This window comes from Semicossyphus pulcher, unplaced genomic scaffold, assembly GCF_022749685.1.
Source record: "Semicossyphus pulcher isolate SPU_LCO1_2020_fin unplaced genomic scaffold, fSemPul1.0.p SCAF_13, whole genome shotgun sequence".
NCBI lineage: Eukaryota > Metazoa > Chordata > Actinopteri > Labriformes > Labridae > Semicossyphus > Semicossyphus pulcher.
In genome coordinates this window covers 13,126,342-13,703,057 of record NW_027211637.1, presented here as the reverse complement: position 1 = coordinate 13,703,057, position 576,716 = coordinate 13,126,342, and the positions used below count along the sequence as shown (strand labels likewise).

The 576,716-nt window shown below is 40.8% G+C and overlaps 23 protein-coding genes across 29 annotated transcripts; 12 read left to right on the top strand and 11 right to left on the bottom strand.

Moving 5' to 3' along the window:
- The first annotated feature begins 22,004 nt into the window (after window positions 1–22,004).
- cntn3a.1 (contactin 3a, tandem duplicate 1) lies at window positions 22,005–96,360 on the top strand. Its single transcript, XM_069659726.1, has 22 exons — window positions 22,005–22,085; window positions 33,084–33,216; window positions 36,112–36,287; window positions 44,484–44,579; window positions 56,217–56,420; window positions 57,200–57,302; window positions 57,647–57,831; window positions 60,569–60,708; window positions 67,402–67,531; window positions 71,441–71,591; window positions 77,877–78,004; window positions 81,360–81,535; window positions 84,418–84,535; window positions 86,277–86,435; window positions 86,647–86,796; window positions 88,093–88,163; window positions 90,239–90,473; window positions 91,568–91,683; window positions 91,945–92,131; window positions 93,277–93,389; window positions 93,949–94,117; window positions 94,893–96,360. The coding sequence occupies exons 1-22, from the start codon at window positions 22,031–22,033 to the stop codon at window positions 94,982–94,984; spliced, it is 3,087 nt and encodes a 1,028-aa protein (XP_069515827.1). The 5' UTR covers window positions 22,005–22,030; the 3' UTR covers window positions 94,985–96,360.
- A 2,563-nt stretch (window positions 96,361–98,923) lies between these two features.
- On the bottom strand, window positions 98,924–140,550 carry LOC138589201 (band 4.1-like protein 1). 2 transcript variants are annotated; one of them, XM_069659397.1, is made up of 22 exons: window positions 140,415–140,550; window positions 123,627–123,715; window positions 123,157–123,306; window positions 116,816–116,920; window positions 115,714–115,756; window positions 115,516–115,591; window positions 114,763–114,981; window positions 114,549–114,636; window positions 114,314–114,466; window positions 113,078–113,175; window positions 111,069–111,244; window positions 110,723–110,976; window positions 110,097–110,135; window positions 108,277–108,432; window positions 105,728–105,778; window positions 104,911–105,312; window positions 103,801–104,022; window positions 103,648–103,707; window positions 103,325–103,414; window positions 103,090–103,170; window positions 101,749–101,865; window positions 98,924–101,639 (listed from the first exon to the last, which is right to left on the bottom strand). In XM_069659397.1, exons 2-22 carry the CDS (start codon window positions 123,696–123,698, stop codon window positions 101,634–101,636), a joined length of 2,658 nt encoding a protein of 885 aa, XP_069515498.1. In that variant the 5' UTR covers window positions 123,699–123,715; window positions 140,415–140,550; the 3' UTR covers window positions 98,924–101,633. The 2 variants fall into 2 exon arrangements, with proteins under 2 accessions (XP_069515498.1, XP_069515497.1); XM_069659396.1 differs by having other exon boundaries at window positions 98,924–101,865.
- On the bottom strand, window positions 106,590–107,960 carry LOC138589202 (uncharacterized). Its single transcript, XM_069659398.1, has one exon. It carries the CDS (start codon window positions 107,919–107,921, stop codon window positions 106,812–106,814), a length of 1,110 nt encoding a protein of 369 aa, XP_069515499.1. The 5' UTR covers window positions 107,922–107,960; the 3' UTR covers window positions 106,590–106,811.
- Window positions 140,551–189,289: 48,739 nt separating the features above from the next.
- Window positions 189,290–193,711, top strand: ttll9 (tubulin tyrosine ligase-like family, member 9). Its single transcript, XM_069660836.1, has 14 exons — window positions 189,290–189,374; window positions 189,700–189,740; window positions 189,825–189,917; window positions 190,003–190,114; window positions 190,815–191,000; window positions 191,125–191,193; window positions 191,299–191,389; window positions 191,564–191,604; window positions 191,687–191,774; window positions 192,021–192,079; window positions 192,187–192,383; window positions 192,786–192,899; window positions 193,154–193,278; window positions 193,504–193,711. The coding sequence occupies exons 1-14, from the start codon at window positions 189,360–189,362 to the stop codon at window positions 193,572–193,574; spliced, it is 1,302 nt and encodes a 433-aa protein (XP_069516937.1). The 5' UTR covers window positions 189,290–189,359; the 3' UTR covers window positions 193,575–193,711.
- A 1,591-nt stretch (window positions 193,712–195,302) lies between these two features.
- Window positions 195,303–197,761, bottom strand: fam217ba (family with sequence similarity 217 member Ba). Its single transcript, XM_069659620.1, has 4 exons — window positions 197,295–197,761; window positions 197,086–197,185; window positions 196,854–196,918; window positions 195,303–196,764 (listed from the first exon to the last, which is right to left on the bottom strand). Exons 1-4 carry the CDS (start codon window positions 197,399–197,401, stop codon window positions 195,303–195,305), a joined length of 1,734 nt encoding a protein of 577 aa, XP_069515721.1. The 5' UTR covers window positions 197,402–197,761.
- A 323-nt stretch (window positions 197,762–198,084) lies between these two features.
- On the top strand, window positions 198,085–200,122 carry ppp1r3da (protein phosphatase 1, regulatory subunit 3Da). The gene is made up of 2 exons (XM_069660488.1): window positions 198,085–198,304; window positions 198,627–200,122. The coding sequence occupies exon 2, from the start codon at window positions 198,653–198,655 to the stop codon at window positions 199,568–199,570; it is 918 nt and encodes a 305-aa protein (XP_069516589.1). The 5' UTR covers window positions 198,085–198,304; window positions 198,627–198,652; the 3' UTR covers window positions 199,571–200,122.
- A 1,393-nt stretch (window positions 200,123–201,515) lies between these two features.
- Window positions 201,516–217,816, top strand: sycp2 (synaptonemal complex protein 2). Its single transcript, XM_069659619.1, is given in 40 exon segments — window positions 201,516–201,539; window positions 201,644–201,784; window positions 201,868–201,999; window positions 202,093–202,197; window positions 202,298–202,322; window positions 202,781–202,866; window positions 202,964–203,058; window positions 203,155–203,189; window positions 203,278–203,420; window positions 203,550–203,602; window positions 203,864–203,909; window positions 204,095–204,193; window positions 204,306–204,366; window positions 204,512–204,660; window positions 204,849–204,908; window positions 205,087–205,173; window positions 205,890–205,998; window positions 206,432–206,589; window positions 207,179–207,231; window positions 207,544–207,623; window positions 207,745–208,166; window positions 208,250–208,380; window positions 209,070–209,127; window positions 209,381–209,546; window positions 209,674–209,738; window positions 209,823–210,023; window positions 210,191–210,325; window positions 210,628–210,762; window positions 211,152–211,302; window positions 212,017–212,324; window positions 213,139–213,357; window positions 213,534–213,612; window positions 213,816–213,941; window positions 215,245–215,438; window positions 215,707–215,801; window positions 216,054–216,153; window positions 216,318–216,376; window positions 217,128–217,206; window positions 217,526–217,582; window positions 217,760–217,816. Coding segments are annotated over 40 exon segments (4,578 nt in total).
- Window positions 217,817–218,290: 474 nt separating this feature from the next.
- phactr3a (phosphatase and actin regulator 3a) lies at window positions 218,291–252,845 on the bottom strand. The gene is made up of 12 exons (XM_069660120.1): window positions 252,593–252,845; window positions 233,145–233,309; window positions 230,441–230,608; window positions 229,589–229,801; window positions 227,387–227,615; window positions 227,043–227,293; window positions 225,512–225,665; window positions 220,514–220,569; window positions 220,052–220,113; window positions 219,744–219,884; window positions 219,340–219,416; window positions 218,291–218,919 (listed from the first exon to the last, which is right to left on the bottom strand). The coding sequence occupies exons 1-12, from the start codon at window positions 252,693–252,695 to the stop codon at window positions 218,904–218,906; spliced, it is 1,635 nt and encodes a 544-aa protein (XP_069516221.1). The 5' UTR covers window positions 252,696–252,845; the 3' UTR covers window positions 218,291–218,903.
- An 871-nt stretch (window positions 252,846–253,716) lies between these two features.
- Window positions 253,717–261,694, top strand: pigt (phosphatidylinositol glycan anchor biosynthesis, class T). The gene is made up of 11 exons (XM_069660075.1): window positions 253,717–254,128; window positions 254,710–254,887; window positions 255,962–256,089; window positions 256,249–256,349; window positions 256,507–256,681; window positions 256,810–256,907; window positions 257,964–258,120; window positions 258,464–258,664; window positions 259,443–259,608; window positions 260,169–260,252; window positions 260,334–261,694. Exons 1-11 carry the CDS (start codon window positions 253,717–253,719, stop codon window positions 260,581–260,583), a joined length of 1,950 nt encoding a protein of 649 aa, XP_069516176.1. The 3' UTR covers window positions 260,584–261,694.
- Window positions 261,695–262,424: 730 nt separating this feature from the next.
- Window positions 262,425–263,793, bottom strand: wfdc2 (WAP four-disulfide core domain 2). The gene is made up of 4 exons (XM_069660633.1): window positions 263,694–263,793; window positions 263,448–263,591; window positions 263,174–263,311; window positions 262,425–263,057 (listed from the first exon to the last, which is right to left on the bottom strand). The coding sequence occupies exons 1-4, from the start codon at window positions 263,788–263,790 to the stop codon at window positions 262,924–262,926; spliced, it is 513 nt and encodes a 170-aa protein (XP_069516734.1). The 5' UTR covers window positions 263,791–263,793; the 3' UTR covers window positions 262,425–262,923.
- A 41,695-nt stretch (window positions 263,794–305,488) lies between these two features.
- Window positions 305,489–381,279, top strand: LOC138590377 (TOX high mobility group box family member 2-like). Of its 3 annotated transcripts, none has more exons than XM_069661005.1 (9): window positions 305,489–306,036; window positions 333,678–333,770; window positions 342,188–342,247; window positions 357,338–357,595; window positions 373,802–374,032; window positions 376,111–376,191; window positions 377,875–378,273; window positions 378,510–378,649; window positions 379,598–381,279. In XM_069661005.1, exons 1-9 carry the CDS (start codon window positions 305,932–305,934, stop codon window positions 379,635–379,637), a joined length of 1,407 nt encoding a protein of 468 aa, XP_069517106.1. In that variant the 5' UTR covers window positions 305,489–305,931; the 3' UTR covers window positions 379,638–381,279. The 3 variants fall into 3 exon arrangements, with proteins under 3 accessions (XP_069517106.1, XP_069517105.1, XP_069517107.1); XM_069661004.1 differs by having other exon boundaries at window positions 379,595–381,279; XM_069661006.1 differs by lacking the exon at window positions 333,678–333,770 and having other exon boundaries at window positions 379,595–381,279.
- Window positions 381,280–383,455: 2,176 nt separating this feature from the next.
- On the bottom strand, window positions 383,456–392,696 carry LOC138589478 (large neutral amino acids transporter small subunit 1-like). 2 transcript variants are annotated; one of them, XM_069659778.1, is made up of 11 exons: window positions 392,361–392,696; window positions 391,208–391,741; window positions 390,927–391,052; window positions 388,859–388,964; window positions 388,659–388,703; window positions 388,258–388,381; window positions 388,043–388,146; window positions 387,418–387,514; window positions 386,983–387,132; window positions 385,861–386,035; window positions 383,456–385,587 (listed from the first exon to the last, which is right to left on the bottom strand). In XM_069659778.1, the coding sequence occupies exons 1-11, from the start codon at window positions 392,434–392,436 to the stop codon at window positions 385,511–385,513; spliced, it is 1,614 nt and encodes a 537-aa protein (XP_069515879.1). In that variant the 5' UTR covers window positions 392,437–392,696; the 3' UTR covers window positions 383,456–385,510. The 2 variants fall into 2 exon arrangements, with proteins under 2 accessions (XP_069515879.1, XP_069515880.1); XM_069659779.1 differs by having other exon boundaries at window positions 391,208–391,738.
- An 8,320-nt stretch (window positions 392,697–401,016) lies between these two features.
- Window positions 401,017–420,796, bottom strand: LOC138590337 (N-terminal EF-hand calcium-binding protein 1-like). Its single transcript, XM_069660954.1, has 12 exons — window positions 420,493–420,796; window positions 417,417–417,441; window positions 412,424–412,532; window positions 412,058–412,083; window positions 411,673–411,770; window positions 406,623–406,881; window positions 406,380–406,459; window positions 405,550–405,603; window positions 405,208–405,320; window positions 404,963–405,040; window positions 404,708–404,799; window positions 401,017–402,217 (listed from the first exon to the last, which is right to left on the bottom strand). The coding sequence occupies exons 1-12, from the start codon at window positions 420,607–420,609 to the stop codon at window positions 402,189–402,191; spliced, it is 1,080 nt and encodes a 359-aa protein (XP_069517055.1). The 5' UTR covers window positions 420,610–420,796; the 3' UTR covers window positions 401,017–402,188.
- A 1,087-nt stretch (window positions 420,797–421,883) lies between these two features.
- Window positions 421,884–429,729, top strand: alas2 (aminolevulinate, delta-, synthase 2). The gene is made up of 10 exons (XM_069660973.1): window positions 421,884–421,973; window positions 423,176–423,527; window positions 423,637–423,732; window positions 423,858–424,080; window positions 424,525–424,709; window positions 424,927–425,106; window positions 426,035–426,199; window positions 427,604–427,872; window positions 428,643–428,805; window positions 429,168–429,729. Exons 2-10 carry the CDS (start codon window positions 423,197–423,199, stop codon window positions 429,329–429,331), a joined length of 1,776 nt encoding a protein of 591 aa, XP_069517074.1. The 5' UTR covers window positions 421,884–421,973; window positions 423,176–423,196; the 3' UTR covers window positions 429,332–429,729.
- Window positions 429,730–430,065: 336 nt separating this feature from the next.
- ttc34 (tetratricopeptide repeat domain 34) lies at window positions 430,066–435,408 on the bottom strand. Its single transcript, XM_069659618.1, has 7 exons — window positions 434,717–435,408; window positions 434,109–434,331; window positions 433,088–433,280; window positions 432,633–432,799; window positions 431,375–431,648; window positions 430,992–431,206; window positions 430,066–430,611 (listed from the first exon to the last, which is right to left on the bottom strand). Exons 1-7 carry the CDS (start codon window positions 435,406–435,408, stop codon window positions 430,066–430,068), a joined length of 2,310 nt encoding a protein of 769 aa, XP_069515719.1.
- Window positions 435,409–438,436: 3,028 nt separating this feature from the next.
- LOC138589538 (tumor necrosis factor receptor superfamily member 1A) lies at window positions 438,437–446,376 on the bottom strand. Its single transcript, XM_069659874.1, has 10 exons — window positions 446,143–446,376; window positions 444,904–445,000; window positions 444,674–444,799; window positions 444,277–444,405; window positions 444,088–444,127; window positions 442,540–442,682; window positions 442,236–442,373; window positions 441,677–441,714; window positions 441,335–441,449; window positions 438,437–439,802 (listed from the first exon to the last, which is right to left on the bottom strand). Exons 1-10 carry the CDS (start codon window positions 446,149–446,151, stop codon window positions 439,498–439,500), a joined length of 1,140 nt encoding a protein of 379 aa, XP_069515975.1. The 5' UTR covers window positions 446,152–446,376; the 3' UTR covers window positions 438,437–439,497.
- Window positions 446,377–448,283: 1,907 nt separating this feature from the next.
- Window positions 448,284–458,246, top strand: znf362b (zinc finger protein 362b). Of its 2 annotated transcripts, none has more exons than XM_069659873.1 (9): window positions 448,284–448,368; window positions 450,983–451,046; window positions 451,322–451,556; window positions 451,820–451,924; window positions 452,884–453,202; window positions 453,755–453,979; window positions 454,332–454,410; window positions 454,568–454,726; window positions 456,076–458,246. In XM_069659873.1, the coding sequence occupies exons 2-9, from the start codon at window positions 450,984–450,986 to the stop codon at window positions 456,190–456,192; spliced, it is 1,302 nt and encodes a 433-aa protein (XP_069515974.1). In that variant the 5' UTR covers window positions 448,284–448,368; window position 450,983; the 3' UTR covers window positions 456,193–458,246. The 2 variants fall into 2 exon arrangements, with proteins under 2 accessions (XP_069515974.1, XP_069515973.1); XM_069659872.1 differs by having other exon boundaries at window positions 451,295–451,556.
- Window positions 458,247–458,256: 10 nt separating this feature from the next.
- On the bottom strand, window positions 458,257–471,210 carry ccdc30 (coiled-coil domain containing 30). Its single transcript, XM_069659617.1, has 27 exons — window positions 471,190–471,210; window positions 470,536–470,694; window positions 470,254–470,374; window positions 469,755–469,948; window positions 469,470–469,547; window positions 469,249–469,323; window positions 468,632–468,788; window positions 467,618–467,689; window positions 466,829–466,944; window positions 466,639–466,751; window positions 466,336–466,528; window positions 466,000–466,098; window positions 465,649–465,777; window positions 465,358–465,495; window positions 464,826–465,004; window positions 464,349–464,616; window positions 464,024–464,146; window positions 463,361–463,531; window positions 462,913–463,122; window positions 462,415–462,572; window positions 462,118–462,283; window positions 461,219–461,340; window positions 460,895–461,036; window positions 460,633–460,769; window positions 460,431–460,548; window positions 460,091–460,155; window positions 458,257–460,012 (listed from the first exon to the last, which is right to left on the bottom strand). The coding sequence occupies exons 1-27, from the start codon at window positions 471,208–471,210 to the stop codon at window positions 459,802–459,804; spliced, it is 3,735 nt and encodes a 1,244-aa protein (XP_069515718.1). The 3' UTR covers window positions 458,257–459,801.
- A 2,226-nt stretch (window positions 471,211–473,436) lies between these two features.
- On the top strand, window positions 473,437–476,294 carry emp3b (epithelial membrane protein 3b (MAM blood group)). The gene is made up of 5 exons (XM_069660585.1): window positions 473,437–473,773; window positions 474,741–474,828; window positions 474,912–475,014; window positions 475,128–475,268; window positions 475,638–476,294. The coding sequence occupies exons 2-5, from the start codon at window positions 474,751–474,753 to the stop codon at window positions 475,811–475,813; spliced, it is 498 nt and encodes a 165-aa protein (XP_069516686.1). The 5' UTR covers window positions 473,437–473,773; window positions 474,741–474,750; the 3' UTR covers window positions 475,814–476,294.
- Window positions 476,295–476,549: 255 nt separating this feature from the next.
- Window positions 476,550–482,573, top strand: zmynd12 (zinc finger, MYND-type containing 12). The gene is made up of 8 exons (XM_069660957.1): window positions 476,550–476,689; window positions 478,322–478,451; window positions 478,753–478,924; window positions 479,047–479,216; window positions 479,715–479,837; window positions 479,941–480,034; window positions 480,653–480,798; window positions 482,442–482,573. Exons 1-8 carry the CDS (start codon window positions 476,550–476,552, stop codon window positions 482,571–482,573), a joined length of 1,107 nt encoding a protein of 368 aa, XP_069517058.1.
- A 302-nt stretch (window positions 482,574–482,875) lies between these two features.
- On the bottom strand, window positions 482,876–499,591 carry rimkla (ribosomal modification protein rimK-like family member A). The gene is made up of 5 exons (XM_069660989.1): window positions 499,392–499,591; window positions 491,194–491,424; window positions 489,538–489,624; window positions 488,124–488,327; window positions 482,876–487,232 (listed from the first exon to the last, which is right to left on the bottom strand). The coding sequence occupies exons 1-5, from the start codon at window positions 499,552–499,554 to the stop codon at window positions 486,712–486,714; spliced, it is 1,206 nt and encodes a 401-aa protein (XP_069517090.1). The 5' UTR covers window positions 499,555–499,591; the 3' UTR covers window positions 482,876–486,711.
- Window positions 499,592–505,021: 5,430 nt separating this feature from the next.
- On the top strand, window positions 505,022–562,082 carry LOC138589670 (forkhead box protein J3-like). 2 transcript variants are annotated; one of them, XM_069660070.1, is made up of 13 exons: window positions 505,022–505,104; window positions 514,388–514,511; window positions 514,812–515,287; window positions 535,004–535,078; window positions 538,107–538,190; window positions 542,412–542,513; window positions 546,244–546,402; window positions 552,094–552,307; window positions 554,750–555,025; window positions 557,050–557,151; window positions 558,435–558,707; window positions 559,331–559,432; window positions 560,051–562,082. In XM_069660070.1, exons 3-13 carry the CDS (start codon window positions 514,928–514,930, stop codon window positions 560,173–560,175), a joined length of 1,872 nt encoding a protein of 623 aa, XP_069516171.1. In that variant the 5' UTR covers window positions 505,022–505,104; window positions 514,388–514,511; window positions 514,812–514,927; the 3' UTR covers window positions 560,176–562,082. The 2 variants fall into 2 exon arrangements, with proteins under 2 accessions (XP_069516171.1, XP_069516170.1); XM_069660069.1 differs by having other exon boundaries at window positions 559,331–559,459.
- Window positions 562,083–563,105: 1,023 nt separating this feature from the next.
- pdpn (podoplanin) lies at window positions 563,106–572,785 on the top strand. Its single transcript, XM_069660235.1, has 4 exons — window positions 563,106–563,573; window positions 568,790–569,176; window positions 569,787–569,895; window positions 571,171–572,785. Exons 1-4 carry the CDS (start codon window positions 563,510–563,512, stop codon window positions 571,175–571,177), a joined length of 567 nt encoding a protein of 188 aa, XP_069516336.1. The 5' UTR covers window positions 563,106–563,509; the 3' UTR covers window positions 571,178–572,785.
- Window positions 572,786–576,716: the final 3,931 nt, after the last annotated feature.

Genomic DNA, 576,716 nt, shown 5'->3' with positions numbered 1-576,716 from the left:
TAAAGTATATTTCTAATCCTCTCTAAATGCTTAGTCATCCCAGTGACAGCAAACCGCTGTAACTGTCGAGCATTTAGTATCTCAGGCTCCTTTGTGCATTGTCCAATATTTGGTGCAGATTAAATATTGATTATTTTGGAACGCAGTGAAAAATGTTCCCGTTAGTTGGATTATATGGGCCGTTTCTGGAGGCCACTCATCATTTTTCTGATTCCTACAATTTGACTCCAGAGGTGAGATTATACCGCATGCTTGTGCTCTTGCGGCCCTTATGATATTTGACTTTATTTGAGTATTCAGCAAGTCTTTCTCCAGCGACCTGTCCCTAGCAGTGACAAAACTCCACTGAACTTACTTTCCAGTACGCTAAGTCCTTTAAGCAATCAAGGATGAGGCGAAAATAGACAATCTCCAAGAGAGTATCTCATGCTGATTTGCTCGCCACGCTTATCCAAATAGTCTGGCTCCTTATCAAATTGGATTGGTTTATTTGAATAGGAGTGAAGTCCCTTTTGGTCAGCGGAAGATTAATGTTGATTTAATCTGAAATTGTTAAATATGGGACAGATGGTGACAGTAGAAAGACCTTGAATTCTGAAACCCTTATATATCGTCTAGAATAAACTATATTCTCTCGGTGCATGTCTTCTGTTCTGCATATAGACGAGGCATCTGTAGTGTATTTAAGTTCTTCCCTGCAACATTTAAGCGAGAAGTTGCCTTTGTTTTACACTTTTTCTGCCTCTTTATATAACACCAATAAATTCTCACTTGTGAAAATATGTAGGAGCCTTATGCTTCTTTTGCATAACATTTCTGAAATGTATCCAGCGCTACATCGACTACAGTTAACCATGTTAGTCTGATGATCTTAAATAAAATGTGTGAGTAAATACGCATTGTTTTCCTAGCTCTGCACTCACGAGTTAATAAACCATTGCTGCTCCCATCCCCTCTAATAAGCCGCTATGATTACAGTGGATGTTGCTTGAAATCATTCCTCTTGGGTGACTGATGCTACTGATTGTGAAAAATGAGAATTGTTTTCATCCGTACAACAGAGGCTTGTTTCGGCCTCCTCGTCCGCAGCTCATTAAAAGCCTGCACCGGTAGGGGGCCCGGTGTCAGCTACCTGTTTTGTAGGCGATCACAGCAAAGTCGACACCCGGTCACCTCAGATCAGTTCACCTGCATTCCTAATTACAGATATCATAAACACGGCGATGACGCGGCCTCCGCTTTTATCTGAGCGCCAGGCAGCAAGCTCCAGTGAGCATCCACGAGTGCGCTACAAGCTGAACGCTCGCCTTGTTGTCGTCCTTTTATCCCCCTACCCCACACGCAGGAGCAGCGTTTGAGCCTCTGCAGATGCTGGTGAGAGCTTGGAAATCAATGCACTCAAACAGGGATAAGAGGGACTTGGTTTTGGATAACTCAGGATGTCTTAGTGTGCATTATTCATTAGATAGGAGAGGCACAGTCACAATTGCTGCCACTGCAGAGGTGTAGTGGAGACAAAGCATATGAAAGCTTAACCATCAGTCCCTAAATCTCTGAGCAGAAATGCTGCAATTGCTCGTGTTTAGCTTTCTCTCGATCCCTCTGTGTCCAGACAGGAACAATATTCTGATAACATTGTAAAACTATTTGAAATGGAAACCAGAGCAAGGTTTTTTTTTTCTGTAGCAGGCCTGCAGGGTTTCTGGATTGACTTAATAATGCTATTGTAGTGTGTAATCATTATCACTGTCGGACAACCTTGACCGATCATTTCCTCAGATCAGATCTTGAACGGGACGTGCAAAAGAAAATGTCATGAGGGTAAATGCTATCATAAGGTCTTGTTTAGAGGAGAATTCATGTATCTATCAACCTCACTTACAATCCATAAATATGGCTCGATGGGTCGACTCCAATAGAGTTTCTGGTTAACGAAGATTTCCCTAAAACCCAATTATCTGATCTAAAATGCAAAAACGGATTATCCCCTGGATTAATTCCCACAAATCAACAGAAAAAAAGACAGATGCCAGCTGAACCATACGGCCACCTCTCCATATGCTAACAAAAAAGGATTACAACATGCTAAAAGCATTATTATGTGAGGAACAGCCGAGTGTGTGACCAGCAGCTGTGCCAGGGAATTGGGATTTGGGGAGCTATGGAGGGGCTGGATTGTTTGCAGAGGTTGATAATGATTTTTGACAAAACCAACGATAACAAATATTATTATGAGAAATGAGAAACGAGATACAATTATCCCGGATATATAATTGAAATGCACATTACTAAATGTGCAATGCAAGCACAACTATCGGCGTACCATTACTGTCGAACAAAACATGCAAACAATGCAAATAAAAGAGGAAAACAACAACCAGAAACAGTCACAATGCTAATCAAATTCAGCACTAAAAGCATCTCTAGATATAAAAACACTTTAGCTGTGTGCAAAAACATCTGCATCACTTATTAAAGTGGAATAGGCTAGCTTAATGCTAAAGCAGATTCATCTTACTATGGAAGCAGCATTTAACAACGTCTTCTAGCTAGCAGCTATCTGCAAACTGTAGCTAATGTTAGCCTGAGGCAAATACTTTCTGCTAACGAGGCTTACTTACAGTATTAATGTAGCCCGGTAAGACAGTCCTCTTCTTTATCCTCCTCATTATCCTTCATGTTGGGCAGCGGCATGTTAGCAATTTGCATCCACGTTGCTTGAGTTAGCAGTGTGTGATCACCAACATCACCCATGCACCTTCCCTATGGGCCTACTTCACCAAAACGATAACCTAATGGCTTTTATTTATTTTATTTAGTTAATCATTGGCTAATTAACATTCAAAACAATATCCATGAGTTCTTCATTCAAATATGTCCTTTTATAAACTTTGCTGCTGATTTGGCTGCTGATAGAAAAGATAAATATAGGAGGGAGAAAAAGAGATGAGAAGGAGAGAAAAAGGTGAAGTGTTTACCTTAGACTTAGAATGTGATGTATATGAGAGAAAAATCACACAGCGTGGCTGTAACTGTTAAGTTAAATGTCACAGTAGATGTTTAAAAGAAAGATACATCAGGTTCTTTCTATAGCACTACAGTGTTAGGCTATATTAATGTTAAAAGCCAACAGAACTCAGTCTTGCTAACGTTAACTAGCTGAGAAGCTAATAATCTTGTCTGGGGCATATCTCGCACCGACTTCTCCTATGAAAAACAAGGTTCGCTTTTCTTTGCAGCCTTGAGGGTGAAAAGCTCCCAGACTTTAAAGCTTGAGGAAGCGATGGTGTTGCGTAGGCTGCTGCCATTTTGTTATGTTTACCTGTCGTTTCCCGGTCGCTGTGTTGCAAGAGTAAGTAAGGATGCCCTTATGGCTCAGCCCTAAGCAACAATGTTGTCTGCACACAGCTTGAAAAACATGAGCGATTACGTAACCGACTAATTCCTGATAATTAAATTCGTTACTCGTGTTGTTCGTTACAACACCCATGATACTTTCTTCCACGGTCCTTACTTTTGGTGTGACTCAAGCTTTTGAAATGATTCAACAGGGCTGATTGGAAGGCACTAAGAGGTTACAAGAGGCTGCATTTCATGGGAAATACAACAGTTGTTGTTAGCTAGCATAAGATCTCATAAGAGTTTTTACAACGTAAGAGTTTTCACAAAAAATGTATTATTGTATTTTTTCAGTCATTTCCCTCAGATAATAACTTCTTCTCAAGCTCTGAGATGAGGACTTTTTAAAATTAGAAAGTAATCAATATCTATCTAAAGTAGAAAGTAGAAAAACAGTAGAGGAATGTAATTCTTTTCAATATCCAAAGCTTATTAATACACAAAATGTACAGTACCTACAAGTAGGTATTCTTCACAGACACATACACGAAACTATAGGTATTATTATAGGATAGCGAACAAATACATCTCCACATTAATGAAAACACCTCAAGGGCATGCACTGATACACACAGTCGCACATCCTGCAATGCACACAAACACACGTTCAACTTTTTTCTCATTTTAATACTCTGGAAATATTGCGTCAGTTTGCTTTGAAGAGGAAGCTGTCACTTCCAAACTGCAATATTTCTAAACTACCGTAGTGACTAAACTCTCGAGGGGGATGGATATCATATAAATCTTTTTTGGGTGTATTAAAGATTCTCTTTCAGAAGTGTGATGCCATTTGAGAAAATATTTAATTTGCACATGCACACACACGCACGCACGCACACACACACACACGCACACACTCACGCGAATCAATATTCAGACGGAATTTCTGTGTGCAGGTTTTGCTTTGATTGTGTTACATTCAGTGGGTGATTTGCAACGTTCCTTCATCCCCTTTCACATCCTCCCTGGTTGCATTGAGACAGCTGGGTACATAGGCACCGGATCTTACCCACACTTTCATAAATAAATTCACAAAGTCTGCCAGAAGAGTCACTTGGATCAGGATGAGTTTTACAAATTAACTCTGCCTATGCGTCATGCCTCAGCTGTGTTTGGAAGAGTATCCTTTATATGCACACGTCCTAATAATAGCCTTGTGTTGTTTGTCCAGTGTTTTAAAGTCAGTCACGAGGAGATTGTGAAACTCAACACAAAAAGCAGATTTAAATATCAATGTTCTGTTATCAATTCACGCCAACGTCTTTGCGACATTTGAAAGGGCAATAATTGATTATCTCGAGGTAGTCTGTGTTGTAACCTTCTTTCAGAGGGACAACTACCTCCATTTCATGGTTCAAGAACTCGGCTTTTCTAAGTGAGAAGACAGATTGGCTCAAGGTTAAATGCTTAGGCGAGACAGTCATTAGTGTGCAGCAAGTGAAGGCTGCTGGTAAGAGAGAAAACCTCCACCTCTTGATTTTCTGCGCGATATATCTCCCAAACAGGCAATTTGGACTGTGGAGCCATGAGTCAAAAGTCAATATATGAGTCCATGTGTTAGACTGTTCTAAACTTACATGGCCAATTAGGAGGGAAAAAAGTAGTAAAGTTATCGTGGAAGTATTCTGAGAGCTTGCTTGGTATTAAATGTTTCAGACGACGATGACTATCCCTGTCAACACATTTATTTTGCTGTATTAAGCTCATGTCAGTCAAGATGCATTCAGGAAGAGTCAGACTGAGTTTTTCTGACTGAGAAACTGACAGAAACTATTATCCTAGAGCATGTAAACACAATAACTATAGCACACACCAGAAATGCAGAAATCCATTATCTATATCATTTATTCTGTTCAGGGTCGCTGTGGGGGCAGAAGCCTATCCCAGCTGTCGTTGGGCGAGAGGCGGGGTTACACCTAGACTGATCGCCAGCCAATCACAGGGCTGACACATTCAGACAACCATTGTGCAATTTTAGAGTCACCAATTAACCCAATGAGCATGTCTTTGGACTGTGCGAGGAAGCCGGTGTACCTGGAGGGAACCCACGCATGCACCAGGAGAACATGCAAACTCCACAGAGAAAGGCCCACTACCTCCGAACCAGGAACCTTCTAACTGTGAGGTGTCAACGCTGACCACTGCAGCACCGCGCAGCCATGCAGGATGCAGTAGATGTATTTATTCAGTTGTCTTTAGGTTTGTCTCCATTTTATTTCAGCAACAGGTTTATGTTTTAAGTGCCTTGTATAAACAGGTGACAAGTTTAATATTGAAAAGTACAACTTATGTACATACAAAGAGATCAATTCTAAGAGGGTGGGCAAGAGAGATGTGCTTAGTCTCAACTTTTACTTCATCCATCTATCCATTATCTGTATGAGCCAATCCCAGCTGTCATTGGGTAAGAGGCAGGGTACACCCTGGACAGGTTGTCACTCAATCACAGGGCTGACGCACAGAGACAGACAACGTTTCACGCTCAAGCTCACACCTACGGGCAATTGAGAGTCACCAATTAACACAACAAGCATGTCTTTTGAGCGTGGGAGGAAGCTGTTCACCCTCACATGCACGGGGTGAACATGCAAACTCCACGCAGAAACTTGGTCCCAACCGAGATTGGACGTGGAACTTTCTAGCTGTGAGGCGACGGCGCTAACCACTGCGCCACCATGAGACCATGAGAAAGAGTCAATTACATCATAAAGTTGGACTCAAATCCAGTCTTTTGCTTAGAACATTTAGCTCTACAATATAAAAGTGCATGTGTATCCAGAATCCGCCTCTCTATTCATTACCTATTTAATGATATTGCTTCCTCTTGGGTAAGGTAAGACTATTTCTAATCAATGATATTTGAGAGAGGAGGCAGCATATTTTCATTCTGAAGATTCGGTTCATAATAAAAACTAATATCAACATTATTTAGAGAAATGGAAATCCCTTCCAGGTTATTTATATTATCTACATAATGAGGAAACATTGTAGTTAATTTCACTTAGAGTATTTGATCAGTATTACAAAAAGTTTACACTAAAAGTATAGCATATATAGCATTGCACTCATATAATATTGTTGGACTCACAACAGACAGTTTAAAAAAATATGAAAATCAATACAGCTGAACCAGAGATATGATCTTTGTTTATTCCAAGCAAAAAGTCTTCCTTGTCAAAACCTGGAGCATGAGTCAGATGGCATTTAGACTTCCTTTAAAATATATTTGGCGATTCCGATCTATCTACACCTTTCCTTTTATAATTGCTGCTCTATGCTCTTAGCTTATTCATTAAAAATGTCTTTATTAAAAGTATGCTTTCAAATGTGAGTTACCGTTCATTTGCACATGAAGGACACTCTTTATGTACGACTTCACACTGCTGGAGCTCTCCTTTATGAGAACGAAGCCTCACTCAAACCGGCCTTTTAAAACTCGTCTATCTTGCCTACATTAGAGATACACAGGGAAATAAAATGCCCTATAGGTTTTGCTCCTTGTTTCATATTGTGACATTTGTGGACCCTCACCTCTGCTTTCACACAATGTGTTGCAGCTGTAGATCGCTCCCGAAATGAGTGGGTGGATATCAGTATTCCTGACAGATCAGTGACAGTACAGAAGGCAGATACCTGTCAAAGCGCTGGCTGCAAGCACACGTGTACCGCAGGGACCGCAGGGTTCTTTCTACTCCTACGCTCACTGTACGTCCATACATCTGTTGGGACTGGACTATGCCTCTAAGTCAGATTCCATAAGAAAAGTGAGGTATTAAAAATGGCTTTTAAAAGAAATTAACAATTATTAAAAATAATTATTAATTATATAAATGGTATGATTTAATCTACATTAAATCACCTCTGTATGGGGCACCTCTTAACGAAGTTAAGAAAATAACCATCTAATTACCTCAGTCTCATAAAGTATACTAGACTATCAATATAGACTCTGATTAATAATTAACTTAATAACTATAACCCAATTATTGATAGCTAGTAGGTTGAAGGATTTGGAGTTCAAACGCAGAAGAGGTTGTGAGTATTCATTCTTGTGCAACATTAAATAGATAGCATTTTATTCCACACAATGATTTATTTAAAAAGACAATAAAAGCAGAAGTAAAACACGAAACATGTAATCTAAATAATGCTAATATTTACATGTCTAAGTGTGTGTGTGTGTGTGTGTGTGTGAGAGAGAGAGAGAGAAAGAGAGAGAAAAAAGGGTGTGTCTGTCTCAGGGCAGGCAGAGACCGAAATGGAGGTTGTGTCCATTAAGAGGCCACATGGCTTCAGTAACAAATAGGGGAGACAAAGAACTCTAGAATAAAATGGCAGATTCAAAGATGGCCACTGAATGCCGTCGGCCCGGCAGTCCGGACTCCAACAAGGAGCTCCTCCCACAGACGACCTGCCCTGAAGCAAGTCCTAGCAAACTGGAATGTCATCACATTTCTATATGATGACTGTCTTTCTAACCTGCACAGCATTCATCTTTTCACATGTGCTGCCCTTTCTGCCGTTTTTAGGGGGTTTTTTTATGGACAAAAGTGGTTCTCCACCAAATGGCCACCCAAGCTTTTGCAGTTTCTTCAAAACCCCTTCAACCATCTCCTGCGGTTTTCGAAATATTGTATATCCGGTCATTATCCCCGCCCTCCTGTGGGGACATGAGTGGACAAGAAAATCCATTTGTCCATTGTTTATTCTCCACGCCGAACATATTCAAGGTTTCGCAACGTAATCGCTGACTCTCTCGCTCTCGTTTTCCGGCACACTTCAAACAGGTTCTTACTTCATCAGGTATCTCCCCTAACGTATTCTCTGGCCACTCCTTCCGAGTTGGAGCAGCCCCAACAGCCTCCAGCCGAGGGGTCCCAGACCACATGATTAAGACCATGAGTTGTTGGTCTACTCAAGCTTACCAGCTTTACCTCCGCCCCAACCTTCAAGATCTTTGCAAAGCTCAGTCTTATCTCCATCCTTATGGAAGCTTTTGGGGGTCTGCCAGCCCGGGAGCTGCTGCTGATCCCCAACGAAGCCTTCCACACACAGCAGCCATCTTTATTTATCATTATTATCCTCATATTAAAATGGTTTCAGATTCTATTGTAATAATAAACGGTAATATAAAAATAAAATGTATCTCATTGATGGGCTGGTCCTTACTCGTGAAATGGAGATAAGTTTAAGCTGAAGTTCAGGAGCAGGACCACACCTCAATCACTCATTTCCTGTCATGTGCCTATATAAGCATCACCGCCTTTTTCACCTGTCCATTCTTGTTTCTCGTGCCCCACCCTCCCTCCCCTTCCGTTATATCTTTCCTCTTTCCTTAGGGTCCGCCAGCTCGGGAGCTGCTGCTGATCCCCAACGAAGCCTTCCCCACACCGCAGCCATCTTCATTTATCATTATTATCCTCATATTCAAATTGTTTCACATTGTATCGTAATAATAAACGGTCCAAATGTATCTCATTGATGGTGTGGTCCTTACTCGCGAATGGAGATGCAGTGAATCCCAACACATCCACTGTATGTTATAACCTGTCCATCAAGCTTTGTGAGGTTCTGAGCCGCACTTGTCATGGGAACTCCAGCCCAGAAAATCAATGAATCAATAATCTTGAGATGAACAGGCTTACATGTGAACTTAGCCTGTAAATTGTCCATCACAAGCTCCAATAGCTCAACATGATGTCTTTAAATTGCTCGTGTGGCCCAACCAACAATCCAAAACAACATTTTATTTACAAAGATAAGGAACAGCTTTAAAGTGGAAAATGACCGCATACGAGAAGGTAGAATCAGCAACCAATTAATTAAGCATCTAATCATTTCAACACCTTAACCTTGGCGACATGCCAGCCTTGCACTTATATTAAAAGCATACTGCTGATGTTAATGTATTTCAATACACCTACTTAGTCAATGACTTGGCCTCTTTTTTATATCAGCCATAAAACATCAAAGGAAACCCTGCTTTCAATTTGTTGTTGTTACATATTACTGCAATATGTCTACTTTGTTCTTGTCATTTGTATGTGCTACTCTGTTTACATGATGTTTGTGTTCTTTTAATTGTGTTTTATTGTTTAAGTTCGACTGTGCATTCGATTCCAAGGCAAATCAAAGTATATTGTATCATATTGTAACTCATCATATTGCATCATATTGTATCGTATCGTCAGCCCTGTGATTGACTGGCGACCAGTCCAGGGTGTACCCCGCCCTTCGCCCAATGACAGCTGGGATAGGCTCCAGCCCCACGCGACCCTGAACAGGATAAGCGGTATAGATAATGGATGGATGGATGTATCGTATTGTCTCTATCGCATCGTCTCCATGGTATTGTATCGCATCGTTTCATATTATATCTCTACTATATTGTATCGCATCATTTTGAATTGTATCGTATCGTCTCTATCATATTGTATTGTATTGCATCGCATCGCATCGCATCGCATAGCATAGCACTGTATCATATCGCATAGCATTGTATCATATCATATCATATCATATCACATCATATCATATCAAATCCCTCCCATCGCATCACATCATGTCACGTAGCATTGTATCATATTATATCATATCGTCTCTATCATATCCTCTCTATGGTATTATATTGTATCGTCTCTATGGTATTATATCGTATTGTCTCAATGGTTTTGTATCGTATCATCTCTATGGTATTATATTGTTTCGTCTCTATCGTATCGTCTCTATGGTATTATATCGTATGGTCTCTATGGTATTATATTGTATCGTCTCTATCGTATCGTCTCTATCACATCCTCTCTATGGTATTATATTGTATCGTCTCTATCGTATCGCCTCTATGGTATTATGTCGTATTGTCTCAATGGTTTTGTATCGTATCATCTCTATGGTATTATATTGTTTCGTCTCTATCGTATCGTATCGTATCGTATCGTATCATATCACATCGCATCACATCATATCGCATAGCATTGTATCATATCATATCATATCATATCTCTTTCAAATCATATTGCATCAAATCGTATTGCATAGCATTGTATCATATCATATCTCTACCATATTGTATCGCATCGCTTTGAATGGTATATCTGACGTATCGTGTTGTCTCTATCATATTGTATCACATCATTTGGAATCATATCGTATCTGATGTAACGTATCGTCTCTGTCGTGTCCTTTGTGTCCATTGTATTACATTTTTCTTGTATAACCCTCTCATGTCAATCAGGACTATTGCACTACTCTGTGTTTCTGAAATCTTTCAGTTTACTTGTTTTGGGCAACAGGGAATCTCTTTATTTTTCTATAGACACAGCCATATTAACTTTAAACCTAGTTATCCTGAACTGAAGATTACTCTTTAACTCAATTTATGTAATATTTAGCCGGTCTGGTGGCTTATCAGGTTCTAAGGTTTGGCTGTAACAGCAACATGAAATTAGCATGAAAATATATCCAATCAGAAGCCAAAAGAAAGGGTCAAATTGATGATGTCATGTCGACTTTAGCCGAAAAAGTTTAACTTCAGAATCCCCCTTTGTTTACTTTTGCAGGTCAGAAAAGAATCCACATCAGGCAGTCTCAGATATAACTCCATGCCCTCCCGTTCTAAGGATAAGCTTGGGTATGTTGTCTGCATTGCTGAGCAGCTGACTGAGCTGTTGACTGTCCTTCATTTGATTAAAACTGAATGACATCATGCAGAGACAAGGGCAGGGAGGATTGCCCCAACTCGGTCAATGCACAACCCAGGCTACCATCTGTGCCAAAAACTTTGCTCTGAAACACAGTGCAGGTCCAGCGTTAAATCCCTCTTCACAAGAACCAATTCAGTTTCACTTGTAATGCAGGTTGAAGAGAAAACAAACAAGTAAGTAAAAACAAGGTTTTTCATGTATTATCTACAGAGAACATGGGTCGAACATTGGTAATCTTGGATTATACATGTTGGTGTAGTTTGAATTTGCTGCTACAATGGAGACGCAACAACTAGTGAGTCAAAAACCAGGAAGCTAGTTCGCATTTTGGCTAATGAAAAGCTCCTGCTTCCAAATTAGTTTACTATTAATGGGGACAAGGATACAGGTAATTATCTGATGTATTATTTTGGCAATACACCCTCAAACCAAACAAGACCTGAATATTTTTTTGCTCTTGTTTAGTAGGACAACTTTCTCAGCAAGACTGCTCTCCTTTCCTAAAATAAACCCGAGTCCATCATTCTATTTTCTCTTATAACTAAAGTTTATAGGTCTACAGGTAAGTAAACCGGGAATCAGAAGCAGAAATAAAGGTGCTCGACTTATAACAGTATGACAAGTGCAAGTCAGTGAACCGTTTTGTGATTAAAGACAATATTTTATTTAACAACATATTTTTGCATGCGACTAGAAGAGCACTGTGACACCTCTGCAGAGTATAATCTGCCTTTCCTTGCACTCAGAGAGGCGGCCCTGAAAATGCTCGTCTCTCTGACTCCTGGCAGCGTTGACAAGTTGTTCATTTCAGCATCTCATTTACCGCCCCAGGACAAAGGTAATTCATGTATTTAAATGACATCTTCCAAACAACAATGAAAAGCTCAGTGTCACATAGGGATGGTCGCAGCAGTATTTGTCTCCTAAGAGAGCGGAGGAAAATTGAGCAAAACTGCATAAGGTAAAATTCAGTTAGATTTTCCAAGCTCAGTGTCACATAGGGATGGTCGCAGCAGTATTTGTCTCCTAAGAGAGCGGAGGAAAATTGAGCAAAACTGCATAAGGTAAAATTCAGTTAGATTTTCTTCTGAAGGAATCATCACAGTTAAACGATAAGAACATTTCCCTCCAGTCTTGAGCATGAAAGAATTCATGAAATATTCATTCTAGTTGCAGATATTTGTGTTTAGGGTGGCTATACTATTAAGTGTTCCTTGGAGCTTTGATGTGCCATTATTAGCTGTGTGCATGGGTGGCTAAGGAATACTAAATGTTCATTCAGTAGGTTAATCCAAATACTCTTTTCCTTTTGCTTTTCCAAGGCTCAGCGGGGCATTCAGTCATTTCTGCTGTAATTATCACCCTCCCATTGGCTCAAACAGAAGTAGATTCTCTTAAATCCCTCTCAACAGTATGAGTGGATTATCAGTCAAAGGCATGGGGCATGTAACAACGTCTGCCTGTTAAATTTTATGACAGTTTTGTTTTTTTGTGATAGAATTTATGATATAAACAAAACGCATATCAACTGACAAAGATGTGTTATTCTGGACACAAATCTATTTCTCATGTTAATTTTATGTTAATTTGCCATACCACATACAGGGGATGGACAAACAATGTTAACACCTCATGAAAAATTGCTTCAGCTGTGAGTAATGTTATCACAGTTACAGCTGCTGCTACAAACTTGGGTTATTTAAGGTGCAGTGCAATAATCATCACTTTTTTATGTGCCTTTCAAAGCAGCAGTAGACAACCAACAGAGCTACAAAGAGGCATATCTTCTGTCTCCAGACCACCAATTGTGTCTGGGGAAAAAACGTTCAATAATAAGGCAGTCAAATACCCCCAAACTTTAAAATATCATACAGGATAAATGTAATATATTTGTAATTTAACAATATCAAATAAATGCAGGAGTATACACTACACAGGGCTATCAGGTGGAAATGTTCATGTTTATTTCCAATGCAGCAATGATACGTATTGACACAGTGTCATGGGTTGACAATACTATGTAAAGGCATAGACTACTGCCGCCTCCCTAACTGTGATTTCTCTAAAGCTGTTTGATACTGAGTGTTTATTGTGCCTGAGACTTTAAGCCAATAAAGAAACAGGCTTCAGATCAGTCACTACATGTGTTTGACAGCTCTAGTTAGCTTATCTGTTATTAGCATATTAAAGGCTTTACAGCCACACAGGTGTTTTCAATTACTCTGGCTGATTAGACCTCAAGTCAGGTGTGGACGTCAGCTGAATGATGCTTTGCTGGGAATTGGGTGATGTCATCAAACTATGTAGCTACTTATATGGTTACTAATAACTTAATATAGTGATAACCGTGCAGGTTCTCCAAATAGTAGCCTACAACAGAACCAACAGAAGGTTGACAATAACAAAAAAAACAAAAAACAAAACCTACAAGCTTGTGCAGTCCTGAGCAGAGCTCTAATTAGCCAACGTAAGTGAAAACACCTGAATGTAGGAGCTTAGAACTTCCTTAAAATATGATCACTTTACACAATATGATGCATCATTATTGATCAGCTATCAAGCAATGTAAAAATTAGACTAGTGGGAGTTTACTCTTCTTTAACTTCTTACAGCATTAAAATGCTGCTTATACAGCAAGACTGCTTCAGTTGTAATAAATCAATAGTAAATAAGAATTATAACAATGAAAGGGCCCGGTCTCTATAATTATTATTAAGGCACATTTGTACTCTTTACTTGAACAATACTTTGGAGAAATTTTAGGCTATTAAAAGTAAAATCATAGCATTTTATTCCACCAAAAGAAAATTTTACCTGCCCTGAAAAAATTGATGCAACACAACCAAACATCTCCATCAACAAATAATGTGGAGAACGTATCGTGAAGCTGCAACGTGAAAAAAACCCACCAAGCCTACTGTAGCATACACCTCTGATGTCCCATGTGCCACTGCCGTCGCGCGCGCAGGCAACTACACAGACCTCATTCTGTGCACGAGCCGGACACTCAGACTGAACACCGACGTCAACCACACCGAGCAGACTTTCTCCTTCTAAAATGAAGTCGTACAGCGAAATTTAACAACCTCCGCACAGCGGACCTCCTTATTAGAAGCCACTGCTGCGGGTTTGGTCTGTAGCCTGTCAGCCTGGCGGGGGGTGCGGGCAGGACTGTCGGCGCTGCCCTAAATGAATGTGCCGGAGACAGGAGTGTGGAGAGCGGAGGACCAGCTTGCTACTGTAGCAACTACTCGGAGTATGAAAGCAGTGAAGGCACTTTAGGCGAAAAGAGTGAACGCTTACGTTTATTGTAGCCTGTCTGCCTCCGATAAAGAAGCAAAAGGAGAGTTTGGGGCCATTTCTACGAGAGCAACATCGGCACTTTGAAGAGACTAACTTCACTGTCGCCGTCGACTAGATGCTGAGAGCTGCTGGGCTGAAGCGGTGAGGAGATGCGCGGTATAACATGGATCTCCGAGAAGGGATAAACAACAGCAAACACCACAGGGCACGTACTCAGGTAAATAGTTATTGTTTTCTTTTCGATATCCTATATCCTATGTTTTGTGCAAACTCAAATTTCAATATTCTCAACCATTGTTGCTTATTTTCGGTCAGTGCTGTAGCATACTAACTTCCACTTCTCGCGTCGACGGTAATACAGTTAAATAGTGGTAAGCGTAATAGTTTACGAGAAGATATTAGCCTTCCAAACAGGCTTTCGTGTTGTGTTTTTTAGCCTATCCTAATTTAATTTCTTACACATGCAATAGGCAGCACACATATTACAACATATCCGTCGTAAATACACATGTTCAAGGCTCACATTGTGTCATAGACTTTACGGCCGCGTGTCAATTATAAAAGCTAACAGGTTTTAAACGCTACTTTTCCAGACCGCATCAACAATTTCTACATAGCCCAGACGAGATAAAAACATTCCCATTGTCCTGTAATTGCCATGGATACTATTTATACCATGCATCCTTTCCATAGGAGGGCACAAATCAACCTCTCACTTCTTCCTCATTTCAATCCTCTGGCAGAACTCATTTGTCGTCAGTGATCAACAAGGGATTGGACTCAGTCCACTCTCATCATCTCTCCCTCCCTCTCTTTGATTGCACCCAGCTCCGAGCTTGATTGCCGTTCAGATTGTCTGAAGTCCTCTAGCGTGCCACTCAGTTGGAAATAGTTATCCTCGTGAAATCAAGTGCCCATATGTCTGAGAGGGAGCTGCCTTGCACATCATGATTCTGCCATTAAAGAAATTAGTGTTGGCAGCATATGATTTTTTCATCGCTAACACTTCCCTGTGCTAAATTGTATATCGTGTGTGTTATTTTCCTCTCATTGCAGGGAATTCTCAGTGTTGTTAGCACTGTCTTTTGTTTCATTTTGACTTCATGCCAGCTGGGTGTGCCATGGGCATAACAGTTGCTACCGAAAGCTGTGGTTTAATTCCCTGCATAGATGCTACGTCTGAGTGCAGTCACTCTTTTTACCTTTGGAGGTTAGTGGAGCTACTACACATCTCCTTGGGGAAATGTGCTTATGGCTGGACACGTTTCTGATGATGTCACTGGCTCGGAAAGAGGAGGAGTGTGGAACATGAAGTTCATAGTACCCCACTGAGCGGAGCCTAGTCTGCATGAGAAATGGAAAAACAGCTTGATGCAGGAGAAAAAGATATGCATTCTGATAGGTGCAAGTAGGTTAGGGTTTGCCATTTTTCTATCATTTTAACACCACAGGCAGGCTAAGAGAGTGCAATGATCCACATGGTTTCCTCATGTAATCACTTTCACCTTTTTTTTAATCTCCGCTGTTCACTCTTCTGCATCAGACGGCCAATATCTTACCCGCAGAGCTTAGTTATAGTCTTAATCTTCTATGGAAACAAAATTCTTCACTGTATTCATGACTCTCATTCAATAAAAGTAAAACTGAAGCTTTAAAATGTTTCGACAACTATCAGAATGCAGATAATTGCTCCTGCATCAGACTACCTCCGCCCTTCCTAAATGTGTTGTTTTTCCATTTCTCATCCACCTTCTCGTTGGGGTACTATAAAGTTTATGTTCCACCCTCCTCCTCTTTTTCAGTCATGACATCCTCGGAGACGTATCTTTCCATACACGTAATGTTCTGCTGGCAGAGAAATAATGATAAGTCAAAAATATTCCCACTACTCAAACAACTTCTAAATTTGTAATGATGTCCACATTATATAACCTTTTTATTATTAAAATATCAAACAATTTTAGGATAGTTAGAACGGTAAGTGGAGGGAACTATGTGTCGGTAAACTGAGAAAAGGATGCACCCTTGTTTTCTACGATCTTGACCACTCTAACAACGCAAATGCAGGGAACAATTTTGTTCTACAACCAGTGCTTGCTCAGCCTGCAGCTCTGTAGAAATTGCACATTATATTTTAATTCTAAACGTGCACTGAGTAAATGTAGAGCAAAGGGAATGTGGAATGTAGTGTTGCGCCACCATAGCAAGCTCTGAAACATAACGGATGAGGTAATAAGTAAAGGAAAGCAATAATCTTTTTGCTATTTGTCAACGTGTCAGCTTTGATTTGGTAGTTGTAGATTGTTATCATTTTTATTTCCCTTAAAAAAAAACAACACATTAACTTCATGTAATATAACTGCCAGTAGTGTCAACAACAGGTCATAAAAATGTTTTTGAACTGTGCCACTGTTTATGTTTTTTACCATCTGACAGACTTTTAAAAGAGCTTGTATAAACGCTTTAAGCCCCAGTGCTCACAGACACTTAAGGTTTCATTCCCCACAATAATAACAGCTTACCTTTTCTCCATGTAGGGCTTAAAATTGCCTTCCGCGATAACTGCTGCGCTCCACCAAAGTGTTTCACCAAAGACCTAAATCTGTGTATTTTAGAAACTATTAATTGGCAGGCTTTTAAATCCTAATGGGATCCTTAATTAGTACCTTACTGAAGGCTGAAGCACTCGAATCCCAACCACTCTTGCCTAAAAAAACATTCAGTCACAGCTAGCATCAGTAAAATAAATAACACAGTATGTTTGCTGCAGGTGTCTCATTAGTGTGATTCAAATCTAGGCCGCTCCATTCTTCTCCAAGTTATTTCCTATGAATTAAAAAGTAACCATGATTTATCAATTCACTTACATCCATCACTTATTTAACGGTGTAATAAGTGTATTGGCGGAGGTTTAAACATTTAATGCTCAAGCAAAGTGTCTTCAAAAATACTCTAAGTGAATTTTGATGCATAGCTCTATAATAGGGGGTGTACATTATTACCTCATTATATTGCTCATTATGTTAAGAGTTGGACTTGGAGCATGTGTGCAAGCAGGGAGAACCTTTCAACACTCAGTAGCTGTTGTCACAGGGGAGATTGGGATGAGCGCTTTCGTGGAGTGCCCCTGGTGTGGTCTGAAGAAATGAGGAAGCTGGCATGTGTTATGTCATGCCTGCGGCTTGTGTGCTTAGATCAAAACACCATTAGTCTCTTTGTCTTGTGCCACTGTTTGAGGTAGATTCTTGGCTAGGGAATGCGTTGGCACTTCCTTGACTCCCGTGGTGTGCCATTTGTGAGGAGGGAAAAAAAACCGGGTTGCCACGGATAAAAGCTTCAGCTCAAGAAAGTTTGGTGCTTTTTGCTTATGTGAGCAAAGATTCTTGAAGAGCAAGAGGTTTAGGGTCTTTTTTGTGGTGTTTTTTATGTTTGTGCAACTTTTTAAGCACCTTCAAAATACCTTTGTACTGTCAGGCTCTTCTTGTTCAAATTGTACAAACGTATTTGGGAGGTAAACAAACACGATAGCTACTGAACACGTAGCAGACACGACGTCAGTTCGATGATGAAAAAGAAAAATATTTGCAAACCTTCAAAGCATAAAAACAGTATTATAGTCTTGGTCTGGGTATAAATAGCTGCCATGGTCAAAAAGCAATCTAAAATAAGAAAATGTTGTTTGCTGTCTTATGGCTGTGTATATTTTTGCTTAATAATTGAATATAAAGTGTAAAAAACCCTCCATAATTGTAAATAGTATCATCTGATTAGGATGTGATATCATTATCACCGCCCCTCTTGCACAGTGCTGCATGGAAAATCTTTGATTCATGTGTGCTGTGAATCAAAGTAGGCAGGATTAGGGAGAAATTTCACGTTCCCTACTACTACTAGTCTCAACTGGAGCACCAGCAGAAAATGAATTTTAAATGACTGGAGGCACTCAGAGCCGTGAGATGAGCCTCCCATGCAGGAAAACACTGATCGAGCTGGTGTCTGCAGATCAACTGAAGTCACAGCTCAGGTGATTAAAGATGCAGCATTGTATGCCGTTTTTCCTCGTCTTGTCTCGTTCCCGCAGAGTGTGGGAGTCTGGTCTCATTCATGATTCAGAGCTCGGGGGGTGTGGGTGTGCCTGAGTGTGTGTGGGGTGCACATGCATTTTAGTGTGAATTTTATCTTCATCTGGACTCTTCAACCAACAGGACGTGGAGTACCCTTCTATTAATACATTTTTGAGCACTGAAAAATTGATGGCAGCAGAGAGATTGGGTGTAGTGGTGAGGGTCGAATCAACTGCCATCACTGTCAGCTTCTGTGGCTGACTGAACTACAATCTGTGGTTTATCAACTCCAGCTGGTGCTGTCAGAGAAGAAGAAGAGGAAAAGAGGTGTCACTTTGACAACACTGAAATGTGGAGGAGCGCTTTGTCTCCACAAATCTGATGCCGGCTTTAAAGCAGCTGCATTTCCTCAAAAGTCAAATAAAATGAAGCGCTCGGTTTCCCATTCAAGCTTTTGGCTGTTGCAACACATGGCATTGATTGCATGTGATTAGTTCAAGTAGTTCTACCGGGGAATGAAGCCTGACAGTTGTCTCTCAAATACAGAGCACTCTACATGGAACTGATTAATCAATACGTTGTTGAATGTAGAAAATATTAGAAAATAATGCAAAAAATGACATCAGCATTAAATCAAAAAGACAAAAGGAGCTATTCTCTCATCTGAAAAAGCTGAGTGAGCCTCTGCTTCACATTTTGACTGCTTGATAAATAACTTGATGGAGAAATAAATGATGAATAAATTGTAAAAATCTCTGTTTAGTAGACATCTTCTGGGATATTATTGACTATTATAATAACATGACATTTGGGCATTTTACACAATTTTCCCTCAAAGTGGAAATATTGATGGGCCGTTTTACCCACAGATCATTAAGTCAGAGAGAAACCACCGAGCTGCACCTGACATTTGCAGAAAACCTCTCATCATCTGCTAATTAAATGTTTTGCTCTTTCAACATCAATCAATGGCGGTTTGGAACACTAATAAGTAAACTTAATTCAAAGCTTTTGATTTTGGCAGATAACATTTTTCCTCCGAAACATTGACAAGTTTGTGTAAGTCTTGAGCTGAAATGTCACTTTCATATCCTGAAATATGACCCACTAAGAAACGGGGATAATGCCATATAGCATGCCCATCATACTCTCATCAGCGGTTAAATAATAACCCCAAAGAAAGAAAGGGAACTTGTAAATGCGTGCCATTCATTGCATTGAGATACATTTAAATGCAGTTGAATTTGTGCAAATTGGGTCAGGAAATGTTAAGGCCAGGACTGTCATTCCAGCCTTGATCATATTCAATTTTTCAGCCATTGGCTCTTTCCAGAAACATGAAAGAGGGTGGAACTTGAAAGGCAAAGTTTGAAAGCCTTCCGTATCATTAACTTTCATTTCATACAGCAAACAAACGAGAGAATCGATTTAGGATGAAAGTGAGTCATTGGCCTTGTCACTACCACTTAAGGTCACAAGGGTAATTAATTTGTACTGAAGAGGAAGTCAAATGCTGCCATGGACACTCCCCAACTCCCCGAGCCATCATCTTAGTGCCAAGCTTCTTTGGATCAAAAGGCTGTCTTTTACTACCCCCGCCCCTCCCCAGTAACCCCGCTCTCTGATGTCTCGTGTCTCACGGCTTGCTGAGTAATAGAGATCAAGAGATTGCTGTAAGAGGCCAACAGATACCTGCCTTTATGAATGGAGTGTCTCAATAGTAGACACGCTCTGGTCATGTTCGCTTGTGGTGCTGTCAAGGAAGAATAAGTTAATTTTAGATGACCACAGTTTCCAACATTTAAACAGATGACAAAACAATTTCCTGAACAGTTTTTTAAAACATGAAGCATTTGTCACAAGTGTGAGTATAAAATTGGAGCAACGTTTCAATTTGCAAACTTATGACACGAGCACTTTGGTAGTTAAAAGAAAACCTGAGTGTTTTGTCTTATTTAGTGTACAAATAAATGTGAGATGTTAATCAAAGACTTGAATTAACTCTGCGGAACGGTGAAGTTAAAAGACAAAGTTTAGCTGAATTTCTGGGCTTTTCCTCTTTTCTTTTAAGAACATTGTGTGGAGTAATTTATTCAGCACATCTCTCACAATTATTCCCTGAAAGGAGGAGCACTCCAAAAATATCCAGGAGCACAAGAAGGGATTTGAAGTCTCTCTGTTTTATTATTAAAAGCCAACATTTACTCATGACATTTGCATCCTAATAACTGCAAGATAAGTTGGAACTAAGATGACACTCTAAACCCAATCTCCATAATGAGATTTATAGGGGAAAAGTGTTGCCTTTAGTGGTTTAGTAGACGCAGGAAGAAGAGCAGTGTAGGCGAACGTGTCAGGGACGCAGCTGATATATTCACATAAGCATCAGTATGCTCCGTCATGCCTTTCAGTGGTGCAAAGATAAGAGGGGTGCAGATAACTGAGAAACTATGAATGTGTAATCTTTCAGTTGTCTTTTTTTTGGTACTTTTCTCTTGATAGACTATACTGTATGTTCTTATTAATTTTTTCCTCTCATTTATTTCAGCGCGCCGATGGTGTGTGTGTAGTCAGAAGGAACTGTGCCATCAGTCAGTTAAATGTACCGGGGAGGCTCAGTTTGAGCAACGACAATGGCTAATTTCCTCTCTTCATCCTGTCTCACTCCATAAGCGGCCTATCATATGCTAACATTTATCTACTGCTTTATCAGATGGGATCTTAGCTATAAACATGTTGGCGTGGTTGGAGTGTTTAGTACAATAAATACATCAGTTTGTCCATGACAGGAGTAATACGTCTCATTATCATCCAAGACCTTTTTTTTTGGACTTCATTTTAGTCTAAGCAGGGATAAATTACAGTTAAGTCCTTGAGAAAATCAATTCTGCGAGGATCCCCAGGGAGCAAAAATGGTTTTGCCCTGCATACAGTCATCTCTTTATGTCAGAAATGCATAATCCCTCCAGCTCCGACAAATTTGAGGAGCCCGGACAGTGCTTTATTACATGCGAGGGATGTGTCTGACAACCAGCTTGCTTTTTTGTTTTGTCTCAGCAGGTTTGAGTACTTGTACTTGCCTTTTATGTGTCTTTTGCAGACATGATCCCTATTATGCAATGTTAAGCACACTCAAGAAAACTCTATAGCACCAGCGCGTGTAAGTGCTTTGCTCGGACAAATCATTTTCTGTGTTTGCACAAGACGGAGCGATATCTCGATTATTCCCGCAGACTATCACAGGATCTGTAAATCAAACAGAACTGCTATTAGCTGTCAAAAAAAGTGTTTGTAAAGATTGTTCTTTTAGGATATGACGTCTACTTTCCTTCTGCGCTTTGTATCATTAAAGTCATTGCCGAGCAAACATGGACAATTACTGTCCCTGTGAAATAACCCCGTCTGATGAAACCAGTGACCGGTGCTTTTGAATGTCTAATGGCTTCCCCCCTCCTTTTCTTTCATTTGACAGAAGAACGGTGAAAGTGCTGGAAAGGACAAAGCCGGGATTCTACACACCTGTGATTGGATGTGAGCTTGTATTGACCTGAGACCATTAAAATGGAGTTGCCATGGAAACTTATACTGCTGCTGTCATTGGTGGAGTGTCTGGCAGGTAGGCCTCCCAAACACGCACTTTTTTATGTTGTTAGTGTAGGGGCAATTGTTATTTATAGATTTTTGTGATGGCTCCTTGGCATACAGAACAGATGGCACTTAAAAGTAAAATAAAAACTTAGTGGTTTTATGGCAAAAAACACTGAAAGCTCTCCACCAATTTTACAAATGGTATGAAAGGTTCACCTTGATGTCTTTTCTGGCAGCTCAAGGCAGCGAATCAACATTTCTTTAGTTGTGCTTAGCAGCTATCTCTTTTTTTCCCCAGCATTGAATCCAAAGAATAAACCATGTTTGTTTCTGAAAGACAGCTTCTATCTAGTTCCAGTTGAATGTGCAGTAATTCTTTTTAAAGAGCCCCTCAATTGTTAGCCTAATTGAGATTGCACTGGTAGTAGTAAAGAAATCTTGTCATTGATCTTGCTTTTAATGAGAGACTTAATTTTCCTCCCTTACAAAATGTTCAGGGTCAAATGCTAGTTCTCTTCAGAGTGTCTGAAGCCGAGAACAAGATGAATAAGGGCTTTGTCGTCTGAGCACAGTAACTTCAAGAATGAGTAATCTTTCATGTTGCCTTGCTCTAAATCAACAGCCCCTCCTCACAGCTGGGACCTAAAATAATTAGTGTGCGTGCGTGCGTGTGTGGGTGCTTGTAACTGTCACTGTGTGTGTTTGTTTGCGCATGCGGGTCCCTTTTCAAAATCACAGCAGCACGTTGGAACCTAAATTTGCCTACATGGCAATTAGCACCACTTATCACTAAATCCAATACACATCAGTGGATGTCTAATGAGGCTGTCCTCAGGGAACTGTGACTCACTATGGGATTAGGATCTACACCACCAGTCTGGATCACATGTTATGTCCTACTTAATGAATGTCTTAGACTTCGCTGGAAATTCTGCCACAAACCTGACAGAGTTTGATCTCAAACTAACATCTTCAAGGGGACACTTCAAGTCTAAAGTCTGTGCTGCTCAGTAGATGCCAGCCTCAAAAAATACTCTCGCAATCATGAGGTGCAGAAAACAAAACCAGTTTTCTGTTCAAAGCAAATTAGTGCTTAACAAAGAAGCAGAGGGCAAATAGTCTCTGAAAAGCATTGTGTTGCACAGCCCTTGCCTCACTCTTGAAGCTCACACTCACAGTTGGTAACAGAGAGTAACCAAGCATTAATATTCAGTATGGAGTTATATTACATATGCGCTGCTTGCAAGACAAGTATGGCGCAATACAACGATAGACCTCCAAAGCCTCTGTGTGTTCTGAGAAAGACATGATAAGCATTTTAGTATGCAGACGAGCACTGCTGGGAAGAGAGAGCACAGTGTGCGGGTGTTAGATAGGTGCTGCTAGGTTATTTATCCTGACTTGGGAATGTTTTTTTGAACAGAGGGCATTGGCTGTGTGGGAGAGCAATAGGGCCAAGGGGGAGTCACTCCCATAGAGAGTTCATCAGGAGTTAACCAGCTCCCTCTCGTTCCTTTGCAAGGGTCTGAATGGCCCCGAGGTAGGGGCGTGTACTGTATGTGTGTTAGTGTGTATGAGTGAGCAGGGGAGCAGAGAGGAGGCGTTGAGGTACAGCAGGGTGCAGTTTGCCCCGCACAGACACAACTAACCTTCTCACAGCGAGCCACTTGCACAGCACTGTATCAACAGTCTCAGGAGCACGCTCACTAAGCTGTACTACCAAGAAAACTCTTTGTTATTAAATAAAGTAACACATAATCTGGACTGGAGAGAGAAGATGGACTTTTTGTTAAATTCTCACAATACAATATTCAAAACATTAAATATATCACACAGACGGCCGACAGCATTCTGTTCATTAAGAAAAAATAAACCTACAAGTGAAAGAAAGACCCTGTGGTGGAGCCCGCTGTACATATCCCCCCTTCGCACAACCACTTGCCAAACACATAAATAATTTGATGCAAAATATTGATTTCAAAACATTTTACAACAAGCTCAATGAATTTACAAGCATCGCCTAAAAATAATTGGCAGGAGCACAATCAGGGAAACATCTGTAGTTGGCATTGAAGGGCTACAATTTAGCGGCAGTGGAATCAAAAATGAAAAATATCCAGTAAGACGGCTGCTAAGGCTTTAACTAGCAATCAAATGTTTGGTGCTCTCAGAATGATTCAAAATTAACATTGGAAAAATCTACCACGGTTAGTTGAGTGGGTGCCTGCAGTTTCAGGGAATTAATGCATTTTTGGCACAAGTTCTTGATTTTTAATTGGATGAAAAATCAACAAACTCTCGTGGACTTGTTAAAAGTGGAGTGATATGATTAGATGTTGAGGAAACCAATAACCACACACATTGTTTGTCGTCCAATCAGATGTAAGTGTTCAACAAAGCTATAAAAATGATTTCATTGTGTCTAGCTGAAGTGGCACAGCCATCATGCCGTTAGATGGTTCCATTGAATGTGGACTTTGTTGTTGGGCAACTGGAAAACTGCAGCTGGAAGGATGGTTCACATGTAATAGGGATGCACGATATTAATGGCACGTTATCAGTATCAGCAGATAATGGCTTGAAAATGACGTATTGGCATCAGCAGATATGTCATTTTTCTGCCAATATTTTCCGCCGATTAAACAATGCTTTAATTATTCCTAAATGTTCGATGAGTCCCTAAAAAAGCTTGACATAGTGCTACAACATTAACTTAGGTGGTCGCGCCCACTGCCTGCGCAAAGTTATCAACAATATACATATAAAGACTAAAAAGTCACAGAAACTCGAGCCAATAAATAGAACAACTTTCACAACTCAAAACTAGCAAACAATTAGCTCAAATTCTCGTAATTTTTACCAGACTTAACATAAAACACGCTGAAAATACACTTGCGGCCAAAGCCGACGCCAACAGAGTGTAACATAAACATCAGTGCAAAACTAAGTTACATATTCATGGTAACTCGATACACTCTGTAGTAGGTGCAGTAAACAAGTCAGGCCTGTCTCCCTCATTGCTGCTGCATTCAGGTGCGCTCAGACACGTGACCTTTTGTACAACATCTCTTCCATTAAGTGTGAAGAAGGGTGTGAGATGTCTGCGGTAAGGCAGTTTTTGGCCACTGCAATAAGAGTAGGCATGATATCAATTCCACTGCAGGGGAGACTTCATGTTCTCTGCAATTAGGTGGAAAAAAACATGTGCCTAATACATAGGTATTGAAATCGGCAAAAAGGGCTGCAAAATATCGGCATAACGGATATCGGAAAAAAATCCAATATCATGCATCCATGTAATAAGTCTGACTTAATACAATGCACTTACACTTATGGGTCTGTACGTTTTGTTGTGTATCACAGATTTAATAAAATGTGAAACTATACTTTTAATAAAACACAGCCAGTGGTCACCCTAAATAAACACTCACAAGATTAGTTTCACCACCATGTCTGTTCATTTAAAGCAGGTTCATGTCTTAGTGATAATAGTAAAAATGAAGGGCTGCTTCTGGCCAGCATTTTAATCTCCTAGAACTACTTTTACTTTGCTCTATATCTCCCCTGTGTGAATCAAGAGACGACTGGAGTATCAAATATTGACTTACCTCATTGATTCATTAGAACATGGCAGGGCCTTTTAGGAATCCTTAAGCAAGGATTTTATTGCATCTTTGAAGTTCTGTATATGTGAAGAGGTGGAATTTTCCCTGGTGAATCTTTTACTCCCAGAGCTGGCTGTATCTTTGCCTCATCCAGGAATGAAAAATCATCCAATTTAAATGTGTTTGTGTACATGGTCTAGGGTTAGTTATAGATCCATAATAATGAATCTGTACTCTGTATTAATGCTTGTAAATACATCACAATCAATTAAGCAGTAATATATGTTTGTGTCGGGAGCTGGGAGCTGCTTTTACTGTCATATTTCAGTTTCTGTGTCTCCTGATGCTGAATTTTAATAGCCTCTAAAGATTTCTCTAGATTGATGTGAATATAAACCTGCATTATCTCATATGCACAGACATGACAGTCATTTTGCAATCATTACTAAATTGATATTTGCATAAACACTTATCATATTTCAGATACATTTCACAGCTTGTAAACAGCATTTATGAGATTTATATTGGGTTTTGTAAGAGACCTTTACAAGGTACAGGTATCCACTCTGTCTTTTGCGTTGTCAAAAACACAACAAACACTAATGGGCCAATCTGGCAATTTGTAAGGTACTATGGTTGGAAACATTATGGTACAGTTTTAAAGCATGATGAATGTTTCCATTAGTGTTGGACATAGCTGCTGGTAAGTGACAAATAACCTTCTAACCAATCTTGAGGAGGAAAAGGTATAGGGATATTACTACAATTAGATGACAAATGGCATTCTCAGGAGCAGTATGTTGCTGGGTTTATGTAGACATTCAACAGAGCAACAGCAATCACGAAAATAGCTTTAATTTGCCATTCCCACATGTGGAGTTGGACCTAATCAATTGTGTGTGTTTCCCCAGTGAACATGGCATTGGATACCCTGGATACAAGGCCTGTTATTGAATTTCGGATGCACTGGCTTTGATTAGCGAGAGAATGGTGTGACATGTTTGGATATTGGCTGGAAATAGGTTTGCCACATTTTTCTTCTTACAGACTGTGCCACTGAAAATGTATTTAACTTAATTAAAGAGAGTCTGCAGTACAGTACAGTGCACCCTAGCTGATAGTCATAGCAATAAAGTATTGCTGGGAACATTTCCTATTAGTCTGACTCGTGGGCAATGTATTTTATGTGTTTCTAATATATCTTCTCTCCACTTCTTTAACACTGAAATAAGAGAGAGAGAGAGAAAGTGGGGCAATTTCTATTCACTGTATCTCATTTTGTACTGTTTTACTGGTGAAGTGTAAAATCATTGATAATTTTTATTATTTAAAGTTCAATGTTTCTATTTTTCATGGACCTAGAAAAATAGTCCGACAGATATTTGAAACATTTAGACTAAATTTTATTTAGCTTGAAACAACCCAAACCGTCCTGCTGTAGCGTAACATTTGCTGCCCCTGAATGAGAGACCTTAAAGGTGCACCTTATCGGCCTGGACAGAGGGGAAAGATGCTTTAAAAAGCAAGATTGGCTTTTTTTATTTGATGCATAAAACCCTGAGCTGAAACGAATGGATTTGGGACCTCACAAACGACCGATACCTCCCCCACAGCCGACTCCCCATGTGCCTGTTTATTCATGCTGAGGTAAGCTGGAGGAATTCATTTGCTGTCAGCTCGTATTGAATTTGAGATTAGTTTTTATTTCAGCCCCCTAAACAGCTCCCTCTGCCTTCCACTTGTGCTTCGATGCTGAGTCTTGTGTTGTCTGAGAAGCCTTCGAAAACGGCTGCACATATCACCATCTGGCAGCAGGTGACAGAGAGGAGTGGGGGGCGGCCCATTATTTATTTTTTAAAAAGACCCCTTTCATAATGACCTCCATCTCTATCCTGCGGCAATGTGCAGCCAACTTCCTGTTAGGATTCTGGATCAGTGCACTTCTCAGATAGAGCACTTTTTCATCCTCATGCTTTCTGTTCGCCTGCTCAGGGTTGCACCAGTCATCAGATTCTGACTTTTTGGTTTCAACGTGATTCCTCGACTCTTTCGTAGATTTTAAAAGGCAAAGTCGAACTAAGTGTCAGTGTTGATTTTAAACTTTTACTACTACAACCACATGTATTTACAGTAAACATCCATCGTCCGTGTAGGCCAACAAGTACATAACCAACATGAAAATATTCCTGGAAGTATAAACACCCCACTGAACTGGCTCTGGTGTAGTGTGTAGCCCTTCAACGTTGGATTACCAGAAAGCATGCCTGAAAATTATTCCGCTTTTCCCCCCCTACTACATGTTACAATCATTCCTGTTAGAGCAATGAAAGAGTTTCAGAGAGTTTGCATCAGTTTGAACTGAGCCTCCAGGCACAGCCCTCGGAGCTCAACCCCATCTCATTATTCTGACACTTACTCACCATTGTAATAACAGTTGCCATGGTGCTGCCAAAGATCAGGTCAGTTCAGTGCTGCCATAACCAGTACGAGCTGCCACCACATATCTATGTTGATTAATTTCCCATTAATTGAGTATTGAGTGAGGTTTGTGCACTGCAGTAGAGCCCGACCGATTTCTTGTTCAACCGATTTTATCAGCCGATATTCGCACTTCACAGATATATCGGTATCGGCGTAAATATGATCCAATATAAATTAATTAAATTTTTTGCAGTACTGTGGGAGAAAGCCATTGCACCAGATACAGGGTTTTGCTTTAATAAGCCATCGTCGCACTGCTGCCAGGTGTGTGCGTCTGTCTACTCCACCCTCAGCACACCTGCAGCTCCTTACAGCAGTGAGACACACGGACTGTTCTCATTCACAGAACGGCAAAGGAAGACGTAAAGTCTCTTTCACGTCTCATAAAGATGTTAAAGTTATGATGTTATGGTGCTACAGACAGACAGAGAGCAGAGCAGAGCAGAGAGACAGCCACGTTTTGATTGAGTCCCGACTGTCCCGCAATAGACAGTCCATAGATGGTCCAAAATGCCCCAAACAGAACAGAATAATAAGAACAGAAACACAGACGAAGGGCAGATCCTCTGCAGATACAGACACCAGCTCACACTTCTCCTGGATTATGATGTTGATTAAGAGGGAATATTTAATATAGAAAATCCTGCTCATTAAACCTTGTATTACTATTATTAACAGTATCAGTCTGTCAAATAAGCTGGTCTGTGTTTAGTGACTTTTATCTTCAGCAGCACTGTGTGAAGGTGGGAAAAACAAGCAAATCATTTTTCTTCCTACTTTTGTGTGTTTTTGTGCTATACTCATTTCTATTTAATTAGATATTTTATTGTAGTGCTATTTAAGTTGCTACAGAAACACTATTTTATCAGAATGTTGTATGTCATGCAAATGTGACAATAACTTTTCAGATTTGGAATTTTAATATTTTAATTTCAGATACATTTTGAACATTTGTGAATATATCGGCCGATATATCGATATCGGAATTTTTTTACTCCCTAATAGCGGAATCGGCATCGGCCCCAAAAATCCAATATCGGTCGGGCTCTACACTGCAGTCCACTTAGAGAGTGATCGAGAGTGCAGCACACACCAAGGTTATGCTAAAATGTTGTGACAGACGTGGTTCAGTGCGATAAGGATGTTTGCTTGTGGGAGCAGTAGGGGTAATGCTAAGTGTTGGAGTTGTTGTTTGTGCTTTAAGCGTAGCAACAGTAGGGCGCAAGTGATAAGTGAGAGGTCCAACACATTAAATAAGCACCATGAATCACTGGCTGTGCTCACTTTCCCCCAGTCTTACTCAGGTGCTTGTAAAAGTACGTTGTGAACGAGCCAGAGCTGTGTATTTTGTTTTCACACTTTCTATGAATTCATTGAGGTGATAATACATAGGTGCTGTAACAACCCTAAATAATGATGCAACTGCTCAGAACAAAACAGCCGCAAGGCATAACAAATCATAAATCTAGTGAATGTTAGCATACGTGATTAATGAATGTTTACTATTATTATACAAACGCTGAATTGCAGCAAATGCAAGATCACCTCTAGGTCAAGGTTTTACTCAGGTGGAAGACCATCAAACACACATGTTGCAACAAATACAAAACAAATACAGAGTGTACAAATGAATTCTGGTGAAAATAGACATTTTTAATCAAATGAAATGTCTTCAACTTTGACAGTTTTTAATTGCTGCCAGTTAAAGTGCTAATTAATAACTTACGGGCTGGATTAGGTTTGGAGGCTGCCAGCTTAAAAGCCCCAATTTAATTCTTTTCATGAATAATTTTGAATATAAATGTTTGTGACTTGATAACTGGAATCATTTATCAATTTAATAAGACTCAGTGATCTCGTGTTTACCGCAGGCTTTATCATCCTTTCAGGTTTGTGTACAACAAGTGTGAGGATTTGTGTTTGAATATGGACAGAACAAGAAGTGTCTTCTGGTAATCAATCATCTTTCAACGCTGCTTCGAGGGACACGCTTCATCTAACAAAGATTATAATTAGGCAGCCTTTCATTCTGTGTAACTTTCTGAGAGGTTTATCCTTGTAGAGAGGAACAATCAGCGTACAAGGTCCCTTGTCAAACATCTCCACCCTCTCAGAGAGTTATTTTGAGTCTTGAGGATAAACCTGTTCTCCCATGGTGCCAGAGACATGAAAGAGATACCTGCCTCTCATACAAATGAGTTACTCTACCTGCAAAATCTTCCCACTTCTGTGCCATTACAAATATGTAAATGTATTCTGACAAATCCAAATGAATTCTCCTTCCCGAGCAGAGAGAAATGTTTATTCCAATGAAGTGTTGACTGACTACCCCATGGGTCACTGTAACCGTGGGCTTTGCCAAAAAAACATGCATTCTCTATTGTACCTTTGTAATTAACAAGGGAATGGATGTCACGCTAGACCTGCTGCTGTCTTTGTTAGCTGGGTTTCTTTCTGTTCTTTCAAACACCATGAATCAACAATGCTATCATATTACTGAGGGATTCTGTATAAATTAATTTGCTGTTATTTTAGTCAAAAGTATAATAGTCAGTGTACAGTGTTGTAGTCACAATCTAAATCGAAACCAAGTCATAAAGAATAAAATGTATTGAAACAGAAACAAGACAAACAGACATTCAGGGAAGGAGTCAATGCGTCCAAGCCAAAAGCAGACCAGAGCCACACTGCATGTCACACTTAAAATAACATATGATACATGCCAAACATAGGCACTCACGATTCCTATAAAACGCTCAGAAAACAAATGAAGATTTATCTTCATTCTTTGGCGTATACAGTGGCCTGTACAGTATGTGTTTATGTGTAATTGCTCAGATTATCAGATTTGTTTTGATAAAATAATTAAAATTCACTGCAGGGGTGAATATTATGTGTAGGAGTTTTTTTCTGTTTTCCATGAGCAGACAAATACAATTTATCACAAGGAGAAATTAACCATCCTTAACCATGTTGTACTGCCTACCTGAACCTGTTTCACTTTTATTATCATAAGACTAAACTAAAAATAATTTTAAAAGCAATAATCTCAAAGATTTTTATTTAAATAAATGTCTGTTAAGTCACTATCACCATATGAAGTAACACAATGGCGATTGAGTCTATGGCCCACTGATGAAAGCCTTTGCATTGCAGTATATAGTATTGTTACAGACTGGGTGTCTGTGGTGACATTCGTGACGGGTTTTCCATCACCCAGCAGTGGCTAAGCGGCTGCTTTTGCGGTCTCTGCAAGTGTTGCGAGTAAACAGTAATCTACTATAGCTGAACAAACTAAGAAAAAATCGATGGCTACAGATACAACTTCAAAATTAAGTGACAATACAAAGAAAAAGAAACAAATCCGACGCTCAGATGAAGGCAAACAGTCTAAAAAGGGAAGCGCCCGGCAGCGAGAAAAATCAAGAGTTACAACTGGAGCCAACCGAAGGCCTGCAATTGCCTTCAATGCCATTAGGTGCCACCAAAGAGAACGAAACTGAGAACTTCGAGGTTATATCTTTAAGGTGGACTTCGGAAAAGTGGTAGATGTGCATTTTTTGGGTATTGAACACCCTGTGTGGGAAAGATGTGGTGATTGAGAGACCCATCGAGAGAGGAGCTCTCAACACTAATAACATACAATCACTAGGGTTTGACTGCAGGTAAAGAGTTAGATATTTGATCTGTGACCTGTGTATTCAAATGCAAAATAAGCCCTTCTAAAATTACATGCCTTTGAATATGGCGAGGCAAAGCAGCCTATTTTATATGTAAATTTTAAATAGAAGTGGAGGTACATTACTCTTTTTCACTCAACAACGTTGATGTTGTGCATTTTATTAGCTACAAAGCTTTGTTGGACCTGTTTTGTCATTGTTTATCATGAGCAGAAATGTAACCTAACATGCTCTGACCCCTTAAAACACTGCATTAGCTACAATAAACAGTAGGCAACTAAATTAGGTAGCTGGTCCATGCCATTAAAAGTTTAAAAAATCCGAAAATATCCGGGATTCGTGATTTCCCCCAGTGATGGTCTAAGACGGGTCCTAAAATATAATCCTTAGTCGTCTATATCTGAGACCGGGACAAGACCAAGTTAATCTGGATGATAGAAGACTCTAAAGCAACCCTCCTAAAGTCTTGAACGCCAATTTCGAGCGCTACAACACTGACGCTCAGTATGCAGAAATTGAGTGTGATTCAGAGAGATCTGTAAGCAGCACTGGTGATTTTTTGTATCATGGTAAGCTTGCATTATAAATAATAAAGGGTAGTTTAGATACAATTTGAAATAAAAGCTGTTTTCATCGCACTTTCTCAGAACAAAGAAGAAACTTGTTTTGATTCTATATTTCAGGAAGGAAAACAACTCCAAGTATTTTTCTCTCAACTGTGGAAATTACTGGCTTCTTCCTTTGACTGAATCACAAAGGGCGCCATCTTGATGGCTCAAATGAGAGGGGACGATTTAAAATCAGACCAATTTACTCTCAGTGTTTGTTGTGGCATTTTACTCCAAATTTCTTATTGGCTGGTATCCCCTGGGAAGGAGGTGATAAGTTTGAAGGGTTTATATAAAATTGTGCTCAGGTACAGTGGCAGAGCAGTGTGCCTCTGGAAAGCGTGTACATTCAGATGTGTGCATTAAAGTTTTATGAAGGTTACCAGCTGATTATGCAGTACCTCTGGGATCCAGCAACTTTTTACGACTATTATGAAAAAGGCTCACAGGCTCTGCTAACATGGCCAACTGATCCATGCCAAACATTGATTTCATAGCGATTCAACCTTCTCTTGCGCAGCTCTGTTTTCAACCTGCTTCTCTTCTCTCTAAGCCATCGTTTTCTACTTGCCAGCAAAAAAAAATGTGAAAATTGGTTTTCAGGCTCACCAGGATATCAAAGCTTATGCAGTTGTGTTGCTTCTCCACCCAGGAAGCGGAGTCCTGCTGAGGCCTGTGTTCACCAAACAACCCGGCAGTGTGGTGTTTCCCCTTCAACCCGGCGAGAACCGCAGAGAGGTGGTGTTTAGCTGTGAGGCCCAGGGACACCCACCACCTTTCTACAGGTAACACCTGAGGGCATGGCTTTGTGCACACTGTTTGATTTTTGTTAGGCAGATACGGGAAATATCCCAAAGCTTTCAAGTGCAACATTTGTCCTTAAACCCACGCAAGACTGATTTTGTTGCCTTGGGAAATCTGGGGATTTGTGGACTTTACGGCTCGCTGCTTCTCACTGCCTGCAGCACTTAGCTTTACTGTCAGTCATGTTAAATTTCTAAATGATGAGTTAATTTAGTTCCTCTTTTTTTCAGTTGTTCAGTTGTTGTTCTATTTTATATTTTCATTGGCAGCAGGGCATTTATCCACTGTAGAGAACTTTGAGAGCTTCTGTCATCAGTGTCTCTGACCGTTGAAAAGATCAAGTGACTCAAGAAAATCATGCACCATGGCAGGGATCGGCTGAAGAAGAGCAACTCCAACGGAGCATATTTCAAACACCAGACACGACTCCGCAGAAGTTGTCTTTCCATATCTCAGCTTTAAGCCTGCTACAGTTTTATGTACAGCATCACTGCCCAAGGCTGCACAGACACCGCTACAGGGCATCTGATTTGGAGGTTATCACTACATGATAAACATCATTCAAACCACTTTATGGACTGAGGTGCAGGAAAACAGTTTCCATCCGTCGTCCTTGTTCAGTACACTGTGAGGTTGAGCTCTCCCCCGGCAGGCAAGCCTAGTTCTACTCCTGCTAAAATGATGACAAATGAAAACAAATGACAAACGATGATTTGCTTTAAAGTGCATCAAGCGCATAAGCTATTAATTCACAGTCTATCAAATGGGGCCGCATAGCTGTTGTACTCCTGTCAGTGTAATTAAATGCAAATTGCAAAGTCAAGCATTTAATGTGTAATAGGTTGAAACGATCCCTCATAACATCAGCATATGTGGCTGTTAATGTAGCTTGAAGATCCTTGGTGTTATGCCTAATAGGCACAAATTGAAATGAATGTACAAGATCTTATCACTCGGATCGGCTGGAATACTTATTAAGCAATCAGTCGCTATTTTACTGTCTGGATAGTCCTACTTTTTAAAATGAAAACCAATTTATGAGTTCAAATCTGCAAGTTGTTTTTTTTTTTGCCCTTCTGAGTTCCAGTTCTGAGAGTGTGCCCGGCTCCATATCGAATCAAATTTTGCTCTAATTAGCTCTTTAATCACAGCGAGTGCCACCAACTGTGGCAGTTGACATACCACATGAAGATGTGATATTCAGATTGATAACAAGCTGTTATGATATTATAGTTTCATCCCGCTTTATGATGATGATATTCAGATGGACTTACTGCTGTGTTGTCTGATCAGTCAGCATACATCACAATGCCGTCACCCTCGATCAATTTACTTCCTTTTTTTAAACCAAAGGTCACGTGTGCCAGCTTTGGAAATTAGGTTTGAAGCATTTTGGGTCCTTTTGAGGTTCAGCGGCAGGACACCATATGTTGAGTGACTCTTCACGGCAGTTCTATTTCAGGGGCGCCAAGGACAAATTAATTTGTCGAAGACTACCCAATGACCGCTGCCACAGAAAGCCCCCACTCCAAGTTGTCAACATGGCCCCTTGATTTGTCTCATCTGGATGTCTTGGACCAGTTCCAGCTGGAAAAATACAAATCACTAAATCAATCTAATCAGCCAATCTGCCGTTGAGCACCGCTCCGTTGCTTGTGTCCCCCATTCCCTCCTTCTTCAACCCTGCCTCGCATTCTCTGTTTACACCCTCAACACTGAAACAAAGGAAGGAATTCAGCAATAAAAAAAAACTCATCCTTCCTTTCTCGCAGAGAGCCGTAAAATCTAATCAAGACCGAGGAGCTAACGTTCAACCTAATTGTGCCGTTTTTCCTCGATGAAAAGCTCTTCCTTGAAAGTCTCCTTTTGCAAGTGTCACTTTTCTTGTTACTCTGTGTTTACCCTCTTCTTTTTTCTCATCTTCTTTCCCTTTGACTGTAATTTGGTTTGAGGATGAAAGTGCCATTTGCACACTAACTTTGCCGCAGTGTAATGCTGAGAATTTCAGCAACCTATTCGACTGATGAAATGTATCTGAATATATTAAGAAGGTGTCTGCAAAATAACTTAAATCCTTTTCCATGTGTTGTTATAAACTCTTTACAGTTTACAGTAAAAAGAAACTTGTTATGGAAATTATGGTCCCGTGCTTTATTTGGTTGAACTGGTATCATCAAATCAGCAGGTTTTCATGGACCATAAGCCTAAATGATTGACAACATTAAGCCCCCCAAATCAAGCCACACAGACATCTTGTCCAGTTAAAAGGTGATTGCTGGCAGTTGGCTATTTTTTGGTCTCTCTCCCTCTTACACACATACACACATGCTCGATGCATATATGATTAAAAACAAGAGCTTTAATCAAAAAACCGTGTGCTTTGCATGAAGCTATTTCATTTTAGCAGTCCTGGTGTTTGGCCATAGCTTCTGATAATCACTATGATTCGAGGGGAGGATTTAGATTTCTAGTGAAAGGGTGATGGAAAATGTGGAGCATTTGATTTGTTATTAAGAGTTGTGTTTGAAATGAGAAAAGCCTGAATAGTCTTTTGAAATTACTTTTGCTGATTGCTTCTCATTTCAGTCATCATCATTTCGGTGGTGCTGCAACTCACTGATATTTCTGTGGGTGTCTGCTTTATTCAGGATAAGGGCTGTTTGGTCACAGTTTAGACTGCTGGGTTGTCACTACATTACATAAATTAGGCTTTGGGCCATATGGCAGAGTGTTTCTGCATCAGCAGCAGTCTGTATAAACAATTCGCCAGAATTGATAATCAGACACCAGGCACACGGGCAAGACAAGATACAGGGCACCTAAACTTTCTGTATTATGGATTATTTATTTATTGTACTATGTGCTTACTTTCACAGGTGGAAGCTGAATGACTCTTTCATCGTGCCCCGACCAGGGTCACGTTACTCTCTCATGGGAGGAAACTTACACATCAGCCATCTGAATAAAGAGGGAGATGTTGGCGTGTATCAGTGCCTGGCATCGAACTCTTTTGGCACCATTGTGAGCAGAGAGGCCAGTCTGCACATTGCATGTAAGTCCGTTTCATATTTAACCAACTATGTGTCATTTCATGAAAAACAATTGGACAATCTTGAACAATTTGTGTTCATTTCAGTTGTTTAGTTCACCTCAATTCAACTGCAGTTCTTTAGTTCAGTTCAGTCATTGTTTGCAAAGTAAAAGTTTCTTTAAACATCAGACGCTGTGGTTCGCTGAAAGTATAATGACCCAGTAGGATTCTCTGGAAATTGTTTGTTGTCAGACCTGATCTTCTCTAACAAATAAACAACCAGCGACAAGAGACTCTTATATCCGGCTGCTACTGTTTAAAGTTATTAATGAGAAAAGACAAATTAACCGGCCATGTTTCTCTTAAGCTATGTTTCTCTCCTTTAACCCTGATTAGAGCTCCAGTGCTGGTGTTTACTCTGCCTGGTGGCGCTCAGCTCCTCACTCCCCTGTGATGATTGTGTGTTGGGCCTTGACAGAACCCGTATAGTTGATGGTTTACAGCCTTCATCCATCACAGTTTATAAGAGCAGAGTGTGAGGCATCTCTGATGGCAAGGTGAACTTGAGACCTCCACTGTTGATGGGCAGCTCATATCAAATGACAGCCCTGATATCTGTGAACAGATGGTGCAGCTAGATTGAATTCTGATGTCTGTTTCGGTGCCACCGCAGAAGCAGAGATGATCTTTGGCAGGGAGAGCACCAGAGGTATCCATCTAGGCACCATTTGGTGCTCCTTTGTCACAAAGCAGCATTAAATCTTCAGCATATAGCGCAAATCAGTGCCCCGAGTCGCCAGCAGGCTGTTGATCATATTCACATTTCATATCAATTTTCGCCGCTTGACCTGAACTGTATGTCATCATGATTGGACTCATCCATTGCCTGAGCCTGACCTGGGACTGGCTGCTTTTGTCAACGGATGAGGACAAGCATCAGTGCTGATGTGTCATACATCTTATTTATTGCTCTTGGTTTAACTTAATTAAGTGTGCGGTATGATTGAGTGGGCCTCAGGTCAAGGGAATAATTCATGGAGGAGCAGTCTGTTATGAAAGTCAGTATCGTGTCATTTGTAACAGACTCTGACTCAGAGTAGCTCAATATTCTCTTTCAAACACCGAGGGGCTGGCACCTCCCCTGGTCTTGTAATAACTCTGCGAAACAAAGACTGAGGTAAAGGCCATTAATAAGAGAATACAAGGATCTACAATATGTGAGCAGGTAATCTTATCAAGTCTGGCGGCTTAAAGCTCAATGTAGATCACTGATAACAGAATGTTAATTATTAAATCTAATATATTATCTTCTTCAACAATGTTATCTATATTTGGTGATTCATTCTTGGAAGTTCCTTCTTGGATTGTGAACAAGATCAATATCTTTGATTTGCACAGACTAATGATGTCCCATAACATCAAATTTGTATTGCATGAATGTGTCGTGCATACATAATGACAGCCTACATTTTTAATCCTCTGCAGGACGGATGATATAACAGTGTCTGTTACCATCTGGCATGGGCTTAAACCTCTAAAGTATAAAGGTTGTTGATCCTGTTGACAATACTGACTTAAATGTTTAAAAGGTTCTGCCTGCCTGCTGGGAGTGCTGGAAGGAATAATCTAGTTGGTTATCGAGCCAGATTGAGTTTCCTAATCTCCAAGGGATATTTTTGCTGTAAGTGAAAGGATTTTCACTGATTCAAGATCCAACATTTTACAATCATTTATAAGGCCTGCAATACAGGCATAGTGTATTAGATGCCTGTCCCGAAGAAGGAACATGCTACAGCCACGATGCTGTGCTGCTTATAGAGCCACAAGGGTAACACTGTGTTTAATGGAGGGTGAAATAGCTGTATTTATGAAAGCAATGCAGGATGCGACTCCCTTGTATCTTGGTGCTCATGATTTCTTCTATCAAATTCTGTCCTGTAATTGCACATAATTTGCATTTTTTTCCTGGCTACAGTCTAACCTAACTGCCTTATCTGTGTAATTACTTTGCAAGATTTGTATCTCTTGTTTTTTTCTCGCTTCTCACATTTCCATCAGTTCTGTACTCTTTATTCATTGCTTTTGCCTCAGGTGAAAATTAAGTCCTTTTTTTTTGTTGCTGGGGAGCATCTGAGGAAGGGACAATAACGTTTATCGTCAGCACTGTGATGCTAAGTGGCATCATGGTATCTGGGTTTCAGATCTGTTAGGGGGGAAGGCAGCAGGCATTTTTCCCTGCAGTGTTGTTATTGTCACCAGCAGTATAGAGCTCGGTAAGAATTAGGCCCCTTTGATATTTATCACTCCTCAAAAGTCATGTGTCACTCACGTCTAAGGGCCCCCGTCATGATGCTTCTGTTAGAACACAGAGTCAGACAAATCAGCATCTACCGGTTTAATTTTTATTAACTACATCACAACTTGTTGACTGCTGCTTTTAAGTGTCTTGAATATTACTGTTTATACTGACACAGCTTGCCTTAGAGATATGTAACCCCCCCCCCCCATCTACAACCCCCATCCTGATTTTTCTTGTAAGCAAGTAAAGGCTACATACTACATGATAAGCACATATACTAATCTCTCAGTAAATTCATAAGTCTTGCATTGGATAATGTCAGCTGTAAATTACAGCTTTAAAATGTAGGTAAGTGCTTCTAGAAATTGCCACACATCTGTCAGCATGGTAACAACATAATTCAACAGGCCACACTTAAGAAACATCTACTCTGTTTCTCTGTAGTGACATCCCATAGTGATGTGTACTTTTATGATAATGCAGTTTGGTAATTTCTAGAAAGGTTGCTGTAATGCAAAAATAATTACAAAAAGCTCTGAGGACTTCAGCCTGCCTCATCAACATGGCCAGGGTCCCCCACTGACTCCCTTCATGTGTCATTAGCATAAAGTCTACACTTCTGACTAAATGCATCACATTGAGTTTCATCTCTGTGCACATATTAATATATATGTTTCATTGCACATTTATGCAGAAAACTGTGCTGATTTTTCCTTTATAAAAATGTATACTTTTTCTCACGGAGAAGTCTCGCACGAGACCATAGTTGTTGAGGGAAGGAGAGAGGAGTGAGAGAAGACGAAGAGGGAGAAGTGCTGTTTGTTGTGTTGGAGTACAGAAAGTGTTGCTCAGTGCTAAAAGATTGTCATGGCTGAAGTCTCCGTGAGCGAGACTTGGTTACAGACAAGAACAGAGAGCATAAGGTAAAGTAGCATGGCTGCTACAGTGTTGTCAGACACTTATTATAACAATCTGAGCCTGTCAGAAGCAAAAACTAGCGCTTTTAGTGGCTGTATGTTGGCGTATGCGCGGTGCCCCGTTTAGTGACATTGTATCTCATTTCGCGGCTGCCGGCCGGTGCTCCCTCCCTGAATACTGGATCGATTTTATTAATTGATGTCTCCACTAGTCACTTACACACAAACACATGGGAAAATAGGGTCCAGGTTGAAAAATCCAGAAGTTATCCTTTAAGCGTGTACAGGGCAAAATCAGCAAGTTCCTCTCAGCAGCTTAAGACTCCTGAATTCTAGCTAGATTGAAATGTCCTTTCCTCTACTTTAAGTCATTCAGAAAAATTAAATGGTTAGGTAAAATGGCTTTGTATAAGGGCGGCTTAAAGGTATAAAGATGAAAAATGTGAATGTCATCCCATTAAAACTGGTTCCAAGGCTCTTCCCATTTGCTGTTTGACTACAGCTGGGTGGGAGGTGACTATTTCACTGGCCACTCATCAACAGCCCTGGCTGCTTCAACTGTGCAGCTCTGAAAGAGACATGATTCCGGTTTGTTTAGGAATGGAAGATAGCTCTTTTGAAACATCCACTAACATGTTTCTGGCCTATAGTGTGGTTTATTTTAAGGTTGGTAGTGTTTGTCGGCCTACCAGCCCAGCAGTTTGGTCCAGATTATAATATCTTACAAATCACTAATGGATTTCCATAACATTTGGAACAGATATTCATGCTTTAAGAGAGAAAAAAAGACTTTTTCTCATTGGATTAATAGATTAATACATCTTATGCTGCTTAAAGTTTCTAATGAACACTTTATCTCAAAATATATTGAAACCTATCTGACTGGTCAGCTTGCATCGGAAACACAGAACAACCCTTTGAAACCGCAGCTAGAGAACTTGAAATAAAGAGCCTCTTGGAAAGTTTTGTAGAAGTCTTTATGCCTTTTGTCCGATGGTTGGGTGACAAATGTTACCACATCACAAATTGCCCTCGAGCTGATACTCCAACAGAATGGCTTCAATTTTTCTTCTCTACAATCGCCTCTCATTCATTACAATGGGTCACATTGATGTAGCTAGCACAAAAAATGCAAATTCCCATCCAATTTCATGGATCTGAAAGCACTCAAAATAGCCCGAACCCTGCCATGGAGAAGCACATGGAGGTGCAGAGCCGTGATAGGCTTGATAAGATGATCCACGGGGTGCAGAACAGCTTGGGTTGTCAGGCATTGTTGGCTTTTACTGTGTCTAGCTCATTTACGCCCCAACATACTCCAAAGGAATATTGATCAGGAGAGCTTCCCTCTCTGTGTGTGAGTTGAGCAACTGTGATATTTTCTAATGTGTGAGCCTGGTTTTAGAAAAGAGCTCAGTTTGATTAGGTATGTATATATTTTACAAAAGCTGACACATTTTTTCAAAAATTATTCATAACAAGACTTTGTGCTCCCTACAGCGCGTTGGGGCAGAACTCTACACGAGCTGCTTCGCTTCGATGTGATGTTCTCTCTTCTTTTTAAAGCTGAGAACAGCTCTTCACCTGTGCTTCTGGTCAATTGACGGAAAATTAACTATCTGTTAGACTCCGCTTGGAACATTTCAAAAGAAACACAGTGTGAATTCAAAAACGTATATATGCAGGGGAAGTCTTGTAGTAGGGGAGTCACCTGTTCAATCCTGATACCACGGCGTAGCTGAATGTATTTGATCAATAAAAATTCTGTCCTATGCTAGAAATGGTTGTATTTGAAAATCTCAGACTTGCAAAATCCATGTCTTCTTTTTAGTTGCTCTTTCAAACTCCCCCTCATCCTTATCTGTTTCTGCATCTGGCAAACATACCTGTGTGTGAGATGGTGTGTATATATAAACACACCATCTCATGCATATATGCATGTATCTTTGTTTATACTGCATATGTTTTATGTGGGAATATATGCACACATATATACATATATACATATATACATATGTATCTAGTATTTATTTTATGATGTGTTCTTACCTTTTCATATTTATTTTTCCTTTGTTTAATTGATGATTTTATTGCCTTGCGCCTTCTGTTTGTAAAGCACTTTGTAACTGCTGATTTTGACAAGTACTACATAAGTATAGTCTTATATATATAGTTATCCAATTCTTGGAATAAATCAAAAAGCACACTCCTGAAGTCATGCAAATAACAGGCCTTGAAGATCTTAGAGACACAAGAAAGTAGTCAGACATACACAGACCTATCTTTTATCACCACAGGCACCACACATATACTGCACACACTAAATAGTCGGTCCTCTAACAGCGGTCTCAGAGTGGATGTTTCCTGCAGCAAATCTGAAATAACATATGGCCTGCTGTAGATTTTTCTCTAACCAAACGATTCACTACATAAAACCATTCACAATCGTTGCTACTGCAGCTGCTGGGACATACTGTCTGACTCAGCAGGTATTGTCCCTGCCAGAGCAGCTATAGTTTAATATGTTATCAGATAGCTTTGTAGCCTGCTCACTAAGCCAAGAGAGTATACTGAGGTAGGTGAGAAAATGCAGCAAAAAGGGACTACCTCATTTTAAGCCGTGCCGTTGGCATATCACCGGGAAGAGCGATGTCATGTTAAGTAGTATGTTGGTTTTTCAATCATCTAATGGATTGTCATGTAATTCTGTAAAGACATTCATGGTCCCCAGAGAATGAATCCGTCAGACTTGTTGATCCCCTGCCTCTTACTCTAGCATGACTGACAGGTTGACATTTGGGGTTTTTTACGCAGCCAACATTTTGACATGTCACAGTCAGGCAGTTTAAGTCATACAATGAATGATGGCTGAGTTCCTTTCAGCTGCTTGGGGTTCAGGGTCCTTGGATTGTGCATGCTGGCTAACTATAATACTGTCACAGCTTACAGAGACACTCAAAAAGAACAAAAGCATGCTCATATGCTTAATTAAGACGATGACAACAGTAAACATATTACCTGCTAAGCATCATCATGCTACCATTTAGGTTTTGAGCATGTTAAAGTGCTAATCTCAAAGATCTCAGTTTCGTTCTCTTTGGCGGCACCTATGGGGATAAACAGTAATTGTGGGAGCACACTTCCCAGATATTCCAACAGTGTCACATGTGTGATGTCCACGATTGGCGCCGGTTATAACGGTTGTAACTCTTGAGTTTCCTCGCTGACGGTCGCTTTCCCTTTGAGACTGTTTGCCTTCATCTGAGCGTCAAATTTGTTTCTTTTTCTTTGGATTCACTTATTTTTGAAGTTGTATCTGTAGTCATCGATCTTTTCTTTCTTTGTTCAGCCATAGTAGATTACAGTTTACACACAGCACTTGCAGAGACCAGAAAAGCAGCAGCTTAGCTCCGCCTACCCTCTCTGGCAGACCAACCACTGCTGGGTGACGGAAAACGCGTCACTAACCCGGCGCCGCTTGTGATTTTTTCCGCTAAAATCGCACCAGACACCCAGTCCATAGTACTGAAAAGGCTTTCATCAGTGGGCCATAGGCTCAATCACCATTGTGTTACCTCATTCGGCGATAGATAGTGACTTAAAAGACATTTATTTAAATGAAAATCTTAGAGATTATTTATTTAACATGTTGTTAGAATATATCACAAAGCACAGCATCACCTCACAAAGCCGTGGCTGAAGTGTCTTGTGTTTAACTTATTGGTCAGAATATATTTGAATAGAGCTGATAGAATAAGATGTTTTGATCAGCCAACAGAAGGATGATGATTTTTTTTTATGATTTTGTTTGCTACATTCTGCGAACTATGGCTGGAGATACAGTTATATATTTTTCCAGTCATCAGAAGCACTAATGTTACATTCAGATGTGATGTTATGCGTTAGTTAAGCACAACAATTCATTAACAACAGCACATTATGCATTTACAAACATTTGTGCTATACACGGCATAAACATTGTCAATGAAAACACGTCTCAAATTCATTAAGGAGCTTTTGCTCATCCAGAGGGATCTATATATGGCTTGTTGGTCCAGAGGGAGCCTATGTGTGCTGAATCTGTTCATGCACACAGAAGACTTATATGATTGTTATCCATGGATCAGCCATAGATTTGGAATTGGCCACTGAAGCAGGCGCACAATCTGTTTGCAGCAGATATCAAAAGAACAAAGTGATCTACTAATTAATTTGTGAAGTCATACAGGAGCTTTCATTTGTGAACAACAACAAAAAAAGCTGCTTTCAATTTTAATAACGTAATACTGTTCCGCCAGACGCAATTTTCCATTACTCAAAAGGTCTGCAAAGATCACGTATACTGTATTTATTATGCCGAGGCTCATCCTGCTGTGGTTGTACACAGGAGGTGTCAGTTTTGTATTCTTCCTCCCTGTTTTTGAATTCACTCTTGATTATGTCATTATATGGCAGCCGCATATTTGGCTGCACTGCCTGCGATATCTCCAAGAGCCACAGCAGGCGAGAAAAGCCGAGTGTTCAAGGATTGCTGTCTCTATTTGCTTTCTCTCAGCAGGTTGTCAACAAGTAATCGGTCTCCATACAAATGATGTTTTAGTCTTAGTCATTTAATTGTTGCGGGTCCGTGTGCAGTGGATGAAACACAGAAAGTGATAACAATACGCAGTTCCAATTAAATTCACTCATGTGTGACTTATACTTGAGGAATTGCTTTCTGCTCCAGTCAGAAGTGTTTTGGACTTTACAGCACTTTGTCTGCATTTATGCACACGTAGCATGGCTGTTTCATGAAAATATGCAAAAGTTCTGCATCGTATGGCCGCTTAGTAACTTTGTTCTACCCGGATATGAAATGATTGAGCAGTCATAGATATGAGTCGCAGTGCGTTTATATCCCTGTAAACAGCAGGCAGATCCTGTGTGCTTCCTGTGTGCTTATGGCTTTTGTGAAAAAGGAATTGATTATTTTGCTTTATTGCTTTTGGTTTTGGTAAACAGACTTGGAGAACTTCAAGACCCAGAGAAGAAGTCCAGTGCGGGTTCGGGAAGGTCAAGGAGTGGTCTTGCTGTGTGGCCCACCTCAGCACTCGGGAGGTAAGACGGCTTATTCTAAAGTTTTTCATTATCATCGTCAGATATTTATTTTTATCTCTACTTTACATAACCAGTCATTTATGCTGCAGTTGGACAAACACTAAGTGAAAAGTGACTAATCAGTTCTACACAGTAATGTGGACACCACAGTGTTGTATTCCTTATCTACTCTGTTTTTATCTGGACAAAGTAGAAGTCATGTTTGTGCGCTCCCCCTCAGATCTCCTGGCTGTTTGTTTGTGTTGTTGAGGTCAGTGGAGTGAGTCATTTTTACTTTGGGACACTCTGGCCTGTCAGCCTGATTTTCAATGGGGGCGAGGGAAAGCTTTGGCATGCCGACTGAAGAGGCTGTCTGTGGCTGGGGCCCTGCCAGGCTGAGTAATAGAGCTTCTCTCTGAAGGTGCTTTGTTTGCTTCTCATCAGCCCTTTGCATCCATGACACTATCAATGGGAGTTAGCATCCAGTGCTATTAACTCCCACACAGGGGTCTGGAGATGGGCTTTTTTGCTCTAGCAGCCAGCAAGGCTTGATGTAATTATCCACAGTTGGAGAATAAGGATGCCCCGTAACACAGCGGGGGGTGGGGTTGGGGTCAGGATGGATGGGGTGGTGTTTGTTTTTGAAGTCCCTTTTAGAGAGAATTTTAAAAAGCATTTCGTTTTGTGAAAAACTGTCATGGTGTGTCATCAGGAAATGGTGTTAAAATTGAACATGCTGGTATTTCTGACTGACTCTAAATTTAAAGCCAGGATGTAACATGAGGTGGTTTTGACAAAAAACACTCATTGCTATTTAAATTTAAATTTTTTGAAGTAGAGCTGGGCAATATGACAATGTATATGGTTTAAACGATATTAAAATGTCTGTCGTCTGTGTTTTTCTGTAGCGTCTCTATCGTGGTCACTAAACCAGCGGCTGAACTGTTTGACGACAATTTTTATGTCATTACGTTTTAATCATTTCAATCCAGTCCAGAAAAGGACTCGGGCTCAGCCCAAGCGAAAACTGAAACTCAGTCCTTTTTATTTGTCAAGTTTTTAATTCCCATATGATGATCCAAAAATAGGCTTTGCCATGTGGTTATTTCATATAGACGAATTATTTGCGATCGTTATCGAGATATGAAAAATCCTATATCAGGATTTTGGCCATATCGCCCAGCCCTATTTTGAAGTGTATGTCAACCTGTAAATGCTGGACTCAGTTGTACTGTATATGAACTTTTGGTTGAAATATAACTTGATGATTTGATTTTATTGTGTTATAATTAAACTCAAGTCTGTTACCTTTTTAATAATTGAAAGCAAAGTGTAAAAAACTGGAGAGAAGTATCTACTGAGGATCTCTTGAAGAAGGGACCGGGAAGGCATATAGTTGAACAAATTAAAAGTATGTTGCTTACGTTTCAAGTGATGGTAAATAATATTATAATAGTTTATTGTTTATTACCTACACTGTGACAATGAGGGGCAGCTGAAGTTGAAAACATATGTATACTCAAAGCTCTGGTTGCATTATCACAATTATCGTCTCGTGCTTTTCAGTGTAAACGGTCATAACTTTAATACTAGTACTCATGAGCTGCGACTGTGTGTTCAGCTGCTCCAGTGAGAACAGGGTAAGGTGTTTTTTTATCCCACATTCACTTGCAAACCTAACAGTAGCCCTACATTTGTAGTGCTTTGTTCTGTATATGTTATAATGAGACATCGCGCCTCATGTTGACAAGAAAATCTGGAACAATGAGCCATATGCTTAAATTTGGCATCCTTGCTGTGCAAATGCATTTTTTATAGACTCTTCCCCTGATGCAGGGTGTCCAACTGCCAGCACACAATCCAGCCTGCTAAAAACAAAACAGCAGCATTGTCAGGAGTGTTGAGCTTAAGTAGCAGTGTCATGACAGAGTCCAAAAATATGGGAAAAGCAATAGGCCTAACAATTTGAATTCAGCAGTTTATTCATTATTACCACGGAAACGGCACAGATTTCGTCAGGCATGTGCAAAAGTCTGCCGAGTTTCTTTCTCTTTCACTCCAGTCTGCTGTGAATTCAGGATAATGCTTGAAAGACGAAGATCACGTCCTGTATGTACGTGCATTGTCAGGGAATGTGTCACTCCATCGTTAGGAAGCATTTTAGAGATGAGCGCAGGAATGAGCTGACATTGACTGTCTTCTCCTTGGATAGATTATATGTAATTTGCACATATTACACCAACCAGCTGCGAGTACTATTTGTAAGCAGGTTAGAACATGGAGACATTCAGTTACCAACATTCATTTATTCACCTGGAAACGTATTGATGTGGTTAGATGAATGTCACCTCCGATTCAAGAAAACGATATGGACTGTTTGCATGAAAAAGCTGAGGTCAGTGTAGGTTACACCATTTAATTCAGGCCTTACAATGGCTGTATACTGTGAACTGTAACACAGTAACACTTACGTAGTCATGTCAGAACGATTTGTCCTGTTCTAGTAGCTGAAGTCAGTCAAAATAGAGATCACCAGAGAGCACCATGTCAGCCGTGACCAGGAAAGTGATGTCTGTAAGTACTTTGACAAAAAAAAATCTTTCTGTGCAAGATATGTGGTGTTAAACTTGTATATCATAGAAATACTAGTTTGATGCTTAACCACATGCGCTTGAAGCACAAGGAGAAGCCAATGGAGACAGACAACAGGCAGTCTCGCATCACATCATTTGCTAGCCCTATTAGCACATGTCGTGATGATGACACCAGGGCGGAGATGGTTAACCTGCTAATAACGAACATGGGAAATATGGGCGAGGACTCATTACCTGTTCATCAAGTAATTAGATTACTCGAATACTGAAATTACTGGAAATGCCCATTAGTCTACAGTATTTAGAGCAAGGGATTCATTGGTTTATTTTGTTTTCATATTGTGTGAGAAGACTCTTTACAACAATTTTGAACCAGACTTTGCTTATTTTACATACATGTTTTTACCTGATCGCTATCATATAACAAGGACATCTGTATTTGTAGCATAACAAGTACAACATTAACTTTTATGACAGGTAAGAAAAAAAAGTATTTTGGCTTTTGGATTTATAAGATTTGTATTACAAAGAAGAACAAGACCAGGGAAGGTTTTGACTTGAGGCCATTACTTATACTAACATTTTCAAACCTTAAGAATTATTCAGGAGACCTGCTGCTCGCTTCTGCAAAGGGCTGGAAGTGTTAAATGACCTTGACCAGAGGTGAAATGACTCATAATGTGAACATCAAACCTGCATCTTAAAGCGGAGAAATACAACCGATGATGAATCACATTTTATGTAGAGTAACAGCAGGTGGGAGACCACCCCCGTGAGAAACTCAACAGTGTTAAGTCACCTCCTCTCATAATTTGAATTATCATCTCCACATATTTCTTTGTCTTTTTTCATCTTTTTATCTTTTATCGGTGTTTTACATTTAAACTAACAGATGGTGAATCCAGCAGGGTAATGTATTCCTCGCCATCTTTTGTTGCTGAGCTTGTGTGCAATAAAGAGATTTCCAGGAGACTATTTTATTTAAATTAGAATTAAAAATGAAACATTTCTCTTTCTACAATCATCTAATAACATTCAGGAGAATTCCCCGGCTTCTGATGTTGCACTTTGCCTAAGAGCTCCAGCTGCTTAGTTGTGACTGCGATCTTGCATATTTGACAAAGTCGCTCTTCACAGATGTTTACGAAGATGTCATTGGAGATGCGATATCTGGGTCTTGATGTCTTTGTCTTCGGGGACTTAGTTAATAATTCGGTTTAATAATTCATGTTCATCGTGTCTGTCATTTGTAACCAAAACTTACGTCCTTTATTTAGACTCCGAACTCCCTTTGGACTTCTCTCAAACACGACACTGATCACTTGGGACTGGTGTCCTGGGGGGCTTGTTGTCAGTAACCAACACGGTTACATTGCACCTGGCCCATATCTGTCACATCCAGTCTGATAGGAAGCCTTTACCTGCTCTTAAAAAGGAAAGATGACTGCATCCACGCTAACATAAAATCTGTAGCCCTGGTTACTGTTTTGCCATCATCTTTTTATTGTCTAAGATGCAGAGCAAACACAAACATAATATTGTAATGCCACTTAGCTACATAAACTCATATCATCATCGGAGTAAGTGTAACAATAACATTTTATATGATGATATTAGATTTGATAAGTGTTCTGCAGATTGATGTTTATGCAGATTTGGTAGCAATTGCCTTTGCTGCTTGTTCAGTTACTCAATTTGCTACAGTTCCCTTCTGACTTATCTGTGTTAGAGCGGTGGCCAATTCGTTTAAGGACAATGGTCCTCATGCATGAATGTTTTCTTATTTTTCTGTTACACTCTTTCTTGTACCAATCAGTGAGAGGAGAATAACAAAATCCTACATGGGATTCATAAAACGTCCTCTGACAGCCAAATCTGGTGTTACCCGTGTGGGTATGTTGGTAAATTAAGTGTAATCTTAAAATGGATGTGCATGTCAGGCAATTTGCAAAGGTAAACTCCTCAATAATCCCCATATAAAACTGCAGATGTAACTGCAGAGCACAAACCAAGAACCACCGACATTTGACAGGCAATGTAAAACTCAGACTCAAGCATCTCAGTATACCTATAGTGCGCTCCACCACTGAGCCAGTGCATGTCAGTTCGTGGTTGTATCCACCTCCTGCTGAGTCTGAGAGTTAGTGGTGTCATAAGCCAGGGTAGTGGCAGATAGACCCTTGACTATGAACTTCATAGGCCTGCCAGAGACGTTTTATCACACATATACTGTATGTTTTTTTCAGCATTAGTCAAAGAAGGCATGACAGTTTCATGAGCATGTCAAATAAATAACAATGTTAACATACTGTTCACCATATGGTTGACTTAAAATTATGCATAGACTATGAGACCCCAAGAGGGAAAAACAGGTACAGTATTTTAAAAAGAGAGAAACAAATTTAGTTCCATTAAATGTTCAGAACTGATAACTGATGCAGTCAAATATAATACAAGACCTCTGATATGATAACATGAGATACAAGGATGTTCAAAATCCAATGTGCAGCATCAGTGTTCTCAGACAAGCTGTCAACAATCATTTTATTTGGGTGAACGGTGAATAATTGCTAACCTCGGCTCATTTCACTCAAACTGGGTCACTTTGCTTCCCTGCTGTTTTCCTCCTATCAAATAAATGCAGCCAGAGCACGCTTTTGTCCAAGCCGCCAGTATTACACAGACCGCTTTTATTTACACCTACAGCCCATTCATTCTTTCTTGTTGTGATGGATCATAGCTGTTCTCTGGAGACCCAGCACGTTGCTTGGAATGATCCATTTTCTGACAATATTTTCTGCAGCTGTCATCGTAGATTATGTCTATTGATGGAGACGTTGAGGATACTGAGATGTGCTGTTGGATGAATCACCTCCAATTTTCTTACATCTCTGCTGAATGGCTAGCATGGCCATATAGGCTACGGTAATGATATACCCCATTTAGTTTTAGTTGCATGCTTACACACTGAAATACACACACACTCAATGGTCTCATTTTCTTGTCCCCATGCAGCCACTTCTTTTCTTATACTACTTATATTAAAGACTGTACTTTACCTGCTCACTTTCATCCACTGAATTTTATGTGATGTTTTACTTATTGATTAATCTAAGGTATATTTTTAATGATTTACTTAAGGACATTTTGGTCTGAAAAAAATGTGTAAAAAAATTGCCATCACAAGTTTCCAGATCCCATAAGGACATTTGAATTGTCTTATTTTGTCTTAGTAAAGATTCACAGCTTTTTTATCACAGAACAGTGAGAAACCCAGAGTGGTTTTTGCATTTGAAAGGCTGTCATTTCAAAATATGGAAACAAATAAATAGCAGAGTTGTTGCTCAATTTTGTGTTGATTAAAGTAATAATCTCAAAGATTTTCATTTAAATACAGTAAATGTCTGTTAAGTCACTCTTTATTGCTGAATGAGCTAACACAATGGTGATTGAGCCTATGGCCCACTGATGAAAGCCTTTGCATTTGCAGTATTATGGACCGGGAGTCTGTGGTGACTTTCGTGGAAGAAATCACAAGCGGCGCCCAGTTAGTGACGCGTTTTCCATCAGCCAGCAGTGGTTGGTCTGCCAGAGAGGGTAGGCGGAGCTAAGCGGCTGCTTTTCTGGTCTCTGCAAGTGTTGCGAGTAAAGAGTAATCTACTATGGCTGAACAAAGAAAAGATCGATGACTAAAGATACAACTGCAAAAATAAGTGAAAATCCAAAGAAAAGAAACAAATTCGACGCTCAGATGAAGGCAAACAGTCTAAAAAGGAAAGCGATCGTCAATGAGGAAGATCAAGAGTTACAACCGGAGCCAACCGTAGACGTCACACATGCGACACTGTTGGAATATCTTTAAAGTGTGCTCCCCAATTACCGTTTATTGCCACAGGTGCCGCCAAAGAGAACGTAACTGAGATCTTCGAGATTACAACTTTAACCAATAAATGTAGTAGTAGGTGAATAATAAACAAACAAATGTGAATGAAGGTTAATATTTATGATGAGCTATTCATTTTCGTATACAGACTAGAAACTATTTTTCAAAATGAGTGGAAAATGTCATACCTTATCGTTCAAGGAACAATTGGCTGATGTTTTAAATGTAACAACCAAGTTTGATCGTATTTTAGAAGAAAACAAAGTGATATCTACCCATGTTTGTATTATCATGCACGTATTTGTAATTAAAGCTGGACTAGGTTTAGCAGAGCAATTTAGATTAGGACACAGACACAAAGAGAGAAATAAAAAAATATGGAAAATTCATTATACATCAAAATTATGTTAATACATTATTAAAACTGGCAAATGCATTGAAATGCTCAGGCTAATAATAAAATACTGTATTATTGTACATCTGAAATACAAAAAAATCCCCACTGGCCTTTAAATAGACTTTCACAGCGTTGAAAAAGTGAGAACCATGCTCCCATAAAGGATGACAGGACATAATTCATGATCAGCACAAAACAGCCATAGACAAGGATCTGCCTCATCTCCCCTTTAAAGGAGTTCAATATTCCATGCATGATTCAGGAAGCCATTATTTCATTTAACGATGCCTCAAAACCCTCAAGACAGCTGCAGGAATCAGTTTGGTGCGGCCAGAATGCTCTAAAGCTGTAAAGCATATTGAAGTTGCGCTGAGAGAACGACCAAAATATTGTCAATATCCAAGAGGAGCTCTACTGGTGTTGTTCCACTGCGCGGTACTGTATTTGCATTAGATGTCGGCCTGTGTGATGTTTTGCTTTGAGAGGGTCTGAATGGCTATGGTTGCACCAGGACCTAATGCATCTGACCTCCTTTCACTAATGGAAACGGGCCTTTTAGATTTACTCAAGGCTGAAATCACTTGTTCTCTCTATACAGTGCATCTACCCCAAAACAGAGGCTGCTCGCTGGCAACTAACAACACATATAGCTTGCAGGGATTTTTCCCGTGTGCGTGACCCCAGCCATTTCATAGAGTGAACTTGTTGTGTTATGAATACAGATAGGTACGCCTGGTTTATGGCTGTTAGTATACAGGGAACACAATTGGGAATACAAAGTTTAATACATGTTGTGTACACTTTTCTTTGAAACAATATCCGCTTGTGCCAAAACCTACTCTGGATTCTGTATGTCCTTGGTCTGTCATGTTCCATTTCTCTTCCCTCCTTTCAGATCATTAAGGGGGAATTGATGCTGCCTGTTCATTATACAGGGGCTAAATGGAACCACAATGAAAATCTGCCACTCACTGTCAGTCATGATTGCATTATTCCATTACTGCCCATCCGCAGAAGGCTCTCATGTCAAATTATCAAATACAGCCATTGCTACTTTCCACTTCCTATTTCCTGCTTCCTGTTTCTCACCATGAATCTTTAACTAACCAATTAGTAACCTCTTATTTGCTGTTGTTCCAGTTTGCCGTGCCCTGCACCTTTGGAAGAAATTGTTTCAAAAACAGACATTAAATATACATGGTCTTGTCAGCATGAGAGTTGGGATACATTATTCAGGGGAGAGAGGATATTACAGCTGTTCTCTCTGTGAGTGGGATGGATCAAGCCAAGAAGCCAAGGTTGATACAAGCCACCAAGATGGGGTGGACTAAATTGCAGGAGCAACAACAAAGGATACATTGAAACTAAAATGCATCTCCTCTTATTACGTCTCAGAGATGAGAAGTCAGATTCACTGCAAATTTTGAACTTTAATTTGCATTAGGCCTGCAAAGAAGGAAAATGGCTGGCCCAGCTTTGCACAGATGCTTTTTGAAGCTCACAAATAAAAGAGCTATGTATTGTTTATTAAATCTTTACAGAAGTCTCTTTTTTGTAGGTTTATTTATGCATTTAACAACACAACAATGTGTTAATGATTGAGCTTGAAGTGGTGATTCACCACCTAGGTGCAGACTAGCTGCTTCCCTACGCTACTAGTCTTAATAATAATAATAATATGAATACACTTTTTTTGTATAGCTCTTAAAAGGTACTTAAAGGCATACTTTATATGATAAAAACAACAACAAATACAGTTAAAGAAAATAGACAGTGAAAAACAATCAGAAAAAGAAAAAGTTACAACAATGACGTAATGAGATATAGTATATATGTAATTGCAGTTTAGAAAGAGGGGAGTGAGGGAGAGTATCTGAGGTGTTGGGGAAGAGCAGCAATGGAGAAGGCTCTGTTACCACCAAGTCCGGTGCTTTGATCGGGTGAGAGGGTGGTGTCGGCAGATCTGAGGTTGCGGGTGGGAGTGCGTTGGTGAAGGAGGTCAGTGAGGTAGGAGGAGGCTAGGTTGTGGAGGGCCTTGTAGATGATGAAAAGGAGTTTGAACTGGATTCTTTGATGAATGGGGAGCCAGTGGAGGTCTAGAAGGACTGGGATGATGTGATCTGTAGTTCAAGAGTGGTGAGAAGACGGTCAGCTGAGTTTTGGATGTACTGTTTGTTGAGTATTTTGGTGGATGTGCCACATAGGATGCTGTTGCAGTAGTCCAGTCGTGAGGTGATGGAGGCGTGGATGAGTGTTTTTGCAGCTGAGAAGGAGAGGGAGGGGTGAAGACGGGCAATGATTTTTAAGGAGGAAGAAGGCAGTTTTCGTGACGTGGTTAACGTGACGATCGAAAAGAGAGATTGGTAAAAGATGACACCAAGGTTACGGATGTGGGTGGAAGTAGGAACAGTGGAGTCATGATGCAGAGGGAGAAGTCGGATCAGGGAAGTCATTTGTTGCTGTTGAGTTTGAGGAAGTTTGCTTGCATCCAGGTTTTTATGTCCATAAGGCAGTTTGTGATGGGAGAGTGAGTGGCAGCAGTGATGGATTTGGTGAAGATATAGATCTGGGTGTCGTCAGCATAACAGTGAAAATGGAGGCCAAGGTGGTGTATGATGTGACCAGGGGGAAGCATGTAGAGGATAAAGAGGAGGGGACCTAGCAATGAACCTTGTGGGATGCCTTGACAGAGTGGGGCTGTGTTTGAGTTGTATTTATTGATGCTGATAGACTTGTGGTGGTTGGAGAGGTAAGATTTTAACCAATAGCTTATGCTAAGCTATCTGTCTCTTTGCTGTAGCCTTGTATTTATTCTACAGACATAAGAGTGGTATTGATCTTCACATCTAACTTCCTGCAAGAACGCAAAATGTCAAACTATTCCATATAAGTTCATAGCATACACGCTAACAGCAGTGTGACATTTTGTATAGGGTTAATATGAATAAAAGTTAATGTACTCAATTCAGTGTAAAATCTGGCCCATTTTGTAGCAGGAAACATGCACACCATTGGAACAAAACAGACTGACAGGTGTGCGTACTCCGTGTGGTCCAAAACTTAATCTCATGTTGTGTTCTTGGAATGATCACAAGGTTAGGTTGTTCTCTGCGAGTCCACATCAAACACCCATTCTGTGCTTAGTTAAGGAAGCATCCTCACATCTACCTCACAAGTTCTGGAGCTTCTATGTCAGGTTGTGATTTGCAAGGTTTGCAGTAATATGTCACAGCCCACACATCCTCATGCCCCCTGAAGAGCAGAAATGAAGAATACTGAGTCAGTAGATGAGTGTCCAACTCGCGTCTCAATTATTCCCTGTACTGTAGTGCAGAGTCATCGCTTAGACAAGTTTTTACCAACGGCCAAGATTGCTTTTGGGACAGGGATGCAATATGGTCCAGAGCAATCTATCCTTGTGTCAATATGTCAAAACACCATCATTCCTTTTTATAATGTTGCTGATTGTTAGTGCAAAGCCTCTCTGACTGCACTCCATTTGGTTGAAAGCACAGGGGGTCTTTCTCAGAAGCTTGTTATCAGGGATGATAAATAGTAGACTCTGTGCTACTATACTGAATAACATGATCCGTAATACATTGGTTTTATTGGGTATTATACAGTTTTTTATGCAGGATCTGCAGCTTAAGGGTTGATTTAAAGTCCTCTGCTGCTACATGACAGCCACAAAAGGAGATGTTCATTTTTGTTTATGTACAAACACTGTCTCTGCATTTTAGGTACATTTTTATGAAGTGATAAAGAGACAGAAAAAGAAATGAAATGGAATAATACAGCATTGTAAAATGATAAAATGGTAAAACAATCACAGACTTTGGTTATTTTAAGCTTCATTTACACTTGGTGAGTTTGCTTTGTTCAGATGCAACACTTTCCTCATATGTGTGGATATTCTGCCAGAACAGCTACAGCCCTCGTCTTTGGCCGGACCAAAAACAAGCCTGTGTTAAAATAATGTCCTGGTGGAGGCGTGTTGCTTCAGGTACAGGAGCTGAAAAATGATCTAAGCGGGCTGGTTTGTAGTTTAGGGCCATGTGTTGTAAGGCTTACCAGATGCCAAAACACTGAAAAGTGGTGAGGCTTTGACAACTCTGGAAAGTTATCTCTATGTTTTATTCCCCTTGCAATGATTGTTTATGCAATTTTATGGTTGTTTGACGCAACTCTTTCAACTGTTTTGCCTGGCATCTTTGCATCATCTGCCAGAGCCCTCTGCTTCAGGACCCACTATTCAAACACAGGGGTCTCGTTGAAATGACTGAGCAGGCTGCCATTGACATAGAGGGATCAGCTTGTGCATGGCCCCCCAATATCCCTGAGCAACCCCACTGGACTTGCCTTCGTCATTGGGTCTTTCCAACTAACCATGAAGTCCAGCATGCCGCAAAAGAAATGACCTCGTGAAATTCAGCTGTGAATGCAAATATCTTCCTCCCTGACAAAAATTAATTCCTACTTTTAGCATCAACATTCCAACATAGTGAACGTATGAAACTTTAACTATATTAAGTGCATTTTTTCAACAGTGAGTGAGAGTAATTGCTCTTCAATTATAAATTGTGATTTTAATCATGGAAGGTTGGCACTAAGTCCAATCCACTAATTGCTTTTTCCCTGGAGGCACCCACTCACACTGAAGTGATCAGACTGCTGATTAAGCACACATTATCTGAACAAGGGTATAGATACTAGTATACAGTGTAAAAATACAATATATGATTTGGACCTATGATCTGATCCTCACATGCTTGACTTTGTTCCAGAACTTACCTTCACGTGGATCTTCAACGAGTACCCATCGTTTGTCATCCAGGACACACGACGGTTTGTGTCCCAGAAGACAGGGAACCTCTACATCGCCAAAGTGGAACCGTCTGATGTGGGAAACTACACGTGTGTGGTTACAAACACTGTCACCAAAAGCAGCGTTCAAGGACCACCAACTCCTCTGGTGCTCCGGGTCGATGGTATGAGAGTTTTACACTGTACTTACGTAACATGTAGCACAAAGTTGGAGCAGAGTGATTAAGCGTTTTTGTTTCAGAAATATGAGGCGATGAAACTCTCAGACTGCAAGTTCGGTGATTTTAATTTGGAATAACCTGCCAAGTTGTCAAGCTTGAAGGCATAAAAGTTCTAGCTGGTGACCATCGATTTTTGCTGTCTGACATCCTACTTTTGCCTGTAAATGTAATCATCTGCAGGTCATTTATTCTGCAACTCTGTCTTACGAAATGAAACTTGGGTTAATTTATTTATCATTATACTTTTGTTTTAAATTATAAAGGTTTGAGAAAGAACATTCAGCTTGTTGTTGCTATGAAATGTACAAGCTTAGAATAGACTATGAGGCTCAATATGGCAGAAAAAGTGTGCGTCTTTTGGTTAAACAATCCAGCCGGTCACAGTTTTCTTTGAAGTTGACTTTCCAGACAAAAACCAAATGCATCATTTCATCTGATTCTTTTGATGTTTAAAAGAGATAGCTTTCTTTATTCTGATGAGCAGTGTTTTGATGATGTGCAGTGTCATTAGTGGTCAGAGAAATCACAATAAGACACTTTCCCCTCAGACTGTGGACACAGTATAGTGATCAAAGATATAGAGTTATAGTTTCTTTGAGCTAACTCAGTCGTGACCTTAGCTTTGTTGTGATTTTGTTGTGACCTTTTCAAGCCCTCGAGCTGAAAGAACTCTCTTCAGACATTGCGTTGCATCATTTCTATATTTCTCTTTGTAACTCCAGGTGTGATGGGTGAATACGAGCCAAAGATCGAAGTGCAGTTCCCTGAAGTGGTGCCTGTCGCTAAGAGCTCAACTGTCAAACTGGAATGTTTTGCACTTGGAAAGTACGTCCCACTGAGTATTTTTATACCGCAGTCATAACCACACCATTAGTTGTTCACTGTACCAATCTAAGCTGCATGGTAATGTGTGAGAACACTGTTATTTCGAGAGCAGAAGATTTCACATCTTAATGGCTCTTTCTTGTTCTGTACACCCACAAAACTCAAAAGAAAAGCTAACCTGTTAAACATTAATTAAACACTGACAGGCTTTATCATTGCTTTTCAGTAGTCATTGGTATCATCGACAGCTTGTTTCTTCTGCTGAGCCAGATTTCTAAAACAATTCTTAGGAGTATTTTTCCATTTCGTGACCTTGCTCTGTGTTATATTTCTCATGCCTTTAGCCCGGTGCCAACTATCAGCTGGAGAAGAGTGGATGGAGCCTCTTTTGGCAGGAAGGTGGACATAAATAAAGCCAGTGGAGTTTTAGAGATCCCTTACTTCCAGCAGGAGGATGCGGGGATATATGAATGTGTGGCTGAAAACAGCAGAGGAAAAAACTCGGTGAAAGGGAAGCTGTCTTTCTATGGTGAGTAGGAGGAGGCTTTATGCTGACTTTGATCTAAAACGTACCTTACTTCACACAAGTTGTCCTGGAAACAAACAAATATCTCATGTCTTCAACCTGTCTTATTCCTAACATATCTTATATATTTATAGACCTTTTCTGACTTTTACCGAATCATCTACCCACTGATTGATAGCCCCATAGGTTCAATAAGACTAAACCTGATTGAAAGTCTTGCAGAATAAAAGTATAGCTGTGGCGTGAGTCTCACAAAAAGTTTAATTTGTTGTCATGCAATCTGTAGCTTTTATTAGAGCCCATATATAACTGCATCATATAGTGCAATGTGGTAATAAATTAACCTATTACCAGTAGTTCATTTCTGACAAGCTCTTTATTGTGCCAGCGGCTAACATGGGGCTGTAGCACACTCAGATTTATACCTCCTCTCAGGGAGAGGTGATTTTTCCCTCACCAACACTGGACTTATGGCCCATATTCTGAGACAGCTTTTAATGACCCTTGATGAAGGATTTTTATAGTTTTTCTCTCCATTATTTTGCAGTTTATGCATTGATAATGTCTGCTCACAAAGCCCTGTAGGGATGAGCTTGACTGAATTCATCAAATCCAGATTTTTCTTTCCTGTGAAGGGGGATGCTTTTGATATGTTAATTCTGTTTTTTTTGCCTACCTGTGGGTAAGATAGAATGCTTACTGTACCGGGAAGGAAGGCTGACGACTTAGAGGCTTGAATTTATATAGAAGTACCTGTTCATAGCAGCACAGCACTGGGCCTTGATGACTTAGAGATGCTTAAACAATGTAAATTTCACATTCTGGTAATAAGTAAACAAGGTCGTAACTTTTTAACAGCTTGCAGATTTCACTCTCTTGCTACTATGCTGCATGGCCTCTGCACATTTCCTCGGCTGTAGTTGTGTGGAAGTCATGTTTCTCCTTGTAAGATTTAAGTCCTGTCTCATCTCAAAGCCTCGCACACTGGCCAGCCGCCAGGTGATAAAAATCTGTAATCTCATTTTAAACTCCCATAGACAGGAGCTTGTGGGACATCCATCAACTCTATAGAAGAATAGGAGAATCAATACGGGGATGTGGTGTTTGCGACACCCAACCAATGCGTGCACAGGAACAATAACGGGTGGCCTCTCTTTCCATTTCCCACTTAATTGTCCTTCTGTAGTTCCAGGGGATTTATGAAATTAGATCATGGTTTAGCAGTTGACTGCATTTGAATGGGCTCACACACCATCAGATGGGCCATGCATAGAACCGCTTGCATCATGTTTTTCCTTTCATCATGTTATCTCGACAGTTTAATTTGTATTTTTGTGTAAGAGGGTGTCATGTGGTATTTGTTTCTGTATAGTGATGCATTTTCAATTCAGTACTGCTTGTTCATTTCCAAATATATTTATTATGCAATTTCTCTGTATGTAAAGAACTTAAAGAGAGCTTGTTTTTGATGATAAATATTATCTTAATTCTCCAGTGAGGGCTGCTAAACGCTTCCTCTCTGTTCGCTGTTTTAATGTTACTTGAATGAGTCAGAATTTGTTCCTACCAAGTAAAATGCACTTCAGGCAATTCATGACACAGTTAAAGACTTAAAATACAAAAAGGAACAATCAGCAAAACCAGCTTCATTGGTTAAGAAACACAATGTTATTGTTTTAATGCTCCCTGAATTTCTTTCATTTAATGGTTTCATGATTTTGCTTTCTAAGTGACATAATTTCTAAACACAAACTGCTCAGGACAGAATCTGACAGTCACCTTCCCCACACGCCACAACCTTGATCTGCCTGTGTGCTTCAAAGAGCGACTCCTGACTGTTTCAAACAGATTTACACAGAGCAGTCATGATCACATTATGGTCTCATAACAGGAGAGTGTATTTTGCGAGGGGAACATTTGTTCTAACTTCCTGTGTGTGGGTGAGAATTTGCACTGCTAAAAAGTCCTTGACACTGAATGCACCGCTGATACTGCTCCAGCTGTATCTGTACTCTCATGTCCCTGGAGAGAGATACGATAAAAAGCAATTCAATTGAGATTAATTGCATTATAGCTATTATTATTACATTATTAAAGTAACAGGTGGGCAAGCAGACAGTCTCACTCTACTACCTTGTTCCCCTTGACCCCGACGTCCTGTATTTATGTGGGTGCTTCACAAGGACCATAAATCTTCTCACACTGTCGCCAGAGATAAGGTGCTTGTCATTTATGTGACACAAGGACCACCATCATAAATATAAAGGCCTTTTCTCTTTGGATTTCAGAGGTTTCCAAAGACAAAAAGGGAATATGACCTGCATTAATAACTGCATTACTCAAATGAATAACTACCCTTCAATTGCATCGCAGGAATAAAATCTGGTCAGTAATCCGGATTCTTGTAAAAGCTCTGCATCGATATATTGCAAATCCAATATATAAAACACCTTTAAGCATTTAGCCCCACAGTTAGTGGCTTAAACCACTCACTATTGATCCATCCACATGTTTAGCAAACACAGTTGTTTTTATTTATATATTTTTCAAGTAGAGGTTAGCTTTGGGTTAATTGGAAGTGGATTTATGATTCCTGCCCTTGAATGCTTCTTTAATGAACTAATTGGCCGCTTGGCTGGTTCATTGATTTCTTTCTAAAACTGCTGCGTAGCGGTAATGCTCAAGCATTTGTGTAGCATTAAAGTGTTCATTTACAGTATGCGGTTGTGTTACTTCACAGCTGCACCTCACTTAACCGAGAAGCCTCAGGACGTTCAGAAGACTATTGACGACACTCTTGTGTGGGAATGCAAAGCCAGCGCCAAACCCAAACCCTCGTACCGCTGGCTAAAGAACGGCGAGCCTCTGGACTCCTTGGAGGTAAGGGATATTTCTTAATCTGAGTTTTGTATTTGTTTAACTGAAACAAACTATGTCATGTAGCACAAACACCCACATAGCAGAACAAAAATGGAGCAAAACATCAGATAATTCAAAAGCCAAAAGCCTCCACCACCATCCATACTGGTGAATAATGTACAATGTATGGTAGAATTATTAAATCATGACTGTATTAACAAACCAGGAAACTCGTTGAAATATCAGCTGTTGATATCACCTACTGGCAAGGCTCCACTTTTTTTTCAGACTTTGTTTACCACTTCGTCTTTCATCCACCAATCCACCTTTAAGCCAGGAGCCTTCTTGTTAGCCCCTTATATGTGATGTACAACTGGGTCCATCAGATTTGCTTGGTATGAGAAATACAGTTATAAAGCATTTTTATTAGGGCTGCTGAAAAAGTAAATTTTCTCCAGCAGCCAGTTAGCACATAACAAACCCGCTGCATGCCTTGTTTGCCATGCACCATTTCCATTTTAAAACTATTTGCTTATTATTTTTAAATGGCAAGTTTCTTTTATTTAAAGGTTTAATCTCGAAGATTATCTTGTAAATAAATGTTTGTTAAGTCACTATCTATCGCTAAATGAGGTAACACAAAGGTGATTGAGCCCATGGCCCACTGATGAAAGCCTTTGCATTTGTGGTATATAGTATTATTATGCACTGGGTGTCTGTGGCAACATTTGTGGAAAAAGTTTGTGACACGTTCACACACACAGCAGTTGTCGGTCTGCCAGAGAGGGTAGGCGGAGCTAAGCGGCTGCTTTTCCAGTCTCTGTAAGTGTTGAGAGTAAACAGTAATCTACTATGGCTGAACAAACAAAGAAAAGATCGATGACTACAGATACAACTTCAAAAATAAGTGAAAATCCAAAGAAAAAGAAACAAATTTGATGCTCAGATGAAGGCAAACAGTAAAAAGGAAAGCGACCGTCAATGAGGAATATGAAGAGTTACAACTTTAACAAAGGGAGCCAACCATAGATGACTGTTTAAATTGGGAAATGTGTTCTTGCAATTACTGTTTATCGCCAAAGGTGCCGCCAAACAGAACGAAACTGAAATCTTTGAGATAACATCTTTAAACTATTTCTTATTTCGCATAACTTGTTTTTCTTAAAATGTAACAGTTGAAGTCAAGTATTAAACAATGTTTTATCTTTTTAAGTTAAGCAAAAATACATTGTCTTTTGTCGTAGGTTTGTCATATTGCTGTCCATTAATGTCATACAATAATTTGCCACTGTGGTCTTCTTTGCACACGGCAGACTGGAGTAAATCCTGAAATAAGCACTCAAATGAGCTTCCCGATTCACAATCAATCATTTGTAACAAATTGATTGATTGTGAATCGGGAATCGGTTTGAGTCGAGAATCGATTTTGGATCGAATCGTGACCTTAAGAATCGAAAACGAATTGAAATGTGAGATATTGAAATATATACTGTATGTATCTTCACAGTTTTCATTTTAATTTAGTTTTAATTTGTGCCACTCAACTTTAAGCAAAACCCATCCTCCTAAAGTGTGCAGCATTTTAATAACAACAAACACATTTGGCTTTAAACATTAACTAATTGGCTTTTTTTGTTATGTTTGGCACAGCACCAATGTTACTTTCATTATACAGTTCTAGTCCCTAGAGGTGAGTTGAGTTGAGGTTGTTGAAATAAATGTAATCCAATGTGGAAGACAACAGATAAGATGTTAGTACATTCACTGTCCTAAAAAGATGTACGTTACTATACGGCTTTTTGGAATCATTTTCTTCAAAGCATATAATGGTTCGGACTCATAGGCTTGTACTTGGCAAGAGCATATTCCTTTGAAATGGTTGTATTTGCTTGGGAACTCGACTTGGCATCAAAAGTGTGTGTGTGTGTGTGTGTGTGCTGGGGGAGGTTGTTTGTATGTGCTTTGCAACGAAGCCAAAGTGATGCCATTTTCTGCCTGTCATCAACCGGGGACTCTGTCAACATTTAGAGCTCAATCTCTCCTATCTGCTCCTCTCAATTTTATCATTAAGTCTCTCCTCTCTCTGGGGAGGGTGAAAAACGCCTTTTTATTCAAAATACATTCCCCATTTAGGCAATTTGCCTTGTTTTGTGTTATTGTGCTGCTGGAGTAAGTGTGCTTTCAGACTAAAAAGAAAGAGCTGCAGTGAATCACAGTCACTGATAGTGTCAGCGTTTGGATTGGGTAATGAGCCCAAAACCAGACTGTTGCTGTTTTGTCTTTAAAGGGGGCAGGTGGGTTTAGTTTTCTGTAACTCGGATTGAGAGCTGAGATAATATCTGAAATCTGGGACACTTTAATTGGAGAGCTGAATCACGATGCGCTCACAGTGATGAAGATTACAAGGTTTTGCACTCTAAAATGGTTTGCCACTTCGACACAGAAATAGCTATCTACAAATCCTGTATGTGCGGAGTCAAACCGTAATCCGCATAAAAGGCATTATTGTCATGAGCATTTCCTCTCCCTTCCATTTGTTGCTGTCGTGTTGTGTGTTAATTTGAAGGGCTCACAAAGGTCACTTCCCTATTTTTGCCACATATCCTTAACCACAGGAAGCTCCACCTGTGCATCTCCACTATTGATTTGTAAATAACATTGTAAAAATTCCTTTGGCGGGTGGCCAAGGTAACATATTCTCTGTACATGTGGCTATATTAATGAGGTGGGGTGTTACCATTTTCAAAATGCCACCGTCAACAGCGGCAACAGTAAATCAATTTCCAAACCCAAAGGTCAGCGATGTAGAGAAAGAGGGAGAAGGAGAGGAAGGCCAAGGGGGCCATTTGTTATTCCTCATTAGAATGGATCAGTCCTCCTCTCCCTCTCTTCCCACTTCATCTCAGAATCTCTTCCGCACTCTTTCTCTTTCTTGTGCTCTCTTTCAAGCTTTTATCCTCCCACTTTTTCCCTCTCTCTCTCTCTACCTCATTTTGGGACCCCTCCAAGGGATTTAAATGGCGCAGAGGAGGGCTGTCACTTCAAAATGTCACAAGGGTGAAACAAGGACCCACTCACGCTTGTATTTTCCCCTCTACCGCCAGATCCCCTTTTAGTTACATACATGAGTGTGTATTTCTCAGATTGTTCTACCTTCGACCTCTAAAGTCAAGGTCCCGTCTTCTAAAGAGTTGCTGTTGTTATAGCAAACATTCAGTGCACGCTTCTGCAATCAGGAGTAGGATCATTACATGACCGGCATACAACTGAGCGACCGTGATTTGCCTCTTCACAGCTCAACTTGAAACAGTGCTGGTATCAGAGAAGAGTCAAGCAAAATTAATGACAGCCATAAAGCAAACGAATGCCACCATTTGTCTCCAGTGCTAAAAAGATTGTGATAGAGCCACCACAGAGTCTCTGAGGCTTTTTAACAGGGCACTGGGTACAGAACAGAGTGGTGTGGCACCAACCCTTGCACTTACACTGATCTCTTTTATCCCTTTCATCCCCCTCGGCCCTTGCACTGTGTAACCTAAAAAGAACCGTCTATCATCCATTCAAAGTCGCCATGGCTCTCTCTCTTTCTTTTTCTCTCTATTTGTGTTCCTTTCTCTCTCTTTCTATCATCAATTTCTCCTTGAACACACATAGAAGCACCCAGTCCTGTCCAAAAACCCATGGACTCTTTGTGGTCCGCTTGGAATCTGATGCATTCATCCTCAACCAGGACCCCCTCTGGCGGTGGCGTTAGCGCCAGGTCAGCTATGTGTCCATCCAGTCACTGCGGCTCAGAAAGAAAACCTATTTGAAGATCCTCAGCAGTGTCACTGACTGATGTTAAGGGACAGTCCTTGTCTTTTCAAGTGCCTGTGCTGTAATGATTCCAGACGACAGACAGACTGGCGGCAGGACCCGCTGGACTACTTTGTCAGTGACATTAAAAGGTCCAGCTACACTCAATGGGAAAGATCAAGGGCAAGAACAATGAGTGCTGCCACACTTAAAGTGACACAACTATAAAAAGGCAGCAGAAAGTAGTGCCCACCCTTGTAAAGGTCAAAAGGAGCAGTGGGAGGAGGGGAACTTTGTTTAGGTGTTGTTATTACTGTCTGTATACTATGTAGGCATTTTTAAAATGTATTAATTCTTAAACAAACATTTGAATGATGAGCATTTCTTTTTTCCCTGCTCTCTAACACTCTATGGTCTTGTTAAAGAACTAAATAGCTCACACGCTGCAGCCTTTTTCCAGCTAATTCCTCAGAGGTTTGATTTCAACCACCGTTTGATAGCGTCTCCGTGCTATGTTAAGCAGAGGGGGGTTACATCCAGTCACTGCGGGACTATTAAGACCACAGAAAATTAGCAGTGTTTCAATTATCAACCCCCCAGAGGAGAGAAAAAGTGTGGCTAAATCTCGAATTAGATCAGACAGAATGAACACAGTTGGCATCCTGGTACTTAAAATGTCCATATATAGCCCTAATTACCCTGCTTAAAGACGTTTTCGTCCAGCATTATCGTATTAACACCTAGTATGTGATACTGTTATGGCATTGATTAGACTGTTTGTTAGTTTTGCTTTCAACAGAGCTGAGGCATTTGTTACAAAAAGTGAAATGTCAGTCCTGAGCAGATAACATATTATCAACTGTGCTCAACAGTAAATGATGTTGTTGCTTTGTTTGATTATTGTTGATTTATGATAACTATAAAAACCATGGATATTAGGTATGTCTACATTAAAGTAAATGCTCCAAACAAGACTCATACAAAGTATGGGGATAAGAAAGTGCATTTATTACCTGAGAAGTGATTGAATTTTGACCCAGAAAAATACAGAAGAAATATGCAAGAAAGTATATTGTGCACTGTGTGTGTTCCTTGCTGTTTTCTTTGCTGCAGTGCAACACATGACATTTCTCCATTGTGGGATCAATAAAGGTTTTCTTATTCTTATGTAAAAATTTAATAATAATATCGCTGTTTTGCTTTAGGGTTACAACTAACAACTATTTTGATAGTTGACTAGTCATCCATTATTCAAACGATTAATTGACTAATCAGATAATTAACACAATTACTCAATGGCTCTTATTAAGCTATCAGCTTTTAAATGTAATTGGAGGTTGTTTTAAGCATGTGCTAAATAACAATAAAGACAATAAATATAACAAAAGATAAATGAAAAATCCAACATCAAGTTTGTGTCTATTTAAAACCAAGGACAGCCGGAGTGCTGATAAGCAAGGTCTGCTTTACAAACCTTGCAGGCAATCCTTTTCTTTACAGCGTTGAGGGTGAAACATGACAATGTATATGGTTAAAACAATATGAAAATGTCTGTCGTGTGTGTTTTTCTATCGTCACTATTGTCATAAAACCAGCAGCTGAACTGCTTTACAGCAATTTTGACGTCACTTTGACAATGCTTTACGCTCTAATCCTTGCAAACCATAGAGGGAGGCGCTGTTTATTAGCATGGACATTAACGTGCAGAAAAGGACTCAGGCTCAGCCCAAGTGAAAATGGAAACTAAGTACTTTTTATTTATCAAGTAATTAATTCACACAGGATTATCCAGAAATAGGCTTTACCATGAGGTTAATTCATATAGACCAATTATTTGTTAAATTACCAGAAAACATGATATATCGTGATATTTATTGTTATCGAGTTTAAAAAATATTGTGATATAGGATTTTGGCAATATCGCCCAGCCCTACTCCCTACTGCTATTTTGCTGTTATGTTTACCTGTTGCTTCGCTGTTCGCTGTTTTGCATGCGCATCTCTCAGCAGAGAGTAAGGATGTGAGATGGCTCACTCCCCTCAGCTCTGGAAAACAATGTTATGGCTGTGAGGGCCAATATAAAATGAGTCAATCTAAGCATCACTAATGTAATGAGTTTTTACTGGTAACTCTCCATCCTCATCGTAAAGTAAAAAAAACTTTTAAGGCTGGATGGTTAGTTTACTATAGCATGAGTGTTGTCAGTCTTTGAATAGACATTAGATTGGAGGTAACGACACACATAACTGGCTTGTGGATTTGAAATGCTCATGTAAATCAGAAAACCATAATATAGTACGGCTATACTCTGTGCTCGGTTTGTACAATGTTTTTGTTATATAAACAGGTGTCAGTCTTTTTAGGGATTAGTGTCAGATTTGCTCGAGGATCATCCACCGTGGTCTGTCAGACAGCGATTTAAGGGCCCAGAATGGCTCATGTGAATCTGAGACCAGTTACTGTAACCTGTTAAAGGCTGTTTGGACACGCTGAGGATTTTATTCTTCTTTCCCAAGAGAGCCTGATTAAACTTACCTCTTGGCTCCACTAATCGATATTTTAATGTCAACAGTGGATCAAATGACTGTACGTAATGTGAAAGGGGTCACTAAAGCAGAAAAAAAGCAGAGAATTATAACCCACTGTATAATACACACCCAGAGATAGCTGACAGAGCAAAAGAAGCAGGGTACAACAGTCCAGGCACATACAAGGTCCTGATTGGATGTAAACCTTGGGCTCTACAGGGGCATATTTCTGCATCGTAGGCATTAACTAAAGCCTCCTGCTGACTGTTTACCTGTCTAAACCTGTTTAATGTTTGTTGTCAGGTTAGCACAGCAGACCATTTTGAATCATGTGGTGTTAAATGTGTGTATCTGCCTGTGTGTTTGTGTGTGTGTGTGTGTGTGTAAGCAGGACAGACTTCAGGCGAATAATGGAGTGCTGACGATCAGTAGCTTGAATCTGGCAGACATCGGCATGTACCAGTGTGTGGCCGAGAACAAGCACGGCCGAATCTTCACCAACGCTGAGCTCCGAGTCATAGGTAAGAGCAAACACACAAGACAGTTAAAAAATGGGCATCTGATAGGCAGATAAAAAGAATTCCCAAGTGCCTTTTTTTTCCCCAGTTTCTCTTGTATGAATAACATTTAGCAAGACTTCCTGTAAAGCACATCTGAAGGATGAGCTCAGCTTCCCTCTTCCATTTAAATTCAAACACAGCACATAAACAGATGTGATTTGTTTCTGTTCTTGCGTCTGTGAAAAAGCATTCGTGTCAACAGTTATTTCGCCTGTAGTTCGCCCATAAGTACTCCCCAGTTCTGCTCTCGTAATCAAGCGACCACATCGGACGGTGGTCAGCCCTCAGCTGGAAAACTGGGAATGACGTGTTTGCAGTGGGATGAGCCGTTCGGTTCACTGAGAACAGCAGGGGATGAGACTCTCCCCCAGTACCGCTTCGTTCAGCATTAAATATAACATTAACTTCTAATTTTCAAGAAGCTGTTATTACATTATTTGACTGGAGACAGCTGACTGCATGAAAGGGAACCATTTCCATTGACTCAATGCTTCTCGCAATGATAATTAAATTTCACTTGTTCATTGTCATAATTTAATCCATTAAGTTTAAATAACATCTAGTTTTTATTAACTTACAATTGAGTTGTCACCCTATATTTTCCCTGAATGGCAGCAGCAAAGCACTATAGTTCCTTTATCTCAAGTGTCTGTTTGCTCTGAACAAAAGGGCATTTATTTTAGAAGTGCTAAATTTAAAAGCAATGTATTTATGAAAGCTGAATGTCACGTCATAATTTAGATAACTGACTGAGGAAGTTGGACTCAAAAGCAATTTGACATGCAGCATGCAGAGGTACATTAAAAGGCTGTGTAATTGTTGTTAGCCACAGGTAGTCAGGCAGACATACGAGGTAACACATAAGGCTTTTATGCTGTTATTAGAGAGCTTTTAAAGGCTTCTATATGGCCTTTTATACATTTATACTATTCAAGTGCAAACTTAAATTCCTTGCAAACTTACCGTCACAATTCCACACAGTGCCATGAGTAAATTAAAGTATTAGAAGTCTGTCAAAGCCACTTCACTGACACAGCAGCTTTGTATGCTTTTGTTTAGAAGCCTCAGTAACTCTGACTGGCAGCTCGACACAATGCGCATGCATGCCAGTAGGTATTAATTATGTCTGTTCTGTAGGTGTGTGGGTTGGAAACAGATCAGTAATGCATTTGTATTTAACAGCCTGTTCCTCACAAACAACGTCAGACTTACATCACTAAGTATTACGAGGCCATGTTGAGGTAAACTACTCTATTCTTTATGGTTTACTAAATGTATGATTCATTGCACTGATACTCCGTTCTCCATTAGAAATCGTAGGACTTTTTTGACAGTATGTCTGCTAATGGTTAAGACAAAACATTTGGACTATGAATTATGCATCTTTTTATCAAAGCACCCATATACAACAAGCCCTTTTTTTGAAGGTAGAGGTTTTACAATGACTGCAGTCTGGACTATTGTAGGAAAAGGTTTCATTATTAAAAGGCTTGGGGAGATGCGGAATACAAGTAACAGCGTTTAGTAATTAGGATACAAAAAAAGGCCTTATTCTGTTAAAGTTGCATTAAAAAAGAGGTCAAAGGATTACAGATACATTTATTAAAAATGCGGATTAGCCTACTGGCAGTATTACAATTCTAAAATACATTTTAAAATGAAGCTGATATAATACCAAAGATGCTCTATATCTGGTGTCTCATTTCTAAACCCTCCGTCTGACCGTCTCTGATAATACCATGCACCTGCGCGCACACGTTATAACACTTCAAGTCTCACAGCACCGCTCCTCAAAGTTGCCATCAGCAGTCTCTGGTTGCCATGGCCTGTGGTGAAAAAGATGCTGTCACCGGGTGGAAATGGGAGCAACATTGCAGTACAGTGCAAATTCTGCCTTCTGGCTGTGAAAATGCTGTCATTATCCAAGGACTCGACATCTAGTTTAAAGAAACATTTACGGGTACGACCAACCGTTAAAAATATTAGCTAACCTGTCTTCTACGACTACTGAAAAATAGTTTGCGACTGGTGATGGCCGCAGCTGGAATGGTGTGGATAAAAACACAAGCCCCAGAATTAGTTTATGGCAGTTTACTTGGAGTTTGAGTGTGAAGTAGTGTGAACAGCATACTTAACAAAGTACATTTAAATGCGCATAATTATCGATATAGATTTAAACGGGCATTCGCACATTACAGAAGTAATGACTTTTCTTTTCTCTTGTCTTTATTTGCAGATTTAGCATTGACGTAATCCAAAAGTAATTGAAAGTAATCAGTTACGCTACTTTTGCATTGTGATACTTACATTAGGTTACTGATTACATGTTTTAATTGGTAATTAGTAACTGTGTCGGAATACATTTTTAAAGTATCCCTCCAAACCCTGATTATTAAGAAAGTTATTTTACTGATTAATAGATTAATTGGTCGTCAGTCATTAAATATAGTGCTAAATGACTGACTTTAACTTTGATGTTAAAGCTCCTGTGAGGAGTTTTTATCTGGTTATGAAACAGTCTGAAATTAATACTGATGCCTCTATATGACATGCAAAAAGCAAACCAGACTATAAGCAACAAGAATTGATTATATCTTCATAGTTATTTTTAATGCCTGTAACCACTGCTGGGGGTGTCAGACGAGGCTATTAACTTTGCTGTCAAAACAGCCTTTTTTCTTTACTTTCCACTGAAAAGATTCACAGCAAGTTATGCGTTTGAATTTTAAAAGAAAGCAGGAGGATGTTTAGAAAGTCTTCTTACACATGTACAGGACAAGATCATCAAAGAGAGAGGACGTGGCACTTTGTCCACAGGGGTTGTCAAAATCAACACAAACCGAAAGTTCCTCACAGGAGCTCAAAGTTTTAGTAAAACTATTATTGAGTGTGGAATATTTTTTTTACGTTTATTTAACCATGAATTCCATTGAGTTTGAAATACAGCCTCGGAGTTATAGTAAAAAATAAATAGATAAATAGACACGGACACAGACATCGTGCTAAACTCCTCTAATTAGAATTTATATTGTGTTTAACTAAATCATTCAGTTGTAAAAAACTCAACTCAAACATAATACATAGTTGGAATTTCTTTCTTTTCCATGTGGCCCCGCTACACACTAAAGGAGCTGTTTAAACTTTAAGATATGAGCTCATACAAACCCAACCCATGTGTTATGTGAAACCAAGTATATACAGAATATAGGTTATGTTCGTAAAGGAAATGCTGGTCACACATGTGTGTACCAACACATGTTTATCATTGTGTGTATTGTTGTGTATGCTCATGCACCGGCGTGTGTTGGCAGGTGCTTAGCCATGTAACTGGCGCCAGGCTGTGTGTTCACTTTGAAGAGCTTTCTGCTGAGTCGGTGTGCATACAAAATAGCTCCAGACGACGGCGCCTTAGTAATTAAGGCCTAAAGGAGCAGCAACAAAGCCTCCCTCTCATTTTACATTCACTCATTTTGCCTCAGAGCCCTACAGCTTCATCCTTAATGCATAATGTCCTCCTAAGGAAAATTCATGGAATTGGAAAACCCACCTTCTTTCAAATATAATGTCTTTTTAAAAATGATGCACCGTGTCTGTTTTCCTACATTTTATACGTGCCTGTGTGTTAGTGTGTGTGTAAGCAAACAAGTATTTATGAGTGTAAAAAAGAAGAGGATGTGAGGGCTGAACTACCTCATGGATGAAGCGACCTGCGTGTTTTAGGAAGCTACTCTACTCTTATTTTCTCAATAACTCTACATTCTTTGCTCCTTTTATCTCCTCTGACAGTAAATGAAATCTCATCTCTGTTTTTCTTCCTCTGCTGCCTCCTTCACGATACTTACATTCCTCTCTTTCCACTCTTTCTATCAGCCATCGCTCCAGACTTCTCACAGAACTTACTGAAGGCCCAAACTCTGGCCCGACAGGGTGGCGATGTTCTGATTGAATGCAAGCCCAAGATGTCTCCCCGGGGCATGATTTCTTGGAGGAAAGGGAAGGAAGCCTTGAGAGAGAGCCACAGGTACCAGCTTTCTTTGTGTGGAGCAGTAAATGTGCTGTGCATGGGACCATTGTTTAGTTTGTGTGCTTGCAGAATAGTATTTCATTGACTTGTTATTTTATTTTCCCCTACTTGATATTCATGGTGACAAACTGCAAAGAACAGAACCACAGTGTGACACAATACAATTTAAATTGCATAACACGTCCTGCACTCCACCACTTTCCCCCTGCTATCTACATTTCTTCCCTGAACTCCATTGTACTCTGCTCTCCTGGCAGTGCTCAGAGCTGCTTTCTGCACTGTTTACTTGAGGTAATTGGCCGTTCGTAGACTGCGGCACTTGGATCGATGCACTGATCCATCAGCTCATTAGCTGCATGTAAGGCCTGGAGGGTCATTAGAGCACAAGGCAGACGATGATCCAGGCTACCATCGAGACGTAGAAGAAGCAGGTGAAATCCCCGAAAGGACAGATCAATGGATAGCCGCTGAACAACACACATTCTTATGTGATAGTGGTGGTGACACCTGGGGAACTAGCTGGACACCTTGTTTTATTAGAAATCAGGTTAAGTGCAGATCAATGCGTTACCTCTGTGTGCTGCAGAGGAGAAGAAAAAGGAGAAAAAAAACAAATGTTAATAAGACAAGAGAAAACCAATTCTCCCCCTAAAGACATAATGCTGCTAGAGGTCGCAGCAGGCTGTGTAGTCAGTGATTGATCAGGATTCGTACTGTTTCTTCTCACATGGCAGTGATCTGGGATATTAAAAAAGGCAGCTTTAAACAACTTGGCTTAAATATCCTTCGCCCATGATAGAAGTGAAGCAGACATATGTTTTCTGTTTCTAATGCACAGTAACCTGCCTGGAGAGGCAATCACAGGAAAATATACTTGGAAGTCATCATTTCTTGTCTGCACTGTTGCAGTTCTTAGAAAGCAAAAAGCCCTGATCTGCTGTGGCACTGTTAATTGCTGTTCCGTCTGGAAATGCACTAAGCAGGCTGCCATATTTTTTCTTGGAAAAAGTTTGTTTAAGGTGTACTTTTATAATTTCCAGTTGAATTCAAAACGCATCACTTAAATCGCTCAATAACGCTTTTCCACTTTCTGTTTGATAACATCTTAATTTTGTGCTCAAATGTAGCAGCAGGGGGTAAAGCACCCCTGCCAGCACACGCGGTGACATAGTGGGGGTCCATATTTCTCATTTGATTTGGGATTAATTGTTGAACTGGCTCAGCAGCTTTTCCACGCCTAACCTCTGAGATATCCATCCTCATCACAGTTGGAGTGCAGCAGGTTTATTCACGTCTCACCTCCCCCCTGTCAGACCGTATGTCGGGGAAAGCTAAGGTGCATTTTGATTGTTAATACTGATGTTTGGCCGAGACGTCTTTATTACAGGAGAGAGGCGTTAAATTTGAGTGGCGGCAGTAGAATCACTGAACATTTAGAGTTGCAAGCATCTGCTAAATGTTGCACCCAGCTTGCAGATTTATCATCCTCTTATGTATTGAAAGGAAAGTGCATCCATACTGCAATGTGCGATATCAGTCGCACCCATAAAAGCGAGATTTCCCATTTGAGATTTAACGTTACAGCCTTGCCCTGAAGTAGCTGAGCTGCATACAAGATGTTTGGCTTTGACATTATTGCAGCATTTCTCGCAAACCTTCCTCCCTGTTCCTGGCCATGTTGGCATTTACTTTCCTCCATATCGAAATGGGGCTGCTACCATTGCTATTATAGTGGTGGCAAAACACTAATCCATCCCACTGGCTCAACTAAAATACCCATAATTCCTTCTAATCTTCCAGGGATAATGTTTTCAAGGACTGGAGCAGGGGAAAACAAATCAACTAAGAACAAGGCAGGATCTGATTAGTTAATGAAATCATGCACTGGTGATACCTATATCAGCTCATATCCCTGGCATGTATAACAAGATAGCCTCGTAACAGGGTTGCCGTGCACTTACACCGGCTGCTATGAGGTTAACGATAAAGTGCTTACCCTAATTTAATTTCACTGCTGACCACTGCCAGCAACTGTAAAATGGATATAGGAAATAGCTCTTAGGAATATTACCCTTAGATTGAAGCACTGTGTTTAAGATTGTTACGCTAAATGATATATATTGCTTCATCATGTAATGTGAGTCCTTTTATAATCCGGCCACTAAAACAACAACAGCTTTCTGGAAGTGTTGCCAATACAGAACGTGCACAGCTAGTGAATGAAATAAACTTAAGAATACTGCAAGTCCACAGTAATATACAGAGTTAATTATGCAATCCTTCTTTAGCGGTTAAAATAATGTTTTTCATTTACAGCCTCTTAGTTTTTTCTTACACCGTGGAGAGGCACAGAAGGCTTTTAGATTACAGACAGTAGCTCACTTTAACACCGGCCAATAAGGTTGAGGTAAAGTGCCTGTTTACTATATCACACTGCTCAAGTTTTATGTACCCCACAAATTTCCCCAATACCTTAATTGCTCCAGGGCAAACTTTGAGAGAGAAGGGAACAGAGGGAGAGCTTTACAGACGGCTAATGCTCCTTATATTTCTATCCTGCACTGTTACTTTGTAGCTCTGGTGAGGAGAAAGCCTGACATAGACTACTACACAGTTTAATGGCAAGTCTTATCCCTGTGACATCTCATATCCATAACTCTTTGTTATAGTCCATTACAAAGGAAGCCCTCAGCTCAGTTAGGAGAATACCCCCGGCTCCACGGGGAATAGCCACTGCAGAAGAGGCTAATGTATTTTAATTCCTCCAGCCTTTAAGGCGATACAGGTCATTCTTGATCGTTTTGGGTGGTCCACACCGCCTTCAAGGGAACTTTGAGAAAGGAGTATTGAAGTTCTACTTTTCAACCAGTTACGTTTTGAGACACCGGCTCAACCTCATTACACTGCTGAGACGTTAAGAAGATAAGATGGGAGCAGCTTGTGAGGATGTGAAGGGCAAGGCACTTATCAATAGTGTAATTAATTTCTAAGGATTAAATGTGGTCAGTAAATTGTTCTACAGCCACAGATGAAAGGCAGTAAAGATTAGTGGAATTTAATTTGATCTCGTTGGCATGACTTGTCTCTCTGCCAGTATTAGCTGATGATTCTTAAAGAGGTGAAGCTGAAGCATGTTCTGTTTTGCATCCATCAAAAATGTTAACAACACATTTCTCCCAAAAGTATTGAATGTTTCAACAGCATTGACAAATTACTCTTCACTACAAGTGGCAATGATCATGAATAGAGTATCCTCCTTTTGTCATTTAAACTGAGGCATCAGGATATCAGTGTTTAACGTCTTGAAAAATTAATCTGAGTACTTGTGCATGTGCATGTTTTCAATAACTTTAATAGCGGCAGGCTAAATGAAGTATTAGGTCAACAAGCAGCGGCTGCCTTGTTAGCTCCTGGGAATTCATTCTGAGCAGTGTGATATTTCATTGATCCCTGCAGGGATTTTTTCGTCATGCCTGCCCCCTCTGGGGAGATCATAGCTGGTAGAGACTCAGTGTTGCTTAAGGACATCTCAGCAAGACATATTCTTGACTTCAGTGTGACAACTGATGGATGGGCTGTGAAACAACAAAGCTGTTCTATTATTATTTTTATTCTCCAGAGAAAGGTAACAGATATTCAGTGGTTATCAGCAAGGAGACTGACCCTTTATTGACTGTTGTTTTCTCCAGTGTTTTGTAAGGGCACTGCTGCAAGCACACAATGCACTTTAGTTCTTTGTTTAAGTTTAAGTACATATTTTTCATCCCTTTGTTGTTTACAGTTTAGAAATGTTGCACCTTTAGTGGGAAAAATAAGGTGTGCTTTTCCTTATCTGTAACTCCTGGCTGTCAACGTGTTCTGCACATTTTCATCACACAGAATGATAAATGTATAACATTTTGACACTTTGCAAGAGTTTCCATCAACACCGCAGGAAGTGACAGGAGATAAGAGAAGGTGTCTAATTTAAGTATGTCGGATTTCTCCATCGCTCTTACTAAAAGAGCTTTAGAACAAATAGATGAAAAGAAAACATCTTTGATTACATTAGAATTTACATTCTTCAGTAATCAACATCATTTACAGGTTGGCAGTCAAATCAAATGAAGATACCTACCGCATCTATAATTAATAGAATTAAGAGAGAAAATACAGCAACATTATACACAATCACAGCTTATTGCTTACACTTCCTAACTAGGACTAACACATTTAAATTGTATTTATTTCCGCCTGTTTACTTTGAAAAACAGGATAAGGGGAAAACATGGATTACTGTATCCCCTTCTGTGATAGAAGCACTGGGAATGTGTGAAACAGAAGGAGATCACAGGAAGTGCGCAGCTAAAGAGATGTGATAGATTACCTCCAGTAATTAGAGAGATCAAAGAAAAGAGAACAAGGAAACGTGATTTCTAAACCAGCTGAAAGTCTCTGATAACAGGAAAGACAAAAGCATCAGACCTGAACAGTGCGTCGTAAAAATACACAACTTAGTGATAAATTAAAGCTTATAGAAGTTTTGAAAGTGTTGATAGTTCTGTTAAGTTTACACTCAATACATGAATACACCCTTTTAGACTCATACTCGGAGAATTCAGTGCAGCATGTGGCTAGTTTTCGACTAAAGTCGTGGAATGCTTTTTGGTATCGCAGCAAAAAGAATCAATCAAACTCTTCATTTATTCATTCTGTCCCTCAATAACCCGTGACCCTGCCTTTCAATTCACTTATATAAAGTGTTTGGTCGTCCCAGCCGTGCCTGCATCTCCAAACAAATTTCCCACTTACATGTTTTTTCGTCTTTTATCTTCTATCCTTGACTGCTAGAAATGCACAAAAAAATGGGGCAAAATGAATGCCATTACGTATGTTGCCTTTCAAGTTCTTTGTGCACATGTTTTCTGTACACACTGTATTCAAGGCCTAGTTGACTCAGACAGGCTTTTAAGGACTTATTCCCATACAAATCTTTTCATCACTCAACATTTTTTGTTGAGTTTTTTGAAGTGGAGAGTCTGTCTCCTTTAGATTTCTCTGCCAGTACATACAATGTAAGAAAAGTAATTCATGTTTTACACTCACGTTTTATAATTATAAGCACAAATGACAATGCTTTGATTGTTTGTTGATAATTTAATATATGCAGTTGACAGAAAATAGACACACTAAGCTCATGGATGCTGCATTTAAATGCTGCTCTGAGACACCCCCCTACTTGTTGGATGTAATGTTGAAGATAACTGCCACATGGACGGTTATCCTGGAAGCATATGCACGCTTTCCTGGCATCGCCTTTGGCGGTGACTTATCTTCCATATTTGGCTTTGCGTCACACAGTCACCTTGTTGACTGGTGAAGAAGCAGCAGTGCACTCTCTCCGTCAGAGGAAATCTGTCAGGCTTGACTGATGACACCAACAGATGAAATGAGAATCTTTGTAATTTGGGCTCTCGTGTGCAATCTGTCGTAGAGGTTCAGCGTCCTTTTATTACCACACAAGGCAGGTTGAATTGAGGTGTGAACGTTCACTGCTTACCCTTAGATTTATTAAGAGCCAGTAAAAGGAGTAAAGGTGCAGTACTACGAGCTAAATGACTAAATTCTGCTTTGAAAATCAGGTTTCAATGACTTATTTTGTACTCTTTTAAATGTTATTTTAGACCCTGTTTTTTCCATTATGCTGCATTTGCCTCCCGTCATAACAGTGTATTTAGGGGAAGGTGTTTTAACCATTCAGCTCTGTGCGATCGGTGCTCGATTAACTGTATTATAATGCACAGTATACAGTATGTGACAACCAGAGTTTCTCAGGCAAGCTATAAGAAATATCATGGTCCTATTCAATTTTAGTGTATTTAAATTGCAACTGAATCATAACACTGATGATATACTCATGCAGTGTGAGTAGCCGTTTAGAAACTTGCATCAGCGCACAATAAGACTTTCCTCCCATGAAGTGATCTTCACTCCTTCTGTCAGTTCAATGCTGAGAAATCAAACTCTTCACACTGAGCCTCCCTTTATGTCACCCTAAAGCACAGGGAGCCAATTAAGAGTCACCGAGATGAACTCCGGGCTAAAGTTGAAATGCTGTAGGACACTGGGCTTGCTCATTTAGAGGACATTTTCATGCTCTTTGAATATAAAGCTTATATATAGAATGACAGTCACGCATGTTTAAAGTAGAGCTGTATTTCAGTTCATCTTAATTAAACACAGATGCACTGACAGTCGGATTAATATGATGATATTTATATATGTATACTTTTTTTCCCACAGAGTGACTGTGTTGGATAATGGAAGCCTTCGGATTTCCAATGTTAGTAAGATGGATGCTGGGCTCTACACGTGTGTGGCCAGGAACCAGTTTGGAGTAGCGAGCAGCGATGGCAGCCTTCTTGTTAAAGGTAAGATATTATTTTTCTTGGCTGGATTTCACACATCAGCCCTGGTTTGTTTACTGTAATGGCAGCTGGATATTTATCGTCCAGTGTATCACATTAGCTGTTTCCTTGGCAACAACTAACCCTACGCTATACACACAGTAAATGAATAATACAGTGACAGTGAAATTGTGCATTTATATCAAAGAAAAGGATTGTAATATTTATTGGGTTTTTGTTATGTCATTGTCAGTTTAAGGCATTTATGTAATGTTCATGTAATGTAATGAATTTATGCGTTTTATCTTTTATGTAATCCATTTGAACATCGGGCCTTATGCAGGTTGTGTTTTTCAGCCCTTGTAATAAACTAACACATCATTTAAGGTTGTCAGTATTATAGAGAAACAAATAATCTGGCACTCTGCGCAAGATGTGTGAAACACAACCAACCGGTGCTGCATTTAAAATTAACCGACACTGACCTTCACAGCACACTTGATGAACAAACAGTGAAGTAGCTGCTGTAAAGACTACCCTCTTCTTACCTGGCAGATACCGGCCAATTAGTTGATTGGCAGAGGCTGCAGGAAGCGAGACACGAGGCTCATTGCATTCATGCGCCTCAATGTTTAATTCATACTTTTTTTGCACGGTGGCTCATAGCCATGCCCGGTTTGCTTAAGATTTCATCCCATTTAAATTACACACTTCTGCAGTGCAATGGATTTTCTAGGTCTTTCTAAAGAGCAGAGTCAACAACAGCGCTCTATTAAAATGCCTTTTGGTGATTCCTCTTTACAAGTTTTTTGAATTGCAAATGAGCTTGCACAGAAGCCCAATTTTGCTTTCTTTTTCCCCCCACAGCCTCTTTACATGTACCAATGGAGCTGTTATGCACTGTACTGTATAAGTGTGCAGTATACTGTATGTGTGCGTTATTGTTATTGTTCAGAGATGGACTGTAAATTATATATTCATCCGAGCACAAAGCTTTCAGACCAAAGTTTTACAAACATAAAGTGATCCAAAGTAATAGTTATTGAAAGTTGAAAGGAAATGGTAAATGGACTGTACTTCTATAGCACTTTTCTAGTCTTTGCGACCACTCAAAGCTGCTTTTACACTACATGTCACATTCACCCATTCACACACACATTCACACACTGATGGCAGAGGCTGCTATGTAAAGTGCCCAACTGTCAATCAGATATCACACTCATACCCGTTGGCTAAGCCACCGGGAGCAATTTGGGGTTCAGTGTCTTGCCCAAGGACACTTCGACATGTAGCCTGAGGGAGCTGGGGATCGAACCTCTGACCTTCCGATTGAAAGACGACCGACTCTACCACTGAGCCACAGCCGCAGGAAACATTATTGACTCCGGATAAATACTTTAACAGATGATAAGGGCCACAACTTTAAATGGGTTATGTTACGTTTTTTCTAAAACAGTCTATATACTATTTATATGAAAGTATGAATGCCAAAAAATCCTCAGATTTGAGAAGCAGGAAACAGTACGTCTTTTGACATGTTTGCTTGGTAAAGAGGTAGTTATTTATTCATAGTTCCATCACTTATCTATACCACTCATCCTGTTATGGGTCGCAGGAGAGAGAGGCGGGAGACACCCTTGATAGGTCGCCAGTCAATCACAGGGCTGACACATACAAACAGACAACCATTCACACTCACACATCACCAGTTAACCTAACGAGCGTGCCACCACCAAACCACCTTGATTCATAGTTGATTTGCAAATTGTTTCACACTTAATTCAATTTAAGGTGAAAAGTTATTTATTTTGGAGGTAAAATTACAAGCTTGATTCCCCTACCAGGACCATGTTGATGTTGAGAATTCTTAAATCAGTTTGACTTCTCTCCTCCTGTTTTGTTGACTGCAGTTAATTGTATTTCATCTGGGGCTACACGGTGTACACGGTAAGACCTGTCGCCTCACAGCTAAAAGCTTTGTAGTTCCAATATCTGATTCGGATGAAGGGGGCTTTTTGCAGTTGAGTTTCCATGTTGTTCCCGTGCATGCATGGGTTCCCTCTGAGTACTCTGGCTTCCTCTCACAGTCGCAAGACATGCTCGTTAGGTTAATTGGTGTTTCCAAAAATTGTCCATAGGTGGGAATGTGAGCGTGAAAGGTTGTCTTGTCTCTACGCGTCAGCCCTGTGATTGACTGGTGATCAGTCCAGAGTGTCTCCCGTCTCACGCCCAATGAAAGCTGGGATCAGCTCCAGACCCCAGCGACCCTGAACAGGACAAGCATATGGTATAGATAATGGATAGAGGAATGTATTCACCTGGCTTCCCAGGATTAAAAAAGTTCTAATATTCCACCAGAGGTTGGTATCAGCCACCACTTCATCATGGATGTTTTTATTTCAACTTAACTGAACCACAGGCGTACTATTTAAATTTTACTACCTCAGAATGCAGATATTTGGAGATAACACTTTAGAGCAATTCCTATGCAAATTCATATGGAAACATTAAAATCCAGCACGTATCTTTCCAATAAAAACAGCTCTTTATAGCTGCTTATAACACCCTGTTATTCCATAGGTTTACAGAATGAGAGCTTCCATGCACGCAGCACACTGTAGGGAATGAGGGAGCCAATTTGTGATTTTCCTCCCAGTCATAACAGGAAATGAGCGTGACAGCTTTGCAATCGAAGGCAGAAAGTTTCACCACACTCATTTTGCATCTGTTGCCAAACTTTCCTAAGACTCACCTGGAATGCACTGCCATGGCCAGTCGGTTCTCCTTAGGGGGTGTGAGATAAACAAGCTGGCTTGTTTTGACAGAGCTGAATATAGACCTTTACTCCCTCTGACATGCTGCATTGGCTTGCCTGTCCATTAGATGCTTATGACATGCATGCATAATTCACAGTGGACTGGTGTATGGGCCTCTGCGCCTCTGCTATATTCTCTGCACCGCTCTGCTGTTGAATGCGACACCCAGTCGAGACAGACCAAAGATTATGTTGATGCGCACCACGCTGAGGATGAAATAGGATGGCTTTTTGTCTCTGAACAAACAGAGCCAAATTATAGACTGGGATGTGACCTGCCCTAATGGCTGAGTTTTTCCTGTTGTTTGTTTATTTTACTTCCTCTTTGCTGTTGGTAAGTGATATATGAGACCGCATTAGATTTTTGAAAGAGATGCAATACAAGCAGACTCAAGAGTAATTTATCTTGTTTGGCTAATCTTTCTGACAGGGCCCAAATTTGTTTTTAAGTGTGACATGTTTTCGAAACTATTTCTCAATGTTCAAGGACTCAAAGAAAATAAACTATAAAAGGTGTATCCTCTCCGAAAGCCGCTCTGTTAACATGATGCTCCCTGTTTGCAGAACCAACTGTGATCACCAGCCCAGCAGGTCATCTGGACGTGACGGTGGGTGAGAGCATTGTGCTGCCCTGCCAGGTATCACATGACCCCACCCTTGACCTCAAATTCACCTGGTTCTTCAATGAGCAGCTCATTCACTTTGGAAGCCACTGGGCGTATTTTGAAAAAGTTGGTGGGGTAAGTATAATATTGTCTATAGGTACTCTGTGTCTCTGTGTCTTCATGGTTCGAGCAGTAGGAAATATGAGTGTTGCAGAAGGAGTCAAATGTAAACATTGCCCTGATCATAACTGTGTGCTTCAGAGATCATATACACAAACTTGCCTGTTGAGTTGTTTAAATTACCTTTGAACTCCTAAGGAAAAAAAAACAAGCACTTCTGTATCCTCTTGACAGTGTGAATTCTTCCACTTGAATATGGTGACTCTGTGCTTATGTGCTTATGATTCCACCACTCAGAAAAGCTTCAAGCATTTGAAAACAGGCTAAGAGTTTAGCCATAGGTGAATGGATACACTCTTTAAAACACTCAGAACTTCTCTTTATTCACTTTGTGTAATAGATGAAATTCTTCATATATACAGTACTTTCAAGTGATTCAGGGGAACGAGCTATTTAAGCTCCATTATCATAATTATTAACATATTTAGGTCTCATTTCTCTCAAGCTTAATATCAGCTTCATCTTCATAAGAGCAAAGTATCAAACACTCTCAATGATGAATCATACAGAATCTATGAGGGCTCAAAGTGTTTACCTGTTCCGCTTGTTAATAACACATCCTCCATTGACAAAAGAGGCAACCAAGCAATTCATTATGCAATGCTCAGCCATGCATTACCTTTGATTATCTAACACTAAATATTTTTCTCTTTAATTAGGAAAAGCAATTATGAGGTCTCGGCATCTTTATCACCTCTTGTTGTTTTTTTTTCATTCGGCATTATGATTAACACTAGGAAGAGCTTTATAATTGTGTGTAGCCCTGCGGTTCATTCAAACATTTAACTCCTCCGCGCTGCTGATACGTTGTGGTAAAGATGATATGTTGATGGTGGGTGGTCACATTACTCAAACTTTCCAGAATTATATTAAAAGTTTACTTTTTGAAAACAAATTTAAATAAAATATAATAAATATGCTTTCTCCTTCCACCACAGAGTTAACTGAAGAATATCAGTGTTAAGTAGCTTTGTCATATAATGGTTGTAAGGGCTGAAATATTATACCTTCAGTAAACATCAAGCAACAGCCTCCTTGGAGACTTCACTACGGCTCAGAAATGGAGAGAAAAACACACTGATGTGCTTCAATTACATATTATGAGCTAATGTTATTTTCAACTGTACCATTCAATAATGACAGGGAATAGGTACCTGTCAAACACCCTGCTGCATCATCATTTCAGTCTTCTGGTAGAGAACATGCTGTGTTCTGCATGATTCAGGCAATATCAAAACCATTCGCCTCCAGCAATATTTACACCAACCTAACTTTTTGCTACAACCTCCTTTATTGTCGAGTTTGGAAGATTTTGCTGCTCCAGACAGAGACATGCTCGCACTTTACAGGGCTAATCGTTACTGTCAAGGCTGCACACAAGGGCTGTGATTGACAACATTGTTGGTTTCTTAGTGTCTATCAAAAAAGAAATACTGAAAACGAATTATTTTGAACAGTCAAGAATCAATTTTGGACAGTTTATTTTATTTTTTATTTTTGTGTGTGTGTGTGTGTGTGTGTGTGTGTGTGTGTGTGTGTGTGTGTGTGTGTGTAACCCAACATCGCATAAATCATGACAAGTGAGCCTTAAAGGGGGGGGTATAAAGCTAATTTCAAGTTTCATATTTCACTCTGTGATACCTGTGGAGTACCTTAACATCATTTACAGTTGAAAAAAAACATTTTTCTTACACTGGTGCTCTGTTCAGGCCCTTATACGACTCAGTCAGTTCTGTCTCTTTAAGAAACCCCGCCCCTACAAGCCTGCTTTCTTCTGATTGGCCAGCTCCTCAAAGCCTGCCGAGGGTTTGAGGCAAACCTCCTACCCTGTGGCCTTGTGTGTGCATGTCCTTGAACTGTGCCAGGGGCAGGAAGTTCTGCTGCTCCGGCAGATGCCCAAATATAGAGTTCCTCTGCTTTGTGACATAAAAAAGTGAAGCGTCTGGAGAAGTCTGTCTGAAAGCAAGCGTTCACAGCAGCCTGCAGACTGAGAGTTTTTCAGCAGGGGATTACTCCAATATATTTTTACCTAAAGATTTGAAACTAAACAAACACCCACATTTAGCATGGGCATCCAACATTGTAAAAATGTGTGTATGTCTTAAAATGTGAAACAGCATAACACCCCCTCCAAGCCTTATAGCACAGCCTTGTATAGAGAGGCATGGGGTGATGGGCAGAGAAAGTCAGTTACATTTTATTCTGCATCTAAAAGCCTCACAACATGATGACTGTATTTTTAAGGACTTCTTGCAGAGTCGCTTGATTTAATAAGCAAGCTTCGAGGTTGAGAGTGAGAGATCTGTGACGCATTCCTTCCCCAGTTATATTATTTTAATGATGGCAGGGAGTTTCAAAGACTGAATGACTTGCAGCAACTGAATTTTTATCTCTATAAAATGACCCTGATTATACATCAAAGTAATTATCGAGTCTCATCCTGTTTCCCAGTCCCTTCCCTTCATAGATAAGACATTAACTTAACATTAGCTCTAACTTTAAAGTTCAAAGCTAATAATGGATTTGGCATTGAATGGCTGTCTGCAGAGTACATGGAATCAGAGTGAATAAAAGGGATAGAGCTGAAAGAAGCTTTTTTTACTTCCTCACAAAGAACCAGCAACATAAGTGATCATGAAAAGTTTCACTCAGTCATTAGGTGCGTCCCTGGGCTTGTGTTGTACGTAATACACTGAATGCCAAACTTAATCACTGTGGCATTGCACTTGTTCTACAGTCTTTGTTGTTCATTATCCAACTTAAAATTCAGCCAAATTACTGTTTTTTGTCTTATGTTTACCTTTTTGTTGTTTTTGTCCTTGCTTCTGCACTAACAGCGCTCTGCCGGTGACATCATGATCCGGAACATTCAACTAAGGCATGCTGGGAAATATACGTGTGCAGTTCAGACCAAGGTGGACAGTGTGTCTATTGCTACTGATGTGGTAGTCAGAGGTAAGGATGTACCGCACAGTGCATGTTAGAAAAATCAAACATTCAAGACAGATTTCTTGTTCTGTACTAACCAACACATTTCCACAGTAGCTACGCTGAAGCTGACATGAGCAAAAAGCACAATTATCTTCTATCTGTTATGTGCAGTTACAGACAGTCAGAAATTCCTTCTGCATTTAACAATGTACACAAAGGTACTAAAGCAGACTGAATGGCAAAGGTCTTCTATTCAATAGCAAAACAAACAAACCTTGCCTTTAACACTCAATGTCACTAACTGATTAAAATAATTACACAATGTGATGACAGCCTAACAATAAATGCAATATCCTTAAAATAACCCATGATGGAGGCATAGTTTGTAGGACCCAGACATAGATGTATGGTAAGGTACCACCTTTAACCAACATAAACCCCTGCTGGGCAGTGGCTCCCAACATTTGTGGTTTCTATCCCCTTTAAATGAATGCTTACTGATGGTTGATTATTATAGATTACATACTGTTTGCAAGATAATCTCACATGTTTATCATAACTGGCCCGCCAGTACACAGCACGCACACTGCTAATACTACAAATCCCAGAATGAGCTACAACAGCGTACACTCCGCTAAACCCCGAGGGACGGACCTCCCTGTGGGAGACTCAGATGCAGCAAAGAAAGTTGGGTCACTTTTCATATTGCCAGAGAATGACAAACCAGATCTCCACCGCTGTGTTCCCAACTGTGCATTTTGCTGACGACCTGAGCGGTGCACAGTGATTTGCCGACTTTGGAGCTCAAAAATTTTAATTTGAACTGCTCAGTAATCCGTTTGTAGTTGACGTGGAAAGAGCATCTGTAAACATCCAAATAGAACTTATAGAACTCCGAAGCGATACCCCAAGCGCCGCCTACAAGCTGCTGGAATGCTCTGCATGTTTGGAAGCACATACCTGTGTAAGCAACTGATGCACACCTTCACTCCGTCCTGAGAGTGTCCACAGCTCAGAACCTAACCCCAAACATGAATGAACCTGCAGCCATTTCTGGCTGTTTTTGATGTCTGTGTCAAAACTTTTTGGGAAATGATCAGTGAAAAACTGCTGGTAGAGAGGGAAACATAAACAAATTAATAATGCTGATGTGTCTTTTTTTTAAAAATTTGATCTCATTTCTTCTTTTCGAACCCTTGTTTTTTTCTGAATTATATAAGGTGCCTTTGGAGCAGTTAAGTTCATATTTCATAATTTGTCTCTGATAAAAACGTGGTTTATTTAAGTCTGTTCTAAAAATGTTGACCCCGTTTGGCCCTCGTCTAAGACCCAGTTTTTAATTTCAGCCCCCTCTCTGATTGAGTTTGAGACCCCTGGGCTAAACTATCTATTTCATAACTAAAAAAACATTATTGTGTTTTTTGCCACATATAATGATCTCCATGTAGTATATTCTTTTTTGTTCTTCTTTCTGATTCCTCTTTTATCCTTCTGATAAAGCCTACGATTCTAACCTCGACATTAGAAACCACCACTGAAGGGCATGCTATTAACTTTTTTTCCCTGAACCAGAGTACAACAAATTGCACTTTAAATAAGACTTGAACTCACATCTGTCCAAATTATCTTTTTTAGTCAGTCTGTTTCATCAGCTCAAGTGTGGCCCATCCACTCTGTAGCTCCTTTACTATGCTAACACTTCTTTACTATTTTCAGTATAAACATTAATCCCTGTGTGAGTTAACTGTGACTAATTATTCTCCAGGTCCCCCAGGCCCCCCTGTGGACTGCCAGGTGACAGATGTGACAGAGACCACTGCCTCTGCCTCTTGGGGACCCGGGATGGACAACCACAGCCCCATCCTTAGCTTCACCATCCAGGCCAGGACGCCCTTCTCTCTCGGGTGGCAAGCTGTTACCACTGGTAGGCTGGTTTCATCCAACAGTTGGTGTGTAGGTTGTGTTAATGTGAAGTTAGCGGTGTAGGTAAAAATGACTGAGCGGTGCATGACTGGTATCCTTTTCAAACAGCACACATGAAATGACAGTAAATAACACATCACCAGCGTGGCTAACATTCAGTGGCAGATCTCGCTGGGCTTTGATGAAAGGTTTCTTTCTGTGATGTCTCTCAGTTCCTGAGATGCTCGGGGGGAAGCAGCTGTCAGCCACTGTCATTGACTTGAGTCCCTGGGTGGAGTATGAGTTCAGAGTTCTGGCAACCAACAGCATTGGAACAGGAGAGCCCAGCAAACCCTCGAAAAAGGCCCGCACCAAAGAAATGCGTATGTATCAGAAGCTCTTTAGATTTCCTCTGCTGTAAACAGTGAAACAAATTGTTTGCTAATTATGCACATAATACAGAAAGTGATCCTACTTCAGGACTGCAATTAGATCCTTTTAAATAACTTTATTGGAGGAGTGAATTTCAGAGAATTCTCTACTTCCTTTTAGCAGACAACACATGAATAAACTAAATTCAACCAATAAATTGATGCCCGGCAGCTATAGTTAGACAGTTTAACCTGTTGTTTGAGAGGGAAAAACAATCCCTATTTCAGGCAGTGCAATACTTTATGTAACAGATAAATTATGTAAGGTTCCTAAATGTTTAAATAAGTAGCCTTGCGTAATAATAATAATATGTTTTCATGTATTTCATTTTTATTTTTATGTAATTCATAACACATACAGTACGTGCAGGTACATACATCTATGTATACACACGTATACGTAAACATGCACAGATTAGTAAACTTGCATAGAAGAACAAAAACATTCATATGCATAAACATAGACACATAAGGCTAAAGGTTTAGTTGCATTGTGGGTAATGTAGGTGCCAGGCTTTGACAGCTAAAAATGCATGGAATAAAATAGAAAATGTATCTGGTTTTGGTGCATCGATCCTTTTTTTTATCCTAAGTTGGACCATGTTATCCGGTTGTTAAGTGGTGACGTCACACCTCCGCATTAAATTGTTTCCGGGTCCAAGCTGCTACAACCCTATTTAGTGCTATTTTCCTCGCTGTTTTAAATGTTCAGTTGTCTTTTTATTTATCTCCATGTGCTTGTAACGTGTTCCTGATGTGTTTATTATCACAGATGATAAAATACATAAACTATGCGAAACAACATTGGACTATTACCGGTGGATGCTACTTTTAGCTAACCTTAGCTTAAAAGCAATGAAATGGTTGGAACACGAAGAAGTGGGTTCACAGCTATTTATGCAGTCTATGGTTCACAGCAATAAAGGAGCGATTGGACCCGCAAATGGATTCACATCACATGTGACATGGACTGAACAAGTGTTGATGTTGTCAATCCCCACAATTGTTTCCATGTCCTGGAGAGCAACAGAGTCCTCCATATTTTAATTTCAGATTACAAATACGTTAATCATTACTTAATATAATTACCTATTTCTATGCTCAATATAAATATAAAGCAATCTAGACCAGCTACTTATGAAAAGTGACCTAAGCTAACTGTTGTGATTTGGCACTAATAGATAAGATTGATTTGACTTGACCTCAGTATACTAAGTGGTACCTCTAACACTGTGGTTGATCTCTTAGTTCCCAGGGTGACTCCTGCCCGAGTGAACGGCGGAGGTGGTGGACGTTCAGAGCTGGTCATCACTTGGGAGGTAAACTTGTAATTACTTAGATTCACTTAGTGTTTGTGTGTTTCAGTTAGAGGATATACACTGGACAAAAATATAAACACAACGCTTTGCTCATTTTTCATGAGCTGAACTCAAAGATCTAAGACTTTTTCTACGTACACAAAAGGCCTATTTCTCTCAAATATTGTTCACAAATGTGTCTAAATCTGTGTTAGTGAGCACTTCTCCTTCGCCGAGATAATCCATCCACCTCACAGGTGTGGCATATCAAGATGCTGATTAGACAGCATGATTATTGCACAGGTGTGCCTTAGGCTGGCCACAATAAAAGGTCACTCTAAAATGTGCAGTTTTATCACACAGCACAATGCCACAGATGTCGCAAGTTTTGAGGGAGCGTGCAATTGGCATGCTGACTGCAGGAATGACCACCAGAGCTGTTGCCCGTGAATTGAATGTTCTTTTCTCTGCCATAAGCCGTCTCCAAAGGCGTTTCAGAGAATTTGGCAGTACATCCAACCGGCCTCACAACTGCAGACCACGTGTCACCACACCAGCCCAGGACTTCCACATCCAGCATCTTCACCTCCAAGATCGTCTGAGACCAGCCACCCAGACAGCTGCTGCAACAATCGGTTTGCATAACCAGAGAATTTCTGCACAAACTGTCATAAACCGTCTCAGGGAAGCTCATCTGCATGCTCGCCGTCCTCATCGGGGTCTCGACCTGACTGCAGTTTGTCGTCGTTACCGTCTTGAGTGGGCAAATGCTCACATTCGATGGCATCTGGCACTTTGGAGAGGTGTTCTCTTCACGGATGAATCCCGGTTTTCACTGTAGAGGGCAGATGGCAGACAGCGTGTATGGCGTTGTGTGGGTGAGCGGTTTGCTGATGTCAACGTTGTGAATCGAGTGGCCCATGGTGGCGGTGGGGTTATGGTATGGGCAGGCGTATGGTATGGACAACTAACACAGGTGCATTTTATTGATGGCATTTTGAATGCACAGAGATACCGTGACAAGATCCTGAGGCCCATTGTTGTGCCATTCATCCACGACCATGACCTCATGTTGCAGCATGATAATGCAGGGCCCCATGTTGCAAAGATCTGTACACAATTCCTGGAAGCTGAAAACATCCCACTTCTTGCACGGCCAGCATACTCACAGGACCTGTCACTCATTGAGCATGTTTGGGATGCTCTGGATCGGCGTATACGACAGCGTGTTCCAGTTCCTGCCAATATTCAGCAACTTCGCACAGCCATTGAAGAGGAGTGGACAAACATTCCACAGACCACAATCAAAAACCTGATCAACTCTATGTGAAGGAGATGTGTTGCACTGCGTGAGGAAAATGGTGGTCACACCAGATACTGACTGGTTTTCTGACTTTAGAGTGACCTTTTATTGTGGCCAGACTATGGCACACCTGTGCAATAATCATACTGTCTAATCAGCATCTTGATATGCCACACCTGTGAGGTGGATGGATTATCTCGGCGAAGGAGAAGTGCTCACTAACACAGATTTAGACAAACTTGTGAACAATATTTGAGAGAAATAGGCCTTTTGTGTACATAGAAAAAGTCTTAGATCTTTGAGTTCAGCTCATGAAAAATGGGAGCAAAAACAAAAGTGTTGCGTTTATATTTTTGCTCAGCGTATATTCATGTGATAGATTTTCAATACATGATTGAAAAAGAAACAGACTTTACTATACATAAATGAAATGTTATGTACTGATACTGATATCTAGTCCAACAGTGTTGAAAATATTAACTTGGACACTTGGTGCTAATATAGTTCGTCCAGGATTTATGGCTTCATTTTAGTCAGTAATTTCTCTTAATGTGAAACTGAAACATAATGTATAAAGAGAAACTCTACTACTCTGTGGGGTACTTCTTTTTTATTTCTCCTCAATATAAAAGCACTTAACCAGACAGAGTTCATGCCAGGTTTCCAAGTACAGTACCAACCTCAGCAGTATTTCTCTAAGTGCCCTAATCCCTGCGTGCATTTCTTTAAGTATTAATATCTTTAGGACCAGTCATCTAGAGTCATCCCTCTGAGTCATCTCATACCTCTTTAGCCTGTTCCTGAGGAGCTGCAGAGCGGTCCAGGCTTCGGCTATGTGGTGGCTTTCCGCCCACTTGGGGCTCAGGGTTGGATGCAGGCTGCTGTCACCTCTCCGGACGCCTCTAGATATGTCTTCAAGAATGAGAGTATCCCTCCCTTCTCCCCTTACCAAGTCAAAGTCGGGGTTTACAACAACAAGGGAGAAGGCCCTTTTAGTCCAGTGACCACAATCTACTCGGCAGAGGAAGGTGCGTACTATCACAAGTAGATGCAATGTACAACACTAACAAAGTGATTACCTACTGCAACAACAGATCTTATTACTTTGTTACTTTATTAGCTTTTATTATGATACCAGTTTTAACAGATTTAAAAAACCATTGCTGGAAAGCCATGCATGTTCAAAGATTGGCTCTAAAACTACTACGATTACTTGTCAATGTCAAATAAATTTCACTAAAGTGAATACTGGAAAATGTTCTTTGAGTGTTGATGTAGTCTAAAATCTTGTTTCCAAACAACTTGAAAGGTTATGAAAAAGATGTTTTATTCAATCAGTTTGTCAACGTGTTGGATTGATTTGAGCTGAGATGGCACTGCCCATCTAACCTGATCAAATCACGCCCACACACTCTTAAGAAAGAGACCAGATAGGTTCATGTGGGGTAAACTGCAATTTAGTGATAAGGGGTTTTTTTAAATTTAAACCTCTATTTATGCGCTTTTAGTCATGAATATTTATGTTATAGAGAACACTCTTTTGGAAGTTTTCAGGGGCTGTGACGTTTAGTTCAGTTGATAGACTAATACCCTGAAGCCACTTGCAGGCAGTGGCAGCTTTAGCAGGTTTTGGTTTGGCGCTTGCACAAACAAAAAAAGTATTGCCTGTTTATCAGGATAAGCTGGCCTGAAAAACTGAAAGGTAATTACTTTTTTTATACCCTAAGGTTTGTTTATTGTAAAAAAAAACATATTCCTTAAACAGGCTTATCTAATTCTTTACTGTCTTGTAAACATGTACATGTACAGAAAAATCTTTTGTTTCTGGCTGAGTAATTAACACGTCTTTGGACAGCGAGAATCAGCCACAGATAGCACTACTGGGGACTGTGGTTGATTTAAAACCAAGTAAAGTTAAGTTACACACTTTAGCTGATATAAATTCGTGTTAAAAAAACATTTTTTTTTCTTACCACTTAATGTCGGAGCAGTCACTCCTCCTCACTCAGCGATATGGATGGATTGGATGGAGCTGCAGCACATTCAATAAGTCATACTGTAGACGTGGGTGTAGTGGATCTGTGTCTTCCTTCGCTTCCTGAATATCCTCTGTACCTTTCAGAGCCCAGCAGAGCTCCAGGGAGGCTGAGGGCGAAGAGTGTATCGGCGTCCGAGGTAGAGGTCACCTGGAAGCCACTCGCCTGGAGCAACAACCGCAGACGCATCCTGGGCTATGAGGTCAAAGCAGCACAACCCCCACAATAGGAATAATACAAATTTAGTGAACTGTGCCAACAGCTTATGGCAATATATTTGTTTTACCAATGAGATGACCTTTTTCATATTTTGTCCATATAATTATTCATTCATGAAGTAAAGTTAAGTATAGATACATTCTTTCAGCATGTATGCCCACAGTTATTCAGATATAAATTGAATTATTAAGTTAAAAAAAGGAAAGCTAAAGAAGTATACCCTGTGTATGTGCTGTGTTTTTAGTTGCAGTACTGGGGTGAGAGGCAGAAGCAGGACACCGCCAGTGTGATCAGGACAGTGGGGAATAAAACTTCAGTACTCATCAGGGATCTGGAGGGCAGCAGCACCTATTACCTGTCCCTGCGGGCTTACAACAGTGCTGGAGTGGGTCCACAGAGCATCATAGTCAATGTCACAACCAAGAAACCACGTAAGGGCTCTCAACATACTGTGGGGACTGTATGCGTCTTTTTCTTTATAGTTTCTACCCCTCTGGCTGAAGGTGCATGGTCCCTTTGGAATATATTTCCCTCACCAATTTGAGGGAAACCAGGGAATAAACAAGTACCGTGTGAAGGTTTCATGTTGATGAACTGTAATATTTATGAGGCCCCCCGGAGCTCTAATCCTGAAGGCGGAACAGCACAGTTCAACTCCCGACCAGGGGACCCTTGTTACATATAACCATATCTTTCTTTGTACATTGCTGTCAATCTCAGCACCGACTGTCAAAAGGAAGCCATAAAAAACACTGTCTATATTTGAAGCCTTAACATATGTTTAAGCCATTTTATTGCTTTTAGCACGTTTGTTCTGTTTGTCATTTAACATATTTTAAAACCTTAATTGTCCACGTCACTGTTTACATTGGTTGTAAGTTGTCTTCCTCCTCCTGTTTGTGGGCACATCACTTTGTTTTTTTGCTGCTTACCAACATGAATAGTGTGAAACAGTCGTTTTATAGTCTTTCTTTCACTTGATAGACATGGCATATCTTTGATGCAAATTGCTGTTTAATGTATGGTCACACTGTGCAATGTGACGTGCAGACTTAACTAAACAATTAAGAGCTGTCTCCTGCTCAGACATTCCTTCTAAACATTAGTGAACTACATTTTTTCTTCCTCTTTTTTTCTTATGTGCCGGTGATTGATACGTGCTTGCAGCGCACCAGACCCAAACAAAACTAGAGCCAACTCATTAAAACAATGATTCATCGAGCCACCAGAGATTAAAAACTTCACGTGTATCTGTGACAGATGCGCAGCATATTATGTTCATCTAAGCTGATATTAATTAACATCACAGTTATAGTACATCTGTTACACACCGGCGTGTCACTCCCCCCAACCCTCCCCCTTACAAACATACTGCTGTTCTCACTCCCCCCCACACACACACACACACATATTCCTCGAGTCACTGCTCGCTACTAGCGGTGGGATGATAAACTGATAATGAGAAATCTCCTTCATGCTGAGTTGGTTCTGGACTTTACTGTTTATTGACTGGTTCGCTTGTTGTTTTTCTCCCGCCTCTTCCTGTCCTTCTCCTCCCCTCCTCGTTCTCCTCCAGCCCCCAGTCAAGCGCCGGACAAAATCATGTGGAACACTTCCAACTCCAAGGTCATCCTGAGGTGGGACCAAGTTCATGCTCTGGAGAACGAGTCAGAAGTCACAGGATACAAGGTACAAAAAAAAGTTTTACACGTCTTCACTTAAACTGGATTGGCTACAGTTCTGACAAGTTAATAGATTCCTCATAGTAATTCAATAATTATATTAAACTGAAGTTGTAGCTGTAAATTACACCAATTTCAAAGTCCTAAATAGCCTTTTTTCTTAAAACAACAATCCCTTGACAACCCTTAGCCACATAATTTCAGCCACACACATAAATCAATAACTTTTCTGATTGCTGCTCAAGAGGGAATCATACTGTAAGTAGAATGGGCAAAGCAAGCTGCAACAGAAACCTCAGTATTGATGCTCTACATCCCCCTTATCTGTGATGCACCCTCTCCTGTGGTCGTCCAGCACGGATCCACAGTCAGATTAATCCTTGTTAGTATCACAGGAAGCACATCACATCTTACGGAGCTGCCTGGCAGAAAAAGAAACAGATACTCTGTACATCTTTCAAGAAGAACACTCTGAAACCCCTCATGTGATGATGCACTTGTGTATTTTCAAGGACTCCGTGCCATGCCTCACACTGCTATCATCTTTCCCTCTCTGCTGCCTGCAGGTGATGTACAGCCAGGACAAACACAGCCGTCCCAGCGTGGTGGAGACAAACACCACCTCCTTGGAGTTGTCGCTGCCAGTCAACCAGGACTACGTAATCCAGATTAAACCCTTTAGCGAGGGAGGGGAAGGCAGCAGCAGCCGCCAGATCACCATCCCCAAGATAGCAGGTGGGACAATTCTGAGATATAAAACCTAAAAACGATGTCCGTTTTTGAGACGCCGCTGCAGAGTTACATGAGTGAAGTTGATGTAGTTTCTTGTCTACTTCTCCCTTAATTGATTTCACTATCTAAGAAAATTCCCAAGGGACAGATAAGGACTGTGACATAGTTGCTTTTAATCAAAGAGCAATGTATGAGTTAAACTGCTCTCTAGTAATCTAAACACAGCTTGTTATGTAGCTATATTGCATCATGGGCTCCTTTGAGGCTGCTGCCTGTAGAGAATTTGAATCCCTTGGTATCTATGTTTGTGCTTTTTCCTATTAAATGTTAGTTCAAAATGATCTTCAAATAAGTCTTTTCTCTTTGCAGCTAACTCTGAATGTTGTGTTAACAGTTGTCTTAGCTGTAAGAAATACAGTCTCTTATCCACAGACTGAGAAATATATATCATCAAACAACAAAACGGGCTCAGACATGCAAAGACTTTTGCCAGCAGCTTGGGTTGTTTGAAAGTGTTCTTTTCCTTTTTAATCTACAATGTCTGTGGCTGTGCCCACCCCACATGTCTTCTAACTCTGCCCCAAACTGAGCGCAGCACACCAGTGCCATCTATGGTTAAAGTTGTGTATTTACACCACACCGTAGTTCTTTTTGCTGCATGCATGTTATAAAGGTTTGCTGTGTTTTTAACTATGATAAGATATGTGAGACCTGCATGTCAGAGCTCATACACATATTTACAGCATTTACTGCATTTTGTTTTGTTTGTGTGTTTCAGGCTCCATAGCCATGGGAGCAGCCCCGGAGTCTTCAGCATGTCCCTTTCTTAACCTCGTAGCATTAATCCTCACAGCCAGGACTTTATTATGACAAACATCTGCAGAAACCGGGCTCTACAGCTGCTTATTAAGAGGAAAAAACAGCAGGTAAAAGACAACAAGAGGCTGACTGCCACTTTTCCACCTGCTCCCTTCCCTACCCTGCCGTGTCTTTACTCTCCTTTCTACAAAGATCTCTCTGCGAGGAAGGTTCTTTCTCTCCACCTTTCTAAAGGAGTTATTGAAAGAAAACTGCCTCTTTCAGACGTTGCTTTTATGGAACTGAAAGGACGCGTGACTGGACTCAGTTCTCTTTGAAGATGTTTTGCTCTTTGCTTCCTTCTAACAGACGGATATTCTCGTATGGTTTTAACCTTGGAGGCCCAGTGGTGTGTGATGCACAATAGGATGTGTATATGTTTTCTCTGTGGGGGTGTGATGGCTCTGTTTAATGGATATGTATGTACCTCTGGACTTCTCTTGGATGAGTTTATCAAAAATGGAGATGGAGGAGACCTAAAGCCCTTACATAGCTCATATTTATGTGAGTGATATTTAAGCTTGGTTAAGGACTAGAAATGAGTGAAGTGGTTCCCGTCCTCTGTTTGGACTGTCCTTGGAAAACTCCCTGCTCTGTCTAAGAAGAAAAACCAACTGTTACTAATCCCTTCACCAGGGAGCTAAGCCTCATTGCTTTATGACCAACCAGAATATGGGACCTTTGTAACTTTGCCTGGATTTTATTCATGCTTTTACGTTACATCCAAACCTCAGACTTGCCATGAAACTGACTGTAACCAAAGGTATTGAGCCAACAAGGTTCAGTTCCACCTGTTGTATCATTTGTGAGAAACTGCAGCGTGTACAACCCCAGTATGGCTTCCATTGTAAACAGCAGGCTTGTGTTGATTAATTGATGTCTTACCTTTCTCCCTCGTTCATGTTATGTGTGTAACAAAGGCACGCTGAGCCACATTGTTGCACACTGTATGTATGAAATCCTCAGGTCCCAAATGAGCCTTAAGTCTTATGATTATGATCCATGTTGTTATTATTCAAGAACAGTTTTATTTATTTTCTCCTCTGTGTATCCGCATTGTATTTTGGCTCACTCATTCTATAATTTATGAATAACTGACCTTACTGTAGGCTATGGTGAGATTTTTCACTTTTGTTACTTTTTAGATCATATTTGGGCATTTTGGGCTCAGAAAAAAACATGCCTTTCTCCTCTGTCCCTCATGATGAGCATTGTAATACAGTATAAGTGGCAGTGATGACTGACTTTTCTAACACGGCTTATGACAAAATAGTGATGGTATCTCACCGTCAGCTGCTGTTTGGCATGAGATCGGTCAGTGTACGTAACTACGCTGCTTACGATGTCTGAACAGATCAACCTGCTTTTAATAAACATAATGCCATTTTGCTTATTTCCTCCTTTGATGTCAGAAGAGGTCACGCGAGGGGCCTATACTAAGAAGCGAGTTCAACATACCCAGGGTATTTTTTCCTGATCTGGCTTCACTTACCTAACAAAGCAGACACGACGCTGGTTATCAACTCAATAAGTCAACCCAGGGTCTCTATGAGCGTGTTCACATAAAAGGGGTGTTGTTTGGAGCAAATGACCAATCCTAAACACGGGCAAGTCTCCCGTCAGCTGATCGCCATATTTTACAAACTCAGAGCTAACTATGGTTTTAGAAAGATATGAAGCAATTACACATAATCCAGAAAAAAATCCACTCAGCTGCAGCTGCTGAATGCAGACTGTGTAAATGTGCAAATATAACAATATCACTGCTCCATCATTAGAGCATGATATATTTATTATAACACTTGTGTGTTACATTAGATTTAATACGTTGTACAGATGTATTTTTGTTGCCTTAATGACAGATGTAGACTTATTCTCTCAGCCCAGCCGTATCAAACTATGGAGCAAATAAAAATAAATATAAAACCAAAATTTAAAGCTCCTGTGAGGAACTTTCCGCTTGTTTCGATTGTGGCGCCCCCTGTGGACAAAGCCTCACCTCTTATCTCTATGCTGATTTTGTCCTGTACGTGCTTAAGTGGTGTTTCTAACAAAAAAATCTCATCCTGCTTTCTTTAAAAGTCATTTGTATCACTCACTTTTTTACCCTTGAAAATATAAACAAACGCAGCGTGCAGTTAAGAGCTTTATCTGACACCTACCCCCCGCCAGCAGTCACAGGCATTAAGCATAACTTTATAGAAATAATCAATCTTGTTGCTGATGGTCTGGTTTGCTTTTCGTAGGTCATAGAGAGCAATCAGAATTAATTTCAGTCTGTTTCATAACCAACGAAAAACTCCACAGGAGCTCTAAAGCAGAATGCTTACTCTCACATCTTATAAGAACAAAAGCACTTCAGGCATCATTGATTTCATCAGTCTCTGTTGTAGATGTATATCAGTAAAGCTCGATGAATATCTTTCATGAATATACTTCATAAAATCGGACAGTAAAGAGGAAGTGTTTTACCGCTCTCTGTCTCTCCTACGATCTGCTCTCAGAGCTCCTAATTCAGAGACCTGATTGGTCAGTAGGTGGTGTTTAGTTCGGGTTGATCTGTAATCTCCAACATAACCTGCTCCAGAGCAGGTTAGGTGTTCAGCATAAGTCACCATGGTCCAAATCAAATATTCGCATTTAGGTCTGTGATTTGCAGAAAATGATAACTAGTTAATATAACGATACTAAGATACTAGTTAAGAAAAAGATGTTACTCAGAAAGAATGAGACCATTTGAGTTTGCACAGGAAGAGAGCTATTAATTGGATCAGGTACGTTTTTTGTCAAACCGCTTCTTCTTAGGTTAAGAATAAAATTGCACAGCTTCATTAACTAGACATAAAGGTCACATGTTATCAAGGGGCTAGAGTCGAAGATAAAAAGAACATGAAACTCACATGAAGTACAGTTACTTTGTTTTAAAGCACATAAGCCTGACCTACAAAGCTGTAGGCACTACTTCTATTGGGACACAGTCATAGGACAAAGTTGTCAAACCTCTGCAATAACTAAAATTCACAAGGGGGGATAAACACCTGTCATTCAAAAGATTCCCACATTTGGTATTTCCATGCATAATCTAAAGTATGAAGTTATATCAGTATACCACTTATCAGCTTCCAAGTGTTCCTCTATCATTACTTATTTTTTGATACTTTAAAGGGGGGAAAGATGATTCAATAAATAAGGAATGGAGCCTTTGGAGAATCAGAAAAACTGCAAAACTGAATTTAACCAAATCTATAATGCAGCTGTGTTTCATACCGGAAAAGGGTTTTCAGCCCCCCCACCCCCACCTTTCCTCGACAAGACCTAATTTAAACGAGCTGTTACGTATGGGGTTTTCTTGTAAGAAGCGCTTACTTCAGGTCATGCTGCAGTATTCCATTCAATTAAACATCAGGACCCGACTCTGCAATTTCAGAATGGACACTTTAATCTCTTTAAGCCTTTTTGTTGTAAATGTGTTTCTGTGCTCAGCGCCCGCGACCTCCTCAAAATCACACAAGCGAGACAGCGAGAGCAGCCCTCTTTCCTCTTTTGTCCTTCCTCGTATACAACAGATACTCATAAGTGCAATCAATACCTGCGGATCTATACTTGTAAATTCTCAATTTGTCACCTCCTTGAGATTTGTTTGGTGCCCTCACAGGAAAGGAGAGCATCTATACAATCTACAATGATATATCTTTCCTATTCAGTAGGTTCAAATACTATGTTATGGTTTAAATGCAGACCATTGAAACATTGTTTGCAGCATCCTCATATGACACCAGGACTACATTTATGTAAGAAACGTAAAACCTTATTTTTATACTGCATATTTCTTCATGATTGTAAAATACAGCAGCTGCTCTTCATGCCAGTGCTCGAGGACAAAGAAACACAGCAGATGGAAAAAGACAAACACGATACGGGAAATAGATTCCCTTCTCATATTGTTCTTATTTGTCTTTCTTCTTTATTCATTTCGAAGGAATGCAAGTACAATGTACAACAAAGACACAGCACCAAGCAATGGAGAGCAGCAGAGCAGAAGGGATGAAGCTGTAGAGAAGGAGGAGGGCGCTGTACAGAGAGGAGAGGGCTAGGTTTAAGGGTCAGCCAGAGGCCATCCAATCAGACTCGGACAGCAGGTGTCACAGCCATGCAGCCAAATGTCTGCGATTAATCACAGTCTGGTTATTAGTTGACTGGCGTCCAGGAGCAGGTCAGTTCTGGACTGAGGAAGGTAAGTGTGACCTTGCAGGTTGACTCAAGGCTGATTTCAAATTGTAGTGAAGAAAGGTGAGAGGGGTTTCCGCTGGGTATGCTGGATGTTGTTGCAAAGCTCTCTTTTTTTTTTAGGTAACAGGTGTGTGCCCCTTCGTGTACATCATGCCCATGGCCATTTACTACTTTACATCTTCACAATCCACCAAACAGTACCAAATAAACAGTACAAGGTATGCATGGCTGCATATGTTTTTTTCACCTTCCAGTTTGACACCCACATCCCTAAGTGGCCAACAGATTTTTGGAAACAAAATACAAAGGTACCACACATGTGAACAGTAAAGTTTAGTGTCTGAAAGCCAAAGTTATACCTCAGTCAAACCCTCATAAACCTGACATGACAGTTTGAACATCTTCTCAATTGAGTGAATTTTCTGCTGCATGTATTGATTTAATATAAAATGTGACTTATGCAAGGAGCATTGCAGATCATGTTAAAGACACCACACTTAAAGGGAAACCTCGTCCTGTCAAGTTTATGCATTTGACTTCCTGGCACTTCTGTAATTAAAAGTAGCTTGTTCATATAAAGTTATTTTCATACAAAATCAGAGTTTGTACAATTTGACCGCTACCTCAACGGGCACACTACACATCTACGGCATCCCTCTAACATTCATGTACCGAACCACACAGAACTACAGGTTCAGAGATGCTGCTCCTACTGTATATTTTACTTATAACACTGTACGCTGATTGAAAGAGTATTGGAAGGGCTGTGATACATGATACCATTTCTGCAGGCTTTGACGAAAGATGAAGAAAGTTGTTGTACAATGTGGTGAAAAAACAACGGTCACCACAATTGAATACAGGCATTAAGGGCTTCTTCCTGTTCCTCGACTGGGAAATTGAATTAAAAGCAAACTGATCGGTAGATTAAAGATACATTTAACTGCATCTGGAAATATTTCTGTTGTAACAGAATCTGCAGCCATTATGCTATCATTGTTTATGTTCTTGATACGTCCCATTTATTTTGATGAATATTCTTCATTTCCTGTTGGGAAGCTTAATTTCCTTTTTTATTTTACACATCCAAACTTAGATTTGACCTCAGATTGCGTCAAATTCAGCCTTTATATCTTTGTAATTTGTTATGATCCTGGATATCCTCTCTTTACTCAATAACAATCCAATAATGCAAGAAATGATCATGCAAACGTTATCTCGAATACAGCCCGTTCTGTGACTTGAATAAGGGTGTGAGCCTACTCTATGTACCTACTACACAAAGTGGTTTCATATCCAGCAGAATTGTGAAAGCATATCTAAAGGCATAAGGAGAGAAACTGGGCTCATTCTGAAACATCAGCATGCTCAGAAACTACATCTCCACCATTTGAATAAATACAACAGGTACACTGTTTGTATTAAAAAGCTCCTAAAGTCCAGACATGTACACAGATATTCTCAAAAGTTCAAATCCATTATGTTGCATTAACTCTCATCACATCCTTTCACACATGTCGCACTCACTCATCACGATAAAATACAGAACAGAAGTAAAATCTTAAGACAGATAGAGGAAGTATAGAGATCAGACTAGCTCCGACTTTGGCCGTTAATAACAAACACTTGAATAAACACCAGAAAGGACCTTGTTGCCTCGACAAGGATCCTCCTCCTCGCTTTGTCCTCATCAGTCAGTGTGACGGGGGGCGGGACAAAGCTCATTTGTTCATTTGGCTGGCTGCACAGGAGTGAAAACTAAAAGTAGGGTTTGCTCTGCTCTCAATGAACCCCGCTTCACTGAATGCTTTAACCGTACCGAGCTACATGTAATGGATTATTTTACTTATTAAGACGCACAGCAGGATTTTTTAAGCAGGAATCAGTTTTTTCAGAAGGAATCTGATCGAAACAGCAGGACAGACACCGAGAAGACTGTGCAGGACCTTTTTTTTGAAGCGTACCGACATGGCACATAACCTTGGTTTATTCCACAGTGTGAATTAGTACGCAGATTATTAAAACAAACCCCTTCTGCACTAGTTAACTTTGAGGAAAACTTTAAAAAAAGAGGTTTTGAATATAGTGGCCCTGAGAGGTTATCAGGGAATTTTGTCAGATAATTACTTACATTGTTCTAGCTGATTCCTGGTAGCACACTGTTGACAAATCAAGGCTTCTTTCAGCCACACAACCACCAAACCACTTGCTGCACAATAATGATTTCAGTAGTGAAATGTATTAATAAAAACAAACAACATAAGTATTTCACAGGAGTCTTGTTTCAGCCATATGTGTGTGTGTGAATGTGAACAAGATGCTCCATTTGAGTTGCCACTGGCAGCAGTCTATCAGTTGGGATGATGGGAGGCAATTTCACGTCCAGCACTGACACTTGTGGTCCAAAAGGGGGCGCTCTCGTCTCAGGGAATCACGACTGAGGACAAAAAAGAGAGGATGGTAAAACCTGAAATCACCTCACAGGGGGGTTGTGAGTCTAAATCCTGGCCAGATATTATCTACTGGAGTCAAGATGGTACCTGTACCTCTGATGCACCGTGTCGATCCTCAGTGGACGATTCCGTTTCCCTGACAACCACTGCCTTGGTCACCTGCATGTCGGGATGCTGCTGCTTGGCTTCCTGGATTGCAATAGCCAGAGCCTGCAGGGGAAAATAAACCACAGAAGCAAATGTACTACTTACTATATTTATATTTCTTTTTTTTTTCTTTCTTTCTTTATTTTCTTTTAGTGTTTTATGTGCGTTATAAGACTGAATTTCAGTTTAAGTCCCTGTTGAATTATATCATAGAATCCACTACCATTCCAGTTCAAGACAGGCTATTCAAGATTCTTCATGAGAAAAGGCACATTTTTATGCTTGCAAAGGAATCTGAAACATTTAATTCAGAAAGATTAAAATAACCTCTTACTATATTGTTAATCATACATTTTACAAAAATGTTTTCAAGCACATATTAATAAAGGCATAACAGTGTCCGCTGCTTTTCTTTGTCATTTATTTTTGTAAACTGAATATTGTTAAGATTATTGCTTTGAAAAAGATTTGACCTTGCTGATGATGATCTGATCTATGTGGAAGCCTGTTTCCAATACTTGGACAAAAAAAATATCCTATAAGTCATTATACTGAGCAACTTTCTCAATATTTCAACTTAGTGTCTCAAAAAAATGACTTAGTATCTCAATATTTAGACTTAGCGTGTCAATATTTTGACTTAGTGTGAATCTACTTGTACAAATGACAAAATGCAGCAAAAAAATGTTAATTGTGTTATTACACACAATAGTGTCCAGATTACAGTAATAGAATGTGGGTGACTGACGAGTTTCGTAGTCTGCCAGATGCACACACTAACATTTTTCAATTTATTGAAATACAAATGTAAAACTAACCCCCCACTAATGATAGTGGAGCGGGGGGGGGACAGGCCAACATGGACCAGTTGGCACCAGATTCACAATACCTTTATGACACACCTGAGTTTAGCTTCTGTTGAGAGTAGCTTACTCTTCATCCGCCTATACAAGCCACACCTCTTTTCTGATGACAGTGACAGAAAGCAAACCAGTACACACGGCTTCTTGATGGTCAGTATAAGTTGAAATATTGAGATAGTTTCTCATTATTTTGAGATACTAAGTAAAAATAATGAGAAAGTTTTTCAATATAATGACTTGCAGGATGTTTTTTTTGTTCATGCAAGTGGCAGAAACAGGCTTCCATAGTACCTGAGATATGCTAATGTCTGCAAAATATATTCGTGCAATGTTTAAATTATAAGGATTAAACCAGTAACTTTGATCCTATGATAACTATGACTTAACTGTTTCATCCACAGTTCATTTGTTCATTTCAGCTCACCTGTTCCTGGTCCACATCATCGTCTCCTGTGATTATGATCCTCTTCTCGATCCTGGTCTCTGAATATCCTCCTTTCACCGTCTGCAACACACAAAGCTTTTCTTTAAATAGCCTTCAGAAGTAGAGCTCACATTTAACTCCATTCACGCAGACCAGAGGAACTGCACCTCGTCACGCAAAAACCCTATAATAACTTAAATCATAGGCTTTATCACTTCCACTCAGACTTCTCTACCTTGGTGACGTGAGTGGTTGCTGAGGTAACGTTTTCAGTGACGAGGATGGGCGAACCTGATGTCTCTCTTCCAAGACTGCTCATGTGCACCTGAAGAAGCAGAACAGATGTTAGCATTAGGCAAATACTGTAAACAAACACACAAATCAAATGATACCCGAGCAGTGATTCTTTTTGGACATTTGAGGACATCCAGTCAGGCTCATATTAATAAATTCAGGTCTTTGGATTTTGCACAGTAAGTAGGTTTAATCCCCACAGAGCAGGAAGGAGTTTGCTGCAGGTTGAGTTAAAATTGGAGAGGTCCTTCTCCTTGTACTCACAGGGGAAACACTCTGTCTCGTAGAGTAAGAAACTTCACTCAGGCTAGTGATACCGTGATCCTGAGACACACAAATTCATTATGTGTTATGTATTCATTATGTATCAAAAACATTTGTTATCTTCAATATTTCTCTCTACATTCTGCTTTTTACCTGATCTGTGAACTCTACGATGGTGGTGGTGACCTCTGACCCATTGGGCTGAGTCTCCGTCCGGACGTCCGTCTTCCTCACTGCCGGCGTGGGCATGACATCACTGGCCTCCCTGCTCAGCGGTGTGACGGCAGAGACGCGGCCTGCTTCTCTGTACGACTGATCTCTGTCCACTGACGACGACACCGGCACAGACCTCTTTGGTTTTTTGGGTACGACCGGCTTCAGAGGAAAAAAACAAGTATTATTATCAATTATATGACAGATGAAAATATTTATTAAAGCTTCTGATGCAAAGAACCAAAGCAGAAACACGTGTTGTTGTAATGTAACAGTAGAGGGACAATGTCTTTTAAGCTTAGTGCTTAAAAAAGATATTCAAATAAGATAAAAGAAATAAGAACAAAAGGGACGGAGATAATTCAAAGGTTTTTTAGTCATGACCCGTCAGCGCTGCCTGATAGCGAGCATTAAACTCCAAGCACATTGCATGTTAGCAGCTCTCACTACAGCTTCTAACTGTCCTCTGTCTCCTCAGGAGCAACAATATATTACATTAACTGTACATTTGAAAAGGCAGATTGTTATACTGTACATAACAATATAACATCCTAAAACTGAACACAGAAACTACACTGACACTGTGACACACACTTGGGGTGCGATCACACCTTGATTTGTTTTGTTCTTTCTTCGACCACAGTGGAATTGTTGTGACTGTTCTATTTCTGTATGTTTCATTCACATTGACCAACCACTGCACACGCCAACGAGAGCTTGTAAACAAAACCTGCAGCGAGTCGTCAACAGCTGTGACGCTGTGTGCTTTGACGACCTGTCATCACACTGAGGTGGCACTGACAGGGGGATTTGCTGGTGTTATAGCCCCATTTCCTGTTGTTTTTGCAAAACACTTTCACTGTTCACTCGTTTCTTATATTTCCCCAATGCTTCTAGTTAAAACAAAGCAGAGAAATAAAACCCTTGCATAAGCATATTTTTAGGTGTCTAAAAATAGATCTTGTTACCTGCCTGAAAACTGCAAACTAAAGAAGTAAAAGCCTCCAAGTCTTCCACACGCACTTGATATAATATCTTTGTTCTTTGTACCTGCACGTCAGGCCGTTTGACCTCCGGTCGGACTTCTTCAGCCTGGAATTGTTTGGCCGGAGGGCTGCTGCTCGCTCCTCTGGATAGAGGAGCCGACACTAACGGAGGAGGCGGCTCAGAGGGACCCTGCTGCTGGAGAAAGTCGATGCCAAAGCACAGACCCCCATCAGGCGACAGATCCCTGTCTCCCAGCTCCGACATGCCCCTGGAGAACTCCTCCATGCCCGTGTGCAGATCTGTGAGGACGGTGAAGTCCACTTCGGCTTCCAAGCTGGACGTCGAGCTGACCGTGATGCTGGAGCATTTGCGCTCGATGCCCAGGTGGGTTTCCTTCAGGTACAGGATCTCGTGGTCCTGGTCGTCCTCTGAGACGGAGCCCAGGCGTCTCTCCCATGGTTCCCTCTGCAAAAAGAAACCATATAACTTACAAGGGTCATCAGGAAATGTGAGCTACAGAAAAAAACACAGTTGCAGTTTGAATTTCTTCACTGAGCAGAATAAAAATAACAGGCCTGTTCTCTTTTAACAGCATCAGAAAACATAGATTTAGTTATTATGTAATGTTAGCGGTTCTAGCGGTTAGCGGTCATATCGTGTTTTTTATTTTGTTGGTGTTTAACAGATCAGAATTATTTTAAGAGCGTTCCTTTAATGAAACAATTGCAAGATATTTTCCACATTTTCTCCATACGAAACAGACAAATGAAACCAGTGGCTTATTGGATAATAAAATGCAGTATGTCTACTCATTTCCAAAGGATTGGCTAAAAAGAAGGAAAAATAACAAAGAGACTGGTGTAGCAGAGAGATGACTCACTGAAGCTTCGTTGAGAGGTTCCTCATGAATAGCAGGTGTGGGAGGCGTCTCCTGTAGAATAAAGAACAGAACAAACAGCGAACATTAATATAAAATAATCAAACATTTCAATTCAAAGAAATAACATCCACAAACTACGATACACCTCTATCCTCGAGCTAACGTGTGTAATTGCAGTTTTTTGCTATGGCATTCTTTCTGCAGCCCCACACAGCTGATAGAAGAATTATTCGTCACATTCAGAGCAACCATGTTCTCGTCTTACAGCTTTAAAGCTAATTGCTTTTGTGCTGGGTGGAGTTACCGCGTAATTATTTCTGAAATGTAAACACTAAATGCATTAAGTGTTTACATTTCCGGGGCTACCACTCCAGGGCTCAATAAATAACACATATGATAATTCCCAGATACTGCTAAGCTTAAGGCTAGTGTCAGAAGCATGCACATACAGTAGGGTATATTTCAGAGGCTGACATAATTAAACATGACTGTGCAATGGTAATGCCATGCACTGAAAGGTTTGGTTTTTCTAAATCCCTTGCAGGAAAAAGGTATTCATATTGGTAAATGCAGCATATGAATGCCTGTGCCCTGAAGAGGTTTGGCAGCTCTGCAGCCTGTGATTACATCTCATCGCCTTTTTTCATTTTCTACTGCTGCTACAGAGGTGCCAAGGCAGAACATTTGGCTCAAATGCCCTTCTCAGCCATATATAAAAAGGATTTAAATTATGTGAGAAAGAGGTTTCAAAGAAAAATGGTGAAAAGGTCTTGAGCTCCTTGCAACAGCAGCCACCTTAATCCTGTGAGGATGTTGGAAGGAGAGACCAGGTGTTAACGTGACAAGTTAAGGTGGGATAAAAAGGGACGCCTGAAGCTTGTAAGCATTGTGAACTTTGCTTAAAGGCCCCGCAGCGTTCTGAAATGGCCAAGCAGATGTCAAGCGTTGCGGAGGGGGGAACAACGGAAAGCAAAAAGACCTCTGGGCCAATGATGCGATGCGGAGGAAGAAGGTGAACTTTTGCTTTCTCATACATGGCCACATGAGTTCTGAAGAATGTGTGTGTGATTTTTTTTTTTTGTTTTTAGATGGTAAAAACAAGATTTGCACGACATCGCCTGAAGCTCATGCAATGTTTGACTTTCCGATGATGGACAAACAGGTTAGGGGGGGGCTGATGGTTTACCGCTTGCTTCCTCTTGTTGGCTGTTTCTTGGCCGGGCGTCCGGTAGTGGATGTGGCTGTTGTCCGAGGGTCTGTCTCGGGACCACTGCGTTTTCAGAGGAAGACTTCGAGGTGGAGCTGTAGGAAATTTGGGGCCAGAGGGAAGAATCTCTTTAAACTCTGAGTTGTTTGTAAAATGATCCGTCCACTGACTGTATCCTGTCGTACCTCTGAGCTCCTGTTGTCCAAGCAGCTCCTTCTTAATCTGTTGATGTAGCAGAGTTTGCTGAGGATGTGACATTGCAGCTTCGCTCTGGTATTTAGCGGCCCCTGTGTTTTCCTTGACAACATCTGTGGCAGATTGCAGTACAGTATAATCATCCACTCTCCTTCCTGCCTCGCAGGATCCGCCTTTTGATTCTGTCATCTGTACATCCCCAGTCGTGCCGAAGACGCCGCTATCAGATCTGCTCTGAGTTTGAGGGTTTGCAACACCTTTGTTGTCTTTATTCAAAGACTTCTTTGATCTTTGTGGCTTGAGAGGAACTATTTTGGTGACTTCTGAGTGCGAGTTCTCAGTTTTGTTGAAATCTTTTGCTCCCGTGGGGCTCGGCTCTTTTATTTTCCGAGTCTCACAATGCCTCATGTCACTCTCACTTCTCCCCACTTTGCCCTTTGGGAGAGAATCCACAGCAACCGGAGTCTCAAAGTTCTTTGGTCTCTCTCGATGAATGTTGTGCTCAAACTGACACTGCCTCAGATCTCTGTAAATCGCTGCACTCCTTTCTTTGTCAGACGGCGAGCCATATCCATTTTCTTGAACATTTCTTGCTATTAAAGAATCGTAATGATGCCCGTTTGTTGCTACTGTGTCGTCCACATCTGTTCGTCCTGTTGCTGTAAAGTCTGTTCCCGGTTTTGGCGATGTTCCAGGTCTAGCTTTAAAAGAGTCCCTGCTAATATTAACGTCAGTCCAGGGTGTCACAGAGAACATGTCTCTACTCATGGGAGAGGTCTTATTCTTTTCCATATTAGAGTAAATATCCAGCGCTCCTTCATAAGCATCACCGGTCGCCTATGTTGACATAGAGTAGACAGTTGCATTAGCCTAGCTAGATACACTGCCCTCCAATTGTTTATGTCATACCCCTCTTTACTATTGTAGAATTATTATTGTAGGAAAACAAGCAAATAATTTGGGGACCTATGACTGTGCAGACCTTGGTGTATTTCTGATTGTCTGTTTGGGCTCAATGGAATCAATATTTTAAAAGAGAGTGCAAAAAGTGGACAGGAGGACAAACATTTATATAAAATCATAATACTGTGAAAACCAAACGTAGTATAGTAGGTTTTATAACTCAGGAACACTATCTCATTCTTACTGGTTTCCGCTCGGGGGTTCCTCCTGGAGGGGTGTTGGAGGAGAGGCGTTTCTCCCTTTGGGCCATCTTGCTGTTAGGCTGCCGCAGAGCTCTCTTCAGCTCGTTGATGCTGGCCTGGTGCTTTTGCAGAACATCTTCGGGCTTATCCAGGAACTGCTGCGTAGATGGAAAAGGTCACATTAGGGACACAGCGTGAATTCAATCTTCAATACGACCACATGTGGACTAAGCTGAAAATGATGCTGAAGGTTTTTCTGATGAGGGAGTGGTGCGTGACTAACTGCTTTTGTTTCTTAACTGTGTTGAAGGATAAATTAGATATTGTAGCACAATGTTAGACAATACAGATTCTAACAAAGACCAGAAGCGTAAAGAGAACTTATAATAACACACCAATCACAGTATTTCCAACATTTTCATTGTTCTTCTAATTACAGGGGCACACTGTATTTAACCCTACATTAACCAATAGTGCTGTTGCTACATATAACGGAAAGCACTAAAATTGAGACTAGTTCTACGTGCCACTGACATGCAAAGTGGTACACAGAACCATTACTTGGCTTAAGATAACTTAAACTGCTGTTGTTGTTTACTTTGTTCTAACAGGAAGTGACAGGCACACATTTCACAGCACACCTGATGAGCGTCACACACGGCACATGCCAAGAAGAAAACACAAGCAGTACCTCCTGTTTGGGCCGCGGGGTGGCCACATCCTAGTCCGACAGAGGAGGGAGCCCGAGGTGGGCCGAGTGAGATGAAGTGAAGGGTTTTTTTGGGGGGGTTTTTTGAGCAAAGCAGGAGGTTGAGGATTAGGGCGGGGAGGGGTGGAGAACAGAAGCGTGCAGAGACAAAGAGGTAAAGTGCTGCAGGTGAGTCCAAAAGGCAGGCGGCCAGACAGACAGACAGACAGAAACAGTTGACACCACCGGGGCTTTTAAGCCTTTTAAGACTGTTAAGCCATTTAATGTTCTGCCAAGAAGACAATCCATTTCAGAGTCAGACGATTGATAATTAATGCAGTCTGCTATTGACTGAAGGTAAGTGCTTGGCGAGGGGAATTATTCCCATTCTTCTTCATCCAAACGTTTGGTGAGAGGACATTACAAAACCATAAATGAACAGACGCTTCTGTAACTAATGCGATGCCAATATTTAAGTACCTAAGCACACTACCACACATACCTGCACAGGGATAAAACAGGACTAGAAACACTGGAAAAACATTACCATTTAAATTAAATATAAAATGAATTTGTTCAAAACAACAAACAAACAAAATATTAATATTTCACTGAGTGTTTACGCATCTCAGCTTGAGTACCGGGAGATTTGTCAACTGGGGAACCACACATTCACTAAATCATCAACAGTGCTCAGGGGCCATCTGTTTATCCTGCTAATAACTATCAATCCTGTTAATTTCACGCAGGGACTCTATAATGCACGCTCTTAAACATGATTTGACAACTAAAAAAAAAGACTGAAAGCTTTTTCCACTAGTACTGTTTCAGTCAGTCTTAACAGCTTAATGAAAATCTAATGTGGATTTTTGACTGTAGCTCTTCGTCAGCAGGCAGACAAAGAGAGCAAACAATGCCTGAATACATTTCGATTAAATGTTTGGTGTCTATTCATCTGAAGATCCTTTCATGCAGTTTCCATGGATTAGACTCAGTGGAAACCAGGAAATCATGACATGAATAGAAACATTCCCTCCAGAGACAAACAATCAAAAAAGAAACAGAAAGAACCAATGCATGACCTACAACGACCAAAACCACACAGACAGACACGGAGGTCCAAGGCCAAAATACCTCTGGTTTTGAGTCTACAGGCGAGCCTGCCTCCTCAGCCTGCAGGAGAGGACGCATGGACGACAGAGAGGTCAGACAGAAGAGAGCAGAGGTCAGCAGAGCATGTTAGCATTACAGCAGGGACAAGAGAAGAACTGTTAGAGGCGGGATGCCGGGTTAAAAGAAATATCATCAGCAGAAAAGATGCCCTGATTCTCAGAGGTGATTTAAGAGCTGGAGAGGAGAGAGACCTCATACTGAGAAGTCTTACAAGTAAGGGGAGGAGCAGAAATTAGGGGAAATTAGGCCAAATAGAGAAAAAGTAGGGATGGTGATTACAGTTTTGAATGAATAGGAATGTGAGAAAGATGGATGAGGGGAGGGTTAGTCGGGAATTTATGAAGGATTTGGTAGAATTGGGCGGAAGCAGCAGCAGAGTGCTTTCTCAAATGAGCCGGCTAAACAGCTTTTGTATGTTTCGTTGTACTTTGATGTTGTTTTCACTGCAATATTTCATTTAGCAGGTTATTACTGTGGCTCAACTACTAGTCTTCTCTCTGATGACTAAATTAATTCAAATTGTATGCATTAAAATGTACGCTAACCACGATAAAACAAGGCAAATCAAGTGTTGTATCATCTTGTACCTTGAGCTCCAAAGTCTTGTTGGGCGTTGAGATTTTGGTTCCCCGAGGAGGCTTCATAACTGGATCTGGTTCCTGGTCCTGCATGTCTAGCTCTTGATCTGTGAACTGGTCCTGGTCTTGGTCCTGATAGTGGTACTGATCGTGGTCCAGGTCCAGGCTGCCCTCTTGGTCCAGGTCTTCTCTGGACATGAACTGCGTGCGTTCACTGGAGCTCCGCTGGGACAGCTGGTCCATGCTGTCGCCTAAAGCTGAGGCTGGTTACGAGTGAGGGGAGAAAATATCAACTATAATCCAGGAAATGTAAGTGAACCTCAGAGTGAGCAATAAAATAGCCTGGGTTCCTCACCTCCATCCATGCTTCGGGGCAGCAAGTACCGCTTGCTAACAGACCTTTCAAACTGTGGGGCAGGCCTGTCAATCAAAGCACTGGCCTGTCGGGTCTGCGCTTGGGTCCGCCCGCTGTAGCGGAACTTGGAGCCAATCACCAGGAAGCCCTTGGGAGGCGGCTCTGGGGAAACCAACCTGCAGGGGGGTTCAGTCTGTGTAAATCTTTCAGATTCAGATTCTGCACCTTGTGGCAACTATTAATTATTTACACAGTTAAGAATCTGATACACATGAGAGAAAGGGTAACACAAATATTATTGTACCAGTCCCCAAGGTCCTAATCATTTCCTGTGATTTTTTCTTAAAAGAAATACACTGTGTGATTTGGTACTAATTATCTTGGGAAAAAAACTGCTTTGAGTTTTGGTTGTTGTGTTAAGTTTAAAGGCATACTTTTTGAGAGGAATTTAAATAAAAGAAAAGCTTTAATATTATAGTTCAAATTTTTCGGAAGTCAGATGCGAAATGAACAATTCAAACTCATGTTTGTACAATTAATATACAGCTACCAGCCACAGCAAGTTAGCTTATATTAGCAAATTAGCACAAATACTGGAGACAAAACAGCTAGCCTCGCTCTGAAACTGAAGCCTTGCAGTTATGAGTACAGGAAGTAAACTGTGTACCCAGCCAGGAATTAGCCTGCCCCCATAAAACTACGACATTTTAATTATACACTTTTCTTTATAGGTTTCATACATAGACTGTATAAAAAGATGGACGACATGACAGCTCCCTAAAAGTGAAGCCAAAACATTTTGAGCGCCCCCTGCTGACTGGCTGCAGTATAGGTCATAAAGCCCGCCTCCTCCATGTTAACAGGCGGGACATGAGTCAAACTATAAAATCTAAATACACGGCAAATACATTTTTCTCAAACATGGTTTCTGCAATTCTAGTTAGTTTTTATCATGCTGGTTTACGCCCATGTGTTCATTTTTCTGACAAGTTTATTTCTAATTAGTTATTTGATGCTGTACAAAGGATGATTGACAGCTCTGTTGACAAATACGGCTCCTGCAGCCGATCTGTTCCGGATTCGCGGAGTAGAGGAGGAACGACGAGGAAACGTAACTAAAACAATCACTACAGTCATTGAAGTTTCCATATCTGTGAACGTCTGCTTCAGACCAACACAAGAAGCTGTTCTGCTGTTAAACACGGATCTTTGCGGGGGGGTTTCGGTAAGTTAAGTGCGTGTTTCGGTTAGCAGAAGTGGCTAGTTATTTTGAAGTCTTAAACAGATTCACATTATGCATTTTCGCTAACTGTATGGTCCTCTACGTTTTTTGTTTTTTTTAAGCCACCTGCCGATCTCTACTGCGCAGCTCTGGCTCTAAATGACGTCACCATCACAAGATGGCAGAGCCCGCCTCGGGGGCTATCTTGGCATCAATGACATACAATGAGAGCAGATAGAGACGTGTTGTCCATCTATATATACAGTCATTGGTCTTGTACGAGTATAACATAGGAGATATATGGTGTTTAGTTGTGAGCCTTAGAAGTGCTGGGAGGCATATTTTGCTCCCTTCAGACAAAGCAAACCTGGCTAGCTGTTACCTACTCCTGGTTGTATGCCAAGCTAACTATATCATGCTGTGGCTTCATATTTACCTCACAGACAAGAGTGTGTTTCCGTCTAATTAACTGGAAAACTGACAGAAAATAACATCATAAACAAAAGCACAGAATTATTTATGTGGGCTTGCCTGTCGACAAATTTCACACCTTTGCAAGCTTGCCTGCTGTGAATTTAAATAATAAATAAATAATCCTCCAAAGGTTACAAATGTATTTAATTTGAATTAATTAATTAACAGTGTACCAACTTATGACTGTTCTATCACATTTGTGTGTTACCTAAATGACAGTTCTGTTGTGCAAAGCGTTAACAGTTCATGCAGGGTGCAATGACTACAGTGCAGAAGAGGTGTGTCCGTCTGTGTTTCAGGTATACAGTCCTACCTGAAGAAGGTGTGGTGCTCAATGCAGACCTTCCACAGTCGCTTCGAGGCCCGGTGGTTGGGCAGCTTGAAGCCTATGGTGCTCTCAAACTGTTCATACTGAGCGGTGAGGGGAAGGAGTGGAGGTGGCGGAGGAGGATGGGAGGCCAAGAAGAAAAGGAGAGTGACGGGAGTGAGTGCAAGGGAAGGATGGAGGGATGGTAGCAGGGTGAATTTTGTTTACTCCGCAGCAATGGAAAAATCAATACTGTGTTTCTGTTTACGCTCCGAGATAGTTTATCAAGTCTCCCAGAACCGTGTCAGGCAGCTTTTCCATCTCTAACCAACCTACAAATTAACCTTTTGTGTGCTCACTCCGTCAGATGTTTAGTGGTGTGAGCAGAGGAAGACAAATTCAAATCAATACTTTATTAGCAATATAACCGCTCTTTAAACATTAAGACTGGACCTTTCACTGGAGAAGCAGACTTTATTTCACGCATGTAGGTGCAGCTTAAAGTTAAAGGGCTTTAAAACGCAATGACAACCCTGCAGGCTGATTTGAAGTGACAGCTGACTTCAGAGGATAGATCTGCAGAACAAAGTACACACACAAAGTGGCCTTGCTTTTCGCTAGAGAGATGTCATTGTCAGTTTAACAGAGGATATAAAACACACTGCAGATGCCCCGAAGGCCAAAGGATGAAGGAAAAAAAAAGGCGAATCATAATAATTTTCGGGAATTGAAAACCAGAGCGAGCATAATCTGGCTGTAACATTTGCAAGTAAAATCCCTGATGAAAGTGCAAATCCTCACGACTGGCTAATCACACTTTAAAGTCAGCAGAGAGGAAGAGAGGAGGAGGAGAAGAATAAAAACATGACCTATCAGCCTAATCTTTAAGAACGCTATCTCTGAGGGCTATAAATAATGTCTCCTCGTCAGATGTCACATGGCTTGCCGAGGATGAATCTGAGAAGCAACACTTTTATCAAACCATGAAATGACTATTTATGCTGTTTGGGGCAAGTCAAAAGAGACAATGATGTAATTTTAACAACTGTGAAAGCATGAAATAGAAAAGAGGAGTCGGCTCTTTACCAAATTATCTTTTATTCTTCTTGCCTCGGCTTTGCCACTCTGACTGTCACGAGCTGTTCTGGTGGGTTTGTGCAAGCAATAATTTCGCAAGTGAGCTCCTAAGTTAGTCAAGAAGCAGAAGACAAGATAATGATAAGATAATGAGTTTTTATTTACCTCCCCTGGACGGATCTTGATGTAGAAGTTGCTCCTCTTATAGGAGATCTTGAGGATTTTTGGCCAGGCGAATCGGTTGATCCTAAGGCGGTCTCGGTAGATGAGCAGGCCGTTGGCACTGACACCGAGCATGATGTCGATCCCTTCCGAATCCTGGTGAACAAAGCCATAATGCTTTAAAAAACTCAATGTATTAACAATTGAAAAGTCTTGGGTACCTAAGTATAACTCTTACCTTAGCATGATGCAGGTCCACTCCATACATCGAGAGCTTCTTGGCATTTTCTAGAAAGTTCACCTCCGCGTCTGCCGGACTCATTCCCCTACCACACAAATGTCACTCATGATTCATCACTTCTTCCATATTCATCCCACAAATCAGAAATACCAGCATGTCCAATTTTCCTCGTGGCATTCAATTTAATTAAAGAAGTGAATTTTTCTCTGACCTGTAGTTGTGGTGCAGCTCCATCACTCTCTCCTCCAGCTCTCGCGTCTGGTTGGGCGCGAAGCGGAAGTCGTTGACGTAGTCTGGGCCGTGTTCGTCGGGCTCGTAGTCTCCTATCTCGGCCTGAACGGTGTAGGAGCCCAGGAGGGCGTGGGTGACGAACGAGCAGGGCAGACGACCGGACAGGATGTCGTCCCTCAGCTGCAGACACAGGTAGTACCTGGAGAAACGCAGGAGGCAGAAATATAAGTGGTATCAACATTATCAGGAAACATCTGGAAGGAGCACTTATTCCCTCCTTATATGATGCTTTTAGCAGGGTCTGGTCCAGACTGAAATATCAATAACTATTAGATTTATGGTCATGCTATTTTGCACACACACTCATGGTTCTCAGGAGATTAATCTTTCATATTAACTCTTTCTATATTCATTCTAGTGAAATCATGTGTGCTCACTTAATAGATTACAATGTTGTGAGCTAAAATAATCAGTTTAATATTACTCTGTCGAAACTGTGTTTCTTTCTGGCATGAGGGAAAACTAATTTAACAGCAAGCAAGTCTTTACTTTTGTGAATCTAGCTTTCCTTATTGTAGCCTGCTAAAAAAACACAAGACATCAACACCTATTCTTTGTCCTTGGCCTTTATGAAAAGGGTTGTTAACATAATTGCTTATGTTTCCTTTAAATCAGGTTTAATTAGCGGTGATTAAAAAGTCACTGTTGTTGTTGTCGTCGTATTCCGACCTACCTGGTGATGTCTTCTATGAGCACAGACGGGTCTGGAGGGTAGAACTTGACAGAAAATCCAAACATCCACGAACCAACTGCGGAAGAACCACCAGCAGGGTTGATTTGTTGAGGACTGCCTGTTCATTATAATACTGTATGTGTGTGGATTTGTTGGACCGTGGGAGTGTGTGTGTGGGTTTCTGTCTGCTGCACTTACCCCGAATCTGCTTCTTAATCTCTTTGGAGGGATCCAACCAATTCTAATAAAAGAAGAAAGACAGTCTCCTTTGAGAGGTTCAACCTCAGCGAAGTCATCCATATTCACATTTTAAGAGCCCTTTTGAGCACTGTAACTCACTGGCTGCTCTTCCCTTTTTTTACATCTGCTCTCTAGTCGAAAGCCAACTTATTCATACTACAAGAAAATGGATGAAAGCTTCAATAAACACTGCCAGCATCAATATTGGGGCTAGAAATGCCAGTTGAGCCCAGCTCCCTGTGCTTAATGTCACTCCAGCTTTCATGGTGCACTGCAGACCCTGTGCACCATTTTTAAAAGGCCATACAGTCTAATCACATTTTAAAAGGTTAAAGGCCATGTATGCCACTCTCAGGATGTAAGTGCTAAAGTGCGGTTAAAAGGTCAACCAGGGACTCGGTGCTTTTTAACACCTGGAAATACAGTCTGGTTAAAGGGGCGGGTTGGCGGAGAGGATGGTTGACATTTGCTGTGAAACAAGTGAAAAAATACAACAAAAAACAGTAAATAATCTATTAAAAGAATTTATAAAGACACACTAAAATTCATGTATATTTGGCCTAGGACTCAAAGTTACCTCCAAATACTATTAAAACTAAATTTTCACTTCAAAGACGTTTTTTAGAAAATAAAAGCGCACCATTTCTTCCACTTCTCAACCACTCTGTGCCAGAGTGCTTCCCAATTAACCACAAATAAGAATCTTGAGGGCTCTAATATTAAGTTAAATGCTGATCGCATGCTGCATAAACACCCAGAGCACACATGCCCCTGATCAGGGTGGATGTGTAAGGGTCTCTCATGAGCTACATTTGGAAATAAATGAAAGACATTTAAGCAACTGATCCAGGATAGATTTTTAACTGCAACTGGATTTGAAACAAGGTATGGAGGTTTTAGTCTTGGTCCAAAGTGTGTTTTTGCCAGCTACATCTAATTGACTCGTTTAAGATGGAAACTGAGTGTAATAAGTTCACAGTTCTGTCTTTGATCAGGCTACAGAGGTTCAGTTACAAATATTCCCAAGAAAGATGTTTTAATGCCTTTGTGTCTGTCTGACCTTGGAGTTGTCCGTGTCCTGGAAAGTCAAGCCAAAGTAGTCCCTCTCCAGCAGGTTCAGATGGCCACACACCATGTCCAGCAGGGTCTGGCCCTTGGCAAATTTCTGTTACACACACACACACACACACACACAAATACAAACATACAAGAACAGACAGTAGGTGGGCAGGTGAGAAAGTGCAGGTCTAAGTTTCATGAACACCAGATACTGTGCCAGACAAAAATAGGCGAACAGAGTGGAATAATGAGATTTAATAAAGATGTGTTGGATGTGTTGGACTGTGGGGCCTGGTGCTAAATAAAGATATAATATTACTGCAAAGCTCCTGGTTCGATTCCAGCGGGGCACCATTGTTGCATATCACACACGTCTTTCTCTCCCTTTCTTATGATCGCAAGATTGCTGTGTTATCGAACTCTAATAGCTATGACAAAAATATATTTTATATATTCATATGTCATAACACAAATGATTCCAAAAATATCTGACAGAAAAATCCCTCCAAGCTGTGATCTGAGAGCTGCTTCCAGCCCGTCCTCTCCCCTGCTGAGTAGGAGGAGCTCCTCCATCCTCCTCTCTCTCCTCTTCTCTCTCCCTCTGCCTTTATAAGGGGAGCGATTGCATTTCGCATCAGTGGCGCTTCAAGAGGCCACACCTATTTTCTCTCCGAGCCTTCGGGGCGAGAACAAGGCCTCTGTGGGTGCACAGGCAGCCTTGGCAAACTGCTCTTCCATCACACACACACGCACAAAGACACACGCACAGGAACACACACGCCAGATTCATCTCCAAGGGAAACCTGGCTCCTATGGCGACAAAGCATCCAAGCAGCTGTTACCATGGAAACAGAAGTAATAGGTCCCTTCTGAGTCTGCCTGTGCCCTCTCGCTCTCTCTATCTGTGGTTACTGCAGGGCCGCCACAAAGCTTTGTTCAGCCCTAATAGGGAGAATCTGGCAGCAGTCAGCATCCCTTTGAAAAATTAAAGAAAGATTAATTAAGCCTCATAAAGTGATCTATCTCTCAATCAGATAAACAATCATTGATATCCTGCTGCACCAAGCTGCCATGGCTGAATGTGAGAGAGTCATGCTGATTAACAGGCAGAGGCTGCAGTCAGAGATATTTTTAGGGTTGCAGCGCATATATTCGATTTTTTTCCCCAACGAAATGAAATTGCAACACACATCTCAGGTGGTCCCCCAAGCATGGCCGGCAATCCAGGAGCTGCTGATGAGATTTCGTTGTCGCTCCAATTGCCTCCAATCACATTTCTGTAACTACTTCTGTGTGCTGATTGTGTTAGCAGCTATTTGGTGTAATCCTAGAAATCCATTTCACTGTTTGCCTCACCCATGCAAACAAGATGAGGGGAGACAGTGTGTGTGTGGATGGGTTAATAGCTTGCAGAGGAGAAAGTAAATCTATTAAACTTAGTCACTTTGACTAATGCAAGCGGAGAGTTAGCAGTGTGGAATTAAAACTAAAGATAAACTTTAAAGACGTGGTCGAGTTCGCCTCAGTTGGTTCTGCTTCTGTCATCAGTGTAAAAGCATGGCTTTGTTTAGAGCTTAAGTGCTCAATCTGTATAGGTATGTTTCCTGTCTGCACTAAATCAAGCTTTAACAAAAAAATAATGGGAATGTTTCATTCAAATTTGATTAATGCTACTTTACATCAACATCTACACAAAAGAAATATCAAAATTTTGTCCTACAATGCTTCTGCTTACTGAGACAAATGTTAATGAATCTCATGAATCTAACCATTAACAATTTCAACAACAGCTGAATACTATTGGGGACCTTTCAGGGGACACTTTTTTCTTATGATCAAAATTGATGTAGCAGAGGCAAATATATTTACTTCCAGTCCCTATTATGGGAGAAGCTAAAAAATGATGAAACCTATCTTTCAAAAAATGCAACTCTTAAAAGTCTAACGCGTTGTAGGCTGAGATAACCCTAATTGCATCGACAGATTTTTTCTTCAGACAGAAATTAATTGTAAATGGTAAATGGACTGTACTTATGCAGCACTTTTCTAGTCCTGAGATCACTCAAAGCGCTTTTACACTACATGTCACTTTCACACACGCATGGTAAAGGCCTAAGTGCCAATCTCTCTAATCAGTATCAGGGCATTCATACCTGATGGCTATGTCTTCGGGAGCAATCTGGGGTTCAGTGTCTTGCCCAAGAACACTTCGACATGTGACTGTAGCAGTCAGGAATCAGACCACCAACCTTCCGATTGACACAACTACAACTTAGCCACAGCCGCCCCAGTGCCAGAGACAACTTTATATATCTACATGCTTTTTGCTTGTGATGATAAAAATGAATCTGGGCATAAAATTGGGTGGAATGCCCCTTTAATATAACTTTAGTCAGGTAGCCAAGTACTTCCCACTGGCTAAATTATGCAGAATCACATTGAAGGTTACCATGGTGGGAATATACAGTAAAGCAATACACAATAAAATCTTAATGCTATGCCTTTCTGCAGGTCTCTTTGCCATCAATTGGAAGCGCTCGTGTTTCTGCAGCTTGGGCATATGCACGCGGCTTTGGGCGCCTAAGTGCAGGGGGCATTATATATCCTCTGGTTCCACAGTTATAAGATAAAATAAATCTTTATATCCCTTTTTTTCACAACAGGGACATTTTCAGTGTTAACAGTGGCGAAGAAATGAAAGAAATGAAAAAGAAGCACACAGTGCACAATATAATCAAACCTTTAATTTACACCAGACCAGCTGGAAACAAGCTAGAAAAAAAAATATTCATTATGTTCCTTAAAAAAACTATTATTAAATGATTTTGAATCACACATTTTAAAAGTCAACCTGTTCGTCTTGCAATCATTAACAGGATAGTTAGGGTTTTTTGAAGTGGGGTTGTATGAGCTTCTTGTCAATAGTAAGTGTACTACATAAAGTAGATAACAGTCAGCACGGCTAAGCAGTGGGGGGTTAGAAGTACCACGTACTTTAGCTGCTTAAAAGAGCCCTACATATTAACAAACATTTCACTTTAAGTGCACGCTGTATTTGTATATACTGGAACTTCGGCCGGCTTCTCCTAACAGGGACCGTGCCAACTGTCAACTACTCTGAACGTAGTACACTTACCATTGATAAGTAGCTTACACAACCCTACTTAAAAAAAAAACCCTGAACTATCCCTTTAAAAGTCTCTGGAGCTCAATGCTCCAGAGACTTTTTAAAGGCATAGTAGATAAACTTTAAGGCTGCTCTTCCATCAGACATGTCAAGTGCTGGCCTGCAAACATTCTTGAGATACCTTGAACATGAAACTCATTTGAACCTTCGGCAGCTCATGACGCTCACTGTGCAGTCTGACTTCCTTAGAGGAGAGAAAGCTTTCAGAGTGCTGCAGGGGAATGTGTTAGATGGATGTTATTTAAATGGGGAGAAATTGTGCAGAAGATGCTGGAGATAAACTGCTTTTATGGTCCTTTTAGCTTTTTTCAAAAGGAGGCCCAGTGTCATAAATCTTTCATTGGTTCTCAACCATATGATCACATGAACCTCACATTTAAGGAGATGCTGGTTTTCTCTACAGAGGAATCTTAGTGTGAGAACATTGAGAACTTTAGATGGTTTATTTTTTTTTATCCTGTTCACACAGAAATGTTTCTGCTGTCCCACTTTTTCTACCTCATGAAGGCAGTGAGGGAAGTAAGTGCGGTGGAGTTGTCTCTTTAACAGTACGGCTTCAGGTTAAGGACTGGTCAATGTAAATGCACTGAGGTCAATCAATATCTATAACGTCGTGAGCCAAACATCAATAGCAGGCTCAGGCTGCTTCCCTGTGTTTTTATCATCAGGGCCGGCTCGGCCGACATCACGACTGTCATTACAGTAATGATTCCACTGCATTCATCATTGTGTCCCCGCTAGCCTTTTTTCCATTACACACACACACTCTCGTACATTCTACAGTACCAAAGAAAGCACTACTTGTATCTCCCCCCCTCTATATCTTTCTCTCCACCTCCTCCCCCACTCTCTTCATCTTTTTCTCCTCCCTTTTTCCTTCTCCCATTCTATTTTCTCCCCGGTCAAACATAAGAGCACCCATCTGTCAACTGTATGGATTTCCTGTCAAAGCCCAATACCTCTTGTGTCACAGCCCAGGTGACATGACGAGATGTGAGTGTGTGTGTGTGTGTGCGTGTGTGTGTATGCAGGAGATGGGGGGATGAGATGAAGGAGAATGTGTGTGTGTGTGTGTGATGCCTCAGTGAGGACTCCTGACATATTTCTCCTCTCGCTGTCTCTGGTAAGTAAAACATGTGAGGTCACGTGGGAGGCAATAAGCCATAAAAGGAAAGTAGTTGACGCGAATGAGGTCGAGCGGCCAACAAGATCATTCCCGTCACACATCGCACTCCATCAGCAGCAGCAGCCAATCAGGTTTGCGCGCCGACTTTAATGTGATTCACTGAATCTCCGTTAGTCCTGCTCAGGATCTTCCTCTGGTGTGGAACACCCCGTTAGACACCCCTCGCTCTCCCTCAGAAGTCATATCAGTGTGGGAGCAGATTAACTTTCTGCAGTGTTCAATCATGACGAGCTCGTGGGCTGCTGTTAAATTCAAATAAACCGAGAGCAGAGGGAATTCACCGAGCTACACCAGTCTGTTTACAAACACAAAGGGCCTTGGTCACGATTCATGGAAGCCGGGGATTGCTCATCTGAGCCTCCATCCCCCACAAAGTGGAGCCTGTCTTACCTCCCTCCACCCTGCACTCCCCCTCACAGGGAGAATAGCGGCAGGGCTACATTTCCTGACTCAGTAGCATGTATTACCGAGGGAGACTAAATCCCTCTGAGGTGTACCGTGGTGCGGTGTGCTGAGTCAAGGACTCTGTTCAGAAAGGGGGAGATTTACACCGGCTTCTTAAAATGCTGTTTTTTTTCTTGACACCCTGCACAGCAAGATATGAATTTTAGGTATGTGTGCATTTTAGCGTGGAGAAAAAGCCAAACTGTGTTTAAATAGCACTGCAACACAACCGTTTGAAATTGGTTTTCTTTCATGTTTCAGCATCTTTGCAGGATTGCTGATGGTAAAAACAATTACCAAGGGATAAATGTGTTTCCAGCTGCAACAGCTTTAGAGGGATATGTCTTATTTTGCAGTTACTTCAGTAATGATAATTTTGTTGCCTTAAAAGGAATTGCTGGGATCTTGGGGAAAACAGCTACAAAGAAGTACGATAGTGGATCAAACAATCGGTCGGACAGGGCGTGAACAAAACCTGATTCAGGAGGATACAAGCTTATGGATTGAGGGCAATTGTCCAAGAGACCTACACACTGCAAAACGTCAAAGATAAAGTAAGACCATTTATCCTGTCAGTGCAAAATCCCCTCCATTCATCTCGATGTAAAATCACTTTGTGACTTTGCTGTCACTTTATAGCCTCCTGGTGTTTTTCCAAGCTTGTAATTCCCTAAACAATTTGATAGTGATGGAAGCCTTTAGCGGACATGCATCCATACATTTCATTGACCCAGTTTCCCTTGATAACGAGTCATTTCCGTGATAAGTTAATTTCAGTTGTTTTCTTGAGATCTCGACAATTTATCACGTTATCGCGCGGTAGATAACGACACGGCACCACTGTGGTGTCAGATGATCATAACTCATATCTCCAGAGTTGCAAAGGCACAAAACAAACATAAAAACAGGCTTACCTCATTAGTGAGGGCAACGGCAGAACGGCATGTCCTGGTCTGTTATATCACTGTGATCAGCCTATTGTTTAGTTTTGTAGATCGGCGGAAAATGATCCCGTTATAACGAGAAAATAAGTTTTGTTTTCCAGAGAAAACAAGAAAAATAAGTCGAGATCTCCAGTAAACAACTGAAATTAACTTATCACTGGAAAACTGAGTAACTAAAATTTATGGACTAATGTCCGCTAAGGGCTTCTGTAGTTAGAAACTCTTTACACAACAAAGTTTAATGAGCAGATCTGTGATTCAACTGTTCAAGTTCTGGGACATAGCCATGCAGGAGCGTTGCACAGAAGGCCTACATAGTACACTGTCCTGGATTGGTAGTTGGTGGCTAGTTGTGATAGCAGTCAAGTGAGATTATCTAAGCCATTTTTAAAACACAAAACACTAAAGTTTACATATGTAGATCAAATGAGAAACAAATTTTGGTTGTTGTTTTGTTTTAAACTTCTATGACTGTCTGACAGCTCGTATCTTTTCCTGTCAGACTTTTTTTATGCGTTTTCTAAGATCTCCTTACATGTTTGATGAGTGAAAGGTTCTGTACATGAATTGCTCAGCCATACCTCCACTCCAGCCTCGTAGTCCGAGCCGTCCAGCAGAGTGACTTTGACAGGGACAGTCTTCGGCCGCTTGTTGGTTTTCTGGGGGGATTTGGAGGCTTTGCTGGGGGTCTTGTCTGAGCTATCATCCGCATCCCCGTGGTCCTCTGGAACCTGTGCGAGAGAAAATCCTACCTCTTAGTCATCAAGCTTCGAATCAATGTACTGTGTCCTTCATTTAAATATTTCTATTGATTATACACTTGTCTTGCAAAGTGATTAAAAACCAGATCTGTGATCATGTGAGGAAATCATCAGATGCATGATGTAGCGCCTTAGCCGCCACTCTGAGATGTTAAGATGTTAAGTTGCTGGCACAGACAGAGGGGGGCTGGCTGCCTTGCATATCAAACAGAGAGCCGGAAGGCCCCTGAGTGATTGAAAGGCTCGAGTTAAATGATGTACAGCTGCTGTGAGTTCCACTGCGCTCTCACCTGATTGGTTCTCCTGGCGTCACCCTCCATTGCGCTCTTCATCTCCCCAGCCAAAGCCTTCTCTGTTGTCATAGAAATGGATTGCAGTCCTGCAACCAAACACAAACATATTCAGTCAACATCAAATCTTTTCTTGGTCCAAAAAAACAGTATGGGTTTGTTTACTGCTGCTGAAAGTCCAATCTGCTTATGGACTCATGATGGATTTGAATCATTAGACGTAAACAAAACACCTCCCATCGTACACAGAATACCAAATCTTCTCTTAAGCAGACTTTTTAAAAATGGCCGCAGAACAGAAACCTGTAGTGACATCACATCCAACTTCCTCTACAGCTACTATGTGGTATTTTTAACCATGCTGTGCTTGGATTGACTATCCTTCCAACATGCATGTTCATCCCATTGTGCATGGAGGGATGGTGGTGAAAGAGAGGACGAGGGCAGCTCAGTCAGTGCTGGCTCACAGCCTCCCACAGGAGCACTCTGCATGAAGAGCGTCGGCTTCAGGACGCGCTCTTCTCACACACTAGCAGAAGGAGATAGCATAAATTACATCAGCCAGAGAGCCCTGCGGCAGCGCACAAGACGGCAGACACACCGAGATAGAGAATGAGAGAGAGAGAGAGAGAGAGGGCGATGACGAGGAAGCAGAGGGCACTGGGAATGTGACAACAATCTGAGGATGAGACAGGAGGAAGGAGAGAATAAAAGGGAGAGGTGAGGAGGGGAAAGAAGAAGAAAAGGGGCTGGACAGTGAGATGTACAACAATGCTGATGCAATAATCGGGTGAGCTGGAGACAAATGAGGCCTGCCATTTGAAGGTGACCACTCTGTGAACTCTCGCGCAGTGCTCTTTCTGCAGGGGACATACAGTACAATAGCTGATATTCAGATTAGGCAGCACAGCTAGAGAAGAAAAACCAATTATTGGAGGGTTAACCTGTAGCTTTATTATAACACAGGGTCACGGGAGTAACATTCTCTATAGCTCAGGTGAAACTGGACATATAAATTATGAGGTTTTTACATTCTTTATTTAAGCCATTTTGGAGGAAGAGTTTTATGTAGGTGCTTCCTTATCCCCCTAAAGTAGAGTGTGATAATTGCACAGATATGAGGTTTTTCTTTCTCGAGTATCATGTTTATTTTAGAATATCCCCAATTTTCAGCCTCAATAAAAAGTTTGTGCACTAGAAATACAAACTCTACTGAATAATGTAACAATGTCTTTAGAAACTCCCAGAAATGTGTCAGCCTACGGCATGCATAACATTGTTTAAAACCTGGAGAGCTCCAACTGCTTCATTAGAGAATACCTTGTATACAGTGTAAAATGAGAAAATGTGCTCTTCACTTTAAAAAGCGAAATACTCGTCAATTGTTGATTTGAACATGAGTAAATGAAACAGCTCTAAATATACCTGATCACACGCTCTGTGAACGTGTTTGCAATATAAATCTTAAGGCTTTAGTTTAAAAAATGAGAATAAAAGGATAGAGTAAGGCAAGAGGATACTGAGAGGAAGGGATTAGAGAGGGGACATGGGAAGCGCTGATAAAAATAAAAAAAAAGTACAAAGCTTCCAGGGAAAACTGTCATTAGGGAGGAGCATCAGAAGCTTAATTTAGTCTAATAACGGCAAGCAAAGTGTTTGTAAACCAGGAAAAGATGTGGTACTATTTTTCCCCAAAGAAGAAGCCCTAATTAACTATATTTCTTCCACCAGCTGTCGGAGTACATCTCTGTGTTTACAATTTGGGATGCTTGAACACAGCACGTCTCAGCTTTCATGATAGGTCAGCCTCCCTCTGCATAATGTAGCCGGATCAAAGACGAGTGCAGTCTGGCTGCATGAAGGCTGCAGATGTCCCACTCACACCGTGTTCCTGTCTGAAGGGCCAGCGGGTTCATTAATTGATCCTATTTTTAAATAATACCTTAATTGATTTTAAAATATACTCTCATTATGACTGTATATGCATAAATAACATTTTGAAGGGTTCCAAGGTGAAATCGTTAAAACAAAGTGAGCCTTCCATGTGTTTGTCTAATTCCACTCATGTTTATGCAATGAGAGACTGGTACAGTTAGACAAGGGCAACGGCCAATTTACATGAATGCATACAGTACTCTATGAAGAAGCCAAATAGCTGTGGAAGATTGATCTCAGCCTGTTATCAATATCAAACTCATTAAGAAAAGCACACCAGCTAGTCCAAAAATATCTTCTAGCCACTCACAAGTTCAAGACTAACAACAATAAAACTTGATTTATGAAGTGAATTTCATTACAGTCGGGAATCAGCTACAGATGATATCATCAAACAATGATAGTAATCACATCAACAATTGTGTGAAGAGTTATCTGCAGTCGTCCCAGGCATTACAGTGACACAGCGCTTACTTAAAAGTATAGAGCCAGACTGATAAATGAGGGACTATCATCAAATGTTGTCAGATAGTGCAAGTAAAAAGAAATTGCAATAAAAGCTAAAGATATGTTTGAGACAGTTGGGATGTTTTAGCCAAGCTAGCTAGACAGCTTTTTGATGTCAATGTCAGTCGGTTTATGAGCCAGTCGGCCCATTTGATGTAGACTATGTCAAAAACGTATTTTTTCCACTTTTAATCCAGCACGATAATAAGGAAAAGATTTACTTTGTCCAAAACACCTGCACAACTCATGATATTCCCATCAGCCTCAGCCCCACTACCCAGTGTTTTGGCTAATTAGCAAATGTAAGTATTCTAGCATATTACATAACATAGTGAATATACCACAGACTGTATAAATAATGGATTTAGCCTACTCGAGTTGTAATGTTGGCCGCCGCCACATTGGTTTTTAGAGCCTAGAGTTAACATATTTGGATAAGAGGGTGGTGCTGGAGAGGAGCGAGGGGTTAAATAATAACTTCTTAAAGCTATACATTCTATGCCTGTTGTTAATTCAAAAGCTGGTGAATTAGCTAGTTGAGCATCATGTTTCACACAGAATGCAATTCTTTTTGTGGTGGTTGCAGACCACAGTTGTTGAGGCTAAAGAAGCTCAGAGAGCTAATGGGAAGTAGTAAACTTGCGGCTAGCTTGAGCACATCTCCATTGAGAGAGTGAATGGCAGGTGAACAACGAGTAACTTATCTATAAAGAACCTGTCTGCTCGTCACTACACCCAAAACCAACAAAAAACCTGGCTCCGAACATGGACTGCCGCAAATAAATCATTGTATGAGAAACACTAACAGTTAACAAGCCAGACACAGCTAATGTTGCTACCTGGTGCTAACATGTAAATAGTATTATACTAGGTTTTTACCCACAAACAGAACCGTTTTTTTCCAGGCTGTAAAATGGGCATTATAACATGAGACCGAATGGGGATTGGGTCGCTTTTGGAGCCAGCCTCAAGTGGACACACGATGAACTGCAGTTTTTGGCACTTCCGCATTGGCTTGCAAAGCATGTTAGCATAAACACTGTGAGCATGCTAGCATCGCAACTGTGTAAAAAAGCTACTAGGGTGGCTTTTTATTACTTCTCTAAGTGTTGATATTTGTAAAAGATAACCAGCCATATTATTACCTGGGATTTTTTGGTTACATAATTTGAGTCTTGAACATAAAGCCCCTAAATCCCCTCCAGCCTAACATTTAATGGGCTCCAAAAGTTAAACTCCTATAACCACTCTATAGGGTACTGAGTAACACAGTCAAGATGATTCAAAGTCCATTCTTTTAACTTGACATCTATCTCTAATCTGATCTCATTCCTGTGATAAATATCGGTTCTCCCGAACACTCGCTCACATGAGCCAATCAGATCCATCCACTTTATGCCCCCGCTTAGTGTGAATGTCAGCTACCATGAAGCGGCTGTCAGAACAATGTAGCAGTGAATCACAAGCAAACTTGAGAGGAATTCTAATAGATCAGTGTCAGATACTTTAGGGTGCTCATTTCACACACATCATGATCGCATGGCCAATCAATTCTTTCATTTGGGTCACTTTGTGATTCAATCACTCCAGCTCCATATCAGTTCTGCTCTCCGCACACCTAATCATCTGTGTGAGGGAGATGATGGAGACGGAGGGAGATGGGTGAGGTGCTGCGGCTGCTTAGGCTCAAAATTCCTATAACAGTCATTGTCTTTAAACAGACTCCCATTAAAAGTCATTCTCCACAAAATCATATGGGGTCCTTTGGTTCCCGAACTTCAAAAGGCGAGCGTCAAGGAGCGTCTCAGAGAGCTGTGACAGCGTCTGGGTAGGTGAAGCTCTGAAAACTATCTGCAGGATTGACGACCTCCAAAAATAGGTTGATGCGTGAGTTAGCTTTTCGTAACTTAAATAAGACAGAAATACTTCTTTATTTATACTTCAGAAGTTTATAGACCAAATTGGGAAAGTTGTTATATTGGGATGAGACACCACTTTGTACAACAAGTTTTAGCATCAGCTTGAGTCATAGACAACCCAAAATAATCCTAGACACCTTCTCTCTACTCTGGTCTATCAATCTTAAACTGTGAGAGCACTGTGGTGTACGTGTGTGTGTCTCTGGGTGTGTTTATAAATTTGTTTTCGGCCTGATGAAAACTGATTGCCCCAACAGCTAACTAAAGGTCGCAGCAGTCCCTAACTACCGCTGACGGTAATTGTATCAGACATCAAGAGACAAAAGTCAATGTGATATTGACAGAAAGAAAGGCGAAGCCTCGCAACCCATTCTCACTGTTTATCGTCACAGCTGAATGAGCATCACTCACTATGACAAAGACCTTGAAAACCTATTAAACTTAATGTCAGAGTATTTAGTTTATTTCACTTACTTTTCCGTGTTTGTGTTTTTGTCTGAGTTCTTGTTACTCGTCAAAAGTGGGCGTGGCACTGACAAAAGGTTACAAATTTGTATGCACCAATCACAATTTAGTGACATTAGATATGAAGTCAGGAAGTCATTATGTGGGATTCTCTGATATTTCACTGTCAGTCAAATCTGATCTAACTCCAGTCACTGTCCTAACGAAGCACAAAAGCAGAATGTTTTGGAGTGTTAATAAATTAAACCTTCAAGATATGTTTCTAGTTTAATTGCTGCTTTTTTAGTAATAAACCTATTTATGTGAAAGACTTATTTAAATGAACAGAAATGGCAGAAAGCAGAAAACTGACAGCCTATACATCATATTTACATGGCAGCCATTTTCCTCTAACGTCATGCTCATGGTGGGAAGCTGAAATATTGTAATTGTCATACTGTGTTCGAGGTTATAAGTCATATAAATGGGGGAATCTGATAAATTATGATCATTTTAAGGCTGCCTGATTGGGTAATTGTAAAGATAGTATGCCATATTTAAAGGTAAGACAACACATTTAATAACCTGTTAGCTACTGCTAGATACAATCTAAAGTTAGCATCGACCAATTCCTAGCCAACCTTTGACAGTGTTTCGTGATACAATAAGAAAGGCGTAAATACAAATTCAAAGCTAACATTAGTTATTTACTGCCGGGTTAGTGTGTTAGCTTGCTAACTAGCAAGGCTAACAATTTAGCTCTCCACAATCTAGATGATAGGAAAGGGTACAAATTCCTAGCAAACAGTACCATTACCAAGGAATTAAGGCCTTTCCTCTCGTATGGTGTAACACTATCTAACTGTTATGTTAGCTCAGAAGTTGTTGAATGCTAATGTTAGCTGTTGCCTAATGGTAGCTATTATTTTACTTGAAATATAGCATACTATTCCTTTGGATTTTCACAATCGATTGTCTTTTCAGTAGCTGATCAATCGACAACAATTTATCAGATTCCCTCGTTTTTTTTTACGATTTTTAAACCTTGTACATAGCAGTAAAACCATAACTGTACACTAAACACTTTACTGCATGACAAGTTGTTGTTGAGTTTAATCATCTTTCAATTTATAAGCCACACAAACATAAAGTACATTTTCTTTCCAAAACACTCAGTACATCATGTTTCGTCTGGATTTTCTCCTGGTCCAGTTCATGAGCCAAATAATTAATGCTAACAGTTTTATAAAGTCTAATTACTGTTTAAATATTAGTATCTTTTAAATGTGTGCTGAACACTGAAAAGTGTGCCAGAGATCTTTCTCAGTCTTTCACCGTTGTGTGTTTGTTACAGAGGCGTAGCCAAGATTTTGGGAATACCAAGTTCCTCCATTGCAACTCAACCCACTTAAAGTTTTGACCAGACTTTGAACAGTTTGTATAACACCTTTTTAGTCATTATTTGTTGAAATGAGTTATATATTCTGTTATGTGTAATATGGATTCCTTATATGACTAAAGCCCTCTTTGGGAACTGCTTAAGATGACATTCTAGTACAGAATAGAAAATCCTCAGGTCTGTAAACTCTCCTTAACACAAGACACAAGATCCAACAACATTCAGCAGATTTACCTGCCATTCGTAACCCTGTAATTAATTCAGAATAGGAGGGAGCCATGAGTCATTAGCACCTCCTAGGCTGACTGTCACAACACAGAAGAGTGTACAGATGGTCCAACACTGTGTTAATATATGAGGCATCTGCAGAACTGTATCTGTCTGCAGCAAAGTACTTGTCTCTGCATTTTTCAAACATCGCACTGGGTTTACAAATTCATTGTAATTTTGGGTGCAAAGCTAATGAAAAAGTAAGACTGATAAATATAATGTTTATGATGTGGGGTATCTGCTTCTGTGAAAAGAACAGATCATATCATCAAATCAAATAAATACGCTTTGTTACATAAGAAGTGTAACTTATTCAAGTGTGCTATAAAACACTGCAGGCATCAATCAGATAAGCTGTGCTTAGCCCATCAGCTGTTCACGATCTTTTAAGATAAGACAGATTGATTCAGCCTAGTTCCTTTATTGTGTCAAACAAACACACTCTCCTCACACACACTTCTCTATCTCTCAGTCCTCTCATTCAGGACTCTATCAGGCCTTCATGTCGATCTATCTCTGGAGATGACCCCCTCTGTGCTCTCTCTCAGTCTAGATACACAGTCCTGATGCAAGCTGGGATCAACTGCACTCACTGGAGAGGAAGGAAGCCTCACTTCTGCACAAAGTCGACTCCTCTCAAACTAAAGGAAGCAAAATGCAGACAGTGTTTCACCCAAACATCGTCTGCCGGGCAGCTCAGATAAATTGCCAGATAGTAACCGACATAATGGCTGATCATCTGGTGCAGAATGATGTCCATGATGCAGCGTTCACCGTGGCTTGAACGTGCTCATTTGTCTTCATGCCATCTCACAAACAAAGACTCTGTCAATTTAGAGGCCCCATAAATTGGCGGGTCTTCAGGCAGGCGTCAGTTTCCCACAGGCCCACGGTTCATCAGCAGGTGGGCAGGAGAAATCTGTCAAATCTAGCATCTCAGAAATATGTCAGAGCAGAGCAGGGGAAGCACGGAGATGACAGCTTGTGGATTCCTCTCGCTTGCAGGAAATTGTGCATGTGCTAACAGCGTCAAGTGTTTGCCCTTCTCTACAGGAAAGAAAAAAGAGGTCTGATATTCAGTGTGAGAGCAACACGGTGACGAAAGCAGGAGTCACAGTGTCATCAGCACGTCCACAATATCAAAGCTTTGCAAGGAAGGTGTTAGGAGATTATTTTCAAGTGGCGGGCTCTAGGTTGCTAAAAATAATGAAGTCAATGCTACACTCTGCTGTGCTGGGATGTTTTAGAGTGATTACACTTTAAAATATAGTAAAGTTAGGAAGAAAGCCTGCAATAATTCTAAATAACACCCAGATTTGAATAGCTTCTCCCAACATTTTTTTGTCAGGTTTTATACAGCCATCATAACAGTGCTTCCTCCCACTCACTGTGGATGCCTCTGATTGCTCTATTTTACAGCTTTTAGATCAAAGTGCAGAATTTAGCTCTGTAGATGAGCCCTGCCTGCTCGAGCGAGACATATTTGTCTCTTCTTTTTTTTTTTGACACCTACCGTGCTGTTGTTGTAAGAAAAGCGTCATCCTCTCAATCATTTTTCACAACATACCGCCAACGAGTTTCAGCCCCCATAGCGGCATTTCATTATTACTTGCCGCCTTATTTGCAAATGCAATCCAGCAGCGTCTTCCATTGTCTAAGTGGTTTCATTATAAAAATTAATTAAAATATCCAAGGCTCTTAAAGGTCAGTTCGGGACTAGTTGTACAATATTATTTGGAAATGGTGAAAAGTCAAAACCCACTCATTTGTCCAGATGCAGTGTCATGGTTACTCAGGATCATCCACAGACCACACCTGGAGTGAGTCAAAATAAAACACAGATATTTAAGCAATATCACATGAGAGGGAGTGTGTCCTTCCGAAGATCAGCTCTGCTGTGATTTGATTGTAGGCACGAGTCCGCAGGCTGGGCGGGTGCTAAAGATAATCACAGCTCCTGCGCTTTTGCTACTCTGCGTATATAGTCACCACAGAGCAGCTTTGTATGATGTACATTTATCTGTTTGTTGTATTTTATCGTACAACCAGTAAAATAAGAGTCTGTTGTGTGCTTGAGTGTGTGTCACCAGCTAAATAAATCAAGACAAACTTGCTCATGTCTGTGTGTGAATCTAACAGTATTCAGAACACCTGGCTGAGGCGGAGTGATACACAGAGTGAAAAGTCCCAGCGATGTTGTGCTCTATATCAGCACTCATGGAATGCCTCTTGTCAAATCAGATTATTTGCTCAGAACTCACTGTTGTATAAGACTAAATGCTAAGAGTCTTAAAGTGAAGGAAAAGTTTTTTAATGTTTTGTTTGTTTTTTGTCATCAGGGTTAACTGACCCTTTAATAAAGACGCTTTCCTCTGCTTATTCATATTATCTTTTAGCAATGGTCCATTTAACAGCTCTTATTTTGTGAAGAAAACACTGACAATCTGGATTTTTTAGATGAGCAGTCTCACTTAAAAGATTAGGTTATCAAGGTAAAGACACTGAATGCTATTTTTTTTTTACCACCCTTATGTAAGCCTTATTTTATTAGATTTTATCTTGCATCCATCAGTAGTAGTAGGAGTAGTAGCAGCAGTAGTAGAAGCAACAGGGGTAGTCATGTGTGCTGCAGAGAGGAGCACACTGATAATGGGTTTTCTGTGATCTCCAGGCAGTGCCAGATTGTCTTTTGTGACTACATCATGTACAAAAAATGAACAAAGCGTGCCCCATGCCGTACACCTGTTAATTAGGCTACTCATTCATTTAGACATTTAAAGGGATACTACGTTTGCTCAGAAACAAAGACAGTTTGCTCCAACTAAACCATCTGTCAGTATTAACAGATAATTCCAATGGACTACAAATATGGATCTAGGTCTCTTTATTTTGTGCCCAGTGTAAAAGGATCCTTGTTACAGGCTGGGACTAGACAGTTTGGCCGCCCTGATGGATTAAAGGCACCTTTTAGAGGTAAGTCCCCCACCATGGTGCCTTAGACAAGCACTGACAACCATCAAAAATAAAAACATATATTTTACTTTTTAGGGGGTAGTTTCCTTTTTTACATTATTCTTGACATTCGCAGTATTGTCATTCTCTCTATTTATATTCACCTTGATCTATATGCACCAAAATAGCAATACTCCTTGGCAAATAAACTATTTCCGGATTCTGAAAGTGATTCTGATCTCAGGGTTTATAATTAGATGTCATCAGAGTAGAGCGAATGATGATCTACCATGGCAACACACCGGGGTTTATTGGAAAATAAATGTCAAAGGCAAAAGTAATATTTCAAGTAAATATTGAACAAAATATATCTACCTGTGTGGTTAAATGATGGTGTTATTGGCTGTCTGTGAGAAAAGTTCAATCATCATAGAAAAGTTATTTATATCTGAAAACACAAACAGCAATCAAACACTAGGCTATGCTGTATTCACAAGCTTTCAGCATATGTCTGTTTTCCAGCCAACGTTAATAACATAAAAGGCCAGTTAAAAGTGTCATAGCTCTAAAGGGTAGCTCAGATGTCATCTACTTCATTATCATTACCATATCTGCAATGTTTTTAGACTTTTCACAAGTGTCACCATCAGGTCAGGATTTTATGTTGTCAAGTAATTAGCTTGTACCTTTTGCTAAGTGGTAATATTAGCATGCTAACACACTAGCTGTGTCCCAATTCAGGGGCTGCATCCGCCATAGAGCAGACTGTCTCATTTCAGTTCAGTCTTAGCGGTCTACACAGGCTACAAATGACTCATCCTCCCTAGACCATGTCCTTCAACGGATGCTGCACCCAAATTGAGACACAGCTGTAGAATGTGGCAAACATAATGCCTGCTAAACAGAAGCATGTTAGAATGTTCAGTGTTAGCATGATAGCGTACCTATGCTAGCATTTAGCACAAAACAACAGCAAATGAACAGTAAGTACAGGCAAAAAATATCCATAGCATGGCTGTGGAATCCTGTAAATAATACACATTATGTCTACTGTTCTTGCTGTTAAAATTACATGTATTTTGAATCTAACACTGTATCTGTACAATATAAGGAAAACAGTTAGCCGAGCCTACAATGGTTTCCTCAAATGCTAGCTTCTATTGTACCCAGGCATGCCAAACGCAGCTAGAGTTGGTTAAAGTGCACAGTACGCACTGTCACGTAAAACCCTATCAAATGTACTGTTTTATGTTATATGCTAAATGACAGCATTACATTGACATCCATAGAAGTGGCCCGCCGTATTATCCAATCACTGAACATTCGTCAATGAGCCATTTCATCATGCAGCTCCCTCCACATCCCGGCTTTATAATCAGTGCTTCCCTCCTAATGGCACACACAGCCAGTCTATCAATCCTTGCCGGGCAGAAGCTGGCTCTGGGAAACCTGCAACCAGAAGGTGGGGGTTGGGGAAATGGGAGTGGCAAGATGTCCTTGTTCAGGGGAAATCACACACACACATTCTCTAAACCTTTGGCACTCAGCAGTCCTGGAGGCAGATTGCATAGCACCACTGTTAAGTCTGCTGCAAATCATGTCACACAACAACGGAGATAAATGATACGCCTTACAAACCAATGAGGCTGCAAGTTCATCCTCGCTCAGAGAAAGCAGGCCCAGAGGGAGTGGAGCTACCTGCATCGACATACAGAACTCTCTCGTGGGAGGGGGTCTGCAGCACAGCAGGGCAAATTATAGGGGTTAGTAGCTTCAACATCTGAAGTACCAAGTTCCTCTTTTGGAGCTGATAGGAAAAGCTCGACTGTGTCTTCGCAGAAGTATCTGTGTCTGCTTCATTATTGCTCAGAGTCTGAGAAGGTGGAAATATGAATAGCAAAATTAGAGTAGTAGTGTGTGTGTCATTGAAATGCTAATCCTCACTAATTAAAACAAATCAGGCAGTGAAATCAGCTAAAATGAGCTGTCAAAATGTATCATTTCACTTAAGAGATGAATATCTAAATTATTCATCTCTTGTCTCTTCTATCCTACACCGCAAAGTAAACTTACATCAATTCAGTGAAGGGGGTCATATCAGGATAACGAGCCATGTGTTTCACTTTAAAGGTCAAAAGCACGTTGGATTCCTAGAACATGATTGGAATACTCAGACTGTTAACTATGCCATTTAGATCTCTCTATCACGAAAACATGATTATTTAAAGAACACAGACATTGTGTGGATGACACTGATTGTGAGACATGTTGACATACTGTTGGTACACTCACTGACAAACACAGTCCAGACTGACGAACATGCTGCGGGCATTCACTGAGACAGAGCTAAGCAGACTGGATACATCTCATTCTCTGTATACAGCCGTCTATTGTGCAGTTTAACACGACAACTCAAACTGCACCCTAAAAAGAGGCCATTGAGTGGAATCGGCATCTCCCTGCTGCAGCCTCGACACAAACAGAACAATATGAGCTTCACAAAGCGAATATTTCTGCAGTGCTATTCCATTGATTGCTTTACATAATACAGGTATTGCTTTTATTGTTTCCACTACCTGTATACCTAAGCAGGCTGGTTATCATCATGACTTCAGCTGGGCAGAGTAAGTAATAACAAAGTATGGAAAGTGCCTCCAATAAATGTAAACATTATCCAGGTTACTCATTAGAAGATTATAAAACAATGCACTATATAAATGAGGAAGCAGTTAATTGTTTTTTTAATTTATATGATAATGAATTCCCTGGGAGAAAAAATCCATCACGTACAATTTATCCAGGAACAAATAGCCCTAAAACTCCCAGATTATACCCCACTTTATCACAGCAGTCACACTCAATTAAACTGTAGACAACCATCTTTCCCTCATTCCTACAGTAAAACATCTCGTGCACGCTCCTCTTCATTTCCCTCTGTGCATATTTAAGGGCGTTAACATGCCGAGTCACACAGAAAAAACACAACCCGTACTTTCACTTGTCACTGCAATGACAGGAAAATGACAGGTACCACCCTGCGCCTGCAGCACAGCTCAATTTCCTTCTTTTTGACCAAAGAGGAGAGCGCCGCCACGAAAGATAGTTAACACACACAGACATCAGGCGTGGCTGTTTAAAATGCAGTTACCATGGGAACCCTTGCCTAACATCATTTGTCAAGCATTTTAAAATAAGATAAAGAAAGATAAAAGAAAGAAGGGAGGGAACAGCCATAGGCTTTGTTTTGCTAGTTGACACACACCAGTAAGATAGAAGAGGTGGTGAACAGTCTGCACTGAAGAGTGAGACAGATCATGTAGTGTGCACACTGGAGTGACAGGGTGGAAGACAGAGGTGGTGGGCGGAAAGGGGGCAACAGATTCATGTCTGCTTTAGTCTGTAATGTTCTGCAAGGAACACAAACGGTCGATGAAGCGAGATGTATGACACAGTAAATAGCATGTATAAGATTAGACTTTAAGCATGTCAGTCATACAAACATCGGAGAGGATAATTTGCTGTTCACAAGTCTGGTCAGACATTTCAAATACGATATGTAGTAAATGAAAATATATAGTGTCTACAATATAGCTTTCAAAGTAAAAATGGTGGGTGTGTATGTTGTCATTCTTATGACCTTAACTACGCTGTTATTTATCATAATAAAGTTCTTAACATGGAAGTTGTATGTTAGTAATGAAATGCTGTCTATGCGAGGATGCTATGGATGCTAGGCCTGTGCAATGTGCGAAAACTGCAATGTGTGATTATGTTGTTCGATATTGTGATACGATGCAATATGGAGTACGATAAATATACAAATATTAAATGGCATATTAGCTATAATTCTGCTGTTCTGCATGTTTTACATAGCCTGATTGCAACATCCATCCATCCATCCATCAATTATCTATGCTGCGTATCCTGTTCAGGGTCACATCAGGGGGGCTGGAGCCTATCCTGGCTATAATTGGGCAAGAGGCAAAGCACACCCTGGACACAATCACAGCTAACACATAGAGACAGACAACGCTCACACTCACACCTATGGGCAATTTAGAGTCACCAATTACACTGACAAGCATGTCTTTGAACGGTGGGAGGAAGCCGGGGTACCTGGAGGGAACCAACGCATGCACAGGAAGGAAGGGCCCACAGAAAGGCCCACTTCATCCAAACCGGGGTTTGAACTAGGAACCTTCTAGCTGTGAGGCGCTAACCACTGCACAACTGTGCGGCCCCTGTTTGCAACATGTCCAAAATAAATCCAAAAAAGCTGTTTTTCTATCACCACTAAATTGACACCAATCAATCTGAATGTAGCTGCTAGCTTGCTTGGGCTTCATCTGAGCGCATGTAATTATGGCCATTATACACAGGCTCCATCCGATAGGTAAAATGTTTGATGTGCAATGTTTATTTCGAATACTCATATTGGAATAACAATGAAATAGAGATCTATTGTGCAGCCCTAATTGCTACAATTGTTCAAACCTACTCATTTTTAAGAGTACCTGAACAAACATACGTTTTATTTAGCCAATCAAACCAGATACATAAAGGGCTTGATGAGTTGATTCAATGATCAATGATTCAATATGACCGATACAAAGAGAAAACATTGATCCATATGGTCATTTTAAAGATAGACTGACTGATATATGACATATTTTTTATACTTTATATTAAAAAAATATAAATAGTTTTCATTTAAATGTCTGGAGGAGTTCAGTAATAAAACTGTCAGATCTTTTTTGTTGTTTTTTGTGACGGATATAAATGTAACTGGTTGTATTAAATGGGCCTGTGATATTGTCTCATATTGACCACAGGGACATGAATGTAATCAAATCAAATTGTTATTATAGCAGACTTGATGATACCACCAAATATCGTATGGTTGTCCAAAGAATCGATTTAGAAAGCGATGAAACTGATGATTTACAACCCTAATTCGAATTCGAAAGGTCATGAAAACCAAACTTTAAAAGTATTTCAGTATATACTTCCTTTAGCTGCTTTTTCCATCTCCAGAGAATGTACTCTTCCTAGTTTTAAATTGAAACACTCCCAGTCTCTTCTTATGATTGTGTTTGATTTGTCATTTAATGATGGAAATAGAATACACCTTTGTCAAACTGTGCTACCAGCCATAACTTCAATATGATATGAGGGTGGAGAGATCATCACAAAACAGGATGTCTGTCTGAGTTAGGCTTTGTCTCTGACAACACATCATCTGTGATGATAATGCAAAAAGTGACAGTTTATTACAAGCTGTTATCTTTAATACGCCTTTGAAAGCTCCTCTCACTTCTGTGCGACGTGAGTTTATCTTGTGGAGAATTCCAATTTGGCTGTGAACAGACCGCTGGCCCCGCTTCAATGAGCTATTACAAATCGATCACAGGATGACTGAAAATAGGACTCGTGGGAGAACGGTATTGAACTGTTCTAGCTTAAACAAGCATGCATGCTGAATTTACGCGCGCAGAAACACACATGCAAAAAGTGCATCCTGCGGCTGTACAACATGTGACCTAACCTTTACCCTGCATTGCTGAATGATTGCACAGAGGTTACACACTGGCTGGAAGGTAATGGAGTCTCTGCCTGAGAACGCCATCCACCGTGTAACCTCACTAGTCCCTCCCTGTTTTAGTCGTCTTGAATGTCTGTTACATCTTTCCTGTCACAGATAAGAGCAAATCACTCTGTGGGAAATGCAGCATGTAATTCCATTACTGTATCTCCTGCAGGGAGACTCCTTGAACCACCTTGACAGTCTGGTAAACAGGTATTCAATAATTTCAACACATCATGCATCGACACAAAGAGGCTTTACCCTTTAATATGAATGAGCACAAGAGCGTCATGCTGCTCCTAGTTGCACCATGGGACGCTGAAAGTGGAGCAGGTGAAATAGAGGAAAATGAGACCAGATGATGCATGGAGCGACAAACCTACTCTCGGACAGATGGACATTTTGTGGTCTAATTTTCCCCTTCCCTGCCTCCACAAACTCAGTGTCTGTGAGTTACTGCAGCCTGTGGCGTGGCTGCAATTAAAGCAGGCGGATACACAAGGACTGACAGTCTGTGTGAGTGGGATGAGGGCGAACAGAAGGATGCATTGCTGATAATGGTAACTCTGACTGTCTGACTAGTCTGGAGGTGGTGAAATAAAACTTGCTGAATGGTGCAATTATGAAAACTTTTCTTACATTGCGCCTTATTTGTTAGTATAGACTTTCTTAAACTTGGCTGAACAAGTCCCCATAATACAGCATGTATCTACTCTTTTTCTGCCTATCCCTGTCTCCCACTTTCTCGGCCCATCAGGTCCTGGCAGATGTCTGTGTACCAATGAGTCTGCTTGAGGTTTCTGCCTGTTAAAATGACAGTTTTTTGCCACTGTTGCCAAGTTCTCGCTCACTGATGGATTAATGTTGGGTCTCTGAAAATTATGTCATAGAATATGGTCTAGATCTGTGTCCTGAGATGACTTTTGTTATAATTTGGCTATATAGAAATAACATTTGATTGATTGATTTGATTGATTCTACCACAATCTCTCTAATCTAAAAATAAAATTTGTTTATAGTTTACAATATGCAGAACAGAGAACCATGGTGCATAATGAGAACTGGATTTTTTTAATTCATTCAATTCATTCTTGTAAAATCACAGATTTTCCAAGGAAAGTGATCTGATAAATGTGCCCTCTTTCTTTAGGCTATCCATAGAGATAAATGTGAAGTTTAGAGGAGCATTACCAGGTCTAATGGCCCCCTTTCTCTCAGTGCAATTCCCACATTCAGGACACCTTCTAGCCTATAGCCTGGGCGCCCACGCCTGCCCCCTCTGCCACACCCGCGACAATACACTCCGTCTCAATTAGCTCATTATCTGAGCATCAGCTGTTAGCCTATAGCTCCACATCGAAAAATCACAATCCTTACACACACACTGACATGTCCAAGAATAGAACTGAACAATTGTAGGCGGTTTGGATGTGTACAGTTGAGGAGCTGTGCGATCCAGTAAGACGATATGGAAGGTGCACCTGCTGACTCCTTCTGCCTACAGGGCCCTGATATGCATGAAACAAGGATGCCCTGATTCTGTGCAGCTTATTAAACCAGCCTGACGACCATATTGGTCGGATAAAAGCTGTGTGGCAACACCCTCTCCATCCCTCCATGACACTTGAAGCACAAAGAGCATGCAGAGCGCGGTTTTTCAGCAAAGCTTGTCACCGGTACATAGACGCTTCCCTCTCCTACAATGTCATTTCATTACAACCGGCGAATGCAGCATGCACCTGTTCCGCTGTCAACACACGAACAAATAAAACGCATACCTGTCCTGTCAGGTCCGGGTGTCAAGCTTCGGTCCGGATTCTGCTCATTGAGATCGCAGGAAACTGAACCGCCACCGCCCCGGAGCGCCGTGAGCTCTGCTGCGGGAGAAGCAGCCCTGCAGGCGGGGACGGCAGACAGGACGAGCCGGCGGCAGGGATGGCTCGCGGTCGGGGAAGGGCTACAAGAGAGGAGAGCAGAGGGGCGTTTTCACGGTGGAAGCGAGGGAACTCCTAACGTCGTGCGTGATGTGTGAGGACCGCTCTGCTTGTGACACGCAGCGTTTCTTCAAGCCACTTGCTTCACTGATTTTCGGGTCTTATCCCCCTCAGTAAAGCAAAGCATAGGGATGTGTGCTGAAGATAAGATGCTCTAACAGTCTTACCGCCTTGTTTCACTGTCAGATCAACACATTTAAACCCACTTTTAATGTGCCCTTTGTCATTTCTTTGAGACAGCATTTAAATAAATGTTATAAATAGCCCATATTCTAGATTTTTTTATTTTTTTTATTTTTTTTTGCAGGACCAAGAATGATTGTTAATTTCCTGTCTTTATTCCAAACAATTACCCCAATCTGCTTTTTTATTTTTATTATGATTTATTTAATGTGTTTTATGGTTTTATTTAACATTGATGATGGTCATATAAACACTGCTGTTAATGGGAAAGAGTTGGTCCGAAGGCTTTTTTTCATCTGTATTCCCTGGCCAGATGTTAGAATGAAGATAGGAGAGCACCTGCTGTGCTGCAGCTCCACGGCTCTTAGCAGCCTATCAGTGTCAGAGCGTCCTCAAATGTCATTATGGCAGCTGTCAGTTACTAAAAGTTCAAATGCAGTTTGCATTGAGTTTCATTAATTGCAAATCGATGCACACAGCTTTGCATAAAACTAACTGAAAGAGACGTTAATAGTTGTTGACATGGAGATTTAAAGGCCTTAAGAGCTGTAAAGATGTAGTGCCATATTTTACTTTTGACTGGCGTTGATCATAACAGAAAAAAAAACATAGTGCTAAAAGAATGTAAGTTTTGATGTATGACATCACTTATGGTATTTCATCATAAAAGTTGACTTTTTTGCAGAACTTGAAAGGAGCTCCTTATTCTTCACATGTCTAGCATGCGCCTCCTGACATGTTATTTTACTCAGGGACATGTAACAGCCCGTCTTCAACACCCAGCATTAAGGACAGCATGCCATAACATACTGTTCCCCGCATAGAGAGCAGCGTGTTCAATGGATGAAGGCTAAGTGGGTGATGTATTGCATCGGTGACTCATAGGAACCTTCTGTGCTGAACGCCCTCTTTGGCTCTCACGCACAAGTGTTCTGTTCAAATGCAAATATGCATACAGGAAAAATCAATTCCAGTCACGCTTCAGCGGCTCTCCTTCAGTTGCACAGGATAGGATATCAAACCCAGAGCAGCAGAATGACTTCACTGCCATATGGGGACGCTTTCTGGAGCATGAGCTAAGGTTATATAAGATATACTTCTTTATTTATTATCCCTGTAATGAGTGAGGTATTAAATTGAATATATGACCGGATACAGATATTAACTTACACTCCCTTGTAAACATAAGATGCCAAAGTCACTGTGAGTAGTTCTGCAGAGATCTCTCCACAGGGTGGCGGTCATATACCATCTTTACCCTTATAGTTTTCAGTTTTGATTTGCTTTGCACCTGAGTGTAACCTAAGTAACGACACATAAAACAAACCATCACAGACCTCCATACATGAATTATGTTTCTTCTGCTGTCCCTCACATGTGCAGTATTATAATTTATGCAGGTATCACTGTGCACATCCACTGAGCAGGACCATAAGTCTCGCCACGACTTTATTAAGTACCTTACATTATTCAGGCTGCCATATGGTTTTTCCTCAAGGCGTACCCAGAAATTAAATATTTCTCTGGGAGGGTTGAAAAGAAGGACTTAAGATGAAATCATGTCATCACCATGTCCCTTTACTTATGCTTTATGTTTTTAATGACATCTCCACACCCCTGCCTTGTTGCCACAAGTTAAAAAGCTTTATAATGTGAGTTGTACAACACTGCAAAACATCAAACTGGAATTCGTGGAGGTCTTTAATCATTAACTTTATTTAAATACTATAATTGTTAACATAATTCAAAGTTATTGAATCAATTTGCATTTCTTGATTTAATTTTTTGACAATTCTAGATCACTTAAAGTCTTTTTAAATAATTTAATTTAATGTAATACAGAGGATTCATGAATCCCAATAAGTTAAGTCTCCATAGAAACCAGATTAGCATATTTGCTGACTTCCCAGCATGCATTGTTTAAAACTTCCAACTCTCCAGAGATCCCTTTTTGTAGTTTGAAGACATCAAACACTACCGGGGTGGAGGAAACTTGCTGACTAAAGTTTTTCTTAAACAAAGTCATGGTTGTTTCTCCTGATATTAATGGAAATAGACTAATTACTTTAACAGACTCACGGGAGGAAACCCTGTCATGTTGCCTTTGTTCCCAGTCTGGTAAAAACTTGTAAGATCTTTGAGTCAAATATAGATACTGACATCTAACGAAGAAATTATACCAGAAAAGCAAAATCTGTCAGCACTATTTGTCAGTGACTAAGTTGTTGACTGAGCCGCCAGTTGAAGCCCTGTATGTTTTGACAATGTTTTAGATGTGGGCCTGCTGCCAGACTAACAACTTCACTGCTAACCTTTCCCTCTGCTCCTCTCACGTCAGCCTCCGGGCACTTATCAGAGGTAGTTAAATACATTTACCTTTGTCATTATCATTATCATTATCTACTCTCAGACAGACAGGGAGATCGGTTGATAGACAGACAGACAGACAGACAGACAGACAGACAGACAGACAGCAGATAATGGGGAGAGAAGGAGATCGAGTGAGAGAGAGCGACAGATGATGTGAGATGAACAGCGCAGGCAGTGCACAGCATGAAATGTATTTATTAATTGATTGTCCCTCTCTCTCTCTCTCTCTCTCTGCGTGTGCTGGAGCCAATCCCAGCTGTCATTGGGCAAAAGGAGGGGTATAACCTGGACCGATCACCAGTCAATCACAGGGCTGACAAACAGAGACAGACAACCATTCATGCTCACATTTACACCTAAAATTTAATAGAGTCACCTATTAACCTGAGCAGTATGTCTTTGGACTGTGGGAGGAAGTCGAAGTGCCCAGAGGGAGCCCGAGCATTCACGTGGAGAACATGCAGACTCCGCACAGAAAGGCCCCCATGTGAAACTAACATTAACTGTGGGGCGACAGTGCTAACCACTGCACCACCATGCAGCCTCTAATTCTTCATATTGTATTCAAATTTTGTAAATGTTCTATATGAACAATCAAAAGATTAAGATAAAAAAAAAGTTTCCTTGCTGTGTTAAATAATTCAAGTCTAACTTCAGTCTTTCAGGTCCCGGCTGACTATATGCCAATCTTGCCAATTAAAAAAGCATGATGGCCTATATCCCAACCAACATGCAACTGTGTTTTGAGCGTACAGTTGTAAGAGACATATCCAAGCATCCCTCTGTGTCTAGATACTTAACTGGACAACTAACAGGTGCAGGTTGTAAATGTGGAAATAACCCCGTGGTGTGCTCCTGCCTGTCTGGATCACAGCTGTGTGCTGTTTAGTTCAGGAATATGTCGGCCTTTCATTTATTTAAAATACACACTAAGTTCCTTTTGAATGTTCTTTTTTTTTGGCTGTTTCTTACCCATTTATGAAGAAGAAATGGTTTATTTGAAGAACAGGGACAATGTACATTAATCGCCATTCAAACAAAATGTAAATGCACCCGAGTTAGCCGAAAGTCTGGTTTTCATCGGTAGTCCCTTTTACCAGATGTTATTGGCATCCTAAAGCACCGTATGCCAGCATGCTTCTCAACAATTACCGTAAACCCAAGTACCACGTGTCTTTCTTTTTGATTGACAGCTTGTGAACAATCAGAGACTGAACCAGTTCTATAATGAAGGGTCAAGAAAATGTGACAGTTATTGATTGCAGTCAAACAAACACAAAACTCTGGAGGATTTGGATGATTGGTCTAATGAGTGAATGCTTTACTTATACTGACTCACACCTGTGTAAATAAACATGCACACATCGGACGTGTACTTGTTCGCCCTCTCCCAAATGTGCTGTTCATCATGAGTCCCTCTGACAGGCTGTGTATCATTTATCTGTGGTGTGTCTCGATGTCAAAGCTTGCAACATGGTAACTTCATCTGACTGCTGTCATCCCTCTCCAGTGAGGAACTGCTTAATATAAGATGAATCATTAACACAGAGCATTAAGGATACTTCCCAGGGCAATTTCACTGAACACAACCAATTCTGGCTCTATGCCAACTCAAATATCAGTCTCACATCCAAAGTGAGAAATTGATAGATGACCTAAAGTGTTGAAAAAGGAATTCTTTATGTTGAGCCTCTGGACAGTTCATTAATCTATTCTGCCAATGAGCACTGAAGAAAAACAAGTAAGTGTGGTAAGAAAGTGAAGTAAAAAAAAAAAAAAAAGATTAATTACTTGTGAGCCCCCACCCCCCCAAAAAATGTTTTGCTCAGTTTCAGAGTTAAACATGCATATGTCCATTTCCATACTCTTTCCTTCCATCTGTGACCTACAATTCGAGAGGCATTCTTCATTTGCTCCAGTGGGTGAGAGGTGAGGAGTCCTCCAAAGAGGCCTGACAAAAGGATCAACAAATTCGCAATAAAACCACAAAAATACTTTTTTTAAAAAGGGATCGGATAACAAGAAGAAAAAGAATAAATATATATGTTCAGTGTTATGTAATAATGCCATGGACTTTCCGTTAAATCTGGCATAATTGCCTGGGAGTAATCCTTGCCATTACAGTGTTCATTTCAGCAATTCACCACAAGACAGTAAAGCCATGAATATATGTAAATCCTATGTGGACACTGGACTGAAAAATACCAACAACTCTAATAATGCGGCATAACTAACCACAGCAGCAGGTAGCCAGATGAGGGCAGAACAAACATGTGTCAATGTTGCCATGAACTATGGGTCCCTCAGGAGACCCACGTGCAGATATGTGAACCCACAGAAAGGGCCTAATATGGTGATAAAAATTTAGCATCACCACCTATATGCACTGAAAGATTTGACAGCGGGATAGCCATAAATCCTCACACACTGAGCGGTTCAAAGTCTGTAAGTTTGTGGATTGGGTCCGATGGACCAGGCAAGCAGGTATGCAGGGAAAGTATTGAGTATGGCACAAAGTAACTGAAGGGACTCTTTGCCTTTTGGGGATTTCTCCAAATCTGCTTCTGCCCTGCTTGTACAGCATGTCTCTAATGCAGTTGAGCTTGGCTTCCACATGGCCACGCAGTGATTGCTCTAGAATGACACTGAGGTCCTTGGCCAGATGCTGCCATTCTGCCATCTCCTTTGCTTTTGGCCACTTGACTGCCTGTCTACGCCCAGGTGATTTACTCTGCGTTTTCCAGCCTGGCTCCTGGTTTTTGGTATGTGTTCTGGGTGTGTTCACCGCAGCACCACCTTCAGAGGGAGGGCCCTTCATTGTGGTTGTTTTCCTTTTAGTCTTCGTTGTCAGTTCAAGGGTGTCCCTTTTCGAGACTAATGGTGACTAGCCTCCCACTCCTAATGCAGACTTTCCAGTAGTCGTCCAGTCACTGTCGTCCAGTCTTTCCTGGACGCCATCTGCTCTTTCACAGTAGTCACTGGATATGACCAGATAATTCAGATCACAACACAGATTGGTGGTCTACCTGCTGCACATCACTGCCGGATGCACCTCCAATGGTGTCTTTGCATACAGATGCTCTCCCGAGAGGCCTCTCTATGGGCCTAGTTGGGTCATCAGCTGGGGACCACCAGATGATGGGTATATGAGGGGCACAGGTACAACAGTTAGAGATAAAAACAGGTGATTGCTAAAATATATCATAAGATCAGGGTAAAGGAAACTAAAAGATGTTTAAGGGAAAATGCATATTATACCCAAATTATTAAGTATAATTATTCCAGAAGAAATAAGAAATAAATGTGTTAAATCTATAAATTAGAAAGGGAAAATACAAAATAAAATACATTCTTTGGCCAGCCTATTTCTCATAAACATAACAAAGGTGAATTTTACATCATTCAATTTACAATATTGCCCCTGCCAAAATTGCCAGGTCTTGTGCAGTATGAAAATGAACATTTTTCTTGAACTTGAACAGATTTCTTTATTATTAGTTTAATAACCAGTTCATATAATGATACCCGTTTGTGCCTCTTTGGCATATTTAGGATAAATTCCATAGGGTGATAGATTATTTACATGTATTGTTAGTATTTCTTTTAAATATCCAATAGAGTTGTGTGCGTAGTTGTGTGCATTGTGCAGTGCTTGGCACTGTCAAGCCATTATAAGAGGGTTCTTGGCTCCAATCAGTTGTAGAACTGGGCGTTTGTGTGTTTACACGTTTACTCTGCGTCTACGTGGGTTTTCTCCAGGTAACCAGCTTTTGATTAATTGCCAACTTTGAAATGCCTGTGTGAGCTTGGATGTTTGTCTGTCTCTATGTGTCCGCCCTGTGATTGACTGGTGACTTCTCTAAGGTGTAACCTCACCTCTTCTCAAATGTCAGTTGGGAATATCTTCAGCACATATTGGAAAAAAGGCAACAGAAGTCCTGTGTGGTTTTTTTCCCACTGTTTTTCTCAAACTGGACAGGATAATTGTTGAAGATTGATTCGTTCTTTTATTTTTCTTATGGCTCCCAAGGGTTTCTTTTGGAGTGACAATTCAGTCAGAATTCAGGCATCTCCAAATGAAAAAGAAGACGTTGATTTATTTCTCACAAAACAAAGACCATTCAAATATTTGTCGGCAAACACAAATCACATTTTGCCCATAAAATATACCTCCCTCTATCCTTAGACCCTTGATTTGGATATATATAAAAAAAAATCAAAAGGAAAAAAAAAAAAGGAGGAAAAAAGGAAGAAACCTCAGAGGGATCCTTACTCACCGTCATCCTGAGACTGCAAGAGAGTCTGCAGCCTGGTGCTCTTATAGTTATAGTTAATAGTTTTGTATTTGCCCTTTTTCTCTTGTTCTTTCATTGTAATGTTTATTGTCATAAACTGTTATTACAGTTTCCCCTCTGGGATGAATGAAGTACTATATTATATCACATTTTAATTCCAAGTGACTAAAATATACTGCTAAAAAGTTAGACGATGTTTCTTTATGGACTCTAAATGCTGGATGTCTCCTGGCTTACATTGAACAAATACAGCCATATTGTATGTTGTTATGTAATCTGGGCTGTCATGGCCCCCATAACAGTGTATGTTTCATGCAATGAAAGAAATGACCCCAAACTAAATTTGAAAAAACAAACAAAGCCAAACAGAAGAGGGAATGACAGCTTACCATGTGTCTCTCCTGGATTCAATAAGCTGTTGAGCTGTGAGCTTCCAGATGTGTTTCTGTGTGAAGCTAAGCCAGATGACTCTACATGCTTGTTCTTTAACCAGGTCTCCAGTCTGTCTGTCTTTCTGTTGCTATTCTTTGTTGTTATTCCCTGATTCCCTGATTCCTTAAATCTGAATGGGAATAAGTAAGTATAAAACAATAATCATACAATCATGTTCCAGTGTGAGTATGCTGCAGAGGGTAATGATATTCCCAGCATTACATTAAGTTATGAGAGGAAACCTTTTACGAGTCCTCTGCGTGACACAGCTAAAGGGTTCTTGAGTGAACTGTGTAAAACCATACGTTTTTACACAGTAGGTGGTTTTTACGTGTCGCATGAAGGTGAAACTCACTCTCAACTCACGCTGTTTTCTGAGCTTTTCACCATCACATTGGGCACATCAGGCCTTGCACACAGAAAAACTTCAACACATGACATTAAATGCCTTTTACCCAGAATACCAGGCTCAGACATGGATGAAAGGAAGTGGTATTCTCTCCACATGTACATATGGAGGGTGGTAAAGTTTCAAAGACAGCACTGTGCTGACAGGCATGAATGGAGGTACTCAAACCCAGTTCAAAAATACAATTCTTTTCTCAGGTTAATGGCAGTGACGACCCTCATCTTTCATGTCCTATGATCTTATGATTTATGTTATTCTTTGGTGAATTCGGTGCAGTTGTAGTCAAAGATGACAGCGTGCAAATACGTATTATATGGTCCAACTCTGTGACCATATGTTATTATGTGTATGTCAGATATTGAGGCACATGTACTGGTGCTTGAGTATTTCTAATGGGTGCACCTCTATACTTCTCCTGTAAAGAAAGATATAATGTATTTAATATTTGACTGGCTTTTTCTTGTAACCGAGTACAGCTCTATTAGCCTTTAGCACTCATTTATTCAGCTCCCCTCCCTACCAGCTGTCCTGTGCTTTTAATACTAATTAGAAGAAAATTACCAGAAGGTTCATGGTTTGAATTCCATGTTCTCCCTGTGCATGCATGGGCTCCCTCCAACATTCCAAAGACATGCTCATCAGGTTAATTGGTCACTCTAAATTTGCCCGTAGGTGTGAATGTGAGCAGGAATGGTTGTCTGTCTCTATGTGTCAGCCCTGTGATAGACCGGTGACCTGTCGAGGGTACATCCCACCTCTCGCCCAGTGACAGCTGGGATAGGCTCCAGCCCCCCAGTGACCCTGAACAGGATAGGTGGTATAGATAATTGATGGATGGATGTTAGCATGATGCTATAATGCTTAACCAAAAAGGTGACAATACTCCTGCTAAACATTAGCCTAGCATTGTGATTAAGCATTAACTAAGTCAACTTTTGTCCTCTACACACATTATTTTATTTATGGAGTATTGTCTCTGACTCGAGTGCCAAAAGTGAAAGACTAAAATGTTTTATGGTTTTGTGCTTTTTTCTAACTCATGGAGCAACTTTGGAAGGTATTCGTTCAAATTAATCAAGTCAAGTCAACAGTCATGACATCAGGAGGTGTGAATTGATTTATTGTGCAATGCACTGTAACACCTAATTGCTCCATCAATCTCACATTACATGAGTCATTGTTCAAAGGTGCTATGTGAAATTGTAAAAAAAAAAAAAACAGCAGACATGAAGCACAATAACGGATCACCAAAGAACATTTTCATGCTCTGACAAATAGTTTGATTCAATGGTACGACCCCACTTACGTGTTACTTATTACAGAATCAGGCTTCAACTATAAGGTTTATCAGAAGAAGGCAGTTAAAAGATATATAAATCCTCACATTGCAATTTGGAAAAAAAGTGTAATTAAAGTCAAAACAGTGTGAAAGGTGTGGAGAAAAAGACCCTTGCCTGCAATCACCCTGCCACTTTTGGTTTCTACTCGTGGGATTAACAGAAACATCTCGTTCACCCACAATAGCTGTTAACATTTTTCCACAAAATTGTGAAACTGTTGTTGAAACTGCACCACAATGGAATGAAAATGAAGATTAGAATGTATTTTCCAAAGTAGAAAATATTCCCCCTGAAGTGCAACAAAACAAAAATACTGTCAGGCATCCTGTGCAGGGAAATTGAGTTGTTGTAGAGAAACATTTAAGCGCCTAAAGGCCAACAAAACCTTAATTCATGCCATTAAATTCTTCTAGGAACCTTCAGACATAATTACACGTAACTGCAGCAGGTGTGGTGCCACAGCATGCTGTGATACATTATTCCCTGTGGGCACATCATGGATGACAGACAAGCCTATTCAAGTAAATGAGAATGTAATGTGTCGTCCAAAGCGGCTCGATTTATACAAGTAGGAACATTTAATCTCTTAACCGCATCTCATATACATGTTTTCACTTTAGGCTCATAATTAATGCTCCTAAGGACATCCTCAATGCATCTCCTGGTTTCCTCTGTTGTGATATGATTAACTATTTCGCAGTCTTTGGCACATAGAAGCTTTTAAGTGTTAAAGTAAGTAAATCAAGTTGCTTTAGTCATAAGTAATTAACCAGATGGAAAAGAGACAAAACATGCAGACAAAGAGCGCATTTTCAGTTGATGTCAACTTGGAGCTGCCCTCTGGACAGTTATTGGCCAAAATAGAATATGATAACGATAGTAATGTGTTTTTTTAATCCTTTTTTCATCTTTGCAGGGAGTTAGTCTTGTACAAGGAGTCCACAATGTTGCACCTTCATGTGTCTACAGTAGCCCAAAATAGACAAACCAAACACTAGCTCTTGAGAAGACCTTTCATAAATGTTACATGTTTTATGTGTGTGTTTTTTTGGATGTTTGTGTGTGCGTGTGTGTATTTAGCTGCAACAGGGGATGCCAGGTTGAGGGAAAGTGTTGTCAGCATAGACTTTATAATTAATGGATGTAGCTTCAGTGACGGATAGCGCTGGCGTCCGCCATATTGGAAGTGCCAGAGCTGGCGAATACAGAGGCGGGCAAAGAAAGCGTAAACGAGCTGAAGCCTATGGCTGAGCTCTATGGACGGGCCGCATGAATCGGTCAGCTACGGCTAAGAAGCTAGGCTATATGCTTCTCAGCGTAGCTAGTGGGTATTAGCCACAGACTATATAAATAACGAATGAGCTAGTTTAACTTAGTGTTTCCAACAGAGGAGATTCTGTATGTGACACTGACTGAGTGAACAAGTAGTGGACTGGCTGCTCGCTCACCGGGTGAGATAGCGGCTCATCATTGAGGTCTGCTGTAATCTCTCTGGGGAAAAGCCGATTCCTATTTACTGGCGGACAATTAAATGTTTGATGTTGAACACTGAACAGGCTAACAAGCCAGCTATAGTGACTGCAGTATACCTACTACTTAATGCTAAAAATCTATCAATACAATAACACTAGCATTTAACTCAACGAAAAGCTGCAGCTCAGACCTCTTGCACGGCCATAAAGTTCCATAAATACCACAGAGATGGATTATTTGTCCAAACTTTGAATGAAAAAATCCCCAAAAGGCTCCAACCACACAAATGCGAAATGCAAAGTTAAGTTCAGTGACTGTGTGTCAGCCAGCAGGATCCACCTGTCAATCAAGTGAGCCGGCCCCCATGATTTAAGGTGTAATATAATTAAAAATTCACCTTATTACATGTAAAAGTGGCCAATGTAGTACTAAACGTCCCTGAGAAATATCAACAGGATTAAACCACTCCGCAGGGAACAGTTCCTGGAAAGCCGGTTTAGCATACACTAAGTACTACATTTTTTATATTCAAAGCTTAATAAATGTTCCCTTGTGTTCATATGCACCTTACTGGCCAGTACTCAGTCAGTCAGGTGGCAGAAGATATTGAAAGAATCTCTTATAGCAACAAGCTCATTGAGAATATGTTCTCAGGGACGTCAACGTTCTAGTTGTTTTTCAGCTCAAAAAGCTAATTCATGGTGTTTAAGACTAACTAACAACTGCAACGTTTGCAGCCCCTGATCCTTAACTGAGTGTGATAAAGCAACAGTTTTGTGTTGAGATCACCGAAGTGTGAATGACGGCTCTGATGGGAACAAACCTCACATTCCACACCTGATTGAACCAGTGTTTGCATGTTCCTCCGTTCCTTGAGGTGAGACTGAACTACCTAACTCTGCTTAACATCTCCAGTGTTTTGTAAGACTTTGCACTGTATGATTTTTCCTTTTGCTGAAGGATTCAAACAATTTATGCCTCTGGGCAGCAACACATCTATCTTAAACATTGTGAAACATATCTCCTCATCCTTAAAGGTAAGGAAATCCGTGCTTGAGCACGTACTCTGTAGGTGCAATGTTTATGATTGCAAAAACCTGGTGTAGTGTTGCCAATTCAGTACCACTTGACATACTTTGAGGTCTAAACGACTTAGGTACATAAAGTTTCGGAATTGGTCCAATTGATCACTTCAGCAACCAGCGGGAATAGTCTTCTATGGCTGCAACATAATCCTTGACAGTAACAGTGCTAGATCACAGTCATTCTCTGAAGGTGCTTGTTTTTGCCACTGACAGCCTTATATTATTATAAGTGTCTGGCAACATGTGGAAAGAGTCCCTTTTACATCAAGGGTCGGTCAAGATCCATTTTGTTAAGCAGAAACAGAAGTCTCACTCAAGACAACAATGGTGCAAATGGCAGAACTATTACAAATGTTTATGTACGTAGTCAGGTGGACAGCAAAATATGAACAAATAGGGCCAGGTTAAAAAATGTGGGGATAACCCTTAACATAACTTTTCCTTTAACATGCCCAGACCTGCATCACCACACAACCCTTCATGTTGAGATAAAAACAAGTTCAGGTAGCTGGTAATAATGTTGCCTCAGCACTGGGAGGAGCAGCATTGTCTCGTGAGCAACGAGAACAAATCTGATCTGTTCTGCTGCTTTTGAGCACTTTTTTGTTAAGTAATAAGTAATTGTAAGTAAGTAATAGCGTGGTCAACATTAATTAACTCTATGGCTACTGAAACAGACAGACCCATTCACAAAACAATTTAAAAGAGAGACTCTTTTGTTCCAGAGTTCATTTGGTGTCATTCCTCTGTGGTGTTGATATTAGCTACCTGGGAGCGGAGGAGACAAGCTGTATACACAACATTGTAACATTACCACATTATATGTTGAAACTTGCGTTTGTCAGCAAACAGTTGGTATTAAATATCCAAAAGATAAGGAGCAATTGACTTAAAGTCCTGTCATGGGCACCAGGAAAGGTCTCCTATCCCTCCTTCTTTAAGCTCTGTTTTTGGTCTCCACCAACTCCTGAGGGAAGTATGCACCTCCTCTCGAAAGGTGAGAATTCTTCTCTACTTTCATCAGCTTGATGTTTCATACCTTACGGGGAATCTACAAAGGCAACGTATTTGAAGCGTATTTTTGACACATGTGCTGGGACAGAACCGCTGCAAAGTTATTCAATGCTGCAATCACCACCAGCTGTGTATGCTGCGCGGGAGGCGGGCGTGATAGTCATTTACTGCTGCTCTGTTCGTTTTACATTACGTAAAAGCGTAGAAGCGTTGAAGCGTAGAAAGCCATTGACTGCTATATAAATACATGCCCAAAACCAAGGAATCCATGTTAAATAATGTGATGTCATCATTTTGGCCAACTTTGATTTCATGTTCTTGTATATATAGATGGACGATATGACAGCTCCCTAAAACTAAAGACAAAACATGTCGAGCGCCCCCTGCTGACTGGCTGCAGTATAGGTCATAAAGCCCGCCTCCTCCATGTTAACAGGTGGGACATGGGTCAAACTATAAAATCAAAATACACGCCAAATACATTTCCCTCAAACATGGTTTCTGTCATTATAGCTAGTTATTATCATGCTGATTTACGTCCAAGTGTTCATTTTTCTGATAAGTTTATTTTTAATTCGTTATTGGATACTGTCAAAATGACGATTGACAGCTTTGTTGACAAATACGGCTCCTGCAGCCAATCAGTTCCAGATTAGCAGAAGAAGTTTCCATATCTGTGAACGTTAACCTCAGACCAACACAAAGAAGCAATTCTGCTGTTAAATAAGCTAGCGGGATCCTTGTTGCTTTTTCGGTAAGTTAAGTGTGCGTTTTGGTTAGCGGAAGTGGCTACGGCGGCACCACCCGCCGATCTTTACGGCGCAGACTCTCCATACGACCTCACCATCGCAAGATGGCAGTACCTAGCACAGGGGCTATTTTGGCATATATGGCTGCTTCCCAAGTCTCTCGCTGCTTGGGATATGTCAGTACCCGATCCGTCCTGGCTGCCCGATCCGTTCTGCGCATGCACAAAAGTCAGATCAGTCGCAGAATTGAACCTGTTTTTTACGACACTGAAGAGCTGTAACTCGTTCTTCTAATGGTTCTAACAAGGTTTAGTCTTATAGTATCTACATTTATGTATGAAATACTTCCCTAGCAGCAATAAAGTATTTAAAACAAAATCCAAGTCCTTGTTTTCAACGCAAATACCAAATTTAACTATCTTTACTGTCAGCGGTGCCAATTCAATCGACTTGGACCGTAGCCAGCCCTGCATATCGCTCCAGAAAGACTGCACTGAATCACAATCAACGAATAAATGTTCAAGACTTTCAACTTCGTTTTCACAAAATACACAATTGTTACTATCAAACTTGAATTTCAGTCTTAAAAATTCATTCGTTGGATAAATTTCATTTAAAATTCTGAAGTTCACCTCTTTTATTTTAGGGGGAAGAGGAAACGAGATATATCTTTTCCTTATCTTCTTTACCTCTTCAGCTGCAAAATCTTTGAGAACATATTCTCTTCTTAGTGGATGTGGAAAACATTCCTTTGGCAACATGTTCCTAATAAATCTGTTGGTACATTTATCATCACACAAGCCAATTCCTTCGATGTAGAGCTGTCTCAGTACAGGCGAGACATTGGGGTACATAATGTCCTGTTAAATCATGGACATCAGAGACATCAGTATGGCTTTCATCATTCGGTTGTAGCTCTTAGTAGTGCATTGGAGTTGTAATTTTTCACAAAACTCCCCATGCTTTAGCATGTTTCATCCATAAAATGAGCAACAGTCCAAATCCCTTTGGATCCCCATTCCTCCATGAACACAGCTTTTCTACTGAGTAAAATATATCTGTTGTATCCGGAGTGTTATGCAGAGTGAAGTAATGTTTATATAATAACTTCCAGTAGAGGAGGACTTCACAACGGAGCAAAAAGTCTATTCCACCCATTTTTTGAAAATTGCATTTGGGACAATGAACCAAAAGTAGTGTCTATTCATAACAACATATTTCAACCATTTCAGTTTCAAGACACCATTCATGATATCAAAATCAATCACATTCAAACCCCCATCTTCATAGTTTTTGACCATGTCATTCTTCCTTATGTATTAACATTTATATCTCTGCCACCTGCCTCGATTCATTTCGCTCGTGATCTTACAAAGGCACCTTGAGCTCTTTCAAGATAGAGATCATCCAACTTGATTTGTAACTCCATCAGCCTATTTTTTTCTTGATCAGTTGGATCAGACTTACTGCAGCATCGACATATGTCCAAGGGTAAAGTGTTTTAAAATCTGAGATCACATTTGTTGTGTTTTCCATAAGTCTTTTGTATTGACCATCATTGTTATAACCATAAATGTTGGTCATTATGATGAATAGACTTTAAATTTTCAATACTACCGTCAGCCAGTGACCATCTCCATCAGCTCGATGAGTCATTATTTCTCCAGGACACTTGTTGAAGCATATTGCCACACCTCCAGAACTATTAGAGCGATGACTAAATAAAATCTTGTCTCGCCCTTGATTAGTCCAGAAAGTTGCATCCCCGTCAGAAGAATGAGTCTCTTGCAAGAACAAACACTGACATTTTTGCCCTTTACAAAATAAAAAAAGTGCTTTTCTCTTTTCAATGACTTTCAAGTCCCTCACATTCAATGAACCAAATGTAATTTTTACATTAACCATTAACACAGGAAAAATAATCAGTAGTTTATCAGCCCGCTAGTTAACTGGATAAAATGAAACAGTTAGAAAGAGCTCGACTGTCCCTTTTATCTTTTCCACTATATCTCAGTCATTTAAGCATGATTGCACTTGCCATCTCCAATCAAATGTCCCTCGATGAATCCATGAGGACCCCGAAAGAAAGCCAATTTTCCAGCCTGCGTCGCTTGTTCAATTTGGAGCCACAGGCGTCTCCTTTCCTCCCAGTCCTCCCGTGGCAGCATCTCCGCGAAACGTATGCCTTTATCCTTACAGACTTGAGAACCTTTGCTCCTTTGCCACATCTCTTCTTTCACACTCTTTTGAGCAAACATAACGATGACATGTCTTTTCTTAATGTCCATCTTTTTACCCACTCGATCAACCGCATCCTCCAATTTTGACTCCATCTCTGGAACGATCTTACCAAGAATCTGGATGACTTGCGCTCTGATATCTTCACCTGCTTCCTCTCCTAAATCTTTGATCCGGTGACACCACCGCATTCTGTATCTTTCTTGTTCTCTAACTCTCTCATTAAGGTCACGGTTCTCTTTGCATAGCTCAATATTTTGTTTCTCCAGGTCATTGACTTTCTTTTTGCAGTCTTTAACCTCTGCATTAAACTGGACTGCCTTTGCTAAGCTAGCAAGCATGGTGCTGCTTTGCTTTGCCTGCTCATTTAAATCGGCCAGCTGCATATCCACGCTCTTTACAAGGCTTAGAATTGCCTCCAAAATTGTGTTATTGGAGACTTCAGCATTCTCACCCTCTGCTGTTGACTTTGTCTTCTTTTCCACAGGCTTCTTAATTGGCGTTGACGGTGTCGAGTCGTCTCCGCGGTCTCTCTTGTTTAGCAGAGTGACGTCCATGGCGTAGTCATGCTCCACTACTCTTCCAACTTTAGTTTGGCAGGTTTAATCACTTTTGATGTATGCATTTTGGTACTTTAGGGTGAAAATTGTAAAATTCAGGCTTAACTTTGAGAACAGTTTTAACAAGCTACGAAAAACGTGACTGCTCAACCCGCCATCTTGCGGCCACTCCCTAATGTGAACAAAACGACTTTCTTATACTTTTTCGACAGCAATCCTACCCGGTTACCTTTGGTTAACACTATTAAACCAAAATGAAAGGCTCAGAGAAAAGAAAAAGTGACGCGAAGAAGCCGCCAACTTGTGCTAACTCAGCTAGCAAGTTTGCTACACCTGCTAACGGGAGTCTAACTGAATCTAAGAACGCACTCTTTAACAACATGCATGACTATCTCGGCCCAGACTCCAGCCAAGTGAAGGTAACGCTGATGGAAGAAGATTTCCCTCCTCTCCATGTTACACCGTCCAAGTCTCCTGCGGTTAAACAGAGAAGAGTCGAAGACACGGAGACGACTACCATGCTCTCTGAACTGATAAACAGCAGGATGCCCTGGAAAAGATGGTTAGTGGCAACTCCCATGTGATTACTGAAGTGAAAGAAGCTGTTAAGGAAAATGCTAGGCAGATTGCAGGAGTTAAAGAATCGTTTGATGCTGTTTGTGCTGAGATAAAAAAACATGAAGGACAGAGTTGAACACATGGAATCACGGATCGTGAAATATGAAGCAAACTCTGACACGCTTGGGAAACGGGTTTCTCACGTGCCGCTGGAATTTAAAACTCTATGGCTTAGATGAGAAGGAAAAGCACGACGTGCGAAAGTAAGTCCAGGTGTGCCAAGCTCTTCTTCCAGAGGCCAAAGATAAACTACCAGATGTCATTGACACGGTGCATCGCCTTGGCCCCAGGAAATCAAACAACACCCAACTCAGAGGCATCATCCTGCAGTTAACCTCTCGGATCTTCCGCGATGCCGTTTGGTGTTCTGTAAAAAACTCTTCTTTTCTGAAGAATAAGAACTTGAAACTGGCAGAGGACCTGTCTGCAGAAGACAGAGACAGGAGGAGCAGACTGTGGCCTGCAGTGGAAAAGGCACGGAAGGAAAACAAGCTGGCTTTCTTTGTGGGAGGCCGGTTGGTATGACAGATTCAGCACAAGGAGCAATCAGAGTATAGTTTACAATGCTCCTAATTTTTTTTTTTTTTTTTTCTTCTCTCACCTGCTTTATTTATTATTATTTCAGTGCGTTACCAGTTTTTTGGTCTAACACTTTTTATTTAATTTTTTTAAATAAAAAGGAAGGGCTGAGGAATCACGGGATGTGATTTATGGCTATCTCATGGGTCGGAACACTCGGCTGGTGTTTGCATTTTGAAAAATCGTTTTAATGGAAGAGTCTTAATCTCTGACTGTGACAAAGACGGCCATTATATATTCCTTGTACTTTAAATTGCAAGCTTTAATTACATCAAAGTGAATATTTATGGCTTTTACTCACAAAATGAGAATAATGCTTATGTTGACAGATTAGAAAGACGACTACTTCACTGGTTATCTGAATTTCTAAATTCTTCCATAATTTTTGGAGGCGACTTCAATACTGTACCAGATAATCATATTGACAGATGGCCTTCAAGGTGCTCAGATTCCTCCAGTTCTCATGTGAAGATGTTCATGCATAAATTTAATTTAACTGATACATGGAGGGATACCATCCACTACAGAAAGCTTATACAAGGTGCAACAAGTCCCTATCGAGTCAGTCACGTATTGATTATTGGCTTATCTCAAAAGATTTGGAAAATGTTTTAACAGACATTTTACCTTCACCACTCTCTGATCACAAGACTATCCATATTTATATTCCTTTGACGTCTTCCTCCACTACCCCTAAATCCTCATACTGGAAACTTAATAGTACTATCCTTAAACATAGAGATGTAATTACTGAAGTTGAACGACTGATTAGTCATTTTTGGAACAAAGCTCTAAACAATAATATGTATAGTAATAACTGGGAGTTATTAAAATAGGAAATTGCTAAATATTTTCGAAACTACAGTTCTGACTTAGCGAAAAGCAGACGAGCAGAGGACAATGATACACTACTAAAGATTGCATCATTAATCTCCAAGCCAGCCGATGCTCTCACTGAGGCAGAAAAGACTGAGCTTATTGATCAGCAGCATAGGTTGGATGAGATTTATAAATGTAAAGCTGAAGGAGCATTTGTTAGATCACGTAGAAGATGGCTTGACGAAGGAGAGCAGAACTCTGCATATTTTTTTAGAATAGAAAGACAACAATGCAAAACCAACACTATACAGCAATTGAGAATCGATGGACTGATCACCGATGATCAAAAGAAAATTGCAAACTATTGTGCAGAGTTCTACAGTAATCTTTTTACCTCAAAGCACTGCCAGCAATCTGCCTCTGACTTTTTTGATACTATTCCTAACGTTAACCAGTTGAATGAGGCAGATCGTGATTTTTGTGACAGACCCTTCTCATTGAAGGAAATCAAAGAAGTATTTGCAGAGGTTCACTGTTTCTTCATTGTTTTGTTTTGTTTTGATTGGAAAATAGATGCCGCCGTGACGCTTGCGCGTCGTGCACGTTCGTCTGATGCTACAGTGTCAGTGTATATTCCCAGTTAGTCAGTAAATTGAGCCCTATCAGACGCCACAGAAGAGATTTAGAATTTCTTCCAGCTGCCCCTGCAGATCAAACATCAGTCATGATATACTGCGGTTACAGAGAATGAATATTTCCCAAATTCAATTCTCCACATTATGGCTCCACCTATAGTAAGAATGTTTAGAAACTCCATATGGGAAAAGATCTCGTTTTCCCCATTCCACGTGTTGAACAGTTGTGCTTCACGTGCCTCAAAACTGCTCTCAATAACTTGTGTTACAATTTAAATGTTGTATGAATAAGTGCATATAAGTTCATTCACAATGACAATTTGAATCAACCTTTTTCTTTTCAAGCTGCAGCTTCTTAAAAGAGATGCAGAAGTTCAAGTGTAATCAGAATCACTCACTGGCATCAGAAAATAGAGGTCTGAGGTCACTTTTGATCTTCTCTTGACTTTAAACACTTACCAGGATGGATAACAGAATTTAAGACACATTTTGGACCATTTACAGGAATTAGGGCAAATAATTTAAACATCTCATGGCTGAGGACTTAATGTTACTGCAAACAAAGTGGGTTACATTACATGACAATTAGTACCCAGCTGTTCCTCTTTCTCAGTGTGGCATTTGGCAAGTGTTCTTCTGATTTTTGACTTTGTCTTCGCTGATGCACAGGATTCCAATCCCAGCTGGGGATGGGTCTTTTTGTATGGAGTCAACCAATGGTTAAGGTTTCCTCAAGGTGCTCTGGTTTCTCTCATAAAAGACATGCATGCTAAGTTATTTCTCATGTTTGGCTCCTTGGCCAACTGACTGGGAACTATAGTCCCTCAGCAGTGCTGCAAATAGTTAACATGGGTTGAATGCAAAAAGGGAAACAGAGAATACCTCACTGTAAATGTAACCTTTACAAACAGATGCTTTGCTCATTTGCAAACCTTCTCATATAAAAACCAACATATCATTGTGACACTTTTGTAGCAGAAAAATAGCAGTCTAGTAAAATAGTTTTGTAATACACCTGTATTATGCAGCAACCCTGCAGACCTTTTTAATCTTCCGTATGAGCCATGGTTCAGTAGAGTTGTTTGTCATAAATCACAGGGTTGACAGGGTTTATTACCACTGTGCTACTCTTTGGCTGCAAACTTGACGCTCTTTCAGGTTGGCTTCAACATGCGGTGCTGACTTTTTATGTTTACCAACAGCAGATGGTTCTTCAAGAGGAAAACTCAGAAGTGTAAAACACAAAAGGAGACATAGATAGAAGTTTTGAAACTATGGAAAAGGATATACATATGTACACCAATCTGCCATAACATTATGACTAACTGCCTGTTATTGTCCAGGTCCCCCTTTTGCCGCCAAAACAGCCCTGACCTGTCAAGGCATGAACTCTACTAGATCTCTGAAGGTGTGCTGAGGTATCTGGTACAAAGGTGTTAGCAGGTGATCCTTCACTGGTTTTCCTTCCTTGGACCACTTGTGGTAGGTCCTGACCACTGCAGACCGGCACACTAGTCGTCTTGCCATCGCAATTGGGCCCTTGCACATGCCCATTTTTCCTGCTTTCAACACATCAACTTCAAGAACAAAATGTGGGGAGTCAGGTGATGACATTGGTGGAGTAGGAAATGTCTCCAACGAGCTCCAGTTTTCAGCTAAATATATCTAAGCCCTTTCAACTTGTTACTAAACAGTTTTACCGACTTTATTAGCATTTACGGTGATTAGAAACATGGCGAACAACGAACGTTCATCAAGAAGATGACCAAAACAAAACCAAACTTGCAACAAGTTAGCTAGCAGGTCACCAAGCAAAGATGGCGTGCCCGGATATTCTTTGGAAGACACCGAAAACAACCAATCTGAAGAAGAACCTTGCCCACCCTGGGCCCGAAAGATCAAACAGGAGATCGCCTCGGTTCAAGAAAATATTAGCATTCACCTTCCGACAATAGAACCACAAGAATCGAGTTGGAACTAGCTTGTCTTACCAACCGCATTGCTAATGCAGAACAGCGAAGTTTAGACGTAGAAGACATACTCACCCAAATCTCGAAAAATCACAATAAGCTTGAATCTCAAGTCGACCAGCTGAGCCATACAGTGGATTACTTGGACAATTCCTCGCGAAGAAACAATCTTCGGATTGTGAACATCCCAGAAAACATGGAGGGGAGCGACATCAACCTGTTGACCACTAACCTGCTCAAAACAGTGCAAGACATCCCAGCTGAACAACAGGGCCCCGAGCTGGAACGGGCTCACAGAATTGGTCCGCTGAGGGATGACAATGGGAAACCTCGCCCCATTATCATCCGCCTGCTTCGCTTCCAGCAAAAAGAGAACGTCCTTCAGGCGTTTCTTCATCTTCCAGGACTACTCACTACGTCACTACTCACTACATCCCGGAGGAAAGCAGAATACAATCCCATCAAAGCTGCTCTACATTGTCTCGATCTTCCGTTCCGGCTGCTGTTTCCAGCAAAACTCGTTGTCACCTTCGATAAGATGAGGTATAGTTACAACAACGCAAAAGAAGCCAAGTCCAGCCTCTCAAGTATGCTCCCTGCCATCCGCTTTAAATGAACAGCCCCTACGTTGAGCGAGCGAGCGAGCAGTGGCCATGTGAGACCAACCTAGAGATAAACAATGGCCCCGGAACCTGAATAGACACTCTTTTTCCCTCTCGTAATACAGCTACACACAAGCGATGCTAATTAAAAGTATTTCCACAGTCTAAATTTACATTTTAATAATCAAACTATTTTGAGGAAATATTTTATTTTATGAGGAGCTCGTTTCATATTATCTTACAATGTGTTAAGAGACTTTTATTTGGTGTACTCGGTTGTTGTACAATGTGTGATTGTGCTGCTGTTTGATGATTTGCAGTGTTTTGTTTTCACCGCAGTGGGTCACAGGTCTGTGGGCCAGATGTCATTACATTTTGTTTAGGCCACGCCCAGGCTTGTCTTGTCAGTGGGGTTCAGAGTTCATGACCGAGGAAAAATGTAAGGTCTCACCAAGTCCCAAATAAAAATGCCAGAAGGGCTAAAGAGAATATTGCCTCTGTAAGTTTATTCCCCGAGTTCAGCGCAGGTGAAGCCATGAAGCTCAACAGGTTATGGGCCCAGGAGCAACTCGGGGAAGAAGTTTTCTTTTTTGATGTTTTATCGCCGGTAGAAAGTCGTGATGGACAGCGTGCTAACGGCTAACAGACAGCATCATGGATCCACGAAGGAAAAACAGGCTGCCTTGACTCATGTTCAACAGAGATGAAACCAAGTATGAACTGTGGGAGACTGTGTTGGGACATTTGCATTTATTAAGATCAAAGAATACGGTTCTGAAAGAACCCAACGGCGAAGATGAGGTAGCGGCAGACGGTAAGAAAAACGCCGATGCATACACCGAATTGATTCAACTTTTGGATGATAAAAGCCTCTCGTTAATCATGAGAGATGCACCTGAAAATGCAAGAAAGGCATTAAAAATATTGAGGGAGTACTATGCCGGGACCCGGCATTATCAACCTGTACACCATGCTGACATCGCTTCAGAAGACGAGCCGTGAGACCGTTACAGACTACATCATCAGGGCGGAGACCACCATTACGGCGCTGAGGAACGCTGGGTGAAACATTAGGAGATGGCCTCCTGATTGCGATGGTCTTAAAAGGGCTGCCTGAAAGCTTTAAGCCATTTGCATTACATGTAGCACATAATGAGGACAATATAACATTTGCAGAATTCAAAACAAAGCTGCGTAGTTTTGAAGCCACAGAGAAGCTAACCGCAGCGGAGTCCAGTGACAATGTGATGAAGACTGTGGCGAGAGCCGGGCGGATGCACGGCAAGTCAAGTGCACGGGACAGGAGCAATGAGGATGCGGACATTGTGTGTTTCAAGTGCGGCATGAAGGGTCACCGAGGGAAAGCATGTCGGCAAAAGACATGGTGCAAACATTGTAACACCCCCAACGATATCACTTGTAGACGTAAAGATAAACAAGATGGGGCGAGGAAAGTCGCAGATGAGAGCGGCAACGGATCTGGAGCAGCAGCAGCGGATTATGCCTTCAGGATCAAGGACGCAGACATGGGGGTTCAGCAGAAACAACCAGCACGCAGCATCAACGAGAAGGGTTTGATGTTTGACACGTGAGTTACTTCCCACATCATTACCTATATATCCAAGTTTAAAAGCTTCGACGACACGTTCAAGCCGGAGACGCACTGTGTGGAGTTGGCAGACTACACCCTGTGCAGAGGCGTAGCTCAACGTAAGGGAAATGCAGAGGTGTTCCTTGTAGACAGTACGGGAAAACAATGCAGAGCAACGCTGAGAGACGCGTTGTTTATACCGTCTTACCCCCAAGACATTTTGTCCAAAATGCAGAAGTTTGGATCTGTATGTTACACATACAAACAGAACAAGGGAAAGCTTGATTCCAGATGTGACCAGGGACTTTTTGTCGGTTATGACAAGAACAGCCCCGCTTATTTGGTTTATCATCCTGACACTGAGAAGATTAAAAAATACAGACTTGTTATATTTGTGAACAAGGTAAATGTGGAAAAGCAAACACAGAGAGTCGAGAACCAAACGATGATGATGACAGAGTGAGACAGCCAAAGGCTGACAGAGTAACACAGGAGGTTTATGAGAGCACTGAGAAGTCTCAGGAGCCAAGGGTGAGAAACAAAAATCCACAAGGTGGTGCATCTGATGAGTGTGACCAAGAAGAGTCAAGTGAGACAAGTAGTGAATCTGCCAGTTGGAGGTATCCTATAAGAGAGAGGAGGAAACGTTATTTAAGGGACTTTGTAACTAACGACAGTGATAGAGATGTGATTCATAGTACCATTGATTACTGTTACAGAGCAATGTGTGGTGTCCCACATACATTTGAAGAAGCTATGGAGTCAGCTAACTGAAAACAGTGGGTTAAAGCAATGGATGAAGAAATCCAGTAATTAAAAGAAAACAACACATTTACTCTGACTACTCTGCCAAAGGGCAAGAAAACAGTGGGGGTTAAATGGGTTTATTCTGTTAAGAGTGACATTGAGGGTAAAGACAAGTACAAAGCAAGGTTTGTAGCAAAGGGTTACAGTCAGGAGATGGGGATTGATGATGGTGAAACTTTCTCCCCAACAGCCAATTTGACAAGTGTAGGGGCATTGCTACAAAAAGCAGCACAAGAGAACCTGTTACTCCACCAAATGGATGTAAAAACAGCTTATTTACACGCTCCCATTGATTATGAGATCTACACAGATCAACCAGAAGGTTATGAAGAAGGGGAAGGTCTGGTGTGTAAGCTGGAGAAATCCTTGTATGGTCTAAAGCAATCTGGCCGAAACTGGAACAGGACTTTACGTGACTGTCTAACTGAAAATGATTTCACACAAAACCCAGCAGATCACTGTGTCTATGCCAAAGAGAAAAAACATGAAAAGGTGATTATGTTAATCTGGGTGGATGAAAAAGTAATGAAGGATGTAAAAGATGCTTTCAGAAAAATTTAAGATGAAACTACTCAAAAACTGAACTACACAGAAGATGCGGTTAAGATGTGTGATGTTAAGATGTATAGAGAGGCTTCAGGCAGCCTTATATATTTAACAACATGTACACGTCCAGACTTAAGTTTTGTGGTAAGCAAACTTTCACAGTATTTTTGTGAACCAACAGAGAAACAGTGGGTAACTGTGAAGCATGTGTTAAGGTACCTCAGAGGCAGAGAGTTGTGTTTCAGGAGGAACAACTGTAAGGAGTTAGGCCTAGTGGCCTATAGTGATGCTGACTGGGCAGCGGATACCACTGACAGACGTAGCACCACAGGCTACTGTGTAAGCCTAAGTGAAAACAGTTCTTTAGTTTCATGGAAAACTATGAAACAGCCTGCAGTAGCGCTCTCAACCTGTGAGGCAGAATACAAGGCTCACTACAGGTGCCAAACCTGTCACTAAATTAAAACTGAAAAAGTTTGCAGGTATTATGTTTGGTGTCTAAAAGAGTGGAAGAGGTCCACATCTGTATTGTATTTTATTGTAATTTTGTTTTTGGTTTGGATTTCCAGAACCTGAGTACAAGTGGGGGTGTTAAGAGACTTTTATTTGGTGTACTCAGTTGTTGCACAATGTGTGATTTTGCTGCTGTTTGATGAGGTGCAGTGTTTTATTTCACCGCAGTGGGTCGCAGGTCTGCGGGCCAGATGTCATTACATTTTGTTTAGGTCACGGCCAGGCTTGTCTTGTCAGTGGGGCTCAGAGTTCATGACCGAGAAAAAATGTAAGGTCTCACCAAGTCCCAAATAAAAATGCCAGAAGGGCAAAAGAGAATATTGCCTCTGTAAGTTTATTCCCCGTGTTCAGCGCTGGTGAAGCCGCGAAGCTCAACACAATGTCTATTTAAGATAGCTCCTTTCCTTTTCTTGAACAACCGAGTAATAAAGGGTTGAAAATCAGTTCCACTTTACCTGGAGGCGAGTTCAGCTTGTCCAATCTTATCAGTGGCATCTACGGACCCACATTGGTTTACCTTTTATGTTCTAAACCTGTTGTGCGCTTTCTTGATACTGCCTTTTGCAGTTTCCTGTTCGATTCAGGTTTTAAAAATGTTTTGTCTGTTTTTGGTTGTTTTTTTTCTTTTTCTTTTACTGTATAATATGGTTATGTTTTATTTTAAATGTGAGGACAAACATGGTGAAGTATCTTCCGGGGTTAAAATTGAAAGGAATAATCTCAATTGCTTTTATCAGATAACTCATGTCAAAACAACAAACACAACTGTGCTAAATAACATTACAATCACTGGATGGAATGAAGGTGGGCTGAATAACCCAACCAAACGCACAAGGATTTTATGTCATCTAGCCAAATTGAAATCAGAGATAGGTTTACTGCAAGAGACCCACCTATCACAGATAGAAGCTAATAAACTTAAACAAAGATGGGTTGTGCAGGTTTACCACTCATCTTTTAACAGTAAAAACAGAGGTGTAACAATATTAATACATAAGAAGATTTATATTGTACTTCAGAGCTCCAATATTGACACTGAAGGTAGATATGTTATTATTGAAGGATTACTTTATAATGAACCCATTGTCATTGCAAGTGTACATGGCCCAAACGGAGACTCTGTAGGCTTCTTTGGTAAACTCAATACTATACTCACAAAATATGCAGGGAAACCTATCATAGTAGGAGGGGATTTCAATTCAGTTTTTAAACCCGAAATGGAAAAGTGAAAAACCTCTACCATCAGACCGAGCCTCTTCAGCAGCACTCAATGATTTTTGCAATAACATTGGACTGTTTGATGTTTGGAGATTATTGAACCCAGAAAACAGGGATTAAACCTTTTACTCAAATCGCCACAAATCTTACTCAAGATTTGATGCTTTGCTAATCACTCAAGGTGTTCTTTCCGATGTATGGTCATACAGAACATGATTTACAGCGATCACTGCCCAATAACCTTATCATTCTCTCCCTCCACACACTTAACCAAGTCCTCAAGATGGACACTTAACAATTCCCTTCTATCTACAAAAAGCTAGCAGAGTTGATAAACACTGAAACACAGTTCTTTTTCGAGGTAAATGAGAAAAGGGTAAATTGCTTTTCAACATCTTCAACTTAATATATCCAAAACAAAGGATATGGTGATTGATTTTAGCAAACAAACCCACACACATGATGCCACAACCATAAAAGGTCAGTCAGTGGAATGTGTGGAATCCTACAAATACCTTGGGACTACTATAGATTTTAAATTGAACTTTCAAGAAAACTGTGAGGCTGTCTGAGAAAATTGTCCTATTTTTGTGTAGACAAAACCATGATGACCTTATTTTATCATGCTTTTATTGAATCCATTTTATCCTTTTCCTTGGTGTCATGGTTTGGAAGTGTCTCTGTTAAGAACAAGAACTCCTTAAATCAAATTGTGGAATGGTCAAGTAAGCTGACTGGCGAGTCCCAGAACCCCTCTTTCCCTGTATAACAAGCAGTTACAGCGCATAGCCACGACCATTTTAAATGACAGTTCGCATCCCTTGCACAGTGATTTCCAGCTTCTTTCCTCGGGTCGGAGGTTCTTGGTCCCACGCTGTAGAACCAAATGTTACAAAAAACAGCTTTGTTCCAGCTGCAATCACACTGGTAAACAAGCTGTAGAACCTTTGCACAAAACTGCACGAGTCACTTTCGAGCATGTATCTTATTTTTTTATGTATTGATTGATTTTTATCTCATTGTTTTATTCTATTTTTTTTATTAAACTGTTTTTATTCTTTTAACCTATTTCTGGTAGGAATTTTTACTTCTGGCATTTTTTAATTATCTTTGCTACTTACTTGCTTTTATTCCATGCTTTTATTTCATGGATCGCAGCACTCTGTCGATTTTAAATTTGTTTCTTGTTTATGTTTCTTCTTTTATGTCTTGTCTAGATTGTCAAACTGTGTTGGATGTTTCGACTCTCGACTGCGAAACTAGTTTACCCTTGGGTATCAATAAAGTAACCTGAACCTGAACGGTTTGGGAAGCTTACAAAGCTTCTTGTAGAGACTGGTTAATCAGCTTTGCTTCCAACCAAAAGAGAGAGAACTGCAAAAATGCACAAATTAACAGAGGAACTATCCAGACTAGAGTCAGCTCATAAAGCCAAACAAAAAGATGACCAGGTATATACGGAACTGATGAAAATTAAACTAGAAGTCAAAGACCTACTAAACAAAAAAACTGAATTTGATCTAAACCGACTGAAGGCCAAATACTTTGAAAATGGAGATAAAGCTGGAAAACTTTTAGCCTATAGATTGCAGAAAGCTAGAACCTCTATGATCATCCCTGCAATCAAATCTAAAAATGGAGAAGTACTGACGTCACCACATGACATCAATAATAGATTTCAGGAATTTTATAAAAACTTGTATTCGTCAGAAGTTACAACTTCCCTAAATGAATTAGACCAGTTCTTTAGCTAAATAAATTTACCTAAACTATCAAAAGAGGATAAAGAACATTTAGAAAAGGAGATTTCCCAGTGTGAAATCAGGGAGTCTATCAAATGCCTGAGTAATGGAAAGGCCCCAGGAGACGATGGATTTAGTATAAACTCTTACCAAACATTTGCAGACCAACTTGTTGGCAAGTTACAAAAGCTCTTCAAAGAAGCTAAGGAGATAGGCCACCTACCAGAGACCACTCAATCTTCCCTTATTACAGTTTTACCCAAACCCAACAAAGACCCTCTTCAGTTTGGTGGATACAGACCAATTTCACTTATTAATTTCGTAAGGAAAGATATATGCCAAAATATTTGCAAGGAGAATGGACCAAATTTCACATAAGCTTGTTCACCTAGATCAAATAGGTTTTGTCAAGTCGAGACAAATTGGGGATAGCATGAGGAAATTATTCCACATAATGCATTATGCTAAACAGACAACTGAACCAGCCATTGCTATATCCCTTGATGCCGAAAAGGCCTTTGACCATATTGAATGGGAATACCTTTTTAGAACTCTTAAAGAATATGGTTTTGGACCTAATTTCAAGAAACTTGTTTCATGAATACACACAGCCCCTTAAGCGAGAATCACTACCAATGGTTTAATATCTGATCCTTTCGACAACAGAGCTACTCGTCAAGATTGCCCACTGAGTCCTTTGCTCTTTGTCTTATCACTTGAACCCTTGGCGGAGATGATTAGAACCCGTCCTAGTATTAGAGGTATTTCAGCCCCTTTAACACAACTGAAGATCAGCTTATTTGCTGATGACATTCTTCTCACATTAATTGATCCTCCACAATCCCTTAAGTACACATTAGACATTGTAAAAGAATTTGGAGCTCTGTCAGGTTACAAAATTAACTGGGAAAAGTCTGAAGCCCTACCACTGAATGTTCATTGCCATAAAACACACATTAAAACCCTACCTTTTAAATGGTCCCCCAAAGGTTTGAAATATTTAGGAGTTACTCTTAAATCTGACATAAATGAGAATGTGCCCTTTAACTTTAGATGTCTTGTAACAAAAATAAAAGACCCAGAGAGATGGAAGTCTCTACCATTAACTATATGGGGAAGAATAGACACATTAAGAATGAACGTGTTACCTAGAATAACTTACCTCATTGCAGCGCTACCACTTGCTGTAGATAAGGGAATCTTTAAAGAAATAACTAAGAGTTTCCATAAATTTATATGGAGAGATAGATCCCACGGGTAAGCAGGAAACTGTTGTTTGTCGATAGTAAATCAGGTGGTCTTGGATTACCAGATGTATACAAGTATTATCTTGCCTTCAACTCTCGCTATCCTCTTAGTTGGGGATATGGCTCAGGCTTAAGAACGACAAGGTGGGAAAGTATAGAACAAGAAATCATAGACCAACTAAAAGTAGAAATATCCATGCATGGTCTTTGGTATAGTCCCTCCTGTAGAAACATAGAAAACCCTCGAATTCAATTTTCCTGCGACATCACTAAAATTCTCCAAAAATCATTAAGCTTTACAGTAAAAACTTCCCCATATAATCCTATTTGGAACAACTATGGGTTTACTCTGGGCGGTAAACCAATGAGGAATGACAACTGGGAAGCGAAAGGAATTGTTACACTAGATGACTTAAGAGCCTCACATAACAGAAAACTGAAAATGTTTGAGGAACTGAAAGAAGCATACGGCATAGAAAACAAAGATTTCCTTTTATACATGCAAATAAGATCCCAACTGTTGAGACATTTGGGAGAAACTGTAACCATACCTAAAATGAACGAAACAGAGCTTACCTTACATCAGCAATAATTGAAGGTAAGAAAATTGCATCCAAGGTGTATAAACTTTTAAATAGATAATCAGAAAACTGTTGGAAAACAACACAACGGAACTGGGAATTAGATTTAGGTGTATCCATGGAACCTGAGACATGGCAGCATATTTGGGAAAAACTGCACACTATCTCCAAATCAGTCAAAAACAGAATGATTAATTACCACTGTGTACATCGAATATACTTCACCCCAGTTAGGCTCAATAAGATTAACTCATCCAAATCTGACCTGTGTTGACATTGTAATCAGGTGAAGGGAACCTTTTACCACATGATATGGTCTTGTGATTATGTTAAAACTTTTTGGGACAAGTTACCGCTTACCTTAGTGAAATGATTCGTGGGAAAGTGAACTGTGATCCAGTGATGTGTTTCCTAAACTATACACCTCAAGGAACCTGGTTTAAACAAAGTAAACAAATAATAACAACTGGATGTATGACTGCCAAAAGACTTATTGCCACCCACTGGAAAGAAACCGGAAAACTGAACTATGACCTGTGGCTGTACACATTCCTAGAGACAATTTCCATGGAAGGTGCGGCCTCCAACTTGAAAGAGGAATTTAAGGAGGACCAGCAACCATGGAAGGATGTTTTGGACATTATTAAGACTTTGCCCATATTTCCCAGACTCAAGAGACAGACAGCGCAAGCTTTATAACCTGTAAACAATACACCCCTAGATACACTCACTCTATATTCAAACTATAATTTTACCTGTACTTCCACTGTAACCTCATGTGTGTTTTGTTTTATTGTATTTATTTAATTTATACAACAATACACCCCTAGATACACTCACTCTATATTCAAACTATAATTTTACCTGTACTTCCATTGTAACCTCATGTGTGTTTTGTTTTATTGTATTTATTTAATTTAATTTTTTTAAATTTTATTTATTTTCATTTTATTTTACTATTGTACCTTAATCTTCATTTGTTGAAAACCATCTCTGTGTCAAAATTTTGTCCAGTTGGACTAATTAAATTTAAATGATAAAAAGAACTTCAAGGACAAAATGTTCTTCTTGCAGCCTAACATATTCCACCCACTGACAGGGGCCATTGTACAGAGATAATTATGTCATAATGTTATGGCTGATCGGTGTAAATGTTTCTCATGCACATAGCATTTAAAAAGTTCAGATGCAGGTTATGTTCTAATGAAAAGATAATAAACTTTAATGCATCTTCACATCCTCATTACATTTTTCTCTGTGTACATAAAAAATAGCATTTGTTTAATGCACCTTATTGTGAATATATGCACAGTAAACTAAGAATAACACACTGCCTTTAGATAAGACCGTGGTAAATGCTACCTGCCTTTAACCCAACTCAAAAACCAGATACACAAAATATCATAATATTATTGTGTCTGGTAATGATCATCTGGAAGAAGCAGCTGTTGTTGTCTTTGAATTGTCTGTTCCAGCACACGTTCACTGTATGTAACAAAAGGTCTATTCATTTAATGAAGCAGAGCCCAAATAACAAACTGTAAGCCGTGTTCGGGGCCCTGAACCTGCCGTCCTGCGGTCAGGATGTCTGCCCACAAATATTTCCCAGGGTGTACTGTGGGAATAAGGTCTTTCTCTGTGAGCGATATTATTGGTGCTCGCTGCAGAAGGTTTATTCTGAGGCTCCGGGGTAGGCTTATTGGAGGTGGACTTAGTGGGACATTCCAGGATGATAGGTGGTATTAGAAGCTTCAAGGGGTCCAGTTGGTCTCATGCTCTCCCAAAGGGGTTCCTTTGTTAGAAATGCAGCTCTGAACTTGAAATTTGATCTCTGATTACAATAAAATTTAAAAATGTATAATTTATATAGAACAACAGTAAAGAATTTTTTTATTTTTTTTAAATACAGTTATGTCATGCTAAATTATCTCAAGATAACAAAGTTGTTTTCTTGTTATAAAAGGATTTATTTCTATATTATAGAAAACAAGGACATTTTCTGAAGACAATTTACTAAAATTTTTATCCATTATCATGACAAAGTACTTTTTTCAAAATTATGCTTTTATTATGAAAAAAATGTTATCACAAGATTACAAGATAACTAATTTGTGATCTTGTGATAACAGGAAAGCATCACAGCCCTGGCTGCCCTCACTTGCTATAAATATCTGTTGTGTGCTTTTGTTATGTTAGAGTAGTCATTTTTCAGAAGGTCTTACATACTTTACAATGAACTGGCCCACTTAGAGAGTTAAACTGGAAAACAAGCTTATGACTGGATATAATGGCTGGTTCATAGCTCAGGAGGGGAACAGGGTGTAGGTCTGGCCTGATCACAATCCTAAATACAACTTGGCACACAATGGCCATGAGCAAGCAATTTAAGAAGAACAAGGGTTATAACACTGCAGATGACCTTGTACACGCCCAACATATAATAAAACCCCAGGCTACCCAGCTGTGCACCTCCCCACATTAAACCAGAGAAGCTCAAATATTTCCATAGAAGAATTTTACTCCTCTGCGTACTTGTTTTCTTGCTTTAGTGTGGTTTACTTTAGATCACAGGGCTGTAAATTGTCAACAAATATGTTATACACAAAAGCAAGAAATAAATATGTTCTCTATTTAAAAAAATAGTACAACAAGGCTGAGTAACAATAACCATGAAAAGTAGTAAGATTTAATTTATAGTCAGTGGTAAACAAAAGAAAAGAAGACACTTTTTTGGTTAAAGACCCAGTTGCACATTTTCCCACTTCAATCCTTTAGACCTCATACTGAGATTATTTGTTGCAGACTAGTTGAAGCTTCCGTTAAAAGAACATGAAACAAGTCAAAGATGTTAAAGAAAGAAAATACATTTCTCTTAAAATTCGGTGCATTACAACACTGAAACCATTATTACAAGCGGTTAACTTGCAGACAATTATTAACAAAATGTAAGAGGTATACAGCACAGTTAATTGTAATTTCCCATTCCATATTTATTCCCTTTATATTATCTTTATATTGATATATTAAGATACACAAGTATGCAATTTATAAATGTACAACCTGTGGTACAAACATACAAACATACTATAAAAAGTGTACTTAGTGAGTATCGTAATATGATGTGTCCTGTATGGATTTTGTGTGCTCATGTATCTCGTGGTAAATAAACCTAAAATAAAGCAAAAAAAGGCCATATGGAATTATCTTTGGGGTAGTCTTATTTAACCACAATCAATGCTTTTATTTAACACCTGGTAATCTGTTCTTTGGGCAAATTATTAGAAGTAAAGGAAAATATCCTGATCACAATCTCCAGATTACACTGGAAAAGTTGTTTCATACTCTGAAATAACTCCCGGGATGGGAAGCTCCAATGTTATAATGTCCACTACTGCATTCCAAATAGTAAGTCATCTAAATGTTGGAAATCTGACAAATCAAAAATCATTTGAATGCTTCCATCTTGAACAGCAACTAATAAACCAATTAACAGTGAAACCCAAAGCCAGATTTCTAGCTAAAACAACATATTTTAACCCATCAACAACCTGTTCCCTCCTGTCTTGATCGTTGCTTGTGTTTTATTAAAAAGCAGATGTATGTCATTTTGGACAAAAGTGTCTGCTAAATGAAATTGTAACCATCAGACATCAGGTAAGGTTAGCATTCAGCCACTTCATAGCTTATATTACTGTTAGCTAGGAAGTGGCTTAATGCTAACATTAGCCTATCTTACCTAGCTTACCTACCTTATCTTATCTAGTGTTGTATAATGATAGGAAAAGCGTTAACAGAATTAACTTCATCATACATCATATTTGATGAATGTATGCAAGTAGCTACAGTCAGACAAAAGCTAATGTTAGCATGCAACCACTTCCTTGATAACATTACCATTAGTGTGGCTAATCATAGCAAACCGTAATGTCAGCTATGAAGTGGCTGAATTGTAACATAACCTTAGTGTTTTGCATTACTGTAGGAAAGCCATAGACACACCTAACTTTGTAAAAACATCATAAATGATAACCCATTAGCTGACAACAACTTTTGTTAGCATGCAGTTATTAACATGAGCTAGGCTATTAATTCAGCCACTTCATAGCTAATAATATTATTAGCTAGAATGTCGCTAACATTACCTTTTGAAAGTTTGAAATGATTTATATGTATACAGAACCTTTACATCACAGAGGATAACCCATTAGCTCCAACAGCGAATGTTATTATGCAACTACTTCCTTGCTAATATTATTGTTAGCTAGGGATTTATGCTTTTCTTAACACTTCGTACAACACGATCAATAGGTAATGTTAGCATTATGCAACTTCCTAGCTTACGTTAGGCTTATGGGTTAAGAAATATGTTGTTTTGACATTCACCATAGGCTAATATCTTTTCAGTTGATATTATCAGGAAATGGTGAAATGAGAATGATTGTCAGATTTTCGAACATCCGACAACTTACATCCTAAAGATACAGCGCTATGACATTAAAACAGCATTTTATGGCCACAATGTGAATATGGAGAATTTAGGACCTCTAAGGGTAGTGTTCCACTGCTGTTTACATTGTCCCTGATCGTTTTCTACAGTGGCTAAGTAAGATACAAAAAATTGGAGAAAACCAAAAAGCTTGTCTGTTTTAGATGTTAACGACAGGATATCGTGACAGGAAAACTATCTCTGCAATTGGTTTGAAATTATACAACGTGTTAACATTTTAATAGGATAGTAAATATTGTGTCTTCAGCAGCAGTCAAAAGACTTATTTGACATACTAGTCAGACGAAGACAGAGAAGAGAAGTGGAGGCCTATGAGAAATAATTTGAGAGGATTAAGTTACTGGTCAGTGTGAAGGCACAAACAGCCCCAGAGGCAGGGACCACAATCACGCTACTGTTATTGAGCATGGTGCGCTATTCTATAATTTTAACTCTATTAGGAGCGTGGCTTTATGGAATTTGATATACTCTAACAACACTCTGTTTAGACCTAAGGCATTGTGGTGCTTTTGATTTTTTTTTTTCTCAACCCCAATAAGTTTAGGAGTTGTGATTTGCTAAACTGTAGCTTTCCATTAAAGTTTGTACTGAGAGGCTGAGGCTGGCATAATTCAGAATAAATCCCATTACAAGACCTAAAGTGGCACAGTGTCTAAATGCTTTCCTTCTTCCTTATCCAATCATTTTAATGTTGCATAAAAATGGACTCATCTTTTACAAAAGCTGAAACCTTGCATGAAACAGCTGGACACAAGGTTTTTAGCACAGTTACTGAAAAGTTTCTCAAAAAGGAGTCAAAGGTGAATGCGTCTGGAACTACTTTCTGCTGCGGATTATAGTTGTTGCAATAGTTGGTGTTTTGATGCAGTAGGACCAGTATGATTGACCTTAAACAAACTACAGCGCTTATGTTGTGTGTAACACGGTAAAGGAACGTGTCCCCTAGTCAAAAAGCGGTCCAAAAGCAGGTTGTAGATAATAATATGGATCAATGGCACTGATATACTGGCAATACTTGTTAATAGAAACAATTCGTTGTTGGTTTTGGTCTTGTTTGATATTTTTCAATTCAATACAATTTTGGAAAAGCCTTACTCTTTAACATGTAAGGGATCCACAGCTCCAAGCAGGACAGTTAAAAGATTTGAATGTTTCCCTGTATTGTTATCAGCAACCATCAGTTTTTGGATTATTTTGGGAAGACTCATAAATGGATTGTTCAATATAAGAATGTCATACAGTTTCAGAGCAGATGTTATCCAGTGATGAGTGGTGAGGTAAAAGAACATGACTGATAGTTGAGTTACAAAGAGCACAATATATTTGAAAGAAGTGAATGGAACACAATGAATGCTTGAATGCTGATGCTGATGAATATGAATGCTTTCCACACCGACTGTAAATGGTCTCATAAACAAAAGCTCAATAATAAGCCCCAAAAGCGCAGGTGATTAAAAGCTTCCCTCTTTTGATGGCAAGCTTTGCTTCCTAAAGAGTCAGTGTATCACATTTTCCATCCATTAGGGCTCCTGGTGGACCTTTTGGTTTCCAACTTTTGAGTTGTCTTAGTTGTCCCCTGTAGATTGATGTATTCTGATCTCAGTGTTTTGAAAGAGAGAGTCAAATGTAGTCCACAACCCTCCGTTACCAGCTGTGGATGAAGGGTTTCTTTGATCAAACTTGACAGAATCAAGGTCAATGGCTACTATTTTATGGCAAAAGTAATCCTCATGCTGTTCTCAGTGGGGAACAAAAGGGGGATTGCCTCCAGGGATCTACATCTAATTTGCTGAAGAGTTTTAAAACCATTCGGCCTGATGGAACTCACTCCAAGAGTTATGATGCTGAGGAATGCCGCTAGTGTCAAACATCCAAAAACTCTTTCCTTTAACTTGAGTGTGCCTGTGGAGGCGAGAATGCCAAACAGAGAGTAAAGGAGCCGAAGAGGAGGGAAGGAGCCGTTCCCTGCAGGAAACCAGAAGAAGATGGAGAGGCGTCAAGCTGTCATCCAGGTCCAGGGACTCTGTCGGGACTCCTGATTGGCCCTGTCTGCAGGGGACTTTAAAGAGAACATTCCGCATTAAAAGCGTAATATTAAAGGGATTATCCAGTGACTGAGTTTAAGACCATCATAAAAACAGTAGAATAACAAGAGAAGGTTTTTTTTTTTTTTTATTAAATCCCTGTAATAAAACCAATGGCATCTCCGTTTTGGATTTCTAGTCTCTACGCTCAAGGTGAGATTTTGTAACACCAGGTTGCTTGAAGCTGAACTAGGTTTAAAAGTAATAGTTTTCCCTTTTTTTTTTTAAGTGGATGTTGCAGGTGTAGAATTTACTAAAATATTAACAATTAAATTCTTTATCTGTGGAAAAAATTTAACAAATGAAAAATCTTCCTTAGCAAAACAAACTGCCAAAACTGGCCTTGAGTAGTGTTTACCATTAAAAGCCTTATAATAACCTTTGTGTTGATTATATTAAGAACAGAAGAAGAAGGATCCTATGGAAGGAATTGTCTAGTGAGCATTAGACTGACCTTGACAGACAAAATTGATTGCACTCAGGATCTGACTTGAGAGCAACACAAACGCAGCGCTGAGTCTTTCCCCCCTCACGTTCAGGTACGTGCCTGCCAACATCACGTCTGATTCGCTGCAGTCCTCTGTAGCTCGACATTCCATACGGCACAGTGCGCCTGAGAAGTTTAAAAAAAAAAGACAGAGACAAAGCTTTTCAGTTATAGTTAACATGTGACATCAATCGTAGACACACAGGAAAAGACAACATCTGCTACTTATTTGACACCATAAAGTACGAGAGCTACTTTGATTTTATCCCAGTTTAGATTAGTGGAAAACTTGCACATTTGCAGCACTCTGAACAAACTTTAAGGCTTGTATGAATGCCAAGAAACAGTTACGTTGTTCCCTGTACCTGCCTCGCATTTTACATTCTTTTATAGATGAAATTGTGTTTTGGTAATGGAAAACCCAGAAGCCAAGTCAGGAAAAGTGAACAATACACTTCAAATAGAACTTCCATAGATCAAACCCCACTTCATCCATCTGGATACTACAATCTTTGCTGTGAGTGTCAGGTTGGCATCACTTATATTGTCCTCAATTTCTCCCCTTTTTACATCTGTTTTTGACTGCCTGTGATGAAAAAAATACTAAGGTGTATGAGGCTCAAGGAGCTCCAAATACTAAGAAGGCAAAGAGGAAGGAGAAACTCCTCTAAAGCAAATTTGAGTATCCCAGCAGAATTCTACAGCGGCCAGATGAAGGTTAATTTTGCCCATAGGCTCAACAGATTATGTGTAACTGTTTGCTGCCTGTACCTGATGGTATACCTGTAGTGTTGCTGACGCCCTACCTGCAGCTTCCACTGTGTTTACTTCATCCTGCAGCCTGTCCCCTGAGCGACTTCAGGGGTCAAAAACTTTTAAACCTTATACCTGTTCAGTCTCAAGCAGCTGCTATGAGTACGATTACTGTCTTCATGTACGGTAAAGGGGTCCGTAAATGTTGACATCAGCTGGGGGCTATTATCCAAGGGTACATTAGGGTCTTGGAGGACACTTGCCTTTTAATACAGTAGGATAAGTAAAAGCACTTAAAGGATAATTGAAGGGTAGGGTAGAGGTCAAAATCATATACAAACACTGACTCTTGGAAGATAGCTACTGTATTATCACAGTCTTGAGAGCAAAAAATTAGTAGCTTTGGGACAGAGGTCTGGTCTGTTGTATAGTGACACTTGTGGAACTTGAGGTCAGAAATTCAAAGCATATTTTGGGACCTTATCTTCTATCATATTACACATTTTACATTTTGGAAACACACTCACCGCTTTTAGATTAATGTTGCAGTATAAGTCAATATCCCTTTCAGCCTTTAAACTATGTCAATTTGTCCTAACTTGCTAAGCAGTAATAAAGTGCTCTGTTTACCCGAAACAGCCCAAAGCAGTCTTGGATCGAGAAGACAGAGAAAGAAAGAATGCTTTCCTACTTTCTTGCCAAGGATTTTAATATGCGGTTATAGGAGGTGGCAAAACTGATACATGAACACAAGAAGGTGTGAGAGAATATATCTTGAGGTCTTGCTACAAATCTGCGGTTTGCTTGCCCACAAGTTCAAAACCCTTTGTGTGAACCCAAAATATGAAAAATGTCTGTTTTTCTGTAATTATGCTACTTGCTAATGCTCACTTGTCAAGCATAGTCATCACGTGGAAGCAAGGATAACTCATGGATGCTCAGGGAAGAAGGTGGTCCTCTTGACTGGACAGGCCCTTAGGCTTTTTTTGATTGAAAGATGACTGTGACGGCAGTCCCAGGACCACTCCATCACATAGGCTTAACCTTCACCAAAACAGCCTTTGTAAAATGCGTGCAGTGTTCTATCAGGGCTTATTTGTGTTTTGAGTAATTTTAAGTGTCTTTGAATAAATTCATTGGGGTTAAGTAGACTAAAAGCAACAACAATGACTCCACATAATCAAAGTGACAGTTGTGGTTCAAGTTTGATTACAAAAAAAACTCCCCTTGAACAAATCCAGCTCAAGTGAATCGTGACTGAAGCACTTCAGTTTAGTCAACGACGTGAAGGAAATTAAGAAGTGGGCTGTTCTTTTCCAGCCCCCGTAGGCCGTGAGCTTTGCCTGACAAATTCTGTCTGATCTCTGTCCATTTAGCTTCACATACTCCACACTGCAGATTAAGCTACTATGTCACTTGCTTTGGACCCCTCACACTTTGTTAGCTCAAGACAGCTACATCTATCAACACATCTTCACAGATCCTCCACCACATTAATGAGACTTAACCAATTGGCAAGTCAGCCGGATAAAGTTGTGAGTGATAAGAGAAAAAATATAATTGGCGCATGCGTTCATGATGCATTCAAATACATGCAGTATATTTTGGTACATAAAGCAATTTGACGAAGACATCAAACTGTCACTTAAATGGCCAACAAAATCTCTTTTGTATGATGTTTGAAAAAAAAGAAAGAAAAAAGATTCGTATTAAAATAACACAGATTTTTATGTGAACAACATTAATAGGCATACAGGCCTATCGCTAAAATTGTAATGTGAACAAATTATGATTATAGATATTATTATGTAAACAGATTATGGCTCGTGTTTTGGGCCACCAAGAGGATAATGTGAAAAAAGAAAAGAGAAACGAAACATATTTACTTTTGCAGTAATAACCTCCACCTCTGTGGTTTTAAACTTTGACCTTGCAGTAGGTTTACGCTCTGATGGGCTTGCCCTCACTTGAACCTTGAATGCGTCTAGCGCTTGACGCCTCCGGCACCACTTACCGAGTGCGAGCTCTTACAATGTATTGTATCAGTGCATGCTCCGATTTGACTTACTCAGAGCAGCCACAGGCCAGACTGTTCTTTTTTTAAGTTATAATCAGCCTTCCACTAGCCTATCTGTCAACGCTGACAAGTCCGGAGTTGTTCGTGCACCAGTAGCAAGCATTGTTTGATTATTTAAGGATTTTAGGGATCATAAAGGAAGGATTTTATCATGCATGTCTTACTCGGGTGTGTTGATCCAGATGATATCCAAGTGGCAGTAGTAGACGCACTCTTTATCCTTGTAGGAATAACAAGTGCAACGCTTGGGTCTGGACTTTGCTCGTGTTGCCTCAGCCAGCTGTGAACCCGCAGGTGCTCCGGAGCCAGACACCCTTCTGGAGTGATGGACAGCTCCAGGGTTCCCCTCGGATACGACCAGGACATCGGATGCCAACACACCTTGTATTGCAAAGGATACATGTTAGAAGTAAGCTTACAAATAACCCTAATAACAAAAAGGGTAAAAAGTAAGTTTAAATGCATACGTTTATTGCAGCTCTGATTTTAAACGTACCTTGTAAAATAATCAATACCAGTATTTCCAAAAGCATGACTCTCGCGAGGATGGATAGTATCCTTGCCATGTCAGATATTCCCAAAGTAAACCATAGCCTGATGAGGATGCAGCGCACGTGTCAGATTAATCTCCCAGCATCGACTGAAAATCCATGAACTTCTGAAAATATGTCCGCGTGCAGTCCATCTCATGCGGTCCAGACGTCAAATAACGGATCAGATGATGTTTGTCGCACAGTTCCTCTCAGCTTCATGTCATAAATCCGACATGCAACTTGCAAACCGCGGTTTCCTACAAAATTGCTCACCTGTTATAATGTAGAAATATGGATAAAACTCAGAGCGGTGATTCTCCTTAGAGTCCCTTCGCCGACTAAAAAGCTTCAGTCAAAGGTAAAGGGATTTGGAGAGTCTCGGGTACACGCCCACACCTCCCATGACACCACCTCTGTTAGACGCAGCTAAATCGCTGCTCATTGAGATGAATTAATCCTCTTGTGTTCCTGTTGGTGCATGAATATGATTCTTGTCTTTTGTATAGTATAAGAGATCCATCACAAACACTTAACATGCCCCCCCCTGGGGCATCCATTATCATCTCAGCCACTAATCAAATTGTATAATGTAGGTTATAGCCTATTTCCCTCATCATACATGTTTTGTTCTTGTAATTTACTTCCAATAATCCCCAACTAGATAAATCATATGTATGATGTAGGTTATGTTTCCCTCATCATACATACTTTATATTGTTGTTGCCATTTACTTCCAAAATTCCCCAGATAAAAGTTGCTATAGGCACAAACAGGATATACACACCCACTGGTGTTTGCCCATGGGATGCACCCTCAGTAGAAAAAAACACAGCAAAAATGCCCTTTAGATAAAACGTGATAAAATGCCCCTGATGGTGACCTTATGTGTGATAGACATGGTAATGAGCCCTACAGGTGCCCTTCAAGTGGAGAAAACATGAGGCAGTTCCCTAAAGGTTGCCATACGGCCAATAGCAGTTGGCCTCTTAGTTGTTTAATACATTAATAATTCCGTGTACGTCTTCATTACTGGGGTGTACTTTAAATGCGAGGCACACTTTTTTACCATAAATGCATCATGATTTACTGTGTGCTTGGGCTTTATCACCTGCTGCAGATGTGCCAAGTTTTATCTTTCTGTATGTCACTATACACAACTAACAATATATATTTAATTAAGAAAAACCAAAAGTGAAATAAGGGACTTAAGGCTCATTTTAACTTCACATAGGCTAAACCTCTTTTTTACATAAGAGCCAGTGTGGAGATTATTAGGCACAACATGTCCTGACAGTGAAACCTAGAGTCCATGACCTGCAGGATATGCTCCTTTAACACCCCTTTAGGAACATCCATGTGTTCAAAAAACTAGCACATGCTCACATAATATCTGAGGATCAGTTTGAGACAGTTTCCCAACCAAGAGAACCGATCTATTACTCTAAGGGAGTGAAGGGTCTGTTTTAAAGTTTATAATCCGACTGATCTTGACAAACAACCTCACGGTGATCCACACAAAGTGCTGCTGTCACACAGGGGGATTGTTTTCGCTCCACAGACCTATCTGTGGTATAACTCTGACTCTTTTTAGGCAGAATATCAAGGGTTAGAGTACATATGAATATATCTCAAGTCAGTGTTTGAGTGTAGGTTAGACAAATTGTGATGTTAGATAATATATAATGAATAAAGGACCTGGGCTGCACTTCAAAGATTGTCAAATAGATAAACAATATATAAAGGTGGTTTAATTATGAGAGACCACATCAGCACAAGTACACCCCAACAGGGTCTGAGTCTACAAAGGATCAAAACACACATTTTAAAAACTTTATGAAAAACAAGCAAATGAAATCTCCCCATTCATCCTGTTGGAGAGGAGGGCTTCAAGAAAGAAGGACAGATTTTGTCCCCGTGAATAGATCGGCATCTTCACTGTCTCAGTGCCAACATGATGTGGTTTCCTGAGGCTGTGGGTTTGACTATTAAAAGTCAGTGATTCATCATCATGATTGCTATTTTGTTAACGTATAAAGTATTAATACGTGATTTATATATATATAAGTGTTTAGAGCGCATCCAGACTATTTTTTATCCAAACATCCAAATAAAAGAATGCATGCCAGGTTGTAACGATGTGAGTTCGATGATTCATTGCTTGAAATAATAAAATCTAAAACTGTTAAAAGTCCTTCTTTAAACATCATTGTAAACAAGTACAAAGTGAATTGTCTATTACTTTTTAATGAACGTATAATAAGGTTTGTGGTTGCAAAAAGTTGAAGAGAGTTTTGATTTGAATATATGATTATTGATTTTATTAAAATACTTCATAGGTTAAAGATGCACTGGACTGAAAAAGTAGTCCCCTTACTCGACCATGTTTTAAGGTGCCCTTGTCTGTGTCCAGACAAATTGTTTGCAGTTTACAGTGAATGATTTTACTTTGATTATTTGACTCTGATTAGTTTCAGGATTTTTTGCATGAAATATATGCAATTATACTGTAAGTTATTTTTGTTTGAATTGTTTCCATAAAAAAAAGTAAATTGAGCTCATATGGGAGAAAAATCTAGAGTTCATTATAGTTCTCTGTGTGAATGGTGGATCTGTTTTGATTGCGATTGTCTGAATGTTTCCCAGTGAAAAATTACAACAATAAGACTGTACAAGAATCTGTGTATGTGTGTGTGCATGTGTGTAACTTGGGTCTCTGCAAATCTATGTTACAGTTGGAGGCATTCAGGGACCAGAAAGGGGTGCAGACACACAGAGTATACCCTTCTCTTCCTCTTCATTCACAGGAACCCTGAATGTAGTTGCACCACCAACTGCAGGCGCATCTTACAGCAGGTGTTTTTCCCTTCATCATGCACAAAGGAGTTATTACGTGACCTGAAGTAGATTCTGGGCGGTTTGCCTCTGGTGTCTATTGTTGTGTCTGTCAACATTTGGACTAAAGAGATTTGAAACTAACGGATGAGATAAAATTCCAACCTGAACCTGCATGATGCTCACTACCAAAGACAAACTCATTTACCAGGAATGGACAAGAGGGAGGTCTTGCAACAAACCAAGGTGCTTCACCGCAGATGTCCAGACTGTGAGATGTTTTGGTAAAAGACGAAATCTCCCGAAGACAACACGGAAAGTAAAAACATTTTGAAACAAGCAAAAACTAGTAATGGCTGCACTTCAGGCCTGGCAGAGGAGCACCAGAAGAAGGTGTTTTATGTGAGATGAAGACATCAAGCAGGCTATGATTGATTTGCAACCAAATAAAACATGCCAGTCAGATTTTATGAAGTGCATGCACAGCCTTGCTCCTGGCACTGGAAGTTCAAAGTTTCAAAGGAACGTTTGGAAAGTGAAAAAGGAGGCGAAGAAATTATGCACAAATCAATTCAGACTCTTGATTAAAAAAAATGCTATTCAACTTCTCTTCTCTTCCTGAAACCAGTATGTTTGTCTTTGTTTGTGGGTCTTTCTTAAGTGCTAAATCCATGAACAACATATTAGCTTCACGAAGAAATCGTGGCTGAATGGAAGCACCATTGGGAATCTGAAGGAAATATGAACTGACGACAGGCCAGCAGGAGATTTTATGAGGGCGTACCTACAGCTCTATTCAGATCACTATTATGAAAACAAACATACCTCACTGAGCCTCCAACCCCAATTTCCTTTCGCCTTTTGTTACCTCCCAGGGCGATCATTACTAGAAAACAGGAGACTGCTATAAAAGCCTGGAACAGAGGAAACCTTTCAATCTGTTCTGATTTCTGTAATGTTCTCATGTGGCTGGGATATTTATCCTCTCTTGTGGAAATAATTCTCCAAAGATGAAATAATAGATGTCGGATGAAAGTGTGTTTAAATGTAAGGATTTGAAATGAAACATCAGAAGTCTCCTGCTGAGTTGAAGGTACGCACGTATACTGAAGTACACAATATCATGGGAGGATTTTTATTTAAGTCCTTTGGCGTGATCATCCAAAGTCTTCCATACGGTTTACTGTACCGTCGTTGTCTTACACAGTATCTGCCCTGGATTTTTGTTTTGCAACAGAGGCATCCAGTAGCCTAAACCTGACTCACCGCTGCCCTCTGGTTCCTTTCCAAATTCCCCCAGGGAAAGGTTTTGTGCCATACCCCAATTCTCTGGCACGTTCCCCAAGCTGGGAAACGGAGAGAAATTCCACACAAATGAAGACCATATTTTGTTTTCTTACTCCTGACCCGAGTTGTGGAGACAGAATGCAGTAACATGATGCACATATGCTCTCATTGTGTCATTTTCTTTTGAAAGAACTCGTGAATCTGATCAGTTTGTGTAATGGAACACATTTGGCTTCCTCGCTTTGGCGGAGGCTATAAAAATGGAATGAGGTGTGAAAGCTAATAGTCGGCTTCATTTAATTAGACCTCTCACGCTTTAATCTCACTGCATTATGCAACACGTTTTACTGCTGGAGTGGTTTCCCTTGTGTTCATTAGCCGAGCTATTATCTACCCTGGACCTACTGATTTCCCAACAGGAAATATCAGTATTTTCCTTTCTGTTGTTCTCCCTGCTTTACCAAGAAGTCAGCCATATGGCTTCCCAGCAGAACAGATGTACTGTAAGTTCACTTTCTACCTGCCAACATCTGCTAGTGTGCTGATTACAGCTTCCCTTGATCCTGTCAGGAGGGGGACTCACTGCAGTGGGTCCATTCAGGGCTTAACTGGGAGACAACTTGGAATAAAATACATTTCAGGGCGACTTCAGCTGCCACCTTTTTCGTGTTTTTCTTGGCCTCTTCCTCTGTTTTATTAGAAAACATTTTGGGTGTGCAGGCCTGGGGATTTGAGGACTCACTACCCCCGGAGAGCTGTGGCGCTACCGAGGTATGGAGCGCAGAAACAATAAACACGTGGCGTTAACATCTCAGAGGCTGCAGATATGTAAGCCTCCTAATTTAATTGTGTAAAATGGTTCTTTATGTATCTGATAAGAGAAAGGCCAACCACCATTTTTCCCTTCCTACACTTTTAAAAACTAGGTAAATTCAAACAATCAAACTTTATATATGTAGGCCAAATCACCAAAAAGTTCATGACATTTTACATAAACAGCAGGTCTGGGTCGTACTCCTTGCAATACAGTTACCCAACATTTATTCATCGATGACGTCCTTTTCATAGACAGAAGCTTGGGGCAGAATCCGACTTATTGGTGAACAGCCATCTGCCGTGACCGGATGAACCTAGAAAATGAGATCGAGGGAGAGACAGAAGGAGAGAGATGGATAGAGACAAACAAGTGACCAGACAGACAAAGGTGAAGGTTATCTCTCGCGGGACAGATATAATTAGATATGGCAATACATTGCACACACGCTTGGTCCCATTGACCCTTTAAACAATAAATGCTCCAAAGCAGCATACAAGCGTTTCCTGTGCATGTGTAAAGACCTGTTAAAAAGACCTGTGGCGAAGCTGAACTTTCCACTCAATAAATCATTGAGTGAAGACTATCACAATAAAGCCAGCCAGATGCCTGCCTTATGAGTAACAGCTGATGCGGATCCGGAGCACTCAGATTTCCTGCTCTGTGGTTGCCGTTTAGAAACATTTTGCTTTCAGGGACTGGTGGCTGTCAGCCATTAGAAATTGTATGACCTGAGGGCTTCTTCACAGTGAGAGGTCATATTTGGAATTATGCAAAACCAGAACTGTGGTAAACTTCTGAATTGACACACTAAGCACATAAATTGAATCATTTCAAAGAAAAATATGAATTTCTTGGTTTTAAAATGCCAATCTCCACTGGAAAATAAAGTTGGAATCCACCATAAACACGAGACATGTTTGAGACATCAGGTTAATCTTTAAAAACAATCTTCATTCCAAGGTACCGGTTATCGTGGATTCGATTTTTTTCATTTTGCAGACGGACAAAAATATATTATATATACGTATTACGTGGTAAGCCAAAATTATAAGCATAGAAGGTACAGCTGCTGCCAGAGAATGATAAAAATTCTCTGCAGGGACGACTGCCAAACCAAAAGCTCAAGCACATACACTAATACAGGAAATCTGCCACAAAAAAAGAGGCTTGCGGAGCGGTTGACCCCTGATTGGCACCTATGGTTGAACCGATTAGGAAATAGAGTGTTTGCGGAGGCTGGGTTTTGAGAGGCATGGGGTTAAGGATGTTTCCTAAGGACGAAAATGTCGTCTCTAGTGAAATGTAAAGCAATAAAACTGAAAATAGAAATAGTAATGCTGGGGTAATGTTGCCAATGGAAACCCCTGGCATAGAATTAAAGGTTAATTTTGGAAGATACTGCAAATATGAAGGGATAATGCAATAATTTGAACATATTGTTTTTAAAAACAAGGGTGTGTGTTGTTGGCTGAAATGTACCTCCTGCAGTTTTATAAATAGAGTGCCCACGAGCAGCTGAGAAATTACAACTTTTGCATTAGATGCTCAGATGGCCTTCTTTGTGTCTTCAGTCATCTTTATGGAAGTGTGGTCAGCTGTAAATCCACCACTCGCCAAAGTTTGATATTTTAATTGTTGCTTCTTTATTTTTATTGTTTTTTCCAACCAGCTAACATTAGACTTTACATGTGCGGCTGATTTGAGGCAGTTGACGACAAATCTGCAGCAAACATGATAAAAAGAAGATGCCAGGGTACATTTTGATACAAATGATGCAAATGAAGTTTGACCGAAAAACTGATGCCATCTGTTAGAAGAAAAAAAAACAATAATTCTTCTGCATATGACAGAATCAGTTCTTATACACATGATTTATATTTTGTAACAGCTGTAATTCCCATTCAATTATTCTGGCCTTATCTGCATCATGGTAGGGAGGTATTTAGGCTGGGTATTACTGGCTCTGTCAGTAAAGCACTCACAGTAAATTACACTCAGTAATAGAACCGGTCTTTGTTCTTGTGCACACTTTGGTTGCTAGCCTTACATCCAATTCATTTTAAGGCCCTCTTAATCCCAGCCTGTTGTGATTATTTATGTCAGGAGACTAAGGTAGGGTTGATTGTTTGATTAGTGGTGGGTGGCTGAGAATGTAAAGGGCTCAGGAGATGGACATCTAGCCCATATATTTATTTAGCTTTGCACAGGAATCTAAGGTGTAAGCTCCACTCCAACTCCAAGGGGTGTTTGAAACAATAGATTTAAATATTGTTATGAACTGGCTATGGATTGAACTGTTATTACAGTTTAGTTTTTCATTGTGAAACAGGGAATAATCCCATACCCTATACCCCAACCCACTAAGTTTTAGTCACATAAACAACTACCAAAAATGAGACATGTACCAGCTAATTTTCTCAAGTGTGATAATGCAAAATGAAAGAACAGGCTTCTGTCACCAAGAAACATAAACAGATTGCTAATCTAATGTGTCATGGTGTGAATGTAGAGGTTCCTGTGTTTCCTCTGTGTCATGTAGGGTAGCAAGAGGTCAAAGATCAAGTATCACCCACCTCTCTCCACTCCAGACTGTTTTCTTTTATAATCCTTCTGTCATGGTGAATCACTGATCGCAATCCCTGGGGCACGAGTCCCTCTGATGTGTCTTGTCATCTTACATTAAACAAAAAAAGTTTGTTTATCATGTATCCATAAGTACTGATATTGCCATTTTTCTAAGGGTGCCCTGAAGGTATACTTTTTTTGTTAGACAAATGCAATATTTATAATATTTACTGTATGTTGTTTAACCTACCATTTGGGTTTATTTTGGTTACATTAAAATATCAAATGTTTCATGTGGGATGAAGCATTTGCAACATTTTAACATATAAGTACCTTTTTAGATGAATGCAAGAGGAGATGAAGGTGGCTTAATCTATGCATTTGCATGGATACAGTTTTGACCTGAAGCCTATTTAGCTTCAGTTCACAGGTTTAAATCAGGAAGCTACAAGAGTCTCCATTCATTTAGGTGCGGTTTTAGCGCCACTCAGTGGTGATGTTGTAGTACCTACAGTTGGGGGTTCATGATTGATGTGATATTTTTACTATGTGTTAATATATATCATATATATATAAGGCCAGGAGCTTTTTATGCAGTTTGCTAATACTCTATAGCCTAATGTAATTGTAATCTCAAAGATGGACAGACGTCTGAAGACATTTATCTTAAACTATGACAACTCTGTTAGACATTTGAAAATAATCTCGACATCGTTTATAAATCGTACTGAGCAAATCAGCAAGTACATGAAAAACTGAGCTCAAACTTAGCATGTAGGGTTCGGCCTGTGTTTTCTAAAATGTATTTCCTCATCAATTTAGGTCATCAGTACCTTAAGAGCTTTACATTTTTGCTTTACGTGTCATTGGACAAAAGTCAAGTCACGTCAAATGTGTTACTTTAGCACATTTAAAACAGCTGACCACAATATGGTAAAAAGACACAATTTATCCAAATTATCTTTGATGGTATCCCAATTATCACAAAAGCTACGGAGAATAAAGTAGGACATTCGCCTGCTTTGCTGTTGGCGGTGTCGTTTCCATGACAACAGTTTTCAAACACTTCCTGAAATAGCTAAGTGCTAACTAGATGTTGCACATTTCTTACGCTTATTTTACTATAGCGTAAGTAGTATCATAGTTTTGTTGTATTTCAGAGTGCGCCTTTATGTCAAAGTACAAGGTAAATGAAAACAGCTGGGTGCTCATTTTGTTGTTTTATAGGCTTTGAAACTGTAAAGATAAAACATGTGACACTTATGCTAGTTTCATTGGCTTAGCAATTGTTTCAACAACTGCGTACCTTCAAGTTAATAAGGAGTAACTAGTAGCTAACGTTACACAGTTGTACATATACCTACATAATGTTGTACCTATTTGGATTAATTAATTAACCACCGTATTATTTAAAGTAGTGAGGTAATTAGGGTAGGGTTAGCTTGCTAGTAACTTGAAATACTAAGTTGGAAATTAAGTTAAAAACTGGTTTACTTTCTTCACCTCTGTAGACATCTGGATACAAAAATGACTATACCAAACCTGAGGAGCGGTGAGTGTTTTTCTTGTCCTGTTCTTAAATGAATAGTTATTCAGAACTGCTGGCTACAGTGACAGTGTTATCATATTTTCTCAGGGAGGGAAGAAGTTGTGTGCGTTACAAATGTGGACTACTCAACACCATACAGGATGTCCTGCGCCAAAGACCAGGTTGGATTGAGGTCAAAGAGTGAGTAAGGCTGTCTTTTTATCATCACATTAGGGTCTTTGTCATATTTGTAGCTGTAGTCTGATGTCTTCTCATCTTCTCACAGTGATGGTGAGTGGGACTTCAACTGGTGTGATGTGGGCTGGCTCAGGGAGAATTTTGATCACTCTTACATGGAGGAACATGTAAGGATAAACCACTTCCGAAACCATTATGAGGTGAGACAGCATCAGTCCAGTATGCTTTGAAACTATAAACTACAAAGATTCCAACAGCAGTACCATATGCTATTTCAATCAAAAATCTTTGAGAGTCCCTTTCTGAGTGCAGTTTTCTATGTTTTGCTGAAACCTGGTTCAATCAAAACATCTCAGACCCCAGCGTGGATCTACCTGGCTTCGCTCTCATACGGTCAGACAGAGATGCTAAAGCTAGTGGCAAGAGAGAAGGAGGGGGTCTTGCTTTGTTTGTGAACCAGAAATGGTGTGGTCTTGCTCATGTTGCTGTTGAAGAGAAGATCTGTTGTCCAGATATCGAATTATTGGCTATGGTATGCGACCATGCTGTGTACCAGGAGAATTCAGTCATATCATAACAATACTTGTGTACATCCCACCCAAGACAACTGCTGCAGTTCCATGTGAAGTTCTCCATGAAATAGTTGCCAGGATGCAGACTAGGCACTTTTAATAATATCAGGAGACTTTAATCATGTGAAGAAGGTTGGTGGACGGCTCCTCTCTCTTCGCTGCAGGATGGAGAGATATAGAAGATCTTTTGTACCCATAGCGATCAGACTTTTTAATTCTTTAGTAAATGGTAGATGAGATGCCAGACAAGTGAATTTCCCTTTGGGGATCAATAAAGTTATTGTTATTGTTGTTGTTATTTCTGTCTATTTTTTGTTTTATGTTGCAGCTGACTCGCAAAAACCTCATGGTGAAAAACCTCAAAAGATACCGGAAAAATCTTGAAAGGAATGTTGGTCGTATGGAGGCATCCAAATGTGAATTTTTCCCCTGCACCTTTGCGCTGCCCAGCGAATATCATCTCTTTGTAGAGGAGTTCAAAAGAAGCCCTGGCAGCACCTGGATCATGAAGCCGGTTAGCCATAGCAGCCCACAGATATTGGACCCAGACTTTTTTTTGGCATAGAGCAGAAAACAAAATTTTTGTATGCTCAAAATTGCATTCAAGCTATCAAAATTTACGGTTCTCATGTTTATAGGTAGCAAAATCTCAAGGGAAAGGGATTTTCCTGTTCAGGAAACTGAAAGACATAACGGATTGGAAGAAGGTAATGTGTATTTCTTTCAAGAAGGAATCGGGTATAGCTATGTTAATAAAAACAGACGTTCTACATACAGAGCCATATATTTAACTAAAGTCATTGTTTACACAGGATGGCACGCGTTCAGAGGAACAGAAGGATGCAGGTCAAGTGGAAAACTATGTGGCCCAACGCTACATAGAGAACCCCTACCTAATAAACGGTAATAAACTGAAGGAAGTTGTACATTTTTTTTGTTAATCCAATTTGGTTAAATCATGCAAACAACGATTAAAACAAAAACAAATAATGGACTACCTGTGAACAGGTGGATTAGTTAGCAAATAAATGTTTTATGTCCCTGCTTAAATACTTTTTATGCTATTTGTCCCCACAGGCAGGAAATTTGATCTAAGGGTCTACATGCTGGTAACATCAGTAAGTACTGTACCTAATTCACAACTTGATCTACAAAACGTACATTTCCCTGCATGTGTGAATAAGTGTGCATGCTTTTCAGTATGTTCCCTTGAAGGCCTGGCTGTATCGAGATGGCTTTGCCCGCTTCTCAAGCACTCGCTTCTCCCTCAGCACTATTGATGACAAGTGTATCCTTTTTTGCTGTTGTAATATTTTGTCTCCAATCAATCATTTAAATGTCAACAGGTTTATTCAGTAGTGTGATTCTGGAGTGTTTAATATCAATGTGCCAATGTTTCAGTCAAAGTCAGCTTTAAATAGCTCGTTTTGACCCAATTCCTGAGGCTGTTATTTTTCGCATTTATCCACTTCCCCATGGAAGAGAGAGCTTACGTCATTACAGTTCCCAATTTCTACTTAGTGCCCTTTTTCAGATATGCACCTCACCAATGTGGCTGTTCAGAAAACTGCACCAGACTATGATCCTGAAAAGGTATGTCATTAAAACAAGTTAAACAGTATTTCTGCACAATAATGTAATTTTCAATTTCCAACTCTTTCTCATCTTTATTCTGGGCTTCTTCATTCATCCATTTATAGGGTTGTAAGTGGCAGATGCAGCAGCTTCGAAGATATCTGACTGCAAAACATGGCAGAGAGACGGTAGAAACCCTGTTTAAAGACATGGACAACATATTTGTCTGCAGTCTACAAAGTGTACAGAAGGTCATTATAAATGACAAACACTGCTTTGAGCTCTACGGATACGACATCCTGCTGGATCAGACCCTCAAACCGTAAGTGCTCATATGCTGTAAGGCCACACAGGCAGGCTTGCTTACAAGTAAGCAGAGGAAAGCACAAGCAGAGATAAGCAAACATGGCACACATTTGATTTGCCTTCCTGGATACTAAAAAACAAAGCGGTAAATCTGCTAGTATTTGACTCCAGAAATTACCATGTATAAATAACCTCATAAATCTGCTCGGCATATTTGAAAAACTGACAAGAAAGCACTTATCCTGTTGTAAATAAGAACACAACAGCGCCTCTCCGAAATGCAAATAAAGCAGCCTTCACTCACTTGTGCCTACCTCACTTATTGAACTGTTTGCTGTTCCTCGTTGATTGGCCTAATGCTGGCCCAAAATGCTACGAAAATGTTTGGTGAATGTCATCACCCTCCATCTCTTTGCAGGTGGTTAATTGAGGTGAACGCCTCTCCATCACACACACCAAGTAGTCAAGAGGATTACGAGATGAAGTGCCGGCTGCTGGAAGACACTTTGAATGTTGTTGATATGGAGGGAAGGTAAAGGCATCTTTGTCATCTGAGAAAAAAGGCATGAGGGCTCCCTTTATCTCCATTTATTTCATACGTGTTCTTTTTTTATATTAACTAGTCGATAACAATGTAGAAAGTATAATCTTTGAAGTAACGCTTATCTGAGCCTTAAGAACAATGGTGGAATGCAAGGTGAATGCAGATCCAAAGATGGTGAGTTCCTTGTATCTCTTTCTGCCATACTAGTGCTACCTTCTAATTAACAGTTTTTTCCTTATTAGGTTGACTGGCAAAGAGAAAAGGGTGGGTGGCTATGATCTCATGTGGAATGATGGGCCGGTCTACAGAGAGGATGTCAACATGGAAACATTTGGAATTTCATGTTTCACTGCCAACACACACTTAGGTAAGCAGATTGATCTGCTCGTCTAAAGAGCCTTTTAGAAATGTGAAAAATGTGAAAATAAAAGCCTTCTGATAAATTTGCAAAAGTACAAAGGGTTCGATCATGTAGAAGAGTCATTTCTTTGTAATTTTATATATTTTTAATAATCTTAATATCTAATTTATACCAGTGTTTCTGTCACGACAATATTATTAATTGTGTAAATATATATATTTTTTTTTGCAGGGTGTGTTAATGACAGAGAGAAGCAGCTTCGTCGGCTTCTGAAACCATTTCCAGGCCAGAAGAGGATGTGATGCATAATTTTCATGTCCCACCGCTATAGTACTTTGAGGATGACATCTCTTGAAAAATGATGTGATGATCCAATCAGAGTCCAAGCAACTACACAGAAAAGTGAACATGCAAATTGATTAAAACTAAACCTTAAAATAACGGCAAACCTTGTAAAACTTTCACATGCAAAGTCAAAACACAAGTATACTAGTGTTAAATGTGTTTATTATAAATGCAGCATGCTAAATGAGCACAACTTTAACTGCTTATGTGTGGGATTTTTGCTGCGTCACGCTAATAAAGGCGGTCGTGAACTGTGTGTACCAGTAATTTATTCATGTGTTTCAAAGAAGGGCCAATACATCAGTGTCCCTTGAGTGCAAAACATTTATTTCTATGCCTTACAAATACTTGCATTCAACATTGTGAAAATACATACCACAATCTTTCTGCGTGCTTGTCAACATAATGTACACATTTATAACAACACGTCCACTCCTGGTCCCTTGTCTATGGCTTTGATACTTTACATTAATATTTAGAAGAGAGGTGCAATCTGAATACGTATCACGGTATTTACATTGTAGTGTTCCCATGAATTCAGTGCACATGGTAATTCACAACAAACAGATAAGACACTCTAATGTAAACACAGTGTTCTAAAGACTTCAAGTATGCAGTGGAAGATGAAGGTGATATGTAAAACATTGACCTGATACATCCTAACAGCTATGGTGTGTTGACATTTCACTTGGAATGATCAAATGGTACAGCATAACTTTACATTCAGCTCAATATTTTCTAATAGTGCATGACAATGTAAACATAAGAATGACAATGATGAAAACAGCTCAACTACACCACTTTTCATAAATATAACTATGGTATATAAAATTTGGAAAAATATGCATTTACATTCATAGCAAACATTACACTGTCCTCAATGATAGAAAGAGCTCAGCTCTATGCAAAATACAGTATATCATCAGAGACTACAATTCAAGCTGTTCAAACATGAACAAAAGCCCTTGTAACCAAAGATATAAAACCATTGCACAAATATATCTGAAACAACTCACATTACTGCAGTACACCACCACTTATTGCGCCTCCTTCATTTCAGCCAAAGATGCTCCAACAGAACATGTGACTTAAAACATGAGGCACCAAAGAAAAGATAAAAGCAAAATCAGGTAAAGCATCGAAAACAAAGACATTCCAACACTGAAACTCTACTAATAACAGCTACGGTGGCATTTGATGACTAAAATGCAATGATCTACATTAAACTTCACTATGAATTACTTATGCTGAAAGCTGTTCAGTGGTACAGTAGATGTTTATTCTATGACTACTGCAACAGTAGTAGCAGGAGGAGAGATGACTGTGCAGTGCAACAGAGTTCAGTACATAGAAGCTGTTTTTTTATCCTAGTAGTGTTTCGGGTCATAATAAACCGTCTGTCACCACACAGTGCGACATTATGACTGTTTACTTAGTGTACATTTTGAATGAAATACAATATGTAGATATATTTCTCTTCTATTAAAGTGTTATGCTTTGAAGTCATTGCTGTTTTATCTCTATTCTAGCTGCTCAACCACTTGTTAGTTATGACCTTTTGAAGGCTGTACACCACTGACTGATTTAGACTGCTGTACAACAGTTACATGTTAGTATTACACAGATTACACAAAAAGCAAGCATAGGTTCAAGCTCTAAAGCACTATATTGTAGGTGTATACAGGTTACTTTGCGACAAAGTGCACATTTTTTGTTTTGCCATTCTGCTTATTACTAAGCGGTGCTCTGGAAAGAGACTGCGGCTCTTTAGCAGATCTCTTCAAGGCAGTTTTAGAGGCCTGACCTCCTGCCTCTGTCCTCTGCCAGTCCTTCTCTGCTCTCTTGGAGGTGATGACCTCTCTCTTACTTGCAGCACAGACACGTTTCTCTGCACCAGTGGCTTTACTGCCACCAGGCTCCTTTTTAACATCTGTCTCAGAGTTGGCTCTGACGCGGCTTTTCCTCACTGGGCCTCTGCCGTTTCCGTTGCTTCCAGACTCCTGGGGTTGCTTGCGGACATTGCCTGCTGCTTGCATGTTTCTGAGATGACTCCTGCCAGCTGAGGGGCTAACTGGGGTCTGGGCTCCTCCTCCTCCTCCTCCTCCTCCTCCTCCTCCTCCTCCTTGTCCTCCTTGTCCTCCTGGGCTCCTACCTTCTGTCGAGGTTGCACGGGTCTCACTGCTGCTCCTCTTTGCTGGTGCCCCAGGTCTGGCTTTGCGCTCAAGCAGTGGGCTGAGGCGCGAGTGGCGCTGGTAGGCGTAGGCAGAGCAACTTCCATTGCACAGTGGGTAGCGAATGTGACAATGAGGGCAGACTGGGAAGCGGGAGTGCTGGGTCTGGGCTGAGGCAGGTGACGGGGGGTTGTTGACAGGTGCAAAAGGGAAGGTTCGCTGGCTTTGTCGCAAACCTTTAGGGGAGTTGAGTCGGGACGATGGGGCTGTGTGAGGCCGGGTTGGGTGTGCAGTGGAGGCAGACGGGAAACTCTGTGGTCTGGGACGGGTCCCAGGTGGACGGCTGCTCTCTGCTTGCACAGTTTGGATCTGGAGCCACTCCAGCTGCAGCAGCCTCTCCAGGTACTTCTCTAAAGGCCCTACAGGCTTGGGCCTGGGGGCTCCCCGGCCCTCTGTGTGGAGAAACACCGCCAGCTGTCTTAGGCTCCAGCTGTTGAAGGGAGGAGGCAGAAAGTCTGGGTAGCTGTAGCTTGGTTTTTCACTCTCACTTTCATCACCCACACACCCACGGGGTCCTGGGAAGTCTGGGGGAAAGTCGTTAGTGTTGATGACCTCGGCCCGGAGGTTGAGGTGAGGAGGGGTGCAGGGGGTACAGGGAGAGGGCAGCACGGGCAACCTCTCAGAGTCTGACAGATCACTGGCACTGTCAGTGTCAACATCCTTCTGGTTGTAGTGCTGCTGTAGTGCCTCTGGGGTGGGGGCTGGTGAATGTGTAAGGGGGTGTGATGGCATGTGTCGCAGACCTGATATTGGGGAGAGAGGCAGGGAGAGAGCTCGTCGGTTTTTCCCCATCCCCCCACGATTCGGGTGAAGCTCATTGCTGCATTGTGACGACCGCTGATTTTCGCGTTTCTCCTCCTTCCTGTGCACGGATAAGTGTTTGCGAAGTGGAGGTCTCAAATCTTCTTCTTCTGGGCTGTAAAGAGACAGACAAGTGTGAAGAAAAGCTGTTTGGGATTTTGGGATTTACTGTAACTGAAGCATTCAGTAAGCCTGCACACTTACCTGGAGAGTTTGCTTGTATTCCGTGACGTGCCAGATTTAAACCTGCCTCCTTTCGACTGTGCACCCTGTAAATCAAACATTACGGAAACTGTCTTGTTTTCTGGCTGTAGTATTATGAGGTATATGGTTCTCAACATATGCTGCAGCACCGTCTTCCCTTAAATCTATCATGTTAAGGGACAACAGCCGGAAAATTATCGTTCCTAAGTTTACCAGGATGTCATTTACTTACCTTCTGCACGGTGGTCAGTGTGTCCTTATCCTGACCTGGTCCTGGAAGGCCATTTTTCATCTGACCCACTGCTTTCTTCATCTTGTTACCTTTCTTTGAACTGTGGAAACATGATAGTGGTTTGTTAGGCCCGCACACAGCCTATGTCTGAGACCAAACATGACCAGTTCGATTTTGTCTTAATTGTATCGTTGTAAAATAGGGCCTACCTGGTTACTGGCCCGCTGTTTTCAGTATTTTTTACCCGAATCTTCTCTTTGGAGACGACGCGTTTCAGTGTCGTGGATGCTGTGCGCTCCTGCATGATGGGCCCCATGTTGCAGGTCGCACAGAGGGGATGTTGTTTTGACTCCAGCACAATCAAATGATACGGTAGCTAAAGAACCCAACCGACATCTCGGATCATATACCCTATTCTGAGAATGAGGCTAAAAACACCCATTTTCTCAAAAGTGCTGCAATGCATCATGCGCAGATATCGACGCTCGTTTCTCCAATGCAGGCTCAACTCGTCCTTATATCTGTCGTCGACTCGCCTCTGTTAAACAACAATTCGGCGGCTTTCTTTAATGAATTGGTGACAGCTGACGCATCTCTTTTTCGACTATCATCTTCCTCGCCATTAAAAATGCAGCAGGCTCAGACAGCGCATACGCTTTGTTTGGCTCGCCTTCTCAAGGAGCAGATAGGTTTGTTTACCTGCTGCTGACTGGCTGCCGCTTGGGTCGTAGTGGCGACAGAGGTGCATCATGGGACTTGAAGTTAAAATATACTAGTCGCGCTTTCAAATGAAACATTCAAACACGTCCTGATTTATCTACTTACATTTGATAAACAATAAAGAATCAAAGTAGGGCAAGGGTCGATGCTGCATTTAAGGAAATACGTTAAAACGAATGAACACAATTATGACTATTAATTTCAAATTACTCAATTTCCCATGTAACGTCAGTGAAATTCACCTCCCCCTGTAGCTTCCTGTAAACTGCGCGGAAGATTGCTGATCTCCACCGAGTCACGATACGGATTTGTATTTTTGTTGGGCAGTAAAGATGGTGCTTAAGAATTATAAATCAGATGATGTGCTTGCGGCCAAGAGCGGAGACTCCGAGGCGCACGGAAACGCGCAGTTCCAATACATACTACATTAAATGGAGGATCAAGCTTAGGCTACACCCTGCAGCTTAGCTGTAACTTACGCTTCATATCTATTTACATGGTGAGATGATGTCAGCGTCTAATTTTATTAAACCATTTTAAAGGCACTTTCAATAATGATACAACTGTTCAGAGTGAGTGTTGTAGGCTGTATGCAGTCAGGCACGTACTCACAGAGCACACACCCACCCTTTTCATTCCAGAGAATGTTCTGTCTAGTCAAACAACAGCACTAATGTTGATCTAATCAAATTGGCAGCACAACAGCATGCATTTTTTAAGGTACATTACTTTTAGTAGGGTTACTATGCATTTGGTCGGTGCACTTTGGGTGTTAAGGGGATAATGTTCTAACGCATTGTGCTTCACAACTGTATTTACAGGTGAGCTGGACACCAATACCAACAGAATGGATAGTGGGTGGTTTATTGGACATGAGCGGATTCGTCCTTCAAAATCTGAAGAGCAGATATCAAGCTTTTGCAACAGGGTCTCAAGGCCTTGCATGACTATCAACCTGACTGAAATGTTAAGAGCTGGCAAACCTAATGAAGCAAAGAAGCCGATTCCAATCCGGCCCCCAAGCCCCAGAGTCTCTCAGCCGAAGAAACAGGAGTTCCACCACAGCCTCTCCTGTGAACCACCACCTAAACCCATCATCCGACAGCGGTCACGCTCTCTGCCCTCCACCACACAGAAGAAGAAGAAATGCAGAAATGTTGGCGTACGGTTTGTTGATTCTTTGGGGCTTGATCTGGAAGACATCAGGCTTTTCAAATCAGGAGAAGATCCATTCGTGCCTCATCATGTCACCTTTAGATTGTTGATGGGTGCAGAACTAGCAGATGGGAAGCATCTGGAGTTATCTTTGCCATATCTGAGGCCAGTTTTTGCCCAACAACCTGGCGACCAACCAGGCTTCATGCATCGTCTACATAAGCAGAAAGTTTGTCTGGAGAGAGTGTTATGTTTTGAACTGGGTGTCATTGGAATCACCCAGGTCTTCAATTTGGACTTTGAGAAAGAAGTCACAGCTCGCTATACATTCACAGAGTGGGACAGCTGCACAGAAACTAAGGCCTCTTGGGTGTCCACCAAGACCTTGGAGGAAGGAGGGGAGCAACTCAGTTGTGATACATTTCGATTCCACCTGCCTGTTCCTCCGTTCTTGCTGCCAAGTGCAGTGTTACAGTTTGCAATCAAGTACAAAGTGCGTGGGGCTGAATACTGGGACAACAATGATGGAGAGAACTATAAGTTAGTTTGCCATAACTACAAGCTCACTGTGCCCAAAGAATGTGAGGACAGCATGGTGCACTTCATTTAGAATGCTGACTAAAGGTAGATGTAGTCTATTATGAGCACTTTATGACTGTTGTTGGCAAGATCTGTTAAAAGTATAACTGCATTGTAACAGAATATCAATTTTTTTTAGACCACTTATAACAGCATTTCTTTGGATAAAGTAAGGTTCTAGAGCGGAAACTGCACAGACTTGGCTAGTGTGAAATAGACAACACTACTGCACTTATATCTGATGCCAACGTCAGTGCCACTGTTTTACTCTTGTGTTTTCTTTTTAAATTGCACTGTATTATTTGATTTCCATGTCTATTAAAAAAAAAGCACTTTATAATTGAAAAATTGGATGAATGTGACACCCATGAGTGTTCACCTTTTTCAGTGAAAGTGAATTGATTGCACTTCAGTCCACAGTTTTCTTTCACCAGGGTATTTTACATAGAAAAACGTTTTATATAATGCTGAAATTAAGTTTTTGCTCTGTATTCAGAGTTCAGTTTTAAGTAATACCAAACCATGTTATACAATTTGAAATTATTTTAATAAATCAGACATGAATGCTTATTTTGTGTAACAATAAAGCGCACTTTCACAAGATGTTCAGCTTGTATTATTATTTTTGATAATAATAATAATAATATGTGTAGAATTTATTGTCATTTAGGAAACAACTATCTCCGGGTTCTAGCTATCTTTTACAAGCATTTTGTTCTCAAGAACCGCTAAAGCACATGGGAAATGTAGTTTTTGAATATAGACACGCGTCGTTATTGCATTTTTGTGAGGACTTACAACCAGGTACAGGAGTGGATGTGTGCTTTGGATATTGTCATGGACCGAAAAACTGAGGGACATTTTTTAAAACACTGAAAAAAGAATGACCAATTTTTTTTCATTCTTTAGACCAGGGGTTCTCAATTTTTTGGGGGCCAGGGACCCCTTACAGTGGATAACATTTTCCAAGGACCCCCTCATAATCGTAACACCGATTAAGCATTATGCGGACCACCATTTGCACTCTTAGAACTAGTCTATCTGTATTGTAAAACTTATAAACCCTAATACTTCAGATCCGTTTCATAGTGATTATCAGAAAAACATTTCAATTTGAATCATGTTAATAACCCTTATACACTTATAAACAGAGGGTCATTTTATTCAAAATTCCTGTGGACTCAACTGACAGCATTTTTTACTGTGGTCCTAAATGGTCCTCATCTGTAGACATGCAGTTTTAGACAACCCACTGAGTTTTCAAAGTGCTGGGAAGTACCGAAGGCGGTCGTTAGCGACCTTTCACGCGCATGCGTCACGAACGAAAAGACTTCGCGCGTTTTGCACTGGACGAATTGAAAACCTGTCAAAACCTGTTTGTATGACTGTATGTTCTATATCACGTGTTGGACATGACAGTAAGTATGGTTAAAATTATAATAACTGATATAATATCCTCAATCTTCTAAATTATTCAGTTCCTACTTCCGAAATAACCGTAATATAGGAGACGTAACGTTAGTTAGCATTAGCAGTAGGTAACGATAAGCTAACTGTACTATGAGGCCATATATGGGGTTTGATGTTGAACGTTAGCAAGCAAAACATAGCTTATGTTAGATTTTATGTAAAATGGTAATAAGATTACATATCTAAAGAAAGTTTCCTTAATAGCGTTGTCAGCCATATATATAAGGATGATAGGTTTAGGCTCTACATGTTTTTCTAGTTAAAGTAAGGAACATAACATCGGTTATATCTGTAACGCTGAGGCAGTCAGGATGTAACGTTATCAAATGCAGCTTGAGTTTTATAGGTTGCCTAACAGAAGAATTCATGTTTGCCTTTCATCTGTGTATACATTAAGTTAAATAACATTTAGATGGCATGTTGATGTCCGCATTTTACCTTAAAGATAAAGTCAATTTGAGGACAGCAGAGGCCAAGTTGCAGTACATCTGTTCCCAGAAGAAAAGATGGCACCGGCTCAGGACACACAGGTGGGAGTGCAAACCTTTTACAACTTAGCTAACCAATATAATTACAACTTAAAGTAATAGTGAAGGTTACAAATGAAACGTTGTACGACCTTTTTCACGTGCAGTTGGAGAAAGTCCTTGATGAGGTATTAAAGAGTGGGGATGTCCAAGCTCTGGATGTCTTCTTACAGAGGGACCCAAATGAAGGGACACCAATAAAATGTTCCCAACAGTTTCTCAGCAAATTGGATAAACTTGTCAGTAGGGTAAGATAAAGCAAAGTGAGTGATATGTCATAATGCTCTGTTGTTTGTCGATTTAGTGACCCATGTCTGCTTTGTATATGTAGAGTTTGGATCAGAAAGAACCCAAATCAGCCTGTGCTGGCCTTGGAATTCTCTATAAGTGTGGGAAAAATCTGAAACTACCTGGTGGGTGTCAAGGGCTTTCAGGAATAATAGCTCAAGGCCTGGTCAAAAAGATAAGTATACATCTGATACATACAGGCACACAATGTGTGAGTGCAGTTTAAGCAAATGTAGCTTAATCGTTAATGGAACCTTGTTCTGTGCACATGGTGCAGTGGTTTGAGAAGTGCAGGCAGCTATGGGTCCAGTGTGGCTTACAGTGGGATGAGATGTTATTCAACCTCTCTGAGGACTTCTTTGATGCCTTAATGGTGAGCTGTTTTCTAACATAAAACAGGATTTGTATAATAAAACAGTGTGCTCATGCAATAGTCCATCATTTATAAATGCATTATTTTCTCTATGTTACAGGTAGTTCATGAAGCCTGCAAAGAGGGTATGCTTGTACATTTATTTTATTTTTTGTATTTAAACTTCACCATGTATTTCATCTTTAATCACTCAATTTTAGGACCACATTGGAATTGAAACATAGCATGATGCTATTATCCTTGAATCGCCTAATGTTCTATAAATTCTATTATTTATATTACAAAGTGTATTCTTATAGTCATAATATGACTTGAATCTTTTTTGTTTAATCCAGCAATAAATTCTCCACGTACTAGTTTCAAAACAAATCAAATCAAATTAGGTGCTTTTATTATTGTTTTGATGATAATTCTGTTCTTTTAAAGACAAAAAATTGAAGGGACATATGTAGTTAGAATGTAATGACCATTGAGCATACAAGACAAGCAATCTTTGATTGCTCTTATGATAAATGTCATTGTCATGAGTGAAAAAGCTTTGTCTCCGTTCACAGTATTGCTGTATTATGTTTTATTTTTCCAGGAACATACAAAGTCACAGAGCTCTTCCTGTATCCTGTTGGACAATTGGCAGTAGACCCTAGAATCTACATCCTAATTCAAAAAGAGGTTTGACAATTTTTTAGTAACTACTTTAAGGAGTAGCATTAGGTACCACAAGTCTGTTTTTTGGTTATAAATTAACTTACCAATAATGTTCTAACAGGCAATTCGTAAATTCAACTTAATTTTGGACAAAATTCCAGCGGAGCTAAAGAAAAAGAGGAAGATCCTAACATCACAAGAAGCCTCAGATATCATGTATGTCATGTAGTTTCCTCATAATATGGATCATCAATACTTATTTTACTAGACCCACATGCTCTTGAACTTGTGCTTTTTTATCATATTTTGCAGGATCAAGATTGCTGGTCAGATACTGGAGGGTGGAGGTATGTTTTTTTTATGAATAGTACCGTCTCATCTCAAACAGAAACATACAGAGACACAAACAATGTACAACACTTCTTCTTGTGTCAGATTATGACTTGCAGACAGCCCTGATGGAAGCATTGTGCCGAATGGCCACTCTGGACCAGAGGAAGAAGCTGGCAGATCGATGGTTCAACATGGAGCATGTGGCCAGTGCCTTTGTCAAGATCAGCGATTCAGAGTTTGAGACGGTAAAAATGTGTAATTAATACAAGTGCATTACCATTACTACCATTTTATTGTAGTACACTGGTCAGGTAGTGTAATAATTTTACAACACTAGATCAGCTACCTAGAATTAATGTTGTGTGTAATTTCAGGATTGTCGCAAGTTCCTGAACTTGGTGAATGGGATGCAGGGAGACAGGAGAAGGTACAAGGATAACTCTTTGCCACCTACGGCATGGTCAGGAGACATGGGGAGGCATCAGTTTAATTGTTGAATGGGAGAATGAACAAGATTGACTGTTTTGGTCTTAGTTCTTTCAGTCTTTCTCCCCAGAGATTGCATACAGTACATCCATTGAATTCTGTTAATGGATATAGAATTTTGGGTCCTTAGCAAAGGTAGGGAACACATAGTGCTTATGACAGATGCACATGACTTAATAACAATGTCCTCTCTGTACTACAGAGTGTATTCCTACCCTTGTTTGGAGGTTTATCTGGACAAGAATGAGGTCAGTATTAACAGGATATCTTTTTCAAAACATTGATAAATGTCTGAAGATACAAAGTAACATGGCTTTTGCCGTCTTGGTACAATTAACTCTCATATATGTGTTGTTTGCATACAACCAGGAATGTAACGATCCATAATGTAATCCTATTTGTAGTGTTGAAATAATTGTGGTTGTGTTGTCAGCTGCTGATGCCTGCTGATGACAAACTGGAAGAATTTTGGATCGACTTCAACCTTGGCAGCCACAGCATCTCCTTTTATTTCTCTTTGACTGATGAAGACGTGCGGGTACCTCAAGATCATTAATAGAATTGAAAATAAAAAAGTGAAACATTTACATAATCAGTATAAGATCTTGTTTAGAGCCTAACCCAGTGCTTTCCCCTGCATATAGGAGGGCCAGTGGGAAACAATATGTATCAATGACAATGAAGTGCAGAGCTACACTGTTGAAGGTAATCAAAGCACGAAGGCCACTGCATTTGTCTTCACTCGCTCAGTCCTCTAGATGATAATTTTAAACAAACAGTCAACACACTTGCATGATGTGTATTATGTTACTTTATGCAACTATAAACCCAGAGTGTTGTGTATCTCCAGAGAAGGGCAAGAGGAAAGTGTTGCAGTTGAAGCTGTCAGAGGTGGTGGTCGTGGGTGCAGTGGAAGGATCAAGTCTTACCATCTACTTCAGCTCCTCCCTGGACATCCTGCAGGCGGCTCGTAGTGTCTATGGACACAGCAAAAATACAGTTAGCCATGGCTTTTCGCCACCTTCTTATTACACCAAAATACAATGAGAAGTTGGCATTCAACAAAAAGAATCATTTTTAAACCACAGTATTCCTGCTTTGGCTTATAACTGTTGAGAGTGTTTTCATGATAAATATGGCACATTTCTTTAACAAGAATCTGTTCCTGTCAGGGCTTTGTGGGAAAGACGGGCACATCTGTAGTAAAGACGACAGTTAAGATCCTAATGGAGGAAAACAGCTCCCAGGTAAAAAGCTGTGTGTTGTCATAATATTCTCAAATATACAACTATAATTGTTATTGTATAATTTATTATTATTGTCCATATTGTATCAGAAGAGCATTTAAAAAGCTATGCAAGTACAAAACCAGCATTACAGCTCTGAGGCATTTGTGTGTTTGCACTGCTTCCGCTCTCACTGCAGGTCGTTCCAGAGAGTCAGGTGTCACTTGGTGAAAGTGAAAAAAGTACTGCCCCCTACCTTTTACGTGCTCCGTCTGCACCTATACAGGTAAAGAGAGTTTAGTACTGCATATTATATCAAATATATGAGCGCTAAGTGTACTTTAACACAAGAAATAGGTTTCTTAATGACAACAGTTTTTTGATGGCACAATTAACTCACTAACAGTCCATGCAGGTCTTTGGGATCTTTTTGGTAACCATAGTGCTTATTCGGTCAATCGATTGATGAGGTCATTTTTTCTTTATCACCCTGAAAACAGATTATCCATAATTAAACAGTTTTGCATAACATGAGTTAATGTGGGCCATACAATACATGACACCAGCCTACAAGAGATGACTCACTGGTGACTTGTTTAAAATGAGGAAGATTAAGGATGTTTAAAATGAATTAAATCAAAATTGAAGTTTCAATCTTATGATTCTAATCGACTGTACCATCCTGTGTAATGACTGTCACTCAAAAAGTGCAATTGTTGTATGCAGTTCTGCTGTGAAAATATGCTCCTGACAGTAGAGGGCGTAGTGAGAAAGGGAATCAACCTCACTGAGTTCAAGCCTTGAGCTGACCAGTGTTCGCACCACCAAGGAATCATTAACACTGCAGACATTGAAATCCTATAGACTGCGTAATTTATATATTTTCTTAAAAATATATATCTTTACATATATATACTTTCTGTAGCTTTCCTGTGTGATTTATGTCATGTGGAGGTAATACATGAAAAATATATCGGATCATTTAAATATCACATATTTCAGATGGTGACCCCAGGCAGGATGAGGATTTCAGAGTCTACCACCTTCGTTAGTGGCAGCACAGGAGGAAGTGTTCGTGGTGCCAGTTCCCTCTCTGCTGTTATGCCATCAAGTAGGTGAAAGACAGAAATGTTTAAGAATTGTGGACAAACCAGTTTCAGTCAACTTTTTTATAACTACAGGTTCCTTATCACAATATGCAAACATTTATTCTGCTATACCTAACTTTTGGGAGTATATGTTTGTTAATACAATACCACCTCAACTTTGTTCTTATTAATGACAGATAAGCGGTGTACTTGGGGCCTTTGTTAAATACAATGTTTGTTTATTTTTAAGATTGCATTAATCTGTTCTGCGGTTTGACAGGAAACAGTTAGGATGGATCTTACTTTGTCAATTTTTGTTAGAGAAATATACTATGTCCTGCCAGATAGGAAACTTCTTACTAATTCTTAGTTCTTTTTTTCACTTGTTAATAATTGTCCATGAAGATAAATTAAAATGAGGGACACAGATTAAACTTGTTTTTTCCTCCCTTTTAGATACTCCAGCCAAAGGTAAAGGGAAGCCATCTCTGCAGATGGTTCGTTCATGTGAAAAGCAAGGTGAATGTTACCTGGGAGAGCTCAGGACGGCTGCTAAGACCATCGGTCATAGCACAACACCTAACAGCACAATAGCAGGTGGCATAATAGAGCAGGTATGATACACACTGAATATACTGCGTTCAACATAATACACAGGCTGTATAAGTGTTCAAAATACTAAACACTGTTTTAAGCTTTCATTTGCCCCTTTGCAAGCCAAAAGTGTGACACTGCAGTGATATTGTTTTGGATCAATGAATGTCATATTGTTTTAATGGTGTTACCTTTACAGAGCATTGCTTCCAAACAGGCCAGTAAGAATACGATTGACCAACACCAAAAGGTATGATCAACAAATGTGTTCTTTGTAAGCAAAGTCAACCTTGTATGCATTTTCTATTTTTTCACAATCTTTCTTAGCTGTCAGTATATTAGTGTAGAATAAGATTTTATGAACAAAACAGAAGTATAGTGTTTGTATCTTAGTAATTACATGTTTTAACTACTAAGACCACAGGCCCGATAATGTTTCCAGCTATTGATCCAAACCACCCCTCAAAACAGGGTTTTCTCTTTTACCAATCAGGGAAATCTGGCATAATTTTGCCCGACAATTCTGCATTTTTTTTACAGGTTATTTCACTGGAAAGGAAAGTTGTTCTTAGAAAATCATACTATGCCTTTTTTCTGATTGTCTAACAGAAAGTGAAAACAAAAGCAGCAGCTAAGGCTCCAGCTGCACAGGAAGAAGAACAGTCTCTGGGTATTGTATTGCTATAGTGACTTTGACTTTGCCTTAGTCCAAATGTTTAACCAAATGTTTGTAATTCTTCAAAGACTCTTGAACCAACCACTGATCTTTTTACTTATAGAGCAAACGTTTGTGCCTGACACACAACCCAGAAGAGGGGGAAGCATGTAAGCCCTGTGAAAAACTTCCACACTGTTTGCAAATCTACTGCCCTCAGAGTAGCCAGTGCTCTGATTGATAATGTTGTATGTATTTGTGTTTATACTTTATGTAAATATAGATTGTATGTTAAAACATGTTTTTTTCCTTATTTCAGATCTTCTTACTGTGGCAAGCTGTCAGTTTCTGAAGTGCTCATAATGCCCACACAGAAAATCAATTCTCTGCCAAGACCTGGTAAGCATAAAAAATCTTAAGATGTCATATTGCTTATAAGTCTAGTTAAACACACAAAACAGGCTACAAAATATGCATCAAACCCTTATTTAGTTTTAATCTATAATAATTTTATCTTTAGAGCCTTCAAGTTTGGCACAGCAGCAGCAGTGTCTTTCCTCAGCAAAGAGAATGTCAGTTCCTGTAAAAAGTCCAATCAGCCAAAAGAAACTACATACTGAACTTACCCAGCGCCTGCAGCAGGTCCTCAGTGAGAGGAACCAAGGTTGTGCACTTCAGGAGCCTTCAGCACCCCAGAGAAAAATGTCTTACACCAGAGAGGACTCTAAAGGCAGAAGCTTGGCAGACAGTTTGGCTTCCGAAGAGCAGAAGGCCCAGAGACCTGGCCCGGCCAATCGGAAGAACAAAGGACAAATGTCACGAGAGAAAGATGCTGCTCAGGTCAAAGCTCCAGCCAAGGCCTTGACAACCAAAGCGCTACAGGAGAGATTACCACCCAATGTTAAGGCTGAAACAAACAAGGCTCTTTCAAGTAAAGAGAAGGTATGAATTTTGTAATGTTCAGCAGCTCAATGACCTTCTATTCTAATGTTGTTATAGTCACACAGTCTGCCACCTTCTCTCAGAGGGATTCAGTGGTCGCAGGCAGCATGGTGAAGCTCATCTCCAGACATTATGATAATAACACCCAATCCACAGCAAAGGATTCTGCAGAAAATATCCCTCAGAGCTGGATTCATCCTCCAAACCTTAACAGGTATAAACTTTGATGATTGAAGGACTACTTTATGATGTACTCTAGTAAAAGAACAAATGAATTCTGCAACTTAATGATTGTTTGTTCTTACAGGCAGCTCTTTAATATGGGCTGGTTATCAACTGCTACAGTAAGTGATTATTTATATTTGACATGGATTGCCTTTCACTTTTTCTCTGACTTGATTTATTAACTATGATATTTATTTGCAACAGAGAAAAGAATCTGGATCTGTAAGCCTAACGAAATCCCTCAGCAAAGCCACAGCAGGCTTTACGAGGCAGAGGTAATATAGTTAAGTTAACTATTTAAGCTATAATTAAGTGGCTTTCAGTGCGTTTACATGTATTTAATGCATTTTTCTGTTGTACAGAGAAGACATTTTTGCTTTCAATGTTGATGAACCATTCAGTATTGGGGTAAATATTGATAATGTTATTTGTTTGACATATATATTTATATTATACCTGATTATTTGATATGCCAGTGTTAAGTTTAAAGTCTGTTTTAATGCTCCGTAGGGAAAGGACAAAACCTTCAATAACACCTCTGCCATATCGAGCAGGTAGGTCTTAAAGTTGCGAATGGCTTGTAGACAGAAGAGCAGCCTTTGAAAAGTGACATGTTGTCAAGAAATTGTATTTAAATTTTCCTTGTTCTAATTACATTTTCCCCATATTGTTTGACAGTGACATCAATGACACCTCTTCAGTCCTCAAGACAACAACGAAAGAACCAGTGGTTAAAGTATGCTTTCATTGTACTCTTGTGTTTTTTTATCACCATTTAAAATTGAAGCTTGTAGACATTATCTGTGTGATGCTGTTGTGAGGAAAGCACACGTTTCTGCTTATAAGATATTATTAGGGAAAGAATGTGAAGGAATCACACTGAAAAACTGAAGTTCACTATGTACTAGCCAACAAAGCATCCTTCCGTCCCTCTCTTTCTCTTTCTTTATTATTTATCTCCATGTTTCCCACTACATTGTGTGCTGCAGGCAAAGCGGCATGTGAAAAAGCATCTGTTCAGTGACACAGACACTGACTACGCCATGACGGAGGTCAGCTGGCTGAGGGAGTCGAGCAGGAAACCCAAACCCAAAGTCACCAAATATTCCAGGCAGGCAAGCGTCAAGCCTAAAGCTGCGTCGCCCCATACTTCATGTAGGCTATTAAAGCAAAGCATTTATGCTGCTCACAAGCAGAACTTTCATCACATTAAGGCTGGACGCTGACACAATGTTAAGTCTGTAGTATTTTCATAAACAGAGTGAGCTTTCTTAAATTGCAGATGAATCCCCAGATGCGCCCCCACCTGCTCAAAAACCTGTAAAGGGCAATGGCAAACCCAAAAACGTAAGGCTTGTTTCTTCTAATTAATGTGCCTTTAGCGTACAATGCACTACCCCAGTGAGCCACAGTGTGTCATTGTTTAATCAGAGGAAGCCTGGCATGAAGGAGAAGCTGGAGCAGCCAAAGAAGACAGTGAAGCCAGCAGCAGTACCCAGCGGAACACATGCAGCAGGCAGCAGGCCCAAGAGAGCTGTAGCCACCTCTGCCAAGAGTTACAAGGAGCCGGACTCAGATGACAGCCTGTCTGAATCAGAGAAGCCTCCTGCTTCCAGGGCAAAAGATCTCCCTGTATGTTTTATTGATTTTCTTATTTTAAAAGCCATTTTTTGTTATACACTTTAGAAACACTGCCAAGTTAATCATTGATGTATTGTATTATCTCTCACTTTACTCATTTAATCATATTGCTGTTGCATGTATACTAAAATCATACTTTTTTTATCCCCTAACAACAGTTGTCCCCCGCTAATCATCTGGAGAATGAGGCTTATGAAGTGATGAAGAAAAAGACTGCTAGCAAAAAAGCAACCAAAAGCTACCATCATATCAGCCTGTCAGAGTCAGTGTCAGAGCAGGCTCACACTAACAAGGTAGTGGTCATTGGGTTTTTTATCCCATGATATCCTGTTTGACTGATTCATTATTTTGCAAGCCACAAATTGGATGTTTGAATACATCAGAAAGTGTGTGCATATAAACACATACTCAAACTGTTATTAATTTAGCAAGATCTATTGTGTTTAATATGAGGCTCTGTTTGCAAGTATGCTGTTTTTAGCAGTGTGACTGCCTGTTGATATCATTTTATAATGAGGAAATATTTTTGGATAGCAATTTTGATAGTAAACTGATGAAGGAATATTTTATTCCTGTTTTGTTTTGTTTTGTACAGAAACATAAGAAGACCTGTTCAACGGTTCCAGGGGTAAGGAAGAGTAAAGATGCCCCCTCCGAACAACAAACACATACTTACAGGAGACTGGAGAGCAAAAACCAGTCATATCAGAAAAAGCTGTCAGGGCATAAGGTGAGAGCCAAGCCTTCTTTTTAGATCACTCCAACTTCGGACGTATAGGAGACATAGAGAAAAGGATATGATAATTCAATGCATTTTGGACATCTGGTTTATGTAGTCCTATGAGAATGTCTGCAAAATGGCATCAGTGAATAGCTGGTTTGTTTACAATTATTAGTCCCAAACACCTCTTAAGCCATAAACAACATAAAACTATATATTAAGATTCAGCATATTATGTATCATTTACCATAAAATATTTAAAAAATATAAAAATGTATCCTTTTACGCTGTATTAGGTTTTGAATGAAGCATAGTCTTAAATGTGAATGTTCCAGGTCCAGATTTATGCTTATTGGTCTTCATATATAACTGAAACACTTTTTTATGTCTTTCACCAGCAGAGACCTCAAATGGCTCTTTCAGAAGCTTCCAAGTTAAATAAGAAAACTGCTGCCCCTGTTGAAGAACAGATGAATCCATTGAAGGAGTCCTGGCTGGCCCGCCAGACCTCCTTTTGTCTGTCCCCTCCTTTCATCGAGAGAATGAGATGTAAGACTCACTTGACTTCTTTTACATCAGCTTATGTAAATTATGGTACATGTTCTATGATGGGTCAAATTGATTGTTAATTCGCAGTTTACATCAAAAGCCCTTTTGACACTTTTGTTCCTAAACTTGATTCCCATCATTGACACACATTGCCTTTTCATTTCTCCTGCTTAAGTGTAAGTACTTTGTAAATCAAGATAGTCTTTGTTTTTTTCCCTTATTTAGTGAAGTGAAACTGCATTTTTATATAATTTGTTTAAGAGTCATTGGAGCCCCTGCATTTGGAGATCATTTAGGCAGATAGACGGCCTGACTTAATGTCAAGAACAAATTATCACCTTTATTTTGAAAGGAAGAAAAAGGGTTTGAATTTGTCCACCCTGAAATGGATGCATAAACATAAGAATATTCTTCAACTTAAAACAATTTTACTTTTTAAATCTTGCCTGCCCCCTTTACACTTTAATGTTTTTTTATTACCCCTTAAAAAAATGTTAAACACTGTGTAACATTTTACAGAGTCACTAGATGCAGTTCCACTCTCACTACTTTATGCAGCAAGTTTTAAGAGTGTTATATAAATGACCCTATTGCTCTCGGACCTCTTAACTGTAAATGGATATGTAGGAAAGCATGTATATATTGACCTTCTCCTCTCTGTCCAACATTCTGGCCAGCTGTTTGAACATCTGTGCTTATTTTGGACCCTCATAGCTGCCGAGAGGTCAGCCCCAACCTTGGGTTTGACCTGCTCCCCTCTCCTCACTCCGCGGGGATCCCCACTCCCTGCCTCCTCTGACCCTTCCTGCCGCGACACCCCCTCTCCAATCCTGCTGCTCCCTGAGCTTCGCTCTACAGTATGCAGTAAAGGAAAATTTAAGGCCTCCCCTTTCTACGGTGCAGGGAAGAAGCACTGCTTATCCAAGACTGCATCAATTCAGTCTGTTCGCTCTCTCCCTTCACTGACCCCCAGAGGTCAAACCCCTGCACCTGGTGCTCCCAGTGGACGTAGAGCAGCTGAGGTAAAACAGCACCTCCCAGGTCTTATTGCCTTAAATGGATTCTGTGTAAAAGGTTCAAATCACATATAGAGGTTTTTAGTGTAGCATAATACCACCTATATCCTTACACCCTGATAAAATATATTTTCAAAATGTTATTGTTGTAAATAGTAGCCTTTCTTAAGTTGTTAAACATTGATCTCAGAGTCATTCTTAGTTCAAATCACTGGTGGGGAGTTCCCTGGTATTTAACATCCTTAAGAGATTCACACACCTTAACACTACATGGAAGTTATTTACGTCACTCAGTAGTCATGTGAGAAGCACTGGAGTGACATGAACGGACATGTGAGTTATTAGGTGACTGAAGGCCTCCATAAACAGTAACCTAGAATTTAAGGAAGTAGGACTGTGACCTAAGCATTGGTGGTTGAAATTCCCACACCAGCTGAGAAAACGTGGCAAAAGAAAAGTGGAAGTTGTTAGAGTTAACTTTAGAGAACATAGTGAATGTTCTTAGAGGTAATAGTGTGTAACAAAAGTGACCAATTGGGAGATTCAAATACACCATGTGATTATGGAAAATGTTGGATCACTGCACTTGGTGATTTGAATGATTACATTGTATGAGTGAAATTTTCCTCCAGAAGGAGCAGATAATAGCTTTGCAACACTTCATCTGAGCCTCTTAATGCATCATGGTAAATGTCTTTGTCCTTTTACTGTCACTTATCCATCGCCGACATGGTGGTTTAATAACGACTAGATGACTCGCCATATTTCTTCTTGTCCATCATTTTCTCATCACTTTCTGTCCCTGTCTTTATTGTTTCAGATAAGTCCAATCCAGAAGCACCCACCATCACCACCTCGATCTCCTCTGCCTCTGTGTACTCAGCCCCTGTTAACCTCCACACTCCTTGAGCTGGACAAGCAAACAATGCCCACTCCTCCTCAGTCTTCATTCCCAGAAGACACTGTGAACCATGGATTCCATTATAGTTTCAGTGAAGTGTCTTCAATATCACTGGGCCAGTCCTCCACTAAGTCATCGGTACATACAAGAAGAGTTAAAGACAGCCCCACAGCTCCCCTGGCTGTGTCTCATAAAACAGAGGTAGAGCTTTACCACAACTAATGTTTTATAATTAATCTATTATGACTGGCTGTATAGATGAATGGGAGCACTATGACCACTAATGAGGGACATAGCTGTAGCCGAACAAACAGCTAATGCATTACTCTCTATCCTGACAGAAAACCCCTCCTTCAGACCAAGACCTAAAGCCTGCACAGCTTCATGTCTCAGGTAGCTTTAAAAGCTTTTGACGGGTGTACACTAGATTTCCAAGTTGCGACAGATAAAGATCTAACCCAACTGCTGGGTCCCCTTTACACCTAACCATCATGCATTTTACATGAAGTGATAAAGCCCTTATAAGTATGAATTCCCTCAGACAGGGCACCACAGTCATGTACTGGGATATGTATAACCAATGGTTCTTGTTATAGGACCCAGTCGCAAGCGCCGCATCTCTTTGTCCACTAATTCTGAGAAGGAGGAGGAAGAGAGAAAGAAAAGCAAGAGGACAGGGCAGCGTTCTCCTCGGATGAAACCAAGGAAGTTGTTCAAGTCATGTAAGATGTGTCACTGAGTAAATTAGCAGCAGAATCATTCTGGGGTATTATTGTCATGTTGGAATTACGTATATTAGGAAATTGATGTAATGAATGAATGAATCCCACAAGGTTTAATCAATGCCACCACTAAACCACAGTTATTTAACAACATGAGGGCCTGTGTCCACTAACGCCGTTTTTTGCACTGGGAGCGTCCACAACATCAATTTCAGAGTGCTTCTTGCCAGTGCGCACTGTTGTTAGATCACAAAAGTTGTCTGGCGGCACTTCCGCTTCACTCGGCAGTGATTGTTAAGTCTATTTTAAATCACTTTGTATGCTTCATATGCACTTTAATTCAATGAAGAAAACATAAAAACTTTGAAAAGGAATCATGTCCGGGCATTAGCAGCAGCTCTAGACCTAGAAATTGTACCCTAAAAAAAACGTAACAATCCGCTTTTCCTCCGCCGTTGTTGTTGACAAAGTTGATATCTGAAGTCCCGCCTCTTCTTGATTTTGATTGGTCGGTAAGGGAGAAGTGACGTTGACGAGCGTGGCGGTGCTCCAAAAGTTTAACTATTTTCAACTGAGAGCGCTGTGAGCGCAGCTACAAAAAACGCTGTCAGTAGTCACAGGCCCTAATGAATGTGAGCCACCGTTTTGTAATCCAACAAAACAGTTTTTGTTTGATTGAATTTGTGCATGACACTGTTTAAATATCAGCCCGAGCCCGGGCAACTTGGTGTTAAGTTACCTCTGAACATCTACAGTATGTAGTGCAGACATTCTGAAATTCAAAGTTTCATACATTACTAACTTTGGCAATGACTCATGTGTGAGGTATTAGTCAGTCCCAGGGATGGGGAGCAAAGAGGAGAGCAAGCAAATCATGAAGAAAAATAACTTTAAAAGTAAACAAGGAAAGACTATCAGAAAAATAAAGAGCATAAAACTTTAAGAGAGACTGCCAATGGCACATAAACATTGTCCAGTTTTTACTAGACATCACATTCAGTGAGACCATGTGATCAGAGTCATGTTCTGGAACTGTTGTCCATTCATCATTTTGAAATTCCAAAGGTTTTGTTGTCTTTGAATAAAATAAAATGTAATGTTTGAGTATTTCTTGAAGCATAGCCTTGTTAAGATAACCATAAAGTAAAGATGTTTATATTTTCAATGCCTCACTTTTTTTGTTTCAGAAGACAATTTGCAACCTGTATCTTTCAAATAAGTGTTTTATTGTGTGTGATAAACTGAAATTAGACTCTGAGGTTACCCCCCCTAACAGATCAGTGGATCTGTCTGTCACTCTTAGATGCTGAGATGTCTGTTGAGAGTGAGGTGAGCCAGGTGATGTCTCCTTCGCACACGATGAGCTCTAGTCGTTGGGAGGATGAAACGGGAGATGGAGACATGGACGTGGAGGAGGATTTGGAGAGGCCAAAAATGGCTGTAAACCCGAGTAACCTGTGCCAGCAATTCAGCTCGGAGCTAAAGAAGAAGTTCCAGGTTGGACAAACACACCACACTTTAAAACAGTCAACGGGGCAAGAGAATATATACCAATAACTGTATTACTAAAAGACTAGATTATGTATTTACCCTTTTTCTGAAGCAGTTTCAAAAGTTACCTGAACACTGAAAATAATGTGTTTTATGTTAGGTATGATGGCCATGTTTGTTCATGCCATCCTTGGTATATTCCTACTTGTCTTGAACACAGAGATACTGAAATGTGGCCTTAGTAAACCACTATCTAATATATGTTTGTATTCAGAACCGCCATAAGATGGTGGAGGTGTACAACAAACAATCTTTGAAGACCGTCCAGCAACATGTCTCCTCCCTCAACATGCAGGTTGCCAAAAACAGGTTAGTTACAAAACACAAAGCATACTTTTCCATCACTGGACAAAGGATAAATTAATTAATGTGCAGATTAGACATTTTTATAAAATCATGATATAGCTTGATCAGCAAAAGTTTACTCCTTCAGTTCACTAGTGCTTCTGTGTTCTGTGTGCTCCTACTCTATAGTGTTCTGCTTTCTTTAAGGACTATATTTTTTGTCGCCCATTATGTTGTATTTCCACTGCACTGGTACATTCTCCCTCCTCTGCACAGGACTGAGAGGCTTGAACACGTTCAGTCTGTCCTCTTGGAAGAGATCCATAAATTGGAGCAGGATGAAACTGTGCTGAAAAGCATGGAGAAAGACCTGACTGTATGTCTTTGTATCTTTTACTCAATATCTCTCTCATGCACATACATACACACACATACTCCATAAATATGTACATAAATACACATACAAGCCCATAAATATGATGTGTTCTATATGCTGATTTGATCGGTGTCTAATCAATGTTTGGTCTCTGTATCTCACAGATGTACTGGAAAAAGCAGATCACTGCGTTCCGTTCTTACCATGAGCAGGACACCAGGAGGTTTGTGTGTTAATGTGTCAATGTGTGAGCGCTGAAAGAGCCATGTTGTTAGATTGTTGCCGTCTTTCTGCCACACTGTGATCAATTCCTTCAAGGGCTTCATACATATACTCTGTTAAAGCTGAATAACACTTGTTTATTTGTTGGAGCATGGATTAAAAAAGCTCAAACGGAAAATTAGGTTTTCCTCAGGCTCATCATCATAAGCTTGATGTGAACCCTACAGCACCGGCTATTTTTGAGAGGGAAGTGGCCACTGCTTGTTCATATGACTTGAGCTGAGTTCACTGAGGAATTTCTTTACTTGAAAAGATCAAGTGTAACAATCATCCCTCTGTCTGGGGCTGCTCAGAGTATGCTCTTTATAAGTTGTCCCTATTCTGTGTTCCTCTGTCTGCATGCAAGTCTTCTGCTGAAAGCACCACAGTGCACAGATTTTGTTATATTTTCACATCATGTAGAACTTGCAGCATAGTTTGGTCTTTAGGCGGTGATATACGTGCTCCAAAACTGAGAGACAGGAAATATTGGGAGAAGAATGCCTGCTCTACCCACTGAGCTAAACTAGCGCCCCAAATTTATATTATAGCAGTGATCAGATCAATTTATAATCTTCATTGTAGGCTTTCTGCTTTACCAGACATCATGTAATGTATTGGATTCTGCATCAGTGCATAACCCACAGTTTATATAGATACACTTTTCCTTTTAGCATGTGTGTGGCGTGACTTTGTCTCCTCCCCTTCCCCAGGAATGAGACCCTGGGGAAAGCCCTGCAGAGTAACGTGTGTCCCAGCTTGGAGTATGAGGAGAGAATATTCACATCCCAGGTCTGATCCTCAGCCCTAAATTTCACAGCTGACATCTAATATGTGCTTCATATTGTTGCTTGAGTGTTAGACTTCTAATTAGCTGTGTAAATCCAGAGCTCAGGGGGGTTTGAATGAAGAAAATTCCCACAGTTCAGCTGTGTGTTTTAAATAGAGCCATGCCTCACCTCTGCCTTTACTTCCACTCATTTCTGCTGATTGGCCTTTACAGCTTTTTGCTTGTCTCATTGTCTCACGTGTCAGTTCGCCCCCTGCTTGTCCTGACTGTCATATTCTGTTACCCCCTCTTAAACCCTGCTGCTCTGCCTGCTGTTTTCAGATGTGCCTGATTAGAAAAGACATGAAGTCAGTTCAGGACAGACTCCTCAGTCAGATGGTGAGTAGACTCGACACAGGTGACCCTTCGGCCTGGATTAGACCAGAATAATTAGGCTTTCATTTTTTGTCCTCCGCTCTGTCAGCAGAGTAATGCTGCTCTGTAAACCTGTACATAACATACAGTACTAAGAGGATTTATCATTCACATTTGTTTGTGCTTATGTATCTTTTATAGCAAGAGGGAGAGATCCAGAGTGTGAAGAGAGGCCTGCACGCTTTGTTTTTCCCCTGATGGATTTTACAGTTCAGCTAAGCCCTGCCAAAGGTCTCTACACTGTAAACAAGGTTGTGTATTTCACCACATGACGCACACTGTCCTGTGTACAGCCGCTATGATTTCATTTCAGAGTGTTTGCCTAAAGTGTTGATTTTTCCAGGCTCTGTTTTTATTGGATGTGGATATGTTTGTTTATTCTGACCTGGATCAGTTGTTGTGATATGTTTGTTTTTATTAGAAATGTTATCTTTTTCTGGTATTGATTATTTGATGAAATTCGTGAATTAATTGTTAGTGTTCTTTGAAAGAAAGTGCAGATAATAAGCTTTTTTCATGTTTTCTTGGCCCTGTGATATTTACGTGAGGTTAGTTAAGTTCTGGAAAAGCTACATATTTTATATGCAGCTGAATATTGAAAATATTTAATACGTAAATTGTTTTTAATACATACTCTTAATTGAGAATAAAACAGAAACATGAGTCAAGACGTTCTTAAAAAAGACCTTGTATTTTGAAGACAAGTAGTGCTTACAAAGGTATTTCTCTTTTCAGTGAAGACATCGACGGTCTCATTCAGATTGACATACTGTATGTACAGTTAATATCAAATTCATCCCCAATACCACCTCCCCCAGACTGCACAGTCCCTGCACAGTCCAAGTGACACATTATTCATCAGTTAAGAAAAGGTGAAGCTGGTCACATGCACAACTTCCTCCCACTACACGGATTCACACTGCCTTGTCAAAGGAGTCCATGAAATAGTACAAAAAAAAACCCAACACTGACTGAATGACAAGATTGTTTTTTTCCTCCACTCTCATCCTGAGAGTCCGAGGCTCCTCCAAAGTCCTCTTCCACCAGCCAGCTTCCATAAGGCGACGTTCAGTAGTCTCCAGGACACACTGCCGCAAATCATCTTCTCTCCCACACCCGTGCCCTCATACTGATGATATGATAGTCGAGGGTGCTGGAAGAATGTTAAAGACGCGCTGAAGACCAAGAGGCTCCAGGCTCTTTGAACTGTCCCAGCTGAGCAGCTTCAAGCAGCTTCAGAAAATTTCCAAGCTCAGCATTTCTTCACAGAAGAAACTCCCTGCTTTCATGGCCGGTGGAACCTGTGGACACAAACATGCAGAGAAACCGTGAGCAAAACGAGGAGAGCAGAGGGTGCCTTTGTCACTGTACCCTTTTATTGCAGACGTGGCTATTTTTAACTTTCATTAAATGCGCTGATGTACTCGCATCCCACGCTCGCTCTGGGTCACTGTTACAGCTCATGAGGACCCCTGATTCTCAAAGCTTAGCCATGGACACCCTGGCATTTTATCATTTCTCCCTCTGTGGCAGCACGAGTTCTCTAGAGGACATCCTCCCCCACCCCCACCCCCTTTTAGAAGCGCTCCCATCTATCTTTAGCTCCTCAGTGCTCTCTGCACGGGCAAGGAGAGCTATATTTAGACCGCTGCTGCCCAGAATAGAGCTAAACATGCTTCCCCAAACATACTACACACAGACATGCTCTTCACAATACTGACCTCGTTAGGTGTTTGCTTGAGGCATGCACTTCCATCTCGGTGCTTTTAAACTCGTTCAGCTCTTTTCGGATGGCAGCCTGTGGGGAAGAGGAAAACAAGTGTTAGTGCATCCCTAAGTGCATGCTGGGCCATTGGGGTGCTGCAACCTTTGAACAGCAAAGTGACAGCAGGGGGAAGAGAAAATAGAATCAGCCTAAAAACTCTAAAGGGAACAGGGGATTTATGAGATAAGCTGATAACAGCGACATGCAATGCAAACAGTCTCAGTCAGTATTTTGGGAGTTCTGTTATCAAACTGGCCCAAATAGTGAACACGTTTTCTGATAAGTTTCAGGTCACAAAGGTCGACATGTCTGGCTGTTTTTCAAAGTCAATATGTTATTTCTTCCTACACATGTACACACCTTGTCCGCTGCTGAGAGCCGAGTCCAGGGCTTGTCTGCTCTCCTGTCGTAGTCCTGAGCTTTGGCCACCTCCACATAGTCGCTGAAGCGGATCAGAATCTTTCTGTCTCTGAGTTCATCTACTGTTGGCCGCTGGTTGAGCTGGAACACAAGAAGTTGGAGAAATATTTTATTATTATATTATTTAGAGCTCATTATATTCAGTCTAAGTTCACCAGTCTACTATATGCTTCACAATTACAATGTTCACTTGATATATATATATCTTTAAAATGTAAAAAAACAAAAAAAACAACACAATTATTTACCTTTCTGTTTAGCCTCTGTTTGATCTCCCTCCTCTCCTCTTGCTCTGTCTGGTCGTTTCTCTCTGGAAAAAAGAAAACAGCCAAATTAGAGATTCATTCAACATCATCAAGTAAATACTGTGTAAGACAACAGTGTATTTTTTTATTTAAATGAAAAAAAAATGATTTAAATGGTCAATAATCATACAATAATAATGAACTGATTCGGTGTAAAAATATGAAAGATACTGTAACTCCACCACCTCCACAGGGTTCACGGTGAAGAGACGGAATGTGCACTCATGCGTTCTGTGGTTCCTGAATAATGTACAACACCGGGCAATCTGCTATTTTTATGTATTGTCTTGCCCTGTTTTGTGTTTTTGATTTACACTTTTAAAAATTTAAATTGTTTTCTTAAATATAAGTATTCGGGTGAAATGACGGTGGCCTGGAAAAAGAAATCGAAGTGTGGAAACTTACGTTTCAGGATGTTCCGACTCTCCAGCTCCTCCACATTCGGTCTCTGGCTCAGCCTCCTGCGGAGAAACACCAAAACCACGTTTTGAACCATTTTCTCTGTAACTGTCCGCTATCCTCTTTAAACCGGCTGTAGTTTCTTCACTGTGCGCGTTCTCGAGAGGAATCCCCTATGTCTCCATCTCGCATCCAAACCGCGGCTATGCTGCTTCGGCAGAGGCGCTCCCCACATCTGGAATAGTCAAAAAAGCGCAAATTCTCCTGTTTGAGAATTCCCAGCCGAGTTATTGTTCGGTCTCAGGATGCTGCATCTCAGGTGCAGACGCCGTGTTGCATTTAGTGTTCACCGTAGCAGCTCCTTTACTCCTCTACTATTCGGCTCAGACTACGGGCGCTTTTGAACTGGGTCGTGATCGCCTGCCTGGGCGCGACTCCCCTAGTTTCCCTGGTTACTGCATGCATAATTTGTAGGGGGCGGAGCTTAATAGGCTCCTACTCACGGCATCCCCAACCTCCTCCTGCTGCACACTGGGCTACTGGAACACTCTTTTACACACGTTGCATCAGTTCTGTTTTTTTTTTCTCCTCTTTTGTATTCTCGTAAATGGAAGAGAAACACGAAATAAAATACTTGATACATTAAAAAAAAACGAACCTATTTTATGATCTACTACAATTCTAATCTCTTTTATTCCACTAGGCTATAGCAATCAATTTTAAACATACAGATCACACCTGGTACATTTGTTTCAAGCTGTTACGTTTGCTCCACCATCAAAGCATCCCAAAGGTCTCTAAAGTCCAATGTTTTCCCGGACTCCTCTGAACTGTTCTAACTTTGTATAAATAATAAATGTGAGCTGCACAACAGGGCTCAGCTCCAGACAGTGTGTGGCACACCCCACAGTACACCTCCAGAGGTGGGAAGGACAGAATGCCGCTACACAGCAGGACTCTCTTTATCCTCTCACACGGGGTGACGCTGGACACTTTATAGTTTTGTCCCCTTAAAGATCAAAGTTAGGTCACACCTACTGAGACCTGGACACCCATGAAGGAGCTGTGTGGCCCGGGTGTGTGTGTGCCTCTGTTTGACGGGCACTTGATAGCTAATATTTACAACCTTTAAACCCTATATATACTTTTTTAATGGGACTAATAACAGATACCATCATTTAAACAAAAGAGGCATCAGCACCCATCTGCATTATGTAATAAGCATTTGTCTTAAGTTGTTTACTACATCTCTTCTACATCAGTAAAGCAACATGAGCAGGGCAGAGAAAGCTAAATAGAAGCTAAATCACACTGGCAGACAACTACACAGCAATGCCTACAGGCAAGCGATCAATCTGATCATTTACACGTGTGGCGAGACATCCAGGAATAGCCTGAAGAATAACTCAATAAAATGACTCCCCTAGTAATTTATCCTCAGAAAACAAAAATTATACGAATCGATGTTAGATCTCTGAACTTAATCAGGACATCGGAATTTGATCATTTCCCTCCTATTGTGTTTTTATCTTCCCTTGTTATCTAAATAGTTCACTTTCAATAGAACTTTAATCTCATCAAGTAAGAAACAGCCCATCACGACGCTTCCCAGCTCTTTCATAAACAAAGTTACCTGAGAGCTCTCGCACTATTACATTTTAAACAGAAGAGACGGAAAATCACTTCCAAAGCCCCAGCGAATACAACCATCCACTGTATTATTGACCTGGTGGCTGAGTTGCTTAGCAACAACATTGGTATCTTTGAGACACGAGAGTCCTCCCACAGACATCCTCACTTCTCCCCAGCAACACACTAATGGAGATTTTACTATTACACACAGAGCTGTGTGTGCCTTACTGAGCATCTGAGGCTATTTTTAGAAACACGCTGCTTTCCTTTTTTTTTCTGTTTGTCTGTGAGCTGGAAAAATCTGAGATCACGGTCAGTATTAAACTCTATTTTTGTAGCATGGTCACATTTCTCTTTTTTCGGGAACAGAGTGAATCACAAAGCATGATCTACCCTGTGATGCTCTCAGATGAGATGAGATGTTTTTCCGGGAAGAGAGCAAATATCACAACATGAGGCGACACATTGACTCATGGCACCGGCTTGCCTCCTGCATCCACGTTATAATGGGTAAAAAATTTCGAAAGGCATCCCCAGAATACCATGATGACGCATAAACGCCTGTTGGCATCAGGGTTTCCGTTTGCCCCTCAGGAAGTTCTGTGATAAAATGAGTGAGAACAGAAAATCTAACTATGGCAGCCAAGGGAGGGATGACAATTTGAAACAAAGAAGAAAGAGAAAACAGTGGGTGGCAGAGGCGTTCATCCTTTATCTAAGCTGCCAACTGCGCTAAGAGACAAAAATGGCCATTCCCGGCATTCTTCTTATTTCATGTGCAGCCCCCACCTGCTCCTCCCATCTATTATTTCTGCTGATATAACTCCCTGACAGCACACTTGTAGAGGGAAGGCAGTGCATGGGGAGATGCATTATTGAAAAGAGCCAGGGACTAAGATTAGAAACAGTGGCTGCAGCACGAGTACCAGGCTGGGAGTCTCTAAAGATAGAAAGGTCATCTATCACTGACACAACGAATAGACAAGGTGTCATTATCCACCATGAGCGCTGTGATGGCGTTTTCTGCTTGATCGGCAGCTAATGTAACAGTAGGGTTTCACTGTGAGCTGCAGATAGGACGGAATAAAGAGCTGGTTGAATCTACAGTGGGAGTCACTTGCAGAAATCCAGAGGCGTGTGTGATGGATTGTTTTGTCATTCAGTGTGAATTCTCAGGGGGAATGAGCCTTTTTTCTCTCCTCTTCACCATTCAGAGCTATTTTTAGCCAGGATTTCCTCCAAAAATGGTGCAGTGTGCCTTCAATTTATGCACATGTTGTAAGATGGAAACACGTTTTCTTGCTTAAGCTTGACACTGCAGGAAAAGGAGTATTTTTGTCTTGCTTATTTAGAGCCTTGGGCCTGACAGATGTCGGGAGAGATTATAACTCCAGACAAAACAAAGCAGTAAACTTAACAGCTGCCTCCTGATGAAGCTTTTATACTCCAAGGTTTTACTGTTTTTGTTTTATTTATATCGTCACGACGCACATGAAAACACTCCTTTAAGAGTCCTTGATGATCCTGCCAAGATCGCTAATTTATTCTGCAATTGTAAACAGCCCTAAATCAAAAGGAGTGCACCAATCCATTCAGGTGCTGTGCAGAGCTGCATCTTTATATAATGAGCAGCTACTCTCACTGCTGTGCCACAAGTGGAACCTCTCCACCTCTACAAACACAGACCCTGCTCGCTCTTATGCAAGCCACAGTCATGCTCCGTCCTCACCTTTCCAGAAACAGTGTGATTGTGAACTTGTGACCAACAGATACACAGCTTCTCAAACAACAAAAAGATTCTTCCAGTGAATCTAAGAATAGAACGGTGAGGCTGTATTCTTAGTCGTCTCACAGACAGTCGATAGATGTTCTGCAGAAAGTGTGGGTGGCGCTCCGTTCTCGGCTGTGTTATTGCACAGCAGGTTATGTAACGTCGAAGCGTGCCTCTGTTTGATACGTTGGTGTTAAGGAGTGCCGGTCTTGTGACACATCCACACACCAGACTGCTGCTGACAGCATTTGGACATCACGCTTCTCGGTTGTATTAGAAAAGTCAGTTGTTCTATAAACGACCCAGCAGGTACAAACTTCACTGGTGCATCTTGTACAAGGAGAGTTCCTGGAAGCAGCGTGTGTTCAACTTGCTGCCTTCCAGATACTGTGACTATAATAGCACCTTTGAAAGCATCCAGGAATTTACTTAACACGTGTGTGTTTCTGGCACCAAAGCATTTCCGGAACTTTCTTACATTTGGTTCGGAAAGTTGCATCATCTCCCCACACTTTGAATCTTCTCAGTCTTAGGTGAAATTGCTAGGCTGAGATGTAATAGAGGGTCTTCCCAGTACGTGGATTGGCCTTCAGTAAAAAGCATTACACCCAAACAGTGTACAGTAAGCAGATTATATACCTACATGAATTAAATCTGTGCAAAACGATCACATAATCCCTTTAGATTTTTTTTACCTCACCTCCTCCTACTGTTGGGTGTTGTGTAACTGACGCAATAAAGAGCATAGGTTTACCTCCCAAAGATGGGTTTGCATGTGAGTCATCCTGTCTGCTCTCTACTGTGTCTTTATGTTTAACTTTATCTAAACACTACCCACATTTTCTCCTGCTTCTTGGTCTACTATTTTTCTTTCTATATTTTCATAAAGATGCTATTTTAATAAAGATGGTCTGCAACAAACCATTGTGTTTGTTATGGATTAATCAGCAGATTATTTTTAAGATTGTTTGGTGTCAAAAAGTTGTGAAAAATGCTCATCATATTTTCCTAAAACCCAAAGTGACCTCTTCAATTTGCTTCTTAAACCAACACATACAATACTAAGCAGATCATCTTTACATTTACAAAAATATGGTGATTTTTTTTCTTTCGATCAACTAATTAATTGATTAATAGATGAAGACCGCTGAGTTGAAACGCGTTGACTTGATCCATGTTATAATAAAGGATTTTTATTCTACACCAGAGTGCCTCGGATGCCTGTTGACTGCCTCGCCACACCTTGGATTTTTTTACCATCAGATAGCTGGACAGTCATTTATTTTCTTTGTCTCTATTTATTACCTGCCCTATCCTTGATGAACACCTGGTCCTTCACCTTATTTTTCACTACAGGACCATCTACACCAGTTTTTTGGACCCAGTGCAGCACTCCCTTATTTTTTTCTTTTTCAACTAATTAATTAAACGATTAAACGTTGCAGCTCTAAATTACACTTTAACACGTCAAAAGTCTATTGCAAGAACAAATACCTTATCTCTTGGTGTTCAGCGATGATCCACGCAATTTTTTTATGATAATACATCACTGTAAACTCCACCAACACAGATAGTAGCGTAGAGAAGATTTCATTACTTACTTGGCCAGTTTCATCTCAATCTGCTGGCGGATTTCCTGGCGCTCTTGGTCGCTCCTTGCTGGGAAGATATTCCTGTCCTCCAGCTCCTGCTTGCTGGGCCTGTTTCGTAGTTTGACAGCCAGCAGCTCCTTCCTTAGCCTGCGAGGAAGTGTGCCTGAAACCACACATGCATGGATTAACACACAGGAAACTACGACTTATTATCATTCTATGTAGACTCAAAAAGAATCGATACGATTGTTTTAATTTCCCTTTTATGTCCAACAAAATGTTTTTAAATTTAGCCTTCCACTACCCCTAACCCTAACCCTACCACTTGACAAGCTTCCGCACACAGTGATGGTAATTTACAGTGTAATTTCAAGGTATATCGACAGAGAGAGGAAGTTCCAGGTCCACCTTGTCAGCTGGATTGAGTCATAATTTGAATAACTGTTAGGGGGAAATTTACTATAAACCACAATATCAACTGCCAAAATAAGGACTTTGAGGCCGTTATGAGGGCCCTCTTTTTTTTTCCTTTTTTTTAGCAAGGGTCAAAATAATTGAAAGACCGATATATTTCCATCTGATTGTATGAATGTTTTAAATTCACTTTAAAATGTTTCTTGGTGATTTTGTCACACAAAGCAGCCACAGAATGACATTAGCATTAGGTTGTAGCCATGTTTAGGGCCACCTTACGAATGTACGTCACATATTTACACTTATTTCAACTCAGTTATGGTCTCTATCAACTATTTAGCTGCTACTTTGCTCTTTAGCAGCTAAATGCTCCACAATTTACACCAGGTAGTTGCCATATTTTTTGGTCTGCTGAGCAGACTTTTGGTGAAAACTAATGACCTTTAAAAGAATACTCTGAGAAGCTGTGGGCAACCGCTGAGTCAGTTGATAATTCTGTGTGGGTTTTTGTCAAGTTTTTTTTTTTTTTAAATTAAAGCTCCTGTGATGAGTTTTTCGCTGGTTATGAAACAGAGTGAAATTAGTTCCAATGTCTCTGTATGACCTACAAAAGAAAACCAGACCATCAGCGTCAAGATTGATTATTTCTATATAGTTATTTTTAATGTCTGAAACTGCTGGCGGGGGGTAGGTGTCAGGCAGAGCGATTAACTTCATGATGCCTTTGTTTACATTTTTCAGGGCAAAAATGTAAAGTGAGTTATAGATATGATGTAAAAGAAAGCAGTATTCGATTTTTTTGTTAAAAACCACCACTTAGGTATGTACAGGACAAAATCAGCAAAGAGATAAGAGGTACATGTTTGTCCACAGGGGGCGCCAAAATCAACACAAACCGTATGTTCCTCATAATAGCTTTAAATTCCACAAACTCATTGATTCAACAACAAAGCTTTGCCTCTCTAGTATCCACGCATCCATGCAGATTACAGAACGTGTCGTGTTGTTCTCCCAATACAGATGTACACAATTTCAAACACTTTCATCTGTAAGTTATTATTTCATTTTATGCCTGAATGTCAGAATGCTCACAGACTGCTGTGAATGTGTAAGCTCCTCTACCCACCAGAGATGACGGAATCATTCCAGCCGTCCAAGTCGGTGGGGAGGCCTGAGGTGTTGGAGAAGCACTGGTCCAGCCGCACGTTCTCCTTATTCTCCTCCGCCTCCTTCTTGGGCCAGTCAGACCCTCCACCCACCATACAGCCGCCCACCAAAGATGATGAGTGTTGGTTCTCGGAGCTGCAGGAGCGGGAGAGCCTTCCGTCAGAACACCACAGGCGGGGAGGTGAGCCCTGCTCACACCCCTCACGTGCACTGAGGGGACACAGGGAGGAAGGTAAAGGAGTTAATGATAACATCTGGAATTTAAATATAAAAGATTTAGGATAAGTCAACCTGAGAACTCACCTCTCCTGTCTGTTCTTGGAAGCAAAGGCTCGCTGCAGTTCCTCCATAATGCAGCTAGGGGGCATAGGAGGGTGCATCATGTTGCCTAAATGTGGGGACCCTGAGGGGTTGGCTAGGGGCCCTCGTAGCGGTAGGGTCATTGAAGCCATGCTCTCTGTGGCCCTGGGTGGAGGCTCCTTGGGGAGGTAGGAGTTTGGCAGGTGAGTTGGGAGCGACACAGGGCCTGAATCTGAGAGAGAGGGATAAAGAGCAGATAAACATAAGGGGTTAATTTTCAGAATGTGTGACTCTTTGTTTTTACATTTTCTTATCCTCATATTTTTTAAAGGGCCCTGGGGACTGGAATTCATCCAAGCTTATGGACCTTAAGTTGTAAAACTTCCATTTACAATTCTACTTATGGGAATTTAGGCTCTCCAGTACACTTAACTTGCATCTGTTTAATATGAGAAGAAAGGTAAACATCTAAGCAACACAGGGAAACAAAGTTTTCTTTCAAAGATATTGCAAAACAAACTACTTTACGACTTTTAAATAGTTAAGTTTGGCTTTTTCTAATCAGTCAAACTACAGAATACCAAAACAAAACGACTTTGAGTATCATAGTAATCTGTTGAGCAACCATGACTCCAGTACATCAGCTTGAATGCATTTTTGCAGCAGCTCAACACATCTAATTCTTTATTCGTTATTCCCTCAGTTTATTTTCTACACCTGTGCAAAGAAGCTTTTACAACTCTGAGCCACTTTGAGTGTTTCCACTTTAGGCCAACCATGTATTTAAAATCCACAGCATTTAAGAAAATAGTATTTATTTTTACTCCCTCACATTAAGTTGACAGCTGCAGTTAATATTATATTTTATATAAAGGTTTCACATACAAAAAGTCTCCTATTAAGAACCACTCAGATACTGTATATCTTACCAACCTCTAAACTGGATTTAACTCTCAAACTGTAAAATTCAAGGTAGCAGTAACAGTTAAATTCTGTTTAGACATTTATGTATGAGTATCAATAATCTATTAATATATTTAAGATTTAAGACGGTGAATGGAAAAGAAAATGTCAACAGACCCTGACAGTAATGAGACAGAAAACCTCAATCAGGTGCTGATTTCTGCGATCCCGTTCACCTTGTCATAGTTTAGCAGAAGTGAAATGTTTCCGTTTAATGTGCGTTAAAAAAAAGCTTGGTTACCTCCTTTTATGAAGGCTACAGAGTTAACAGTTGCAGCTCTCATTGTGTGTGTAACGGATTATTTTTAAACGGAAAAATATTAATTTCTATATATATTATAAAAACATTTCCTAATCAATATATTGTGTCAAAAAAATAATGTTGTGTAAAAAGTACTGGTAAGTAAAAAGCTGTGTAATAGGCGGGCCCCTTTCAGGGTGAGACAAGACCCCGACGCAAGGGTTCCGTTCAGTTACTTCCAACCAAGTAATCTGATTGGATAAGAGGCATTCCATGAATGGCGATATACAGTACAACATCACGGGGACTTTTCACTCTGTGTATCACTCCGCCTCAGCCATGTGTTGTGAATACCGTTAATTGACATCACAGCAGACCGTTTATGTCTACATTGATCAGGCTGGTACCTCTGAATCACACAGCAGTCAACAGACTCTTATTTCACTGGTTGCATCATAAATTAAAACAAACAAATAAATGTTCATGATAAAAAAAACAGCTGATCTGTGGTAACCTGTAGACACAGAGTGCAGGAGAATGTTTGGGTTGCTTGGCAACAAAAGTCCAGTTTCAGTTAAATTGTGGAGCAAAAAATGATGTTTACTCTTTACTACTATTTGCCGCTTGTATAAGTGTTGTATAAAAGCAATATCACACTCAAAGTCGTGAAGATCACTCCCTCTCACTCCCTCGCTTAATTAACAGTATTCAGAACCAACGCTGAGGAGAAAAGTCCCAGTGATGTTGTACTCTATATCAGCACTCATGGAATGCCTCTACTGTTGTATAAAACAGTATATCACACACAGTATACCTGTGAGTATTTTTTATTTTGCGTTATAGGTACTTTAACTTCATTTAAGGTATGTGTGTCCTTTTTTTACTCATTCTTTAAGTATTTCTTTTTTTACAGCCGACCGTAGTTTAAACTGTAGTACAAACATTTTATACTGACACTCTGTGAATGCATATTTACTGAGTATGAGATACAAATAACTCACCATCTCCGAGACTCAGCGTGGGCAAAAGTTTGGGAGGTACTTGTGGTGGAGAATGTCCTGAAGGAATCTCCACCTCTGCTCTTTCCTCCATCTGCTCTCCCACATCCTTCAGCCCCTCAGGTAAATCCCCGGAAGGATGCACCTCCTCGCCTCCGTCTTCCTGCGGTAGTGATACATTCTCATCCGCCTGATCGCAGTCCTGAGGAGGGGCAGCTAGTGGGCGACATTGACGAAGGGAAAGAAATGAAATACAAATATACATTAGTTTAACTGAAAAAAAAAACAAAAAAAAAAACATAGGAAGGTTTTTGTTTTTTTTAAAGTCATAATTTGTTTCTTAAAAACTTTTTTTAATTGAATGAAACTGTAATGCAGTTTGTAACACATTACCAAGCTGCACTAGCTCTACTAATGATAAGTTCAACAATGTCCAGCTATGCTGAAATTATCTTTATTGCACTGAATTTACACCTACAAATATGCATATTGTAGACCTCATGGCAGATAAGCGTAGACACAAAGAAAAGCATTGAAAGTCTTTGCTGCCCCCTAGTGGTTCATGATCAGACAAATGATTCACACTAAGCAACTGCTTTGTGGTTAGAAAAAAGAAACATGTTTTGCTACATTTGTTGTAAGACAACAGTATAAAAATCCTCCATATTCATTCAGATGGTTTCAAGATTTTTATCAAAAACCACAGCGATCTACACTCTCATATTGATCTGCTATAAAGCTGTTGCAAAGACACCTAGCCACTTTATAAATCCATTTTCCCTTCATCTGTTGCTTTTGCAGCTCTATAACTTCCATTGATTAGTTGAGTCTGAGTACAGCGCGGGATCGTCCTACCAGGCGGGGGCAGCTCCTCCTCAGGGCCGAGGTACTCCACGCTGCTGACTGTGAGGTTTGGGTGTAGAGGTCCCCCGAATCCTCCGAGCAGGACGGCACCGTCTGAGCAGCAGCCCTGGGTCGGGGAGTTTGGGTCATGGCATAGAAGACTGCTGGATAATGCTACATCTGTGAGAGGGTGAGACGGGAGAAAGAGGTGTAAATGTGAGGACTTTTGCAGATCACTCATATGAATTATGTCCAGTAGAGTAACAGAGAGTAATCTCTATTATTGATGCTCTTTTCAGACAGCTGATTCAAATCTTAGAATGAAACTCCACTTTGTGACCATCGGACTTCATTGTGTTTGCGTGCTAAGTTTAATAGTGATTGTATTTAGAAAGGCTTATTTAGGCATTTCATTTCAACCTCTGCACTCTGAGATAGAAGTGAAAAAGACACTTCCATATGAGTAGACATAAGATTAATGAAAATGCATCTTTTTTTGAATATTTTGGTAATATTATCAAGAGAAAAATGAGCGCATGAAAAGGCAAGTTAAGCATTAGCACCCACCTCTAAGTACATCACGTGTGTGTGTGAGCAGAGTGAAACAACCTGCTGGAAGGACAGACTGACGGACCCTGCATCAGACATCTGATGTGACCAACTATGACCATTTCCCTGAATGACATTCAGTCTTTATGTCACCTTCAGTCAACAGCACTCTCCATTACAGCAAGAGCATCACATTTAGCCTTGTGTTCAGCAAATATGTAATGCTACACATACTGCAGGTACTGGCTATGACTGCTTTTAAAGGCAGGCGCACAAGGTGACTTTGCAAAAAGTCAATATAACAGTTTGTAATCACTCAGTGAGATTGTATAATGAGACTCTGATCATATTGTGGTGTGATTTTACAAAGTTCACTTCTCTTAAAGTAATTATCTCGAAGATTTTCATGTTGATTTAAATAAATGTCTGTTAAGTCACTATCTATCGCTGAATGAGGTTAACACAATGGTGATTGAGCCAATGGCCAACTGATGAAAGCCTGCAGTGGGCGCCCAGTTAGTGACGCATTTTCCATCACCAAGCAGTCGTTGGTCTGCCAGAGAGTGTAGGCGGAGCTAAGCGGCTTGCTCTTGCAAGTGTTACGAGTAAACAGTAATCTACTATGGCTATCGATGACTACAGAAACAACTTCATAAATAAGTGAAAATCCAAAGAAAAATAAACAAATATAACGCTCAGATGAAGGCAAACAGTCTAAAACGGGAAGCAACCATCAGTGAGGAAAATCAAGAGTTACAACCGTGGACGTCACACATGCAACACTGCATGTATAACAAGCAAGTGTGCTCTCACAGTTACCTTTTATCGCCATAAGTGCCGCCAAAGAGAACGGAACTGAGAACTTCGAGATTACATCTTTGAATACTGATTGAACTAAAAAGTTATATTTTTACGTAGCCTTTCTATCACATTTCTATCATGTCACAGAGCTAAGAACATATTTTACTGAATAATAAATAGACTAGCAGGCGAGTTAGAAACCCCAAAAGAAAGAAAACTTAGTTTGGTGCTGTTTGGAAAGTATTTTCAGAATCCTCAAAGACTCCTCTAACCATCTGGGAGGAAAAACATTCAGTTGCCTGTAAAATATATATATTTTTAACCTGTTGCCCAAGTTGTAGCTCTGTGTTGTGAGCCATACAAAAATGGTAGCTCGGAACGACAGGTCCTAGCTAAATTTATATAAATTAAAGGGTAACTAAACCCCAGAGTTTCAGCTGAAGTGCATCTACCCTGACACCTTTAGAGCATCACTGTATCAACTTGGGCAGGGCTGGGAGGGATAAGACACGCCCACTCACTCCTTCATGCCGTGTCACCATCAGCCCTAACACCATACAGTCTATGTGACACATACAAACATCATAAACGCACACATGTACTGATTATCAAGTTTAGCTGTAGGTTATTTACTCAAGAAGCTCCTCTCCTCCAGAGTCTCCTGAAGGCCACGACCACAGCGGTCCAGAGTTTCAGTTTAAAATGAACTTAAAGCCTTTAACTATCACTTATATTTGTCTGTGTTGATGTTACATTTCTTGTATTTTCATTTTTCAACATTATCATCAACATATTTTTTGTCCAAGGACATGTTTTATTTCTGACTTCCTGGATAAGAAAATAGATTTGCGATCATTATTTTCAGCAGAGAGGTCTTTTTTTTCCATCATGAAGGACAGAAAGGTCTTTGAGGATTCTGAAAATACCTTCAGAACAGATGCGATTGTTTTTAAATGACCTTCTGGGTTTATTTATATATTTTTGAACAAAAGAGATGCTCAGCTTTGTGACTCAATGTGACGGTAATACACAAGAGGCACAAACTGGGGCTTTGTCTGATAACACGCTCGGGAGCAAAGTTAATTATATTGAACTTGATGTTATTTTGCAGATTTTTATATACTGAGTGTAAATGTAGTTAACTTTTCTCTGGATCCTTATAAATTGATGAGGACTGACTAAATTAAAACAGTTACAGTATGATTTGCCATATCTACTCACCCACCCCTTTTTATCACCACTTCTTAACTTAATTCAGGAGATGAGGAGAAACGTGGGATTGGAATGTGTGTGCATCTATTTATGGAAATACTACCGCCACCCACTCCCATCACTTCACCTTACTCCCACCCATCCAGCTCTGTACCTGTGGAACTCTGCTTGAGCTTCTCGTTTTTCTTTTTTCTCCACTTCCAGGGCTTGAAGATGCGCCCCAAGGTGGCCAGCTTGCTGTTACGTCGGATGGGTGGAGTGTGGACCCCGGACACCAGGCAGCCGGTCCTCAGCACCCTCTGCTGGTCGACCAACTCTACTACAGCGACAGAGGAGGAGGAAAAGGAGGCCCAGAGGAGGGTCCAGAGATGCAACAGGAGGATGAAATTGGGTAAGGAAAGAGAGGGTAAAGGGGAGGAGGAGTGTGTTGCAGTGTGTGGGTGGAGATAATAGACATGCAGGGATGAAAAAAAAAATCACCAAATGTGCAGAAGTAGGTGAAAGGAGACAGGGAGAGAGAGAAACCAGAGCACAATTAGTACGCTCACCTTACTGAATAAACCATGATGGACTCCAAGTGCTGTGAACAGATTGAATTAGAAACACTAATTTGATCACGGCACACTCCCTCACGGCTGCGAATCCCCTCCCTTTGAGCCATACGTCAGGTTGCAAAATAAATAACAAACTCACAGGCAGAATTTGGAGGGAAGAGAACGGCACACAGAAACACAGACAGCCTCATAAGACTACAAAAAGATCCATTTCCCCGGAGACCTACAGGTGTGCCAGCAGCGCTGCTTTCCCAGAAACAGCATTCAACTCCACTTCCTGGTAGAAACAGGGCGATTGGTTTAATTGTGTCAACCTGATTTTTTTGTAATATTCTGCTCTTTTTCTACATCTATATGTACTCTGGTCATCGCTCTCACAGGAAATATGTCTCCCAACTGATCAGTGCTTTCAGGAGGTGCAAAACAGGCACAAAAATGAGCTCCATGCAGTGTACATTTATCATTTCATCCCACAAAACCATGATGATTTAGGTGTTTGCATGTCTTCTGTGTTACATATGGCTGAGCCACATGTACTTTTGTGTTTATCTCATATTCTGCATGCAGACAAATGCTTATTTTGTTATTTTTCAAGATGCCGCTAAGCTCACACAAAGTGATGCTGACCTTCCAGGGATCTGCAGCAAAGAGTAGGAATGCAAAGTGATGTGTAAAAAAATTATGTTATAGATGAAACAAAGGAAAGTAAATAGAAGAGTAGGTAGCCATCTGTGACAAGTGCAGTCCATAAAATCTAAAATAAAATATGAGCTGTCCCCATCTCCGGTGCTGCACAGAGATCCCTTTTCGCGCTTTAAATTCAACTATTTTTTCAATGAACGATGGCTGTGACTCATATCAGCAAAAGTGTGGGTCTACAGATCCATGTGCGCACATTGCTGCTTGTTTGCCTGCATCTCATCTCTAAGATTGCCAAGGAAGAGGAAATGTACAATCAATGCCGTGTATTTAAGTGCTACATACGTCAATGTGACAAAAATGCAGCCATATCTGCCTTCAGGAGGCTGATATCTTTGTTCAATGTTCAGCCGAGGAGGAGGCGAGGATTTGTGATGGGGGAGGATGGGGGGAGAAGAGGAAGGAGCGGGGGGGGGGGTACAGAGTGGCTCAGGGTGTGATGTGGAGTACAGTGATGGAGGAGGGAGGATACAGCTGATTCCTTTTCATGCTTTCTTTTTTGCAGCTCCTTCCTTCTTCCCTAAAGCACATGGGGAGGAGGGAAAAAAAAAAGATGGTGGTGGTAATTGAGGGAGGAAACAAGGAAAGGAGAGGAGAAGTAAGGGAGGAGGGAAAGAAGAGAAAGAATAAGAAAGGTGGTGTAAAAAGTAGAAGGGAGTGAGAAGGAGGGAAAGAGAAACAAGAGGAGAAGAAGGGAGAGAAAAGAAAGGAGGAAAGGGGAGAGAAAAACAAGGAGACAAGAGAAGATAAAAGGGAAGGAAATGAAAGGAAGGAAATGTAAATAATGGCATAAAAGGAAAGTGAGAGAGAATATGAGATGAAAGGAGGCAATTTCCAATTTGACATTAGAGCGTAAAAGTTCTGGGAAACAGGTCAGTTGACCATGCACACCCGTCTCACCGTGTCATCATCACCACTGTCACACACGCAGCGTGGCAGACGTGGCGGCGCACGCAGAATCCAGGTCAAGCTTGAAGGAAACGCACCCAGTCGCACAGAAAAAAAGCTTAAGAGAAGGAGAGGGGGAGAGGGAGGGGTAGAGCCGTTTGTGTTTGTGTGAGAGGCAGAGAGAGAGAGAGAGAGAAGAGAGGGGGAGAGGAGGTGGGGTCAGGCCCGCTGCTGTTGCCATGGCGACCACATCCAGATGCTGCCGCAGCAGTGGGAGCCAGCGGGAGGAGCGAGTCAGTGTGTAGCTCGGAGGAAGAGGAGGAGAGAAGCGAGCAGAGGAGCCCCCTACTCAGACACTGCCTGCCACATCTAAAGCCAGTGGCAGCACCCAGTGCATTGTGGGTAGGGGGTGAAGCCACATGGAGGACGAGCTCTGTCTGCATTTTGAAACAGGGAAGGAGACGGCAGGGAGGGAGGGGCTGGGGGGGTGGGGAGGAGAGAAGAAGGGGGATTCCGGGGAGAAGAGGCGAGAAGGAGAGATGGGAGGGGGCTGTTGCTATACGGAAGAGCTTGCAGGAGAATCTGGGCTCGTCCAATCGCGGAGCGGCTATTTATAATGCATATCAAGTAACTCTTCATTTTTCATAGAAGGGGTGCTTGTTCACAGAAAATGACAGGAGTCTGGGTGGAGCGCAGGAATTAGGTGAAAACACATGCATGATTTTTTTTTATCCGCTGGATGAGGACGTATCCAAATGTATGTCAGATAAGCATGGATGGACTACATGCACCATGTGGCGATTACACTCAATTCTAATTAATATGCTAATGCAAATAGGATTTCATAAATCCACATGTCGCGCTGATGCAGTGGACCAATAGTCTGTTTGCTTTGTGCCCATAGTTCTCTCTAACACTCGTCTGCACACACTGTAATTCCAGTCGGGTGGTGGCGTCACAGCTTTTTTCAGGATGGAAGATTAAATTCTTAATAGAAACATAATATAATTCATAAAAGACCTCAGAAATGCAGAAAAATATCAGTGTTGAATGCTGCATTAGTGCAGTGTGATCCCTAAAATGATTTAAGAGTGGAATAAAGTGGGCAATGTGATAATGTGACTTGGCAGGAAAACAGAGAGTGTAAGTGTGCCACCAGGGACCACACCCCACTTAACCAGCTTGTCAGCACATTCAGGAGCATAAGATCTCCCCCCACATGTACACAGAGAACACAACCCCCTTCAGGAGAGCCTAAGGTGAGCTAACTACAAGGAATACGTTCTATTAAAATGTAGGAAACAGGAAAGATAATTTTCAGTAATAAATGATAGAGTACCAAACAGCTCAGTTTCCCGCTCTGTTGTGTCACTGTCAACCACAAAGAATGTAAGTGAGCAATGAATACACTCTGAATCTGCGTGTGACCTTTTCACTTTTTGTAATCAAAGGCATTCACACTGAGGGACAGGATAATATCAACAGCATAGTTTCAGCAGTGAGGTTGTATGAGGCAAAGCCTTGCTTTGCTGAATCACCTGAACACTGATCTAATGAGTGGGTTTGTGTTTTTTAAAGCTCTCTGTAGTAGAAAAAGACACGTCAGAATAAAACAGCACTCCACTATTTATCTAGTTCACTGGGACTCAAACTAAGTCAATAACACTTTGCACCATTTATCTGCATTACAAGGGCATTGTAGTTTCAAGTTGTTAAGATGTGATACCTTATTCAATAAGCAGTGTAAAACCCCCAATGCAATCAGCCTTTCTGCTCACGCTAGAAAAGGTGTCAGTCAGTCAGTTGGTCGGTCGGCCCACCACTTTGACCAAGACTTAATACCTTAACGATAATAACAGTACCTGGAGTGCTGAGTGTTGAACATTCATGGTCTCCAGAATCCTGTCATCAGTTCATTCGGGTAAAAGCCAATGGAGGGATGAACCCTAAGGATGCTGGTACTTCCCTGACTTATCCTTTCGTGGAACCATGACATTTACCTTTGTGTTATTGCTACAGATTGGCATGATATTTTGTATAGGCATTCATGTTCCACACAGGTTGAACTGTGATGACTTTGGTATCCCTTCACTTTTCCTCTGGTGCCAGTATCAGGTCAAAATAAAGTAAGTCCAATACATATTTTTTTATTACTAAACAATCACATAGCATAATATATATTACCCTGTAACATGTTAGCATGCTAATACACTAACTAAAAGGCTGAATCAATGACTGTATATATATATATATATATGGACGACACCGCTCCATCTGCTCTTACTGTAAGAAATTGAAGCCAAAATAGCCCCCATGACGGGCGCCGCCATCTTGCGATGGGGACGTCATTTGGAGCCAGAGTTACTGGGGAAATTACCGGGGAAAAAACAGCAAAGATCCCGCATGTTGACAGATATGGAAACTTCACTGACTGTAGTGATTGTTTTAGTTAAGTTTCCTCTCGCCATTCCTCCTCTACTCTGCTAATCCAGAACAGATCGGCTGCAGGAGCCGTATTTGTCAACAGAGCTGTCAATCATCCTTTTTACAGCATCAAATAACTAATTAAAAATAAACTTGTCCGAAAAATTAACACTTGGACGTAAATCAGCATTATAAGAACTTACTATAATGACAGAAATCATGTTTGAGAAACATTTATTTGGCATGTATTTTGATTTTACAGTTAGACTCATGTCCCATCTGTTAACATGGACGAGGCTGGCTCTATGACCTATACTGCAGCCAGTCAGCAGGGGGCGATAGAAATGTCTTGGCTTCACTTTTAGGGAACCGTCATGTCGTCCATCTTTTAATACAGTCTATGGTCTGAAAACAACTTAGACTCGCAAATAACATTAGCATGTTAGCATTGTCATTGTGCCCACGTTGTCATGCTAGTATTTTGCTCAAAGCAGCTAGCATGACTGTAGGCTCTTGCTTCTATTCTGCACCTGCTAAAAGCCCCTCTGAACCAAACCTGTGGCTAAAAACAAAAGAATAAATAAATCACTGTTCAACCTCTCCGGCTAAATACAGCGAGTGTCCTTCGGTGGTCTCATCACAGCTATAAATAACATTAGACTGACCCTCAAAATCATCTCTCAGGCCCCACAGAGTCTCGGTTCCTCGCTCCAGCCACCCTCCGCCTTCCACCCAAGCAACTGACAATGTGCCCTTGAATGGACCACCTCCTTACCCGCTGCCACGCTAACTAACCTCCTCACTTTACCCCCCTGGCTTTACAACTGTGCTGCCATCTGTCTGTAGCCCTGTTGCCTCGGGGGCCCGGCCATAGTCGGGGCACATGGCTAACAATTCACGAGGAGAAAGCGCAGCGAAGAAGGGCTGAAGCAACGTTGAGTGAAAAGAGTGGGAATGAGAAAGAAAGGCTGAGATTAAGAATAGAAATGGCCAAGTATAGAGTGATTTATTAAAGGTGAAGAAGGGCAATAATGAACACCTTCACAAAATGACTTTATTCAGGTTCTAAATAGAGCAAACTCCACCAAACAAGGACATTTATAACATCAGATAGCCTCGTCTCAAAAACATCCCTTTCTATGAGATTTATTTTGACCCTGCTCTGAACCTTGTCAAATTTACCCTGTACAAAATCACGTATTCAATCACCTATTTTCATTCAGTCAAACTATGTTTCTACTAATGAGCAAAATATATTTCTTCTCTTCGGATTTATTCTGAAATGCATTTTGAACAATCCAGCAACGGTAAATTCATTAGGCAGGGGAACAGAACCGTAATAATTGAGGACACCGAGGTCATGTCCTTGTTTTTCTCTTTATCATGTTTATTCATTTCCATTTTTCCTATTACAATATACTCCATTAAGAGGGGAAGGAATAGTTGTCTCTCAAATGAAAGCCAACATTGTCATTTAATAAACTAACCTAAATTAAATTATAAAAAAACCCCAGTCCATAATAACCCTACTAAATACGTTTTGGCATAAACAAAAACAAGCTGTGTACCTCAATGTGTTACGATGACTCATCCTAACATGTATGTTGTGCAAGTTGGGATTTAGACACATTTCTGGGAAACATGTGTGCTGTGAGGTTACATGAGTCAGCAAAGGTCGAGCCTCCAGATCATCAAAGTGATTACAGCCCAAGTGTGAAACTCCAGCGTGTGGGCTACTGGCATCAAGAGAGTGAAATCATGTCAGCAAGGCCAGCCACCAATAGGAAATGCCTGAGGCCCTCGTTTCTTACCATATGTTGGTGTTGAGAATGAGGACTGGTGGGTGGATTGGTTTGTAAGCCTTTGCTGCAGCATCAACAAAGAAAAGCAGGAATCTGGTTCATTCTCAGAGTCTGTTTAAAGACGGTTTGTGATTTTCAGTTTTCAGTTTTCAGTTTGGATTTTTATTAAACTTGGTCGGATGTTTGGATGTTTGGAACGAGAGCAAATGTTGGTGTCAATTGCTCAAATAGTTATTTTAGATCTTTGATACAACATGGCCCAGTATTCCATACATCACATATACCTAATCTGGATGTGGATTTCCGGGATGGCAAGTGTTTTAGTTTCCATTTGTAGTATGCTTGTAGTCTGAGTAATATTGACCAATCATGTATAAGCAGGCTGCGGCGTATGCAGGAAAAACCGTCTGCGTGGAGAGCAAAAGCAGGCGGAACGTAATGCGCCGTAATGACCTCCAGGCTAGCATCGGCGGTCATGATGATGATTTAGCTTCTTATTCATCTCTATAAACAGACATCTGCATGCTAACAGCTAACAATTTGCTCTACATCTAAAGTTCAACTTAAGATGAATTCCCTTGACGCTGTGTCACAAAAGCCGCTCAACGTTCAGATTTCCCGACTTCCTTGAATGCATCAGAAATCATCAATCTGACCTCTAGTCAGCAAATGAGCATTTTAAAAGTGGTTTTGTTCTCCTCTTGAGGACAGACCTGACAAAGCTTCATTTTTACTTTTTACAAATCTGCATCATGATGTTGAAATTTCGGCAAAGGTAAGACCCGTTAATTAAAGTAAATCACATGAAAAACGGATTATTTTCTGTATGCAGCACACGGAAAAAGAAGTCGTTTATCACTAACCGACACCGGCTACATGCCCCGGCATGTTCACAGGTGTCCCCAGAGGCTATATCGTCGTCAGACCATAGCCGATGGGATCGGAGATTGCAATTTACCTGACATGGAATCACAGTAGTACTTCTTAGCCTATGTTAGTATCATGTGGCTATGGAGGAACTTTGTCTTGTCTGAAAAAAATACTTCAAGTGATGTCATCAGGGTTAAACGGGAGGGACTTGGAGACTTCAAATCTTTACTGACAGGCTTTTTCTAAAGAGTGGGGGCAGTTTAAAATGGTTTTTGGAGCTTAAATCTTACAGTACCCTAACTAGTACAAGAACTTGTAAAGCATTTGCCTCAAAAAACTCAAAAACCTTTGGTGCTATGAGAAACACAGTCTTTTTCTAGCACAGGTGCAAGCTGTTGGTACCAGTTAAACGAGCACAGACCAAAACCTAATCCAGAAAATTCATGTCAATTAACCACGGTGAAGAATTGCTCAGCACCAGTGAATGTGATTGCTCATTATATGTTTCCAAATGGCTGTTAGCCTGGCAGTCTCCTCAAAACTACTCAAAACATGGATGATAATACTTCAGTACAAGCACCTACACACATGATACATACAGACATGCCTCTACATTTACACCAAAAAAGAGGAGGCTATCTTTGACCATCTGTGAAAGCCTCCCTGCAGTCATCACATCCACCCAAAGGGCCCAAAATGTTCCTGCTAAAAGTACCTTTCCTGTCACCCACACAACAGGGCGAGCCTCAGAATATGTCACTCTAACCCTGCTCTACCAACAACAACCACCTGAGGAAGATGAAGTCCCTGACGCTGTCCAGGAAGACTTCCAGTACATAGTGAAGTTTTGGGCTTGGTTCCCGTTTTAAGAAATCTCATCCTATTTCATCAAAAAGCTCCCTCCAATCAGGTAATGGAAGTCTTGGTTCACCTTTTGTACCTTGGGCTGATTCTGCAGTCTATCATTTTAATCAAACAAACTACAAGATTCATATTGACTCATTCAGCTCCTTTTATCTCTTCAAAGATCCGTCTCTTCACAGAAATGCTTTGATGATAAAATTACACTTTTAGTCCCTGCTGAGTAGGGTGTTTACTTTCTATCTTAGACTTTCACAACTTCAGTACTGCAGCAGCATGTGTGTCTAAAGTTGATCTAATAGCGAATCCAGTATCCGATACGGCCTAAAATGAGGTATTGGCGAGAATTCCAGTCAGTGCACCAATCCCTAATTTGGTTAAATGTTACAGCTAGCAAAGAGTCAGCCATCAGTGATTTTCCACCAATAATATGTATTTTTTTAATCCTGCTTGTATCAGAGGTCACTTGGTATCGGCCAGTCTAAGTATCAGAATTGGTATGGGGAAGGAAAAAATGGTATTGGAACATCTCTATGTGTATTTGTCCTTGAGTTTCTAAAGTGTCCTAAAACAATATTGTGAACTTCTACTTCCTCAGTCTTCCCTCAAGATAACAGCACATGTAAATGTGGGCATCCACGACTTCCTGGAAGCAGCTGGTACGGAGACTTTATGCAGTTTAGCTGTGGGGCTTCAATACGGCGTAGGCGTTTTCAGTCAACAAGGCTAGTAATAGACTCCAGTTTCAGAGTCAGGTGGGTGAGCACTGGTGTGTAATACATTCCTGTTGTCTCCACTGTTAGGTCAGTGTCTGTAGCATTTATATAAAGCATAATGTGTGTGCGTGAGAGAGTAAATATTCACAGCAGCGTAAATGTGTTGTGGCTACATGAGTGTTTGCGTACATATTATTGTGTCTATGTTTGATTCAGGAGCTGATAGCTCATATCCACTGGGCTCCCGTCGCTCTGCAGGGAGGAGAACACATCATGGTCTCCAGGCAGGGAAGACAATGGGAGGTGCACAGAGGAACAGTACAAATCACCACTGTTAGCACTGTAATCTCCAAACAAGTTCCACTGCAACAGACACATTTGGACTCCCTCAAGTGTGCAGCAATGCAAGCGTGGGATGCTCTGGGCCTATTAAAAACAACGAGCCCGAGCAGCAGCTGGAACTAGAGCATGGAGCGATAGTGTACAGTAGTGTGTGCAAAGCTGCTACTCCTCAGGGGAAACACAGAAGTGAGTATAAATAGCGTGACATTTTTAGCCATGTTATTGTCCGAAAAAGCTGTGTTCATCCCATGTGCTGGACCCCAAATAGATCCCGCCCGCCCTGCATGAACAGAGGCCAACAGCTCATTTTGTGACGGCAGACGAGTCAGTGCGCCAACTGCCCACTAACCTCATTTGTCATAGATATATGGATGTATTTGTCATTACACCATATAATAACCATGTCAATAGACATTTCATGCATATCATGGAAAACATGGTGAGGACATGAGGTCAAAAATATGCTGCCATCTCGTTTGCTTGAGAGACCAAAGATAAGACATGTGTTGTTTGTTATTACGATTGCAGTTAAGTATATGGCCCTAATTTAAAGAAAAGCCTTTGCTCCCGCATCAATATTAGTCCAGATTTTATAAGAAATCTTTATGGTTTTATGCATCCTAATTAATTACAACACCTCAAATAAAATCCAGATTCATTTGACAGACTAAATTCAGTACTTTTTAAGCCGATTCCTGTTAACAGAAGAATGTTTTGCTTTTTTCAAAGTTGTTTTGTTCTGACTGGAGCCGAATGACTCAGTCCTACAGTTGAATCTGTCATGAGAGCTGTCTGGGACTGATGGCAGACAGGAAAACTGTCTACTAAAGTTTTGCCCAGTTACACAAACACATTCATTTGTGTGACCACACAAGCCTCCCAGCAGTCGCTCCATGCCAGAGGGAATCTGCCGTGGTGAAAAAGACATTATCTGGTGTTGTTGGACAGGTTTGGACCATACAATTAATCATTGTTGATGAAGAAGTTGCTGGAAGCCACTTGCTCATCAATAATGACCACAGACTCTGTTCTACAGGCTTGGCCACAGTTCTAATAGCAGTTTTAATGGGATTGGATTGGAGCGTTTGGCTTACATGGATGTATGGGATGATTTAATTAAGTGGAATTTGTGCCTGGATCTGCACACTGTGCCTTCCTTATTAATGTGTCATCGGTGCAAAAAAAAGAAGAGAGAAAAATATATATATTATTGCTGGGTTTCTTTCCCAGCAGATCAAGAGGCGGGTTGAGTTGAGGCATCTGTGATCCAGGACAGACTTATCAGCAAGCAGAACACGGCTCTGCTCGGTTCAGCAGCCTGCTGCAGAGCAAAGGCTGCGGCTGTCCATGGTGCTGAAGCTCACTCTGCTATAAGACTCCAGACCAAAATCACTCCTCTCTCACACCCTGGTGGAATATATTCCTTTCCACCATAGTGTGATAATTCTTAATGTGGAAATAATTCACAATTGTGCAATTAACACTATACATAATATTCTAATGAACATTGAAGGCTTTGTCTGCAGCTGTCATTAAGTGTATATATACTTTATGCACTCAATTGAAAATTATACAGCATAGTGTGGCAACTAACAAATATTTTTTATTAATAAATTATCATTATTTTCCTGCTTCGTCAATAAATAATTTAGTTTGTAAGTGTCTTCAAATTGCTTGTTATGTTATGTCAAACTAAAAACAAATCTTCATATTGAAGAAGCTGCAATGATTAATGGATGATCAAAGTAGTTGACACTCAGATTCATGTTGATTGATCAGTGAATAAAGGAGCACATCTATGTTGATTCACACATCATTGTTCTTTGTGTGAATGCAAACTGTATATTTTTGGATTTTGGACTGACAGGCCGAAAAAGTACTTCAAAAACGAGGCCAGGAATCAGCAATAGCTATTTTTAAATCTCTTCTTCCATTTGATTGTAAAAAAAAATTGAATCGATAAATCAAAATACAGTCAAAAGATGAGTCAACACAAGTTGAGTCTTTTCTGTCTCGTCAGGATCATTTTACCCCATATATCATTTAATCATCACACAAAGCAATGTCTTACCTGATGACTAGTGAATGGTCACTCATTATCAATATTCATGCATTGTGAATTTAGGGGGACAAAGGTACATTTAGCTGCCTGCTAGATGAAAGGAAGCTGACTTACATATGACACTACTCTCCCTACGTTAAAATAGATGTAAATAGACATATAATACAGAGTTGATTATGTGGGGGGAAACAGGGTGATTTTAAACACAGCCAACAACTTTTACTCTCTTCACTCTCTTCTCTCCTAAATCCTCTCTTTGGCTCACACACATTCATTCCAACAACGCAATGAAAAGCTTCGATTCATTTCCTATTTATGACCGTATTACTTCAGGTACGGTTATCTGATCTGGCTATGTATTTAATTTACCATCTCCTTGGAGGCTCTGGCAGAGATGTTCAATAATACTGTAGTGTAAGTGCCTATCAAACTCTCTATGGAAGGCCTCACACCACTCTCTCTCACTTGTGTTGTGCTTTAAATTCAGCCAGTCTGCCTCATAATGGCTCACATACATTAGCATTTCATCCCTCTTCTTTCTTTCTCGCTCCCGCCCTCATCTGTACCTCCATCCTGCCTGCGCTCTCTCTCTCTCTCTGAGCCCCGTGTTTCTTCATCCCAGACAGGAGTGTTTATCTGTGATGGGGCCCGGGACTCCCCTCTGCCCCCTTCATCTATCTCTGACTGAATCTGACAGGTTCGTTAGGAGAGAGGGAGGGACGCTGAGGCTACAAACAGGTGTGAGGATACAACACATCGATTTATGAGGGTCTCTGAGTTCGAGGGAAGAGAGAGAGACTGAGAGAGCTGCTGTGGAAGTTTTGACTTAAGAGGTGGGAGCAAGATGATGAATAGGACTTTTTTTATGTGATTTATGTTACTCAGCCTTTTAGTGCCTATAATAAATAATCTTATTTTGGAGATGAATCACACGAACACTTTAATGTCAAAAGAGTTGCATGTGATGATGCAACCACAGAGAATTATCACCAGACTCTACAGACCCCCTTTTTATAGCTTTTTTCAGCTTATTGTTTTGGGTTGTGGCCCATAATTTTACTCTTTTAGTTCACTGTTACCACTCTGAAGTAAAGTAATAATCTCAAAGATTTTCATTTAAATAAATGTCTGTTTAGTCACTATCTATCGCCAAAAGAGGTAACACATTGATTGAGAGCTGATGAACTGATGAAAGCCTTTGCATTTGCAGTATTACAGACTGGGTGTCTGGTGCGACTTTCGCGGAAAAAATCACAAGCGGCGCTTTAGTGATGCGTTTTCCATCACCCAGCAGTGGTTGGTCTGCCAGAGAGGGTAGGGGGAGCTAAGCGGCTGCTTTTCCAGTCTCTAATATAGTAAACAGTGATCTACTATGGCTGAACAAACAAGGAAAAGATCGATGACTACAGATACAACTTCAAAAATAAGTGAAAATCCAAAGAAAAAGAAAAATTGGACGCTCAGATCAAGGCTAACGCGAAGCAACCGTCTGTGAGGAAAATCAAGAGTTACAACCAGAGCCAACCGTGGCCGTCACACATGCAACACTGTCTGGATATCTGGGAAGTGTGCTACCGTTTATCACCATAGGTGCCGCCAAAGAGAACGAAACTGAGATATAACCGCTAAAGCAGCAAATATGTTAATATGTTAATAACAAAGCTACAGTGAAAGGAGACTGAATATTGGACTTAGATTCATCAGGTGAACTTCAACACAACTCTGTAAATGATACATATTGTAGCATGAAATGTTGCCTTTAACCAAAGAAGTAACTTGTTAAATGCAAGATAATAGTTCCAAATAATTTTGTGATGAAATATGACACGAATATTAAATATATATACAAAGAAAGTTAAACTATATACATTTGAACAATGCCTAATTTTTTTATTCATTCTATTATTTAACTGTGAGTTTAGATACTTGTATTTTAGTCAGACAAAAACAATTTGCAACATTTACATGGGATAATTCATGAAGAATACATTTGAAAAAGTAAAAAGAGGAATAGATTTTGGAGGTTATATTACTTTAAGGTGTACATAGGATCCACGGAAAGATAGCTTGGTACTGGAGCTCATGCTGAAGCTTCCCAGATCAGACCCACACAGCCACTGCCTCTTTGTTAATGGTCTCCTATAGAACATCCATCATCTCACGGTGGCCAGTTAGCAACACGACAACTTCTTGGCTTTCTTTCAATGATGGCCGCTGCCTCCTCCTCTCCTCCTCTCCTTGCTCTGTTTCTCCTCCTTCTCTCTGTGCCTCACTAATTCACTCTCCTGTCCTTTTCTCTCCAGGACCTTTTTCCTCCTGTTACCTTCAAAAAATGTCTCCTCTGTTCTACAAACTCGATGCCCAGAGGAGTTTGCTCTCTTTGCTCTTTACCCTTCACTGCATAGAGCATGCAACTTCCTGAACTGCATTTAACCCCAGACTTTATAGGCTAAATAGCTCCATTACGCCCTGCTTTTATGCTGCTATCTCTGACAGGTGGTCAGGGCTGCTCAGGTCTTTATTCTCTGTCTCTCTGTTGCCCTGCCTGTCCGTCTCGTTTTGGTTTGGGCTATGATTCTGTGATTTTTTCCATTGAAAGAGACTTCATAGACGTGCTGCTTCTCCTGCAGATCAATGCACACATGGTTGGCCAAAAAATCACGAAGTCACGCAGGTGGACACATGCATACAATAGCCGCAGCAACACGTGGCCTAAACAGTGTCAAATGCCTATTCTGCTCTCGCATCCACAGGGAGCCGGCGTGATGTAGGCTTTCTGTTGTTATCATAATTTTTGTGCTCCATTGTCACAGGCCACTGCGAGACAGTGAAGGCGTCCACAGAGAGCACGGCTAAACAAGGCGTCCTGATGCAGCTTATCCATTCACTACACAAAGGCCGTGAATCGACAGTGTGACAATACAGTAACGACAACATCCAGAGAGGAGAAAGGAAGAAAGAAAATTCATTTACTGGTTCCAGCTTTTTAAATGTCTGGATGTGCTGCTTTTTTGGTTTTAAATAGTTTTAATGTCACACATTTTGTACAGTTGATTGTACAAAACAAGTAACTTGACAATGGTTCCCGTCTTGGCCAATCCACCATGAGCAGTACTTAATATCATTTGGCAACAGTGGCAAGAAAAAACTTCCTTTTAACAGGTAGACCCTTGAGCAGAACCATGTTGAACAGCCATCTGACTCGACTGGATGGGCCAAAAATTGACATTAGTATGTGCTGTATGTATGTACAATTCTAAAGTAAAACCAACATAAACATGCTTCAATCTTCTGGCATAGAATTTCCAAGAACTCAGCTACAGGGATGAATCATTCCTCCAACAGATATTCCCTCATGTATGGAGAACGCTTTCCAAGGCCTCGCTTGAAAAACTCTTATGAAGTGTTCACTTAGGTTGAGATGTGGTGACAGGGGGCCACAGTGTATATATTATTTATGCATAACTTGTATACGTATCGCCCATTCTTGCTTAGTACAGAAAACTATACAATGACGGTTACGTATCACTATCATAAAGCTTTAAAATACACAGGCAGACTTGCTTACCACAGTCTCAACTGCATCAATTAATAATAGCAGCAGTAAACATTTCATGATGGTCAGAGCGGATATTTTGTTAGGCAACCAGGAAGTTCCTCTCAGACTCTGGCTGAGTGCTTCTCCTTGGCCTCTGTGGGGACCTCTGTGCATCATGGAGGAGAGAAATGAATAGCTCTCCAGTGGCTACTACTAACAGGTGGCCTTGACTGACTCACTGTCCCTTAAGGCCGACCATGACGAATCAGTCGTGACTCTGGTGTAAATTACAGCTCCGCGCCTGAAAACGGGAAGTGTCATCTTAATTAGGCTGGCCCTTAATGCATAAGCAGGTGGTTCTGAAGACCCAACCTAGCTACGGTATATACTAATACTTGTCTAACATCTCTGGGAACAAGGGGACAGCAGACAGGAAGCCAAAAAATCACTTTGAGGATAACTGCTACACCCAGCTAGCCTGCATGTGTTCTTTGATCTGGCAGATACCTCTGGTCCCAATCCAGTTCAGACATATCAGGCCAGTATCAAACATTTATCTATCGAGGGGCAGAGCTAAGTTGCCAACCAAGATGGCTACCGCTAATGTGGAACAGTCAAAATGAACAATTGCTTCAGTGTACAACCGTGGTAGTTCACATTATGTACAACTACTATGTTTAACTAGAGGATCATGTCATACCAAACATCCCTGTTTTAAGTTATACTAGCCATGTAAACTGGATGCTGGAACTAGCCACCTACCCTGAGTGTCTAATATTAAGTCGTATGTTTCATTGCTCTGATTGGCTGTAGCATCCACATGTATTTCAGGAAGTAAACTGAGTGGTGCCAGACTGAAATTGCTTTGTGAATTGGACTGGTAATGCTATGCTAGCACCTTAAAATTGTTTTCATGTTCAAAAATGACATAAAATGTCATTATTAAATGTTCGTGACTAAAAAAAAAAAGTAGAGATTCTTTCCACACAAAGTTTAGTTACGTCTATTACTTTACATAATTTGGTTTGCTCTATACTATATGTTGAGGTGTATTTTTACGTAGTGTTACAGATAACCGGGTTAAACATAGACAGCATAATGTCAGACTGAGATATTTCCAGACTTGAACTGTTACAGAGGAATTGTTTTCTGGTGTCTGATTCTCACTTCTTCCCACTTTTTTAGACCAAAAACTTCTCACTTCTCAGTCACTGTTGTTCTCGCTGTTGTTTTATTATCCACTTAACACATATGAGCCACAGCTGAATGCACCGAGTTCCTGCCCTCTCTCTCAACTTTAGAGGATGTTAAAAATCATTCACAAAAACCGAATTCACTGATAGCTAATAACACGATACTATAACATTGTTTCTGTGGTTACCTTCAGGTGGTCCATGACATTTGGAAATATGCTTATTTTGCTTTCTAGCTAAATGTTACTTCAGAAGACTGCTTTGCTTTTTGTACACTAAGTGGGCTATACTGGGACGGCTGTGTCTCGGAGGTAGAGTCGGTCATCTCTCAATCAGAAGGTTGGCGGTTCGATCCCTGACTGCTATATAAGTACAGTCCATTTACCATCTATACTATGGAGCAACATCTAGCAACTGGTTAACTTAGTGTAGCAAAAAGACAACATAGGGAAACAGCTTGTGTGCCTTGGGACTAGCTACCAGGAGAAAGTGGAGACTTTATAAAGTTCCTGGTTTTGTGTATAATAGAGGGCCATTACCCTCACAAAACTGTAATGTGTCATTTCTATGTATTAAATAGAAGATACGTATAGAAAGAGAGCTTTAGAGATGTTGGTAGTCAGAATTGTTTCCGTTTGACAGAGCCAGACAAGCTTTTTCCCTGTTCCTGTCTCCAGTCTTCATACTAAGCTAAGCTAACAGTTTCCTGCCATTAGCTTAATATTTAGCATGCGTCATGAGAGTGGTTATCTATCTTCTTAGGTTTCATAAAGTGTCTTTTAGCAAGACAGAAAATAAAAACAAAAGAATATATAGATAGGACAGTTTGTTTGTATAAAGTGCAGTTTTGTATGTACGCTTACATGTGTTTTTTATTTTTCCAAGCTACAGCAGCTCATTTACATCTCAAACGCGGTTTGCTTCTCATGCATTACTGTTATAGCAATTCCTGTGACATGAAACCATTTTGTGTTTGCTATCACTATTTCATTTAAAACAAAACCTTGTTAAATGGGAGAACATTATATAAGACCCGCTGACTCAGAATTTCCCATATTTACTCATCAAGGCGTGAGCATAAGGGCCGTATTATGTACAAGACATTGCTCTGGTTTGGGGTGAGTCATCGTCATGGCTCTATATCAGCTTTCACAGGGTTTGACATCTCCTTGTTCATTAGGGGGGCTCCTCTTATACCTGAAATCCTCAGAGATTCTTCTGATGTCAGATCTTAGAGGATTATCCTGGTATCAGTGAGACAGGTGGAGGAGGATGAGACCCAAAAAACAAACTGATCTTGGGATCTTGACGTGATAGAAATTGTCTTAAGCAGAAAATTGAGACCGACATGTGAGCCGCCATATCTGAACCATTATTATACATTATTATACATTATACATTATATACCCATCATACCCTCTCTAATAGTTGTCTGATGTAGCTGTTGACATCTTTCTATAGGATAGAGGAATTACTTTATAGGACAAAGCAACAGGGACTGCCCTGCTGAGACACACTCCCTGTCTGCAAAGCTTCAAGGTGTCCGATCCACACCATTACCTTAGCCGACATTCAGCAATGACTAAGTGGAAGTTTGACAGAAAGTGACATTTAATAGCAGGAGAATCTAAAGGGTCGTTGTCTGAGCAAACTATGGAAACAAGTTTTTATAGTGTTGCTCAAGTTACTGCACTTATGCGCTTAATAACTTTCAAATGTAGCTGTAAATCTGCAATGTAAAGAGGACGTGTCTATGTAATTTCCATAAGACTAGCTGGCAGAATAAAATAATATAGTAAAGGTAAGAGGAAACATTAGATACGAATTGAACATTTGGATTTAAAACTTTGACTTTTCCTTCTCTGAGGCTCCTGCTGTATGATAACTGCGCCTTCATTCAAGGGAAAACATTGGTCTGATTCTCTGTGATGGTCAGACGTAGCTGCTGTCTCTATTGACTCTTCCCCTCAGTGTTGAGTAAGTGGATGAATACGGTGTCAGCCTCTGCAGCTGCAAGGGCCACTGTGTTTGGGGAAAAAGGCAGTCTCGGCCAAAGTAATCCTTTGGCAAAGACTGGTGTCCCAGACGCTAGCGCAGCGATGATCCACACAGAGAGGGGGCGGGTGATGTTGTGTACTTTAGGTCACCAGACACTGACATTGTCCTCGCAGGAACAACTGTATTTACTGTGTCTTTCATTTGCATAGTCTATTCAAATCTTAGACAGTAATGCATTTGTGTTTATTCCAGGGTAAGAGGCTGGTATTCATGTATCCTAATAGCTTTAGCTCTCATCACTAGCATGGCTGATCTGCTAAGCTGCTGTGTTGTTTATTCAGGTGTGTCAAAGACCCAGTGTGACATTATCACATCCACCTATGTGTGAATTAAATCATCCAAAGGAGGGCTGAATTCAGCAAGGGTCCATTAAAAACGTGCTATGGGCAGTCGATGAGTGCAGACAGGTGTGATTTCTGGGAGGTAAAAAACACGGGCCTCATTAGTGAACAGTTGAAAGGTGAATGACACAAGGTTTTTTTTCTGAATCATTCAGTCAAGCATTCTTCATGTGCGTAAAACTCACCATGTGTGGGAGTGAGCAATGACTCTATCCAAGCCCACACAATACGACCATAAATAGCCTCACTTACATAAAAATCAACCCATAAATTTGCACTGGAAGTATATTGGTAATTCAACAGCAATAAGCATTTACAGCAAACACAACAAGAACCACATGAAGTCTATTTGCAGGAGTTCATCAGAGAAGTGCAGAGCATGACTGCTCCCTGGTGTTCTCCTCTTATTAATGAAAGATCAATTCATTATTCCATATGCAGAGGGGATGACTAACAGACCACAGAGAGCCACACAAGGGCTCCATGTTGGAAAGCACACCTGCAGGATCCATGAATTGCCGAATCGATCAATTGTGAGTGCATGGCTGTGCTGAATTGAGGGTGTTTCAACCCATAGGCTGCATCACTTGGACAGCCGATCATTGATCACAACAGTGATCAGTTCAGTATGGGGAAGAGGGAAGGGGGTGGAAATGACAGAGCTGTCATTAGGGCAGGGTAAGAGACAGGAGCTACAAAAAGATGTACATGTGCCTTTTTTAAAATGCCACACACTAAACCCATGTGGCTCAAAGGGGGCTGTAATGGTGGCTTAGATAGGACAACAAATACGCTCATCCTGGCATCATGGACTACATATCATGCAGATTTAGAGATAATAAATATTCGCGCTGCATATGGAGGATGGCATCATGTAGAAGGCAATAGAAACTGTAAATGTTGCACGCGTTAATATCATATTAAACGGCCTACACGCTGTTTCCCAAATACTACTTGCAGCCATAACAGCTGAACGGGCTACAGGCGTCTTTATAACGCGCAAATCCAAAGGGGCATGCAGCCATTCATATACGCTGATATGGCACATTAATTTTCAATTTGCAGCCCCACGATTCAGTGTTACAGTCCATATTTTACGACCAAGGTTGGCATATATGCGCTAATTATCCCTCGTTGCTCTGATATCCCACCGGGAAAGCAAGGATGCATCGCCGCATCTCCAAAGAAGCATCCAAATCAAAACACACGCGTAAATAGCAAATAAATATCCAGACAATGACGCGTCTATCTTACCTGTGCTGTGAGCCAAATCGATGCCCGGTTCGGTGAGTATGTTCGGGTCACTTTGAGATCTGCCTCGTTGCAGACAGCCGTCTAGTCCATCTGATGTAGCCATGGGGAGACAGCACAGGAATCCTGAATAAAATATTGAAAACCCAACCAGAGGCAGGCAAGGTCAGGAGGAAAGCAGCGAGCTAGTGCAGATTTAATTCGCTCTGACAACAGCCGCTTTGAGCATCTACCAGGGAGCCATGGCTGAGCAGAAATTCCGTGTGTGTGTGTGTGTGTGTGTGTGTGTGCGTGTGTGTGTCTGGGCTGTGTGCGCGATGATGTGTGGATGTGGGAGGGGTGATATGCCCCCGATGATGCCCGTCCCTGTCCAGCAACACGACCACATTTTCAGCACAACTAGCATGCTGCACACATTGATACATTTTCAGAGCTTTTACTCAATATTAATGTAATGGACAATGTATTTTTGCAACACAGCCGTATTTTTAATGCTCTCCCCCTCGCATCGTTTATTTAAGGACTATGAGTCCTACGCTTTATTAGGCTATAGGTTTGAGCAGCCAAGATATCACAATAAAATGCCAGAGTAACTCCAGCAATTATGGGCTAGTTTAATCGACAATTGATACGACATTGTCTGTGATTGGTTTATGTGTAGGAATTCACCAATAGGCATGATAAAAATCAAGAGTATATTGATTAGGAATAATTTCATATCTACTATGCGTTGTAATTTCCAAATTTTCCAGCAGGCAGAGTAGTAGCCTATAGGAAAATGCATAACATTTTTTATTTTAATTAAAGGCTCAACGTTGAAAGCACAACGGCAATAAAAACCCCAAGTCTGTCAATGAATATCAAGCTTTATTCAGATATACCGCTTTCATATATAATAAATGTCCACCAAAATGTATTTCTAAAAAAACAATTTAATTTATACATTTTTAAAATAAAAGATGTAATACTTCCATGTTGGCATATTCTCAGAAAATATCCTAAAAAGAAAAACATTTTAACAAAGCAGATTCATATCAATTCTACAGGAATACATATGGAAGCATCCCATTGGCTGGTTTTGAGTGTGACGCGTCAATGCGGAAGTGAAGCACTACCGCATTAGAAAAATGGCAGCTCACAGGTGCAGCCTCTCGGTTGTGCTGCTTTTTCTTTGTTACGTTAGTTTATCTGTGTATATTGTCGCAGAAAGTCACGAAACGAAACTAACTGTTGACCACCATGCCATCGTTGTCGAGAGTCCAGAAACTGACACCGAAACCGGGGAACAAACGACCGGGCAGCCTACGGTGGAGGAGAGGCAGTGGGAAGCAACTGAGGTTGAAGAGGCGACTCCGGATGATGCTGTAACCGATCAACAGGACAGTTCTGCCCCTGAAACAGTGGTCACCGCATCAGTACCACACCCTAAAGATGATTTTCAGGAGGAGTTGGTCATCAGACCGCTGCACTCAGGAGATATCTATGCCAGCTTCCAGTTCCGCACCCTGTGGGAGACAGATTTCATGAGTGGAAACAAAGGTAAGCTAACTGTTAGCAATGATTAAACAAGCTACTTATGTGGCTTCTGAATTATTGTAGACGTTTCAATTTTCTGTATGGTAATTGAATGCGTTGGCCAACTCATAAATGGTTCAGCATTTAAATATTAAAGTGTTTTAACGTTAATTATCCAGGTTGCTAATAGTTACCTTTTAGATGAATGTTTCTCCTTCAGTTTTCTTTTTCTTAATTCAGTTGTTAAATTGACTTTTATCTTTATTTTCTGACTTTAAACTTCCCAAAGTCTGACAATTTTACTTGCAGGCGCCTTGTTCAATAATAATATAACTTTATTAACTTGTCATACAGTTATTAATGATGGTTGAAATTATATATTTAATAAAATAAAAGTGATGAGTACTTTTCAGTTATGTATGCTTTTGTTTACAACTGTAGCCTTGCACTAGTAAAATACAGGTAAATTAGAAAGGCCATTAATCATGCTTGATTGACATTTCAAAAAGTCCATTAATACCTCGTTTTTCATTTCTTAATACTCAATACAATTCAGATATTTTACAATTCTCTAACCCTAATTTGTCTAATGCTCTGTTTCTAAGTGTCCCACTACCGGCTGTTTCCCAAGTCTCTGGGCCAGGTCATCTCCAAGTTCTCCGTGCGAGAGCTGCACATCTCGTTCACGCAGGGCTACTGGAGGACCATGCAGTGGGGGCAGCCCTTTCTGCCCTCTCCTCCCGGGGCTGAGCTTTGGGTCTGGTTCCAGGACTCTGTGACAGAGTGAGTAAGGCGTCTTTGGTGCCTGTAGACCCCAATAAGTGAAAAAAATGTTCTCTAGTTGTGTTCTCTATGACAGTGGTTCCCAACTGGTCTAGCCTCAGGACCCACCACCACCTCGATATTTTCCAACCACTCAAATTTATTTAATCAAAAATTGTGCAGTTTGGACCTGAGAACGAAACATTACAGTATGTCAACATCACAAAACACAATAGTATAATGGTCAACCAAAATGATCAGCACCAACATAAATGCAACTACTGTAGGGCTCATCAAGTTTAAAGAATGTAAATGTAACTACCCAATGTAATTACCCAATCAGTGGATACACCGAGTGTGAATAAACTAAACAACTACTACAGCTTTGTCAAGCACACATCCGCGACCCACTGAAAACAGCTCCACAACCCACTTTTGAGTCCCAACCCACCAGTTGAGAACCAGGGCTCTATGAGACAATGAGGTATTCTAAAACAAAAACTATTTCTGCTAATCTTTTGCATTACAGGCCAGAGAATGATTCATCTGACAAAGCTTAGTTAGCCTGATTTATACCAGAAAGGTTTAACTTTCTTTGCTTGGTATTAGCGGTGAACATGAGGGTTTGTTTTACTCATACTGGGAGTTTAAAGCCTTTCTAGAGTCCTCATTTTGCACCATCTCGCATAGAAAAATTGGCTCTCTTGTCATTCTTTTATGCCCATGCTGCTACCTCTGACTGAAAGCAAGCTCTTCAGAGATAGACACAAGTCACAGGATACAGAAATGTAAGAAATAACTGACTAACCCAGAAAGTAAAGGACACTAAGAATGAAAGGGTTAATTTCTGAAACACAGGGAGATCATAACACAAAGCTATGCTTCAGCTGGGTCATCTGCAGAGGGTCATGTTTGTTCTAATAACAAGTAGGAACATGCTCCCTAAGCTTTATTTCTATTTGCAAAATAAAATCATAGACAACAACACAACAACTCCTACAGAAAAATCAGACAGTTTATTTATATTGTGCTCCAGTCACGACATGCTATACTCGTACTTAATGCATTTTCATACAATTTATCTGCCCTCTTTAGCGTGGATGGCACGTGGAAGGAGCTGACAAATGTTTTGTCTGGGATCTTCTGCGCCTCACTGAACTTCATAGACTCCACCAACACAGTTCAGCCCAGTGCATCCTTCAAACCGCTGGGTATCGGCAATGGTAAAGAGAGGCTTCTTCCTTTTCCTTTCAATTTTATAAAGCTCTCTAGTGATGAGCCTGTATATAAGCTACTTATGTAATAACATGTCTTACAGTCATAGTTAAAGATGCATAGCATTCCATATAGACTGATTCTGTTTTTCTGTGTTGGACTTGAAGTTACGGACCACCGCTTCCTTCGCTACGCCACCCTCCCAAGAGAGATCGTCTGCACTGAGAATTTGACACCGTGGAAGAAACTCTTGCCCTGTGGATCCAAGGTGTGTATGTGTGCTCCTTACTTAAGATGCAAATACAGGTTAATGTCCTAAACACCCTGTGTGAGACAGAAACTCTCAAGAACATGGTTTTAAACATTCAATATTCAAATGATGCTGCCTGAAGCTAAGTCAGTTTTTTGTTCTGTTGCACATGCAGGCTGGTCTCGCTGTCCTGTTGAAGTCAGAGAAACTCTTCCACAGCAGTTTCCACTCTCAGGCAGTGCACATCAGACCCGTGTGTCAGGACTGGCAGTGCAAAACCACATCCTGGGAGCTGAGACAGACGCTGAATGTGGTCTTTGACCTGCACACATCTGCACAGGGCAAACGTGGTACGCAAAAGAACATTCTTCCAGCCATATAACAATAAAATTGAGAGATTCTGAGCTTTTGTTTTAGTAGAAAAATAGATGATGATGTTGCTCTTGCCATAGTTAACCTAAGCTGTTTGTTCCTTCAGAGTGGTCTCTGTTTAAGATGTTCTCGCGGACGCTGACTGAAGCTTGTCCACTGGCCTCCTCCAGTAAAATCTACATCGACGTCACAGACAATCCTGAGGTTTGAATCCCACATTATGTGTTATCCACCTTAGATTATTCTTTTTTTTTACATAACTGTCAAAGAAGTATAATAGTTGACATATTTTATACGTTAGTTACCTGTGGAGTTTTGTTACCATCATGCACAAACAGTACTACGCCTGTACGACGTTGCAAGTTCAACAAACCAATGTTTTGTTTTGTTTTATTATCTGGCTTCACTGAGCCAATCAACAGCAACATGCTAAACAGTCACATGACAATGATTGTTTACTCGATAAATAAACCCAGGGTTTCCCAAAATAACCATTAGCATGGTCACATAAAAAGGGGGGTGTTTGCAGAAAATGGCCGCTGAAAACATGGACAAGTCTGCAGCAGGGCCACATGATTTACAGAAAAAGATCAAACTATTGTATTATTGTACTCTTATGGCGTGTGAGACAGTTCAAGCTGTTTAGTCTTTTTAGTTGCAACCATCACCCTGTCAGACAGACTTGGAGAGCAAATGTATAATGTAAGGACAAAAAGTACAAGACTTAATTGCTTCAGTCGGTCTCTGTTTTAGGACAGTATCGGTGTACAAAACCAATATCTCACATATAACAAATTGTCAGTCAAAATACTGCTGGTGTCTGAACACTGATGCTGTATCCTATCATCATCTGCGCACAGAGTTCCAGGATCAAAACAGTTCATTAGTCAGTTAAAAAGCTTTTATATGGGTTGGATCTTGGATGATTTTCCATTGCGATTTACCTTAGGTACCCTTCTATTGGAGGTAAACTCATGCATGCTGCAATGCAGCACCAAAGGCCCTGACTGCCAGCAAGTACACATGGATATAAACAATGCACCTTTTATTTTTACTTTATGAAGGACATTTGTTAAGGAAACACACAATGTGTTCTTGTGGGTAACACAGATTTTATTTCTGCACAGGGCCCCTTTAACATTTTAAAACAGATGCAGCAGTTGACAAATTGAATGTTTTCTATAAGCTGTGATATTTTAATGTACGATGTATGGAGCTTTGCAACAGTTCTGACTGAAAGAATTTTGATGTTATTTGCAGGGGGAGCAGTTTGAGTTGAGCCCGGCCACTGCCCTGCTGAGCCAAGCAGTGGTGCTGGGGGACAGACGGACCTTCTCTGTGTACGATTTGACCCAACAAATCACCTTTGGCACTGTGCGCTCCCTCAACCTGCTGATCCGATGGAAATCCAGTGAAGGTGAGTGAGAAGAGCAGAGCACACATGGACACACATTCATCAAAATTTTCCAGGGCAACAGGAAAGACTATAAATGAGGTATCAAAAATCAATAACATTTCTGCAAGGAATCTGTGGTCTGTTGGTACCTTTTCTCTGGAACAGAAAGTTCTAGAGAAGCAGTAGTTACTTGAGATTGGAACCTGTCTTATAATTCAACAAACGTTGACACGTTGTACATAACCCCTTTTTAATTTCTCTACTTCAGGTCCTAATTTGCATATAATTGTATATTTTTGGCTCTGCTGCAATGTTTCCCACAGTCTATTATTAACCCTCCTCTTCTCATACTTCCCGCCTGCAGGTGACATGCTGCGTCCCCTGCTCCATGCAGAGCGTTACGTGGCTGGTTACGGGCTGCAGACAGGAGAGATTCACACGCTAATGTACAACAACCACCCCTACAGGTCTTTCCCTGTGCTGCTGCTGGACTCGGTGCCCTGGTACCTTCGTCTCTACATCCACACTCTCACTGTGACCAGCAAGGGAAAGGACAACAAGCCCAGTGAGTCACCTTAGAAGGAGGAGAAGGATGTGTGTGGAAAGAACATTTCAATCAGGGTCTGAAATTTAAAACTGCAAATGCCAAACGCTAGAATAGGTGTCTGCATTGCCTTAACATTAGATGCCTCATGGATGTTCTACACAAGATTTTTACTGCCACTCAGGGCTCAGCGACTTCATGATAAGTGATTCTCTTGCAATCATTTAAAGTGGTGGCAAAAGAAGACTAGAAAAGGCTAATCCCTTGGGTTTGCTTTTTAACATTTTGTTGAAAGTAGAGCTGCTCTTGGAGTGCTCTGTGAATCAGCAAAAAACAACGGTTGGGTTTTTTAGGAAAAATTAATAATGTACCATGAATGTACTTCCATTATAACTGTGTTGATTAATGTGCTTTAAATGATTATTTTATTATATACAGTTGCAAGGCTTTTAAGTTAGTTTGGTTAGTTAGTAATTTGTTACCTCTACACAGATAGGTAAATTAATGAACTAGTTACATGAACCTGTACCCTCCCAGGTTTCCATCAGGAAGCATTGTTTTAGTTTACTCATGCAGATGCTTCTTTTCACCAGAAGGAGGAGAACATGAGTCAGTTCCTGTAGTAGAAAACACTGTTTTGCTTCACCTACTTGGTTCTACTTCTTGGTTATATATACATCATGTGAAATGATTATTAGTACTTATAAATTGTCACATTATATCAAATGATTTTACAGCTTAGTAAAACAGTAAGGAGTTGATGATGCCCTTATTACTCATGTTTTTCCTCTTCCTCCAGGCTACATCCACTACCAGCCATCTAAGGACCGCGTGAGGCCGCACCTGCTGGAGATGCTGGTCCAGCTTCCTCCCAACTCCGTCACTGAGGTCACGGTGCAGTTTGAGAGGGCTCTGCTCAAGTGGACTGAGTACACACCTGATCCCAACCACGGCTTCTATGTCGGGTATGCATAAAGAGTTGTTTTCAAGATGGAAAACAAAAGATGTTGCTCCTCATGTCCCTTTAATAGTTGTTGTATGATTTTTAGGGGTGTATTTTTCAGTTTCAGTTTATTAATTCATACAAAAATGTTAGGAAAAGTAAGATATAGTTTAAAGGGATTTCAAAGTAGAGTAAGACGGTTGGAATAACAGCGGTACCTTGTTTTTAAGCTCTTTTTAGAAACAGACATTTTCATAGTAGTATTGAATTCTTTCCGTAACTGTAGACCTCTTCAAACCACACTGAAGCTTATACAATTTAATTTATGTTTCTTTACCCTTTACAAGATCATTTTTCTGAGTTATATATGTGTGCAAGGGAAGGTGGATCGGGATAAGGTCAGAGAGTCATTGTGAATGATATGACACTCTGTAAGCTTTAGAAAGATGTGACTGTGGAGCAGGTGATGTAAGAACAGATGATCTAAGAAGGTTTGTTTTTGGGGTCTTTGCATGTGTTGTTTGGATCCTTCATTTAAATCTGACATTCAAAATGACTCAAATCTGTTTCCGTCACATTTAGGTCTTCAGTTATTAGTTCTCTTGTACCAAGCATTGTCGCCATGGATACAAACAGCACTCAGGAACACCCACTGTTCAGCAGCTTGTAAGTATGGAGTTGTTGCTACTCATTCTTGTTGTTTGAGTTCCTGCAGAGAAAGTCAAATGATCTCCCATCTCCCTCCAGTTTCCCCTGCAAAGAGGAGTCCAGCTTCTTTGTACGCGTCTACACAGAGCCTCTGCTGGTCAACCTGCCCACTCCAGACTTCAGCATGCCTTATAACGTTATCTGCCTGACCTGCACTGTGGTCGCAGTGGGATACGGCTCCCTCTACAACCTACTGACCCGGAGTTTCCAGATAGAAGAGCCCAGCCCAGGACTGGCCAAGCGGATAGCCAACGTCATCCGCAAGATGAGGGGCGTGCCGCCACTTTGAGGTTTGACACCAAAGCCAACCTGCTCTACTTTTAGAAGGGAAGTTTTCCTTTTGGTGAAACATGTGACACATTCAGGGAAGAACTGAGTCTAAAGCACTGGTGTGAATGTTTTTGAAACAGTTAACTTGAAGGTTTTGTTTCTGGAAGACAAACAATTCTTTTGAACAAATGTATTCAAGATGATTTCCTGTGAACTTGGGACGATGTAAGAAAATGTAGACGTTTGACTACTTGGATGGAAAGTGAGAGCTTTGTTATTGTTAAACAAGTTTGAGGAACCAAAGCTGTGCAGTGTGCTGCTGCAACCAAGTGTTTCAGGTTGATTGTTTTTGATTTGTGGGTGTTTGAAGCTATAACTCGACTACATCATAACAAAGCCACAATGACTCTGAGCCACTCTTACAGTGTGGAAACTGGTACTTTTATGTTTCTACAAATATGACACTGAATGCCTTTTTACATCCTCAGCGCTCAGAGCTGCACCCCTGACCTGTTTATTGCTACATCCCTGCGAGGAAAGATAAAATAAATTGACACATTCTCTCAAAACTCAGTTATGGCAGGAAATCAGATATCTCTAAAATACTGAATTACCTGTATCCAAGCACAAATGGGTACAGTATCATACCCTAACTTTGAAACATTCAGATATATTACCTATTTATTGAATAGTTCCTGACTCACTTAGGTTTTATAATAGTTTTAATATATGAGATAAGAACACATGCCCACAAAAGTTACCGAAACCATCATTTTTAAACTATTTGCTTGTTGGTTGAACATGTCCCTAAGCATAAACATTACTTATCTGGAACTATGTTTTTCTATGAAGTATTTATTTTGCACTCATCGGTTTTTGGATGCATGCCTGAATGTTAAATGCGATTGTCTGCAGGCCTCAAAATTGCCTTTGGTTTGTCAGGTTGTTAGCTCACTCTCTCACCTGTGCAATAGAAGTCAATGAAATGACTAAACCCTACCATGGAATACTGACATGGAATGCAACACTATCCTCTGTTATGTCGGCCTAGAAATTTGAAGCGATACTGTCTGTGTGTGTGAGAGGGTGGTGACGCTCCAATGTTCTTTATTGCCTTTTCAATAAAGTGATAAACATCTCTTTTTGTAAATTTATTCCAATTACTGCCGTGAAAGAAGGTCCACAGTGATAAACTGCAGTGCGGCTGGAGCTCTATTACTTCCCACTGGGTGCCCACATTTTTGTGTAAACAAACTTGGCCCCTCTTCTGGCAGACTCATGAAGAACAAACACAGACGTCTCTGTATTTGGCCGGTCAGCGATTCTCAACCCTACACGTTTGGCAACAGCGTGGAACAAAAACAAAGGAAATAGCAGCATTCCACATAAGTGAGGTGGATCTCTGGTCAGCTGCAAACGATGTTATCTCTCTAAGCAAGTAGACAAACACAACCAGAGAGCAGAGCTGTGCAGCCTCTGCCTTCAGGCTCTGAATTTCAAGGATGCTACAAAAAGTGGCTTCTTACTGACAAAGCCTTCACTTTATGCAGCACGTGTTTGTGATTAGCAAGACAAGTAACAAAAAATGCTATTTGGCTGTTTGTACAAAAAGCACTCGCATATCTTCAAACCTGCATTTGAAGATATGCGAGTTTGTGGTGCAACAGTGTTAAAATCTGCGGGTACGAGATGTTCTTGTCCACTTTTTGAAATGCTCATGTTTTCTGCCAGTAAGCACTTTTCATTCTTGGCATATTTCATTTGTTTTTTCAGCCGAGCTCTCGCCTAAAACGCCCATAAAAGAGACCTGTGAAACTCAAGCCCTATAACCAGCAAGGTGCTAAATACACATCGCACATCTAGGCTTAGAAACATTTTTATTGGTTGAAACACAAACAATAGCAACACATTTCTAAGTAGAGTATATGTTTCATCCATGAACACTAAACTAGAACAGTACAGAGATACTGTTACTCCGCCAAAGGTTATTGGCATCAAGGTTAGATTAAGAATAAGTTTACATCAGGTTAAATGCAAACACACCGGTTCTGCAAGTCCTTCACAGACTATACATGGCACCCTACCAACAATCTACTGACTGTGTCACAATAACATAAAGACTTACTACTTTAAAAGTATTTTATGTGCAGATTTTTGTACTTAAAGTACAGGCGTATGGCACGTTTATTTAACTATATAAACACATAATTACTTCCTCTCCAAAGGAGTAAAGTTTTGTGCAAACTTCTGCTCAAATGTACCAAAGAGTGCTACTATGAAGCTGACAATATAAACCACTCAATACATTTCCTGTGTTGTTGCATTAAAAGAAACCAAACACATGTTGCTGTCTGCACAATCAGCAGGGCTCGCTGCAGGCGTGGCCGCAGGTCGTCCTGCAGCACTTCTGCTCTCCTGGACACTGACCGTCATGGTAGCAGTACTCGGCACACATGGGGGTCCCCTGGGGCGGAGCACAGCGACCCCGCTTCACTGACACGCCAAAGGTAAAGAAATAGAGTTACAATAAACTCATGCACAATCAGGTCATCTCACAGAAGCTGCTGAGGTAATGGGGGGCGGGGGGGGGGAATTCGTCTAGATCTTACCTGTGTATGGTGCTATGCACTGATGCCCACATCCATTGTGGCAGCACTTCTCTTCATTGGGGCAGTCACTGTCATTAGCGCAAAACTCAGCACACAGGCCTGCACCCCACTGCCTGCGAGGACACGCTCCGGGCTTGGCTGAAGAGACAAAAGAAGTTAATACATACAGAGAGTTGACTGTCTGTTGACTGTCCATTTTAATCACTTTAGTGTGTATGAAGATTTAACCAAAGATTTATCAGCTGTCCACTTGTAAAAACAGTGTGGCTCGTACTGAAAGCAGGAGGGACGCAGACGGCTCCACAGTCAAAGACACAGCATTTGTGGTCTGCAGGACAGTCTTCATCACACTCACAGCCCTTATGTGATGGGACAACGTTCAGGAGACGAGGACAGTGGCCTGCTTTAGGAAGAGTCACTGAGAGGGAGAGAGAAGTAGTGGAGTAGAAAAGAAGACAAATCAGTCAGGTTAACAAAGGTGTTTGATAATAAACAATACATCTGATGAAAGCAAACATACCTGTCACATTGCCATCAGCTTCTGCAGCAAACACTATGTGCACAAACACACTAAGTGTTAGAATAAGTGCACAAACCGCCCAGCAGTGTTTCTCCATGTTAACTTCTTGCAGACAAGAATGTTCTCCTGTTTGGACAAACATCCAGAACACAACCTGCAGGCTGAGCAGCACAGGCTGCTGGGTCCCTGTGCCTGAAGGGTTACACTCCTATCTCTCAGCTGTTTGATAGGATCTGACTTTGTTTAGACCATAAAGACTGACTCCCCCCCAGTACATTATTTTTTTTAAGTTGTGTAAGTTTGTATTTTTCTGCCAGTCTCTTAAAGACTATAAATGGCACCCTACCAACAATGTACTGACTGCGTCACAATAACATAAAGTCAGGTTATTCTACAGTTCTTGCCTTTCTAAATGTAGATTAGGATACTTAAAATGTATATTTCAAGGATCGCATGAAGGCATTAAAGTAACCTTCAAGATAAAATCTCAAAGATTTTCATGTAAATAAATGTCTGTTAAGTCACTATCTATCGCCAAATGAGGTAACACAATGGTGATTGAGCCCATGGCCCACTGATGAATTGCATTTGCAGTATATAGTATTATTATGGACTGGGTGTCTGTGGCGACATTCGCTGAAAAAATTACAAGCGGCGCCCAGTCAGTGAAGCGTTTTCCATCAACCAGCAGTGGTTGGTCTGCCAGAGAGGGTAGGCGGAGCTAAGCGGCTGCTTTTCCGGTCTCTTCAAGGGTTGCTAGTAAACAGTAATTTACAATTGCGATATGGCCGGGGCTAAATTATCAAAGACCTTAGAAGCTCAGGTGCGGGCATGTCTTTTTTTTTGTGTTGGTGTAACATATCATGTAGCCTCTTCCCCGTTCTCTGTGTTGAAGCAGTCAACACGTTATCAATATACATTGTAAGCATGCAGGAAAGCAATATTTCAATGTGCTCAAATTAGGCTACTATAAATATGAATAAATCCTGTTCTGAATATTTTTTTTGAATTAAAAGAATCTGTAAGTGTATCATACCCATCACTGCAGGTCAGGGCTGGCTCAAGGCATAGGTGATATAGGCGGTTGCCTAGGTCGCCACATTCTGGGGTGCAATGGCTTTAGCCTCAAACATTTTAATAAAGCGCCGATGTTAAATTCAAGCCAACTGCAAGACTGACACCCTCACTCCTAACCTTTCTCTCTGCTCCCCTGCATTTACCGTCACTCTGCCACTCTCTCTCTCTCTCTCTCTTACTTTCTCGACCACTCACTCAGTGCACACTTCCTGGCAGTTACAAGAGAGGAGAGGAGAGATGCGTTCAGGTCCAGTTGGAGAAACTCAAACTTGATCTTTTTATAGAGGGGAGGGTAAGAGATGTTATTTTGTCAAATGTATAAAGTATGTTCTATTGTTTAATTAGCTCGACTTACTCGTCTAATCACACATGTGATACAGACGGACAGACAGACAGAAGGACATACAGCATATAATAGAAAGGGAGGGGAAGAGAGGCGGCAGCATGTGATGGAATGAGAAAGAAACTATCTTAAAAAGTCTATTGTGAGTGTCTATGAATGAAGAAAGACCCTTTTAATACTACAGTAAGCTATGGTAATTTGTGAAATTCACATTTTTCCAGTTCTAGTCATCACATGTTACATGATAGCAGTTAAGGGAGGCCTACACATTTAAAAATTTTCAATGATTACTTTCAATGTAAATAAAGATTGCATAAAATCATGCATCAAAATAGAGCTTTGTATGAAAAGATTCCTGAGGAGAATCTCCCAGACCCTCCTACTGGGTCTAAGGCCCCACAATGTCCTCATATCTCAACACATTGTAGTAAGCTTGATTAATTAATAATCAAGTCTCTTCTGGATAACTGTGTTGCACACTGGCATGCAATATAAAGCATTTAATTGTTTGACAGGAAAAAAACATATTTTACCATTTGCAGTGAGGGCGCCAAATTCTAAACTTGCCTAGGGCACCAAATGGCCCTGCTGCAGGTATACCAGTTGACATCTAAGTTAATGATCCGCAACCCCTTGGCTAGCTACAAAAATACCTTGGAGTGCAGGTGCATGAACCAAATCAGCAAGTGAAGCACAGAACCTGCAAGTGCCTGATTGGAAGGGACAAGTGCCAACCTATGGCAGCCTAGTTGATTTGGTCTGGAGAAAAATGTGTCCTGTGTTGTGCCCGGATGTTGAGTGCTCCTGGAAGAGGCGCAGACACCGAAAACGGACGTGATCCCAGACAAGAGAATGTTTGAGATGACACCATCCACAACACAGGATAAGTGTTTAAACAAATCTGACCTATTATTGGCTGTCTTTTTTTATAACGTAACCCAACTGTGTGTTTATAAATGAATAGTGCTGATAAAGACTTTAGATAGTACTCTTACTTAAAATGATTTCACTTACATTTACTTATTTATTTTATAACCCAAATTAAACTTTTATTTTAGCTGGAATCAAAAGACCTGAAGTCCTGACGAACTTTGGGTACAGTCTCATGACGACTTGCATGTGCTCTCTGTCTTAGAAACATCAAAATCACACTACATGAAATTAGCGATAATCTAATTAAATGTTGATAATCTTGTGAAAGAAGTATTGTCATCAGTTTTAAAAATCTGAATCAATGATGTCAAACTGGTTAAACATGTGGTTTAGCAGCAGGCCTAATTTGGTTTGAAACTTGATGTAAGCTACACTAGTACCTCAATGAGCAAGTGAAATCTCATTGTGGAACAAGGAAATCAATGTAATTACTTAAATCTTTTACACTCTGTGCTGAACTTAAAATCTAGACTCTCCCTATCTGAACCTTTGATGGGCTAGTGGCCAGCTCAGGTTTATGAACAAGCTGAGGACAGGGATCTTTATGTGCTTTCTTCGCTTGCTGTCACTGATCAGGAGAAGCAGCAAATTGAGAGAGCCACGTTCAGACAGCTAAAAAACATATTATGATAAGAAGTCCCATCAATGAATTAAACAGAAGAAATTATCAAGCTGAAATAGTCTAAAACTTTTATATAAAACTGGTTAACTGCATTTACAAAAATACCCACTTTGCATCTTCCTTCCACATTTTTTCCTCTCCCTTTTTTACTCATATAGTTCCAATAAGATAATAAATAATTTGTCAAATGCTCCGTCTTATATTCTTCTTATCCTTATATTTGGAAAGTGCGTATTTTCAATATGGCAGATGTTTTATGCTTTTAAGTAAGTCTTAGATTAGATTTTTGTAGTCCTTCAGGCAAGTTACTCAGCATTTATAGCTTAAAGAACAATGGAAAATAAAAAACAATGAAATGCGTTTTAAATGTTTAAAAACAATAAAAATATCTCAGAAATACATGTGATGTTTGACGACTAGATAAAGTAATGGATTAGCAATAATAGCAGCTAAATGTGTAATTTTTTAAATCATCATTTCTTTGCTTTTTGCCTTTATTAGATGAGGAGAGACAGGAAATGTGGGGAGGGGACAGCACCGAATAATCACAGACCGGGAGTTGAGCCTGTGATCAGGTTTTAAAATATATAACAATAACATGGTGTGAACCAAGGGCATGGGGCTAAGGGCTGCCTCACACTGCCTACTGCACCTGAGCATCGCATGACGGCATTAAAGTAACCTTAAAATAATACTCTCAAAGATTTTCATGTCCATAAATGTCTGTTAAGTCACTATCTATCACTGAATGAGTTAATACAATGGTGATTGAGCCTATGGCCCACTGATGACTGCCTTTGCATTAGCAGTATATAGTATTATTATGGACTGGGTGTCTGTGGCGACATTTGCGGAAAAAAATCACAAGTGGCGCCCAGTTAGTGACGCGTTTTCGATCACCCAGCAGGGATTGGTCTGCCAGAGAGGGTAGGCGGAGCTAAGCGCCTGCTTTTCCAGTCTCTGCAAGTGTTGCAAGTAGACAGTAATCTACTATGGCTGAACAAACAAAGGAAAGATTGATGACTAAAGATACAACTTCAAAAATAAGTGAAAATCCGAAGAAAAACAAACAAATTTAATGCTCAGAATTTAATTGCTTTTTATTGCCATTAGGTGCTGCCAAACACAACGAAACGGAGAACTTCGAGATTATATCTTTAAAGTACAGGCGTATGGCACGTGTAGTTAACTATATACACAACTGTAACTTACTTCCTCTCCAAAGGAGTGAAGTTTTGTGCAAACTTCTGCTCATATGTACCAAAGTGTGCTACTGTGAAGCTGACAATATAAAAAGTAACCACTCAATACATTTTCTATGTCGTTGCATTAAAAGCAAACAAACACATGTCCTGCAGGTCGTCCTGCAGTACTTCTGCTCTCCTGGACACTGACCGTCATGATAGCAGAACTGGGTTATTTTTCTTTCCAAACAACCATCAGCAGCATGCAGCATTGATTCGGTCTGACCTTCACTGCCATCTATTGGTATAATCAGGGGTTACAGGTGAGGGGTTCAATAAGAAGATGGTTTATTCATTGTCTCACTTATACTTCAAACTCACAACAACAAAACACTGTCAGGGTGTTAACTGAGTTCTTACTACACAGCTAAAAAAAACACAATGTATGCTCATAGTAAGTATTATATTTGAGAAGGTTCCTGATGTCTGCATAAGGCTTGTCAAAACAGGACCATGTTTGTAAAAGAATAATTAAATTATAGTCAGAATATCCTTACTGTTTTGAAAAGGAGGGAGAAGGTTACAGACTTATATAAGAGAGCTGGTCTGTCATGATATGAAATAAAGTGAGCAGAGAGTTTCATAAGCTGTTTATGTTCTCTTATAAATCAGCTTTAAAGGCTTAGTGTTATTTTTCCTGGGAGTTCAACTGTTTCATAAACTGCCTTTTCTTTTATCCTTGCCTTCCTCTCATCCTCCCTTCTTACCATTTAATTCCCTCTCATTCTCATTTTTCGTGCCCATGTTTTGTTCTCACTGTAGGACTGTAACACTCCTAGTTAACATTTGTTGCACTAATATCTGTAATTAAATAGGCTTTTTATTCTTCTATTATTCTATTATAAGATCAATATTTTTGTACTGTACTGTCCAGTAACATTTCCTTGGCCCTCACTGCTCTCATTATGTTTAGCTACAGACAGAAGTTTATGTGTCTGTTGTTGCTTCTCATTCTTTATTCTTCTGTCTGCTGTAGATAAAATCTGACTTTTGCCCATGAAAGCATGAAAACAACACTGAGTCCATAAGCCATGACAGTGGTAAGTTAATGAGACAGTCTGCACAATTAAATAAGCAGCCTGAGGTATAAGATTTCAGGTATTAAGCTCCCGCAGACTGGACTATCTGATGCAGTCCTCTGATCCTGATAAGGTGGTGCCAGACCTCTGTGCTGTGTCATGGTGAACCAGCTAAAACAACACAATGTGTGTCATTATGAAACAATGGTTAAGTCTACAGGATAATGTAAGAGAGGGTCGTCCAAACAGTTTTCATGACTACGGTAAAGTGCAACTTTGCAGGGACATAAATCCTGGAAAGGCCTGCTGTATATGCATTTTACTGCTTTCTGTCAATGCCCCCATGTGTTATACTTTGTAACATAGTCTTTATCAGAGTAGAATTATTGATGCATTAACATGCATGCAGTTTTTTAACAATGTAGTGGGTTGAGAGATAGCTAATGAAAAGTGCTTTTTAAAATTTGGGAAATTTAATCCCTAACAGTGTAGATTACCATGATTTGTATGTAATCTAATCTGTGAAGAGGTCACTGCATTTGGCAGCAAGGAGGAAAGAATGAAAGTTATTTCTCAGCTCCATTCCAGGGCTACCAAGTAAGAAAATGTGTGTTTTAATAGACTGAAATCGGAGCCTCAGCAGTCACATTGAGGCAATAACACTAAAGTGTCTTGAGATAACTCTGGTTATGATTTGGCGCTATACAAATAAAATTTGATTGAATTTGATTGATTGATAACTTAGTCAGGATTTTATCATCTAAAAATCATAGAAAGATTTACCTGTGTGGACATGAGGCCTCTTGTCAGTGTGTTTTTCTTGTCATAAACACTTACACACACAAAATCGACATGAGCTCATTCTGAATATAGCTGCTATAGTACTAAGAGAACCAGGAGAAGTGAGCACAGCACTCCTCCTTCTGTAATCTTTTTACAGGCTACTATTACAATAGATTTTAAAGGGCTGCAGCTAGTTTATAAATCCTTCAATAACAGGGCCACAATACTTTTTCTTTGTCCACCTAAAATTTTTTTATCCTGCTCAGTCCTATAAGAAATGTAGGAACTGGTAAAAACCTGGAGTCGGATTTAAACATAGTGTAGCTGCTTTTTTTTGTTAGCTTCTGTGCTGCACACAGATGGAAACAAACCTCCTGATGATCCTGAACGTGCCCCGAATCCTCTCACTTTAAAATCTAAATCAAAGGTCAGATTAATTTTACTCATGTTCATGTTATTTCGCTCTCAATTGTGCTGTAGTTCAAGAATTAAGACCACTTACTGAGAGTACTTATAAGTACCTCAGAATTTGGGGTGAGTCAAACCCAAAATAAATAAAGTTATAAGCAGGATTCTTTAAATAAACACAACACATAAAAGCGTTTTTAGCTCTAAAATGCTTGTATGTGTTAATTCCGCTAACTCAGCTGTTTGCAGATCAACCATAATGTCTTTAGAGACCAGTGCAAGATCAGCGACGTGCTCTGCTCGAGAAGCAGTACCACCGATAACCACTGGGTGGGTGTCTCCACTTGAAGATCTCTGCAGCCTGGACCTATTTTTTCTGTCTTCCTCCAGTCTGAATGTTACTACTTCAGTGAAATTACTTCTACAATACAATATAGCTGAAATCAACCTAACAACAGACATGGTTTATTATTAGTCTGATGATAAATAAGTTTAACTGAAATACTTTTTAGGGTCAAAATCTGATCTCATAGTGAAATCTGTCTCTTCAGATGTTGCAATGTAGTGTAACTATGTAAATGTATTCTGTCTGGCTTTGATTTGATTGACAGCTATCCCCCACACTCTCAAACAGGGGGAATCCTGGGGGTTATTATACAGGGTGCAGTGAGCAGGGAGGAGTAATTTTACCCCCAGAAGTGCTGAGGCCATGCAATTTACATGTCCAACTGCACTGCTGACAGCGAGCTCAGCAGCCAATGAGGGCTCAGCTGTGAGCGTTTTAATGTCTGTTATTTGCTGTTATTCTGATTTACTATCACACACAATCTGACCTTTCTGACATCTTACACGGTGTCTGTTCATGCATTTGAATATTCTCAGAACACATAAATAAAAAGTATTTTTTTAATTTTGCCTTTTTTATGTTTTATGTTGCTTCACCAAACTGCAGAAACACCTCCGCCTGCTCCCTCTCCTCCCTTTCCATTTCCCTATTTTCCCTTTTTTCCCCCTCTACCTCTTGTCCTTGGGAATTCAATCATGGAATAATGTTGCTGGAAACCTTTCCTCTATGTATTCATGTAACAAGGCTGGGCTAGTGGCTGTTATTGTATGTCCTTGAAATGATGTAGATGCTATCAGTTTCACTGCCGGCTGCGGAAGCTGGACATGTGAATGAGAATGTGGGTTCAGCGTGGCTCTAAGTGAAAGTTGGAGCAGGTGTGATGACAGCTGGGATTGTGGGAAATGCTGAGAGTTTATAAAAAAAGGAAATCTGCCTCATTTTTACGGGCTCATTTTTTATTATCACCAAAGACATTCTGGTAGATAGAAGATGAGGATGAACAATAGTAAACTGATTTTCTTGCATAATGGAACCAAGAAGAGGAAAAAATGGCTGACATAAAGGAAAATGAAGACGTGTCAGCATGTATTAATAATTGACTGCACTTTTTTAGCACGACTGGCTCTTTAAAATTCAACATCTACCCATTTTTTTGCACCTTTAAGTTCTAACAGCAAATATTAAAGCAAATTATTCTTTGAGCATGTGAGAAAACAGCCTTATTTATGAATGCAAAACATCACTGTCCCTGCTCAGAAATGAATTATAGCACAGCGCAGAAATCTCTCCAGCCAAAGTCATCTGACAAACATGATAAATGGGAATAATTTCCCACCTCATGCTCATATTTTTCCCCAGTCTGACCTAAAACAAGTCTCACTGCAACCCCTTGACCACAGTGCCCCTCCCCCCTGGGCTCCAGTAGTCAATCATGTATTACATTGTGCATTAACCTGCCTTTGACCTCTGTATGCTAAACTCAATTGCCATATTATCTGCAGCGTAATGTTCTACTCTTAGTTATCTTCCGGGGACTGAATCAGATTTTGTGTCTCATTTCAGCCTCAGGCATCAAAAAATGTCAGGAATGACTGTCAGGCCCTTTGGAGGGTAGTGAGGGCCCCGAAATGAGGGTCTCATCTACATCACCAAATATGGGCTCTACGTGAAACCTGCATCAGTTCTCCTGCTGGAATGGATGGTTGCTCGTTGAGGTGTAAGAGGGAGTCTTATTGTTATTTTTTCATTGCAACTGTAGGATTAAAAAAGTCCCTCCGGACACTTTTATGGCTCTAATTATCACCCACTGGCTCAAACAATTATTACATCCGTTATTCCGACCACTACGCTTGACCGATGCTCCCACAAATGTGTCTACTTATCCCTCTAATGCCGAGAATAATGATAATCCTGTGATGGTGTTTTGAAGTCAAAATAATGCTAATGCCTCTAATGATGAAGCATGCTCAGAAATCCCTCCCCCCGTCATCCCCATTGTCTCCCCGTGGTGGAGGAGCTGGCCCCCGCGGCCCCATGGGAAACGTGTAATGTATTCAGCCAGGCCTTGGGAGTAAAATGAAAACAAATGTAGTGTAATAAAGGAGAGAAGATGAAGCGATTCTGTGATGATGCTCTCCACCGGCCTTATAAATCAAAATAAAAGTGGAGCAGGTCATACGTGCCCCCACCCTCACCAAGCACACGCACACACCCACACACACATATAAATATACGTATATACACACAGAGACTTATGCATACTAATACAGTGGTGAGGGAAGAAGAAAAACTGACCAACATCTATTTTTTTGCAAACACAACATGTTTTATGCCCTCTGATGAAAGATTGCATTGGTTCTTTTTACATGTTTGCATTTCTTTACAACATTATTATTTAAAAAAAAACTGTCATCAAAATATAGCCCAGTTTTTTTTTTCTCATGTGACCAACTTTGTATTTGTTTTTGACAAGGATTGCAGGTGTACATCATCAAGTAACATCTGTCTTTAACAAGACATACAGCCATATCAGTGTGACTATGACAGTGAAAAAAAATAAATACCAATAGAATGTATTTACCTTAAAATATACTGTACACTTTTTTAAACACTAAACCTTCCTCATGGGTCCTTCTCTGAATTCCACTGCAGAGGCAGGATATCCCTTAACAGTGTTTTTCAAAGTAAAACAGGAAAACAATAAAGAAATTAAATAAAATTAAATAAAAAAAATACATCATAGCTCTGGCTGTGTTGAGCTCTTCCAATCTGGCGTCATCCTAACACAGTTATGATCAAATTTCCTTTTTACTTCTTTGACTTTAACCTCAATCATTTGTATCCTGACTCTTAAAAAAGTCAAGCTGTGGCAGCTTTGAAAACATTCTGTGCCAACCATTTACCATTTAACCCCTTAAAATGAAGCAACATCTACTTGTGACCCAAAGTCACTTTTTGCATGTGTATGTAGGTTATAACCAGGTCAAACACAAAATGCTTTTTGGCAGTGAGCATCTTTTATTTTGAAATTTTTAGATAGGCATGATAATTTAGTTAAAAAAACAACTACGTTTACAGTCTAACGTGTGCAGTCTAAAGGTTTTAATACCCTGTTCATCAACTCATGACCCTTCACATTTATCTTGCACACCCTTTCACAGTCTCCACCCCCCGTTTGGAATTCACTATTACTGTAATTAAGCCCAATAGAGGCTGATGACAGTAGTAGTACCTCCGTCCGCCTGTAGGGGCTGCTGTGGTGTCAGTGTACGTACTGTATGAAGCCGATGGTCCCAAACAGAGAGACAGGAGTCTGCTGGTACAGTAGTGGCAGAACTCATTATACAGAGAATACAAAAAAAGAATTAAAATGAAAAAAACAAAGCTTGCAAACAGCTGGTTATCTTGGCCCAGATTTTCAGCAGGCAACTGAAGACTCAAAGATTTATTGACAGGAGAACTGGGGTTGATTTGGAAATTGTCACCCTCATAAAGGCGTGGTGCGTTCCGTTTTAAGGTCAATAACAAGAGGGGGATTTTTTTCCCTTTGTGAGATACACTGCAGACCCTTTCAAACCTGCAAACTTTGAAGACGGATTTGAGACTTTCTCTGACTGCTGCGGCTGCTTATTACACAGATAAAGAATAGTAAACAGAGAGTACAATAAATAATTGATGCCTAATAAGTTGGAGGAGAGAGCACTATAGGGCTCCTTTTTTATTTTCCTGGGCCAAGAATAGAGAAAGCCTCCTGAGTTGTTTATTTCCTCCATCCCTTCTTTCTTTTCATGTCCTTCTCATTTTACGAGCCATGAGTCAACACAGCACACGTAAATGATATTTTGACACAGAGAGCCATGAATAATGCATTTGAATTTACTTTTATGCCAGAGTTAGACCCCTCACAGCACCCTTTCTCTCCCTCCCAATCTCTCTATTTTCCCCCCTTTTTCTCCCCTCCTCCCAGTCCTCACCCCCTTCCTCGTTACCCCACCCCTCCTCCTCTTCCTCTCCTCACTATTCATCCTCATCAGAGCTCAACCTCATTTCTCCTCTCCTGGCCCCTCCCTCCTTTTCTCCTCCTCTTCCTCCTCCTGCACCTCCATCAGGCAGCAGAGAGAAAACAGTGCAGGATCAGACTCCGGCTTGAGAACTGAAGATCTACTTTATCAGTGTTTTTTTATATCCAGGTGGCTGCTCAATTGCACATTATAATCATCATGAGGAAAGAGTTAGGGCACACAGATTCTAACATGTTACTGTCTTTACTGTGTTTTTCTAATCTTGCTAAATGTAATCTATGGTTGGCAATTTTTGTTCTTATTTTCTGTTTTTTCCCTTGTGCGGCACCTTGGGCTGCATGTTTGTATGAAAGGTACTGTGTAAATAAAGTTGAGTTGAAAAAGTTGAGTTGGGTTAAAACAGCTGATACCTACCGGCTAACTGAAATAAGACAAAAAAAGTAAGAATGTCGAGAGTAACATCAATAATCACCCATTTTTAAAGCAGGAAGCCTTTTACTTGTGTCCCATAACGCTAGCCAACCAAATGAAAGCCTCTGAGGTCAGCGGGGTCCCGATGAAGTCAACAACACACATTGATTCAGTGTCTAAATTAATCACCCATAACTTGATCTGTTCCAATAAAGTCATCAGCAGCCGGCATACTGCATGATCAGCAGCAATCATTCTTCCTCACCAAGTCGCTGATGTTTCGCCCGCGGGCCCGACAAACTGCCAGACACAGACGGCTTTAAAAGTGAATTAAAAACATTTATTCTGCCGCTGCTTTATTTTGCAGCCCGACAAACAGAGGAGGTGAGGATGGAGGACGGAGTTCAGGATGCTCGACCATCTGATCATCATCGTCTCTGTCCTCATCATTTTCATGCTTCCTCTGCTCCTCAACCTACACAACATCATCATCATGTGTCATCATGTTTAGGGACGTGTGTTCCGAGCTATGGTCTGTGTTACCTTCCCTGGCGGTTTATTAGGGCCTTAAGAGGGCCCTCAGAGATATGAGAAATATCTTGTTTGTTTGTTTTTTTATTAACTTTTGCACTTTCTACTAACCTGTCACCGTCAGTTGTGTCTTTGGAGTTTTATTCTGTAATTTCTATGATTTTTTATGGTTTTCTCTAAATTTAGCAGCTAAGACTCGCTATGCCCTGATCTCACACCATGCTGCTTAAAAAAGGTTAAAATAAAGTCACAAAAGTGAGGAATGGTTTGATTATAGTATTTTTTCCCCCCACTTTCTGTGACTTTCTACAACTGAATGTTATCATTGCCCAACTGGCAGTATTTCCTTCTGATCATATGTCGCTGTATTTTGTCTTTTGGTTACAACACATTGTTACAATTGTTACAATTTAATTTAGCAGACGCTTTTGTCCAAAGCAATGTACATCTGAGAGTTAATACAACACAAGCAACGGTCAAGACAGGAGGGAACAACCCATAGACTGTACAAAAAGATGGACGACATGACAGCTCCCTAAGAGTGAAGCCAAAACATCTCTATCGCCCCCTGCTGACTGGCTGCAGTATAGGTCATAAAGCCCGCCTCCTCCATGTTAACAGATGGGACATGAGTCAAAATATAAAATCAAAACACACAATACATTTTTCTCAAACATGGTTTCTGTCATTACAGTTAGATCCTATCATTCTGATTTACGTCCAAGTGTTTAAATTAAATGTGTTTTTAATTAGTTATTTGCTGCTGTAAAAAGGATGATTGACAGCTCTGTTGACAAATACGAAGCTATTCTGCTGTTTAACACGCCGATGTGCGGGATCTTTGCTGTTTTTTCTGTAATTTAAGTGTGCGTTTTGGTTAGCGGAAGTGGTTACGGCGGCGCCACCTGCCAATCTCTACTGCGCAGACTCTGGCTCCAAATGACGTCACCATTGCAAGATGGCAGCGCCTACGGGAAACATGGCGACCATCTTTATAGTCATTGGAACAACATCAACAAGGTCAATATAGTCATCATCATCATCATCATCATTCCACCACCGGGGGAAGTGTCTAGTTAGCGGCTTAGGGCCTAGCTGTGATGGGAGTACCAGGCGCCTTTCATTGGTAGAGCATAGTGGGTGGGAGGGAGTATAGACCTGGATGAGGGCGTTCAGGTAGGCAGGAGCTGTTTTTAGTTGCTGTTTTGTAAGTGAGCAACTGGATTTTGAATTTGATGCAAGCGGCGACTGGGAGCCAGTGGAGGGATATGAACAGTGGAGTGACTGTTTTTGGTTGATTGAAGACCAGTCGCGCTGCTGCGTTCTGAATCATCTGCCGAGGTTTGAATGTGCATGCAGGAAGTGTTTTTAGCTTTATTAATCCACAGGGTCTAATTACATGATGATGCATTTTTGCTTTTTTGTTTTGCAGCCTACATTTTGCCGGGACATCCTGATTAGGATCTTCAAAATAAAGGTTGAATTCAAAGGATGGATAAAGAAAACACCTACTTCAACAAAACAAAGTCTATGCAGCAGCGTCTTTGGATAAAATGTTATCTTTTGATAAACAATCAATATCTTTGACAATTAAAAGTTTGGGAACCCCTGATCCAGGCCCTAATCCACATGGTACCAGTCTCTGCTGTGGCCTGTAATCTACTTACTTCACACTTCTGAGTGGAGCAGTCCTCATCCCTCTGGTGTGAAATCCCTCTGCAGAAGAGTGGCTCAGAAGGAAGCAGGGATGAATAATCTGCATCATCCCCATCGTCCGCAGAGTGGTTCTTCATTCATAATTTAACAAGCAAACCCCCCATTACATCTGATGAAAGCCACTGACCTGAAAATGTGGAGGGAATGAGCTCCTTCAAGTACGGCGTTAACATTGTCTGCGTCCGGCTGTAACATGCTGCCAGCAAACATCAATAAATGAGTCCTGTGTCAACAGCCGGATCTGATGTCGTTCCTGTTTGGTCACATGGGAATACGACACTGACCAGGTATACACACGTCTCAGAAACAACGCACTTGAAGTTCATTATAAAACAGTCCATAGAGTGTAATTAGACATTTCACAGCAAGATGCACAATTAATGAAACAGTATTAAACTCTGTGATGCGATGAAATGTTTTACAGTACTAATCTGTTGTATTTAGACTAAAGACCACATGCAGGGCTGTTTTAGAAGTAAGAGGATATCAAAGAGGGCTTTCCATTCACAGAGTGTGTTTTACATCATCTTATACAGCACAGGATCAATGTGTACATGCAGGATAAGAAGGAAAATGTATTATTGCATTTCTCCCCATGAGCTGACCCAGAAACTGCATTTACGGTGCAAAAATACACAGTTTGCAGTAACATTTATTTAAATTTCAGTGTGTGTGAAAGACCGAGCGCACATTAATGGTACGTTTCCTCCTGGCCATACATTTTCCTGAGCTCAAACCTCTTTCTGTAGGCTTCCTTTTGTTCGTCTATGCAATTGAAATTGTGCGGAACAATAGAAAAAGCTTAGCCCCACAATGACAAGTAAACAGTAAATTAGTGCATCATCGTTTTCACACAATGCCCTGCACTGAAGACACCAGAAAAAGAGCTCTATTTAAAGGGTTTAGGTTATTAAAAAAGCATACAAATAAATTTCTTTTCAGCTGGAATCTGCCAAACTATTGTTATATAACCAAGTTTGGTGCTGTGCCTTGTCTTTCTTGTAAAACACGACCAGTTTTCACATTAAATATATAGCCTGTTTAATCGCAGCTAAATGCATTAGTCACCGTGTTGGCCCCGGGGCTACTTCTGTGTTCACAGCGCATCATTTGCTGTGATATCCAAAGCTACCATATCCCTTTAAGCTAGTTCCACTGAGTGTGCTCCTTGTTGCAGTTAAGTGCATATTTAACAGACTTTCTAGTTTCTCCTGCATAGTTATTCATATCAAGCTTTTCAAGAGATAAGCCAGTCTCAGAGCACAGTTTAAGAACTTCCACCCGCCTCCCCCGCATAAAAAAAAAGAGTTAAAAAGTGGAGCAAAAAGAGGAAGCGCCAACCTCCTCTACACTGTACCCATCCTGTATCAGCATGAAAATCAGGGTATATTCAGAAACTCGGTGTGACTTGAACGCACCACATGAGTCATCTGGGATTATGAGTCATATTCTACTTCAATACAACAACAGCCCCAGCTTTACCACACACCTACAGACTGGGAAACTTTTCACAGACTGAAGTTACTAGCTCAGCATGCTGCGACTGTCGACTGTGCTAAAACTGGGACAATCGCTTTTTTTGTTGTAAAGTGCAGCCGAAATGTTCAACACATATGACTGGATGAAGTTTAAACTGACAATCTGAATCACAAAATGAAATTTTGACCTTTCAAACGTTGCAGAACTTAAAAAAATGTTACTGTGTATTTTTTGCAGTGCATTTTAACATGCTTGTTTTAAGATAGGAAAAGCTTTAAAACCTTGATACATACATCCATAGATCGTTATAGAAATGATTGATTACACAATTATGAATACACAAGCACTCAAACATGCAGGAACAAGGACACTGCACTCAGGCTTAATTAAGTAAACTTCATCTGAAGTTTAAACTCTCTTTGAAATGGATGCATCTGTGCCGTTATACAGAAATAATTGTGGCCACTTTTATCCGCCGCACAATTAGTCTCTCCTCTGTGAAGTCGTCAGGCAGATAAAGGACAAGAGCAGACAGAACCTTTGTCACTTTAATCATTCCTCTGTTTTTTTCTCTTACTGAAATGGATTGAGTTCCCTATAGATGAATGTCAACAACTCAGTGTGTCCTTCAGGCCGATTTCACATCATTAGTGCTCTGCTTTGAGCTGATACTGTGACAATAGCAACCTGCGCTGCATGTCTGGGGGCGTAAGAAGCACAGTGTGCAATGTTGATGTATTTTCCAGAATGAGCTCGGGGACATTGTTTAGATTATAACTCTATTTACATAAACAAAGTTTCCCTCTGAAGGGTAATATCTGCTTACAGGAAGTAGAATTTGTGATATCATACTTGTGTTTGCAACGTAATTATACAGAAATATATGCTATTTTTAGACAACAAAGTTTTATCTATAAAATGTTTCAACAATCTTTTATTGTCACATGTTGACTAGTATTTATTTATATTGAATATTATATTTTCAGGGACACACATTAGTTTATTGTCGTATTGTTTTCTGTTCCATTAAAAAGCCTAGAGATGCTCAATTAATGTTTTTCTGTTGCACCATGTTAAATGTGTAATCAGTGATACTTTGGCTGTTATATCATGCCAAATATGGCTCTGTATACAATATATATATATATATATATACACACACACACACACACACACACACACACACACACATACAATGTATACACAATGTGCATCTGCCTCTATCTATCATATACTGTATACATATAAATAAATATATATACACACACACATGCATAATGTACTTTACACACACATAGCTTAATATATTTCTTTCTTCTTCTCATCAGTATCACTGTCAGTGTCAGTGATGAAAGAGGCAGTGTTTTCATGTTGCTGCTTTTACTTCCTGTCATATCTGGATACTTTCTCAGTCACTTCCTGACTTTTGCACTCTTTGTCTTTCCATCATCATCACAGATGAAAGTGACGTATTGTCTTGTTGTGTAGCACTTCATGTTAAGTGCACCCAGTCACTCTCCGTGGCACTGCGGTGAAGCCAAGTGAACCAAAGCTACAGTTTAAACCCCCTCGCTCCCTCCCCCCCTCCCTCCCCCTCTGCAGACCTCCCAATAAAACTGATTTGCTGTGGCATGTATTGTTTTGGAAAATAAATCAGTCGACTCTTTCCACTTCATGCACTCATGACATCATTTGTTTCCCCTCTTAACTCAATTATTGTCACTTAGTTCATCTGTACGGCAACAATGACCTGTAGCTACAGTGAGCAGGGCCCGCCTCACTCTGTGAAGAATGACGGAGAGGAGAAAGAAACGGTTACGCCTTGAGCCTGTAACTTTGTCAAAGTTAAATACAAGAGAGCACATTATCCGCCTTATTTTTCTGTCACCCAATCCTCCTCTTCCCGCCTCGAAAATAAGCTTCAAGGTAATTGTGTCATTGTGTCATAAGGCACAGGAAAAAATGGTAATCCATTAAATTGTATTGCGTGTTCTCTGTTGCTTTTGTAGTACAGAGCGACACGGCAGGATTTGGGAAAGGTGAATTATGAATAATTGCCTTTGATCCAAAAAGCCTGACGAGTAATAACATTTAATGCTATAGCTGATCAATGAAAGTGAGACTCCAGGTTTTTATGTTCGATGACACATTATTTCAGAAGGTGCCAGCTTGTTTATTGTCTCAGTCACAAAGAGACATTGTGATTTACACCGGCAACATTTCCTCAAAGTTAACTTTACTTCAGCTTACGTTAGTTTGACCTTTGACCTTTGCAGCCTGACAGCAACTGACACTAAAGTTACAGCCGTGTTCTGATGCAAAAAGTCACCCTGGTGAATAATTCAGCATCAAACATGAGAGGCACCAGATGTTATTGAACACACACACTCCAAAAGGTCTTTGTTGTGTCAATTAGTTGATTAAGTATCATCTACTCTCCTGTTGCCGTCGGAAACCTGATCTGTTTTTAAACGGATTCATATTACAGGGGCCGCGGAGAGCAAGAGAAAGGGGACATTTTCAATTACATGTCAGCATATTTGACTGACCGGCAGCCACCATTTGATCAGGCTCTTACTTTAATTGCTTGCATTTCATTAAGTATACTCGTTTATGGTGGAATTTAATCAGTGAGATGCTGCGACGCACAGTGTGGAGGCAAATAGACAGCAGAATACTTTCAATTAAATCATAACAGGTTTAAACAGTTTCACCAGGGTTAATTTAACGCTGAAAATTAACAATATGATGGTGTTAAGTTCAGTCCATACCACTTAACCCATCATTTTAATTTTGTACATGCAGGTTAAAGCCGACAGCCCAGTAAGTGGACACGTAATTGTGCAGTAAACACTTATTAACAATGAAAAGTTGAACAACATGCCTCTCACCTCTAACATTTTAAAGGCTTTAAAAGACCCTTGAAATCCTTTCGGAGAACTGAAACCCTTTGTGTTTTAAACTATTTCTTCCCACACAAAATTCTTTCTTCCCACACAAAGTCTCAAGGATGCCTCTAGTAGATGTGATCGTTTGCATAGACAAGGACAACAGCAACAAAATACTAAGTGAACCTGAGCGGATATAAAAAGGAGTGAGACTGAAGAATGGAAGACACAAGTGGTGGAAGAAGTATCGGTCTTTTACTTCAGTTTAAGTACCAATAACATGGTTGGTAACATGGTTTAAATACAAAACATTAAACAGTATAAAAAGTAAAATTACTCATTATGCAGAATCAGAATCAGCTTTACTGGCCAGGCATGTGCGCACATGTGAGCAGAAGCTCGACACAGGTGACACAACAAGACAAAATAAACATTAACATTAAGAACATTAAACTATTTACAGGTCTACACATATAAATATGATAAACATGGCTTGTGTAGATATACATGTAGATAATATTTACAGTATTATACAATGTGCAAAGATTGCTTTTAGTATGATAAAAAAACTGTGTATTTAAACAATTGTTATAAATTGGCACCATTCAGGGATTTATTTATCAGATAAAGCATACAAGTGCATTTAAACAATATGTAACATTTAAAGCTGTGAAGGTAGAGCTAATTTAAAGACCCCCTCAAGTGAAAATCAAGTGTTTAACCTTGTAAACATCTCCATGTGGTGACATATCAGGGACAACATAAGCAGTCATCCCCATGGCTGGGCCTGTCTGCTTTTAAACTGCAGTGTACCAAGGACAGGCTGAACAACACGTTTTCAGATTGGTAGGTTTGTGACGTCACAAACCTAAGGAACCAATCCCGTTAATGGACGGGGTGACGCAATGCATGTCATCATGTGTAACCTATGGCAACCACTTTGGTGATGCACAAGGCAGCTGTAACCGTCATTGTAATTTTTGCAAACTGACTACTGACTACTGACTTTAACGTTACTACAAGTTATTACTACATTTCAGTTTCAACAAGCTGCCACTAAACGATGGCAGAGACGTGTTTTGTTTTCACGACGGAGGGGGTGGTTGTAAATTTGGATAGTGGGCGGGGACTATTCAGATCCTGGAATTTTTAATGAGGGAGAAGGAGGAGATGACTAATTTTGCTGAAAAAACATATCAGACACAATTTATTATTTCAAACAGAGCATTTTATATGTCTTAAAACATGACTGGAGCTTTAACAACGTACAATCCTGCTGGGTACTTTAACTTAACCATGCATCATATCTATTATTATTATGACATGTTTTACATGAAAAGTATTTATCTGAAAATTAAGTAGTATCCAAAGCTCCTAAACTATTGTTGTGAAAAGTATAATATAGCTATACTGTAGTACAGTAGAGGTATGAAGTACAGCCTATGATAGAAATAAAGAAGTACAAGTACATTACAGTTGTCATTGTTATACTGTTAGATATTGCACTACTATCATCTTGCACAAACCTGCACATCTGTACAGCTCTTTAATTACACCTGGTGTAGATATTTTGTATTATATTGTTTATATCTTTATTCTTATTGTCTATTTTTTAAACTTATTCTACTTAAGGTCCAAGACAGTAGGAGTACTACTTATTAATAGCTTTTTACTTATTTTTATTCTAGTTCTGTGTTAATTGTTCTTGCCCCAAAACATCAAGACAAATTGTGTGTGTAAACCTACTTGGCAATAAACTTGATTCTGATTCTGAATAAGTACAGAAAAAATACTCATACATTTCACCACTGTAAGACACGAAAGATAAGAATCCCTGAGCCGAGCCTTATGATGAGAGTCTCTGCCCAGCAGGAAGTCTTCATCCTCCTAAATATTTAGCCAGCACCTGATTCTCAGCTGATAGTCCAGAGCCGGCCATATTAGGTCAGGAACATCACAAGACCCGATCCTCCACCAGCTGCCAGAAGGACACAAGGCTCGTCTCTTTCTCTGTCTGATTCTCTGGTTCACCTGAAAGAAGGGAATTATTATTTACAGAGAGACAGATTATCCCTGCAACTGATGGAAGATATATCACCTGTGGATTTGTAAAAATCTTTGTTTTGCTGATCAAACATATTTTTTAATCCAAAATATGAAAGGTAATAACAGTAAGGGAGATTTTTTTTGTCTACAAGCAAAGCAGGGGAAGGAAACAGTTAGACTGTATTGCTTGAATACAACAATTAAAAGAGCTTGTTTGGTTTTAAATATAACATGATATGTGGAAAAGGCAGTGATGTGACAAAGAGTTAGATCACCCATATTACATAACAACATATTTTCTTGTTTTCTTTTCTAGCCATGCAGGTAGTTGTGGGTTTTTTAGCCTAGGTTTTATCTAGAAACTTCCAATGATGTGTTTGTGGGACTGCTTCTGGACAGGCACATCGCTGTTGAATTTTTAAAATGTGAAGTTTTCAACAATTCAAAAACCAAAAACACAAATCCACTCACACCATTGGCACTTAGGGTTGAGGAAAAATCTCAGAGAGATTCCAAAACCTTTGCAAATGAAACCAAAGCGGACTGTAAGGCCAAGAAGATGAACCTCCTCCTCAATAAGTGGACAGATGGCTTTTTTTTTGGCCGCTCCTCTCTGGATGGCGATGCCAGTCAGTCAGTTGGTCCACCATTGTTTAACAAACTAAAATACTGAATTGCCATGAAATTCTGTGCTTATATTCAGGATTATGCTAACATTAGTGATGCCCCAACTTTCTCTTAGCACTATCATAAGTGTTCATCAGTGAGAAGTCTCTACAACTATTGGCAGCTCTGATTCAGACACTTCATGTTCTCTTCAGCATGTGCTGCAGTAACTTCCGTGTTCCCTTAAGTTTTCAGATGCACCATCATCAGGTCAAAATGTCAGTTTTCGTATGATTAGATCCAAAGACAGTTTATCTTAAAAGATAGAAATTAGAATAGATAAAATAAATCAAATAAAAATCAGAGGTAAATACAACAGGTATCCAAATGTGACAATGTAAGTGACATGGTAAAGTGACAGCATTTTGCAGTATGGAATAGTACAGTGTAATATGCGATATAAGGTATAACATATAGTACAATATAAGGTGCAATATAAAAGTGGCAAATAAATACAGTATGGTATATTACAGTATGTAATGTAGTATGACACAGGATATTAAGTCAATAGTAAAAATGCAATATAAAATTGCAAATATATAGTACGTATGATAAGATAATATAGTGTAATGTAATATAATATTCAGTATGTGGTATCAATAATAATAATGATATATATACATTTTTAATAATAATGTGATAATGTATATTACAGCAGCAAAGGTATCGGATGTAATATGGTGTTGAACGGTAAAGAATGTACAGTTTGATGTGAACATATACAGTATGTATAGAACACTAGAAGATAATACTAAATAATATACTATATAATAGTAACTAATAGTAATAATAATAATAATATATAAAAGTGCAGTATAATATGGTGGTAAGTAGTAAGTGCAGTATAATATATGAATATGAAGGGAAAAAAAGAAAAGTCATTAGATCTGCTTAACACAGACATGTTAGATTTATCAGTGTTAGCATGCTAGCATGTAATAATTTTTTTTTTTATTTAGCCTTTATTTAGACAGGTAATCTCATTGAGTCACATGGTCTCATTCTCAAGAGAGACCTGCTTAGACGGCAGCAACAACACCGAGTTACAGACAGACAAACCTTCAGCTCAAGCTGTGCCTCACAGAGCTGCTACAGTTACACACCCTGAAACTGTGTTTTATAGGATCGTGTCTAGATTGTATATTGTTACATTTGTGAAACTCTAGAACACGTTGTATTATAGTTTCCTTTACAGATATTATGCACCTGATATAGAGAGCAAAAACATCTTTATAGGTAGCAGGTCAGGGTGGATAAAGGGCTTAAACGGAGCACTCTTACTCAACATTCTTGACTCCTGCACAATATAACAGCTTGATGTTCATTTATGTTTTTTGCCCAATCTTTGCCAAATTTATTTTTGGTTATAGATGTGACTGCTTTATTGTGATCATATTTTTCATTGTCCTAAATAATGCACAAGTAACTCTTGATCAAATGTTTTTTGTTCAACTCCACAACATCCAGAATCCAATGTGTTTTTTTTCACCATCAGTGCCACGCTGGATTTGGTTTGTTATGGTTTGCTCACACTGAGACAGAACTGAGCGGGCCTGTGCTATTCTCAACCCGTGTCATATCAGCGCTCATCCAGTCAGTTTGGGCAGAAAATAGAAGGAGGTAGAGGAGGAGACAGGCATAAACAAAACCTTCTCTTTGACTGTCTTCTCTGACATTGTTTCTCAGGGAGAAATGGGGAAAACCATGAGGCGGTTTCATTCATACTTTATGCGACTGCTGTGTGTGGGTGTTCACCTAACAGATGGACATCCTGATCTAAATTATAATCAGGTTATATAGCGAGAAGAAGGACAGCTCATCATTGATGGGCATGTCATTTGCATAAAAGTACACACTGCTGTGAAAACCCCCATCGCCTGCGACATATGCCTTCAGTTCACTTTATCTACGAATGAAAAGTGCCAAAATCACAGGAAGACACGACAAGAGGTGTTAAAATAGAGACAAAATGGTTCACATGAGTTGTAGAGACGCAGTTCGCTCCTCTTGTGCCATTTGTTTTTCATAAATACGGCAGCTCAGAGCGCTTTAATACTTTGTGTATCAGTTTGTTCTTGTTTGCCAGACAGTGTTCAGCAGCAGCCTCTGGGGCTTGTCTGCAGTCAAACAGGCTTTCTCCTCTCCTGCTCTGTTTTCTGTCAGTTTTAAGTGAAAGAAGACAAGGGTGAGGGATGTCGGCAACAAGCAGCTGCTCAGAGGTGTGCTGTCTGTTCATGCTGGGCTCTCCTGGCACATGTAGGAGCTGTCACCTTTCCTCTCTATCACTAAATCTCAAGTGTCAAAACACAGAAGCAGAATGAGAATTAAGGAGCACAAAATTGATGTCTTACTTAACATAATAACGTGTTTTTCATTAAAAGCATGAATCATAATTAAACAGTTCAATTAGAGAGAAGGAGAAAAAAATGTTGCTGTTATTTCCTCACTTCCCTGAGCTTACTCTTTTGTATCGTAATGGCAATATTTTCACAATGTTCGCCGCCATCTGTGGGAATGTGATACCTTTCTATAGCTGAGTGAAAGAGGGGTGGGGGGAGGGGAGGGGGGGGAGTGGTGTTCTCTAATCCCAGAATCCCTCACATCGAATCATGCAAATTTGGTGCACTTTGAAGCGATTCCAGCTCCTACCATATGCAGAGTGAAAACAACAATCTATTATGCATGCATTGCACCAAGCTTATGGTAATGTTATTTCACTGCTATCCCTATAAAGTGAAATTTGCAGATGAACAACATATCTAAAGTTTTCTTTTAAAATAATATTTGTCTCATTGTGGTTGTGTATTCGTGAATAACAAGCAGAGTGTTTGGAGGGAGCTGCTGAGATCTGTTTGTGTCTCACAGTGGAAGAGATGCTTGAATTGCATGATACTTTCTTCGAGCGATCGGTGTTTGAGAGGTTGTATTTGTCCCGTATTCACTCCAAGTATGTTCTCATGATTCTAGTTCTGCTCTTCAAAGACGACAACACAATCGGAAACTTCCCGCGACACAATTCAGTTTGTCACTCCCCAACACCAAGAAGCTTTGTGTTCATGAGGTCTTTATCATTTTACTCTTTAGTAATAGACAATTAAAAAACGAATCCATAAATAAAATTTAATGAAGCTGAAGATCTGCATCCGCTACAAATAAACTTTTAATGACCATGTAGGTGTTTAGCTCTCAGGCTGCTCATCACAACAATCTTTTGGGCATTCTCTCTCGCACTATATTTCACAAGCCAGAAAGCTGTCAGCGCGCTTTGTCGCTCCCTGTCTATGGCTGGATTAAGAACACAACATCAATGATATTTCCATTTGTTCAATGGATAATTAGGGCCCACGACATGCCAAGAATCATTTTCCATCTTGGCTCATCCTAATTTGGGGGAGGAATCATGCAAAGTGTAATTGGCAAGACAAGATGTGACTGGTGTCTCCCGAGCGGATCCGTGCTTTGTTACAACATGCAGTTCTTAATGAAGAGGCCGGCGGCTCGCTTGATTATGTTGTGTTGTGATATAAAAATGATGTGCATAAGCCTCCAGAAGCAAGTACATCAAATGAAAACCTGTCTTCATCTATCTATCTATCTATCTATCTATCTATCTATCTATCTATCTATGTATCTATCTATCTATCTATCTATCTATCTATCTATCTATCCATCCATCCATCCATCCATCCATCCATCCATCCATCCAACTACCTACCTACCTACCTACCTACCTACCTATTTACCTACCTACCTACCTACCTATGTGTATATCTACCTATTTACCTAACTACTCATCTACCTAAGTAATTGCATACATACCTAACTACCTATCCTAAATACATTACTTGTCTGCCTGCCTACCTACCTACTGACTTACCTACTTATCTACCTAACTAATTATATACGGACATACATACCTACCTGCCTATCTAACTACATATACCTTATATCTTCCTACCTATCTATCTATCTATCTATCTATCTATCTATCTATCTATCTATCTATCTATCTATCTACCTATCTAGTCATTTGATTTTTTTCTCTCTCTTTCTCTGAAGATGAAACTTCGCTGAAAGCAACATCAGCAGGTTTGAGTGTGTCCGGGTCATTGTGGGTGGGTGAAGAAGGCATGGCATCCCATCAAAAGCACAAACATACACACACACACACACACACACACACACACACACACACACACACACACACACACACACACACACACACACACACACACACACACACACAAACAGACATACACAGATGTAAGCAAGCACACTTTGCGGTGTACCTGTGACAGCACTGTTATGAGAGATGACAATGTGTCAGCCAGTTCCTTGTTGATTATGAAACCTATTTCACACACTGAAGCAACTGTTTTCTGGTTTTCTGCAGGGTTCCTGTGACTTAAACCCTGTTCACACACCAGCCTACAGTGTCGAGGTGTCAGTCTAAGCTGTTGATGGGTGATCGAGGTTAAATTAGTGGTTGTATTTTCTTCAGCTTTTACCCTCTGAACTTTCAGTTTTGACTTTTTCTTTTCACTTTAGTTTATTTAAGATTGAAAAACATCTTATTCTGCACTGACTGCGGTCATGGCTTGTTCCATCTCCTCAGGCAAACTATATGATGTTTACACTCTGTGAAATATTCAAACCCCAAACCAAATGTTTTTATGGCTGCTCCATTCAGTCAAATAAATATTCTTCATATTTTGTGCATCATTTTTACACATTTCTTCGAAATTCAGCCTGATCTATTTTGCAACTTTGAAAACCCACTTAGATTAAAAAAGCTCTGAACAATGAGGGTGCATACAATGAGTTTATATCAATACATCAATATGTATTTTTAGTGCATTAAATCACAACAAAGTTATCATAATACAATTTTCCTATAGAGCAGGTCTAAACTGTACTTTAATGTATTGTGTAAGTGACCCAACATTAATCCACCATGAACAAACACTTTGTAAAAGTGTCAAGAAAAAAAATCCTTTCAAGAGGCCGAAACCTCGAGCACAACATGACTCATTGGTGGACAGCCATCTGCTGTGAACAGCATGACTTAACCCCCAGAAAGTTAAACTGGTATACGTGTTGAAGGTTTAACATGAAACAGCCCTGTGGCGCACACATTTATAGTACATACAGCACTGACATATTCACAAACATGCATACAGTAGGCACAGTTTCCACTCACACTGCCATTATGCACAAAAAGCCTCATAGCACAAGCATGCACCTTGTAAATCCACAGGATTTGTGGAATAAAACAGTTAACCCACAGTTTGCAGTGAGTGTGGCTCGGCGGGAGTGGCTGCATATCATGCGGGATGAGAGTCGGGACGTGGGGTGGCTTTATCACTCAAACTGGCCTCATGGAGCCCGGTGCTCTCTGCCAGCCAGACTCCAAGTTATTCTATGCCAGTGGAGCATTGATTTTCCACACTGTTAGCTCACATGATTCCCCCTTTCCTCAGAGGAAAATTGCCGGGATGAAAAAAAAGGACTCCCTGTGATCGATTGGACCACTGCGCTACTGAATTCAGGTTACAAGCTGAGGGAGATGAGGAGGGAGAGGGGGAGCGGGGAGGGGGTAGAGAGAGAATGAAGACAGTGCACAGCAGGGCGCTCGCATGTTAGTCTCACTGAGGTAAATATGGACCTGTAAAACTGGGGCTGAGGAGGGAAAGGCACAGTTTCAAAGCAGCAGCAATACTGTGGAGCACAGGTACATTTTAAACCCTTTTTACATTTACCATCATAGATCATAGCTTTTTCTCAATTGTTTGGTAGATTTAACAGAAAATTTCTCAGCACTTAAGATGTTTTTGCCACAAAAGCTCACAGCGTAACGCAAAAAGTTGAAACACTTTCAAAACCTTAAATTCATGTCTTGCAGTTGCTGTAGACGTATTAAACAAAATGAAATTAAAACCAAAGAGGTCAAAATGTTAAGATGTTTTGTCAGATGACAGCGGACTCTGGAAGGGTCTTCACGCTGTTATTTCCAAACAGTTGTGCATGACTCTACGCCTTCTGAACCAGACACAGTGAAACTAACTGACTGCTTTCTAAGCGAAAACTCTTCAGATGCTGATTTCAAGAGTCCAAAGTTCACATTCCTCTTTCAAAAGCAAAGAGCACTAAGATTTGCATGTAATGTGGGGAAGAACAGCTTTTCTTCCCCTGCTAAGGTCACGCAGCGCAGTTGCACACAGTAAACGGAAAATAACACAGCAAAATAAATTTACACTGCGCCGCCTTGAACAAAAACATGAAGCATATACATGTATAAACTACTGTAGAAAGAAATATAGGCCAACTATATGCAGCACGTTAGAGTTACAGTGCTGGAAGTATCCTGTCGCTCCAGTCTGGTAGTCCTGATAAAATTATTATTTAAGCAGATTTTATAGTCGCTCCATATCAAAGAAATTAAGGACATTTCGGAGCTCAGCAGATTCAAAATTTAGATCATGTCTGTTCTGCATGTGATGACTTACTCAATCAGAGAATTGACACAAGTGAAAAGGTACGTAATCTATTTTAATTACAAACAACTGTTTGCCCAAGTTTGTTGTTTAAGTGAGTATTATTAACAAAGAAAGATAACACTTCCTTATATGCACAAAATGTAAGTATTTTACACATAGTTTTGGAGGCTACAGCTGTAATTCAAAATTATTGATTCAAAAGTCACCCTGCAGAGGCCTCAAAGAAGAGTAGAATCACTTACGTCCAAACCATAGACTGTATAAAAAGATGGACGACATGACAGCTCCCTAAAAGTGAAGCCAAATCATTTCGAGCGCCCCCTGCTGACTGGCTGCAGTATAGGTCATAAAGCCCGCCTCCTCCATGTTAACAGATGGGACATGGGTCAAACTATAAAATCAAAATACACACCAAATAAATGTTTCTCAATCATGGTTTCTGTCATTATAGCTAGTTATTATTGCGCTGAAGTGTTCATTTTTCTGACAAGTTTATTTTTAATTAGTTATTTGATGCTGTCAAAATGATGATTGACAGCTCTGTTGACAAATTTGGCTCCTGCAGCCAATCAGTTCTGGGTGAGTAGAGTGGAGGACGATCCGCGAGTGGAAACGTAACAATCACTACAGTCATTGAAGTTTCCACCATCGCAAGATGGCAGCGCCTATCACAGGGGCTATTTTGGCATCAATTACGTACAATGGGAGCAGATGGAGACGCGTTGTCCATTTATATACTCAGTCATTGGTCCAAACGATCAAAGTTTGAGATCCTTTCATTGCTCTCTGTAAAACATTATTAATCTTTCCGGAAATATAACTTGACTTTAGTTAATAAAGTCAAGTGTTCTTTGAACTTACTTTACTATTACATTACAGATACTTATATATGGGATATATCTGTGAATCTGTATTTAAAGACGAGTATTGTTTTTGGCTGTACACTTTCATTATGTAACAGCATCCTATAGTCACATTTTCACACGTTAAACTCAGAAAAAGCCAATCATTATCCAAAAATACCGTGTACAAAAGCCGACACTGCCAATAAGCAGCAGAACACAATAACTCAGTTTCCTGCCTTAACAAAAATCTTGGCAACAAAGAAAGAACAGCATGTGTACGGAGACGGTATGAAAATAGCCCATACCATCAACAGCCAGTCACTTAGCCATTTACTATGAATAAATAATGCTCCGTCTTCCTCTCAGCCTTTGCTTCCACTACTTTTAAATGGTATACATTTTCATTAATGTCAGTGGGCTCTTCTTCATTGTGCCATCCTGCATGTTAGGTGAGCCTCTCTCTCAGCCTCTTAAGACCATTATGTTAGCAGTGATGCATATGAACTCATTTTCGCATGATGGATGTGAAATATGGAGAGAGGCACAAAGGCCCCATACAATAGCTCATGTCTGAGTGTGAAAACAGAAGCTTCCTGTGTGTTTTACCATGGAACATCACGTCATGCATGTATTCATATACTGTTCATATTGGATAGATTTTCAGCCATGCTAACAGTCTTGTTTTAAAGATGACAATGTGCTGGTTGGTCAGTCGGCCACTTTGCTCTAAAATCTCAGCAACGATGAGATGGATAGAGGAAATGCTAGCATGCTAACGTACAAACTATGATGTTTGCCATAGTAAACAGCAAAGTAAAAGCTCAGCCTGATCTCTCCCTCCTGATTGGCAAGGAAAGCTAATAGGTTGACTTTGCCAAGGAGACCGCTTATGGTGCCCCTTGTATGACCAACCATTCAATTTGACTATTTATAGGACCTTTTGCAAAACTTAAGTAGTTTCAGTACCAAAACCTAACCTTGTAGTATTGTTACCTCAGACGTGGCCACCATTGTGAAATGGTTGCAGCTAGCTTATGCATCAATACTTGGTTAACTTTAGCAAAGATCTTGGTTTGTGCTGAAACAATAAGTCACTGTTGACTTGTAAAATAGACACAAAAAGTGGCCTCCAGTTCCCCTTGGTCTAACATGTACATGGCTCTGGCATAAAAGTTAGTAGACAGCCCTGAAAGCAAAGGTTTAAGCTTGAGTACTAGCCTATCACTGCAAAAATAGGGTGGGATTTTCCAGAGCTCTTCTGGGTGAAAAAATAACACTGCTAAACATTAGCTTGTTAGCATTGAGATGGTGACCTAGCATCCAGAAGTTAGCATTTAGCTTAAAGCACAAGCCTGCATAACCATAATCTCACAGAGCAGCTAGCATAGCTGTAAACTATTGTATGTTTTGTTTTCACATCATATCAGTCATACGACATGACAATACAATATAATAACATCACGGTATAAATAATCTATTCTGCAGATTTAAAATAAATTATTTTAAACCTCCAGTGATAATTAGCCATGCACATAAATGCTCTTGGCGATAGTGGCACAGCTTTTCATCTGAGCTACTTTTTACATAAGAAATAGTACAAAACTCTTTAAGTTCAGGAGTTCAAATATTTCACATTTCTTATTCTATAACGACAATGCTTACATTTGCATTTGTGGAGATGAACTGGACATAGTGCTGTGTTCAGAGCATATCTGGGTTTTTCGTAACTAATACTTCTGTTAATGTCAACAAAGCCCCTCTGACTGAACGGGTGCCATGATGGTTACACTTGTTAATTACAGCTTTTATTGAGTTCATGTCAGAAAATACATAGTTTTAGTTTGGAGGCCAAAAGTTAAAGCCTCATGTTTAACTTTTTTGACCTATATTTCTATAACGAATCAAATTGTATAAGTTGGAAATTTTAAACAAGTAACCACAGCTAGTAGCTTCTGTGACATTCGGATGTAGCACACTTCTTTTGTTGGTCCAAAGTCACATTTTGAGATACTTCTCCTTTTGAGTCCTTAAAGAACTAAGCATAGAATATTTGATGAAGATATGGTGCCACACTGTAGTGTTATTTTTTAAATTGATAAACCTACACAGGAATATAACATCTGGATGATGAAAGGGATAGTTTGGGTGTTTTGAAGTGGGGTTGTATGAGGTACTTACCAATAGTAAGTGTACTATGCACAGTCGATAACAGTCAGCACGACCCATGTTAGGAGAAGGTTGGTGAGTTGTTTCATTCATTTAATAGTTTAGCCCTAGCTTTCCTGACCCTTTTGGTACAGTAGTCCTCTTTAGCATGAGTCTAGGTCCCCCCTAGTGAAAGAAGTCTGGGCACGCCCGTGTCTGTGTGTGCAAATATTCACAAAGTTCAATCAGCAAATCAGCACACTAGAACTAACAAATGCTAAATGCACATCTCATCTTGATCTAACAGGCATTGTTTTCATATTTATCTAAACAGGGCAATTCCCTGTCTTTTAGCCAGAATGGGTGATAAGCATTGTCACTTTAATTACATCAATGTAAATATTTCATATTGGCCAAATCAGATCTTGTGGCCGCGACGCTCCTGTAAATGGAATTTTATCTGTAGCTCGGGACCATTAGTGGCACTGAGTTCTGAGGCAGCCTAGAGGACGGTAATTAAGTCCACTCAGCCGTGACTAAACATTTTTGACATTTTTCCTAGTCCGGAATGAACTGTCAGTGTGCAGAGAGAGTAACCATCTTGTCACTTTGTGTTTGTATAAGAATAGCAGAAAGCTGGCTGCTGCGCTGCGAGTGCAGAGTTTCACATAAAAAAAGGAGTGAAATGAAGGAAAAAAGAGAAAATGGTGGTGGCTTAAACATGTCTGTCTCTCTGTACAGCATGTGTGTGTCTGTGTGTGTGTGTGTGTGTGTGTGTGTGTGTGTGTGTGTGTGACTGAGATAGAGTGAGAGGAAGAAAGACACAGACTGTAACCCATTTCTAATTCTAAATTATTCCATTTCACAACAGTACTGAGGGGAGAGCGACCTAAAATACAGTATATGTGTAAAAATGTAGAAAATGTTTGGAGCTCACATACTGCAAAGAAAAGTAGGACACATTTGAGTTTGCTTTGCATCACGGTGTGCTGATGGATCAAAGCTGTCAGAATAGCCCAGTTTCTCATGGATGCTTTTGTTACATTTTCTCTATATTTGTTTGGACCTTCAACCAAGATGTTTGTGTGTGTGTGTGTCTGTGTTTGTGCATGCACATTCATTAGCAGAAACTAAGGTCGATTTCAACAAACTTACTGCATTATTGTGATACAGTTTGCATCTCATTTCAGCGAGGTACCAGGGTACTAATATGTTCCTCCTCTTGTGCGTGCTGATATAATGAGTTACAGTGGTAGCGCAGACAAAACCCAGAGATAACAAGGTGACTTTGAACTTGCCTCTGAAGATATTCCACTGGCATCCTTAAGAAGAAGAAAACAACCAATGCCTTAATAGCCAATACAAGCGTTCCATCAACTTTGGTATGCTTGAGTAAATTGAATACCCCTGCTTTGCCTTTTGTTCTAGAAAATGCATCAAATTGATTGAAAGAAGCAATTACGGTACCAGGGAGCGGTATTGATTTTATGAAAGTGTGCAATTACTTTAATTGGAATAACCGTGTCTCGATTAGACGTTCGTAGTAGGCTATGTTCAAAAAATGTCTGCATTATACATAGTTTTTTTCATTTTGAGCAAATTCTATTTCCAGTGCGGCCCAACCTTTGTGCCTGATTAGCCTGTTCATTTTCCTCTGTAACCATTTTGTCTGGGCCAAACACGTTCAATCTACACGGGTGCAACAGTAATGAAAAAAGTCAATGGGAACATTAGTGAAAATTCTTTCCAATGTCACATGTTTGAATGATTCTTCTGCACAATGCTGGATTTAATTTGTGCATCAGACGCACAGTGCTTATGAGGAAATAAGAGCCGTGTTGTTTTCCAGGTACAATTAAAATGCATCTTTGTCTCCAGCAACACTGAGTTAGAACCAGTATAAAAAAGGGGAAAATGAACAGTGAAGTCAAGCCTTAAATCTGGCTGCAAACCATGTGACCTGACATGGAGCAACCGAATGAAAGAGAGAGAGAGAGACAGAGAGAGAAAGAGAGAGCAATACCCCCATAAAACCATCTCTGCTTTCAGTTCAAATAGGTCCTATCATCTCCATGACAACAGTCGTAATGGTAACATGGAAATATATTAATGTAAAACCATGGCAACGTTCTCCAATTGAATTAAGCAGCACCTGTGCACATTACAGAAGAAGATAAAAGACAAAAGGAGGCAGCTTCTGCTTGCCAAGCAGCTGTGGCTTTCAGACCTTAAAAACCCATCTACATTTCCTGAACGCGTTTGTTTTCCAATGTTTCTGTGCGGCAAATTACCGTAGCATCGCACCGCTTTTCAGGGGGTTTCTGTCGTATTTGTGCAAACAGATGAGAAACTGGATAATTATGTTCCTTTTTTTCTGCACATCGTATATAAGCCAAGCTCCTCTGCCAGAGTGGCGTATACAGCCGGATTAAGAGAATGTGTGTTTTACCATTAAATCACATAATGGCGGGGCAACCATTCTGATAGGTAAAAGGGCACGGTGTTTGTGCACAAAGCCACATGTTAGACACACAAACCGGGTACATTGTGCTCCCTTTCATTCAAAACAGAGGGTGTGAGAGAGGGAAAGTGGTTGTGTTGTGCCTTCTTTTTCTCCGAGCTGAGCTGAAAAGAGAAAACATTATCTACATCACCATGCCATCAAATCTGATGGATTTTATCCCCTCCCTCCCCCCTCCCCTCTTTCTTCTCTCTCCCCATAGCCTCTGTGCTCACTGGTAATAGCAACGTAGCATTCTCTCACCCTTGAAAATGTGCGTCTGCGTGTTTGTTTGTGTCTGCAGAAGAGGATGAGAGAAGAATTGAGGCTGCTGAGGACACACAGACTAAGTGAAATTACTCTTAAAAGGATATTGTTGTTCCCAAAGAGTGTTGAACAGCATTTTCAACAGCCATGTTTTATTCATGCGGATTGCATGTCCGACACAGACCCGTACAGTACATCGACTTCTGCTCAACTCTGTCTGTCTCCGGGAGAAAATCCTCGTCCAGTCGCAAGGTAGTCAGATAAAAACTCTAATCTCTCAAGGGATCCGATGAGAAACTATTTTCTCCACTCTGCTTTCCATTTTGCAACAAAGCCACTCCTTCCAGCCGGATGGAGGTTGAAGCCGCCAGTACTAAGTGTGCTTATACATTATAAGGCACTCAGGCCTCCCAACAGGCACCTTCACTGCAATAGGTCAAAATTACATAACGCTCTCTTTTAAATCCTCCAGCTGTTTAATGCCAGGAGAGGAGGAAGGTGGAGATTAACAAGAACTCAACAGTGTAAAATATAAAGTCTAGACTGGCTCTCTATCAAATATATAATACATCAGCAGGCTGCAGAAAACCTTGAATTGTTTGATTTCACTTGTTGTACAATGACTCTGGGGGAAAATTGCAATCATTTGTGCGATATATTACGAGCATGAGAATGAGCAGTTAGGGCTTCATAAGAGTTTGACCGTGAAACACATTTTTCCACACATCTTGTAATCACAGACACTTCTCACCACATGAATCCACTCTTAGAGTCAGATTATTAGATGATTTGTTCCTTTATAAAAACCAAGGTGAGAAGAATTGGGAACGTGGCCTTGAATTATGAGAATAATAAATTCTTTCTGAGCTTCACTGCCTGTTGGACAAAAGGATCATTCCAGTTTTTTAGACTCAAATATCTGTAAGAATAGTTACTAATAGTCTTGTATACTTATGATGGCCTTTTAGCTCTGGACTTTTACTGATATTGATTTTATTATAAAATACTTTTTTTCTCTAAAAAACTGTGGATGCTTATTTTTTGGGATTAAAGGAACATTTCATCCAAAATCTAAATAATTTATATCAATTACTCACTATGTCTACTACTGCTATGGTACAAAGAATTTGGTAGTCTGTTCATACAACGTGTTTAAAGGTGGGGTATTATGCTCATTGTCATATTTCACTCTGTGGTACCTGTGGAGTAGCTTAGCATAATTTACAGTTAAAAAAACACTTTTCTCACACTGGTGCTCTGTGCCGGCCCACATACAGCCTCTGCCTGAAACGACTCAGTCAGCGCCTTCGCTTTATGAAACCCCGCCCCCACAAGCCCACTCTCTTCTGATTGGTCAGCTCTCTGAAGGATGCTGCAGCTGCACTTTGTGACCTCATAAAGTGCAGCGTGTAGAAAAAACTGACTGAAACCTGACATTCACAGCAGCCTGCAGACTGAGCTGAGAAGCCTGGGGATTCTGTATTGAAACTTCACCCACGTTCAGGATGGACATCCAACATTATAACATTATATATGTCTTAAAATGTGAAATAGCATCATATCCCCTTTTTTATCAACAGTGATTTCCCCAGCAATCATTTTTTTCATTCTGAGAACTTTTCCACACAAGAAAAGTTTTGCTGTTGGTCAAGTGTCTCTAAAACAGAAGCCCATTTTCTTAGCTAGAGAGAAACAAGAACATGTTTTTCAGGTATTTCAGGATTTCAATCTATTGTTGGTGTTGGTGAAATATTCTTAATTGCCCAGTAATAGATATATTTTTAGTATAGTGCCCTTTTATGATACGTTTGATAAGTGATTGTTGGATAATCCTGGCAGTTTTCTTTCTGCTGGTTAATTGAAGCGATGTCGAGTGTCGAATTAAACAACATCTCTGTCTTTTTCAGCTGACTTAACTTTGATATGGCCCATGTCACTGTAGATAATATTGTGCTAAAGACTGAGGCTTAATCTGCATGTGTTGCAAATTCAGCCCCCATCACACAAAATTAGTCAATTAGTAAATACATTTTATTTTTGAGGTGAGACATAGACATACAGTATGCTTAATAAAAGATATTAATTGGACGTAGCCATCATGACACCTGATTTATCACCCATTGGTGTGTGGATGAACATTTTGAAGCCTTAAGTTAGCCGCCGCTATCTTGGTATTTATGAACCAGAAGAGACTAACTATATAATATATATTAGCTATATACCTATATATATGTACTATATAGGCTACCATACTATATACCTACTATACATACTACATACTGCATACTGCATTCGGCGGTAGTATGTAAAGAGCTGTTCAAATTTATTTTGCAGTATGCTACACCAGGCGCTGGTTTTGGAAGGCTGAAGTAAACAACAGCCCCCCAAAAGCAAACCGCCACTTCTTTAGCTATAGCACCCCCTTCGGCTCGAGTGCTGATGTCGTCCGTCATTTCAACGGCAGCTGTGACGTTCCAGCGCTTTGCATTGTGGGATACAGTAGTAGAGGTAGACTGGTCCGATGCATACTGGAGATTTTTTTCTGAATCCGTCCGACATCTGGGTATTTTTTTGCATTATGCTAATTTTGCTTTTGTTTGCATACTACATACTACGTTTTGGCCAGATCAGTACGTACTGCTAGTATAGTATGCGATTTTGAACACAGCCTATATTTGGATGCAAGGAGGCACATGACAGGTCTCCATGATTGCGACTGGAATTCACTGCATTATCATCTATTGTAAAATGGTAAATGGACTGTACTTATATAGTGCTTTTCCAGTCTTCCAACCACTCAAAGCACTTTTACACTTCATGTTACATTCACCCATTCACACACTGATGGCAAATGCCTAAATGCTTATCTCCAATCAGATCTATGCCCATTCATATCTGATGGCTATGCCTTCAGGAGTATTTTGGGGTTCAGTGTCTTGCCCAAAGACACTTCGACATGTGACTGTCGCAGTCAGGGATCGAACCCCTAACCTTCTGATTGAGAGGCGACCGACTTTAGACCATAAACTCATTAGGAAAATGTTTACTGAGATAATAAATGAGTAAAAACTTGGGTCATATTGGGTTGACTTACATACAGTTGGGCTTCCTTTTACATCCAGTGGAGTCGCCCCCTGCTGGGCATCCGAAAGAATGCAGCTGTAAAGCCCTTTTGCATTGGCTAGATTTCACCTCTTATATACAGTCTATGATTAACTAAGACTTTCAGAGTTTTTCAAAGGTTGTATTGTATACAAACACAAATTGAATTTGATTAATTGAAAGTTCTTATTGCACAGCCTGCAGGATCTGAATAGAGGACAGTGAAGGCATCATCCTTCAGCCCAGATAAAGATCAAGTATGCTTCATTTAATCAGTGGATTGAACATGAGAAGCAAAAGTATTGTTTCACCAGCATGCCTGATAAAGATTACATAGGATCTGCATGTCTTCATATTGAGTGAAAGTGAAACGGAAGCGGGCTTTTACAGAGGATGATGCTGGTATCATACCTACAGTTTGCATAAATAGCGGGGTTTTTCCATTAGTTTCCTGTGAAGGTTAACGCCCCCTGAAAAGGTTCATACAAAATAAAACGTCGACTTTTGACCAAATAAACTCCAAAATATGCAGTCGCCGGAAAATGAAATGTATTTAATGGTTGTTATAGCTGTAAGGTCACATTAAAAAAGATGCCTGAATACAAATTAGCCTCATTTATTTCTTTTCCTTTTTTCCCCCCTACTCGGTAAAAACATCTATAATTTGAGCAACTCAAAAAGAATCCTAATTGCTCCTCTGAAAGGGACCGTGATTGGATGCTTGGATTTCTTTCTATAGGAATGACTCACAATTCCTCCGCTTGAATGACAAACAATTTTCTCTGGCAAATGATGCCACGTGTCTCGTTGAGTAGAAATAAGAATAGCTCCTGTTTTTCTACACGTGCGCAAAACATGCACTCAGTCATACGCAGGAGGTGGATTGTGTCCAAAATGCAATAAAAAAATGTTTGAATCATGCATACCAAAAACTAGACAAACAACACACACTCCCTGTTTTTTATACAATGTTCAAAAGTATGAAACTTTATCTCACTTGACATTATCCCCATGTGCAAATGTTGGCCATTTTAATGACACTGAGCTAAGCTCCTGCATACTGCAATACATTCTTGCCCAAATGAGAGCTGAAATGCTATAGGCAATTAGAAGAGTCTCTAGAATTTCCTTGAAATGAAGTGCTAAATGAAACGTGGTCAGACTGACAAGTGTGCTCTCTCTTTTCACTGAGCTTCTCTGTCTTGCAGCCCTTCCTGCAGAGGGGAAAGGTATACATGTCTCTTCTCACCAAATCAAGAGTCAATGCATGTAAGCCCTGTGGTGATTTCCCTTAATTATGCTTCAGGGTGATTTGCAAGGTGGATGACACAATGAGGACATGATGTCAGTCAAATATTATTCCGGCATTTTTCCTCACTGCACACGCAGATTTACTGTACTGTCTCTGACTTCTGTTAGGGAGTCAGCACTTTCCATATATGGAATAAATGAAGAAAAACCGCACATGGACATAATCTTTGAGTGGTTCAGATGTCAGAGGCTTAAAGTCCTGCAGGAGACTGTGGGAGCTGACCTCTGGGGAAACTGGGTCGTGACCTCCTTGTCTGCAGAGCTGCATCGAGGACGTTATAGCATCACTACATGTCTTCCAAAAGGGATCTGTGAGGAAGAAGTGACTGCTTTATGTTTCACTCAGTGTTATCACAGTTTAAACAACAGATGGAAAATTACAACAATTCTTTTGTTCTCCACTAACTGAATGATCCCAGAATCATTATCTTAACTGCTGTTTGTGCTGTCAGACCAGATTGCTAACACACTCAGTACATAGTCTGGTTCCCATGCCCTGCTGAAACAAGCAGGGTCAGTGTGACCTGGCACAGGGGTCAAAGGTCAACAGGCTGAGAAGGAAAAAATGCCCCCAGGTTTCCTTCAGGTGAGATTCAAGATCTTTGCTGTTCTGAAGTGTCTCTAGAACACTAAAACTTATTGGTCCAGCAGGAAAAAAATTACCTTTAAAGTGGACACATTTTAGCTTTGCAATCAATTATTCTAATGTGTTTTTGAATGACGTTGGTAAAGTTTGTTTTATTTTAAAAATTGTACACATATTTTAATTTAATTATTTTTTCGGAGCCTCTCCTTCCTCCCGAAAGCCGTTTTGTCGGTCAAAGGTTAGACCTCAGCCACGATTGGATGACAGTATTTGGAGTGACCGCGTAGCCCCTCCCCCACATGTGCGAACCCACATGGGGGAACTGCATTATCACGCCAAAGTTGTTGAAAACATGGCTGCTCTAGGATGGGTTATTCGGCCTTATATGTACAAGCCAGAATCGCCAGGAGGTATCCGAATGGTAAGTTGAAATCTTGACTTGACTACAAGCTCGTGCAAGAAGGCAGCCAGAGGTGAATGACAGTGAATGACGATTGTTCGATTTCACCGAATGCAAGGTTCTACGTAGAAACCTGCAGCTGTTCTGAACGGCTCGTTTCAGAGGCTACCTTTTAAAAATGCAATTCTGGAAAAACACGGAATTATGCAGTTTTCACTTTTTCACTATGAACAATAAACACTCAAAAATGTGAAACCCATGCAAAATATGAGAATATCCATTTAAAAGGTACGGGCCCTTTAAAGGAGAGCAATGAGACAGGTCAACTGACTGTTTTTTAATGCTGATTTCCACTAAATTACAATTCCTTGTTGTATATGTCTTGGCCCTGTGATGAGATTAGCCTTAAATGCCCTGCAGGCTAAGTGTACAGCTCATTACTGTACAACATATATATGTATATATATATGGTACACAGACAACGGACATGAAGTAACTGGTTAGTAATAAAAAGGATTCACTGCGGACACTGTTCAAGCTATTTTTCTTTACATATGTAGTGCTGACTTTAAACTACAATAATGTAGAAAATACAATGTACACACACATATATATATATATATATATATATATATATATAGTGTTATCAAATGTATTACTGCTGTATTAATAATTTGTCTTTGTATGGATTTTGTGTTGTTAGAAAATAGGCAGCCTGATGGTATCATTTTCACTTACCTTCCTATAGCGACCTTTATCTCACACTTTGCATGTACAGATCAAAATGTTCTTAATGACAAAAGAACAACATGTCCGGGATGTCAGTGGGTGTGTCATGCAGATCAAGAACAAACACAGGAGTTTTTGCATGTGAAAATGGTGAGTGAGAGGAATTTAAGTTATCTGTTGTTATTTAAATCTACTGTTAACATATCCCACAACATCATTCTGAGTCTATATGTTACTTTTAAAAGAGGTGAAACCATGTGGGACAATTTATTCAGCTTCCTAAAACTGAACTATTGTCAATTTCTGCACTTTAAAAATCACATTACATAATCATGAAAATTAGCACATCTGAAATGACATATATATTTCTACTGAAAAGAAGTCTAACAAAACACTTAATTTGAAATAAAATGCGTGGTTGTTTATAATACTTAAGCTCCAATATGTTGGCAGCCAGAAACTCCAAATCTGACAGGCTAAAAAAGTTTTGCATAACTTCGTCTCAAGTTTGTCGGAGGAAGAAATTAAAAAAACCCTGTAATTTTGAATATATGTAACTCCTACATTTTCACCCACAGAGACGTCTGTGATACTTAAATATGCATTTCCTGTCTTTGTGTAGTGCTAAGGGAAGAGGCTGATGAAGAAGCCTCATTATTTTAAATACATATTACAGTGCTAATGCATAGCGGCTTGGTCATATGTGACTGAAAGTAGGATGCACAGTAATTATTTGATGTTTTAAACCAATGAGTAAGGTATATGTTTGTACTGTAGAGGGTACGTTCAGTCACCGCTCACTGCTTTCAGTTTGTCAAGTATAACTGCTCTATGGAAAAATGGCACAATCCAATCAGCAAAGGTAAATAATGACACAGACAGAACTGATTTTATGCACAGTTCTGCTTGTAACTAAAGTGCTGTTCTTTTTTTCTAACAGCAAATTGGTTCATCATCATTTTATGACATCACAAAACCAAGGCTTGCATTACTGTTTTCTGCTGTGACTTTGGGAAGGACATGTTCCATCCAAGGTTACAGAAATATCACGCGTCAATTTTGTTTTTGAGCTGATTTTGGGTTGAAACTCGCACAACCCTCAGCATTTCTTTTGTTCTCCCACGCTTCCCTCAAATCAGCCATCATTTCTGCAGGACGGAACCGACAGCCAAATTATCTTATCTACCTTTCATCTTCCAAATTTTTCATCTGCATCACATTTTATTTGAGATTAAAGTAGGCCTGTGTCTTTGTGCAGCACTAATTGCCATAGAGCTTCAGTAATTAAAGGACAATAAAGCCTTAGTAGTAATTAGTTTCTCTTGTTTGGTTGCTAGCCCATCAATTGTGCTTCAATAATACTGATCATTAGCATGCGCCTAGGCAGTGAGGGATGCTGGGAAAGGAGCCCTGCACACACAGCACTCCACATTCCATTCCCATGAAGCCATGGCACAGAGCCATGTGGTTAACCCTCTGTGTGCTGGGCCGCAGAGAGTGGCAGGCTGTGCCTACCAGCGCAGGCCCACACAGAGAAATAAAGAGGTCGCAGTGTAACAGAATAGAGCTGCTGGAATAATGACCAGCTTTTATACATTTGTGAAGGTTGGAACATAAGAGCTGCAGCAGTGGGCAGATGCTGCTGTCATGGTTTGTGTAAAAACAATTGTACCCTTCTCAGTGTTACATGTTGGTTTATTCACATCCAGGTTCAGCTAATGAAAGCCTGTCTGCAACACTGCTAACGTGTGATAAAGAGAATATATTAACACTGTTTTTAATGCTGATGAATAAAAAAAAAAGATCAAATGAGGTGTCTTTAAACAGAACAGCATCCGGAGCATAAAGAAGATTTCTGTGCAGGCACGGTGCATGGATTGTGCTGTAAACTGTGGCATAGTAATAACGCCAGGCAGTAGAAAATGTGCTCTGTTCTGTACTTTGCCTTGACATGATTGAAAGACAATGGTCCCATGGATAGGCCATTTCAACATCAAATGTGCATGCACATCACAGGGCAAGGGTGTGCTATCCATCACATTCAGTGAGCTGTCAGAGGCAGCTCGCACAGCCGCGGCTTCTCTGCACACACATTTGCAACTGCATGGCAATACAAGATTAAACCTCCGTGTACATGTTCGGTCCTTGGGTTACTATATTTTACACATTTCTGAAAGTGCTCACAGTTAAAAGTGAGTTTCTCTACACTTCAGAGTATGTGGCTATTTTTTGCTTTTATTTTTACATGTTCTTTTTTTTCTTTTGGTTGTTTTTTATACTTCTTTTAATCAAACTAACTGTAAAACTTAAACTGCAAGCATGATGGAGACAGTTAGTCTTTAAATTACTTCACATTAAAATAAAAACATGACTTTCCTATCAGATTTAGCTGTACTGACACTTCATAAGAATGAAAATATCTGTTCCTTTGTTTTAACTCATTCATAGACATTATGGACAACAGAGGCCTATCCATGTGAAATTTGCTCACTGCTTTGTGCTTTAGACTGTGATAGCTTTTGTATTTCTAGGTGATGTCAGCATTTAACACAGCTATCTCAGGTTGTTTCCATGCAAATGAAAATTAAAAAATACATAAAAACACGTAGAACTACATAGAGGCTCTGTGCAACCTCCTCCCATCCGTCTTGGCACAATAACCCAAATGGAAGCCTTTATGAAGCTCTGATGGAAGGAGAGCGCGCTTTCTAATGCACAGCCGTGCACACTACTACATTTCCAGCTAATCAGAAGCGCGCAGTTGCAGAAAGGAGAGCGGTTGCCAAGGCAGCCACCAATCTCCCCTCCCCCTTCTCCCTCCGTTCCTCTTTCCCGTTTATTATCGGCAGAGGTCGCATGGCAGAGGGAAGTCCAACCACTTCTGTACTGGAACCAATGCAAGAATATGCACCTCCATAACAAAGCCTGTATGGAGCCCTGAGAGCGGTGGGGAAACAGAGGCTGCACATTTATGGGCTGCTGTTCAGCCGTTAAAAAAGACTTTTAAAAAAGAGAGGATATAAGTTGGAGGTTTGCTTTTATTTGCTCTGGAACAACGGGATAGTTTTGCCAACACGTGTGTCTCCATGAAATTTGTTCTCCCCGTTTTGAGTGAGTGAGTGTTTGGCATCCTGAGGAGGACTGCGCATCACCAGAGTTGGTGCCGAAGTTCGGACGCGAACGGATGTGAGGGAAGAGAGTCAAACTCCACCACTTGTGTTTTTTTTAGTCTCTCCTGCTTCGGCGTTGTGTGTTTGCTGAGACAATAGTGAGCCAAAGACGCTGTAAGTGATTTCATGCCTTCAGTCTCGCACAACCTGAGATGGACGTGAGATTTTATCCTGCGCCCCCGGCTAATGTGGGTTCATGCTCCCTACCGACTGATCCAAGTTGTCTGAGCTCGTTGGACTATTACCACTCGAACAAGGTAAATAACTAATTGTGTGTCCTCGCGCGCTGAAATGCTTTATGTCTTACCTGTGTCTATATGAGCCTGCAACATTTACGCAATGCTTTGGATGCGTTTTATCCACGGGCGCTCACTCGCTCCAAACATACAGCTGCACTCTCCAAAAGAAAAATGTCAAGTGTCAGCAAGTAAAGTGACCTGAGCTTTTAATTTAGTTTGGAACAGGACGCAGAATTTGTATTTACTGTTAGTTTAAAGTGAAACCTGCAATCATTCTATTTTGCCGTTGAAAGAAAATGTGTAGTCCAACTTTTTTCTCTCTAACCAACATGCTTATTATGTTATTTCCCCGGTGAGCTCGCGCAGTTGTGTTTTGCACAAAGCTGGCATTAAGTGTCCCACCCGATGTGGAATACCAGGGGCTGTATAGAATCCATACTGCCCCACTCTGCTCTCTGCTCTAACATTATCTTCCCTCTCAATGATTTCTCATAGCCTACATGCTCCTCCGCTGGGAGTTCAGCGATTAAATGGATGTGTGCCAGTAATGTACTGTTAATTACTTTGTAAGGAGAAACCACAAAGTCTGCCTGCTACAACTTATCACTCATTTCTCTCTCTCACTTTTGACACCCCGCTGCTTTTTTGGCTTGTGACCTGATCTGACTCCGTTGCAAGTGCGCAGGTGGCATTTAAAACAACAATATGAATAAATTGTAGTTTGACATTTAGCAAGAAATAAAATACATCATCATCCCTCGTGGTGTTTGGTAATCCTGTTATTAAAACATGAGGGATGTGGAAACGCTAGAAATCTTCAAGTGTATTAAATTGAAAGGTTTTCCTAAAAGATAAAACACCTCAAAGTAAGAGGAGCGCACAGCAAAAGTTGTAATGAGTGTCAAAAACATAATAAATACCCTATAAAAATACCAGAAACTATATTTAACAGGTGTAAAGCGTCCAATAGCAGCACTTCAGCCATCTGTAATCACAGAATCACACTGTGTTGTGTTCACTTACCGTGGTTGAAGTGTTACAAATCAACAGGCTCTGAATGTTGACCTGCTGCAGATGAAGTTGTTATGAGATAAAGACGGATTGGAGTTATTTTTCTCGCTCTCTCAGATAAAAAATGGCTTTCAGGTATGATAATGAGGGGAATGATGTTGGTGGGAAGTTTGTCTTTTGCTGTGTGGGCAAATGGAAAATCTCTGTAACACAACGGAACATTCCAGTAATCAACTGAAAACATCAACTGTGAGTCTGAAAAATAACATGATGCAACGACAGTCTTTGCTTGCTCAGGTTGGGTGGCTCAAAGAGAGAGGTTATTTTGATCACAGATGGAATACGGTCTGTATAAAACATTTAACTGCGAGGCCGGTTTACACCTGTGACACACAAATGGGCTCATATAACTGTCTCCTCCGCACAGGCTATGTTTTTGTAGGTCAAACGAATTAGGATCATCCTCCAATGCGGATAATCCCAAGAATATGCTGATATCCACACAGTGCATGAATCCTGGAAACAAAGCAGTGAGATATTAAAAGATAAAAAGAAGAGAGAAAGTGACACCAAGTGCAGCCCCTGAAAGAAAAGTGTGGCACCCCTCAAAATTACAAGTGTTCATTTGAATTATTGAAACCCCCCACAAATCCCTTTTACATGAGGGACTTCTTTCCACAGGAGGGGGGGGGGGGGGGGGGGGGGGGGGGGGTATAATTTGCTATCATCACACGTGTAACACTAACTACCTTCACTCATGTTGCAAATGAGGCCGGCAGCAGCAGGCATCACTGGGTGTCCTGTTAGCACCGAGCCCCAGGTCAAGTTCCTCTCCTCCAAACGCTTGTCTCACAGGCCGTGGCATCAAAGAGGCGTCTGAGTTGTTCTGTAGGTTCTGTATCTACGCATCACATCTGCCTGCTGCTAATCATCTCTGACAGGAGCTGCCCGGCCAATTTTTGAAATTCAGCCGTGTGGAGGCAAAAGGCTAATCATAGCATTAAGGTCAATTGTTTTATGAGCTTATTCTGCATATTTGTTCTCATATTTTGCTTTGTCTGTGGTTTTTTTTGGCGGATTTGTTTGCTCTAGTCTTGCTTGAGAATATTCTTTTGGGATGGTGTTATTGGAAAAGAGTCAAAATAAACTGAATAAAAATAGGATTTTGGTTCTGCTGTTGCACAATTGAGATTTAGCACCATTAATCCTGTCTAACTTTTCCAGTATCTCTTTTTTAAAGCAGGCTCTAGCTTGGATAAACATCTCTCCTTTCAACACTGTTAAATCTACAGTGTTAATCTGAGTCAAACACAAGTTTAATTGGAGATAATGAGCATGCGCTGGTATTTTACTTTACAATCTGTTTATTTGCAAACCTGTGCTGTGTTGCACTGACTCACTCTGGACGCTGCGTGCGGACGCAAGTCCAGTTAGAGTAATTAGCAACTTTATGTGACTTCTTGCAGGGAACACTTGTGCTGCTTTCATGCACTCAGTCTTGGTCACGCTGCTCATTTGGAGCTGCAGCTTGTTTCCTTCACAATGTGCATGCATGCTTCTGGATGCAGTCAATGAATGTGATGACATATTTCTGCATAAAATAATTCTCCAATGTTCAACAGAAGCATCTTGCAAAACAGGAATGTGAATCTGTTCCCAGATTTGTCATCGACCAGTTCTTAAATAACGAAATCCTCCTGCAAGCCGAGTCGTTTGGACACAGAGTGTTTTTACTGCGAAGTTCAGCGCTGCAAAAGCTTAAGAATGCAAAGAAAGAGATGCATAAAATGAGCAGAGAAGGCACTTCAAGTACAGACTGAGATGATTCAGGGAGATCCATAAATAACCCTGAAGATGTCTACTTCAATACATTCAATACTCACTTTATTTCGCTGTGAGTGTGTGGCTCTTTTATTACTGTGGTGCTCTCCTGCAGCCGAGGACAAACCGCACAGAACAATACTCTCATAACAGCTCTGATGGTAATATTCAACCGTGCCATGTTTGAATGCTCTGTGCTGCAGGCTGCATGGTACATATGTTACTCATCCATACTGAGCAAGTACTGTACTAGTTTCACTTCATTCTGTGTGAAGCATTAAGATGCATCTTGTCTTATAGCACATGTGCAGATTTTGTTGTACGTCGGGTATCTGTTTGTTAGGCCCTTATTTAGTTTGCTCTGTGAAATGGGAACACAGTGTCTGCTCCTTTATTTGAATACCTTAATCAAACAGAGACGACTGCTGCTGCTGCTGCTGCTGAGGTGAGCTGCTGCCTACAGTAGAGCTCTAGCACGAGCACAGAGAGAGCAGGCCCTGTGTTTATACATCCAGGCCCCACCCAGCTCATATATCCTCCCAACAACTGATATCTGCTTAGATAGGGCATGACTGAAGAGCAGGCTTTGTTAGCTGGTGGTCTCCTCTGCCTGAGATAAGCTCGGGGAATGATGCACTCCATTTGAATGGCTTATCTCAGTTTTATTTCATATTACAGAGCAGCCTCCTGTGTGCTGTGCAAAGGTTTGATTATAGTGCGTTAATATACTCGGTCAGTTTCCATCAACCACAAGTGAAACAAGAAGCAACACACGCATTTATTGTTAGTTTTGGCTGCATGTTTAAGGGTTATTTTTAATACTTTGAGTACTTAAACATGGCTGATAAATTAAGCAGTATACTTTCACGTGGAGTGATGTTGTCGCTATTAGCTAATGACAAACTCTGTGGTATGTGACAGAGAGGCAGAAAGGGAGAATCAAGGATGAGTGAGAGTCAAATGGGTTGAAGTAATCAGTGGCCCAGTATGGGGACAGTGTGTGTGTGTGTTTGCGTGTGTGCATGCGTGTTTATGTGTGTGTGTGTGTGTGTGTGTGCGTGCTAACTCGGGGCCATTCAAGCGTTTTGCTGACTACGGAATCACAATCACAATTGCTTTCATAGCCGTGTGCAGAGGAAGGCCATGCATACCACAGTAAGGGCCGGTGACACACAGCAAGCAAGAGCAGAAAAAAAACAGCCACTAAATCATATTCTGCCTGCACAGACACGCCGAGGAGATTTTTAATGGGGATTCCAACCATTTGAAATCATTTCTATAAAACCCGAATTGGGTCTGACATTGGCTGAGTCACTGAGGCTGCATATGGCACGAAGATTTCTTGCCTTATAATTTTTTTATTACTTTGGATTCTGCGTGGAAAGTCGTTTTCCCAATCGACCACAAGGTGTCTATTTCTGTTTGTTTTAGCGTGACTTTGTCAGCTGTGATAGATGTTGACAGAGGTTCATGTAGAATAAAGGAAATGAGACGTGTGATGCTGTAAAACCCCACACGGGATCATTTAAATGTCCTGGTCCGATCTTTTGGCCTTTAAACGCAGCGTTTGTGCTTGATATAGGTTATAAGAATGGCAGTGTGAATGTGTGTGTGTGTGTGTGGTAGACATAGTGGCGGGGGGCTACCCATGTGCTAATTATTGGCCCAGGCAGTGCTGCTAAGCTACTTGCTCGTTGGTGGGCACCAGTGCGTCCCCCTCAGCGTCTGTTACCGTAATTAAGACCAGCCGCCCCACTGTAGTGTGCTTACATTAGTCAGCCCGGGCCTTCCCATGGGGCAGTGCGATGGCATTCTCGTTCCTACTGCAGAAGAAGAAGAAAGAGAAAGAAACAGCGCCAGCACCTGCTGCAGAGTAGGCCCCCGGGTGTTTAGTTAAATGTTGATTATGTTTGTTAATGGCTGCGGAGACTCAGACGCGTGACAGCGTGCTAGAATTGATGTGCAAATAATGTAGTACATCAGTTAAATCTATCTATCAATCTATCTATCTTGCTTCTTTTTTCTTGTTTTTCTAGCGTTTTAAGCTCAGTTACACAAGATTATCGAAGCTCTGAGCTGTTTTAACTCTGATCTTATTTTGTTTAGCGTTGGAAAACAAAGGCAAACCCCCCAGAGGACAGTTTTCCAGAGCTACAATATACGATACAGCCCAGATATTGTACATCTTAGCTGGTACAAAGCGCAGCCAGTGTGTCTGTGCTGAAGGTAAACAAACGTATACAACTAGGAGGGAGTGTCAAAGTGCAGACGGGAGACTCATTATATAGGCAATGTATATACAGCATGCTCAAGTGGTGTCATGATAAGTCAATTAAGTGATTCTTGAGTTAAGTGAGTGATTGTTGGATAAAGCCATTTTAAGTCGTCAGCTTCTGTTCGGGGACATGTTGAGGAGACATTTCATCGACTCATACATAAAATAATCACGATATGTAGTTTGGATTAATATAGAAATGACCAATTATACCAATGAATCAATGTGTGTGGCTCCATACTGTACTGTACATATGTACTGTATGTATGCATGGAAGAGGCTGGAAGCTGGACAAACATTCCCAGTTGTCTCAGCTTCCTGAGGTATGTCCTGTGCAAACACTCTGGGCCGGGGTATAAGCTCCGATCCTGGGATATAAGGCTCTTTCCCTCCCTTGTTTTCTCTGAATATCCTTTACAAATATTATCAGCCTGGTGTCAGTGCCATGTTTGCACTGCGGCCTAAAGGGACAGTACCCATATGAGAGTTCAATTAATGGTTCAAGCCTGGACTAACTGGAAACAGTAAAGAAGCGATGATTTCAAATCTCCCACATGGAGAGGTTTCCACCAGATTGTGCCTCATCTGTGTAGATCAGAATACTTTTAGCTTCATTATCAGATCTTTAACTCCTAACCTGAGCACTGCTGTCTTGATTAGTTCCTTGACATGCATTGATTTGGAGGTTTCCTCCTGAGGTAGACCGGGTTGATAAATCCATATGATCCTGACTTTGCTCTCTTTCCCCAGCTGTGACTGTCTCCCCCTGTCCCCTGTCTGTCAGGAGCATGTGTTTATTATGTGTGACATATTTAGCAGGCAGATATAATTGCCTGCGCAAGACTGTAATTGTCTGCGACCAATTCAGTCAGCAGAGACTGCGGGAGCCCACGGAGCCGCTGAGGTAATCAAACTGTGGCTCTCTCTTCCTCTTTGAGAGCTAATGATGAGCTCAATGATCGCTTACAACGGGAAGAGGAGAAGTGTGACACAAAGTACAGTGGTAATACCATGCTTTTAGTCCTTGCGCTGTTATTATTTTAAGCCTAAAACAGGAAGAAACATAAAAGTTGCTGCAGAGTTATGGACAGAGAAAAGAATAGAGATGGATGTTGTTAAAGAAAAAAGGGAGGCAGGGAGGTTAGAGGAGACTTGTGGGTTGAGAAAAGGGAGGGAAAGCGAGAGAAGGAGGCCCTCTTTTTGTGTGCTCAAACTATTTAGTCTCAAGCTGGCCACAAGCCATGGTGATGAGTGATGTCGCAAAGAAAAACAAACAGAGGAAAGAAAAGTACGATTTTAGATATCATGATGTATGTACATCGGTGTTATGCTGTCGAGGACTCTGTCCCTCTCTTAACTAGGCTGCAACGAGCTCGCAGCAGCCTCGTTGGGTTGTTAACACACAGGAAAGGGAAACTTGAGCAGATCTTTTTATAGAATTGTTAATAACACAGTAGACAGTAGTGAAAACCATAGCCTAAAGCAGCACTTACTGGCACAACCCACTGTGAACCAAGTATATGTGTCCACAGACGTCTGTGTTTGAGAGTGTGTGTGCATGCTTTTTTGTGTGGCACCTCAGTGGCTTAAGTATTTTGATACTTTATGAAAGTAAAATTAGCAGCAGCACACTAAAGAAATACACGCTTATGGGTCAATTATTGTATTTAAATTTTAACTTAAAAGCACATCAATAGAAGTGACAAAAGTATGCTTAAAGTATCAGAAGTAAAAGTACTAATTATACTGCAGATCAGCCACTGTCTGTGACATATACACTTAAGGAATGTACCTTAAGTGCTGCACACAAGTAAAAATATGAGGTACTTGTATTCAACTAAAGGTAAATCCAACGTTACATTTTTATCCACTTCATTTATCTGACAGCTTGAGATACTTTTGAGGTCAAAATTTACATTTCACATTTTTGTATCACAAACCTTTGAATATATCTGACTTTTGTTAAAAGAGAGACTTCAATAAAATGAATGCTCGAAGGTCGAAGAGGTAAAACTCTCCACATAAAAATCAACAAACCTAACCCGAATTGGAAACTCTGCTGCTCTGCAGTCAAACAGCAACAGGTACATTTCGGCCGCTCGCTCATGAAGGCATCGGGAATGTCATAAGCAGGAACAACTGTTTGCGGCAGCAGGGCAGGGAAAGGGAGTGAAACTGAGAGATGGTCATGTTTTATTAAGCCTGATAATGCAGCCTAATCTGGGGCTCGGGTTACACAGTGCTTTGTGGGTAATTAGAGATCATGTCGTATGCCTGGCCTGCTGAAAAATTGCACTCCGCCCTAATCCCCTTCTATCCGCCTTTCACCCGCCACCTCCCTTCTTCCCTCTCTTCAATCTTCCCCTCACTCACAAAAACAAGCCAACATGCTTCCAAACGAGCTGGCTTCCTGTCAGGGAAACGCACACATAAACAAACATGGCAGCCATATTTCAGGTAGCTCGTCGTCAGAAAGTTTCGACCTCGTTGCAAGACACTTGGAAATGTGCTTATGTGCTCAGAATTCAATCAGAGGAAGTCGACAGTGGAGCACTTTGTGGTTTGCTTTGTGGAACTTGTTAGATGAATGACTAATGCCTCCTGGCAAGTGCCCCAGGTTTACTATTACCAAAACAATGGCACTCGATCCACAGCGCCGTAGCCTTGGTGTTCACACAGACAGGAGCTCAGGCTGCTGTTTTCTTTTGAACCCTAAATGCTGACTGCCCATTCATGCAACATCCCCCGAACACACAGACGCACACAAAGGAAATTCTCAACTGACACGGGGACGTGGTGAAAAAAACAACAGCGTCTTTCATCAGGCATTGTCCCCAATTTTTTCATTGTTACAAACCAAGAAACATTTCCATTTGCTCTGTATCTAAATATGGCCACGTGAACCACAGCAGCCACCTATATGTACACTCATTATTATAATCTGGGGTTAAGGGTGCATTCGTTAAATTGTGTGCACATCAGGTGGAAAAAACAACACACTCTGGTCTGGTTTAAGAAAGTGTCAGCCACCTCCCAGTACATAAAGCTGCAGGTGCAAAGCCTGGATGAAAGCAGGTTAAAACTGTATCTCACAGAGTTGAATGCATGCAGTGTTTCGCCTCACGTCTGGTGGTTTGAGCTAAAAATCCCCTCAGCATAAAAAAAAGACATGAAGGCAACACACAGACCAACCATATACACACAGTATGTATTTATCTCCTTTCATCTTAGTGACAACTCATAAAACCTCATCCTACAGTACGCACAGTTTGAATCATTGAAGACAGTCTATTAGCAAACTGCTTTACATCTTATCTATATTGTCAAACACAGCAGCTACAAATAATGTTCAGCACTTCTATGGTGTGCGGTTATCCACACTCACAGTGAGGAAGTGAACTTATTAACCTCCTCAGACTCGTTCGAATGATCATTAAATCAGACACAAAGCAGACAGAGTATTCTAAAGGGATATCTGTTCACACTGCTGCCATGTACACAAGCTTTCAAACAGCTCATATATCATCAGGCTTCACATTTACATAAAATGTATCAAAATGCGAAACTGAGCTGCGTTCCAAGTGCTGATTATTGGCAAAACTAGAGGCTTTTTAAGGGTAGAGGTAGTTAACGGCTAACAGTGGATCTTTATCTTAATCTGCATGAAGTTTGTTCAGTTTGTGTTTTTTGTGTTTGGCATGGGTAGGTTAGGCACCAAACACGAAAGAAAAAAGTAGAAGGAATTGGACTCCAGACCTCAGCTCGTGTCAGTTTGAGGTCTGACCGCATCGTTTCCTGTTTCTGCTGGTTTGATTGGCTGCGACAGTTGTCAGTCAGTGGTGTCAGCCACTGTGAGATAAACGTAATACCAAACACAACATGCTCATTTGAATGTGTTGTGTTTTAAACCTCGCTCTCACTCAGGATGTAGGATACACACTTTCTTCTGAGTTAGAGGGCCAGTTTGCCAATTTTCAACCTCAGTCCTGTCATGCTATTATGGGGAGCAAATGCCATTATGGTAGAAAAAAAATGAGGACGCTATCAGCTTCTCCAATGGGCCCTGGAAAACCTCCGCCAGACGACATGAAACACGTCATCTGGCGGAGGCAGGGAGCTTGCTAAACTACACTTCCTCAATCTACGACGCCCGCCTCCGATATCATGTCTCGTTCAAAATCGTCAGGTTTGAAATGTAGACTGCAGACCTGAAGATTTTTTAGACGATCCACCGGTAAATTATCGTTGGATCAGATTCTCTACCGCTCTGAGCCGTTGCCTGCAGTGAAACAGTAGTATTTCACTCCAGCATCTCTCGCTGGGCCACTCTTTTCAGAGGGAGGGGCGCAATGCATGCTGGGCGTTGTAGGAATGTAGAATGGGCGAAATGACAAGCTGTGCAACTTTCTCCACCACTATGGCGCCAATTTCAAATATCATTGCTTCTATCGATTACAGAGAACACCAGCTTTGACTGACAGTGGCTTTTTGCAGGGGCAAATCGCTCCTTTAAATGTTGCCTTTTTATTTATGCATCTAGATACAGCCCTCTATTTAAGTTATTTTAGCAATATTGCACATATCTTTATCAGTTGTATCATTATCATAAGAACATGGGTATTAAGACAGCAATCATGTCATTACGTAAGAATATTTTATCCTTTTTTTCCCTGTTAGTTCCTGTCATTGATGTGCAAACTGTCACCACAAAGCCCACACATTTCTGGGGCCAACAGGAGCTGTGATTGGTCGCCTAATTGCAACTGTATAAGTTTCATGTTATTTTTACTCACACACAAGCAGGATCATTTACACTCGCTCACTTTAACACCTCTGAATTCTCCACCACACACACCCACACATACATATACACACACGCTTCCCATAGAGCTTCAAGGCATTTCATTTCCTCTCCTCCTATGACAACATCACAATATAATGGGACATGGTATCACGTGACGCCAGCAAGTACACGGGGCGATCAAATCGTTCTCTCTAGCTTGAAGGGCAGAACGGTCAGTCGTTACATAAACTAGAGTTGGTTCAATTACAGAAAAATGTGCTTTGTGTCCTTGTCAGGCGCAGAGTGATGAAGCAGATAAAATATAAGTTAGTTATCTGTGTTCCTTCACGGTTTTTGATGGAATACCTTTCTTCATGTGGTCAAGCTGTCCATGCTGAAGTGATAATTCAGTCAAGTTGGACTGCTACATTTAAAATGCACTAGTTATGTTTTTTTGTGTGAAAATACTCCTGTGTTGTCTGCTTAAATGACCACATGGGCCTTCAGAATAAAAGATCCCTCCATCCTGTCTAGTGAAGAAGTCAGATTAGGATTATTTGCACTGAGGATGTTTCTACATCCCTCCATCTTTAGGAAGTAACAGACTAAGATTGAAGAGTGAAACAGACTAAACAGTTTCTTAAACAAGGAAACAACTCCTCTCTCCATAGAAATTTGAACTCAACAACATTTGACCTTTGACCTCCCCCATCCCGTGTGGTATCCTATGGCAGATCACAGACCAGCAGGGTTGCAATAACATTTTGTGCGTGCTGATTTTGCATGTGTGTCTGCTTTTACAACCACCTCCTCACAGCTAACACTTCATTAAAACATCTATCTGTGTGATGACCTAGTTAGATTGTTTTTCTCCCAGTATGCACTGCTGTTTCCGGCACTACATTCTTGATCTATTGTATTTTGTTGTGACTGACCCTTACTCCAGGTTTTAACCGTGTGCTTGAGCGCGGAGTCATCGCACAGTTTTTCAGATGAGCCTGTAATTAAGTCGTCTCGCAGCCTTGAGCTGGGACCAATTTGCCACTAATTGTCCCGAGTTTTAATTTCTAATGGAATAAGGGCCAGAGGGAATGCCGCCTAATGAGATGCAGTTAGTGTGTGTGTGTGTGTGTGTGTGTGTGTGTGTGTGTGTGCTCTTTTATCTGTTTACTGTAACTGCTATTGCCCCTGTGAATAGAGAAACAAGAGTGAGTAAGGCAAGATGTTCCGTTACCTTGTTTCTGTTTATCCTACTAAGCACTCAGGATGTTTCCGTCTTCTCCAAACTGTATATTTGCACATAATGAATGTGTAAATGTACTTTAAAATCACTAACATAACTGATTTTGCATTGACAGAGTTCGCCTCTTAGCGATAGCTACTCCCTTTTATCCAAACAGTGAGGCGCCCTCTCTTAATAACTGTGTGACAGTGCAGACCCGTCCAAAAGTGAGAAGTGCTTTTGCCCTTGGCACTCAACTTATTGCTCAGAAAGCGTGGCTGTAGACTGAAACTAGAAAGGTTGTTTACATAGCCTTGGGAGTGTTTGTGTCATGATTTAGATTCCAGGCATTTCAACATCCAAATAAATCAGTTTAGACTTCTGAGGACAAGTAAACCTCTAAGAGAAGAAACGGGCCAGCTGTGTTTAAAACCTGTAAGTTAGTCTTATCTGTAGAGCCGGAGCAATTTTGTTCTCAGTTATTAAAGGCAGAGGAAGTGGGAGCCAAAGTTCACCGAGCATATGTGGGCCAGTATATTGGCAAAGGAGATCTTAACAGTAAACATTGCTTTTTACATGTTGAATATATAACATTTAAAGTATTATTGACATGACAAACACACACAGACACAAGCAACAACTTGAAATAATAGGATCAAAATGATTACACAAGCCCCCCAGAAGACACATGACTACATGAATCTCTCAAACACTTTGGTGACTTCACTGTAATTTTTCTACCTTATCTTCTGCGAGTGGAGTTTGCTTTTGCAACTGACTCAAGGCCCTTCCTCTTATTGTTTCAATATGTCAGAGCATTGTTTGAATGAGGTCACCCATTACCGATCTGGCCCGGGGCCAGCTTGACTTCAGCTGATTTAATTGAATCTACGACATGAGTCAAATTCAAACAAGCAGAGACTGCTTTGCCATGACAGCCTCATTACTCCACATTAAGAACTCATTTCACAATGCATTGTGACTTTGGGCCTGACAAATGGTGAAAAGGGATGAAATCAAATAAGTGAGTATATTTTGGCTGCAGATACTCCAGTACTGTATTTGTATTATAAAATAGTGCTTTTGCTATTTTGTATAAGTTAATGTGAATGCCTTCTGGGTTAAAGTGTTCCCATGTTTGCCGTCTGCAGTAATGGAATGACATTCAATGCCATTTTCCCTCTTAAATGGAATTTTTGTCAAAGCGTGATGAATTTAACCTGCCTTGTCACTCAAGCCAGAGACAGTGCTGAGAGGGGAGAAAATATGCGAATGAAACCTTTCAGTGCAGATTTTACTGTGAGCTGTGAGCGGAGCAAATAATGACGCCTTTATCGCGTCTACGGCACAACAAACAAAGAGGGCTTTGTTGTGACATACCACAAGATGTGATATCAGGCAGTAAAATGACTTACATTATAACACATACACAATATTCATAGCATTTCAGCAGTGTGCAAGCCGCATTTTAGCATTTCATCAGCTCGAACCTCGACTAAATTTCTCAATTAAGCACGCATTCTTTGAGAGCCACCGGCAGCTCGGCCCGGCTGGACGTGCCAGGGCCTCCTTCCACAAAGGGGAAGGAAATGTTGAGACTGCGAGGGCTGCGGAGTGGAGATATGGCTGTGTTTGCTTAGGGCTAGGTATCGGGCACAAAAACAAACATGGCCGCCCTTAATGAGCCTGTTTGCCTGCCAAAGGTAAAGACAGCTGTTGTCTCTCGCCACAATGGAGCAGGCCTCGGTGCCGCGGTGCACAGACGAGCACTCTGCGTCCCCATAGTAACGCTCACCTTGTGTGTACTCAAGAGGGAACTTATTAAGTCCCCTTTACAATAAATAGTGAGTAAAATGTAAATTGTGGTGCCGTGCGGCACTTTCATGAGGTCTGACTGTGAAATGAAAAGGTTTATTAAATCTTGTCTTTAGAGCAGTAAAAGTGAAATAGCTTGTGGGAGTGTGAAACGGCTGCACAGCGAGGACAGACATCTGACTTACTCATAACATCAGTCAGTGAGAGTTGAGAAACCGTGGCTGTTCTCTGTTTGAGAAAGCAGAACACATGTTTAATGACCGTTTGAGAGACCGTACTTTGCTTTTCTGCATCTGTCTTTTGGGAAAGCAGAAAATCTCTAAAAATCTGTTCTGGTTAAAAAAAAGCTTCTCTAAAGGACACTAATGCACAGCGAGGAGGCAAAGTGAGGAGCACTGAGAGCTGGAAAAGCACTTTTCTCCTTGTATCGAGAAAATTAATACATTCTAGCTGTACCTGTCCGACTGAATCAGCGCTGACAGCCTGCTGCTCTGCACGGCTAATTTTAGAGTTAAGAATATGAGTGAGACGACTGCACGAGCATTTTGTAGAGAGGAGAGCAGCCAGTAAGAAACAGCGAACATTAAAGGTCCAACCGTCACTTACATCAGGGTGGCTTCTGTTAAAACAAAAGCCCCCTCAGCCCCCACCGCTTTCCTGGCATTGTTTACAGAACATTTTGAATGGATGACATTTTTTTTCCATTATTGTTGACAAAAGGACTGACGATGTCACCAGTGAATATAAAGAGTTTTATAATGAATTAATCAGAGAGAGGTGTAAGGGCTTCTTTTTTAATCAGACAAGGCTGTTAGAAAGTGGTATTTGCATCATAAAAAGATGCCTTTACTTTTAATTGCTTTGCTGTTTATTTGTAGATTGACTTCTCTATGTAAGTTACATTTGATAATGCAACAATAAAAGACTGGAAATAAGAACTTAGAATATGTTTGAAATTATGAGCTTTTTAACTTGTGTTTCCAAATTTTCACTCTGTTGTAACAAAAATATTAACAAAGAAATTCCCGATGAAGCTCAAAATAAATTTCTGTTCAAAAGAAATGCCACAGGCTCAACTTCTGCAGTATTGTAACTGGGTTGAAAACATCCTGTCACCGCAGGTCCTGCATGTTGACTTATGATGTGGCATCTTTTTTTGTCCTACATCTTTGCATTAACACCACACATCGCATGTGTCTACCACTCTTCTGTAATGCTGCCGAGGAAGCAAACTGGGGCTACTACCTCAGATGTAGAAAGTGTTTTTACCATCTTTGGTAAGATTAGACCCTACATTATATAGAACTAATTATATGATGGCAATCGACACAAAGTCCAGGAATAGAATGGAGTTTATTTGTGCAAACATGTCGTGTCAGTAGAAATGAAGTCTGGTTGATTTAAACCTCAGTGGGCGGAGCTTAACGAAACCGCTCAGACCTGCAGTGAGGAGAAATGATGGCTGAGGTTCAAGGAAGAGATGAAAGAGCTGTTACATCATGAAACTTTTTGAGGTTTATTGAAAAAGTGCACTCTATTCATATCAAACTTTCCAGGTACGCTGTTAGCTTAGCCGCTAGCTTAGCTCACAAATTGTGTTAGCAATCACCATAGGGCACCAGTCTGCTGAGCTCCTAAAGTCATTAATGCCATGGTGATTTTTTTATGTTGGAGTTGTTTTTTACTTCTTTATACTTGACATTTAATTCTTTACTGTTCAGTTTTACAATTTCCACAGTTACCCTACAAGTGATACATTCATGCATCTGAGCTTTTACTCAGAACCTCCTTGCGCAGCTTCTCAGACTTAAAAAAATTTCAGTTTAACATGAAACAAGCTCGAATGAATGTCGAGGCTTGTACTTATTTCGCTCCTCTCTGCACTGTTAATACTTTTACTGCTATTTAAATTCATGATATCTCATGGTCGAAGACATTTGACTCTCTGCAAATGTCTCCCTGGCCTTGATCCGGTAGCACCTTTAGCTCCCCTGTTTGTTTGCTGCAGTGTCTTTCAATTAAAGAGCCTGGCCAGCCTCTTCGGAGATTTTGTTTTTTCGAGCGACTCCCCAGAGAGGGAGCCGAGGAAATGGCTGAACACATCAGACACATTTGTCTTCTCTGCTTAGTTACCTTGCAGGGGGAAGATGGTGATACCCATTTCCTCCATCTAATGTGTTTGCTTTACACCCGATGCCAAGTGTCAACACGAAGCTTCATGACAGTCATTTTTCATTGGAGCAAGTAGCCAATGTATTGTTCCGTTTTTGCATTTTTTATAGGCTGGTTGTTGTTTTTAAGGTGGCTAACTTCTAACATGTTTAAGGTTAAAAGTGCACTAGTCACAGATTATTACTTAATAGCCTTGGCTGGCTGTTGATTGAGAATAAAAAGCCAATTAGCATAATAGGATATGGGACATAATGACAGAATTAAATGAGTGTGACAGACACACAATAGGCCTGCTCTGTCATCGCCTTAGCCCAGCTCGCTTATTAGAATTAATCTGGCCTGATTAAAAATGCAAATGACTCAAAGTCATTGACGGAGTTTACATGTTTTTATAACATTTAACTGATTTAATTACATGGAAAATGAAATGGTGGGATGTGCGATTGAATTTTTTTTCCAGCCGTCACCCTCGTGTCGGTTGCCACAGAGAGATGAATATTCTCTCATGCCAGGAAGAGAAGGTAATGAGATTAGTGCTCTCTCTCTCTCTCTCTGTCTCTCTCTCCATCTCTGGCTTTCACAAGCTGATGGTTTGGTTCATCGAAGCAAGAAGAGCTGTTTTATTGTTATCACTGAAAACATTTTATCTTGGTCTCAGAAGCACCTACTGTATTGTGTGGGCTGAGAGCTTCACAAAATTTAAAGAGTTTCCTCCTACAGTGTATCATTTTATAAGACCACTATATGATTTACAGCCAGGGGGGAGAGACTGTTCTGATTCTTCCTGGTTTTCTTTTTCAAACAGCCGTGAACAGGAAGGATCAGAGGTTTTAACAGACAGATTTAATTGTCTAAGGTGTGATGACATGCTGTATAGCCTGCAGCTAGGTTGTGAAAGCACACGACTTGCTTTGACATTTTACAGGTGAACTCCGGGAAGGCCTTGACAGAATTTTGTCACATTACATGGAAAGAAAAGCAAACATTTGTCCTTGTTTTTTTCTGCAAGATTGAAGCGTTTGCTAACATAAATACCTAAAACTATTGTTACGCATTTGCTGCGAGCGCAAGATGAAAAATATCCCTTAAATCTCTCATCTCGTTGGTAAATCGAACACGATGGCCTGTTTGAGTGACACCAGCAGCCTGTAAAGGTTTCACTCCATATTCAAACTGTGTGCATTTTGTACTCGGAGCTCTTTAAAAGTGCAGACTGATAGATTTGCTTACTTGAAACATGCATGGTGTTTTTGCACCTTTCAGCCGTGGTCGTAAAAACCTGCTAGCATGCGGTGGACATCCTGTGGGGGAGGAAATTGATTTTGCTGGGTTTGTTTGTTCTAGACTGACAGGCGACATGCATTGTGTGGTCTTTTTTTTCCACTCTGGTCATTTTATTGGTGTTTTAACAAGTTTTATGGCTGTTCAGACTTTACAGCTTTTTTAGAATAGTTTTATTTGAGCCATTTCCCCCTAAATTATGAAGGTCTAAAATGAGCAAAAGAAGCCGTTTGGAAGTGGCCGAATGATTTCAAATTGGACAGATGCTCTCTTTTGATCTTAATGTGTCTCTACCACCCACCTCTCCTTACATCATCAGCAGCAACACTGTTTTTCAATGTCTTATACACAGATGTCGAGAGCTAAAGAGGTTTGACATTGTGAACAAGCTGTGAAAAAGCTTTTTTTTTTATTCAAACAGCATTTATTTTCAGCGGGAGAAAAAAAAAAAGACATAGAGACCTAAAAGTTTGTGTTGACAGGACGAGATCAATTCCAACTGCGTGTCCGTACATCAGCTCAATGTGTTGAAATGGAAAGTATGCTATCGATCTGTGTGCATTAGTGCTCTACAGTAACATAAGCAATGAGTGGCAGAACAAAAGAGGCACTGTGCGTCACGCTAGAGGAGAGGTGCAGCACAAAGAGGACAGTTAACTTCATGCAGTCTATTGGCATTTCATTGTTTATCGTTTTAAGTCTTAACGTATATTTGTCTTTCATAGAAGAATTTCACCCACACACATACATCTGGAAGTGATTTTGGAGAGTTTTAAACCTAAAGTCCTCGTGTTTGCCCTGCAGACAGAAAGGTTATTAAAGTTTATTGTAGTAAAGTGCTGCAAAAAATGTGATTTGGCTTGACATTAAAAAGCTAAGAAAGCCTCTAAAGCCTGCTGTAATAGAGGTCAGGAAACACAGTTACATCAAGTCGCTCATTTATATCTCCTGGAGCTGCCCTCACTCCAAACCGGACGGTCTTACACGGCTGGAAAACATACATCCTGTGCAGATATTTCTCCTCTTCTTGCTCATAATTTCCCCTCTAGGAACAAAACACAATTACTCCATTGTGCCGCACAGTACAGTATATCACATTCTGCACATTTCAGTCAGAGAAAAGACGCAGTGTTGTGTCGGGGCATATGGCATCATGATAAATATGCTTTAGAGGAGGAGGGTAAGGGTGGGGGGGAGGGGGGGTCACTGTCAGGGCATGAATTGAATGAACTTTAGCGTGGTGATTGGATTAGTGTATCGTAAACAAAGGGTTATTTCTGTAATCCAAGGGGGCGGGAGTAAAGGCAAACAAACATGATAAAATGAATCAGGAAATGTTTGTAATATTTCCGTGTCAGTATGTGAATGTATCAGTTTTTCTATGAGGGGAAATTCTTCTTCTTTAACTTATGAACCGTCTTCACTACCTTGGGTATGAAGACAAAGATCTGTGACCACATCTGAGGGAGAGACAGTTAGACACACAGAGTCAGGGCCTTTTCAGTAACTGTACCGGTTCAGCTGTACCTGCACACCGATGACAGGAAACACAGCGGTGACAAGGAAAACCCAGAGATGCCACACGGAGCAGTAAAAATAGGCCACATGGCACGAGAGACAGCACGAGAGTGGGAGGAGAAGAATCAGAGAGAGGGGAAAATTTGGTGCACACTGTCTTCTTGTAGGGACTTTCTTCTGCAGGACCGAGATAAGAAACTTCACTCTCTAAAGTTGGCAACTTGTGAGATCTGTCTCATTTCAGCTTGTTGGTTTGCTGAGAAAGAGAGACAACAGAGGAACAATGTACAACCCTCTCTTCTGAGTTTACAGTCTGCACCTCCTACACCTTCACAGTTAGAGAAGCCGCCCACTTTCACCCATTACCACCTTAAATGTGTTACAAATCTCACTGCTTAGCTGTGTCAGGAATATTCCCTCTGAATGTTGACCCAGGAAATACCCACATTTGTTGGTGTCAAGAGTCATCACAGCTTTTCTGACCCAGGTGTGTTATAGGTAACTGAACGCTGGTAAAGACCATAATGTAATACTAGGCAGCCTACAGTGCTGCAGGGCTGGATACTAGACATTACATGTGTTGCGACTTGAAATCGGCCTTCTGAATAAATGGCATTTTCTTCATCGTCGAGAGGAACAAGAGGAACAAACAGCTTCAAAAGGCTGTCCAACTATCAGATGGAACCCAGGATACATGGGCCATGCTTTCACACCAATTGGCCAATCAGATAAGGCTGTAGCTAGTCGTCAGCTACCCTCAGGTTAGTTTGTGCCAACTTGGTGGTGACTGCGAGGTGATCTAGCACAATGACTGAGGAAGCAGAGGAGAGAGAGGGAAATATTTTGTGTTATAAACATTCTGAAGAATGATATAGGATCTATGAGTTATAGCAACGTTATCGTGCATGACAGATTTTTGTCATATCGCGCAGGCCTGTTTTTGAACCCAGAGGATGATTTAAAGAGAGCAGAGGTGGGACAAAATATTGATACAACGATATAACGTCATCCTGACTTGTGCAATACAATTACTGATAGGTGCCAAATATCAATTTTTTATAATATAATCTCGAAGAATTAAATAAATGTCTGTTAAGTCACTATCTATCGCCTAATGAGGTAACACAATGGTGATTGAGCCAATGGCCCACTGATGAAAGCCTTTGCATTTACAGTATTACAGACTGGGTGTCTGTGGCGACTTTCACGGGCAAAATCTCAAGCGGCGCCCAGTTAGTGACGCGTTTTCCATCACCCAGCAGTGGTTGGTCTGTCAGAGAGGGTGGGTGGAGTTAAGCGGCTGCTTTTCCGGTCTCAGCAAGTGTTGCGAGTAAACAGTAATCTACTATGGCTGAACAAACAAAGAAAAGATCGATGACTACAGATACAACTTCAAAAGAAAGTGGAAATCCAAAGAAAAAGAAACAAATTCGACGCTCAGATGAAGGCAAAAAGGAAGCGACTGTTAATGAGGAAAATGAAGAGTTACAACCGGAGCCAACCGTGCACGTCACACATGCAACACTGTTTGGATATCTGGAAAGTGTGCTCCCGCAATTACTGTTTATGGCCATAGGTACCGCAACGAAACTGAGATCTTTGAGATAAGCACTTGAAATGTATAAATATATGGCCCTTTAAAGAGATTTCCCTTTGCTTTTGACTCACTGCTTCATATATGACTCCTCGCGGTGGCACTTATGACATGAATGAGGGAAACGTGAATGGAAATTTATTGGCTGAAGAAGTTAACCAGATATCGTAATGTATCATTATATCATTGTCTTGCAATATATAAATTATTGCAGAATCGCTGTATTGCGTATTGTATCGTGAGTTACCCTGCGATTTCCTGCCCTACTGTAAGTATAATTTATCACTTGGAAACACATGGAAACAACAGTCCTCTTAAGTTTTTTATTCAACAGTGTATGATACAGTGAGAATGGAGACACGTCTGTGGGGTCTTAAGATGCATCTGAAAGGTCATGGAAGGACCGAAATACAGGAACAAAGAAAGATTATTGTTCGTCTACATAAAGAGAAGGATCGATTCACACTTAAAAGGTTTGAGAAAAGTGGTTGGTTTAAGGCCATTAGTTCATGACCCTGGACATACCCATTTGGATCAAATATTCAAATTACCCACATTAAGTATCCTGTATCAGACACCAGCTTCATGTCTGAGAGTGCCTGCCTTGTCTAACCAGTCCACCATGACTCAGGTTACTGTGAAACATCCAGTCTGCGTCCACTCTCAGCCCGTGAGGAATGAAAAACGACACGTCCTCGGGCCTGCCCCTGCTCTGCATATCTGCTCATTCATCTGAACCGCTCATTAAAGGGTAATTACCTGTAATTAGTGAATCATGTCGCTTTAATGAAGATGTTGAAAGCTGTTTGAGCCAGAAGGGCTGGCCTTAATTCTGAGTGATGTTCAAGATTAGCGGCAGACAGGAATTCAATAAAGGTGGACATATTAAAGAAATATTAGCTCTTTTTTCGGCCGTGCCCGGGCTAGCTTGTGTTATGTTTATATTTCAGGTTCATTTTCAATTCAGGCAGCGTCAACACCTGGCTCTGGAGGGCAAGTACGTGTTGCTGTATCAGAGCGGGCTAATAGGCACAATGATGATGAAGCTGTGTGTGTCTAAATACTTCTGTGTGTGTGGTGCTTGCTCTAATGTATGCTGTGCTGAGTGTGTGTGTGTGTGTTCCCTGGCGGCGTGGTGAGTGTTTAATCTGGCCCGGTGGCGTGCCGTTGGCCCGGCTAATCACAGTGTGTCTGTAGGAGTGCGCTGAGCCAGGGGAGCACGCCGTCGCTAACAGCGCCTGACAGACTCATTAGAGAGACCTGGCACTGAGCTAGCAAGGCACACACACTCACACAGAAAGACACACACTCAGACACATTGAAACACATGCAGTGGGAAAAGCACTCAGGCTCAACTGCACACACATTTGGAAAAATTCACACACTTAAACACCTCTTTTTTTTTGACAGTTGTGCGCACACACTCATTCATATTATCACCCATAGACGAGTGTGCTCTCTCTCTCTCTCTCTCTCTCTTTCACACACACATACAAACACACACAGGCTCAGTGCTCCGCGTGTGAGAACAAGGCAGGCGGTGACCCCTCGCAGTTGCAGCCCAAACACAGACAAGAGCCGAGAGAGCATTTGCGAAAAGTGGAGGAGGAGGAGGAGGGGGAGGGATGGAGGGTGGGAAAAAACAAGAGGAGGCAAAGAGGAGGAGTGTAGAGACGGGATGCAGCAACACTTTCTCTCATTTAAATGGCGTGCTTAGGCAGGCAAATGACATTTTCAATAGCTAACTACCTGCAGTCAGGGCATCACCTGCACTCTGAAAACCTTGAGAGAGTAAAATAATCATATGTTAGTAATGTATTGAGTGTTGGCAGCATGTACAGGGGCTGTAAATGTGAGAAGAGTTTGAAGTCCTTCTTCAGGCAAAACTTTCTCCTTTTTTCAAAGTGTGAAAATTTAAGTAGAAAACTATTAATTTCACAGGATTATGTAGAATGACATTTAGCAAAGTTGGACAAAGTACTTTGACAAATTACTTAAGACTTGCTTGCCTTGCTCTCACAGCGAGGTTAATTGCGGCTCAGCTGCAGCAGAGCCGAGTGGAAACATTAGGTTCGGCTGAATAACAGGTGAATGCAAAGCAGGTCAATATGTAGTCAAGTGTGGGCCTGCCAGCTGTTCACTCCCTCTGCTCTGCCGCCACCACACAATGGTGACACACACACACACACACACACAAATACACACACATGTTCATGCTTTGCACACAAGAAATAGCAGGGGCAGAGTTCGACACGTAAACAAAGCCAGAAATCTGTTCTTGTTTTTATGTTGTTCTCTTATTTACATTCATTGAAGCAAACAGTAAACATTCATTCAATCATGCATTAAAAAGAATGGAAATAATACATTAAGCAAATGATACCACCTGAAGGTTAAAGATGATGGTGTTTTATATTTTTATTATTTTAAAAAAGTCCCATGAAAATAAATTTATTGGATTAAAAGGTACAAATTGTAGCCAAAGCCTGACACAGCTCATTGGTCTGTTCCATAAACCTTCATATGTGTGTTAATACACTCAATGCTGTCTTGTCGCTGTAGTTGGTAATCAATGCACCAAACTGGTGCATGTGGTTGCTCTGCAGTTGAAAATAGCCGCGCTTACTCCTGTTTGAATAATGGTTAACCTGAATAAATAGATTGTTGGCTACATGATAGCGTAACATGCTGTAATCTAAGCATTGGCAAACTTCACAGCAAACAGATGCATATTTACATATCCAGCAGACATGGAGCAACAACTAACAATCACTTGGGGTTGTTTGCAGGTGTATGTACCACTATATTAGCTAAGTTAGCACTAGCTAATTGCTAACTGTGCCTGGTTACTGTTTCGGTGCTGGACAAGAAGTGTTAAGTAAAAACAGTTTTAAAGGAGCAACTGGATACAGCCGCTGTCAGTCAAAGCTGGTGTTCTCTGTAATCAATAGAAGCAATAATATTTGAAATTGGTGCCATAGCTGTGGAGAAAGTCGTACAAACAGCTTGTGTTTTCACCCATTCTACATTCCTACAACACCCAGTGTGCATTGCGCCCCTCCCTCTGAAAGGAACGTCCAAGCGAGAGACGCTGGAGTGAAATACTACCGTTTTCGCTGCAGGCAACGGCTCCGAGTGGTACAGAATCTGGAATATGACGAGAATATACCGTCGGATTGTCTAAAAAATCTTCGGGTCAGCATTTCAAACTTGACGATTTTGAATGAGACATGACATCAGAGGCGGGCATCCTAGCTTGAGGAAGTGTAGTTTAGCAAGCTCCCCTGGCCCATTGGAGAAGCGGACAGCATCCTCCAAAGGCACGGAGCGAAATTGCATTTTTTTCCTACCATAATGGCATGATCGAACTGAAGTTGAAAACCGTTGAACTGGCCCTTTAAGCTTCAGCCACGAACAATGCTGATAAAGCAGAGCAATTGAACCAAAAACGAGCTTAAAGACGCTAAAATACTCAGAAACAGAAAACAGAAACAGAAAATTATCCGTGGCTTGGTTTCTATGAGCGACCTCTCTCGAAGTCATTGATCCACGATTATTGTAAAATATTTATAAGAGCCTTTTTCTTTAGGAGAGGAAAGTGTATATTTATAGCTGCTTTCCCACTGGTCAACCTGCTAACACCCACTAACACCTGGCTTTTGCTTATTCTGCCAGTCTCTGTCCAAGCAACGTTCGAACATCGTTCCAGTTTGATACACAGGCTGAATAAGTATTATATACAATAAAGCCCTAACCACCGTAACATCTTCACTGTTTACTAACCCTGTCTCCGGCGTGTTTGTGATGTCAGACGGTGATGCAGTAGAAAAGAGACCAATAGGAGTATGCTCCACTGTCAATGGGAAAAGAGACAATTGGCATTTATAAGTGGGTCTTCCCGGGTTTTAAAACCCGCGTCAACACGTTAAATTTAGGTGGGAAAGGGGTATATGATCCATTATCAAAGATTGCAATTTCAAACAAATGGTGCGCCTGAATGCCCCAGGTTTGGAAAGTTTGAAAGTATTAAGTACTAACACATTGTCGGTTTGGGTCTTTTCATTGGATTGTTGACCGTTCCAAAAATCTAAATTAACACCTGCCTTATGCGTAACACTTGAAAACTCTGAGAACGCATGCAGAAATTAAAAGAAAAGATCCTACACAAAACTACGCCTCAGTGTATGACAAGAAGTTATACTGTATATTCTGCTGCCAACTCTGCCAGGTGTCTCCTTCCCTCTTTTTTCTCTCACTTTCTCAGCCACTCTCATCCGACTCTTTCATACTCTAAACTCCTTGTCAGGATTTTTAATCTAGCCTGGTAGCTGTAACTGGAACAAGTTTCGCTGACAACCTTGTTTCACCTAAAAGCCAAATCAAACTGCCTTTAATTTCTCTACCTCTGTACCATGTAACAGGCCAAATCTCCTCTCTCTCTCTCTCTCTCTCTCTCTCTGTTTCTCTCTCTCTGCTCACGAGTACAATAGATGTTTTGCTCTCCGCTCTCCTCCATTCTCTCTCCCTCACTCTTCTCCAGCACAAGGCTATGACATTGAGGGAATGTGATGTGATGTATTGTAGTGAATAATGTATTCTGCGAGGATTGTACAGAGCGCGTAGAGCAGATGGCAGCAGGTTGATCTCAATGTGTGTGTGTGTGTGTGTGTATGTGTGTGTTTAATGATGACAGTGTGTATATGTGTAAAGTGTGTGTGTGTGTGCTCACTCAGAATGGGGGAGGGGAAACGGGAGAAGAAGGGAGGGAGGTGGAGTGGGGGTTGGTGTGTATGTGTGTCTATGTGAGCCTCCTTTGTGAGATAAAACATGCAAATGGTGGATTATTTTAATGCATTTTTTTCTAGGGCCCCAAGCCTTAATCCCTAAAGCAGTTGAAATGAAAATAGTATATGTTTTCTTTCAAACTCTCTCCCTCCCTGAGAGGAATTTACCACCACCAGCTGTCTAGGAACGGGATCCTTTGCACTTAAATTTCTCTCTGGTGTAGTTACAGCCAAAGACTGATGATTACATCCGGATAGAAAGGAATCGACTAAAGCTTGTCTGTTACCAAATGGAAGGATCAGAGCTGTGAAAATTTTCAGATTGAAAAGTGATAACAATGTGGAGCGTAAAAATAGAGCCGGATGCTCAGTTTGTTATTTAGAGTGGACTGCAGAAAGAAAATATGCGCATTTATAAAAGCTTAACCACTGGAAGTAAAAGCTCCTAAATGAGGCCAGAATTACAGGAGTACACCTGTAATACTTGACCACTTTGTGCCAACATGTAGGCTAATGTGTGCAGATCTTACACATAGTTTATAACATGTCTTAATGACAGAATTATGTGAAAGTCATCATCTCAGCAAATTCACTCTTGAAATCGAAAGAGCCACATATGCCTGCCTACATGTCTAGTTTTGTGCCTACATTATGTCAAGTAAAGCAGGTTTTTTTCATGTGTTTTCACTTTTGGAAAGAGATAAATAAGAGCGTAATGAGCTGTGGCTTAAGCATAACTAGTACACTACAGCACACAAACACATTTCTCCGCAGTGTGAAGTTGCCCCCTATAGCTGAAGCGAACAGATGGTAGAATCTATTTACATTCACTTATGTGATGAGTTTTTATACTTAAGGTTATTCCACAGTTTTCCTGCTTTTTTAAAGACTTTGGTTGAAATATATATAGAAGCCTTAGGGTTGCACTCGTCTTTGATGACTTTATTACTTGCACAATTAAACACCTGATATTGTTTTTTTACTTGGTTCCAAAAGAATATCCTCTTCCTGCTCATCACCATGCTTTTCCAACCTGTTGGTTACCTGTCTTCTGCTCTCTGGCTCCCTCAGGCCCCTGAAGGCCCATCAGTCATTTGGCAACAATAAGATATTCAAGGTGGCATGTTGGGCTGCAAAGTGTAAAGCCTGGCAGATGCCTGGCAACTGGCCTGCAGTACTGTTCAGGAGGCCAGACACCACAATAACAGCAAATGCCCTGTAGTTGTATCCTCCCACACCACAGATGCAAAAACAGCGGAGAAGTCAAGAACCGAGTCATCGCTTTTTCCTCTTCAGTTAATTATTAAAGATTTGTTGTGCATGTGAATGTTTTGTGGAAACACCGAGGCTGAATCAGAGCATATGAAACAGCAGAGAGAGGAAAGTTTGTGCATTCTTGTCTCTTTCATATTAGGGACAGTGAGCATAATTGAGTAAATGTATTTAAGTATTTCAGCGAGCTGATTCAGCCTCTCTGGGATGGTTGATATTGTACTTAAGAAGAATATTGCCCGGGGCAATTCATTAGGAGTAAATAATTGAGAGGCTGGGATAGTGCTAAGGTGAAATGCCTGTTATTATTTTATGTAGTTTGTGTTCCTAGGGCTCTTCAGTTTAAGATTATTAAAAATGCACTAGCCTGCCCACAAATTACTCACTGGAAAGATTCACAATGGGTGCTAATGACTAACCATCCATCTTCCATTGTTTTCTCGCTCTGTAAAAGTGTTTCGCTGCACCATTATCAATTCTGTTTCTGCTCTTGGTGATGTTCTTTTATTTCATGAAGGATGATTTTTACCCTCGTGCTTTTTGCGATATTTACTCGTTTTATTTGAGTTAATAGGCCAAATCGGCTATTACAGTAGGATGCATTCCATTTATGACAACAAAGAAAAGAAATATCTCTAACTCCAGTTTTGAAAGCTTGCAGTTTAGTTTGAAGCGTTCATCTCTAAAGACTGGGTGTGGAGTGTGTAATGGCGCTGTCAGCGAGGCATCCAGCAGGCCAGCATTGAGCTAAACAGCATGGAGTTGTGTTATACGTAGGTTAAACACCAGCAGATGTCTCACTGGCAAACAAATAAATCATCCGCATGTCAGTGTTGAGCGCACCTGCAACTGTTTATTTAACCTCAGATAGACTCATGCAAATTACATTTGTTTATGATCATTTGCATTAATCTGCAGCAAGGTTTTCTAAAGCTCTGTTTTCTACCTCTCTTTGTGTTTTAGAAATGTCTGTGCACGCTTCAACTCTTATCTGTTAAAGATTCTCACCTTTATATGTTGGTTTTCCGGTGATGCAACTTAAAGGCCACTGAGGTTTTATTAAACATCTTCGACACCCACACATCACCACGTGACAACCAAGAAATGGGGGAGCATCTGAAGGTCTGTTCACAGGACTGTTTGCACTATAATAGCATGCTGCGTTTAGCCTGTGGTCTGTGGTCTTGGTACAAGAGGTGTTTGTCCTTAACAAGCCAACGGTTGTGCATCATTGTTCTTTGTTTGGTAAGACGTTAACACTTGCGGTTGTTGACGTTTTTTTCCGCCCTCCTAGCAGCATGACTGTTGGTGGACAAAGTGTGTTGGTCAACCGTCTGACTTGTCGTTTGTTTAGAGTGAAATATAGACTGAATTTGGTACTTTTCCAAAGGTTGACGACACGATAACTTTAAATCTTATTTAAATTAGACTCTATTACAGAATTGCTACTTTAAAGAAGATGACTTACCATTCAAAAGGGTTGCTTTCTAGGGTGTAATGAGAATTTCAGCCTCGTTTTGAGCACTTAAAGTGACCTTATATTTGCAGTCGTATTTAACATACATTATATAATTATATAAGATAAGTTTTTCATAACTCAGCAATTGGGCTGTTTGTGATGGTCATAGAGCCAGTGTAAATCCACTCCTTGCTCCATGGTACTCATTTGGTCCTCAGATCCCTGGCTAAGTGCCAGAGTTCAGCCCCACTGTCTTGGGGGGGGGGGTTTGTGTACATGCTTGTCAGCTTGTGTAAGAGAGTTTGGAGGTGGGCATGGGGAGGAGGCGTGTTCGGGGTGGAGGGGATGTCAGCTCATTAACCTCCATTCTTCCCCTAGCATGGTGCGGCATAGAGTTACTGTGTAAGTCTCATGACATTACTCCTCCCCCTGCACGCGTGTGCTGGGCATAAGGGGAAGAGTAGAGCAAGCGTGGAAAGGGAGAAAGAGGGAAAGGTTCACTAGGGGGCGGGGGGGGGGCACTTGACATGTTCCTTTACAAATGCCCTGCTTGTATCTCACAAACTAAAGCCCCGCCGTCTCGTTTCCTTCCCCCACTTTTGTCTTCTCTGTCTCTTCTCTTTCTCTCCCTGCTGTCTTTCTCTTACCACAGGCCCGGTACAGTGTGGGTGAACGAGGGGTTAGGCTTCACACTGCTGCCCCCCCAGGCATCAATCCAGCTAGGAAAAGACTGCCCACTGCTGTGGTGAGATACAGTAGACAAGCTTCCAATTTCTGAAACCTGTTCTGTTTGTGCTTGCCAATTCATTTAGAAAGGTGTACCTCAAGGTATTGACCTGGGCCCAGTGGCATTTTGGAGGCTTCACTCTGAGGATATGTACAGTTTTAGTTGACTCATAAAAACCCCTACAAGAACACAGATATGTAAATATTGTCAATGTTTTATAAATGCATGTTTATACATTAGAAAATCATCCCACGGTGGAAATATTACATATAATTGCATTCTAAAAACAAGCAGACTTACCGGAATTCACAGATGATTCAAAAAGCGTGCGGACACATTTTTCTGAAACCATGCAAAGGTGCTAAATACGCCTTTCTGGTTGTTACAGCTGGGTCACACTGTGTGAGCGTCAATAAAAAAACTTGAATCTGGAAGCATTTTTCACATCTTAAGAGATAATCTTAACTTGTTTTTTGCAGAACAAATGACTGCAACATAAAATATTTTTTGAGAAAAGACCTGAAAAGTGCCCAAAACATAAAACGTAGATTTTCTTCAGGCACAAGAATAACATTTTGAAGTGTTACTTCCTGTTTATTTCATATCTCTCTTTGAGTTGCTGATATTGTTGATAATAATGTGACATAGTTATCTTTTTATTTAACCGTAAAACTGTTGTGTTAACATCTGTGAGTGCATTACTGCTGCTATAATAATTTGCTGTCTGAAAGTTAACACACCAGAACCTGATTATCAGTGACAGTTTTCAACAATTACAACACTTCATGAGTGATGAGAAGAAGAATACCCCAATAGAAATAGATCGATGGGTCACCCATGCTTATACACCATGATTTATTTTAGTCACTGCCAAAACAGACAGACTTCAGCCTTTTATTTCTCCCTTTGCTCTTTCATACTTTATTCTGCGCAGAAGCAAGAGAGCAGTAGATTGCAATAAGATAACCAATTATATGCTGGAGGAAACCAGACTTTTTTTTCCAGTTGCAGTTATCTGATGCTGCGGTGAGCAGAGGCAAAGGGCTGGGGTAATGTGACATTCACTCTGCCCTTTATCGTCTCTCATCACTGTTTACCCCAGTCAGTTAAAAGTGGCTTGTGCTCTGAATCCTTTCCTGCTGCCAGAGAAACCTCACCGACATGCACTCGCACAGAAACATGCACTTCCTGTACGGACACACTTATTATACAGAAATTCACATAAACCATCAAATACAAATGAACCCTCACCACTACACACACACACATTCTCACCCCAGACTTGAGAGTGTAAGTGTCAGGTAGACTGGTGGGATAACTACTTTCCTAGTAGCGACCGTGATGTTAAGAATAGCACGGCTGTACCTCTTGGGACTAGCTGCTAATTGCATGTGATGCTACTGTGTGCTTGATGCTAAGAAGGTGTTTCCCAGCACTGGTTAGCAGGCAGGCCGTTGAAGGCCACCGCGGCAGGATGAGGGAGGATGTGTGGCTGGCACTTTGGTCTGACATACATTTTTTTTCTGTTATACCTTTGCACATGCACTCGTGCTTGGCGCACTCTGTGTTTATGACCTCTTTTGCATACTGCTCTAGTTACTGCACAGACAAGACAGATCAAGCTATACGTCACGGTACATCTAACGACTCCATTTGGCAGAGAAGCTTTGACTTAAAGCTGTACCTGGATAGATTTTACAAAAATGTACATTTGATAGATTTTTTTGGCCAATTTGGGGGCAGCGGAAAGAAGCTAAAGACAGACCACAGACTCACCTTTTAAGGTTATTTAACACAACTGTTAGCAGACACTTGCTTATTTATACATCCAGCAGATATAAAGCAACATTAGCATGCTAGTAAGCAAGATAAATGTTAAGTCTATCAAGCAAGCTATCACTCTTTTAGCTCTGTTTTGGTCTCCTCCAACTCCTGAGGGACATATCTGCTTCTTTCATGACTGAATGCTCAACATGTGTTCACTACAGGTAGTAAACTTTGTCCTCCGGGCTTGTGCTTTGAATACCTGCATGTCAAAGAGAATTAATTCATTAGTTGAAATGATCACTCTACTGAAATTTTTCATGAGTGGAAAAAACAGAGGGGGATGAGAAAATAGCAGATTTACAGACTTAAAAAAAAACATGCTTAAAGCTCTAACTTTATATCTGTTAAACGGTGTGAGTAATCATGCACCACTATAAGCCTTCAGATTTCTATCCTCTTCTGAACCCTCTAACTCACAGTGAACCTGAGTTCACAGTGGAAACAAAACCTTATTTAGCACCCCCCACCTGGCCTCACTCCACACACTACAGACACACACACACATGCACACACGCAAGCACACACACACTCTGCCTTCCTCCTCAATCTCCCCTCCCATCTCTGCTGTTGACTGTCGGTTCTGTTTTGTGGTCGCTCCAGTTCAACAGAAAGTGGATGAATGAGAGCTTCAGCCTGCCTCTTTATTTTTACACATCACAAGGTATAGGTGGAGCCGGAAGCGGTTGGAACCTGTTTTTTTTTTTAATCTTTTGTTAAAAAAAAAAAAGGTTCATCTTTTTCCAAAAGCTGTTTCTAATGGGGAGGGTGTGTTTGTGTTTATCTGTATTGTTTCTCTGTGGAACGCTTTCGCCCTTATCATAACAAACAGGACTGATGCTCATTAGATCTCACCTTCAATAGTTCTTTAACAGAATCAGCTGCAGAGGTAATGATAGCCATTTAACGCTTTTGAAACACTCCTTTTGGGAAATGCAATCTACACAGAATCATGTTTTCAATCCTTCAAACGAAACACTTTCTAGGTTGGCACAACGCCCGCAAATTCCAAACAGAATTCCATCAAAATCCCTCTGAGATAAACGCCGAGCTGCTCCGTGTATCTTGTCAATATCAGATCATGGTGTCCGTGCGGCCCGCTGACCGGAGCACACTGTGTCCAGATAAACATAGCTCGGGCTTTGCATATGAAAATGAAGCGTGCAGCTGATAAAGGTGAGGATACATCAAATGCCGGGCGTTGGTGGATGTGACCCCGGTGCTGCTGCAGCTGTGTGTGCACATGCATGCAGTGTGTGTTTGTGTGTGCGGGATCAAACTCTCACACCCAGGAAGAGGCCCTGTTTCCCTTATCTAACGACAACAGAGCATGTGTCGCCATGGCCACAGGCTGCGCTTTTTATGGGCTTTGTGCGTGTGTGTATGTGTGTGTGTTTGTGTATATGTGTGCCATACTCATTGTTTGCCCATGTTCATTGTTTGCTTGGGGCGTGGTGCAACACCAGAATTGTTACTTTAGTCTCTCCTCTCTCCCTCTTTCTCTCTCCTCCTCCCCTGCAACTCTGAAATTTGCTACAGTTTTCTTTCTTTCTTTCCTTATTTCATTCTTTCTTTCTTTCATTCATTCATTCTTTCTGTCTTTCATTCTTTCCATTATCTCTCTTTTTGCCTCTCTACCTCTTTTTTTAATCTTCCTCTTTTTTAAGTGTGTAAACATTTTTGCACACAAGTGTATCTATCTGCCTGTCTACCTAGCTGTCTGTCTGTCTGTCTGTCTGCCTGTCTGTCTGTCTCTCTCATCCTCTCGTCTGGCTTTGAACCACCGGTGACAAGTTAGGCAACATCAAAATTCAGTGGTACATTGTCTCAGGTTGAGGTTCGTCAGGTCTCTCCTACAGCTTAATTGAACAGAGGATGAGGAAGAGAGAGAGAGACGTAGAAAGAGAAATAAAGAGAGGGGGGGGGAGATGAGGAAGAAGGGTGCTCAAACAGGCATACATATTGCATGAGCCCCCTCCTCCCACCCACCACCTCCACCACCACCACACCCCTTTCTTCACAGAATGGCTGTGTACTGTGTTCTGGGCTTATTAATTCCGCTCGGTGAGAGAATTATTTTTAGAGTTGGTATACCGGCAAAGGCTTTTAAAGTCTCAAGTATCACACATTCTGCTTATAGATTCACTTTTTATAAACTGAAAAGTTCTAAAAGTTTGTTGTGCTTGTTCTTTAGTGCGATACTGTGTGTTTTATTGTTGTTTGTGGCACATTTATGGATGTTGCAACGGTCCGCTTGAATAGGATTTTGGAAAAAGTTAAATTCTGTCCTCTCAGCTACATCTTGTCATGTCACACTAAATGACCAGTATTATTGCGTATGATAGGGTAGTTTAGCTAGGTGAGTAAGCTGGTTAAGTTTCTGAAACTGAAAATGTTTTAACAAAATCAAAGTTATTGTCACACTGCAAAAAAAAGTACTGTAAGAAGTGTCTTCAGTAAGAGATCGCCCAATTTCAGAGTGTGTATTATTTTTATACTTTGATTATTAAAGCTCCTGTGAGGACTTTTTCACTGGTTATGAAACAGATTGAAATTAATTCTAATTACTCTATATGACCTACAAAAGCAAACCAGACCATCAGCGACAAGATTGATTATTTCTATATTTATTTTTAATGCCTGAAACTGCTGGCGGGGGGTAGGTGTCAGTCGAAGCGATTAACTGCACACTAACCCTAACCCTGCAAACTTTCTCCAGGAAAAAAATGTAAAATGAGTAATACATATGACTGTTAAAGAAAGCAGAGATGTTTTGTTAAAAAACAACCACTTATCCATGTAGGACAAAACTAGCAAAGAGATAGGAGGTATGGCTTTGTCTATAGGGAGTGCCAAAATCAACACAACCCAAAGTTCCTCACAGGAGCTTTAACATTACTTATGTGCATAGATTTAGTGTTCCTTATCGAGGGTGCTACTTCATATACTTTTGACTAGTTTTATCAATAATAAGGAATCATATTTTATAAGCTCATCCTTTATTTTGTAAAATTTCCATCTGCAGTAAAGTAAGCTGCAAAAGCAAAGTAGTAATGTATATAAGGCAATATTTACCTCTAAAATGAGGTGGGAAAATAGAAGAAAGTAGTATAAAATGGAAATACTTAAATAACCTGATACTTTTACTAGCAAATACTCGGATGAAAGTACTTTTTTACTTTCCACCACCTTTGAAGCCATTTGAGTTGAGATTGTGATGAACCTGAGTCATTAACATCATCAGATACATAACAACAGGTTGCTGAGGTTTGTGTTTTTTAATATAGGTCCGGTTTTATAGAGTATAATTTTATTTTGCTTCCTAGTTTTCAAAATAAAGTTGTTTTTACATCATTACGAGGTCACGTTTCTCTCTAATGACCGGACAGTCATAGCATGGCATTACACACCAGCTCCTCTCGGCCCCTCCCCCCTCCACAAACAGATGTTGCTTTGCTTCGTGAGGGGCTTATATGAATTGTCCATCAATCAAAAACAATCTTCAGTGGAGTCTGTAATTTCTCCTCCAATCCTGCCATCAACCGTCTCACCGGTGCACTCCAAGATGAAAAGATCCCAGCATTGTATTGCACCATTAGCACTGTGTAAATATTACATGTTTTCCCTGGATATGCTAGTTAGCATTACTTCCACCTTGTGGCTTCATTATTTTTGAAACGCTCAGCTTTGTCGATTGCAAGGCATGACCTACTTCTGCGACTCTCTCTCTCTCTCTCGTTCACTGTCTTTACTTTCTCACTTTTCTTCCTCATTTACTGAATCTCCGCGTCTTTGTCATTCTCTCTCTACCACTCCACCTCATTTTCTCTTCACACTGAATGTGTCTTCTCCTTTCTTTGTCATTTATTCATTGTCTTTCTCTATTTACTGCCTCAGCATCGCCTTCATCCTGTCTCTTTTCTGCCTCTGTGTTACTCTCATCTTGCTTCTCTCTCATGTATGCATTCTTTATTTCTCAATTTGTCTCCCTTCCACATCCTATTATTATTTTCCTCTATTCTTACATCCCTCTATCTCTTCTGCTCCCAGTCTCTCCATCCCTCTCCTCCATGTTTTCATGCCTCTCTCCCAGCACCACGTGTGTCACGGAGGGAAACATCGCGAGCAGTGGTCCCTGCTGAACAATTACCATGCAAAGCAATCCAAATAGAGATGTTTGCCGAAAACAACATGTGTGTAATTACTGCTTAATGAGGCCCTTGTCTCAGGCAGAATGCCCAATTAGACTGCCGATGAGAAAGCGATGCCAAGGCCCCGCTGAAGAAAGAGAAGGAATAGGGGGAGAGAGGGGTGGGAATGGAGATGGAGAAGTAAAGGGAGGTTGTAACACACACACACACAGAGAGAGAGTGGTGAGGACTATAAGAGAACATGGGAAACAGAGAAAAGAGGAAAGAGCAGCAAGGAGGAAAATAGAAAAGAGGAACAAACAGTGAGAGATAGGGGGAGTTTAAATAGAAAGATGGAGAGAGTGAGAGAAAAGAGCAAGAGGGACAAAGTGAAGAGAAAAGAGAAGATGATTTCTGCAGTAAATGTGGAGTAATGGCAGAGCTGATAGCATTGAGCCGAGGATAAATTGGCATTTTAAGTGGGAGAGCGAGGCAGTGCAAAGGAGAGCTGTGGAGAGAGGAGCAGGGGGAAACAGCTTTACATTGCAATATATGGGCAGCCATGTTGCAGCACAAAATGGCTGACCTTTCTAGGCCTTTATGGTGAATGTTATATTACGGGTGTAATTGGTGAAAATAGGCATCGCCTGATGTTATTTGTTCTGTTGAAGCTGAGAGAAACAGCAGAAAGCCTGTGCACCCAAAGAATTCTGTAAGCAAAATAAGCTAAAGTACAAGATCTGGACGCACTGACCAAGATGCTCTCAAAATTATATCAAAGGATTTTAATTTGAGTAAATTTGCTCAGTTAGAGGACAAGAGGCTTTCCTGTAAGAGTTTATTGCTAATATGTCACCATGGTCAACATAGCTGCGGCCCTGTCTTAAGCTAAGCTACAGCTACCATGCTTCATTTAGCTAATTAGCATCTCTATCTCCCGAATGTAGCCTTGAACAATTAGTCAGCATTTAGTTTAGCTTAAAATAAACATGTAGTATAACTGCTGGGTTTCCAGATTAATCACGTGATGTGTGAATGAAGCTCATTGCAACTGCTTCTCTCCGTTCCATGTTTGCGTTTGTGGCTGTATGTAAATGTAATCATTAGAATAACCAAGTGAATCCTCACAAGGGCTTCCATGATATGCATCGTTAACCAAGCATTGCCCCGAGGCAGGCGCTCATTCCCCCGGCCTTTCTCCTGCAATAATGTACAGTAATTTCTCTTTCTCACCACTCACATGCTCATTTAGCTGCTTCCACTTTTTCCTCCTTCCCAGAGTAGATATTAGATTTCACCCCCAGGAATTCTGCCCATTTCCGTCCATTAGGCTCCCTGTTTGAGCATTGTTTTTAGCAGGTATGTCTTATGATACATTTGTGTTCAGTCATATCCAGCGTGTGTTTATCTTTCAAGCCTTCAGTCGCTTTCACCATCGGAGCAAAGCAGACCACCCTAAACGAAAAAAGGGCCTCCCGTATCTTCACATCTGAGGAATTTGAAATGGAATGCTGTCTAGTTTGATCATGTCGTCTTTGCTGTCTGTTTCTGATTCTTCTGTGAGTTGATATCACAAAGAACGACCTCCTTCAACAAACAAAAAGGAGGCTTTATTTGACACGTTTGGTTTCTGTGTGTGTATGTGTGTGTGCGCGCGCGTGTGTTATTATCCAGTCCAGTCAAGGTTTGTTCCATTTGCTGCAAGGGTGTTATGACAAAGCTGTGTGCCTTTGCAAGCCAAGGGCATTTCACGTTACAGCTCTTCTTAACGTGGTAGCAGTTTCTCAGTCACCTTGACTCTGCAATGGTTCAGTTACTGAGACATTTGTGGGCCACATTCTCGTTTTCTCTTGAGCTGAAAACAGAACCTGTGTTGATTTTGTTTTTTTATTTGTGGCCTACTCAAAGATGAGCCCAGTGGAGAACTCTTTAGGGCATCACCACCGGTTACAGTAAACATCACAGCTAGCATGTTACATGTTGCGCTCAAGCGGTGACCTGGTGTTGTCTCCAGGCATCCTCTGGGGTCAAAGGTCACGTGTTGTTACGGGAGTCCTAACCCTGTGTCAAACTGTGTTTTGGCACCTGCAGCAAGTGATCTTTCAATGCCTGATTAACCCAGTCCTGAAGACACAGCTTGCCCTCTCTGTGCAGCACACACACCCTTCACTACTGTATGCACTCACAGATTCATTCACACTCATTCTCTGTCTCAGACACACAGCGGCGCCCACAGGGAAAAGCCCATCTCTTGTCACCGTGATTGTGTAGTCTAATTACCGGCCCGCTGACGAACAGTAATTACCCACGCTGCCATGCCACCACGAGGTTTAACCAAAGTGACAAAGTCATTAGTCTCACACTTCAGGCCACCCGTAAAGAGCTTTTCCTCTTCACACCTCCTATCTGCCCTCCATTTTTTTTCACAACTCCTCTTGCGTAGCCAACCGTATTTATTCCTCCTTTCTTCTCTGTCCACAGTTTGATGGTGACAACATGTACATGAATGACAATAACCAGGAGTTTCGGTCTCCAAACCAGGTAAGAAAGTCTTTTCCTATGAACCCCACAGACTTCTATTAATAAATAAACTAATACTGTCGCTAACAATTAGCTTCAGTGTTCCAGGTGTCATCTTTTAACAAGAGTTAATGGAGCTATGTGCTTGGCCATATTGGAAAGTACTAGAAGTAAATGCATGTGAGTAAAGGTATTCATTACCTGAAGATGAGGTTAGCTGTAATCAGAGCCATGTAAAACTGGACAATAGTTCAGTTAAATGGAAAACACTTAAGTTTCTGTTCAGCTCATTGTAAGTAATGTATGACATGTCAAATTATATCTTCACTTTGACCTCTGAAATATCAGCTTCCATTGCATTCTTTATCATCTTTGTTCTCATTAGTTATGCTTTTTAATGATGACACTAAAATTCAAGACTAGTAGGCCTACTAACAAAATACGTTTCCTTTTGGAACCCTGATTTTACCTCAATGGCCATATGTGCCTCCAAACTGGATTGGAGAGACGGAGGAATTATCCTAAAACCACCTATTTATTGATTTGAACAAAGATATTCTCTGCATCACAATATCTTCGTTTAGAAATTTTATTCCATACACCTACTAACTTTGGTGGTCCCCTAACTTTTCTGGTAGCGCCACCAACAGGTCAAAATCTTTGTCCAACAGTTTGGTTTATGAATACAGACTAGCAAAAGTCCTGACATTTCCTTTAATCTCAACTGTACCTTGTCTTTGAGTGCTAACTAGCTCAATTTAGCATGGAACCAGCTTAACTAAGATGGTAAACATTGTATCTGCTGAGCTTGTTAGCATTTTCATTGACATGCCGATGTAAGCATTGTCTCAAAGGACAGCTTTGCCTAATTAAAGCCTTGTTTAAGTATCATTCTCTCAAATCAACATATTTAGTCAATTTTCTAACTTGTTTTTTGCCTAACATTGCACACAGTTTTGCGACCTAGCTAAATCTGAGCTGTTTTATGACCATATTTACTCAGTGATATTAGCAACTGTTCTGTGGTTTATCTGGTTGGCAGTTTTCCAGTTTTCCAGGTGTAAAAATAAGCTTTCAAGTCAAAGCTTGGAAAATAATATAAGAGCTGAGGCAAAAGCGTTCTCTTGTGCAAGATTTCATGAAGATTTCTCTAAAAATATTCATTCAGATATTAAGCCACTGATCTGTATGTTTAGCCTTGAAACCTTTACTGGAGCATCAGTCCAAAAAAGGCCTCCTTTCTAAGTAGGACAAAACATTTAAGTCCTCATAAGCCAAGGTCTCTTTGACATGTGCCATTTTATAGATAATTTCATCCAAAGCAGTAACATATGTGTATCTTTAACATTACAGGGATTAAACCATCTGCCCTGACAGTTTTAGTGCAGTGTCAACCCACAGAGCTAGACAGGTCACCTACAGATAAACCACCTCTAACATTTCATCATGCCAGGCTCAGTGAAGTTCTGGTCCCAGTCTGATGCGGCACAGTCACAGTCTCACAGTCAGTGAGTTAGACAAGCACTGCGCTGAGTGCTCCCAGCTGGTGGATGGGAACACATGGCCGGACATATGGCAGAATTTGGAGCTCCAGGATTTGTTGATCCAGCAGCGAGGCCTTCATGTTGTGACAAAACACGACGAGGTGGAGGCTCCTCGTCAATTAGGGCCTCGCCAAATACTGTCAGAGAGTCACAGGACAAGGCCAGAAGGCTCAGGACAGCAGGGCACACACAGAGACTCACACATATATATACTGTAATGGGAGGTGACACACTGTCTGACACAATATTATTCATAAGTCATAAGCACATGTTCAGGTAGTTCGCTTCATTCACATAGTGTACAAACTGTGAACAAACACACACGTTCATAACCCTATACTTGTGAGGACCCACACTTACTTTAGTGTGACCATCAAGACTAACCTGACTCCTAACATGAAAGGGCCAGTTCACCCAATTTACAAAAAATGGTTACAAAATGATTTAGTGTCTCTTGTTTGCTTAGTGTCTAGCAACGCATACAGTTTTAGTTGTATGTGTTAAGAGCCTATGAAATGTCGTGCCCATAAGTCCCTATATGTGAAATACGTTGTTTAAAGAGGGGGTATTTTGCTAATTTCAAGTTTCATATTTCACTCTGTTATACCTGTGAAGTACCATAGCATAATATACAATTACAAAATCCTCACACTGGTGCTCTGTGCAGGCCCTTATACAGCCTCTGCCTAAAACAACTCAGTCAACTCTGTCTCTTTAAGAAGCTCCGCCCCTACAAGCCTGCTTTCTTCTGATTGGTCAGCTCTCAAAAGCCTGCTGAGGGGCATGCCTCCTACCCTGTGGCTGTGTTACAGAGTTGTCGGCAACGAATAAACTTCACTTTTTCAATTTAAATGGAATGTCTGGTGCTCTTGTACTTTTGAAAAGTAAACACTGATGTCATTCCTTCACAGCCAAAGAAACACTTTCTCCAAGACATTCTTAACCAACATGGCGAGCAGAGCCATCGAGCAGAGTGGTGGAGTGAAAAACATTTCCGAGGCAGACTGATCTGCTGGGTGGGCATGTCCTTAGGGACAGGAAGTTCTGCTGTGTCTTGGGCAGATGCCTAAATATAGAGTTCCTCCACTTTGTGACATCACAAAGTCTGAAAGCAAGCGTTCACAGCAGCTTGCAGACTGAGATTTTTTTTGCAGGGGATTACTCCAACATACTATTACCTACAGATTTGAAACTTCACCCACATTTAATATGGATATCCAACATTGTAGCAATGTATATATGTCTTAAAATGTGAAACAGCATAATACCCCCTCTTTAAGAGACTCAACAGCTACGTACCTTGGATGGATCATGTACAAACATTACTTTGAACAGTTTTTTACTGGAGCTACAGAACTTACAGAACAGCTAACGTCACTTGCTTTTTGAGTGAACTGACCCTTTAAACTAAACCTAAATATAACATTCATCCTAAAACAATGTCCGAACCCTCAAACATCCCTTTGAAGAAGCCAAAAATGTCCTCACTTTCCAAAAATGTGCTTACTCCCAGGGTGTAAAATTTTAATTGGTCCTTGCAAACACTGACGTACAAGAACATATGTATATGCCCATAAACACACACACATACCCTCATAAACCCATACCGAACACACACACGCGCACACATACTCTCATAAACCCTCACACTAACACATACACACACCACATCATCCTATAGCCATAAGGTTGTCTCTCCTTTGATGTTGGGATTGAGTGACTAGAATGAAGGGTCGAGTGGGAGCTTTAGCAGCTTATTGTCTACTTATAGCGCACATCACACGACGACGAGGTCCATCGCTGTTCGCCACATTTCTGCTCTAATTATGTCAGTTCACTTGCAAACACGGCCGCGTGCTAATTGGGATAAATGTCCAGCTTTGTAGTTTCTCTGCCGCAGCGGTCATGTGTCAATCATCGACACCCTCTGCAGGTTTGCAGTGTTGTGTCAACAAATACCTTCTTAGTGGATAAGGCAATTTGGGCTTTTCAAAACATGTCAGTCGCAGTTGATGCTCTGTCAGTGCCGTCAAATAGAAGCTTACACACCAGTTTTGAATAGAGTTCACTGTTTGGCTTATGGTTTGTTAATACAGCAGATTTAAAATGAAAATTGGAAGAGGGTGGATGTGCACATTTTACTCTTTAAGTTGACGGTTGTAGAGCTCTTAGTACAATAAATGTTATTGTAACCCATTAACATTGGTTACCGCATTTTGCTCTCTAGGCACAACAGTCTTTAGTTTCCATTCAGTGGTATTAATGCTTGCCAAATCATTACATTCTGTGGTTTTCTCGTGCATATGCTACATAATGTGTCCTTGTAATTCAGCTTGTCCTCTGGTGTTGGGATCCTGACCAGAATTAATCATCTCCGTCCATTTGAACAGTACCTGCATACAGGCCATGAATTTTCAAATGTTAACCTGCCAAAGGGTCTGAAGAGGTTAAAGAGAAATATCTTCAGAGCCGTCACATCCAAGAAATATCTGCATTTTCTTTATGCATCGTACAAATTTCATCAGTCTGACTGCTTGCTGTGCATGTGAGTCAATCATGTTTTAATTGGAGCTTAATTGTATGCATTAGCTGTGCTGTACTTTGTCACATAAAGCCTGCTTTTGAAGTGCAACCAGGCCAATTAGAGGTTCAAATATGGAATCAATTCCTGCATCAATTGGAAATGGTGATTACTGTAGGATGAATGTGCTACACTCGGGTTTGTATATGTTGCTTTTTGCAAGTGTTTCTCGTTTTTTAAGATTTAAGTATTCCCCAGCTGTGTTTGTAAGAGCACAAGATGCAAATATGCAAGGCAGTAGCATTTCCACTATTTCTCTTCTGTTTATTCTGTGTGAACAGCGCTGCAGTAAAGCATTTACTCTTTGCTTCTGAGGAAAATCCTCAGAGTACAGTACCTTTACGATGGTCAAACATATTGTGAAAGCAAGCCGTTGTTTGCCTTAATGCAGGTTTTAACACTGCGTTGAGATGCCCACCAGAGCCTTTGCATGATGTGTGCCTGTGAAAAAGGTGCATGTAGCCAGAACAGAGTCTCCTTTGTTTGCATGTCTGGGGTCTTCCACGGCGTACGCACTGAGGTAGCAGTTTGACACAGCCGGGAGATTGCATTACACATAACATCTCTGGGCTTTTAAAAAGAGAAAACCGCTAAGCAGAAACAGCTTTAAAGGGGCCGTTTACTGTATGCTCGGACACAATCTGTCCATTCAAACAAGATGTGTTCAAGGCTTTGAATACTGTATGCTTTCTGTATAAGACATGCATACAAGCTGCACATATGGAGCTCCCAGACGTTTTGATCATATTTATTGTTTCCATTTGGTTCGTCTGCAGAGGTTTCAGCCTATATGTAAAAGTGTGGGTGTATTATTTTGATGATCAGCGTCGTTTATATCTGCCCACATACAAAGCAGCTTGATCAAAGATTATTAAACATCTCAATTATGTTGAATGACTCTGGATGTTATTGTCAGAGCTTTGAATCACTTACATAGCCTTGTAATCGAAGTCCAGAACACTTCTCACATGTCACATTTCATCAATGGAAAAAAACAAAAACAATCAGAGCTTTTTACACTGGATAAAGAATGATGACATCATATTTACGTGTTGTATTGAGCCTTGTGGGAATAAAAACTCTCATCTCTAACTCGTTGAGCATTAAAAAGTGCCTTTGTAACCATTACAGCAGCTACAGCGTCGACAGGAAATGACATAGACTGAATGGAACACAATGCAATACAAAGGGCAAAATAAAAGCCCCTTTCCAAACCCCAAACCTCACTTGAACATGATTTCATTCTAAGTAGTAAATGTGAAAAGTGTGATCATCAGGCTATCATGTACATGCTGACTGCAGTGTATAGTTCTGCAGCACTATAATAGCCGCATGAGAGTGATCACAGCCAAACCAAAATGGCCGCCTCCAACCAAACCCACACACATTCTAATTTTAAACAAAGGACAATTGGTGTTCTTCATTTGGATTCGTATCAGGCCCGATCTGTTAGTGAGTGACTTTGCAGACTTGTACCACCATGTATATTTCTGTGTGTTTTGGCTGGCCTGTCCTCACCCTATAATCAGTCTCTGCATCATGTGGATGCACGTCCATGTGTATATGTGTGCATACGATAGATTAGGGAAAATTAGAGACCAAAACAAAACAAAAAAAGTAGCTGGTTAGGGAGGAAGCTTGAAAGAGAAAAGCAGCCAGTGGCAGGAAGCGGGAGAGTCATTCTGTGCGTCTCTTCCTCTCTTGTGTTGTACTTGTTGCATTGTGTTCCCGTGCAGGAGAGAGGAAGCTCAGGGGCCACATGGTCGTCAGAGAAGCAGCAAGTTTCAGCCTGTTTGTGCCTTTGTGTTTTTCTGTTTCCAGGTGTCTTGCTGAGCCGTGTGTCTCTATCGATTTGGCCGGCTGCAAGAGAACAGTGGCTGATGGTTGAGATTAGAATAGAAACCTCACTTGTTGGGTACAGGCTCTCTCTCTCTCTCTCTCTCATTCTCCCCGTCTTCCTCTTTCTGTCTCTTTCAGTCTGCTTATTTTGTGTATTTCTTAACTCTGACACTCCCTCGCACTCTCTCATTCTCTGTCTCTGTCCTTCCCTCTCTGGTTTTTCACCCACGTCCGCCCATCATCTTATGTTTCCTGCAAATGTAAGGCACTCAAACACATCATAAACTTCATACACATCTATACATCCCTGCCCACTCTTGGCCCACTTCAGGAAAGCTTTATTGACATTTTGTTATGTTTAAATAGAGATGCACTTGTATATACACAAAGTAATAATACACTGCTTTTTAAATGTAGCCCACTAACTACACTGTAAAAAGTTACACTGTGCCTTGGGTTACTTAAGATTTTTACAAATTCAACGCTCAGATAAGGGCAAACAGTTTAAAAAGAAAAGCGACCGCCAGCGAGGAAAATCATGAGTTACAACTGGAGCAAACTGTGGACGTCACATATGCAACACTGTCTGGATATCTGGGAAATGTGCTCCCGCAATTACCGTTTATCGCCACAGGTGCCGCCAAAGAGATCTGAGATCTTCAAGATTATCACTTTAAAGAAGTAGTTTGACATTTAAAGAAATGTGTTTATTGATTGTCTTGCCAAGAGTTACTTGACAAAATTGATTGAGACTGACAAACTGAATATAAAGGAGAAAATGTCAGTTTATGAGATGAGTATTTGATTAAATAAATTAGTAAGTTTACTGTGGAGCTGTTGTTAACATTTGATAGTTAACAGCAGATAAAGTGATCAATACTGAAGAGAATAGTTTGAGATTTAGGGAAATATTAACCTTCCTTCTGAGACTTAGAAAAGCAGCTAGATACCACTCTAATGTCTGTTTGTTGAATATGAAGCTAAAGCCTGCTGTTGTTAGCATTGCTTAGCATAGAGACTGGAAAAAAAATGGGAAACAGCCTAGCTCCCTCCTAAGGTAAAAAAAAAAAAAAAAGCCTGCTAGCAACTTTAAGAAATGATATCTCATTGGTGAAGCTAAGCTAACGAGCTGCTGCTGTAGCTTCATATGTAGCATAAAGAGGTGAACGTGATATTAAAGCGTTCGGCCTTTTAAAATCAGAAAAAAGAAATATGGATGCTTCTGTTACAAGCGGCTGAAATGATGCTTGTCAATCAACCATAAATAGACATCCAGATGTTGTTTGGCCTGTAGGTCCAGCTGATGAACCCCCACCCCCTCCTCTCTCTCTCTCTCTCTCTCTCTCTCTCGGAGGCAGAGACACCTCAGTACACCCTGGCACCGCACACCCAATGTGGGCGATGCTGATGTGAAAAGGCACCGTTACTTAACAGTGACTCACAGTGCACCATTATACCCCCACCACCACAACTGCAACGCTCTCCTCACTTCTCCATCGCTGCCCCCCCCCCCACCTCATACTTCACTGAATGTGTTTCTGTTTCTCTTTCTCTCCTCCATCCCTGCATCGTTTCCCTGCGAGAAAAGTTAGGGGGACATTTGAGACAAAGGATGAAACATGAAAATTGAGGGTCTGAAAACGCCAACACACATCTCACTCCCTCTTTGAGGCCTTACCGAGCCGCTGGCAAGGTCGCGCGAATGAAGTAGAGATACATATTGTGCTCTGCGTATTTAAATTTCAAGAGAGCGAACAATTTCAGTAGCATAAAATTCAGACTGGAAACTGTTTTCAGCTCGAAACCAGCACTGAGGCATCAATATCTGAAAACAATGCTGGAGGAACATCAGAGGAACATCAGCACAGCATCCACGCCCATGCTTGGGGGGGTTGTAAGTTACAGTTGTAACCAGGGATCTGTAGTTCTTTATGTAGGTCAGTCCATGTCAGCCAATAAGTCCAATTACCATCAGCCCCTGAAAGAGAACAAGCTCTGACCTCTGCTCTGCTTTCATGGAGCAGAAAGGGCTGGCATGGGTGGAAATTCTGACTCTGACACAGAGATAGTATTTTATTATCATTATGGAAGATATTTAAAACAGGAGGCTTCAGTGTGTAAACAGAAGAATGGATATTATAAGAGGGAAATGTCAAAGAAAAGGAATGTTTACCTTCTTAAAAATGAGAAAAGAATCATCTTTCATGACGTCTGTTGATATCAGAGGTTTAAAAGAACTAAACGCCACGCTCAGTCCCTCCTCAAATACTGGCAGAAAAGCAGCACTTCCCCCCCCGAAAAACAGCAACTTATCAGCAGCGAGAGTGCACTCAATGATTCATACACTCTTTTAAGAGAACTTGAAACCTTGGCTCTATTTCCGTCCCGGCCTCTCTCTGTGTGTGTGCACGCTGCACGAGGGATGGAGCAGAGGGATTTAGTGGGACTAAGTAGTTTGATATTTCTATTGGTTTTCTGTGTGTATTTTCACTCTCTCTTTCCCTCTTTCGCAGTGATCTTCCTCATCATATGGAGACCAAGGTCATGGCTGATTGAAATATAATAGAAGTGTAGACATCTGGCCTAATACTGTGGGAAGTTAAATCTATTTTAATGGCCCCTGCCGCAGTGGATTCTCTCTGATGCACTCTTGCGCTTCACTGACAGTAAATCACAATGTTCTCTTATTACCCTGACTGGAATGAGGGCATAGAGAAAGAACAATGAGGGATCCACATCATTTGTTTTCACCCCTCCCTTGCTTTTTCCTCTCCTCTCCTCTGCGCTCCTCCTCTCCTCCGCTCTCCACTCCGTTTGCGACTCATAAAGCAAGGGGCTTAAAGAGAGTGACATCATGAAAATAAAAATAAAGGGGATTATGGGTGAGCTATTGTGCCATATGTGATTACTGGGGCTTCCATGTTCCCTTGGGGGGGATGAGTGACTACGAGACAACATATTTTATTTATTTATACGATTCTCTCTAATGAATAAGAATAGGAAATGTGGCTGAGACCACAGTATTGCCCCGCTTGACAAAAAAAGAAACCAAAAAAAAAAAGAAAACCAGCCTTTGGTCTAAACATTAAAGATTTTTTTTTCTTTTTCTCTCTGTTCCGGTACAAAGATCAGAGATATTTTTTCACCCTTCATCTTTGATCTATAACTGTGATGTTTTTTTTCTTAAATTGAACTGACATAAATGTGCGGCACATGGCCCTTTTTCACACCTTTTCAGAATACTTCCTTTGCTGCTGTGTTTTTAGAGTTCAGGCCCATTTCAGCACAGGTCCGCCTGCATCTGCAATGGAGAGTCAGGTCCTTTTTACCCGTCTAAATGAGATCCATTCTGATGTGACATTTGAGAGAATTACCAGTGCATGGGGGAGCAGGGAAGAGGTTAGCTCTCTTCTTTGCAATTGGTTGAAAAAATACCACGGCCCACCTTTAGTGACGGACGGTAGGAATGACCCTGAGCTACTATGAGCTACTAACGCCCCCCCTCCTCCAGCCCCTCCTTGCACACTTCACTTATCCCAGTTCTGTCTCGCTGTCAGTCAGCTCGCAGGGTCTGCTTTTCCATTCTCCGTCTATTGTACCACCCTGTCTGCTTCTCTTGATACATCACCCAAATGGAGTTCCTTGTCGTTTCAAAGTCAGGTCAGATCGCCTTTGTGGACCCTGCAGGCCGGCGCTGTAATGGTCACTTGTGAAATGTTCAACACACGCTGATGATGAGTTTGATTTCTCGCCCTTTTCTTGGCTTTTCAAGGTTGATCCTTGAAGGTGAATGTTTGAAATGAGATGTTTTAAAGATTTACTGTTGCCATCCGTCTATCTGGAACACACACAGTGGACATGAAGACCTTTATGTATGCACGGCCAGCTGTTGTTTGTCGCCCAAACCGTGCTGCCGTCACTTTGTTCACCAAGTAGCATATGGCTGAATGACTTTCCATAGGACACTGTATACTCACTCAAAGTTATATGGTTTTATGACGCAAAAGAGTTTGTTATTAGTTATTTTTAAAACCTTATCGGTGTTTTGTATCACAGGAAACACTCTGAGAGCGTCAGTCACTCAAGCTGTAATAACAAAGTCCATCAAAGACAGACAGCTCTTGTCTTTGGACAATTTGCCCCCCATCAGCCATGACAGGCTCTCTGCTGTACTGTGCAACACTTCATTCTCCTCCCCATGACGAACGCATCATTGTTCCCAGATGAGCCGTCTCCCACTAAACACCTCATAGGCCACGAATGACTCCACCAAGATAATGACTTCATCTCGGTTTATAAACCGTGTGTCGAGAAAACTTTGAGCTCCGCTGATTAATTTGTTTCCATTGAAGATAACTGATTACTTAAGTTGACACGTTGGAGCAGTGTTTGGTGGCAGAAACTTTTCAACCAACAAACTTATATTGCTGTACTTTCCTTTATTGCCACAGCGTGTACCTCAATCTTCTTTGAATATAACTGAGGATACAAACTGTTTCAACTGTACATGTACATTTGTACATAGAAGGGAGATAGTAACTATTTGACAGAAGCCCTTTTTTTGCCATTACGCAACAGTGCCGTAACAAAGCGCCAATGTTATGTCATTTTACATTCAACCATACACGGGTGCGAGTTTGACCTACCATTCCATCTCTGTGCATTTTACATTAAAGCTCCTGTGATCAGTTTTTTTCTGATTATGAAACAGACTGAAATTAATTCTGATGACTCTATATGACCTACAAAAGCAAACCAGACCATCAGAGACAAGATGGATTATTTCTATATAGTTATCTTTAAAGCCTGAAACTGCTGGCGGGGGGTAGGTGTCAGACGAAGAGATTAAATGCATGCTGCCTTTGTTTACATTTTCCAGGGCAGAAATTTAAAGTGAGTGATGCATGTGACTATTGAAGAAAGCAGCATGGGTATGCATGTATAAAAAAAACGGCTACCTGCTCATACAGCACTAGCTCCCCTTTAAAGCAAGTAAAAACTCTCTGAAGCCAAAGCTGCAGCATTAATTAAGATTTGGAATAAGTGATGTTGGAATGAATGTCATTGGTTCAGTGAGCTTGTCACTCTTCAATGGTTTATTACCTTAAAAGTAAGAGTTCAAAGCAAACAGTATGTTAAAAGGTGTTCTTCAGATTCTTCTTAAAACCATTTTTCATGTATGTTTTTCTTTTATGTGATCGTAGAACATCAGAAGTAAAGCCCTCTTTGTTTATATCCTTCATGAGAAAAAAGAACTGTTCCCATGAGGTCAATCATCTCCCTGGTTTAATTTGGTCTGCTTTGTGTATGATGATATTTAAGCAATATTTCACTTCTATAAACTAAGTTACAGCAATATGGTGTTTGATGTCAATCAAAGCGGATATACAGAGGAAGTCTTTTGTCTTAAAGTTACAGAAAGAAAACAGAAAGAATTGATGTGTAGATTCTTCAAAGGTCCAAAGTGTCGCCCTTGTCCAGAAAAATGACAGATTTGCTTACATTTCACCTCTGAAGGGCGGGGGTGGGGGGGGTGAAGGTTATGGAGAGAAGGCTGAATCAACATTTGGCGTTTCTTTCTGACCCCTCTCTCTTTTATCCACTCTCCTGAAAGACAGTATATCTATGAATTATTTATCTCTGTTTGAAAATATTAAACTTGTGATGTCCTTGTCCCATGTCTTATCTCCAAGGGCATCATAAGAAGCTGTAAAAAGAAGGGATGGAAGACGCGGTCGTAAAATAGCATCTGACAGCATTTAAATCTTGGTACATACCTCAACGTGTTAAATGCTCATTCATGTTAAACAAGCATCTCTCTTTCATTTTACAGTTATAGTGTTCGGAAAGGGTTGTACCCTACCGCAGAGCTGCCTTTAGCTAGTGCTCATAGCCATTTTGGCTGGTGACCTTTTTTAGCAAGTGCTACATGTGCTATGAACGTGTCTGAGCTGTGTGCAAAGGAAAACTTGCTTAGACATTTATTGATACGCCTGTTCCAATAATTGTAATTCATTTCCCGCATTTTTGCCTGACAAAGACCAGCGTTTATGTGAATTACCACACTGGTTTCCTCTAACTATAACCATGACGGTTTTCTAACCTAAACCACATATATTCTTCCCCTCAATTTAACCAAAGATGAGAAGTCATATGACTCATGTTGCAGTCAGATGTTCCCGTTGTCTTTTAAGGAAATTGCAAACATATTTTGTCTAATTCAGTTTTCTTTCTTGCTTATTCGTTTGTTGCACAAAGGCTGCAACTTGGCTGTGGTTCAGTGGTAGACTCTGTCGTCTAATAATCAGAAGGTTGGGGGTTCGATCCCTCACAAGTCGAAGTGTCCATGGGCAAGACACTGAACCCCAAATTGCTTCCAAAGACATAGCTTCTGTGTATGAATCTGCATGGATACTGATTGGAGATTGGCATCATAGCCTTAGGTGAATGTGACATGTTGTATAAAAGAGCTTCAAGTGGTCTGAAGACTAAAAAGTGCTATTTAAGTCCAGTCCATTTAACTAGCGATACTTTTGATAATCAATTAATCTGCTGATTATTAAATTTGATCAATCAATCAAATCAAATTTTACTTGTATAGCGCCAAATCATAACCAAAGTTATCTTGATACACTTTACAAAAAGAGCAGGTCTAGACCGTACTCTTTGTTATGTTATTTAAAGACAGGCCCAACATGAATCTCCATGAGTAGCAACATTCGGCGCATTAGCATTTTAACAGGCGGAGACCTCGAGCAGAACCAGACTCATGTTGAACAGCCTTCTGCCTCGACTGGATCTGCCATCATAGTTTCCCTTAGTGAAAGGTGACATCTTTAAAGTTCTTATCTTGAAGATCTCAGTTTTGTTCTCTCTAGCGGCGCCTAATGGCGATAAACGGTAATTGCAGAGGCACACTTCCCAGATATCCAGACGTCTACGGTTGGCTCCCTTTGTAACGGTTGTAACTCTTGGTTTTTTCTCGCTGACAGTCGCTTTCCTTTTTAGACTGTTTGCCTTCATCTGAGCGTCGAATTTGTTTCTTTTTCTTTGGATTTTCACTTATTTTTGAAGTTGTATCTGTAGTCATCGATCTTTTCTTTGTTTGTCCAGCCATAGTAGATTACTGTTTACTCGCAACACTTGCAGAAACCGGAAAAACAGCCGAGATCTGAGATGAGATCTTTAGAATCTCTTTTTGTTATCATGGATGACGAAAACCAGCACACACATATGAGAAGCTGGAATCAGAACATTTGTGGCATTTATGTAATATATTTATATGGTTTATTTTTTTATAATTATTGCCACTTCAATATTGACACAATATTCTGTCAATTGACTTACCACTATAGTTTTTTACTTTTCACATCTAATAATGCAACCACAGATATAAAGGGAAAGTTACACAGCCATTTGTGCTGGGGTTAGTCTGGTTCTTTTATCATTTACAAGCTGTTACTCCTCACTTTCCAGTTACCTCTTTGTCATTCCAATTTCAATTTAATGAATGAAGTCATATAGCCAGAAATTGATGCACAAACACACAAGATTTGTATGTTCATTGAATTAGAGAGCGTGCGTATGCTTGTTAACAGTAATAACAAATGACAGTAATAGACGATGAAGAAGCAGACATTTGCAGATCCTTTATCGTGGGAAAAGGAGTTGTCAGTGATAATATTTCTGAACAAGCAGCGAGCGAGGAGACAGAGAAAATAGCACATCACCCCCTGATAGTAAACATACTCCTTTTTATTATTATTATTCTCTCCCTAATGATAGTGCACATTATGAGACTTTTATCCTATCTTCAAGCACCAGTTCCTGCTGGTGGGGACATCGGAGCTGCTCCTCGTCGTTTCTTGCCATTTGTTTGCTAAAAGTATTTGTTTGCAAGATGAATTGCTGCTCTGGCAGGCGAGATGACAGCATACAGCAGGATGATATTGAATTGATTTCTGAAATGTTGCAGAACGGACTAGTTGATGTGTACCACGAGACATGAATAATAAAAATTCTATTAAAAAGCTCTTGAATGGCTGACACTGGAATATTATTTGTGATGATTAATTTTCTTCAGTCATTATAAAGGGGAGTTGGCATCAGATTGCCTCTGACAAAATTGCTTTTCATTCCCTGGTGAATACCCTCAGTATGCTTTTTGAGAGCACAAAACCATATTTCTCTGCGCAATATTATGTCAAGATAGGCGCTGGAAGAGACAAGCACGGGCTCTGCTCATGTATCACCTTATTAGTGCCATAAAATCAGTGCTTCTTTACCTGGTTTGGACACATCGGATACGTTTTATAAAGAGGGATGTGAGGCTTGTGTAGTCGAGTTTTCTATTTCTTCAAAAAAAAATGATTGTCATTATAATTATAAGATTATAAAATAGCCAGTTAGTGAGTATCAATGTTGTTTTTCCACGTAATGAATTTGATTAAGTATATTTTGAAGGCGCGCAGCCTGACAGTTTGTTGCTTTAAAGCTGTCAACATTTCTGAAGCAAATGACTCCGAACGGCAGCTGTTGTTGTCGAACTAATTAATTTGCCATGTACGTTTGTGTTGAATTAATTCTTTACACTTTTGTAAGCCCAACAATTTGCATTTCTAATTATTTTTATTTCCAGCAAAACAGCCCGAAACATTCTGAGTCTGCCGCAGACACAAATCTGAACAACACAAATCAACAGGTGCATTTAAAGGCAATTATGAAGCTTTTTAATTACTGTGGAGCTGCCTTTGTGAGCTGCTTCTCTCCTGGATTACTACAGAACTTTAGTTTGCTATTTCAATGTTGTACAGGACTATAATTGTCTGATAGGAGCGCTTTTTCTTAGAGATTCAAGAGCTGAAACCAGCCACCTTTTTCATTTATAATGTGACTAATCACGGCTGTTTTCAGACGCAGGTTTTTATGTTGTTGTGTTGTGTTCTTGTGAATTCCATCATCTCCATTTGCGTCCTTCTACTTTCCCAAATGTATTCAAATTAGTGTAGGTGGGTTATAGAGAAATTGTCCACACAAAGGTATAATCTGACTTTTAATTTGGTGGATGAATAAAGGTTGCTGTGAACGCACTTTCCTAGTTTCATCCTCTTCCGTTAAATAATTCCTTTTCTTTCTTTGCCGTTCCAGAGCTACTCCAGTCAGGGCAGAGGCAGCAGCGGCGGAGGAGGAGCAGGGGACGAGGACTACGAGATCCCCCCCATCACGCCCCCCAACCATGCCGACCCGTCTCTGCTGCACCTCATGGAGCACGAGTCCGGTTACCCCTTCCACTCCCTGCCTCACAACGGCCTGCTCAACACCTACTCCTACCCCGAGCTGCCCGCCCTCATGATGTCCAACATGCTGGGTCAGGACACCCACCTCCTCACGGGGCCGATGCACTCGGTGAGAGCACCTTTTTTTTTTTTTCATCCATACTTATTTTAGCTGCGGTCCTTTGTGAACGTGCGAGTCAAGCGCTGTGGTAGGCTATTAGTCTCTGTGGTCATAGGGCTAGAAGTCAGCACACAGAACATTTTCTCTGAAGGTTTAACATGTTCGTGTCACGGAAAGTTCAGTCTTTTCAGAATGCTGCCAAAAAATATTGATCTTATGAGACTCCACTCCGAGTATAAAGTCGTTTTAACACCAATAAAACAGCAAAATGACAAATTCTTCTCTGTGGCGCTCTTAATAGTCTCAGATAATTCTTTCATTATAGCAAAGCGCTCTTTTATTAGAGTGATAATTAGACCGGTTAGAGGCCAAGGAAGCTGAGACAGTGAAGTGTGAGCAAGGCCAGAGTCTGTACATGCAACATTTATAAATACAGAGAGCTGCTGCCTCCTTAACACGCAGACCTTTGCAGCAGAGCTCCTTTAATATCTATTCAGCTGCACAACTCAAAGATTTCAGCGCCTGAAAGTGAGCTAAGAAAGGGAGCGAGAAAGTCGGCGCTGCACATTTCCCTTCGTTATGATCGGCAAAGCAAAAAAAGGGAACAGGGACGGATGGAGAGAGGGGGTTAAACACAAAATCTTGAAGGGGGGGGGAGTATCCCTTGTCAGCTACTTTTTATATTCAAAAGGGTGCTCAGGACCCCCACACCCCCCTCCAATAAAGGGACTTTTTCTTGTGTTAAACATGCTTCAGACTGAACATGTAAACACCCCTGGCGAACACATTCAAATGCTTTAATCATAGGATCGAAGCGGATGAATTATAGATGGCCTGTGTGGTGAATTATTCAACGTTATATACTTTCATCTGACATAAATATTACTTTTTTCTCTCTGCCCTCCATCATGAATATTTATGCTTTAATGTGAGCATCCGTGGCATTTATCCTCCGTTAATCAGGTCTTATGTGATTTTCAGAATCAAACTGCATAAGTTGCAGGCTCCGTTTTTTTTTCCGTGGGTGGTAGCTAAGGCCTCCATTAAAGCCAGTCTTCAGGATTAGGTCACAATCCATCGGCTACTGTGCTGAATATGCTCGAAAGATGCTGTTAACGGGAACATTTATAGTTGACTTCCTTTTTTATGCGGATGGCTGCTTTTACAAATCCGATAAAAACATTTGAATGGGTTGATTTTAGTTGATGACATCATTTTAACTGCGTTATGCTGTTAAAATGTGTAAAGTTAATGTGATATGCATGCTCAAGTATGCAACAAAGCAGCCCCTTTTGGACAATAGCATTTTAAAAGGAAACAGAGAGGGAGTGCCTCCGTCTTAAACAGCTTTTGTTTCACCTTTGCAATTATTTATTCTCAAATAGCCCTTCAGGGTAATGTTCCATTTTCTTATTTCACACCCCCTTTTCTCATAAATGAACCGTCGTTGCAATAAATCACCGCACAAACAGAGACTTGCACACACTGTGAAAGGTCCGGAGATTTATGTAACACATTCATGTTTCCCACTTCCACATTTTAGTACTACTCTAGCAGGGCCCGGCTAATAATAGCGGCTATTAATATTTCTTGTTGCCTAGCAACCCCGGCAAGTAATAGCTTACTCTGGAAAAATAGATGACCGATAAGGAAGAAGAAGAGGAGGGGGGCTGGTGGGGTTGGAGTGGGGGGATTCAATTCATTTATTATCTCCCGGGACAAGAGGAGCTTATTTCTGAGGCTGCCGAATAGGAAAGTGGGCTGTATATTGAGAAATATTTTAAAGCAATTGGAGATGACGTTATTTTCATTTTGGATTCATTAGAGATGTTTCATTTGATGTTTCCCCAACAAAGTCAATTAACCTTAATTTCATACTGATAAAGGTGTAATCAGGAAGATTGAATCTATCTCTGCTGAATGCTTAAGAATAATAAGGGGGGATGGAAACAGGCTCTCTGTGTAACTGTGGTCGGAAATGAACAGACAAGCCTTTAGCTTTGTTGTGTTGTATTAACAAAAGCCTCACAGACAGAAATTGGAGGAGATAGCTGGAAAACCAAAACGCTAATCATTCAACGGTCTTCTTTCACCGTCGCTGAAGAAGCAAATAAAAAGTCAACAGCGTTACCTTAAGGATACACTTCTCTTCAATAAAAGCTATCCTTCAGCGCACATATAAACCTCCTACAAGTACAAGCTCAGCTGGAGCAACAGATACGCTTCATCTCAGGGGATGTTGTTGCTGGTTTTTGTACAACATTTAGCCTAAGGCTAAAGCTCTGTAAACTTCTCCCTGCTTTGGGATTCTCTTTTTCAGCGCACATCGATCCTACTGCAAACACAGTTAAATCATTACAGGATTGCGAGCAGTGGATTGACCATCATCATGCTGCAAAGGCACACAATTTTCAACAATTCGTCCTGGTAGCTTTAAAGTATGGAATTTATGTGAATTTAAACTAGACCATATAAAATCTTATCATTTCTGGCCTAAATAACAGCGGTTTCCTCTGTAAATGTGCAGTTTAATTTACATTACATTTATTCTGTCTGACAGCCTCAGTCATCTAATTATGACTCCACAGCAGAAATATGAACTGCTAAAACAAAAGGATGTTTAACAGATGGGAAAAGCAGGTGTCAAACACATACAATGAGAATCAGGAAAAATATAAAGCTGTGACATTTGATGTACATTAAAGATTTTTATCCATTTTCTACTGGCATTTCCAGTCCTGTGTTCAGGTGAGCGGTTAATCCTTTCTGCTGCAGTCACATGTTGTTCATAATAGTCTTAACAGCCAGTTTTGAACCATTTGTCAAACTTGAAATTGCACCATTTAAAAGAACTCCAACAAGCAGAAGGATCAACATCTGCGCTCTAAAAGAAAGAGCTGTCAATCAAAAATGCTCATATTTTCTCTTTACTCCACCTCACAATGCTGACCTACTCCGTCAGCTCCTTTGAATCAAGACAGGAAGTTCAAGTCTTGGATGACTGGATACTGTGAAATGTAACATGCCTTCGTGTAAATGCTCATTGCTGAGGGAGAATCCCGGTCTCACCCTTAGCTGTCAGCGTTTCTGCCACCCCTGAGCTCGGGGAAGAGGTGGCACCCAGGGGTCTCATGTTCAACAAGCCCCCTGATCGTTGAGGTCTGGCTGAGCTTCAGTGGGGGGAGATGCAAGTGAGCTCTAGTTCTTTGAAAAAATAAAAGAGGGGGGACACTCACAAGCAGGCGGTAATGAGGGGTCGTGGAGGACTTTGGCGAACGGGCCCAACACGGTGCCTTGAGGGACGCCAGCATGTTTAAATATTGAAACAGAGCACCAGTCCCTGTCTCATTACCAGTGTAATGAGGGTGGTGAGGAGGAGGAAAGCCCCTACTGCCAAAGAGCAGCTGCCAGTTTTACCAGTTTATGTCACATATTCAGTTAGATAACTCTTGATGGGAACTTTGTTCTGTTTTGTTTAACTTGTGGCGATAGAGTATAATTCTTTGAAGTGTGTGTCACAAGTCATTAGCCACTGATTTTTAACGTTATCTCTTGTGTTGAGTTGATGAAAGTTAGTGTTGATATCATGGATAATTTAACAGTTTAAATAGTGCTTTTGTTGTTTATCTGTAAGGCTGCATTTACAGAGTTGTGATTGATTGATAATTTTTTCTGCTTTTGTTTTTTTGCAAATTGAGGGCAGAACAACGGCAACCCGGCAGACAAATTACACTGAAATATTCTCAAGACATAAACTTATTACTTTCATGTTAGAGAAATGTTGGCCACCTACATGTTGAGCAATCTGGCAATGCCTCTTTAGCATTCATTAAGAGTCATGTGGGTGCCCTATGAAAAAAAATATGTTAAGCATTCATATATTTGCTTTCATTAGATGTTACTAATGTTTGTCATTTGGTTTTGAGCACATATAGTACATTGCTATTGATTTCTGTAAACTCCTGCTAGTGGAAAAAGAGTTTGAACAGGTTTAGAACCCACAGTACATTTTGAAAGAAAAAAGACAACAAGCTACTTAAAGAGAATGAAAAGCAGAGTTAGGGAATAATTGATTGTGAATGACTTTAACATTTCACAAGGTTGTTTGATTCATAAGCAATACGGGAAATATTGAATAATGAAGCTTTTACTTTGGAAAAACTAACCCCATGTTGCGAGTTGAATGAGTACATATGCACTGTGCAAAAGTGCACACACATCCAGTCCAGTGTTTCCATACTGTGTAGCATGTTTAGTTTTAGAAAAGTGTGTTAATTGTTTGTATGTGTGTGTCTTTATTTCAAGTATCACTCTTTGTCATAGTCGCCGATTGCTACATGGTTTTGTGAGCTTGACTTAATTTGACTTCTTTTAGTCTGTGAGAGAATTTTTGTTTTGCATCAGTTGGCATTCAGGACATGGACAGCAGGGGGGAAAGGCCATAACTGTTTTAATGCATTGACATAAAAAATATATTGACAGCTGTGTTTATTGACAGTGCAGGAACAGTAAGATGAAGCTATTAAAAAAGTCTGATTAAGCCTCTCAACATTGCACACAAATCTGTGTTGTCAAACGTCTTCCTGATGTTGACACAAATATTTGCAGAAATGAAAATTGCAAAGGAGCAGAAGGGTGAAAACAAAGAAAGCGCTCACAGTACGTCAAGGTTGACACCATGTATGTTTTAAACTGGAGGATCACCCTTTTCAGATTGAAGACCCAATTGTCTGCCGACCATCTAATGAGAGAAACAAGCTTAAAATAAACTTTACTGAAAAAATCTGTCTGAAAATTGCAGTTTGACTTGGCTTCACACGCTCGGAGCAGCTGGATTACTCGTGTTTTTTTTTTTTAAATTGAAACACCAATCTTTTTTTCCAGTGTAGTTTTTAGACATATCTCATATGACCTGCTTGCTCCGCTGCTTTTCACTGGGATAGATATGACATCTCGGTGACGTTTCCAGATAAATCACTGTTTGTAACAGAAGAAATGTTTTCTGTTGCGGCTTTTCATTCCACAAAAAGACGGATGCCCTTCAGCGCTGCACTCCACCACAGGGGTGAACAATGTGTCTTGTAGTTGTCAAGAGAAATGACAGCGAGATAATTGGTGGGGCACTCCCGTTTCATTTAAAGTGAAACAAATAGGCGTCCAAAGAGAATTGTGCTTTTAAAAAGTAAAGCTTTGTTTTGCGCCGCTTATCATGCAGGGTTCACGGTGAAGTAATGAAGAAGAGTATTAACGGATTGAGCATTAAAAACAAAAGCTCATTCAGTGCCGTTCATGAATATTCATGGCTCTAATTCAAATAACCTTAGGCGACTGTTACGACTAATGAATATTTAAAACAGCTTGGTCACAGAGATTTGAACATTGCATTACAGCTGACTTTCCTGGGATCATCGTGTACAAGGGTAAACAATTAGGAAAAGCAAAAACAGCTTTCAGTGGTGATCAAAATACATCTGGAAAACAATATCTCATGTTGTCACATTAGTTACAGGCCATTGACGCTCCAGAGGAGAACGTGATGACATGCAAGAGGACGACGGGGTGAAGAGTGGTTATTATCCTAACTATTAGTTTTTATCAATTAGTCAATAAGCGGGATATTAATCAACAATTCATCAAGCAAAAGTGCAAAATATTCTCCAGTTCCAGCTTCTGAAATGTAACACTCTCCTGCTTTTCTCAGTTTTATATGAGTGTTTCTTGATCAGCAAAATAAGATGTAAATTTGGGAAAGTGTGATGGAAAATTTTGCCTCTGTTTTCTAAAATTATAATCAATTGATTTTAGAAAAAAATCTTCACAGTTTCATCAATAAAGAACATGATTCTGACTTGCAGCCCTCATCAAACTTGGTCATAAAATGAGCCGTTGTTTTGCTTGGTCTGGCCTCAACGCGCTCTTATTCTGATAGACTAGAAGAACAGGACAGGAAAAGCAGGACCCTAGTTTACAAAACATGTTTACTCTTTCTGTGTCACGCTGGTTTTGAAAAAGCCCGGCATCCTCGCACACTGCGTGTAGGAAGATCCCGTACTTCCCACTTTAAAGGGGCCTCGGCTGCTTCCTTTGAGGGATCAGCGTGGTGACTCGTCCTCCTCGCCACCACCGCAACGCTAATTAGGCCCACCACAAAGCCAGCCTGTGGGGATAATGTCCCATTATTAGAGTCATTTGTTTCAATTAACCGCTCTGTGATTCTACAATAGCACGGCGCAGCCCAGTGCAAAGAAGCCATTACTCTCGCCCAAGGAAGCACTGGGGTTTTGGACCAGAGTGTTTGTAAGAGGGGTTACGGATACCTGCTTCCTGCCGGCCGCGGTGCTTTCAGGCTCCGTGTACTGCGCAGTCACTGCTGAGATGTTTCATCACAGAGAAAGAGAGTCCTAATTCACATTTTTAAAGACTGTTTTTAGCAGTGTTGTTTTTTGAAATGTTTGAATGTTTGTTCTTGTGCGCCTCAGTGGGAGCTGCAGGAAGATTAGTACGAGGGATTGTTGACTTGAGCTTGGACCACAGAGAACGACAGGCTGTTCTTGCTCCCTTGTACATGCTGAGAGCATTGTGGTTGACTGAATTACTGCTCTGCTAATGTATAGTTATGCTGTTCTGGTCATTTTTAGACTGCAATCTACTTTGTGAGCTTTTTTTGTGCACACAGCTTTTTCTTCTTTCTTAGACTCATGCTTCACTCTAGTAAATCCTTGCCTTGAATTTGAGGACTTTACTCATATAATTTAATAACATCAGTGAACAGAGAAATCAGATGTGGGACTGGTGAAATAACAATTAGTCTTGTGACTTTATGGCCACCAACCAGCTACCCTTGATAATTGCTGTTTGTACTGTTTGTGCCCTTGCACACTGCCTGCTGTTGGTCACAGCTGGAGGCTAAATGAGCCGACTGCTGCAGGTTGCATAAGGGATGAGTTTGAGAATTTAAGATGAGATTTGCTGCCTGATATAAGAGGAAAGACAAATGTTAAGAAATGTGTTTGTGTTTGCTTCAATGTCAGACCACTTTTCACAGCTTTTTTTGCATGTAGTTTTTTGTCTCCACTAGCTTCACTGTAAACTACCTCACCGTTCTGGACACTTAACGGCAGCAGTACAAAGACGCTTATCAACTTCAAATGCTTCCGACTGCAATATTTCAGAGCACTTTTAGGTCCTTTCAACAGTAGATAATGGAAACTTCGATTGTTACCAAGAGGTTGCTGCCCTGTGATGCCTCTGTTGCCAGGCTCTCTCATTGGCTTCCTCCCCCCGCTGCGCAGATGTTTACAAAGAGACATCACCAGCTCACATTAAAGGGTTCAAGTTGTCCCCTCGGGCAGTTGCTATGGAAATAACCCGGCTATGGTCGCTCATTCATGTTTGATTAATTGTTTTTTCCTTTCCGTGCTGTTGCCTCTACAAAGACCTCATCATGGGAACATTTCATCTTGAAAACAAACAATAGGAGAGGATGAATACGTCCAAATCTGTTTCATTCTCTCTTCCGGCTGTGTGTGGAAATCCAGTCCAGAGATTGTGTTTGTGTTGTATTAATCTTGATAAAGTCTTGCCTGTGAAGCAATGCAATCATTAAGACTATTTTTTTTTATTTCGTTTCCCAGACTTACCTGGTCTGAAGATAAGTATTTTACCTCCTCCCCCCTCCTAAATTGCAGTGTGTAGTGCTGAGCTACAGCAACCCACTGGGGCCAATTAGGATGCCAGCAGAGCCAGGAAGTGCATAGCAGATGCTTTTGCCACTATTTATTAAAATCCAATCTGCGGGGGCCCCTCCAACAGCTCGTTAAACTACCGTTAATCTAATTAGCTCTCACTTGCCACTGTTTTCACCACATTACCAAATACAAGGGCCTCGACTTTGCAATTTAGACTGATTAAGTAGGGCCAGCGCTGTTAGGCAAAGCTTGCAGGGAGGAGCTGCTCGGAGCTGTCAATCATTTCCCTCAGTCAGATAAATCATGCAGCCTCGCTCAGAAACGGCTCGAGTCTGAATTAAAATATCTGCAATGGGAATATTGGTGGATATTAAATCCACATTGCCTGCTCAGTATACTGCAAGCCTCCATGTCTGAAACACTAATAAAAAAGCCCACATCATAAAGAGCTTGTATATTTGCAATGGCACGGTATCAGAACTGGATACAAATTCCATAATGGGCTCTTTATGGATCAGGTCTGTACGACTCCCTCTCCTCCTTTCATGTCTGTTAGATCCCGACCATGATTCCGCACTTCCGGTTCATTATTGTTTGGGCTGTATTTTTATTTGATGAGTGCTGCTCTCTGGACAAGTGCCTGCTTCTACTCAGAGATCTGTGCGGCCGCTTTGACATGCAGTCCTGCTCATTGCTTACAGATGGCCAGTCTGACATGGAGCCGTAATGGCTTCCAGATGACGAGGGCACTGCATGTATTTTAAGACATATTTTAATCCATCAAATGTTCAGGGTGAACTTCACAATGGGAGTGCACACAGACAAGACTAAGACAGGGATGGCAGTAGAATAAATAGAAACTTGTAGTTAAAACTGACTGTCACACATTGTGTAACATTCAAACAGGATGTAAGAAACTATTTTAACAAGCATCTTGTATTTTGGTTTCCATCAGTCTTAGTTTATAGGAAGTTGAATTTTTCAGATGTCAAACAGCTTTGTTTACATTCTCATCCTGCCTGCCGACATTTTTTAAGGCCACAATCTTGACAGCGTTACACACAGGGGCACTTTGAAATGCAAGGTGAAACCAATATCTAAATGCATGCAAGCCCACATCATCCCGCACCCTAATTATGGAAACTTAACAAAGACTTCCACACTTCTCCAAACCAACTCCAGTTTTTATCCTCTTCCGGCTCCAAAATCATCTGATCGTTCAGTCAGGTAGAGAAGACTGACATCATGACTGTAATTCTTTTTAAGACCAGGATGTCTACTGGAAAAACTTTGCAAAGTATTCATCATTTACCGCACGACTCTGTACGCCACTAACAACTGGATGGGTGATTGTGTTGACAAACACACTTCTCCCTTTTTAAACCAACTGACTTTGTAGCCGCTCATGAAAGACGTGTTCTGATATTTGTGTTGCACTAAACAGCCTTCAGTGAGCCACTGTTTTCCTTGAGGCTGTGAGTTACAGCTGGTGGTGAAAAATTCATAAAAATTATATATGGCATCTTGAAATTACATTATTCTCGCTGCTGCTTCTCTAAGCATGGCCATTTATCTATTTATAAACCCACAAAGGCTCAGAGTCTGTAACAGCTGCACTAAGCTGAGCTGCTCTCCAGCATGCTGGGGTGGAGAGCTCTGTGCCTGTACTGTGGAAGAGATCTATCCCGCTGTTGCACATGTACAGTCTTTACAAATAGCAATGTTTCTTTTTCTTGGACTGTGTTTGTTAACATTAAAAACCAAAAAATATGATCATACAGTAGCTTGAAAGGCCTGGACATTACGTGCCCTGGTTAGTTTGAGCTCTTGAGCACTTCACCATCGTCAGTGTTCATAATCAATCATCACATTTTTTATGTAACAGTGGATTACATGACTACTTGAAAGTGGTCATATATAGTGACTTACCCATCCACTGTTATCATAAAAGTAGTTCCAATAAGCTCCATAGCTTTATAACATCTTCGTGATTAGGTTTCTAGTTTGATACTTTACTATTTTTTACTGTTGACACTTATTTTGTGTAATCCTTTGGGTGCAGCAGGAGGCTAAAGTTAGCAACTAGCTGTTTAACATGGTCGGGCATTCAGCACATAATGAGATATATTTCAATCTTTTGTTTGTGATGAGCACAACAGATGATGGTGATCATTATTACAAGTTAGGGCTGCCACTAACGACTATTTTGCTATCGATTAATCTACCGACAATTTATCGATAAATCAATTATTCTAATCTGCTGTCACCACTTAACTGCTTTGCGTTGACTGGAGCTGCTCAGCCGACCAATGACTCCAGCCAAAAACAACTGACGCAAAACTTAGAAGAAAAACAATGAAAATCTTTGCGTCTGTGAAAAATATTGACTACTCGTGTCAGCCCCATTGAAGCAGGAGGAATACTGAGGCGCATGCTTGCTTAATACAAAACACTAAAGGCTATTGCTGATACTTCACGTAGTCTGATCAGTAGCTTATGGTGGCTAATATTAGCAAACTCTAAAAAGATAGTTATGAGTAGCTAGTTTAATTTTGTATTTTGACAGATATATTTGGGCTGCATGGTGGTTGCAGTGGTTAGCGCTGTTGCCTCACTGCTAGAAGGGTCCTGGTTCGAATTCCAATTCGAACAGCAGGGGTCTTTCGGTATGGAGCTGTATGTTCTCCCTGTGCATGTCTGGGTACCCTGGCTTCCTCCTACAGTCTAAAGACATGATGTCTGTTTATTTGTGACTCTAAAATTGCCACTATGTCTGTATGTGTCAGCCCTGTAGTTGACTGGTGTACCTGGCCTCTCACTCAGAATCGGCTTCCCTGAACAGGATAAGCGGTACAGATAATAGATGGATGGGGAATGTTTTAATGGGACAGTTTTGGCTAAAATAAAGTAGATGAAAATTCAGTCCTTAGTTTCCTTGTTAAAACTACTTTTTTGTCTCAATCTCAGACATACTGTCTTTGGTTGTTCCTGAATTTCTGTTTTAAAGAGCCTCTTCTGCATCACTGTCATCTACTGAGTGCTGCTTAGCTTGTCTCATTCTTCAGGCCAGTGCACATTCAGACAACATTTCCCAGCACAACTCTTGCATGTTTAGGCTTTATCATGAAGCCTCTGTGGATCCTTTGTCACACTGAAGTCCAATGCTTTGTATACTTTCCCATTTTACACTTGTTTGACTGTGGAAGTGGCTGCATTCAGATGTGATTTAGAGCTGTGCTCAGTATCTGCATCATGCTTTGGTGTAATGAGCCTCACTGTAAAGAGAAAGCGTATCAGTGCATCACCTCTGAGTAGTTCCTGTTTGTTTTTATGGCCTTATGAAATCGATACGCCATGCAGCACTCTCCACTTTGCTGCTCACTGATGATGATGATGATGATGATGATGCATATATTCAGGAAGCTGCGATTGGACAAACACTTTTATACTCTCCTGTATTATTACCTGCTTTTTATTGTCTAATTTTCATGTCTCTTAAACTCTGACGGTGTCTGCGTGTTTGCCCGTCCTGTTTGTTATCAACTCCTCTCTCTACATCACTCCACCCCCCCTCCTCCTTTTATCTGCTCTCTCTGCATCTCACCCTCTCCACTCCTCTCTCACTCTCACTTCCTCATTCTCTCTCTCTCTCTCTCTCTCTCTCTCTCTCTCTGCTGTTTTGATGGTGACGCAGTTATCAGGCTGTCAATTCTAATCTTCTTTGCCAGTGCAGTGCTGTCCATTCAGAATTACAGCAACCCTCTCCTCAATCTCTCTCCCCCCTCATCTAACACTGACCATCTCTCTCTCTCTCTCTCTCTCTCTCTCTCTCCCTCCCTCTCTCTCTGACAACAGAAACGCTGATGGGATAAGCAAGCATTGGCTGACAATATGGTTTACTCTATTGCTAGTAAACTAAAACCTGTGTTTAGAATATATGTTTACTCTGCTGCTGTGTGTAGGACATGATGGTCGTACCTAGTGACAGTCATGAGCTGTTTTTCGTCGATCTACAGGCTGGTCTTTAACATATAGCTAAAGTGGGCTGCTTGTGTCCTGGAGGGAAGCAGTATCCACAAAGAATTTAGCTCAGTTTGTAGAGCACGTGCCCCACATACAGAGACTACAGTCTTCGACACACCGATCGCAGGTTCGACTCCATGTCTGCCGATCATTTGGTACATATCAGCCGCCACTCTCCACTCCCTACTTTTCATGTCTCTCTTCATCAGGCCAAAAAAAACAAAAATGAATCTTTAAAAAATAAAAAAGCATAGATGATATTTTATATCTTCTGGTCTCATGTCAGAGAACTGAAGCTTGACTTTCTCTGTAAGGAACAAAATCTGTATATATGGCACAAAGCATCAAAAAAACATCCTATGTCATGTGACACTCAATATTGTAGCTGAAAATGTTAATATGAATAATCTAAAGGGCCCTGTGTTTGCTACAGGAATATTGCCAGATTTATAAAACAAAATTAATAATGGTTTTGGGCTAAACAGTAATACTTGACTACACTCAAAACATGATTTTCAGGGGGAACCAAAAAAGGGGCTTGGATATTTCAAATAAGGATAAAATTCCTATAAAGTAAGTAGCATGCATTGTGGCCCACTGTTTACTGTACATATTTGGCCAGAATGACATCATATCACATCACAATATCTCCAGCACATCCACAGTGGGGCAGGGCAGAAGATAAATGTCCAACAGTCTTAAAGTACGAGTGGTTAACATCAAGTTCGTGTCAGCACATCAGAATCAAAGAGCCACTTTACAGACTCACCACTTTGCATCAACAGTCACAGAGGGAGAAATTCATGCTATCAATCGCCGCGCTGACAGTATCAGAAAATAGACCAGAATGCAATGCAGCCACAAGATGTTGCGTTATGAAAAAGGGATGTTACGCTCTCTTTTTCTGCTCTGACAACAACAGCTGTCATCATCATTACTGTTCTCTGCACCTGCATGAGAAGAGCCAGGAAAATAAGCTTGATATTACACGCTGGATATTTGTTTATCCAGTCTGGATCATTTGTGAAGCCATCAAAAACCACTCTGATGAATATGTTTGTGATGAAGGGGAAGAGGGAGAAACAAAAGAAATGAATGTTCCAACATTTGCATAATTTTATCCGCATGAAAGTACTCAAATATAAGAGCCGATATCAGATATCTGATACGAACTTTATTCTTGTTAAGTCCACGAATCAAAAACTCCTACACACACAAAACAAAATACTAATTTGGATAAATGTGTGACAAATCTTACCATTGTGACGCTTTCTGACTGCAGATAAATATTATTTTCAGTGAAGACTGTGCCTGTCTGTTTGATGAAACTTTTCTCCCAACAGATGTTTAGGATAATTCACTTTTCACCTGTTTTATTTTTGGCAGCTGTAGCTTTAAAACGTTTGTATATCTTTCAGTAAGATCAAGAACATTTATGTTTTACCAAGTTTGATATTCTACTTGAAATTAAGTTTAAGTAGATTGAAAAAATATATGCAATCACACTAAATTATCATGATTTTTTGGTTTGGCCTTTTGCTGCTAATTTGACACCAGGTATTCTGGGAAATGTAGGACACAATAACACCATTACTGTAGCTTATGTTAACAGGTTGAGGACAAGTGAAAGCAAATTCAAAATCCCACAGAGATTGTAACATCTATCTATCTAAGGGTGGATATATTGTGATGTTATGTTTACTTATAATCCACCCATCCATCCATAATCTATACTGCTTATCCTGTTAAGGGTCGTGGTGGGGCTGAAGCCTATCCCTGCTGTCACTGGGCGAGAGGCGGGGTTAAACCTTGATTGCCAGTCAATCACAGGGCTGATACATAGAGACAGACAACCTTTCACGCTCACATTCACACCTACGGGCAATTTAGAGTCGCCAATTAACCTAACTAGGATGTGTTTAGACTGTGGGAGGAAGCCGGAGTACCCGGAGGGAACCCACAAATGCACACTGAGAACATGCAAACTCCACACAGAAAGACCCACTTCGTCCTAACTGGGGTTTGAACTAGGAACCTTCTTGCTGTGAGGCAACCGCACTAACTACTGCACCACCGTGCAGCCCCGAGTTTAGTATACTACTTAAAATTTAAATTTTAAAAGGCCTTTTGCTTCTAATTTGACACCAATTCTAGCAAGTTGAGGACAAGTGAAAGCAAATTAAAAACCTCAGTAAGAGTCATCCATCTATCTAAGGGTGGATATGTCTCTCGTAATGCTGTTAACTATTAAAACTGAAATATGAACATAAAATTGTTGTGCTGCAGTAATCAGAGTTTCAGCATATTGTACTCTCTCTTGGGTTATTCTGAGCATCTTTCTTCGCTGTTCATTTGCATTCTTTTCAGTCCTTCAATTTCAATGATATTTCATCTTCCTCCGTCGGCCTCCTGTAAGTTCACAAGCATGAATGTGGTACAATAAGAGAGGAAAGAAAGAACATGCCCCTTGTTCTCCGGCTTGATTGCATGTAGCTGCGAGCTGTTGAGTGTCATCACTCTTCCCGCTGTATGAATACATGTGAATTTTCCTGGAGATTATTTAGCTTTCTCTCTTTTTTTTTTCTGTTTTGTCATTCCATTAGCTCTACCTTCAGTTTATTCTGTTTTCACTTCAAAGGCTCGGGTGGAACAGATGTCGTTTCAAATGCCTGTCTTCTGCCTCATTGCCTAAAAGTGAGGGATGATTATTTTTTAATGAAACCAGGCTCACTCACACACACACACACACAAAAATGAATATTACCTGTAAGCTGTGAAATAGACAAGCAATACTTTCACATCAGCTTGAATGAGAACATCCATTCATTTCCGCACGCCACAAAAGCCATTTTGAAGTTTTTCTTCAGCTGCCAAATGTGCTCCTGGACCTTGAATTTTGATTAGTTAATTTCATGCTGTGTGGAATACAGTGTGGTGTTTGGCTGCCAATGCTTTGCTGAAACAATGCAATTTCAAAGGCAGTCATTTCCTGTTTTCCAATTGATGGTTAAAGGAGAAAACATGGCTGTTGCTTAATCCCGTGATAAGTATGCATTAGACGGATGTGAGCGTCTTTAAATGTCCTCAAGTTGCTGTTTGATATCCGCGCGGGGACAAGTCTTTGTCATGGTTTGTTCTCCCTCCCCTGCTGAGTTTTAACACTAAAAGCCAGGATCAGTGGATCATGAAAGGCAACATTCAAAGCTGTTTAAAATGTCTAAAATGCAACCTGATGAAATAGGAAGTTGGCCTTGGAGATGGGCTCAGAGTTCACTTGACTTCACTCAATGCCCATAACAACATTCGTCTAACTCTCCATATCCCCTCAACCGTAAATAGTGCACATAAACATCCTTCATTGCACATAATACCAATGTATATCATTATGTATTCAGTATGTCATTATATCTTCTATTATATGGATGGAAATTGGATTGTTTTTCATGCCTTTATAGCAACCAAGAAATCAGGTTAACTGATGTTCCACCGATACTAATGGCAACATCAAGCCGTCACTCCTTCCCTCAGCTGCACCTCTTCTCTCCTTTCCATCTTATCTTCCTCTCTCTCTCTCTCTCCTCTCCCTTCCTCTCCCTCTTTCTCCCGTGCTTGATGTGTTCTCTCCTCAGCAAAGAAGGCAATTTCCATATAGAATCACAACCAGGATCAGGTGACCTGGATTTGACTCCCCGTCAAAGCCCTGCCGGAAAATGAAAATGTATTCATGTGTATTGCATCGAGTACATCACACAGATGTGAGCGCTTTTTTTTTGCCTCCTGAAAATTCACTGAGATTGCAGTGTGTTATTGTTGACAGACCAGCTGGGTACATGCTATGAAAAATATAGATTTAATCCTCTTTTATGGTTGCCTCAGAAAGGGGGAATTGAATTCTTTGCGATCTACATGAAAGAGACAAAATAAAGATTGAAAGAGAAGCAGAAAATGTCCATGAATACAGGGATGCAGCAAATGATAAAGCAGTGAAATCATGTCAGTCTGCTACCAATGAGAATTTAATTAGCCCAGGACTCTCTCCCCCCATGCCATGTTTGCCCAGTTTCTCCTGAACCACACCTCCCCCTTACACCCCAGAGGCTAACCTGTCTCACTGACGTCCTGTTAGTCTTCATTCACCCATGTCCGTAAATTGATCTGTTTTTTTCTTCTCAGAACAAGACGCGGCTGCTCTTCGCAGAACTCTTCTGCTTTCACCCTCTGTCCAGCGGTTATTCAATGTTCTATTTGGCTATTTTTTCTATGTCGAGCGTCATGAGCACGGTGGTTCATTTCGATGTGCTTTTTAATACATTTAACCTTGGCTAAAAGTATCTTATCCGGTCAGTGCATCACGCAGTAAACACATACGCATACTGAAAGGCTCCTCAATTTCCCTCTATAGTAGCTGCAGCTAAAGAGTTATTTTCATCATCTGATTTATGACCACAATGTCTCCTTTTCTCTCCTCTGCCCCTCCCTCTCCATCCCTCTTTCGGCACTTCAGATAAGCAGTGAGAAGCGTGCCTCAGCAGAAATGATGAAGCCCAAACCCAAACCCCAAAAGAAGAAGAAGAAGAAGGACCCCAACGAGCCGCAGAAACCTGTGTCGGCCTATGCCCTCTTCTTCAGAGACACCCAGGCGGCCATCAAGGGCCAAAACCCCAACGCCACCTTCGGGGACGTGTCCAAGATTGTGGCCTCCATGTGGGACAGCCTAGGAGAGGAGCAGAAGCAGGTACATAATATCTGGGTCTTGAACATCTGAAACAATAAAGCAAATACTCAGGATTCACATATTCACTGCCACAAACACGCACACATTAACAGTCACATGCACACATTCTGGCCCTTCCCTGGCTTTATGTGCTGTGTAATTACCAGAACATTTCTGCGAGATACAGCGCACCTTAATGAGCTACTTTTTCTCTTTCTAAAGATAATCCATCCGTTTATCCCCACTCCCCTGACTCTCATAAAAATGATTTTCTTTCTAAATTTAATTCTTGCAAAGGGAAGGAAGGGGAGGGGTGGGGGGATTTAGGTGCAACGGCAGCAATAAACTATCCTGATGCTAACAAAGTTAGACATTTAAAAGGCAAGAAATTGTCAATTCGGGAAAAATATAAACGCACCTGGCAGGATTTCAGGAGCAAAGGGCTGATTTGTACTGCATCGGGTAAATACCTGCTTGCTAGTGCTCCCCTGCAAAAGGAAACAACCAGATATGAATACAAACACGCAAACTCTCCTCTGTGTTCTTGTTTCCTGCTAGTTTTTTCTTAGCAGTGCTGGGTCCATCGAAACCAAAAATAAGGTTTTTCCAAAAATATAAAGTAATAGGTAAAAATACCATCTTCTTTGCCAAAACTCCCACAAAGCTCAGGGCCCAGGTACGGCCCTCACTTCCTGTGTCCCTCCAGCCTCCAGAGCCGATGCCTCCACACCATGCATCTTCATTGGCCCTCTGACAAGCAGGGATGTGTGAAGTTCTCATTTCCTCTGTCTTTATTTATATCTCTCGCCTGCTATTTTGATCCTGCCTAGAATACAGAATTAGTGATCCACTTCCCCCCACTCTCACTATCGTCTTGTCCTTGGATTTAGCTGAAGGGCATCTCAGCTATCCAGGAGGAGTAGACTATTGTTTTTGCTATTTAGCATCATCTCCAGCTCGGCGCTAATAGGTAGGAAATGCTAATGATGACGGAGTTATAGGAGGTCGCAATGTTTAGTCTCATGGGTACTGAACTCACCACAGTTGTTAGCTTCTTTTTGCTATTAGCAATTCTCTTGGGATGTGGAAGGTTTACTTTAAAGAGCAGATGCTGTGTAAAGACAATGCTGCTGTATATGATGTGTGTTTAAAAGCACTTTAACTGTTTTCTCCCGGGTATCAGACAATGCTTTATTAGTTCTTCCCACATGTGTCATCAGCTATCGAGTAACAAAAGCTAGCTTCATCAAGTTTATTATGAAGATTTCCTGATTTAAATCTGTTGCTAAAAAATTCACACATGTATAAAAATATACAATGCATGAACACTTTGTTTTACTACTGCTACAATCATACCTCTTTCTCCTTTTTATTTTACATAATAGGCATGATTTTGCCTATAGTCCTTATAACTAATAGCCCTACTTTCAGACTCTCTGCAAAATCCTAAACAGAAAAAACCTGCATGCAAAAGCACACATGCAAAAGCACACATCCATATGCACTCACGCACCCACAATCTTTATGCAAACAGCAAAGCTTCGTGCATCACAGTAACAATATGGAAGGCAGTTACAAACAATACTCATACACGGCCAGAGATCGCATCCTAATGTGCCAAATGACAACAACCATTGTGGTGTATCACTAATGTCAGTATGCTGATAGGAGTGTTATTGTGGAGCTAAAAGGAGAGAGAGAGGGAAGTTCCAGTTCATTTCTCTAGGTGGATTGGAATGGAAATGATGTGTTGCTACAATAGAGGAAGACACATTGAGATGAGGGAGTTTTAGTGCTGTGATGAGGAAATAGAGGTGTTCTGTACCATTGGTTCTGATGGAAAGGGAAACATTAAGGATGTGTGTGTGTGCGTGTGTGTGTGTGTGTGCGTGTGTGTGTGTGTGTGTGTGTGTGTGTGTATGTGTGTGTGCATGTGCATGTGCATGATGTATTTAAGGAAGTGTAAGATAAGAGCCTGTGTGTGTGTGTGTGTGTTGGTGTGTTTGTATTGAGCGTGACATGTGTGTCTGCACATTTATGAGCATGTCAAGCTCTCCTCTCACCCGAAGCCCCTTGTTTTGATTTTTTTGTCTTCACAGGCCTACAAGAGGAAAACCGAGGCGGCCAAGAAAGAGTACCTGAAAGCCTTGGCCGCGTACCGAGCCAGTCTGGTTTCCAAGGTAACGCTTATGACACACAGGCCCTGGCTAAGACTGATGATGGATTGGATGGAAAATCCCTGCTAATGGGCAGGGAGGGGCTTGTTTGGGAATGAGGTGGAGGTGGAGTGGGCGGGTGGGGGCATGTGATGCAAAAAGAGCAGGCCCATATTTGGAACAATACCTGATTTCCATAGGGTGCAGATGTTGGGGGTGGGGGATTGTAGTTGGTATGGTGATGTAGGTGGGGGAGGGGTCAGCCAATGGGAGCGCACAAGCATATGGCCGTAACATCTATTAGGGATGGAGGGTGGGAAATGATTGCCCTCGCATGTGCTGTACATTATATCAGGTTTAAGTCTGTTTATTTGTATGTGTGGAAAATATAAACTCTAAAATAACTTAAACAGACACCTGTGTCATGCATCAGATCATCGATTTCCTCCATCTGCAACAGGAAGTACATCCAAATCAGTGCAAGCAATCACAGGCTTCACTGCTGTTTCCACCTCTGACACCTTCCTGCTAATTCAGATCTATGACATCCTCTTTGCGAGGTGAATGATGGCGTCTTGTATGTAGCAGCATGGTAGCACGGGGAATAAAGAAAGGCAAGGAGCAGGGCTGTGGATTGCATTGTTTAGTGCCGTCTTGTATTAACAACACAGAATGTAGTGTGGGGAAGATTCCTTTTGTCATTCCATTTGTTCTGCAGGCAAACAGCCTCATTTCTCTGCCTGGGCTCCTGCATATATGTGTGTGTGAGTGTGTGAATGTATGTGTGTGTGTGTGTGTGTCCCTCTCCTTTTCCCATCTATCTGTCAAGGTGTCTATTGATCATTACCTCGGCCCAAGCTCTATTCATACAAATGGGCTCCATTACCTTCTAATCAACACTGATGGCTGGAGATGAGCAATCTGACAGCTCATCATAGGGGCCTGCAGAGGGTGGGGCGGGGTGGAGGGTGAGGTGGGGCGCTTTGCGGGTGCTTCACTTGCAAAAAGTAACGCTGTCCAAAATGAGTGGTCAAGTTTGAGCGATTTTAGTGGAGTTTGGTGTTTCACTTTAAAGCAATGCATCCCTTTTTAAACCCTGTTTAACCATCTGTCAGCGCGCATACGTGTGTGCGTGTGTGAGGCGATGCGTAATAACTAGCGAAAAGCTGTCAGGCCAAGGGTCGACTGAAATTAAATAAATACAGTCTCATTATACAGTGAGCATCAATATGCGAGAAAAGATTTTCTGTTTAGAGGGTTGAGTGTCAACCATCCTGTGACTGTAAAACTGTATCCGACTGCTCGAGCAGCAGCTGATTGAATTTGGACAGAAGTATAAGGATGTTAGCTTAGCTTAGCTCAGCTTAGCTTAGTGGAATGGGAAACAGGAAGCTTTCTAACTGCAAAAACAAACAAGCATATTTCCCAAAACTCATTTGTGTAGGTACAAAAAAAGTAAGTCCTAGGAAAAACACAGCTTAGCAACTTGATAATAAGCCCCAGGTTGATAAATAACAGAATTTAAGATGCAGGTCAGGGCTGAAGTGTTAAGTTAAGTGTAATGGATGCTGCTATTAAAAAAGGAGAGGGCAAAATGCTGTGATCAGAGCCAGATGAATGATGATTGATGTGCTAGTTTGAGGTGATGCTAGATAACTTAGTGAACTAAGAATTAATTATTTTGTTGTAAATGTTCTTCTTCCACAGACTTACAATGACCCCGAACCAAAAAGTGCCCAGCAGACCAGCCAGCCCTCCCACATGCTGCCCCCGAAGCAGCCCCTGTACAGCGTGCCCCCACAGCCCTCCTCACCCTACCTGGGCCCGCCGGGCTCCTTCCCCCTGTCGGACCTCCAGAGCTACGCCGGGCCGCCCCGCCACACCCTGGCCCAGACCCTCAGCCAATCCCAGATGCTGCCGCCCAGCATGAGTGCCTCTCCCCCGGCTCCCTTCCAGATCAGCCCCCCTCTGCACCCCCACGCCCAGCTCTCCCTGCATCAGAGCTCTCTGCTCAACCAGCCAATCCGCATGCAGCAGTCGCAGCCAATCATCTCACACCAAATGGGGCTCCAGGCACCTCTGCATTCCCCTCCTCTCGGCCAACAGGTATGTCTGGCAATTGAAAATGATGAAAAACACACTTGATAAAGCTTCTTATATCATCACCTCACTTCGCTTCTATTAAATCTTCCCTCTAAGCTCAGCAGAAAGTGATAAAGACCACTGGCAACAGTTGGCCCTTACACTGTAAAATGGCTCAGTGAAGGCTAATGGCTAGCCACCTTAAAGGTACAGCAATGTAACCTTGTTTCTCCCCTCCTGTCCTCCTCTTTGATCAACAGGGATTCTCCCACATTCAGGCTGATTACCAGAACAGTGTCGGGGGCTCACAGTCTCCAGGGGCCCCTAACCCAGTGCACGGCCAGAACCCTGACTGGGACAGCGAATACTGCAACAGGGACTGTGGACCCAACCACTGCAGGTGAGCTTATCACATCAGACCCCATATTTGTGTTGTGGAAATGGTGAATGTTGTGTGAAGGACACAGAAGAAATAACATCAAGTGAGCCTCGGGAAGTCGGACAAAAATAAAAATGTCTCTGCCTCTGTAAATCCGATCTGGGATGTTTGATTGTTAGGAATAGTAAGTAGCTGTCTGACAGTTCCTCATTTTCCAAATGACTTGCTCTAAACCACTTCACTTTCACACTCAGAGACTCCGACAGTATTAATCATAAACTGCGATTTCCCTACTAAAGCAGAGCATCTCCTTGAAATTGAAATGAGTAACGCAGCGGTAGAACAATGCTATTAGCCAGCTTGGAAAAACTGTGACATCCAATTAAGTTTCCCTGTGTTTCGCTCAGCACACATTGCCTTATTGAATCAAGCTATTCAAGCAGGTACAAGAGGAATGTTGTTTCGTCTCACACCTGAAACTTAGTGTTGCTATTCCGAGAGGCGGCGGCGGCGCTGGGAGTCAGTATCTCCTGTATTTAGAGCTGATTCATCTGGATGTCAAATGGGATCATGCCCGGGTCAAATCATTTGTGATGCTCTTTGAAGTAGATTGAGTCTTTGCTTAAAACCTTCTCCCTCAGTGTCAGATCGTTGTAGTTTGGAGTTTTGGAGGGTACTGAATTATTTCCAGCCTGTCAGTAAAGATAACTGTAGAACAGACTTTGTGTTTGACATTTCAAGTACCAAGTGATCTGCAAGTTCTGACTCTTGTATTTCTCTTCTTCACTGATTGTTGTCTGCCGTTTGTTGAGCGCTTTCATGTTTTTTGGAGCTGTTGTCTTACTCAGATCTTCCTTGAAAGACATTTATAATAGCTAGTATTTCCTGGTGAAATAAACAGTAGTCAGAACATCACTTTATTCATGTGTCCACACATGCACTAATAGAGATCTTCTTTGTCCTCAGCAGTGGCATGGGAGCTCGGGACAAGCCTCTCTACCTCACTTGAAGTTGAAAGACCTCCAAATGTCAGACTCCAGGGAGCTTTCCAACATAACAACAACGTCATCAATGTATCTGCTTCTACACCATTATGTCTTTTTTTTCTATTTTTGTGACGGATTTTGAAAATCCCAAAGACTGCTACAGTAACTTCACCTATTTGCCAAGCACTTAGATCGGCCAGAAGCCTGAGGCACTTCTCTTGGCTTTTTTTTTTCCTTACCAGTGAACTTTCCATTTTTTTGCGGGGGCAGTGAGCTTTAAGCTCATGCCAACATACTGGAAATGAAGACCAAAAAAAAAAATGTCTTCTCATTTTGTTTTGAATTTTTTAAAGATGCTTTCTCTGCTCTTCACTCCATTACTGTGTTTGCCATGGACTGCCCTCATAGGGGAGATGAAATGCTCTAAGCGTACTCAAAGCGTAGGGGTCTGGGGAAGAAAAGCTAATGCAGGAAACTAGAATAAAGTCACCTCAGCAGGGGTGGATGTAAATCAGGACAGAGTCAGGGCGAAACACCCCGAGTGAATGAAGGCAAAGCAAAAATTTTAATGAAGATAGTCACAAACACATAAGACATTTGTAAATCATCCGTGCCCCTGTTAAAGGACTCGCTCATTTCCTTTCTTTCTCACAGAGTGATTGTATATATCACCAAAATGGATCCCTCTTATGTGTGTATTTAGCTGCAGTCCCTTGCTCTCTATTTTTTTCAAACATTCTTTTTGTTTGGTTATGTGATTTTTGTGCAGGCGGATTCAGTGAGGGAATACACACACTAAAAGTTGTGTTGAAACTGTGTTCACCGGTCTAGTTTCTCTCCACACGAGAGAGAGACACAAAGACTGAAAATATTTCCTCCTTTACTGGCGGAGCTCTGATAGAGGGAGTCGCTCTCTTCACATGGCCTCAGGACGTTACAGAACTGTAAAGGTCAAAGGTTGATACCTCTCCTTTTAGCTCCTCCTCCTCTCGGTCAATAAGGACCGCCCCCCTCCCCCCACCTGTAACCCCGCCCACCTTCCCCCATAGTCCCACACCACTTGTACAGGTGAATAAAAAAAAGTTGCTAAATGTGAAATGTTACTAAAGAAAAAAAACATAACAGTGGGTTTTAAAGTTTTTGACTAGTTTTATTAGATGTTTTAGAATTGTGTTGAACTCATCTTTATCATTTTTTGTGAAGAAAAAAAAATTCTGAAGCTATTTTGTTGTTTTTTTTCACTGTAGCAGGATTTGCGTTTCGGAGGAACAGTCATCGGGGTAGAAATTTTAATTTTGTGTATAAACCTGCCAAATGTACTTCTTTAATTTGTAAAGCCCGTGATGAGAGAACCATTTTGTTTTGTTGAATATCATGTTTTACAATATGGTCATTCTATTTAATTTGGTTGCAGGTTTCACATCTATTTATGAATGATATGAAGTAACATTCTGGCTTATTTTCATCAGGGTGCATTATTATTATTATTATTATTATTATCATTATTATTATTATTATTATTATTGATCAAACACCATGATTATTAGAATAATAAATATTTTTTCAGAAATTGTCGTTGGTGCACCACATGTGTACCAGCTTTAGATTCATTTTGTGTCACAATTACTTCTTTTGTTTTCTTTTGTCTGTAATAAAATGTTTAAAGTGGAGAAAAAGACGTGCACGTGTCTATTTATTGGTCTCGTTTGGTTTGTTTCTGTACATTGCTGAGTCTCTGACATTCATTACATCTATATAATGAGGATAAAGACACTTTCATTCCCCTGCACGTGCAGGAGGTAAATTAGGAGTATTGTCATTGATGCAGAAGAAGACTTAATGTAACTGCTGTCACATGGCTCAGTAGGTGAGGAGTTTAAGCTTCCCCGTGCACTTTCATGTTCTGAACGTTAACCTTTCCACTGTTTTTTCTTTCTTAAATCCAGACATGATCAATATGTTATATCAGGCAACATTTTTCTGCCCGCTGGTCGTGTTTTTTTGGTAAAGGTGTGATGATGAAACTCAGTTGAAGCAGCAGTACGCAGTCTTACCGAGAACTACCTGAGAAGAAAAAAAGGACTGCCTTTTACTTATGAATTTCACAGTTGGATTAAAGGCAGAATAGAAATGGAATCTATCAACCCTCCCCTCCTCTCTCTCTCTCTCTCTCTCTCTCTTCATGGTGATGATGCAGTGCCCCCTAGAGCTGATTCATAAAACTTGCCTTGTTGTTCTTCACTTCTCCTGCCGAAAGAGGGAGATATTAATCACATCATAGACTGATGCTGAAATGTATTACTGATATGTTATAATGACTATAAAGAACATTAAAGGCCCTTCCCTCATCGTCATTACCAACGAGGTAAAGCCTTTTAGTAGTAGAATAAATTAGATAAAAGTTGAATAAATTAACACTAGGGTGAGATCAGAATATCTTTGCACTGCCAACAAGTTAGTAGTTAACAACTGCACTGCTTTTAATACAGATGTTGGATATGTAAACATATTAGGGCTGATGACAATTGGGTGATGGCATTAAAGCAACGAAGCATTGGAGTGCACCTCTCGACTTGGTTTCCATCTTCTAATGATGTTCCTCTACCTCCATCTGCTGGTGATATCTAGTGTTGGTATTTCATCTCTGATTTAAATGTATTTTTGTAAGGACAACAATCATTTAATAATAATGTATGAAGAGAAAATGCAAGAATATTCCAATGCATGGGTTCCTATTATACATCATGAGGCTGTTCAACAGTGCAAAAATCATATAGAGTGCACTTACACGTTCCTGCAGCTTCACGATCAGCATTATAGAGAAGCCAAGCCCAAAAAAATTTACCAATAAGTATTTTAAAATGTCACTTAAAAATGTTCTTCATATCCAGTTTTATATTTATAATTTTATTATAAGACCATCCTCAAAACAAGAGAAAATACTCGGGGAACAGGAGGACAGAAGTGTCTAACTTAACTTAACTAAATGAAATTGTTACACTATATTAAAACTTAAACACAGACTGAAAAATATATATATTTGTCACAAACTTGACCTTAAAACCTTTAATATTACATGTAAAAGATTCTTTCTAACGAACAAAACTTGAGTATGTTTAAATGTTATCTGACTCACTCCTGCTTTTCTAACTACCTTCCAGGCCTGATTTCTATGTGAAATAATTAAAGTCCTGAGCTCCTTTAACATGAGACCTGGAGCTGACTTCTGAACTGTACTGTCTGATTTATTATTATTTCCAAATTTAATTACCCCTTTAGTCCCTGTTTGATGCCCTCTCCTTCTACACAAGGTATCAAAATACTCTGTACGTCACTTGTGCAATATTGGCTGCTTGCCTGTCCAATCTCCCATCACTAATATTGTCTCCAGCAGCTCTGATACTGGTTTCATCAGTAGCCTTCAGACCCTCTCATTTCCTCCTCAGACGGATATGAACTCAGCTGACAGCACGGGCATCAGCAGCATCATTGTCTGCCGGCCAACAAACAGGACAAGACAAACAAGAAGAGACAGGCCGTTTCATACAGATCACTACCCAAACACTCGATGGCTCACATGATAACACCCTCGGACGACATTTTGAGAAAAACGCGCGTGTGAAACATCCTCATTTGGATGGAAGCTATCTTGTGATTTGGGATCGCTTGTTCTGTTTGGAAGTGTTATCTGCAGAGAGGCTGGGCCGGCCTTTTGTTAACTGATGCAAGAAGGCCTTTATAAGAGCGTTGCATTTACGCAGCACAGTAATATGATTTTAAACCTCTGAGGAACACGTCTTTTGTTGGCTTTGACTTTATGAAACACAAACAACCAGGCAAACTTTGAACAAAAATATTTTTATTATTATATGTACCTTCCATGGTCACTGACATACAACAGTTACGATAACTGACACAGCTTTTTTCACTTTTTCAGGATTAAAAATAAGAGTTTTCTCCATCACATTTCATTATACCACTAGTTTGCCAACCCATACATACAGGTATACTTTGTACACAGTATGTTATGCATGACATGAAACATATATGAGGTCATCGTCCCAATCAATGACAAACTGTGTGTGTTTATTTCGACGTGTGCGCTGTTTAAATCAGTCAGATGACCAGTAGTATTTGAATTAAAGGGCACACACAGTGTTCTCTCTTTAAGCATGGTGCTGTTTAATGTTCTGCTTGCAACTAAAAAAGGTGCAATATGTTTAAAAAAGTGTAATAAACATACAAATCGAAATGTTTTATCGAAAAATCTTAAAGATCAGTTGCTTTAGGGGGATGTTGGATTACAGATGTGCTTCCCTTTCTATATACAGCTTTCATGAATTCTTTTTAAACTTGAACATTGTTGTGATGCCTTGGTCCAATTTCCATTTACAAATAAGCTGATGTTGGAATAGAGCTTATGTTCCCAGAAGAGAAAGAACAATCTCATCCCAAATGGATGTTGAGATGTTTTAGGTCATTTCCGTTGCCTCTTTCTGCTGTCAGCATTGTAAGAACTTCTAAAGCTCCTTTTATGTTGAAAGAATGGCACTCATATTTCTGTTGTGTGTCTTCAACTAAAATGGATTGTTGTTCAGAAATTTCAGCAAAATCCAAAAAACCCTTCCCCGACCCGCACAAACTCCACCCTCCTTTATTTTCCTTTGGGATCTGAGCAGATGGGAAAGTGCTTGCAGTAACTTTGGGAAAACCTTTCATATTCAGGTTTAAAAATGAAGATTTAAAGGTATATTTAAAAAAATAAATTAAAAAAAATAAAGGCAAAGCGCATGTCATTACATTTGCAACATTCATTCTGGTCTTATAGAGACAATAAAACCAAAGAGTTTGAATATCAGCACTGACATGTTCGTCACAGACTACACAAACGATACAAAACACTACAATGAGTTTACTTGATACAATCTGAATGACATCTGTACAAGACTTCAGGTTCTTATTATAATGCCTCACAAACAGGTGCTGGTATCCACTCATTAGATCTAACATCATCACATAAGGAGCGCCGACTCTGACACGGTTTGATGTGAGAATAAAATGATACAGAAATCAGACCTGATTCACAGCTACACATCTTAAAGAAACATTATCACACAGTTTTATTTCACTAGTTTGTGCTTTAAGGTTGTGCTGTGGGTTCATTTTACAAATGAATACAAAAAATACAAAAACAATTGATATTGAACATAAATATTAGTAGTGTATGAGTAGATGTAATCTATAGATTCCTCTTTTAACCCTGACCTTTATTATGCACAGTACACTTTCTGAGATCGTTTCTCACGTGAGCTCTTTTTACCTCCATCTATCGTTAAAGCATAAAGTAAAACTCACTCTGTATTCTCTACACTAAATCTATAATAAATGATGTGTAGTTTGGTTGTTAGTGTTTGTTAATAGTAAAGAAAGTCAAAAATGTTTTTCTCGTCTCACTCAGCTACTCATTTGTACACTTTAGGTGAACAATAGGCCACTAGAGTGTATTGTATGCAGCTTCGGATGTGATATGACTCAGTGATCAGCTCACTAACATGCAACATATAAGCATGTGTTAGCATGTAGGGAGACAATTGTCAAATAAAAATTAGAATAAAAGCAGTGGAAATACCATGTCAAAACCTGTCTATGAAAAGATGTTTTTAAATTTAAAACACTTTGCTGTGTCATACTTTGTACACTAGAGCACACGTTCATGTCAACCCTCCTTTACCGAGATCGCCAGGCAGCCTTATTTATCTCACAGTTACCTGCTTGGTCAGAAGAAACAAACAACAAAAAGCTGTAGCTAAATCACATGTGAATGAATGTAAACATGTCAAGAATGTTCAGACGAAAATATTGACTCAGTCCTTCATCTTGTTCAGTCCGCCCGGCGTTACTCAGCCGCCTCATGCTGCTCCCTCTCCTCAGGAACAGACATGAAGATCTTCTGACAGAACATGGTGAAGATTTCTGAGAAGAAAAACAACTCGTGACATCAGCCGTGTCTGTTTTCTTTTTCTCTGTTACTAAAGGTCACATGTCTTCACATTTTATTAAACATCAGGAGCAACACCTCGGTTTGGGTTTTTTGCGCCTGCTATAAAAATAAACCAAATGTATCAGTGCTGCGTATCAGCAGATATTCTCACATGAACTTCATAACAAAGTGTAATGAATGCTTCTCCAGCCGCGCCTGAACAATAGACAAAGACGCTGTTAAAATAACATTAATGTGTCGCTCACCCAGCATCTTCTTGATCACATGGGGTTTCTTCCACTTGTAGCCCAGGAGGTACGCCGGGATGCCCGTGAGAATAATGCCGCTGCCTATCAGGCACTCGAACGGAGCTGCCCAGAAGGACACGGCAATCATGAAGACACAGCCCAAAACAAAAGTCACGGGGATGAAGAGATACACCTGCAGACAGAACATATAAAGGAAGAAGGTTTTTTTTACAGTAAAAAAGAGGCTTAGTGAGTACTTTTACTATTTTAATGCATTTGTATTTCTACCTTAGAGTGGCTTTTTCTTTTGACAGAATAATTCAACCCTATGTTATTGCTACTCTTAATCTGGTAAAAGACCTAACTACTTCTTCCACCTCTGGTAATAACAGTTACATCCTTTATAAAGTATCAACCACCAGTTATTGTAGTCGTGTTATCCTAACGGTATCTGATTATTTAAAATATTTTGGCAGGCATTATTACATTTTAACCTAGACATGTACATTGTATTACTGTGAAACAGTCTTACAAACAGCACTTGTATAATTGATCCTTAAAGGTACACAGTGTGTTTTGGAAATGTAGTTTCTCGGCTGGCTGAGCATCACAAGCTAATGAAGCGAAATACATTGTTGCCCTGTCAGCAGCTCTAAATTAAGATCTAAGAAGCTGACAACTGTCTTGTTGCAAGATTGGTTTACATATATGAGGAGAACTCTATTTATACCTCATAAGAGGTTCAACAAATTGTCTGAGAGCACTCAGACTCAAAGGAGAAGATGAAAGACTGTGGTCAACTGAAGTAATATTCCCATGATGAAACAGGAACAAAGAGCCATGTATTTGAAAAAACACCACTCCCCTTATCCTGAAAACACAGCATGGTTCCACTTCCAGATAATAACAAGAGCAGTGAAACAATGGTGCTTTCATAAAAAATAAACAATGAAATAAAAAACAGTGTAGGTGCGGTATGAAACCAGGAGTCTTGTTGATGTTTTGGAAGGAAACTGGCCGAGGTTCAGGTGGAAGAAAGGCCTTATATCCCCTTTCAGTGAGTTTCTTCTAACGGATAACTCCGCTGTGCAACAAGCCTTTACAACCTGTAATAAAAGAATTTACACACTGGCACTTTACCTTAATGGGCCTTCTGAGGTCAGGTTTGGTAAAGCGCAGCCAGAGCATGCCTGCAATGGCCATGCCAACACAGAGCCAGGTGAAGAAGCTGAAGAGATTGATGACGGAGAAGATGTCCTGAGAGATGGCGTACATCATGGACAGCAAACACTGATTCAAGGGAAAAGGAACACAAGACTGTATGAGTCTAACATACACAGCATGTATAACAAAACACATGTGGTTCTTCTACAGTTGATTGGAAATATGTGATTTTTGTGCTATGCTAAATGCTAATGTGATCAGCTGTGAATAGTTTAGGGGTGTCACTTACAAATAAACATTAATTATAGATGAAAAAGAATCCTTTAACATAAGAATTACTCAGGCAGCAGTCAGAACAGACAGATAATTGTTTATAACAGGCAAAGGTCTAACAGGCAGCAGAATCCTTACTGTGAAAATGAGGGACGGCACCGGTGTGAAGAGGTCTGTATGGACCAATCCCAGAGCAGCAGGGAGTTGACCCTCTCGAGCTCCAGCATAGAACAACCTAGAAGAGAGAAAACCTTTGGTGGTTATTTTGTGATGAAATAGTTGGCCATTTAAGAGTGATGACATTTGTTCACCATCATTGCAAAGACATGGGGAGGCTGTGGCTCAGAGTCGGAGTTGGGTCGCCCTCTAATCGGGAGGTCAGAAGTTTGATCCTCAGCTCCTCCAGTCTACCTTTTGAGGTATCCTTGGGCAAGATACTGCACCCCTAGTTGCTCCCGAGGTATAGCCTTTGGTTATGAATGTGTGTAAATATATAAAAACTATGAATGGCCCTGCATGGCACTGTTATTAGTGTATGAATGTGGAGAAGTCGGAAGAATAGGAAGGCGCTATTTAAGTGCAGTTCATTTCCATTTACATACTATGCTCAAAACTAGTTTGAGTTTTTGTAAAACATTTAAACATGCTTCCACTTAAGAAGCACTTTCTAAGCTCATGTCCAATCCAAAGTTATTGTATGAACTATAAAAAAGGATCAATGTAATACACTGTTATATAACTGTAGCATGCAAAGAATACACACCTTGCAGAGGTGAATAGAGATCCATTAACGGCTCCGAAGCAGGACAATCCCACAAAGACAGGAATAAGCCAGGCCATCACACCAAGATGGTATTCCCCGAAACTCTGCCAAACAACACAACATGTATGAAGGCAGCTCAATATTTTTAAAACAAACACATCCAAATTAAAGAAGTTGTTTCAGCACAAATGTAATAATAGAAGTGCAAAGCTCACCACAGCAACAGCCTCAGACTCGACCATGACTTGAGGAGAGATGGTGGTGAAGTAGGCCAGGTTGGTGAGAACGTACACCACTGTCACTATAGGCATGGATATGATGATGGACAAGGGCAGGTTCCTATCAGGGGAAAGGTCAAGGGTCATTTGAGGGTAGAACACCCAACACTTGTTGTCCATCGTATTTATGAGAATGATTAATACATTTGTAAGCAATTTAATATATCTAAATAGTTGTGTGCAGTGATCGTTCAAGCTAGACTATGTGTACTGTGTCTCCGTGCAATCAGCTGATGGAAAACAAGCTCAGTCATGGATGCAGGTAGTCATGCTGTTGGCAAATATTTACAGGAGAGGCTGTACAATCCTCAATACAACCTTCAACACATTTAAATCACCTCTCTGGATTGATCATCTCCTCCGTCACGTAATTCAGGTAATTCCTGGAGGAAAACATAGAGCAACAACACTATTTTACGGATTGGGTATGGCTTGGAATTACTGTTTATTGTATTGCAAAGGCAAACAGTTAGCTACTATAAATAAATAATCTTCTTCTGGTCTGTTATTATATTTGAATAGGTCACAGTCGCCTCACCAGCCTCCAAAAGCAAAGAGACCACTGTACAGGGCCAAGACAATATTGTCCACTCCCATTTTGCTGCCTTCAAATGCCTTTTCAGGTGTAAGGTACGGCACATCGCCTGCACACACACAGGGAGAGAGAAGAAGGAAATTAGAGAATTGTGACACAGATGAAAGAGAAACATTTTTGTTTTTACACCTTAGTGAGGAAAACTGTGTTGTTTCATTTCACATTTAAAGGATTTCATTCAGGGCTGCTGTCACTTTCCATTTCTTGCATGAATGCCGGTCTGTTGCTGCCCTTTCACACGCTTGACCTTTTCAAACAGGAACTTGCCTGTTTGCACTTCATCTGATCACTTTGTCTCCTGGTTTGAGCGACTGCTTTTATGTACTGAGACGTAATCAGCTGACATTTAGAATAAGCAGAAATAGCTTTTGAATAAGAACGCTTATTTATTCACAGCGGCTTCAAAATCCAGAGTATCATTAAAAAGGAAAAACTGTCAAGTAGGCTGTGCGCATGTGTGTGCTTGAAGTCTTGGTAGTGCGTGACTCTCTCTTCTACCTGTCGCTTTCAGATGCTAATGACTCTGCTCTCCGTGAGGCCTATCACACACACATTATTTTCTCACTCCGTCCTTCTCTCGTGCGCTTTGAAAGACCACAGTGTGACAACAGCTTTGCCGCCTAGTTTCCATGGCAACGCAGTGTAGAGCACAATGGCGGTGGGCTTGGCTTGCAAAAAGGGGGGAGAACAGCAGATGTAGCACGGGGCCAACGATGGCCTCACTGCCTTCCCGCTTTTTTAACTTTGAATGGCGTGAGTGGACCTTTTTCAGATGCAGAGCTATTTAAGTTAAAGCATACATATATAAATATTTATTTAAAAGATGGAGGTAACGTGTACATATGATAAACATCAGCAGCAGTTTACTCCATGTTTAGAGCAATGGTATGGATTCAGTTCATTATGTGATTCATTGCACGGAAAATTGACCACTATTACCCTTATGTTACTGTATTAATTCCATCATATTCTGTTGGGTACATGGTGTACAGATGAGTCATGTATAAAACTATGCCCGGCAGTGTTTAGCTTCAAAGCACACCCACGCACTGTAGACTCACATGCACGTTGTTGCAGGCTCACTGGCTTGGCTTGGAACAGACAGGCCTTGTGTTCAGACTCAGAAACTGTGTTAACAAGCTGAAAGGAGGGCAGTCTGCTTGATTGGACTCATTTGTGTTAGTCGACTATTTGTTGATCATTAGAGACAAAGGGAATTAACTCAGTTTTAGCTGTGCCAGAAGATACTTTAAGACATATAAATGTGGCAGCGATGGAGATATGTAGACTTAAGCCTACAAAGAGTTACAGTCGATATTTTTGTTACTCTGTCATTACCACCCATAGTGTAGGAAATAATAAAAACAAGTGGGAGTGGCTTAACTCTGTACACAGCTGCATGCTGGGAAATTCACACTTATCATGTGCAGCAAAGGCAGCATCACAAAACTCGTCATCGCATTGTTAGCTTAACTGATCGTTGAAATATATATTTTAATCCTATTTTAGGATTTACTTTGTGTCTAAATAATTATTAGGCTCAGGGTTCAGGGTTAATATGGATGAGATAATTAGAATATGAATGTTCATGTTGGCATATCCCTTATTACACGCGCACACACACACACACACACACACACACACACACACACACACACACACACACACTGTGTATAACCAATCCAAACAAGAACCTGTTTTTCTATGTTTGGAACAATGAAGTTTTACAGGATACTTAATTCTGTATGAGCTTGTGTTGTTGTAACTTTTCCAGTTTGTCAACACCCCTTAACAACAAGTTGTGAGCGACATGTTAGTATCAGCTTTGTAAACAACACCAGGTAGGGAACTGAGCTGTTTAACACAGCTGATTGTCTTGCAAATTAAGCTTAAGCTGAGTAAAAAAATGATTGTCTGTAATTAATGTGTTATTACTGCTGGCTGGTCGCTGCCTGACCATTGTAGTGACTTTATGGCTCTGTCAGTCAGTATATGGGTAAGTGGGACTCACCTGTAAAAATCTGGATGAAGCCAAAGAGGATGATGATGAGCAAGGCTAACAATTTGGAGGCTGTGAACAAGTCCTGGACCTTGGTGGCCGCTCTCACACTGATGCAGTTTACAAACGTCAGAGAGGCTACAGGAGGTGTAAAAGAGAGAATAACAAGAAATTAGGGATAAATCTACTGAAATAAAGTGTATTAAATGTGTTATTTTAGTTGTCATCAGTAAAGAAAATATGTTTCTACACTTGTCTTTGTGAGGTAACCCCAGCCAAAACCCCACACTCACTAAGACACAGGCAGGCGATGAGCTTGGCAGGACTGTCGGGCACAGCACAGTTTGGGTAGAGAGGTTTCAGGAGGTATGTAGCAAACACCAGAGACACAACATACTGCGATGACGGCCGGATGATGAGCATCTCCACCCACAGCTTCAGAAAGGCGGCCAGTTCGCCGTACACCTCCAGGATGTACGTGTAGTCTCCCCCTGACTTGGTGATGGTTGTGCCTAACTCTGCGTAGCACAGGGCGCCCATGGTAGAGATGACTCCACAGACGGACCAGACAATAAGGGAGAGCCCGGCCGAGCCAGTCTCTTTCACCACGCCTGTCGGAGTGACGAAAATGCCAGAGCCGATGATGGTGCCTATGATCATTCCCACACCGTTGAAGAGGGTGATGCTGCGTTTGAGCTCGATCTTCTCCCCTTTGGCAGGAGAGCTGCCGGTGGGGCTTGTGGCAGTGGCAGCAGGGACCATGGGGGTGGTGGGAGATGTTGGCTGCTCGACAATAAGACCATCCTGGTCTGCGTCTGCTTCAGCTGCTGGGGGAGAGAGACCAGGAGAGCAGACCGAGAGATGAGACATGAGAGTTTTACATTTAAGGTACATTGACCACAAAAAAATTATTTGAGTGGCAAAGTTTCATTTGAAGTTTCTTTGCTTAGACATTTTGTGAGCTGCTTAATTTCACAGATATAAAACCAAACTTATATGACAAACATTTTACATGTCAGTCCATGTGTTAAGCAGCAAATAAAGGATGCAGTGTTGGTAAGAAAATTGGGAAAGCCTCTGGCATGGATTATCCAAAAACAGGTTTAACAAGCTCATCATGGTAGTTTTTATGACTTGTTTCTTTAGAATGACTCTATCACACTAATTTGCCACCCCCTCTGTTATAGTAGACACGCACCGCATCAGATAACTTTATACACCCAATAAGGCCCATCGAGGCACACATGAGGGTAATATGAGTATAATTTCCTCACCTGTCACCTGTCAACATCATATCAATGTCTAAAAAAGAATGATGGAGGTCTATTGCAACATCAAACAGAATGTACTTCTGCATCAGGCAATGTTGCATCAGAGCGCATGGCGGGATAATGCAGCCTTGCACCATGTGGTATCTACAGGAGTGTGAGCATGCACAGTACCTACCCCCCATCTTCTCCTGGCTCACCGCCTTGGCAACGCTCTCCCGACTGCTCCGTGATTTCAGCTCCGGCTCAGCCATCTTCCCTCTTAATCTGGGTTCCCTTGTCTTGTCTTTTTCCTCCTTCACCCCGTTTCCTTCCTCCCTTTATGTCCCCTTCCTCCTCCTGCCTGAATTTCCTCTCTGCCTCTCTCACATACACAATCCCACCCCCCCCTCGACAGTCTCTCTAACCCTCCCTGATTCGTCCTCTCACACACACATGCACACGCACTCTCCTCTTCATTTGCACACACGCTGCCTTCGTCACTCAGACTGGAATTGAGCTGACCCTGATCCTCTCTCTGTCTCTCCCTCCCTCCCTCCTCCCTCCCTCCTCCCTCCCTCTGTCTCTCCAGGATACAGCAGGGAGGAGCTGAACCTTTGTGATGCTGCTGCTGCCTGAGCCCACACCCACTCCAACTGAATGATGGGATGGCTCGGAGTGGGAAGTAGGTTACAGGCAGGCACCATTTGGAGGGTCTGTCATGTGATGCTGTAATCTCTCAGTGTGCTGCCTAATCCAGTAGTATACAGTCTGTCAGTGTGTGTCTGTGTGTGCCTTCATGTCAAAGTGAATTAGGGAGGATGTTGTAAATCCGGTGCTCCCTCTAGTGGTGTTGCTAGGAATAAAACAAGTGTCTTTGTTCTCACTGTCATGCAGGAAGGTGACACCACAGAGAAAATGGAGACCTACAGGCCATATTCAATGTGGACAATGCAGAGTAACAATGATGAGGCATATTGTATTTTAACGTTGCCTCATGCTTATTACAAACAGGACCAGACCTGTGCAGTCTTACAATGACATTATGTTCATACTGCTCTATAAAAATGAGGGAAAGTGTACCGTAGGCACACAATAGACATATAGACCTACTGGTTTATGTGAGGGAGCTTATTAAATTGTAGTGGTGGAAATTATGAACAGATTTAAAATAAATTGGTTTAAAATTTGTAAACTTATAAAGAATGTAAACCAATTAAGTATTTTCTAAAATATTAGCTTATATTTAGTAATCAATTTTGATGTCAAAATTGGCAGATTCAAATATAAAAAAATGCATGTTTTCCAGAAATTAATACGTTCAATGGAATTATAGGAAAAGAGGCTTTGAACGCATTTCTAGAGACTTCTTAGTTTTTATTTTAAAAATGAAATTATGTCAGGAACTTGGACTGCCGTTAGGTTGCATGTCAAAAGTTCAACCACTAGATGGCGACCTTAACAAACAAATTGGGAAATGGGAACTTGTTCCTGGCCCATTTTTATAATACAATGCGGTACAATGAAGGAAGTGCAAAAGAGTAATACAAATATATACACTTCACATCTCCTGTTTTAATAAATGTAGTTTACTTTCGGCCACCAAACTCACATGATATGAGTCCAAACCGGCACTTGATGACCAATGTTCTGAGGCGCTAATTTAGTTAGTAGCACTAGCAGAATGCAGAATAACAAGTTTTTTTTTATTTTTGAAGTTAATAAATAAATAAATGGGTACAATATGTAAAATGAGCATTCCGAGAATGAGCCCCGTTCTGTTCAGGCGCTAGTGAGTGCTTACTTGCATTACTAGTATCGCTGACAAAGTCGACTAACGATCACCAAGCTCTGTTCACATGAACGTCTTAGCTTCACAACGGTGGAGCGCGAGTCGACGCTGGAATTACCCAGGGCACTTTCTGCCACGAGTCCGGGGACTTTCCCCTGGGCGAGTGAACGAGAAACCAGGTTCTCCGCTTGTAGCCCAGAGTGCAAGCCTTCCGAATGCCCGGATGTTTAAAGGAGGATTCAAGATATATGCAGGAGGGCAGAAGACAGATGTTTTTAATCATGGTGCCAGAAAACTTGGAAATGTTCTCTTAAAGTAACGTTAATCTTCGAAAGTACTACTGGAACTCTGCTCTTACAAAGATCGTCTCTGTTGTTCATAAGCGTATAGTTTATAAAAGAAGCATTTGATATCGCGAGGGATCATGGGAAACCTTAAAGGCATAGTAGCCATATAATTGCCACAAAAAAAATTCATTATGTTCGCATTAGTTTATAAAGGCACAGGCTGTGGCCCATCACCAACTTTCGAATCACTGTTACTTTAGATAAGACTGTAACCTGTCTTCTTTCACTTCCAACGCATCAAAGATAATATAAAAAAAGTTGTCGAAAGCAAAAAGGCATTTATTTTATTAGAGTACGATCACCTGCGGTAAACCTAAAAGAGATAATAGTAAACTCTCTTTCTACGTATCTGAGCATGCACATACATGCACATCCGTTCAAACGTTTTATGATTTAAAATAAGAACGGAGGAGCAAATATCTATATATATATATATATATATATATCTATTTTTAAATATCTAATTTCAACTCAAATTAGATAGTAGGTCAACCGTTGGCATAAACTTACATCTGCGAAGGTTTGAGCCAGGAGTCAACACTCTCAGAGCAGAATCTGACTATAAATTATGAGTAAATATGATCAATTCCGACACAGACAGACAGGTGGCGCATATTGACATTTTTGCCTGCCTGAAATCGCCTACACAGTATCGGAGATAGCGCATAGCTCCTGGCCCTGATTTCAACCACTCTACCTCCACTTTCATCTCTTATGCTGTTTCAAATGGCACCCATATCCCATTCTTTAGACTTTTTAAAGGTATTATCACTCACAGTAATAACCATATGTCATTGAATTAGGCTATACAGTAGCCTATTAGTCCCTTGGATGTATTCAAACCAGAGGCTGTTTGATAGCACTAGTAGACTAGGTTACTTCCTGCTATTTGTATATTACTAGTTCACTCTAAAAAATACATCAGATGTTAGATCATAGGTCATATATTTTGTATGTAAAATTCTAATCAGTATGAGAGAGTAACTGCATTCATCATATAAATAAAAAAACTTTATGTAGAGTTACTGCTGACAGTAACTTTATTCTTGCAGATTTGATCACATTTAGAACCCTGCTGGTTCATAGTGATACATTTCTTTCTCTTTCAGAGAGCACCTTGCACTTCCTCTGACATGATATTAATGGTGAAGGCTTTGCTGAGACGCTCAGGCAATGATTTATTACAAATATATAATACTAGTGTTGCATGATTTGACTGATGAGAAAAATGAAATCTGATACAATGTACGGATATGATGGTGCATTAATTACTGGTGTGCTGACAGTGATGGCAGATGTTGATGGGAAGATAGGCTGATTGCAGCCCACACAAATGTGTCAACGATGATGTTTAAGAGGTAGGTATCAATAAAGAACTTTTTAGACAAAGAGTTGAAAAATTACTAAAAACTAAAAACCCTTAGTAGTTACCAGTGAGTGTACGAGGAATAATTGGAATCTTGGTATAAGTAAAAAATAAAATCCAGACTTTAAAACTGCATTTAAAGTCCTGGATTCAAGGTAGAACACATATTTAGCACACCCTGGCTGAGCTGACAGTTTGAAAAATTCAGCAAAAACATGGCTACTTGATCACCACTACAAAATATCTCATATAAATTCACCACAGTTTGTATCATTCCCTCTTATATTTAAATATGCTCTGAACTTAATCCCATTGTCTGTTATTATCCCAATTCCCTCTTCATTCTATTATCATTTCAGTTGTTTGCTTTGTCTTATTCTTGGCGTTACTATTTTTACTGCTCTTCGTTGCTCTATAATTTCCCCCCTCCAGCTTTTGTCTTACTTACAGTGATGCCATGTCTGTAATCTTATTTTACACTGGGCTTCAATCTCATCTGTTTTCACCATCTAATCCTGTTATTTTCTTTTCTTACTCTTTTTTTTACTGGTGTTTTATTTCGCTCACTCTCTTCTCTCCACCCATTTTTCACTCCTCTTCTTATCTTCTGATCTGTCTGCCTCCACTGTTCCTACACTCCATCCTACGCTCTTTCACTGTATATATCTTATTTATTTCTGTTGTGTTTATACATGAAGATGGACAGTGATATGTTCATGATAAGTGTTTAACCAGAGAGGAAGTGCTTTTCACAGACCCGAAGCAAACTATAAAATCAGAACTGCTATCTAAAGCAATAAACCATTATGTTTATCATTTTTGTGATTAAAGTACATGGCAAAAGTATTTGACACATGAAACAACATATGCTTTCTCTATAGCTCATGTACAAATATTAGCTTTAACATGCTGTACCAGCCTCAAGCACATCGAGACAGGTTTTTATAACATTCTGAAAATGACTGCATTAATTTGACTCTGCTATGCCTCCAGAGCATTTATGAGCTCAGGAGCGGATGTTTGTTTGCAGGAGGTCAAGGCTCTGAGCAGGCCAGTCGACCTCTTCCAGAAAAAAAACTTCACTGAAATGTGACATAACAAAAACAAAATGTTGAGCAAAGTCAACTTTATGACCAAAAGGGGCCTCCCAATCTGTACAAAATAAAGTTATTAAATCAATGCAGATCTGTATCTTCATGGAGGTAGTTCTTTCTATTTTTATATGGCATTCACTTTGTGCAGTGGGGTGTTGTCACCTTAAAATTTTAAAGGGCCGGTCACCTGAGCATTGGAAGCACCACTGTATGAAATTTTATTGGATGCTATTACAATATTACCCATCTGTGGTGTGATCGGGATGCCTCTGTAGTAAATGCCCCCGTTGTTGTTGTTTTAAATATACCCCTTCAAAAAACAGTTGACAGTGTCGCAGCATGATTCTACCTCATTTTCATTCCTAGTTGGAGCCTGAAAACTCCATTTTGGAGTTTATTAGCATGTTAGCTTGTTAGAAAGTTAGCAAGTACAAATTAAATAGAAAGAAAGAAGGATGTCTGCTTACACACACACACAGCACTGTTTCACATCATAGCTTCTTGTGCGCTGGTGCACCATGGCATACAGCTGGTGCCCTTTTTATTCCTTTTTGCCTTTGCCCCTCAAACAGCCTGAGTACGCCACTGTTTCCCATCATCATTATTATTATTGAATAAATCATTCTATTATCAATTATTCTCAATACTTTGACCTTGTCAGTTTGAGCACATATATTTCATCCCACACTGTCCGATATGCTTTCATTCTATAAGTTTCGTTCATCCCATTTTTCTCTCTTTATTTTCTGTTCTCTGGCCCATTTTTGCTTCCTGAATTTCACGGTGCCAATTTATTGTCTCCTCGCACTTCAAAGAACCCCCCCTCCAACCCAACCCCCCGTTGACATTCCTCTCTGTTTCATATTGCTTTCATCAGACCTCCTCCACCAAAACCTCCTGCGTTTCGCTCTGATAACCCCCCTCTACCTTTACAAGATAATCATGTTGCAAATTGGGTTTATTTAACCTCCCTCCTGCTGTTTTGATTTCATATCTCTGCATTGTTCTTTGTTTCATGTCATTTTCTTTTTTCTGGTATCCGCCTGTGTGCTGTTTTTGTGGTACTTTCTGCTGCACTCTGTGGTCGGTCAGGGGCTTTTGTGTCTGTTCCAGTGACTCCATCTATCAGATTCAAACTGTAGTATCTTTAGTAAATGTTGTTTTGAAGCGATCTGAAGCATATTAAGCAGGGATACAATTATCATCTTCAGGTTATGTATTTATTTTGGCTTCTTTATGGTTACAATTCCATTTAATGACTTATAAAATGGCACCTTTAGATATGAAACTGCAACAATATGCCTATATATATGCCTATCTTTTCTTCTCCGCACTGAAACCACAGAATCCACCCCTCTCCTTGTCTCTTGGCAGGAGCAGGAAGAATAACTTAACCTAATGCTGCATGTCAGATCTACATTAAACTGAAAAAGTGCCAAAAAGCTGCACAGCACTTTGCCTGTGAGCTGATGCACTCCCCCTCTTACTCTTGTGTCATCTGCCGCTGATGCCAGCGAGTGCTTGGCCGATGAAAGCAGGCAGCCGAGCCCATCTGATAAGACAGATCAAACACCCTCAAATTCCACAAATATATTGTGCCTCGGGCCGTCACTAATCCCTCCTTGTTCGACTGTCACTAAGCCGGCCTTGAAAACGCTTGAAGACATGAAACTGTGCCCATCGCTGCATTCACTGCATCCTCCACTCCAACCACCCACCAGCACCTCCTCCATCCTCCTCCATCCATCCACCTTATAGCTTATCTCAAACCTTGCCACTGCTGTGTGTGTGTGTGTGACTGAGTATGTGTTTGTGTTTTTCCTCTTGAGGAAATCAGAGTTCAGGCTTTCTGCTTGAGTTTGCTTTCCTTTAGCATCAATGTGTCCTGACAGCTGACCCTGATTTTCCTCTGCCCGTGCCTCCCCGTCTCTTCACACACCATTTTTCCCTCTCTCCTCCTTTTCTAGTTTTTTTTCTGCTCTTTATTCGAGTCATTTACTCTCGACCATCTCCAGCTAGTCTAACCACTTATTCTTCATTATACACAAACACATAAGCACCTAATTGATCAAATAGCTGTGCCCTGACACTGAGTTGCATTAGCATCGTGGACAGAAAAGCCTCGCCTTAATGGGTGCCAAACATCACAAATGGGATCCATTAATCCCCCCACTATATAATGTATCTATATATTGACTACCCTGCCTTCTCTCAGGCCAGCTTACAGTCATTAGTGTCTGCTCAGTCTGCTGTGGGAATACTCGATCCTCACAAAAAGACTCAATGGTATCAGTGTATTGTCTTTGTTCCTAGGATGATTAAAACATACCATTTTTGATTCTAAACTTCATGCTTTTACACCTGGAGTGAGCCCCAATGTCACTAAGGAGAAAACAGCAGCAGGGAAGGATTACAGTTTGAGTCTGTAGGCAGAGGAATCTCTCTTCTCAAGAGGCTGCAGCTATGAAAGGCCTTATGCATTAACCATCCCCACTTCCTACAGTTTTCCTTCATAGAGACACGTTTGTATTCCGTTCTAACTCTGTAGGGACCGAAAAGAGTGGATTTTTCTTGCAGAATGAGAGATTCTGCTGCCAGGCTTTTTAGGTTTTATCAGAATCATGTGAAATATGTAAATAGAATTCAAGCATGATCTTCTTATTTAGGCTGATCTGACTTCCAGCTGCTATAATGTGAGCTTACACTTTGTCAGAAAATCCGCTTATGGATAATAAGCTTATAAGAGCACAACAATACAGTGTTACTACTTAAGGAAATCCTCATATGTGTTATATTTTACATGGATTATAATTCAAAAGGATTTTCTTTAAAGCTGCTGTGAGGAACTTCCAGTTTGTGTTGACTTTGGCGCCCCCTGTGGACAAAGCTGTACCTCTTATCTCTTCTCTGATTTTGTCCTGTACATGCTTAAGTGCTTTTAACAAAAAATCTCATCCTGCTTTCTTTAACAGTCATATGTATCACTCACTTTACATTTTTGCCCTGGAAAATGTAAACGAAGGCAGCGTGCAGTTAAACGCTTCGTCTGATACCTCCCCCCTGCCAGCGGGTTCAGGCATTAAAAATAACTAAATAGGAATAATCAGTGTTGTCGCTGATGGTCTGGTTTGCTTTTGTGAGTCATATAGAGTCATCAGAATTCATTTCAGTCTGTTTCATAGCCAGTGAAAAGCTCCTCACAGGAGCTTTAAGTACAAAGTATAAAAATCCCACCAGTGAAACTGCTTATTTTAGGTTGTTAATGCCGCTGCGATAAAGATGCTGTTAAAGTCAAATAAAACCTGACAAGTAAAAACTACAAGGCTGAAAATATGGACTGAAACTTGTTAATTTATGGCTGTTTGAGGAGAAGGAACTGGCTGTAACTGAAAAACAGCCTGCTGCCTGGGATTCAACACAAGGTGGGTCTGAAATGGTTCCATTGTTTCTTAGACAGCTGTCAAAGTTCCAGCTGCCGTTAGCATGAGCGTATGTTTAGTCAGTCTTACTCAGCCTAGAGGAAGGACAATTATTTATTCTTTTTCAGTTTGCCAGCTGCTATACCTGCAGGTGGATTCTTTAAAGGGGACATATTTGAGCTATGCATTACATTTTCTATGATTCTGTGTTTTTGAATCACGTTGGTAAAGTTTGTTTAGTTTTAAAAATGGTATACATATTTTCATTTAATTGTTTTTCGGAGCCTCTCCTTCCTCCTGAAACGAACAAGCCGTTTTGCCATTCAAAGGTCAGACCTTAGCCACAATTGGCTGAGTGACCACGTAGCCCCTACCCCATATGTGCGATCCCATGTGGGGGAGCGGCCGCACTGCACTATCACTCTAAAGTCGTATAAAACATGGCTGCTCTAGGATCGGTTATTATATGTACGAGCCAGAATCGCCAGGAGGTATCAGAATGGCAAGTTGAAATCTTGACAACGACTTGACTACAAGCTAGTGCAAGAAGGCAGCCTGAGGTGAATGACAGTGAATGATGATTGGTCGATTTCAGCTAAAGCAAGTTTCTACATAGAAACCTGCAGCTGTTTTGAACGGCCCATTTCAGAGGCGACTTTTTTAAAAATGTAATTCTGGAAAAACAAAGAATTATACAGTTTTCACTTTTTCACTGTGAACAATAAACACCCAAAAATGTGAAACAAATGCAACTTTAGACGGTAACAAACATGGACCATTTCCACCTAAGCATTCAGTTACCTCTAAATGACTATTTCTCTATGAGATCACAATTCAATGACAAAAATGCATCATTTCATGTCATCAACAAGTCATGAACTTTATTACATGCCAGAAAACAAACATAGCATCCACATAACAACTTTATACTCTTCATAAAATAAATTATAACCACATCAAAGAAAGAGTGAACACATTCATTCCTCGCATTATCAGAGCAACCAAAGCTCAATATACTATCATACTGTACATTTACCAATGTACAACACAATCTACAACAATTACTTTACACAATCTTCAGACATTAGTTCTAATCTACAGTTTCTAACTAATTTCTTTACTCAAAATATAAACTTCTATCTGTGTGCTGTAACTTTTCTAATTAAACACTGTAAATAATGGCTTTAGAGTTGTATTCATAGAGTAACAGTACAGACTGCTGAAGAGTTATTTGGTTACTTGTAATCTCCGCTAATTTCTCACTACACTCCAGTGCAGCTCTTGGCTTCTTATAATGGCAGTTTATTCTATGTTTTCAATAGACAATCTACAATAAATAATCATTTCTCACATTTAGGTCCATGTGTGATGTTTTTTCAAAGTGCAGCAGTGACACACGGATGGTAAAAGTTTAGATGGGGACAATTCTTCTTCATTAACTGTGTTCTAACAGCTGCCTATCCCATCAAAAGAAAACGCTTGGTAGCAAAGCTTTGAAAGAGACAACAAAGCACAATACCACAGAGAGAATGAGGGGAGATGCAGGTTAACCCTAGCACTAGTTCTGTTTTTGTCTGCACTCAGGAAGGAGTGATGGATAGTGATGGACGGACAGATCAGGTGTCATTCACGTGTTTCTACTTTATGGAATCACTGACATTAAATCTACTCTAAGATGTAGCTTTGATTTAAATAAACTAGCACTGAGGAATAACAAAACATGCACGTTTCTCTATTCAATCAGAAACAAGAATTGTTTGTTCCTTTTCACACAATAAAATATTGCATTACCTCAATCCATTCTCTCCAAGGTTTTAACTCGCTTCACTGTTGACTGATTTCTCTAAGCATTCTTCTTTTTTATGACCTCGGAGCATAGCTTTGCAAAAACAATCATGGTCATGCCATGAGGAAAAAGTGGATATCAAAGAAAGTAAAAGATAAAAACGATTATACAATCTCCTCTTTCTCCTGCTTTTATTGTGTTGAGTAGCAGCAGCTTCGTTCTGTCAGTTGTTGTTCATAATCCACCAAGAGGCTGTAAAATCAAACAACAGAGCATCATTGGTTTATGATCTTTGCTGACATGAAAACAGGAAGAGGATCTAAATGTCAACTTGTATTGCTCTTTTGCAGAAGTAATGGCCTCCTTAGATTAAAAACAGTTTTTACACAGTAGGGCAGACCGGGACATCTTGTCACACGGGCAAGTTGTCACATTGTTAATATTTTCATCATAAGAGGGCGCTGCTTAAAAGTTGAATACTAGTTTTGTGCTTCTACTTGGTCTGATGTCATATCCTGTCTGTGACAAGCAAAGCACACTGTTAACTGAAGTTTTTCACATTCTAAAGTAAAAAAAATTGAACTTGACATTTTTTGTTATAATCTTCTTCTAGTTAAAAATCTTCACAATTATATATTTGTACTTGGTAGAGGAGAGAATTAAGTGTCTTGTTATACTTTTGCTAATGATCTGCTTTAGGTTAGCTTAAAGAAATAGCAAACAATAGCCAACATGGTGGTTTGGGGTAACTTGTGTCAGTGATTTTGGGGCAAGTTTTTACATGTGACAACTTGCCCCAAAAATCACTACGACAAGTTGCCAGTATACATAGACAGAGAGTCTGCTTGTCAACTGTTGTCATATGTAATTTTGAAATTTGTGAATGTGTTTTTATAGAAAGGAAGGAAGGAAGGAAGGGAGAAGAGATGGTCAGGAATTATATATTACACAAGTGAAGGAGGCACTTCTTGCCTGTGCCTGCCTTTTACCTTTTTACAAGGTAAAAAAGTAAAAGGCAGGCAGAAGGTAAAGAGAAGAAGAATCTATTTCAAAAGAATTGTGGGGGAACCAAATCTAAAAATGTATAATCTATCTAAAAACAAATCGAAAACACCAAAGAAGGCAGTTATAAAAGGAAAGACTCCAGGTGCATCTTCATCCAATGATGATGCCTGTGCCTTGTTTGTGTGGAGCCATTTGCAAATAGCCGTCCAAGATAGATTTGGGTCACAGTGCCACGGCCATGTTCCAGGATTGATTTAAGTTCAATGATTAAATTAATCAATCTTTTTTTCTGTAGCTGAATTTAATTTTGAGTTTGAAGTAAAAAAAATAACCCAACAATGAATTGGTTTTTTTTTTTATTTGTTGAAAAATCCAGTGTGACATCCTACCCCACATAGTGTGACAACTTACCCGCTGATGGGGCAAGGTGTCACATGTGCACACTCACTATTTATATGAATATAACTCTGTACTGATATAAGATATGAAAATGAAATGAATACATAACATATGCCTGAGACTTTGTTCTTTCATTTGGTATGCAATTTTAAACACTATGATGTATTGATCCAAAGATATATAAAAGAGTATTAAAAGTGTGACAAGATGCCCCGGTCTCCCCTACTTCTGGACTCTAGGGGGCAGCAGAAATGGGCTGTATTAATGACTGTATAAAAAGATGTACGACGTGTCTCCATCTGCTTTCATTGTACAAAATTGAAGCCAAAATCCTCCCCCCTGTGACGGCCGCTGCCATCTTGCGATGATGACATAATTTGGAGCCAGAGCTGCGCAGTAGAGATCGGCAAGTGGAGCCGCCGTAGCCACTTCCTCTAACCAAAACACTTACTTAACTTTCTGGGGAAAACAAGATCCCGCATGTCGGCGTATTTAACTGCAGAACAGCGTCTTGTGTTGGTCTGAAGCAGACGTTCACAGATATGGAAACTTCAATGACTGCAGTGATTGTTTTAGCTATTTTTTCTCCTCTACTCTGCTAATGTGGAACAGAAACAGCTGCAGGAGCCGTACTGGTCAACAGAGCTGTCAATCATCTTTTTACAGCATCAAATAACTAATTAAATATTAACTTGTCAGAAAAACAAACACTTGGATGTAAATCAGCACGATAAGGACTAACTATAATGACAGAAAACATGTTTGAGAAAAATGTATTTGACTTATATTTTGATTTTATATTTTGACTCATGTCCCATCTGGTAACATGAGGAGGCGGGCTTTATGACCTATACTGCAGCCAGACAGCAGGGGGCGCTCAAAATGTTTTGGCTTCACTTTTAGGGAGCTGTCATGTCGTCCATCTTTTTATACAGGCTATAGGTTGTATACACAATACTGACATATCATCATCATCATCATCATCACATGATATGGCAAACTTGCAAGCAAACAGTTACTGATTTACACACTTAAAGGCACAGAGCAATACTATTTCTCATCGTGTTCTTTTAGAGCTGAGGGAAACTTTAGCATTTGGTGATAATTATCTGTTTGTAACTATGAGCAAATTCTTAGTCCATTGTTATTATATAAAAATATGTATTTCAACAGCTTTAATATCAGGGGACTTCTTTACCAGCAACCAATCTGAATTTGATTATTTTGCTGAAATTATTTTCACATCATGATTCCATAAAATCTGTAATTGTATGTACAGTATTTGTTGCTGCTTCTGTGTGACATTTTGTGCATGAGAAAGCAGCCTCTTGTCCCTACCTGGGAGGAGCATGGTGGATACCATCTCAGGTTCTTCCAGTGCGTCGATAATGCATCGCTGGAAGGTCTTACTGATAGATGACTGCAGGTAGCTGAGAGGAAAGAGGGATAAAAAGGATGAGATTGCCATTTGCTTCTCAGGAGGGCAATAACACTTCAAAGAGAGCCTGTGAGCAGCTCGGTGTTTGATTCAGCAGTGAAATTCTCACAACGTGTTTTCTTGTCTTATATGCCATGAAGCCCTTCTGATCCTACCTCATCCAGGAGAGACGGTCCTGCCAAAACTCGTACATGATGAAGCATGATCTGTCTGGAAGGTTCTGGACTGAGACGCTAAAAATAAAAAGCGACAGAGGGGGAGAGAGAGAGACAGAGAGGAAAAGAGGGCAGTGGGGGTTATCTAATATGTTTGGGGAAATTGAAGCGATTTGAAGAGGCTGCATTCAATCACAGAGGGATCCTGAGGCAAACAAAGGCACAAAAGCAGACAGAGGACATACTGCAGGTTGTCGAGCTGGCTGCAGGTGGCATCTGTGTAGATTTTAAGAGCTGTTTGAAACTGCTCCACATCCCTCTCCTTCACAGACATTTGCCTCTGGACCAGAAGAATGTTCTAGAGAGTCAGGAGAGGAAGCAAACCAGAGCCACAATTATAGGGGTTTAGGTTTTAGCTTTGGATTTTATGGTGCATTTTCAGTGATTTCCAGCTATAAACATTTTATATGTGGGACAACACCCCAAGAATGAACAGAAACAGCATTATATGCTTTTAAAAATATAATTGAGTAAATAAATCTTATATTATCCAACACATCCCATCTTTTATAAACCCTTGCACTCACCGATTTATATGTCCCTGCCAACGTGTCCTCTTTGAGAGGCTCAAGGTGTGGACTCTGAAAATGGGGTCATAAATAATGCAGTCAGTCATGAGCAGAACAAGTATTAGCAACAGAACTGGTTCAAACCAACCCAGCAAAAGTATACTCTTTCATTACAGCTGGTCGCAAAGCGGTGGCTTTTACGGGGAAATATCGCCATATTCATATTAACACCTTCCCTGCAGCCCTGTGACAGGGGCTTATTCTATATTCTTGTCTGCATGGCCAAGATAAGAAAATGTAATTATTAGTGTACTTGCTGAATAGCTTGTTGTCCTTGAAGTGCTGAGATTTAACCTTGGAAAATGCCTCATCTATATTTTTTAGATTCATATTTAAAATTCTAATAACTTCAAACATGAAATGATAAAATAAATCCTACAACAGCACCTCAAAGCTGTTTGTTCTATTCTGTTTACCTCCAGGCAAAAAGCATTTTGTAAATGTCAAGAAATTCAAAACATCTATTTTCCTGAAGTTAAATATGTTCAGCACTGATGAATCAATATCTGTGTGAGGTATAAAATCTTCAATTAAATGTTTCTTGGGCTCCCCACAAAGCTTTGTCTCACAGTCCAGTTTGAGTGAAGCACAGCACAGATTTACAAGCTGATACCTTATGCATGACATTCTGCAGCTTGTATGAGCTGGCCTCAACATCCATCCATCTATACACATTTTTTGTACAAATCAGTCTCTCTCAATCAATATGAACTATAAAACTAGAGCCAGCTGAAGGTTAGCTTGATTAGCATAAAGGCTGGAAGCACAAAAACAGATTTTGTACAAACCTCACATTCCAGTTTGTCTATGAGCTGCTCCAGCTGGTTGATCTGGGAGCCCCAATGGTTGTCCGGCTCCACGCTGACCCCTGACCCCAGGAATAAGAAACAATATCAGCAAAACACAACCCAAGAAGACTTAACAGTGACCTACTTTTCTCCTGAGCCCAATTAGTTCAACATGCCCTTTTACATTTACAGATCTTTTGCCCTTACAACATTTATCTCCAGTGTCTTGTTCCTGAAACGTACCTGTGGTGAGCATGCCGGAGTAGGGGTCAGTAGGGGAGAGACACATGTTCTTCTGGATGCGTCGGCCGGGGCGTTTGACCGCCCTCTGGATGGGCAGGTCCTCTGGCTTCTTCAGTATCCTCCTCCCTGTGCAGCCCTGGTCATGAACAGCCTCCATGGCGCAGTCCAGTGATGACTGAAGGGACTGCAGCTGGGTGGAGGTCTCCCTCAGCAGGAAGCGGGTCACAAACTGACCCAGCACTGATGAACCCTGATACTCCTGTGCGAAAGAGGAAGGGAAAACAACAAAAGACAAAATCATACTTTTTATCATCATTATTATTATTGTTATATTTTCTTATTTACTGTCTGTTTTTAGACAGATGATATGTAGAGGCCTGAGTGGCATGTGAAATAATGGATAAGGAGATTCATTTTCTGTATCTGACCTAAATTGTTATCTCTCCTGTGTTAATGATTTAAGGGTGAAAAAAATGTTTTTTTTTTTTTTGCATTTCTAGTCAAAGACAGACTTGACAGTTATGATGCATAACTTTCTGACAGAGGATGCACAGTATGTACCTAGTGGAGAAGTATAATTAAACCTCTGTTACGTTCCGTCTTCTATGTAGAACACATGGAGGCGGAATGGCGGGGCGAAGTCGCTCCGGCTCTGAGCCGGCATCGGAGGTAGTAACAGAGGCGTAACGGCGTCTGTGTAAACTGCAGAGCTGGCAGGGCGGAACAGTGCCTTGTGTGTGTATTTGAAGCACACGAATTGACTTGGAAATAAAGATCCAGATTTTTTTTGTCTTTTCTTTTTCCCAGATTAAGGTACTTAAGGGAATATAAAAAATAGTCCTGAAAAAAAACCCATTTCTTTTCACCTGTTTATAGGTCACAAAAACAGGAAATAATACAATTAAATAGACTTAGAAAGAAGACCACCAGGCAACGCGTTCGACGCCCACCCTCTTCCCTCTGCCTCGTGTTATTCCCCACTCTCTCTTCCCCTGTTTCCAACACTATCCTCTCTATATCTGCTCTATCAATAAAGGCATAAATAGGCCAAAAAATTAAATAACAAAAGGAAAGTAGCCTCCAGAATGTTTTTTTCACTTGCTTCTCACGGCTTCTGAATTCACAAGATTTGCCATATTGATATGAGGAGCTTAACAGCCTGTTCATCGGCAGCAAGAAGGAGCTGCTGAACTGTGACGCCATCAAGAGATAGCTGCATATCCAGAGAGCAAATATATTCCTTGTTGATGTTACGCTCAGCTTTCTGAGCATGAAAATTGCTGATATTCAGATAATCTAGCATTGCCTTAATTCCTTATTTTCCTAATAGATTATATTTTCACTCCCCCTGTTTAAAGGGAATGACATGTTAATCAGTTAGGTTTCTTATCACAGAGGAGCCAAGTTGGAATAGCTATATTCTCACCTGCTATAATCACACAGGGTGTGAACATGTCACTAAGTTAATGAATGCAAAGCTCACTGTAGTGATAATGGTCTACTCCATGAACTGGAAAGTGTTGTTATATTAGTGCATGAGTGTCTACTGTCTGTTTGCAGAGACCTTTTGAACACTGTGAGTGCTGCGGCTGCTGTTTTTCTGCCAGCTATGTTTTCTGTGGATAATGAGGCCGTCACACTCTCCAGCTCGCTGTGGTGCGACTGAATAGAGTTCAGAAAAAATATGACAGGAGGACACTGAAAAAATGACCACAGAGCTTGTAGGAATCCTTGTTACTGTGCTCTGTTTTTTTATCCGGCTACAGTGAAGCTGCACTACATGAACCTCAATCCTTTTCCCAATTTTGGCTCCCTTTTGTGTTCGAGACAGAAGAGCCACAACATCGCAGCGGGTGTTTTCTGTTATCTTGCAGCTCCACAACAACACAGAGGAAACATTTTCATAATTTCATCAGTTTGTTGCTTGGTTTTTCAGGCATTATGAAAGGTTTATAAACAGAAATTATGTTAAAGTGTTATCTATATTCTTGCTCCATAGGACGGAACTGCTACAGGATCAGTTTCATCGTCCTTATAGCGATAATAATGTATAAACTACAGCTGATCTCAAGGTTGCAAAAAAGGCATCTGCGCTTCAGGGCAAAGAAACCTCTGACTGACTAATAGCAACATGAAAAATGCATGAGATGTAGGAAGGCAGGGATGCTATAGAGTAGGGGGAAATTACAAGCAGAGAAAAAATAGAGCCAGACAAGAAGAGAAAGCAGGTAAGATACACAGAAACAGGATGAAACAGAGAGAAAGAGAAGCATCTGAGCAAATAATAGAAATGAAATTTTAAAAAAAAGAAAGTGAAAGAGAAGGAGATTAGATCAGATGATAAATGGCTGTGTGTTTGTGGAAGACATCTGACGTCAGATCAGTGGGACAGCTGGGGAGTTTGTCAGCCTCAGTTACTGTCATCCACGCTCCACTATCGCCTTACGTTCAATCTCCTAATATCATCAGCTACACCCACTTCCTGTACTGCAGTCACTGCATACCACAGAAAACAACATCATCATGAGTCTGCATCCACATCCATCTCTATTCCCAGTCCATACCTGAGTCTCTAGCCTGGCTAAATATATATAAATATAAAGTTTTAGGTGAAGCGTTGGGTAGCTGAGATCAATAAAGAGTAAGCTCTGCTATTGATTATGTCTTAGTATAAGTTCTCAACACAAATCCAGCACTGCATACCGAGGGCAGACACTTCAATCCCCTCTACATGTGGTGGGTATTACCGTACACGGCTGTGCTCGACCAGGCTTCATAACAGGATTTCATAACGCTCTAATTAGCACATTTCACAGCTCTTCAAAGCTGATGATTTGATGAGATACTGTGTCTAATGATCTGGAAATGCATGTAAGAGAAATTAAAGGATTGGTCTTGTGAACTGAAAAGCATTGATCTGTTTCAGCTACAAAGTTTAGAATCACGATGGAACACTAAATATATGCAAACGCGATGATGACATGTTGTTATTCTAGTTAATGGATATGGGTGGCTAATGCTGTGTAGTCTAGTAGTGTACTGAAAATACACGTAATATGCATATACATATATATGTTGATACCATGGTCTGAAAAACTTGCCTTTCTACTGTTTAGTGACACAAAATTTTGCATAACTTCTGGTGCTGAACACCATATAAATGAGTTGGACAACAGACAAGTACGGAAAATGTATTATCCTGGTCCCAGCTCCTCAAACATGCAGCTTTGCTGCGTCTCTACTTTTGATATCTTGGTTAATTTTCTTGGTGTTTCTTAATAGCCACAGCAGCCATGTGGCTCCAGGGATGTCCATGTTAGCCTGTGTGTAGTCTGCTTTAATTGTAACCGAAATATCTCAAGAGCTATTTGTTATATTTCAATGACACTTCAAACAAATGTTCTTTGATCTAATTTGATAAATTCCAATGTCTTCTTCTGTTTAACTGTTTTGACTGTCGGGTGTAAAGACATGGAATTTGGTTAAGATGGTGATTTATCAGGATGAAAATGAGCAATTTTGGTTATGTATTAACATAGTCAGTCAGTCTAATGTTTAGTGTGTTTCATTCTATGTTTTCTGACAACATAACATCAGCAATAATATAACTCCCATCAGCCTCAGTTGAAATGACTGTTTAGTGCTTATTAAAGCTCCTGTGAGGAGTTTTTTGATGGTTATGAATCAGACTGAAATTAATTGGTGATATGACCTACAAAAGCAAACCAGACCATCAGCGACAAGATTGATTATTTCTATATAGTTATGTTTAATGCCTGAAACTGCTGGTGGGGGGTAGGTGTCAGACGAAGCGATTAACTGCACACAGCCTTTGTTTGAGTGATACATATGACTGTTAAAGAAAGCAGGATGAGATTACTTGTTAAAAACCACCACTTAAGTTTGTACAGGACAAAATCAGAGATGGGAGGTGCGACTTTGTCCACAGGGGGCGCCAAAATCAACACAAACCAAAAGTTCCTCACAGTAGCTTTATCAGTAGCTAATTAGCATTTAGCCTCCCTGTTTTTTTAAGCATGGCTAGTTTTATATTATCTGTAGCTAAGAGAATCATTAAAGCTCTTGAAAAAGTGCATTTTCAACTATTTTCTGACATGTTTTAGTCCACATAATTAATATATTAAGATACAGTTTATCTAATAATGAATGTTGCAGCTCCATGACCTCTGTTGTTTAGCTTTTCATGGTCGCTTTACCTCCTTTTCACAGGCTGTCTGGCACTGCGTCTGTTGTTCAGATATGTATTTAATTTATTTTGCTGTTTATTTATCGTTTCCTTTTTTATTTTACCACGTACCCTTCCCTCTCATGTATGTAGCGTTGCTTCCTGTTTTTGTGTGTTTTCCTGCTTGTGTGATTGTATGCTCCATCCTTATTGATGTGCCTGATTAGTCTCACCTGTGCCTGATTAGCCTCACCTGCCCGACGTGTTTAGTCTTTGTCTTCCTCTGTTTCTGTGCCAGTTAGTCGTCAAACCTTCTAACCGTGTTTGTAGTGTGGAAGACTCGAGTTATTCCTCGTGTTATCACCTAATTTTTTTGGACCCAGTCGGTTTTCTTTTCCATATTTTATTTCTGCCTGCTTCTCACGGACAAATACAGTAAGCCTTTCTTTCATACCAAACCTGATACTGTCCAGCTTATTTACAAAAACAAACAGTTGCCATGTTTCTCACAAGTTAATGTTGGCAGTCTTGTTAGAGGAGGCCATTTTTTTCCCCTTGTAAGGTTCTGTGAGCTCATGTTTGAAAATGCACTCTGAGTGAGGGGACATGCATTGTTAGCGGGAAGAGGCAGAGCAAGTATTGCAGGCAGAGTCAGTCATGCTGGGCAGTTCTCTTTCCCTCTGTAACACAGCACAGTGATCTCGCAGACCTCTCAGAGGGTTGCAGACTGACAGCTAAGGCACAAACAAAAAAGCCTGTCTGAATGCTCGGAGGCATAAAGGATGCTTACAAATGTCCTGGATGATATTAAATGGATGATAGTTTGCCACACGTACATGGTATCTCTCTAGTTGCATCACCCACCTCTTTAGTTTTATCCATGGCCTTCAAGATGGCAACGTTCAGCTTTTCCAGAGCTGACAGGACGTTGACGTATTCTCCCAGATGTGGAGTGAAGTACGCTGGAGGAGAAGAATATTTGTTAAGCACTTTGAACATACTTTGTGTCTGATCTGCGCACTAATCAGTGGTGTTTGTTAGAATAAGTAAATAATTCAGTATAAGACTTAGCATTAATCAGAATTAGCGCAGCTTAGTCACTGACTGCTGAGTCACAGAGACTGCGCCATGCTTAGCCAACAGCAACGGCTAAAACCATAACTCGTTTTGTGATACATAAAGGTGGTCGCACTTAAGTTTTTAGGTTTCAAGAAAAAACAACTAAAAAGCAAGACTGACACATAATTACCTGAGAGTTTGTCTATGTCCAGGTTGCTGTGAGACAATGGGGAAAGGACGGATAAAAACATGTCAATTAAAATGATGGGAATATATTTGTCAATGCGTTCAAAGAGTCTAAACTTTTTGTTATTTGGACAGTAATTTGTTGGTTGTTGGTGGCTCAGATAAATGTTTGCATACTTCAAAATGTCGTGTGCACACAGAGTCAAGCAAACTCTGGAGCTTTCATGCCTGAATTAAAGCTCTCTATGGAATACTGACATCCTCTTCATTGAAGTGAGGTGTACACATCTCACAGCGAGGCAGCAGGAGAGCAGGGGGGGCTGCAGATGGCAGCAGAGTTGGAGGAAGTCCAAAAGGAATATGAGCTTACTCTGTCTGCTGTCTGTCGATGGAGTAATACAGCTCCTGCATCTGCTCGTCAGTGAGGATACCATCAGTGAAGTACGACTGGAACTCCTCCAAGGACAGCTTCCCGTCGTCTGCAAGGGGGAGACAGACCGTGAAAATCACACCTCACTGAAGCCAGAGAGGTTTTATCACCTTAATGAAGAGTTGTCCATCATTCAAAGTAATAAAACAAGGTTGCTTTGGCTTCACAACACTTGAATTAATTCCTGTGATAAGCTCAGAGGTGCAGCTGCAAATTAAAACTTAAAATCAAATGGCATAGCCCCAAAATCTGTCCTTATTTAGTTTTAAAACCTCTGTGTAGGATAAGACTCACTTAGAAATCATTCCTACAAAGCGTAATTTAACTTTGACAGTTATTTCTCTGTATCTAGCTCCATTACTGCAGCAAATGATTATTTGTTGGTTGAAAATCCAATTTCTGCTCTCACGGGTAATAATGACCTCATTTAGCACCACAGAAGCTTTATCTGCTTTAATTTCCTCACTGCTGAAACTGCTGTTTACTTTCCGGCCTCAATTCATTTCTCCTGTTACAATACAGTAAAAATCATGTAAAAACTATTTTTACATCAACCAATCTAATATCAGTGTGTAGTTATATTGAAGGCAGTTTAGGGGATAAACATCAATCCAAGTGTTTGCTGATGGCTAGTACTATGGTCTCTGATTAGCAGCGTCAGGGGCTCTGTGCTGCGGGGCCTTCAGGGCCCTGAGGAAATAAGAAGCGCAGATTGAGGGATAGTTTGAGTAGTCAGAGCAGAGCTCAGTAACGGACAAACTTCAGACGATAATGAGATCTCGCCTCCATCTCGCCAGCTTTGCTCTGTAAGCAATGAAACCTTTTGAGACTCGACTCTGAGATCCCTGCCAGGCAGCAGAGCTCAGACTCACAGGCCTGAGCCAACAAGTAAATCATATCAGCTGGTAGTCGGTAAGAACTATTTTGACTACTTGCCAGTACACAGAGGCTCTGGACATGATGCATTTGCAGCAAAGGCGTTGTAGCAAAGTGACAGATTTGCAGAACAGATTTTCGTCTGATTTCAGCAATTTGTGTTCTGTGTTTACAACACAACGCTACATTAAAAGAGAAAATGTTTGATAGTGTTTTGCTGTTTGTCATTTTATCACTCATCATCACATAGTGTTGTGTCAGGAGAATATACAGTGGCCAAGAAACTGCACCCTATGGAAGAAGACCTGCTCCTACTATTGAATAAGCATTCACTGACGACTGTATAGGTGATGGTTTACCAGTAGTGATGTTCACCTTGGGTGTCGGTTAGAACACACAGGATGCTCTGCTATGTTTAATCCTTCTTTACTGTCTTATTTGTAACATAACAGCATAGTATTGCAACCATTGCGGCTCACGGGGACGAGTCTTTGAAGGTATGTGTGGTCTATAATGAGCAGAAACAATAATAAAACAATATCAGTAGTATTTAATATGCCTGTTACTACATACACAGTACACAATACGCTAGTTACACATCCACCACTAAACAATAACCACTGTTCACCTCGTTGTAAGACAAAAAGACTCTCAACATGCCAAAATAGACCAAACTTGAATGATATTAGCAAAATATAGTGGCTAAACAAACTTTAGCATTAGCAGCCATGTGCTAGGTTAGCTAGCTAATCATAAGGTTCACACTTTAAAAAGCTTCTAAGGGAAGTAAAACCCAACAATGCTCATTTTCAGGTGCATATACACTAACATTGTTCTGAATCTTATATTTAATTGCTGCCGATAGATCCCCTAAATCTTACCCACTGGTGCTTTAAGATGGAGGTCTGTGTATGTGGTATCGTTCTGGCCCTGTTAAACCTCAGCTGGAAGATGAAGCTTTTTGAGACGGCCGAATTATAAGTCCCTTCTCAAACTTCACTGAGAAATGCTTCTTTCCACATGATGTGGGAGTAAACACAATCTGTTACACCTCTGACTCATTCTGCAGCCTTCTCCATCAGAACTGCTTTGGTGTCGATTCGCACCCAATTAGACACCCGAGCACAAGTTACAGTACAGCTCAGATGGCAGAATATAAAAGTGTTTCCCGTGGAGCAGAGCTGCAGTGCGAGAGCGGCTGGGTTTCTGGCTATAGACAGTTTGACTTATGATTTGGTATTCATGACTCCTGTCAGATTAATATTTTGTGGGAGTACAGGCTGAATTAAAATGATCCTTTTATAGCTTTTAGTAGCCTAATCCTAATGAAACCAGAAGCCTTTCATAGGAAAACCAGACCTGGGAGTCCTCATACGTTTAATGTTAGAATGCAGAGACAAACAACCTGTTTTGTCATCTCTGTTTAAAGAGCTGTTCATTAATCTGTTCATCAATTCAGCCATTCTTCATGCAAATGTGGCAGACATTCATTGCTCCTATGTCCTGAAATGTAAGAATTATCTCTCCTTTTCTGTTTTATAAAGATACAAAAAAGTAAAGCTGAAGATACACTGCATTTAACTATATTGTATGTGCAGCATGAGCTAGAAGCTTCTTCTCAGTCAATACAACACCTCTGCAGGGAAATTTAAAGTGTTGTTAACATGGAAGATAAATCAGTACCTCATGGCAGAAGGGAGGCCGCTTACTGGCTGTTATTGTCTCAGTAAATAAAATCACAACGGTGACCTATAAATGAAAATCTCTCCCTGCTGTGTGGCTGTTTCTTTCGCTGAAGGCTCTTTCAATGACGGGATCCTGAAGTTGAAAGTGCTAAAACCTAAGTAGCACCAATCATGAAGCCCAACTGTGCAATTCTGGTTAATACTCGAGATACAAAGAGACTGAGGAGTTGACTTAGACAGTAAGGAACTCACCTCACAGAGAAACATAGCAGACAAAGCCTTACTGATTTTTTATTTGAAGTTATATGACTACATTTCAAAATAAAAGCCTTTTCAGTGCATTTATGTTTCAGGTTTTAAATCTATTTGTAATGAATGGAGTAAGTGAATCTAAAATGACAGCCTATGTCTACTCGCTTTCAACTAGAGCTGCAGCTTTTTGCACGTCTCTGCACCTGTGAGGATTCTGCTGTAGTCTACAATCCTCGCTACGAGAACTGAATGCAGCTTTAATTAAAAAAGTAAGTGAGGCAGAAACCTCACAGTCATTCCTACTGTCTGAGAGTCTACAGAGGAAAAGCAAAGACCATATTATGCTCCTTACATTTTTACGGAAACTGTTTTCCGTTGTGCAGTTCTTGCTGCCTTATTAGCCTTTGTTATTGTTTTTTCTCTGGTATACGGATCAGTGATGCACTGAAAGATATCTATGATACTATAATAATACAAAAATCAGAAATAATTTAAAAATAACTAATGCCAAATCCGAGTTGCATTAATATATAAGATTCTGATATCATTGATCGCACCTTCGGTTTCATCTCCTGACATTGTAAATCCTTGTATACACCTTTAAAAATGAATCCCAGAGCACAAAGCTCGAGAGTGAAAGCCTTCAGATTGATGTGCCCGTAATCATGCCATTGTTTTCTCTGTTAAAAATTTAAATCCTCATTACAATAGCACAGAGGAAAAGTGTAGTGTGTAGTGTAGTGGGTTGGTAGCCAGCCCTCATTATGTGGTGAGTCCGCAGTGCTCGAGGCGGATCATGGCGGCCCACTCAGCGCTGATTGGTAGGAGGCACTTTCCCTCTCGGGTGCACGACTCAGTGAGTTCGTGAAGACGAGGAGCAAGCAGAGCTCGGCTGCATATTGAAGATAACTACCACAAACAAGCGACAGAGTCTTCTTCTCTCCCTTTATCGTCCCTCCTTCTACAAAGAGTGAACATTAAAAGCTTTGTGTGAGTGCTGAAGGGGCGGCGGGTGGGAAGCAGAGAAAAATAAATAATACAGAGACTTTAACGACTGAAGTAAAGTCTATTTCCATCAGAATGTCACACCCCTGTTGTGCTTTTAGACACTTAGTTTCTCGGCTAATTCACCAAGTAATCGCTTAAAACACAACCTGAAATAAAATAAATCCACCCACCTTTCTTTCTACCTCCTACAGTTTCCTCACAACAACCACAAAGAAAAATCCAGCTCTGAGGGCTCTTTCATTATTCACAAACTGAGGAGGTTTTTTTTGTACCTAAATATCTCCACAAGAGCCGCGAGGCACCCCAGACAACCCCTGCTCATGGCGGCACATGTTGCATCATTAATCCCTCTCTTATGTAACACATCCACCGTCCTCCTGAGGAAACTGATCACATTTTGAAGATATGCTTACATGCATTCATCACTTGCCTCTTTTGCATTTTATTAAACGGAGATGCAGTTCATGAATAAAAAATTAACAGCAAAAACATTTTCCTGTTTGTCAGCGCTGTTTTTTATGCAGAGCTGAACGTTCTGTATTCTCCCCGGAGATATCGAGAAAAGCAGATCCTTTGAAGTAGCCTAAAGAGAGGATTTAAATGCAACAGTGTAACACATTAAGCAAGTTAAACAGTGATATGTTTGGCTAGGGCATTAAATTTGCATTAGATGCAAGTCTCAAGTATATTTTTACCAATTGAACAAAACATGTATCCCCAAATTCTGCGGCCATTTTTACTAGAAAGATCTTGCTTTACACATTTGTTTAAATACATTATTGGATATCACTGAAAGCTGCATCAAAGTAGTCCATCCTGTCAATTCTAATCACATCACCAAAACCCAAAAGATGCAGCTGCACCTGACCTTGGTTGTTTATATCCTGGATGTCTCACAAACGGCAGTGAAACACAAAGATAAGTTCCAGCAGGGTCACATAAATCCCCTCAGAGACACAACAGGCCGTCTGTCTAAACACATCCATCAAAGCTGTGCCCTTTTTTTGCGCTGGTGCATCCTAATTTAGTGTGCAACATCTCCTTCAAAGACATTTTTTAATTGAGTTTTAATTAGCCGCATCATATAATTAGCTGCATGTTTGCTAACTCACCATTTTTGTCTGCCCGGCGGAATATCTGCAAGAGAAGAGAAGATCATGTTGAAGTTTGCAGGTTTGGAGAACTTACAGATGACAGGGAAAAAGATTCAACATGCACATTGATAGTTGAATCTTTGAGCAGGTAAAGTTCACTCTACTTATGTGTTGAAAGTTTCTTTAGATGTATAGCTATAATCTGTGATAAGTTGCAACACAAAGAATTTATGGTTGGTGGGGAAGCAATGATGCAAGGAAATCAATAACTGTGCGCAAATGTTGAGGCAATCTGTAAGAACTGTTCTTTGTGTACAGGAAAAGACTTGAAATGAGCTCAAAATTCTGCATTTCAATGACAAAAGGATCTCAGGATATGAAACGCTGACATTTATGTGGACCTGTGAGAAGCTTTGGAATGATCGCTTTCATATTTTTTCTCTCTGTGGGCATTGAAAATGACGCTGCTTTCAAATATTTCCCTAGTTTTGTGCCTATCGTGCAAGCTGGAAGTGACAGTCCTTTTAAGTTCATCAATCTATTCTATGAAAGTAGTCTTAAAATCAACATTCATATCTTCTTCCTCGTCACAGTGTAAGAGTGTGAGAGAGAGTGGGATGTTGTGGGTGAGATCAGAGTGACACCTTTTTATTGGGCTCAATCACCCTGTGAGGTCCAATAGAGTCCAGCGCGGCTGCTTGATTAACTGTATTATCCGAGTGAAGCACAGCGTCCTCATCCAGCTGTCACCTTCCGAGCACATCGGAGTGTGAAGGCCCGGACACGCTCTGCTCACACGCCGTTTTGTAACAACATCCCCTCCTACTGAGCCTCACAGAAATCTATACTACAAAGAATAGATGCAGCTGCAGGTTCAATTCAGAGTGCACGGAAAGGACGAGGCCAGGTTTTTTAGTTAGCATCTTGAGAAGCAACAGTGTGTTCAGATCAAAAGTGAAGCGAATTTCGCCCCTCCAGATATGTCTGCACAATAAACAGCATCATTTCACGGTTCATTAAATCCCTTGGAGAAGTGCCGATCATCTGCTTCTGGTGAGTCTCAGTTTCACTGTAAATAGGAAGTTACACAGAGGCTTCCCTCTGACTAACTACTGCGGTACACAACTGTTTTTCCCGCATACGCAGCAGCCTGCATATACGTGATTGGTCAATATTACTCGGACATACACCTGTCCTTAAAATCCACGCCCCTGTCTACAGATTCTACATTTTCATGATTCTACATTTTTATGTAGAATCGGAAGATAGAGATTAGAGATGTGTGAAGGATCTGTAGTGAAAGGACTAGCCTGTGCAGAACATCTGGTTTGGTCCTTTAACATCTTTAGATTGACATGTTGCAGGATGACTTTCTGATGTAAAAGCATGATAACCAAAGGCTGCTCCATCTCTGTCATATCTCCCTGATCCGATCTAAAACACGTGAGAGGAAACCAACAGGAAGCTGCCCCGTATAATCTGAGAAACTAATTGAGAGCATAAACACGGGCTGAGGAGAAACCTGAGCAGGAGATTTACTGGCCCTCATTCCTCCTTTGTGCTGTTAAGTGGGAGGCTGGAGGAGTCGATGGAGCTGCTGTCATCCCGCTGAGTGAATGAACATCTCTGGAAAAGCAGTATTAGCTCCGTGGATGCAGCTTGGTTGTAATTTCTTTCTCATCCAGTCCCTGGGGTCTGTTAATATGTCATACTGAGAGCTACTGAGCACAATAAAGCTACAGCAGGAGGCGAAGCTGACACTGTCTGAAAATCTACTGCAGCCCGGCTGTGTACGATATGTTTCCCATCAGCCTCTGAGGCAAGAGATGATCACAAAAAGAGCAGCAAAAGCACTTCTTAGGGATGTGAAGGCTAACAGCTTTCGCACGACTGTGAGTCTGTTGAATCAGACAGCGAGTCCTTCAACTTGTCTAATGATATCATTCGGGGAAAAAAGGCACTGCTTAGAGAGACAGAGATAAAACTGAAGCTTCCTTAAGACTAAATGAGGTGTAATTTGTCTGTGTAGAGGAGGAAACGAACAAATGAGACTCATTTTTTAGCAAATAAGACTGTGAGAGACATAATAATTTAGCTGTCATGGTGCAATACAGTTGCCTCCAGTAATCGCACTCTAAATTCATGCAGCTATTACAGAAAATTCAACTGTCTAATAAGCCAGGAGTAGGTTCAGCAAAGATATACCAGTTGGGAGGGCATTGGGCTGTAGAGAAATAGATGCTAACTGCATTTAATCATGCTGCAGTCTTGTGTTCCCCTCAAGCCAATAATCTGCCCTGAGGAAGCTGGAGAATTGTATTTACAGCAGCTGTCAGGAAGCGCAAGTCTGGGAAATGATGCAGCTTGTATTTTCTGATGTCCTCAGTAAACCAGAGGCAAAACAACCAAAAGCTCCAAACAGAAAGCAATGTGTTTTTTATGGCATGTACATTGTAGCATTGACGTCTTTTATGTGGAGGAATCACCTGCAAATCATTGTGTAGCAAAAAGGGGAAGAAACAGAAGCTCAATAAGAGACGGTTTCTGTGCATGTGATTCCAACCCTCTGTCAACAGCGCAGGCAATATCCTGATGAAATAATTAAAAATGCAAGATCCTTCTATTTTTATGTTTCTCTTTGGAGACATGAAAGGAAGGCTGCTCATTAAAAATGTATGGCATATCATGTTTTATATAGACACTACAGATTTTCTCATCTATTTTAGGGTACAACCCAATGTCATTTAAACAAGTAAATTAGGATGCTTTAGAGGTTAAAAAGGTGAAATGAATCCAAACGTGACATCTCGTATGTTATTCACGCACTAATGGACATGCACTCACCTTTCTTACATAATGGAGCTGCTTTACATCAAGCAGGCGTGAATGAGAGCACAAGCTCAGTGTGAACCATTCATAAAGAGGAGGATGAAGGGCAGAGGACTACTCATTGTGCCTTTGGAAAACGACCCATTGAATCACGTCTAATTTATGATACAATCGTCCATTACATTAACCAAAAATATGTCTGTAAGATGTATACATTTTGAAGCAATTGAAGCAAACAGCAATGGTAAAATCAGTGCATACTTACGTCCTGAACCAGAGAGATGCCTTGATTCTTGTTGTGGTCCAGCTCCTGCTGCTTTCTCAGGTGTTCGTGTTTGGCGGACTGGAGACACATGGTGATCATCTCTGTACAGGCCAGCATCTTGATGCGATTTTAGTCTTCCTTTAAAAAAAAGATTGTCCTTTCCCTGTGTGTTTTGTGGGGGGAGCGGTTGTCCTTGTCAGGGTGGATGGTGTGTGGTGATGTCGTTCCTCTGATCCAGTCAGGATGATGATGGAGCCAGCCTGCTGCTGCTGCTGCTACTGCCCGCCGCCTGTACGTCGACGACAGCAGGGAAAACTCCGCCTCTACACGAGCAGAGGCACCTAAAGCAATTCATAAAAGCCCGAGGAATGCACCATCTGCTGGTGAGAGCACACACACACTGACAGGCTGATTTAAAGCTAATTACAGGCTGGCCTGACTGACAGGCAGGCAGAGGGTTTAACAGTGAAGAGGCTGAACAAAGAGCCTGTCAGTCAAGGTATTATTATGTCCTGGCTCGAAAATGTGTTGGACTGTAGTCTGTATTGGTTAATTCTTCCTTTTATAATCAAAAATGAGAGTTTTAAAAAATGTTCAGGAGACTTCATGAGACTTTGGTTGGGGATGGGAGGAATTTCACCTGGAGAAACTAAAAAAGGGACCTCTCAGATGCACTTCCGGAAAAACCACAGGGTGGCCATTTTTTTATTCTCCCAGCTAGAGAGCATTTTATAAAGTTTAGGCTGTACGACAAGTGGGCAGTGGTTCTGTAAAAAAACATACAGTGACATTAATTGTATAATGATATTAAACCTATGTTTAATGCATTTATAAGTAGGCCTAGCCATCATCCCTTAAAGTAGCTACTTTTTGCCAATATATGACATAGTGACGTGTCTAAAAAGTTGCTCATTTTTAATTGAAGACTTTATAGTGAATTTTATCATATAAACATTTATGACAATATATGATGCCATATATTTCCAAGGGGCTTAATTATTTTTTATATTTTAATCTAATAGTCATAAGGCGGGTTAACCCCTTGTAGGCTAAGTAAGCACATAAATACTAAAACATTATTATTATTGTCGACTGTTGACCCTCTAAGCTTCTAGTGACCTTTTTGAACAGGTGGAGTTTCTATAATGCTTATAAATGCCAAATGAGGAGATGTTAAAACAAAGTTCTAGTATAGGCAATTACTTTTTTTTAGCATCCCTAAAATACTTGTTGAATTGTACAAATATAAATTAGCAGTTACCGTCTTGTGGTATTCTAATCTCATATCAACTAAAAGTTAACATATCACATACACACACCTCCCAGGCAGGCCCCCACGGCTGAGACCCATCTGACAGCTCTGATGGGTGGGTGTGGAGCATATTGCATAATGCACTTCTACATCTGACCAAAAACTGTGACACTTTCTAATCGTCTGTCGATTTGCTGTTTGGAAGTTCGTCCTCAGTGCAGGTCAACAGGTGAGCTTCCTGACTTCCTGACTCAACAATACATTTCTTTCTTCTTATCATTTTAATTGTTATCTTATTGTTATTATTTTTGTTGTTATTTGTATTATTATTATTAATATTATTATAATTGGTAGGAGAAGTACATTGGTAATAGTATTAGAAGAAGTAGAAATAGTATCATGAGAATTTTTGTTGTTTTATTGTTGTTTTTGTTGCTGTCTGTTTTTTACTCGTAGTAGTGGCGGTGGTTGTGGTATCACATTATTACTATAAAACAATGTTATTAGTAGCAGTGTTTTTGTTGCATACACTACTATACAAAATGTATTGTTATTTGCTGTACCTTCAACGATAGATATAGCATAAATTGTAACAATAAGGACAGCTTCATTAATTAATGATTAAGTTACAAACTACAAACAGCACCCACTTTAGTAAGAGAAGTAAGACGAAACATTGGATGTGTAAACTGCCTGTAAGTAGGTGAAGGATTTGTTTTTCTAGCAAGTGATCAAATGTTTTTTGTGTTGAACAACTATTTAAAAAAACCTGAAGTACTTGTGGTGTTTAAAGGCATCAATCTTTGACAGAACGACGTCGATAACATCTAGCCACAACCACAATCCTAAGAATTGCCCTTATCTGCTGGGCGCAGGAGATTGTGGGGGAAAGGATACAGTCAGACTTTGTTCTGTAAACTAAGCTCCACTCAGAGATGCTTATTAGAAAATGAAAACCTGGATCATTTATTGTTGCATCATCATTTGGTTGATTATTTATTGCATACTTGACCTAACGGTTTTTCCCCTGACTCTGAGAAACATGCCTCCCTGGTGTGTTTTATCGAGGATAGTTTGATTGGTGCTGCGGTGATCTGCCCCAGCTGGTGACGTCTGTCAGCCCAGCACTTCAGCGCCTGCTGGGTGAAGATAAGCAGCAGCGACCTGCCGCTCCCTAGAGTGGGTGCCCATTGCTCCCTGCAGCTAAACTAAACTGAAAGACACATTTATCCCCCCTCTGAACAGGTTCAACTTTGTAAACTAAGATAGGATTTTAGAACCTGTTTAAGTTTGAACTTTTTTGGTCCCCTGACTATAAAAGAGATAACATTTGAGGTTTTCTGTGAAGCTTTTTTGAAATTTCCTTTAGATAAGTCATTCATGGAAGTGTCGTAGGATAAAAAGTATTTTATATGTTCTTTTTTAACTCAGACTCAGAACAGCTGCAGAACAATGGCGGCCTTCCTTCATCACTGCCCCTTCCTGAAGTCGGTCCCTAAACCAGCTTTAAGGAGAACAGGAGCCGCCCTGCTGTCTATGGCAGGTCAATGCCCCATCATCGCACGACAGATCAGTGTGAGTGGCCCGGGCTCTCTGGAGGCCAAGCTGAGCATCTCACCCTCCAAAACAGAGAGTCACCGACTTCCCACAGGGGACCAAAGGCGGCTGTACACTCAAACGGCTACTCAGGCGACTGAGTCTGCATCAAAGGCCTGCCCTTTTGTCACCACTCATATTGGGATAGTCAAAGCCAGCCCTGAAGTACAGGAGGATGTCCGAGAAGGTAAGGACACCAGAGTAATTGATTTCTAACTTTAACAGGACAAAATTTGTCAAATATCAAAGGGAATCCAGGGTGTGAATTGTGACAGACCTGCACTCTTCTTTCCCAGGTTTGATGACCTCTCTTTTGAAGGATTTAAAGGATTCAATCCTCCCAGACTCCCCTCAAACGAACACTGTCACCCACCTCCTCAAAGACAGCATGAGTATGTTTTACATGTACATATATATTGCATGTATGATGTATGATATTTTATATGATGTATATATATATACATATATATATTTATATATTATAGTGCTGTGAATGATTTAGAGTCCCCTCCCACAGTTGGCCCCAGCTACAACTATGACAGCTTCTTCACTGAGAAGATTGCAGAGAAAAAGAAAGACCACACATACAGAGTCTTCAAGACCGTCAACAGGAGCGCCAAGGTCTTCCCTTTCGCTGACGATTATTCCGTCTCTGGGCGGGATAGCTCCCAGGTGTCCGTCTGGTGCAGCAACGACTATCTGGGAATGGGTCGGCACCCACGGGTCCTAAGTGCCATCAGGTAAAATGAGACAAGAAAAAGCATGTTTTACCACATGACCAGTCAGTCAAGACAACATTGAGTGTAATTGCAAGGTGAAGTTTCATGTTGGGAAATTGCATAGGAAAAGTCTTTCAGGTGTCTGACAGTCCTTTTACGTGTAGACCAAGTAGTATTCCCTACAAGTTGTGCTGTGTTCAAGGACCTGTCTGTCACTGTCTTTTTATCGTGTCAACTAAAAGAGGCAAATGTAAAGTTAATCAAGTCAAACAGCAGCCAAATCCAAGTTTTTGGTAACTTGATTCTACAAGTCTGTTAAGAAGAAAAGCTGCAGCTAAATCAAACTTTTGCACCATAGTTTTTATAATGTTGATGTACATGTGGGGATCAATCATTTCTGACTTTCTTTCTGGCTACACTTTTATTTAGTGCTTTAACCAGGTGCTTTATCACTTTGTTCCTCAGAGACGCTCTGGACAGACACGGTGCTGGAGCTGGCGGAACCAGGAACATTTCAGGCACCAGTAACTTCCACGTGTCTCTGGAGAAGGAACTGTCCCAGCTACACCAGAAAGACGCAGCGCTGGTCTTCTCCTCCTGCTTCGTGGCGAATGACTCCACCCTCTTCACTTTGGCTAAAATGCTTCCAGGTAAATACTGACCTCTAACCTTTGAGTCACTGGTCTTTTTTTATAGACTCATTTGACGATATTTATAAAAAGAGGAAGAGAAATGTTGAAGTCACATTGATCCCTTCTACACACAGGACCTATATCTCATCTTCTTTGCTACATTATAGAAAATGTGATTTTGTTTAGAGGCAAGTCATCTCCACTGGATTCATGGTGTGTTCACTGTGGCGTGCAGGTTGCGAGATTTACTCTGATGCAGGGAATCACGCATCAATGATTCAGGGCATCAGGAACAGCGGAGCAAAGCGCTTCATCTTCCGCCACAACGACAGCCAACACCTGAAGGAGCTGCTGCAACGCTCGGTCCCAAACACCCCCAAAATAGTGGCCTTTGAGACTGTGCACTCGATGGACGGTGAGTACTATGAAATGTTAGCTTGGAGTGATAAAGAAGTTTATTTAGATTGTATATATTTTGGTCAGTAAAGTAGATATATGGTGGAGAGTAAACTAATAAAACCAAGCCCTTATGTGGATTAAAACTTTAGACATAAAGATTAAAGAGACGTAAATATTGATAATTATTTACTTGGACTCATAATAAGATTTACAATGTTTTTTATAGTGGAATTATCTTAGTTTACTGTACATTGGTGGCTGTGCAGGACAAAAATGTACAGTAAATGGAAATCTCCGGCTCACACTCTTACCTTCATATAATTATTAATTTGATAATAAATTGCACCTAAATCTGGCACCAGAGCCATAGAAACCTTAATAATTAAAAAACTGTTTTCTGATAAAGTATCGTCTGTTAACAAGTGTTAATTCTTAATATATTCTATAAATTAAGTTCACCAATCATCATCCATAAAGTTCATAATCAATAGCTAATAAAGAGAAATTCAGGCTTGGAGTATTTTTATCTCTTTAATCTACAATTATTCAGCCTCCATTATCCATCATCCATTATTGTCTCATGTGGGAGGAAATACTTTTCCTCCCTCAGCTCTATGTCTCTGTGTGATATTACAGCGCTGACAGCTCCATAAAGCACAAACTGAAGCAGACTGAATGGATGACTGCATTCATATCCAAGAGGGAGCGGAGAGCTGTATAAAACACAAGCACTAAAATGTTGTTTTGATATAATTTTTGATGATTTATAAAAGGAGGAGAGATTTGAGTGTTAACAAACAGAGAAGATAACTCACTCCAAACATTAAAAGTGTACAGTACATATCTGAATCTTACACAGTGGTGACATTTGCGGCACAGATTTCCTGCTGGTCGCCTTTATTGCACAGTTCTAATTATACCTCTTTATTCTGTGGGGCTTACAGGGGGCATATGTCCTCTGGAAGAGCTATGCGATGTAGCTCACCGTTATGGAGCGCTGACCTTTGTTGATGAGGTTCACGCCGTGGGTCTGTATGGAGCCCACGGAGCCGGAGTGGGAGAGAGGGACAACGTGATGCACAAAATTGACATTGTTTCTGGGACCTTAGGTAAGTATATGGAGTAAATCCACTTTTTAAGTTATCCAACTGTGTTATTTCATCTCTAAATTTTTAAGAAATTAATGATAAAACTATAAAAGCCACTCCCACTCTTATATAATTCTCCTGTCAACATGTCAGCACAACACTGAAAGGGCAAGGCAAACAGCCTCAAACTGTCATAGATTAATTGGCTTCTCTCCTTAGAAAAGTTCTTATTTACTAACTGACACTGTCAGAGAGCCAACATGGCAGCAATACCTCCCCACATGCATGATACCTTCCCCCTTACTGGTTAAATAAGGTCAGGAGAGGAGTGAGCTCTCATCAGAGGAAGCAGAGGTTTTATCAGCTGGGTGCCAGCCTGACTCCTTCTCTGGTCGTTCTGATAAAACCATCATCAGGGAGTCTGTGCTGTGTGCAGCTTCATGACAACTCAAGGGTTTTAGGTAGAAATCCCTGTCAGGCACACCTTGAGTATAAACTAATCCTAGATTACTCCTGGCTCCTAACATTTGACCTTGCGTATTTGCATGGTTGCAAGGGTTTAATTGGCAACACAAAAAATGATTTATCATTTAATATACCATGAGAGTCATAACTTGGCAGAAACATAATAATGTATCACTACATCAAATCATCCAGCATCCAATTATAAAGGTATAGTTTTGGGGACTTCTTACTGACACATTAATTGAAACGCATACTAAACGTTTAAGATTAATTAAGATTAAGATGATTCTTTATTGGTCCCCAGAGGGGCAATTCGGGTGTTGCAATAGCTCAAGACAAAATAGCAAGAAGGTAAATAGAAATAGAAATAAGGACAATAATAAAATAAGAGCTAAATACAAAAGTGACAATCTAAAGTGACATGTATGGGTAATAGCAGCAGTATGAAATATATATTTATATAGAGAGAGAGAGAGAGAGAGAGAGACAGAGAGAGAGAGAGAGAGAGAGAGAAGTATATATAGATGTATATAAAGGTAGAGTTTTGGGGACTTCTATATATGTGTTATATATATATATGTGTGTGTGTGTGTTTGTGTGTGTATATATATGTTATATATATACGTATATAACTTATAGAACGTATTGCAATAAAATGTTGTTACTTAGTATCAAAATCATTATACTGTTCTGTTGTTTAGTCTGTAAAAATATTTTCTTTTTTATGTTATTTATTATGTTTATTATGTTTTTTAATATTTTTGGAATGTAAAATATTTATGTTCAAGGTAACTGTAGCTGTCAAATAAAAATATGAAGTAAAATAAGTGCTTTTTGAACTGTAATACTATTTAAAAAAAAGTACTTAAAAGTGGAGATACTCAAGCTAAGTATGTTACATTAGGACTTACTATCTCTGATCTCACCTCACACACCCTCTGTCATATCTTGGTGCTCTAGGAAAGGCCTTCGGCTGTGTTGGAGGCTACATTGCCAGCAGCGCCGCCCTAGTGGACACGGTGCGCTCTTTTGCAGCCGGCTTTATCTTCACCACTGCCCTGCCCCCGATGGTCCTGGCTGGTGCTCTGGAATCTGTCCGGGTCCTGAAGAGCCCCGAGGGGCAGGTGCTCCGCAGAACCCACCAGAGGAACGTCAAACACATGAGGCAGCTGCTGATGGATAAGGGTGTACCTGTGGTCAACTGCCCCAGCCACATCATCCCCATACGGGTATGAAGGTGTAGCAGTGCTGCTGCCACAACCACCACCAACCACCATATCCAATACCAGCAAACCCTCATCTGACTCCTCTAGCAGTTAGTGATTGTAGTTAAAGTATGTTTTAGGGCAATGCAATGTAGCCCACGTCAATGTGTTCTCACTATTGTCGATAAGAATTTCTTTATAATATGACCTTGAGAACAACATATTTACTGGTTACATCATTAGGGAACAACTCTGGCTGTAATAATATTCTTCTGTGTGTATGCTTTATATATACTGTATAGATAGCACTTATCATTGTACGTATTACAAATACTCAATATTATTATATTATTTCTGGCTCCTGATATTGTGCCTGTTAAGTCAAGCAGAACCACTTTTATTGGGTTTTTTAACGTGTTAAAACTACAACTTTGACAAGTCTAAATGTCTGCCGAATGTATATATTTCTATAACTCGACAAGTACAGCACAGAACATATGGAGTTGGGAGAGTGCCACGAGAATAATAGGGCTATTTCAGTGTTTAAATATGATCCAATATATATTTTTCAAAAACCAATTATAAGTCAATTTGATAAAACTTGCATTAAAATAATGTAAACTTTACCATGTATTTTGTGATACACTGATTACACTTTAAAATTAAAAAAAAATAAATGAACATCATGTTTTTATTATTAATAATCATTAAGTTCTTATTTAATGAATTAATATTTAGTTGGATGTACTTTTAACTTTAAGGCCCATGATCATCTTTCATGATCTATTTTGTAGGTGGGCAACGCTGAGCTGAATTCTGAGGTGTGTGACACCCTTCTGGAGAGACACAACATCTACGTCCAGGCTATTAACTACCCCACAGTGCCTCGTGGTCAGGAGCTGCTGCGCCTGGCTCCATCTCCTCATCACAACCCCGCCATGATGGAGTACTTTGTTGGTGAGTGTGGGGGGTCCTTACACAAATTAGGTCAGAGTTGCTCTAGTAATCCTCTAATCAATTTAAGTGGGAACAATGGCGGGTACAAGTGATTGATGTTTGTCCGTAATGAGTGTCTCTGCTTTGTAAGCATATATGAGTCTCTTGGCATCCACTTGTCACCACACACTGCAATGCAGTGAAAATTACAATCTCTATAGAGATATTAAATTACTCTCCTGTAGAAGGAAAGCTTACACCATCATCTTAATATTTGCTTGCTTAAATGACAGGAGATTACACTTTACGACAACGAAATAATACAGAAATAAATATTGGCATTGAATTGTTCCTTCTAATAAATGCGTGTGTTTCTTTCACAGAGAAACTGGTGGAGGTGTGGCAGGAAGCAGGGCTCCTGCTCAACAGACCAGCGACGGCTTCCTGCACCTTCTGTGACCGTCCGCTGCACTTTGACCTGATGAGTGAGTGGGAGAAATCCTACTTCGGCAACATGGAACCACAATACATCACTTTGTCTGCATAATTAGCATCTCAGCAGAAGTTGTCCACGTACATATTACATCACACCTATTTAAGTAATACAGCTGAGAAGAGAATTGAACAATATTTAATGTCAGTGTATTCACTGGTTATAGTATCTATGTCTGGTTTCCTGTATTTATGCTAACTAAATTTTTGCTGTTATGGTTTAAATAAAATTGTGCCTTCTCCATATTAAAAGCATAAATCCTGCACATTGTGCACTTTCTTAAATCTTTTACCCAGGTGTGATGGTTTAAATAAAACAGAACTATTTTATTTCATGTTACGTGATTTCCTTTTAAACAATATAATCATCATGCCCATCATTATTTGTTCTTATTTCCATTAATTCAGTAACTGATGTTTCATTCATTAATTGATGCACTATTGAAGTAATGAGTTCACAAAATAAAGGAATAATAAAACATTCAACTGATTCAATCGATTCATCTGGGTGTCATAAATCTCTTCCATCCACACTCCTCACATATCTACCTCACTTCAATCATAAAGATATTGAATACTTTTACATACGCTGCTGTAAATCCTACAGACTTGAATTGAAATTGGAAGACATAATATGAACCAACGTTCTGTCCTCAAACAAGCTTCAAAATGTCCAATTACATTGTTAAGGAACTCTTAGCAGTTAAATCATTCAACATGTTACAGGCACTGACATGATTACATTATGTGACCTCTGCTGGAACTCCTTCACGATCTAATCTATCAACACTAGTTGACATTACAGGGGCTGGTCACTTCTCGTTTGACCTTTGCCCTTAGTCTGCGCAGCTCTGTGTTCTCACTGTCCATAACAAGGCCACATTCAATCAATGTCCAGGCTTTACTGAGCTGCTGCTCTCCATAGTGCTGCAGCGCCCCCCGCAGGTAGCACTCAGCCAGACGCAGCTTCCCAAGACTGGTCTCCACACACTGGATGGTCTGGTCCCTGTGGAGCTCCAAGGCCTGACTGAAGTCCTCCAGAGCTGCTCCTTCTCTGGAACAGAGCACCAGGCTGCGGCCTCGTCTACACAGGTCCTCAGCCCAGACTTGGGGGTCATCTGAGCAGCTGGAGTCAGCTCCCACGTGTCTCCGGATAACTCTGTCAAGGTCGGCTATGGCACGCTCGTGTAAGCCCAGCTGAGCAAGGCAGGCGGCTCGCTGGCGAAGATACTGAGGCTTGTGGTTGCCCGCTGCTTGTACTGCCACATTCAAGAGTGTGAGGGCCTGATCCCAGTGGCCACCTGAGGAGACACTGCTGGCCTCCTGTGCTGCTGCCTGTAACAGCATCAATGCAGAGCGATGATAATGCAATTTATAAATGCATTAATTACATAGCAAAGATGCACAATTTTTTCAGTCAGTAAGTTTATACCACAATACATTGTCTGTCTAGATAACAGTTTTATTTTTTGTCGTCTTACAGGTATTTTTCTTATTTATTCTTTATTATTGGAACAATAAACTATGACCCTCCATATAACTAAAAGCAGAGATGTCTGCACATTTTTTATTCCTGTCATGTAAAATATCTGAATAAAAATGATAAAACTAATTTGCTGATGGTTGTAGAATACAATAATGCAGCCATAGCCAACACAGACAACCTGTTAATGGCTCCCTCTATACTGAAATGAGGAGTCCTGCTCTGAGCGTACCTGTGCGGTGCGTTTTCGCTGATTGACTGGGATCAGGGCCAGCAGGAATTCCAGACTGGATGAATTTTTCTCAGTCAGTTTGCTGAGCCTGCAAGCTGCGGTGCGGTAGTTTTGCTGCCAGGCGTCCACCGCACCCAGTCTGGCCTGAGCCACTGCATCTCTTGGCTCCTGTCCAAACACCTGGCATAGATGAGCACCTGCAGCCTTCACTTCACCTGGAGCAGATGGACCACAACAGCAGGAGGAATGTTTAAGTAAACAAGTAGTCCCAGGTTCTATGGTTCTTTTTATCAAAGTGGAAATATAACACAACCTAAACTGTGATGTCCTAACCAGACTATGTATGGTGACATCAAGGATCACACAGAGAATTCCCATCTTACCTTTTGCTAGGAGTGTGTCCACATAGAGGAGATGCCACCTGGGGTCTCTGCAGTCGGTCCTCATCAGAGCTCCACCGATTATAAAAGCCTCTCTGAGCTGCTCCTCATGGCAGGGGGCAGTGTTAGCCACCAGAATGTCTGACAGGTTGATCCTACAGAGCTGATGCAGCCAATCACAGACTAGCTTCCGTGCCTTGTCCTTGAGTGACAGGATGTCTTTGATGACTATATCTGTGTTTATCTGAAGTGCTGCCAGGATATCATGAGTGCACTCCTAAAGGGGAAATGATAGTTTAAAATGTTACAGTGTTACAATTTAATTTAGCAGACGGTTTTGTCCAAAGTGATCTGAGTTATTTCAGCACAAGCAAGGATCAAGACAGAAGGGAACAAAGTCAGTAAGTGCCAACAAACAGCTTCAAGTGTGACCGGACACGACACAGGTGCCAACAGGCAGTGCACAGGCACTTTTTTGTTTGTTTTTTTCATCATCATCATCATCATCAACAACAACAATATCGTCATGAATATCCTAATCAGCATCAACAACACCCTCAATATCACCATTATCATCATCAGTACCGTAAATATCTTTAAGTGCAGAGGTATCGATAAAAGAGCTGGGTCTGTAGTTTTTCTTAAAGGGACTCTGTGGACCAAATGGAGTTTGGTAACTCATTCCAGCACCGGGGGACTACAGAGGAGAAGAGACTAGTTAGCGACTTAGGGCCCTGTTGTGATGGGAGTACCAGGCGCCTTTCATAGGCAGAGCGTAGTGGGCGGGAGGGAGTGTAGACCTGGATGAGGGCATTCAGGTAGGCATGAGCCGTTCATGTTGCTGTTTTGTAAGCGAGCAACAGGGTTTTGAAATTGATGAGAGCGGCAACTGGGAGCCAGTGGAGGGATATGAACAGTGGAGTGAAGTTTGAAATTGTATGCTTAGATTGATCTTACATATTGCTTACAGCTACACCAGACAATTTTCTTGTTAAAACACATCTGTGATGTCAGCCAAAGTATAAATGTTTTTGTTCAAAAACAGCATCTAATCCCCTGAGATGCTATTTATTTCAATCATAGTTTAATGTGTGCAGACTTTACTGCCAATATTAAAACACACATTAGCATGGTGGTTTACAGATGCATCATGTTGTGCCTTTTGAAATTCAAGTTTTAAAGTTTAGTTGTAGCTCCTTATGTGTAAAGCTGCCAAATTTAGCTTTAAGTCTGGAAGGCAAAAAAACTGTTATAATACTACCTTCTGTTGGTTCAGCATGAGATAGGTGAAGCCTCTTCCACAGAGAGCCTGAACGTGTTTTGGGTGCTCCTTCAGAATGGCACTGAAATCAAAGATTGCAGTCTTCCGTTGGCCCAGCAGGGCGTAACACCTCGCTCTTTCCAGCAAAGAGTCTGCTGCCTCTCCACCTTGAAAAATAAAATTTTTGATTAAAGTGACAATATTCACAGCTTAAACATGTTCCATTTTACTAAGTACTTCCATATTTATACACTCACCAGCACTAGTCCAAGCTCAATTCATTGGCATGTGTATGTGCTGAAATGGCTTCACATTGGCAGGCTTCTGCTCTGTTTGACTGTACTGCTGACCTGTTCTGTCACAACCCTTTATCCCTCTTATCATTGCCCTAACCTCAACTCAAGTCAACAATTAGAATCACACCAATAAATAATCAATAATCAGATTCTAATCACCAGAGGCCATGATAGCGATGGAGAGATATGCCACAGCCTCCCTGCATCCGCTCTCCTCTCGTGTGCTCTCCAGGATGCGTTTGGCAGCAGAGTGACAGTGTCCCTGTAGCAGCGCCCGATCCTTCTGCCGGGCCACAGCCAAAAGGGGGCGCAAGCAGCATGTGTCACCACACTGAATGAGCTTTTTCAGCAGCTGCAAGGAAAAATGAAAACAAATACAAAATATCTCTTATCTCTTTCAGTGTAAAAGCTCAAAGCTGTAACTTGTATTCATATACCTGACTTGAAACACCTCTACTGTTGTTGGTGAACTTTACTTTAAAATGATGTGCACAACAAAATCATATTCAGTTCAGTTCTGTTAATCATTTGAAACTGGGCAGAGTGTCGATAATCTTACAAATTAACATGTCAGTTTAATCATGAAGGAATGTTTCTGTTATTAAAATAAAAGGGAATTCACAGTCACAGCTCTGTAGGCTGGCATTAAAGTAGATTCATTGGTGAGTGATTTAAGTTACAGTGGATTTTAAAAGCTGAACATGCTGGTGATTCGACTGGTGATTTGAAGGTTTTCATGTTTCCTGTCTGCTGCTTGCAGTAGTTTATCACGTAGAAGCTTTTCTATAGTGTATTGTATTTGTGTGTCTGTGCTCGATGTGATGAGACAGATTAGTACAGATTTTCTGTGGCACCAGCTGTGACAAAGGCTACACCAACTCAGATAAAAATCTGATTAAAGGGGGTTTAAATTCCTTTTATCTTTTTAAAGTAAACACTTTGAAACTGTGTCCAGGGAGCATTTGTAGTGAAAGAGAACAGCCCAGGCAGTTTTCACTTCAATGTAATCAAAAATGTTGTTTGGTTGGTTTTCACGTAGGTAAAAATTTTATTAAGATATGAGACGCCGAGCTATTGAATATGAGATATGAAACTCAAAGCCTTTGCATTAGGTGTTCCCAAACATTTTCATGCAAATGTTGGTGCTGTTGTTTCAGGACCCACTGATACAAACGTATACCTGATTGGTGTCATAAAGAAAGCCTCTGTGCAACTGCAGAAGGGCGAGGCGAGCCAGTACAGGTGCCCGAGGACTGGTGGGCCCAATGGAAAGAAGTAGCCGGTATGCTTCCTCCACCCGGCCAAGCTGGTACAAGGCATCCGCTGCCAGGATCTGAGCCCCATCAGTCCCAGGCTGGAGGTCCATTAACAGCACAGCCAGGGAGTGAACACCAGCAGGAGTTCTGAAAAGAAAAGAAATTAATAAAGAAATGTGAATGAGGACTTTTGTTACAATCGAGATCATAAAGTGACATTTGCAGTTTTATTGAGATGACCTTAACCATGGGAATACACTATGGGCCTCCTTCACTGCAGACACTTTGAAATCTGAAAACAAGTATTACTAATAACATCAACAATGGCTCAATTTTATTCAAGTTTCCAGTGAGTCACAGACAGCGTGACATTCAGACACCACTCACAATACCTTGACTCTGAAACTGAAGCAGCCAAATGGATTAAAACAATCATTAATTTGATTATTCACACCTGTGCTTTTCATACTGTAAAATGTCAAATGTATTCCAAAAAATGTCAGGTAAACTGTGATTGAGACGAACTTCATACCCTGATCTCTGGTTGTCTCTCTTTGATGGGGTCTGCAGCTGATCCCCCTGCTGGTGTTGCTGGGAGTCTTCACGGAAACAGGACTTGGATTCCTGCTCTCCTGTCCCCTCCAGCATGACTCGTCCCTGCTCCAGTAAAACAGTGACCAGCAGCCCCCGGTAGTTCCACGGCACTAAGCAGCGAACAGTCAGTGCTGTTTCCTGAGGGTGCAGCCTGCTGGCTGTCACATAGTCCAGGGCTGTGAGGTAGTTTAAGCTGCCCATCATGCGCAGGAGGCCCCTGCCACACAGCGCCCGCACACAGCTGGATGGGTGCGGGGCACTGTGCTCAATCACAGCCTGGAAGTCTTCTAACGCCCCCTTGTGGTCATCAGAGAGAAGTCGTGCGTAGCCACGGAGAACCTGCACCGTGTTTTGATAGCTCTGCTGTCCTTGGGCGGCAGCTAGCTGGCTGCAGATAGAGAGAGCTTCTTTGTGTTCCCCTCTGAGGAGAAGACAGTCAGCCAGTCGTACCCTCAGCTCCCTACCTCCCCCGTCAGACTCCAAATGGCACAGAGTCCGTAACTGAGTGATTACAGGGTCCAGGAGTTCAACTCCATCAGTGGACCGAAGGTCTGGACGGATAAGAACCTTTTCTCTGTAACCACTCAGGCCTCTCTCTGCCTGCTGACGGAGGTGGTTGCGAGCTGCCATCCCTGTACCCAGATTTGTGAATAACCTTTGGAAATAAATTCGGGCAGTGGCAGGATGGGTCTCAAATGCTTCCCCCAGGTCTGTGCATGCCTCCTTAGTCCTTCCACCTGCTGACAAGCAGGCCGCTGCTCGATTGGTCAAGAGCCTGGCTCTTCTTTCAGGAGTAGTTTGAATAGATTTGTCTGTATTATTCTCTAATGTTTTCTGACAATGACCATGATGTAAAAGAGCAGAGTACACCTCTGCACTGTCCCCAAACCTGCCTGTCAAAAACAAATAAGCTGCTTGGAGTTCCTGCACTTCAGCATTATCAGGAGAGATAGACAACAAAAACTTAATAATTGTATTTGAAGCCTCTACATCAAGCTTTTCATTCTCATTTATTTTCACTGCACAATCGCTGTCAAAAATCAAAGAGGGGTGTATGTGCAGTTCTTGGTCTGTAAAAGCTCTCACTATTTTAGGAATATGCTGAGCTTGTCTGCTTTTAACCAGTGTGACAGTCTCAGATTTGTTACTCAGGTAGGCTTTGAGATAAAGCTTCAGCCCCTTGACACTGTAAGGCTCAGAGAACAAGCAGGCCAGGGCTCGAGTTATCTCCAAGACAATGCCAGTTGCATCTTGTGGATGTGTGTGTTGTTTCCCTTCAAGCAGAGCAGTGCAGCGAGCAAAAATCTCCTCGCAGCTATGCCCACCGCTCTGAAGGAGGGACTCCATTTTGAAAATAGTGGCTGACAGATTGTTGGGGCAGAGCGTGGACAAAAACACAGCTGCAAGACCTTTATTAAGACCCTCAGCAGGCTGGTTCTCCCCATAACTGTCAAGCCAGCCTTCGAGTATAGAGATCACTCCACCCAGGCTGGACTTCAATTTTCGCATGTGGGACACAGTGGAGGTGGCGTGAGTCCTGAAGGCAGACATGTAGAGAGTAGTAGCCCTCCCCAGCTCGCCAGCCTCAAGGAACTTGTCTCCTTCCTCACAGAGCTCTAAAACATTGACACCGGGTCGAACCAGGGCAGTCATGATCAGGCAGCAGGCCCTCTCTATCTGTTCTTCCCCTGTCCCCAGTGATTACAACTTTGATGTCACCTTGTGTCACCTAAAAACAGGAAAAGGATACATATAATTTAATAACTTTTGATTCTAAGGTAAAATAGTTGAACTGTCAATGGTTAAAATATGGTTCAAAACATCTTACAACAGGTATTTTTTGTTTGTGTTACTAACAACAATAACAATGAGTGTTCAAATCATCTGTTCCAGTAAGCTTTGACAATGTATAAATCTGATGCAACTTCATAATAACAGTATGGTCTTTATCACTAAAAGTAAGAATTACTTTTAGTCAGGCAGGTTTACAGGTGCTTTGTACCAGAATCACACAAGAAATTAATCTTTTATAAACAATTTTTTTAGTGTTGAAAGTCCATATTAAATATTGGTGATATTGTAAGCAACTTACAGAAGCATAATTAGGAATATAAACATTGTCCTAGGCGCATTCGGCTACTGTGAAAATTAAAATCATAACCTGAAAAGAAAAAAAAAAAGGTTTCATTTTTTTTTGTTTCCATGGGCGACTGAAAACTCTTGGCCCCCGTGGGAGGGGGATTTCTTGCTTTCTCTGGTCAATGATTCACCTGCAATTTACGCTTTCGTTGCCAACAGTAGACCCATCAAAATTTACAAAATCGAACTAAACAAAACAAAACAACTTACCGGTCGGTGTCAGTTCATCTTCTGTAACCGAACGTCCCGTGAACAGAAAACACGGGCACCATTTTTGTAATTCAGTAGGCTGGCGGCTCAGAGTTTCCAGGACAACTCGGTGTGCTCATACAACAAAGGCTCAAGCGAAGTTTTTTTTAAGTTTGTCACAGGCGTAAAGATAACATCAAACCAACCGCAACTAACTTTACATCACGGTAAACTCCCACTTGCAGTGTCGCCGCGTCTGCTGTCGGAATGGGACAGCCCTGATGGGCGAGATAATGTTCTCGTGAGCACGGGTCCGGTTGCCAGTGGAAACCATTAACGCTCGTTCTCTCAGGAAGACCACAACAGTGTGGGAGACCAGCTTGTTTCAGCGATAAAATCAGTTCCTTTACGTTAACTGTCAGAACAAGGCGGAAGTGCTTCAAGGAAAGGTGAAAAAGATAAATATTTATAGCCTAAGTCAGAAGTGAGAACACGTTTACAGAGGCTGAAATTGGCCTTGTAAATTGCCCTTTCCCTGTCAACCTATGAGCTATAATATACGTATATGTTCATTCAAGTTAATGGCATATCGGTCAATAGCATGGCCAATGATGATGAATCCAAAACTTTGGTGAAACTCTACACTGAGTTGCTCAAGTTGGAGCCTATTTGTTTTTTCCATTTGCTAATTCAATGTAGGCTAATTAGATGGGATAAAGGAAAGACACACGGATTGCACGACAAAATGCTGCATTTAAGTATAGTTGTACAAATTATTTTACTCATCAGAAGTTAAAGCTACTTGAGCATAAAATATGTTTATAATTGCAAATATGACATAGTTCTTGTTGTATAGGGTCTATGCTTTTTTTGATCCTGGGGAAGATGGACAATGACGCCTCGGACAGCTGCTCTGTGAATTTGCAATTCATGAGTTTGGTCTAATCCACCTCAAGAATAAAAGCTCCTCAAGCACCATGCAGACATTTCCTTTGTATGGAGTTCTGTGCCCAAAATTGCACACCAGGTGCTGCTGTTACAACATTCAGCCAATACTCCCACCTTGTGGCCAGGAATCGTATTCATTATAATGTATGATTTACACTATGACTCAATCTTACTGTACCAAGTTGTCATGCAGGAGGATTAAATCCCTAACTCTGACAGTGTCAGTATCAATATGATAATCCACACATTGAGCTTTGTAATGAAACAGACAAACATACAAAGTAATAATCAAAACACAAACACCCATGTACACACATATGTCTGAGGGCCCAAAGCCAAAAAAACATCAACTAAACTAGATTCATATAAAAACATTTATTAATAGACTTCAATAATTGAAATTACTGTCACAAAAAAAATCTCATAGTGAGATACCCCACTATATATATCATCAGTTTGGATGGAATATGTGTGGTAAGGAAAAACCCAGCAAGTTGACACCATTTATCTGCAGGAAACTGAAAATCTGACGTCCTGTGGGGATTTCAGATTTCTTCCCTTGCGAGGCTGCTTAATAAGATTCAATGGCTGAGTTTCTATACAAGACTTTCATGTCAAATGAGATGGGGATGTCAAACATGGTGAAGTTATCTGCAGTAATGCTGCTCAAACATCATAGATGTACACTGAAATGTTCATACAGACTGAAATACTCAAACTGGAGAATTGTCTTAGTAAAATGCAACGTTTTTCTCCTTTACAGTACACTCTGTGTAATACTCACATGCATGCTCAATCATAGAGTTGAGCACAATTCAACTGTAAAACCACAGCCTTCTCTCATAGGCCATAAAGAGATGCCACAAGGAACTGGACGTCAAGCCGTGGGCTGAAAGGTCTACTGAAAGCATGAACAGGGATTTCCCCTCATTTTGTTTTAGGAAAGTCTGACTGTTGTTTTTACATGCATTTGAGGATGCCATTTAATAATCCAAGCTCCTTGTATACAGCTGACTCTGCACTTCAACAAATCCATTGTTTTTATATGTACATTGTGCGCATTAAGAGTCCATTCAGAAAAAAGCTTAACTCAATAAAGTCTCTAATATTCACCCTTTAAAAGAAGTAGGAAAAGAGGAAATACTACAATTTTAGTTGCCCCATAATGCCCATTGACTCTTAGCTAGATTGTAATATACATCTGAATTACTAAGTATGGGTCAATATTGCAGTTATATATGGTGTAGTAGCTACAGTTTGTAACGTCCTCTCCAGGATCTAGAAGTTTCTAGTCTTATGCACAGGTGTTCAGGGTTTAAGGTCTCATTGATAGTGGGGTTAGTGTGCACTGCAGGTGCAACCTCAGGTTTCCTCGATTGCCCCATTGAAACCATGTGCTGTGTAATTCCAGCTTGCTGTGACACCTTGCTTCAGTTCAGACCTCTAATTTAGCTTCTCCAGGCTTTCCTGCAGCATTAGGGCACATCCCGATAAATCCATGTATTGCAAAGCCAAGAAGATGTCATTTAGGCTTGCAGAGGAGTGCTGGCTCCATAGCCTCAGCATCTGGTACTGCTTCTCCATATAGCCCAGACCCAAACCGGTCTCCAACTCCACCCGCTCCAGCTGCTGATCAGCCACCGAGAGAAGACGCAAGAACTCCTTCCACCTACGTAAGGGCACCTCCTTGATGATCGCGTAAAGGACGATGGCAGGCCAGCGCTCTGACTGCTCAACTTGTCTGTCAGCTGTAAGGAGAGAATCACAGAAAATCAGAGGACAGTGGAGGTGTAAAATCAAGTCATCTGCCATAGTGTAGTATATAATATTCTACTATTTACGGTGGTGTTTTCCATGAATGATTAAATACACACCCGTATCCTTCTGAATGTTATGTCCTTACCCAAACCTGATGTTATTCCACTGTACCATAGACATTCATGTTGTTCACTGGGCCTGGGTAATATGTTTTTTCCATTAGTCATTGTTATCTTATTCATTATCTCAACTACCTACTGTCTGAGAAATATTTACTTAGAACTACTGTTTAAGGAACTTACTCAGCCTTAGTAAAGTTAATCAGTATTTCGTGGTCTTGCACAGCTGCTGAACTGCAACCTGCTGTTAGACATAGTATCAGCATTTTTTATGGTTTCACATCCCTAAAACTGTGATCTGAAAATGTGTGTCTGATGTTGCTGATTTCAAAGCTTTTCAAATTTGATGTAAAAGGATGCAAAGGGTTCACACTTACACGGCATGCGGTCACTATCTGATTTGCCATTTACCCTGAGGTTGACTAGCTGACTGCTGCAAAAAGTGAGGGCGACCTGTTTCCCAGCTTCCACCTCCACACTGTGAGCTTCACGGCTGATCAATGATAAGTAGTGTGCTGAACAAGCAATGATGAAAAGGCTGCAGCTCAAGATATGTATAACACCCCAACTGTAATCAGATGGGGTAAAGTGGCATCCTTAACATTTCTTTTTGTTCATATGACATTTGGCATGTCGACTCGTGATAGTACACTTTACTCAGACAAGTTTGCACTGCATTAAACTATCCTTGAAAAGGACATTAAATACAGGTGATGGTTAGATGAAATTTCATTGCTGCCTTAACATTTACAGTGGGATTTCTACTTAATTTGAAGTTCTTGCCTTCTCATTACAGTAAAAATGTTTTTTTTCCCAACTTATTGCTTCTTTTATCAATTTGGTGTTTGACGTATTTGTACAGCCGTTCGGGAAAACATCAGTGTCTCATTATTTCTGGTGAAATTCGAGTTGAGAATTGCAGTTTCATAAACACTTCCGAGGAAGTAGAGAACATGACTGCGGACAAATTTCACAATTGTTTTGTCTCTTACTTGCATGAGATTAAAAATCTTTTCAATAAGAATGCATCTGATTTCACCACAACATTGAAACTGAAATTAAAAAATAGCTGAGATCACATTTTAACATGAAATATCATGCTAAATGTGTTTTGTATTACAGCGTAATGCAGGGATACCTGAGGAAATGATTCAACTCTAAATGACATCATTAAAGATCTGATATACAAATGATTCTATTGCAGCTGGTTCTGTCATCCATATTCAACTGGTTTTGTCCCAATATTCGTGATCATATATTCATTTATGAGCTATCACTCATCTGCAGCTGTGTTGGATTAGCTAACACTGAAGTCAAACTTCATAAGATATTAAACAAATTCCATTCATATTTATTGTCCACAGGTTGTGCATTATAGCCTGGTATTAGGTAGAGAAACTTACCTCTGTGTTCACTTTCTGGCAGTACAGGACTTCTGTGGGTTGGTGTGGGATGTTCTTGAGTGGCGGGACTTTGACTAAGAGTCATCATGGGAGTTTCCTCACATATGTTTAATGTCTTAAAAGGACAAAGAAGAAAGATGAGGTGAAGATCATTGTTGCACCAGTACATCATCTTGATAATTCATTACAGCTTTGTTTTTATTTAAACAAAAAAATCACCCATGTTGACCTTTCCAGGCTTCTTGTTTTCTTACATAGCCCTCTGACTGTCCACCTACAGTACCTCACCAATCTAAATGTCTATCTGAGCAGAACACTAGATTCATGAAACTGAGCACCTACCAGTGTGGTCGGGCTGCTGCCTTGAAGACTGTGTTGTTCTGTTAGGAGGAAAGCAGATATTATCCAAAAGCTTCCGTTGAAACACGTTCAGTTTAGAAGCACACTTCAGAAAAGAAAATACTCAGTTACATTTCTGAGAAAATACTTACTTTTATATTCTGGAAATACAAAATATATTTAAAGTCTGTTTAACTGGCATTTTACATGCCTTATTTAATCTAAACTCATGCAGGTGTTCAATCATCATGTCATTACAGTGAATCCTTATGACAGATGCATTCATTTGTAAGCAGCACTGTAGTGTTGTTTTATATTCTCAGTACCTTTGTATAGTTTAAAAAACAGAGAATGTCTATACAATCTGACCATATGGTCTGCATGAAAAATATTAATATAGAAAATAACTTGTTTATTAAGTTGACAAATAAATAAATGAAGAGTAAAAAAATAAATCACCATTTTCCCTCTGAAAAAAGGACTCAAGTATGGTACAAGTTCAAAAGAAATGTACTTAAGTGCAGTTCTTAAGTAATTATGCTTAGTTATATTTCACTCTTACCATTGAATTTGGAGTCCTCGACAGGCATCTGCAGGTCTTTGTTTCCACTTGGGTTCTCAGGGAGACACAGGAGCCAAAAGCACACCAGAAATGTCAAAATCACAACCCCCACGAAACACAGCCAGGGCCATTGGTTCGCTGTCGTGGACACAAAGAAACACTCATTCCAACAGCAAAAGGGCAATCGATCAGGGTTGGTTGATCTTACTAAAATATCCACAACTAACATAAGTTTAAAGGCATGTGAGCAGAGAGTTTATCTGTCACTTTATTTGTTGAAGTACGGAAAATATTTAGAACTAACGGGAATATAGGAATGGAGTTCTGGAAGGCGTGTTTGAAGCATTGGTTTCTGGATCTGTAGCTTTCGTAAATGTTGTTGTAGATGTAGTTTCAGATATGGTTAGAGTCATTCGTGGATTCGTAGAGGTAGTCACTGTAATACTGCTGAAAAAATAAGAGGAACAGGAATAAACAACAATGACAGTTTATTTGCCCATACATTAAAGGATAGTCAAAAAATGTTTTAAAGGTGTCTCTGTGGACACTGAAACCGTTTTTGCTTGCTGTAGTGATTCTTCTGGTTCAAACTGGGCTTTAAAAGATCACATCCCAGTGTGATTTCAATGTAATAGATTGAGTACCAAGCCAACACTCATGTTGTGTAAAAATACATCCAAAAGTTTGTACAGTTGCAAACCTTTATCAGTAAGGCTTCCTTGACTAGCTCAACAAAAACGCCTTCATGTTGAGACATTGAACATCCGCAGCTACCGTGCTCGCACATGTAGTGCAGGGCTTCAGTAAAACCACAGGAACTCAGTGTTTTCAGAAGTTCGGAATGGCAGAAGCTTCCTTCCCTCTAGCAAGAAGACCTCATACCCCCCTGTTCTGAAAACATGCCCTTCTTGACTTGCCCACAGAGTTCAGATCAAGACTAAAAGGCTGAAGTGTGAAGGGTTTTTTTTGGGTTTGTTTTAATCTATGAGAATGTCAATGTCAACGATCAAAAAACCCAAAGATTTTAATTCAAAACACAATAACATATACCTCTCTTCACATTCCAGAGGCTGAACTTTGTGAATAGTTGCCATGTTTTGCTTGAATGCCAAAACAATTGTTTTTTAATAGACAACTTAATTTTAACCTCAGAAGATTTTTTTTTTGGTGTATCGTATATAAAACTGCTCCAATTCTGGAGCTGAAATAAGTTTCTTTGCAGTAGAAAATACTGTATAAAAACATATTGAATTTACTACAGAGGCTACAATAGAAGTCATATCTCTTAAGACCTCAAGGGCTAAGGCTGGGTACACCCACACACATGCTGGCAATGATTAATTCGTCAATAGTTAACCCGCTAACCCATGTCATTAACACTTCATTTGGTCATGGGAGGTTCCCTTACTCATGTAAGCCTGCTGTTGTGGCCCCTATACTTAAAGACCTATCTGTATTCCCTTCCACAATATCAAAGGTATTTGAAAAGCTGCCAAACAAACTGACCATCTGAACAATAGCTCCTCCCCACTGCACCCGATGCTATTTGGATTCAGAGCTTATCACTGAACAGCAACAGCCACATGTTACTTCATAGAAAAACGAATACACATAGATTAAAACCTCAGCTTCAAAACCAACATTAAAAAGGTCTGCAATAAAGAAAAGTTCAATTTGGCAAAGTGCGTAAATGAATACCTTCCCCAGCTCCTAAACTTTAAAGGAAGCTATCACCACAGTATGCACGTACATTTTTCTCATTTCTGCCTTAATTGTTGCGGTTCTGTGTCCACTTACTCACAAAAATATTACATATCTGGGTTTTCTTTTGTCATACAGATCAATCTCCTACCTTTGACACTTCCTTTCGCAATCAGGTTTAGAAGGCGACTCTGAAAAAGATGTGTGTGATTGTAAGAATTAAAAAAAAAAACTTTCAGGCTTTTTTTTGAGATTGTTTACATTTGAGTAAATAAGCCAGAAAATGTTTAGCAGCCTTAAATACCGATATAAGGCTTTAACTCCCTTTGACTTCGCTTACCTTCACAACGTTTATGGGGACATTGACGGCAATCACGATGTGCGGCGTCCCCTAAATAATATTGACCTTCTGGACAGTCACATTTGGTATCACTATTATATGAGCAGGGCTGTATTTCCACCTCCTTATCTGGGGAAAAGAAAAGAAACAATAGCATATCAAAAACAAAATGGCTTATCCTGTTCAGGGTCGTGGGGGGGCTGGAGCCTATCCCAGACCCCGGAGGGAACCCACACATGCACGAGGATGCAACAGTGCTAACCACTTCACCAATGTGCAGCCACTATAAGCATCTATTCAATGATAATTCAACTTATCACAAAAAGCTAACAAAATGTATCAAAATCCGACAGCTTAATTTTATATCACCCCACTCGATTAATAATAAGATACTTACTTCCACATACAGTACACCTCTCACACTTTTTTACATGGTTTTCTCTGTCTAGGAATTGGTTACCAACACATTTTTCACATCTGTGCACTTTCACAGCATCGTCACAGGCACCCATTTTATGGTATCCTGTTAAACAGAGGAAAAAATAATTACTGCGTGAACATAAAAATTCCACCATAAATCTTTAACACAAGACTTTGCAATGCATTCAGGTCCTCATCATGACTCACCAGGTGGACACAGAGCATAACATGAACTACTGGTTTGTTCTGTCAGCACGATGTAACTCTGTCCAATGGAAAGGAAGGCAAGTGTTAGCAGGAAAACCTGAAACAAAGATGAGGTTTGACAAGATGAATAATTGTGTAAAGGGGAATGCACACGAATCACCAGACCTGACACTTTGACAGCACAGCTGTCATTACAAAAAGACTTATCAAGACATTTCACAGGCCTGTTCCGTGATTTCTTTTTGATACACCTCTAATCTCGCATATCAAAGCATATAATACTTCCAGGGGAGAGGAACAGACATTTGTTTAGCATGCAGTAAAGAGGGCGCCTCAACTGTAGCTTAGTAAGTGATTATCTTTGAGGGCATCAAAAATCCTGGTCCAAACATGACTTTGGGTGCCTGGATCAAACATGCAGCTTAAACTGTCCTCACTGTTGAAAAGCATTACAAATTCACTTCTGGTCAGATGGAGCCTGTGAGGAACTTTTTAAAAAAGCCCATCATGAAGCATATTGAGAAAGAATTAACCAGACCAAAAATATATGATATTTGTGGGGCCAGTTACTCTCCCCTTTTCTCTTAGGACAAGCCTGATTTGCAGATTCTCTCCTAGAAAAATTATACTTTTTTTTATGTGATGATGCTTTTGGTCAGAGACATACCTGAATATGTAAATATTACAGCAGAAGGTATGAGTACATTAAACAGTTGCTAGACGGAAAGAATATTCAACAGCAGTGCTTTGAAAATGACATACATTTCAAACATCAGGGTTAATGTTTTCTTGTTTTTTGGACTAAAGACAGTTAAATACGTCAATGTTTTTTTTCCTTATTTGCGGACATAATATTGGCCAAACGAAATGTAAAGCCTCCTACAAAAACACTACATGAATTGCAAGAATTGGAAGAAGCAACATGGTGAACCTTAATATTAAAAAGTTGAAACCACAACAGTGAGATCATACGTACAGTCCCTCTCACAGTATTTACATGTCAACCCCCAGAGACACCAAAGCTTTAGACGCTTCACAGTCACCCAAAAGTAATACAAATTCAAAAAGTATAATAAGGCTTACTCACTTACATAGTAACAGCAATATTCTAACAGTTCCTGTAACAGTAACAGGTATGACAGATTACAGATATCTCAAATCCACTAAAAGTTGCTACATTTAAGTCAAGCTGAAACTGTGAAGATGATCCAAACACAATATCTGAATTGGATTACTTACCAGGTCCATGTTGGCAGAGTAGACTGTGTTGAAATTAAATAAGCTTCTGAGTGTTAATTTCACTCATTGGAAAAGATTATGAAAATATGTCTCAAGAAAAGGACATAACAGGAAGTGGCATTCTGACTTACAACTATCTGTACATTTACTACCGAAGCTGATGAAGCGTTGAAAGGACCCTGAGTGATTGCCTGTCCATGTGTTTGATTAAGTGTTTGTGAGTTAGAGTGTCAGTTCTTTGGAGTCTTCAGGGAAATGATTCTAGAAACAGGAAATCACACACACACACACACACACACACAGTGACACAGTAGGTGGCAGCGTCACAACATTGGTTGCTCCTCCTGTTTCATATAATTCCACTTCATATATGGGAAGAGTAATGTGGTTCAATCACAAGCACTGCTGACATACATGAGCCGGATGTGGGGGTTGGATGTAGGTGGTTGTGGTTGTCAGTGAGCAAAGAGAGGGTGGAAAACTGGACACATGAGACACTTTAACAGCTTAAATGCAACTCTTTTTTTCTTGAAGCAAGATATTAGAAAGGAACTACAAGTGGAAACCAATCAATAACAATAAATTAGTTGATCAGAGGGGTGAATAATAATAGTTGAAAATTCAAATCAAATCAAAGATGAAAGTCCAAAAGACTCATATAATGCCTGTTAAAATCTCAGTCTCTAACTGTTATTGTATATATAATATATATTAGAATTATACACAATAGTTTACACGTTACTAATAATGTGTAACAACAGGCTACTAAACTCTCTTAGAACAGCAGCTTATTTTCACCCATTTACCACAAATATAGTTCTGAGACTAAAAACTGCACTAATCATTGGAATTATATCAACAACTGGGAAGAAACTTAGTCATATTCTTATTTGGATTGAGGTGTAGTAATGTTAACATGGTGTGTGGTACCGAAAAGGTGTCAAAAACTGATGAAGCTTTAGCGCAAGGCAGATAGAAATTGCACATAAATAAGTTAAACAAATGTAAATCCATCCTTTAAAAGGAGCCAACAGAGTAAGCAGTGATTTGATAAGGTGGAAGGAAAAAGGTGTCTAGGTGTAAATTTAGAACTGGGATAAATATGGTAATATGGTAAAGAAGCAAATGTTTATATGTTGCTTCCTGTAACAAGTGTCTAACTACATATTTCATCATGTCCACTTTACATTGATTAATAGAAATGTTGTTGAAACGATGTCTGTGAATGTCTTATCACACAAGTAAAATATCATCTAGATATCTCAAAAAAAGAAAGAAAAGAAAATTCAACCAAGTTAACACATTAGTTTTGGAGAGCTCAGTCAGCTCTTTTCTCTGTAATCTGTTTTGATTGTATGTTTTTCAGTTACATGCATCGTAATATAATTTCCTCCCTGCTAAAGCATGTGACAGTTGTATTAGTGTGTTTGTGATGTTTGTAGTGTATTGGTTGTTTTATATAAGATTTTGTGCTGCCAAGGTGTATAAAAAAAGGCACACATTTCAATGATGTGTTCACCTGTTGGAATCAAGGAAAATAAGAACCTACAATCTATATCTATAAGGGGGGACTTCATAAAGTGCTTTTTGCTTTTAGCTCAGTTTTGGAACCCTTTTTTCTTTTCCTCCCTCTACTACATTTTAGAAATATTTCTAGTTTGACCATCCGTATTATAGGACTGGGCAGTTCTAGGATGATGAACTCATAAATTGTGATGCTTTGTTGACGGTTCAAACCCCTTACAGCGCCCCTGTGAGCTTCCTGTTTAACTCTGAAAGGAGCCATTTTTCTGATTGAACCATTTATTCCTTTCATAAGCGTATACATTCAGCACTCGGTATTTGGCTTAAGTGAAATTTTGAACGCAGTGCTTTGCTTTGTTTGCACGATCTATTTTTACACTGCGTCGTTATTTCGGGAAACAAATGTGAGTACTACTTTCTGTACGCAAAATCGAGCCCAAACACGCGCTGAAATAACGATATTAGAATCATCAAACACGCGTTGTCTCTTAAACGTTAATAAAGTAGCTCATCGTGTAAAAATCCAAAGCAACATTAGCACAATATCTCCTCTGTGTCTGTACTGTAGCGAGCCTGCAGCAGCACCCAGAAGTGAACAAAGCGACCCGGAAGCGCTGGTCCGACTGGAGGCAGGCAGAAAGAACATCAAGCTTTTATATTATAGCTGTACTCGCAAGACAATATCTGCAATCAAGACACAAGGTATTTGTGCATGTCTTTTCGTGTCTTCACTGCTGTGCATTTCTCAGATAAGCGCTAGCCTCCTCAATGCGTGCATTATGCACTAAATGTGATTGCTGTCCTTTGATTCGTCCAAAAGTTGCAGAATGTGAAAAAAGCAGCCCTCAAAGTGAAATTTGGTTAAGATGGCACAGCGTCTTTCGGCAGAGAGGGCATTGTGCGCCGGTTTTATTATGACCTTAACGCATTGCTACATTTGATTTAATCTGAGCGGTGTTTAGGTCGAGCCTGCATCTTGTCCGTTTCCGTGCTGTTTTTGCAGGGCATGGTTGTTGTAGGAAGTGTCAGTTTTTTTAAGAGGTGGGGAGGCCGGGCTATTCAAACCTGCAATTCGCCGTAAACAATCATTCATGCCTTTGACATGATAAACACACCTTTGTGTCCGCGTCGGCCGCTTCTTATCCCCAGCAACATCCTCACGACAACATGTTCATGCTCCTAAATTTTGGGGGTCTGCAGAATATGGCGTCCCGCCTTATAAAAATAAGGCTGCCATTTTTGTTTCTCTTTTGTCTGGAAATGTTTAAAGAAAACTGTCTGAGAATGTCTGAGTCGCACCGGGAAGGTCGATCCGTGAAACCCTCCATCAGTTTGAGTCCGAAGATGCTCTCAGACGGCCAACATGTCCGAAAAGTCAAAGAAATGAAAGTTTTTTCGTTGCGTTTATGCGAAAATTTAAAGCGACGTCCACTTATTTTTAGGAATTCACTCTCAGACAAAAGGAACAGAGGGGCTAAATGTCCAGGCTAAATGGCTCAGGTTCTGTCAGACTAATGTGTTTTTATCAGTGACAAATTATTTCGAGATGTTTGACCCGTGTCAACGTAAAGGTGACACTGCAGGCCTAATTTACACACTTTGACATTAGCACAAAAGTAACATCGCAAGTTCTTAGACTATTAAAAATGTCTTGACATCTTTATTCAACAACTGCTCTTTATGACTTTAGAATTATTTTTTGTATGTATTTATTATTTTTTCTTTAATATAATTTAAGGTCCTCAAACAAAAATAAAAAAAAACCTATTAAAACCAGTTTTGACAAAGACATTTCAACTCAATGTCCCTGTTAATTTTATTTTTGTAACCTTTTAACCACATCTCACGGACTTCCTCAGCGGATGGAGTTTGCTCATGATAACACAGCCATCTCCATGACAACTGAGCAAACCTCATCAGCTGAGGAAGACCGTGGGATCTGGATGAAAGCAGGAAGAATGTACTAAGTGCACCTTGAGTTAAAACGTGACCAAGGTCAAGTTCAATTCATTTCTACAAATTTTCAAATCCCAGCCTATCAGGCTGTGGATTCTTTAATTTGGGTTTCAAAAGTCTTCATTCTGAAGGTATAATAAGTAGGATTTTCCCTTGTATTTTGTCAACAACACATTCAAACTAGGCCCCTCCTCCTGGGCTCTTCCTCACCAGAATCTCACGCCCACCCCGCCTAACTAACACCGACAGCGTCACGGTTACCTTTGCGCTAGCATGCTAACCACTGGTTACGGTTGTTCTACCCGGTTTGAGGCACCTACCTGTCTAACAAAAGAACTCTGCATCTCTCTTTCGCCATGTTCGTCAGTCTGAATGGGGCCCAGTTGCTAATTTGAACCACTCCCACACTCACCTATAGGCTGTGATTGGCTCAGGGAACCACAACACCACCCCTCCTGAAAACTTCCTGTGCAAAGCAAAACAACAGAATAAATGCAGAGGGAAGGGTCTCACAAGGGTCTGCACACACACTCACCAGCACACATGTATAGAGGCCCATAATGATGATTTATATTATATCATATTTGTAAAAGTCTATATTTTATTTTTCAAGGAAAATCCTACTTATTATACCTTTGAAGTTATTTTTAGACATAATAATTTGATTAATCCCATTTGCCACAAATCCAACATAACATTTGCCTCTGTGTGTATGTATGTATACACTTAGACACTGTAGTTAAAAATGTCCTTTATAGATTGATCCATCTTTTTTTTTTAATTATTATTATTTGTCATAAAAAAGCCAAATAACCTTCTATGTCCCTAGAAGAAATAAAAATAAATATATTAAAATGCAGGCCTTCTGAAGTATTACAAACATCAGTTGAGCTGTGTATTAAAATCTTTTAATTGGCATTAATTTAGCAATCATTTCAGTATGAACCTTGCCTGCATGTTATGTCTTAAATGATTTATTATGGAATTAACAAGGTCTTTTTAAACTTTCTGTTTTCTGCCAACCTGTAGGTTGAGTTTCTCAAAATCTGTTATCACAACAGATTTTCAGCAGATTGAGAACCAAAAATTACCAAAAATGCTAGATGACGGTAAATGTGATGGAATGCTAAGAAATGTACTAAACTGGGGCTAAAGGAAAAATCTCACCGTCACATCTGAAACCTGTTGGTTGCTGTGGTTAAGGTGTGAATGTAAAAGTCTGTCAGCTGACTCTGCCAACACATTTAGTCCAGAACATGTCGCACTTTTAAAAAAAACAAAGCTTTGCTTCATTTGAAAGCAGCTCTTTTAGTAGCACTCGACTTTTAAATGTGACTAAAATAAATCTCATTCATTTCAGGATGGCGGAGCCTCGATTTAACAACCCATATTTCTGGCCGCCTCCTCCATCCATGCCAGGCCAGGTAAGTCCACTCCTACCATGTAATTACTGTGACATCTCACATTTAATTGCCCTTATAATTCCATGTGTGAATGTCTTTTCAGCCGTTCAGCACCAGACAGTGCTCTCTCAGAGTGAGAAGCTGTCCCAGTTTGTCTTGTAGGGTTAAAAAATTCTTGTACTGGGTCCTGGGATGTGTTTATTGGGGCATGAATGACATTCACACACGGTGGCTGTTTTCTGTTGAGCATGACCCGTTAACCCTTTCAGCTGGATAACCTGGTGCTCATTAACAAGATCAAGGAGCAGCTGATGGCTGAGAAGATCCGACCCTTACACCTGCCGCCTACCTCCACCCCTTCCCAGCAGCCTTTGCTTGTGCCCACCTCTTCGCCGGATGGAAGCGCTCAGCACGGCATGTCGGTGCCAAAACCACAGCCGCAGCAGTTGCCGGGCCACCACCCGCAGGTGCAGGGCTCTGGACAACCGGACATTGCTCTGCATGCGCGCCCTGCCTCCAGCTCTGGACCAGGTAAAGTCAGTTACCTGCTGTTTTTAGGCCTGTTTATAGGACCACATTACAGTTACATATACAGTCACACATTACAGTATCAAAAACTGCCCACACTGTGAGCTGGGTTGAGATTTTTAATCTTGTTTTATTTGATCAGAACATTAGATTTATTCAAAAGTTTCTACAGACTGTGTAGTATTTGCAGACATGGCCTGAAAACAGGTCTGTCTGTACTATTATTGTGTTAATGTTCACTTATGCCATTACCTGACAACTTCCAGATGGAAATATGGACGACAAGTCCGCAGTGAAGGCCAAAGGACTGTGGGAAGACTGGCACATGAGACAGCTTGCAGAGCAAACTGGCCGGATCAACCATCGCTCAGGTACTGCAGTCAGGTGTATGTTGACATGGTGAAAAATCAGGATGATCATTATATAAACTGCCATGTAATTAAGCATAATGATAAATTGGTATACATAAACACACAGAGAAAGTACAATGAAGGACATAACATAGCTGGTAAATCAGAAATGTGCCTTTTCAGTGTGCTAACATTCAGGGATAGTGTGGATTCAGGCAGACAGCAGGGAAATGCTGCGATACTTGGTGTATCATTTGTAAGTTAGTTGAAAGGTGTGTAATACATCAAATGAAACATTTTTTAAACAGTCCCTGAGGCTTAAAGTGGGAAAATAAACAGAGAGACTGTGTTTCGTGCAGGCTGATGAGTGCCCTAAACGCTGTGGGAATAATACTGAGAGACACACTTGTTGTTTTCTGAGGCAGATGGCTAGTGATAAGGGTGCACAGATAGGACCATTATTGCAACAATAATGTTTGACTGATGACCAAAGCTGTAAAACTTATTCCAGATTTGTGGTAAACCGATAAGATATGAAATAAACTTATTGGCAAGTGTTAAACTCGGAAGACACTCTGGGCCCGAATGAGCTTTTAATCAACCATAACAGTGGTTTCCGTCAAATTACTTCAAGTGATGCATTCTTTGTACAACAGCTTACCAGTTTGTAAACTGTGCTGCTTTAGGAAGCAGGCGGTAGCTTTTTTTCTCTTTCAGAGAAGAGGCAGCCATTGCTCATCATTTTGGCAAAATTTTAAAATCATGAGGCAGGTTTGTGAAACCTTTTTAAGAAGAGGCTCATGAGTAAAACTGGAAAAGAATTAAAACAGACTTGATGTTTGCTGCGATCGATTAATGGTGGACACTGTGTTGCAAGCTTGAGCTCAGAGGTAAGGTGAAGTGGTTATTAGAATAATGAAGCCTCTCAAATCAACCTGCAGTAGGTGTGTTAAAAAGAGTTCTGGTTTCCTCTTGAACAGGTCTGGCTCCTTCCTCCCGACCTGACAGCCACAGCACCTCAGAGGCCCTGACCCCCACAACTCCAACCTCCAGCAGCCACAACCGCCTGGGTGGCGCCCCCTCCGTGAACATCATCTCTGGGCTGGCTAGCGGTCCTGGCATGGACCACATGAAAGCTGGTGGCCTGGCTGGACTGTTGGGCCCCCCACCAAAAGCACCCCGAGGTCGGAAGAAGATCAAAGCTGAAAACCCGTCTGGTCCTCTGCTGGTGGTGCCCTACCCCCTCCTAGCTGACCAAGGCTGTGTCACTGTCGCACCCAAAGAGGGCAAAACATACAGGTTGGACACCATAAGTTGCTTCTGTTGCTCTTTAGTTTTTATTGCATCACAGGGGAGAAGATATTCCCTCAAAGCTATTGCAAAGATTTAATTGTGGCATTTGCTTGAGACAGGTTTGGTTTAAGTAGCCGTAAATGATTGAGATGTGCTACTGCTCTCTCAGACATCTATAAAACCCAGCTCTCACCTGACTCACTGAACTGGCTGTTAATTGATATTTGTCTGAAATTATCACGTTTGAAAGTCTGGCAATTTTTTTCTTATTGCTATCTATCTTATATTTCATGCAGATCAGATGTTTTCATAGGCAATGAGTCACATCATTATTTAAATGGTCTGCACGGCAGTTGCCAGACTTTATCAAATCTCCTTGTTGCAAAATAGATCATGAACTCTATACAATACTGATTTTGGTTTGGACTTAGAAATGAGGTGCTTTGATTTTTATGTCTTAAAAACTACTTTTTCGGTATCTGAATGCAAAGACTTAATACTTAACTTACATTGATCTGATCATGTTTATGCATTTGTGTGTCCCTTTCTGTCGCCAAGATGCAAAGTGTGCCCACTCACCTTCCTAACCAAGTCCGAGATGCAGATTCACTCCAAGTCCCACACGGAGGCCAAACCACACAAGTGTCCCCACTGCTCCAAGACATTCGCCAACGCCTCCTACCTGTCCCAGCACCTGCGCATCCACCTGGGGATCAAACCCTACCACTGCTCCTACTGCGAGAACTCGTTCCGTCAGCTGTCACACCTGCAGCAGCACACCAGGTCGGTCCAGCTGTGGACGAAAAGCAGGGCCAGTAAGGTGTAGCTTAGGGAAGAGAAACCCAAAATCTTACAGCATGTTGGAAATAATGTGTTATTAAGTTTTTTATTCTACTTACATGTCATATAGGGAATTTTGATTAAATCTTCCGTTTTCCTAGCTCGGTAGTTCTATGACTGTAAAATTGATGGATCTAGGTTGAGACTAAAATAAGTGCCGAATATGTGATGTCACAGAATCTGTTGTGCAATCTGTTTGATCTTGTTTGCAACATTTCTGTCACAATCAAAAGCTAAATTTTGAGCCATTTTAACTTCTGAACTCCATCATTTTTATTTTTACTTTTTTTTACAGAATCCACACTGGCGACAGGCCTTATAAATGTGCTCACCCCGGATGTGAAAAGGCTTTTACCCAGCTGTCTAACCTCCAGGTCAGTGCAAATTATTTCTACATATTAAAACAAGAGCTGTTACAACGAACAAGAAAACTACACGGTAAATAATGTAGTCAAGACATAAACTGGTTCATTATTTTAATAGAATGTAATCACAACTGAACAACTTCTTCCTGTGTGTCTTCCTGAACAGTCTCACCAGAGGCAGCACAATAAAGACAAGCCGTATAAATGTCCTAACTGCTACCGTGCCTACTCAGACTCCGCATCATTGCAGATCCACTTGTCAGCGCACGCCATCAAAAATGCTAAGGCCTACTGCTGTAGCATGTGTGGCCGGGCATACACCTCAGTAAGTACAACACAGTTTATCTGTTTATCTTCATGTGTGGCAATTTTATTCAAATGACCGATAAGACGATGGCCTTTACCTTGAACCTGAAACTAGCGTGTTTCCTGTTTGTGATCTTTAACAATACATGTTCTTTCTCATGTTCAAACATACAGGAAAGATGACATGGTTTTCTAGCACCACCCATCCTCCTATATCTGTGTCAGCCCCACAGATTACTCTAGAGCTGAAATGATGAATTGATCCCCCTTCCATTTGAGGAAGATGAAACAGAAAATGTTTTGACCATAGAATAATAAATAGCTTCTTTTTTTTTTTACATGTCAAATGTTTACTGATTACAGGTTCTGAAATAGGAATATTTGCTGTTTTTGGGGGATTTTTAAGTTAAAGATATAATCTAGATGTTCTCAGTTTCGACCTATTTGGCGGCACTTAATGGTGCTAAAAGTCAATCATGGGAGCATACGTCCAAGATAACCAGTTGTCAAAGGTCGGCTCCCTTTCTTATGGTTGTAACTCCTTTATAGACCGTTTGCCTTCATCTGAGCGTCAAATTTGTTTCTTTCTTCAGATTTTCACTTATTTTTGAAGTTGTATCTGTAGTCATCGATCTTTTCTTTGTTTGTTAAGCCATGGTAGTTTACTGTTTACTCACAACACTTGCAGAGACCGGAAAAGCAACCACTTTACATTGCATTAGCTCCAGCTACCCTCTCTGGCAGACCAACCACTGCTGGGTGATGGAAAACGTGTCACTAACTGGGCGCCTTTTGTGATTTTTTTCCACAAATGTCACCACAGAGACCCAATCCGTAATGATACTATATACTGCAAATGCAAAGGCTTTCATCAGTGGGCCATAGGCTCAATCACTATTGTGTTACCTCATTCAGCGACAGATAGTGACTTAGATAGTGAATCTTCCAGATTATATCTTTAAGCTCCGTGAAAACTTTTTGAGTTTTTTTCTGACATTTTATGTTGTAAACAGTTAATCATGAAAATGACACTAATTTCACCAATGAGAAAACATTGTTTTAGCTTCTTAGCTTAGCTTATTTCATTGCAGAACATAAATGCAAGCCTACCAGGCCAGTGTCTTCTTTGTGTTTGTCAGTTTCATCCAAAGTATTTTTTGTAATTTATGGCTAAGTTCACTGACACCACAGACATGTATCAATTGTCAAGGGTCAAATGTCCCGTCAGTAAGCAGTACCTGACAAAATTGAACTGTAATCACAGATAAAGACTTAATAACTGGGTTTATTTTAGAGCTGTTGTACAAACTGTTGGTTTAACGGCAGCAGTTTAACTTTGGACCATGGTGTGTGTTCATGTCTTTATAGGAGACCTACCTTATGAAGCACATGTCCAAACACACGGTGGTGGAGCACCTAGTGAGCCACCAGTCTCCTCAGAGGACCGAGTCCCCCAGCATCCCCATACGCATCTCCCTCATCTGAGCTCCTCGGCCGCTCGGCAGCAGGTTGGATTCAGAGTCTATGTAAGGCTGGAGCTTATGAGGCCCTGCACCCACAGCCATCTACATAAGGCTTACATTAGCATTATGACAGCTGACATAAGCATTCAGTTAACAGGCTGCCTCATCCATCTCGACACAGGCCGTCTGTCAAAAATGAGCACAGCGTTATTTTGTGAATGTAAAAAAACAGCTAGATGTTGTTCGGAGGAATCGAGTGGCAAAGAATGTCTTGCGTCAGATTTAATAAGCACTTTCGTAAGCGTCATGTAAACTGCCGGATGCATTGGCCATTAGAAATGTTTTAGTTAGGCTTTTTTTCTTCCCCTCTTCCATGAAATGGTTTCCCAAAATGTGCCAGATGATATTTGCCCTTAAAAAGAATTGAGAAAGTAGAAAAAATGTTTGCTGGGTGTATTCTGGGGACATCCAAAGATAATCTTAAAGCACTTTTAGGCCTTGTGGTTTTGGCTCAAATTGTTTCAATCTTGTTGGATGGAAAATGCCAAAGGGCATTACTTGTGGCAGCTAAGAGTACTGACTGTGTGTAGATAACAGTCTTTTTCTGTTACTTTGTTTTTTTACTCACATCTACAGGGTCATCTAAAATTGAAGCAAAGCAATCGGTAGATGACAATTGAAACATTTAATGATTGTATTAAGAAGTTGTATTATTGACTTTGGGAGGCAAAAAATAGAGCAACATGTAAGGGAAGAAAGATGAATGTTTGTTTTTTAACTTCCAAAATCTTTCACTCCATATTTGTTCACTTTATGGCACCTTTATGATCATGATGTATGATCAAAGAAACACTGCTTTTGACATTATGTTTTCCTCTCGTCCCATTTATTAGTGCCATATATGAACCTTGCTGAGGTTGTAAGAGGAAGCTAATGTCGTTATAGTGTGTTTGCTTTCTCTACCCAGTAAAGCTTTGACTCGTGTTGGAGGTCGAATTCATTGCACATGTATCAGTGCCAGCTGTGCTCTAATAAGCCCGACTTTTGAAAAACACTTGAGCTGAAATAATATTTTACTCAAGTGGTAATTTTTAACATTTGACATTGGAAAAATATTGGACCAAAATGTGAAGTCACTGTACAGCTACTCTGACCCAGTTAAGTATTTTTTTTAATCTAAATAAGCTTTACCCATTTGGAATAAACTGCAGTATAAGTCATATTCCATATGTCTATATTATGAGTTTATGTGGGGGGGATGCCTCTCCTTTTCATTTTGTTTCTCATTAGTATTCTTTTTCTTGTACACAGTATTGTTTGTTGTATTTTTACTGTAACTTTAACCTCTGGATGGTACTAATAGGGTACCCTGTATTCTTCAGGGCACTTCAGAAAAGGTGCTACAGCTAGAAGTCACGATGGAGATGGAACTGAGAATAATGTAAAATACATATACAGTATATAGTATGTTTTCAAAAGATTAAAAACTTATTACTCAAGCCACTGGCCTGAAAACATTTACGCCAACAACAGACCCTGCCTCTTCAACTTACTCCCTCTTTTGAGATAACGGGAAAATGTACATGTTGCTGTACTGTAAAACATGTTACTCATTTAAAGTTCCTATTTTTAAGTTTTCATAAACATGATCTGTTTGGGTTTTGTAAAAGTTTATGTATGAACTTACTGTAATTATTTTAGTCTACTCGTATGTTATTAATATTCATGTTTTATATCAGTTATTTACATGTAAGCCTTAACTGTTTTATCATCCCATTTCCATTACTCTGTATTGTGTTCTGCAGTATTCAGTCGTGTAAACATTTTTATTTTTATCCTTCCGCATGGAGTTCCTGAGCTGTAATCTGTATGATAACTGTTTAACCCATGTTCTCTATGAAAAGATATTGCGTAGATTTATTACACTTTTTCCTGTCTTGCATTGTGGTTTCATATACAGTTTCTAGACAACTAAATATGCACAGCCAAGACTGAGAAATTAAACTAAGGTTATCAATGTTTAAAAAAGGAAAAAAAGCTTTGTATCTTTACCTTGTTTAATAAACAGACTGTTATAAATGCATCATTGATTGCTTAATTTGTGTAAAAAAAAATGTAAAAGACGAAGGGGGTAAAAGTCAAGCATCGTGTGTGTATGTATTCACTTTTATTAATGAAAATACTTTTATGTTTAAAAATGTATTTACACGAATACAACAAAGGTTTCTTGTCCATTAGATCTCAGTTTACATATCAGACGCAAATAGATCATTTGATATATTTACGCAGCAGCAAGATAAAGTAAAACACTTCATCATTTCAGGCACATTAAAGACAACAAACAGTGCACAACTCTTATTGACACAAAATAATGTAGTGGTATGAAGGTGAAAGGTGGGATGTGCAATTCTAGTCAGCCCTGGCTCCGTAAATGGGAAACCATCATAGAGCAGGCCTTACAATGATTGCAGCACCAAGTGTAGCGACAGTTTTCTAACCTACAAGCTACAAAACATAAGTTACAAAACTTGTTCATGTCCATGTCCATGTCTTCTCCAGCCTTCTGTCATGGTATTTGTCCTGACATTTGGTGAAGAATTTTATAGCCCATTTCTTATTAACAGTATCCACAATCTTTCCGTGTTTTATTGCCATGTAAGATCTCTTTGTAGAAGAATAAAAGTACTTTATGTTTTAGTGTCCCTGGAGGAAACCATTGAGGTTGAACAATACATAAAAGGGTTAAAAAAAAAAAGCTTGGGATGCTTGAAATAGAAAAAAAAAACTCATGGAATTAAGTGGCTTGCTGACATTTTGGCTTTTTTTTTTTTTTTTTACTATATGTGAAGTTGCGAAAAGTAAATACTGGAGCGGCTTAAGCCTTCAAACAGTACTGGTGACGGATCTCAGAAAGGTTCGGCTCGTCTTGGATCGCGTGCTTATCAGTGTTATATATGGTAAAAGTCTATTTTGAATACAGTAAAACTATAAAAATACAACATAGAATTAATTTAACGGTCTAAAAATACTGTAGGACCCACCGTTACATCCACTGCTACATTTTCCCAGAATGTAAACTTCTTGTAAAGTGCTCAAGTTAAACATATGTCACTCAATTCTCCCTCGTGAAGTGTCTTCTACACATTCACTGCACTGCAGTGAAGGATCTTGTACCATTAACTTATTTGATGATTATCATTCCCTTTAGCCAACACGAGGCTTTCAAACATTCAGATTTGCTTTGGTGTGCTGATGCAAACTACTGACCAACTTCCCAGGCATGTGCAACACATCTGTGCTTTAAAATAACATCAGGCTGCTTGTTTAGTTTCCAAAGCTGCTGTTACAAACTGTTTTCTTTTGATTGACACTTGCAGTGGCTTATTTACAAAACCCTCATTTTTCTCTCTCCATCTGGACCTGGATCAGAAACAGAACTTGAAAGCCAAACAAGAATCTGCTTTGTATTACAAAATACATTTCACCCTGAGCCGAACTATAGTGGAAGCTCCCGTTCATTATTACTGCTTTTTGACAAGGATTACTTGCATTCTAAATATAATTCACTCCTTTATTCAGATTTTTGTCTCCATTGGAAGTGACGGATACCGTAGGACCTCGCCAAAACCTCTCATACCTGGTCGGTGTCATTAAGGCTCTCCTCTGTTCCTTTGGTGTCTGGAGGAACCAATGAGGGGGAGGTGAGATTCAGGTAGCCCTGCTCCGATGGTTGGTGTGTGGTGACGGGCGATCGAGTGGCCTCCACCAACACACGCTCACCCACCTTCGCACGGCAGATTGCGTCCAGGATTTCCAGTGGGTTACCGGAGCCTGACGTCAGACTGATGACACAGACTTAGTGAGAATTAGCTTAAAGTGCAAATACGAAAATTGCCGTATCATTTTCAAAAACGTCTTACCTCAGAGAAGATGTACGCAGGATGCCATCACAGAGGCTTTCAGAGGGGAGCATTTTCTTGGCATTCTGTTGAAAAATTGAGCCATTTGAGATCAAAACACATTATGGTTTTTATCACAATAAAAAAGGGACATGTCACCCATTTTACTTAAGTTCAAGCTGCTTTTCTTACCTTTAAAACATCAAGCCTCAGCCGAGACCACCTTGCACCATTTTTTTAACAAAGCAAATACTCTACATTAGAAATACTTCAATACTTTATGGGCTGTTTTAAAACAAAGAAAACCTGTGCATTATGGGTGGCATGTCCCATTAAGGGTCAAAGATCTGTGTGTTGTTACCTCCACACTGTAGAAGGATTGGACGTTCCTCAGGGCACGCTCTAAGGAACTGACTTGATTGGAGAGCTTCAGGGTTCGATCCTGAAGTTGCCTGTTTTCCAATTCTAATACATTGACCCTAAAAGACAAAATACTTTAATAACAATTTGAAACAGTAGCAAGTGTGCTTGTTAAAATTCATCAGTGTGCTTCTTTAGGATACCTGTGCTGGACAGTGGAAGCAGTCCTCATGCCTTTGCTGCCCATTTCCTCTGCCTCGCTTATCTTCCGCAACAGCTCCCTCTTCTCCTCCAAAAGCTTCTCATTTTCCTCAATCACTGTATTGATCCTTTCCTTCTCCTGAACGCCCCCAGAGAGGAGACAAGAGGACGGAATATACACAAAAACAACGATACTTTAGAAAATCTTTTTGTGGAATATCTAAAGGTAAAGGGGCTCAGAAAGCGTTCTGTTTTGTGTGGGACCTTGTGAGAGAGGCTGGAGGCCAGCACCAGGTCATTCTCCAGTTTCTGGATGATGCGGTCCCTTTGTGCAGTGGCTTTGAGGAAGACCTGCTTGGCCTGACGCAGCTTGGTCTTGTGCTGACTCTGCTTTTCATTGTACTTCCTGGTTGGAGGAGCAGTGAAAATCAAACACAGGAAAAGCAACAACTTCTACACGTGTCTAAATATCTGATCATGGGTTTAACTTACTCATGGACATTTATTTCCCAGGTATATTAGAGCTACATTTAGAACACTGCGTTCAATGCAAACATTTATACGTGTGCATGGGTGTGTGAATCTCACCTGACATGTGCATCTAGTTGAAGGAGAATTTGCTGCAGTTCATCCTGCACTCTATCACACTCTTGCTGACTGGACCCCAAAATCTCCTGCAGTCTATTGCTTGACTTCTGGCCATCTCTCACCTGGAGGACACATGGAACACACACATATCAATCTAAATTAAAACTGGACTTTTGAAGCATGCGTCAATATAAATACACTGTATAAACAATAAACAAGGCCAGCTGTTTAATGTGAAGACTTTCTACATAGACATTATAAAAATGCCAGCCAAAAGTCAAGCTGTAAAATGATTACAGAGAAAGCATCACAACATTTGACTACAGTGAACAAGAAACTACCATCCCCCTTGAGATGCTGACTTTTAAAACTGTTTAAGATTAAAAGTAGAGATCAAGTTACTTAACTCGCAGACAGTATAAGCATTGTTTTGGATGTTTATTGATCAGAGCGCTCAATTCAAACAGGAACAAAAACAAAACCTTTGGATCAACTTACTGTCCGACCACGGATGACTCTCTCTCTTGTTTTAAAGCCCTTTTATTTATCCTGTATAACAACAAGATGTGCTGCCATTGTGTTTTTCTTTTAGGTTTTGTGACTGTTACTTTTACTGTTTGTTTTACCTCGGATTTAAGTCAGACTTTCTAAACTAACGCCTGCTCCATCCTAGACATAAAAGATACACCCGGGTGCAACACAAACAGGGCTTAAGTCGGACGTAAGGTTTCGACCAGGCGTACGCCCAGCTGGTGAACTCCGCACCTGACCAAGGCAAAGGTGTATATAAATTTCAAATCATGTGAAATAGAAGTATTAGAAGTGCAAAAGGTGCCTCAGGTGTCCAAAACTCTGCTATAGCAGTGACATCTGATGAGCTGCAGTACACTGTTCCTTACCTCCTCTCTGGCCTTGCTAAGCTCAGTCTCCAGGATAGCCAGACGTGCGTCCAGCTGTTGCGCCCGGTGGCTAAGCTCTGCGTTTGTCCTGGTCATGGAGGCCTCCTTCAGCCGGAGGGAGCGCACCTGCTGCTGCAGCTCCTCCTCACGCTGCTCCAACAGCTTCCTGATATGGAAATTGAGGAAAAGATAAATAGAAGGATAGTCAACAAAAAGTGTGCATCAGACTTGTGGCATAAAACTTGTTGCTTTTGGCGCTACCATTGCATTGTGCAGCAGCAATGAAATTTGTGCTACCTGGTGATGTGCTCCTCTTGCTGCTTGGCTCTCAGGGCTGACAAGGAGTCAGACAGATCCCTGCTGTCCCTCTCCAGACGGCTGCTCTCACCGGCCCTGGCTTCCTCCACACGCAGCTGGTGCTGGGCACTCTTAAGCTGCTGCTGCAGCTCCAACACCTGTCATCGCAACAAAGCCACAGGTTTCACTCAGAGTTCAACAAACGACATGAGCTCCCAACCTCCCATTCACATCCAGAGTGTCCAAGGTTCAAGGTGTCTGACAGAGACAGTCTTTTAATGTTGGTGAATAACCCTGAATAACAGTGAGTTAAGCAGAACCAATTTATAGGAGCTAGAATAATGTCTCAAGGGTTTTTCTCAAGCTAAAGGGCAACTGCTTCTTCTGCAACCTCAAAATTAAGTTTGCACCTTGGAACTACTTATTAGTATTAGTATTATGAGACATGACAAGATCAACATCAGATGAAAGTGCTGATTAAGTTGCACCATCTTTGACCTTCTTGTCAGCAGCAATGAGCCGCGCTCTCTCTGCCTGCAGCTCCTCCTGCAAACTAGTGGCGGCGCTGCGGTTTGTTGAGTTACGTGCAAGTTCCAACTCCAGATCCCGAATTTTCTGCTGCTGGCGTTCGCACTCTGCCCCCCGAGTCTGGACGCTCTGCTCCACCTGGACCAGTTTGGTCTGAACCTGCTTCAGCTCTGCACAAAGCTAAAGGAAGCAAATGAGACAACATGAACACAAAAAGCAATGCTGACAGTTCTACCTGTTTCACACCTTCTAACCACCTTTCTTCCCTGTTATGCTTTAGGTTACAGTTTCACATTTACTCATGGTAATTCTCAAGAGAGTGAGATGACTAGAGACCGACCACAATGATGGTTAAGTCTTAAACTTCATATGCTTTCAGGGAAATACCAAATGTACTATTGCGTAACTTGATACTAACCTTGAGTTTTTCCTGGTCCAGCAGGGTGTTGTGTCTTTTCAGGTCCATGTTCTTCTCCTTCTCGTAGCGCAGCTCTCGCTCTGCTGAGGTGAATAGGCTCTGGGCCCTCTGCAGGTCCTGCTTCATCTGTTTAGCCTCCTCTGCCTTCTGGCTCAGCACCAAGTCCTGGGACTGAAGAGGGGATGGAAGACAATGCTTGAATACGTTTATGTTAGGGTGAGCACAGATAAACACAGATAGTGTCCAAGTGTCCCCATTATACTTTTTTTTTGAGGCTGTCATGAGGATTCAGCCAATCTCACCTACTCTAAAAAATAATAATGAAGAGTCTATAAACAAATGGGAGAGCTGGAGCTTTTCTTTTAATCATCAGTGATAATTATGAATATAAAAGAAATGGAGATTGCCAGAAGCCTTACAGGCTGAAATATGCAAATGAGGTTTTTTTTTAATTTTCCCTTATGTCAATCTTTATCTAGATCAGTAAGGTGACTGGATTATATATCAAATTGCTGATTGCTGGATTATGAAGGCATAATGCAGCTGCCGCACTGTAAAAAACAACAACAAAAAGTTATTCACTAAACTGAAACTTAAATTTACTGAATATTAAAAGGAGATTGCAATTATAAGGGACGCAGAATGGCCGTGTAACCATGGTACCTTGATGTGTGCCTGGGCTTCATCGACCTGAGCCTGCAGGGCCAGTTGGTGCTGTGAGGCCAGCTGTTGCTCCTCCTCCATTTTGGACTGCAGATGATTTAACCCCTGCTTCAGACGTGGAAGCTATGAACACAACACAGACACATTTATGAATCATTTATGATCACTGCAGAGGAAATTCCCTTTCCCCTGGCCTTCCTGTATGAGCAGGTCAAAGATTAGGATCAGCTGATGGGGATCGAGTGTCTCACTCAATTAAACAAAAGTCATACAAGATGATTTTACGTGTGAAACAACCCTTCCAATGGACATGTAATCCAGTTACCTGGTCCAGGCACTCATCGTTGGTCTTCTCCACTGGACTAAGCCTTGATTCTACATGAGCTGTTTGCAGTTCTGGCTTCTGGCTACTAATAAGTGCTTCCTTTGAAGAGGAGAGCTGCTCTTCATGCCTCTTGAGCTGCTCTTTAAGGCGCTGGATCTCTAGTTTCAGTCTGTCTCTTTCCCCCTCAGTTGTCAGCTTCTCCTGGACACTGGAGCTCAGCTTGGCTTGGAGCTCAGCAGTCTGCCGCCGCTCAGCAACCATCTCTTCCCTGGAAAATATGCACATTTATGCAAAAAACAGTAAGCTCTGGTGATGCAGCCTTATCTTGTGCCTGGCCATGATAAAACATTGTGAAGCACCAGTCGCTCTCACTTATATCCTAACACCAAGTCTAAAAAATACTACTGCATTAATTTATTCATAGTACTTGTCACACTGCACTAGAGAGGTGAGACGAGTCAAGAGACTGATAAAAACCTCAAGGTGTTGTGTGCTGTCTGGAGGCTGCTGAGTTCAGTAGTAAGCCTGTCAGCCCGCTCTTGCAGCTGGTCGACCTGAAGCTTGTTATCCTTGAGGTCCTCCTGGGTCTGGTTACTGTCCTTGTAGTGTTCAAGATCGCTTTGCAGCCGGCTCTGGGCACGCTCCATCTGGGCCACCTGTCAGACAGAGAGTCAAAAAAAGAACGATGGGGAGAATTTTGTTTAAGTGGCAGAATATATTTTGATGTCTTGACATTGAACATTCATTTTTAAGATTATGTTAATTTGTTTAATGCTCTCTTTTTTAACAACTTAATCATTGCCAACCATTGCAATGGTCATATGGTCTATTTTGCAAACTGAGCATTCAAGCAGTGATGTATACTGTGTGTTTTTATTGCTGCAGTGTTTTCTGTTTTTAATAATCATTAACCCCTGTAGCAGGAATATTTCCTCCAGTCTCATCATGATTAAAAGGACTGACCTATCAGTGCTGTCATTGAAAGCAAGCAGACATTAAATTTACAAACCTTTTCCTCCAGAACTGCCTTTTCCCCTTTGACTTGGGTGAGACTCTTGATGAGTGTTTTTCCTTGTTGGCATTCTGTCTGAAGGCTGTTGACCTCAAGCCTCAGCTTCTTCAGCTCTCGCTCACCTATCTGCAAAGCCTTTAAAGAAGAGAATGACGGATTTATTTACAGCTTCAGAATGTTGATCTTTTTTTAAAATACAGAAGAAACTCTGCCCTGGACTCTAAGTTCACATGTTTGTTTAGCTTTGGGTTTAATGTTTTCTTGTTTAGATATGCGTGTTTTTTTTACCTCTTTGTCTTTTTTGAGGGCAGCCTGGGCGGCACCAAGGTCTACCTCCAGCTGTTTCCTCCAGTCCTTCTCCTCTGTCAGCCTAGCCTCTAGCAGAGCCAGTCTCTCCTGGCTGCTATCTCTTAGGTGCTTAATACAAGAAGACAAGCGTTGTTGAGTTGCACTTAGTCAAGGAATTCAAAAAATATTAACTCTAACAATTCATCTTTGTGGGCTGATGGTCAAAGTTTAACTTGTACAGCAATTTAAGAGGACAGTGTTGTGAGAAATTTACAGAGTGGTAGAAACCTGTTTATGCTTTGTGATATTTAATTATACTATAATTATATTCAAAATTGGTCACTTTCTTACCAGCTGTAAGTAGGACTCTGTGGATTGGATCTCTTCTCCGTTCTTAAACATTTTTTCTTGGGTACCTTGCTTCTTCAGCTCCGCCTCCAGGCCTTTGATCTGCATGGACCAGAGAAGATTATTACTCAGCCATCATAGAGATGACTGTTTCCAAGAAAGGTCCATGACTAATCTATGCTATCTGAATTCATACAGTCAAAGACTGGCATTTATGTATGTCTGAAAAACTTGGGGAAGGGAAATGTTTAACCATAATAATAATCAGTAAAAAGTCTTCCAGTTGAAAAAGGGAACATAGATTTAGATTTTGAGACAGAATATACTCATGCTCTTTACCCTCCTGTGTAGTCCTTCCAGTTCTCCCTCGTGGCGATGTCTGTCCTCCTTGCTGGAATTCTGCGCCTCCCCCAGCACAGCCTCCAGCTCCTCGTTCCTCTCCTCCAGCTCTTCTTGTTGCTTGCGGAGCCTCTGGAGTTGCCGTTGCAGCTCCCTCACCTGCACAAGGCCATCCTCCATCGCCTCACGACACCTGACAGAGAAATTATGATTATGATCACAGAACTTAGCTCGGCAAGTCGTAAAGGACAAGGTGGACTTTAACTTAATAAAAAGGATGCAGTTGTTGAATTTATGTATTACCGTTTGTGAATGCAGTCCTTTTCCTGGTCTGACAAGCTGGACTGATTGTTTTGATGTTCACTGCTAATGCTCTTGCCCTTTCGATCATCTTGGTCCACATCATTTACTTCCAACTGGACACAAACAATACCAAGCTGCGGTGAAAAAATGTTGAGTTTTTTTAAATAAATGAAATCAGTAAAACACCAACCTGATCCTGGAGATTTCTCTTCTCAGAGTCTAGAGTGCGGACTCTCTCCCTCAGAGCTCTGTTCTCAGCATCCAGTCTGTCATTTTGCTCTTTGGCTCGCTGCAGCTTCATCATATCTGTGAACACACAAAACCATGACTATAATTATCTACACTGAATTCTAGATGTTTTTGTCTGTCTTCTTTTTCCCTTAGACCTCATAACAATGTAATACATTATTTCACACACATATATTGTATGCACTATTATGCGCTCTGTAGCAATTAAAAGGGTCAATTTGTCAAGAACCCTTTGGCTGATTTTGTTCTTAAAAGCAAACCACATGGATAATGTTTACTAACTTATGTGACTTTCTGTTAGAACTAGAGTTACTACAGTGACTGTGACCATCTGTCTTGTTATGTTGGATTGTTTACTAGCTGAATGTCTTGCCTATCCATTGATGCATGTGGCAGCTCCTTTAAGACTTACCTGAGCCTCCTCAGAAAATTCAAAGATTAAGCACAAAGGTTCTCGCACCAACAAAACAAAACATTTTGCTATCAAGTAATTAAAATATTATCAACTTCCTTTTCAGGAAGTGTCTGCAGTCATAACTTATATCTAGATCAGTTAAATTAAAAAGAATGAAAATCTTGAATCATTCATAAATTGATTTCAACAGATTTTTTTTCACTTGCTAGGTTTAGTCAAAATATAACGCAAATATTTGAATAGGTAAGAGTGTGTTGAAGCATTTTAAAGTTTCCTTAAAAACAAGTGTAAAGTGGACACTCAAGTCTGTCTCACCACAGTGTTTCAGTTTGTCCACTTCCTTCCTCAGGTTCTCTACTTCTTGGACCGTTCCCTGTAGCTCAGATCCTGAGATATTACAAGCAAATTCTTAATTCTACAAAGCCAAAACATTGCTTTCTGCTCATTCATGTCTTCAAAAACATTTAGTTTCTCCTGTTACTGTCTCTTTAAAGTTAGTCTAAATCTATCGTTTTCAACTGGTGGGTCAGGAACCAAAAAGGGGGTCACGGAAACGTGCTTAAAAAAAAAGTTATGGCAAAAAGTCTATGCTGCACTTTTGTTTTGAAGGACATTTCCTATGACGTGCATGCAGTAGAAGTGTAGTTTATTCACACTCCATGTATCCACTGATACACAGTGACACTGTTGAAACTTGATGAGCCCTACAGTAGTTGCATTTATGTTGCACTTTTTTAGTTTATTTCTGTTGGAAAAAGGCGGCTAATTGAATGAATCTGTGGTGTTTTGTGAAGCTGACATACTATGATGTTTTGTTCTGTCTCAGGTCCAAACTGCACCATTTTTCATTAAATACATTTTTGCGTGGTTGAGGAATTTCAGAAATGTTTGTCACGATTTGTCTCAGGAGGTTGTGGCGGGTCCTGAGGCTATACCAGTTGAGAACCACTGGTCGAAATATCCCACCAGCTCCATATAAACATTTTAGGATTGGATAATTACATTTTGATATCCAAATCTGTAGCTTGATGATGAAGTTTTTTATTTTGTCATTTCAGTCGGGAAAGACATTCAAGGTACTGTATGTGGACATTTACATTTATATAGTCAGAGACAAACAGCTGGTTAGAGAAGGGGCTTGGGCTGCAGGTGTAAATCTGAGCATTCATGAGTACTCAATGCCATCATGTTTTCGTTTTTCAAAGCCATTTACTTAGGCAACTTGCAAAAAATAATACACCAAAAACAGTTTTTAGACAAATTACATCAAAGTCTTAGGTAGACTCACAATGCTATGTGGGGTACCAACTGTAAGTTCTTTGAACATACCACTGGGGTCCAGGTTGTTGTTCTTGGCAGCGTCCACCTCATTAGTGAGTCTGCGGATATCCTGATGAGCCATCGCCAGCCTCCTGGACGCTTCCTCAAGGTCCCGCTCTAGTCGCTGGCGCTCAATTTTCTCTCTGGAGATCTCCTCACTGTGGGCCTTGAGTAAAAGAATGAAGCGTGGATGGTTAGAGTGGGAGCAGTGCAGCAAGAATAAGATTGGCAGTCAGACGGAAGATGCAAGTGGCCCCACATGCTGCTGCAAGAGACATGCATTCTGAGGTTGAGATTCATCATGACTGCAGGCCTGGAAGGAATCAAGTGCAATGAGTTATAATCTTATATGTCAGCCTTCACCTGCTTAGAGATACCAGTGGGACACATGCTGTTATCTGTGACATGCTGTTATTGTTTTTATCATTTCACCCAGTTGCTAAAGAAGTACAATCACCAATGTGTTACTGAGACAAGCAATATCTTTCGCATCATAGTGGTCATGCAAATCGCCCAGCACTTTGTCAAAGTAAAAGTAGAACCAATCTGAAACATGCCAGTAATGCCCTTTATCATGAAAACAGTGGTAGTTAGTAGTAAGTTTAAGCTGAGAGGTGAAAACCTACAGGGGTAATATTGTGTTTGCTCTGACCAGACCTGCGCAGCCCAAACAACTTCTTCCATGGACTCTGGGATGAACACTGCTGAGAGGAAACACCGGTGTGTGTAGAATAATAACACACAGTAGACAACTATTAGATGCCATCCCTGTACTTTAACTGGAAAAATAAGTTGGTCTTTTCTCTACAAACTTAACTCAGCCAGCATACAATGACTGCCACCTCACCTTTATGTTATCTATGGTTTTCTGCATATCCTCCCTCTGCTGCCTTAGCTCCTCACCCATTGTGTGGCGAATATGCTCCTATTTCAGTGTCACAGAGAGAAAGACACTAACTCAACCACCTTTACATTGTCTCTGCATTTGCCTGATAAATGAATTATACCACAGTACATAGTATATTACATTAACAAACATGAAGAAACATGTGTGATTCTTTGTTTGTTAAGAGTTGACCTTCTGAGGTAATTTAAGTCTGCTTTATCTGACGTCAGCAGGCCAGTCCGTTACCTGGTGATGATGGGCTTCTCTTAAGTTGTCTGTGAGGTTCTGACTCTCCAATCTCCTTTCAACAGCCTCCAGCCGCTCCAGTAATGTGGCCCTCTCCACCAGCAAGTAAGCCACCTGTTCACTGGGGCTGCTCAAACCAATCTCCCCAAGGTCCTCCTGAGCCAACATCTCTGCCAGCTCCTTGCTCTGACTCTCTGGAAGAAAGTGGAGGTTTTATGGGTGAGTCGTTTGTCCAGCAGGAATGTTTAGTCCCAATAAACACAAGATAGCATTACAACAAAATAGTGCATTGCTTTATAGCAGCTGAATTTGCATAAACACGTGTTAACTTAGGGAACATGTACTTAGATATATTTACAGAAAATATTTACGACCTTTCATGGCAAATAAAAATTGTAAGGTGAGGTGTATTTTGCTGAGGATCCCTGGTAAACAAAGTTAGGCTATATAATCCAAAGGAAAGAAAGCGAACATCAAACTACATTTGCACTGAATTTACCATGTTGTTGTCTGATCTGATGAAGCTCTTGTCGCAAGTGTTCATTGTCTCTTTCATAATCTGCAGTGAGGGACTCACGCTCTTCCAGTAGCCCACGAATATGTGCAACATAGCTCTCCACCTGATGGACAAAAATCCAGAAGTAATTATGTTGTGACTGAATAAGCATTTTTATTGTTTTGAATTTACATATTTGATGACTTAATGTAATGTATATAGTTTTAATGACAAGGAGGAGGAATCTTCATCAGACTGGAAGCCAGGTTTGTGACTATAATTCACCTCCTGCATCTCATTGGCCTGCTGGGTACGTAACGTCTGCAGCTCCTGGGTGGCTGACTGGAGCTTTGCCTCACTGTCGAGCAGCTGCTGACAACGGTGGCACTGAGGATCCCCAACACTGGCCCCCAGAGAGACGCCATTGTCCTGCTCTGTCCGCACCTGAGATTCCAGAGAGGGGAGCTGAATGTTTCGTGGCCAGATATCATATTTATCAATTTAGTGTTTGAGTGAAAGTGAAATAACTCCAAATACTGTGGTTTGCTGTCAATGAATAAGAAGTGCTGAGCTACTGCTTGTTATTATAAGGCCATAATACAACATACATAATGTATATCTAATTCAGCAACTGAATTACTGACCCTTACAGAAACAATGATCCAGAAAATTATCCAGCAAACTACAGCATTGTCAAAAGTGTTCAACATCAAGGTTGTCAGTCTTGCTGAAAACTGATCCATTTGCGAGACACAAAAGAGAAGGCCGCAGCATCAGACAGGCATGCCAGCACTAAACACCTGTTGCTGAATTCAATACTGTACTTTGTAGGGCCTGTAACCTGAGCATGCCCCCCATGCAGCATTTTAACTACACCAAGAGCAGTCAAGTCTCCAGCAGCATGCAACATATTGTCACTAGCTGGGTATCAGATCTCACGTGCCTGTTGTACTTAAACATCACACCAAGTGGTCTTTGCTCTTATCGTTAGTTCAGACATTTAGCACAACCACTATCCTATACTGATGAATGTTGATAATGGGTGTAAGATTTTTCACTCCAACAGACTCTTCTGCACGCAAATCATCAATTTTTACGATAACTTGCATAACATATGAATTAGCAGAAGATATTATGGACACTGCACAAAATACTTCTAACAATAACAAAGCATACCAGTTATTAGTTAGTGTATATTTAAATAGTTCATTCATGTTTCATAAGCAAATGACAGCTATGATGTTACCTCTTCATGATCCATGGTCATACATTAAGTTGGATGAAGCTGCATCTGTGAATGATAAACTTTTTCTTCAGCTCAAAAGTACTGCAGTTTAGCCTACATGGTATCCCAAAGTGCACAGCTCATTTTGCGAAGGTGTGGCAAAGGTCTTCGGCAGGTCTTCAAACTTCATCGGTCCCATTGTTGTTGCAGTTTATCCATGACAACGTCAACGTCCTTAAGTTCCCCTTTAAAAGATAATAATGCATTCTGAACAATGCTGTCAAGGCATGTGAGAACCTGCCTGCAGGCATAAGTTTAAAGAACGGTACACGCACACTACAGTTTGTCGGCTGGGTAAAATTGCATCACCTGAGGCTATGCAAAACTTCAAGCTGATTAGCTATGTTTAATCTGCAGCTTCGTTTGATCTGCTGCTATGTCATGAATAATAAAACATGGGTAGATATAAAGGTGCCATATGTATCATCATAGCAGGCGTTTTCCTGCCCTGCATTTTAAAAACTTGCATTTCGCAACCAAATCTATACACATTTCTTGTTTTAAGGGCAGAAGATCTGGTGTTATGCACAACAAAGAACGAGTTTGGGGTTAAAAATCTCTGTTTTCCTGCTTACCGTTCTCTCCAAAATGTCTGACGAGGAGGAGCAAAAGATGTTTTTAGTGGGACACCAGCTCTTGCATTCCTTTCGTCACCAAGGCTTAATAGTAAGAAATATGTAGATAGCCAGGAGAATTGCTGACCACGTTGTGCTATAATAAGCTTGTAAATTACCAACACTGTTAGCGGTGACTACCCGCAGCGCTAGCTAGTTAGCAAAGTTACTTCCAAAGTTACCGTAATACAGCTAACTACTTCACATTCAGCTAGCGCTAGCTCGCTATCGTTAGCCATAACGTTAGCGTTCTCTAGTGACCGCTTGTCAGGAACTAGTGTACGCCGTAAGGTTTCTGTTGTGATAACGGGAGACTCCTGCTTAAACGCTTATCCGTATGCATTGGTGAGGGTGAGTATGCAATGTGCAGTTAAAGTTTTGCTCACCTTTCACAGGGTTAAGTCGACGGGAAAGCCAAGTGCTGAGAACAGGCGTGGCGGAGTGAATTGGCTTCTACGAGCACCTAGGCAACGGACCGTACCATTCAAGGGTTGCAGGGGACGTTCAGGACTAGTGGTGCTCGTTTTGTTTACAAAGAAAATAACACAAGGAATATTTTTACAGCTTTTTTGACACAGGTAACAACCCTTACCTATTTACCTAATAGTGATAGGGTTGGCCCTGGTCTTAAATAATAATTATTGTTTTGAAATTACACGATATGGAAAATTAGTTTATTCCTATACAATCAGGTTGTATTCCAAATAAGATGATGGTAGCATAGATAATAGGATATTTGTATAAATACATAGAGTTTATCAATGTCCGGCTTTATCCACAGATTTCATTAATATTTTCTCATCAATCCATGTATTTAAACACTGGGGGGCGACATTCCATTAGTTTTTTTACTCCTGGGAGGTGAAATAGAATAGAAAGAATCAATTATAAAATGTTGTCATGATTTTAGCATTTAGCTGAATCACCCCAGGATACTTTGTAGTTATCTATCCCTTAGAGATACTGGCCATAATATAAATGTACAAATACACTTTATTTAATTCTTATTAACTAAATGTTGGACACAATGTACAATTGGTGTTTAGAAATTTTACATTAGTTGTATTGCTGTTACTGCCACTGACAATACTACTTTGATTAAGACATGTTTGCATGGTTTGTCCCGCCCTAATGTTTTCTTCATGACCAGTGCACTCAAAATATTTATCATGTTCTGGTGTGCAAATGTAAAGTATTTTGCAGCTTTGTGTTAATTTTTCAAACATGCCCCAAAAAGACTTGGATCATGGATGGATTTGGTAGAATGCTCAATATATACTTATATGTCTTACTGTATGGCTGAACATAGCATTCCAAGTGGGCTGTTTACAGAGGAGGTCTTTTCATGTGGTTTTATGTGCCTCCACTGCCCATGGGTGGGTCTCATTTGAGTTGTTTTTGGAAGGTGATGTTGTACTGAGGCAGAGCTAAATGGGAGCTCTGTACTGCAAAGAGGAAATGGGCGTTCACCTTGGAAAGTTTGGATGGAGTGACTGAAAATATAAAGGGGGTGTGGCAAGGCTAGAAAGGAGAGGACCACCAAGAGGGGCACAATGTTGTAGCGTGGTGACACTGCTCCTAAACTGCTCCTGAGATCTGATCAGAGGAATAGGGAATACCTAGGGTAAGTACATATTTCCTTTATTTATCATGGGATTTCAATCTTTTGAAATCAACGGTTGCATGTTATTCTAGAGATCCTTCCCTCATGTTTTCTAACACAAACTGTAGAAAATAATGACATTAAATGACAGATAAATGTTTTTGTTATCACATATTCAGTTTGCCAAAGATTTTTTTTTACCATCCTGCATCAGAAAAAAAGTTAATCCGTGTTACATATTACATCTATCTTTGGAAATGTGTATTTATCTTGATTTGTGATGGATTAAATCTAGTGTAATGACATAATTTGACAGTAATCATTCTTGCACCACACACCCAAATGGACCTCTCCTACAGATAAAGATCAGCACACATTTTTTTGCGTGTAACTGCACGTCCCATTATAGCAAGCTGATATTACTCTCACTAAAGTTTGATACCATCCATGTGTTTTTGCTTCTGTTTTACTACTAGAGATGTAATATCAAGTAGCTTCGTAAAATAGCATGTTTCCCACAGACTTTAATATCCTCTGAATTTACGAGTAGAGCAGCTTTAATGAAATCCAAATGTAAGGGAAATTACAGACTGTTTACCTCAAGCAATGAGAAAAACAACCATTCAGAAGGGTAAAGAGGTTAATTGGGTAAATATTTTGAAAGATTTTAGATTTCAGTAGGCCCGCCCAGGTTTTTCTGTAGGTTTGCTGTACGATAGCAACACACAGGCCAGTCAAAGAGAAGTTTTAGAAATAACTCATTGCACTCTGTTTGGAAGCGTGGTCTTATGCAACACAGAGTAGCCTCTGTTAGGCGACTCACATTTTCCATTATATGTTTAAAGGGAAAACAGGAAAGTTCCCTAACACTGATTTTCTCTGTAAGACAGACAAACATGCTAATCTGGTCACACACACATTTCCTTGCTAACTTTGGATGCAGTTGCTCTAAAAGCCAACATTTAAACTGCTGTGTTTGTTTTTGCAGGGATTTGAAAATGGCGTACCTGCTCATGTTTGTGACCCTGCTGCATCTCATCACACTGGCAATGCTGTTCATTGCAACCATGGAGAAGGTACATTAAGGACATGATGTTTGTTCGCTTTAACTGCCTGATTTTATAAGGGCATCATATTCAGCTACACCTTCTCTTTACAGTCCTGGTGGGTGTGGGACGGTATGGAGAACTCAGACCTGTGGTACAACTGTAGGTTTGACAACTTTACAGGAACCTGGTTATGTGCATCCTCCAAAGAATCTGGTACGCGTCAGTTTTATTTTATATACCTCCATTAAGGGGCTTTACATATATAGTTGTCATCCAGAGGTAAAATCTGATTGATTTAAATATGTGTGAATGTTTTCCTATCTCAGAGTGGCTTCAGGCAGTGCAGGTCCTGATGGTTCTTTCAGTGGTCTTCTCCTCGGTCTCCTTCCTGGTGTTCCTGGGTCAACTGTTCACCATGTCTAAGGGTGGTCTCTTCTACTTTACTGGGCTATGTCAAGTCTTTGCAGGTAACAGCTGAGCGAAACAATGCAATGCTGGCATGTCTCTATGATGAGACCATTTGGAAATGATGATGTTTGCTCTTACAAATTAGAAGGGACAGAAAAATCAGCTAAATGTTTTCAAACGTGGCCTTATAGCCCTTCTGTATTATCATAGAATTTTACTACTCAAGTAAAAGTGTTTGTTGGTGGGTAAGAATCTAATGCAGTTAATTTAAAATACCTTTTCTTTACTGTACAATAAATAGAGGTGGCAGGTAGTTGTTGCCTTCACTACTCTGTTGTATATTACATTAATTGATGCATATAAAAAAGGCACATTTCTCCACAAATCCTGCACTTAAAACAAACTTCATACTTACTGTCTTTTTTTAGGTCTGACTGCACTCTCTGCAGCTCTCATCTACTCTTTACACAATAAGGAAATCCTTCAGGACTCCAGAGAACTGACCGCAGGACACTTTGGCTACTGCTTCATCCTGGCCTGGGTTTGTGTCCCATTGTTGGTGTGTAGCGGGGTCATATATGTCCACCTGCGTAAGAAGGAGTGACCAAAAAACAACTGTCAGCATTCCACAGTCAGTATTGCGAAAATTACCTTTTAGTCAGAAATGTTAATTTTGCAGGAGTAATGGTTTCCAATGTTATGTTTTTTGTCCAGTCTTGGTGTATGTAATTATGATTTTGAATTGTTGAAAACAATATGAAGACTTTATCTTATCTATTACCAAACATTGAACCTTCAATATCAATACAATAAAAGAAGCTCCCCCACTTTTTTAAGACGTTTATTGTAAGAAGTTGTAGTTGTCCTCTGTTGTCCTAGCTTAGAACGGTGCCATAAACACCATAGAAACACACCAAGGTGTTGTAGGCCTTATAAGGCATCCTTTGACCTGCTTTTAATTTTCCATTGAGCAAACTGGAAATATATATATTTTTGTACCTAAGGCTTTTTTGTAGAATTTATTTAGCAGCAGCTTTAAAAAGTATTACACAAAGTGTGCAACTTTATTGTTCTTAATCATTTTATTTTTGATGATAATAAATTGCTCATTTATACCACGTTGTGTAATGATATGATTATTATATTTTTTTTCAATTGTGTGTGTATGTGTGTGTATCCATAAAAACATCCAAAGGCCTACTGATTGTTACTAAGGTCGTTGCCATAGTGATTGTAAACTTAGTTTCTCAACCACTAGCATTAGCTTAGCAGTTTCTTTTATGTTGAAAAACTACTTCCCGTCGTATTTTTGATCATCTCAAACGGGCTTACATTTGATAATGGAAGGTACACCTCATGTTTCTGGGATAACATCCAAGATAAATCCCCTTGCCTTGCCCAAAGGAACGAAAAAACTGTGTGAACTTTGTCAAAGAGCAGCGAACCTGCAATGTGCCGCGTGTCGTGTCACCTTCTACTGGTAAGTATGAGTTAGCATTTCTAGCGTGTTGTTTTAGCATCAAACGTTAGCACTGTTGGTCGCTGCCAGTTCATTTTGGAGAGTATTACACCCAAAATTCACAGGTAAGGCTTATATTGTGTAGACTTTTTTAAAATCATCTCGTCGCTGTGGGCGCTAGATGGCAGTGCTTGCCATAGTTTCCTCCGCAGCTAAATTTACAGAACACGTCGGCATGAAGGGCGTGCATGTGTTTCATGTGACTGTGACTGGGGGAGAGGAACAGCTGGAAATCAAATTACCACATGGGTTGTTTTTTTTTTGTTCTCGTGACTGTGACTATCTGTTGGATCGTTTTAGTCGGTCAACATCAGCATTTTTATGTAAGCCGCTACCTCTGGCAAAGGTGGACATCTCTGCAGACTCAATTACAGATCATAAGATGGAGCTGAGTGAAATCCTCGCTGGCACAGTGTGGGGAGTGAAGAGGAGCATGTGGTGACATCCCTCCCTGCAGGGATTTATGTAAAGGGATGAGCCACTAAACCCAGTTTCTTAAAGGGAGCTTACAGCCACTTATTGTGCTAGCTTCCCTCTCAGCCCTCAAATTCAACTGCATGTCTGGCACTTTTCTTGAATTAAATTGACATTTGTAGCCTACAAAAAACATCATAAAGATTTACTTCAACTTGAAATAGAAAGGAGAAAAAAATGAATAAAATAGCTGTTGCAGGTTTCCACTTACAACCTGATTTAGCTTTTGTTCTTATTCAGAGCAACATTATTTTTTTCTGCCGTTGTAAAAGGTTACTTTGGCTCAATAAAACCTAACACATTGTTAGAACAATCAGGTCCATCGAAGACCTTATAAGCCATATCATATTGTCATACTGCTTGCTAACTAGTGTCCAAGTAGGCCAGGACTGTGTATTATCAGCAAGTTAGAAAAGTATGCAAAGAAAGCTCAGAAAAAAAGAAAAGACAGTGCAGTGACCCTGTGTCCTGAGAAGACCCTGTGATTTGTGTGTGTCAGTGCTACTGTTGATGTGACGTGGCCAGATTCCTGCCCGCTCACTGCTTCTGTCTCAAGTCCAGAAAAGACAAACACAGTGGAGGGAGCACACATGCTCTTCTGCCGAAAATAAAAACGCAAGGAAATCCAAGACAGTTTCCACAGAAGTTTTTCAGACGAGGAGAGCCAGATGAGCAAAATTACAGACCAGTTATGTAACAGCATGCAATTTAGTATGCCCTCTGTGCACTCAGATCATATTGTCTAAATGGCAAAGAGGCTCTGCTTTGGAACATTTAGCACCTCAATATAAACCAACTGATTTGTGCTGTATTGAAACATTTCAGTTAATACTACATATGATCTTATCTGTCTGCGTTGCAGTTCAGATTTTCAGATCAAAGCAACAGAAAAGTTGTTGATCAGAAGCTTGAGCCAACCTGCCAACACCAGCCACATTGTGCCCAGAGGGGAGATTCACTGTGTATCCAGAAAAAGCAATTTTCACACAAAGCCATGAGGACTTTTTGGATCTAAGGGGGCTAAAGGGAGAGAAAAAAAACTAAAGGAGGGGTCAGTTTAGGAATATAAAACTGACATGAATCTGTAATCTCTTTTAAAAATCTGTCTTTACTCCTCAGTGATGCAGAGCACCAGCAGGCTGACTGGCTGGGGATCCACGAGAGAATCTGTCTGTTGCTCATCCCCATTCGTACCCCAACACTCTTTAGTGTCCAGAGGAATGGCCAGATTGAAACACAGCTTAAAAAGGTGAAGATGTATGTGCTGCATTCGGACCATAACAGGAAAGATATAGATGAAACATGAAACAGTGTAGACCTCTTGTTTCGCGTTGGGTCTGGTCTCGCTAGAAAACACATTCAGAGAAGCCTGAATTATGAACATATGAATTTTCTCCTCAGAAGTCTCGCTATAATTTAACTCTTTTGAAATGTTCCACTGTTAAGCTTCCATGTGATTTGTTATATAACATACTTGAAAGTTGAGTGTAATGAATTCATGTAGGGTAAAATAGACCCGATGTGACCCTAGGGTTTGGTTCTCTTTATAGGCAGAGCTGATGAAGATCTGCAGGCTGGTTGCTCAGAGGAAACTGTCTGAGCGAAAACACAAGGAGGCCCTGCCTGCATCCCAATTCTGCCTGCGCTGTTCAATAGACGTCCACGGCCCCAGTTCTGTCCAACTGGTCCCTGCCTACCTGCTGCTGGCTGAGGCTAACATGGGTCAGGAAGGAGTTACTCAGCTAAAGATGCCTCTTTTTTCCCCCCTTCATGTATCTTTAAGCATGACTGTGTGTTTGTCTTTGGTTGTTTATTTTTGTGTGTATTTGAACTTGGATTTCTAGGTGTGGGTAATCTAACCTTGGTGGCAGAGCTCCTGTCCCAGGCAGAGTGGGCGGTGTTGAGGAGCCCAGAATGTGGTAACGAAGTCTACCACCAGCTGCACAGGAGCCTGGGCCGCCTCCATGCGGCGACTGGAAACCTGGAAGTAGCCCTGGTCAACTTTGCAAATGATGTCTGTGTCATATTTTGTACACTCACCAGTAATGGGTTCAGAACAGGAAGTTTAGATAAGATAAGATAAACCTTTATTGATCACATCGGGGAAATTCTGTGTTAAACAGCAGCAAAGAAACAGAAGAAAGCACACTGTGAACAAAGTGCACAATATAATCAAACAATTAGAGTACACAAAGTGCACACAGTACACAGTGGTAGAAAAATACAGTACGCAGCAAAATTCCCCTGGCACTGTGAGGGGGAAAATTAAAGCCACATCTCTTTTTCTGCGCCAAGCTAACCACTTGGAGCTGTCTTACTACTTGTAATAATCTTAAGTATGTTGTATACATTAGTAATATCTCAGGATGAACATTATTTTTGTTCCTTTAATGTCATTTGTAGCCACATAACACTGCAAATCCCCAGTATATATATCATATATCATACATATATATATATACACATACAGTATATATACATATATATGAATACATATTAATTTCTTTTCCAGATATACTATGCCAGTGATGTGTACGGTGTGGACAGCACAGTCACCTGTAGGGGCTTCTTTCTCATGGCTGATGTGTTTGCCAAACAGGGGAAGACACCCGTTGCTCGCTCCTTGTACTCTGAGGTAAAATAAAACAGAATGAAGTGGTTATGATGTGATAAAATCTCTTTTTAAATCTCTTCTGTTTATGTGTTTCATGCTGTGTGTTCTATTTCACATCTTGTAGGTTGCACAAACTTGGCACAGCCATCTGACCAAACTCCTCAAGACCCACTTCCAATATGTCCAAAATCCTGTCATGTGGTTGGAGCCATCATATGGTACATCTTTTCATATTAAAAAATACCATCATTAAACAATTTAAAAACATAAACATAGGCATTTTTATACATACATACATTTACAATCCATCCAAATCTGCAACATGGTGCAGAATCTAAAAATGACAAAACCAACTCATCATTTGCTACTTCCGGTGAATAGCAGAGAGTTCCATTGGTGTATCACTGGTAAAATAAGGTCACCACTTCTATATTTAGCTGAGCTGTCTTGCTGTGCAATCCGAAAGCTAAACCCCAGATTTACACTAGCATGCTTAGGGCTGACTAGAGACCAGTGCTGACACATCTCTGGCTGTGCAGCATCCGCATCACTACCCTCTATTGCAGCTGCTGCCCTACATATGATGCTAAGCCTGTTAGCACTGCAATTTCCCGGGTTTTCTGGAATGTTTACTGGGGGAAAAGTGGGTGTGAAAGGGAAGGATGCTCACATAAACTATGCAGAAAATGTAGACAGACCCACATTTTAAGTTGATCTTAATTAAATCCAAAAGTACATATTTTTATTTAAAGTGGACTGTGTATTTTTGGCCCATGTTTATATTGTTAAAGCTAAAGCACATTTTATCTTTGTCTTTATCCATGACTCTCAATCAGACAAAGCCCAGCAAGTGGAAGTGGATGAGACCTTAACAGCAATATTGCTGTTTTGGCAGAATGACACCAGAAAAGACTCAGCTCAGATAGCACTGGTGGCTCACTGCCTGGCCATGTTGTGGTTCTTAGGAGGAGACTCCCTGAAGGTGAGTCACCTGACGAGACAACCAGGCATTAAAGGTTATGTTTGACACAGTGACACAGTTCCCCGTATTCCCCTTGTTCGTCTCATTTAGAGGGCCGTCTCAAGATGGGATTAGCTCTAATTGGTAAAGCCGTAAAGATGAGGTTTGAATTAGCTGGATTTGACTGTCTCGACACTCTGACTTCCTCCTTAGTTTCCAGTCTTTATAATACCACCTCACGTTTTTTGTGTGCGTGTAAACTGCAGCCCTGTGAGATGAATGAGATCTCTGGTGTGTCTTGCCAGCTGAGAGGATGACACAGTATTGGCTTAGGGGATGTTTTTGTATCACTGCCTATACAGGAAGTTCTGAAGCAGCCAGGTGACTGCCACAGACTTAAATCCATGTTGAAGGTCTAAGTTCAGTGGGTTGGATGTGATCTTATGGCTTAGCACAAAATAGCCTCACTCTAGCAGACAGTAAACATATAACTTGATGGCAGACAATTGTGTTAATACAGCACTGCAAAGTTTATGTGGGATTGTTTTGTAGCACAGTCTTTCTCTGGTGGGTTATTAGGCCTGGGTGGATTACAGTAAGAATTTTAGCTACCACAGAGTTAAAAATATGAATCAATTCTAATGATAAAAAGTCATGTAGACACTGATTCCAAGCAGAATAAAAATAATACATGAGCACAGTTACTTCTTTGTGTTACCCACTAGGAGTTGCAGGAATAAGGGCCAGAGCTCACCATGCCAGGTTGATAAACTAACTAGCCTGAAGGCAGTTTCAACCGATTCGAAAAGCGTCTTTGATTTCCACAATGAAATTAAGTTTTAGCCTTCCTGCAAAGGGAAGTCAAACTGCAGAGTCAGGCATGTCCTCAGAGACACATCTGCTGGCACATCTTGACATGAGTATATGTGATAGTGTGTGTCAGGGTACCCAGGTTGAAGTGTGATTTGCTCACACTCTGTTCCACCCAGCCAAAAGTTTACTATTCAGCAGACCAACAGTCTACTCTTCCATATAAACAACATCATGTCTTCATTGTGGGTTGCAGTGTTTGTGCTGTCAATTACCCTGCCTACATTATTGTAAGAACATGCAGCTGTTATTTTTCTTGTTATTTTGAGGAAATTTTTGTGGAATTCCTTTACTTTTATCTAAGAATCAAGTTGTAGTTGCAAGAATGGAAGAAACATTAGGTAGTAGAGCCAAGTGTGTCTTCTCTACATGTTTTTATTCAGCCTTGTACTGACTGTTGAGATAGCTGTGGATGGATATAACACTGTAACACCCCACAAACGCTTGAGTAACACATAAACAATGCACATCCCCAGCTGTTCACAAATCATGAGAAACTGCAAGAATTTCATGGTGTCACAGGAAGCCTCGATGAATACCACACTGAGGTTGGCGTGTTTCCATCAAACATGCATGGTCTTGTCACGGTATCAAACAATGCTTTTTCATTTTGTCCGAGGACTTCCTAACAGCCCAGCAGATCAAACTGTTGAAAGCCTAAACAGGGACAAGTTAAGCGCCCCGGGTGGCAGTCCAAATTTCAGTGATATTATTATATAAGTCAGCTTTACTCTCCCCAGAGAGGCTAACAGCTGCAGCTGCTGTGTTTGTTTCCGTTTGTGTTTCTGTGCCAGGCACTGGGATTTGGCAACATGGCCCTGCAGGCCTGCCAGCTGATACCAAACCATGACCTGACGGAGCCCATCCAGGGCCTGCTGCAGCTGTTGCAGATACTGCAGACAGAACCACATCCTGGTTCTGACTAGTCACCGCACCAAGCATGCCCGTCCCTCTGCTTGGAGATGTGCTCCATCAGGATACCTGTTCTGCCTAACACTCTTCAGCCTGTGTAAATGTACAACTAGTAGTTGAATTAGTAAAAACAGCTTCAGCGTTTTTTGGTAAAAACGTTATGCTGTCATTTAGTGTTAATCCAGATGTTATCATTGTTGTTGGGAACAGACTATGACATTTATTCTTAGTTACATACGTCTAAGCAAATTAAACAAATGTTGATATTGACATGTTTGATAAAAGCAATGAAAGGAGGAGGCATTCATTGGTTTTGAATAATGACTCATCTTTATTTTCAGCTAAAAAAAAGGGATATATATTTACATCATTTTGCACATTTCTAAGTTACATCATTTTGGGATCCAGTTTGTAACACTGTCAGAATGATACAGAACAGAATGATGGTAAGGGCTTTTACGAAAAACCTGTTGTATGCAATGCTTTTGCTCGTCTCACTACCAGCAGTCCAAAACCTCGTCTTCAATTAACTGTGTTATGCAGATAGAATTAAAGATTTTTGTAATGTCTCTTTATCATCAGCAGAGAGCTGCATTTTTATCACTGAAGCATAAACATTGCATTTCCCTCCTGCAGATGAAAGTATAGTGTAAACCTTTAAGCAAACCACAGGTCCGTTTCGAAAAACATTGACATAAAATGAACCTGAAGATTGCTGTGAAATCCTACATATTATATACAATTTTGAAACATGTATTCATTATATCAAAACAAAGAATCACTTTTAAAATCATCTCACTACTAGTGTTATTAGTTCTGAATTATACAACAAAATGCTTGTTTTTTTGGCATTCAGATTCATTTCGATGCGTTGAGAGGCAGTAAAACATGGAAACACTTTGATTTCCACATATTCCCTTTTTCATTTTTGAGCCAAATATACATTAGCAGCAGTTTGGAATTAAATAGTAACCTTGTGCTCTGTTGTGTTGTTGTACACAGTGACAAGTCCAGAGGTCCCTACATGTTTGTTCTCGGCTGGCCATGCATCACACAAGCCAATACCACCTCTTTCCTTCCTTAGGATGTGGTAACCATTTCTCCTAGAATCCTTTAGGCCTTATATCCACTTCATCATGGCCACTGATCTCTAAAGATCAAGCAGAAAAAACCCACCTGAACACGGAGCTTGAGTAGGATCTTTATATCAAAGCTCCCTTCGGAAACCAGACCATAAAAGGCATTTTGAAAGTAGTTAGGGCACAGTTGAATCACCCTTCAATGGCTGTATGTGCTCTGTATGGATGATGTATAAATAGATTGAAAGAACAGGGGCTAAAAGAGTGTCTCCCTCTTTTCTATGGCTGGGTTTTAATGTTTTGCAAGGATGTGAGAACTTTGATTTACACGTACATAAAACAAAGTGGAATGACACAGGCTTCAATACAAAGACAAAGACTTAAAAAAATTAGGGGACAACAACGACTGGAGCATGTTGGGATGTGACCTGATGATCAAGCCCACCGGCCCTTACATGTCAGGAGAGTGGACATCAGCAGATTTCACAGTTTGTTTGTCAGATACTTTCATTATATCGATACCAGACAACGTCACAGAGGTGTCAATGGTGTTATTCTCTCAGTGGAGCCACTGTGATCACTTGGCAGCAAGCTTCAAATAAAAGCTGCCGTTGCTGTTGTCTGGCTGGTTTAGATATGGCACCCTCGAGCAGGCCCGTTAGATTCCAGACAGTTAGTCAATCCGGCCCACAGAGAAGGTAAATAAAATCAAGCTTCACAGCGGTTTCACTTTATTGACACAATATTAGTGCACACAAACCACTTTTCTTTAAAAATACCATAAATTAGGAAGAAAACAATGAACAATATAAAACAAGCAAGGAAAAAAAGTGCATGTTAACCATGGTATACACCACATTGTCTTATACTGTAGTTTACAACCTTTTTTTCTTTGTTGTTTGTGTATCTTTTTGTCTGCCTGTAGAGATGTGTTATGTATCTGGCATGTTTGTAACTCGGATGGATATGTAGTGCCTTTAGGGGTCAGGGGTGAGATCCAGGCTGCTTCCCTGAGATGCTTTCAACAGAAGAGTTATGAGCCTAAACACGTGGACGTCACAACATGAAACAACTCAGGGTTTACATTTGTGCTTTTGATCAGAGCTGTAAATTATTCTAAGTGAATGACATTTACCCCAGTGTCCCCTTCCTTTGTTTCGATAGTGATATGAGAAGGTGAACAGGAGGTAAATCAACAGGAAAACCGTAAGCAAAAAGCTCTTGGCCACTGAAATCCCTGGATTTTCTTTTCCTTTCTTTTCAAAGGAAAGAAAAGTAACATTCTATCCAAAGAGACTGCAAAAATATAGTTTCCGTTTTTATTTGTACATCATGCTAACATAAGTTTGTGGGTTAAGATACTTCATATCTTTATCAAAAAACAAGGTGAAAACAATAAAAGTAAAATCTACAAATTGTTTGACTGAGAAATCACATCGAACCAAATCCAGAAATGGTAGCACCAAATTTCAGTTTCAGCCTTTCAATATTGCAGGTTTGTACAAACAGGTTTTTTCCACAATAACTTATGAAAATTTCAATGTTGGCAGTTTTTCAGCCATTCCAGTTTTATCATCTGGATACTAGTATGCACTGAAGCTACTTCTCTACCTAAATATTTACAAAAGAAGCTAAAAAAAAATAAAAAATAATACACAACTACCTTTTAGCTCTTAGACACAAAGGGCAGGAACACCTGGTACATCAGGGGCCATTTGAAAACCACAAAGGATCCTGGCTGATATGTTCTGTATGTTTGAAAATCTATGTCGTCCTATGGCAGTGAGAGTCACTGTTTGAGGTATATTTTGTTTGCAGGTGTAGACGCAGCTTTCACACTCTGTCTCAAGTTTCCTAAATATGTCTTCTGAGCGAGAAACAAAATGCATCTGTGAATCATAAAGTGCTAGACAGTGAGTGAATTTTAAAAAGCAGCAGACGGCCGCTGCGACGGGTAAGGCTAATCGTACGAGCTAAGAACGGAAAATGAAAAATCGAGTAATGGCACTCAATTCATTTGTATACTCCAGGTTTTGACTCCTAAAACAGAACAGCTATTTGTCATTTCTAGTAACTTGCAAATGTTAGGGCAGTTTTGATTACATAACATTAGCCTGACTCATTCACAGTGTGCAGAGAATTAGTGTTAGCACCCGGGTTGACTTTCTGCTGCTATGGGTGTGTAATTGGGGTAATTAAGATTTCTATTGATGCGCAAAAGGTAAACATTCTGACACCACAACGCCAGCCTCTTATTCACTGTCAATGTAAACGCTCCAGCTATGGATTTTATGAATTTTAATAATAGTTTATAAAAAAAAACATTTTGTTCACAATCTGTTTAAGTTGGATTCACAACATTTGAAATATTGTCTTGTAGTGAGGAGTGAATTCATCTTTCATCTGTTTTTATGAATGGTAAATCCAGTTGCTGAAGGATAGTCCCAATCCGCTCGAGTGTTTATGACAGGTGCACTGCATTGCTACATTGAAACTGACTGGAGGATGTATTCCTCGCCCAAGGAGCTAATCACTTAAAAAACACTTCATCTCGCCTCCAATCCTCCAAACACCAAACCTGGCTACATTCCCAGCAGGAAACCTCCTTTTTGATGATATCATCAAAAGATACTGTTAAAGTAATGTAATGTTTTGGCCATTATCCCACACCCACCTCTAAAAACATAGTCCCCTACACTCTCACCATTTTGCAAAAAGAAACTCAGAGGGGCCGATTTGGCAGTAATCTTATGAAGTAAATACCACTCTTGCCACAATGCTGCAGTGTACGCTAAGTTTTGATTGTGGGGTTTGCAGTTTGGTAGTAGAGGTGCAAAGCGAGGAGAATCAGGGGAGCAGCCTCAGATCTTTGTTGTTTTTGTTATTAGTGGGAGAAGGCTCATGTTTTGGTGTTTCTACGTCTGTGGTCGTGTGTTTCTCTGCTCTTGTTTTCCTATCTTTTAAACATTTTGGACTGATATGCGTTTTTAAAAGGAATGTTGTCATGCGTACATTGGTGTGTGTGCGTGTTATGTGTCTGTGTGTTTTGTGTGTGCATGAAGCTGCTTGAATCTCACTCAGTCAATAACTTGATCTCATTGGCCAGAAGGGTGTTGAAGTTGTACGCTGGATCAGGGAGGTCGGGGAGGTCGGGAAGGCTGGGGGCCGTGGACTGGCGGGGCGAGGACTGAGAGGGCTCGGCCAGCTCCGGGTCACTCTCGCTGGAAGTTGAACCCACGCTCATGTTGCAGACGGCCTCCGGTAGCGAGCCTCCGCCGTTGGGCACCGAGCACACCTCGGGCTCGCTGCTGGTCTCGCTGGTGCTCGACACGACGGAGAGCAGGGACATCTTACGGGTGAGGCGGCTGGGGAGCATCGACAGGGCGAAGTCGGCGACAATGCCTGCCACGTCCATGCCGCAGGCCTGGTCGAAGGCGATGAAGCCAACATTAGCATTGGCCTCGCAGACCACAAAGGAGCCGTCATTGAGCTGCAGGAGGTCGATGCCACACACATCCATGCCGAGGATGTTGGACACCTCTATGGCCAGCTGCTTGCCCTGCTCGCTGAGTGGGCACATCATGCCTACACCACCTGAAAATCCAGACAGACATTAAGATTGTTAACATCCACTACAGTCTGCGTACACTTCAGATTCTCCAAAAAACTTCATGTATTATGAATCAGGAGTAATCCTAAAAAATATAAGATCTAAGAAATATTTTAAGTGATTTCTGTTCGTTTCAATATTAAGTGTAATAGAATCAAATAAACCATCAGATCCACCCAGAGTCAGCGCTAGTGTTCACATGATCTGTTACATAAATGCAGAATAATCTGATGACTGATGTCCTAGATATGTCAGGGCGTATTACAGCCTCAATGAGACCAAAAGTGCTCATACCCTGACATTGAAAATGAGTCTCATCAGCTGGAATGCCGCTTCAGTTGATGTCTCCAGGGTGACTTCACCACAAGCTTGTTGATTTGACACAGTTTCTGCTTTACTGGACAGATGGAGTGTTTTGCTTGATAAAATGTGTAGAATATATATATATCTCATATACATATACTACCCTGTGCATGTGTTTTCTAAAGGCCTTTGTTAGTCATTAATGCCTGTCTTTGAGTTTTGTACGTCTAAAGCCACTTGGTCTACAGAAACTGCCCTGTTTAAAAATTGTGATAACAACCAGAACAGCTTTGGTTCTCCATGGACCTTTGTACCATTTACCCACAAACTAGAAATAATACACAACAAAACTCGAGGCAAATCAGGACAGATCCCGTATGATACAAATAATCAGGATCTTACAAGTAACCACACTAAAAATAGACCAATCGTGCAAGCTTAGGAACTGTTGGCAATGTTGGTAACTGAAATGCAGGAAGGGGGATCAGGGTCAGTAATCTAATGTGTCAGCAGTAGTGTCCATAGTAATACTATAGTACTAATTTAGAGTTTCATCATTGACGTCTACCTACCCAGGGAGCAGTTGCTTTGCATTCGACCATCAGTAGAGCAGCGTAACATCGAGCCGATGACGCGGCCGCCCACCAGAACGACCCGCACATCCCGGCCGTGCGACTCCTTCACGTACTCTTGAAACAGGTAGGGGGTGTCGTGACGGATCAAGTGGCACAGGTCTGTCAGGTGGTGTTTGTCCCGAGCCAGGAACACAGCCTTGCCTGGGAGAGGGAAGGAGATAAAAGATGGAGAAAGGAAGGAAAGAAAGATGAGCTAGATTTCAGGAAAACTACACCTGTTTTCATTATCAGGAAAATAAGATCCTTGCAGGGTCTGACATTGCATAAGAGGTTGGATAACTTAGAAAGTTTTGCTGACAAGCAGCTGCCTCTGCTGACCAAGGCTCATGTCAGTTCCCATTTCTCATATAATGAATAGAACACTCCTCTTAGCAGCCACAGAATTACTTCTCACAGAGGATAGAAGACGCCTGTTTTAATTAGCACCTCTTAGCTGCGTCTCCTAGCTGTCAAGCCCTCTGACCCCCGTTCCAGCAGCAGGGAAAATCATGTGCTTGCTGCGTGTCTAAGAGACGGTCCGAACAAGATGACAAGGCAATCTTTAGGTCACATCTTAGTGACAGAGTGGCAGGCATGATGTAACACAATACAAGTCAAGGACTGAATCATGGACTGAACAAGATTGGCTCACGGTCAAGAATTGAATCATGGCCCTGTGACTTGGATTGATTTTACTGAAACAATGTGCACCCAAAGCTACATGAAATTGTCTTGAAGCAGACCTCTAACAACTGATTCTTAATATTCTGAAACAGCCTTATTCACAGGCCTTTATAAAGCTCATGTGAAGGAAGGCGAGCTGGACTTTGGCCAATGTCAATGGTCAACCTCAGAGGGGAGGAAAGCAGCCCCCCGAGAGTTGGAACTCCATAAAAAGGGTCAAGTTAGCGGTTGACCAACGGTTGCTTTCCCTAACAATGCGTGGTGATGGCAGTCTGGGCCAGCCAAGGTCCATTGTTAGCTCTTCACACAATGGCAAAGCCGGTCAAGTGTCAATAACCATGAATACGACTGGGCTAATGGGTCAGCAGACGCTGGGCCTTATCTCTTGGAAGTTTTAATGGCGACGTTGAAACTTCCCACACAATCCCCCCGGTGAAATCAGGCAAAATGAGCAAACTGAGGTCAATTTGTAAACTACAAACAAAAATGACTAACCTAGCAGCCACACTGCCGGCAGTCCAAGCTTTTGTTTTGTGTTTGTGGCAGCACCACAGTCCTAATCATTTAACACTCAGCCAATGAATTTCATATAAGGGTGGAGTGAGCTGCCTTCAGGGGCGTGCGGCGTACAGATTTTTGAGGTGTGGTGTGGGCTGGTGACAGGAAAGAAATGCACTGATGGTCTTACCTCTGTGGCCACGTGCGTTCTTCACCACCACAGGGTAGCCTAGCGGCTCCGCCTCGTCAATCATCTTACGGAAGTTGTCATGGCCTCCTGGGAAATGCCCATGCACGCACCCACAGAAAAAAACACACAAGCAAAAACCCACACAGAGGTGTAAAATACGTTTAAAAATTGTTCTTGTTTTGATGGCTTGCTTCACACATTACAGCAGACTGAGCGGGGTGGGGGGAGGGAATGTAGCCTGTTGCCATAGCAACAGAAGTGACTCAAAACAGCAAGGCTGTAGGAGTGTCGTCCCGAGCTTCTACATATCTTGCTGCTTGATTCATTGGATCGGAAAAGAGCAGTCGCCGAAGGATGCATTAATGTGAATCAGCTGATCTTATCTGACATCGATTCACACTGGGGGCTTCAGCAACAGATGTGCTTCAGTGTTCTCTGCTCTGGCTGGAGAAGTGACTAAAAAATGTGTAATAATAAAGTGTTAATGATGTCTCTCCGCTTTCTGTCTCCATCTCCACTTCCCTGTGTCTTTCTCTCTCTCTCTTTGTCTCCTTGCCTGGTCTTATCTGGCGTTCAGTCAAGGGAACAGATGTGAACTGGCCTGTCACATGGCTTTTTCCAGACGCACACATTCACATGTGTTTTTACTGAGAGGGAGACAGAACAGAGAGAGCAGAGGAGGGGGAGAGAGCAAACGGCAAATGTGGGTCTGACCACGTCATAAGCTGCTGAGGTAGAGGGCAGGAGGGAGGGAATGGCATCCTTTATTTTGAAAAATCATGTGGGGGGCATAGGGTGGGGCGTTGGGGTGGGGGTGGGGGGGTTGTTACATAAGCTCTCCAGCCGCTCTGCATGCATCGCCCGGCCTACTGTGCAGAGAGACGAATGGAATGTAGGCCAAACACCCCCTCCTCTTTCTTTCTTCCTTTCTCTCTGTCTGTATCCTTCTCTCCCTGCTCTCACAAACACCACGCAGCACTGTGGGTCTTTGGGAGACAGAGGGAACTGTGTTGTGCTGCTTGTCAGGCCTCTGTTTTGTCTTATAAAATCAAGGAACTACAACAAATAAAAACGGCAGTTTGGCTTTTGCTGCGAGCCATATCGCCTAAACTCCGCCTTTTTTCACCAGTGGTGTGGGTGAAACATTTAAATACATTCGGTTTAGTGGAGACCTATGTAAATACAATCTGTTGGTTGAGTAATTGCAGTCTGAATGATGGCTTATTAATCTGTTATACAAACACATGTGGGGTTAAGCCTGTGATGCAACTAATGAGATTTATGTCAACAGATGATTCAGTTATATTCCCCTTATATGCATATTTACAGACTTCATTTACATCTGTTTTGTTTCCCATAATCTACAGCTTGTGTTTACTCACTTTCACTTCATTTGACGAAATTACTTAAAGCCTTATCCCTGACCAAAGCAGCAAGAGCTGTCCATATTTAAAGTATAGTAAACACAAAGTAAGATGGAAACAATTCATAAAGAAACTGATGCACAAAACAATTTGCAGCTGGGTTGACTGCATCCATGTAGGGACGCCTCTTTAAGAGCAAAGGTATTTGTGTGTCTCTTATGCTCAGTTTGTCCTCAGTACTTGAGTGTTACCATACCACCGTGAAAAAGAGTGCCATCAAGTATTGATTTACCGTAGGAGAAGGTGTCAGGAAGAGGCACCCCGTGGCCGGCCAGCTCCTGAAAGGTCCAGAACTTGTTGACACAGTTGAGTATGGCCTGAGGCCTGTTGATCAGCCGACAGCCCATCTTTTCCAGGTGGCGCAGCACAGTGATGTCACTGTCTGACTGCACCCAGGGCGTGGGCACCCGTACTACCACGACCTGTGGATATGATGTCACCAATTCCTGATCCACTCGCAGACCTGGAGGGAGATGTGGTAGTGGGGGGAGAAGAGAAACAAGACAGCAATCAATAAACAAAAATAATAAATCTTGTCCTGAACCTCACACATATAGTGAGTTCTTGCTTGTCTTCTTTACTTGCCACGTTGGGAAGTGATGCGTCATTGTTTATAGGTCAATTACATCTTAAAAGTAGCAGATGGAGCCTTTACAGGAGCTGGAAACATTGTGAAATGGTTGGTAAAATTTGGAAACCATCATCGACTGGTGGAAAAGTTTACTCCTGCTATGGAGACTGCTTGCGGACACTGCTCCGGTCGTCACCACACAGCGCTGACTGAGAGCTGGCCGCGTTACAGGACCAGGCAGAGGCAGCCAGCTCGGAGGCTGGCGGTGTTAAGCGATGAATTTGGAACCTGACTTGCGTGCTGATACGATTATTTACATGCCGCCAATATCTGTATACAGTACTCTCCTGCAGTGCTGCCAGCTCCTCTGCCTTTTAGACTAATACTGTCTAACCCTTTGGCTGGGGGAGAGATATCTTTGCTGATTAGTGGACACTGTAACTATTTTCTCTCAATTTAGGTCAGTGGGTGAGGGAGGGAAGTCTGAAACCCCAAGGGTGCGCATCTTGAATTTAATCACACATGAACACATTATGGCAAACAGCATGACTTTAAACACTATTGTAAGTCTTTTGAGATTTCAGGATATTTTTGACATTCTAGTTGTTCCTTTATTTAAAGGGCAATAATTCTTAATCCCATCACAATGCAAGATTATAGTCATCTGGTGACTGCTATGTGAAATTCATGGTGTGCATTTTGTGGAAAGCAGCTTGACACTACATTAATTATGCAAGTGTGAGCTAAGGAAATACAACATGCAAGCGCAGCATATCTGAATAGATCACTTCCAATTCAGCTCAGCACCTTATGTATATGCCATGTAAAACAGGCAGACTTTACAAACAAGAACTTTTAGAGCATAAATAAAGCAGATGAGACATCGTGTACACTAACTTTTTCTAAAAGGCAAAAATCTGGCAAATTCCAACATTCACTATCCATCTTCAGTCTCTATCAACAGCTATCCAGATCTGCTGAACAGAATAAGATTCTGAAATAACAGAATATTGGCTTGCCCACACAGATGGCTAATTCTTCAGCCATAGCCAAAGATATGGCAGCCTGTTACTGGTGACGGGTGTTACTTTGTCACCCTGGAAGAGAAGAGGAAACAGAGACAGACTGTGAGATTTTTCAGCAGGCGATGCCGCCCAACAGCTCATCAGGAAGAACAGCTTGGACGACGACAAAACCTCTGCGTACGTGTGGGTATGCACATACAGTATATGTACGGGAAAGAGGGGTGGGGACACTTTTTTCACTGGCACAGCACTTCACCTCTGCAGTGACCTAAATTTCAGCCATCTTAGAATCTGCAGGCTCACAGTAGTGACAGCGCCACTAGCTGAGATCACCAGAGGTCACGAAAGGCTTGATGGTTGCTGCATACGTAAAAACATCAGACAGAAAGCTGCTGGTGTGCTGGTGGGTGCACTGTAGATGCATAATGCCTGCATACTGTGCATAAGCCACACACACAATGGGAGTGATCATATTTGTCTTTAGGGTAGTCATTGTGTGCTCAGACAGGTAGAGGGGGGGGGGCAAGAAAAAGGCAGCAGGCAGAAAAGGTCAGGATGTCTCATGGTCTTAACACCGAGGAAGGCAGGGAGGGGAGGGGAAAATAGAGGCGCGTGAAAAAAGGAGCAAGAAGCCATGAAAAGGCTGCCACCCCGCCCTTTTTCTCCTCCTCCTCCTCCTTACAATGTCAGCATAGAAGCAGGAGGATTCACTGTCTCTCCGGCCCTATTCAACACTCTCACACACTGATCTTATTGTGCAGCCACTGAGAGCACAGCGAGTGGCGTTACAGTGGGAAGTGTCAGGGGATGTGGTCTCATGCTTTTTGACAGACAGTATTTACTGTTCATGGTGCTCGTCTCCATCTCCAGGGGAACTAAACAGAGAGCAATGAGGCAGCCTGATGAATCAGTCCTATTCATTTGTGCAAGTGTTTGTGTGCACTGCGCCGCCCGTCATGTGACCATTGCAAAAACCCCAACCCTCCTAACAATTTCTGTGTATAACAAAAGCTACATAGCGTTTTGTATTACAGTCTACGTTTACTGTGGGTGTGGCCTGTTTATAGTCACAACTGATGTAACCGTGATGTTTTTAGGGTTCAGCAGACTGTATGTGTGCGTCCCACTTTCAATCTGCCTGACAAAGCTAACAAGCATGACAAGCATTCTATGCATACCGCCGCAACGTCACAAAGCAGGCGAGGCGATGCTGACAAACGCTGTGCCAATGTTTGGCTGGTGGATCCTGCCAGCCCTGAATGTGGTCTCAGTCTGGGGCTGAGGATCCCGTCTAAATACGCCAGATGGAGCAGTAGGTTTCCCCAGGGTTTCTTCTTGTGCAGTTGGGGCAAACATTGCCTTCAATGGTAAATTTGCATATCTGTCATCAGTAACACAGACACAACATATTACATGTACTGTAGGCCCACAAATATCTTTTATGTCTGCTTTAGGGCTGTGTAATAATTCAACATTACTGTGTACTAGGGCTGTCAACGAATATTCTAAATTTGAATATATAACCGAATAAAAAACATAATAAAAAACAGAGATTCAGATATTAAAATTAATATTCGTTGTGGAAAAAAATCAGCACTACTGCGGCTGCCTCACATGTTCTTGTATGTCTGCGTGCACACTCTCTTGTAACAATAATAATAATAATAATAACTTTGTTTATATAGCACCTTTAAAAACAGAATGTTTACAAAGTGCTTTGACAGACAAAGCAAAGGCAGGAACTCAGGAAGATTACAGAATACAAAGCAGATTTAGGGAACTTTCAACAATGAGGCCAAACAGAGAGTATTCAAGAAATCTCATCTTGGTTACGGAGCATCTTTGAATGCACACAACGTCACTTTATAAGTTAATATTTAACTTTAGTCTAGCTGAAATGAGCTAATACAACAACCGTGTGGCGTGTGGTAATGATGGCAGAGAATTCAAAGCCGAGACTCACCCCGAGCATAACAGACAAGTAGCATATAGGTATGTTGTACCCGTTATGTTTAAATATATATACCTGTCACAGCACAGCTCGCTCGCAGCGCTGAATATCCGTTCTACTGTAACCTAATTATTGTATTTGTTTATTTTGCAGGGTGGAGGAAGTCTATGTTGAACTTTAAAAGGCATGTTTATGTTTATGTTTAAATAAGCATATGTCTCTTGTTGGATTGTGCACAAAAATAGATATTCGAACAGTTCGAACCTCTGTGTTTTTTAGAAGGAATAATAGAACATCATTTTTGGCCAATTTTGACAGTACTAGTTGCTATTAGTGCCAGTCCTGTTTGGTTATTTGGTTACTTGTTTGACATCTAGCAAACTCTTTGAACTGTGTTTTCTTTGCCATCAGACTTTCCAGTAACATGATGTTCAAAATTTAACCTGTTTAACCTGCGATTTTGGAATATATTACTCCAAAAACTCCCAGGTTGTATATTCATAGTATCAATATCAAGTTACTATTAATACTTATGAATAACTTGTTGTCTAATGTCTATTATGTTGTAGAAATCAGAAGAAGTGTAGAGAACTTGGTTGTGGTGGCAGAGTGAGCCCTTATACTCTCTTGCCAAGTCTTACTCAGTGGCTATTTCTGTCTTTTTGACATAATGCTGGGAAGGAAATATTTTGTATCCATTAGCCACAGTTGCTGGTGCAAACAAAAAAATATAAGAGAGTCCTTTTTAGCTACTTTTATACTTCCCAATGATTTTTTATTTCCTACCAGAATGCCTTCTAGTCCTGAAAGTCAACAAGTTTTGGCTGGGTTTTGTTTTCAACTTGTAAACCTGATAGAGCACTGGTTCTCTTAGGTTGTTAAAGTCTTATGACAGGAAAATCAGAGAACAAAAATGCATCTCCATTCTTTCAATAATATTTGTGGCTTTGTGGTCATCAACAGCCTTTCCAGTCCCAGTTATTTAAGTGATGCAACATCATTCTGCAACAGCGTGTATAAAGTTAGAGGGTTCAGTGTCCAGTAATCATAGAGCAGACAGTCCTCTCTTCGGCTACTGCAACTATGCAAATTACAAACGCCAGTACTTATTTGTGGTGTGACCAAATATAAAAAAGACAGGACAAACATTTTGAAAAACCTGGTCTGATGTGATTTTAGGAATTGTGTTTTAGGTACAACAGCAATAGTAACGTGTTTTTTCAGGGTGTCTCAGTCAATGTAGTGATCACTTTAAATATTATCTTCCTGCCTATAAATACACATAGTTCAAGCAAGTACTGTGAGCCTTTATGGCAACACCAATTAAATGCAAATACCTTTTCAGGCAGCCAATGAAAACCTGCAAATGAGATACTGCTTGCAAACTGACGCACAAGCTGCTGTCCGTTAGGACTGTATACTCTCTTTATTATCTTTGCTGTTTGCCACAAAGAACCTAAAGTGTTTGCATAAATAGCAGCAACAGTATGATCTAACAGTTTAATATGTCTGCGTTATTACTGCAATCAATACCAAACCGAAAATATCCCTATTCATGGCAGGAACTAGCTTTTTACCATCTGTGAAATACCAGACAAGAGTTTGCTAGATGTAAAACAAGTAACCAAATAACCAAACAGGATTGGCATTAAAGCAACAACAGCAACTAGTGCTTTCAAAATTGGCCAAAAATGGCGATTATTTCTTCAAAAAAAAAGGTTTGAACTATTCGAATATCTATTTGCGCAATAAGTCCACAAGAGGGGATACCAATACAACAAGAGACATATACTTAATGACAAATAAACATGCCTTTTGAAAGATCAACACAGGCTTCCCACACCTTCCAAAATAAACAAATAAAAATAATTAGAATACAGTAGGTATATTTATTTAAACATAAACGTGTAAACAACATACCTATACCTGTCTGTTATTCTCGGGGTGAGTCTTGGATTTTAATTCTCCGCCATCATTACCACACGCCACACGGTTGTTGTATTAGCTCATTTCAGCTAGACTAAAGTTAATTATGAACTTATAAAGTGACATTGTGTGCATTCAAAGATGCTCCGTAACCAAGAGAGTGCACACACGAACAGAACACGGAAGAACTCAGTTTCTTATTACAATTCGGTTATATATTTGAATTTAGAATATTCGTTGACAGCCCTAATAGCAACCTAATATATGTTGATGCTAATACACACTCACTTGTCTGCTGGTAAATTAAGATACTAAGCATGCCTTAATGTCCCATCCATCCGCTCACTAACATAGGAGTGTTGCATTTATCATCTTTGAAGTAAACGTGGGCCTTCAAGCATGTGCAATGATCACAAATGATTGTAACATCCATTCATATCCGGTCTCTGTTTAAACGCCTCTCACAGCACAAATCATGGGATGTGAAATACCTCTAGCTAGCTAAAAGCTGGGTTTGGCTGTCTTAAGTGAGGGGCCATCATTGGCCATTAAAACATAGTGGTCTGCTAGTATATGCTTGCCTCTCGTCCTGGGGAACATGTTGAACCCATTAACTTCAGTGTGTAATGTGGACCTCAACCAGACTTGAGGACTCACAGATGAGCCCAGAGTAGGAGGAACCTTTGCAACAGCAGGTTGTAACGAAGGTGGTATCTGTTTTAGGGTTATGGTTGCCTCCTGACCTACCCTAAAACAAATAGGTTTGTAAGCTCTTTTTATTTGGTTTGACTCGTGGTTGTGGAGAGCTTAACTTTGAGCCACTTTTGGTATCAGAGTCCCCTTTTTAAATCTGCATCCTACATGAAGATGCCATGTACTGTTGTTTTTCCTTTATAAACTTCCCTGGCATTGCTGTTTTGTAAATGTACTTGTCAAATAGCTTTTTTTAAGTAATATTAAATGTTAATGTCAAACTTATAGGCATTATCCAAATGCTCTAAAGACAACAGACATTAGTGGTGAATAACTCTTTACCACTAATAGAAGTGGTCAGTGACCACAATGCCAATATCGACCACATGACGGTGGAATACCACTTATGCTACCTATGCAGAAACAAGGGTTATAAACAGTCGCTGATCTTGTCTCTGTCACTGCATGTGAAGTTCTACCACCCTAAGTCTTTAATTGCTTCTGGTTACGTACGTTTATGTTAATCCATGTGAAGATTTACACTGCCTGTATTTGGTTTACTTTATTTTGATTAGTTCCTTCTAACTCTAGAGTTTCTCTTGCCAAAGTACAAATAAAGTGTGTGTAATTCATATGTAGATATAATGTAATGCACCTCAAAACCCCAGCCACAAACTCTACAGCTTCCTGTGTAGCAAACTTACAGTGTGGCCAATCTGTCCCCTTGCTGCTAATCTGTGATGTCGAGCCAAAGCTCAGAAGACAGTTACGGTGTGCAGACTTGAGGCCAGCATGGATTACACGTCATGCTAACTGCCCTGCTCCAGTTGTGTCTCGCTAAGCTATAGGTCTAGACAGCTTCCTACATACCTATTTGTGTTGACCTGTCTTGGCCAAAATGCCCTAATTTTCAGTTAGTCTCCTATTTTTGTGATAGGTCCTATTATATACTTGGCTGTACTAAGAAACATGCCATGCCTTCCTCTTTAATACTCCATTGTTTGCATTTGAAGCCCCATGTTGTGTATGAAGCTTTGCCAGAGATGATCTGTACAGTAAATGATTCAACAGTGTTTAGTTGTTAGATCTTTTCATCCCACATCTTCTCCCAGCACTCCAACCTCTGCCAGTGCCAGCCTACGCCATTAAAGTGTTAATTGAGCCCTACACGCCTCTCATCTGGTAACACGGCCCCACTTGACGCGGCCTTGACGAATTCCATGTGTGTCTGCTTGTTGAGAGTTCCTACTGTTACCATCACTTTATCAAGGCCTCCTGAGACAATACTGTGATATGTTGTCATTTCATAATGGGCTGAACACAAGCATCGTGATCTAGACAAAGCAGTATTAAAGTTACAACGGAAGATGTTCGTGAGATCTATTATTATAACATAAAGTAAGTGTAGATAAGCATGGATAAGGGTGCATGTGGAGTAAAGCATGAGATCAGTAGATCAAGGTGATACATGGTTATTTGATTTATGTTTGATCTTCGATGTACCATTTCAGTAATAAAGAATCAAGAGATAACAGGTCGTTGTTATGGCCCCACAGATGAATTATTTGATTACTGTTTTCCTTCCAGTAGTCTTTTTATTTTTGGCCTTTAGTAAAAGAATTAAATCCATTTTAAGATATTACTTTGGGTCCTGGTTACACCTAATTAACATTAACATTAAATCATTACCATAATATCTATGTTCTGTATGTGAAACGTGTTTATATACATGTGTCTTTTATCCTGTGCTATTTAGCATAAAAGTCTTTCTGATGGCAGGTTTCCACATGTTAATGAGATAGAATATCATACAAACTACATCTCCAACCTTAGAGTGACGCAATGGGCAGCAAAATTAACATTATGCTAGTTCATTTTCTTCCCACTGATAAATGTCTTTGCTCTAATAACTTCAAAAGACTATTTTCCTGTTACTTAATAATCCTCATCGTCCAGGGCATTGTTGGGATTGCAACGTATTCAGCGAAATTAAATCAAGCATCATCGCTCCCCTCGGTCTGGAGGCAGTCTAGCTGGAAAGTGGGTTAGGCGGTCACTGCTGTGGTTACACATCGCTTCCTTGCTCGCAGGCAGCCCGGGCCAGCCCTCTCCCTGCTTTACGGCAGCGGGGTCCCCAAACAATAACCACCTGCCATTAACTTTGTGGATCGTGTTAAGCATATTTGATCAATAACACAAGTTGCATTGCATCTTTAACTAACACAGATTACGAACATACATCGACTGATAAGGGTTATACTTGCCTAATTGTCCCTCGCTGATCGTGAGCACGATTTGATCCATGAGGAGCGAGCGGAATTCAACATCCTCGTCGGCGCAGCGCTCCTTCAGCGCCCGGAGGATCTGGACCTGCGGGTACTCCTGGCTGATACGCCGGTCGGTCACGAACCAAACCCGAGAACACATTTTGGATATGTGAATTCAAAAAGTAAAACAAAATCCGGCCTTTGTAGCTGTGTGGCGGCAGGTGTGTGTTAGCAGCGAGTGATCCGGGCGGCAGTGAGCAGTTAGCACAGAGATGCTCACACAATGGAGACCTCGGCGGCTAGCGGCAGCAGCAGGCTGTGATGAGGCTAAAAACGGGACCACGGGTCACCCGCTGTCTGGACCGAGCCGGCTAGGATGAATTATCTTCTTTATCACCTTTGTTTTCCTTCATTTGCAGCCATGTAGTCTTTCCAGGCGCAGTTCGTTAAAACCAGACCGCGTTAATTCGACAGAAGCGAGCCGAAAATAACGGAGCGTTTCCCGCAGAAACTTCTTTCTTTCAACCCAGCTGCAGCTCGTGGCACTATTTGCCCGCCGGGGCAAACAAAGCTCAGGCTGTGCCGCTGTGTATCTTCCTCCTGCCGGCTCAAAACTACAAATAAACTTTTCCCGCGATCGCAGCGATGCAAACCGCAAAGTCGTCGGTTTGTCACAATGAACTGAGCTAGTCCACAACGACAACCCTCTCTGCTCCGTTTGGCTGCTATCCACGAGGTGCTGGTGCTGAAAAGTGCACGCGCTTCGTTTACAACTCCACTTCTCCGCGTGCACGGTAAACGGTGCCTGCCCCAAAATAAAAGGTTTGGAGGAGCGTAAACCAATAGCAACCCGTAAACTTCCTCACTGTCCAAACAGCATGCGGAAGGTGTGGAAGAGCTGCGACCGTCCAGCCAATGAGGGAGGGGCAAACGGAGTGGGAGGAAGAGCTTGGTGAGGGTGCGCGGAGAACTGTGTGAACCAGTGCGTGGAGTCTGCAGTGCGCACGAGACCGCGCACCATCCGAACCGGTTCAGACCAGACGGTGCGAGGAGGTTTGGCGAATACCGACAGCTCTGTCTCCATGCCGAAGTGGCAGGAGATGGAACAAGGTCATCACAAACCACCGAAACTATCCATAAACCTTTTCTACCGTTATGTACCACCAGCTTCAGAGTGAGAGAGTTGATTTTAAAATGACTTTTATTTATACAGTGGCTATTGTTCAGTAGTGTTATTCAGAGACAACTGTGTTGACTGAGTAGTGGAAAACACTTGCATGTGATAATGGTGCGAAATAAGGCGTGTGACCCACTTCTCTTGTTCTCTACCTTCTTCTGTCCCTCTGACAGGGACTTAACGACTGCTTTTGGGTTTAACATAATCAAACCTCACACAGCCAAGATGCAAACTATTTTAGATGCCATGGAACTTGCTCTTTTCGACAATATAGAAATCTGTGTACAAAAAAATGACACTCCTTATAACACATTAATAAATTATATCATACACAACTCAAATAATGCTTTACTTATGGTTTACAGAAGATGTGTATCAATTTTACAGATCACAGTGAGTCAATAATGGCAGGCTAATGTTTTATTAGAATAAAAAAAAAAACAGAAAAAGAGTATCATCAAACGTTAACTGCGAAAGCCTTTTAATTAGTTCCACGCACTTTGTTTAAATTTCCTTTCAAACTGCTCCTCAGGCTCCAGGATGTCAAACTTAAGATCCTCGTTGTTTCACCTACGAAAACAGTGTTTAAATCATCAAACTATCATCAACAGAAATGTCTTTAAGATCCACGTTATCATAGTCACAATTATAAATCAGTTATCTCCAAAAACCGTTATATCTGCATCATTTCTGTGTTTACTGAGTTTCCCTCCATTGTTGCATTTCTGCGCAAGCGCAACTCTAATCTCTCGGCAAGCGGCGTATTCTCGCGAGGCTGGAATGTGCCCTGCCCACATTAAACATGAGATAAAATTATGAAGTTGTGTGACTCAACAAGAAATACTTCATGTATGGTGACCCATAATAACATAACATTATTGTGACACTTAATGTGTATTAATGTCCTCAAAACCACATAATACAAAATGTTTTACCACATATGCAACAGGGGCTATTCATCCCGAAAAAGAGGCAGTATTTCTCAACATTTCTTACATTTGTTGTACTCCTTAACGCTATTGTCCATCTCCTTAACGTTTAAAAAGAAGTGAATAGCCTCAAACCTATATTAAAACAATGATTTTGTGCCTCAATACACCCTTCGGTGACCCCTCAAGAAACTGCCGATTGATGAGGGTTTTTTGTCTGCCTCCTTCAGTATACCTAGAGCTAAGCTTACTGTAACGTCGGAGAGCCAGCAGGATCAAACCGGGCATAGCCAGTCGTGCTGCCCAATCATCACAAGGTAGGGGGAAGGCACCGAAGATGTTCACGCAGCCAACAACAGACAGATGTTTTCTCTAATCATAAACATACACCACCAATGTTTCTACTATGAAATGATTCTAACTCAAAATACTGCAGGCTTAATACAGACGTTCCCCACAAGACTAGAAACAGCACATATACTATCTAAGATGAAGTGTATAACCTCATAAAGTCAAGTTAATATACTGAAAATAAACCCAGCAATGGTTAGATAGAGAATTACATCAGATTTTCAGCTAATAGCCACGCTGATCACATTTTGTCCTAAGAATGTGAACAAACATTTCATTATTGATGGTGAGGTCAGTTCTGCGCTCAAGGGTTGCATCTCCGAAGGATGAAACATATGAGGAATCATTTAATGACTTTAAAGATCAATAGTTATTCACGGTGGCCAGCCTTTGAAGAACATTTGATTAATGAATGCAAAACACAGAGCACATTCAGAGAGCCGACAATAGGCTTTTAAAAGCATGTCCACACATTGTGTTAGGTTAGAGAGCCCTCTGGCGGCGGATTTATGAATTACACAGTTGGCTCAGGAGAATTTCCAAGATTAAAAAGTTATCCATCTGCTTTTTTTTATTTCTTAATGTAAATGTTTCAAACTTCAAAACAGAGCTGCAGAGTATGTTTTTGTCAACATTATAAAGGTATTCATTCACTTTTTTAGAAATGTTTCACATAATCCCACGTTTTGTTGTTGTTGTTTAGAGCTATAATTAAGCATTACTGACTGACTGTGATTCACAAGTATGTCATTAATGGAAAAAATAGAACTTCCAACGTCGTACTTTGCTGGTGAAAATCCTCACAGTCAATAAATAATATTTCATTAAGCACTGCATGCACTCCTACCATCCAGAGGAGTGCAGCACTGAGTTGTTTCTAAGCTTACAAACAAATAACGTTTTTTTCCATGCCTGACTTAATGTGGCGGTGTTAAGTGATTCTGGAAGAAATTTTATAAAGAGAATGCAAAGCAGAAGTGCACTTTTAGTGGTTTTAATTGCTGGTGTTTGCAGGGGGCTTGAATATCCCCTGCAGAAATCAAGACATTTGAAAATACCCTGCTTTGTATATAAATATATTTATTTATGAAATTATTTTACAACAAAAATGTAATCACCTTATCAAAAAAGTGATTGATGTCTCCCACTTCTCAAAAACTCAAGTGTTATGCGCACTGGACATGTCAAGCTTCCACATCACTCTCATGCAAGTTACACATTCGAGCACACTCTGTGCTTATCTAGTTATGATATCATAAAATCATGTTTGCTTTAAACTCAGAGTTAAGGTGAGCACGGAATAACTTTTTCCCTTAAGCAGTTAAATGTAAAAACAACAGCCCTCTAGTCTCAAACTCTGCACATACGTCATTCTGCACATTGAAGGTCAAACAGGCGATTTAAGTAACAACGCAGGTAGGTAAACACCAAGCCAGTAAAAGAGTACCTTACCACATCATTGAGGATTTGCCAAAAGAATTCTGCAATTTGCAGTCAAGCTGTGTTTCAATATCTTCACATTAGTGCTTCGTACCACGAGTGCAGAAGAGGCATCCTGAGCATTGTATCAAGGCAAGGCAAGATTGTATAATTTCACTGCTCAACAAAAAAAATGTAATTTTTTTGCAACAAATGTCAATGTAAATTTGTATTCAGAACAAATATTAACTTGAGAAACTTTTACATAACATTATTGGTGCCATGTTGTCCTTGGGAAGAAGGGTTTTCATGTGGAGGTTGCACATTTAGCAAAGTACAGCTCATGCTAATTTTTAAGCATGAATGATTTTATGTTCATATTTTCAATGATTTTTCAGAGTGAAGGAAAACCCTGGTCGGCCAATTAATGGAAACACCAACAAACTCAGTGCAGCAGCAACAGCAGGCTCATATGAGACTAAACATTGTAATACACATCCTGGAGACTGTGTAAACTTAGGAGTTGAAATGCCAAACAAGTTTTTGAACTGTGGCTGAAAATCATCGACTCCAACAAAGTGCTCTGACCTATGTCCCAGTAGAAGACCCAGGATGTCTGAGGGGAAGCATCTAAAAGAACTGAAGAGGTCAACAGCTAAATGTGTATGAGTGCAATCACTTAGTAAGTCATGATGCATGTGTGTTGTAACTCTTCTAAACACTGGTTTAGACCAAAATGACTCGGATATTAAGTGTCTAATACCTCTGTAGTAAAAGGCAGGAGAATTATTTACCATTGAACCATTTAGAGGGACATATATTCCAGCTACTTTTGTAGCCTGCAGGGCAGCCTATATGGCACTGCATCTGTTTTCTCACTGGAGGGTAGCCTAGAGGGCATTCATATTTTCTTGCACACTTTGCCACCATTGTTTTTATATTTTATATACCAAAGGGGCATCTAAGAGGGCACTTTTGAGGCTTTGTGCCACCCTAGTATTCTCCCCCTTTGACTCTACAGTGTGATGTTCTCTGCAGTTGAGTGCACTGTGTTTTACATCAAGCTTCTCTTGCAAAGTTATCAACCAATGACAGACATGCAGCCTTACAGAAGAACATTCAAACTATAAAAGGTAAGACATACACTAGCAAGCACGCATTTGGTTGGTTACAACATAACAGTCTAATAGGGGCCACTATTTGCAGTATCTGTTTTGTCACACATTGAGTAGTGTGTAAATATTGTAATGTTTTTCCCTAACATTTTTTTGTGTTCAGTATCTAATTATCAAAAAGACAGTTTGATTTTAGGTTTTATTTAGGTGAGTCAGTGACTGCAATGTCTTAATATCTTCTCATAATAATATTAATATTATAATATTATTTATTACCATTATAATCATCGTTAATATTATATGATAGGCCCATCTGATGTCCTTGTAGGATGTCATTAATATTGAAATTGGGAACTAGTTAAATGGACGTGATTTCATTTTTCCTATTGTGGTGCATGAATTCATCTTCAACGTGCTCCGGCTGGCGTTGGAAGTAGTTCCGGTGGTTTAGCAGCCGAGCGGAGCACACAGACCCGGGATCTTCGTGTTGTTGAGCGCAAACGCGAATAGCGGGTCGAGTCTGCCTGTCATGACTGTCTAGTGACCACAGCAGCGGTCAGTTATCCGCCTGCAGAGCACCGAGCAGGCTGCCCGAGTGACAGCGTCACAGCACCGCTGGAGCTTTTGTCTTCGAGGGGATTTTTCAAGTGCAGAAGAGGCGTCTGGAGCTTCTGAAGCAAGAGTACAAATATTGAGCCGGTTCATGTTCACCCACGACGGTGAGTAGTCTGTGCAGAAGAATTTTTGAATGTCACTCATGAAGGTTTTTAGGACAAATAATGATTTACCTTCATATAAGTGTTTTTACTTAACGGCGTGCTATGACAAGTTCGCTGTCTGTCAAAATCTGAATGCATGCAGACACTGTAGCTTTGGCGTTACCCCAAATGTCCGTTTGATAATGTCAACTTATTTTAACTTTACAGTTGCAATCTGAAGGTACAGTTCAGACAGAAAGGCTTTTGAGTAAGAAAGTGGTGTTTTTAGCTGAAGTTATTCCGGTGTAGAATTGTATTCGACTCGCAAATAGGCATGAAGAGAGGACAGTGCCTTGCACAGCTGAAAACACTTTTAAAGTGATAACAGTGCAAGCTTATAGCACGAGCAACAAAAACAGCTCACAATGATGAGTCCCTGTTAAAAGCAACGGTATTGCATGGAGAGGAGATATTCCTTAAGGTGGTGAATAGACTAACAAGTTTAAACCGCATCCTTTGTTGAAGTAAAGTCGATTTCTGTAAAAGAAAGTCTTAACAGAAGGAAAGTAAGTCATGTCGTGGGAAACAATTAGCTTCAGCGGATTCATAAGATTGAACTAACTTTGTCTCAGGGTGCATTTAATGCCATTGCGTGTATTTAGATTTTTTACATTATTCCCATATACTATAAAGTGAACAGTAGCCATGTTTGTATGACTTTATGCATCATGTTGTGGTTATCATTCAGCACACTTTTAACAGGATGTCTCATTTTCAGTGGCTCCCCACATGACAGGTTTAGGACAATTTGTAAAAATTGCAGTGTTAGGAATCAAATTACCAAGTCATATTGCAATCAGTTTTAGTTTTTTATTGTCAAATCATCAAAAATGATCTCTATATCTAGGTCTAGTTCATTATTTTTTGTTATATTACATACTAACATGTGATTAATATAAGATGCATTCAAATCTTATTTGAAATGTTTTAACTTAAAAGTGATGGGGAGAGAAGATACTGTAACTTGCCATAAATGCTTAAAGGCACCTGTTCTACCTCAGGTCACGCAGGTCACTTGTCTAAAATGAAATATTAAATGGTGCTTTCAGGCTCACCCACTATGGATTTCTTTTCCACAAACATGCTTTGGATGGACCGGTGCATTCTCTTTTCATAAAGACACCATAACCTTGCTGTGGTCCACATACTGTATATACCATGCACTGTGGAGGAGTCATTATCTCTGATCAGGCTGCAGTATGAAGAGCCAATACTATACAATTTCATCTCCTCTAAAAGACATAGACAAGGGGAGATGTGTGTGTGTGTGTGTGTGTGTGTGTTTGTGGGCGACAGGCAGAGAGAGCGTTTGAGAGAGCACCCTGCCTCTGATTTGGATGCGCCTCTAATTCCTATCAAGATGAGAGCTGTCTGAACAGATTTCTCTCATCATTATTTGCACTGAGATTTACTTGCGCTTGTAAATGGTGTTGATTGAGGGTAATTTGGCTTTTTAATTGCTGAACAGCTGCCACACTCATTGCTGATTGCTATTGTAGACTTTCTCAGTAGATCACTCATAGGCCCCTAAATGCCTCATTAAAACGTTACGTAGAATCGCATGAAACGTGAAGAGAAGGAGGCCTCATAATGTTTTACTGATTTGTGTTTTATCATCGGAAAGGTCGTCGTAATTATTGTCAATGTCAGCAAATGCAGCGCTGAGAGCGAGTGTAGTGATGACTTTTTGAAAGTTGAATTAAGGGCTATTTGTGTATACACTACATGCATTTCATTCACTTTGATGAAGATGAACTCCATATGTTAGTGTAGCGGATGTGAGTTTGTCAGAGATTAGAAAGACTCGGATTTCCGTGATTTTACCTCTTTCTGCAGGAAGACAATGTAACTCACATATATTGTCTCCAGGTTGGCCACTGCACATCTGGAACCTCATACAAACAAAGCAGCTCTGTGAGAGCTTTTCTTTGAAATGTCCTAAAAAACACGACAATACAACATGACTGTTACATTAGAGTATATAGCTCAGCCAGTGATCGTACAATGTGTTCCCAGTGTGTAGCAATTAACTTTTTACATTGAGTGAAGACTTTTACTTCTCATTTCCATGTAGAAAATAACACCAACTCTACCGCTTTTGTTGAAAGTGTTAGATTGTAAGAGACAATGAAAATGTAAACCAGTGCCATCAGGTGGACTAAGAAAGTTAAGCTACCTAACATGGACCACAACGTGTGTATAGTTAACACAGAATGCAACATGTAATGTGTTCATGTCAGCCGCTGTACAACTGGAATAATATGCATAAAATAACAACCAACTAAAAGAAAAGGGCACAACAACGTAAGGTTAATAACTGTCACCAATATGCTTTTAATGTTACAATCGATCAGTTTTTCTTTATATAGCGCCAAATCATAACTTATTGGTGAAAATCTGCCTCAATTGGAAGGGCCAAGAAAGTGGGACAGAAAGAGAGAGATGGTTAGAGACAGACAAACTGAGCAACAACGACAACAACAACAACAGATAACGCAGACTTATGGCCAATGCAATTCAATGCCAATAATAATAGTAACAAAATGTGTAATATTAGCAAAAACAAGTATGGTAATGATAATGAAGTATGACTGCTAATAGCTAATAATTGTAGCAGTTCAAGTCCAACAGGTCTAATATTATCATTACCGCTGCAATAATAATAATAATAATATAAGTAAGATACTAATACTTGATTAGAATTTAGTTACAAATGAGGCTATTCAAATAAGACAGGAAAGTAAGAAGACAGTAAAGTAGCTGCAGCAGCGTTTCATCAGACAACTTACCCTCATCAATGTTTAGCAGCGCTGGGAGGGGAGCTATGAACCTCGTAGGTATGTTGTGGGAGATTTGCAGTAACTGAATTACTGCTCAATTAAATGCAATTCAGAAGAACTAAACAACATTGCAGACTAATAAACAACATTCAGCAAAGTAAATTTAGGAATGAATAAATAATGTGCACACAAAACCCCACTGAAAAATATCACATTTGAGTTCCAACTGCCCCGTATGCAGCTGAAACAAGTCAAACTAGGTAATTACAAAGGGTCAGCGAAGAATAAAAGCAGCAACAAAAGAGATTCATAATGAGCTTTCATCAGGGATGATGTGCGACACGCATCTCCTAATCCAGCCACTGGCAATATGGTGTCCTGTACACGCCCCCACATAGTCTGTGACTTAGGATTGGTCAGCAAAAGGAACATTTGGGTAGAGATGTCCTGAGATGCAGAGGTCACACTTGTTAAGTCAGCGACATCAGCTATCGCCAGGCTTGGTACACCTGTTTAATCCGTCTTTGGTGTTCCTTTCAGAGTCCACAGTCAAGGGGGACTATGCCCTCCTCAAAATTACAGGTGACAGAAGGACAGTCTGAGTCAATCATTCCACACTCAAGTTTCCCATTGGAGAGGGTTGTGTGGGATTTCTTGATGTCCTTGACCCTGAGAAGGTCAGTCTCTAACCCACGCAACCTGCCTAGCTGCGTGACTTTTGCCATAGCCATCCTCTGAAATGTTTTCTTTTATCAGCAAGACGTCTGTCGATATTTGTGCATTTTCTGTGGCCGACAAAAAGTCAAAACAAACGAGGCTTAGATGGCATCACACTCTCCAGCGGGCTCGCCTTCAGGTTGACTGTTTTACTGACAATACATCTATAACAATGGTGTATGCAGTTACTGTACTGCAAAACATCAACTCTCTCCCACTCTCAAATTGAGTAAAATTAAACCATTAAACTATAGAATTTGTTAGGAATACAAATAGTGCAAAGTGAGGAATCTATATGAATTAATTAACTATTCATCAAAGCGATGGCCTGGACGCTTAGGTACATTAGAATGGAAGACACAGCATGCACATCATGCACAAGTCTTCCTTTTACAGCACAGACGTACAGATATCCTCTTTAACGTGCTGTGAGGAAAAATGTTTGTCAGTCTTAGCCGCAGCCCTGATCCCTGTAAACAGACAGACTATAAGCTCACCTTTTCATACGGCTGCTATTATACAGTATCTGTTTCCTGAAGGAAAAAGGTATGATTATGCTTTTAACAAATGCCAACACCCACTCCCTTCAGTTGTATGGATTGATACGTGGGAGCCGTCTTCTGCACTTTATCATAAACACAGAATTGCTTTTAAAAAAAGGTGAGGAAAAGGTCTCATTAGCTTTGGGCAGAGGCCCTCTAATCCGCCTCTGAAATCATCAGGTAAATATCGGTGCTACTTGGTCAACAGGTCATTTTAATTACCACAAGTTATATCTATAATCAGCTGTTTAGCAATTAGACAAAGTTTTAATGAAATGATCTGATGTAAAAGGTGATGAACAGACCCCTAAGTACTACCAGACTATAAAATCAGCTGTTCTGTAGATTAATTAGGTTTATACTTATATTTGCATGCTGCTCTATCATCATGCTGGGAAGGTGAAAATGACGACAGACGGACTCTCTCTTTTTAAGTACCTAAGTTCTCTGAGTGCTCCCAGTCATTGTGATTTTTGTCTTGTCCCCGGGAAAGTACACATAATTTGAATTCAAATGCAGCAAATCCTTTTATCTAGTCAAAATCCTCTTTGATTCTGTTAGCAAAGCATTGCTTTGATTTGAAAGAGAAAGATGTAAAAGATAAGATGGGGGATGATCACTTTTAAAGGGCTGTCATTTAGATTGAACTCAGCAGCGGCGCTGCCAGCGACGAGAGTTCAGTGCAGGGCCTCTATTGTGAACCTGATGTAAAGCCTGTGTCTTACACACGCTGAGAGTGTTGTTGCACTCTCCTGGTTATATTTTAATGAGTAACAATTGTTAGCCAATTTGCATGTAAAACAATGTAATTATAAACAAGCATCAAAAAGCTGTAATACTTCTAAAAAATGTAAATTACTCTCCATTATAAAGCGCAACAAAACCTAAGCCATGCCTCCAAGCCAGGGCCTCGAGGTTTTGGATGCTTGCTTCCATTATTAATGTTATTCACAAGCCAAACTTTTTAGGTTGTTGCAGTTGGGCTCTTTAATCTATTTTTGCTGTAAATTAATGAATTTTTAAAGAGGACTAGTCCTTGCTGAATAGGGCTGGTTGTGGGAATGTAGTTTGAGTCGTTGTGATGCAGAGCTATAGCCCCCTTTACTGTGCAAAGCATGAGTTCACAAACAGCATCCCATGCCTCTCTTGGGACCGCTCGTTGGGGGAGTATGCTGAAATGCTGCACTCCTATGTTTTATTTATGACAAAATATGCCTTTTTAACTCCGCCGTTGTCAGAATCTGGAATTGTGATAGCTTTTTCCTAGTCGGCAGTGCTAAGTCTTCTGGGTCGCTAACTCCCTCTACCTTGGCAGATGTTTTCAGGTGTTGTGTTCTGTGTGGGCTTAGTGAGTTAAATATTTTATTCTAAGCCTTCAGGGATTCTGAGGAACCTACTGATTTCCTTGCCTCCTTTCAATCTGATTTCCTTTCAGACCTTAGAAAGATTGTGTGAATCGGTACTTTCAGTTTCATTTAAGATGCCACTTGATTGACTTCCTTGACACGGGCCATTCGCCAGTTTCACAAACGGCTGTCACGGATAAATCATCTTCCTCGTTTTTCCCTTTTTTCTTTACCAGCATTACTTTTTCCTGACCACTCGCTTTAAGAACTAAGGACACAAAATGTATCTCAGTTTGAAACGGTGCATTACATGGATGCCTCTCCAGGTCTCCTTTGAGAATAAGTAGACAGTATCAAACGATAATTGCTTAACCCAGCTCCATTGAGAGATGAGCAGGCAGCCACCATAAGGGCAGCTGATTTGCCTTGATATCTTATAATTGAACCTTTTCAAGGAGATGTTTTCTGGTGCTGAAGCAGAAAGTAATTAAGACATTCAATACTGCTTTTTGGACCTTTTCCTCCTTGCTTTGAATGGCCCACACTCCTAGACATGTCAGCGCTCAGTATGCCTACAGACTTTCTTTTCACACATTAGCCTTACCCTTGCCAAGGCAGTCCTTCCCAGAAACCCCCTCTGCTCCGCGCGCTCCGGGTGGCTATTTTGTCATTACTTCATTTTCCTCAGAAAATATTTTGATGCCTCTTTCTTTTGGCTCCCTCCCCCCCTTCTCTCACCCATCCCCCGTCACTCCATTCAAAGTTCTCTATTAAAATGCAGAACTGTAAAGCCTCTCTCAGTCTAAAAGCCTGCTAGCAGCAGGGGACTGTTAGCTGTTAGTGATGCATACAGCTGAGTGAGTGCATCACAGCTACAAAGTCTAATGGGTGAATACATTCAATCACACACAGACCCTCAACTCTTTTAAAGGGACAATGTTCCCAGTCATGAAAGCTCCAACCACAGTGCGGCGAGCCGTGTATTTAAATTCTTTGGAGGAGAAAGATTTCTTGTTCATAAGTGTCCAAATCCTTGCTCTTCTTTTCATATTAGTGCTTGTAATCTTTTTCTGGAAGTACCAGCTAAAATATCCTAACTTTCAAGTTACCAAAGTAAACTTTTTACATGTTCTTTTTTTCATTGGGTTAAAGGTGCAAATATGAGATGCAACATATTCTCTTTATTCCAGATTTCAAACTCATTTGATACCGACTTATGTTGGCCAAATGTTTATCTCAGAAAATGTATGTTCCCACCCACACATAAGTGTTCAAACTATTTCATCAAGCACTACTTTTCTCTATGATCAGCTGCCAGAATGTCCCCTCTCAGCTACCTTTATTTTCTATTTAACTACCGCTCTTTGAAACCTGCATGGCTGCTTAAGTTTTTGATGTTTCCTGATCAGCGATATAAAGTTTACACATTTTGATTTTTGACAGAATACTAGTTATTTAGGTAACTGCGTGAGCACCTAATTATTGAATTACAATTAGTGCTCTACCTGCTCTGAAATAAGGAGATCCTCTTAATGAGAAGTTTTATTTCTAAACATGCAATTAAACATGCATCCATAGAATCTATTTAGGGTGTTAATTGATGTCATAGTGACCATATATCTGATCGTTATAACAACATATTTTTTAAAGAGACACCTGCATTTAATAAATGTAAAAACTGACATCATATGTAGACAGTTCTGATATGGATCTGAACCCGAGTATGCTGTATGATGCATGATTTTTTCAGTGTAAGTATTTGTCCCTGAAATGCTGATATTTACATAAAGCAACATCCACAAAAAACAAACTTCCTGAGTACAAAGCTATCAGTTCAGAGAGATTAGCACTAAACCTCTGTTTTAAAAACATACAATACATTTCTATAGAAACCAATAGCCATAAGTTAAGCATAAATATGCTGTAAGCTGTCTTCTCTGCAGTGATCATTTTTTTCTCCCATGATACCATGCGGGCCTCGGAGGCTGATGTGAGACACAGCAGGCATCAGAAACAAAAGGCGCAGTGCTGAGGTTGGCCCGGTCACTGTGGGACCAGTTGACTGAGTCGACTGGGTAATTGGTTGCGTCTACCCGACCAGCAGGGCCCCTCTCCCCAGAAGCCAAGTCATGCCCCTCCTTTTTTCTCTCTCCTCTCTCTTCTATTACTCATCATCCCAATGCCTCACCAGGCTAGCGGTGCGAAAGCTCCACCGTGCCGCCGTGCAGCCAGCCCACGCTCCCAAACTCCTCAACAACAACATCCACGGCGGCGCAGCAGGTCAGGGCTTGTGGCAGGCTGATTTGCAGCTTGAGCCTCCTTTTAATGAGGGGAAAATAAGTACTTGTTGTTCTTTGTCTTGTGTGTCTACACCCCCATTCCCACCTACCCACCACCACAACATCTAGCAGTGCTACCTTCCCTTTAGCGGGAAAAAAAAGGTGCGCTAATTAAGATGGCTTCCTGGGATTTGGAAGAGGAGGGGGGTAGCTATGGCTTCTCCCACAGTGGCAGAGCCTTGAGGAAGATATGGGGGTGGTGTTGTGCAAGAGGCCTCATCGGGCATATCTCTCATCTCCCTCCTTACCCAAGTCCCACTGCCTGGCTTGTTTGGCTTGATGAGTCTGCGGCTAAACATTTGTTTTTTCTACTTGTAATTAAGCAAGATTTTTGCAGGAGCCGAGCTTTTCCCTTCTTCTTCATCCCGGCTCTCCAGGGGGATTGGTGCAAAGAGAGACAGAGCGGTTTGTGTTCCTTCTGGAAGGAAGGCTTATTGAAGTTCTCCCACCTTGATTATATACAGTGAGCATGAATGGTAAAGCGTGGGCCAATAGGCTCTTTGTTGTTCAAGGACATACCAAGGTTACTGCATGGGACGGTAGATGAAGGTTTAGAAGTAGAATTCTATATCTGTAGGAGTCTGAATTCATCCAGCCATTGCCAACTGTTCACTGGCATTGGCCTTCTCTGCCTCTATCTCTTTTATAATACTCGTAGGCTTACCTGCATATGGCAGAATTTCGGACATTTATGGATCAGAAGCACGGAGCTCTAAACAAGGCATGTTTTCTTTGTTGAATCAGTGCTGTCTGAATGCAACATCTTCACTCCAGCGATGAGTAACAGTTACATGACATTCTCAGTCCTGTTGTGACAAATCTACGAACGCTCTGTGACTGACTGAAGTACAGAACAATTGATGAGTAAGATCTCTCTCATGTACCGAATCATTGTCTTTGTTTTTTTCCTGAATAACGCTAAAACTATTTGCAAAAGCCCCCTCTGCGAAAAATAAAGTTCCTCCTCTTCTTTCCCAGGACACATTTTTAAGTTCAGCGCGTTCTAAAAATAGCTCCCAAATTAAAATGTTGAGTCTTCTTGAGTTTTTTTCATTGTTTGTGTCTGTCGTCTGAGCAGGATCTAAGACGCTCGGGGGGTGGGGGGGTGGGCATGGACTTGACAGGAGAGTGAGGAACGTCGAGAATCAGAGAATGGGAGCACGGTGTGGGGAGGGGAGAGGGGGGGTTTATACAGAGAGGGAAAGGGGACGAGCCTTTCGGCTCCTCTAGAGGGTTGGAATTCCTCCCGAGCTGTTCCCCCCATTTGGCAGGCACTTGTGAAAACAATTCCCCAGCTTTTAGTCACTCTGCAGATCCAATTGCCATTTCCACTTTGGAGGGAACGAGAGTGAGAGGCAATCCAGATAGACAGAACACAGAGAGAGAAAGAGAGAGGAGTTTTAATCGGGTTGGACAGATGCCGAGGCCAGTTGAGCGGTTGTGCGATATTAATATCTTATGAAGGCTGTCTGGCAGTGCGAGCTCACCGTCTTGTGTGGTTCTGTGTTTGTGCTTTGCAGCAGCGGCCATCGCAGTGGCTAAATGAAGAAGTTGTGAACATGCAGGAGGAAAGGATTCTACCTTTCACTTCGGTGACTTCCCCAGATGCTTTGGCCCAAAGAAAGATGGAAAGGAATGGGAAGAGTAAGACACTTAACTCATACCTAGTCCCCATACTGCTTTGCTTTTAACTGTGTAAAAACTAGAATACAGCTGTTTGATAAAAGTTTTATTAACCATAGTTCACTTTGCATGCCATATTTTTGTGCAGTGTTAAAGACCAAATGATGAACATGCCAGAATCTGTAGTTTTCCATTATACACAGCTACACTGTATTTGGAAAATAATGTGAGAGTTAACATCTGTGTGTCTCTGCCAAGTGTGCTTCTGCTCCAGCTAAAGGAGATGAATAGTCGTAGTAAACAAACCTCCTGCTCTTCCAGACATGAGCCAAGACTGCTGCACAGCACCGATTCAGTGAGCCAACAGGAGATCCTCCATACGCCACGTTGCTGAGCCCCTCACCCTTCCCCTTTGACCCCCCTGAAGTACAAGAACCATGACCTCTGAGCTGGAGAGCAGCCTGACCTCCATGGACTGGCTCCCCCAGCTCAGCATGAGGGCAGCCATCCAGAAGGCGGACGCTGGACACCACCACGGCCACCACCACGGACACCACCACCACGTTCACCATCACGGGCACGGGCCTGGCAAGAAAATCACCCATCTGGACCCGGGGACAACGCTTGACCAGGAGGAAGCTGCACAGCACAGAGACGGTAAACCGCCCTACAGCTACGCCAGCCTCATCACATTCGCAATCAACGGCTCGCCACGCAAACGGATGACCCTCAGTGAGATCTACCAGTGGATCTGTGACAACTTCCCCTACTACAGAGAGGCGGGCAGCGGCTGGAAGGTAAGACCAGACAACACATATATTTGATATGCAGTCTTGCTTTTTACAGTTAAGATCCTACAACTGGTTCCAACTAGTGCGGAAGGTAAAAGGCTTGTGTTTGCTAAATACTCAAAGCTAATTGTTTTTTTAATCAATCAGGTAGAAAATATTCAGGTTGCAGGCTCCTCCTTTTTTAACTGGTGTTGACTGTCAATCTTTCAACAAACACCAACGACTCTCTAACCCACTTAATTCAGAGAAAAACATTCTCATCACATTTGGAAATCTAACTGGAAGTTTGTTTTTGCAGTTAAACAAAAGACACAGACACGGGGAATCATGTTAGTCCACCAGGTTCTGAGACTAGGTCAAAAATGAGCAGAGACCAAGTACACATATTAGAGTCTTATTAGACTGCCACTGATTTGACTGTGGGACAACGTGGATCTGAATGGATCTGAAACCACCCTACCTCTGATCGCTTGGTTTTTCATGATCACAGCAGGCAAAAATATTCAGTCCTTAGCTTCTGCAAACAGTCATCTTTTTGGGTGGAAATTGTGATTCACAGATATTTTAAAAAGTATTTTAACTTTTAACTATAACTATAACTTTTTAAAAGCATTGTTCACGATTTTTCTCCGACCTTGTTCTTAGGATATACAGTTGGTCTTGTTGACTGAAGTTACTGCTGGTGCACTCAATATCAGCACGGCTGTGATTTAGTTTGATAATTACAGACGTGCTGATTTCAGTACAACAGCACATCATTGAGTGTGATATTGCTTTTATACAACAGTTCTACAGGCAGTAGCAGTAAGAGGCAACAACTGATTTCTTTTGCTTTTTTAATTATTCATTTTGCTGTCTACGTGTCAGCAGACCAGCTATTTTGTATGGGTACATTTATGACAGTTGCTTTGGTGCCTGTGTTATACCACCAAAGCAAACTTATTTAACGGTATTCAGATCACCTGAGGCAGGGTGACATATTTATTTGAAAGTCCTACTGCTGTTACTCCATATCAGCCCAAAGGCTTTTGTCCAATAAAACAACTTAGGTAGAACTAATGGCTGTTGCTTGGGATGCTGGCGGGTCCCTTTTTAAAAACAAAAAATAATGATTGCTAGGTTTGGGAAGATTTCCATGGGTTTCAAGTTGCGTCCAACTTTGCGAGTTTATAATTTTCCATTTGTATCATATCAGTCAAAATAACCAGTAGGAACTTAAGAAGTTCATGAACTGTATTGAGTGCAAACGAAGTTAGCAACAACGTGTCTGTCAGTTTTTCATTTTGCTCCTCATAATTTCAGGTCAGTGCTTCTACCTTCCCACCCAACAACAGGTTAAGTTATTTGTATTAAAAATGTTGAAAGATAGACCCAGATAAAAACATCCGACTCAATAAGCAGATTTTATACAGAATTCAAATTTTATTAAATGCTATCAAACCTCAACTCTGCTGCATGGGCTCAAAATGCAAAAATCCTGATCCAGCGGTTGCCTCAAAGAGCACAGAAACCTTTTAGTGAACCGGGAATGATTGACAGATGCATTTGGTTTCATTCCGACGACATTATTAAATCCTTATGTAAATGTAGCTATGCAAATCCTGGCTAATATGAGCAGAAAGGTGGCTGTGTTATTGGAGACAAATGAATAGATCCCTCCGGTTGTGTCTTGGGGATTCTCTGCCTTATTAGCGAAGAAGGGGATGGATATAGTCCTTCCACTGACACATCGAAAAAGGCTGTCTGCAAACTATCAACCAATTCATCTCTCTGAGAGCGGGAACATTTTTCTTCTTCTCTCATTATTTCTCTCTCTTTCACTTTCTATCTTCATCTCCCAAGCACATGCACTTCACCAGCCCCCCACACCCCCTCCCCTCACTTCCTCTCTCCTTCTCTCTCTTAGTCACTCACTCCTCTTCTTCTTTCCCTTTCACGAACCTGTGTTTGTTCCCCGTCTATAATCTTCAACACACCATTCCCCGAGCAGAGATGCATGCCAGAAACGGAGACAAAAAGGTTATGATACAAGCCAGGTTGTGTTGGCAGAGCTTCTTACCTGCATGTAGGATCCAATCAGTTCGTTCTCTGTGCGGTGAGAGAGGATCGGGGTTATTAACACCATTCAGGCTTTCTCCCGCTGCAGCTCATGCCTGCCTTCTCCTGCTGCTTGTATTTGGGTGCCAGGATGTTTTAGTATCCCATAATTACACCTCTAGATTCATTGATTTGTGTGTGCGGCTGCATTCTAGTAGCATCATTAAAGTTTAGCACCGATGGCATTGTGGCTGTATTTTCACATGTCCTGGCATTCCTCCATGATATCAGTGCAGAGAGCTCTTTTCCCGCTTAGGCCAGGGCCGTACAAACAATGAGAATATTGTCCTTATTTATCAGTATGTGACAGACTATGTTTCACAAAGCATAGCTCTTAAAAAAACACACCTGGCCCTTCTTTTCTAGCCTTTATGGATGTCTTGTTAACAATAAGACAAAGAGTAAGAGTGTGACACAGATCTGTGCAGAAAACCACTGACCTGTGCATGATTTGACATTTTTAGAAGCATGCAGAGTAACAAATTAAGCACTCTGCAGCACTTCCAGGTAAAGCACATGTCACATTTCTGTGTAGATGAAAAATTGCTCTAAACTTTTGCTTCCTGGATGACCCGACTTACACAGTGGGCTTGTTTTATACCAGCCGTGGCCGTCACAGGGAAAGTTACATAAGTCCGGTTCATTCCAGTTCAGGTGATTGCTGTCAGCTGTACACAGTGGGACGCAGACACAGAGATTGTCTGGCTGCCACATTCGGCAGACTCTGCCGGCTCACACAATCACACACATTAGAAGTACACACTTTAAAATGTGTGTTTTTTTCTGAATGTAGCGACCCAAGGCGAACACTCAAGCTTTCAGAAAAACGCCTCATACATGGTCCGTCGTGTCCGCGTCTCCTCCACCCTCTGCCACACATGCATGCACACATGCTCACCCGCAGACTTGTATATCCACAGAGAGACTCCCACTCAGGTAGGCAATGTACGTGTGCAGTCTACAGATTATGCACAGGGAGCTCAGCAGGAGAGGAGTTGAGGGGGGGAGTGGGAGAAGAGAGAGGAGACTGTCAGAGAGCAGAGGAGAGTTTTACTACCCAGCACACGCACTCCGTCTGCTCTGTATGATAATGTGAGAGTGCAGGAACGGCAGAGTTGAAACCAGGACAACACAGTCATACGTACACACACACACACACACACACACAAACACACACACATACATCACCTTCCATCCTTAGAAATCACATGAATATGTTCACTAGTGGAACACCACAGGCCTACTGCAGCTGCACACAGACACACGCACATGCATGCACTTTTTTCAAGTGTGTTAAACGGCCAATCCAGTTAGCCGTTATAATCATGAAGCTTTCCAAGGTCGTGAGATTTTTGTGTCTTCTGTGCTGAAAACGAATATAAGGAGCTCTTTTCATCCGAGAAGTAATGATGAGAACCTTCCTCCGGAGCTGTGGAGGAGGGTTAGAATCTGTAACACAAAAAAAAATCATGAAATGAAACAGCACATGAATGCATAAGCTATTTGTGTATGGAGCTTGTTGATGCTCGGAAATTAATCTTGCATAACATGCATGCACTGCATTTCTGTTTTAAAAACAAAGGCATTAAATGAAGTGGAGATACAGTGAACTGGAGTGGTATACAAACAGCGATGCATCAGGCTGTGCACTCGGGCGTTACTTTATATCTATGGAACAATATTATCTCCCTTATGTTATGTTTACCAACCTTTCCCTCTCTCTTTCGCTCCCATGCACACAGCCTGTTCAAGACGGGACTGTGACGCCTCTGTAAGGCCTGTGTAAAAAGCATGGAGGCAGAATGGTGGGACGAAGTCGTTCCAACATTAAGACGCTAGCAGAGGTAGCATCTGTAGCTGTGTCCCAATCCAGGGGCTGCAGCCTTCGAAGGAGGCGGCATGGAGGATGCTCCATTCATAGCCTATGTAGACCGTTAAAGCCAAACTGAATTGAGACAGTCTGGTCTACCCTTGCGACACCAAACGCCGCTCCTGTCACCTAGCAACAGGTAGCTAGCATAACTAACGTCGAGTAAGTTAATCTATTAAAGATAATTTCTTTCAAGGGCCCTTTCGTTTTCGTAAACATGTGTAATGCTAGCTATTCGATTGAGTTGAAACCAAAAACTTTAACATTTTAAAGTGTAGGCTATTCCTCTGCCCTTTACGAGTCCGCCATTTCGTTTGAATTGGCGCGCAATGCATCTCAGGATAAGTTAGGCCCGGGAAATGGAGGACGCATTTGTCGGCTGCATCTGAAGGAGTCTTCGAATTGGGACAGCCTTCGACGCACTTCTGTGATGCAATCGGCCTTCAAATAGAGCCTTCGAAGGCTGCAGCCCCTGGATTGGGACACAGCTTTTGTTAACGTTTAAAATCATACACAGGGACAGCATGAGGGCGCAGTTGTTTGGTTCAGTGTAATAGTATAAAGGTGGAGTAACGCCGGAGCTTCGTTATGGCCGAATCTCTGTAAAATTGGGCTACCAGCTCTACTTTCCCATGCCCTCTTAAGCCCCTCTTGCAGCCCTTTCACACCCACATGTCCTTCCACTCAGTGATGCGCAGCGGGGGACCAAAGCCACACAGGGGTTTCTCTTTCTGTTATCTGTCTTTGTGTATTATTCCTCAGTTTATAACACTGAGTCATCTGTGAGGTTGTGTTTTTTATTCCAAGTGTAATCGGACTTTCTAACTAAAGATTTTTAGTTAATTCTATTAAGTTTTTAAAATAAAGATAATTTAGTTGAATGTTCTAATGGATTCATCATTTAAGTAATTTATAAAGCAATATAATCTGTATTCTATGCTGCTTGATTCTTTTCCGCTCAGGCTGAATTTAATGATGGGGATGTTGTTTATTCACCTCACCATTATGTTATTATTGTTCGTGCAGGCCTCCCCATTATTTACCACCTGAGAAACACAGTCTAGACCTGTACCCTCACCAAATAGCGTGTCGCAGTCTGTGCTCATGACTAAGCTGCTCTCTTGCGACCCCAATCGCCTCAGGCTAGCTCCCATGCAACCAGGCTAATTGCCTGCGAATTAGCAAGGCCTAATGCGACGTTGTAAAGGGCAGCGCTACCGCCATGGCCTTTGGCCTTTGGCTAGCACCACATGTCACAGACAATCACCTGATATGAATCAGCGCCAGGCCATTATTCTGGCTCCAATCCTCCGCCTGCCTGCTCTGTGGGAGATCTGCTGCTGAGCACAGAGGAGGCCTGTGCACAGTGTCTGTCAAGTGTACTTACGTACGTGGAGTCATTGGCTGCTGGGAGTCGTTCTGTGGTTGTAGATGTTCAGGCTCCTTTGTCCTATGAGCATAACTTAAATTTCACCCACTGTACTGTGTCTGTTGTGATTCAGCTGAGAGACAAGCTGTCGTAAATCTTCAGAAAACACAGAGTGAAGAGTGTGTCTGTTCGTCAACAGCAGGGCTATTCAACTACAACAGCAAGTGGGCCACATAGGATGATCACAGGGGGTTCGCGGGCCACACAGAATATTTTGTCAATAAATGGCTTCAAACAGCTTTTAATAATAATAAAATAAACTAGTGCTGCTATATTCCTTCTCCATTGAATTATAAATAAACATTGATTATCTGGGTTTATTACTTGGTAGAGCAGACTTGGTCAGCTTTGGTCCACTTAGAGACATTTTGAAGCTGCTTGTTTGCTAAGAGTTGGTTAATCTGAGTTCATATTGAAAGGTGTAGCATAGGTAAAAATGATATATTGAAAATACTTTAAAGACTGCATACATTTGTTTCCTGTAGATTATTTGTTATATCACTGTATTAAACCTTCTTAATTATCAACTATGTTTTTGTTAATTCCTGACAAAACTTTAATCTGCTCACCTTTCTCCAGTTCTCTGATCCCCAAACACACACACACACACCTCTCCTGTCTTCACACACACATGCCCCGCCTCTATCTGTTTCTCCCCGTGTGTGTCCGCTCTGACGACTTTCTCCATCAGCTGTACGTTTCATGAAGTCGCCTTAGAACACAACTTTAGGCGTACTGAAACGAGCGGGACCAACGTGTTAGTGTTAACGAATGACATCAGATAGGCTACAACCAGCTGCACTTAGAAAACAACGGCATTAGTAGGCATTAAAAAGGAGAGGTCCAACAACAACCCTCCCTCCCCACGTGCGCGTAATAAGAGTGTTCGCAGCAGAGCGTGTGTGTCTGTCGCAATGAACAGGAGCAGGAGGGGCAGCGTGAGCTGAGAGTGTTGGCTATAAATCGATCACGGGTGGCGTCTTCTCTCTCAAAAAAAAAAACTTAATTGATCAAATGCTAAAATGGGTCATCAATAATACTTGGCAGCTGTTAATGTACCTGGGTAGACCATCTATGTAAAGACTGCATGGGAAACACTGGACGTTTATCACCTTAGCAATATCTATCATATTACAGACACCAGCTGGATGTAGGCAGCTCATGCAGGCCAGAGAAAATGTAAAAAGGGCCGGATCTGGCCCGCAGGCTGCCAGTTGAATAACCCTGATCTACAGTATTCAGTCCATTTGTGTACAAGTATGTGTGTTTATGTGTGGATGGGGATGTGCGTGTGTGTACAGCTGCTTGCTTTTATCTCTGTCTTTCTGTCTGTTTGTATGTGTGTGTGTGTGTGTGTGTGTGTGTGTGTGTGTGTATTTTTCCTCAGAGGGTCTGATAGTGGTGACTGGGACAATGCAATAGTGGTTTGTTTTAGTGAGTCTCACCTCTGGCTCTGTGTTGATCTCCTCGTCACTAAGTAACACACACAGAACTGTAACATGTTTGTTGCAGGATTCCCGGCTTACATGTCACGTCAGACCAGTCTGGTGTCCAGATGTTTGTGTGTGTGTGTGTGAATGTCCCAAGGTCAAAGTCTCCCTGTTGACATTGTGGTAGAAATTTCAACTTACAATACAATAGGTTCCTTGTCATTCAAAAGAAATTGTGACCAAGAATCTCGTGATACTTTGCTGTCATAGCTTTTATCAGATTTTTTGTTAAACGAATGTTTACAAAGGAATATCCCGATTTCATTAAGAAAACACTCCAGCATTACCTGAGCCTCTCAGTACATCTAATGTGTTTTGGCGTCTTTAATCAACCATGATGTAAGGAAGTTATACTTCTACTTCTCAAACATGAGATAACTTAGGATATGTATTTATATATCTATTTTAGACATGAACATTCAAGTATTTATTTATTCTGTGTTCTTGAACTGTGGACATACTTCATGCAACACTTATTTTTGGATGTGCGTTAAAGGTGACATTTCTTAATGAGGCAGCACAAACAGGGGGACTTTCCCTCCTCTATATTTATGTTTTTAAGATAAACTTCTGAGTTTGTAGGCAAAATGTCAGTTTTTGACTTTCTCCATACACACAGATCACCACTTAAGCATAGACACGCAGCACACACACATGCGGCTATTAATTATGCTTGTACGTGTAACACTGCTAGAGCTTTTAATTACATACTAATCACTAATAGCAGTCTCAGTATTAAATTCTTAATTAAAAGCGAGGAATTTCGCTCGCTATCTCCTTCAGGATTTGGCACCCATCCAGCAGCGCGTCTCCCTCTCTAACCAGCCAGGCCTGTAGCACTCTCCATATGGCTAATAATAGGCTTAGGGCTGGTTTCCCTAGCACTCCGGAATGCAACAATTATACCGGAGAATGAGCTTATTCGCCGGCCCTCAGGTTTGTATCCCGCTAAGAGACATGGGCCTGTCTTTTATCAGACCTTAAATAGTATCAGAGTATTTTATAGAGACAAAGAGGTAACTTCATAACAAAGTAAGAAGCCCTGCTATCAGCTCTTTGTATGAATGAGGTGAGTTTGTGCCAGTTGACCCTCTGTGCTGCTTTTAAGAAAGGCCAGTCAGAAAAAGGGGCTCTGGCTGGCCTGGTATCAACAGAGGATATTTAGTATTTTGTGAACAATTCAATTTTCTTTTAAGGTGTTTAAAAAAAATCTTTTGGAAGTATTTATTTTATGTTAAAGCTGACTTTAGTAAAGTACCAACTACTGGCATAAAGGCAAAATCAATCTCTTTAAACTATTTCTTTTTAGCCTCTTTGTGCTCTGAGCACAGTAGCTACAATAATTACTGGGTGTACACTTCTACATGAAACACACCTATGATTTGTAACTACTTCTCAACAACTGCTGTACATCTACACTTAAATGGCATAATCGTGAGTGTACACTTGAACACAAAATAGCTCCTGAGTGGCACCTTTTGGTCTTTTTTTAGCATCTGCTGTCAACACTGAAACGAGGGAACCATAAAAATGACTACATGTCTTCTTCTTTGTCCTCTTTGGGTTGCCTAACAACTCAATTGTCTGTCACTCAAAGGCATAGACTGTAGAAGTAACGGACATAGTCACCGTGACATCATCCATTTGTTTCTTGACTGCGAAAATGACTTAAAATAACCAGTCTTCTCATCACTACGGTCCACTGTAATCTCCCCAGGGAAAACCAACAACTTCTGACTCCTATTTACTGACCGAATTAAATAAACGCTTGATAAACACTGAACAGGCTAACAAGCCAGGTATGGCGAGCACAGTATATCTGCTACTTAGTGCTAAAAATCTATCAGTACAATAACACTAGCATTTAACTCACCGAAAAGCTGGAGCAAAGTTCCATAAACCCCACAGAGAGAGTATAGACGATTATTTGTCTAAACTTTGAATGAAAAAATCCCTAAAAGGCCCCGAGAGTGGCCAACGAGAGTGTCAAGTTAACGAGACACAGCGAGATGCCACGAGAGTTAGTCGGGAAAACGGTTGATTGGTGCTCACTGCTCATCGCGTGGACATTGCTAGCTTGCTGTTCTGTGTCCGAGCTAGAGTCCACAGCCCTGTTAATGCCTTCACTGATGTTAAATGCTATATGTTCAGTACTTACCTGCCGGAGTGAAGTACAGAAACGTAAGATTCCTTGTCATGTGAAGGGACTTCCACCCACGCACATCCAGATGAGCTAACAGCAAACATGACAGTATTTTTGAGACTGTCCTAAATTGTTATACCAAGACAAAAAGCCACTTCGAAACTGAAATGAAATGTTTACCGCATCACTATTTTATTATTGTGGTTCAGACAGCTTAGTGTAGATTTTGTCTTTACCTACCAGCTAACCGGTGCAGTGTCAGTAGTCTGAACTGAGCCTACTCCTGTGCAGCTCAACAGAGCTCAATTCTGTTTAATGAAGAGGTAAAGTAACAACGAGAGCAGAAATAGAGGCTGTCATTTTTAGGATGCCGAGTACAGTCAGTGCACTCCTTCCTGCTCGTCCTCCTTCCCAGCTCACTCACTTCCTCTCCTGAAAAGCCGCTGTCACTTTGCCACAGAGCTCAGCCGACACAACGAGGAAGAGGAAGTGTGCTGCCTCGACCTCTTGCTGCTCTGCCACCCAGTTTGGTTCCTGTGATATCAACATATCAGCTGAGAGTATTTGTCTTCTTAAGTTAGGGTATGATGAGAAATCCTACTGATGTGACACAGGGAGGATGCTAGCTAGCTCAGTTTGTCTGATGCTTAGCAGTACAGGACGGTGGTTTTCAACCTGGTACCTGCTATTTGAACACTCTTTGGTTGAGCATGCATAGTCATGTAATTTTTCTACATCCTTAGGACTAGTTTTGCTGATCTGAACCTTGAGCAACTGGCCTGAAGAGAGTATTTTTCCTTTACATAGCACTGGAAGGTAAACGTTGTTTACCAAGATGACTTACTGAAGGAGAGCTTGTTTGCAGAAAACAAAGTAAAAGCCTGTCACGTCAACTCTCACTTTTACTGTTCAGAGAAAATAGCTCTGCTGAGGAGGCTCGGTTAACTTGAAACATTACTATTCCTACAGCTGCTTCAAAATAAAAGCCTTCTGCCTGTTAGTTTGAGGTTAGCTCAGTGTGAAGCTGGAAATGTTCACTTTGCACTAGCTGTAACTTAACATAATGCTGGGACCATATATGAAAGTACGAATGTAAACACAGGAGTGAAACTTAACTCCAAACCAAGGGGATGCCGATAGAAGCTCCAAAAGTCCTTAAAGAGTTTTTTCTGTTACCGGAACAGACATGATGATTCACACTGGATACAGCTTGTGTGAGAGGGTTACAGTCATGGGTTGGCTGTGGTCACCCTTGTAACCACACAATGTGCCATTGCACAGGTACCCCCCTGCTGTGAGGACACAGTGGAAACGCTTCGTCATGGCTGACACAATAACATAAACAGAAATACAATGAGGCCATGAAACCCCAACACAAGACACGTGATCTTCAACAAGGGGCTGCAATGACTGAGCAGATTTCGGGCACATTTTGCTGTAGCAGGGCCTCCTAGTTGGAATGATACTCTGAATTTGAGAATACTCTCGTTGTTTTGGAGTTTCTTACGTGATCCCCAGAGACAGCAGCAACCCTGCTTCTACCTTGTCTGAGATGTCTTTGTGCCAGTGTCACGCACACATACCCCCACACACAAATACTCACTCACTGTTGCCCTCTCACTGCTTCTCTTTCCATCACACAAACACACATCACTGTAAAACGCGCATGCATATAGACACACATATCCACACGAATGAACAGGTGTGTGAATGTCTGCTCACAGGCACACACCTGCCTGAATACACACTTATGTGCAGGTGCATGCACAAACAAAACTAAGGGAACTACACACACACACACATACATTTAGGCACAAACACTGTTGTATAAACACACACTGTCACAGTCACACACACACCTCACATCTTATATATGACTTGTGTGAGGCACTTCAGTGCGGGAGTGAAGAGGGCGGGGGAAGGGTCCATCAAATGAAATGAATATGTATTAGACGCGGTTTGAAGCAGTGACTTGTATTCAGCCCCGCGTTCTCACGGAGCGTCTGTCACTCCGTCACCATCAGGATATAATAAGGCATCTCAATGATGCTCAGAACCCAGGAGACTCTCACATCTAAGACACCTGTCCGTATGAACGCGCACTCCCCCACCCACCCACCCCCAGCCGACTCCAGCTCTTCCTTTCTTTGTGCCTCTTGTACCCTCCCTCCTCCCGCCTCCTTCTCCTCAGCCTTACCTTAAAACTTTCCCACATTTTACCCTCTCTTTATGCACTGTATGGGTTCAGCTGAAAGTTAATAAAATCTCTCTGCAAATATCTGCTCTTGCTATATCTTCCTTCCTTTTCTTTCCTTCTCTCTGTTTCTCCGTCTTTTGTTCTGTCTGTGTGCGCACAAGGACTACCTCTCCGACGCTACATTGCATTCATCCTGAAGGGCATGGGAGAGACTCTCCTGAGTGCTGCTGTGTGGGTGTGCATTTGTGAGTGCACGTTAAACTCCATAGGCCCTCCATAGGCTAATACCCTGGCTAGCCAACCTCTTGCCCTTTGACCTCCGTCTCCCTGCAGATACACAGTTGAGCAGTGGTTTCAGCAGGATTTGCACAGACACAGACATGAAGGGTTCCTTTCTTACCTTGCAAAGTAGAGACTCTGAGCAGTTTGTAACATCTTACCACATTAAGGAATTTATTTTATTTTAAGAACTGGTGGCCCAACTTTTATTTTCTGTTGCACATTTTTTTGAAAATTTGGTTAACATGCCCTTGATTTAACTTATTTCCCTGAGTGATACTTATGATGCTAAGCTAATGTTACTGCCATTCAGCACACCCTGCAGATATGTCACAATAAAAGCTTTCAAAGGAAGGAAAGGGTAAACTGTGAACTGTTGGAAGGATTTTCATGTGAATCAGATGAGTTTGTATTACAGGAGCTGAGCATACTTAACATATTTACTTACAGCATGTAACAGCAATGGAAATAAGAAACAACTGCCTGTCTGTAATTAATAATACGCTTGAACAGACAGGTTAGCATTTCTTCAGCTCTTATCTTAAAGACCCCCTCCAGAAAAAATCAGGTGTTTAACCTTGTAAACATCTCCATGTGGTGTTTTTCATGTGCTACAAGACATATCAGGGACAACATAAGCAGTCATACCCATGGCTGGGCCTGTCTGCTTTTAAACTGCAGTTTATCAAGGACAGGCTGAACAACACGTTTTCAGATTGGCAGGTTTGAGACGTCACAAACCTAAGGAGCCAATCCCGCTAATGGACGGGGTGACGCTATGCATGTCATTATGTGCAACCTATGGCAACCACTTTGGCGATGCACGAGCCAGCTGTAACCGTCGTCGTAATTTTTGCAAACTCTACTGACAAACTCTATGACTGACTACTAACGTTAATGTTACTACTACTACTTACTTCATTTCAAGCCACTAAACGGTGGTAGAGACGTGTTTTGTTTCCGCGACGGAGGGGGGCGGTTGGAAATGTGCATAGTGGGCGGGGCCTGTGCAGATTTGGGATTTATAATGAGGGAGAAGGAGGCGAGGCCTTGGGAGGATTTTAAAAAGGTAATTAAACATATTTTGCAAAGCAAAGCAGAGCATTTTATATGTCTTAAAACATTACTGGAGCTGGTCTTTAACACAATACTTTTATACCCATATGAATTTTGATATTATTTTTGGTCTCTATAATCCTTCTTTCACTTCATAGTGGCTGCAAAGAGATCGCTTCCACAAAGCTTTAGCAGTCTGAGGTATCAACAGCACATCTGTGTTGGTTAAAAAAGACCCACTTGATTTGTCTAACACTCTGCTGAAGACTCATATTCGCTCTAGCTGAATTTAGGAACACATTGTTACACAGAACAAGGACTATTAAATCAAAATTTCTCTGAATAGGGATCTCTAACCAGACAGTATGAAGAGCAGGAACATTTAGAGTGACCAATGATAATCGCATACACGAGTATTGCTTTAAGAAAGATCTGGAAGGATACGAACCAGTAGTAGTTAGCAGTTTAGATATGGAAAACTTTGCTTCATATTTGACCTATTTCTGTACAACATCATATATCTGTGACTTAATTAGGAACATCAAAGTAAAAAAAAACATCTTTCGCTATTATTTATGAAGAGACGAACACTTCAAAGTCCAGTCTGGTTTATCAGCGAGTCTGCTTGATCAGGACTGTGTGTGTGTGTGAGGTTCTATACAACTTGAGCAAACAACCACACTACGAACATCACATTGAATGCTACAACCAGGATTTAGCAACATATGTATCAAAATGCTCTCATTGTCTATGCAGATAATGAACACCTAGGCACCTGGTATACTTCCCTCTACTTTGGCACTGTATGACGGTTACACTGTACTCGTTTCCAGCTCCCCAAACCAACCATTAAAAAAAATGTCATTGCAATCAGTGTTGTTCTGTTCAAGTGGGACTTGTGTTGTTGCCTCTCTTGTCAAACGTTATGCTGTTTAATACCTTTTAGAGGAAATGCCATCCCATGTTGCCCCTTTGTATTTAACTCAGCTGCCATGACCCAAATCTTCCAACCCTGCCTGCTTATGTAACTTCAGTCTTCTCCGTGTGACCTGTTTCCTTGGCATATCCCCTCCCCAACACACACACATACACATACACACACACTCACTTGCCTATGGCCAGAATATCCTCTTGGCTCCTTTAACCTGCATCCCACTTCATCATCACACAGTCACTTTTAGCCTTTTTGACTTTTTCTTTCAACCTCTAAACTCATCAATCTTGCTTTGATCACTTTCTCTGTCTGATTCACACATACATAAACACACACACCCCCGCACACACACACGTACACTCATTTTCCCCGTCTTCCCTCTCCACCCGAAAGCATGTTTCCAAAACCTGACTTTTTGTCACACATCACATTATATCGCATTGCATTTTGTCAAAAAGTCAACCATGCTTATCAAGACCGCCTTATATAACTAACCTCTTTAAGTGGAGGATGCTGCAACATCATTAAGCAGCAGCAGACCCTGCCACCACATACACACATAAACAGTGCACATACTGTACATGCATGTGCAAAGCTTCATACCTTGTAATAACGGAGTAAAAACAATTGTTTGACCTCATTTTTCTACCACATTGTGCTTAATCTTCAGTCTCTAAAACTACCCATAGAATCAGGAGGCATTATGGGAACTGTCCCCATACGGTAGATTGTAAAATGAATGGATGCAGGTGCACTCTAGTCTGCAGTCAAAATAATACATTGTGTGTATTCATGCATATCTTCAACCTTTTGTTAGTATGTAGTGTAGAAAAAAATAAACTAATATTGCTTGTTTTTCCATTCATTTCTCTTGACGGCTGCATACGTAGAGAGAGAGAAAACACTGGTTGACATTGACATTTTCCTGCAGCGGAAACAGCAAGTGTTTATGTTGTGTATGTAATTTTCTCATTCTAAAGTTGTGGAGCTTTAACACTAGTCTTCTACAGTGTCCTTCCTACATTTTAAACACACACAAACAGACACACTCACACACGTCGGCCTGCGACTGTGTCATCCATCAGCTACTGGGCAGGAATGGCACGGCCACAGCCCGGACCAATAAGCTCATTAATCAGGCAGGGTGAAGAGTGGGTGGAAGGAGGACAAGGCAGTGAATCTCATTATCTAACTTCACAACGCCGTTGATCACAACATTTATTGATGATGAGTTTTCCCATTCAGGGAGGAGAGGTTACTGTTTCTGCAACATGAAAGAAACAGGGCATTTGTACGTATAAAGCCACATGTACAATGTGTGCACAAGCATAGTCTCCCTTCTTACCACACACTTATATACACAAAGACACACATGCGCACACACACACAGTTTCCCACACGTACGTCCTTGCAGATATCTGAGCGGTGCACTTGCAGTAGGTTTGTTTTCCTGTTATTTATGTTCAGTTTCCTGTCTTTGACAAGAAAAAATAAGCTGTCTTATGTGACATTGACCTTTTAGGGAGGGTTATGTGGGTGGCTAAGAGTGTGTGTGTGTGTGTGTGTGTGTGTGGCTCACTACAGCCCACTTTAGAAATTAATTAGTCACAATGAAAAGACTTTAGTAGAAATGATCATACTTCAGGCTTGGACTGGCAATCTGGAAACTCTGGCAAATGCCACCTAGTGGGCCATCAGTCCACCAGAAATGTGTGGGGGGAAAATTGTGGGAGAAAAAAATTTGACTTGCCGGCCGCGGCCCCCAACTACAAAAAGACACTCTGAAAGGGACAGGATTGCATTGGAGCGCTAATTGGAACGGCACACGGGAACGGTCTGTTCTCCGGTCTCTTCAAAAGTCGCTCAACTCCGCTGGAACTGCGGACCTGACCCCTTGACAGCTCTGTGTTTATCAGTGAAATATATGAACTAGACAGCATATGACAGCCTGTGGAGACGAAGTTTGTACTGTAACTGTGCACGGAAATATGGACAGATCGCGACGTTATTGATTCAGGTACAGAGCATCAAAACACACACAGATCTGTGTCATATCTGCTCCTCTCCTAACGTCTAAACTACACATGGATCACCTCCTGCTCATCTCAATCACAGCTTGTGGAGATGTATTTTATTTTTTATAAAGGTTGTTCATAGAAATACGGAAGCGATCGCAACCCTATTGAGTCAAGGGCAGAGCGTGAGAACCACACACAGATCGGTGTCCTCACTGCGCTGCATGATTATAAACTGCTCACTGCTGGATCACACCCCGAATTTTGTTCCCAGTCCAACCCTGCTTTGAGTGCAAAGTAAATAACATCAAAGTAAAGTGAACAGGTGACGTTTCAATTGTGTGTGATAGGGTGGGTTGTTGATTTCGACAAATCAAATGTGATCATATTTTGACTTAAAACTTGAAATCAGCCTGGGTGGGTGTAATACTGACAGTGTTTTGGAGAAAATCGGAAGCTTAAGAAAATAATAAAAGTAACATTTTAAGAAGGAGCATCAGGTTGCTTTCATGTTAATTTCACAGAAAGAGACCAGTGAGAGCTAGAAAAGACAACAGTGTGCTCCAAAATGATATTATTACACAGCTGTGTTGAACTCATTCAGAACCTCATTCTGATTGGTCAGTTACGGCATTTTAAGGTCTACTATTGTTGTATAACAGACTGCTGCTTTGAAGAACAGACCGCTGTTAAGGAGACCAACTCAGAGGACTAACTCTCATCATACCACTCCGCAGAAAGATCCAGTCAATTTAACGTAAGCCTGTTTATTGTGGTGAAGAAGGAAAGACTTAAAAGCAAAAAGACTTAAAGACGCAAAAAACTTGATGACAGAGTGGTTGGCAAAACTGGGGAGGACAAGAGCACTGAACACTAAACGGAACACAGTATGGGCATTGGTGATGTTTTAAGACTGGTTGATTTAAAGACTTTTAAGCAGAAAACTCCAGGTACTGTGGTCACGTTCTCTTTCCACTTATCAGTGGAAAATGTTCAGCTTTATGTGGATTATTACAGCTACGGTTACTACAGCTAAGATTTTAAAATGGGCTTATGGACTTTAGTTCCAACCGTAGATACGTAGGGACTATTTTTTGAGCGGAAGAAATACAATCATTTTTAAATAAATACAACATTTTCATCATAGAGTCTGTAATTCCTTAAACCTTCATCAACTGATGTAAGTCATTAAGTCAATGCAGAATTCTGTATAATGTATGAAAAATATCGCTATTATAATTTAATAATTTGGCCAACCCTAGAACATTGGAGCTGATAATGCCGGTGCCATCCCTTAGCGTTTACATGAAGATTTTATTTCTGGGAATGTCCTATTTAGCTTTAGTTTACACCAATGTTAGAGATGAATTATCTTAAATAGTAGGAAGCCATATCTTTCGCACAATGAATAGCTATGAATCTATGGTCCTGTGAGCCATTGCTCCTCTGCGATCTCTTTATGTGTCATCATGTCCAGCTGATTTTAAGTTTTCCTAATTGTATAATTAAAAAACAATATATAATAAATAATGAATAAATATAACATCTTCGGGTCTTAAAATGTAGCTTATAAATAAACAAGCAGTAGGTAAAGTTTGGCTAAGTTAGGGTTTATTCAGGCTGGCTGCTGAGGTGATGGTCGGACCTGGTGTTAATGATCCAGCGTCTCCTCCCTCTGGAAAGTTTTTGGAACAGATGGTTGCCTTTGTGTGGCGAGCTTTGTGGCGCTCCTCCTTGCCATTCTCATCACCTGACTGTCACGCGTTTCCTTGATGGACGGCCGCAAACAGCCAGTGACCCGCCAAAGTAGAGCATCTGAAAACTGCCGGAGCTTTTCTCCAGCAGAAGCGGAGCGAGGCAGAGGTGGAGCAGGTTGTTACAGTATGCTGGAGACAGAGAGAGAAGGTGTTTTTTTGTTGGAGAAAAAAAAAGCTAGTGTTGAGCAGTGAGAGCTGAGGAGAAAGAGCAGAGAAAAAAACTCCCATCCCTCTGTCTTCTCCCCTCCTCCTCCCCAGTGGTATTAATTAGCAGCAGCAGATGAGTGGAGAACGGCAGCCTGAAGGGAGAACAGGTTCATGTCAGGTTAGCCTATGCTGTTGTGGGCCTCTCTCTCTCCCTCCCTCTCTCTACCGCTCTCTCTCTCTCTCTCTCTCTCTTTCATAAACACAACACACACAAACAACAGGAGGTGTTACAAATTGTAGAAATGTCAGGTTTCACTCATTATCGCCAAATTTATGAATTTGTTATAAGCTTCAAAAATGGTGGACAGTTGCATTTAATCTACGAGCAGCCCAGACAGGGTCACCCCACAACCTGTGACGATCTCACCCCCTCCTCACAGCTCTGACTAATTGTTGCCCCAGCCTCCGTCCGTCTACACTGAATGCATTTCAGCCACCTTTTCAGTCGTCAGTCTCTGGTGCATCTGACGAAACAAATACGCTCCAGCTTTAATCAATACAGCCGTCTACGTCTGCAGCATAAAGGCTCGCATTTCACTCTTGTGTAACTGAGACCCGAAGCGTCTTTTTAACTCTGAAATGGTAAACAGTGGAAAGTGGGAGACTGCTGTACTTTCAAGTGCACTCACTAATGGCCCAGACGGTCCAGATCCAGACGAGCTGGAAACTCCACATGCTAATGTTAGCTACAATCTGGGAGGGGGATTGTGCAGATTGGAGTAAGCATGACATTTCCTTGTACTGTGAGGGGTTTGAAGTAAGTGGGTTTTCTAAGTGACCCCTAACAATGTTTTAAAGTGCCTAGGAGTTAGAGCTGGGTGATAAATCAATATTATCGATTAATCAAATTTATGGTTTAAGAAGATTTTAAAAAATAAAAAATCCATTTTCACTTAACTTGGGTGCACATGGCAGGGAACCTCGACAGCTTCGCAGAGCCTCTGTGCTCCCGTAGTTCATAGTAACGCCCATCCCCCCAAGAGTTTACTTACAGCATGTGCTGATGAAAGGGACGAGTTCGTTCCCTAAAAAGGAACTATCTGGGAGTGGTTCGTGTATGCAACGTCCGACAACAAGCAAACCAGCGTAGGTAAACAATAACCGCCGCTATAGCGCTCCCTTCTGCAGTCCAACTGCCGCTGTTCATTTCAACTGCCGCTGTGAACTTCCAGCAATTTGCATTGTGGGATACAGTAGGCGAGGTAGACTGGTCCGATGCACACTGGAGATTTTCTCCAAATAGTATAGTATGGCATTTTGAACACAGCAAACATTAGCAGCATCATTTTCCTATCGTATCCCATATGACAAGAAGGAGCTGGTGTTGTACTGAGAAAAGCATGCACCTCTATGGAGCGCGCACCGCTCATTGTAATGCAATCTACGTCAATGTACAGTTAAAAAACGATATAACTCTTCTCTGTGGGGGTTGCTCAGTGATGAGAATTTAACTCAGGTCTATAGTTTCTAAACACTTTGTGTCATTTTTGTTTTAATGATTCAGTAGAAGAAGAGTTTTCTTAAATGATTGAATACCATGTGTTTGATTGGACTACTATGTGTTCGGTGGTATTTCAGCTAATGTTATCATTAAGCTAAAATCAACACCGTGGATTATACAAAGGATGTTGATCAATTATTTGGCAGTGTTGCGATATGCCTGTCTGAAAGTGAAGTTTGGTTAAAGTTAGGTTTCCACTTTATTAATCCCTATTGGGAATTTCATCTTTGCTTTTACTTGTATTGGTTAAAAAAAACCCAACATAATAGTAATTCCTTCTTCTTTTTTACTTTGTTTTAAAGAAAGAAAATAAATCGAATAAAATCATAAATCGGGTTCGGTGTGAAAAAAATCTGAGATTTTATTTTAAGGCCATATCGCCCAGCCCTGAGCCCAGAGTAATGAGCATTTAAAGCAAAGTGTTTCCTGCTCAAATTTTTTAGGAAGGAAAAAATATCCAATATATTGCAAGAAATTCTATTAATTATCAAGTGAGCCCCTCGGATATATCTTGCAGTTTCCGGATCCCCAGTTTTTGAACAACTGGTACAGAGGACAGAACATCCAGTCTTCTGTGGAAAAAACAAACTGTGGCCAGAATCAGTTCATACCCTAATTACTTGACTTTAAATGTAATTAAATCTTTGAAAAAGTCAACTTAATGTTGAGTTACCCTTTAATTATTTTTTCTCCTGTTCCTTCTTTCCTCCCCTCCCTTCCTTTGCTTCGCTCTGTCTCTCCCTGCAGAATTCTATACGACACAACCTGTCCTTGAACAAGTGTTTTCTCAAAGTGCCTCGCTCCAAAGACGACCCTGGAAAAGTAAGTATTTCCTGAACAATGTAATGCGACTGAAAATCTCAGCTTGAATTACGGCGCGGCACACAATGAAAATGCAAGCCTATTTCAGCGAGCTTACAAATAAGGCAGAGGAGACGGCGATTACTTTTCACGTGTTTAGTCGCCCTTGTGCCGCATGTGTGCGCGCAAGTGTGCATAAGTGCACCCGAAGACACCCATACTCGCTTGTTCTCTTTCCTTGAAACACACACACACACACACACGGTGTCTGCACTTAAAAGCAATTTGTAGCTCCATAACCAGCTGAATGCTTAATGCTGCTTTCTCTGTTTTCTGCTGCTCTTCCGATATTGATTCTGCCAAGTAATAATGTGGTACAGGGAGTAATGAATAATAAGTATATGTAGGTACACTCCTGCAGTTGCAAGGCCGTTCACGCATCTGTTATGCTTTATTAGGCCCTGTTTCACTCCCCTCCCTCTCTCTCATGCACACACAACCGGAGAAAGCTTGAGATATGTTTCAGCGCTGCTACTCCTGCGGTTAGGAAGCAGAGTTGCCACGGCCACTTCAGAAGCACAGCTTTGATTACAACAATTTGTCATGTCCTTCTTTGTGCTGAATCAAAGGAATTGCTAACAAAGGAAGAGTTTATAATTACAGATGATCATTGAAGCTTGTCCTGGCAAGATTTCTCAATAAAAGTTCACCTTTAACTCATCGCAGGGTCAATGCGAGAAGCAATCGACCACTTTTACTAAAACCGACAACCCGAAAAGTTTTCATTGAGCACTAAAAACTCTGCTCATTTTGTTTGGGGGGGCAGCGGAGGAGGAGTCCTCCAGGCTGAGGGGATTTTGGAGCCATTGAAAAATGAATTAGGGGGAAGAAGGTTTAAATAATTCAAAGAAAATCCTCTGGCTTTAGTGGAGGCCTATAGTCAGACACAAAGAGAGCGGCTCCCCCCTGATTAGCCCGACTCGGACCTGACCGGCACCTTATTTCAGACCCTGGATCGATGTGGTCGATACCTCGGCGTGCTGGTGGTGGAGGAGGTGGTGGTGGGGGGGGGGTTCTGTGTGTGTGTGTGTGTGTGTGTGTGTGTGTTAGTGTGTAGAGAAGTTGATCGTACAAGCTCTGTTTGAAGCCATAGAGAGCGGGAGAAGCTAAATCATGCATGTGCTAACGTTAATTGGCTGTGTACTGTTCAGTGATGTGGGACTGAGAGACAGGGGGAGGAGAAGAGGCAAGCAGGAGGGGAGGTGGAGGGGCTAGATGTTGAGAGTGTGTGTGTGTGTGTGTGGTTTAGATGAACATCCCAAATTCAGGCTGCAGCTCTGGACCTTCTTGGGAGGGAAGAAGAAAAATGAAAGAGGGGAAAAAGTCAGACCGGGAGGAAATCAAGGACCTAAAAGCAATATATTTCCCCCCCTCTTATTGTATGAATTTATTTCAGAGGCTGCTGTGTTTTAACTTCATGTATCAAAAGGATTGCAGTGGATTTTCTGGGGAAAGGAAGCAGGAGAATCAGCACTGGAAAACTAAACAAAAAACTGATAAGACATAAAACTGGAATAGCAACAGATATGTTTGTTTTATTGGATGCAAGGGAGATTCCAGCTGTTCGACTTTTTCCTGTTTAGTTATACATTAAAAGGAATAACTGCAGGGGTACTAAGAAAAAGTGAACAGGAGACTTGCAGAAAGTATCGGCATAAGGAGGAGATACATCAAAAAGGGTAATGTGTTGAAGAACGGGGAGTACACATAGATTATTTACAAGATAATATCTATAGATATATAAAATATATGTTACAATCTACCATCCTAAAATAGGAAAAGTCTTATATAGTATATGAAATATGTAAACGTGGAATAATAACAGCACAGCTTAGTCACCGTTTACAGTAACAGTTTGAGAGTTGAAATTGCTATCTCATTAAAACATGAGAGTAAAGCTAGTACAGTGGGGTACAGCTTGGTTGCTGTCCTGCAATGAGTTAGAGATAAATGTGGCTGTACCAATTGAAACCTAAACGCAGAGAGAAGTCCCAGTTTGTAGGTCATACACAGTGAGCCAGTCGGCAAGGGCAGGATAATCTAATGAGGGTAAATCCAGAAGAATAATAAAATCCAGCAGAGGTCAAAACCAGGCAAGCAGACATGAGAAAACAAGGCTGGAGAGCATGAGCATACTAAGGCTACAATGATAATCTGGCAGAGGGTAGGTGGAAACACAGGGTTACATATACAGGTCAGGCTAATTACAAATGAGACACAGGTGTGTAGGGAAAGACAGGCGGGAAACTGAACAATGACAGGAAGTAATACTAGGCATAATGCACAAGCACAAGGATTACAAAATAAAACAGGAAGTGAACACAAAACCATGAAAACATAATAACAGGCTAAACAGAATATCACAGTGGCTCCAGGTAACTCTAACGTTATGTTACCCACACATTGTGTTGCTAACATAAGCCACTGGTGAACATACATTCAAGACACAGCTGAGCTCAAGTCTGGAGTTTGGGTTGGTGCGATTCCCTTAGCATGGAGCTAGCCTACTGAACAGGCAGCTCAGCAGAGCTAACAGTAAGCTAGCTGTGTACTAATTTGTTCTATTTTTACAGTGTAACGTATTTTAACTCTGGGTAACTAAAGTAATTTTTAACGTAGCTAATTACTTTACATTACATGACTCGTTCTCCTCTTATCAATTCTACTAAATTATCCTTTGCTGTAATACTACTAAACAGTAAACCTCCTGGACCACCTACAAGAATACAATCCTGTATTCATTCGTATTGTACATCTTTTCACATGTGACAATAATTGAATACTGTGCAATATATCTTTCTTATGAGTAGGCCTATTGTTATGGTTGATGAACAATAATTGACCCTCTCCATAACTAACTCCTTATGACAGAGAGATAAAAAAGAGTATGAAACGTACAGAGCGATTAAAAGTGCTTGAGAAAGAAACAGGGCAGCTTCCATCAAACAATCGACTTAACAAGACTTTGTTTTATGGGTTCTCTCTTCAGGGTTCTTACTGGGCCATAGACACCAATCCTAAAGAAGACACAGTACCCAGCAGGCCAAAGAAGAGGCCGCGCTCTGGAGAAAGGGTAAGTCAGTAACCATGCCTTATAAAACCTCCTTTTAACACTAGAGCTTAATGTTTTGAAAGCTTTATAAATGGAGGTACACAGCTCAGTTCATATGAAACAAACATCTCTCCAGACATCTTCAAAGTAGACTTTAAATTCTTGCTCTGTGAGTCCACCAAACAGTAACCACATATTTTTCTTCTTCTTTCTTAGTTTCCAAATTCCTAATTAAATAATTTCAAAAGTGGCAAAAGCTATGACAAATGTGTCATCACCATTGCTGATATTGTGAGCATTATCCGAGGAAATTTCCATGCTGTAGCGGTGTTAGAAGGCTTACAAGGACAAAAACAAGAGATTAGGAAAGCTGCCTCATATACCTGAGATGCTTCAGCATTTTAGACTTTAAATCTCTTTCCTTTTTACATTTTTTTAACATGCCTTTTGACCAAAAAACAAGGCTAATAGACCTAAGTCACACAAGCAGATCAGTGTTACTTTGAGCTAAATGCTAACACAAGCATGCTGATAATGATGTGTCACGTTCTATGCATCATCTGGCGTTAGAGAGCCTGAGCCTTTAGTCTCCATCAGCTTAATGATCGCAGGTCGTAGTAGATCAAAAAGGACTGTTTATTTAATAACCACAGCCTTCTGGATTTTAAGTCTTCAAGATGCTACAGAAATAGCAGCAGCAAGTAGCAATGTAGATGTGAGAACACACAAGTTGGAATGAAGAGTGGTTATGGGAAATTTATTGACAGCGTCTGAGGCTATAAATATATGTAACCCTGCGTCAACCCGTGAAATGTGGCTGGTTTTCCGTCATCAATCATAGGATCTGAATTAGAAGCAGTGAGCTCCTTGATGTACTGCAATGTCACCTCCGTCTGCCTACGTCTCTTTTATTTATTAGCTCATAAAAAGGTGTTGCTTTTAAGAGTAAAGTTTCAGGACTACCTCCAAACCAAACTATCAGATTCATTATGTAACTTTATAAACATTTAACAGACGATTTTACCATCACTTCAGCTGAACTTTAATGAAGCAGTAGCTGTGCTCCATGTTTGAATATGAAACAAAGATAAAAGATAAATAAATAAAGATGCTGTTGTAGCATTGAGCTTCATACCAAGTCTTAAACAGAACATAGTTCCTCTTTAACAGGTTAAAGAAGCTCCAGGTATTATAATATTACTCTTGCAGCGTTAACATGACCACATGCCCCGCAGAAAAATACCACATATATAAATAGAATATAAAAAACTCTAATTCAGTGATGCAATGATTTCTTATTGACATCCTGTATCATTACTAAGCTTAAGGTTGAATGACAACCCCTCCTTCAGCCAAGGTTGAGCAGCCAATTAGTGAAATCAGTCAGCATATTGTGGACCAAGCAGAAGACCTGCTGGGTGGAAACGTCATCAGTAAAGCCTTTTTCACAAGGGAGCTTTAATTCCAGGATGCAGATGGTCTTCCTGTTTTTTCATTGCATACTGTAGATCCAGCACAGAGGTTTCTCTAAATGTATAACTATGTTTGTCGTTATGTAAAGAAAACCTGCTGAGACTTTCATCATGTCGCAGAACAACTGGTCATCTCACGTCTTTCCTCACACTGCGTCTCTGTCACTGTCTGTGCATCTCGATCATTATCTTCCTGCACGTCTGTTTATCTGCGTGTCTGCCGCTCTTTCCTCCGCCTCTCCCTCTCTGCCTGTATCACTGCTTCAGCCTTCTCCTCTCCAGGGAGCTCATGCAGGCGTGGAGCGGCAAAGTGCACAATCACAGTTGCTCATTGGAGGAAGAATCGAGGTAAAAGAGAGAGAGAAGGAGCGAGGGGAAAGGGGGGGGAAATAGAGAGAAGTGTGAAAGAAAAAAGAGAAAAAAGACATCAAGGTAGAGAGAGCAGAGAGGGAAAAGTCAAGCTGTAAGGGGGAAGGAGGGGAAAAGTAAGAGTAGTAGGAGGACGATGAGGGAGGAGGGAGAGTATTCTAGGCTTGTGTTCCAGTTAATTACCACAGTAGGCCCCGGGGCTGCCGTTAGACATATTTTTCTTCACCATTTTTTTTTTTCAAATTACAAACATTAATTAATTCAGAGCCTTGTCATCTCGTCTTACATGGAAGGACCCTTCGACCCCTTTTCTTACGCCTCACTTGCATCGCTGGCAGACACACTGTGGGCTGTCACATGGGCTAAAGAGAAACAGGGAGGTTTTAAGTGCTAAGATTTACAGCAGCGTTACCGCCTGGAAAAAAGAAAGGTGGGCTAAATATGTCGTTCTGTTTTCATTTGGGTTTTGTTGCACCTCGGCTACACAGTCAAAGTCTTTAAAGTCTCCTGATGATGGCGGCTGTGCAAATGAAAAGATTTGAAGTTGGCAGCGAGGCTAAACGTCGGCTGCATAAATGCATTGTATAAATGTGTAGACAGGCAGTGTACACTTAGTTTAGCACCTGCGTCTCCTGTGCCCTTAGCATAATCACTCCCTTTCATTTCCTGTATGCCTCTCTGTCTGCCTGTCTGTCTGTCCTTCACCAAACAATTATCTCTCTACCTATTCTTCCTCCTCTCTTCCACAAGCCTTCCTCACTCCTCTCGTCACCTCTCTGTTGTCTTCTTTTTAAGTGCCTCCACCAGGGAACCGACAACCCGTTTCACTGGGAGTTTATCATAAATTAAAGATTGCATTGTTACCAACCAATCCTCTTACTGTAAGCAGTTTGGGAAGGCAGGCAAGCTGTCTTGAACTCTGAAAGGAGTCAGACAGGGAAAAAAAATATTGTCCCCTTTTTTATTTGTCACATTGCAGGCGCCAATTTAGCCCCTCATCGATCTCTGAATAGTTCCTCATATCCTCACACTCAGTTAACCCTACTTTAGCTCTTTACGAGGCAGCAGAAAATGAACTGCTGCCGAATACATTTGAGATATTTGAATAATGCATGAGAATGGCTTGATTTATCTTATCAAGTGCAAGTGATGTGCACACATCTCGGGCAGTTTAAGTGTCCAGCAATTCAAATTTAGTGTGCCTCGACTAGTTCGCATAGTTGGAGTGTGGTGCATCGTGGTGATTCAGGAGGCTCAGTACCAAATCATGAATTTCTCTCACTCTTACTTTTGCTGTCACTATTTTTCTTGTGTTGTTCACCATATTCAGGAAAAATGGTTGTGAAAGGTAGTCTCAGCTTCTTCAATATTTAAAGGAGCAACTCGGCCCGGGAAAAAGCCACTGTCAGTCAAAGCTGGCGTTCTCTGTAATCCATAGAAGCAATAGTATTTGAAATTGGCCATAGCTGTGAGAAAGTTCTACAAACAGCTTGGGGTTTCGCCCATTCTACATTCCTACAACACCCAGCATGCATTGCGCCCCTCCCTCTGAAAGGAACGGCCCAGCGAGAGACGCCGGAGTGAAATAGTACTGCTTCGCTGCAGGCAATGGCTCAGAGCGGTACAGAACCCGAAATACGACGAGAATATACCGGTCTAAAAAAAAATTTGAGACTTCAGTCAACATTTCAAACCTGATGATCGATCTAGGAGGCGGGCGATCTAGATTGAGGAAGTGTAGTTTAGCAAGACGACACGTTTCACGTAGTCTTGCTGAGGCCAGGGAGCTTGCTAAACTACACTGGGTAGGTTTTCCAGGGCCCATTGGAGAAGCGTCCTCCAAAGGCACAGAGAGAAATTGCATTTTTTTTATCTACCATAATGGCATTATCTCCCCATAATAGTATGATAGGACTGAGGTTGAAAATCAGCGAACTGGCCCTTTAACAAGTATTGTATACATCTCATCAATCTCCCCTGGAAAACTTTTCACAACTCATGAATCACAATGAAAAGAACAAAAATTGTGTGTGTGTGTGTGTATTTTAGTTGGATGCCTTTCCGGCTAACAAAATGTCCCTACGTCCTGCTCTGACTCATTGCAGTAAAAGCACAGGTGTTAGTGATAACATTAATGAAGGCTCTTTTGTATTCAAGTGTCCCAATAGGCCATGACAGTGTGACAATGAGTCAGCATGCACTATAAAACTAAAGCTGCTCAATGGAAGTCAGCCATCATTAATTACATTATTTACCTGTGCTTTTCTTCTTTGAAATGTAATAAATGTAGCTGTAAAAATTTATCTACTGGAATTATTTAGTCTATTTCATTTGGTAAGCTGATGAATAGAAAACTGCATCTGTCCACCCTCGTCCTCACTCCTCTCTTCCTTGTTTTCAGGCTTCAACGCCCTACAGCCTGGAGTCAGAGTCTCTGAGAATGGACTGCATCATGTCAGGAGGCGCGTCTCCCACTCTGGCCATCAATTCTGTAACCAACAAGGTCTGACACCAGCTACTCAGTTATGAAAGTTTGGTTTATCTCACAAATTCAAAGAGGAGGGTAGCTGAAGGCTACAGAGACTCCCAATAAAAAAACACCACAAACCAGAAATAACAGGTTTCAATGTCGCTATTTTCTTATGTACAATTTATTGGTGACTGTGAGTCTGAATCAAGTCTTTCAGCCTCTGGATGCTCATTTAGTTTTCATGACAGGAAATTTTGAGTGAGTGAGCCAGGACTTACAAACTACCATTAGGCATGAGATACTGATATGTTCTTGTCATGTTAAGCTTCAGGTTCCTCTCATACTGCATGCACATCTTTAAATAGTTGAAGAGCTCAGAAAGATGCTACTTAGTGGCTATTTAAGTCTTATGAATATTCATCTCTTAATCATGTGTGATGGTGATGTTTGACCAATGAATTAGTCAGGATGATGTAGTCGTTTGTACTTGCAGCTGAGGAAAATGTATTGAACTCTTTCAAGGCTCTGATGAATTCTAACCGGGTATAAGACGACTGAAAACTGCAGCACGAAGAGTCTCTGTTTTTCTTTTTCCACCGTCAGTGGCCTGGACAGTTTTACAGGTCTTCACTTTCACACACAACCTTATGCACTCACACACACACACACTGCTTACTGGGTGTGACTGTCTGTATAAGGGTCAGAGATCAAGCGTCGACGGGGACCTCTGACGCCTGTCTGATCCTGCACACACACACACAAACGCCCACACACACATAGGATGATGATGTGTGGTACGTGACCTTTCGTCTGACCCCAACCAAAGAGAAAATTTGTCCCACAGCAGCCGCTCACATAACTCTAACTTGTTTGGTCTGGACATCATGTGAAGGTCTGGACTTGACAGCTTATTCAAGTTTTCCATTGGGCTTTTTTTTTTACAGGTCTTGACTCTCACTTCCCAGAATTTGTCTATATGAAAAACTGCCATCTCAGATTTTTATCTCATTTGGAATTCAATTGTTTTTTAAAATGTGAATTTTTGATTCACATACTGACATTTTTAAAACCAGATGATTGTGAATTATTTAGTTAAAATTAGTGCTGTTAAAATACAGAGAAATGGGGAGCTGGCTTAGCTCAGGTTGAAGAGCAGGCGCCACATGTGTAGGGGCAGAGTCCTCGTAGCATCGGCCAAAGGTTCAACTCCGATTCGCAGCCCTTGGATGCATGTCTTCCCCATTCTCTCTTCCCCATATTTCCTGCCACTCTTCACATTCCTATCAAATAAAGGCAAAAAGGCCAAAACAGTTATAGTAAAAAAAAATACATGGATATGGTTCAACATAATGTATCTATTCAATAGTCAATAATTCAATATCATTTTTACAAGTTGAACCCATCAATCCATATCACCATCTTCAAGATACACCAACCGATGTATGGTTATTTATTAATTTTTATGTGAGCTAATATAAATGTTACTGATTATATTAAATGGGCCCGTGTTGCTGAATTGCTAAAATCATATTCTAGCAGACTTTGTGATATCAGCAAACATCATATTGTCCACAGAATCTGTCATATCGTAGTGTGATAAAACTTGAAAATTTGTAGCACTTGCTGGTTTCTTCTCATTTAATGTTAAAGTAGCTGCAGTTTGTGGCAGTTATGATCTAGATTCTTATTTTGCCACTTTATAGACTCAAACATAAATTTAAAAAGTCAAACATAGATAATGTATTTATATTATAGAGAGAAAAGATCTAAATATTTGCTTTAGTTGATATTTAATGGGCCAGTTGGCTGATTTTCAGCCTCGGTCCTATCCTTATTATGGGGAGCTAATGCCATTATGGAGGACGTTATCCGCTTCCCAAATGGGCCACCGGAAAACCTCCTCCAGACTACGTAAAACGCGTCATCTCGTGGAGGCCAGGGAGCTTGCTAAACTACACTTCCTCAATCTAGGACGCCCGCCTCCGATGTCATGTCTCGTTCAAAATTGTCAGGCCTGAAATTTAGACTGCAAACCTGAAGATTTTTTTTAGATGATCCCCCGGTATATTCTCGTCGTATTTCGGATTCTGTACCACTCTGAGCCGTTGCCTGCAGCGATCAGTGTCCTTGACTGGAAAATGGTATTATTTCACTACAGCGTCTCTCGCTCCTTTCAGAGGGAGGGGTGCAATGCATGCTGGGTGTTGTAGGAATGTAGCATGGGTGAAACCACAAGCTGTTTGTACAACTTTCTCCACAGCTATGGCGGCAATTTCAAATATTATTGCTTCTATCGATTACAGAGAACACCAGCTTTGACTGACAGTGGCTTTTTCCAGGGCAAATTGCTCCTTTAAGCCAAACTTACAACTGTAATACGGGGAGTTAAGTTATCCACAATGCATTGTCTTTTCTCTACCGTCACATCATAGTTTCAGCAATGCTTTTCTTAACATAATTGAGCCATTCTGGACACTTTTTTCGCTGTGTCACAGAGACTTTAATTTATCTTATGCATGTCAGTTTGCACTAATTCTGTCTTACTCCAGAAAGACTTGAGCTTGACTCCTTTTAGTCATCACTATGCGTTTTTGAGAACATTTTTCAGAGCAGGGGGAGGAAGACCTTGATGATAATAATGCTGATGCCAACGTCAATGATATCCACCCACATGCAGACAGGTGGCATCCTGCAGGCACAGCAGTGTGTCAGACCCTCTGCAGTAACACATTCTGTATGCATTGGAGAGTGCCTGTGCTTTTGAGAGGCATCCCTTTAATATGATACGAGGAAATTAGGATAACAAAGTATTATCCTTGAGGAAGGTCTTTATAGTCATCATTGCATTCAGATATTGTGATGTTTTTACATGACTTCCTGAACTCCTAAACTTTCTATAAACATCATGCGGTGTTTGTACATGATCAGTTTATTATTTTCTTTCACTTATGCATGTATGTACATTTTGTTCTAAAAACCACATAACCATTTCCTTGTTCGAACACTTACACAGGAAGGAGAATAGCCAAAAAGATGTAACCAAATCCACCCAAAACAAAACATTTTTAGGATTAACACTTAGGAAGAACCTGTCTTCTTTTTCCGCTACAAGATGCTCTACAGGGTAGAGCACTGCTCAAGAGAGCCTTTACTGTTGTCTCACCCGAAGGCTATAATTTCACATTTGTCTATACAATTAAATGTAGCCTGGAGGCAGTGCTGCCGCTGTGCTTCACAAGTACTGACATTCAAACAAAACAAGAGAAACACGATTCAACGTAATCCTGAGGCATTTCTTTTTAAAAGCTTCGTCACCACAAGACAATATACAGAACACTTCCTCTGAACCTGTGAGGTTGGCACGACACTCTCAGACAATTAAGGCATTTTATTTAGGTCACTCGGGGGTCTTTGGGTCATGACTTTTAATTAGAATTACCATGTTCAAGGGAAAAATCACTTGTTAAGGTTCTGTGCAGTTTGCTACATGGACCAATTTGCATAAACCATCTTACTAATTTCCATATTTCCTCATGAGTTGTCTCATAAGTAAATGATGCATGGGTAACTTCTGGAGGTGGGCAGGATTCACTTTAGCAATATGAATCGGCCAATGAACCAAATGAGGCAATGAGGAACAATAAAATAATGAATCACTGCCTTTGAAGGAGGTTATATGGAGCATTGCCTCAAAATTCTGGCTTTGTATGATTTCCTTTATTGCCAAATTAAATGGATCTGCTTTGTGTGTGTGTGTGTGTAGGTAGCACTGTACAACCCGGAGGCAGAAGGCAGCGAGAGTCCCGGGAGTCTGGGCGGCAGCCTGAGCAACAGTCTTTCAGAGCAGAGTTTGGCGTCTGTCAACCTTAACAACCTGAACACGGCCGTCAGCAGCGGCAGCAACGTCCACAGCTACACACCAGTAAGACCTTCTCTTTATTTGGGTGACAGTCTAATGATTGCTGCAGGAGAGTTTCTCTCTTCTTCCGTCTGTGTGCACAAGGACATCAGCCCACCTGAAGCTGCAGCAAACATGGGCTTGTTTGACAACACTTCAGCTTCCACCCACTGTTTATTGTTGAATTGGCTAATCTTAAACTACCAGCATGCAAACTAAAAGTGATTTTTATATGTTTTGCGCTCACTTCTTTCTGACATTATCTGGATGATTCAGTCAGCGGTCCACATACACACACTCAGCGGGTACAGAAGGTGTCTGCTGCACCCTTAGCAGACTGAGGAGGTGGTTACCAGCTAACGACATGTACTCTGGATCTACAGCACACTGCAGAAACACTCATTTGCTCTTTTCTTTTTCAGACTTTGCAGGAAAATACATTTTCATCAGTCTTTTGCAAAACTAATAGTTGGCCAAGATGGCATATGCATTAATCTGCCAAATGTCAGTAGACGACAAACAGACGCAGACGACAAACAGACACACTGCCTTTTTGAGCAACTAAATAATCAAAACATGTCACTTTATATCCAAATTAATGCTGTTGTTTTACTTTGACATGCCTGATCAACTAGGCAGACAAAAGGACATTTCCATTTAGTGTTTCCCTATTTTAAAACTTATTTGAACTTCCCCAACAAATCAAATTGCACCCATCCATGAAGACTTTTGTATTTATCGTTTCTTCTTTTCAGAGGTGTGGAAATGCATTTCAAAGTGCGTATTGATTGAAAGCTCTGTTGCTTGCTGTTGAATGTTGCATTCATATGCACTGATTATTTAGCTTGTGGATTGAATTTAGTTTTGCAGCCGACTATCCATACAGTTTGCAGCGCCTCACACCCCTCAGGGTCGACCAGCACGAATACATTCTAAACCTGTGGGAAATGCTGATTTGCTTTGATAGAAGTGCCTCTATCCTACAATAATAAAGCAGCAGGAAACATCACAGTCATCTCTTTGTGTTAACAGTTCACTCTTATCGTCTCTGATGCATATAAATGATGCCTGGTCAATTCAGTATTAACGACTTTGGGAAAAAGGGGCAAATTTGTATACAATTAAAAGTGATTAATTCTGTTAACCAGCAATTTAACACTTAGATTATGCTGCCTCCGTGCCATTTGTTACACACACTCATACATATATTATCTTTTTATTTAAATCAAGGTTGTCCCATGTCGTCCACTGTTATGGTGCCTACGGTCTTGGACGATGTAAAGACTTGGCAGGCCGCAGAGACACTGAGACATTTTTGGCTGTTTTAATGACTCCTCATCCTTTATAAAAAACAAGGTCCTTTGGCTATTTGAAATGATTTCTTTCAACCGGTGTGTGTGTGATGATAATAACTTGTCTTTTTATTAGGGAGGGACTATAGTGGCCAACCTCTCTAAACTAAAACTAAACTGTCCCATGAAAGTAATTTAGATTCCGAACAAATGTGTTATACATATCAAAAACAATCTATCGCTCCACAGCCATATTGCTTTAACAGAAATGATAACGTTGGTTTGACCGCTAAAGTTATAAAGTGACGTTTCACAGGTTAATAGCCAAACATGTTTTAGTTAAATTGGCAACTGGACCAGCAGCAGAAGACAAATAAGACCAGACAGAAATGTTTTACATTTAGTCGTCTTCTTTTCTGGTATTTTGTCTAACGTGCTCAGATCTCAGTATGAGTGCATTATTCATAATAGCAATGCACACTGAGTAGATAGATACATATATGCATAAATACAAGCATGAAAATACACATGTATGTGTACACATTAATATTGAGGTAGATATTATCATGTTGAAGGTCATTGACATTTCATGTGAGGTCAGTGTTTGAGTCATCGTGTTTTTCTCTACGCTGTTCTTGAACAAGCCATATGACCTCTATAAAGTTTCCTCCCAACTGGCTGAAAATAAAAGTGACCTGAAGACATCAGTTTGTCTATTCAATACTTAAAGTAATAATGCAGAAGATTTTCATGTAAGTAAATGTCTGTTAAGTCACAATCTATCGCCGAATGAGGTATCCCAATGGTGATTGAGCCTATGGCCCACTGATGAAAGACAAGGCATTTGCAGTATATTGTATAATTATTGACTGGGTGTCTGGTGTGACATTCGCGGAAAAAATCACAAGCGGCGCCCAGTTAGTGATGCATTTTCCATCACCCAGCAGTGGTTGGACTGCAAGAGAGGGTAGGCGGAGCTAAGTGGCTGCTTTTCCGGTCTCTGCAAGTGCTGTGAGTAAACAGTAAGCTACTATGGCTGAACAAACAAACAAAAGATTGATGACTACAGATACGACTTCAAAAATAAGTGAAAATCCAAAGAAAAAGAAACAAACTCGATGCTCAGTCAGCAAGGTAAATCAAGAGTTACAACCGTGACAAAGGGAGCCAATTGTAGACGTCTGGTTAAATTGGGAAGTGTCCTCCCGCAATTACCGTATATCGCCATTAGGGGGCACCAAAGAGAACGAAACTAAAATCTTTAAGATTGTCAGTTTAAGTCCAGAGCAAGATCTCCCTAAATCCAAGGTCCAGCTTTCCATTAAAATATAAATACACTTTCCAGGTTCCCAGCTGGTGGATAATAATTATCGATACTGGTGCATGATGCAATATATAAACAACAAATTTTGCATTTCCAAAACATTTGTTTGATATTTCTATGAAAGTGGAAACACATATTCATGTTCCCCAGAAGATGAGCCAAAATTATTTCGTTGGCTCCATCATCTTTAATGTAGTGCCTCCATCAGGTGGCCTTTTATGCCATTATTCATAGAGAGGACAGTGCATAGTGCTGGAAACAGGGGAAGAGAGAGTGGGGTTGGCACGCGGCAGGGGACTGCGGGTGGGAGTTGAACCCGGGGCAGCCGCATTGAAGACTGAAACTCTGCCGATTTAACCATGGAGTCAAACCGGCACCCAAACTTTAGAAATTAAACTCCAGAAGAAATAAGATCTAAACAGCAGTTGCCATTATATTTACCTAGCACACTCATGCTCTCCAGAGGAGGAACCTTTCTGTTTTGGATACTTTTTGATGCTATTTCACCATCAGTCATTCATAATTTCATTATAAAAACTATATTAATTCTCCCAGTAGATAAGACAGTAGAGTGCTTGAAATGTTGTTCCTTTGCCTTTCAATCTGTTTCATACTGTACAGTTTGTGACTCCATGTTGCTGCGACAGCATGATTTCCCTCACTGGTTATTAAAAAATACACTCAGTCTAATCTAATTAAGGAGACTTTTGATAGGCTTGTACTGCATCAGACATCTTTGCCATATTGTTTGTGTTTGTCTCTTAAAACCCAACATAATACAATTTAAAAGGCCAGTCTCGGTCCAAAAACATTTGGTCCAATATTACAGGAGCGCTGCAAAAATCCCAACTCTTCATTATTTTTCCCTTGTAACAGCTGCTCACCTTTTCACCATCAATCACTTCTCCCCATTCACCTCCCACCTGCATTAGCAAAGGTCAGTGCAATCTCATCTCGTTAACCTCTCATTTCTAGAGGCCATCTTTTGTTTTCCTCCTCCCTGCATACCCCTCCCCCTCCTCCTCCATCGCTTCAGACCTCATCTGCGGTCTAGTCCAGCGGGATCAGGGTTAGTTCTGCCTCATTACCTGGCGCAGGTGATACCTTCCTAACTGACGGTGATTACTGGTGGCATCACTGGCAGGGATCTCAAAGACACCAAGAAAGTTGATGGAAAGGCTGCCATTATTGGGTGGAGGTAGATGTGTGGGGGGATGTGTCTTGCAAAGTTGGCTTGTATGTGCAGAGGCAGACCGATCGCAGCATATTGCTTGTGTTTGCTGGGTGGATGGTGAGGAGGATGACAGCTGGGATGAGACGATAAATGGTGGAGGACGACAGGCTGCATTCACAGCATAAGAAAGAGATGTGACACACTGTACTTTGTGTTGTGTGTTTATATGAAAAGAAATGAGTGCCGGCAAATTTTCCTTTTAATTGCATGAAATTGAATTTAGCTCGATCATCACAGTGAAGGACTGAATTAGGAGAATGAGTTGTAGAGAGAATTTTGTGAAAATTGCATTTTGAATGGCACAATAAATGAAATGGAAAATAAATTGAATTTCATGAAACTGAATGTGATTATCATTGAATTTGACCTATTTCCATTTTAAATTGCAGTTATACCAATTGAACTACAGGTTTCTCAGTTCAGATTCAGCTACTTAAAGGGGCTATATCTTTTGAATGGATATTCTCATATTTTGGGTTTCACATTTTTGGGCGTTTATTGTTCACAGTGAAAAAGTGAAAACTGCATAATTCCGTGTTTTTCCCGAATTACATTTTTAAAAAGGTAGTCTCTGAAATGAGCCGTTCAGACCAGCTGCAGGTTTCTACATAGAACCTTGCTTTCGCTGAAAACGACCAATCGTCATTCACTGTCATTCACCTCAGGCTGCCTTCTTGCACTAGCTTGTAGTCAAGTCGTTACATTCGGATACCTCCTGGCGATTCTGGCTCGTACATATAAGGCCGAATAACCCATCCTAGAGCGGCCATGTTTTCGACAACTTATGAGTGACAGTGCAGTGTGGCCGCTCCCCCACGTGGGTTCGCACATGTGGGGGAGGGGCTACGCGGTCACTCCAGATACTGTCAGCCAATCGTGGCTAAGGTCTGACCTTTGAATGGCAAGACGGCTTGTTCGTTTCAGGAGGAAGGAGAGGCTCCGAAAAATAATTAAATTAAAATATGTATACAATCCTTTAAAGTGAAACAAACGTCACCAACATGATTCAAAAACACATTAGAATAATAGAAAATGTATTGCATTGCTAAAGTCCTCTTTAAACACTTTGTTTTGCATTAGCCGCCTCACACTTTTCACTTTGGCTAACCAGAAGTTAAAGTGAATAGTTTGTTGAAGGTTTGCTCCTCAATTTTGTGCTTTGTCTTCAAGCTATCGCTGGCTTACAAAGCTGCTGTTGGGTGTTTGAAGGATGAATCAGGTAAATGAGGTAAATGACATAGAGAACAAATGTATTGATTTAATTTGCCTCAGGAAGGATTTAAAAAAGCTGCTCTCTGTCATATTAGGAGCAAAATCTGAGTTTTAAGGACACTTTCAGACTAGAAATAGCTCGGTGTCAAAACACAAAAATAAAATGTCTACAACGCCACAAAGTTGTGTTTGTCATGTATTTTAAAGGCACAATAAATTCAATAAACTTGGTATATCTCTGTCTGGGATGCACACAGGAATAGATTGTAGAGATTGGTTTCAAACCATCACTACCACACTAAAGTCTTTATTATTGCAATAAATAAATGGAATAAAAACCTTGACTTAAGCGTGATGACGAAACAGTACTCCAAACAGGAATTTGCACTAAGCCATATTTTAATATACCAGTGTTGCTGTAACAGATGATGTTGCATTTTGTTGTGTTAAAACTTATGACTCTTTTCCCATTTTACCTGCCTTATTGGTGTCATTAATTTAAAGGGGAGTGTTTTTGCAGTGCTGATGTCAGTCCGACAGCAGAATTCAGCCTTTGATGTATTTTCTAAAACCAATACCTGCATTGACTTCCCCTATTTGTCTTCTTGTACCTCTCACAGTGTGTCTGTCTGCTCTCTCTGTCTCTCTTGAAGGTGAGCAGCCACTCCGAGCCTTCATCTCAGTCCCTGAGCCTTCAGCAGCCCAACCAGCCGCCGCTGCCTCCCCCTCCTCCCCCCCAGCCCCAGTACGGTTTGCCCGTCCCAGAGTCGAGGGACAAGCAGCTCTGCTTCTCAGACTTCGAGGACCTCAGCGCTTCTTTCCGCAGTCTTTACAAGTGCGTCTTCGAGCAGTCCTTCTCACAGCAAGGTGGGTGTCGACCTTCATGTCGTGTGCAGACTGCTTTGTATCTGTTCATGTGTGCCTGTACAACAACTTAATTGACACGTGTACACAGACAAAAAAAAACTTGTAAACCTCTATGTCAGGCTTCATGCGAGTAATTAACTGTCAAGCTTAAGCTCCTAATGAAATGGAAAGAATTAAACGTTGCTTTCATGGCAGTAAAAGCATTCCAGTATTAACCTCCACCAAACGCTACTCCTACTCTATTGTATTTTAATAAACAAACAATCTGTTGTTCCGCATATCTGCATTTAACGGCTGGCTCAGTCAAATGAGTAAAGGCAATTAAGAGGAAGAATTCAACAGAAGGCGAAAAAAACGCACAAACACATCTGCAGTCGAGCAGAGCAAAGGGTTCTGCAGCTTTGATAGCAGCTAATTAGATGGGTTCTAAAGTTTGTGTAGCATCTTGCTAATTGCTTCCTGAAGCTTTCAGGTCACTAGGCCTCCTCCCTCTTGGACCCCCCAGCATCCCACCACCCTCCAATCACCTTCCCTCGTCCGCTTTCGTTTCTGCGCACACATCCACATACGTTCTGTAACCGAGGAGATTGATGCGCTCTGTTGAGCTGTTGCGTGGATTCACCCTCTGACAAGGTCCCCCTTAATTTGTGGTCAGGGCTGCACATGCGGAAAAGACAAGACAATGAGAATACTAGAATAAAAGGTATGACACAAACACTTTGACAGAAATTGAAGAAGAGGATGTAAAATGGATTGAGCAGATTCTTGAAAGGGGATCTTAAGTGTACGGCTAAGCAGAATACAGTGTCAGCAGTCATTGTATTTGAGAGTGTGAGTCACAATGAGTCACTCAGACTGTGGAGCTCAGAGTCACATTTGAAAAACAAGAGTGAGTCCAAGACGACACACCAAACTGTAACTGACTCAGGTGGTGTCGCAACCATTTTCAGACAGATTCCTTTCCTTACAAATTAAAGGTCAAATAAAAGAGACAGAATCAACATTGATGCATCAGTTAAGGCAACACGCAAAGTCAGGTGGAAAACAACAACTCTCCAATGCATCTTTAACCACAATCTGCTTTCCCTCATGGCAAATCAAATCAGATGGGCTTAAAGGGACAGTTTGCATTTATTGAAGAGGGGTTTTATGAAGTACTTCTCAATTGTCACTGTATTACAGTAGATATTTGGAGAAGCTGGCGGGAAAGCAAAACATATTTTGCATACTTAGCTTAGCTTCTGTGTGGGTACTAAGCTCCTGAAACAGCCCTGCTTCAAGATTTCTAAACTATCCCTTTAAAGTGCAAAGGGTCATATTTGAGTGCAGTCCCAAACAAGTACATTTACAGGACTTACAGTCCCTGTAAGACATGACTGCCCTATCCAACCTCATGCAACAACTATGGGAGGAAAAACACAACCAAGACAGTAAAAAACGTCCAGGAAATTGTAAATAAAAAAAACAGATAAAACAATGACTGTGAAGCTTTTTTAGGAAAGCATTCAGAGGACACTCTGCAGTGAGAATAAAAGAGTTAAGGATACTTAAACAAGCAGGTAAAACGTAACAAGTCCCTGGTGGCAGGAGCAGTGCTCCTCAAACTATCTTTACACTATTGTTCAGACAATTTCTCACTTTCAGTGGTAAACAATAAAACAGCAGGTAAAGGAAAAAGTCAAAAGACTCACAAAGACAAACAATAGAGGAGTAAATATGAATAAATGTACTTACCCTGCTGCCACATTCATTTATCATGTCTATGTTTATAACCAACCTTAATAGATTTTAAACACTGTAACGAAGTTACAACGATCACTGTACATATAACTCAACTCACATTACATAAAAACAACTGCGTAAAGTGAGCTGAGTTAAATGGACAGTGTATATTTAAAAATGCTGCATTCTGTCTTTTATCTGTGTTTTTTCCCCTCAAAAAGTCAACCATGCAACATCGTCTGGAAATTTAACAAGGCAGCTGCCTACTTTACAGTTTCTGCAGCTGTCAGTATCCATGATGAAAAGCACAGGAGAAAAAAAACGCACTCTCGGGGTAAACCTATGCATTCAAAAAACAGCCACTGACCACAATTCTCTCTCCGCCTGTCGGTGAGAAAAAAACAATACACCTTGATTAGAGAGACAAGGTGTTTGTTGAACAGAGATAGTTCCAAACTAATTATGAAAGAGCCACTGGGAAGAAATAATTTCAGTGTTAGCTATTTTTGGAAACAGTAACATATTGGAAGATTTCCAAATTGTGGTTATTTATTATTTTTATTTATGAAAGCTGAAGAATTTTCACAATAAAGATTCGTCTTGTTTTTATGAATAGTTTATCTCTTTCCTTTTTTGTTCTACTATAAATTTCAGTTTTTGTAGGCTTTGGTTTGTTTTCCTCTCTTTTGTTATATTTTTTGTTTGTATGTTCTTTGACAGGTTTGATGGGTATGCCCGGTGAGTCCAACCAGCAGGCCCGGACTGCCTGCTCTTACCAACACTCACCAGGTGCTGGAAGTGGAAGCAGCCACCACCACCAACACAACCACGGTCAGGTGTCGCACCATCCCCACCACCCTCAGCAGCACCTCTCCCCTCACTCCAACCACAGCCAGCACCAAGCGCACAGTCAGCACCAACAGCACTCTGCTCATTCCCAGCAGCACCCGTCTCTCTCCCACCAGAGTCACACTGGGCAGACCTGCCCCACAACAGGTGAGTCCAGTGTTCAAGTTCTGTATGTTTTTTCCAGTGTCCAAGGATGTATTTGTAGGAGTTTAAAACTTCTGACACGTACTGATAGCATGCTGTATCGAGCAAGATATTTTAGAGGACAGCACACCCAGACTCAACGAAACTCATCCCATGAGAATAATTTGACAGATGTTTTAGTCACAAAACAAACTTTTCTTTAGCAATATAGAAGACCTGAGTTATTAAACAACCCTCCAGAGTGCAGTCATGGCCATCAGTTTGAAATCTTCAATGTCATCAATGACAAGTTACATTGTTCATGATTGTGCTAAGACCAATGGCTAAAAATCTCCACCAAAAAGGCAGCCGAGGGGGAAAACTGTTGAATTTTTCTCCTTGTTGTTACTACGAATAGAAGGTACGGGTTTCAATCTGATGGCTGTTAAATCTCCAAGTTGGGTAAAATACTTCAGAAGTGTCCTCAAACTGGTGCAAAAATGCTCTATAGTTTTCAGCAATGCCTCTTTTTAAACGGGGCTAAAGAGCTTCAACAGTTTGTATGAATCAGCATTCAGAATCTGAAAGTGAATGGATTTAAAATGCTAAACGTATCAGCATTGTTTTTAGTGCTTTGCCTTATCCTCACATTAAGCGGGGTACACACCACAAGATGATCGGGCCAATTTTGGGCCTGATTCCCCCCTTCCGACGATCGTAAGCAAAGTCTTTCATTTTTTGATAGTTCTAAAGATAATCTTGCCAGATTTTCCTGTGGTGTGAGTCGGGCCCGCACCGATTTCAAATAGTAAATATTAAACATGTTCAATATTTATGATCCATTATCCTGTTGTGCGGGGGGACCAATTCACCAATTTTTCTCTCACATTTTCAACATCTGTTAAGATTTGAAAAATCTTTAAGTGTGGGCCAGACATTAGCGGTGCAGCTACCTGAGCCCAGCCTGTATATGTTTTAAGTCAGTCCAACCTGGCAGTTCTAGTTACCTTAGTGCTACTTGTTTTGTAAAAAGTCACTTATTTTGATAAAAGAACAATAGTAAAAACGAACAGGAATACACTGTGGAAGCCTGAATGCCCAACATAACAACTTTCCTACTAGTTTCCTGTTTCATACTGAAGCTGTACGGTACCAAACAAGGAATTCCACTTGTCCTGACTCCCAGGGCCACGTTAGTGTAAATGCAATTTGCCCTTACACACCAGAAAAGGCTTGTCTCTGCACCGACTCATCGCATTCATATTATGGTCTCTCCTCACTGTTTGCTCCCAGAGCATTTGATATTATGAGGCAGAGCTGATACAGACAGACATCTCCAAAGCTTCACCGAGGCTTTTCCTGCTCATTTTCCCACTCTTTGTTTTTTTCTTTTCCTTTGTGTCTCTGCAACACAGCTCTCAGGCCAAAAGAGGGACTATACAGACATTATTTATCTAGGTTAGTATTCCCCTCAACCAAGCAGAGGATGAATGAAAGCAATCCCTCTGTCTTTGATCCCAGGCCTCAGAATGTATTGTTGTTTAGTTTGCCGTGGTGAAGGCGGTGAAAAGCATCTCCTTTTTTCTTTTTTCTTTTTTTCAAAAGCAGAGCTGTGGCTGGGGTGTTGCTGTGTGAAGTCACACCACCTTGTGGTTGACAGCAGAGACAAAATTGTACCTTTTTAAATTTGAATCAGTTCACCTGTTTAATATAATTTAACACTCTGACACTGAACGGTCTCATGTTGGTGCCCTTATATTTTATTCTCAGTCAGTTATTAGGAAAAAAAAACGTCAACAGCTTTCATCATTGATTAATATTTCAAGTCGTTCAACTAGAAAAAAAGCCAAATATTGTAATTTGAGTGTGTCAGACGTGATAATTTACTGTTTTCCTCTGTGTTTTTGGGTTGAGACAAACAAGCAACAGAAGATGTCATCTTGGACAACTGAATGATGAATTTAAAAAATCACCTTAGCTCATTTAATCATGAAAATAGTTTTATCCCTAATGTGTGTGCGTGTTTATGTGTGTGTCCTCTCTCCCAGGCATGTCATCAGACTGGTACCCAAACCTCGACTGGCTGAAGGAGAGCTGCCGCATTGCTACCAGCTACAACTGGGCTGACGTAGACCTCTCCCCATTTCAAGGTAACACACAAACACACACACACACAAGCCGCGCTACGTGATACAATCAGTGTGAGCAGCATCTGAAATGAACATTAATAAAGTTGTCTACGGCAGCCTGTGTGGACACATCGAGAATGACTAAAATGCTTATGCTAATCAGTTACTTTGATTAAACCATCATGGTTCCCCTCTGCGCTTTCATATACACATATAAACCCGCCCTTCAGGCACAATGTTATAATATCCAGTGTGGTTATAGTACTGGCCTAATAAAAGTCATTATGCTGCATCTGAGGGGTTGCCACTCTCTCTCTCTCTCTTTCTCTCTCTCTCTCTCACACACACTCTCCCTCCCAATTGTATGATGTGAATAATCCAATTAGGCCCCGGCTCGGTAACAGCCTCTTATCACGGTCAGCGCACAAAGCCGGCACATCCACACACGATGGATGACGACGGCTGGTCTTATAACACACGGGGTCCGTGCTGCTGCCGTCTCTCTCTCTCTCTCTGTCCTCCTGCAGCGCTTGACCTCCCTCACACCACCATAATGCCATCCTCCACCGTCTCTGGCTCACCTCCAAAGAGCAGGGGTCTCCGTCGCTGCCAAACACAAGCCATATGAATTAGATTTAGGAAAATATCAGACAGGAGTGTGTTGAATAGAGGCTGAGGTGTATGTCTGTTGAAGGGAAGGAGGTGTTTATGTTCAGGGTCTGCTTCTGCATCGTGTTGACTGTCAATACAGAAAATCATAGTGGGAATTTTTATGCAGGACGATGCTTCACATGTGATAATAATTTATGATACAAGTAATTTATGTTGCATTTCTTTTATGCTTATTCCTTGTAATATGCTGATGTAGAAGTGCTTTCAGGCTGGAGCATTGTTAGTCTAATGGAAAGGAAGTGTAACTGCAAGATATGATTCACCATATAATAACATTTGGACTCGTATATGAATCAAGATGAACATGAGCATTGCTATTAAATAAGACATCAATGTAAGTACTATATGTTCTACTCACAACAGATAACATATTTTTTATTTGTACACATCTTTAATACGACCAACATTAACCATGTACGTCCCAGAAGCTCACAGAATAAGCATTGCTCAAGATCCTGCACTCAAATAGGTCATGTGACTGAAATGATGCACAATACATTTGCTGCTTAGTTTTGAAGCTGTGGAAAAATGTTGACAACATGTGTAATATTCTGATGGATCAGGTTCAAGTGGTTCCCTGAAAATGATAAAAGCTCTTCAGTGGGTGACCGTCTTGTCTGTGTGTCGGTCAGGTCTAAAGGAGAGCATGCGGCAGGCGGAGCTCAACAACTGGTCGCTGGACGCCGCTCAGATGGCCGACCTGTGTTCCTCCATTAATCAGTTCTTTACGGCCACCGGGGTCATCCCCCCTCAGGGTGCCACCCACCCGCCACCTCAGGTCCAACACCCGACACTTCCAGGAGCACCGCAGCACCCGGCTCAGCCGCACGGGGCGATGCACCCAAAGGCCAGCCTGCACAATCAGCACGGGCAACACAACCAACATAACCAACACATCAGCACGGGTCAGTTTGTCACACCACTATTTTAACATGTTATATTTCAAAATAAGAGTCCTGCATTTATTTTTAAACATTTAGTCTGCTTATGTCATTACAATGTTTTGTGTTGTTTATTTCATTTGTAGATACAACTTACTGAGATACAACAGACAAAGGCTACAATTTGAGTTCAGTTTGCTTCAGATAAAGCTGTCAGCAACTGTAATAAAATACAAATTATTAAGAAACAAAAGTAATATTTCATTATAATGGAATGAAACATAAGAATAATATTTAAGATTTAAGTGACTTCTCACCTTTGCCGATAGTTCACCAAAGTCTGCGCTCACCTGCTGTTGAATTGCTGTCTTATTCCTTACTGCGCCATTGTTTTCCAACCACAGATTTACAATGGGTTATGGATGCTCCTAACTTCGTAGCATGGAGTAAAGATATGAAGACGAGGGGATAAGTCCCCAGTGGGTATTCCACTAAGTGACAGCACTTTCTGTAGGATTTCTAAAGCTTAGCATAAGATAGAAGTAAAACTGTGCACATGTTCGCAGCTCAAAGACACATACATATGAGTGAAACTCCTAATACTAATCTTACAGTTAGTCATGGCCCTTTTGTCTGCTCTCCCACAGGGAACATGTACATGGACTCGAGACAGAGCATTTCCTCACTGATGGGCCCACCAGGATATCCCCACATGCCTCCCATGAGCAACACGGCCCCCAACATGACAGGTGACTCCTCCATCGCTCTATTAACAGGTCAGAAAGAGGAGGCAGAGTGCAGTATATGTGTTTATGCCGGTTTATAGCAATGCATATGTGTGCTTTTGTCAGCAGCATATCGTATTATGGTTGTGTTCTGACATTATGGTAAACAAGTAAAAGCACAACATCTTTAAAAAGAAGCATTCAGTGTTAACATCAGTAATTTCAGCCATATCTATTTATACATTTTAATCCCTGCATGAAGAAGAAAAAACCGCAGACATAAACAGGTGTGTCACAGACTGGCTAAGAGAATGAACAAAGTAACAGCTACAATTAAAGGCATACTCCAAAAATCAAGTCCCTCTTCCAGTTGGCACGATCAAAAAAGACAGCTTAAAAAAATAGAGAAAGAGATTTGATGCTTCAGAAGCTGAGATGTCTTAAAATCATTGCATTTAAAAAACACTGGATCCTTCCTTTCCCACGAGTCACTACATTCTACTTGTAATCAGATGCTACCACAATTGTTGTTGTGGTTTAACAGGATAAAAAACATCTTTGCTGATTTACTGATAAAATCTGGTTTTAGGAGTAAATGAAAGAACTCATGCCAAAGTTTTTTGTCTCCTGTTGCATGTTTAGGCCATCTCAGCCAGCTGGGCCAGCAGCAGCATCAACACAGGCTGCCTCTGGGACACTTCCAGGTGAGACGCATGCTCACTGCAGACGACATCCAGGACGACTTTGACTGGGACTCAATCGTCTAAACTGAGCCGCTTGTGAGAGACGGGAGAGAGAGACTGCAGAGACAGAGAGACGCGATGTCAGGTGAGGAACGGAACTGGCTGTCCTGCTCCTCTCACCTGTGTGAAAAAAAAAAACAGAAGACAATCCAAAAGAAAACAAACAGAAAGTCATTTTTTCTGATCTTGCCAGCCTTTTTTTCTGGTAAAAGTGGACGGTGAGTTTAAAGACAATCATTAAAAAAAAAAAAGAGACTTCAATGGAATTGGACCAAGCCAAGCTGTAAACACACATCGTCTAAAGCATGAGGACGTCTGATTATCTTTCAAGTGTCTCATGTTTTGTCCCCACCCAATGCCAACAGGGTTACGCATCGCCAAAGTGTCGTCAAATCGTCTGTGAATAATTTAAATCTTTTGTGTTTCCTGCCACTATTTTTGTCCCGTGTCTGCAAAGTTTCAGCACCGGTCCCTGAAATGAGCAGAAGCCTCTCCTGCATCATTTCAACCTTTCACCCACATTCAGCAGGTCTGACCGTTGTAACCTTCCCTTTCTTTGTTACGTTTCAAACTGGGCATATCTGTGACTGTGGGGCTTTGAAACTACAGTTAAAATGAAGATAAAATATGATGATGGTGTACCTGATCTACTTGAGTCAGTAATGGTTGAGTGGAGCACCACCTGCTGGTTAAACACGCAGCATAAAGCTTCCTTTGCCTGAAAAAGTTCTATGCACCACAATCTGCTCTTTCTTTCTCATTGGACACCTACTCTCAGCTTATTCAGTTAATTATACCCTTTTAAATGTCATTATTGTGTGTGTGTGTGGAACAGTCCATGGTAACATGGTCTCAGGGTGTCACATTCAATTACAATGTCAGACAACACAAAGCCATTTACATCTCTGTATGGGAGGTTCTGTGTTGATCTGTGCTGTCAGTGTTCACTTCCTGTTGGCGAAGCCTCCCAGTGACTGTGGTCAAAAAAGGTTTCAAATCTTCATTTGTCAGCTTATAAGCTAACTATATAAAATACTGTGGAATAAGCTTTTCAGTAGCTCAAACAACTTTCGCTAATTAAAATGAAAATGAGAAGACTTTGTCAACTGTAATACAGAGTTTTCTGAGATATGATTCAGTTTTTCAAGCTTTTATAATTTTGGGGAAGTGCAAATCAGTGAAGGTCGGTCGCGATTTCCAGAAGCCTCATGAAGAAGATGAAGGGCAGTCTTTGCACAACACCAAACTTGATAGCATCTCGTTAATCAGAGAAAGAAAAGAGAAACGTGAACATTTTATTTCTTTCTTTAAAAGACTTTAAAAAAACAGATCAGCAAAAGAGACTAAACAAGTTTTAGATGCTCAACTTTTTTTTTTACTGTGATGTTTAATTTTGTCCGTGTGTACAAGTGTGTATAGTCCTCTCTGATTTCCTTTAGCTAACAGCTGCGACAGTTTAAAAAATACACATAAGAAAGAAGGATTTGTTTGTATTAAAGTGAATTACACAGTGAAAAACGGGACCTTAAAGTGCTCTTTGCTTTGGAAGATCTCAGTGATTGTTGGAATGGTCAAACAAGGTCTCATTATAGAAAAAAAAAGAAAGATACTCTTTATTATTGCCATTAAATGCTGTATTACAGTGACCAGCATATATATCTTGTATGTTTGTGTGTTGTTGTCCTTGTAAATAGCGGTATGTTACTCCTACGTTTGCCCTTGAAAAACACAGACTGATGAAAAGAAAACAGCAAATGGAGAGAAAGTATTTTGTTATTTGTCCTTCAGGAGACACAGTATGTACATACCTTCATTATATTGTAAATAGGTGATAAAAAAAAAAAGTTGCCATTGGCGTTTTGTGTGTCATAAATAATCTGTGTATGACGGTTCAGCAGTTTAAATCTGTTTCAGTGTTTATTAAAATGTTATTGACCATTTTTACTGCGCTAACCTCGCATCTGCTGTCGTTATTTCATCAGCTGTTGGCATGTTTGAGTTACCAGTCTTACAAAAAACTGGAGTTAGACAAGTTGCTGCACGGCTGACTCAAAATCTAACACCGCTCCTGGCTTTTGGAATTTATATTAAATAAAAATCTGACTTTTTAGGTAGAAAAAAACCAAAATAAATCTGGACATTTTAGTTAATGAGATACCTCTTCCCCCTTGGCTATCTGCCGTCTCGACCACTGCTTGCTTATTGTCCAACAGGTGTCAGCCTAGTGCCAAGCGACAGTTTGTTTGCCCTCCAACGCATATAAACTCAGCAGACCACCCATGCTTCCCTGTGTGAAAGTAACACAATGTTCTAACTGTATTTACGGCTCCTTTTCATTGGGAAAATGTGTTTTAAAAGCTGCTCTCTTCTGCTACTGTCTGTCAGACACAGATGTACGCTGTCACTTTTCTTCGCAAGAACAAGATTGATGATTTAATAGATCAGTACAGATGCCTGTTTCCTTTTGTTTTTGCATAAATACTGTCAAACATTGTGATAGGTAACATGTAGTGGAGCTGTGCTCTACTGCAGACACTTTCTTGGCTCTTAACTCTGTGACTTTTATTATTTCAAACAGCTCAGCGCTGTGTTTACATCTGGCTCCATTCATTCAGAAAGCATTTTCAGTTTCTAGCCAGCTTTTATTTGAAGTGCGTGTCTTGTCATGATATACAAGTCAACTGTCTACTTATCGGTATTTCTATGTGTGTTTTTACGTGTGTGAGTGTGTGCGCGCTGCTGATATTGCAGGATTGGCACACAGGGCGGCGAGCGCGCCCTACACGGGGCTGGACCACGAGGGCTGAAATCACCTAACTGCCCCAATCCAGACACCCCCCTCCCAACCCAACCTGCCCCTTGCTCCTCAGCCCGCCCAGCTCACCACCAGTACCAGCACCCCTCCTCCACTCACAAGCGCAGTTACTCACACACACACTCTTTTCTCTCTCCTTCTGTGTGCCAGTCCCTCTCTCTCTCTCCCTCTCTCTCTCTCTCTCCCTCCACTTTCTCAAAGTGGCCAGATCTCCTCTCTTCTCTCTTGTCCTCTTTACATCCCTCCAACACACTCTATTCGTCCTTCCTCCAGCTGTGAGAGCGACCAGCCCCGCTCTTCTTCTTCACCTCCAAAAGTTAAAAAGGATCTCAGGCACACTTCTTCCTTAAACTTCTCCTGAAGACTTTATTTTCATTGTTGACCTTTTATTTTTTGAACTTTAACCCTTGCCCTCCGGAGAGGCTGCTTGGTGTGTGTCTGGCGTGTGCGAGGCGGCGTGTGCGAGGGCTCCAGTGTCTTACTCTTTGCCCTGAGGAACTCCCTAAAGGTTGTGACTGAAGGAGAGACGATTTTGCCACCACCATGAATGTTCAGCTGCTGCTCCTGCTGGCCCTGGTTGGCCCTTTCTGTGCCTTCACACATGCAAGTAAGTGAACTTTCTGCTATCACCGTCCTGCTGTTAGCACACTGTGTCCCCTCTCTCCCTCTGCCTCCATGTGCCCACACCACACCACTCTTTGTCTGCTTTAATCCCTGGTGATCGAACAATAACACTGTGGAGGCTGCTTTTTAAAAGGTGAAATACACTAATTTTTAATTGGTGTATCCCCGAAATAAGTTCTTATGTTTAAATCATTCAAAAATAGTCATTCAAAATTTGTTTTACTGTTAAATCATGACTGAAAACCTCTTTTAAAATTGCCGGCCGTAGCGCGGCTCATATGTTTCATATTAACAGAGAATCACCCTGATGGAAAAGCAGAGCTGTGGTCAAAGTGTTAATTTAACAGAGGGGCCGACTCAAATGTCCCAAAACGTCTGTGCTGATTTTGTTCCTGTCTCTCTTTCCTTCGCTCTCATTTTCACACCACTCCTGAGCTCTGGACAGCAGGAAAAATTGTGATTTGCCGACATGAGGGAGAAATATGATGTAATAGCAGGAGCTCTGCTGCCTCGTGTCTGTAAATTCTTGGCACTGGTAAAGAGAAGAAAGGAATATCCTTTGGAAGGCTCCCAAAACAGTGCTCATACACAGGGAGAGGAGGGGGGCTGTAAACTGTAACACACACCGTACACATTTATCTGAAAGCCTATCCCCTGTCTCCTCTCACTTTACTCCTGATCTCTAAGTTCTCTCTCAGCTGGGACTTCTTTCCTCCTGCTCTGATTTTCTCTTTGCATCTCCCCTCTTCTATCTCCTTGTATGTGTGTTTTCCCTCTCTTCTTTTCTTTCTGCTTCCTTCCTTTGCCTTGACCAGCAGTGTGTTGCCCAGTGGAAGCAGCAGGCACAGGGGGGGTGTGGCAGAGGCCTGAGGGAACTGTAGGGCAGGGCAGGGCTGGTTTGCGTGTGTGTATTAATAGAGAGACGCTCTATATTTAAGAGGGTCATATGGATGAGAGAGGAGCAGGAGACGGGAAGCAAGAGAGCACCCGGTACGTGATGAGCTTTAAGAGGCGCCCCACCCTCTTAAACCCGGGTGTTGTTAGACGTTGTTAGACGGCGCGCCGCCCCTTGGCATTTACCCATCTTTGGTGGGGTATCAAGCTTTACCACTTGAAATTCCCCTCCCCGTCCCACTTCTCCCCCCGTCTCTTAACAGTCCTCCTCCTTTCTCCAACTCTCTGCCCCCTTCCCCTGTTCCAGCTTGATGGGTCTGGACCCCGGGGGATAGGATTGGTGCATGGGGGGGAGCAGAGAGGGACTGGGTCTATTTATAAATAACAACCTTTACCGGTTGGAGTCGACATGCCTGCTTCATTTCACAGAAAGTCCTGAAACTTTTAGAATGATTCTAAACTCAGCCGGTTCCAAAGGAAAGGGGAAACAAAGAAAGCGGCTCCCTCCTCATCCATCCTTCACAAATGGGGTCTTTTAACTCCTCGCGCCTTGCTCACTTAACTAGCAAACCCCATGTATCCTGTAAAAGCACCTCCTCCCTCACGCCGCCCCCCCCTCCTCCCCGTCCGGTCTCCTTCTTAATGAGCTTTGTCTGCCTCTCTGCTTCTATAACATCCCCGTCACATCTGGCTGCTGAAGGGAGAGGTCAATGCCCTTTGTCCATGCCCACTTCTAGAAATGACTCAAATACTGCGCTCATACTCCAAATATGAGACACATGTGGGTAAAGAGAGAGGAAGCACTTCTCACGTCAACTTAGAACCATGTTCAGAAAAAAATAAAACGCGCTCAGTCATACTTTTTTTTTTCTGCGAGGAGAAAGAAACATCTGTTTATGGAAAGGAGTCTGAGGCCATCTTGGCAGGGACCGCGCTATGGCGACTCGAGACTGCAGGGCCTCAGAGAAAGGCCCAAACGTCCATGTGGAGCTTTCTGTGTATGTGTGTGTCTTCTGTGAGCACTGACACAAATGTCTCATATCTGTAGCACCTACGTGTGCTGCAGGGTGAGACCTGGTGCAAGAGAAAGTAGAAAAAATATAGAACTGCTGACTAAGGAACACTTACACAACTGGGTGTGTGTTTAAGATGTGGGAGTTGGATTTAAAGGTGAGCAGGATTAGAAACACTTTAAGATGTTAGATAAAAGTATCAGTCAGGGAGGTTGCTTTTATCTGGGGTGTTTTGTTTGAAAGAAAACAAGAGAGTAAAGAGGCTGAAAATGACGCATGATGTGTTTATTCTATTGTTTCCTCAGTGGTTGCATTTCATGTCATCCTTGCCCTGAGTCATTACATTTTAGGAATTTAATCAGACCTTTTAAACATGAGATAAAAGGCCCACTTGATCAAGGTCTGGACCAGTTTGTGCCCCTGGCGATAGAGTCCAGATGGGACCTTCTGCATGCACTGCATCTAATTTAGACCAGGAGAGAAGAAAACTCTCTTTCTCCTGCTTAAAATCCACAGTCAGTGCATGGCACAGCCCAGTATCTCCACAGCCGACTCCTACTGGTCGTGCGGGGGAGGTTACGTCTCATTGTAGTGGAGTTCGATGGGCAGGGCGCCTATCTCTCTCACATTTTCCTCCTCCAACGCCGCAAAAACATTCCTGGGCTCAAAAGGTGGGCACTCTCACACTCCCTCACGCCGTCTGTATTGGCCCTCTCCCTCCTCCTACACAGAACTGTGAATTAGCGGCTGTCTCTCTCTTTCACACACACACACATACACACAAACGAGGGGCCTCGGTGACAGCTGATTGTGATCGTAATGGATGGAAGCTGCTACTCCCTCTTTTCCTGTCTCACACTGTATATCCCTGCGTCCCTCCCTCGCTTTTCACTCTCTCTGGAGGTTTTATTTATGCCAGCCAGGAGTGATGCTCGACATGGGGGGCCTCCACCTCCTCTTTCCAACTTTTAGCTGTATTCCTTCACCACTACTCCTACTTTTCTCCTGCCTGCCTTCTCTGTCCCTCTCTGAAACCTGTCTTTACACACAGTGTCATTACAGCTTGTTTTGCTTTTGTGTTCTTTTTGTGTGTTGGATGTCCATAAACTTTTTTCCTCGCCTTAAATGTTTCATTATGAAAGAGAAAAGTGAAAATGTTTTTGGTGGATTATACAAATACAAACACATAGAAATAAACACATGCAGTATGAACTCATTGCCACTTGCTGACGCTCGTTGCCTGGCAGGATGATTTCAGGGTGTTTCGTGCTCCACATTGAAATGGATGCGAGAGAGCACGTGTGGTCCAAATGATGTAATGGTGGGTAAAATGACCTGGGTGCACCACCAAACATTTGGAATAATAAGGCCGACGCCGCAGTTACGTAAACGTTCTTCAGTCTGGGTTTGAAAGAGTGAAAAAGAAACTGGAACGGCTTCCAGCTCTGCGCTGCTCTTTACTTTCTGAGGGGTGCACAGAGCTGAGTATACCAGCTTCAGGGGTCCTGTTCTGGATCTGACCCTGATCTAACACCCCCCTCAGCATTAACAGAGTGTCACTTACATACACACATGCTAACCACTACACACAGACACACTCCTAGCTGTGAGCAAAGACTGCTAACACAGAGAGTTCACAATGAAATCAGGCAGCAGAAGGGGCTGCTCCCTCAAAGCTCCCCTCCACCCCTCCTGCCCTCCCCTTTTCTCTCTCCCTCTCCTTTTCTCTCCAGGGATTCAGCCTTCTCAAAGGTCTCAGCAGCAACAAACCTCTCCTTAGGGAGTGGCAGGGTCATGGAGAGGAAGGTGGACGAGGAGTAGATTAAAAGGAAAAGAGAGGAGAGGGGATGTGGACCGCAACAATCTCACTCTGTTACTCACTCATGCAGCTGTATTTAGTACCGTACAGCACGGTTGGGGAGGAAATACTACTCTGAGCTAATTGTGGGAACTGTACACATAATGAAACAATTGTTAAAGGAGGTTGAGGGGGCAATTACACATAGCATACATAGCCATACTCAGCGAAGCACAGACCGTTTTATCATCGCTTACAGACGTTCCAAACAAACAGTGTGAGTGGCCTTGAAAAAGCCCCTTCAGTACTCTGCAACAGTGGGAACAAATGTTTTGTTATATTTACCCCTCCTGTTGCTAATGAACACGCTAGGCAACATGGGACTAGGAATAACTGCGCCGGCCATTCAGGGTTATTTTTACCCATTTAAAGTAATCTGTATTATTTAAAGTATTCAGAACAATCGGACATGGAGAGAGCATGATGTCACACGCTAAGATTGGAAAAACAGCAAAGACGCTCTTCTGGTCTCTAGAGTAAAAGTTTTTAAACGTTTTTTTTTCTTCCCCAGGAGAAGAAGCGATTTCAGGCCAACATGTTGTCAGTGGAAAGTTAACTGTAGACCATAATTTCAGTGCCACACTGAAATCTACCTCCTTAATTTTGAAGCTTTGCTGTCCAAGCTAAGCTTTCAGTTGTGGCTGGGAGGATGTTGTACGTGGGGAGATGGAGCTCGGGCTATTGGAGGGAAATTATTAGGTTGAACCAAGGCTGCTGCATAGTCCAGACCTTGATGAAAGACCCAAGGATAAATACATGTCTTTATACAGTTGCTTGATACACAATGGGAGGGGACATTTTACTGCAAGTACATAAAGGACTTTTGAGCAAAGTTCACCATGTAAAAAGTGAGCTTGATATAAGCTGACAATCCTACATATCTCTGTTAATAACGAGACAAAAAAAATGTTTCCAAAATACGTGAATCCATGACAGAAATCATCCAGTTGCTTCTCACAAGATCAGGCGTTGCCCCTGCAGCCCCACCCTCTAATGACTGCACATGTTAAGTGTCTGAGGGTTAACAAGCATTCTCTCGCTCTCCAAACGCATCGGCTGCTGCCGTGAGCAGCTCCCTCCACAGGAAATGAGACAGAGAATATGGCATGCCAGTATGCTAACGTAGAGCCTTTCAGACAGGATGGAGGGGGGATGTACTTTTTATGAAGTCACGGGGTGTGGTAGTCGTGCTGTCACGGTAGCCATTTGCTGGAGGAGTGTTACGGGAGGGTGTAAGAAAGAGGAAAGGTCCTGTCCACACGTCATTATGTCAGGAAAGAATCTAAACATTTACCGTGTCCACTTTTTGTATACATCTTGATGGACGGGAAACCTTTTTGTGTCAGTTTCCACTCTGTCCTGATGCAACAGATTGTACTCCCACATTTACACCTGCATGTGAAGTCATCTGTGACCTCTTATTCCTGTCCTCAGGCCCCACAGAGATCCCTACAGAACATGCCATCACTGAGGCCGGAAAAGAAGGCGACCCTACAGACGCTGTTGTCACCGCTGGTCCTACAAGCGAGCCGGACGCAGCCGCTGAAGAAGCCGTAACAGAAGCTGCCACCGAGGCCGCACCTCCGGCATTTACAGTCAACACTGATGGGCAAGTTGTCGAGACAGAAGCCCCTCCTGCTACTGCTACTGAAGCAATAGCACCAGTTGTTACTGAGGGTCCCGTCGCGGAGACCGAAGCTCCTGCAGCTCCTGCAGCTCCTGCAGCTCCTGCAGCTCCAACTGAGGCAGAGGAGGTCATACCTGTGGTGACAGCAGCCAGCGAGACAAATGGAGAGATGATCTTGGATGACGAGCCAGACGGTGAGGAATGTGTAGGGGGACGGTAAAGGTTGTCAGTTTGAAGTCAGGTGTTCAAAATACAGAATATAGGATCATTCAATTTTAGCTGGCCTAATGGGACCTTAACCTTATCATGTCATGTCTCCCCGACAAGACTGACGACTACATGACTAAGAAATGAAAAATATGTCAAATAAAGGATCAGTGAGTCAGGAAACTAGACTAATATATTCAAGGAGAGGAGGAGAGTAGCCTGCCAGTGAGTAACAGAAGCCAGTTTGGGGGTCCAGGGTCATGACACCCAGGAGAAAACCAGGATGTAAAAGCCCAAATTTGGAGGCCTTTGGAACATTCTAATGCAACTATGTCATCATGTACACTGACAGTAATATTTGCATATTTAAATGAGATTGGTCTTCCCTTTGTAAATACGTGGTAAATTATTTTAAAGGACCATAGCAGGTTAAAAAGGTACAAAAAGGTCTACTACAGAAACCTTCATGTCTTATTTGGAAGGGAGGGAAGAGTTTAAAGTCACATGTAGGTTATTAATGTAATTCAAGTTCCTTTCACTTGTCTACATTAAACATGAAAGATAGTTCACCAAAATAAACCTGTCTCTGTCCCACAGAGGGCATGAGTTCCGGCCAGGTCGTCGGCATCGTGATTGGCGCCCTGTTGGCAGTGGTCATCGCCATCGCCGTGGTGATCGCTGTCGTGAGGAGGATGGGCAAATACTCGTAAGTACATCACCTCCACTGGTGGATACGCATTCAAATGCACACAGAGCTTGAATCCATGTGAATGCTAATGTTGTTCAGTGAGTCATCACTTCTGGCTTCCTCCAAATATGGAGCGAAACAGCCGGAGCTTTGAGTCATCACGGACACATGTGATGATGAAATAACACGGGCAGTGATGTAATGACTCACAGAGAGAGAGAGTTATTCTGTGAGATAAGATGACCTCGCATGCCCGACACAAACCATGTAACATTTCAACCATAATTGGTCTCCACTGTTAGACACATTTGACCTCCTCTTATGAGAGTTAATAGAGGTCCTATTAAAATGACACTATTCCCACGAACCACACCCTCCCCTCTGAGAACACTGCCATGAGCTGCATGTCTTAATGATGAATGTTTCTTGTGTCACAGGTCCGCCAAGAACAAAAAACCTGCGAAAAAAGACAGCGTTCTGGTTTCTGTAAATTTCTCCATTTGATTGTTCCCGCTAATGATTTTAACAACTTGCCCATTATGATGCTAATTCACATTTGAGTAACAGATTTTACCCCCCCCCCAAAAAAAAACCACTCACAAAGTTTGGTGTTTGTTTCTGCTTCCTCTGACACTCAGCCCCATGGCCCCAGGAGGAAAACTGTGTATTCATGCTGACAAGTGGCTCCATTTGGCCTTGAAATTAGCTTGTTTATTGACTCAGTGTCTGTCTATGTGGCCGATGGTCATCAAGCAGGCTGGTTTTGTATCAGTAGCTCCCTTTAAACAGAGGGCTCTGTGTTTGTCAGAGGTTCAACAGCAACACAAAAACTTCTGTTTGGTTTTCCATTCGAGGAACTAATAATCAGTCTATCTGTGATTACTTGTGTATTTAAAAACTGTTTATTTTACAGTTTGTCTCTATTAGATCTTCAATGACCTTAGCTCCATTCTGAAAGGGGTAAATGTGGTCTAAAAACTATTATTGTTAACTTTAAAACAACCTGACTTTCAAACTAATGTCACTTTTTTTAGGGTTCTGATAAACGTGCCTACATTAAAGCTTACATTGTTCCTTTTTTTGTATATTTCCCTACATTTTTAATATTTAAATTAATCTACAAACAAGCTTTTCTCCCCCCACCCACCCATTTTGTTGTCAATGTCCAAGAGCCCTCATAGTGAAGAAAACAATTTAAACCATGAAATATGCTCTAACTACTGTTGATACAATAATACTTCTTTTCCAACCGCTGACTGACTCTGTCTGCACTCTCTTTTTTTATTCCCACAGCCCTTGAGGAGAAAGTCGGCCAAGCAGCCCGAGCGTCCAAAGTTCTGGAAATTCTGAACTACTGAGCCGTGACGTCATATCTGATCCTGAAAACAAGAACGATACCAGAACTAAACTCATCTAACCAGGACTCTGGACTGTTGCCAAAAACAAAGAGGGGGAGGGAGGCTTGTGTGTGTTGATGTGTGTACTGTGTGTATGTAAGAGAAGAGGGGTACATGAGCAAACATCCTCACCTCCCCCCTTCACCTCCTCTACCCCCTGGAGCTGCTGATATAAAAGGCTCCGTCCTCCCCTGCTCCCTCGGAGAGAACAAAACAAGGTGACGGCAGGATGTCACGAAGAATTTCAGGCCTTTTCAAATGCATTTTGTAAAATAAAAAAAAGAGAGAGAGGGGAATAATAGGAGGGAATTATCTGTCATCTCGGGGTAAAATCTCTCTCATTTTAAAGAGTGACTGATTTGTATTTGCATGGAAATTTTAAGAGGACGTAAAAATGGAAAACAGTGACACAACTTAAGTGAATTCAACAGACGAGAACAGCGTGGGCAGGAAAGAAAGCAGGAGAGGCTGCTACAAATTCCACAGGATGTATATACAATGCAAGGGGACTACATAGCATACAGCTAATGATTTTCTCATATGTTGCAGTTGCATAGGCTAGCATTTATATTAAACAACACAGTACATACAGGCATCATTTTAGCGATTAGACCTTTAAAGCCCCCCTGAGCAGCATTTAAAACAACTTTCTCACAGAATCCCTCACATGTTGGCTCAACTGTATGAAGCACCGTGTGCAGAAGTTGTTCTGACATTACAGTCGTGAGCTCTAAAGGGTAGCATGAGGCTAACAGAAAAGAAAAGGCTCCCTCATTTGCAAGAGTAACGTGACATTCTGCCCACTTTAACACTGACATATAAAAACCTAATACATATCTGTGAAATTTAGCAGAAGGGTTTGTGCCACTGTCTCTGGTATTCTCTAGGTAGTTAGGAGGACTTTAACTTTTGAAGTGCATTATTAATGTGAATTGACTGTACTTTTTAACTGCCAACCCATTCCAAAAAGAACAGCTTTGTTGACTTCTGGCATGTTCCTTATGAAGGCTTACACGCAGCCAGTGGTTATTAGACATAGAGATAGCATTGTCTTTACAATGTATTCATAGTACTTCTGTTGATAGTTAGATTACCAGAACAGCCTCCTGTCTTTATATTTAGCTAACCCCAGATTGAGTGCAGAGGATGACGTTTTAAAGTTGCACTTAGTGTTGGTGCACAGTGTTAGGCAGCAATGCCCCGTTTTGTTATTTTTGCAATTGTCCGTGTGCTTAATGGGTGTACAAATAATGAAGTCTCAGCTTAGCTCCGCTTGCTTTACAAACTCGTTTAATATGTGCACTGAATGAGTGTTGTAATGTTTAATGAATAGGCTTTAGACACTGCAAATGTTTGCAACGACATGTTTGTTTCCTCCCTTCTGCTTCGCCACATTTTATCAGTTCTAGGACTTTAATTTGTGCTATCCCATTTGTTTGAACCCTTTTAATTTAATTGCAGTGTTTCATGTTCATACTGTTTCAATAAAAAACTGAAAACACTCCACAAAATGTGTCACTACATTTTTAATTGAAAACTTGTCTTTTGTGCATATGAAAACAGCTTTTTCAAATATCCCTTTCTTGTCTCAGACATTTCCTACAATTAGATTACAGAGTTAGCAAGGCGACAGCTTTAAGTCAACACATTCTTGAGCAGCACTGTATTCAGTCTTGGGTCACGCAGAAATACTTCTGATCTCATGACACTTATTTTCTAGTTCTAAGTGCAACTCAGACACATCATAAACAGGAGTCCACAGAGGCAGCATCCAGTCCTCTGATTGGCCCATTCAAGCAGTGCTTCAAATTTAAAAAAACACACCTCCTTTTCAGCGAGGAGGCAAACAACACCAAATATGGAGGAACATATGGCCTCGAACCGTTGGGTCGGTTGAGCCCTCTGACAGTTAGGTGTGTTTTTTATGTCATGTTGTGGACTTTTTCATACAGTGCTGTTAAGCTGAGGCAAGGCTCCAACAGTACGCTGGGAGCCGCACAGAGATGCTCTGTGTCTGGCTTCCTCTGCTCTGTGGTTTTAGGCAGCAGCCCAACGCCCACCACCCCAGCCTCTGCCCCACCGGCGAGCTTCAGAGCTCTCTTTAGCTCACTCTCTCGCCTCAGACTGTGGGGAACAATGGAGTCTTTTGAGAGGGGCAGATGGAGAGGCTATGGGCCGTGGCTGTAAAGCTGTTCGCCAGCAGCTCCCTCTCTCTCCCCTTCAGCAAGGGGGGAATTCTGAACATCGCTACAGGGTGGAGTCACTTCCTGGGTGGGCCCAGCATTGATCATGTGCATTAACACACTTATAAACATTTAGAAATACTCAAATAGAGACTTTGTGTCTTCTGTGCAGATGAGCACACGTTTAAACTATTATAACAGTCATGCTCCAGCAAAATGTCCCAGCAGAGGCAGCTATTAAAACATCATAAAAGTGTATGAATCACTTTTAGAGTCTGGGTCCTATTCATGACACATGGGTAAAAGAGTGCACACACAGGTCTGTCTCATGTTTAATTATCAAAATCAGCACAAAAGCTGCCTGCTTATGTGGTGTGCAGGCATAAATGTGAGCTAAATGCGTAGGCTCTCTGTATTCACATGTTTGTGTGCCTGGGATGTACATGTCATGTTCTGTACCTGTAAATAAATACATAATGTACACGCCTCTATATGTGTACACTGTGTACATTAAATAAAGCAGTATTGGGGTCATCAGGATTGAGGAAGGAAGAAACCGCTCATCTTAAGCAGACAGCTGGATGAGGAAATGTCTTTCCCTCTAAATAAAACCAGACCGGTGTATTTTCATTGAACAGAGGGATGTGTGTTAACATTTATTTTTCTCTGTACAGCAGGAACCAGAAATACCAGGTTACTTATAGCTCACTGGGAGCTTGTTTTTGATATAGCACACACAGAAGTAACCCGTTGTCTGAGCAGGTCGTCATTATTTTCTTACAAAAACAATTGGTGCCCTCTCAGCAAATTGTAATCCTAACAGTGCAAAGAAAGCGCAGATTGTACAACAATAGAGGAGTGAGTTTTTTTCCAACAGGCATCAGGCCTATTCTCTTTCTTTTGTTTTTGGCAGGGGAAGCTGTCTGTCATACAATATGTTTTGCCTTGCAGCCCATCTGTGGTTCTTCTTATGAATTCAAGGGAATTTCAAGGGAAAAGGTAAAAATCGAACTTACTACATGGTTGCTGTTCATAGTGGATGTTTATGTAGAAACTCGTTTGTTTTTTGTGTCCAAGAAAGGAAATGAAAAAAGAAACTTCAGCTCAACTTCTTATAACTTTTATCAAGCACCGTAAGATTGTTTGGTTTCTATCTCCATATCAGTCTCCATATCTAGGATTGTGCGACGGCCCTCTGGCCTGTTTGGTTGCGTCTTGTTTGTCTCGCCCTTGTCTCGCAGGTTCATGTAGCTTGGGGGCGAGGCTTTCCACTTGGGCAGAAGGGACAGGGCTCAATGATCCCCACAGGCTGGCCCACAGAAATGGTTTGGCTCCTGAAAGGTCCAGTGAATAGGCCGTCCACAAATCTGATTTATTCATATCAACCCATACGCCTGCTCTTTCAACACGCTCTCTCCTATGTAAACACATCGGTGTAAAACTTACTCAGCGACCAGGGCACAAGTACAAGCATCACATCATTATTATCGACAGAAGTTAGAGTGGGTTCAAATTCTAGTGTTGGGGTTAAATGAAGAAAGTCACTTTTATCCATGATCCTTCGTCTCATAGGTGTGCCATGGTGCCTTCACTGCAGCTAGTCATCTACTGGTTAGCTACCTGAAACGTTAGCCTCTTGGCTGACGCTTGTCTCTTCAGCCTGGCTCGGTATCAAGCTGACAAAAAAACCAAATGGTCACCAAATTCTTGTTTTGCACAAAATCCCTTGCTACCTTCCTCATATTCTTCTCTTTCCTTATTTAGCATCCCCACTAATGCACTGGTCCTGGTGGGGTGTGTTTACTCCAATTTAGCCTAGCAATTAAGGTCATGTGTGTCTGGAGGTTTTTGACATTACTGGCTAAAATAAATAAATGACTCATGCCATTTTAAGGGAAGGGTATTTAGAATTAAAATTAAAATGTCATCATTGCTTATATTTAGGATGAAGAAGGTTATTGCTGCCCTCCATGGGCCCCCTGGTGGCTGAGCCCCACAAAACCTTCCCCTTTTCCCCCCCTTAAGGGCAGCCCTGGTTTGAAGTAACAATTAAAGCTGCCACCATAGATCTCTTGAAGAGTCTATCTCCATTAAGTTGTTCCACCAAAAAAGTACACACTATACTTCTCACGCACCACTTACTCAGTACTGGCATACACATCTCATCCTTTTTTAATTTAACTGATCTTTTTTGTGAATAAATCACCAAACTTGAGCGCAATTTGGTGTCTATCCCTTATTTGGGAGATATATTTGAGTTGGGCAACCTATGCTGCAAAACTACATCTATTCAATTTCTGACACAGATGCATCAGTTTTGTGAAAATGAAAATATCACAAATTTTAAATATACTCAATCACATTAAACACTTAAATAGATCCCTCTTGCAATACTGTCTATTCCATTAAACAGTTATCTTCTCCAGGCCAGCACACATCACAGATCAATTTAAGTGAGAGGCATTGAGAGACAGACACATTCACATCAATAGGTTCACCAGGCCTGCATGTGTCTGATTGTGGGAAGAAGCCGGAGCATGTGGAGGAAACACAAACAGAGTGAGAGAACATTTATTTCAATTGTTTGTTATATGGTAACATCAGTAACTCAGTTTACTCTGTGTCTTTGCAAAGACACTATCTGGACTTCATGTTTCAAGAGTTTTGGACAGTTTTCTTTTAGTCTACAGGAAGGGCCTTGATAGTTTGATTATTGCGATAAAAACAAAATATGTATGAGTATTAACAGCACTTTTACTATACTATATAACTGACAACACACTGGTGTAAACAAGCAGTGTTTTTCTCATTGCGTCACATGCCTTCTCTAGTTTTCATCTCAAGAATTGACATACACACCATCACAGTGATTGGAGCTCTGCAGCAGTGTATACATCTACTTGCGTGCGAGCAGTGCAAAATTTCAAGCCTGTAGAGTGCAGGGGTTTGTGATGTCACGAGATGAGTGTCGCCCATAGGCCGGCGGGCTTGAGTGCCTTAGACAGCTGGGTGCATAGAGCAGTTGGGGTGGGGATGGAGGGGCAAGGAGGGGGGAGATAAAGTACGGTGACAGGCATAGGAAGCGGGTTTGCGTGTGTGGTTGGTTACGTTATGGATGATACTGAACAAGTTTGTGTGTAACTGTTTGGCATGAATTAGTTGAAGAGAGTGTGAAAGTGGAGAATGATTGAGGTTGTGTTTGGTATGTATGAGTGTGAGTAGAGTGTCTTTGCATATGCCGTGCAGATCAACAAGGGTC

What these genes read in the sequence shown, in the direction of transcription:
- LOC138590337 (XM_069660954.1), bottom strand. Translation starts at nt 420,609, where the DNA reads ATGCTGGCCTGTACAGAGATGATCACCATGTGTCTCCAGTCCGCCAAA. An exon ending in GCATCTCTCTGGTTCAGGAC is followed by an intron (nt 417,442 to 420,492) that starts GTAAGTATGCAC and finishes CTTCTCTTGCAG; the next exon opens with ATATTCCGCCGGGCAGACAA. An exon ending in TAGACAAACTGGAATGTGAG is followed by an intron (nt 405,604 to 406,379) that starts GTTTGTACAAAA and finishes CCCCATTTTCAG; the next exon opens with AGTCCACACCTTGAGCCTCT.
- ccdc30 (XM_069659617.1), bottom strand. Translation starts at nt 471,210, where the DNA reads ATGTTTAAGTACAACAGGCAC. An exon ending in CAACAACCTGGACCCCAGTG is followed by an intron (nt 467,690 to 468,631) that starts GTATGTTCAAAG and finishes GTAATATCTCAG; the next exon opens with GATCTGAGCTACAGGGAACG. An exon ending in GCTTCCACTGTCCAGCACAG is followed by an intron (nt 460,549 to 460,632) that starts GTATCCTAAAGA and finishes TTTGTCTTTTAG; the next exon opens with GGTCAATGTATTAGAATTGG.
- alas2 (XM_069660973.1), top strand. Translation starts at nt 423,197, where the DNA reads ATGGCGGCCTTCCTTCATCACTGCCCCTTCCTGAAGTCGGTCCCTAAA. An exon ending in ACAGGAGGATGTCCGAGAAG is followed by an intron (nt 423,528 to 423,636) that starts GTAAGGACACCA and finishes CTTCTTTCCCAG; the next exon opens with GTTTGATGACCTCTCTTTTG. An exon ending in CGGGTCCTAAGTGCCATCAG is followed by an intron (nt 424,081 to 424,524) that starts GTAAAATGAGAC and finishes TTTGTTCCTCAG; the next exon opens with AGACGCTCTGGACAGACACG.
- LOC138589538 (XM_069659874.1), bottom strand. An exon ending in AACTCCATTCCTATATTCCC is followed by an intron (nt 442,374 to 442,539) that starts GTTAGTTCTAAA and finishes TGTCCACGACAG; the next exon opens with CGAACCAATGGCCCTGGCTG. An exon ending in CGAGGACTCCAAATTCAATG is followed by an intron (nt 441,715 to 442,235) that starts GTAAGAGTGAAA and finishes TCCTCCTAACAG; the next exon opens with AACAACACAGTCTTCAAGGC.
- znf362b (XM_069659872.1), top strand. Translation starts at nt 450,984, where the DNA reads ATGGCGGAGCCTCGATTTAACAACCCATATTTCTGGCCGCCTCCTCCA. An exon ending in CCGGATCAACCATCGCTCAG is followed by an intron (nt 451,925 to 452,883) that starts GTACTGCAGTCA and finishes CCTCTTGAACAG; the next exon opens with GTCTGGCTCCTTCCTCCCGA. An exon ending in AAAGAGGGCAAAACATACAG is followed by an intron (nt 453,203 to 453,754) that starts GTTGGACACCAT and finishes TCTGTCGCCAAG; the next exon opens with ATGCAAAGTGTGCCCACTCA.
- cntn3a.1 (XM_069659726.1), top strand. Translation starts at nt 22,031, where the DNA reads ATGGAGTTGCCATGGAAACTTATACTGCTGCTGTCATTGGTGGAGTGT. An exon ending in TACTGATGTGGTAGTCAGAG is followed by an intron (nt 84,536 to 86,276) that starts GTAAGGATGTAC and finishes ATTATTCTCCAG; the next exon opens with GTCCCCCAGGCCCCCCTGTG. An exon ending in TGTCACAACCAAGAAACCAC is followed by an intron (nt 92,132 to 93,276) that starts GTAAGGGCTCTC and finishes GTTCTCCTCCAG; the next exon opens with CCCCCAGTCAAGCGCCGGAC.
- LOC138589670 (XM_069660069.1), top strand. Translation starts at nt 514,928, where the DNA reads ATGACCTCTGAGCTGGAGAGCAGCCTGACCTCCATGGACTGGCTCCCC. An exon ending in TCAATTCTGTAACCAACAAG is followed by an intron (nt 542,514 to 546,243) that starts GTCTGACACCAG and finishes GTGTGTGTGTAG; the next exon opens with GTAGCACTGTACAACCCGGA. An exon ending in TAACCAACACATCAGCACGG is followed by an intron (nt 558,708 to 559,330) that starts GTCAGTTTGTCA and finishes GCTCTCCCACAG; the next exon opens with GGAACATGTACATGGACTCG.
- pdpn (XM_069660235.1), top strand. Translation starts at nt 563,510, where the DNA reads ATGAATGTTCAGCTGCTGCTCCTGCTGGCCCTGGTTGGCCCTTTCTGT. An exon ending in CTGTGCCTTCACACATGCAA is followed by an intron (nt 563,574 to 568,789) that starts GTAAGTGAACTT and finishes TCCTGTCCTCAG; the next exon opens with GCCCCACAGAGATCCCTACA. An exon ending in CTTGGATGACGAGCCAGACG is followed by an intron (nt 569,177 to 569,786) that starts GTGAGGAATGTG and finishes TCTGTCCCACAG; the next exon opens with AGGGCATGAGTTCCGGCCAG.
- emp3b (XM_069660585.1), top strand. Translation starts at nt 474,751, where the DNA reads ATGGCGTACCTGCTCATGTTTGTGACCCTGCTGCATCTCATCACACTG. An exon ending in TCATTGCAACCATGGAGAAG is followed by an intron (nt 474,829 to 474,911) that starts GTACATTAAGGA and finishes TTCTCTTTACAG; the next exon opens with TCCTGGTGGGTGTGGGACGG. An exon ending in GCTATGTCAAGTCTTTGCAG is followed by an intron (nt 475,269 to 475,637) that starts GTAACAGCTGAG and finishes GTCTTTTTTTAG; the next exon opens with GTCTGACTGCACTCTCTGCA.
- wfdc2 (XM_069660633.1), bottom strand. Translation starts at nt 263,790, where the DNA reads ATGGAGAAACACTGCTGGGCGGTTTGTGCACTTATTCTAACACTTAGT. An exon ending in AGCTGATGGCAATGTGACAG is followed by an intron (nt 263,592 to 263,693) that starts GTATGTTTGCTT and finishes TCTCCCTCTCAG; the next exon opens with TGACTCTTCCTAAAGCAGGC. An exon ending in CTGCGTCCCTCCTGCTTTCA is followed by an intron (nt 263,312 to 263,447) that starts GTACGAGCCACA and finishes TTGTCTCTTCAG; the next exon opens with CCAAGCCCGGAGCGTGTCCT.
- phactr3a (XM_069660120.1), bottom strand. Translation starts at nt 252,695, where the DNA reads ATGGCTACATCAGATGGACTAGACGGCTGTCTGCAACGAGGCAGATCT. An exon ending in TCCAAGAACAGACAGGAGAG is followed by an intron (nt 227,294 to 227,386) that starts GTGAGTTCTCAG and finishes GTGTCCCCTCAG; the next exon opens with TGCACGTGAGGGGTGTGAGC. An exon ending in GAGTCGGAACATCCTGAAAC is followed by an intron (nt 220,114 to 220,513) that starts GTAAGTTTCCAC and finishes TCTTTTTTCCAG; the next exon opens with AGAGAAACGACCAGACAGAG.
- LOC138589201 (XM_069659396.1), bottom strand. Translation starts at nt 123,698, where the DNA reads ATGACAACAGAGAAGGCTTTGGCTGGGGAGATGAAGAGCGCAATGGAG. An exon ending in TGGACCTGCATCATGCTAAG is followed by an intron (nt 114,467 to 114,548) that starts GTAAGAGTTATA and finishes TTTGTTCACCAG; the next exon opens with GATTCGGAAGGGATCGACAT. An exon ending in ACAAGACTTTGGAGCTCAAG is followed by an intron (nt 110,136 to 110,722) that starts GTACAAGATGAT and finishes CCTCTCCTGCAG; the next exon opens with GCTGAGGAGGCAGGCTCGCC.
- LOC138590377 (XM_069661004.1), top strand. Translation starts at nt 305,932, where the DNA reads ATGGACGTGAGATTTTATCCTGCGCCCCCGGCTAATGTGGGTTCATGC. An exon ending in AAAGACTGCCCACTGCTGTG is followed by an intron (nt 333,771 to 342,187) that starts GTGAGATACAGT and finishes CTCTGTCCACAG; the next exon opens with TTTGATGGTGACAACATGTA. An exon ending in CCCCTCCTCTCGGCCAACAG is followed by an intron (nt 378,274 to 378,509) that starts GTATGTCTGGCA and finishes TTTGATCAACAG; the next exon opens with GGATTCTCCCACATTCAGGC.
- zmynd12 (XM_069660957.1), top strand. Translation starts at nt 476,550, where the DNA reads ATGGAAGGTACACCTCATGTTTCTGGGATAACATCCAAGATAAATCCC. An exon ending in TTGAAACACAGCTTAAAAAG is followed by an intron (nt 478,452 to 478,752) that starts GTGAAGATGTAT and finishes TTCTCTTTATAG; the next exon opens with GCAGAGCTGATGAAGATCTG. An exon ending in GTGGTTGGAGCCATCATATG is followed by an intron (nt 480,035 to 480,652) that starts GTACATCTTTTC and finishes ACTCTCAATCAG; the next exon opens with ACAAAGCCCAGCAAGTGGAA.
- LOC138589202 (XM_069659398.1), bottom strand. Translation starts at nt 107,921, where the DNA reads ATGGAAAAGAATAAGACCTCTCCCATGAGTAGAGACATGTTCTCTGTG.
- ppp1r3da (XM_069660488.1), top strand. Translation starts at nt 198,653, where the DNA reads ATGGATAGTGGGTGGTTTATTGGACATGAGCGGATTCGTCCTTCAAAA.
- pigt (XM_069660075.1), top strand. Translation starts at nt 253,717, where the DNA reads ATGGCAGCTCACAGGTGCAGCCTCTCGGTTGTGCTGCTTTTTCTTTGT. An exon ending in ACGTCACAGACAATCCTGAG is followed by an intron (nt 256,908 to 257,963) that starts GTTTGAATCCCA and finishes TGTTATTTGCAG; the next exon opens with GGGGAGCAGTTTGAGTTGAG. An exon ending in AACCACGGCTTCTATGTCGG is followed by an intron (nt 259,609 to 260,168) that starts GTATGCATAAAG and finishes CGTCACATTTAG; the next exon opens with GTCTTCAGTTATTAGTTCTC.
- ttc34 (XM_069659618.1), bottom strand. Translation starts at nt 435,408, where the DNA reads ATGGCAGCTCGCAACCACCTCCGTCAGCAGGCAGAGAGAGGCCTGAGT. An exon ending in AGAGACAACCAGAGATCAGG is followed by an intron (nt 434,332 to 434,716) that starts GTATGAAGTTCG and finishes TTTTCTTTTCAG; the next exon opens with AACTCCTGCTGGTGTTCACT. An exon ending in AGCGAAAACGCACCGCACAG is followed by an intron (nt 430,612 to 430,991) that starts GTACGCTCAGAG and finishes ATGCTGTTACAG; the next exon opens with GCAGCAGCACAGGAGGCCAG.
- rimkla (XM_069660989.1), bottom strand. Translation starts at nt 499,554, where the DNA reads ATGTGTTCTCGGGTTTGGTTCGTGACCGACCGGCGTATCAGCCAGGAG. An exon ending in GAACGCACGTGGCCACAGAG is followed by an intron (nt 488,328 to 489,537) that starts GTAAGACCATCA and finishes TCCCTCTCCCAG; the next exon opens with GCAAGGCTGTGTTCCTGGCT. An exon ending in GCAAAGCAACTGCTCCCTGG is followed by an intron (nt 487,233 to 488,123) that starts GTAGGTAGACGT and finishes CTGGATTTTCAG; the next exon opens with GTGGTGTAGGCATGATGTGC.
- ttll9 (XM_069660836.1), top strand. An exon ending in TCTACATGCTGGTAACATCA is followed by an intron (nt 191,605 to 191,686) that starts GTAAGTACTGTA and finishes CATGCTTTTCAG; the next exon opens with TATGTTCCCTTGAAGGCCTG. An exon ending in CAGCACTATTGATGACAAGT is followed by an intron (nt 191,775 to 192,020) that starts GTATCCTTTTTT and finishes GCCCTTTTTCAG; the next exon opens with ATATGCACCTCACCAATGTG.
- fam217ba (XM_069659620.1), bottom strand. Translation starts at nt 197,401, where the DNA reads ATGGGGCCCATCATGCAGGAGCGCACAGCATCCACGACACTGAAACGC. An exon ending in AACAGCGGGCCAGTAACCAG is followed by an intron (nt 197,186 to 197,294) that starts GTAGGCCCTATT and finishes ATGTTTCCACAG; the next exon opens with TTCAAAGAAAGGTAACAAGA. An exon ending in CACTGACCACCGTGCAGAAG is followed by an intron (nt 196,919 to 197,085) that starts GTAAGTAAATGA and finishes TTTGATTTACAG; the next exon opens with GGTGCACAGTCGAAAGGAGG.
- LOC138589478 (XM_069659778.1), bottom strand. Translation starts at nt 392,436, where the DNA reads ATGGCTGAGCCGGAGCTGAAATCACGGAGCAGTCGGGAGAGCGTTGCC. An exon ending in CATCGCCTGCCTGTGTCTTA is followed by an intron (nt 391,053 to 391,207) that starts GTGAGTGTGGGG and finishes CACCTCCTGTAG; the next exon opens with CCTCTCTGACGTTTGTAAAC. An exon ending in ACCTCAGAAGGCCCATTAAG is followed by an intron (nt 386,036 to 386,982) that starts GTAAAGTGCCAG and finishes TTCTGTCTGCAG; the next exon opens with GTGTATCTCTTCATCCCCGT.